Source organism: Rhinolophus sinicus, chromosome 17 (genome assembly GCF_057876585.1).
Source record: "Rhinolophus sinicus isolate RSI-liver-muscle chromosome 17, RSI-T2T, whole genome shotgun sequence".
NCBI lineage: Eukaryota > Metazoa > Chordata > Mammalia > Chiroptera > Rhinolophidae > Rhinolophus > Rhinolophus sinicus.
Window position 1 is genome coordinate 201,525,776 of NC_142517.1, and position 576,716 is coordinate 202,102,491.

At 38.1% G+C, this 576,716-nt stretch overlaps 3 protein-coding genes and 1 long non-coding RNA gene across 15 annotated transcripts; 1 reads left to right on the forward strand and 3 right to left on the reverse strand.

Moving 5' to 3' along the window:
- Positions 1–9,151: 9,151 nt before the first annotated feature.
- CUL3 (cullin 3) lies at positions 9,152–100,613 on the reverse strand. Of its 2 annotated transcripts, XM_019753677.3 has the most exons (16): positions 100,055–100,613; positions 78,940–79,137; positions 59,004–59,117; positions 39,788–39,948; positions 38,698–38,812; positions 36,375–36,603; positions 32,448–32,593; positions 31,528–31,704; positions 30,158–30,328; positions 29,477–29,584; positions 25,861–25,985; positions 25,123–25,219; positions 23,494–23,628; positions 16,209–16,395; positions 12,483–12,628; positions 9,152–9,626 (listed from the first exon to the last, which is right to left on the reverse strand). In XM_019753677.3, the coding sequence occupies exons 1-16, from the start codon at positions 100,118–100,120 to the stop codon at positions 9,495–9,497; spliced, it is 2,307 nt and encodes a 768-aa protein (XP_019609236.1). In that variant the 5' UTR covers positions 100,121–100,613; the 3' UTR covers positions 9,152–9,494. The 2 variants fall into 2 exon arrangements, with proteins under 2 accessions (XP_019609236.1, XP_019609237.1); XM_019753678.3 differs by lacking the exon at positions 78,940–79,137 and having other exon boundaries at positions 100,055–100,573.
- Positions 100,614–146,156: 45,543 nt separating this feature from the next.
- LOC141567356 (uncharacterized) lies at positions 146,157–175,278 on the forward strand. Its single transcript, XR_016019783.1, has 4 exons — positions 146,157–146,889; positions 171,780–171,974; positions 174,468–174,605; positions 175,025–175,278. It is a non-coding gene; the product is annotated as an uncharacterized LOC141567356 (long non-coding RNA).
- A 4,931-nt stretch (positions 175,279–180,209) lies between these two features.
- On the reverse strand, positions 180,210–192,978 carry CCDC195 (coiled-coil domain containing 195). Of its 2 annotated transcripts, none has more exons than XM_019736617.3 (3): positions 192,758–192,978; positions 187,609–187,855; positions 180,210–183,010 (listed from the first exon to the last, which is right to left on the reverse strand). In XM_019736617.3, the coding sequence occupies exons 1-3, from the start codon at positions 192,927–192,929 to the stop codon at positions 182,887–182,889; spliced, it is 543 nt and encodes a 180-aa protein (XP_019592176.3). In that variant the 5' UTR covers positions 192,930–192,978; the 3' UTR covers positions 180,210–182,886. The 2 variants fall into 2 exon arrangements, with proteins under 2 accessions (XP_019592176.3, XP_019592175.3); XM_019736616.3 differs by having other exon boundaries at positions 192,668–192,978.
- Positions 192,979–225,400: 32,422 nt separating this feature from the next.
- On the reverse strand, positions 225,401–461,820 carry DOCK10 (dedicator of cytokinesis 10). Of its 10 annotated transcripts, none has more exons than XM_074314112.2 (57): positions 461,570–461,820; positions 353,985–354,104; positions 342,209–342,298; positions 325,816–325,898; positions 318,489–318,561; positions 318,090–318,212; positions 317,699–317,833; positions 307,758–307,941; positions 306,072–306,157; positions 305,724–305,807; positions 305,449–305,604; positions 300,269–300,490; positions 299,933–300,055; positions 298,673–298,755; positions 293,356–293,478; positions 291,324–291,403; positions 289,242–289,429; positions 288,688–288,753; positions 286,876–286,968; positions 282,441–282,564; positions 282,127–282,248; positions 281,668–281,754; positions 280,275–280,367; positions 279,729–279,847; positions 277,878–277,947; positions 274,386–274,499; positions 271,008–271,079; positions 269,487–269,633; positions 268,166–268,249; positions 265,800–265,896; positions 264,222–264,266; positions 262,352–262,527; positions 262,109–262,225; positions 260,880–260,991; positions 260,037–260,158; positions 259,832–259,946; positions 259,674–259,740; positions 259,429–259,476; positions 258,798–258,899; positions 256,644–256,768; positions 255,282–255,394; positions 253,516–253,653; positions 252,677–252,859; positions 252,034–252,144; positions 250,803–251,018; positions 249,162–249,219; positions 248,731–248,829; positions 245,773–245,879; positions 243,902–244,024; positions 243,656–243,769; positions 236,288–236,434; positions 233,875–234,085; positions 232,433–232,623; positions 230,403–230,503; positions 230,088–230,226; positions 228,757–228,832; positions 225,401–226,155 (listed from the first exon to the last, which is right to left on the reverse strand). In XM_074314112.2, exons 1-57 carry the CDS (start codon positions 461,690–461,692, stop codon positions 226,094–226,096), a joined length of 6,582 nt encoding a protein of 2,193 aa, XP_074170213.2. In that variant the 5' UTR covers positions 461,693–461,820; the 3' UTR covers positions 225,401–226,093. The 10 variants fall into 10 exon arrangements, with proteins under 10 accessions (XP_074170213.2, XP_019592192.3, XP_019592186.3 ...); XM_074314113.2 differs by having other exon boundaries at positions 225,943–226,155; positions 353,985–354,101; positions 461,570–461,811; XM_074314110.2 differs by lacking the exon at positions 461,570–461,820 and adding an exon at positions 403,316–403,538 and having other exon boundaries at positions 225,943–226,155; positions 353,985–354,101.
- Positions 461,821–576,716: the final 114,896 nt, after the last annotated feature.

The following is a 576,716-nucleotide window of genomic DNA, read 5'->3' on the forward strand; positions in this document are numbered from 1 at the left end:
CTGTAAGGGAGTTCAGAATTGTTTTAAGAGCAGAGCTTCTCACCTGGGAATCTTGTTAGAATTGAAGAGTCTGACTCAGTAGGTCTGGGTGGAGCATAAGTGCCATTCTCATCACTGTTCGTTGGATATTGTTTTTCACTGGCTCTGGTTTTACAAATGCAAATTTAGATTCCAATTTATGTTTGGGCAGATAATTGCAGTCCTTCTTTTTAGAGAGTTACACGCTGGCCTGAAAATCACTTCCTTTCGGCTTTAGAGATGCCCCATCATTTGTCTGGCATGAAACTCTCAGGAGGCGTTTTCCCTCGGGTATTTGCCAGCATTGCTCTGAGGTGCATTTGGCGTTGTGTTTCGAGAACGCTGACGTCAGTCTGATGCTCTTTCCGCACTCTGCACCCGTGAAGTAAGCCACCTCCCTGCAGCTTGAACAGTCTAGGCAGGTCTTTGAATTGCTTTATTTCTCTGCCTGGAACGTTCTTCCTCGAGAGCGGCATGGCTTGCTTGCTCTTTCACTTCCCTCAAGTTCAAATGTAACCTTCTAAATAAGGCCTACGCTGGTCGTTCCGTTCACAGTTATGACTTCACCTCTTTCCACCATGCTGCTCCTCACGTCCTTGAGCGACTTCCTCTCCCCTTCCTGCACCTACCACCGCCCTGCGTGTTATCAAACCTATTATATTTGGCAATTCTCCCCCATGTACTCTCCTTGAGGGCAAGGCTTTTCGTCTTGCTTTGTTCATGGCTGAGTCTCCAGTACCTAAAGCTCTACCTGGCACATAGAAGGTACATACAAAAATATGTATGAAGACACATAATAAAGATGGCTAAACAAATGAACTCTACGCAAAACGAAGTGTTATTCAATATAAATATATTTCATTACATTCACACTTTAAATTAGCAGGTTACGTACGATACACAAACTAGGTAACAGACTAGGAATGCTCATATCACAGCAACACCCCACTTCTGAGGATGAATGGGCGTTCCAGGCACCACCACCAGAAACTTCTGAAAATATGCATATCTGATACATTGTTTGCACGCATGCTGTCTTGAGCGAATCAAGGAATGAATTAGAACTCCGTGGGATTTGCTGTTATCATCCTATCCTGCATGGTCCCTTCAACGGCTTGACTCCTTTTTAAAGATTTGTTTTGTTTTGTTTTGTTTTGTTTTAAGCAAACCTGAACTGACTAAAATGTAAAGAATTAGAAGTCAACGGAGAGAGGCGATGACCCATTATACAGTCACACGTCATTATTCTGGCGGTTACATTTCCCTTCCACTTCAGAATGGAAACCCAAAGTGCCTTGCAAAGTGTAAACAAATGCTCACAAAGCCAGGTCCGTGATTGCTCCCTTCCTTTTGTCTTAGCCTCACTTACTCCTGAATGGCAGTTGTGGGAAGGCAGTTCTTTGGCTCCTGTGTGCAGCACAGGCGAAGAAATGAGGCCGTTAGAAGCAGGCACACTGACAGAGGAGGCAACTTGCAGCCAGATGGGTAGGAGGCCATCCGCCCTCCAGAAAGCACAGGACTTGTGCTGCACTGGAGGCCCAGCCACCCAGTGGGCAGACACAGGTCATGTGATACGGCCACTTATTTTCAAAAAGGTGCAGACGTATAATACAGTTGCAGAAAAATGACATCAGAAATTATGAAAACATATAAATCATGTAAACATTTGGCTGCGCTAGATAAATGTAACATGTTTGTACAGTGTATGTAGACATCTTTGTTTATGCATTGTTAGTCCATTTATTTTTACCACAGGGAGTTATTTTCATCATAGTAGCTGATGACACACTTAACCATGGGAAATTAACTCATAAATATAACCTAAGATTTCTTAGTCAAAAAACTTCCTAGAGTTCCACCTACATAGGCTTGTATGTATGTGTACATTTTTGCCTGACAGTTTTATTGGTATTTAATACACTGTTCCTCAGCGAAAGTAGTCAAATAAAATGGGTTTACACTTCTTACTATGTGGTTTGCCATTTGATAAACTAAGAAATTATGATACACTAGTAATTATTAAAGAAATTACCAATCTATCAGCTATGTACAATACTTGTAAGATCTAATGTCACCCATCATGCATAGGCAAATGTGCACACATATATACATACATAACATGTACAAAACATTTACACTAGTGAATGTACCTGTTGTAATAACTCACTGTGTGGTCAGTGATTGCAAATAATGAGGAAAAATGGGACATTTAAGCAAGGACTGAAGGACGTTCCTAACAGAAGCATATTTCAGGAAGTTACACCAGTTCAAAGGAGAGGGGAAAATAGTATGAACTGGTTTAGTTTACAAATCAGTTTTCAAGTAGTAAGTTGATTAGAGCATGATGTGATAAGGCTAAAGCAACAGCTTGGGTTCATATGCAGGGCTTGTAACTGTACAGAAGGGGGGACCCTACCATCGTCTCATAATGAATGCTGTTGTAAGTTGGGATGAAGTTAGCATTGAGAACTTACTGACAGGTGTCATGCTAAGATCTACTGCAGTGAGAGCACGCTACCAGCTGCTCCTTTAGTAAATACAAGGTGCAAATCTAAGAGAAGCTACACATGGAAAAATCTCCCTCAGGAGCAGTAATGTCATTTGTCACCCAGACCTACCAGTGGATTCATAGTTGAGGTCTGTGGAGGAGTTATAAAGAGAAGTAAACAATAGGCTGTGTATCCACCCGTGGGCTGAAGGAGCAATTACTGTGGCCAGGGTTGTGAGAATAGCAATAATTAGTGAGACATCTCCAAAGTGCACCGTTAGGGCCCAAGTACAGGCTGAAATGGGGGCCATCGCTGCTCCCCCAACCTTGAGAATTGGTTTGCCTGTCAGGGAGCTTCTGGGTTTCCTCACACTTAAGATCTTAATCTACGCACTGATCTGATGGAGCTATTTTTATGAGTCTCAACTTTGTTTACAAAAAAATTAAAAACACCTATTTTACTTAATTACTGGATGATTCTATGAAAGCTCCTGACTGAAAAATAATCCAGAAGTCAGGTTTGAGTACTAGGGAGTTAAGTGTCATGTTCTTAAGGCCGTCACTTCTTGTCACATTAAGAGGATACCCATGAAATTGCAGCCTCAGGCCCACTGGGAACACTTTGTTCTGTTTGGGTTACACTGATAAAGCCCACTCTATGGCTTACACTTGCTTACGATCTTATGCATTTGGCAGCACAAACACACTAATTTACGTCACTAAGACCTCACTAAATTGCTTCACAACCAAAGGTTCTAATGGTGGGAAAAGTCCAAATCTGTTCAGTAAGCACTTCCTTTTTTCTTAGAATCACTGTTCGTGTTGCTACCTAAACTTGAACGGGAGAGAGGTCACTGAGCTTTGAACACTTGGTTTCTGTATTCCATTTCTCAGTGGGAATGCCCAATTGTTAAGACCACAGGTTGACCTTTGACTGAGGTCACCATTGGTTCTCCCCCTCCCCCAATCAGGATCCTCTAATGACAATTGGTTGGTTGTGATTAATACTGTGATCTGTGGCCATAAGTAGCTTGAAATCAACTGGCCCACTTTTAATCAAACTTCTTGACCAACCTCTTGCCTTAACCAGCTGAGGGGTACGTAGTTAAGTCCATGTAAGATGTTGAAGATCTCTGGGGTGGCCAGTTAACTAAGCTGATTAGAGCATGGTGCTAATAACACCAAGGTTGCCAGTTCGATCCCTGCATGGGCCATTGTGAGCTGCGCCCTCCTTAAAATAAAGAAAGTAAGAAGGACCTGGTCTCAAGTTTAAAAACAAAAATGTTAAAAGATCTCAGATTGCATCCTAGCAAATGAACGTTCTAATTAGTAACATTGAATTAATATCCTTGTTAATACCTATAATCTAAAGCAATAGTTCCCAAACTTACCTTCACAAAACAATCACCTCAGGTCTATGAAATCAAATCTACAAGAGGCATAAGTTTTGTTTTAAAGCTTCCCTAGGATATTCTGATTTAAAATACTAAATCACTTGCCACTCTTTTTTTGGAATAGCTATTTAAAGTCTGTAACCCATTCTTGTGTAAACTTAATGAGCACAACCCTTCTTTTGAGAATGAATTATGTTTTAATCAGCTCAAGTCAGTTTGGTGAATATGAATGCCTTATGAGAAATTTGGATAATACCAATTTTGGTCAAAAAATAGTGAGAATGCTTTCCTCAGTGTTGCAAAATGGTTTTGCAGGCAAACTTTAGAGGGAAATTTAAAAAATGTGAATATAGTATGCATCGACTTTCTAACTTTGAAGGGCATTATCTTCTGTCCTCCCTCTTCACTAGATGTAGAAGTTGCAAGAGGCTTTCTACAGAATCTCACTGTTTTACAGTTACATACAATGGTTGTCTACTGCTGGAACAAAATGCAGATTTTTGCCCTTTTCCCCACCTGGTGCATGCTCTTTAGGTTATGTCTCTTTTGGCCTACAATTCCATTCCATTAAAAAAAAAAAAAAAAAAAATCAGTCTAGTGGTTACTTTTTAATACAGAGAACAGCATCATATAGGGAATAAAAGTTATGATTAATTCTACAGATATTGATATCTGACATCAGTTTTATAAACAAAATAATTCGCATATACCATACATACCAATATGCACAGCTAATATTTTTTCTCTTGCGTAGGATCTGTAAGTTTCACAATATCAAATACTCCAAGGAACACTTTCTAATCAACAAACGTTCACTAAAATACTCCCCAAGAAAATCTACTTTCAGAATCAAATTCAATTTGTAAAGTGCTGCCCAGTTTGCCAAAACTGGGGGCACATTAACTCATTAAAAGTACAGGTTTTCAAATCAGACAGTATTGGGCCCAATTTCCTGCACCCATTAACTATTAGTGGGATCTTGAGAGTTGCTGCATCACTAAGTCAGAGTTTTTTCATCAGATGTTGTGTGACTCAAAAGAGTTTTAAAATCGGATTGAAACCATCTGGAACAGCCCAGCAATTGGTCTCCATTTTCCACTTTTTAGCCAGCTGAAAACCAAAAATCAAATGATTTCCATTTATAAAATTAAAAAATATCATATCATGAATATTAGTCATACTCCCAATGACGTACAAATTTTATGAAGTTCAACTCTTTTAAGACAATCTTCCAAGACACGTAGCAATCATTAAGCACATCCGTCGGAGACTTACTACCCCCACCTCATGCCAGACATTGTGCTGACACATTTAAGTATTGCAACAGCAGAACTTTGAGACTTAGAATTTTAATTTTCCCACTGCAAGAATTCTTACATTCAAGTATTATGTATTATTTGAACTGTACTTCGTTATCTGAACATTGAAATTTGACGAAATTACTAAACATAGACAAGGTTACTTTGAGCTCCACATATAAAGCTACGCCTGCATGGCTCACTGGACCCTAATACTGAGATCAAATCACTTTAATGCCATGTTTACAAATTTGCTATTTCTAGAACTATCAAATGAATGGGTTTTCAAGACTTTCTAGCTGTTCATGTTTTCCTGAAGGCTTCATGATCAAGCTCTGTATTGTTACTTGTTGGATTCACTTAGGTCTCCTCTTGGCTAAATAACCAATTGGTATAGGAAAGGCACCCCATAAGGAATGTTTTTTTAAAACTCCAGATTTAAATTTATGCCTCTACCCATGTTACCCAATCAAGTATGTAAAATTAAGATTCCAGAACAGCAGCCACTTACCTATTTTCCCTCCTACCCAAAACTGTTATCAGCAAACGTACAATCAAAATATCTTAAGTCCCATATTGAGATGCTTCATGTATTCTTTTAGTTTGCCGTTTTGTATGTACTGTAACTCTTTTTCATGTAAATGAGGTACAAATTAAGTGGTAAGTTTATAAGTAGAAAACCATGTTTATTTGTAGTATGGAATACAGGCTCAGGAGACAGAACACAGGATCAAACCCAGGTCCAACCCACGGCTCTGCCATATCCTAACAGTAACCTTGAGCAACCAAGTGTAACGACAGTGCTCGTCTCATAGAGCTGATGTGATGACTAAATTAAATACACAGACGGCATTCAGAACAGTGTCTGGCACATGGTAATACGCACTCAAATGTTGTTTCTGTTTATTTAACATTTCTAACTCTGCTTTTGGAAACAGGAATGATTTATAACAATGTTGCTAACCTGAAATGTTTTAACGTTCATATGAGTGCCAAATACTCACTGACCCACTCTATGTACCATATAGTAAAATACCTGATCTGTGATTTTGATATGTAATAGCTTTCCTCCCAAGACTGAGACAATCTAACAGTATACATATGAGAGCTTATGAAAAATTAGCCTATAAAAATTGAATCTCAAGTTACACAGGCAATGATAAAACCTTGTACTACCAGTTATTCAAAATGAATATTTAAAACTGTACATAAAACTAGTATTGTCTAGATTTAACATATTATTTTCCAAATTGAGGAACTAAATAATATTGAAAAGTCTGAGCTGATGCCAACGTGCTATTAGTTTACCGGGGGTGTAGGTATAATCTTAAGATCATTGGTTGTTACTAAGCCTTTCCTGCTACCCAACATACACACTGGGGGGATGGAACATTAACAGTGCTTTACTATGATAAGAATTCTTATTGAGAAGGCGTATCAGCATCTTGGGGGTTTGGAAGTGGAACGTGTCTATGTTTGCAATGCTACACAGGTGATCCTAACATAGCCTTTACAGAGACATGCATCCCCCACCCCCCCAAAATTCACCGACATAAAGAATCCTTGCAATCACAACCACATTTTATTTTGTGAGGCTGTGAGTTCCCTAATTGCAATGAATTTTCAATCTTTAAATAATATAACTATATAACAATTCAAAGTAAACACTGTCTTGGATTCGATGACGGTAGCAGAGAATTACAATTTAACAAGTGAACAAAGATTACATCATTTTTGCAGTTGGAAAATTATGTATCCGCCCTCCTTAAAATTCTTCAAGTATAAGTCACCAAAATTTATTCACATCAACAGGATTAAATAAATGGTAAGGATGTATTATTCTTTGAAATTAAGACGTTAAAAAACTGAGAATAGCATGAATGACCTCTTGCTGAAAAGAAAGCAACGTCAAAATGTACCATTGAGCTAAAATACACTTACTTAAGAGCTAAAACATATAAGCATGTTAGGTGACCCAATTTTGTTTTTCAATGCATCAGTCTCCAACTATTCAACTCAACTGCAATTGACTGAAATGCAACTGAGTGCAAATGGTTGCATTCTCCACCTATCCAATTCAACTGCAATTCAGAAACGTTTCAAAATATTTATAAGCATTTAGAAACATAAACATCAAACCTGTGCTCCAAAATTAACAAATGTCTCTAAACTCTAGGTTGGATTTGTACCTTCACACTTGAGACAATGACATTAAATTTAACTTTACTGATTTTTAATGCTTTAAACTAATGCAGAAATTTGTGTTTTAATGTCTCATTTAGATTTCAAATGAAGTTCTTACATCCTTCATATTTATTAACGTTGACAATCTGAGTTATTCTATTTCCCAATGTGTTACATATCATTTAATTGGGAAATGAAGCAATAAGGAAACTCTGAAACCTAAATACCAGTATTTTCCTTATAAACACCTTATTATTACAGAAATTCCAATGACGTAAAAATCAGAAAGTAAAACCCTTCAGCTTTCCATGTTACACCTGACCTACTGTCACTCAAGTATGGTAAAAGTATCCTGAGAATAATGTTCATGATAGTTTTCAGTTGTATCTTATTTGCATCATGTAAAAGTGGAAAATGCAGAGATCAAGAGCATAAGGCTTACAAATCTACAGTACAAATGAAGACAAAATTAAATGCAGTAAGGGCGTATCTGCAAGTCTAAGAGGAAAATTATAACCCGAGACGCATGGGGAAAAATATTTATGTGGAGTTTTTAATCCATATTAGAATTCAGTTGTTGTAACTTGACCATAAATTTAAACAGAAACCATCTTCTGAGACATACATTCTAATAAATGTATCAACAGTATCGATAGTCAACGGTCGGTTATTTGAACTTACTAGTAACATTTCATTTTTCTATCCGATAGAAATCTATAGTGGTTTGCCCCAGTTACATATCTGCAACAATGTCTTATGAAAACAAAATGAAACAAAATTAAATAAAATTGAAGATAAAAATACTCTGAAGTTATTAAAAATAAAGCAAACTATAATCCTTGGCAGGTCAATCAGGTAAAAAACATTGGTGAAAGTTGGAAGCACAGGATAACCGACATGAATCTTCAGCACAAAGCACATCTTTAAAAACATGAAACGATGACTCTTTGGAAGACAACAGCTAAATATCCAAGAATCATCAGGTTTGAAAAATATTGCTTAATCACTTTCCAAAACACAGTCAACTGCAAGAACTGAAGATCTTGTTAAAAAATATCAAGGTAATCATATTTATTGCATCTTTAGAATGCATTCTGAAACAGAAAATTAACAGTGCACCTCAGCTTCACCAAAATATAGATATTTAAGAGAGGGGGAACCTAAGATATTTTATAAACAAAGTATAGACTATATGTGCTTTTCAAAGGGGCTGAATTAAATATAACCAGCTGCCAACTTTGTGCTCTGACGTACTTGAATTAGTGGGTATGTGTATGCTAAATTCATTTATTTTTGTCTACAATAAATGAAATAAAAACACTGCCCTATACAATCCACTATTAGCAGTGAGTATAACAGCAAAAAATTATTGTACAATTTATACATACTAAAATATTCTCTCTCTCTAGAGATAACGAGGAACAAAACCTAATCATTGTTAAGACTGAATTTGAGAAATTTCAAAATACAATAGGGGAAAACCAAATCAGGGTTATGTACTGAGCCCAAAACAAAGGTTCCTGGTCATACGGCTATCAGATCAGTCAGTGCAAGTGGTAGAACAAAGCATGCTCAGATTGTATGCTTGGGTCTCTGTATTTATCAAACCTTTAAATTAAACAAGACTAGCTAAAGAAATGCCAGAAGCAGAGCAAGATAATTGGAAATTGTGTCATTTCTTTTACCATTTTTGTTACCCAACTTATACAATGCGCAAAGTGCTAAGCAACACTACAAAAACACATTTACATCAACACTGAAGACCTGGGGAAATGAAATCCAACAATTTTATTTTAATGAGCTGTAGTTTCTAAATTTTTGTTTTATTTTTTTCCTGTTTTCATACAGTATTGAAAACAAAACGCGGCACATTCACATTTTCCCGAGGAACTGTAAAGATGACCTCTACAGGGATAAATGTTGTAAAGCCTGAAGCTCAATCAATTGATGTTGAAAACTCTCAAAGGGAGTAAAGGCTTGATCTGAATGGTCTAGAACATGTACTGTAATTTAATAGAAGAGATGGTCGTCTTAGTATTTAATGATTTAAAAGAACTTCCCAGTCCATGCGAAGAGTACAGTCCAAGAATAAATCAAATTTCTGGACGTATTTTATGCTACATATGTGTACACTTTGCGATCCTCAGGTGTTCGTGCCAAATACTCTCTCTCAATAAGTCCTTCAATACGTTTCTTAATAACAACTGGACTTGGTAAGAATCGAGCCTTCAACTGTTGAGTTACCTAAAACAGAAGGTAAAAAAAAAAAACAAAACACTATTTCTCACCAGAAAATTAAAAAAAATATGTTAACATTTCCATATAAACACACAAAAATTTGTATTTTTGAATAGAACTGATGTGGAATTTTAAGACTCAGCTCAAACTTTAGTAATTTGATTACCAAAGTTAAAAATACCAAAACTTTAAAAAGGTATTTGAAAGTGTAATGTTAGGTTAGAACACACCACCTGTTCACATCAGAATGTGAATACTAAAATGGATTAGGAGTACAAGTTGGACTATATTAGTATGAATGTATATACCACCTAGACTTTAACCATTTGATGCTGTACGCTAGCCTTCTGGGTTACTCTCCCAATTCACAGAACGTGGGTAGCATAACGTGTCTGAGAGCACAAACTGTGGACCTGGAAGGGCTGGATTCAAATCCCAACTCTCCCACCTACTGGCTCTGGGACCTTGGGAAAGTTCCTTAACCTCATGAAATTAACAGACGTGATGCTTTAGAATAATGTCCTACTACCCGTCCACAGTAAGTGCTACTGGTGCTATTCTTTTCTCTATCTGCTGTCAGGATTCTAGGCATTGTGACGTCAGTAATAATAAAACAGTAACCACAGCAGTAGTCAAAGCCTGACTATGCACTGTATCATTAGTCATTTCGTATGCATTAATTTATTTAATGCTCTTAGCCTTGCAAAGTTAGGTTGTCTCATTTCTACAAATGAGAAAAATATGCCAGAGAGGAAAACTGACATGAATAGAGCCAGTAGTTACGAGATGAGAATCTAAACTTTTCTGCCCCAAGTTCAGGCTTTCCTAGGAACCCACCCTGCATCCTGCAGACCATCCACCCATCAGCCAGCTTTTCTTTTACTCCCGTTGGATCCGTTTGCTGCCCAAGACCACAAGGGGTTGATAATTCTTTGAAATCTGAAACTGCAGCACTCCATTCTCCAACTAAAATCTAGCAGCCTTCTAGTTTTATCATTCCATCTGAATCTCGAATCCTCTGACCCTTTCTTCTAAGCTATCAGTAACTTCTTTTAACTGTAACTCCCTCCTGACAGGGTTTAGTCTGCACACAGGATCACTTCAGCTACACTCTCAACAGTCCCCTCAGCTTCCTGATTCCTCTGGTTCTGTTCCATAAACACCCTTTCTACATGTGCTGCATCATTCAAAATCTACTACTCAGTTCCCCGCTGAGTGAAGTCGTAGTTTCTTATACCTTCTGTGTAGACCAGGAGCCAGCAAACTGCAGCCTACAGGCCAGATACAGTCCACTGCCTGTTCTTTTAAATTCTTCCTGAAACACACTCATTTCTTATCTATGGCTGCTTTCAGGCTACAACTGGTCATTAAAGCAAACAAACCAGAAAAACAAACAAAAAACCAAACTAACAGTCTGCCAATCTCTGATGTAGTGATAACCCAAATGTATAGTATTCAAGTTCAGCAAGTCCCCGAGCTCGGGAGCCTCGCACCCTGCTCTCCAGGGAAAGGCCACCGCCGTTTGCAAGTCCTCCCTCGCACCACCTCACACACTCATATGCATCCATCCTGGATTAACACTCACCCTGCACCCTGTCCTGGACTCTCAGGAACACTCAGTAACATCCCTGGTAATACACCTACCATCCACCGGTGTTCTCTATCCAATCCTCTCACCTTTCCTTTGACTTTGGTACATCAATTATCACCTCATTTCATTTTTCTTCCTTTTCTTTTTAAGTACTCCTTTCTTATCCTTAGGATATAAACATCCTCAACATTTCCCCATCTAAAAAAATGAAATTCAGAACCCCTCAACTCAACACTCAGTCCGGGAGTATTGCTCTCTCTGCCCTTTCCCATGAGCCAGCACCTCAAAGCACATGACACTCTTCCTGGTGGTCTCAGCTCCATTACTCCTCAAGGCACTGCCCTCAGACATCTCCTGCCAGTCCAATGAAAATGTCTGGGAAAATTAATCAGTTACCTAATTGCCAATGTCTTAAGTGCTTGTGTTTTTTTCTGTCATGATTTTTGAAATTACTGAGTATTCACTAATTATGTCTCGGGACAGGAAGTCAACTTGTACAGAAGGGTAGTAACTGGAACACAGCAGCACACTGTCTTCCCTTTTCAGTTAAGGGACCGACCTCATCTAGCCATTCCAGCCAGAAACCTAAGAGTTTTCCCTGACCCCTCCGTCTCATTTCCCACAATCGGTCAAATATCCTGTCAATTCTACTTCTCATTTGTCTTCATTCAGCTCTCTATCCTCTACCAATACTCTATTCAGCCCTAATCAACTCTTACCTCACAGTTTTAGTGGTTTCCCAACTGGTACTCCCCTCCTTAGTTTTCTAATTTGTAATATGTAAACACTCAATAAATGGTAACAGTTACTAATTTTAGAAATAAAGTCAGTTTGTTTTGCACAACAGTATTAAATAGCAGGGAAATTTTTTGTTTATTAATGTGACAATATGCTATGATTTTCATTACAAACATCAGTTCTTAGAAGTGTGTACATATTTCAATGTATTGCTTTGTTTAATTATCAACTGTCATGCTTTTAATAATAAGTATTACCTGACTGTTTCCTAATTTTAAAATTGGATTGAAATTAGTTGAAAATACCATGTTTCCCCAAAAATAACCTAGCCGGACAATGAGTTCTAATGCATCTTTTGGAGGAAAAATTAATATAAGACCAGGTCTTATATTAATTTTTCCTCCAAAAGATGCATTACAGCTGATTGTCTGGCTAGATCTTATTTTCGGAGAAACACGGTAGTACTTTCCTAAATTTCAATTATTAACGTTACTTTGCTTTTCTACATGAATCCAGGCTTAAAATGTTCTCACCTCTGCTACTAACACATTGTGCTGCATCTTCTTTCTAGATTTCATTATCCGCACTATAGCAGCTTCTATCTCATGTTTTCTGTCATCATCTACTTTCTGCCTCGTTTCCTTCCTTTCGGGGTCAGATTCACCTTGTTTGGCAGCAACTAAAAGAGAAAGACATTTACCATGTGATTACCATATAATTTCAAATGTAATGGAAAATGTGGTTTAGAAACACGAACAATATAATTTAGTAATATGCACAGAAAAAAACCAATTTCAACCTCTACGAGTATACTTATTATCCCAAGTAAACATTCAAAAAGTGCCTAATTCAATGTCTATTTTAATAAATATTTAAATAACAAGAAGTGATATAAAAATCCTGCACTTCTAAGTCCTTCTTTAAATAACAGGAAATTAACTTACAGAGATAATAAAACCAGTTTTACTTTTATAGAATACAATGTATTTCTTTCCAAGAACAAAAATGTAGCTGGATATCTTTAGTAGTAAAAGTATCAGTCATTTCCATAGCTTGTGCCTTCCAGAGGTCAACTAGTACTTGACCATCATGAACTCCAAGTTAAACCTCACCAAAAGTATCTCACATAGGAGAATACCTGATGTCTTACTAACTCAAAATAGGGCTGTAATCTCTAAGATTTAAAGAGAAGGAAAGAGTATGTATTGCCAAGATTTAGTTAGCTCAATAAATAATTAAGAAGTATCACTAGAATGTCAATTAAAGAAATTCCATAACAATTATTTCATTTGTACCTCTCACCAATTATCTAACAATTTCTTGTTATATCTTATTAATTTCTTTATGTCACAATCTCAATATAAGTATACTATATTCCAATCTTTAGGAGAAGTCTTAAATCTGTTATTCCCTATAGTTTCCAAGGCACTTGCTAGGGATTAGATACAGAAGTCCCTTTCTCCTACAACTTTGCTCTAATTGAAGTAGCAGACAAAGAAAAGTGGTAACTGAATTTTCATTTGGTCATCAGCAGGAGATAGACGTGAAGTGAAGTTTCTGGAGGTAGAAACTGGACAATTACCAAGAGCCACACACGGGACCCTGCTGCCTTAGGCATGGGCACACCCACGAGAGAGCAGACGGTAAAATTTAGATCATTGTGGCGTGCATATCCATTTAGCTGTTTCTAACAAGAATCCCTTGGTTAACAATTCTGCTTTCAGTGTCTTTTCCCTAATTAAAGACACTCTGTAGCTTAACAAAAAGTAAAATTAGATTAAAATGGTCTGCTAAGAAATAATGCTTTGCCTCAAAAAAAGTCAACGTCATAAAAAAAGATATGTATTAGTTTAGATTAAATAGAACTAAATAGACATAAAAGTTGATTTAATGTAAAAACCTTGATTGAATCCTGGATCCAAAAAGTAAGGTATGAGAGGTATTTGGGGCACAACTGTGTACATACAAACTGTGGTACGTAAACCTATGGCATTAATTTTCTTGGGTGTGATATAGTATTACAAGTATGTGGGAAAATAGCTTATCCCAAGGAGACAGACAGATGTATGCTCAAGTAATTGGAGGGGAAGTGTTCTGATGTTTGCAAATTAATTTAAAATGCTGTAGCAAATACACACCCATATGGAGGGAAAGATGGTGGGCCCAGGGCAAGGTTGCCCGAGTAAATGTGGCAACATTTTAATGACTCGTAAACATAGACGATGGCCATTCCCAATGTCCACTATCATGTTTTTACCCATTTCTGTAGATCTGAAAATATTTAAAATTAAAAGCTGGAGGGAGAGACTTTTCTAAACCACCCATTTGGTTCATATGGATTCGGTCACCTACATAGGTGTACTCTAAGATAAATGGGAAGATTGTGGTGATATACATTGAATTATGATGTTTTAAAAAATGAGAGGGCACGAGCACTCTCCTAGAGCCTAGCACTAGGCTCTGCACTTAGAAGCGTAACACAAGTGTCTGCCTGTGCAGGTGGGTGAGGGGTGCAGAGGTGAGCGGGGGTGGTGGGCAAGACTGTCGACTATGGCAATTACTATAAATTACAACAGTTCTTTTCAAAGGTTGTATTAATACTTTTCACTCCCTTGCTTGAACTTGTATTACTGACTTCAGGAAAAAGCAGAGGTATGGTCAGAATCTCTGAGTTACTGATTACAAGTCTGAGTACTTTCTCCAAAAGACAAATGTATTTCGACAACTTAAGAAAATCTATGTGGTCACAGTACTTATCACCAGAGAGAAAATTTTAAGTTACACAAAATATCAGTAAGAGCCAAGGTAATCTAAGTACCATTCCCAAATGAAAAACATTATTTGTTTACAGAATTACAGCTGAAAAGAGCTGCAAGACATCATCTAGTCAAATTCTTCTTCATATAACTATATTCCTGTTTTAATCAGATGTAAAATACTACACACACACGACCAAAAATTAAAAATCCACGAAGTCTATTTTTTTGGATAATAATATTTGACAATATATATTTATTGCTGTTCATGATGGAATCTGTGATTACAAAGACAGTTATTTATGGTAAAGCAGTGTGAGGCTAGGCAATTCAGATATATATCACCATACAAGTTTTTTTCCTCCAAATCCAGGATACATATAAGTCCTGAAATCCTAAATCTGTATCTGCCCCAAACTGTAAACTCCTATGTCTTGCACTGGGGGAAAAAGACATTTTATTCTATGACTCTCTTTAGCACAGTTGTTTCATTTTTAATATACATCTGTGTCCAAAGACATGGGGCCAATCTTGGTGGTGAAGATACAATGTTATGTGCAACTATGGGACACAGTAGCCAAGGCTTTTAATAGAGACACACCACTCTTCTTCAAAAAGCATACATACCCAATTAGGGTCAAAAAAGGAAAATAAAAGTGTGCATATAAAGTTCTTGAGTCAATGTATCCTGGAAATCAATTGTATATTTAGCATTAAAATAATTTTCAAAAGACTATTTTTACCAACATAAAATGTAAATACAACTTTTTTAAATTGGAAAACTTTAGGCATTTGAAAATTTTATCTTATTTTAAAAGTACTGTTTTACTGCAAGACATATTAACTATAATAAATGAATTACTACTGGGAAATTTATCTACTAGTTTTAAAATCAAGTAGAAAACTATACAGAGTTTAAATGTCAGCAAGCAGACTGCCCTTTTCCCCTTTAAATGCATAGAAAACGTATCTTACATTATGTTAAATATACAATAAACAGGGTGTTCATTATCGACTTAAAAATAAGGCTGTACTAAAATCTGCTCACAATAGGGTCACTTCTATGTTTGTAAGTTAGAGATACGAGTTTTAAGGCTTTTAAACTTAAAAATATGTATCAAAATATAAATAGCTGCATCTAAAAACCAAACTTTAGAGAGATAACTCCCAATTTTGAGAAATCTATAAATCAGTTTTCAAAACAGGTGTACACTGACTATTAGTTAACCAGTTAAACAGAATTATTTTAAGTAAAACGTTCATAAAACTGTATTTCACTCATCAAAAACCATATGGAAGTAAGTACCATGTTCACACTATGAATTACTCTTGGATTAAACTCTATTTTGATAGGAACACATACCAACTAAAGCAGCTTTATATCTTAAACCTCTGTGTCATGCAGCACTGGAAACTACTTACTTTTAAAAGATAGAAATCCAATAGGTAAGAGTTTTTTAGAGGAAAAAAATACAATTTTTTTAAAGAGGAAAAATATAATACCTGTTTGAATCTTGACTCTGTGTAGTTTGGATGTGAACTGATCATTAACTGTGAATATATGACCGTTTTCTATTTCCTTTGACTTGGGCTCTTTTGTAAGAACCCGCTGTGTTGGTTTACCGCAGGCAAGAGACTGCAAAGCTCGAACGAGTTCTCTTTCGGGGATATCGGTCTCTTGTTGAATTTCCTGAAATTTCATCAGATTGACATAATTATAACTGGACTTTTTGGAAGATTCAAGCAGATTAGTTAATAAGTGAAACTGATCAAGCAGTGGTTAGAGAGAAGTAATTCCATTAAAGAAATAATTGACAACAAAGAATTCTCTATTATGACACTTCCCTGAAATCTCATTTATTCGAACGAAAGATAAAGGTGATTCAAATTACAAAATATGGAAAATATGTGTATTTTTCTGTTTCAGGAGATATAAGGCCTACTCTAAAAAGGTCATCCACCAGGGAATATTAGGGACCTGCTTTAGTGTTTAGGTAAAAAAAAAATGTGTTAACCACTACACGGTTGCTAATTTTAGAAGTACTCTATAATCTTCCTTCCAAGTTTATCAACACTACTCTTCTGCTTAGCAACCTCTTTCGTAGGAAGAAGCAAAGTAGGCTTGAACTAAGGTCTTTCTACTATACAATCAAAATTTATAATCCAAATTGACCATATTTATTGTCTGTATGACCAAATGAAAAACAATTAAATACTTGGTAATTAACACTAAACATAAAACGCAGTAAGAAATGTTTTGTAGGGCTGGTGATAATTTTTGCTATTTATAATGAGATGAATAAAATACAATGATGAAAAAAAAAGCAGTCTGGGAAAGAACGAATGTACAGTTGACTTCTGAAAAACACAGGTTTGACTGCGCGGGTCCACTTATATGTGGATTTTTTTCAATAAATACAGCTGACCCTTCAAATCTGCCAGTTTCACATCCAAGGATTCAACCAATTGTGGATGGAAAATTGTTATTTTTCATTCCCAACTAGTTTCCAACTGTGGCTGAATTCCAGGATGCGAAGGGCCAACTATTGTGGTCAAAAGTTATATGTGGATTTGCAGCTGGGGGCAGGTGGGTGTCGAGGCCCCTAACTCCTCTCTTGTTCAAGGGTCAACTGTACAATTTTTAAATTCATTATATGCTTCGTATGTCAGTGGGACTGTTAAGATAATTGCACAAGTATATGAGTTAGTCCCTACACATCTACAGGGAGGTATGATGCAAAAAGTCTTCACATTAGGATGTGTCGCTTTGATTCACTGTATAAAGCTGTTTCTTTCTCAAAAGCAGCACAAAAGGGGGCATGAAGATGGTGATGTTCAGACTGTGTAACTGATCTGGAGACAGTCATTCTCCCTTTCACAAGAGTCCCTGAGCAACAGCTTAGGTCTTTCTGAAGGACTCTCAGGGTACATAAGGACTGAGAGAAATGTGAATGGTACTGATAATGATGCACGTTCTTTTGCGTCAAATGATCTCTGGTTATGTCTAGCTATTTTAGACATTTCAGTTATAAATGTTAATCCCAGCAAGTTAAATAGGTGCTTTTAATTATTATGTGCATGCTACAAATGACTTATTTACATTATTTTATTGTTTAATCATGTTCAAAGAAATGGAAACATATAAATACATTCTTAGGTGATAGTTGACAATTACAGATCATCCCCAGAGGTAACTACTGTAATTCAATATTCTATGCCTTTTCCTAGACACCTACATATATGAACACAAATACACATATACATGTATGAACATGAACACGCCCATCTGACACTAGTATTAATATTAAACGCAAACGGGATCACACTATCTGATTCTTTTACTGATTTCTTGGAGATTTTCCATGTTAATATAAAGTGATTAAGGCTACAGGGGTCCCATAGTACTGCTCTATCACGATATGAATAGATTGAGACTGTACCCAATTTCATGATGGAGCATGCATTTCTGTCTTTGAACACAAAAGCCAGGTTTCCTGAAGCAGATTTCTAGAAATACGTTTCCTCAAAGTTATATATTATACTTTATAGATACTGACAAGCTGCCTTTCAAGTTGTTTAACTATGTAACTTCACAACAGTTTTATGAGTATCTATTCTCTTTACCTGCAACACAGAATTTTTATCTTTTGTCCATCTCTTGGGCTAAAAATGGTTATCTCATTATTTTAATTTGAAATTCCATGACCAGTACAAGAAAAAAGCTTTCTTTAATGTTTAAAGGATATTTGTAATACTTCTGTGTTTTATCTATTCATTTTCCTTCCATGTTTTTCTATTCAATCGTTTGTTTTTGTATTGACTTATTGGTGCTCTTTGTATATTTATGGCTTTCGATTCTGTCACATGTTGTAAGTAATTTCTCCTAGTCTCTTAATCTTTTCTTTTTTAATTTTATGATATTTCATCATATAAATGTTTTATTACTTTTTATGTGTTTAAATCTGTCAGTCTTCCTTTGTGGTTTATGGACCAGGATTACTGAAAGGCCTTTCTCATATCAAGCTTATCAAAATATTGTTTTCTTCTATTACTTTTATCAATTTGTGCTTACATCTATCTGGAGTTTTATTTTGTATTTGATATATGGAACTAAGGTCCCCATACTACTCTCTGACCAGTCCCAAAAATGATGCAGCAATTATTTTAATTGAGTTTGATTAGAAATGGCAAATTCATCACTCCCAAACACCTGTCTATATATTAATCTGTTTCTGAACTCTTTATTCTGTTCTTATAAGCTATCTGTCTACATGTTAACACAATTTTAACTTTAAGGTATGTGTTAGAATTAGGACAAATTCGTTCCTCACTTACTGGGCTTCCCCACCCCAAAGCCCTGCCACTCCAATAAAAATTTTGCCTATTCCTGGGCATTTTCTTGTCCAGATGAATTTTGGGATCAGCTTGTCAAGTTTCATAGAAAATAAATTGTTTGTAGATTTTGATTGGGATTTCACTGATTATAGGTGACTTAAAAAAAAACAAAACTCCTTTATAACATGTAGTTTTTCCATTTGGGTACATTTACCCTTTCATATTCTTTTTCTTTTACTGCCTTTTTGGTATGTCTTCTACCTTTCTTGTTAGAATGACTCCTAGGAAGATTGTAATTCTTATTAAAATATCCCTTTCTTCATGTCATCTTCTGATTAGTTCTGATTTATAGAAAAGTTGATTTTTCAACCAAACTCTTCTCAGAGAATGGTTTCTTCGTTGATTATCAAGTTGATAATCATACTGTCCACAAATTTTGTCAACTCCTGATATTTAAAAATTCCATCCCTTTTTCTTTTCTTACTATGTTAGTTAGGATCTGCAGAACAAGTCATAGCAAAGGCAGGCATCCTAACTTGTTCCTAACGTAAATGCAAAAGTGGCTAATATTTTACTAGCAACTACTGCATGCTTAGGTCTCTCATTAGATGCACCTTCATGACATTAAGGCGGGCACTTCATTCTATTCTTAGGTGTCTAAGAGTCTCTCACACTGGAAATAAGTATTGGGGACTGACTTTTATCAAGTGTTTTTTGTACATCTGCAGAGATCATTAACTGATTCTCTCCTTAAAGCAGTGTCTGGCAATATAGCAAGTGTTCAGTTAATTTTATTATTAATATAAAATCTCATAACTATCTGTTAAATTCCTTCTTTGTATTCCAGGAATGAATCTGACTTGGAAACAGTGAATTATTTTTTCAATAAACTGTTGAATCTGACTTGCTAAAATTTTATTTAATATTTGTGCATTTATGGTGAATAACCTAAAGCTTTCTTTCTCTTATTGTATTTTCCTGGTTCAATTTTACTAATAAGGTTATGCCAGCCTCAGATATTTCCCAAGAGCAGTATGTGCATTTTGCTTTCTGGGTTCAAAGTTCTCTGTACAGCATTCAATTTTAATTTGCTAATTGTGTTATTCAAATCTTCTTTATCCCATTTTTTTTTTTTTATTGTTTGTCAGTACATTTGTAAGGGGTTTCTATGATTGTGGAATTTTCTCCATTTACTTCCAACCATTTTCCTTTATATATTGTGAAGTTGTTACTGATGATTGCTATAATTTTTTGATGAAATATTATCACTGTTGTTTAAATAGTTTGCTGTTTAAATTCTACTGTCTGACATTAATTTTGCTACACATATGTATATGTATGTATATGTATCAAGGGTGCCAAAAAAATATACACGACTTGTATTCACTGTTTGTCATTAGTATATATTATTAAAATATTAATAGTTTTTTCCTTTCTTAAAATGTGTGTACGTATTTTTGGCACCCTCTGTATATATGAAAAAGCTTCAGCAGCCTGATTACTACGAATTACATGTTTTACAAATAACTGCCACCTTTTGTAGGTAGTTTCCAAGATGGCCCGCAATGATCCTGGTATGTTTTAACCTGTGTGGCCCCCTTACGGTGTCAGGGTTGATTTGGGTGACCAAGAAAACAAGTAAGTGACAATATGTGACTTCCAAGGCTATGTGAGAAAGGCAATGCAGGTTCTGTTTTGGTCTCTCGGATTGATCACTCTAGGGATAGCTAGCCACCAGGATGGAAGGACAACCAAACAGCCATGTGGTAAGGCCCATGTGGAGAGAAACTAAGACCTCTTACCAATAGCCAAATGAGCTTGCCAGCCATTGGCAAGGAAGTGAATACCAACAGCTTGGAAGTGTATTTTCCAGCACCAAGCAAATGTTAGATAACTGAAGGCCCAGCTGACATGTTAATACAAGCTCCTAAGAGACTGAGCCAGAACCACCCAACCAAGCCCTTCCTAAATCCCTAACCCACAGAAAACATGCAAGATAACTGTTAGCGGTCGTTTTAAATTACTAAGTTTTAAGATTTTTTAAGTGCAGCATCAAATAATTAATATGCCATTACAGAACTCATAAAAAATATTCACAGGTAAAAAAGATCAGCTTCCTTTAAAATGATTAACTATCTCCTCTAACTTGTGGAGATGATTTCTGTAAAAGAGTTGCCTAATAACACTCAGGAAGCAGACTATAGTGAAACACATGGTGTGGGTAAACACAAGCTTCACGTGCCTTCTTACAGTGCCCCTGGTTTGAGATACAAACAGCCAGAAGTCTATGGAGCCATAGGAACAGCATTCTACATATACCATTTATGCTCAGATTTCTGGTTTGGGACTCAGCTAACATTTGAAATATTAGAGGAAATTTTCTACTTAATTTTTACCTTCTGCCTAATCACTGCTCATTAGCATCAATGATTCCAAGTTGGTTGAGAAAGTGAAAAGCTTGAACCATTAAATTACTAGCAATTCCAATAATGGCTGTAGAGAATGAATGTATGTTTTTGTTTTTCCCATTTTTGCCAGCTCTTTATAAACGAGAACTCTAAAAACCAACCCCAGCATTTTTCAAGTAGCTTATTTTGCTTAAAATGTTTACCTATGAGAACTGCAGAACGAAACACCCAGGCTGCTAGAGACAATTATACCTGTTTGAAAAGGCTTACCATGCTTGAGTAAGGTACTTGATACTTGCTTAATCAATATTCTTGGGACTTAATCACGTATAACTTGTGCTTTAAAATTAAGGTTATTCCCTAAGTAAGACATATCTGGAAATACGTAACTGCAAAACCTCTTGACTTAGCCACTGACCTAAAATACTTAGGTTTTCAAAACATTTCCTTAAGGAATATCACATAAAAATGGTCACCTCTTAAAATATTATCTTAAATTTAAATTTAATAAGCATCACATGATCTTCATTTCAGTGTGAACCTACCCATTTAAAGGTATGGGGAGAAAGAAAAAAGGTAATAAAAAAGTAAGTATATTAAAACAGTGACTGTAAGGAAAAAAATGGGTGGAGAAAGAAATCTGACAACCAAGGTAGTGTACAATTAGCTTAAGGGCAGACACAGAAATCAATGAAACAGATTCGAGAATCTGAAACAAACCCCACACATATGGTCAATTGACTTCTTTAATAAACAGACTAACGTAATTTAAAGAGAAAAGATGACTGCTTTCGACAAATGATGCTGGAATAAACAATTGAACATCTGTGTGTATGTGTAAAATAATTCTTAATCCTTACCTCTAACCACACACACTAAAACTAACTTGAAATTGATTATAGACATAGACCTAAATGTAAAAGCTAAAATTATAAACCACTTAAAATAAAACACTGAAGAAATTCTTTTCAATCTTGGAGTAGCCAATAATTTCTTAGGATACCAAAAGCAAGAACTGTAAAAAGAAAAATAGTGGCAATTGGACTTAGTCAATATTTAAAAAAACTCTGCTCTTTAAAACATACCACTAAGAAAATGAAAAGGCAAGTGACAGACTGAGAAAATACTCAGAGCACATAGATATGACAAAGGATTTGTATACAGAAGTCACAAAGAGCTTTTAAACTACTCAATGAAGATATGAACAGACACCCCACTAAATAAGACATAAAAGCGGCACATGAAGACATAAAAGATGTCCAGCATCATTAGTCATCAAGGAAAGGCAAATTAAATCCACAATGAGATATAATGATACATCAGCTAAAATGGCTAATATTAAAAAGACTGATAATACTCAATTCTGGAGAGGATGTGAGGCAACTGGAACTCTCCTACACTTCTGGCAGAAATGTAAAATAGTACAATTGCTTTGGCAGTTTCTTAAAAAGTTAAACATACAGCTCTATTCATTACAGCCTCTATCTGATAACTCAAATGCCCATCAACAGGCGTACAGATACAGAAAACATAGTAGATTCATATAACAGCCAAAAAGTGCTATTATATGATTCATTTATATGAAATTCTAGAAAGACAAAACGAACCTATGGTGATATAAAGCAAATCACTGGCTGCCAGAGTTTGGGGACAGTGGGAGGGAATCCGCTGCAAAGGAGTATTAAAATGCTGGGGGTGGTGGTGGTAATATTCTACATATTGGTTGTGATGGTAATTTCACAGGTGCACACATCTATTAAAACTCATCAAATCATGCATTTTAAATGGGGTATGTTTCATTATATAAAATGTATTTATACTTCAATACATTTCGAAAAAATGAAATGTGATCCCTTACGTGTATAATGTTCATATAGTTCCATAGCCCAATTTGATGCTGTTTTCTCTAATGGCACTCAAAGGTTACTCAAACAATCATAATCATCCTCATGCTCAAATAATAACTCTAAAGGTTATTCAAATAAGACTCAACAGGTGAGAATTAAGAAATACAACTGGCTAAAATTTATATAACCAACCCATACCTCAAACGTGTATTTTTCTCTATTATTAAAGAGCATTAATATGGTCATCTGGAAAGTGGAGACTTGCAGTATGTGCTTCCGTGTATTAGAGCCAGTTACTTGTGCCCCTCCAACACCAACTTCAGATCCATCTTCCTGTTTCATTAAAAAAATATACATAAATAAGATATAATTATCCTCTGGTAACTTTAACAGTATGTTTGAGAAATAAGCCTGGTAATGTCCAACCCCTCCTTTAGAAAACTATGTAACTTATTCCTATACATAAAGAAAATGTTATTAAAAAATGTGTATGTGTGTATATATATGTATGTGTGTATGTACGTATACATACACACACACACAGAGTCTTTATTTAGGACTGTCCTTTTTAAAAATTGTGAACACTTTAATGTCTGAGTAAGTAATGAATCAACAATTCCCTATATTCACAGCTAAAATTATTTTAATAGTACACAATGGGATAGTAAAGGACTTATAAGACATTCCATTATACTACTACTAAAAGTAGCAGGGTTTGGTTTCTTTTTGTGCGATCTAATCACAGTAAAAGATCAAGTAACAGCACAGGATGGGGAAAAATTGCCTCTGCCATCCTTAAGCCTGTTCCTGCTCTATGATTTCAGAAGTACAAAGTAGAAATTTAAGTCTTCAATAATACGTGAATTGTGTTTTTAAAACCATCTGTTTAATAAAACTTTGAAAGGTAACATTATTTAGGGAAAGAAACCTCTCCTTTCAATAATTAGAAACTGAGTTCGTTAGTATACTTAACCTTCCCACTTATACTTAAATATATAATAGTTTTAAAACATTTATTCAACTAAATGAATAGTCAGGAATACTTCCCATTTTAATTAAACAGAGAACTTAGAATGTATGTAGCCTTTTTCAATATTAAAAAAAACTTTGGTGTTACACTGACATCATATAAAACTAGTAAGATTTTAATTAATAAAAAAGAATAAAACTGTTATTTGCTGCCTAGATGACAATTTAGGTATTTTTCTTTAATGTTTTGCTAGAAGCTTTTTATCACTTTTCTATTTTTAAAGTAAATGACTCTGATTTGAGTTACACCAAGCAATAAAAATTAAACTATTAACTCTAAACCTAACAATTTTAGATACAAAAAAGTGATTACTCTTTAAAAATGAAGGCAACTCACTAGTATAGTGCTAATTTTTAAATAATCCCTTTAGTAACATTTTGTACATCTCATAAATGTTCCCGGTTTTGATTTATTGAAAATAAGGATGACAGGAATTGTTGACAATTTTAAAAAGGGACTCATGGCTTTGTATGTCCTCAAATTAATGTTTTATTATTTTATGCAATACTGTATCAAGTCAATTCTTATAAATAAAAATGTGTAATCATCTTACTATTATATACGCCTTAAGGAAGGCTACTGGTATAATATTCATATTATTATCAAATGAAGTTACCAACCGAGGGAACAGAAGTGAATAAATCAAAGCCAAAGTTTCCCCCGTTATAGTATTTCAAACAGGTAGGGAAAAATAACAGAAATAAATAATTTATGCAGGTCAACGAAAATCACAAATCAGTTCTATAGACTAATTTTAAGTTACAAAATATAAATATGTTCAAATTATTAATATTTACCTTTTTAACTGGTCCATAAAAGGTGGCATTGAGATCTGCAGAACCCATGTGATGCTGGAGTGTTAGCTGTCGACCACTGTGTTTGGCTAAGTAAAACCTTCAGCAAATCAAACCAGATTTTAGAGAATTGTACAATTTACATATCTGAAATTATAAACTACAGTATAACAACCCTTAACAAACATATATGTATGGGAGAGTTTAAAAGATAAAGGAAACCTTAGAAATCAAGTTCAGTTCCAATTTTTTACAGAACAGGAAACAAACAAATATAAAAGATGGAAAGGGGGTGGAGAGAGGGAGACACACACAGAAAGAAAAAGACAGAGCTGAGTAACTTAGCTGGATATTATTACATGATAAAGGCAGCAGACTAAATCATCTCACTGGTACATTTTGCCCCTGGCCTGCTGCTCAGCTACTGCTGCTCCGTAAGACCACCTTTCTCCATAGTAACTCAACAATCAATTCGTCCTATGCCAGTGGCAGACATCAACAATACAAAATATACTCCTAACCATGCACTAATGCTGAAGGACATTAATAAAATATTCCTCTGAAAAGAGTTTACGCAATGCATTCTTACATATTAAAAGCATAAAGGATAAATTCTCCTTTTGAACATGTGGTAAAAAATGGAGCATATTCACCCTCAATCAGTGACACTAATGCTCACATTTATTTCAATGTTGGACAATTATTTGTACCTGGAAATAACCAAGTTTGAGCTGTGTTTACCTTCTGAATATCTCGAAAGCATGTCTCGGTGCTGGTGGGATGTTGCACTTTGGTGTGGCTGACTGAGTGGGCCAATATCCGGTTGTGAGCACCCGAACTGTGAGATCAACACCTCCTAAAGATACCTGTGGGAGAGAAAGAGGTGTTCCCCACAAATTAACTAGGATTTGTCAGCTGTTCCACACAGACACAGTGTTAGAGTTCTCAGTCTTTAGCTTCAGGTCCAATATGGAGCAAATAAAACACTACCTTTTAACTGTCCTGGCAAATATTCATAATTATTGCTTAAGACGTTGACTTTCAAGTATTGACCAAGGATAGTTCTGAGCATGTGAACAGAGTGTTACGGTGTCACTGAGAAGTGCAAAGTTTTGGTCCATAAGCTTTTTTAGATAAAATGTTAAGGGGCCATATTAATATTGTTTTAAAGAAAAATCTAGGACATCTTTCCTATCAGCCTTTAAGTATTTTTAACCATCTTAACACACAAACAAAATATTTCTATCTCACTCCCATTTCAAGTACACTCACTGATCAGTATGTTTTCACAAGCAGTTCACATTCTAACAACCTTTGCATTGGACACTGTGGATCCAGTTCTGCATAGCACGAACTCTATAAAATATTTGAATGACTACCTCTACAAAATATATGCTAGCGTTATTGTCACAATTAGATGTTTTCTTCTTTTTAAACAAATTAAATTTTAAGAAAACAACAATAAAGCACATCAATGGAAATTCTTAAGGGTGAATTATTATCTTTATTATTGATATTCACAGCTTGTTCTAAAGCACTATTTCCTTTTTATCTAACCTGGAGGATTGAGCAATACAGTTTTAACAGGGATGAGTATACATATCATGAAGTATTCCATACTCAGATTTCTTCACAAATACGTACTAAATGATCACTCCATTTTAAAGAAACTGAAATGAGGACTCTTAAGATGACACACAGGAGAGATGATCATAGGAGAGAGAGACTCTTAGATGATGAACGGAGGAGGACTGAGCACTGCTGGTACATTTTCAAGCTGGGGGAGGGCTCACCAGCAGGTTCATTCCACAAAAGAAAAGAAAATCTTTTATTTCTTCTTCCTTCTACCCACACATTTTGCTCCTCATCTTCAAGTCTTTCCTCAAAATGCCATTTAAAGGAGGCTTCCCTGACCCCCCCTTCCTTACAGATTTCCTCTGTGTCTCCTAACACCAGCTAAGATGCGATATGTTTACTTGTTTATCATCTGTCCATCAGATTAGAGTGTAAGCTCCATCACGGCAGGGATTTCTGTCTGTTACGCTCTCTGTATACCCAGGGCCTAGAACAATGCTTGGCACAGAAAGCATTCAATGAATTATTTGTTAAATAGAAAAAAAGAAAAGAAAAAACCTCAAAGAACTATTACTTTAGTGGTTTGCATCTTCTCTTCCTATTTTAGTAATATTTGGAAGCCATTCAGCTTCTCTTCAAAGATAGTGCACGGCAGGGGCAAGTACAGAGAGACAGAGATTCTGGAAAAGTCTGTCAGGATATGGGATTTGATGACAGAAACAAAAATATGATAGCGAGGTGGTTATCCTGCCCTGTCCCCATTTTAAAAATAAAAACATGGGAAAAAATGGACAAATACTTAAATTACCTTAACCATAATAAGATCTGTCTAAATAAAATATACCACAAGTATTAATAGAATTTTAAGAAAATACTTACAACTTCTAAAACTGGAAGAGCCACTCTTGGTATATTTTAAAAGGCCAAGCAAATTACAGAGAATCACCTGCTTGAAGACTGGTGCTATTTTAAAAGTGCTCAAAGATTCTGATTTTAGAAAGCTCAAGATTTGTTTGATTACTCTCACTTTTCATCAAACCTTTCTAATATAGGTTAAGGCTTAGGCGACTTAGCATAAACAATGATAAAAAAGCCAGTAATTACATGCAAGTAATGGTCTTACAGTAGTGGAAGCAGCAGCTAGATTAGCAGATATATTAGGTTGGTGCAAAAGTAATTGTGGTTTAAAAGCTTAAAATTGCAAAAACTGCAATTACTTCTGCACCAACCTAATATAACTCTGAGCATCTTGATAAGTACTCTACTTATTATAGTTAACAAATTATTAAACAAATATTCTACCACATAGTGAAGGATACATCTGAATATTCAAAATGAAAGACTGGAAAATTCACAAACTTTTAACAACAGAAAATAACACAGGCAAACAGAATCTAATGAAATCATCATGTTGAACTGTCACCCCCTACCCCCTTTTAAATGAAACAATGGCCACAGAGTGATCAAGACTAAGGACCATAATTTTCATATTAAAAAGCCTTCACTATCATGGACAAGATAATCACACACTTAAAAAAGTAGTAAGGGTGCTGAACCCATCCAGGAACATTTACTTACAGAAGATTTCAACAGAGTATTTATTCACACAAGGTTATTTTCCTATAGCTCTCAATGGGTAAGATCAGTAAAAGAAAAAATAACCAGAAAAAAAAAAATTGTACCACATGAAAATACAATTATATCAATATATGAGACAGAATGAAGTACAAATACCTAACCCATCTAAAAACGAAAAAAAAAAAAAACTATCTAGGAAATCATATTATTCAGTTCCTGCCCACCCAAATTTCTGCAGTATCACAGACTTGTTATCTTTTCTGCTCTCAGCTCTTCTCCACTGTAAAAATTATGAGGCAAATCATCAAATAACTATTTACAATGAGGAGGGACCAAAGTCCCTCTGGGTCAGAATTCCTTAATATATATCCGTTTCTATACAATTAGGTATTTTCACATATTTTGTTTGTGATGAGACTGTCGGACCAGTAGAAGTGATAATCTTATATGTAAATATTAAAGGAAAGACCTCCCAATTGTTTTAAATAGTTGTGATATGTCTTAACTTTTTAAACAAAGTGATACACAGTCACTTGAGAGAGACAACTTTTAAAAGAAAAACTGGAGTTCTCTAAACTTAAGGTAAAGCAGAAAAACAGTTTAAAAAATTCGAAACTTTACTAAATCCTCACAAAACCCCATCAGACTGCAAAACCATACAAGTTACAGCTTACTGTCTTCAGGGAGTCACAATACAAAACCACACTTCTAACACACTAGTGCCAGTGTTTTTATACTCAGTTCATCACCCACCAACCCTGAGGATGCTTCAGGCCCACTCATGTTGATCTAATAGATGAGTATGTAACCAGGACAGCACAATCCTGGGGTAAATTGGAAGTAGGAGTACTAACACTCAGTAAGCTTGCCTAAGCCCAATATTCTTTCCACAATTTAGAATGACTATAACAGCAGAATCATTTCTAGTTATTCAATTTTCAGCATACTATTGCAAGTGAAGAGGATAAACTACGTTTTAGAAGAATAAGCAAAAATATTTTAATATTTTAACATTAATAGTTAGAAAAAGAGGTTATATGGGGGAAAATAAATTTTAAACTACTCACGGACAAAACCTATGTTGTCACTAATGACATTTAAAGAAACGACACCAGCAGTTATTTGATATGTGGATGAAAATGCCCATTACAAGACTACATAAAATTACACATGTATATAAATAGAAATTAATGGAGAATTTTACCCCAGTTGCCTGTAGATGTTGCCTGAACTCATCCATGGTTGTGTTTGAGATGCTCATATCCCTAAACATTCCTTCCAGTTTTGATGTGAACTGACATCCACATTCAGTCTGTGGAAGAAAACCACAAATATAGACAGATAAATAATGGATTTTTCTACGAGAAAACATACAAAGAAATAAACTCTTCCATGTTATTGCCATCATTTCTAAATCTTTCCAATAGTTGCTCTATGCCTGTGGGTACCAAACTTGAGTCTGTTTAAGAATAACCCAAGGATTGTATTTTAAAACGCAGATTCTAAGACTCTTTGAGATTCTAAGAACCTCACTGAAGGTAGGGCCCAGAACTGTTTTTAACAAGCATCTCAGGTGACACAGGTACAGGTGGCCCATGGCCCACCCCTTTGTGACAGAACGATATAGTAATATTCCCCCTGTGCCCCTGCCCAGATCTCCATGAATGTATCCTGTCACACAAAGAAATTCCAGCAAACTCTGAATGTCTCAGAACTTGAACAAATGGTAAATACAGCCTGCTGGAAAAAAAAAAATAAAAATCTAGCTTTATTTATAGCAGTAAACATTTTAAATCAATTAAATATTTTCCAATCATATGTTGGTGTTCAATCATGTGATACACATTAGTTAAGTGCACTTCATTCCATCTTATATACATCTTACCTTTAACTTAGATATCATATTTTTTTCAGAGTCATCAGAAACACTTTTATTTGTGAGAAGTCTCCTTGCCAAGTGTTGTTTATAGTAACGCTCAAATACATCTTTTTCTTGCATAAACCTAAAGAGGACCATTGCCTTATCCAATATTGTTTCTACTTCTTGTTCTGTTAGCTGCAAAATCAAGTAAAAGATGATTTAATAATTACAAAATTTTAGTTCTACAAAAATAACACCATAGTTCATCTACAGTTTAAAAACAATACTGTTTGACAACAAACAGAAATATCTGGTGAGCTATGTTTGAGCAAGTGCCTCCGACTTCATAATAGCACAGCACAACGCTGCCATCCTATCTAGTGCAGCTTTAGTCAGAGGCTGACATGGAGCTCCAGTCCCTAGATGGCAACCACGGAAATGGAGGCACGAAGTGAGATATGGCTGGATTAAAGGATGACTGAGAACAGACAAAATCAAATTTTACTTGCAAAAAAGAATGCCTTTGAGTAATATGTATGCACGAACTCACACAACCAAAAGACAGATTATTTCATATAAGTTTTTCAAAATCTAAATTGTACAAATAGAAAGGTAAATACTTTGTTGTAATTGAAAGAGCTTAGAAAGTCCCCAGGCCCTTATTTTTAAATTAAGGGCAAGAAAATACTGTGGCAGGTTGTATTAAGCGTATATTAAAAAATAGGGAAGACTAAACAAATGAGTCTTTCCTATTCTGTGTCTTTGGTGATCTTCCTTTTGTTTGTTTCTTCATTATAGCTCCCTGTAAAATCTGTGGCCATTTGTTGCTTTTCCCTTTTATCTCACAAACACTCCAAGATGAAGTCCAAAAGATCAATTTACATGTGATCACAATATTGCATGATTTGATTTCGTTATAATGAATTTCTAAGATCCCAAATATATAATAAACGCTTGAAACTGAGCTTCCGAATATTTAGAAACTATTTTCTGACAGTTACTCTAGTCTATGCCTTCAAATCCTTGGCTTCCAAGTATCACTGAATATATAACCCCCAGAACCAGATGAGATCAACAGTGTCCAGTGCCCTGGGGAGCTGTTTTCAGCTCCTTACTATCGCTATAGCACTCTAACCCTCACAGCGTTAACAACTTTGTGTTTGTTTTTTGATGTTAATTATTTTGACGTCAATTGAAAAATCAAAGTACCTCCGACCATTTCAAATACCTTAAACGATCCTTTCCAAAGATCACAGCACACATTTAAATACAGCAAAGCGCTATTACTTTTATATCTACAAGATTCCCTAATTTTATATCTGATTTCCTTATTTTATGTACAATTTTGTATCTACAAATAAAATTTAATGTATTTTCAAATGCATTATACTTACCCCTTTGACTCCCTTTTTCAGCTTATCATCAATAAATAATGAGAGGTATTCAGGGGACCTGGAGTTGAGGTTGAGAAAATACTCAAAGTCACCCGCAATAGTCTGCTTAAAGAGCCGGTCATTATTGAACGATTCCTGGAGGAAACGATCAAACCTGCTCTTCAGATCCAATAAGCCCTTTCAAACAAAAACAAAGAAATTTAAGATACACTATAATAATCTTTCTATAAACAATACGCATATGAACATGCATTATTTCAACTTTGCTGGTAATAAACGTGTACATTCAGTGTTAAACTTATAGATTCTAGATTATTATTTTCAAGCCGATATTTAAACCTTTATTAAAAATATCACTGATGAGAGATGTAGTCTACCTTCCATTTAATGAATTATTCTACTAAAGATGAATCAAAGAACCTCCTCAGTGTTTCTTCTCACCCTCCTTTGTCTTGACCAAATGGGCAAGCCCGAGAAAACAGCTTTAAAAATGTACAAAAAAGCTCATTGTTTATATTAAAATATGAAAAACTTGGAGCTTAATATATTCATATTATTGCTTAAAAGCAAAACATTTTGAAACAAGAAGTATTTAACACATGGTTTTTGTTTTTTTATTCTAACACACTAAAGTATATGAACACTCAGGCATACAACAAAGTAGAAAGAATAATTTTCCTTCTTGAGACTATTTAAACAAGGTCTTCACCAGAATGAAAAGCTGCTCAGTCTGGCTGCCTGTTTCAAGTATACACTCTGGCAAAATTCTAAAATATTTTAGGATAATTATACATATGAGTTTATCACTGGGACAATTAAGTCAAAAACACCTAATACGTGGCTTAGTGTAAGTGACCTTTGTAGCACTTGTCAACACAACTTTATCATAAACTTACAGAGCATCCTCTGTATTCACTTACCTGGATATAGTCAACGGGATTCTTTCCTTCACCTTCCTCGGAAACAAGGGCTTTACCTTGCTCCCTCAAATAGGAACTCATACACTCACACATCGTTTTCAAACCATTTGGCACACGACTGAATAACTTGTACATGCAAGCAAGGTCTGCAATCAGAAAGAACACACAAATCAGCTACATTAAAGATTAAGAAATAAATGTGAATCTCTGTTCATGCTGATTTGTGATACTTAAAATTATTTCTCCATTACAACCATTTGCTGACATGAAAAACTACTAAAAACAACCCCCAGAAAAATAAAAAATAAGGAAAAATACGCTAATTAATGGTTATTATAATTTATGAAATAATTTTCAGATGCGATGCTTTGAAAGCATGAATGAAACGTCTCAGCAATTTGAGTTTACATGGAGAAGATGCCCAAACAGTAATAATAAAGCCATAAAAAATGAAAACTGCAGTTTTGAGTTTCTGTACAATTTATCCTATAAAATTCTAATCTAAAACCCGGTAATATTACAAAATGTCTACTGAAAGGATAACTTTATGCTGTAATTTATAGTCAAAATAGTAAGGAAGAAATTTAAAAACCAATTAAAGTCTTACAGGTATTTTTAAGCATGTATATATAAAAAGTTCTATATGAAAAGTTCAAATGATAAGAAATAAAAGGATTTATTTATTTCATTGCATACCATGGGCAAGTTTGTATGAAATTTGCAGCATAAATTCCTATTCTTCATATTTTCCTCAGAGCAATTGCTAAGATTTCCTAGGTGATGTCCTGTACCAGTACCTGTTTTAAAATTGGTTTTTCTAACTACACTGTATTTATTTAGAATGAAAAGGTTGGACTCTGTCCATTTTTTGTATCAAGAAAATGTGGAGTTAAAATACTGCTTTTCCATATGTCTAGCGTTTCTTTGAAATAAGAATGTACTGGGAGATGACAGTGTCAGAACTTTATAATGATATAAAAAAGTTTTATAATCAAGATCTTTTGAAAATGCAGTTAAAACAGCCGTTTCTAGTTCAGGGGCTAGGAAATGTTTTCTGTATGCATCAAATAGTAAATATTTTAGACTTGTGGACCATACAGTCTCTGCTGCTACTCAATTTTGCCATTGTAGGTAGAAAGAAGCCATAGGTAATACATAAAAATGGGCATGACTGTGTTCCAATAAAACTTACTTATGCACACTGGAATATAAAATTTATACCATTTCATGAGTAATGAAATATTCTTTTCGAAATTTTTTCCCAACCAAGCTGGTGGTGGGCCATATTTTGGCAAACAGGCTATAATTTGGCTACCCTGGTCTATATTTATAAGAGCAATTTAGATCCTAAAACTAAAGTTATAATTATTTAAAAAATACTCAGAAGCAAGTTTTACAAAAAAAGGCTTCTAAAATTTGTTTTAGTGACTTGCAAAAGCAAATTTTATTTGAAAATGTTTTCATCGATAATATATGTTCAAAGTAATTTACACACAAAAAAGCTTAGTTTCTCACATTTGGAATGATTTACGACCAAATTTCACACATTAAAAACAGGTATTACAAATACAACAGTAATTTATGGACACATACACTGTACAGTAAATTTGGCATATCAAATACTTCTAACAAAATGGTTCCCAACTTATCTGTTTTGTTCCTGTGTTGTTACAGTTTTGCTTAATTATATGTCATATATTTAATTTTATGTAAATTAATACAATTTCATTGTATTTCACTGTACATAAATATATTGTATAGTGGAGAATGTGAAAGAGAAAATAAAAACTATTTGCATTCAAAAATTAAATGTCATTATTTCTGTACACATTTAATAAAGCAATAAAATGAGGTATCATTTGAACTGAATTTCATAGTACTATCTGCATCTGCTAACCAATCCAATTCCTACTCCATTATGGTGGGACAACTGTTTTTTTCATTTTCTATATTATGAGACATTTGGCTTCATAATAGTGAAGCTGTGCTCCTGACCTATTCTTGACATACTGCTCAAGAGCAGGGTCTAGCAAAATTAAGAAATTTCGCAATCAGGTGTCTAGTGGAAAGACAGGAAAATTGAGGCCAAGAGTTTACAATTTAATTTAGAATCAGATAGCTGCTTACTTGCTGAAAATATTAAGTGTTACACAGTAAACTACAGTAAGTAGCTATTCTGCTATTTCTTCATTTATGTACCTATTAAGCACTTGCCATATGTGTCAGGCATACTTAATGCCTTTAACCCAAGTCTCCATGGAAGTTAGAGACACTGAATTCAGGCATGCCCAACCACCTCTCCACCAAACATTTCATGGCCCCTAATCTCCAGTCCATTTAATCTTTCCTCTCCTACCTCCCTCTCTCCCCTCAAAGTAAGAAAGCATTAACTCAATAGGTAAATAGTACATTAGAAAATTTATCAATTCTCATTTTGTTTAAGTAGAGAAAATGATTTTCATAAAGTCCGAATGTGCCAGGGACCATTTAGATCAGGGGGTCTTCAAACTGCAGTCCATGAACTAAATACAAATACAGCCCACTGTCTGTTTTTGTACAGCTCATGAACTAGGAATTGTTTTCACATTTTTAAATTGCCGAAAAAAAAATCAAATGAAGTTCTGACTTTTTTTTGAGTTTTAGAAACATAGTCAAGTTTAGTCACTTGTGTTATTGTCTATGTATAGCTTCTCACTACTACAATAGACAAGAGTAGTTTCCTATATGGCTCACGTGCCTAACCTATTTACTATTTGTCTCTTTACAAAAAAAAGTTTGCTAACCCTTCACTTAGGCCTCAGCCATTCAGAGGATTATTTCAGAAAACATGACAAACATACTTAACGATGATTGTTTTGTTTTTCACTTTTATAAAAAAAGGTTTACCAGAAGGGTCTTTTAAAAACTCACTTTCTCTGGTTTAATAAAAGCAGGAAATTTATGTACAATTTTCAGGAACTTATCATATGTATAGAAACGTAACCATTTCAAAACACAAAGCAAGGATTCCATTAGAGGAAGCATGGAACAACCTCTCTTCCCACCATCTTTCTTTTCTCTTCTCTTACATAACCTCCTTTCTTTAGAATTATTCACTTAATGTATTTTTTTTCATTCCCTACCTAGTCATGACCCCAAAAGGCAGTATGTGCTTCTTTTATAAGAAGTGGCTAAAATATTGCTAAGACTTCATCTAAGAAGCAGGAGAATAGCAAGAATACCATGTTTGTTTATTTTTTAATACCATGTCAGTGATTTATAAAGTCATGGTTTTAAAGGAAAGCTTCAGAAATTAAGTACGAGAACAACATCACTGCTATTCTTTTATTTATTTCTTCTAGGATACAAAATATTGTTTTCAGGAAAAGGTAAATAGCCAAAATGAGTAAATGCTACCATTATCTCAAAATGTTTACTTTTAATTTTACGCAATTCACCCCTCTCCCTTTTCGGTCTATAACTTGAGTCCTCCAAATCAATCTACTCAATTATTTAAATGTACCGACCTAGAAGACACCTATTTTTGCATTTTTGGCACCCTTAGCACCACAATTAACTCTCACAGGAAAGCCTACAAAAATTTTAAGATTAGAATTTCAGATTTTAAAAGAATCACAAAAACTACAGGAGAGTATGTAAGACTATATAGAGAGTCCAAACCCTCTAGTATATAAAACCAATACAGAAATAGATGAGGAGCTTGTTGGCCTCACCAACATTAGATTTATCTTCTGGGTTAAGAAAAACAAAGTAAGGAGACTGTACCGTTAAATGCTGTCAAAGTAGCTAGTGATAAATTAATGATACATACCATAACTTCTTGAAAACTGACATTCATAATCTATTTTAATTATAAGAAAATAAAAATATTACTGCTGAGACCTTGGTAGAACTATAAGGATTTTATTTTCAATTGCTAACACTTACCTTCTGTCTTTCCATTTTTCAACATATGTACTAGCCCAGAATTCTCCATTTCTACTATAGTTTTCATGTGCTTAGAAATGAGTTCCCTCTCAACCACCTTTACAATTGGCTCTTCGGTGGACTTGTCAAGGCAGTGCATCACCCGTTCGATTTCTTCATTAATTCTAGCTTCTACTTTTTTTATATATACTGAAGCACTGTTTTCTGCTAAAAATTTCTGGCTTTCCATCTGCAAATAAGAACCATGTTGTTTTTTTTAAACATAGAAGCAAAATGTGCTTTTAACTGCGTTTCTATAGTGTTGATTATAAACCAAACTAAGTACCATATGCACTAACATTTTATATAGTTTATCACACATTTTATATAGTTTATATTCGTCTGAACTATATCCTTTAAAGCATTTACACAAGATTAAATTAAATTAATACATTATCTTAGGCAGTGTTTTTCAAACTTTGCCAGTGCATTCCAAATAGCAGAAAAGTAAGCACATGCCAGAATGAAGCATTTGACCCCAAGTGAGAGTATGACATTTTTCTTCGATTTGTTTCAATGTAAAATTATGCATAGAAAGACTCATCATGTTTACCATCTAGTTTCGCTGGCATACTGCTAGTGCCGGTTCTGAAGTCCTCCTGCCACCCCACTCCCAATCTCAAGAGTATTTATACTGAATTTGGAGAAACAGAGCTTTGAAATACTATTACTCTGGTTTGCTAACACCAGCCTTACAGAAGTTCCACTAAATTATAAAATTTAACTCAACTGATTTTAACCTATTTGATGGTAGGATTAATGAATATATCTAAGAATTACAGAATACTGTTTCCCCGAAAATAAGACCTAGCCAGACCATCAGCTCCAATGCGTCTTGAAGCAAAAATTAATATAAGACCCGGTCTTATTTTACTATACTTATTTTACTACTTTATAGTAAAATAAAACCGGGTCTTATTTAATATAATGTAATGTAAGACTGGGTCTTATATTAATTTTTGCTCCAAAAGACGCATTAAGAGCTGATGGTCCAGCTAGGTCTTATTTTTGGGGAAATATATTGCTATAAACTATGCACAAATTTAGTAACATTTCCTACTTTCTTAACAAAAGGTAGTTTTTAATCCTTGAAAACAATCAAATGTCTAAGAACAGACATTAACACACCAAACAAAAATCTTGGTGAGACCATCTCTCCACTTGCTATTAAAATAGTACATATTATGTATATTTACATACACATACATAGTGTCACTGCAGTACATTTTGGAATCTGGACAGTTTATCTTCTATTGGTATTTCTACACTGTAATGAAGGAAATTAAAACAAATGCAAAGGTCAAAAACATTGTCAAAAACACCCAGAATTAGTTGCTGTAATATGAGGAAAAACAGAGTGTTTCCTACATTATGAAATTAATAGCTTCTAAAGCATAGTCCAGGCTCACCAGTGTAGGATACAAACGTCTTCCTCATGGGCTATAAACTGATTTAAAAAAAGCAAGGCCATTCTTTGTTTCTTTATGGGTAAAACTGACACCACAATTCACTGAGTTCCATTTTTAAATATATCTAGTGGCTCTTATGAATGACCTGCTGACTTACCGAGAGTTATTATAATTTTGCATTCATTTTTTTAAAAAGTGTATTACTGGAGTAAAAACTTTAAGTTAGTCTTAACTAAGTCTGTTTTGGCCACACTACAAAGCTCCTACTGTAAATTGCTCAGCTAGTTAAAACCTGGTTATCATTACTTATAACTATTTCTTACATTCATCATGGTACTTACTTAGTTATTCTCATTTCATTACAAGTTAGTACTAGTTAAGCTTCACTTTTAGCAATTTAGTTGGTTTGGGGTTGCATATAGTGCCGCCAATTTGCATCAATTGTACTTGTTGACCTATAATTTCCCAATCAACAGTCTTTAAGACACATGTGCACTATGGGATCATGCATTTTCTCACCTTTATTTTACTAGCAACTGATATTACCAAAAGTCTGAACAGTGAGACTTTATTGATGATGCACTGCCTGTGAATTTATGGTAAATAATTTGTAACATGTAAATATAATAAAATGTTAGTTATTTCTATAGTTATATGTCTTGACATGTAAGTTAACACATGTGTGTAAGTTCAAACTCTCCAATGAGTTCCTCTACTGGAATGTGAGAACGTGGGGTAGGTATGCTGAAGGGTATTTTTTGCACGTTCCTTCCAAAAGGCCTCAGTAAAAAAAGGTCAAAATGTTCAAATTAGTAACTACATTCAATAATTAAGAACACCTTAAAAGAGCACTTATTTATATTGTCACTAATTACCTGAAAAAATTCTGCAGACATTTCCAAAAAAGGAGCCTCAAAATCTTCTTCATAAACTGATCGTCCTTCAAGACCTAAAATCATTAACATCTGGCAAGCATTTCTTATTGCGCCTCTGTCAAAAGAAGTTAAACCATTTGATAATCAAATTACATTAAAAGTTCATGTAAAAATACAACAGAAGTAGCTCAAGTTTCAGAACTTTTTTTTTTTTTTTTTTACCAAAGTGACCAATCTCCCGGAAGCAGTTCACTTATAACACAAGACTTAAAGTAATTTCAAATGGAAAGTATATCTTGACTTGCACAGCTATTTATCTCAAGTTGCTGTCATGCTGTGATAACTTAAAACTTTTAAAGCTGTCTAAATATTTTTGTGTATTTAAAAACACAGAACAAAAAGGGGGCTTATTGGGAAGCAGGGAGGAGGGAAGGAGGCTGTGTTGCTTGACATGGTACAACATACAGTGACTACTAGGCAATATCACTGTTTTATACCAAATAGCTCTGGGCAATCCTGACCAACCACCAAAGCTAAAATAGAGAGAACTGTACAAGTCTTCACCTTATCGCTGCTCTGAATACAGAGAAGCAGAGAAAGCAGTATTGCATTATTTCAAGCTACTCTAGCTGTAGAGTCATAAAAATGGCACTGGAATCATGTTAGAAAGGGAGAAGGAATATGACAGAAGGGTACAGTAATTCTTAGTCATTTCAGAGACTATGTTCAACATTTTTCTTCATATATGTTAAGAATGAAGCCTAGCCAAAGGCCCTTAAAGGAAAAGACGAAGAAAACCCAAAATGTCAGCATAAAAAAAATATGTGAAAAATCAAATGGGAAGACTAATGGCTGATTTGCTTTTCAAAAGTATACTAAATAACAGCTTAGGATGGTCTCTTCTAAAACCAGAGGTGTCCTTTTTAAGTTAAAATCTAGGTAACTTTGTTAACTGTGATACAGGTTTTTGAGGATTTTCATGTACTAGAAAATCAAACTTAAATACGCTTTAATAAAATTTTGATAGTGAATTGGCTGTCAGGATGTAACCGTAAAACCCACAACCCAAAGTGTAGAAACATGATTGTACCGGTCTACCACTTCTCCTTTCCGCTCTCTTGCGATCATATCCAGTAACGTTTGTCGTAGATGATCCCTAATACACCCGTAACGTACAACTTGATCTCGAAAAATAATTAACCCCAAATTGTAGACATTCTCCACATTATTCTGTTGTACATATACACGGTCCTGCAGTTAAAACAAAACAAAATCATAGAAATATGAATATAACTCTTGCAGACACAAAAATAATCACTGTGAGCCACAATAAATATAAAGGAAATAAAATTCCAAAAGCAATATATTTTTCAGGTGAGAAACACTTCAAACTATCTTAAGTAACATAGAATTAGATTTTGACTACCTCCTAAATTATATAAAAGTAAGTCTGTACAATTGTTATGGAAACAAACAATGACTATAAGTGGTTGCCCATTTAACCTAAGAAAAAGGGGTGTGGGGGGTGGTGGTGGAGGGGAAGCAAGCACCAGACCCAGGGAGGCAAGCAAGCAGAAAGCAGAGGAGAAAGGTAGAGAGCAAGGCAGGCAGATGTTCCTTTCTCCTCAAAGCCATACATACCATGCCCAAACATGGTTCTGACTTTATTAAATACTATACTTGAAGATCGTATTTTATGAAGTAAAATTGAGAGCTGAATGAAATACAGATCCAAATGACAATGTTAATTGCGTACTGGTAAATATTAAAAGGCTCTAATGCTTATAAACAGAGTAGCAGTAAATATTACATCATTAAAACACCTCTAGTTGCTGTCATTTCAAACAGATTACCTACTAGCAGTCATCTTCTTCTCAAGTTCTTACCAACATGATTATAGGTGTCTCGCTTTACAGAGCACATGTAATCCAGAAGTACTGGCTATAAAAGTCCTAGTTTGTGCATTATTTGAAAGTCTGTATTTACACCAAAGTACACTGAAATAAAACTACTGTTTTTAATTCACAAAAGGATTAGTAACAGAATTCCTTTCTGTTCTCTGGACTTTGGTGGGTCTGTGAACTTCCTAAAATTATAAAAATTATTGTGTTTGTTCATACATAAGTACTTTGGAAACAGAGCCCAGAGCTTTCACCAGATTCTTACAGGCATCTGTAATCCAAAAACAGTTAAGAACCACTGCAAACTGTGATCTTTGAACTTTTCAAAGGAACACTGTCATTACAAGCAACATCAAACAAAGCTCTAAGGAGAACATGAACAGAAGTTCTACCATGTTGGCAATGCAACTAAAATGGCATTGATCAACCTTCCATCCAGTTTTAACTGAATTCTCCAGGAGCAGCACTCTTTTCATATGACATCATTCCTCTCACCTTCTTTGATTTACCTTACACAATGGTACACATCTAGTGGCTACAAGAAAGCTGCTCTTTTATCTGAATTTTCAGTGCTCACATTTTTCAAATCCTGACATCAATTTTAGCAAGTTCAAAATTTTCATTGATGACTTCTCTGACAAGTTCTTGGACTTCACATTTTCATTCTCAAGATCTGAAATTCCAATCCCCCTCACCCCCCTCCACACCACATCCCTCCCTTCTTTTTGATGGCTCTCACTGTTCCATATTCACTGAAGCTACTCTTTACTCTCATGACCTTCCAGCCCAAACCTCCCCTCATCTAGATTCTGGCTCCCCTTTCAGCATAAAAAAACAAGATGCACTTAAAAAAACTGGCAAAAATCTAGTAATTTAAAAAGTAACGAGAATCCTTTTTCTTATGAAAATAATCACTCCAATTACTGTATAAATTATTTATAAATTTGACTTTTATAGTTCTGAATATGCATGTGTGTTACATCAAAGTACCATATACAGAATCACTCTTATCCAATGTAATCAAAACCAATAACTGGTTGGTTAACTAAAGACATGTGTGGTTAGAGAGAAACTATTAAATACACACATATACCTGCATCTTAAACATTTTAATTTAAAACATATAAAAATGTTCCTTGAGCTATCAAGACTTATTCTTTCAACATGAGTCCCATAATTACTCTGACAGTTTTTACATACACTCATACATAATAAATTGTCTAACGTTTCTCTTCATTTTCAGTAAGATGTATAAGATGTAGTATGAACAAGAGACATCTGTGAAGCAAACTGAATGCAAAATCCTTCGAGATTTTTACAATTTCCACTCCAGTCTTTTAAACTACCCACACCTAATTCAAACCAATATTTGGTGATTTGCGTTTGTCAAGTTTTTCCAAAACATTTGATCTAGTTTGCCAAAGAACAAATTCTATTGTTTTTGACACCATTTTATTCGTTTACACAATATTAAATTATGTAATAATAAAAGAAGTACAGCTGGTATAAAACAGGTTTGAAAACAAGTACAACTGACTCTCAGTGAGCACAAAGCTCAACTGGTAAGAGCAAAATAGAGAAGATATACTGGAAAGTAATTGAATAGCAGTGAGAGAACTTTGTTACTAGGGAGGCTATTTCACAGCAAAATAGACAGTACCGGTGATTCTTGCAAGCGCTGTAAGTTTCAACTACATGCTATGGGGCATGAAGCAAATCTTGTAGAAGATATATACCAGGGGTGCCAAAAAAAATGTATACAAGTGGACAATCTGGTTAACGTTGCTTAAGCAGTAGTTTGCTATAATCAGAGTGTCTGTACACTGATGGTAACTGCTTTGAGCACCTCTTATAACTGCAGAAGTCAAACGTGACTTGCATTCATCTTTTGTTATCGGTATATGAGTATATTGAATATTACAATTTTAATATAGTTTTCCTTTCTTAAAATGTGTATACATTTTTTTTTGCACCCTGTGTATGTATACATATGATAATATCAACTTTAACATGTCACTAAGATATGAACCTCCTCCTTAAGAAATCCAATGTTCTTAACTTAGGCTAAGAGAAATGTCAAAGAATTAGGTCCGATTTTATTGTTTTTGGTAAAAGGGTACTACTCCCTATAAGAATTACAAAACAAAAGTCACATATAATGTAATCTTCAGAGTAAATTAAGAGTGTTAAGGGTGAAGTTTTTTTAATGTTTCCCCTTTTTTGGTTTTCTTGCAGTATTATTTACAAGTCATAAAATTACTTATTTTAAGAGTCCATAACTCACAGTAAATTTCTATCGTTGTGCAACCATTGCCACAATCCAGTCCTAGACTATTTCTATCACTCCACTCCCCCAAAATCCTTCAAGCCTGTTTACAGTCAATTCCCACTTCCAGCACCCCTGCTTTTTCTTTCCATAAATTTCCTTTTCTAGACATTTCACATAATTGGAATATGATCTTTGGTGTCAGATTTTTCACTAAGCATAAAGTTGCTAAGGTTCATTAATGTTCTAACATGTATCAGCATTTCATTCTTTGTTAGTGCTGAATAGTGCTTCATTGTATGGATATGCTACATTTAGTTTATTCACTTATCAGCTGAAGGTTTTTTGGGCTATTTCCAGTTTTTGTCTACTATGAATAATGTTGCTATGAACATGTGGGTACAATCTTTTTGTGGACATAAGCTTTTACTTTTCTGAGATAGATTTCTAGGAGTAGAAGTATTGGGTCACATGGAAATTGCCAAACTGTTTTTCCTAAAGTGGATGTATCAGAGTAAATTTTTTAGTAATGAAAATACTGGATGTGGAGTTAGGAATTCTTCGTATGATCTCTGTCTCTACCACTAACTGGCTGTGTGACCATGAGTAAGTCATTTATCCACTCTGGTCCTAGGTAACACAAAGGGATGGTTAAGATATCTCTAAAACTCTAACATGATTTCCTATGAAGGTTAACTCTCTGATAAAAAATTAACATATACCAGGGATCGAGATACATTTCACTATTACTTCTTCCCTTTCTATTTGTTACCAGTGTCCCCTTCCCTGGGTTTCCCTCTTCTCAATCCTAAACACAGTGATGCTATCACTACCCAAGTAGGTAAATCTAAAACCTTATGGCCAAAATGTCTGCTGTCTCAAGCCCTCTGGCAGAAAGGGAGAAAAGGGGTCAGGTGGAGCTGATGGATCCTTCAGGTACGCTGCCTAAGGGGAGGAAACTTCAGTACAGGAAATATGATGGGAACACCCGGTTGGTGTGTCTGAGCAGAGCATAGGCCATTTAATTCCATGGAAGGTGACTGTAGATAATGAAAATAAAGATGTTGTAGTGCAAGAACTGAACCTTTGTCTCTTAATGTGAAACTGTGAAGGTGTATATAATGGCTATAATTAAATGATATACAATGTTAAGAAAACCTGTTAACCCTGAACTTTCACTATAGATACCAGAGAGCTCATAAATGGAGAAGGGAAAACCCCCACACTTGAGTGTGGCTATTTAAATTAGTAATACCAAATACTGATTTATATTAAATGTTTGGTGTGCGTGATTAATTACCACCTAGCAAAAGGAAAGCTATACGTGCATACGCTCATGTCTGTGTGCATGTTAAACAGAAATGCATGCACGCACACATTCACAATAACTTGTGATCTTCACATGATGTGTATGAAAATAACTACTAAATGAACATGGTAAATCTTCTGTTTATTGCTTGTTAGTACTACCAGAAGGAAGTCAGCCTGTGGGTACACAACAGCATTTTCATCACAGATTCTAATAGGAATCACTCTGTTAAAAAATAACTGGCGGATTTTATGTAATACAGTATTAATATAGCTCTAATCATTTAAATCACTGTAGGACTTTTATTTTGTATGTTTCTAAGTTAATATTTAATTTTTTAAAAGATCTATTTAAAAATCCCAGCTCTAGTTAACTTCTAACCTAGCTAAAAAAAAAAAAAAAAAGAAAGAAAGAAAAAGAATCTCAGAGTACGGATAAGATAAAATCATCCCAAAAGAGAGACATAATATTAAATAATCTAAAAATATTTTAATCTCAGGCTTTTTGACCAAAATGCACTTTATATGAATCCAACATTAGTCATTTATCCATTGAAAAGAGCTCAGCAAAGGTAGAAGGTTGGTAGCTGCTTCTATTTGCCTCTTTATGCCAAAATGCAGTCATTTTAAAATCTGCAAATAAGGTAGTTTTATTTCTTCCTTTCCAATTATTTTTAAAATTAAATTTATTGGGGTGACACTGGTTAGTCAAATTATATAGGTCTCAAGTATAAAATTCTACACTACATCATCTACACGTTGCACTGTGTGTTCACCACCCAACGTCAAATTCCTTCCATCACCATATATTTGACTCCACTTTACCTTTCTCTACCTCCCCCACTTACCCTTCCAGCAACCACCAAGTTGTTTGAGTTCTTGCTTGTTTGTCTTGTTCCTTTGCTGCTTTCAGTTTCACATCCTATTCACATGAGTGAATGCAGGCATTTTAAATATAAAATGTGCTGAAAAACATGTTCGAAAGCCTAATGTCTAATTCAAACTTTAGATTTACTCAAGGGATGTGAGTTTCATCATCACTAAGATAAGCTACATTTTAAATCTCTAAATTTATGGTTCTCTCAGGAATTGCTATTCCTAGGCCAAGCAAACCTGAAGTGGGCAGATGGACCAGGGGGTGAGGAGTAATCAATGAGAGGACCACTTCACTGTCCGCTTTCAGAGCTGGGAAAAAGTCAGCCTGCTTTTGTCTCTGACTTCGTCTGTATAGTTAGCTTGATAAACCAACTTATAAGCACTTCATCTGTAACACAACACCTAACTCACAATCCTATTCCACTTATTCCCACTTCTATTCCCTGCCAAGAACAACTATAAAAGCTAGATAAAAAAAAAAAAAGTACCATCTGTTTAAAAGCATCAACTAGGACAGACAGGTCTCTAGGAGCTGAGGTAGAGAGTTGTAGTCTTTCTTCCTCTGCTACAAAAGAAAAGGGAACCTCAACCAGCTGATGTCCACGTAAAACCCTACTCATGACTTAGGGCTCTTCTCATTCTTAGTAGCAAGAGCACATCAGCCTACAAGGTGCTTGGCCTTACAAGGCCACAGATATTAATACTCCCGCCATCTTGAAAAAGATTTGCCTTTTCCCCTTAACTGATGTCTTCACCAAGGTACCTAATCCACCAAGACACCTAAATATTTAACTGATGTAGGTGAGATCAAACTCAGCATGCAAAAGCATCCTTAGAGGTGTCAAGATGCACTATGCAAAAATATAAATCTTATGAAAGCTACACCTGTGCAAAGACAAGGAGTGACTTTGTAAGTGGGCTAAACAGCTTCATTACTGAGAGAATTATATTAAAAATACACCAAAATAAAACAAAAAATAATTTGTTAATGAAGTTCAAAAAGTAACTTAACTCTTACTACTTAATTTATCTGCAAGAAATTATTTAGCAAATATTTTTAACCAACAGTCATTATGTCACAGGAAAGCAAACTAGGATAAATGGATATTGGGCACAGTAAATAATGGTGCACCCAAGGAAAGAAACAAATTATAAGCCCTTTAACAGTATCACTCATATCTAGGGTCTCATTTCACAATGTTTTCTTGCACAATTAAAGAGGCATTTGGGAAGCAAACTCTAAAACTAACCTTTGGATCCCATTCAATTCTGAAAACAGTACTACAAATATAAATACAATAGTCCTTTGTTTTAATTATAGTGTTTAATGGAGCACTTTATAAAATTTTTGCTTCAAATACCAGTAGTACTTTTAATAGTTCAGTCCTTTTAATACCACTAATGAACCAAGGGCAATTATGGATTAGTAGGCATTCATCTACACTTCCTTGCCTGGTCCCACTTGTGGTCACTGGCAGCTATTCATTTAGGCAAAGACCACCGTTAAAATGGTAGCAAATAGCTCTGAAAGTTGGTTTATCAAGCAAATTGTAAAGCTGGTTAATCAAACTCTTAAGTAATTCTTTCAGTTTCTTGTCCTCACAGCCAAGAGGATCTATAACTGTTTTGTTTTCTTAAAAAGAGGATAGGAAGAAAGGAATGTAAACAGAATTTTGAAAATCTTCATAAATATTAAACATTTCTCCTACTCAGAAACTAGAGACAAACCCTGAAGAGTTAAAACTCATTTTTCAAAAAAGACCAAACAAGCAAATAATGCTGTAACAAGTAGCTACTGTCTGTTAGAACATGTTTGAACCTGCTTTCCCAAGCTTAATCACTAGGCTATCTTCTATCAGCAAGTAATAAATCTAAGTGTTTTCAAATAGGGTTCCCTTTCTAAACATGAATAAACATGACTTAAGAAGGCTTAACGCAATGAAGATAGAAATAGAAAATTTAAAAGCATCAACCAACCTCCCCCCCCCAAACACACATCCACCCACCCACTCCAGAAAAGTAACAGAAAGTTTCTACTGCCATATTATGGTAGGAAAAAAGTCTAATTAGATCAAAGTTTAAATAACTATCTCAATATTTTCCACAATGCTAGTGTCTGATTCCATTGCTGAAAGGGAACCTTTGGTAAGACATGAAACAATTAAATTGTACAGAAAGAGAATCACTTCTGGATTTAACAATATTACTGGTAAAGTGAATGAAAAAGCACAGAATATGGTGTCAAATAACCTGGATTTAAAGCTTAGTCCCACAACTAAAGCTCAGTTTCCATCACTGTAAATGGGCCCAAAATTTACAGGCCTCTCTCTCAGGCCTGTGAAAGTTTCAAAAACAATGTAGTTGTAAGAAATTCTATTTTTAAATAATTTTCACTTATTTTAAGAACTGTATCCTAGTACTAGGACATTTGACAACTCAAAACCCTAGTCATGTTTCCCTAAAGCTGTGTATATTGCACCAAATCATAAAATAAAAGCACTGTTCCCTACTCCAAAGTGTAATAATCTAATGGTAGGGAAAAAACCCAACAACACTAGAAAATAGTCCCTATTAGAACCATAAAAGTAATCACCCTCCAGGTCTTGGATCAATGAAATTATAAGAAGAAATTAGGAAAGAAGAGCTGTATTAGAGAAGCGATACGAGTATAATTCGGTGGTTAAGAGTATAGATTTAGGCGCTAGACAGGCTGTTTCAATCCTATCTCTGCCATTTACTAGGTGTCACGTTAACTCTGTGTCAGCTTCCCATCTGTAAAACAGCATCTACATCAAAATGCTATTCCACGTAGTTCTATTTCTAGGCTTAAAAAAACCAGCTTTTATAAAACCAACTCCTCTGGTAAGAGCAACTATAAAAGCTGGAAGAAAATAAAAAGCTACCACCTCACGCCCACCAAGATAGCTACTATCAAAAAATAAAAACAAACCCACAAACAAACAAACAAACAAACAAACAAGACACACCAGATAATAAGTGTTGGTGAGGATATGGAGAAACTGGAGTTCCTCAGCAGAGTCTTCAAGAAATATTTGTACACCCATATTGATAGCAGCATTACTTAAAATAGCCAAAGGTGAAAAACAACCCTTGTCCACTGACAAACATATAAGCAAAATGTGGTACATACATACAATAGAATATTATTCGGCCTTAAAAATCAAGGAAATTCTGACATATGATACAACACAGATGAACTCTATGATTACACTTATATGAGATACTTAGAGTGGTCAAATTCATAGACAGGAAGTACAATGGTGGTGGCCACGGGCTGCAGGGAAGAGGGAATACGAAATGGAGTTATTGTTTAATGGGTACAGAGCTTTAGTTTTGCCAAGATCCAAATTCTAGAAATTGATGGAGGTGACAGTTGCACGACAGTATGAATGTACTTAATATCACTGACCTGTACACTTAAAAATGGTTAAGATAATAAATTTTGTTATGTGTATTTTACAATAATTAAAAAAAAAAAGAACGCCAACTGTTTAAAAGCATTAAAGAGCAACAAAGGTAAGCTGGACTTTTGGGGTCAAGAGTCTATGTCAAGTGTAATTGAAAAATTCAAAAAGGGGGGGAGATAAAGGGGAATAAGAGGTTCAAAGTTCCAAGTATAAAATATATAAGTGATGGGGATGTAACGGACAGCATAGGGAATACAGTCAGTAATATTGTGGTAACATGGTGCAGTCAGATGGTTGCTGGGCTTATCATGGTGATCACTTTTTTAGTGTAGGGAATATAATCAATAATATGGTAATAACTGCATATAATGCCAGGTGGGTACTGCTGAATAACTATGATGCATCTGAAACTAATATAATATTGTATGTTAGCCATATTTTAATACAAACCTTAAAAAAAGAAAAGAGTCTAAAGAAAAGGCGCGTGTAGGAGAGGAGCTCACTTTGCTCATTCCTTTGGGTCCTTTGTTGCGTTGGGAGGACTGCAGAAAGTCACAGGCGGGCTGGCTATCAAGCAGCTAGACTAGGAGGCCAGAGTCTGAAGAGGAGAGAAACGCACAGCAGCAGATATTCTGCAGGGAATTGTCATCGAGATGTGTACTGACACACCACCTCAACATGGGCGAGACACCAGAGCACCAATAAAGCAGCACTGGGAGGCAGAGGAGCTGAACAGACACGGTCTGCCGACTGGCAGGGGTGCGGAGACCAAAGCTGGGATTCAAAGCACCACAATGTGGAAAGCAAACTGATAAACACCTCAAGTTTTAGCTGAGACCCCAGAAGGGTTATTCCCTGTGAGTAAAGATATGCCCTGGAAATAAAGGCTAACTAAAAATAGACCGACCTTAACACTGCCTAAAAGCCAGCTTGACTAAATCATAGTGATTTGCCCCATGCTGTGCCTCCTGCCAGAAGAAAATTATATTTCTTTTGAAGAAAGATAGTATCATCCAGGGCCTCCACATTTTTATATACAGTGTTGGTAAAATTACCAGGTTTGTCCCCCACCACCAAAACAAAACACCTCAGGATCAAGTGTCTGAAAACCAAGGGGGGAAAAAAAACCCAGAAAGTCAAAGTATTCTAAGACTCTTACAGTATCCAATAAATGGTTAAAAACAAAACAAAACTAACACAAACTATAAGTCAAGGATCTATATTGTGATCTCTAAGGTAACCACTAAAATAATTAAAAAAGAACATATAAGTAACAGCTAACGATATAATAAAACATTCTTAATGCACCTAAGGAAGGCAAGCTGGGAAAACCAATAAAAAACAGATGAAACAAATAGAAAAGAAACAGTAGAATGGCAAAGTAAACCCAAACGTGTCAGTGCTTACATTAAATGCAAATGAACTATATGCTTCAATTTAAAAACAAAGATGATCTGATGGACTTAAAAAGCATGTTACTGTGTGGTGCTTGCAAGTGACAAACCTTAAATACAAGGACACAGAAAGGTGGGAAGGATGGGAAGAAATGCGCCATGCAAACATTAACAAAAGGAAAGGTCACACAGTAATACTAGACGAAATAGACTTTAAGGCAAGAAGTATTACTAGAGATAAAGAAGGGTATTTCATAAAAATGAGTCAATTCAACAGAAAAATAAAATGATGCTAAATTAATATTCACTTTGTAACAAAAACTCAAAATACATACACTACAAGGAGAAATACATAAATCTAAATTTGTAATGAGTAATATTACAAATCTGAAGATTTTAACATTTCTTAATAGCTGATAGAACAAGCAGACAAAAAAAATTAGTAAAGATGTGAAAGATTGGAACATGGTTAATAAGTTTGTCCAAACTGGTATGTATGCAATACTTTATTTAGCAATTACAGACTTAAAAACTGGCATTAAACTGAAATTTAAAACTTTTCTTCAAAGTTACCATTAAGAGAGAAAAAAGGCAAGCCCAGAAGGGAAGACGATATTTCACAATACATTTATCTGACAAAGGATATCTATCCAAAATATATAAAGAACTTTCACAAATTATTAAAAAACAAAACCAAAACCAAGAAAACACATTTTCAGAAAATGGGCAAAACAGACTTGTGTACTACTTTTGATATATATCAACAAAAATGTTTTAAAAAAAAATTAGAAGACGACTTTCAAATTAGTGTAGGGCTAGCGTACGATCAAGTGGATAGAGTAACTGTTAGGGCATCTAACATTTTGGTAGTTTCTAAGTATTACAATAATGATGGTTTTAAATCTCTTCTGATGACAATTAAGAATCTAAAGTCTTAGAAAGTCAGTTCTTCAATGAGGGTTTTAATATCAGATTCAAAATAAAAAATGAGAAAAGAAACACAGAATACAAAAGATTTCCAATGTGCTTTGGTAGCTTACACTTGGATCATAGATAGTCACTGTTCTTAAACTAGGTTTGGGAAACCAAGATTACCTGCCCAAACAGACGTCCACATTAAAAAATTTCCCAATGACGGAAGAACTTGTAAAAAGGAAAAACAGCTTTTTAGAAGTGGGCTTGATACTTGTATAGTTGACGAATGAATTTATTGTCATAAGCACAAAGGTGAGTGAATGTTAGGTCGATTCTGGGTAAATTTTTATAAATTCTGTTAAGCGGAGTTGACATCCACAATTCTGCACTGAGGTGAAGACCATGGGCTTTGGAATCAAACAAAGACTTCACTATTCCAGTAATGTAGTAACTGTGTGATCTTGGCAGGTTAATCTCACTAACCTCAACTTTTAATCTGATTAACTCAGTTTTTATTCATTCACAAAATATAGAGTACAATACTCACCTGAAAGGTCAGGTACTTAAAATATTTTGCAGTATTTTGTGAGGATTAAATGAGTATACTTAAGGTGGTTAAAACAGTACCTGGCACACACTAAGGGCTATCTGTTATTATAAGGAATAGTACTAGGTAGGCTTGTCGGCAGCCAATACTCTATCAACCCACCTTAAGAGTTCTTAAAGGAATTGTCATCAACTTAATACTAATCTATCCATACCGCCTGTTTTTTTCCTGCATTACCATTCCCCAGACACCACGAATAGCTGTTCACTTTCAGTTTTAAAAGGTGTAAAACTTCAGAGCTGAAAGAACTCTAAAATTTAAAATCATCTAACCAACACATCTTCAACCAGATCCCATAGACAGGCTTCAGGGAACCCTTGAACCCCTTGAAACTGCATATAAAGTGTATGTTGTGTGGTGTGTACATACACACATGCATCTTCTAGGAGAGGGCAGTTCTCCAATGGGCTTATAACCCCCGAAAGCCTCAGAATCAGAGCCCTTATCCAATAAACTTATGTTACTTATAAGGAAAAAAGAGACCCAGAGAGATTAAATGACTTAAGCAAACGAACGACAGAGTAGGAAATAAAGCTGGGTGTCTCTTAATTCATCATTAAATAAATATCTTTCTCGCTACTCCCAATTTCCTATGTATAATTGGGAGCAGCTCCCTTTATGTACCAAAGTTTCACTTCCTTTTTACACCAAGAAATACAAGCGCTATTTCTGATGTACCACAGGGCCTGCTTCACGCTGAATACATACTTGCTTCCCGAACTCAGTGTCATGGACTGCTCCATCTTCACTGCACGCGCACGCGCGCGCACACACACAGTTCACTGGGCAGAGTAACCAAGGTATTTATGGCTCTATTAATTTGTTTGAAACAAATTGAAATGGAAGGCAACGAAGAAATCCCAATTATCAAATACAACACTCCTAATCTTTTAAAGTGTTTATGACGATGCCCTGGTTTTATTTCACATAAGGGCCTCGTACTTGGCTTCTGACCTAACCATAAAAAGATGCCAAGGGATTTATACCGTCAGCCACACATGCAAACACTAGAGCACCTATGGGGAAAGCCTGCCTTGAACAGACCCTTCTTGCAAAAGCAGTCAGAAAAAACACTGAACAGGTGTGAAGTGAAGCTTAATGGTCCCAAAGCCACTGGATCCCATTTTCTTCTAAGATATCATTTTGAAAACAGAGAAAGTGCCAAGAAGATTCTTAAGCAACGTATCTGTGCTCTTCCAGAATCCAGTTATTTTCAAACTCCTCTAAATGTGTAATCTAGAATATTGTAAAGAAGAAATGTCTTTTGGGCCTACAAGCATCGAAATCTATAGGAGAAAATACACTCACAAGTGCCACCATCTCCATGTTCTCATCCTATTTCTGACGTCCAAGGACACACAGTCCTCGGGAGCTTCAGCAAATGGCTTACATTATTCTTGTCAACTCTTCTCCTCACGGTCTATTACCTTTGGTAACTGCAACATTCAGTGATTACCAATCTGACACACTCCTTACAGATGCCTTAATTTTCATCTCCCATCTTACCAGGATTCCCTCCCCCTCACACTGATATGGGCAAACCTTGAACCTCATTATTAGAAAACATCAAACATCTCTAGCACTGAAGCTCTTTTCCTTCCACATTTCCTACTTTGTTACACTTGAACAAATCTGCTCTTTCCTCTCTCTGGATCTTCAGGTTTGATCCTTAATATGTACCTAAAACTTTTATTTCCTGGGACCTTATGATTCACTTGCCTACTTATTAAACAGCCATGATCAACCATTTCATCAGTGATACTAATGATCTTAGAATTCTCCCACATACTCAAAAAGGCAAATTCTACCCGTGGCTTTTCCTTATTTTGAACGTTCTTCTCTGGGATTGCCAAGTACCCCTTGGAAAAAGTACAAATTCTGCTGACTGCCTCCACTATACACAATTTGTGCCAGCTCACCTAAATTATGCCTTCACAATTACAGGTGATCCGTTTATTTCCAGATAGCTGACCCCAGCACAGGAGACAGACCAAACTTTTTCCTTGTATTAGTTTCCTATTGTTGCTGAACAAATTACCACTAATTCAGTAGCTCATATATCCTCTTATAGTTCTAGAGTTCAGAAGACTAAAATCAGATTCACTGGGCTAAAGTCAAGATGTCTGCAGGGCTGGTTCCTTTTGGAAGCTCTGAGGGGGAATCCACTTCCTGGCCTTTTTCAGCTTCTAGTGGCCACATGTATTCCTTGGCTGTAGTCCTCCTCCATCTTCAAAGTGTACCATTCCCATTTCTGCCTTTGTCATGACATCCCTTTCTCCTCTGACTCTGAGCCTCTTGCGACCCTTTCTTTCAGAAGAACCCCGTGATTCCACTGGGCCCACCAGGATAGCCTAGGACAACCTCATCTCAAAATCCTTAATCTAATAATATCTGCAAAGTTCCTTTGGCCGTATAAGGTAACAATCCTTCGGCTCCAGAGATTAGTTATGGACATATCTCAGGGACCATTATTCAGTCTACCACATTCCTCAACACCTCATATGCTTCTGTCACCCTCAACTGATGGCCTCACCTTCTATTTGACCAGCAGAAGGGAGTTCGTCCTTCAGCTTCTCCCCACAAAGTTATCACTACTTCACACCTCACCACTTATCATCCTTGATGACTCTCCAAATACCTCAAAGAAGCACTGATCCTCTTCCCTGAGTTAATTTAACTCTCTCCCCATGATTTTGAATTTATACCCTCTAAACTTTAAGACTAACTTGCAATACTACTGTGTCTTTGTTGTTGTGACAATCACTAGTAACAAAGAAAAATTCAAGTAAAACCATAAAAACATCTCTGAAATTCACTGTTTTATGCAGAAAATTCCTGTATTAACTATCTCTTAACCTATATATCATAATAGGAAATGCTCTCCTATTTCCTTTGACATTAACTCTAATTACTCAAAAGAAGCCTATAAAATACCATCCATATTTAATTTTCTCTTGATATTGTATTCATTTTTATAATTTAAGGGGAAAATGAACGGAACATTAATATATACTTATGGATTATATAATTAAAGCTATTACCCTGTTTCTCCGAAAATAAGACCTAACCAAACAATCAGCTTTAATACATCTTTTGGAGCAAAAATTAACATAAGACCCAGTCTTATACTATATTATACCTGGTACTAAATTATATTATACCTGTTATTATATTATACCCAGTCTGATAGTAAAATAAGACCAGGTCTTATATTAATTTTTGCTCCAAAAGACGCATTAGAGCTAAATGTCCGGCTAGGGCTTATTTTCGGGGAAACATGGTATGTAACCTATATTATAACAAACTTTACTAATTGGGGGAAATTTTGAGAATTTTACAATCTTTTAAACAATTAAAACTGAAAATAAAGCTTATACTGAGAACCTCCAAACCAACCTTAAAATTTCAACATGTTAATCATTCTTTAAAAAAAGAATGAATTAAAAATAAATTAAGTAAAGCCGAGATTACAAACTATTGCATTCAGGGGCCAAACAGGTAATGCAAATCTCAAACATTAGGAAGAGGTGGAGTGGCAGAAACTAGAGGTCACATGTTCCATCTAGACACATGAACACTTTTTTTTTTTTTTGAAACACTGAACCTGCCAAACAACCAAGTTATGTGGGACATATTTTGGCCAATGGTTGCCTTCATGTAACCTGTGAACACGTTTTCATTTTCAAGAATTAGTGTGTCCCTGGTGTCTACACACTGAGGCTCATGTGTGACATTTCTGACACAGACAATTCCTTCTTAAAAGTCAACTAGTTGAGTAGGTGGTATGTGGGTAGACAGTGAAGCATCTCTCCTCTCTCTCTGAGACTGAGATCTAAAATTCCAACAGTTAAGAGTCTGTATTCATAGGAAGAAATCTGTTTAGTTGCCATGAACCGGTACACCTCAGGTATATGTCCTATCTAGCAGGTAATGTGACCTGAGAAAGTCTGGAATGAGGGTAGAGATATTCAGAATAATAATAATAATAATAATAGTGCAGATGTCGACAGGAAAAACTTTTGATTTTTAGAAAATCATTTATTTATTCTGACTGACATATTTATTGGTTACATGGGTGCATATACCTGTCAAAAATAATTTTATGTACTTTATTTCTGCACATTTCAGTGTATATAAATTACACCTTAATTTTTAAAAACATTCATTTATTTAAGCCCAGAATACGGCAAATAAAAAAAGAAAATAAAAGAGAATGAAGGATATGAAAATGAAAGAATTCTATTTTGTGGAACATGAGGGTATCTCATCAACATTTTAATTTCTGAATCTAAAAGGACATATTTTAATAAGCACTACAAAAAATCACAATTTGTTAAAAAAGAATCTGTATATTAGTTCATTGGAAATATATGTAAGTGCCCAGTTTGTGCAAGGAGCTCTGCGAGGTGCTGGAGACACAGTATGGTGACAGAGGTATCAGCCCCTCCTCAGAAAGTCCAATCTAGTCAGGAAACGAGGCACTAAACAGTTGTTCATGAATGTGATAAATACTGCAAAGCAACAGTATTGGGTACACAATAAAAGCAAGTGCGGCCAGTGGGCAGAGCATACAGGGTGAATCAGGGAAAGCTTACCAGAAATTTAAGCTAACACTTAAAAGGTGAGTGGGAGCAAATCACATAAAGAGGAACCATTCTAGAAACATTTCCAGACAGAAGACGTGTGAAGATTCCAAGATGACAGAGAAAGATTTCAGCAGGGAAGTAACATGACCGTGTGCTTTAAAACAGTAACTCTGGAAGCAATATGGAAAGGAAAATAGTGAGGAGCACAGGGAATGTTGTAACAGTAGTTACTGAACGCTCCAAGAGAGAAATGAAGGTGCTATGGTCTTGGCTAATAGATGTAAAACAGAGAAATTGCAGCTTCTAGAAATACATGATGTAGAGAGAGAAACTGACAAGAATAAGTCCCAGGTTTCCGGCATGAACAAATGAAATGACACTGATTGTGAGCTCACTTGGAGATGCCAAGTTGGAAGAACTTCTCAGACAATGAAGGGAGCCATCAACTAGACAAATGACTAGCTGAGTCTAAACCTCAGAGAACGAGGCTAGAGACATAATTTGGGAGTCATCTGCACAGAGGCACTAAATGAAGCTATGGTAGTAGACGAGACGTACCTGGAGAAGGAAATCTAGGACTAAGCCCGAAGAACATTTCCAGTCAAAGGGCAGAGAAGGAAGAATCAGAAAGGTAGGAGGAATACCAAGAGTGCTTTGTCACAGAAATTAAGGACCCAACATGTCAGAAGAAAAGACTAGTCTACTGTGCCAAATGCTGCTGAAAAAAAATAAAGGCGCATGAGAATTAGCAGTGATCTTTGCTTGAGAGATGTGTAGATATGGTGATCCTAATAAAAGCAAGACAGAACAGAATAGTTAAGACAGAAGCTTAACTGGAACACATTATTCAAAGTGAATGAAAGATGAGAAAAGATAGATAACAAGTGTCAACAATTCTCATGAGACATTTAGCCAACAGAAAAAGGGGAATTTCATTTTGAGGATGCGAGAGGCCCAAACGTGTATAAAGCTGGTGAGTAGCACACAGTAAAAAGGCAGAACCTGCAAATACTCCAGGTTTTTGCCAAGGTAGAAAGGGATGTGATCCTTAGCACAGGTGGAGAACTGGCCTTTGACAGAAGAGATAGTAGCACCCGCCATTAAAACAGGAAACAAAAATACAAAAGCGGAGAAAACATAGGTAAACGTGTAGATTCAGTGGCAAGATATGAACATAAGTTTCCACCTGATGCTTTCTCTTTTCTCTCAGAGATAGCACACGAAATCATTTATTAAAAGACCAGCAAGAGAACTGGAAGTTTGAAGAGAAAACAATATTTCCAAGTGGTGGCATGAGCTGAATAGAGACAGAGGAGACTGCTAGGCAGTGTGGAGGTTTGTGACACTGGACAAATAGTGGCACTGATCTACCTCGTGTGGGGCTTCCTCCAGCAGAGGCCCAGGAAAGGTTCAAGTTGATAGATTGATCCAGGGTTGTGGGAGTACCAGGTGGGTTTGATGCAAGGATGAAGGGACAAGAAGACCAGTTAATTTTTACTAAGCACATTACTGTGGTCCAGGGCCCTGTAAGTGCTTTACACGAATGGCTCCTTTAAGCCCCACGGCTACCGTACCCAGTTGGTACATCATTTTCATTTTATAAATGAGGAAGCTGAGGAATGAACTTGACTATGGTCACGTAACAGCAAGGATCCCAGGTTTGAGATTTCATTTGAGAACGAAAAAAAAAAAGGAACTGAAATAAAACAAAGTTTAAAAATAAGAGTGGGTATGTATAATTTTAAAATACTTCTTTCATAAGTAGAGCAATGGATCATAAAATTACAAGTGGTTTTCTACCTTAGTGTTAGACAGTGCTAGAACTGAAAGACTCATCAATTCCAGAGAACAGCGGTAAGCTAATTTATTTTACATTTTTATCTCAGACATTTTGCGTTCACATGTTACCTCATTTGCCTCAAAATATCAAGAGAAGATGAATCTAAATCCTGAAGAGGAAAAGTGAGGCTCAGAAAGCCTACATAATTTGTTATACCTTTATCAACCCCCTGAAAAATGAAGGAGGCTCTTCCTGGCCCCCTTGCCACTAAGCCCTACAAAACCAAGGGTAATAGGCCTGACTGAATCCACTCAGCACAACAAAAAGCTTCACAGCTGTTGCTCTCATTGAAAATTCTTTCCACACCTTACTCTATCAAGTGAAAGAAACTAGGACAAGCTCTCACCACTATATTACAACTAAAAATCAAAACTAAAGAAACTGAAAATAAAAATTTGAAAAGCAGTGAGTAAAAGCTTACAAGAAAACTATTATGTCCAATTTCCAAACATAAACGCTGAAGAAACAAGTTACTAGATTTGATAATTTTGCAGTGACAGAATAATTAAGCTTAATAAAGCTAGTTTCATTCTACAATCATACTAAAGTAAAAAAAACTGATAGTTTAATCTCCTTGAAAGTAATCAAACACCTTAGCTCAAGTCAATGTTTTCCAAATTTTCATGCTGAACAAGATATTTTTCTTGACTGATAAAAAACAAAAAACAGTAATAATAGGTGAAAAATGGAATATATACCTGAAGAATATACATACTGCAAGGATTTACTATTAGGAGAGATAGATGGCCGCTATTAGAATGTAATTATTACAGAAATATTTCTATTAATGACATCCTGTCACTGAAGATATAGGGACATTAGGTTTTAAAAACTTGTAACAGAATATTCAGCTTTCATTTATCATGCTGTCACTCAACCACCTTACTCAAGAAGAGATGTTAATAAAGCTTTTTATTATTTCCCATTTTGAAGCACAAGTACTAGATATTGAGAAAAAAATGAAATCTTTCCCTTTCAGTCTTCCACATATACTTCCACTAATAGAAGTATATGAAACATAAGACTTCACTTATATAAGGTGGCCCTTGCAAAAGAAATAGTTTATTAAAAAAAGCACCTTCCACACTGACCTTGACTATCCAATGAATGGAACAGAAAAAAGACATTTTGCTTTGAAATGCCTAACTTCTTAAAGGAAAAACAACCATAAAAAGCTCTACTTACCATATACATGAGTATGTCTCTAATCATCACCATAGCTGTTTGATGATCGTTCCAAGCTTGATTTAGCGTTTGAAGAAAGTTGTTATTCAATGAATTAAGTACATCTTCTCGTACCTATTAACAGAAGAGTTCATTACGATTTGTTTATACATACACATGCACGCTCGTTTGTATACATGCACATATGTGTTCAATAACATAATGAAGTAGACTCTTCAATTCTAAATTAAAGAAATACGTTACAGGCCAGTAGAAATACTTTAAGCTATAATATAGTCTATGTACAATGACTAACAAATATGTTTTGTAGTCCAGACCTGTCCCTCGACCTCCAGAATCAGAAAGCAACCTCCTGGGCACTGAACATCACAGTCAGAATAAAATCCTAAATACTTGTAAGGAACTGCAGGGACCTATAGAACTGGCCCCAGGCTATTGTTCCAACTACACCCCCACCCCCAATCTTTAAAGAATGGTAAGACCACTGATTCTGGGGTCAAACTACCTGGGCTCGAATCCCACCTCCCTGACTAGCTGTGTGACTTTGGGTAAATTATTTAATCTTTATGCTTCAGTTTCGTCATATTGGAAATAGCGTCCATTTCGTAGGATTGTTGTCAGGATTGAATTAACATTTGTGACACACATGGAACAGTGCCTGGCACTCAGTAAACATTCAGTGAGTAAAAACTATTAATTTAGGACACTCTTGCTACAATGGAGCTGCACACAGCAAATGTGCTGTCATTTCTTCTGCCTTGATTCAGAGCTCACTCCCTCACTTCTTACTAGTTTCACTTCCACAAAGAGGTTTGCCCTGACCACCCTACTTCAAACAACCTCTATCTTTACTCCTTTACCCGATACTTTATTTTTCCTCACAGTATTCATCACTACCTATTATATTACTATTTATTTATTGTTTTTCCCACTAAAATGTAAGCTCCTCGGCAGCAGGGCTTCTGTCTTTTCCATGTGTACCTCCCACACCTAGAACAGTGCCTGGCATATATAAGACCCTTTATTTCATTTCCCCCGCCCCTCCAATACCATGATCAACTTCCAACATGGTAAGCTCTTTCAGACTATCTGCCTTTGCACATCTAGTTCCCTGAGTCTGAAATGCCTTCCTAATGCAATCCTAATAAGACTACGAAGACTTCAAAAATTCTTTTACATAGTCCACAAGCATACTGCCACTTCTCCTGCGATGCTATCAGTCCAATGGAAATATGATTTGGCTAGGGAACAGAATCTAGACTCTGGTTCTAGCTTTACCATGAAGTAGTAGTGTGTTTATCCTCTAAGTTCCTATAACACTTTGGGACTACACTGCCAACCTTTCCAGTTATTCCAATCCAACCAATCCTCCAAGGTCTAGCTCAACTCTCAAGAACTCCAGCCTAACCAGACATCCTTAGCTCCACACATCCTTTACCACAGATAATCTGCACCAGTAAACTTTTTCAGGTTGGGGAGAATCTGAAGTCATGGTGTTTTTGAGAAACACATTACTCAATTCTAAACACACGTAAATAAAATGTCACTGCGTCTCTTAACTAGTATAAACAAGTGGCTGGAAGTGCCAAACACTGCTAGAAAATACACATACCAAACTATTCCCAACATATGGGAGAATAAATTCTAATTGAGAAAATTGTATCTAATTTGTTTTTCTTACATATTAAGAGAAAAAGAGTCCAAGAGATTTTAGTGATGGGACAATTTATCTGTTCTACTAAACATGTAGTATGAAAACCACTAGCCTACACCACATAAATTAGACTTTATTATACATTTAATATTTTGTTCACAGCTGAATTGTCTTATATACAAGATGTATTTTGAAGCTCCTGGACTTCAAAATACATCACTGAGAAATTATTCCATAAATATGTTGACTATGTCAAAAGTGATAACATCCATGTCCATTAGTTGATAGTACTGTTAAACAAATACTATTATACAAAGTGAAAAATATATCATTTATTTCAACTCATTAAGCCTATCACTTGTCAGATGCAAATTCCTAAGGTAGCTAACACTAAAACAAAAACATAGTCAGCTTAAAATGTACCTATTTCACCAAACTTCGTATTCTTTCACGGAACCACTAAATTTTGACTGTCAATTAAATTAAAACCATGACAATACCACAGAAACTACAGTACTACATAACAAAAATAAAATTATATATTCCAAACACCAGAATATCTAGCAATTAATTATTCTTAAGGACTTAAGTGAATGTCTGTATACCCCTTTGTTATAAAATCAAGTTATGTGTTACCTGTATTAAAGTCACCTTGAATTTGGAACACAAAAATGTGCTTGGTATATTTGTTTGGATAAATGAAAAAATGACCAATTATATTTAAAAAGTTATGAAATAAGACATGTTTTTCAAAATCACTAATTTATACACTTTAAAGTAAAACATATCAACAAGTACCTATGTAGTACCTGCCTTTCAACAAAATAAGAATGTGATCAACTAGCACGTCATAAATAATAAAACTATTTGCATCATACTTCAAAAAATTATCCTCACAACTTAGAGTGAATATTACTTAGAACAGCTATTAAGAGTTAATTGTTATATTTATTTTTGAATAATTACACATACACACATATACCTAAAAGATATAAAATAAATGTTAGATATACTTGCTGTAATCTCCTCTTAATTATTCAGATCATTCTATGCGCAAAAAAATTATATCTCTAATACTAGAAAATATCTTTCTACTCTGATAGATGAAAAGTAAATGGACATTTGGCCACAAATATACAATAAAATGGTAAGAATGAGATGAAAATTCAATCTTTATGAAAATTAAAACAGGCTTTTCAAAAGATAAGTTGGCATATAAACCAAAATACACATTAAGTGGAAAAAATTAACCTCATTTTACAAGTTAACAATAAATTGTGAAAAAGATAGAAAGTGAAGACAGTGTGTGGAAGTAACTTCGTTAGTTTCAGACTCTAACACAACCACCATTAGGTTTTGCACGAGCAAAGACAAATGGGAAGGAACCCTGCTATAGAGGTGGTACCAGAACCAAAGGGGCCTGCAGGTAAGTATGACCGGAATTATTGCTTAAGAAAACCTACACGAGATTATCCAGATGACGAGTTGGAATTTGAACAAGACAAGTATGAACAACTAACAAAGCCATGGAAGTTGAGCGTAAGATGGGACCAGCTGTAAAATGAGTAGTTGAAAACTGATGGCTGTGCATGGCACTTAATCTTGCAAAAGAAAAATCAATACACAGACAATAGTTTAAAACAGGAAATCAGAAACCCAGTGGAGAATTAGAATCATTTAAGAGCAACAGATTTTCATCAAGAGAATAAGAAGACACAGACGAGGAGAAAACATTTTCAAAAGACCTATCTGATAAGGGACTGTTCTACCTTGTTTCTCAGCCTACGGTAAAACTGGTTTCATTGCATGTCATTTCACTTAAATTCACAGAATCTATCAACGATGTTAAGTGAGGACTTACTGTATACAGAGAATTCATATAACTCAACAAAAAAATGAACAACCCAATTTAAAAAACTGGCAAAAGACCTGGACAGCTCACCAAAATAAAAATCCAGATGGCAAATAAGAGTAAGAAAAGATGTTCACCAACTGATCACTAAGGAATGGCAGATTAAAACAATGGAACACCACTATGCATCTATTAGAAGGGCCACCATCCTAGACACTGATAACACAAAATGCTGGGAAGGGCGTAGTGCACCAGGAACTCTCACTTACTGCTGGTGGAAAGGCAAAAATGGAAGACATTTTGGAAGACAGTATGTCAGTTTCTCACAAAACTAGACATATACTTACCACATGATCCAGCAATTATGTTCCTTGGTATAAATACCAAAGGAGTTAACAACTTATATCTACACAAAACCCCCACACAGATGTTTATCACAGCTTTATTTATAATTGCCAAAACTTGGAAGCAACCAAGGATGTTCTACAGTAGGTAAACAAGTAAGTTGTGCTACATCCAGGCAGTAGAATATTATTTAACACTAAAAAGAAAATGAGCTATCAAGCCATGAAAAGACATGGAAGAACCTTAAGTGCGTATTACTAAGTAAAAGAAGACGTTATGAAAAGGCTACATACCGTACAATTCCAACTACTATAGAGACATTCTGGAAAAGGCAAAACTAAGGAGACTGAAAAAACTGGTTGCCAGGGGTTAGGGTGGAGGGAGAGATGACAGGCAGAGCACAGAGGGCAGTGAAACTTTCTGTTTGGTACTATAATGGAGGATACATTTCATTATTCATTTGTCAAAACTCAAGAGTGACCCCTAATGTAAACTATAGACTGGGAGATACTGATACATCAACGTGGGTTCATCCATTGTAACAACTGTACCATTCTGGTGTGAGATGCTGAAAGTAGGGGAGGGCTGTAATTGTCTGTGAAGGCAGAGTATATGGGAAAACTTCTGCTTAATTTTGTTGTGCATCTAAAACTTCTCTAAAAAATAAAGACTGTTAAAAAATTTGGGGCCCACCCAAGATCCAAAGAAAGAGAATCTCTGTTGTGTTTTTTTTTGGCAAAAAAAGCTACCTAGTGATTCTGATACTGCGGCCAGGATTAGGAAACCACTGGCTTAAAAGAGCCACACCAACCATTTCTGTTCCTTCCATTCACAGAATTTCTTCAACATGAATATGTTCTTATATATTAATAATATTGATGCAATTCTGAGTCCTGATTTTTGTAAGTCATCAACTAACACTCCACATTAACATTTACTGTAGGAGAAAAATATCTAGTTATAGCGTATCATTTCCAAAGCACTACAGTAATTCAAAGAAAAAGGTATACGAAAATGAAACACAAGAAGAAAAATGTCATCTGAGATTTTAAGCAACCTCCAACATAACACCAAAAAAGCATGATCTATAAATGAAAAATTATACTCCATCAAAATTAAAAACTTTTGTTCTGCAAATAATGTTAAAATAATAGAAAGAAACTATAGACTGGGGGAAAGATATCAAATTACTTGTATCCATAGTACATAAAAATAAAAACCTCTTACAACTCAGTAAGGAAAAACAAGCAATTCAATTAAGAAATGGGCGAAAGACTTGAACCGACACTAGACCAAAGAGGATATATAAAGGCAATTCTGTACATGAAAAGATGTTCAGCAACATTAAGAAATGCAAATTAAAACCAGGATGAGATACCACTACACACAGGTTAGACTGGCTAAAATAAAATATACTGACAATACCAAGTGCTGGAGAAGATTCCCATCAACTAGAACTCTCCATACCATGTTTCCCTGGAAATAAGACCTAGCCAGACAATCAGCTCTAATGAGTCTTTTGGAGCAAAAATTAATATAAGACCTGATATTATATTATATAATATAATGTTATATTATATTAGATCTGGTATTATATTATATTACATTATATTATATTACATTATATTATATTATATTATATATTATAATTATATGTTATACCCGGTCTATTATAGTAAAATAAGACCAGGTCTTATATTAATTTTTGCTCCAAAAGACTCATTCGAGCTGATTGTCCGGCTAGGTCTTATTTTCAGGGAAACGTGGTACATGGCAAAAGAAGGGAATGCAAAATGGTACAGCCCCACAGGAAAACATTTTGGCAGTATCTTATGAAGTTAAATATACACTTACCATATGACCCAGCAATCCCCACTCTTAGGTATTTACCCTAGAGAAATGAAAACTTATATTCACACAAAAGCAGCTCTATTCATACAAGAAACTGTATACAACCCAAATGTCTTTCAACAAGTAACTTGGTAAACAGATATAAGCAAACTATGGTACATTCATACAATAAAATGTTACTAGCAATAAAAAGGAACAAACTATTGATACATATAACAGCTTGGATCAATCTCAAAGTAATTATGGTGAATCAACAAAGAAGTTAGTCTCAAAAGGCTACAAACTATACAACTCCATTTATATCACATTCTTGAGAAAACAAAACTGTAGTGACACAGATCAGTAGTTGCCAGGTATTAGGGATGGGGGGAAGATGTGACTATGAAGTGAAAAATGGAGTTTTCTGGGGTGAGGAAATGTTCTATTATATATTGATTATTGGTTATATGAATCTACACATGGGATAAAATTCATAGAACTGTACATAAAAACAAAAGGTTAGTCTTACTGTATATTGATTTTTTAAAACTTGCAGCAATTATGATTCTTAAGTTGGTTCCTGTTTTATTATTGTACCATAAACACAAGCTATGATACCACAGTTTTAACTCATAAAGGCAAATTAAATGCCAAACAATGAAGGAATTGTGTTTTATTTTGAGTATATCAATCTTATGAACGACTGCAATAACTCAAATTGTCCTACTACATTCTTCATTTCTGTGAATATAATATAGCCTTTCCTTTTCTTTTTACTATATCCCTAGCAAAGATTAAAGTGGAATTACCAAGTCAAATAAAAACCTTTATTTTTTGACATTGCAATAAAACATATTCACTGATAAATTAATGTCTAAGTTGCAAAAAACACATCCTCAAATCAGTCAAATTACTGGCCAAGGGAGGAGGAGACGGATGGAAAGGAGGAGGACAGGAAAGGCCAGCGAGCACGAGCTTCCCCTTGAGTTTTCACATCCAAATATCTTCATGGATTGACAAGGAGGCTGACCCTGGGCCAGCAGCTTGTCTGGTGGGAGAGCTGAAGGGCATTAATAATCTGCACAGTTCCCCACACTCTTAACACATCCACACACAACTATTTTTAATCATTAATTAAAATTTTTTCACCCTCTAAATTTCAATGCCTGAAGCAAAATCCCAGGCAGCCAATCCTAACAGAATTTCTAGACAACAAAAGACATTCATCAGCTAAAACTTACTATGTATAAGATGTTAGTTCTAAAGTTCACTGAAACTAGAACTGAGCAATAGAATTAATGACAGGGATTACTGAAAGTTAAGGACTCCCTTCTTACATCTCAAAACTCAGCACAATAATCATATTTCTGAAGTATGGAAATTTGTATTTAGCATTATTTTGCATTAAAATAGACATCATGTATTAAAAACAAAATGGGGCATGAATAACAGGAGTACATGCTAATTATACAAAGAACATTGAAAAGTATCGGAAAGATACTGTGCGTTTAAGAGGTGTGACCTCCTAGAAACCTGCAGTAATTTAACATTTACCCAGGAGCTAAAACAATCAAACTAGTATTTACAAACGACTGCCCAGGGCAGACAGCTGTAACTAGGACATGACCAAGTTACTTAACCCATCTGGCCTGCAGCTCCTCTTACCTGTAATAGGTCTGGGGTTGCTTAGATCAATGGCATTCACACCAGGCTCCACTAAGATGCCTTAGTACCACTGCAGGGCGGGCTCCGTTTCCCCTGATGAAACATGATTTCTATTGGTTTTGTATGATTTAAAAGGGGTTTCCCACGGTTTTAAAATAACTGAGAGCCAGTGGATGTCTGCTATATATCTTTTTGGCTCTAAATTCTAAAACATACTAATTGTTTCATCTGATGAAACCAGAGTATTTACATAAATATGCAACATTTACCCATGATTAAAAAGAGCATTTAAGTTCGCACTTATATCATTTGAATTTTTTCAGTCCCACATACGTGATTTGGGGGCTTGTCACTTTACAAATTTTACTCGTTACGTATATCCTATTTTTCCAAGAAATGTCATTAAGGAATTAGTTTTAAAGATCTCAAAAAATTTTCACTTCATCCCACCAGAGTGATGTGGCATAAACCTATCAGAAAAAGTGGCTTAGTAAAGAAGTGAAATCTCAATGGAAGCTAAGCCACGAAATATAACAGAAGACATTTCTTCTAATCCAACACACACGTTTCAAACCAGCTCCACAGCTCCTTGCCTTAGCCCTAGAATTCCTGATTTAAAAGATTAAAGAAAGAGAGTGCAATGTTTTGCTGTTTTTATATAACAGTCATATCCAGTGAATAATGGCAGCACAGGAGTATGGATGCTGAAGAGCCAATTTGCCTGATTCAAATCACAGATCCAACACTAAGTGGATGTGTAACCTTGAGTAACTTAATTTCTTTGTGTATAAGTTTTAATAAAATAATAATAACAGCAGCACTTACTTCAAGGAACTACTGTTTGTATAAAATGAGCTGACATACACAGAATGCTTAGAACAGTGCCTAGCCCACATTAAAGGACACTGAAGCACTCGCTACCATAATAACATTATGTGTCACACATGTGTAACATTATTCCCGCGTGGACTTGAATCTTGCTCCTCAGCGGCTCCACAGCAGTTTCAGGGTCAACATGCTCATCACCAACTGGGAGCTTGTTAGAAATGCACAATCTCAGGTCCTGTCTCAGGTTTACTGAGTCAGAATCTGCATTTTAACAAGATTACCAGAAAATTCTTAAGTGTCTTAAATGTTGAGAAGCAAGTGACGTAAAACACATGCACACATGTCCACATATTTCACATAGGATTTCTAAACTCTCAATTTTCACTTGATTCTTGCTTTCCTTTCCTTTATAAACAGAAACGTCTCTGATGAGGCAGAAAAAGAGTTAACAGTGAGCCCAAGGGGATCGCCCAGGCCTGCATCCCCTCCCCAGACTCAGCCTTTAGAGATACATTTTTCTCTTGAAACATCCTTAGAAAAAGGAGGTAAGACCCCAACCAGAAATATCTAGTTTTTGACACCTGCGCAGTCTGCTGGAGCCTGCCCTCAGCTTGAATTCCAGCCTCATTGTAATACAATTAGAATAAAATGAACATTATGGCTTGGCAACCCCGTGGGTTTTTCTGTATGCATTATGGGTAGAAGCATGTGCAGAAAGAAACTAGTTATACAGCCTGCATATGTCAATCAAATGACCTTAGTCTATAAGTCAGATGGATGTCACATCTGCTGTGAGAAAATTTACCTACCCTTTCCTACATAAGAAAAAGCTAACCTGAAGTTAGGTGCAGTTGTCTACCCCCGGTAGCTTCTCTGCCTGCGCCTTTATTCTTGAATAAACTTTCTAACTTCTATTCCTTCTGAGTCTGGTAAATTCTTTCACATTCTGTGAAGACCAGGGGTATCTAAAAGACAATACATTCTCTATAAGCAAAAGGACTTATTTTACTCCGTATTTGGAGGAGCTTGTAATGCAGTCAACCTCATATTATTTCTATATTCAATATAAGTTTGGTGAATAGATGCTGCTCTCATAATACATATAACAATCTTAGGATTTCTGTATTTCAAAGCAAGCTTCTACTAAGATTAGGAGAATTACTCTTAACTGCTATAGATATTTAAAACTTTCTAAGAATTTACTAATGACAAGTGATTCCTGAATGATATAAAATTCACTTGATATTTGCTAGATTGATATTTGCTAGATTGACAAGATTGTTCTCATTATTTTCACTAAACTTTCAGAATAAAGGTGGCAATCTTGATTAGAGGAATCATGACATTATCATTAACAAAAGATAGCCACAGCAGGGAAAATTTTTTTCTTGATTGATGTTGGAATATTCTTCTACTAGTAACTTCTAATGTATATATAATTAGTAATATAAGTTTAAGCACTTCACAAAGAGCACACTACTTGCAATTTCAAAATCAAATTCATTCCTAGGGGCAATATTCCCCACTCACTCTTTGCTTTAAGTGTCCAAAGTGAAGCTCTTAATTCAAAAGAATACATAAAATCTTTCCCCAAAATGACAATTCAAATATTTAATGATTACTTGCAACAAGCAAAGCAGGATGCTAGGCACTATGGGGGATACAAGATGCATTCAGCTACGGTATAATCTCTAGGGGGAAGGGAGAAAAGAGGACCCTAATAATAGTCTTCATGTGACCTCACTACGAAGTAGAATACAATGACTAGCACTAGAGAAGTCACGAGGTTCAAAGGAGGGTCACACAATGAGAATTAGAACATTTTCATAATTTCATACATAAAGAAAATTTGGTACATGTTCAAGCAAATAAAAATTTCATCTAAATTTGGCTTCATGTTTAAAAAATACATTCTTTGTTTAGATACTCTTTTTAATTTTTCTTTTTTCAATAAAACAACTTACAAAATCAGGATTTTTCTGAGTACAAAGTAATGCCATTAAAAAAAAAAAGGTAGTTTTTTACCTACTGGTTGAAAAGGGAAAACAGAAAGCAAAAAGTAGTATATCACAGAAGGATAATATGAATTATCATTTGTAAATTACTCGATCCCCAATGGTTAAGACAATAAGATATACACTAAAAGCCATCATAGCAAAAGTACCTTAGTTAAACTGAACAATGGGGATACGGACAGAATAAGTGGTAAAACATATATAAAGTATGGCAATTTTTTGTTTTCTTGGAAACAAAGAACTACCATTGTACAAGGTCACAGTATCTAGTATCCAGTACACTGACAAACTCCAGTCTCAAAAAAAACAGAGGTATGTATGCAACCTAAAAATTACACTGTGGTTTTAAATGGTGAAACACACTCTGTTTAAACAGTGGTTAGATTCAGTAATTAACTTGGGTAGATAGAAGTATTACCTACATACAGAAGACAAAACACATCTCGGCAGTTCATGGATATAAACCACGATGGTTTCCATTTAACTGCTAGTATTATTCTTAAAGGTTCTTTTCAACACACAATTATTGACTGCCAACTACGTGAAGAGGCAGGAAACACAAAGATGGATGAAACAGGTCCTTGCTCGTTCATTCACTTATTTAATATACTAAAAGAGTATCACTAGAAAATACAACAGAAAACCAGACAGACAGGGGCACCTGCACTCACAGTACTTATAAGTCTACTCAACAACGTAAGCGGAAGTAACTGGTGTTTAACATGGGTGAACTGGCTAAGTAACACTTTAAACCTGGCTCTCCAGGAACATCTTTTCTAATCCTTTCAAACTAGAAGCGACTCAACTTCCTTCCTATGCCCCGCACATCCTATGGTTGCTATCTTCCTGATTCTCTACTAATCCCTATTCCCCACCTTATCCCCAACAATTTCTTCCTCTTGTGATTACTCTTCTGTATCATATCCATCAAGTAACTCTTCCATATCATATTCAAGGGTTTGTACACCTAGCTCACAGCCTTTCTCTTCTCACTCCTCTGTCATCACCTTAAGCAACGCCAATATTAATCCAATGGGTTCTCAGTTTCTTCCAGCAACTTTAAGTTAGAAAAAAGAATAAGACAAGACGACAGAATGAAAGGTAACTAGCAATGAAGCACTGAAAATGGCACTGCTACCAAACCTTTTACTCCAACTTTTCCACTTCAGTCTCTTTTCAAAGATAAAAATCAACAACTCCCACCACACACAGAATAAAAGCTATGCCCCCCACAATGCTTTTCAAAATTTAATGCAAATAACTACCATTCTCATTTCCTCCAAATGCACTTAAAGTTCTTTATGTGCCATCTACAATGATCTACCTCACCAATACTCACACCTCCCTGCCTTTTTCGCTCATGCCATTTTTCCAACTGAGACTGTCTTTTGCCTTTGTTCCTTCACATGATGAATCTTTAATAACCCTTTAAAGCTCATCAAAAGTGAGCTCCTCTTTCTACCGTGTCCTGAATTCCTCAGGGAAAACAATTCCCCTTCAAATCTGATGATTACCTCTCTAAAACTGGGGGCTTCCTGCTGATAGGTAGGCATGGTGTCCTAATTATTTTTGGGTGGCTGCAACACGGAGACACTCAGTTATCTGTGGGCCTGTCTTTGCTAACACAAAGACCTTATTCCTGAGTGTTTCTATCAACGTCCCTCATAATTCACTGCAATCATTATATTTATAACATCTTTTGTACATAAATGCCATTAAAAAATCTCTCTACATTCATTCACATTTGCCTAGAAAGGGAGGAAAAGTACTAAAAAGCTTGATTATAAAAGCTAAGTCTATTTAATTGGCCTACAAAATAGTCTTGAGTTTACCATAAAATTACCAACTTCATTTCCACATGTAATTAGTACCCTCACATAAACATCTTAATTTACCTACAAATAAACATAAAATCTGAAACTCTAGCCCTTCTCATTTTCCATCTAAAACTGGGGAGAAAAATTAATACATTAAAACAATAGTATACATAAAGATATCATTTTCAGCAAATGAGACCCTATATACAAAAAATAAACAGTAGCGTGTTATTGCATAAAGATTTTAGTTTACAAAAAAAAAAATCCAAATAAGAAAATCACGTAAAAATTGAAAACTATTCCCCCTCAAGGCTTCCATTTCTCTGCCTGTAAAACAAAGAGCTTAGAATTGAGCAGAATTAGAAGGCACAGATTCAAGTATGTAAGTCTAAAACAAGAGTTCTGCAAAGGCAGGGATCTTTGCTAGATGGCAAATGCTTAGTAGACTAGTGCCTGTCACATAATAGGTCCTCAAAAAGCAGTTTTCTGAATGAATGAAAATGAGCAGGATAAAGCTCCTCTTATTCTGCCTTCTTCCCATCCAATCATATTATTTAAGAATAGGGTGTATGAATAGAAAGATTTTGGAAGCCACTGGAATAAGTGTTCTTTTTATCAATAAGAAGCTGTTTCTAGTAGAGTTAAAGTCAACATCTTTCTTGTTCAGCTGTTTTCTAAGAGGAAAACAACTGTCAACAGTATGAGAATGAACTTTTATATAGCTCTTTTATGAGGCTGCCATGTATTCAATTATTACTATAGAGTAATAATTTGAAAGAGAAAGGGAAATTAAACATAAAGCAAATCTAAGAGAACTGTTAAGCATCACAGAATTGAGATAAAGTTCTTGACACATTAAAACAAAAGAAAGTTTCTCCCTTGACAATTAAAAACGGAAAAGTTTTTATTCTAAACACATATGTATTATGATACAGGAGTGAACAATGGTAAACTGCAAAAACTATGATCTTTCTAAGTCTTAGTAACCCCAAGTTGTCAAGACATGTAATCATGATATAGTTTTAAGGCTCATTCAGGCTAACAAAATGAACCCCAATCTCATTTTATAAATTAATAATCTGAAATTCAAAAAGTCTAGTAATTTGTTCAAGACTGTTAGTGGAGAATTAGGCCTGAAGTCCAGTTCTCCCTACTTTCTACCCAGTACTTTTCCACTCAATTTACCTCTAAGTTATTTCTTACTATTAAACATGGTGTTCTCAACAGTGGGTAGAAGAAAAAGCATGCCTTTGGTTACTGTACTGTGAGCTTAGAGACTGTCAAGTTTGAACCCCAAATAGGAATTTCTAAAAGGAGATGCCCCCCCCAAACAAAACATTTTAAATCTTAAAAATTTTATTTGTCCATTATACCTCAACAAATCTGTAGGAAAAAATTTTAAGAAACAACTCAACCCTTACCTAACCCTACCCACAAGTAACAATTGATTATCCCTATTTCTGAATTTAAAATGGTCTTTTCTCTCTCTCTCTCTCTCTCTCACACAAACACACACGAAAAACCACAATTCAGATAAATGTTGAAATTTATAATTTAAGGTTAGAGCTGACCTTAACCACTAACAGTCTAGCCATTTTTCAGTCTCCACTGCAATCCTCCAACTACGTGAAATGTTTAAATTCATCGGGGTTCATTCAACAGGGAGCCCTTGTTTCTTTTTTCTTTGTTATTTCACCTATTTACAGGGCTTTAAATATCATCTAAATGCTCATAATTCCCAAATTTATATTTTCAGTCCAAACTTCTCAGAGAACGGATTTGCATATGCAATTTCACGGGCATCTTATTAATTAACCTGTCCAAATGGAGCTCCGTTTTTTACTCCAAATCAAAAAATGGAATCACCAAGTTGTTCAAGAGCCCCAAATCTAGAAATCATCTTGGATTCTTCCCTTTTCTTTATTCTCTATAATCAGTCTGCAGGTAAAATATACATCCGAAATATATCTTGAATCTGAAAACTTTCCTCTATCCCCACTGTCTCTGCACTCCTGCAAGATCACCATCGTCGTTGACCTGAACTATTGGATTACTCCTTTTTCTTCCTCTCTCTTAACTCTTGGGCCCTCTAACTAATTTACCACATAGCACCCAGAGTAATATTTTAAAAACCTACATCAGATCCTATCACTGTGATGCTTAAAATCCTTGAATGGTTTCCTAATGTACATATAATTAAGTACGAAGTCCGTGTATGCTGGCTTCAAGGCTTGGCATGAGCCGGCGTCTGCTTCTCTCTCCCATCTCAGCCTTGTTGCACTGTTCCCCACTGCCAATTCTTAATTTCCCATTCAGAACAGTCCCCGCCCTCCCACCCCCAATTTCTCTAGTACAGGAATTGACAGAAGATGACCTGCTGTCTTTTCAAACAGTTTTCTTGGAATGCTGCCACACCCACTCACCACTATGGTCTATTGCTGTCCACGTGCTACAACAGGAGACTGAGGAGCCCTGACACAGAACAAATGGCTCAGGAAGCTGAAAATATGAACTATCTGGTCCTTTATACAAAAAATGTTTGATAGGTATTCCGTTTGCCCGGAATGCTCTTCAACCCACTTTTTTCATGAGCACCTTTCTCATTCACATCCCAGTTTAACTTCACTGGTTCCTCAAAGAGCCCTGTGAGCTGAGTAGTTGCCCTCATCATTTTTCTCTATCACTATATCCCGATTTCTTCATTATATTTTATAACTAAACATTTGTTTACTTGTTTATCTGTTCTATGGGTGCAACAGAATACATGCATTCTATTTACCAATAGATTTCTAACACTTAAGTCGGAGCCTGGCAAATAATAAATACTTTTGAATGTTGAATTTTATGATAAGTCTTATATGGATACTTTTGAGACTTTTACAAAATAATCTATAATTTAAAAATTCTTAAAACTGAAAAGTAGAAGAACTTTTTTTTCTCCAGTACAAACATGCTTTTAAAGCTATTTAAAAGAAAAATGTTAAAGAAAATACAATCCCTGTGAATTCTGAAACGTTTTCGTATTTACTAAAATAAGCCAAGATTTTTCTTATGGCAAGGCACAAAGGTCACATGACACCCTCAGTTTTGCTTTGTGGTCTTGACAAAGTCACTGAATTCCTTTGGGGCTCAGTTTCCTCAAAGGGAACATTCCTCTAGGATAGGAAGAAAATACTACCAAGTAAGAGAAACAGCATTTAGCTTTTCTACGCCTGCTTCAATTTTGTGAACTTATTTCCAAAGCCAATAATCAGCTACTTTCATCCCAAAGATGTGTCCTCCCTTCACCTGCCCTCTGGCAGTAGGTAGCACTCTACTCTACCAGAAATGTTCCTCAAAATGTTCACTATTCTCATCTTGAAATCAGGGTACCAACAAACTATAATAAACCCATATCCATGTAAACTGTACTTCCTTTGAATTCTTCAACACGAAAGATAGGTTCCAGCTGCACTAAAAGGTTCACTTCCGTAGAAAATAATTTTGCTAAAACACACACACACACACACACACACACACAATTATTAGTTAAGCAGTTCAGCTAACTGCTAAAAGCAAAGTGAACAAAAATTTGATGAACATACCATGTAGTATGCTTTCAAAACAGAAAGGGATATATGGGATATATTCTGTGAGACTGAAGGTGGTTACTGTGGTACCACAGAACCCTAAACCATTCCTTTACCTTCCATTCAGAAGGTAGGAGGTAGAGACAAATAACAGATTAACAGATTTTCATGCAAACCACACTTCAGCATATTTTATCGGACACCTTCCTAAAAGTCTCATTTGGCAGAATGTGAGACTTCCTAAATCAGGGAACGTTTTAGGCAATTATTGTCTGATGGCCCTGCCTGTCAGCTAATAGGCTTGTCTTGGTAGTGTCTCCTTCATACAGTAGTACTGTATTTATACAGTGAAGTTTTTCATAGAGTAAAAATGAAATGGAAAACACAAAAATGAAAGGACAGATACTAGCAGAAATTCAAAAACTTAATTCAACCGAAACAAAGAAACCAATCACTAGATATGATGTAATTGGCGTATTTCCTCGTCAGAAACTGACACTTTAAGCTGGTCAAATGAGTGTTAGCGAAAGAAAAATATTAAAGAACATTTTCAGATACTGGTGACATATCATTAATGTCTTTTTTTAAAAAAATAAACTTAAGAATTGAGCACATATATTTTTAACTTCTTTAGTACAAGCAACCTGAATAGATGTTCTCTGGAATATATTATAGGGCACTGCCTGCATTTTGAAATGACAGTTAATCTTCGATCTAGGACCACTTTAAGCAACTTAAAATATGCTAAAGCTCTCACAGTTACCATGGAGTTATTTATTAACATGACTTCAATTTCTACCTAACCATGTCGCAGAGTTCAAAAATCAATCACTTAAACACTGACCTCACAACTCTGGCCTCCCCTCCTCTCCTCAGTTTTTAGACAAGCCAATTCTCAATCCTAGCACAGTAACTACAGATGCTTTTTTCTGCATCTGTGCCCAGAGCTGAAAAGCACTGCTTAAAAAAAAAAAAAACTAAAAAAAAAATTCACACATTTAGGCCATTTCCTACTGAGCTATCTTTCCCCTCACTTGGCAATTCCTTAGCAGATTCCCCACGGGATATTCCAGGTCTCTTCAGCTCATTTTCGTTTTAGAACTAAATAATCTCAGAGCTATTACTGCCAATTCCTTCATTTTAATTATATAAACCAAGACCTAGAATGTAAAGGACTATAGGTTTCCAAACACTGAGCCAATGTCTTTGAAGCCCCTATGCACGCTCAGTGACAGCCTATTTAATGTACGTCAGTCCACTCACTATGCCCCAGGAGCAGATGTACAGAGAAGACAAGGACTCAGCCTGCAGCCACACTGACTGAAAACTGTTCCACCCAGGCCACTTACTAGCTACATGCATTTGGACAAATCACCAATTCTCTGTGCCTCAGTTTCTTCACTTGTAAAGCAGAGCTTAATAGTAGCGTCTGGCTCATCGGATTGAGCCCATTAACTAAGTTAACACATGTAAAAGCCTTAGAACTGGACCTAGCACGCCGTAGTTAAGGTAGCCGTGATCATCACCACTCCCTACAGAGCCCCTGGCAAAGCAGAACAAGACCCTCTCCTACCGTGACTCCTCCGGTGTTCTCAATGCCATGCTCTCTCCACAGCCAAGACCTCAGCTATCCCAATCTTCTCCCCTTTAAGATCTTTAAGCAAAATTCTTCTCCTCTATTTTTCTTCTTTCTTTCGATACCAAGCGTAAGTCAGTCTTCTTTATTTCCCACACCTACTTAACCGCAGTTTGCTTTTGAAGATTCATCCCTTGACTCTGGAATTTTCGTTCTCTAAACTCCAATACTTATTCCTCAATATATGCTACCAAATGCCAAATCCTGAGCGTCCCTTTAGAGCCTGACCAAGCTGTAAACCTGTGTACCCCTAAACATGTGATATTCCTACTTGAGCACCTTACTATGATCTCACACTCCATTTTCCTCACACATAAAATAATTTCTAAGGTGCCTGACAACTATAAAAATTTCCAGTATAATCTAAAATAAAATCTATCATCTCCTCTACCCATTCCAAATCAGTTTTCCACTATAACTTCATAATATTTCTACTGGTGGCACCATACATTTTCCCAGTAACCAAATTCCATCTAGTCTTACTTTAGAATTTCTGGCATCATCCATTCATTTCTAGCCTACTGCTTTACTCAGATTTTTCCGGTTTCCTCTTGCTTCTAGCAAACATCCTCCCAATTCTACATTTCTATCATTCCCATCTTAATCTTCCTAAAATAGTCTGTTTCATTATCATCTACTTAAAAACCTCCAATAAATGTCCACTGTTTATTAAATCCAAATTCCTTAGCTTGACATTCAAGTTTTTCTCCAATTTGTTCCCAAACCATTTTTGCAACACTATAATCCACTAATCGCCACAAACTATTATATACTTCAATTAAACTCTACTTACCACCTAAGTGTACCCATATTATTTCTATATAATCATGTGACATCTGCCATCCCTGAAATGCCTTCCACATTGTTCACTTATATCCCAAATTTGTCATGGCTCAGTCCAATTTGATCCTTCCCCAGGAAATCTGACAGCCCAGGGTAATCTCTCCTTCATCAGAATTCCTAAGCCATGTATTGCCTATACAACTCATTTACCGCTTAATTATATAATGCCTCACACTTAGCTAAATGTGTGTAGCATGTCTCACATCACAGTACAAACAAACCTAGGAAGGGATGGTTATCATATACCTCTTTGCATCCACTGTTATTTTCCTAAAAGTTGTGCACAGTAGGCACTTAACAAAAACTGTTGATTGCATGAAGAACACAATTACCTGCTTTATGAAATACTAGCTACCTGCTCATGTAACCCCACTTAAGAGAAAGGACTTGTAGAAGGAATAGTAGAAATAGAAAGTGACTATTTTGTAACCACTAGAGTAATAATGATTCATGCAAGAATCATCAATGGATGCTAAAACCATCACATGAAAGTTTCTCGGGGAACAGGATATTTATACAGTCTCAAAATATATCTGAACAAATTACTTAAGAATTACAAAGGGAAAAAAAGGTACCTTTACAGTGGAGATATCTGGCGGACACCAAGTGATCAAAGTTAACATCACCAATAATGGGATAAACTGACATCATGTGCCTCCTGATGTGATGCACTGAGGACACAACATCACTTATGTATTATTCCTGCCAAAAATGCATAACCTGAAACTAGTCATGAGGAAACAATCAGACAAACCAAAAACTGAGGGACAATCTACAAAAACTAACCTATACTCTTCAAAAATGTCAACGTGCTGAAAGACAAAGAAAGGCTGTGATCCTGGATTGGATCCTGGATCAGAAAACAAACTGCTATAAAGGACATCACTGCTACACAGGACAACTGGTGAATTTGTATGTGGACTGTATTAGATAACAGTATTATATTAATGTTAAACTGCCTGATTTTGAACATTGTTCTTTGGTTAAGTAAGAGAATTTCCTTGTTCTTAGGAGAAACATTCCAAAGTATTTGAGGGTAAGTAAATCTAAAACTTATTCTCTAATTGTTCAGCAATAATATCATACTAGTAATAACAAGTATCATAAAAAGATTGGCCAAAATGTGGCAAAATGTTAACAACTGGTGAATCTACAATAAAAGAGATCATTGTACTATTGGTGCAACTTTTCCATTTTTTCAAAATAAAATTTAAAAAACGAATACCCTAATACCACACAAAAACTTTGAGGAGTTTTTATTTATCTGTGGTATTTACATTTTATGTAACAATCTTAAAGCAAGACATACTTGCAGTGGAAGAGTTTGCTCTATAAAAACATGTTCTAAAAAAACCAAATACATCTTTTTTGAACCAAAGAACCATTTTGTAATGTTAACAGCCCACCATTGTATTGTTTTTAATTCACATTTCTGTAATAAAACTCAGTTAAAATGAATAAAGTCAATTTCAAATGGTGAAAAGTCTTAAGACAATATTTTTTAAACCATGTAGTTTTATTATTTTCAAATATGCAGAGAAAGTAGAGAAAGCTAAAATGGGCTGATTAAGCATTTTAAGGAAAAAATGATTATTTGTAATTAGCATTAATAAATAAGCATTTGTAAATTACTGCAAGTTTTCTTCCTTAATTATATAGAAAATATTTATTACAGATCACAAATTTCATCCTCTCTCAATTATCAAAAATTCTGATTTAGCTGATTAAGTTTTGAGTGAGGTTTTATAATACAGTCATTGATTATTATTTCTATAGGCTATCTGGAGGCTTTAAAAACAATACTTTTAGTCAAAGTAAAATATGGTATATAAGGATTTTCTAGATTCAATATAATTAGCAATAGTCCTTTAAAGTTGGATACCTTATTTATGAGATGTTCGGTAACAACTTCTCTTAGTCCAGTGTAGAGCTTTTCTCCATGTTTATGCAAAACCATTGTATATGCATTTCTATAGAGCTCCTCAAAACTAAGACCACTGTTATTCTTACGCTGGATTTCTTGAATTGCATTTTTCAGAAGGTCCCAAATGCTGTTTACATATTTTTCATCCATGGTCATCTGTAATATCCAAGAGAGAGAAAGAGACAAAAACAAAAACAAAAACCAATGGTTGAAAATCTGTATTTGTCCATATAAATATTTTATTATATGGCTATGATGACAAAGCTGTATGACTTATAAGGATGTTAACAATCTGTTTTAACGGAAATAAAGGGATACATTTAAAAATAGTTTTTAGAGCTGATAGAAGTAATTTTTAAAACATCCTTTAAGATCTCCCTCCTCTCTTATCGGAAGCAGAACCCTCCACTTTAAATAAAGTCATAATCTCTGATGTTAATACTTGCTTTAGCCAAAAGTGTAAGACATCTTTCCCCTAAGTTTATTTAGTAAAACACAAACTCAGGGATTTCCTCTCCTGGAGATTTTACAGAGCTGGGAGTCTTGCAACTAAAAACAAAATAAGCAAACAAACAAACATGAAAAAACAAAAGCCCACCATATAGTCATTGTTTAACCCAGCATTCTCTCATTTTCCTCCTTTCCCAGCTCACACTTCATGGTCCATCATTTCTTACTAGCTTGTACACATTCAGTCACTTGCCCCTCTCGTCCTCCAAAATACGTGCTATTCTAAATCTCAACTGCCCACCTACTCTTCACCTGCACCCAAGTAGCTGAAAGTAAATGAAGAATAACATACATACATATATATTTGATTCATCTGTTTAAATTCAGGATCATTAATCAAAAGTAGGCCCTTGGGAAACCCTGCAATCCTACTTTTCAAGTCTACTGATCCAACTCTCCTAGACGATTTGACACCACCTCCTCCATCCGCATTCTAGGATGACGACCTGCTTCCTGTTCCACTGAGAAAACAGAAACAACCTGAAGAGAAACTGCACAAACTCTGACCATATCCACTAACATACCTGACTGCATACCAATGTAACCTGCTAGTTCTTGTGCTCATAGTGCCAAGTTCTTATATTCAAATTATAGCACAGGGACCAGAAACATAAGCAAACTCTAGGATCTGGTTAGAAATGCAGAATTTCAGACCCCAATCCAGACTGCAGAACCAAATCTGCATTTTAACAAGAACCCCAGATGATCCCTATATAGAATGAAGTGGAACAATACTGCTGCTCTAGCTCCATCCCAACTCACCTATTCAAGGACAACCCCCTCCCCAGCAATCTCCCTTCCTAGCATCATCAAATTTTTCCTCTCTGCATTCAAAATGATCTGTTCCCCATCTTAAAAACAAACAAACAAATCCTCACAACCCCATATATTTTTCCACCACCACCTAATTTCTCTTTTCCATTTTCAGCAAAATCATGGGGCAGAGGAGGAGAAATACTCTATGTTGCTGTCTCCAAGTCCTATTCTTCCCGCCGTATCTTGAATCCACTCTAGTAAGGATTTCATCTCTACCATTTCACTGAAATTACTCAAGATCACCAGTGACTTCCCCATTGCTAAGTCTAATGGTCCCAGTCTGAGTTATGGTACTTGACGTATCTGGCAGCAGTTGTTAAGAGCTGATCACTCCTACTCCTTGAAACAGATTTCTCACTTCCCTTGCAAGCACTGCAGTCTCATTTTCTTCCTATTCTACTAGCTCCTATATGTCAGTCTGCTTACCGGGTCTTACGCATCACCACAACCTCCAACCCTAAGGCTCGGGTTCTAAACCTCTTGTCTACCGACAGTCCGTTTTTAAAAGGTGAAGTTGATCTCATCTATTCTCATGGTTTTAAGTTAACCTCAAATTTTATATATTTAGCCATTTCTCCTTAATACCAGTCATATATTCAGCTACCTACTCAATGTTTCTACTTGAATACCTACTGGACACCTCAAACATATCAAGTCTAAAAGAGAAACGCTAATTTTTTCCCGAGTCTGCTTCTCCTGCAGTCTTCTCCAACCAAGCAAATGTCCAATCCATTCTGTCATTTGTTAATGCCAAAAAGCTTGTAAAACCTCTTTACACCCTTATCCCACTTCTACTCCTACAGGAAATTCTATTGTCCCTACCTTCAGAATGTACCAGAATCTAACTCCTTCTCACCTCTTCCACTGTTAACAAGCCTCGTCCAAACCACCCTCATCTCTCAGATTACTGCAACAGCCTCCTAACTCATCTGTTTCTGCTTTGGGCCCAATATCATAGAGCAGTCAGATGACCTTCTGAAAACACAAGTCAAATCATGTCACTCGTCTGTTCACCGCCCTCAAGTGACTTCATTTCTCTAGGAGTTCAAGTCGAAGTCCTTACACTGTCCTACAAAAGCCTTATTTGAGCTGATCATCTCTCTGACTTGAGCTAGTCTTCCTCCTGCTCACTGCCAGCCACACCAGCCTCCTTGCTATTCCCTGCAGTCTGTCAAATTCACTTTGAGGCATTTGTATTTGCTCCTCTCTCTGAAATGCTCTTCCCCTAGATATCTGCATGGCTCATTCACTTATCAACCTCCAAACTCTGCTCAACTATCACCTTAAAGTGACGTTTTACCTGCCCACTCTATTTAAAATAGCAGTTGCCTCCTACTGGGGACCACCACAGTCCAACCCCACATTCCTTATTTCTTTTCCTGGCCTCCCTCATCCCAGCTAAATGTCAGCTCTATGAAGGCAGGGCTTTTTCTTTCACTGCTGAATCCCTTAGCCACTATAATAAAATCATACCTAGCAAATAACAGGCACTTACTTATACTTGTTGATTGATTTTCTGCTCATCGCTAGGTAACCTTTTATATGCCACATAAAACTTACAAGTTCTGCATTCACAACCTGGGAAACCCTGCAACAATTACTCATCAGCTTCACACATACTTCTGACCTGAACTGGACAGAAATTACTAAACTGGTAGAATCTACCTCAAAGAGGTCAGGAAGCAACTTTTAAGGTTGATGGACATGCTTATTGCATAGATTATGGTGATGGTTTCACAAATGAATACTTACCTCCAAATTCATCAGGTTGCATATATTAAATATAGTTTTTTGTATGTCAATTATACCTCAATAAACTGATGTTAAAAAAAAAAAGAATCCTCTCCAAGCCATGTCCAATGGGTATGAATGCGAAAGAAGAAGGAGTAAGTAGGCAGAACAGTTCTTTCAGTCACTCCATCAATAAACTACCAGCTCAATTATCAATAAAGAGGATTCGTAAGTAGATGTCTTATTACTCTAATCTTTTCTGGAGAGCTTAAAAAGAAACTTTTTAAGAGAACAACTTCTTTCCTGTTACTCAAATCTTATTCAAATCCCAGGTCTATCAGACTTTTCTGAAATGGTCTTAATTTAGTCCTACACCTAAACTACTACTATCTATTTTTTGTCAGATCCATGTAAAATACAAGTAGGATACAGTTATTTATAACTTTTCGTAAGTAAAAGACACAAGCCCATGTGATAATTATGGCCTACTACTCAATGTACAGTAGTCTCCCTTATTCATGGTTTTGCCTTCTGCGGTTTGTTACCCTAGGTCAACCGTGGTCCAAAAATATTAAGTGAAAAATTCCAGAAATAAACAGCTCATAATTTTCCAATTACACGCCACGGAGTAGCATGATGAAATTTTGCACTGCTCCACTCTGTCCAGCATGGGACGTGAACCATCACTTTGTCCAGCGTATCCACGCAGTACATGCTAAACGCCCAGTAGTCACTTAGCCATCTCGGCTATCAGATCAACTGTCGCTGTTTCACAGTGCTTGTGATCAAATAACCCGTATTTTATTAAATAATGGCCCCAAAGTGCAAGAGTAGTGATGCTGGCAATTCGATATGCCAAAGAGAATCCATAGAGTGCTTCCTTTAAGTGATAAGGTGAAAATTCTTGACTTTATAAGATTAAAAAAAAAGTATGCTGAGGTTGGGAAGATCTATGGTAAGAATGACTCGTCTATCTACGACATTGTAAGGAAGGAAAAAGAAATTTGTGCTAGTTTTACTGTCGCACTTCAAATGGCAAAAGTTAACAGCCACAGTGCATGCTAATTGCTTAGTTAATGCAGAAAAGGAATTTAGTTTGTGCGTGAAAGACACGAACAGAAAACGTGTTCCAAACATAGGAGCCAGAAAGCACTAAGCCCGTATGAAGACTTCAGAAAGGGATTCTCTGAAACAAATGACCACATTCCCCTGACTTACATTATATTATATTGTTGTAATATAACTCTATTATATAATTCTATAATTCTGTTTTATTATTGTTGTTGTTAATCTCTTACTGTGCCTAATTTATAAGTTAAACTTTATCATAGGTCTGTATGTATAGGAAACAAATATGGTATATACAGGGTTCAGTACTACCACAGTTTCAGACATCCACGTGGGGATACTGGAACGTATCCCTCACAGATAAGGGGAGACTATGTGCAATGCGATTTTAGTCTGCTGACAGCATATGCAGAGGTTATAAAAAAGCAATCTAAGACACCATCCCTTACCATTAAACAAACATGAAGCAGGACACTCAGAACAATTTCAAAGAAAGAGCAAAGTTAATATGGACTACAAACTCCAGAGATAACTACACTGCCAATAGTTAAGCAAAACTTCAAATGATCTTTTCAAGCTCTATAACATAAGATTCCATGAAAACTAGAAAATGTACAAACAGTGCACTGGCCCCAAAGTGCAAGAGTAGTGATGGTCTCTAGCCAGCAAGAATTACTACATTTTCTGTTAGAAACCAAAGAATTTAAAAAATATAAACCAAGAGGCTTCAAATATTGTACAAGTCACATTATAATAAAATAATTTCTCACCTATATAAATCAAAAGTTGTCTTGTCATTCAAGATTGTGCTTAGTATTTTCCTCAGTATTCGTGCCTTACAGATCGGACAAAGATGGAGCAACAGGACAACGTTTCTGGTGATTGCTCAGGTATCAAAATTTTCAAACGAAAAGAAAATGGACGCAGAAAGATTAAATGACCCACCCAAACCACAGAGCTGGGATTAGAACTCACATATCCCTAAATCCAGTCCAAACTATTAGACTCGCCTCACGTTCCATGGCGCTAATACGGCAAAGTCGTATCACAGCGCCAGACACTGATTATCTTGGTAAACACAGCACAGGGGGTATTAGTAGCGAACACAGGCCTGGGGTCCGACTGGCCTGGATTTGTGTCATGGCTGTTTTTAATTCATAAGCCATGTGATCTTGGGCAAATTACTTAACTCCTCTAAGCCTTTTTTCCCTCACGTGTAAAGTGGGTTTAATAACAGTATCTATCTCAAAGGACTATCATGAAAATTAAATGAGAATGTCAGTAGAATTTAGCCCAGCTCAGGGCACAATATAATTCCTCACATGCTGACTAACAAAAGTGCCCAATGATAGAATCTCTTGGAACTCTCATCTATGGGTACCAGGTGTCAGAAAGAAATATAGCTTTTCAAGCTCAGCAAATAAACAGATATGAGCTAAAACAACAGTACCTGAAGAGCATAACTATGCTAAATGTACGTATAATGTAGCCTTCTTTCAGTAACAGTATTTCCCTACTTCTATCTTCTATTTGTCCAGTATCTTCTATTTGTAAGATACTATTTGTAAAATGTAAATCACTTTAATCCCCAGAGTTCTGTCCTTGGTCCTTGGCTCTTTCTGTGGTACACTGGGTCCCTATGCATTTTCCTTCACTACCATGGTTATAACTACTACCCACTCTAAAATTTACAAGACTCTAGATTGGCAAGGGATTCTGGAGCCCCCTAAAACTATACACAAAATTTTGCAAATATAATGTGTGTGTACGTCTTTTCTGGATGGTTGGCCCCTCTCTCAGATTTCCCAAGAAGTTTGGCCCACACCTCAAAGAACACAAATTACTGGCTTATAGGTTAATTATCTACAAATCTATATTGCCAGCCTAGATGCTGCCCCTAAAACCTAGAACTACTTTATTCAACTATCTGCTGGACATCTCCAATCAATGCTCCAGACACAGATCAAACTTAACCATGTCCAAAATCCCTGGTAAACTCGTTCTCCACACCCACCTAAATTTCCTCCTGTATTCTCTAGTTGAGGCAACACAAACCTATAAGCTAGAAGTATAAGCCTTAACTTTTCTTCCTTCCTCTCTGAACCCTTTCACATCCATCACCAAGTGCTACTAACATTAGGTCCAAGATATTTCTCAAATATGCCCCCATTCATTCGTCCTGAACACTCCTGTCCTAAAGTTTTCATCTAGACTACTGCAAGAGCCTTCCAACCATCATGAATTCTGATAACCTCTTGGAATCTATCTTCCTCAAAATCACGATCAAAATAAACATAGACCGATCATGTCCCTATTCAAAACCCAGCTCTCATTAAAAACAGGGGTTGGAGGGGTGGGTGTATTTTAAAAGGGAACATAATACTCTCCAAGATCTAGTCTATCCCTACTTTAACTTCATCTGTCACCCACCACTACCTACTTTACATGCATTCCCTAATGACATTACACCAATGGTAATACCTCCCCACCCAGGCACCACCCTCCCATAGCTTCTTTATGTCCCGCTGTCTCTATCTGCTTCTTAAATAGCCTCTGAACACAGCTCAGGTGCCATATTCTCCAGGGATCCTTCTCTAACCTCAAGCAAAGCTAATGACTCCTTTTCAGCTCTTCCTGAGTAGATATACTCAGGTTGTATCTATCACTACACTCCCATAATGCTTCATAATTACGTTTGTGCATCTTTTTCTACTGGGTTATGAAATACTTAAGGGATTGTGCATATTTCTTCAATGCCACTTAGAAGGCCATAAACAAATGTCTGGTGAATGCATATCATTTTACCAATGTTATACCAATGCAATTTTGAAAACATGAACATCTGAATTACTAAGCACAATAACACAGGAAAATATTTTAATGTGCTTATCTATAGAAACTAATGTAATTTTTAAATAATCAAATGTTTTTCAAATAGAAATAAGGTATAACATGCAAGCAACAAACACCCAATTTCATATATCAAGTAGTATTTTCAGATTTTTCCATTCAGAAGGTTGCTTAATTATTAATTTTATTAATAAGTGTTAACTGGGAGAAAACTAATAGATGGAAAAGGTAATTCAGGAGAACATCCATAAGCTACAATCTTTCTTGAAATCAAACAAGTCCAAAAACTGTGTGCCAGAGGAAACCAGCTTCAAGTGCAAATCCCTATATACAGGCTTTGGTCTTGGCATCCAGTGAACGTGTCAACCACAGTAGCAAAATAATTATGTTAATGAACTTTAATTTCTCACCCATCCTTGATACAGAACACAACATGAACACTACAAAAATTTAAAGGCCCTAGTTTTATGTACAGTTTAAAAAATAGTAGTAATATTCTTGTTTTAAAGTAATATTCTAAATTGTTAAATTATGTGAGCAGGATTTTAATTCCACTTGAAACAGATTTACTTAGTTTGCAATAACTGCAATACATTCAAGGAAGGAATCTGGTAACAGTGCTTCAGCAAAACCATAAAATGATAAAATAAAATGCGCACACACATATATACATGAACATTTAATGTTTGCTACCGTGTTTCCTCGACAATAAGACCTAGCTGGACAATCAGCTCTAATGCGTCTTTTGGAGCAAGAATTAATGTAAGACCTGGTCTTATTCTACTATAAGACCCAGTCTTACATAATATAACATAACATAACATAACATAACATAACATAACATAACATAACATAACATAACATAACATAACATAACATAACGCCGAGTCTTATATTAATTTTTGCTCCAAAAAACGCACTAGAGCTGACTGTCCAGCTAGGTCTCATTGTCAAGGAAACACGGTAATTGTTAGGTGTACTCAGTGTGTGTCCCCAAGAAGCTCAAGTTACAAAGTGATCATCAGTAAGCAAAGTAAATTCATTTAGCAGGAAAAGAAGCAAAACTCTTTTTTTTAAAGAAAGATGTGATTATTCTTAAATTCTTAAGTTTAGTAAGATTTTTAAAAATCAAAATCAAGACTTTAATTTTTAAAAGTGACCTTCTCCCCCCTTACCTTTCCCCAATCAAGGATTACAATTCCCTCATTATTAATCATCAATAACCAAAATTACGCTAATGGTCTTTATTTCCTTTCACAAACATCTGACTTTTCATCTACATGACTTCAAATAAAACATAACCTTCAAAATGCCTGAATTTGAAGAATATAAATCTGTCATATACTTACACATCTTGCAGGTTCTGTAATTACTAAGAGTTGAAGAGAACTACAGTATAAGCCAATTAAAACTAAAATGAAGAGAACTGTATTCTTCACATCCACTACATACAAAGAACAAGAAGTCTTTAGTCCCCTGTGAATAATTTTCTACAAGAAATTTAGAACAGGGTGGGTGGGGGAAAAGGGTGAGAATTTGAAATTCCAAGCAATTCAAAATAACACAGCTAGAAAAAAATAAACAAGGAAAAATGCTTCATCTTAATTTTGAGCTTTAGCCTCAAAAAAGTTGCTTTGGTACAAATATCTGAGGAATGGCAGTATTCTAGTCAGACACAACGAAGCCATAAATTATGAAACGAAGCTCCCTCCCAGACTGCAGGCACCTCAGAGTAAAAAAAGTCTCTTTATTTTATTGTACCCTTTATGACACAGCACAATGCCTAGATGACATTCAAAAATATGATTTAAATGCTGCCCAGTTATAGTTCATAATGATGATGAATCTTATTTGATGACCAACAACTACACAATGACTGATGACATCTGCAATAATCCCACTTAACCATCAATTAATCTGTAAGCAACCTCAACCAGCAAAAACATAGCCTCAAAGATCCAAGCTTTGAGGAAAAGAGCCCAGTGGGAAATACTCAGACTTTGGACAAGTTATTTAGCTTTCCAAACTTCACTTTCCTCATCTGCTTGTGGCAGGAGAAATGGGAAGATGGTGTACTGTGGGGCAATTAAGTAAGGTTGTGAAAGCATCTGGCACACAGTACTTGCTCAATAAATGTGTTTATTTCTTTACTACACAGAAGAGACATATAGTCTTAATGACTTAAACCAGAACATAAATTTAAGACTACTGATGTTTGGTTAACTGGTTTCTCTTTGGTTACAGTGGGAGCAGAATTGTGCTGCCAAAAGTAGCAACTGATGTCAAGGAAAGAGAGAAAAAGATTTTCAATTAGAAAAGCACAGTAGCCTGGGACAATTCAATGAAATCACAAACTAAGTCTGATCTACATTCATTGGCCTCTAAAATCATTAAGTTATAGAACAATGACGTAATGAGAACACTAAATCATCAACAGAATGTTCAATTACAATTTGTATTTCAATCCTCAACATGAGTAGGCTGTTCAAAAATCAGTTTGAAAATTGGAAACAATTTCTTTCAAAGACACAGGTCAAGCTTCCAGATTAGTCTATTAAAGTCCATTTAAATCACAAACTGATTTAAGAGTACTAACAATGCAGTATCATTTCAACTGTACCTCTGTGAATGCCTTTTTCAATTATGAAAAAATGTCAGTGTAACATTTCAGTCTGATGATGACCACAACAAATAAAGATTCCATCCTAAGTATTCTCAATGAGGCAAGAAGTTTGTCACTGTCCAACTATTGGTACTGTTTTCTCTAAACACATTTTATCCAGAAAATATTAATACAAAATATTCACCTTAACTGAAGCTCTTCACACATTACAATTAGAGATCTTCCCTATTAAGGAAATTAGTTATTGTATCTATAAGATCAACACTTTAAAATAATAAAAAGATTTGCTCTTTTTCCCAATATACTATTAAATCCCAAACACTATTAAGCATGATATGTATAAAACTGCTCCTTAAACAGTCATCTGGAAAACAGAAAAAACAGAAAAACAGGAATCTTGTATTTTGGATGGACTCTCAAAATAGCAGTAGTAGCATTGCAGGGAAAAAATACTTTATATCTAAGTGAGTGTTGGAGTTCTGTATTTCTATCCTATAATCTAAAATTGATTTTAATAAAAAGTGACAATATTTTCTTTCCTTTAGCTTAAGTCACTAAATTTTGTTCTTTTTTTTATGGGTAAATCCAGTGTTACCAAAACTATAATAATGTGTAAAAGGTCTACAAACTGTAAGACAATAACAAATTAGTTTATACCAGAATCAGCTACATACAATCCAAAGGAAAACATAAAAACATGTTAAACAGTATAAATTGCTACGGTTAGCTTTGTCTTTGAATTGAATGAACCTAAGCTGTAACCCAATGTGATATGACAACAAAAGGCCTATCATATAAAATTATTACTAAAATCTGACATCAAATCTGCTCAAAATTTCTCTAAAACTACCAACTCACACAGAAAGAACTATATAAGAACATAGTGAATTTTCCCACTGCTTCTTATTAGGCATTAACAATCATCACTGAAATATACCAATCTTATTTTAAAAGAAATTCTAAGGCTGAAAAGATAGGTGACATCTGCAACATCACACAAAATGTTTTAGGCCACAGAACACACCAGCCTTCAGTTGCTAGACTTCTGTATAAATATGCTGCCTTTTACTGAAATCTTCAGTTGAATAAACCTGAAATAACCCCAAATTAAAGTCTTTTCATTTTACAAATGAAGAGACTGTGGCTAAGTGGCTTATCCAGGATCACATAGCTTGTTAGAGCAACGAAGGGACCCACATGTCCTAAGCTAAGTGTGTGTCCCTTACACCATGTCAACTCAAATTGCCTGGTGCTCAATATTAAGAAATCATTTTATAATTGAATAGGCTAACGATAACACTGAATTATTATGGCCACATGCTTATTTCAGTTTGGTCTAGGGAAAAAAGCTTTCAACTGGAAATAAGGCTTCTAAGTCATGGTTCTTCCATTAATTCAAGTCATGAGAGTATCCCTTGGGTAAACCACCAGCTCTAGTCCTCCATTTCTTCATCTATTAAATAAGATCAGAACAGATTCTCTCTAAAATCTCTTTTAGCTTTCAAAAATTAAAATATGAATACAAATAGGAGTAAATAAGTTACTCATTTATTTGGCTAGTGATAGCATTCCTCCAAAAAAATACACCTTTCATGTCTTATTTGCATATACAATGAGGAAAAGTAAAATATTTTAGTGTCTGATCTTTGTGCTTAAAAATTCATTTTACTGTTTACCTGCTTAGAATATTCTCAAAGACAAAAAATGTAAAGCTTACATTAAAGTGTTCACACTTGTTAATTTTAAGGAATTGCTTTTTTTCTAGACATAGTCAACAAGATAAATTTCTATTAACTAAAAAGAGGGTTTAAAAATGTGTGCTATCAGCCTTATAATTAAAAAAGGAAAAGTGTTAACTCATAAATACGTCCGCTAATGTGTCTTTCTTATAGGTTATGATCCTACTTTATTTAAGTCAATATACACCAGGGCCCCCTTAAGCAATTTATATACTCAAATTTTACTGAATGTATACTTCAATTGATTCAAAGTTTCTAATAACATTTATTCTGTGAGTGGTGCATTTACCTTGAATCTACTGTGGCTTAAGCTTGCAAAAACTCCTTCGAAGGCCCAGATTTTAATTCTTTTCATAGAGTACTGCAGTCTATAAGTTTCAGGGCCCCTGAATCTGCCCCTGGCTAATAATTTAAACATAAACCCCAGAATTAATTTTCCAGTACATTCCTATTAAAAAAGTAAACATTTCAGAATCTAGCAAATTCTTAACAGAATATAATTAGGCAGTGTGGTGTAATGCAAAGAACAGGAGTTGTTGGAGTCAGACATGCCTGGGATCTGAATCCCAGCTCTCTGCCCTTTCTTATGTGTAAATGTAATATTACACATAATTCACTAGGTCTCTGATCCCCAGATTGATTTAAAACAGGAGTAACAACACCTCAAGATTGTTGTGAGGATTTGAGATAATTATAGTTCAAAGTACCTAAAACAGAGCCTAACACAAGACAGACATTCAGTAAGTTGTAGATACTAACCTTATAAAGCAACTTTTCATACTATTAATAAACTGGAAATGAAAATGGAAAAAGAATTTTTCATGATTACTTTTAAGAGGATATGGCAAATAGAAGAGGCTGTTTTACTCAGTTAAGGGCTGCTCTAGATAAGAATGACTTACAGTCAGTATGTTAAAATGCATTCCTCTTAACAATTATGGCTTGCTTTTATAGAAAATGTATCTAAAGAAAGTTGTATTTTCTTAAACTACGTAACGATATCCCTTTAAAGTCTTTATTCTTTTGCTTAGCAGTAGCCATTTTCATTTAAAGAGCAAATTTGGGTCCATTTGTTTCTCAATGATCACAAGTACTAAATGAATGAAAAGTGAAATTAAGAAGTTTTACTCAATTACATTTTCAACTTTAAAACTGACTTTAAAAAAAATTATGCTTTCTTAGGAGCAAAAGCTCTGAACTAAGGGTTAAGGCAACTCCTGGATCTGTTCTCAATTTCCTACTAACTTTATCAACCTGGGCAAGTGGACTTCCTCAACTTTAAAAAGGCTGGATTAATGACTAGCGATTTTAAAGAAATGGTTGATACAACTTTGTAAAATGAAATCTTTTATACAAATGGCAACGTACCAATTGCTCTACATTACCAGAGGGGGAGATTTTTTAAATATACCTACTCCACTCTCTTCTGGGTCCTGGAGACCACGTGAGTTTGAAAATAACTGTCCCACATGAAACATATTACTTTTAGTTGAAAATTCTAAGTTTATGATTAGAAAATTCTTTTCAATGTCTCATAGATGCCACTGTTTATTAGAAAGCATTTTGATATTCCTTTTAATCCTCACAATTAATCTGTGAGAAAGATTGCTCTAGTTCCTATCTCAAAGATGACAAAACAAACTATTCAGCATTGCTGGGACACTACTGTGCTGCAGTAAGATCAGTACAGAGAGACTTAATGCCACCTCTAAAGAAAACTGTGTTCTAATAGAGGACACACAGACTATTCTTGGACGGCTCTTAGCTATGAAGAAAAATAGTATGTAGTCACCACGAAAGGGAAGACAGAAAAGGAACATCTTCCTTCTCTGAAACCTGAGAGGAGTGGAGAATGAGTAAAAATACAGGTTAAAAAATGTAACTGAAAGAGAAGAAAGCTGAAGGAACTTAACACAAAATAACATTAGTTTTCACAATGAAGCAGTAAATTTCTTGAAGGGAGATAATTCTCAATAAAGAGCTTAAGAGCAGGGATTAGAGTCTGGAATAGCTTATTCAGGAAAGGGGAGGGAGTTACAAGGGACACATAAAAACTGCCCTGAGGCACTGAGAGTCCAGCTAAGTTAGAGACCACTGTGTCTTGCAATTTTTACCAGAAGTGCAAATAGCCTAAAGAATACAAGCAGTGAAAGCAGATAGGTGGCATGATTCAAGATGCTTTCTGCTGGTATTTCTGGCCTTGCTCTGAGGAGGTAGTAGGAAAGAAGGGGCAACTAGTAATAGGCCCCATAGCTTGCGAGAATGAAAGAGGTCTTCCTGAGATCCAAGAGGACATTAATGTGAGAAGAAAAGCAAAAAGCAGGATAGAATAATTAACAATAACAGCTTGCATTTATTTATAATGCTTACTATGTGTCAGGCAGTATTATAAGAGCTTTACACATATTAACTCTATCCTTACATTAACTTTATGAAGTAGGTATTATTGTTTCTTCCTTTTTACAAAAGAGGAAACAGGCAGAGGTTACGTGATTTGCTCAAGTGCTACAGCTAATAAATGGAAGAGCTAGTGTAGAATACAATACTGGAATCTAAGATTTCTGAAGTAGCAGGGTGACAAGCTCCAAAACAGGGTGACGATAAATATAGAAGGGCCAGGTCTGTCTGATCATCACTGTGTGTCTAGTACCTGACCCCTAGTAGGAACACACAATAAACGTATTTTAAATGGAGTGAACGACTATGCCTAGATGCACTGAATAAAGTTAAGATTTAAACTAGACAGAATGTCTGTGAAGAAGGAATTAACGTCTTCAACGACTGAGGGAGCACACATAAGAGTTAGAAGATGGTCAGAGGAAGCACTCAAAAGAATAGTTCACAAGGGCCTGAGCCACAAGAGAATGACGGATGTGGCAATAAATGGCATCTGGGCCCAGTAACTCAAGGATTACAAAGAAAACAGACATCTCAATTCAAGAAGATAAGCCTGTATTCTCAGGGCACAACCAGATTTCAGATGAAAAGGCAGCAAATAATTCCAACTACAGGCTGAGGATACAGTGGGGTGAAGCAGGGGATCAGAGTGTACAGGTGAACAGACTGGAAGGAGTCCAGGTAAAGGGAGTACAACGTAAAGTACAGCTAGTGAACAGAAAAGACTGGACCAGATTAAGTCTTGTGATGCTCAATCCAAGGTTATTGCCAATGCATCCTACAACTTTTACTTCCAAGTCAGTGTTGCTTTGGGAGACGAGGCTGACTACGTGGCTAAGGAAAGTGCCACCAGATCATTAATAACCTACTACATTTTAACACTTCACTTATAGCTGCAAAAAGATCAAACATTTCAGAGTACTACTTGCCCTGACTTATCAAATTCATCAATTACTATGGTTTGGCTTAAAAGACTAGCTTCTCTTTTAATCAGTCGTTCACTAACCACTCACACTGTTTCTAACACAACGCGTAAGTGCTTTGTGGTTCAAATGGGTGTCTGGTATAAGCTTTGGGCAGGGACCACAACCTAGTTTATAAGTGAAACAAAAAAGGGGGTGGAAAAGAAAGGGAGAAAAAATTGAAAGGAAATTTAAAAATGTATTTTTAGGTAAACACTGAATGTACATATTAGAATGTACATACCAAATAAGTGTTTACTCCTTCAATCAAGTTCCACACTTACTCCAATGATTATGTGAGAATCATTACTGGCACTTCCCCCTTTGAATCTATCCAAGAGCCAGTAGCATTTTTTTGAAGTGCCCCAGTGGAACCAAATCTATATCCTTTGAGAGTCATTTCTTAGAGTGGTTCACAAATTGACTCTGTAGGTTTTTCGTAAGTTCTAAAAACTGTACCAAAACAATGGCAACATCGAGATACCAGGGAGGCACTCACAATGAGATAGCCATCTGCAAGCCGAGGAGACAGGTCTCAGAGGAAACTCACCCCGCCAGCTCCTTGAGCTTGGACTTCCAACCTCCAGAACAGTGAGAAAATAAATTTTGGTTGTTTAAGCAAAAAAAAAAAAAAAAATAGTAGCATCATTAAAATAAGCATATAAAATAACATTCAATTTTAGTACTTAAATTGTGACATAATCATGGCTAAATGTTGGTATTACAATAGCTAACTGTGTGCTAGGTACTGTTCTAACGCTTTATTTTCCCTATGTTACAACAATCCTGTAAGGTAGGTATGACTACTGTTTACATTTTACCGAGGAGAAAACTGAGGCTAGATGAGGTTTACATTTTACAGAGAAAACTGAAGCTAGATGTGGTTAAGTAACTTGTTAAAGATAACACAGCTAGAAAGAGGCGGAGCTGACATTCAAACCCTGGCAGTCCAGATGCTCAGAGTCTGATGCTCAGTCTCTTCACTTTTTAGGCACACTCCTTATATGCAACACTAAATGAAAATTCCCTACAGTCTGTCCAGTTTTTTTCTTACAAGAAGTAAAGAAATGCAAATTAAAGCATTAAAGTGCTATTTTTTTCACCTATGAAATTAAACATATATGTTGACTAAGACACTGCTACGCAGAAGTTAAACTGACACAACCTTGAGAGGTGTAATTAATTCTTAAGAACATTCATTTTAGAGCCAGACTGTCTGGGTTAGAATCCCAGTTCTGCCACTTAACAAGTATAGTGACCTTAAGCAAACCACTTAACCTCTCAAGGCCTCGTCTGTAAACAAATTAAGAATAGTAGTAGTCTATAGAGTTGTGCAAAGTTACTGAGTTTATGTATGCAAAACAGAGAAAACAGTGCATGGCACATGATAAGCATTCAGTGTTAGCTATTATTATTACTACCTTTCTGTCAATTTGGTAATACATATCAATTACGGTTAGCCCAGTAATTCCATAATCATAAATGGGCTCAAATATTTATACGCCTTGTCACAGCTGTATTATTTATAATAGAGAAAATATGGATTTACTGAAATTAATCAAAATACCTGGCAGTAAGGAAATGATTAAGCAAACTGAGGTACTACAGAGTATTATAGTCATTAAAAATCATGTTTTCAATATATTTAACATGGAAATACATGTACAGTAAAATACTGTTCTTTTTAACAGGCAGTATATAAAATGATATAGTACCCCACTTATACTGTGTGCTCACACATGCATGAAAGATTAAAAGGAAACACATCAACATGTTAATAATGTTTTATTTCCAAGTGCTGGGGTTACAGGTAATTTTTATTTCCTTATTTATAAATTTAGATATTTATTGTTTTCTATCATGAATGTGCATCACTTTGGTAACACTTTACTTTTTTGTTGACTTTACAATGGACAAACAAGAACCATTTTCAAAGTTACACTATTTAAAATTACAAGTTGTCTAGCAACTTTTATAAAAATCTAACAAAATTGCTAAAGAATATCAAGACAATCTTGAATGAAAATAACAGCAAAAAATTAACCCAACGTCTCCCAATTAATACAAAGGGAAAGCATACTAATTTTTCTAGTCTTAATTATATAATATTTCTGAGCTAGAGAAATGCTGTTATTTAATGAATGATGTACAAACCTATAAATAAATGATGTACAGACAAAGGAAGCTTTCCCTATTTTGTTTGAATGAATGACCTTGTGGCTAATACATTATTTAAAAGACCAAATTCTCACATTATGTGCTATACTACCAAAAATAGTTTCAAAGTCAATACTGGTCCTAATAATTTTCCAAGCTCCTCTGAACTGCTATCAAGGAAGATAATGCAAAATAAACACTTTATAGATAACTACTTTAGGCTTTCATTTTTCAACTTCTAAAGCTAGAGGTACTAACAGCTATAACACAGCAAGCCGTCCTAAAACTATTAAAGAGAATCAGACTAAGTGTAGGGTACGCAACACTTTAATTAATCTGCTACACCTTACTCCAGAATTTCTGTACAAGAAAATACTAGAGAATGAAAAACAAACTTAGTTAATTCCCTACCCTGTATAATTTGCAAGACTATTATTCAGCTTTCCTGTATGTATAGTCCACATAGTTCTAGGCAACAACTACTTTCCCTAAACAAGAAAAACCTATTATGAAGATCAAACAGGTTCCCCCTCAAATTCAGAAAATATTATGTAGCTAGGAAAAACAAAAACATTAACTGCCTTTATTTGTCATCAAGTTCTTGTGCTCTTAAGTACATCAGAAAGATCTTAAAACTTATCACTAATAAATGTCAGTCACTTTATGGGTTCCATCTAACAATAACCTCCGTATCATTCCCTGTCCATGACACAGGTAGAGCTCTGTGAAGCTCATCTGGAAATATGAGTGGATATCACAACAGAGATTCTTTATCTTTATCATGATTTAGCATGAAGTCTATAAACTAGTAACTGAAGCCATTTCCAGATCACACTCTAACGACAGTAACTTTCAAAATAAGTCTCCTAAACTCTGAAAGCTAAGCCAATTAAGGCAAATCAGAGGAGAGGCCAGCACTTCCATTTAAATATATCTCCTCCAATCCAATCAAACTTTTCAAGCCCATGTGGTCATAACCCTGGAAAATAGAGATGGTAAGAAATGGCTTTTCAGAGAGAGATGAGGACAAAAGGTGCAGCACCTGACAGCAACTAATCCTACATAGTGGAACAAAAGCTCAGGAGTGAGACACATGGCAACAGCAAGGAAAGGAGAGCAGGAACTTCTTGGGGTAGCCTTCATTCTCTGGTCCAAATCCAGTTTCCAGGAGTTGGGCAACTACAGCCTCCTTCCTTAAAAGTTTTGTGGCCCTTATTACTTGGGTACCAAAAAAAACCAACCAACCAACCAAACAAACAAACAAAACAACAAAAAAACAAAAAAAAACCCACAGAAAGATGTTAAATGATAGACATTTTGTGCACTGCAGGGAAGCTTGCAGGCTGGGATAAACTTTTCCTCCATCAACAATTTATGAATACAGAAAGTTCCTTATTGTTTTCCATCTTAAAAAGAACCAAATTTCCTTGAAATGCTATGAAAAGGTCTACCTAAAATGCAAATTGTGCATAAAACTGGTATGGCACAACTTCCACTTTCGTGAACAATGAACAAAGCACACTTAAAATATGCACTGTAAAACACTAAAAAGAACCTGATTCTACTGATGGGACTATATCTGGTATAGCTTTACACATCTATAAAATATCTTATTTTGCAATGAAAACAAAACAATCCCTAAACATAATTTTTGTGTTCTTTTACACACCAATTTTATAAAACAGAATCTGAAAGGAGCTCTTGAGACCTTGTTTAAACTATAATTTCCCTTAAATTATAGTAACTATATAACCAAATGGTACTGTAAAATACAATATTTGTAAGTATGTACATACATACACAATATTTTTTATTTACGTAATACTACGTATTTACTACTTCTGATTAGCAATCTATGTAGATGATAGTTATGTAAAAGATCACTAACGTGGAGAAAGAAAAAATTTAGAAGGTCTATAAGAACTCAAACATTTACCATGTGAAACACCATACTTCTGAGGCATATCTTTATCTTTAATGAAGGCTCAAGGAAGTATGACTTAAAATTTATACATTAAAAAATGTACTGGTTCACTGAGAACTACTTATGAATAATGTTAATAATGATATAATAAAAAGTCTTATGCTTTTAAAAATTAGCCTATATTAACTACTAAACATCAAACACTAGTCACAAGGATTTTAGAAAAACATATCAGGCAACAAGTTAAAGACAGAAAGGATCCAAATTAGCTCATAATCATACTACTACTTAAAAAAAATATTCAGTTTCAGTACTATGTCCTAACCTAGCACATATTATCATCTCCTCAGCTAAAGGAATAATGAAATTCTCTCTCACCACTTCCTCCCAACAATACAAAATCCAGGGATCCTGGTCTTTCAAGCTACACTGCTATACCCCAAGCCCCTAGAACAGAGCCTGGTACACAGTACTCGGTATTTGTTGAATGAATGAAGGAAGGAAGGAATGTGAAAACAGGTAGGAACAGGCAAACTACTGAAGATCAAAGAGCTGACAATACATAAAGGTATAACTGGTTAATCAGAATATTAACATAAGTGAGTTGATGTCAAATGTGAGCTATTTCACGTTTTAGTAATAATCTGAATCAGAAGAACTCAGACCCCAAGAATAGCAAACTCATCCTAGAAAACTTGTATAAAATTATTTAAATACTGAATTCTAAATTTTGCCAAAAATGGTCAGATCTGATTTTGTAGGAAAACTAACCTCACAAATTCATAAACCCAGTTCATTGTTCCATTATAAAAGAAAACATGCTAGTGGACTTCATTAGTGGTCTTTTGTCAACATTTCTTACTTTCTCTGTAGTTTCTCATTTACTTAGGGGAAAAAAAATTTTAAAACTTCAAAATCCCTTTAATCACTATCAAAATACTTAATTCTGCTGAGTCTACCCTATCTTTATTTACATAAAACCGGAAGTTTCCACACACTGACATTAGTACTTCTGTTATTACAATTTCAGAACTCTGCATCACATGTATCAAGTTTTAAGAATTCAGAAAGGACAAGTTCTTTGGGTGGGTTTCTTACTCAACTAGGACGATTATATTAGTAAAGTGTGTCTTCACTGCAAACTACACTTTAGAAAAAGCATGCTTTAAGGAGTACAGCCCTCCCCCTTTCCTTCCTCACACGGTATGTTTGATTCTAAGAAAGAAAACCCTGGATCTTTCTCTAGTTTTACTGTTTTAAAACAAAATCTTCCGTTCAATTACTAGTTTGTCTATCTTGACATATACTCGTTACTGTAGCGACATGAGCAAGTATGTCCAGTTTCTGTTACAACAGTGTATTTTAATTGCTTGCCATTGCCTACCTGCATCAGATCTGACATCCAAAGTTATACCGTATATACTAAACACCGCAAGCGTATGACTCAACGTAATGCTACAAAGAAAGTTTCTAAACAGAATGTTTGGTGTCACTAAAACCTACAGAGAAAAGCAACTCGGGGTGGTGACTATTCGTTCTTTTGGGGTTCCACGACTAAGAAATTGAGAACCAACTGTCCAATATGTTCTCCCTGGCTTCTCCTGACCCTCCTACGGGTGGGGAGACAATTCCTGCATAAGAGCATGTGTAAGTGCTTTGAAAGCTTGTGGATGAGAGATGCTGTAAATACACTTGATGTTATTAGTGCATTACTATTAGCATTACGTGGAGCCACTGTCACTGCGTCGGGGGTAGGTTGATGGCATAACCCTTCCTGAGGCTGGGAAGAGAGAACACAGTCTTCATCATCATCCTGAATGTTTGGCTGGCCGTCTTTTAGGCCGGGTTATTTTGTTAAACCGCAGCGAAACCACACGTGAAAAGTTACACACAGGCCCCACACAAGGAGGACGTCGACAGTCCCCGTCCCCGCAGGACTGGAAGTCTCTGGAACCCAGCGTGGAGAGGAGTGCTAGGGGTTGGGCCTACACCCCAGTAACGTGAGGAGGTGCTGGGACCCGCGATGCGGCCCCGGCCGTAGCCAGCGCCAGCGGAGCGCCTGGAGGCGCAGCTCTGGGCGGGGGCGCGGCGCCGGGCACCGGGAACGGCCCGGGAGGGCGGCCGCGCAGGGGCCCCGCGCCGCCCCGTTGCCTGGGAGGCTCGCGCCCCGCGGTCGGCGGCGTGGGGGAGGGGAGGACGGGCCTGCGGCCTGTTGGGGGACTTCAGCCCCGGCCTCGCGTGCGGCTCTCGGGCGGGCCCCCGGCCCCGGGGTCCCGGGTGCCGAGTAGAGACTCACCGGAAAGGCCCGGATCCGCATCTTGGTGTCCTTCCGGCTGCCCGTGCCTTTGCTCAGATTCGACATGGTGCTCGTCCCCTCCCCAGCGGCGGCTTCGGGTCGCACCCCGAGGCGCCGGTGTCACATTTAAGGCGGGCGGGCAGGCGAGGGGCGACGCTGGGGGCGGCGGCGCGGCCCCCGGGGTGGGCTGAGGAGCTGGCCGGCCCCTGGGCAGCCGCGGCGGGGACGGCGGCGGCTCCGGCTCCGGCGGCTGTGGCTTGGCTGGGGAACTGCGCTGGCGCGGTGGCTCCGCGGGGTGCCCCCTCACGCCCGGCTCGGCTCCCTTTATCGCGCTCCTCCGCGATGGCGGCGGCGGCGGCGACGGACAAACATCTCACTGCGCAGGCCGAACGTCCTCCTCCTCCTTCTCCTCCTCCGCCTCAGCGAGACGAGATCCGGCCCAGAGGGTGGAGGGGGGAGGAGGGAGGGAGGAGAGCCGGAGAGTGGAGAGATTGGGGGGAGGGGGGTGGGAGGACGGGAGGGGGAGGTGGCTGGCCGCGGCGGGGAACGCTCAGATCTCGCGAGAACAGGGCGAGCGCGCATTCCCAGGTAAGGCGGGGCGAAGCCCGGGAGCGGAGGGGGCAACGCGAGGAGAGGAGGGGAACAAGGAGTTGGGGAAGTGGGAGGGGCCAACTGGGCGGGGAGGTGCGAAAGGGGAGGGGCTGAGGGCGGGAGGAGTAAGCTTCCTTTTTGAAAGGGGAGCGTCGGAGACCGGTTCTGGTCAGAAGTGGTTGATGATTGGTGGAGCGCGGAGCGGGGTGGGAGGTCCTGGTCACGTGGACCGAGTGGGCGGGGGAAATTCGGATAGGCAGAGCGGGATTGTAGTGGGCTGGCTGGGTCTGGACTGGGCTGGGCTAGGGTGGGGGCTAAGGCTGGGGCTGGGGCCGGTGGATAGTCTCGGGGAGGAGCGTGAGGTGCCAGGTGAGTAACTACGTTCTAGAACTGGTTCCTGTGCTTTTCTAGGGCATGTGGACTAGGGATGAGTACTTAAGCAGAAGCTAGAAAGTTGAAAGAAGTTTGTGCAGGAGTCACCTGCAGTGTCAGAAGTTAGGGTCCTGTATGCTTAAGAAGATACTCGGATTGGATGTGCACACCCCAACTCACAGGACTAAGAGGTGGAGATTTTAAACCACAAAATTTCTTTAAACTGAAGAAGCTCCAGGATGGCTTGAATCCCTGATATTTTTTGAGGAACCCAGGACTTCAAAGTGTTAAAATTTCTTTTTCGATGCCATTGAAATAAAATGACAACTCCCTTAATGTAGTGCAGTATTTTGGTGAATGGTGTTAAATAGAAGATAGAATATTAGGTTGGTGCAAAAGTAATTGCGATTTAAAACGTTAAAAATATATATATATACATATTGCAAAAACCGCAATTACTTTTGCACCAACGTAATACAAGCTACCTTTCACCTACCTAATCATTTTTACCACTACCAAGAGTGTTATAGGTTTTGAAAGCCAAAATTAATGTCTTTGATTCAGTTTGCTGCAAATTTGGAATTTTTTATTTTCATTATAGTCAAAAGGTCTAGTTTGATTCATTAGTTTTGAATTTTACTTTCTAATTTACCTCTTGGTCCAATTGATGTTATATTGGGATTTCTGATGCTGCAGAGAAATAGGTATGTGAGTTCCCACTAAAATTTGTGATCTTTGCATTTTAAATAAGAACCTACTGTTGGGATGGATATCTACATTTGGAAGCTGGGGTTTTAATACTTTTATATAGCATTTGGAAGTTGGAGGTTTTATATTTTTTAATAACTAAACGAAATATACTTTTCTATTTGTTGCCGATAAGATTGAATTTGCCCTAAATTAACTTAATCCTGATGACTAAATTTGAGTGTGTGCTTTCATCCCCTACGTGATTGAAATGCCCCATTTTGGAAATATATTTTCTTGTGTTTTTTTTGTGGTTTTTTTTTTCGGTATTTGCTAATCAAAACACAAGGTTAAGAAATGAGGATGTAGCTGGAAAAAAAACGTCTGTGTAAACACTGAAGCTAAAAATAGGTCATCAAGAACTGGGTTGATAAGGTAAGAATGGGTGGAGCTCTGATTTAAATGTAAGATAACATGAGTCTTGGATAGGAGTTTATAATCTGTATGCTAATTGAGCCTGTATTTCCATAATCATTAGAAAATAACAACCAATGTTTTTCTATTGATGGTACTGTCCTGTGGCCCAGTTTCTTTGTAATATAAGAATATACATGTTCCGGATCCATTGGTTTGATTCCTAGCTCTATCACTTTACTACCTCTATTATGTATCTTTTGGGGTAAGGCTTTGACTGTTTATACCTGGAGTTCCTCATCTGTAAAAAGGGGATAATCATAATACTTCCTCCTGGGACTACTATGAAATTTAAATGATTTAATACATTTTAAAAAGCTGAGAGCAGTGCTTAGCACAGAGTGGCCACTCAACAGCTGTTGGCTGTTATCATGGGCCAAGGCCAAGGTTATACTACCGTGTTTCCCCGAAAATAAGATCTATCCCGAAAATAAGCCTCAGTTAAGATTGTCAGCCAGAAGGATGCATTCAACACGTTGTGACGATGTTCCAGAAGAAGATGACATAACTGTATTTGAATAAATGTAGATTGTTGTACATGAAAAAATAAGACATTCCCTGAAAATATGCCCTAATGCGTGTTTTGGAGCAAAAGTTAAGAGCCGGTCTTATTTTCAGGGAAATACGGTATCTTCCTTTATTCAATATGTAAATTTATATATATATATATATATATATATATATATATATATATATATATATATATATATGAAAGCTTGCATGCTTTTATAAAATGAATTTTATTTTAAAAATGAGCCAGTCTCCAACACTTGGATTTCACAAACCAATAATATATTTTTTGGCAAGTAAGGGCATTAAAAAGGAATAACTAACATTAAACTGGGTCCATTATCTTATTTTTTTTAAAAAGTATTTTCACTGCATAAGTGGGGGAAGGTCAATTTTTGAATAAAGGACAGTTTCTTAAATTGATTAATTTAGGCTTGTGAGGAACAATACACTGAGCTGATATTTCTCATTTCACTATGAACGTGAGAAAACATCATGGGCTTACATTTAGGAACTCCCTGCATTAAAGCATGTTTCTATGTAATTGTGATGCATATAATCACCCTTTAATTAATTTCTTTCGTGAGCTCAGATTTTCATGTTGGTTTTGCTTAAGCAAAATTTAACTGCATTTAAAAGAATCACTATCAACTATGTCTTCCGTTAGGCTTTAACCACAAAGACCCAGAAAAACTCTTCAAAATGAATTTGTCTGCCACCGCCATTAAGAAACCTACTGCTCATTTATTTGTTCAGTTATTCCTTCATTTATTCAAGAAATATTTATTTAATGGCTGCTATATGTTAGGCTCTCAGTGAATAAGACAGATAAGACCTGCCATCACAGAACATACACCGTATTTCCCCGAAAATAAGACTTAGCCAGACAATCAGCTCTAATGCGTCTTTTGGAGCAAAATTTAATGTAAGACCCAGTCTTATATTATGTAGTAATATAACATGTTGTGTTATAGTAAATGTTATGTCTTATGTTATAGTAAAATAAGACCGGGTCTTACATTAATTAATTTTTGCTCCAAAAGACGCATTAGAGCTGATTGTCCAGCTAGGTCTTATTTTTAGGGAAACATGGGAGTTCCTTTTCACTCTCAAAATTTGGAACCACAGACCCAAGTTGGATGTGGCAACAACTTCCTATACACTCCAGTCCAGAAATCAGGTTTTTTTCTTCCTAGGAAAACCAGCATCCTCAAAATGTATATGAAATACTCTCTAAAGCAGCAGTAGACTATTCTTCTATGCCCGGTGTTATTCCCTGACTTGCAGATAGCAAATTAACTGTCAGGATATTAGTTTTTCTGCCAAATGCCACCTGATCTAGCAGAGAAAGCAGTGTTGGAATAGGAACTCACTAGATGTTGCATGCCTGCTGGTTGGTATTCCTACTTGTGCTGACGGTGTCCTGACACAGGAGAACAGTAACCACATTTCTATTTATTTGTATGGAGCACGTGCAGTCAAAGCTGGGAGGCTGGGTGAGCCAGCCCCTTCTCTACATCTCAGTCTAGAAATGGACAGTACGGACTATGAGAAGCCAGTGAAAGGGAATAGCCTCTTCTTGGCCATGAGTTTCTAGGTATCCAGGATACCAAGCCACTTTAATCACTGTATCAGACCTGCTGACTTGATTGTGCTGATATTGGTATTAAAACAGCTGACAGTCTACCGATTCAATTAGAAAGACCTGTTCAATGGTTTTGAATAGACAAAGACCGTGTTAGGGAAAACTATATTTTCAAATTGGAAGGGGAACATTTATAGATATTATCACTTATTGGAAAGTAAGGGCTAGATCTTCTACTTTCTTCCTATAATACTAATATGTATGGTAGGCCATTAGATTTGTACATATTTAGAGCAGTAGCATTTGTATGTGATTTATAAGATGACGTGTTGGAAGAGTATCCCATTGAAATATACCCACAGACACTTACTTATATGAAAACTGTCTGTCTTCTCCATACCCGTTTTCTAGTTTGTCCTTACTGTTTTCCTTACATATATCATCAAGATGAGAAGCATCTAAAACATATGAGGATATGATACAAAGGTACATCTTGAATTTAAAAAAAATCTTAAAATGTCTCTTATAAAAACCCATCTCAATTTTTCATCACATTATCATGCTAAATAAAAGCATCTCACTGGCAGCTCTGGAAATTTCCTAGTTGGCCTGGACAGTGTTCTATTTATTCCACATTTATCCAGTAAATTAATATTTTGGAAATAAAAATATTTATATATACAACCAACTAACCTAATTTAACAGAACATAAATCCTCAATTGAAAATTATAGGCATTGCATCCATGTAATTTTATTTTGATGAAAAATAATTTCCTCTTATTGGTAACAGCAACTGTATCAAGAAATCTCCAGGGGACAATTACGAATATGTATTGCTTTCATTTGAGACAAAGAAAGTATATGTTGACATTTATAAGTCATCAGCTCTGTCTTTGTGAAGTAAGCTAATTTTGGAGTTGAGATAGAGCACGGATTCAAAGAGCTATAAAAGTAAATAGTCTAAACTTTACGCTAGATTTAATAATTATGTGAATTATAAATACAGCCGTCAACAAATGTAATAAGATAGCATTATCTTAAACTTCTTCAATAAGCTATTTGTCTTTAGTTCACAGTAAAACTGTATTCTTTATTCTTATATCTTGAACTAGTAAAAATCAAAGTCTGAATGAAGCAAAGGACTGCTAGTAGAGATGAAAAATAACCTTTTAAGAGACTAACAAATAAGAAAAAAAATTGTCAGGGCCAATTTCTAGTCCCAAATTGATATGATGACTGAATTCCTAGAGATAAATTGATTTGTAGTTACTGGTTCCTGAATCTTCTAGTTCTTGAGTGGCTGGTTATTGGGCAGAAGACCCATTAAATGGGCAATTCTAAGAAATGGACAACATGGACACCTTGTTAGGATGAAACTAGTAACTTTATATCTAACCCAGTTAAAAAAACCTTGTCAAGAATTTTCATTTCTGAGGCCTTTAGAAGTGGTACTTCTCTGCTACTGGAATTCTGTTGAGTGCTTATCTCTATAGGAACCTTCATGTTTTGGGGAAAGTTGCTTCAGATGCTTGGATTGTTAAGGCAGTTTCACATTCTTTTATCAATTATTACAGCAACATTTGTGCTTTTTTTGGGGGGGTTGCTTCTATCAGTACTGTGATTTCTTATTTTAAAGAATTCTCCCATTGGGCGTGGTCTTGGTGGGTAGTGGTGTCTACTTCCTTTCACAGTAGCCAAAGGGGCTTGACCTTCCCCCTCCGCTCCCCAAGTCAGCTGGGGATGTATAATGTAGACTCAGGCAATCAGATCCTCTCCTAGAAACTTTGGAGTAGGTAACTGAAGGACACAGGAACAGTTGGTGGGCAGTGGCTGTGGGTGGCCTGGGCGCTTCCCATTGGATGACTTTAGCTGTCATTCCTGCTCTTCAGCTTTACAGCAGTCCTTTGATTCCTGCTTGTTCTCCTCTCTGGTCCTCCCACCTCCCCTCATTTCTGTGACTTCAAACATGCCTTCCCCATATTCCATTTTTGCTTAAAATAGTCAAAGTTTGTTTCCGCTGTGTATCAGTCAGGGTCCTGGCAGGAAACAGATGGCTCACTAGAACAAGGGATATGAGGCGACTTTAGTGCAGGGACTATTTACAGAAGTGTGGGCAGTGAGGGAGTGATCCAGGGATGATGAAGCATCTCAGGACTAACAACAGCAGGGAGCCTTGCACCACTTCTAGGCTAGAAGGGCCAAGAGGAGAAGTGGCCACCAGAACCTGGAGAGAGCGTTCTCTCTGTAGCTGTGGGAGAAGGCTGCCTGGCCATCTGAAGCCTTAGGAGAGGAGCTAAGCTACTGGCTCAGTAGGGAGGCAGACAGGGGAGAAAATACTGTGGCCTCACTGTCCTGCTCCCCTAGCACTTCTGGCTGGTGACTCCCATGGGATGCACCTAACCAGAAGCCAGGAGGCAAAGGAGCCCAGTGATGGAGCTCATAATGGTCAGCCTTCCAAGACCCAGAGCAGAGTGAAGAAGGGTGTAGAATAGATCTGGAGAGGCAAACAAGGAATAACCAGGTAGAGTGCTTACAAACAAGACTTTTGACTGATACTGGGAAGGCCCTTTGGCTTTTTCTACCGTGTTTCCCCGAAAATAAGACCTAGCCAGACAATCAGCTCTCATGTGTCTTTTGGAGCAAAAATTAATATGAGACCTGGTATTGTTTTAATATAAGACCGGGTATATAATATAATATAATATAATATAATATAATATAATATAATAACCGGTCTTATATAAGACCGTGTCTTATATTAATTTTTGCTCCAAAAGACACATTAGAGCTGATGGTCCGGCTAGGTCTTATTTTTGGGGAAACACGGTACTTTACATTAAAATCATCATATAGACTAACAGTGGCTGTGCTTTGCCAGTACACTGATATTTTAAACTAGTAAATAATATATTAAAAGCACCACGGTTGAGAGTGCCAGCTCTGGAGTCAGACTACCTGGATTCTAATCGGAGTTCTGCAGTGTATCAGGTGAGCCCCATTTATTCTCATTGATAAAGTTAGGTTAGTGACAGTGCCAACTTCACAAGGCTAGTGTGAGGATTAAATGAAACACGTAAGGTACTTAGCACAACACCTGGTGCATAGTTTGAACTCAAGGAATATTAACAGTTATTTGATGGTTAACTTCTAATTCCATTTTCGACTTGCATTCATGCAGCCCCCGCAGCATCCTATTTGCTCGATCTCTTCCCTGATTTCCAGTCCCATCACCCCTTACACCGTGGCCTCCCCGTCATCTGTATTTGGTATCTGTACTTCCATCCTCTCAATCACATCCCTTTCCAATCAGCATTAATCTTCCCTGCAACATTTGCTTTTGTAGGCCTATTGACTGGCTCCCTCTCATCAATGGAGGAAGATCTCAAGTTAGCTGTCCTCCTAGGGGGAGACACAGGAGCAGCAAAGCTCCTAAAAACAACTGAAAAGAAGAAGTAATGATGGGAACTCTACTTTGACTTTCAAACCAGGTCAAAATCTTCAACAGCTTTAAGTCACTAAGATACCCGCTCTGTGCTTTCATTAAGATTTGGGTTCACCACAATTCTAGGATTAAAACTTTAAATCTGTTATGCTTATTTAAGGTTAAACAAGGACCTTTAAAAATAAATACGTGAAGCAGTCCCAGGAGACCCTCATGGCTCATTGGCCAAGACTAGGTTACATGTCTCTATCCCAATTGTCAGTTCTTGTGATCTTTCTTATACTGTATTCTTTCTTTCCAAAACACACAAATTATAAGCTTTGGGTATGTAAATTACACATCATCCAGTTCCTCGTCCTTTGAGCTTCTGCCTTCCTTGCCCCACTGCCATGTCACTTTCGTTATGCACAAGATGGCAGCAAAGCTGGACCGTACATCGTTATAATAACTGAAAATGATGAGTCTCACATCAGTGGTAAGTATGTGGTAAATTAAATTTATCCTTAAATGTATGGTGCGATATTATCTGAAGTATTTTTTTTCTTTATGCCTACTGAGAAGAAGGCAGTTCTTTCCATAACTGTATCCAGACTTTTAGAAGCAAAAGAAATGGTCCACGTGGCTCTGGTGTGATCAACCCACTGGCCATCAGTTTTGGGGGAATTTACACAGCTACCACCTAACATTACACGAAGCAGTTATACATGGTAACACGTTACCATGGGTAGGGATAGGGAATAATTACAAATTAATTGAATATAAACAATTTCAACTTATAAAACTAGCCAGCAGACTACTCTATATCAATACCTGACCTGTAATTTGAACCAAAAAATATTAGCAATTACAATATGGTTATACCAGAGCAAGCCGGTAGATGAGCAACTGAATGTGTGAAATTAAATGATAGTTAACAATTAAGGTTGTCCATAAAAACAGTACATCTGAATCAGCTAAATTACTTTTTGCTGCAAGTGAACAGAAAATCCAACTCAAATTGGCATAAGCAATAATCAAATCTATTAGCTCACATAACAGGAAGTCCAGAGATAGCATAGGTTAGGCATGGTGCATCAGGGCTCTGGCCCAACTTTGTGGCAATTCTCTTGGCCCTGGCCTTGGCTGGTGGGAAAGTGGCTATACGTATCACTTATAGATACAACAAAGTCCAGACTAGAGGAAGAAGAGAGACAGACTGTCTCTTTCTTACGGCTCTGAGTTATGAACTAGGAAATGAGTCCCAGAAGCAGTCCCAAGAGACTCTCATGGCTCATTGGCCAAGACTAGGTTACATGTCCCTATTAACCCACTTGGTGGCAAGGGAGAATGGGCTTTGTTTATACTGATCATTGGGCTAAAATAGATCTTGGAGGCAACCACCACCACCTAGTAGTACAGAACACATTCATTTATCTCTGAAGAGATTTCCCATGGAGATGAATGAATTTGAAGGAGTATAAAAGGAAGTGTGTGTGTGTGTATGTTTAATAATAGGGTGTTTGGCTAAAGGGGGCATGATCGCAGGCCCCAACTACACTGGAAGAATAGCTCAGACGCGGATAAGGAGATTAAAGAGAAGCACATGACAGCCAGGGCCCCACAGAAAGATGCAGCTTGTTTCCGAAAGGTAGCATGAGCACACACATTTCCACGGACACCTGCACACCTTTCAGGGACCATAGGCTCCTCTCCCAGAGCTGCTGGAGAACCCTTATTCTCTATTCCCCGTTTTCATGAGACCAATAGACAACGGTAGCCACAGGCCAGTGAGGACAAAGTGGTTGCCTGCATAGAGCAATTTGACAGATGATTAAGATGCCTCTTTAATCTCCAAACTCTCCCCTCTAAAAACAAAACTAAACAAACCAAATGGACAAAAACAGAAGAGACCAAACTAGCCATCTGCTTAGGTGAGCAAGATAGTTAGATATGAGACATGGTGTGAGAAGCCCTCTGTTGTCTCTCAGAACCCCGTAATATTATTCCATCCTGAGCCCCAATGCCAGCCGTCCCACTGCTGGTAAAGCATTAGGCTCTTAAGGTCTTTTCAAAGGTAAATGCTGTGTATTAAGCCATCAACACCTTAGCATTCGTTATTATTGCGTAGAAACTAAGAGTACCTGGAAACAAGCAAATTCCCTAGTTTGGCGGGATCTTTAAAAAGAGAAAAGCAACTTCCATATCATTTTGCTGCAATTTCCAATAACAAACATATCTATGTAAAACACATGGGAAAATGATGTGACCAAGAGAGATTCAAACATGTGCCCTACTTGAGCCAATATATGGGGAAGGGCTGCTGTGGTCCTCTGGGAGTGCCATCCTCTCCTGGCCTGGCGGCTAAGGGGGATCCTGGGATTCTCTTCAGTCCAATGCCTGCTGTTTAATAAGAGGTTGACTGCTCTCCAGGTTACAATGGAAATTAATCAAGACCTCTCCCCAGAATGATGTGTGACCTTGGCTTCATTTTTGACCCTCCTCAAGGGAGTGGGTGAGTATGTGAGCACTTTGTATTGGGTGTTTAGCTCAGAAATGTTTATATTATACTTGGTTGATGCAAAAAGTGTTCGTCAATCATTCTGGAACCTTTCAAGCTCTTGATCTTTCCTGTCTTTACTGTTTGGTAGCAAAGGTATGTGTGTCTCCCAAAGATGTAGAGAGCTGGCATAACTCAGAAACTTCTCTGGGGAGTAGAAGTTCATATTTTAGGTTAGATCTATTCTTAATTTATTGCCTTTGTTATTTTAAACATTCAGTAGCTTCCTAAAAGTAATAAAATATCTACAGTACAGTTTCTGGGTGTTCTTCTTCAGGTACATTTTTGCAAAGGAAAGAAGGGCTAGGACAGATGGAACATTTACATACCTGCTCCACAACTCTGCTTGGCTCACCTCCTCTTCACAGCAACCCTGTGTGATTCAGTATTATTAGCATTGTGATGAAGAGGTCTGGGTTTGACCCCAGGCACCATTCAAATTAGCTAAATGACCCTGGGTACTCCTGTATGAAAGAGATAATAACAGTAGTACCTACTGACATGAGGTTATTGTGAGAGTTAAATGAGTTAAGGAATGCTACGTGCTCTTAGCTCAGTGCCTTGCAACTAATAAGCACTCGGTTAATGTCTGCTCTTATTTGATTGTTTTATAGGTCGGCAAGTCAGATTTCAGAGACACTAAGTAACTTGTCTTATCTGAGACAGGTTAAGTAATTTGCCTAAGGTCACCGCATAAGTGAATCGTGAGAGAGGGATTCAAACTTTTTTATTTTTTTAAAATCTAGTTTCAGGTTCTTCCAATTCTAGAGTACGCACACTTACTTCACAACTGTGTTATTTTTTCCGTTGAATCATCTATTTCACACACTCCGTTTCACACAGGAGAGCGGGACGAAGCTCCAAAAAGTGGATCAAAAATAATTTTGGGTCGGTATCATCCTGAGTGGTTTGCACTAGAGGGCAATAAGTGGATGTTGCTGAGTGACCAATAAATGGAAAGCTTGTGCCTAAGACCCTGACAAACTACCTTGTTGCAACTTTGAGTGATGGCTTAAAAATGTAGTGGTATAGCATGGGCGAGGTGAAGTGGTTTGCCTCGTGTCACATAACTAGCAGGTGAGAGAGTCCTGATGGGAAGTGTGCCTGGCTGCATCACTCTGCTTTGAAAAGGCGTTCAGTGTGTGCAGAAAGAATTTAGTACAATGGACAGGATTTACCTTAAGTGGCAAGAATCTAGATGTGTGAGTATTAGGGTTCTCCAGGAAAAAAGAACCAATAGAAGAGTTAGCTGGCTAGCTAGCTAGACAAATAGATTTACTATAAGCTATTAGCTCATCGTTATGGAAGCTGAAAAGTCCTATGATCAGCCCTCCGAAAGCTGGAGAACCAGGAAAGCTCGTGGTGTAATTCAGCCTGAGTCTGAAGGCCCAAGAACCAGGAGTACCAAATCCAAGAAGATGGAAGGCCCAGCCCAAGCAGAGAGTAGATTTCTTCTCCCTCTGACCTTTTGTTCTGTTGGGGTCCTCAGAGGATTGGATGAGGCCCACCCACATTGGTGAAGTTTATCTTCTTTACTCACTATTCTGATTCAAATGCTAATTTCTTGTAGAAACACCCTCACAGACACACCCAGAAATAATATTTTACCTGCTATCTGGGCATCCCTTAGCCCAGCCAAGTTGACACATAAAATTAACCATCACATCAGGATTTGTTTTCTGACATGAAAGAAACATGGAAGCAAACCAAACATACCAGCAAGTAAAACAACTACCCATGTGGCCTTAGTTTGGGGTGGGGACAGGGCCGTGCAGAGTCAGTCATTCATATCCTCTGCAGCTTCGCTATTTCTATGTCACTGTGATCTTTACTCCTGAAGACCATCTCTATATGCTTGAAGAAAGACATTAATTAACATGTTAGAAAAAGGAACCAAAGTTTCACAGAGGTTTTGGAGCAAGATGAATTTCCTTAGTTTACCAGAAAATTTAGATATAGCTGTGTGACCCAACTATAGTTAATTGATGTTTTTCAATAACTGCAGTGGAACTTTTTTTATTTTTTCTGTCCAGGGTTTGCTTTGCATTGCAATTTTATTATGACAGGTTGGCAAGGAATAAGTGTGAATGATAAAACTCTTTGAACAGGTACACTGTAGGGGATAATATTGTTGGAATTCTTTCTCTTGGCATACACCCAATAAGACTCAAGATTGACAAAGCCCTTTCTTTGGTGGGGGAGCTATTAGTTGTCTTCCTCTTAGCTATTCAGAGAAACTAGTGAGTTTGAGTGTTTGAACATTGTGGAATCAAACAAAAAGTTGTAGAACCAGAATGTGACTCTCATTATCATTCCAATTTTATTGACTTGCAGTGTCTGTTTTTCTTTTTTCTTTTTTTTTTGATGTCTTCTTACTACGTATTTATATATGTATTTTTTAAAAAATTGAGATACAATTGACATATAACTATATAGTTTCAGGTGTACAATATAATCATATATGAGCATGTGTATAATTGAAACAATCACCACAAGAAGTCTAGTTAACATCCAACTAGACATCGTGACAATTGTGTGTGTGTGTGTGTGTGTGTGTGTGTGTGTGACGGAACTTCCTTTTATTAAGGTTTATTATCTTATAGATTTGGATATACAAATGGTTTTGGATATACGACACCAGGATCAAATTACATGTGTTCAAATAAAACCACCAAAGAGAAACTTGATATGGTTGAGCTGTCCTATAAGATTGCCCTTTGACATTTGGGATTTTAAAGGCATTATGTTACAGGTTATAGCAAACATAATTGGTGATTTGATTTTGAATATGTAAGTTACCACAAAAGTTAATTTGGAATATTTAATCACTTCCAAGTATAAAAATAAATCCATAATTTTGTTGTATGTTAAGTTTTACCTCAAATGGGAAAGAAAATCCCACAAACAAATTCTGGACTCTATTTAATATATGCAAACTGATATTTTTAGGAGAAAAGTGTACTGTTTTCCACAGAATTTGAAACATCAACAAAGGAGGTCGTTGAATGGATATAGGAATGGGTAGACAGAAGTATGTGATAACATGAATCTAGTGAAGTGTTATTTATAGAATCTAAGTGGTGGGTATATAGGTATTCAGTGCATAGTTCTTTCACTTTTATAATAGGTTTGATATTTTTCAATAAAATGTTAGAAAAAACATGAATGCATGGATTAAATTACTTACAGTCCGACTTTATTTAAGAGTCTAAGATGTACATGAATTATAGGAAATTTCACAATAAGTGAATTTGATACATGAAAATGTACAACTACCAATGATATTGAGTATAATTTATTCAGTGCTTAATATGTGTCAGGCACTGTACAAAGTGCTGAATAAGTGTTATCTAATTTAATACTCCCAAGCATTATTTGAAGTATGTATTATTATCCTAATTTTACAGGTTAAGAAAAACTGTAAGAAAATCACATAACTTGCAGGAGGGTGTGCATCCAGTAAGCCGCACGGCTGAGAGCCATACGACATCTGTGTGAGTCTACAACCAATGTCCTAAGTCACTGCACTCTAGGAAAGGGAAATCTGAGTTAGGGACATTTAGAGATTATCTGTAGTTCAATTTCCCCATCCCTCATTACAAATGACAACTGGTTCAGCAGCATTGGAATCCCAGAATTTCCACCATTTGGTCAAAGCATTTGCGACCAATCATAATGTCTCTGTAAGTGCAGTGGTTTTTTGTTTGTTTGTTTGTTTGTTTTTTCACAAAAGGGATTCACTATAGAATTCCTTTAAGTAAAAAAATGTCCATAATGCACTTTAACAATAATTTGATATAGTAGACCTATATACTTATTTCAGGGATAATATATGTCATAAATGATGGTACCTGATGCTATTCAGTGTGTCCAAGCATGTAACATTAACTTGAGCTTTTGAATGCATTCAGACTGTGCACATTTCCCTGGTGGGAAAAAAAATGCATTAAATTCTGAAATAAATATTATTACATCTATTTGAGTGAAAATTCTATAATTCTGATTCTTCCGGAATTTTATTTTTTCATAGCTCAATTCCAAACCCTTGACTTTACTGGGACATTTTACTTTAGCAGTGACTGGTTTACACAGTTCAAACCACCTTAAAAGAAAAGGGAAGTTGAGCATTAAAAAGGAAAAAAGGACATGTTTTTTCTTCCACTTGCATCTCTCTCTCTTCTACCCAACTCATGTCTTCAATGGTACTCCCAAAATTCTAACATGGGAATGTGGCGGCATTGAAAAAATGAAGAGATCCTCTAAATCTTTCAGTTTTTAAGTTCTAGGCAGTTGTCCATGTACTTTAATGCTATTGGTCAAATGTTTGGTGGCTTTGGAGTTAGAAGTCCTGGGTTGAACTTTTGGCTCCACTATTTACTAGGTGAGTATCAGTGAAGCACCTCACCTTCTGAGTCATTTTTCCATCAGCTATAAAATACTTAACTGACAGAATTGTGTGGGCATCAACAGAAAATGTATTTATGCTTTGAAAACAAAATAACAAAAACATAAAAGCTAAGAATGATGCAATAAACAATTTTTAAATTTTTTGTTACTTGTTTTTGCCATTTTCTGTAAGGCATACTTGTTTCCATTGTGTGATGAAGCTATGAACATCTTTCTTGATTTCAAACCACAGAAGACGATTCTCCATGGGTCTCTTGCGTATCTGAACACTTTTCAAGTGAGGCAACTATTACCTTTGTTACAGACTATCTTTTAAAAGATTTTGGTATAGATAACATCCTTGAAAGATAAAGACAGTGTCTCTCTCGGGAGCAAAGAGCAGGCATGCTTATTGTCCAGTATAAAATATTTGAGTTGCTTAATCTCAGGATTTCTCTCCCAAATCATAGTCCGCTGCATGTGCAATTATCTATCTGAGCATATCTGTATTGCCCTGTGGAAAATGGGCCCCAGGAAACTGGTGCAAATGCTGATTCTGTAGCTATTGCTACTGCTGTGTGTAATAGTCTCTTGTCTCTGACCTAGGAGTCTCATGTCTTCTACCAGCCTTTATCAAACTATGACATGCTTATTTATTTGCTGGCAAGGAGAGTAAAATAAAGTCTCAGACCATTCACAGTTCTTGACAAGAAGTTGAGGTATAAAATGGATACAAAGATTCTTCCTCCTATCCTGTCTTGTGACAATTTTTACAAAATATACTCCAACTTTTGGGGAGAATGTGCAGTATATTGTAATAATTAAACACACAGCCTCTGCGGCCATACTGTCTGGGTTCTAATCCTATGTAGGGCTCTTTTTCAGTTTGGATTCCTCCAGACAGAATCTGCAATAAGGATATGAGTGAAAACAGTTTATTTGGGAAATGACCTGAGAAATTGCTGGTAAGGATTGAGGAAATAAGACAGGGGAGAGAAGGCAACCAATAAATGAAGAATTTTCAAGTAAGTTATACTGTGGGTAACAGAAGTTTAATCCTACTTGGGAACACTTACTGGCCAACATAGAACACACAAGTCTGAGTTATCCTACCTGAGGGAGGAGGGATCTGGGCTATTTTACACCAAATCCCATCCATCATTGACAGAACTCCTGGGAGGGGGTCAGTGTTCTAGCTCTGGCTTTTCTGGCTTGTCTTGCATATAGCACAAACGGCTGCAAAGGGCCCTGGCAATTGGAAATGTGGTATGTACTATATTGACAAGGCCCAACGGAATACAGTAGGCACACCCACAGCCTTTGCTACAGAAATTCTCTCTCAGTATATCCTTAGGGAGTCACTCAATTTATTTATGCCCCTGTTTTCTCATCTGTAAAATGGGAATAATAATAACACTAACCACACAGGGTTGGTAGAAGGATTAAAGAAAAATTCAATCCACGTAAAGCGCTTAGAACAGGCCAGTGTTTCCTAAGCACTTAGTAAATGTTGGCTACTGTTATAGAAGAATATGACATTTATGGATTGATTGATGTTTTGTCTCTATCATTTTCTGGTATTCTGGAGGTTGACTTCTGATTCATGAACACCGTGAAGTTTTATTTTACTAAATGCCTGAAATGGACTCTTACAGGTTCAAGGTATATTTATGTTAGCCATTTATTTGTCAAGGGCCAACGTTGGCTGCCTCATGGGAAGCACCAAAAAAGATGTGTTTAAACCTTATTATTCCTATTTAAATTTCCTTAGAGAATTTATGGGGCTAAGTACTCCTGAACTCCTTAATTTAAAGATTTACTGCTTTGTCAGAGAAACAAATTAAATCTTATTGAAGTGTCAGTAACACAGCAGCATCAGACTCAATTTTCTATTCTATTATGGGAATGAGAATATAAAAGAAAAGTGGATTTTAAACTCAATTTTCTAGCATTATGTATCATTTATGCCGTACTCCTGTGAATAAGCATCATAGTAACGATGGAATTTACCAAAACAAAACATTCAAGACTTTTAGTAATCCTACTTAACTAAAATTCTGCTATTAAGTTAAACAACGCAAGTAGGAAATTACGGCTTACCCGGGAGGAGACTCATTTATGGGAAGCTTCAGAGGTCTATGGATTTGCCTGTTTCCTACTCTAGTAACGTCCCTGACCTCCATTCCCTTTTATTCTCCCCAGACAGTCCTCTTGGGTTGCTCTGATCTCTTAGTTAAAGATCTCAGTCACTTTTACATTATTTTCTGAGTCTCTATATTAATGAAATTATCTCAAGAATTTCCCCCTAAGTCCTTTTCTCATTTTTGCAATTGCTAATTTAGGTAATTTTTTCTTTGTCTAAGTCAAAGGATATCTTAATACTACATGTATGTGTATACCGGGGGTGCCAAAAAAATGTATACAAGTGGACACTTTGGTCAACATTGCTCAAGCAGTAGTTTGCCATAATCAGAAGTGTCTGGACGCTGATGGTAACCACTTTGAGCACCTCTTAGAATTGCAGAAGTCAAACGTGACTTGTGTTTACCTTTTGTTTTCTGTATATATTGAGTATTACAGTTTTTTCCTTTCTTAAAATGTGTATACTTCTTTTGGCGCCTTCTGTATATTTGATTATGAAAAAAGTTAAAATTATAATTTTTCTATAGATATTTTATCAGTGTTTAGGATGAAAGAAAAGTAACCATAATATTCCATATTAAAATTTTGACAGTTTTAATGAGATATATTTTATTTTTAGTTACTGCCTTTTTCCACATTTAAATACACTTAAATTCTATTAAATGGTACTTAATTTTTATTATGGATCAAGAAGAGTTGGGAAAATCTGTAAACTTTCTTTTCTTCTATTAGTCAACTTAAATAAATTTTTTTTGGATGTCTTACTGCCCTATAAAACTTTTTATAGTAGGAAGTAGGATAAAGTTTCCTATAAATTTAATCCATATGTACTATGACATTATTTTTATTTCTTGTAATTTCCTTGCCATTTTCTCCTTTGCTCAGCATCAGTTTAATAAAATATATTGCTATAAATAATTTGAATCAAATGTTTTTTTCCCTAAACATGGGATACTCGGGCTATTTAGGGAAGAAAAAATAATGCAATTCAGCACTTAACCTATGCTTTTATAAAGAAAGCATAAAATAAGTTTTGAAAAAGTAAGTTCAAATTATGTTACTGATTTATGGATATTAAGAACTGTTTTAAATATTTGAAATAATCTTTTAGTGCATATATGTAATTGTAAAAATACTGCAATTTTGTAATAATGGATTGAATTTAATCTCTTTGCTATATTTGTTTAATTTTTTTAAATTCTTCTGAATTCTTATAAAATATAAACGTCAATCCAAATCCTTTGAAAAAGAATTTTCATTCTTTGAATGCCTTCTAAGACTTTAAACTCCATTTTAAAACAAATCATGTGTTGCATTACTCATTAATGTTATGGTATTTAGTGAATGCTTACTGTGTGATAAGCTCCAGGCATACATGAAAACACGGCATGCTTTCTGGCCATAGAGACAAGATAGTAATCAAATAATGCCACAAACACAGCCCATAAGAGACAATTGTGATAAGCAGTACCATGTATGAAAGCTACCAGGCCCTGTGAAAGCATATACTAGGGAGACCTGACCCAGCCTGGTGATTAGAGAGAAGGTTTCCTTGAGGAAGAGATCTTTGAATTAAGATCTGAGGGATTTGTAGGAGTCACACACAAAATACAATTTTTGGCTACAATTGCAAGTCACCATAGAAAATTCTATTTCCAGATTTCACAGTTAAAGAAAGCAGCACATCATAATGATTGAGTCCTACCTCTAGCTCATCAGAGGTATGTTCCCTCAACTACACTACAACTATCTGGGTCTTAAGTTACCTTTTTATTAATAAAACAAGTTATAATGCCAGCTCAATTTCTGAGAAGATTGCTCTAAGAGTAAAAAGAGGTAATGTATGTGAAAGTGTTTTTTATTACATGATATAGTTTTATGCAGATACTATTTATTATCTCTGTGATCTCCATTATTACTTATTTTCACATAAGTGGGAAAAAGGAGTTGGTTCTTTAGAAGAAAGGGTTATTTGTTCTGTACAACTAAAATTTCTGGGTGTTCTTCCCAATTGCTTGTTAGCAAGTAATTTTTAGTAAGTGGTTACCTGATATAGATGCTTCCTAGACACAGTAAAGTAAAAACACCGTTTTAAAATCTTTTAATAACAATCGTCATACTTGATTTGAAACTGTTTGACTTCCATTAATACTATTACACATATTTTAATGTCATTTTTTATAAACCATGTAAGAGTCAAATTATGTAACTATGATTGTAATGCAGAACCAGTTTCCAATGAAAGCTAAGATTTTGCTTTTGCACTACCTGGAAGATGTACTGTAGAAAATTTCTAAGGAAACAAATGGAGAATATGTTTAATTAAAATTTCAGAAAGAAAACATGGAATCTGGGTCTTATTGAGCCAAATCCATCTTAGTCTTCCCTAAAAGAGCAACTACAGCAAAGATGCAGAATCAACATAGACAACAAAACACCAAGAGTATAAGTAAATTCATTACTCATTTATTCATTCATGCAATCAGTATTTAGCTCCACGGATACTAGAAAAAACAAGACAAGAAGACAGAGTTGGTCCCTGCCTTCATAGAGCTAAAAATCTAGTTCTAGTCAAATGTGGTGAACATGTATAAGACGTATGCTTAATTTCAGGAGCATATGCTAGAAAGAATATAAAAAGTACAATGCATTATATAAAGGCCAACGATTCAATCAAGATTCATGTGTAGACTTCATAGCCACCCACAAGTTGTGGAAGATACCTAAGCTGTTTGCATTACTTCATCCCACTCCCTGGCAAACGTGCCCTCTGGCATTTGTCTGGATTCCAAGCTGAGAGGGGTGTGCAGCTGGCAGAAGCATGCTCGCCCCATCTGAATTCAGTGAAAGGGGAAAAGAAACGATACTCAGGAAAAGGGGAAGCTTCTAGGGAGGTAGGTCAGCATGTCAGTGGGAGACAGTAAGCCCAGCTCTGTGTGCTGGTGGATTGGAGGTCATCTCCTGGTGGACCTACACACACACTGGACTCTGAGCAGGCTTTGCAGGAGAGAGAAAGACAAAGAATGCATCCACCACAGTTCAGCTTACAGCCAGCCCTGCTCAACATCCTAAATATGCCACAGGAAATGTCAGCTCATTCCTGGAAGGTCACCTACTTACTGAGATGAGTCCAAAGGAAACTTCGAGCCTTGGGAGAATCCTACTGACTTTGACGTCCCTAGCCTCAAAGCAGGCTGTGCAACTGGACTAGGGAAAAGAGTATTGTTATTAAAGCTCCATTTCCATCAGAAAGATAAAGCAGGCAAATAAGTATTTGGTGACACTACTACCCCCTCTTTTTGCACCATATTTATGTCCTTTCCTCTCTGATGCCCAGAGCCCTCATCCGCACCTGGCTGTACAGTGTTCCTCTACAGAGACCTGGTAAACTTCATCTTTCTTGCACATACTCTGAAGCTAATCAAATCTTACCTTTCAACAAAAGTTACTACCTGTGTTCCACTCCTTATGCCCCTCTTCTGATTAATTGTTAATTGTGATAATGGATTTAGGACAATATCTGGCATATAGATGATTACTGAGAACATAAAAAACATCTGGTAATCTCTCGAGGTTACACACACACACAAAAAAAACTATCCATAATATTGTGATTGTAATATGTAATCGTAAAAATTATCAGTGAAATATTTACATTCTTATTTTCATGCTAAGTTATCATAGTATATATAATATATGTTATATATAATTATATATTATATATTACATTATATATAACTATAACATAACAAATATACATTATATCTATACATGCATATATATATTTATATATATATGTATATGTATATGTATAGTACTATAAGATTTTAAAGCTCCAGCCCTAAGGGAGAATTACATTTGGGGGTATATCTCCCATTTATTAATTCTGTACCTTCATGTAATTTCTGCATATGATTTCATGAGCCTGGTCCTTTGGGCTGTCTTATGTTCTACAAATATGCATTGAGCCCAAGATATACTGTTGGAAATTAAAGACATGTCAGTAAGGTTGACCATTTCTGGGTACTTGTGCAAGGCCCAGAAAGGATTAGTTACATGTTTTCTTTAGTGATGACATGAGTCAAATAGTAATACCCTCAGATTAAATTTGTCACCTACTCAACACAGAGTTCTTACAAAAGGCCTCAAAGCAAGTATAGTCTATTAAGTGTAATAACGGGAATGTTGGCAGCTGCCAAGCCCATGTAGCATTCACACATTTTACATTATGAGCCAACACGTCAGTCAATTTATTTGACCTACCCATGTCCCTTTCTTGAGAAACTGTTCCCATTGCTTCTAGTGACTAGAAAGAAAGCTGTTTGACCCGTCTCCTGACCACAAGTGATCGGACCAGGGATGAGAAGGACAGAGAGGAAGAGAGAGATAGAGACAGAGAAAGAAGAGTAAGGCCAGTAGGTATGGAGAGAGAGACCAATGACCACATGGCTCCAGTGAGTGAGAGAGAGAGGAGAGAGCAAAAAGAGAGCACACATCTTGGTTATGGAGAACTTCCAGTTTTGGGGTGTTTTTTTTTCCTGATTCTGTGGGTGGCCCAGACATATTCCCTATCTTGATTCTGTGAGATAATCTGTGTATAGAGAAGGCTGATTTCCATAGCAGTGCTATCCAATAGAAATAGAGTGTAATTTGAAATTCCCTAGTAGCCACAGTAAAAAAGTAAAAAGAAACAAGTGAAATTAATTTTAATAATGTATTTTATTTAACCCAATATATCCACAATGTTGCTATTTCTATCAGTATTCAATATAAAAATTATCAATGAGGTATTTATATTAATTTCATGTGTAGTCATCAAAGTCTGGTGTGCATTTTCCACTTGTGGCACAATTCAATTTGGATGAACCACATTCAGGGACCCAATGACAAGTGGCTACCATACTGAATAGCATAAGGATGGAGCAATCATTGGAACGTAACTTTGCTGTCAGGAACTCTATTTCCCAGCCTTACATCTAGGAAGGGTCACATGACTAGGTATTGTCAAAGGCATGAAAGTAGACATTGTGTCTAAACTAAGATGGGAGTAGACATTGCACAAGTATCTAAACCAAGATGGTTAGGAAACAAGTTTGGCTTCTCCAGTCTCTGTCCCTTTTCATCAGCTTGATGCAAGTGGACATGCAGCCTGTTAAAGATGGCACAAGAAGGAAGGAGCATGGGTCTGTGAATTATCACTTTAAGGAGAGCCTGCCATCCATTGGAAATATTTGTTTTGGATGTTACATAAGCAAAAAATAAAGCCAACTTTTTTTTGTTTGAACAGCTATATGTTTTTGGATTTATTTGTTTAGCCATAAGCTTTATCTAGCATATCCGTATTTTCTTTGTATTGGTGTCATATGGTTTTTCTATTTTTTTGTAGCAAGTGATAACCTAACACAGGCATTTGAGCACCTGGGTGTACACACACATACACACATACACGCGTGTGCAAGCATGAGCACAATAGCTAATTACCTTTGTGTTTTGCAGATGAGTTATACGTTTGTGTGTATTTCACACAGGCCATGGTTAGGCTATAGACTTTATGTGGGAAAATGAAGCTCTAAGAACCAATCGAGAGGAGACTATGAGTAAACTGTAAAACTTTTAGAAGAAAGCATAGGACAAAAGCATCACAACATTGGATTTGACAATGATTTCTTAGATATGACATTAAAGGCACAGGCAATAAAAATAGGCAAATTAGACCTCATGAAAAGAAAAACTTTTGTCCATTAAAATAAGCTATTAACAGTAAAAAAGCAATCCATAGAATAGGAGAAAATATTTGTAAATTGTATATCTGATAAGGTAATAATATATATAATACATAGAGAACTCCTAAAACTCAACAGCACAAAACCCAAACATCCTAACTCAAAAATGGGCAAAGGACTTGGATAGACATTTCTCCATAGAAGATGTGCAAGTGACCTATAATCACATGGAAAGATGTCCAACATCCCTAATCATTAGGAAAATGCAAATCAAAACTACAATGAGACACCACGTCACACCCATTAGGATGGCTACTATTAAAAAACAAAACAAAACAAAAAAAACGCAGAAAGTAAGTGTTGGTGAGATCACAGAGAGATTGGAACTCCTGTGCACTTGGTGGGAATGTAAAATAGTATAGTGCTATGGAAAACAATAACAATTCCTTAAGAATAGATTTACTACATGATCCAGCAATTTCACTTCTGGATATATATACCCAAAAGAATTAGAAGCAGGGTCTGGAGGACATATTTGTACAGCTATGTTCATAGCAGCACTATTCATAATAGCCAAGATGTGGAAGCACCCCAAGTGTCCATTGATAGCTGAATGAATAAGCAAACTGTGATATATATAATATATAATATATTTATAATATATTTATGATATAATATATAATATACATAATATATATTAAATATATATATTTTAGCTTTAAACATGTAATATATTGTGACACAATGCTACAACAGAGATAAACCTTGAGGATATTATGCTAAGTGTAATAAACCAGACACAAAAACACAAATACTCTATGATTCCACTTATATGAGTACCTAGAGTAGTCAAAACCATAAAGACAAAAGTTAAATTGTGATTGCCTAGGGTTTGGGGGAAGAGGAAATGGGGAGTTATTTCATGAGTACAGAGTTTTAATTTTGCAAGAAAAAAGTTCTGGAGATGGATGATGGTGATGGTTGCACAATAATATGAATACCTACCGTGTTTCCCTGAAAATAAGACCCAGCCAGACCATCAGCTCTAATGTGTCTTTTGGAGCAAAAATTAAGACCTGGTCTTATATAAGATGCAGTATTATATTATATTATATTATATTATATTATATTATATTATATATTATATTATGTTATTTTATAATTATATATTATACCCGGTATTATAGTAAAATAAGACCAGGTCTTATATTAATTTGTGCTCCAAAGGACGCATTAGAGCTGATGGTCTGGCTAGGTCTTACTTTCAGGGAAACACGGTAATACCATCAAAATGTACACTAAAAAGTGGATAAGATGGTACATTTTACATTGTGTGTATTTTACCACCGCAAAATAATTTTATTTAAAAAATCAAGAGATGAATATGATTGAAGCCTTAGGATCTTGAGAGGTTTGATAAGTAAACAGGGAATTCATCACTGCCGAGAATTTTTCCAAAAAATATGCACAGAATAAGAGAGGAATAGTTAGATAACGGCATAATTATTTAACAAGTTTTGTTTTCATTGTTCAAACATAATTCTGACAAAGTACTAAAGGCTCCAAGAGCACTTATAGGTACTGTGATAACCCTATAAGAAGTACATTTTTATGAAGGGAAATTCTGCACCATAGAATTGTTAAATAACTGGCTCAAGGTAATTTACCCAGGACTTTAAAGCAGGGTTTCTCAACTTCAGCATTGTTCCTTTTGGATCATCGTCTCTGGTCTCTACACACTAGATGCTAGCAGCACCCCTCCCCCATACGGTTGTGATAACAGACCTTGCCCAGTGTGCCCTGGGAGCAAAATTGTCCCTGGTTGAGAACAACTACTCTGATACTAAGAAGTTTCTAAGGTTAGGGAGGGCTCACAGAGTCCCCTGCCTTAAAACAACTGCTCAGGGCAAGATAGAATCAATTTAGGAAGATCTGATATTACCAAAATTATTGAAAGGACAAAGATGGGAGTTTGGCCACAGAAATAAGCTATAGTCTGACTGCTTTAATTCCTACCAGAGCAGTGCTGGGTGATTGAACTAGGGCTTCTCTAGTTTCCTCAGATAATAAAACACAATCTGTAGTAGGGCTTGGGGTGAGGGTCAAGCCTCTAGGAGGGGGTGTACAGTAACGAGAAAGCAGGGAGAATAGAGAAGCAGGCAGGTCATGAGAAGGTAGCACAGCAAGGCAAGAATTGTTCCAGCTGGGATGGCTCAGAAAAGTACCATGGAAGAATTGTCATCTGAGTGGGGGTATTTTTTACAGGCAAATTCAATGGTTGTAAGGGACAGAAACCCACTCAAATTAATTCCAATTGAAAAGGAGGTTTATTTTTAAGATATAGAGCTCTCATATAAACGAGTTACAGCTGGGCATGGAGCTGCAAACTGGGAACATGCCAAGGACCACAGTTGCTTTTTCTTTCAATGACTGATTCTGTGTATAATTTTGCAAGCATGCCCTCTTCTGTTTGACAAACTGACTTTCTTTGCATACTCTTGGTCTCTGATGCTCTATAACTTTGTCTTGCACATAGCTTTGGGTTGACATGGTACTGAAGAATAGACCTGAGATTCAGTCAAGATGGCAGAGTAGGTAATGATGTGTTTACCTCCTCTCACAACCAAATAGAAATTACATCTATACTACAGAACAACCATCACTGAAAATTTCCTGAAATCTATCTGAATCAAAGCCTTACAACTAAGGACTTAACAGAAGAAACCACAATGAGACTGGTAGGAGGGGCAGAGATATGGAATGGGCTGGTTCTCCACCTGTGTGTGACTAAATGGAGTCCCTCCCAACTAAAAATTGGGAGGGATATCTCAGCTGTTGAGATTCTCCCCCTCTCCCCCCCCCCCCACAAGAGGAGCAAAGAGGTCCCAGCCCCACACCAGGCTCCCCTGTCCAGATTTCAGTATCAGGGAGAGACCTCCCCACAACTTCTGGGTGTGAAAACCAGCAGATATTGCAGCTGAGTGAGACAGAGGGTGGCTGCAGTGCCAGGCTCTCTTCTTAAAGGGCCCATGTACAGACTTACTTGCTGATAGACTCACCCGCTCTGAGCTCCATTGACAGGATAGCAGCTTGAAAGGTGCCAGGGAGACACACGAGGAGGAACTGAATTGTCTGGCTTCAGGGTGAAACCTGGAGGGGCAGCTTTCTACCAGACAGAGGAGCTGGCGGAAGTCATTGTTATTTTGTTGAACGCTCACTCCTCCCTGTGTGCAGACACAGGTGGCCGCCATGTCTGAATCTCCATAAGCCTGGCTAGCACCTCTTGTTCACTCCACCCCAGTGATTCCCTGAGATACCCCACCCAACTTGTGGGCCCACCCAAACCACTTTGAGTGGCTTTTCCCTTCAAAAAGCCTACCTTGGTTCACGCTACAGACTTTCCTAAAATCTCTCAAAGGTTCAGAAAATCCAAATAAGCAGCATCTGACTTCAGCATGTCCCGTGCCTCTAGCTGAGCAGCCCTAAGCCCGACACTAGTGATAGCTGGCCTTGGTTTGCAGCTTGGCCTCTCAAGACATCTCTAAGCACAGAGCAGGTGGCGGCCATCTGAAGATTGCTTTCTGGCTCATGCCAGGTGACTCTGGGTAGGGCACAGGCTGTGCCTGGACTTGGCCTGCTGCTGTTCCCCTCCCAGGAGGCCCTGGGTCCGGCACACCCAGTGGCCAGCTTCAGACCACCTGGAGCATCACCCTGCCATCTAAAAGGATGACACACCCAAAGGGAAGACTGGCAGGGACCACAGCCCTGCTAAAGCAAATCCTGCTCCATAGGGTCAGCCCCTGTAGCACAGTTCCTCCACTGTAGTCATGACCAGTTCTCACAATCAATCAGCCTGAGTGTCAATCCCTCCTACTGACATGCAAACAATAATCAAGGCTCAACTACAATAGGAGGGCACACCTGGGACATACCTGGAGCACCTGGCTCTAATGACCAGGCAGAGTGTGCCACTGGGCCCCACAGTCCACTCTACTAAGATTGGGAGACACAGCAGTCCTACCTAACATATAGAAACAAATACAGGGAGATAGCCAAAATGGGGGAGACAATGAAACATGTCCCAAATGGAAGAACAGAAGAAAGCTCCAGAAAAAGAACTAAATAAAATGGAGACAAGCAATCTACCAAATGCAGAGTTTCCAACACTGATTATAAGGATGCTCAATGATCTCAGGGAAGACTTCAAAAAAGAGATAAAAAGCATAAAAAAAAGAACCAGTCAGAAAAAAAAGAACCAGTCAGAAATAAAGAATACAATAACTGAAATGAAGAAATTATTAGAGGGAATCCACAGTAAATTAGAAGAAACAGAGGACTGAATCAGCAATTTAGAAGAGAAAGTAGCAGAAAACACTCAAACGTGACAGCAAAAAGAAAAAGAATTCTAAAAAATGACAGTTTAAGGGGTCCGTGGGACAACATCAAGTGTACCAACATTCTCTTCATAGGGGGAACCGAAGGAGAAGAGAGAGAGCAAGGAATTGAAAACTTATCTGAAGAAATAATGACAGAAAACTTCCGTAACCTGGTGAAGGAAATGGACATACAAGCCCAGGAAGCACCGAGTTCCAAACAAGATGAACCCAAAGAGGCCAACACCAAGACCCATCTAATTAAAATGCCAAAGGTTAAATACAAAGCGAGAATCCTAAAAGCAGCAAGAGAAAAGCAGTTAGTAACCTACAAGACAGCTCCCACAACACTATCTTGTAAATACATATTATCTTTCTCTTTCAGGGACTAGGCTCACTGCATCTCACAGTTGTAAGGCCTTTGGCATCTACATCAGGGCAGCTTCCTCAAGCACTTACCTGTTACTCCTCTAACATTTAGCAGAGTCTCCCTGGTAACTGGCTATCCAGTTAGAACCGAAAGAGTCCAGAACCTAACCAAGCCCACATTGTACAGCCTTCCAAGTCTGAGGCTGGGCAGGCACTTCCAGGTAGAGTTGGCTTGGATCCTATATTTTTGGACTTAAGAGTCCACATTAGAATATCAAAAGTGTTTTGTAAACTACATGTCTCTATAAGAGAATAAAAATTTATTCTAGGGTTTAATAAGCTTGCTTCTTGCTTCAAATTTGATGCTAATGGTAAACTGAAAAAAATTTCTAGTGACAGATAATTAGTGATAATGGTGATTACTGGCCTTTATATAGTCTTTCCCCCAAACAGATGGTAAAGAGCTTTAAAAATGAATGCTCTAAGGCATAATTTCTTCCCCTTCTTAAATAAAAGTTCCTCTAGGGTCAACAAAAGTTTGTATTTAACACACTCATTATGTTATCCGTACTAAATAACAATTTCTGGGCAATTTAGTTAGTCTGTTAATTTGCTTAGCAATTAGCTTCGAATGGATTTTTACCCTGAATACATTACAAATGTATGAATACATATATGCTTTATTTATTTTTCTTAGTCATTTATTTAACTTTTATAAGCCTCTATGTTTACCATCACGTGAATGACTTCCAGGTCACAGGAGACTTACGTCACTTAACAGGCCTCTCTTTGGTGGCTCACAGAGCCCCTGCTTCCATTAAAAAAAAAAAAAGTGCCAACCTCTTATGATGCACAGGGACAGAACCAAGTTTGAGATCTGTAGGTATTTCTGGATCCCTAGGACCCAGTATCAGATGCATTTTCTGAGTGTCTTTTTATTTCCTTTTATGTAGCATTTTAAAGATATAATATTAAAAAGGCATCAAGGTTTTATCAAAGTTTATCTTATATTAAACTATGAAAGGAAACGTTGAGTCTCTTCCTTACCTTCCCCCATGTCCTCTCTTGGAGAAGGTGATTCAGGCCTGTATTATTCACTGTCTGGTTCCCAAGGGATGCTTCATGATGTGATGTGGGGAAAAGTCAGGGCAAATTCTTTTTGGCCTAATAACACTAAGATATTAATTTGCAAGAAATAAAGTCAAAGTTAAGTTGACTTAATAGGAAGAATATAATAGGACTTAATAGGAAGAATATAAATTTTATTCTAGACCCCAGACCAAGTTTCAGAAGGAAATGAGTCTTTGTGTTGGTGGATGTAGTTTTTTTAAGTTTATTTTTCAAACAATTGATGTACAATATTATATTAGTTTTAGGTATACAACATAGTAGTTAGGCATTTATATACCTATGATGTGATCCCCCTGTTAAGTCTAGTATGCACCTGGCACCATACATAGTTATTATAATACTATTGACTACATTCCCTGTGATGTACTTTACACCTCCGTGACTATTTGTATAAGTTGGTGGATGTGTTTGGTTTTGCTTCTCTGCAGAGGGTAAGTGGGGGCTGTTGCAGCCTGAAAGAGAAACTCCCACTTTCCCTCTCTTCTGCCTCCCCTCCTCCCTGGGCCTTCCCCTGCCTTGGGCAGACTTTCATATCCTGAATAAGAGCCTGGTTCTCTCCTCTTTAAAGCAGAAGATACAGAAGAGGTAGTGCCGCTGAGAGCCCTGGACAGGCAGTCTGGGTTGGAATCCCACAGCCTGATGGCACTGTGAATGTCATTCTAGGCCTGGAGTTTCAGCTTCTTCCCATATAAAATATGTTGAATAAGTTCCTGGAGCATCATATAAAATACTAAAGTACTTAGCACATAGTGCCACGTACAACGTGTAAATTCTATGCATGTTAACTATTATCATCACCATCATCATCGTCATCATCATCATTGGCTCTCAATGCCTGGGATTGTGGAATTTACTGGATATTATTCTTTAGGGAGAGGTGAAAAGTCCTGGGAAAAGATAAGGGAATGGGATATAATAAGGGAAGACGTTGAAGGGAGAGAGAGGAGGTAGGAAACAAGGGAGACAGGCAGGGCACCCTCTGAAAGCTTGAGATGCTTCCTCGTGGGGCCAATCCCTCTGCCCAAGAAAGTGAGGCATGAAATCTTGCCATAGTGAGGCATAAGAAAACTGAGCATCTAGACAAGGGGTACCATGTTTAATCCACCTATACCCCCTATTCGGTGCACCTTTGGCATAAACACCAGCAACCTAGAGGTAAAGATCTGTGGCTAGAGCTATAAATTCAAATGCTTCCAGGGGCCACAGAGGCAGCTGAAATGTCAGAGGCAGCGAAGTGTAAGACAGCTGGGGTTGTGGTGAGCATGTGTCTCACCTTAAAGCCCTCAGATTCAAATTGAAAACAAATGCCATTTGTACCAGATGTTTCTGCCCACCTATTGTTTTGTTTGCAAGCATTGGCTTATCTCTTCAAGTCCTGTGCAAACTTGCTTCAGCCAAAGGTACATGAGGCCGTGACTGAGGAGGAGGCGAGATGGCTTTCTTTTCCCTTTCTAGTCACAGCCCTCATCATGGGCTATTGGGGTCAAGAAGAATCATTGCAAAGACAGTGACTATCTCAGAGAGACAAAGAGAGAGGGAAAGTCTACGCCATGAGTTACATAATAATAAACTTTTATTGGGAAGAACACAATTGGTATTGTTGGAACTGCATGGAAGGCAATTAATGCAATGAGAAGAATGGCCAGGAAAAGCAGAACATTTGAAACATGGATGAAAGGTAGTGTGTTGCCTAGATTTGGAGTCTAGGATTCTAAAACGACTGAAATCTCCAACCCTTACATCTTTTATTTGGAAAACAGGAGCATTACTATATCCTCATAAAGATGTAAGTGTCAAATGAGGCCATGTAGAGGCAAGTATTGCTATGTTAAAATTTCCACTTTCTGTTTATTTGCATTTGTACTCACTGTCTGCAGATGTTTCCTTTATCTCTTTATCCCCTTTAACCTCAAATTGTTCTTTTTTTCTGAAAGTTTAAGTTCGACTCTTAATCTCCCCCTCAAAAAATTGCCAATTTCCCAGATATTTTCATATGTCTGTGACTTCCCTCATGAGGGACAAGGCAAAATCCTTTTGATAATATCCTTATGTTCCCCCACTTCAATGCCAGGATGATCTATAAATTCTGAGTTTTTATTAAAAACCTTCCTTTGTCAATTGCAACTGAATTGAGCAAAGACAATTTCCAGTGCTGACACATCTACGCTAAGTGCTGCTTGGCTGATATTTTAATCCACAGCTCTCCTGCAAAAACAAGTGCATTGTCTGTTGTGGTCACAGTTATCTGCCACAGCTGGAAGGCCAAGTGTTAAAAAATCAGTCTCGTCTCATGGTCTAGCATATCTGTTTATTTATAAGCAAAGTTTTATATGCAATTCATCTCTGCCTGTGGACAGCAGATGGAAGGAAGCAGTAAGTACTAGCTGCCATTTTATATGACGAATTTGAGATTCATTTAAAAGTATGTGAAACAAATAAGAAAAATGAAACTAGTATAGACAGATTTCTCGGTAGTGTTTCTAGTAAAAGTGTTAGAGTGAGTGTATAAATCATTTTCCTAACCCTGGTACACTTTTCTGTCAGGAGAGGCCGCTCCTGAGAGTTGGGAAATAGCATGATCTGGATTTCTCAGCTTCTCTGGGATCATATTTCCTTGACTCTGGTCTGAATTAATTAGTCAGAGTTCTCTAAAGAAACAGTGTCAAAAGGATGGATGGATGGATGGATGGATGGATGGATATATGTGTACATAATATATATGTATATATATATCTCCTATATATCTCCTAAGTAAGAGGATTTATTATAAGCAGTACATAATAAAAGATATGTATTATAAGGAATTGACTTATGTGATTACGGGGGTTGACAAGTCCCAAGATCGCTGGTCAGCCAGCAGGAGACCCAGGAGAGCCAAGGATGTACTTCCAGTCTGAAGGCTCAAGGCCCGGGAAGAACCTATGCTTAAGTTTGAAACATCACCAACTATTCTTAAAATATCAGTTTGAAATGAGAAAAAAAGCAATTTCTCTAAAAGCACTCTATAATTTAGGCTAAGTTCCTAATGACCACCAAAAAGCTAAAAAGAAGAAAAGTCTAATCAGACAATATAAATGACTTAAATTTCTGTTTTTGAAAGGACTTGCTTTGTATGTTCCTTGCTTCGTCTGACCAAATTTCTCTTGACCAAAATTCCCAAACTGGAATTTTTATCAATCTTCCTGAAGACACAGAAAAGCTGGTTTTATTTCAGAGGGCATCTTTTGGCATTGTTTGAACTAAACCAAAGACAGTGTTTTTATTTGCAAATAACTTCTGTTATATAGCTACTGCATCTTTTATTACACCTTTATTACAGAAAAGTAAAAAAAATACAGCTGAGCACAAAGAAGCCAAGACCACCATCACCCACGGCTCAGATACAGCTACTAATAACGGCCCTTCACATCCTCTTCTTTTCATGTTTATACACTAAAAACAATGAAAATGGGAACATCTTACATGTTGTTTTTTTAATGTTTTCAGTTTTGTACCTATACTCTTAAAGAAATTATTATTTTTTAATTCTTTTTGCATTTCTTGCTCTATGCTATTCCTTTGGGTGGTAATATTAATAATCAGTGCAATAACAAATTAATTATCTATGAAACTCATGTTGCATTTTTACTGAACATACATTTTTGGTGTGATGTATATGCCTTAGTGGTTCCTACAAAATCACTAAACTAAATAAGATTATATTGCCTTTGGTTTGAAAACAGTTTGTGGATAGGAAATGAATATTATGCAACATTTGGGGTGATGATGTTACATAATTATAGTGAAAGTTTTAATGTACACTTGACCATTTAGCTTCTACTGACAAAATTGTTTTAATTAATTTTTTTAGAAGTTAAGAAAAAAAGTCTTCAGAAACCTGGGAAATGATAAGAACTTGGTGAATTATAGTGGCAGGAAGACAAGAGCCCTGGTCAAATTGTGTTGTGTCTTCACATTTTTCTCTTACACACACACACACACACACACACACACACACACACACAATTTTTTACCCAGACAAAATGATTGACTCAAAATAAGCACTAAGTGTGACTCTGAGTAAAAAGTGATGTCACAACACACGCAGCCCGTGATGGCACTTGTGTGTGGTTATGTGTGTAAACTCCAATTCTGACCCCAACCCCTGCTTTCTTTTAAGAACTAATTGCTTTCTCAGTTCTTGTCCAGAAGCCTGTAGGGCAGCTTTTAGTGCTTTAGAGAGATTTTGAGGGGAAAAAAAGGAACTATAGCATATGCTCAGAAAAGGACCCCTAATCTGGAAATAAAGAGATTCCTAAATAATGACAGTAACAAATAAATATTTGTATATTTGTATCGTTTAATCTATAAAATTGAGACATAATTCATATACCATAAATTTACCCTTTGAAAGTTTACAGTTGAGAGGTTTCTAGTATATTCGTAGAGTTGTATAGCCATCACCATGATCTGGTTTCAAAACACTGGCATCACGCTGTCTGCGTTAGCAGCGACTCCTTAGTTTTCTTCCCCCAGCCCCGAGACCACCAATCTACTTTCTGTCTGAGTGGATTTACCTACTCCGGACATTTCATATAAATGTGGCTTTTTGTGCTGGCTTCTGTCACTTAGTATAGTTTGCAAGGTTCATTCATTTTGTAACATGTATCAGTATTTCTTTCCTTTTCATGGCCAAATAGCATTCCATTGTACAGCTGTGCTACATTTTGTTTATCCATTCATCAGTTGATGGACATTTGAGTTAGTTATTTTTACTTTTTGGCTATTATGAATAATGCTGCCATAAACTTTCATATACAAGTTTTTGTTTGTATATGATGTTTCAGTATTTATGATGTGTTTTCAGATCTGATTTGGGCCTCACAAATACTTTGTGAGATAAGGCAAGGCTTGCTATTTCCATTTCCAGGTAGGGAAACAAAGGCTTGCAGAAATAATTGCCTACTATATAGTAAAGTCAGCACTCAAATCCAGTTCTATTTTCAAGAATAGCTTAAAGAATGTCAAAAGATGCATATGACTCCCAAAGAAAGATGAAATTTGTTGTCTATTTTCTGTTTTATGAAGACGTGAATGTATTTACCCAGGCCTGTTGGAAAAACAACGCCTAGACTAATTTACAGATTCCAGAAGAGGATGTTTCCATAACAGTAGTTAAAGTTTCTTAAAACAGAATTCTATCTGGGCTGTTGTATAGGTACAGGCAGTTTTGTTCTTTGTTTTTGTGTGATTTGACTTTCAAGGAAAATGCAAAGACAGATTGTAGCTGTTTGCAGTTCTAATGGTTCACAGAAAGAAACGGCTCCAGATAATTTTTTTCTCCTAATTATCATGCATCTTTATCTTGGAGACATATTTATGACTAGATTTAAATCTTAACACAGTCTATTAATATTTCAGTTTTGGCATCAGACACGTGAAGTAGTATTATTCACGCAAACCTTGCCAAAAGCATTCTATGAGTCAAAACTTGATGAAATTTATAAAGTCTTTTTTTTCTTTTTATCATTTGAGGCATCATATATCAAAGTTTTGCAAGGGACTTTGGAAAGAGTTGAATCCAAACTTCTTACCTAATGCATATGTCCTGGTCCATGAATTGAATCCTCCCTCCCCACCTGCCTTGCTATGGACAGAAGCAGCATCACTAGTAATAAAGGACAGAAGCTTCACAACAAACACATAAGTCCTGTTCGATTTTTCCTTGCTTGGGATTTCTTACAACACACTGTATTCCTGACTTGCCCTTTCCAATCACTGGCTTGCTGGGGCAAATTACCCTCACCTTCTATCAGTACTCTTATTCCATAAATAACACGGTATTAAAATTATTTGTTTAATTGACTGTGTTCTCTATTCGATGATGTGTGTCTTGAGAATTACGTGCTTTATCCTTTTCAGGATCCAGTAGAGTTCCTAGTATAGTCATGCAATAAACATTTGTTAAACTGGATTGACTTTTTAATAGGATCTCAAGAACTCCGAGTTCTGACTTGGACTGCCGATTGTGAAATCACTATCTGCATTACTATCAACTGACTGAGCCCTTATAGCCAGGAGAACTGAACTGAACTTACAAGGTTTATAAAGTATCTTACACATGGTCCCCATACTGAGGAAGTTATTGAAGTCTATACAAAGTAAAAGTCAAGCCAGACAAAAGTAGTTTCAAAATTAATATTTAGAATGACTACGCCTACATATGCATGCAAGTAGTGGGCTATCAATGTGTGGGATATGTCAAAGGATTAGATATGTTGGGATTAGGGCATGGTATTTTATTGGGATTGGATTATACTATTAGCCGATTTCAAAAGGATCACTGAGTCCTTTTCTCAGCATGAAATTATTGAGCAATTATTTTGAAGGTGGAGCCAAAACAACTTCCTGAGTGATTGGATGTGGGTGTAACAGATAAGAGTCAAGGATGCCGCCAATGTTTTTGGCCTGGGCCACTGGCAGGATGGAGTTGCCATCAACTGAGTTGGGGAAGGGGAGGAGGGTGTGTGTTGGTGAAGCAGTTTTGTGGGAGATGATCAAGAGTGAGTCCTATGCTCTAGGTAGGCACTTGGGACCCCTCAGTGAACAAAACAAGCAAAGTTTCCAGCACCTGCCATTACATTCTTCTGCAAGAGGGGGGGCAAAAATGTGATACATAAGGAAACATATAGATGTTAGAAGGGGTGAGAGCTAGGAGAAAGCATAGAGCAGGGTAAGGGGGTCGCCATTACTGGGTGGAGGTGGTGGGGATATATGGAAGAAGAGAGATTTGAGCAGAGAAAATAGTTCAAGTGCCCTCGGGTAGACAGTGTTTGCCTCCTGGGAGCATCGGGGAGTAAAGAACAACAATGCAGGGAGAGTGGAAGAGATCTGATGGGCCAAGGGGCCAGACCCTGTAGGGCCTCATAGGCTATTATAAGGATACTGGCTTGCGCTACTCCAGTTAAACAGGAAGTCTTTGGGAGGACTCCAGCTGGTGGCATGATCTGACTTACATATTTAAAAGATTGCTCTGGCTGCTGGGTTGAGGGAAGATTCCAGTTGGGTGGAAAAACTTAGGTGGAAGCAGGGAGACTTCTAAAGATGCTATGGCAGGAATCTAGATGAGGGATGGTAGTGGATCACTGAGGGTGGCAAGAAGAGGTTGGATTCTGAATATATTTTGAAAGTAGAGCCCACTGGATTTCCCTACAGATTGAATGGAGGTGTGACAGAAAATGGAATCAAGAACGACTCCAAGGTTTTGGACCTGAACAACTGGAAGGGTGGGGTGGCCATCAATAAAATAGGGAAGTCTATAGTGGAGGACTTTTGTGGAGGAAGATCAGGACTTGTTTTGCACGTCAGGCTTGAGATACCCTGTTAGACATCCAAGGAACACCAGGGCTGTGGGAGAAAAGAGGTCCACTGGCTAAGAGGCTGCAGGGGAAACTTTCCTCAGGGGAGAGCCGGGTGACAGAGCAAGAAAGAGAAGGGTCCATTCAGAGACAGCTTGTGGATAAAGGGGTTTTACAAAGGATGTACTGTGAATTGCAGAGGGCAGTGTGGGCAGGGTGGCAGATGGCGTTAAATAGGGACTAGTGCTTTATAGTGGTTAGAGTGAGGAAGGGTCCAGATGACCTGAGAATCTGGGCCTTAGGGTGATTGACATAAACAAAGATACGGAGCCTAACAAGATTTGTTCTGGGGGATTGAAGGTTGTGGTGATGAGGCTTTGAATGTTAATGAGTGGGCAAAGCCGGTATCTGCAGCTCCCTTTTGACTTTGTTGGAGGGGAGAAAATCGGAGGAAGATGCTTGCCTTTGACCCCTGTTGATGTGTTTAAGAATCTCTCGGGAAGATGGAAGTTGCTCTAAGCAGGCGCCCTCAATTGAGTCCTGTTTCTGTAGGGAACAAGGCATAGGATACTTGAGACCCTATTATATTTAAAGCACTAGGCTAAGAAATGTGGCTTGTGCTACTCCAGTTAAAACTATTTTTGATTATGATATTGAAATTGAAATAATAGTTTCATCACTAATGACAGCCTAAGTCAATCAGTAACGGAGTTTGTGTCACTTTGACATTTCTCAGAGGAATTCCTTAAAGAGGACACTTTGTCAGTGCTGTTCCTTGGGATGACCAGTGTTTTTACAATAACATTCTTTTTTCTTAAAGGCACTAAATTGGCCGTCAGAGAAGTGGAGCTCATGTTCTACGTTTTAATTTACTAATTCTAAGTTTTCATAGTCTTTGTATATTCACTTTCATATCTTTTAAGATTGATATGCTGAGGTCTACCTCACAGACAAATAAAAAATAAAATCTGAGAATGCATGCAAAGAAGTGTTATAAACAAACATAAACTATCCTAGAAATATACGGTGATATTATCATAGTGAGAAATGTTGAATATTTTTCTGTATATTTAATCTGTGAATACTATGGAATCCGCAAAAAGTGCCCTTTAAAATACTCGACAGATCCTGTACCCCATCGCCCATAGCTAGAGAAACCAGCAACGGTACTTTGAAAGAGGCCATTGGCTTTGGAAATATCATAGCGAAAAAGAAAACAAAATATCTACATAGAATTGCCATCACTTGCTTTATTTAGCCACATAGACTATAATTAATACAATTTAAATATTTTTACCTACATTAAAGTTGAGATTGAAGAATTTTCTTTTCAAAGGAAAACCATAATCATTACAGGATTTTATCCTTCATGCATTTTAATTACACACTTCAGAAATTTAAATAAAAGATTTTTTTTTTCATTTTGACATTTTGTTGCTCCAATTTCTACAGTGGCTCTACTCTTCTAATATGAAGTGATAGAAATGATCATCACTTGTTCCATATGGATGGTAGATGTGGTGTTGAGAACCCCAGGCCTTTTATTCTCTCTTTTTTCTTTTTTAGTGTAGGAACTTATTTGGCTGCTCACAGTGAAGGGCAAGCAAGGTTAGAGATGGTGGGCAGGATGGGATCCTATACTATTATCCCCACTTAATCCCCGTGTGGGCCAGGAATCTGTGACAGTTTATGCACAGAATAACATCCTTTACAACAGAGATATAAATACCTATGGGGGTGGGCGGGGGGCAACAAAACCACAGCTAGTTCAAGACCAGCAGATACTCACCGTCAGAATTAGTCATTTAGGTGATGGATGCCCATTTCTCAATTGAGCCATCCTAAATTCCCATTTTTTCACTTTCAGCCTTTTTCTACTGAAGATAGTGATCAGTAGAGTTCAGCTGACATTTCTGCTCTGCCTGCTACACAAACAGCCATGGTTCACAGGCTCTAGGGCTGGAACCACTCTTGAGAGGTTGTCTACTCTACCTGGGTTCACTCTTTACAGCTTTGGTTCAGTTGAATTATCCTTAAGCTATGTGAGATGAATGCAACCGAGCTCTACTTTTAAATATATTTTCACTGAAAACAATTTTTATAACTGAAAATATGCTTACAGAAACAATTATAACTTGAAAAACTTTCGTATGCCTACCTTACATTTCTCATGTTGTGGTTCAGCTTAAATTAGCTGGAAATACGGGAAGGAACACTGCTGGCTTAAATAACAGACATTCATTGACTCCCGTAACTGGAAGCCCAGTCATAAGATAGACTTTCAGTTGTCTGAAAATCCATCAACTCTAGCTTCGTTTCCCTGAGACTCTCAGCTCTGCACCTTGCTCCAGGTCGCTCCATCTTCAGGCTGGTAGTGAATTGAATGCAGCTGTTCCAGACATATCATCCATGAACAATATTATCAGAGGAAAACAAAAGAAAGCTTTTAGAAGCTCATCCTGATGAGCATAGGGGAAGCCTCCAGCATACCTCTTCTCAAGGCTCATTGGCAAGAATTTTCACCTGCCCAATCACTGACAAGAGGAATGGATTTACTAGATAGATAATCACCACTGTCCACCTACTCTATTTCTTTGCTGGATTTTGCTGAGGGTGAGTATCGTGTTTTACTCATTCTTTTCTTTTTGGCGTCTATCATGGTTGCTAGTACATAGTTGTTCAAAATGCCATTGAATAAATAAATAAATGAGTACTCCAAAAGGTGACAAATCTGATTTATATTTGTCCTATAGTTTAAAAAAAATCCAAATAATTCCTGGCTTCTTGATATTAAAAAGGAAGTCATTTGTAAGAACATTTTTTCTGGGGGGAACAGAGGAAGATACAATAACATAATCAGATCTCAGATTACGTAGGATTTTATAATAGAGCAGATGTCAACCATTTGAATAACATTTAGCAGTAAACAGACATAAGTGCTACGTTTTTTTAATGAACAGTTTGGCTCCTGAATCAAATGAGCTTCTGAATTTCACACAATGAAAGCTTCCAGATTTTCAGGCTGCATTAATGCATTTGAAATTATTTTGCTGGAGGATGGGGTTGGGGATGGAATCATGGGTTGGCAATTTGCAGGTTATTTCTAAGAAATTTTGTGATTATTGGGACTGAAAACTACAGAGCTCAACAGACACTCAGCAGAGAGTAACTGGAGGCAGCTTTTAGGAACTACTCCCTGTTGATGCAAGTTTTCTTCTACTTTCAGTCACCATTTACCCAGAACAACATAAATGTTACAAATTACCAACATTAGGTTAGTGTGAGTGGGAGGAAACAGAATATTCATGAATGCTTTGTAGCAGCCTTCTGGGTACCCTAATGTGCTCAACCCACTGCTGCTGTTTTTTAGGGTTGTAGCCTGTTTCATTGCATCAGTGATACCTTCAAGTTTCATGCCAAAGTCTTGATAAAGTAAATAGTTCAACAGGTGGGTGTTTTGGGAGGAGCCCTCAGTATTTCATGGCAACAAATTCAGCACTTCCTCCTTATGGCCACCTCCTCATCCTGATTCAAAAGAAAACAAACAAGCCTGGCTCCCACCTCCGTGACTGTACCCCTGCAGGACTGCGGTTTGCCACGGTGAGCGGTTACCTGATGCCTTGGGCCCTGATGGTCTAACTCGAGGTTGCAAAGTTGAAGGTCTGGCAAAATGTGTGTGGTTTTTCTTTCTTTTTATAAGACTGAACTTGAATGACTTTAGGTGAGGCATGCTTTTTTGGTTACTGTCTCACTACCTCTTATTTGACTCACACATTTACCTTACCTGCCCAGCCCCAGAGGCATTGACCTTGCCACCCCAGACTAACCGTAGAAGGAAATAGACTTTGAGGCTGAGCTTGTTTAGATCAAGTAGGGAAAATACAGAGGAAAGCAGATGTTTTTTCACCATCCTAGGGTAAATACAACCATTAGCATTTTCAATCTTTGCTTCCAGAACGGTGTTGAAACCAGTATTGGAAGATGTTGGAGGAGGTCATTGAGAGGACATGACCACTGCTAGACCTGAGTGCTGGGCAACTGGAGTCTCCCAAACTCTTCCCCAGAGTGGGAGCCATTTTCAAGGATGCAACCTTGAGAGAGTGAGTTGCTGTGGAGAGCACCCAGACTGAATACGTGACTGAACCCAGTTAAGGCCTCTATGGGAACTTGTAAGATTCTGCAGGCTTGTGTGGAGATCTACTTGTCTGGTGTCCGTCCAAGACAAGCCTTGTATGTAAATTCCCTTGTTTATTGTACCTACCATATACCCATCTGGAGTGGTCTGCCTCTTTCTTGGGTCTCTTCTTGCTCTCTGTGTAGTGGGGCCAGTTTCAGATTTCAACTGGGGAATTCCTGAGATGGGGAACCAATAGAAGAAACGACAAAACTTGGTTATCTTTACATCTATCTACACAGAATTGTGATTTTGCATTGACATGGAACTCAAAAGAGTTTCCTGGAACTACCCTAAGAAGATGGTTCATCTCATGTTTCTATTAGAATGTCTGATTGTGGAGAGAAGAGTAGGGTTTTCTGTATTTGTACAAAGCACTATGGCACCAAATGAGAAACACGCCCCCCCCCCCCATTTTTATTCTCTAGCATTACAAGTTGTTTCATTTTTAATCTCCTCATATTCTCATGTAGGTTGCCCTGGCAAATTGTCTTCTTCTATCCTTATATACCCATTCTTCCTATTTTATGCATATGCATCCACTCAACTGATATTTGGGCAGCTACTGTGTACTGGGAACTCGCTGAAACAGGGTCTACCAACACTTGTCTAACTAATGGGAGCTAACTTTGGGTGAGAATCTCTGAAAAACGAGAACCGTTGCTGTAAGTCAGTGATTTAGAGGAAACTCTGTTAAGCTTGTTTATGAGGATAGAAAAATTAAAATGATATATTACAAATCCTTATGATATATATGACATCTTGGTTATTTTAGGGGAGAAGTGATCTGCTTTATACCAGCCATTTCTTAAATACTCTGAATGACTTACACATGCACTTCAAAAATATTTTTTCTTGAAATTATTATAGATTCCCAGGAAGTTGCAAAGACGGTACAGAGAAGTCTTTTGTACATGTCACTTAGTTTCTCCTAATGGTTACAACTTACATAACTATAGTACAATATCAAAACCAGGAAACTGACTTGTACAATGTATGTGTATAGTTCCATGTCATTTTATTACATGCGTAGATTTATGTAACCACCACAGCAATCAGATACAAAGCTATTCCAGCACCACAAAAATTTCTCGCTTGCTATCTACATCTTCTCCCACCATAACTAAACCTGACAACCACTAATCTGTTTTCCATTTCTATAATTGTATATATCATTTGCGATAATTGTATAAGTGGATTAATGTGACCTACTGAGATTGGCCTCTTGGGCTCATATTAATGCCCTTGAGACCATCCAAATTGTATCAATAGCTCATTCCTTTGTATTGCTGAGTGGTATTTCATGGTATAGATGTACCACAGTTGGTTGGCTATTTTTATTGAAGTTACTATGAATAATTGTGTAGAGGTTTGTGTGCATATATATATATATATATATATATATATATATATATATATTTTTTTTTTTTTTTTTTCCCTTTGGGATAAATGCAATGACTGGGTCATATACTAAGTATCTGTTTAGTTTTTGTTTTATTTATTTTTTATTTTAGAAACTGCCCACCTGCTTTTCAGAGTGGCTGTTCTATTTTACACTCCTAACATGTTATTTTTTGTTTAAAATAATAGGACGTTCGTTATTTGGAAATTGATTCTTGATTAGGGTTCTTCAAATGGGAAAAGTCAATTTGTTTAGATTTGTGACCATTCTCTCTGACCACATTGTGTTTATTTTGCAAGGTAAGAAACCATAATTGATGGTATGTACCATCAATGGGGGAAACCTAGGATCCTAGCACATGACTTGATACCAACACATATAGAAGCTGTGTTGAAGGGATCTGAGCAGAAGTGGACAACACACCAGACCTTCAATTGATTTTTAAAAAAATTTATTGGGGTGACAATTATTAGTAAAATTACATAGATTTCAGGTGTACAATTCTGTATTACATCATCTATAAATCCCATTGAGTGTTCACCACCCAGAGTCAGTTCTCCTTCCGTCACCATATATTTGATCCCCTTTACCCTCATCTCCCACTCCCCACCCCCCCTTACCCTCTGGTAACCACTAAACTATTGTCTATGTCTATGAGTTTCTGTTTCTCATTTGTTTGTCTTGTTCTTTTGTTGTTTTTGGCTTATATCCCACATATCAGTGAAATCATATGGTTCTCTGCTTTTTCTGTCTGACTTATTTCGCTCAGCATCACACTCTCAAGATCCATCCATGTTGTCACAAATGTTCCTCTATCATCTTTTCTTACCAGACCTTCAATTGTTGACCTCACTTTATCAACATGGACACAGTTTGTTCCAGCTTCCAGATAACAAAGACACACTTTGCCATCAACGGCTGCTCTACTTCCAAGGCACTGAAACAATTTTTGAGTATTTTTTGCCTCAGCCACATTCCTAGGATTTAGGATGCATATCCTTTTCAGCCAATTTTTAAAGATTTTTATTAGAATATAGCCAGCATACAGTATTATATTAGTTTCAGGTGTACATTATAGTCATTCAAAAGTACCCACCTTACACTATACATATTTATTACCATATTATTGATTATATTCCCGATGCTAAAGAAGTGATCACCATGATAAGTCTGGCAACACTTGGACACCATACTGTGCTATCACAATATTATTGACTATATTTCCTATGCTCTATATTACATCCCCATGACTTATTTTGTTTTGTACCAGGAACTTTGAAATTTATTCCCCTATACTTTTTTCCCGTTTTAAAAAAAATTTTCAATTACAGTTGACATTCACATTATTTTATATTACTTTCATGTGTACAGCACAGTAGTTAAACATTTATATAATTTATGAAGTGATCCCCCTGACTAGTCCCCATCTGGCACTATACATAGTTACTACCATATTATATTGATTATATTCCCTATACTTTACATCCCCATGACTATTTTATAACTACCAATTTGTATTTCTTACTTCCTTCACCAACCCCACTCCCATCTATCACCCCAATAAATCTAGTATCCATTTAACACCATACATACTAATTATAATATTATTGACTGTACTATTCCTTGTGCTCTTCCGTACATCCCCATGACTACTGTGTAACAACCAATTTGTACTTCTTAATCCTTTCCTTCTTTTCACCCACCTCAGCCCTCCTCCCATCTGGCAACCAACAAAATGTTTCTCTGTATCTATGAGTTTGTTTCCATTTCATTTGTTTGCTTATTTTGTTCTTTATATTCCACTCATAAGTGAAATTATACGACATTTGTCTTTCACTGTCTGACTTACTACACTCAGTACAATATCTTCTAGGTCCATCCATGTTGTTGCAGAAGGCAAGATTTCATTCTTTTTTTACACTGAGTAATATTCCATTGTATATGTGTATGGCCTCCTCTTTATCCATTCATCCATGCAGGGACACCCAGGTTGCCTTCATATATTGGCCATTGTAAATAATGCTGCAATGAACATACAGATGAGCACCTCTTCTCAAAGTAGCATTTTGTGTTTCTTTGGATAAATAATGAGATGTAGGATTACTAAGCCCTTCTTTGTCTCTTGTTAGACTTTGTTTTAAAGTCTATTTTGTCTGGTATAAGTATTGCTACCCCAGCTTTTTCTTTTTTTGTTGTTTTTTTTGTTTCCATTTTCATGAAATATTTTTTTCCATTCCTTTACTTTCAGTCTATGTGTGTCTTTCGATCTGAAGTGAGTCTCTTGTAGGCAGCATATGTAAGGGTCTTGTTTTCTTATCCATTCAGACAACAGTTTTTGATTGGAGCATTGAATCTATTTACATTGAAAGTAATTGTTGAAAGGTATGTAGTTATTGCCATTTTATTATTCATATTTTTTATTTTTTTATTATTTTTTATTTTGTCTTAAAGAAGTCCCTCTAAGATTTCTTTAAATAGTAGTTTGGTGATGAACTCCTTTAGCTTTTTCTTGTCTGGGAAGCTCTCTATCTGTCCTTCAATTCTAAATGATAGTTTTGCTGGGTAGAATAATCTTGGTTGTAGGTCCTTACTTTTCATCTCTTTGAGTATTACTTTCCAGTCCCTTCTGGCCTACAAAGTTTCTATTGAGAAATCAGCTGACAGTCTTACGGGAGTTCTCTTGTAGGTAACTAACTGCTTTTTTCTTGCTGCTTTTAGTATTCTTTCTCTGTCTTTAACTGTTGGCATTTTAATAATGATGTATGTTGGTGTGGGCCTCTTTGGCTTCATCCTGTTTAGGACTCTCTGCATTTCCTGAGCTTGTGTATTTATTTTCTTGGCCAGATTAGGGAAGATTTCCATCATCATTTCTTTAAATAGGTTTTCAACTCCTTGCTCTCTCTCTTCTTCTTCTGGTACCCCTATAATGTGAATGTTGGTATGCTTGTTACTGTCGCAGAGGCCCGTTAAACTTTCCTTATTTTTTTGGATTCTTTTTTCTTTCTGTTGTTCTATTTGGGTGTTTTCTGTTACCTTACCTTCTAAATTGCTGATTTGATCCTCTGTTTCCTCTAATTTACTATGGGTCCCCTTTAATGATTTCTTCATTTCAGTTATTGCATTTTTTATTTCTGACTGGTTCTTTTTTATGTTTTCTATCTCTAGTTTTGTGTTTCCTATCTCTTTGTTGAAGTTCTCTCTGAGATTGTTGAGCATCCTTATAACCAGTGTTTGAAACATGAGTCTGGTAGATTGCTTGTTTCCATTTTGTTTAGCTCTTTTTCTGGAGCTTTGTTCTATTTTTTCATTTGGGACATGATTCTTTGTCTCCCCATTTTGGCTGTTTTCCTGTGTTTGTTTCTATGTACCATGTTTCCCCCAAAATAAGACCTAACCAGAAAATAAGCCCTAGCATGATTTTTCAGGATGCTCGTAATATAAAATAAGCCCTACCGTATTTTCCCCCAAATAAGACTGGGTCTTATATTAATTTTGGCTCCAAAAGATGCATTAGGACTTATTTTATATTATGAGCATCTTGAAAAATCATGTTACAGCTTATTTTCTGGTTAGGTCTTATTTTCGGGGAAACACCGTGTTAGGTAGGGATGCTATGTCTCCCAGTCTTTGGAGAGTGGCCTTATGTTGTTGGTATGACTTGGAGCTCAGTGGCACAGTCTTCCTGGTCATCTGAGCTGTGCACTCTAGGCATGTCCCTTGTGTGTGCTGTTTGTGCCCTCCTCTTGTAGTTGAGCCTTGGTTGATGTTTGCACAGCAATGAGAGGGATTGACTCTCAGGCTCATGGTTGTGAGGATTTGCTGTGACTACAGTGGAGGAGCTGTGGTGCAGGGGTTGATCCTCCAGAGCAGGATCTGCCTCAACAGGACCCTGGTACCTGTCCTATCCACCCCTTGGGTGTGTCACCCTGGGAGTTGGCTGGGTGATGCTCCAGCTTGTTTCAAAGCTGGCCACTGGGGATGCCAGCCCCAGGGTCATCTGGGAAGGGACCCGCTGCAAGTCAATTTCAGCCACAGCCCATGCCACACCCAGGGCCATGTGGCATGAGCCACAAAGCAATCTGCAGATGGCCACCACCTGTGCTGTGCTTGGAAGTGCCTTGAGAGGCCAAGTCACGAATGAAGGCTGGCTGCCACTAGTGCTGAGCTTAGGGCTGTTTAAGCCAGAGGTACAGGACATGCTCAAGCCAGATGCTGCTTGTCTGGGTTCTGTGAACCTTTGCGAAACCCTAGGAAAGTCTGAAGCATGAACCAAGGCAGGCAGTTTGTATGAAGAAGTCACTGGAAGAGACTTGGGCGGCCCCACAAGTTGGGAAGGGCATGGTCTCAGAATCACCAGGGTGTAAAGAACCAATGGTGTCAACCAGCTTAATGGAGACTCAGCTGCCTGCATTTGCACACCAGGAATGGGGAAGGCTCATCAAAGAAACAATGGCCTCTGTCAGCACCTCTGTCTGGGAGAAAGCTGCCCCTCCAGTCCCGTCCTAAAGTCAGATAACTTCCTGTTGCCTTTCCAGCTGCTGCCCCACTGCTGGAGCTCAGAGTGAGTGATTCCATTGGTAGGTAAGTCCATGCATGGTCCCTTTAAGAGGAGTGCCTAGGACTCCAGCTGCCCTGTCTCACTCAGTCACAATCTCTGCTGGTTTTCACAACCAGAAATTATGGGGGCTTCTCTTTCAGGCACTGGAACCCTGGGCTGAGGAGGCTGGTGTGGGGTGTCTGGGATCCCTTGCTCCTCCCGGGGCACCTCTGCAGCCAAGATATCTCTCCCAACTTTTAGTGGTCACACACGGGTGTGGGACCAGCCGGTTCCGCATCTCTGCCCCTCCTACCAGTCTCGAGGTGGCATCTTCTGTTTGTCCGTAGTTGTAGAGCTTTGGTTCAGCAAGGTTTCAGGCAATTCTCAATGATGGTTGTTTTGTAGTTTAGCTATAATTTTGATGTGGTTGTGAGAGAAGGTAAGCACAGCATCTATATACTCTGCCGTTTTGACCGGCTCAGCTCAGCCAATATTTTTTTGAAGGAAAAAGTGCAGTGACGTAAGGTCATGGCAGTAAATCTCAGAGGCAGTAGTCAAAGTCACAGAGTGGTGGGAGGAAAAACAAAAAAACATCTCTGGCCTCACGGTCAGTTGTCACTTTCTAGCTGTTTGGCCTGTATTACTTATCGCTTCCCCTCTCAACTTCCTTTTCTGTAAAATGCGGACACAGATGTCTACTTCACAGGATTTATAAAAGCACTAAGTGCAATTGTGTATGCAAATCAGTGGACATATAGTATCAACAAACACAGTTTTTTGGCGGGATGATGGTCACCCTCTTGTACGTGTTTAAAAGACGTAACTATTTTTCCCTTCCTTCCTTCTAATTTCTCTTTGTCTTCTCACTCTTTTTTTGATCTCCTCTGCTAGAAATATTTTGGTGAGTTTATAGCTTTGTTCTTCCATTTAAAAATATTTACTGAGCAGTTACTCTGTGCCAGGCCTGGTTCTAAGTTCTGAAGACACAACCCTGAATGAAACAGACAAGGTCTATGAGCTCATGGAGATAATATTCTAATGGAGGAAGACTGATAAGTAAGAGGTAAGCAAGTACATATACTAGATCATTTCTGACAGTGATATGTTAAAAAAAAAAAAAAAGAACAAGGCTGTGTGAGGAGACAGAGACAGCTGGAAGAAGAGAGAATGAATGAAGGCTATTTTAGAAATTGTGGTCAAGGAAGCAATCTCTAAGGATATGATATCAGACAAGAAACTTGAAGGAAGTGAGGAAATAGCAAGTGGAAAATGTAGGAAAAGAGAGTTGTGGGCAGAATGTTTGCAAGTGAAGTGAACTTGATGGGTTTGAGGAGAAAAGAAGCTCAGAATTCTTAGCTTTTAGCAAACGAGAAAAGGAGAGTGAAGCTGAAGGTGGAGAGACCGGACATGGCAAAAAGTTTGGACTTGATTCTCAATCTGGTGGGAGGGTTTTGAACGTTGGACATGTTCAAAACATGATTTGGTTCATGTTTTGTAAGGTGCATTCTGCTGTTTGGAAAATAGATCTGAGGGGCGACAATGGTAAGAAAGCATGCAAAGGGATGCCTTGAGAATTACTGCTGTCATCCAGGTGAGAGATGGCTGTGGCTTGGCCAAGGGTTCTAGCAGCTGCGATGGAGAGAGGAAAATGGCTTTGGGCTAAGTTTTGAAGAAGAGCTGATAGGGACCTACACAGGTAAAACATGGGCCATGAAAGGAAGGGAGCGACCAAGGATGACTCCTAAGCTTTTGGCTGAGCATTTGTTTGTTGGGCTCTCTCCATTTCTCTACTGTGCATTTTAAACAGGAGCAATTTCTTGCATTGTACGAGATGAGCTCATTTAGGTCTATATGTGCTATATTCAGTAAGAACCGAGACTGGGCTATAGAACTAAAGAAGAGATGTTGATCATTTCGAATCCTTTAGGTTTTGTGCTTTCTGTGTACCTGGGGTGCATTACTTTGCAACTTTTACTTCAATTATCCTCCAACTGTCCCAGTTTCCTCCTCTTCTCCCTGGCTCCCACGTCTGTGGCTTCCTCTGCATCTCACCAGAACAGGAACCGCTGTGTAGGGCACAGCAAGTTCAGCAGACTTGGCATGGGCCCTGGTGATGAGCCCTGCCCTTCAGGTGGTGTGGCCTCCTGGCTTGGGGAATCTGGAAAGCTTTCCTGGCTCTCTGTGCTGACCCGTCACAGGGTTTGGGAACCGGAACAGAGCAGAGCAGACCCCCATGCATGCCACCTTTGGTTAGAGTCTGAGGGGAAAGGGGCTGCTGCAGCCATGGTGTGTCTGGTACTGAATCCCCAGCACTGCTGCTTTGGGCGGACTCTGGGACGTGGTATAGACTGTGGATGGTTTCTCCTCTATAGTGCTTCTGCAAGTATTTTGGGGAGACTTCCTTAACTTGTCTGAGCAACAATTCCTGTGTCTGTAAAGATGGGGACAGTAATAATGAGTGCTTCTCAGGGTTACTGTGAGAGCTGACTTGATTGGAGAGGCAGTAAAATGCCAAGGCAAGCATGACAAACTTGGCTTGGAGTCCAGGATCAGACTGACCAGGTTCTTTTCCATCTGGATTCTGACATTGGAACAAGCTTCTTAACCTCTCTGTGCCTCAGTTGCCTCATCTCCAATAAGAGGATAATAATAGTACCTACTTCAAATGGCTATTGTGAGAATTAGATGAAATGTTTTGTGTAAAGTGCTTCAAACTGTGACTGGCATTTGATTGCAGCACATAAAAATAGCACTTGATAAGAGACATTTGATGATTGTCTGTTAGGAAAAAAATGATGCCTGTGAAAAGCACATTAACAACATAAAAACTTAGTTATTGTTTTTAATTTTTTACATCCTCCATTAGCCTTGCCTGTTCTGTTTTTCAGAAATAAATACAATTGTGGCATGTGAATCTCTGGGATTCAAATGAGAAGGTCACATACTCAGATGCCTCCGGGGGTGAAGCAGGTACACAAATAAATTAGGGAAGCAGGCCCAGGATAATCCAGGAAACACACGATCTTATCTGTCTAAACAGGTTGCTGTCTATGACTTAGCCACAGCTGTTTCAGTGCTGGTTGTGTCACATGCGAGTTCTTCAAGGGGACCTGGAACTCTGGGCCTTTTAGATAAACTTAAAAACACCTTGCTGGCTAAAGAAATGTGTGTTTCAAGGGGTGGACCTGGCCCAAGGGCCACCAGTGTAGAAACTTGGATCTAACTAACCACAGATTAGTTTGTAAGGTCAGCTGCAAATGGGATCCAGGAAAGGTAATTTACCTGAGGATGGTTTAAGCACTAGAAACCACCAGGGCAGACAAACCCAGGTGGGTAATGCACCAGAAGCTCCTCTGGGGTAGGAGACAGGTTGGACTTGTGATGAAGGAGGATGCTTGTGATGAAGGAGGATGCTGAAACGATGACCCATGTGACCCGGCATACTTCAGAACCTGATGTAGGGCTGGCCCCAATGCCACAGATGTCTGTGGTTTGAATATACAGGTTGTTTTTTCACTTCCTTGGCAGTCAGGTTACACAGAGGCAGTATTGTTCAGTTCCCACTGCTTCCTGGGACCCGCGTTGCACCTGCTGTGCGTGGCTGTGGCATCCTCCATAGTTGGGCAACTGCTTGCCTTTGTCTGGATGCTCCTGTGGGCTTTACCTGATAGAGAGGCATTTTGGAGGGATCATACACAGGAAGGCTGCTAGAATCAGGTCATGTAAGCCAGTTCACTAAGCCGAGCTGTGGAACAGGTGCATAGACAACACTGGAGCTTAGTTTCACTTTCAGTGACACTATAGTTTTCATAGCTCAACAAAGCCAATTAAAGTTTTATGATGTTTATAGAATGCTGTTCCATTCACTGGCAGAGAAAAGCAAAGTACAAAATCAAGGGAAAAATAAAACCTTAATAATTACTACTAATATTCAAAACGAGAATCAAATATCTAATATTCTTTATAAGTTATAAGACAATGCTAGTTGATCAATGGTTCTTAGGAGGGGCAGTTTTGCCCCCCAGGGGACATTCAGCAATGTCTGCAGACAATTTTGCTTGTCACAACTGAGGGAGGGGTTTGCTACTGGCATCTCGTGGATAGAGGCCAGGGATGCTTCAAAACAGCCTACAATGCACAGAATATTCCCTCACAACAAAGAATTATGGGGAGCAACATGTCACTAGTGACAAGGCTGAGAAACTTGCAATAGGATGAAAGAAAAAAAATTTCATGAGTGTTAGCGTGAGAAGGTAACTTTAGAAATGAATTAGGGGCATAAGTTAAAGGCTGCCGTACACTGGGTTAAAGGTGTATATATGTATGATTATAGCAAATTACCCTCTTCATGAACTCTTAGCTGGATTAATTAAACTAATTACATATATTATAAATTGTATATTATATGTTATTATATATGTATACATACATACATACATATATAGGCACATATATATGTGTATATGTGTGTACATGAAGCACCCTACCTACTCTTATAATGGGAAACTGTTTTCACTATTAAAGGAGCTTAGGCTGCACATAGCTGTATCCCCAAAAGAGCAATGTGTTCATATCCAGAGCAATAATCATACAAACAGACAGAACCTGAAGAGCAAAACCTAGGGTCCTCGGTCCTAAGCGGAGCTACCAATTGTGTCTTCTCCTCCAACTGCTCCCAGTAGGGGATAGAGTTTGTATTTTTTTGACATCTGGCTTTACTGACAGATGTTTTCAATACAAAGGGAATTCAAAGGCCAGTAAACAGAGGCTGCTGAGGAGTTCATGAGATAGATGTGCTGTGGCTTCGTCACCATGTCGAGCACAATATTTGCTGGGAGGTGCCCCTGAATTGACAATGCAGGGCATGATTTCCAAATGGCACGATTTCCACCTTCAGACATCAGTGTGAAGTTCAGGTGGAGCTGTTGCGGACAGAGGGCAACACAGAGTGGCCGGAAGGGATGGGATATTGGGATGAAATGCTGAATTTCGTGACATGTCTGATGGGAAGGAAGCAAGATTGGTGTCATGGATTTCTTTCTTTTTCTGCAAGACCAGCTTTGGTTTCTCTGAAGTATTCTTAAAGAAATAAGGCATTTCAATTTCCCTGCAGAGGGCAGGGAGTGGGACTTGGCATTTGGAATGAAATATGCACATAACTTGTTAAACTAGGTAGACTTTTTTCCTTGCCCAGAAACAACCTCATTATGCAACCTCGGAAGTTATAGATCACCCACATGAGCCAAACAGAAACCAAACCCCAAACTGGAATATTTACATGGGGTCTTTGAAATGTCTTATTTGTTAAGCTTAAATGATGTGCATTTCCCCAGGTTGGTGGTCCTCTTTCATATTTCCCATTATTATTAAATCTCTCTCCTTTGACCTCAAACAAAATAAGAAGAGTTTGTGCTTGCTGAGTACTTACCTGATGTTGTTGTAAGCCCTTCACATAGAACTATTTATTTAAGCCTCGCTTGTGGAGTATGCATTGTAATCCAGTTTCCAGATAAAGGAAACTGAGGCCCAGAGAGGTTAAATAATCTGTTAAAAGTAATTCAACTAGTAAGTAAGGAGCTGAAATTTCAATGTAAGCTGTCTGGCTTCAAAATCTGTAACATAAACGCAACCTCGTACGGTCTGAAATCAGGATTTAGATTTTTTTCTAAAGCAATATGAGTCAGTCTTGCCAGGGAGAATATTGAGAAAATTGATCACTTGTCTTTCCTGAGTTTTCTTGAATTATCCTTACTATCCTTGCAAGAAAAGAATACTTACAAGTTTATAGGTTAGGAGGTATTTTAGGGCAGTCTTCCCAGGTTGATGAGATAGTAGTATACAAAAAAGTAGACTGTTAGACAGTGGTTTGAATTATATAGTTAAACTATGTAAACACTGAGTGGTGTTGGACAAGTTACTTACCATCTCTGAGCCTTGGGTTCCTCATTTGTGAAGTGGATAATAAGACACCATTGTATTGTAAAGATTAAATGCTATAATTCAAGTACAGTGTCTAATGCAGTGTCTGACCATAGAAAGTGCTCAGTAAATGTGAGTTCCTGCTTTTGCAGGGAGCCTAGTGGTGGAATTATAGAAAGGAGGTGAATTAGCAAGCAAATCTCAGATAAATGTCTTAAAACTGTGAAATTAAATTCTGGCTCTGCCACTAAGAAATTAGGAGACACCTTGGATAATTATTTGGCTTCTTGGAAATTTTATAAAGGACAGGTATGACATATTGTATGAGTCTATCTCTATCATTTACTAGGTGTCACTAGGTGACACTCTTAAAAACAATCCCAGGCAAAAGAAACAGACAAAACCCATGAAGAGGACGCTTGAGATGGGACACCTAATGTATCAATACTTTGATATATAGCAAACAGCTGTTACTATTTTGGTGCTAAGAAACATCACACAAGGACGATGGCAGGATTTAAATAGCTGGAAAGATTACTTACTTTTTCTTGACACCAAGATAGTTAATGGTGGTTCAACATTTCATGAGTGAAGGAATGAAAAAAAAAAAAAAAAAAAGACACGGTGTGAAAAATAAACACTGGGGTGATGGGTGTAGCACAGGTAACTTGAAAGCCATGATAGATTTCCTCTGTTACAGTCTTCACAAGAGATGACTACTTTTCATTTCTGGGATTTGATGAGCTTCTCAGCTCTTTCCCATAGATTTGGATCCTTTTAAAATTAGGAAGGATCGCCCTCTAGAGGTCAAGCTAACGAGAGAATACCTGCACCATGGTCTTGATTTCTGCAGATGAGGATTTGGGAGTTGAAAGAAACTCCTAATTTGAGAGGAGATAACTTTAAGAGGGGAAGGGACATTTCCCTATCGGGCTCATTAGTATAATTCAGGTAATTAGGTAATCCAGATTACTTCCTTTCTGAGGCTTCCCCATTATGTTAATTAAATAAAGCAGCAAATTTTTAATGACAAATCCCTTTCATAAGCAGCAAGTTCAAGAACACTAAACAAAAGATACGACAATTAATCAGCCATTTGTGTTTATTTACCCCCATCACTGCCATGAGTGATTGCTTCAACTTTGTATTCATTATTTGGTTAATTTGTCAAGACTGGACAGAAAGTATTGAAATGCCAGGTCCACTAAATTTTGCTTGTGCTCCTCTTATAGTGTCTGTTTATGAGTGTCCTGAAGTAAATTGATAAACTGCATGTAGTTAAGAGTGAGAAAGGCATGGTCATAGGGATAGCATGGAACAGAGGAGAAATCCTTTTGAAAATACAATCACGCTGGTAATTAATAAGACATATTTACAAATGCTTGAACATACTCGTAGTTAAAACTTTCATCTAAATTAAGTAGAATGTTTTTATTCAAAATTTACTTCACAATGAAAATGGCACTCAGTGAAGAGATTTGTATTGATCTGTTTTGATTACTAAAGATCCAATGCATTAGTTTCAATATTAATAACTTTTCAGCTCTGGAAAGTCATTTTCAGAGCAATATAATTTGTATCTAGTGAGCAAGCTGGTAATCAAATGTTGAAGTTGTGTGATCTTTTTATATATGTGAATCCTTAATAAATTGGTAAGCAAAGTAATGGAGATTTGTAGTCAGTGTCACTGAGTTCTATGTTATTTACCATTCATATGTTTAGAAAGTTGTACTCAAAAAAAAAAAAAAAGAAGGAAAACATTCATCTTTCTTTTAAGGTGTTATATGTATTTTGGAGTGCTTTTTGATTCCTCATTGAAAGTGAGCTGAAAGCTGATTGGATCTTAGCTGGCAGCTCTTTCAAGACCATAAATTCTAGGAGTCAGGCATAAAATCAGTAAATAAGAGTTATAGTATCAGTGAAGCACAAGTCAGTCCCTAAAGGCAGGATGTGAAATTGACTTGAAAAATACAGCACATAAAACTCATGATACAGATGTAGATAACCAGGAGGAAAAGAAGGTCTTCTTTGGCTCAGCACAGAAATTTAACAAGATACACAGGGAAGTATTTTTGCATCATGTATCTGAACTTTGTGTAGTTTTTGGGAAGTAAAATATCATTTAACTTAAAAAGCATGTTGAAAAAATTTTTTCCTGTTATATTCCATAATGCCATGTCAATAAAGGACAGTTTCACTAAAAAATGACCTAGAATTGTCTCTGTTGATCTTAAAGAATGTTGGGTTGAATGGAATGATTATTAACCTGAAATTTGTATTCATTAATTTTGGGGCGATGAAATCACTTAGCATTTGTTAAGCATTTAAAATTACAAAAAGTATAATTTGTTGTGTTTTGATGGGGTTACTTTTAGAAAAGGAAGGATAATAGTTAAAGATGTCATATTTAGTACTTGTAAAAGGACTGGGACACATTTTGTGATAAATTGATTGTAAGAAGTAAATATACACGTTACACACACACACACACACACACACACACACACACACATATATATATGATACATTTCATGTAACACACTGGTCATTATTTTTCTTTAAGACTAACTCAACTAATCTAGGTAGGATATGTGATATTGATTGGCCAGCAAAACAATGGTTTAAGGTGAAAATGTATGATGTCAGAAATGTGCATACCCCCAAACTTCTAAAATACATTTTATTTTATTATTGTATTTATTTTATTTTATTGGCTCTGCTTTTGATGAATAACAATTACGTACATTTTTATAATTAAAGTAATCCTCTATCATGATGAATAGAACCATCTGCATCAACCCAGAATGCTTTGTGTTGTGAAGACCTATATCTCACAAGGGCAGGCTAAGTCAGACCTTCAAGTCTGAGTTTGAGTTCCTTACTGCTGGCATTGAACCCACTGGTCAACCAGCTGCGTTTCCTTGAGGTTTGCATTGTGCCACAATTAGGCTGGCAAATTATTTTCTAGTGGATGTGGTTTGGAGGACAGTCACAGGAGCAACTTAATAGTTTTGAGCTTGAGGAGCTTGTTGTAATGCTCTTAGGGTATGAGTACTGAATACAACCCCTCAATGATGTGTTATTCAGTTCAGCACCGTGTTCAGAACAGCTCCTCGAAAGATGGTGTGCAATCGCATCCTGCTACTCACTCCGTGGGTTGCACCAAGAAAACACATGTAAAACCAGTGACGTTTGGCTCTGACCAGCAACAAGGAGGAGATGCATCTATCTCTTCCTGGATATATATATATCTTCTATTTTATTATATACCTTCTATTTTATTATATATATATAATTTATTATATTTTATTTTATATATGTAATATCTATTTTATTTTAAATTAATTCGATTTTATTTTATGCAAAACAGAGAAATGAGGAAAACATTTTAAAATTCTCCTGAGTGCTTAAGAGCCCGCTGGTGTTTGCTCAGTGGTGGTGGCGTGGGGTAGGGGGTAAAGAAAGAACAGTTAATGAGGGCCAAAGGAATAAAAAGGTCTGGAAAACTGTGACGTTGGCATGGAAGTGAGAAGAGCGGGGTGAATGTTTCCTAGAGTATTGACTTTTATATTAAAACTTTTTCTTTTTCTTTTTTTGGTTTTAGTAAGGGAGGAATCCCCACCGATTGACCTGAAGCGGAAGTGTTGTGACAGCGTATTTGTCTCTTAATAGTACTATGATATTTACATAAAGATGCAAGAGAGAAAGTAAGAAAGAGAAAAGTAGTGTTGGTATTTGGGCATTGACATGCCTTTTTTTTTCTGGAAGAGAAGTCCCTTAAAGATACTCCGTGAGTTATAGAGCTTACGGTCAGTTGATTTGGAGTTGTTTTCAAATACTGAGTTCATCCGTTGGCAACATGAGGCTCAGAGCTTAACTTCAGTATTCCCTGAATACCAATGCTTCACTATTTAGCAAAAGGATGATGATAAGTGGTATCTGAGACTCTAATTTGACATCTACTCCCCCCGCTGCTCATGTTTTCTCTCTCTCCACTTTCAGGAATTAGAGATCAACAATGTCCACTTACCTCCTTTCATTCAAACGATTTGTCTAGAGGAAAGCTTTTCAAAAGAAGACACACAAATTTGCCTCTTTTTCCTGTCCTTATCCCAGCCCTCATGGCTGTCCCCAGTGCTTTCTGCAGTAGACTATAACGATTGAAAGCTGGCTCTAACTAAAGTGGAAAGGATGTGTTCTAGAGCAAGAGAGAGGAAAATGGTCACTGTTACTGTCCTAGAAATCTGTTAGCATTTTCGTCAGTCCTCCCAGGTTTTCAGAAGTTTATAACTTGGTAGCAACATGATTTACAAGCTCTGTAACATAAATTTACGGGAGGTGGAAAATCTCTTAGGCATTATTTCAGTGGCTGAAAATATGAAGAAAATTTTTGGTAAACAAGGATACAGCCAACCTTTTAAGTTTTATAGTACCTTGAGAGAGCTGAGAAGAAAGTGAAATAAATAACTCAGTAAGCAAAAATTGATTGAGTGTGGATGATATTAAGTGATAAATTGACTGATAAATTGACATTCAAGGACAGTGATACAGACAAATATAACATGGCAATTACGTAACTTTAGTATTTATCTGATGTTCCTAGAAGAGTATGTATGAGTATATGCATAAATATACATATATTTATGTATTCTACCTTCAGACGATTGTTAAACATGACTATAGATTTAATATATGCACATATTTTTTGATATAAGACAACTGCACAATGTATTATGATCTAAAATACGTGCTTTTTTCCACATCTACAAAGGAATTAAACGTTGAGGTAGAATGGAACATAAAAATATTCTTTGTTCATAAATTAGGTGTGAATCATATAAAGCCACCAGAACATTTTGTGAATCAAAGCCAAGGAATCTGAAGGACTTCAAATAGCTTTCTAAAGTTTCTGACTGAAATAGCCAAAGAATCTAGGGATGGAAGAATCTGGCTTTTTGGCCATAATAGTTCTATTAAATTTCTGAAGCCCTACTGACAGTAATAATTTTAGTAAGTTTGGAATGTATACTTTTTAGTATTCATGAAGATTAGATGTTAGACTGAGGGCAGAAAATCAAGAATAATGATTGAAAAGCCCAGGTAATATTCTCTCTCCATGTTATCTCAAATATATTTCCAAAATACCTGCCCAAAATCACTGGTAGTGGAAAAGTGGGATGAACGAAGTAGATAATATTGGGGCTCTGCCCAGACATTTCTGTATTCCTTTTTACTGCTTTTGAATCTCTCCTCTGTCAGTGTACTTTTTCCCCCCCAATAGTCTATGACTTTTCATAGGTCTGCCTTCAGGCTACTGGACACCTTTGTGCACAGAATTTATATTCTCTGGGGGCTGTCACTGTCACTGACAGGTGCAGGGGTATGAAAGCCCAACTCCTCATCTCAAATGGGAACCACTCTGAAGTGTAAATGACACTACAGAGCTCTCCAGCAGGGTCAGGCTGACACCACCCTCTAGGAACTCTGCCTGCGATGGCACCTGGCTGGGATTCCTCCCCTCCCTGTGTAGCTCCCTCCTTTTTCTTACCAGTTTTCTCCTTCCTGAATCAATCCCTTGCACATAAATCCTCACCTCAAAGTCAGCTTCTGGGAGACCAGACCCTAGACTGTGAAGAAACAGGGAAGGAGGTGAGCTGACTTACAAAGTCACACGGTTTCTCTAAGCATGTTTATTTTGGACATTATGTTAAACGTGGTGGGATATCAAGAGTGGAGATCACTTCAAAGGGAAATCACAATTCAGTGACTGCTTCATACCTATGGATGTCCTTGTTAATATCAGGAATTGTCCATCTCATTGTTAATCAATATAGTGGAGACTTTGGATCATTTTAGTATCATGTAACAGAAATGTTACTTAAACTGGTAGAAAAAAGAAAGTATATATTTGACCACATATCTGAAAAATCAAGCAGTGGCATTTTAGACACAGTGAACTCCAGGTGCAAAACATCATCAATAATGTTTCTTTCTTTCAGTTCCTGGTTCTGTTTTTCTTCATGTTGGCTTCATTCTTGGGCAGGTTTTCCCTTGCACTGACAAAGATGGCATCATGCCAGCTTAGCACCTTCTGAAAAAAAAAAGGCTCATCTTTTCCAGCAGTTCTAATAAAGGAAATAGAGCCAATTCTTTTTGAAACATATTGGGTCACAGGTCCATCCTGGAATCAGTAACTGTGGCCTGGAAATTCAGATGCTCCTATTGGTTAATCAGAATCACATGCTCACTTCTAGAGTCTGAGGATTGGTGCGGGATGGGGTCAGCTCATCCAATCAAGTGGCCTAGGAGTTGGAAAAGGGATAATTCCCTGAAAGACCAGGTACTGAACCTACAGAGAGCGCTGGATGTTGGCCAGGCTAAAGCAATAGATGTCTCCTATAAGACATCTAATGGGTTTTAGAGTCTGTTTTTTAAAAGAGACAACAAAATGTGCCTTACTTCACTTCATAAGATCAACTTCAATCCCTTGTTTGAACTTCAAAAATTATAAAAGATTTTACTAGGCAAGGTAAGATTATAAGTTATCTTTCTCCAGTCTATGACTAAGGAACCATGCGAATCATACCCAATTTTCTTTATCTTACCAGATATTGACTCCAATATGATTTTGAAAGAGTTTGGAGAATACTTCTTTGAGTCTTGTAAAAGGTCAGACTCTGACTATATACTGATGACTCTAGCTGGGAATTTCTATAACGTCATGGAAAAGTTGGGTACATTAGTTACCTGGCCCTGCTATACAAGAAATGACATATTTTGAGACCTTTCAGGTTTCTGCAAAAAGTCACTACAGGGTTAATGGTAGAGCAAGTGCCTTAGCTCTCACTCTCTTTGATAAGAGTTTAAGTTTTCAGCAGATAATCAGCAAAGTGGATAATTTGCTAGGAGATAGAGTAGGCACTGTTTTTCTGGGAACTGCTCTTACACAAGTCTACTTACTTTTCAATGATGGGTTTTTCTTTGTAAGGAGCACCACATTATGCGAGGACAAGGGGGGGGGTTTAATTATTAAGTTAAACAATAAACTCTTTAAATTACTTTAATTTCCAAGGGATTCAACAGTTCTATTAGTCAGGGTATATATAAGTAAATAACACCTCAAAACAATCAGAAAACCCTGCACAAAAGGCAAAAGATTAGAAAATACTCAGTACCCTGGGGCCTAGGTAATCTAATTAAAAGCAGCATTTTACAAAAGAAGTTGTCTTATGAAGCAGAAGAAAGCACCAAAGCAGTTGCCCTGTCTTCCAGAAGCTTTCAGAGCCTAAGTGCATTGGTAAGATTTGCATAATTGTTATATTTTCTTATCTTTTGCGAAATATCAAAAAACATATCAGGTCATTTATCTTTCTAGCACATACAAAACTATTTTGAAAGGGCCAGTGCTCTTCTTTAAGTGCTATTTATATGTTAAAATAGTTATAGTAATGGTGGGAAGGAGACATTCCCAGGGTTACTGAAGACAATGGAATATAATGATGGTTAACAGCTATAATTTTTAGGCTTATGAATGCCAGAAGTTGTGCTAAATATGTTGCGCACGTTTATCTCCTTAAAGTCTCAGTGCAACTTTGAAAGGTGGATACTTGTTATGGGTTGACTTGTGTTCCTCCGAAATTCATATGTTGAAGTCCTAACCCCCAGTACTTCGCATTGTGACCTTATTTGGAGACAGGGTCGTTGCAGAAGTAATTAATTAAGATGAGGTCACACTGGAGTGGTAAGGTGGGCTCTTAATCCAATATGACTGGTGTCCTTATAAAAAGGATTCAGAATTTGAACACAGACATTCACATAGGGAGAACGCCATGTAAAGCTAAAGGCAGAAATCTATAAGCCAAGGAACACCAAACATTGTCAGCAAAGCACCGGAAGCTGGGAGGGAGCTTTCTCCTTCACAGACCTCAGAAGGAACCAACCCTGCCAACACCATGACTTGTAGCCTCGGGAATTCTGAGAATAAGTTTCTGTTGTTAGGCCACCCCGTTTGTGGTGCTTTGTTATAGCAGGCCTAGCAAACCAATCCAGTGCTCTTATGGTCCCATTTTACCGATGAAGATTCTGAGTCTTAGAGAGATGGACTTCCCGAAGTCAAACAGTCAGTGAGAAGCAGAGCTGAGGCTGGGGCTGGTTCAGGTCTCTCAAACACTGTGTTTTGAACTCCGTTGTTTTCCAAAAACTGATCCAAGGATCATTTGCATGAGAGTCACTTGGGATGCTTGTTAAAACCTCAGATTCAGGGTCTCACCCCAGACCCACTAAATAGGAAACTGGGGAAATGGGGCAAATTAACTGACCTCCACGTGAGCACCCTTCATACTTATTTTGCTTCTAAAATTAGTCCCTCAACCTCCTTACTGTGATCTATTGAAGTTGGCGTGATCCAAGTACTAACTAAGGGGTATTGATTTATTTATCAGTCAGATGTTGGGCCAATTTTACCTGGACTTAAGATATAGTTGTGTGTGTGTGTGTGTGTGTGTGTGTGTGTGTGGCGTGCTTTTTGTTTTGTTTTGGTGGGATAATCAATATTCTCTATCTTACTTCCCAATTTCAAATCAAATCCCTTGAAAATGAAAGTGAAAAATTATAAAGTGGGAGATGAGGGTAAGGGGGATCAAATATATGGTGATGGAAGGAGAACTGACTCTGGGTGATGAACACACAATGGGATTTATAGATGATGTAATACAGAATTGTACACCTGAAATCTATGTAATTTTACTAACAATTGTCACCCCAATAAATTAAAAAAAAATTATAAAGAGTTTTATAAAGGTGAGGCAATATTATAAGTATTGTATATTATAAAATTTATTTAGGTCATTTGCTTGAGGGACTATGGAAGAAGATATTATTTTAATGTAAATCCTACCAATTTCTTATTTCTTTTGAAAGAGTAAATGTTGAGTTATCAGTGGTTCTACTCTGGAAAGTTTGCTTCTTTTTTTTACCACAACCAATGCTCCGCCTAACTGTGCAGTGAGGAATTCTCTGTCGCACACTACCACGTACCATGCATCTTAGTAAACTTTGCTCATATTTTCTAGGGTTTCTGGGGCCTAAGTTTAAGGTGAAACTGGAAAAACAGAGGGTCTTTTTCTTGACTACATTATTGTTATTCACTCCTTCAGACATAGAATACTTACTGATGACTTTACTTATTTATTTATTCACTTCTTCATTTAGCTTTTTGGAGATGAGTTCACCTTGCAATGAGGGCGGGCCAATGCATTGCATCACTACTCACCCATGCGGACTCTGCCATATCCTTGCAGGCACTGCTGACTGACAGGTTCTTACATTATTATTTTTGTCCTAGTTAGGGACCCTCAGGTTACCTAGATTCACTGAAGCAGATGATTTTATCAGTTAATCATTGATGTTTAACAAAATATCCCACAATTTAGTGGCTTAAAAAAATGATTTATTATTTCTCACGTTTCTAAGGGTTGACCGGGCAGGTCCTCCACTGGTTTTGCCTGGATTCGTTCACGCAGCTGCACTCAGCTGGAGGTCAAGTGGGCTCCAAATCCAAGAGGGCCTCGTACACGTCCGGCAGGTGTGGGCTATTGGCTGGGGTGCCTCGTTCCTCCTCCAGGCTCTCTCATCTTCCACTAAGTTAGATTTTCTCCTCACACGGCAATTTCAAGACAGTTTTCCAAAAAGGCAAATGCGGAAGCCGCAAGGCTTTTTGAGGCCTAGGGGCTGGGATTTGCATAACGTCACTTTCAGCACATTTTATTGGTGAAAGCAAGTCACGAGGTCAGCACAAGTTCCGGAGGTTGACTATAAATACACTCCAATTCTGGATGCGAGACTCAGCAAAGTCGCACAGCAAAGAATGCAGCGTGAGATGGGAGGGATTTCTGGCCTTTAAACAATCTACCCCAATGGCAATCTGACAGGTTGCCATTATTCTTCAGTTAATTTGGGTGTTTTATTAATACCAAAGACCATGCTAGAACTGTGTGAAAGGTTTACTTGGAACAGCAATAACAAAATCCATGTCTCAGTAGAATCTGCTTTTAGCAATAAGTAGTTAAGTTCCTTCCCGGAGCAAGTAAAAACATTCACATTGTATTTGAGGCATATGTTGCATAGTGCCTGTACATCACCTTTGAGCAAAGGTGAAAGGTAAAAATCATAACTCTCTTTTGCAGACTCTTTTCACACCTGATGTGGATTGGGACAGTTTTACTCCAAGTGTGGTTTATGGACTAAAAGCATCAGTATCACCTGAGAGATTGTTAGAAATTCAAATTTTCAGGCTCCTCCCAATACCTACTGCATTAGACTCTCTGGGGTGGGGCCCAGGAATCTGTATTTTAACAAGTTTTTCGGGTGACTCCTGATGCACACTAAAGTTTAAGAAGTGGTTCAGATCAGACCCCTCTTAGATAAAAGCACTAGATTACAGATATTTTTCTCAAATCTCCCCGTTTCTTCATATATCTGGGATTAACCAATGATCTATACAACTGGATTCATGAAACAATATCATCTAGTTGGTTTCTGAAAAGGTTAGAATCCAAGTAACTTTTTAATAACTATTATTAATGTTTTCCTGTTTCAACTATTATATTTAAGAAATCAATAATCAGAGATGTTATATTGTTTGCTCTGATTTGGGATTAGAGGCATGGCACAGTATTGTTCCAAAAGGGCATCTTATCAACAGTCGAGTGCATTGACATTGTGAACAGACGGAGAGCTCATCTTGCTCAAAGGCAAAACAAATACACTCTGGCAAAGCCCAACCAAAGAGCATTATGCTTTTGAAAGGAACTTCACGGCAGACAGATGTTTGTGTTCATTTTCTAAAGGAAGGGATTTAGGCTTACTCACAAAAATAAACATGGCATTATGATACAGAGTCTGTGTTTTTTCTTTTAAATAATGATCACTTATTAAAGTAGAAGAGATGTATCACAGCCAATAATGTTCTAGAATAATCCTTTGTAAATCATGATAATCATAAATAACGTTAATGGTAATAGCTCATTTTATCAGAAAATTCTTAAAAGGATTTTTGTTAACCAAAAGAAGAGTATTCCCATTTTAAATGAGGATTTATATGTAGTTTCCCAGAAATCATTGCACATTCCTGTGATGTTCATTGTTTCAGTCCCTCGCCGCCCATGACATCATGATTTTCAACGATCATCCAGCTATTTGCAGGCTCCCTCTCCTCAAAGTTGGAATTATTGAGAATCCCACCAGGTAGCAAAGAGTTAACTTTCATTCAGCAAACTAGTGAATTTGAAGATAATTTTTGATTGTGTGACAAAGCAGAGGGCTGAAATGGTAGATAGACTTTGTGATAAATTGAAAAACCTGCCTGCAGATTCTGCAGCTCCTCTCATCAAGAGGTAGAGCCAATTTTCCCTCTCCTTGATTCTGGGCTGGCCTTGACACTGGCTTTGACCAATAGAATGGGGCAGAAGTGACCCCGAGTTCTGATGCCTAAATCTTGAGAGCCCTTGCAACTTCCTCCTTCTTCTCTGGGAATATTTTCCTGAGGCCACTAGGTAGGGCCACCAGCAGTTTTTTAATCGTATTGGAGGATGGGAGGCAAATAACTTTTTTTTTTTGCTGAGTATTCTGAATGAATGCATGTTTGACAAGATTATAAAACTGATGTAAAACAGGAATAGAAAAAATTCGCCTACAACTTAATAGAACATTTTCTGTTAATACCTGAAAGTATATAAAAAAACAGTGGGCTAACTGCTAAGTTAACCATACCTCTTGTTAGATAATAATAATCTTTCAGTGTGGAAATCATGCATCCTTCTTCTGTCTAGTGTTTGTTGAACGCTACTCTGTCCCAGGAACCAGGGAAATGGTGGAGAACACGAGGGACACAGTGCCTGCCCTCAGGGGGCTAAGGTACTAAGCTAAGGAAGGCAGAGAAAAACAAGGGAAAGGACCAAATGATTATTCATTAGCATAAATGTTATGATGTAATCAAGGAAAGGGCTGAGAATAATGGTGGGCGGAGCCTACTTAGTACGGTGTGGTCAGGGTAAACTTGTCTGACAGAATGACATTTAAACTGAGATCTAAAGGATACAAATGAATCAGCTACACAAAAAGTGGAGGAGGAGTGTTCCCAGTGGAGGGAAAAACCTGAGAAAAGACCTTGGGCCAGGAACAAACTGGGGGTTGTTAGCATGGAGGTTCAGCGTACGGCTGTGGAGTCAGAGTTCACATACTGCCTCTGTTACTCACTAGTGTTATAAACCTGGTGGTGAGTTTCTTAACCTCTTTGTGCCTCAGTTTCCTTATGTGTAAATAGGGTACTCCATGAAGTTGAGAGCAGAGAGAGGTTATATGACACAGTGGACTTTATAGGACACAGCAAGAGATTTGGGGACCCTCTCCTGCAAAGTATAATGGGAAACCATTCAAGGGCATTTAGAAGGAGAATAGTATCATTTGTTTTATATTAACGAAGGTTATTTTTTTTGCTGCTGTATAGAAAGGGATGGGAGGAGGCAAGCATGGATCATGCAGACCAGATAGGAAGGAGTCCAGGTAAGAGAAGACAGGTTTGGACATAGAATTGACATCACTTACCAAGAGTTGGATGGGTGTCGTGCAGGGAGGCCTGCGGGGTCTCTGCTCCCGCTCCCCATTCAAGAACGCAGGATATGGTGAGGCCAAAAAGGAACACCCATGGAGCCATATGTAGGGGAGTCATACCACTACGGTCTCACTGGAGGCTTTGTCTGCAACCCACTCTCCTCTGTAGCCGCAGCAGTTATATTAGTAGCCAATGGCTCAATGGCCACAGCTGATGGCCATCTACTACCTGAGCCAGCATCCCTTCATGTGAGGCCAAGAGCCTGTAAACTACTTTCTGGGGCTTTGCCCCCACAATGGGTAAAAGCAGAAAAATGTTTAAAATGAGTCTTAGGTATTTGGCTTCAACAACTAGATGAGTTATGGTGACATTTATGGAGGTGACATTTACCTGGTTTGAGGATCATGGGGCCAGATAGGTTGGGTCTGAGCCCTCCAGGGCATGTCAGGCCTGGACCTTACACCTAAGGTTGCACTTTTAAAGTCCAGTCATCTTTTGTATGCATGAGAAATTTACATACTACCCTTGATGGCCATGGCACTGTTTAAGGGCTCTGTAGATGGTCTCTTTTAATGCTCAGAAGAACCTCTGACGTAGGTACTGTCATCATTACCATTTCACAGACAAGGAGAGTCACAAAGCAATAAAATAGGGAAACCTGAATTAGAGCCCAAGGGAGGCTAGCCCCAGAGGCTGCAACCTTCACCACTGAATTACCTATGGAGGTTGTGATCCTAAGTAAAGAATGGGAGTCAGTTTTGGCTTTTTTATTCATAAACTTTAAATTAAAATATAACACACAATAAGGTATAAAAATCCTAAGTGTGCCATCTGGTGAGTTACCAGGACAGGCATGCTTATGAACAATACTTCCATCAGACAGTGGAAAATAATTGTACCCAGAAGCCACTTTATGCCCCTTCCCCATCGCTACCTCTCCACTTTCCGAAAGGTAATCGGTCTCCTGACTTCTAACGATAGCTGAGTTTTTTACTTAATATAAATGGAATGATAAGATTTGCCTTTTTTAGGACAGAAATCTGTCCTGTTTTGGAACACTTGGGTCATTCCATGGGAATTAGAATAACTTAGTAGAAACTGCCCCTAAATGCAGTGGAGAAACCACATAGGGCCAGTTTTGGAATAAACTTCCCTGAGTCTGCCAGTGGTGGGTGGTGCAGCCTGCCTGGAGAGAAAGGGAAAGGATATAAAAAGGAAATTCTAAAGGAGACATCTTAAGTGTACATGAAAGAAACGGGGGAGGGGGAATGCTAGGTGGAAGTAATAATGTGGAAAAATAGGAGGTGAATTCACTATTAAGGACAAACTATAAACGGACAAGTGCAAGATAAGATATTTATGGGAAAATCTTTTGCTTAGTTGAGATACTTGGGGTGAGGGACCACTTAGAGTTGTCCTCTCTTTCATCCATTTTGAAAAACCACAAGGGTAAGCTCTTAAAAGTCAATAATATGGGCTATATCCTATGTCATATTGTACGGTTTATGTGATGCAATAAAAAAGATTAAGGGATGGTACAAGCTTACAATTGTCAGCTAATCACAAGCTGCATGAGTGATGAAAGGTACTTTATAATCTGACGCTTGAGGTTTATAGAAGCCCAGACTAGTTAAGTGAATGGCGGTGCAGTTAACAAGGCCACACCCTGAGAAGGGGCAGCGTGGGGGCCAGAGCCTGGGGTTGTGAACAGCCAGGTCTCCATATGGTACTGAACTGTCTTCCTCATGCGGTCGATGTGCATATACACAGGTGGTGGTCTGAGATCTTAAAAGCGGAAGGTAGAATCATATTCAGGGTCATTTTGCACGCTATTTGTCCTCTTTTCACGAAAGACCAAGGGACACTGGTAGTGGCAAATGGTCTTTGCAGGTTTAGGGGTGGGATGAGTACCTGCAAGCACCAGGAATACAAATTATTCTTCCTCCTCCCTGGATGGTCTTCTCCAGTTCCTTCAAAACCTGGCTCCATCTCGTCTTTCAACCTCGATTCCCAAAAGTTGTACCTAATGGTTCTCTCCTTAGCACTTCACGGAATTCCCTCTCAACACGTATACAGTAAGTTTTTGTTTTATGTATTTTTTTACACTTGATCTTAGCCAAAAGGCCTAGAAGCGATTATTTTATGTATTTTTTTGATCACTTGTTTGGTACATCTCTTTGTTTGCTTCCTCAACTACAATGCAAATGGCAACCCGACAGGGACCAGTCTGCCTAGTTCACTGCAGTAATCCCAGCACGGGCACTCTTGTAGAGGCAAATCGCCGTGGCTATAAGGCTGTCCTACACATTTGGGCTTTCCAAGGCCGTGTCTCTATGTGCAGGTTGGAGTACTCCTGGTACCTTTAACTACCTGTGCACAGCTCCTCAGCTTGGTAAGTGAGAGAAGCTGCGGGGGATGCATCACCTCGATTCTTTCATTCCGCTCTTCTTTAATTCCATCTAGTACTAAAGGTGTTGGCTGTCCCGATGTGCTCAGCATCTAGGATGTTTTCCTAAGTGGGCTCACGTGCAGGAAATGAAGCCTGTTTTTGCTGTGGGGTCTTGTACCTATATCCTGGATCATTCTAGTGACTCTAGAGGGGGGTGCCTCTCTGGCTGGTCTACCTAAGTGTGAGCTGGAAATTCTGGGGACATATGCAAGTCTTTGGATCCTTCAAGCTGGAGTCAGTCTCCAATTGGACACTCAATGGCATTTCAAGATAGCATCAGGCCCAGAGAACCCTGTGTTTCTTCTCCCTGCCCAGCCCACTCATTGAGTGGAGTGTGGAGGCAGACTTATTTTCAGGTGGGTGCACACATGACCATGATGTCGATGGCTTGGGAGGCCACAGAATAGTTCAATGCATGGTACGAATAAAGTTTATGTCATGGGTTCAAATGCTGTCTTTATCTCTTAGTGGCAGTGTGACTTTAGTAGAGTGACTTGTCCTATGTGAGCAATTGCCTACCAATATTGGTGCCTAGGTTTTTACCTTCAGGGGCTAAAATCCATGCCCAGAAAAATCCCTTCCTTCTTGAACTTCTGAGACTAAAAGGTGTTTGTCGTCTGGCAAATGGTATCTATGGATATTCCCTTTACCAGGAAAACTAATGTTCAGCTGTACTATTGTTTATAATCAGCAGAGAAACAATACTGCTTCTAGTGAAAGATAGTTGGCACAATATCCAGGCTTAGGGGCATGCTAGGACAGAGATGGCCCAGATCTCTGGCAGGACCACAGATGCACAGGTAAGCAGGATTAGGCTGGCATAGGGCCAGAGGTATGGCTTTTCATTTTATGTTATTTTTTTAGCTTAATCCACTGAGTTCTTTTTCCTAAATCAAGTGTAATGCATACTGGCAAAATACTGCAAATGTAACTGAGACCATATGGTGGAGCATTTATTTTCTTACTATAGGCAAATACCGTTAATTTAAATGGCAAGTATCTGTTATGAATGTTTTTTAATGTAAACAAAACAATAGCTAAAATGCCTTTAACAAACAAGGCTGATACCATTCTTTTACATTTATTTTATTGTTTTACTGCCATATAATGTTTGTGCATTTAAGAAACATTTGTTTCACAACATTTTCAATCAATTGCTAATTTAAGTAGGAAGCTAAAAATAAAAGCCTTCAACATTGAGATAATGATTTATCTCTTGGCTTGTTTATCCAGTTAAAAGTCAAAGTTAACTGCAAATGAAATGATTCATATCATCAAATAGCAGTTAACAGTCTCTTGGGTGCGGTAGTTTAAGGGGCACGAGATAAACACAGACAAATTACTTCGCAGGCTGCATGCCATTTTTACACACTGTATTATCCTTTAGATAGATTTTGCATATGTCCTTCAGCTAAATGAAAACATAAGCTTGTGTATTTGATTTACTCTTTTCTTTTTTTTAAATTGAAGTTTATTGGGGTGACAATTGTCAGTAAAGTTACATAGATTCAGGTGTACAATTCTGTATTACATCATCTATAAATCCCATTGTGTGTTCACCACCCAAAGTCAGTTCTCCTTCCATCACCATATATTTGACCCTGTTTACCCTCTTCTACAACCCCAGTCCCCCTTTACCCTCTGGTAACCACTAAACTATTTTCTGTGTCTATGAGTTTTTGTTCCTTCATTTGTTTGTCTTATTCTTTTGTTGTTTTCAGTTTTATATACCATATATCAGTGAAATCATACGGTTCTCTAATTTTTTTGTCTGACTTATTTCGCTTAGCATTATAATCTCAAGATCCATCCATGTTGTCACAAATGGTCCTATTTTATCTTTTCTTATGGTAGAATAGTATTTCATTATGTATATATACCACAACTTCTTTATCCATTCATCTATCGAAGGACATTTTGGCTGTTTCCATGCCTTGGCCACCGTAAATAAAGTTGTAATGAACATTGGAGCACACATGTCTTTACGGATAAATGTTTTCAGATTTTTGGGTGTAGATACGCAGGTTATATGGTAATTCTATTGGTAATTTTTTGAGGAATGTCCACACTGCCTTCCATAGAGGCTGCACCAGTCTGCATTCCCACCAACAGTGTATGAGGGTTCATTTTTCTCCACAGCCTCTCCAACACTTGTTACTATTTGTCTTATTGATGATAGCCATTCTGACTGGGGTGAGGTGATATCTCATTGTGGTTTTGATTTGCATTTCTCTGACGATTAGTGATGTTGAGCATGTTTTGGACTGATTATTTATGTTAGATGTTCTAGTGAGCTATGAAGTAACTTTTAGTAGTTTGAATTCTGTTGGCTTCTGTCTTAAATCTTGATGAACTTCATTAGCCAGACATTCTCAGTGTTTTAATCAAGATTTCTGCCCCCAATTTTTTCCCTATTCTTGAAAAACTTTATTTTTGAAAATGGAGATAGTTAATAACACAACTGAATGCGTAAATCTTAAGTGTGTGGTAGACAGAATAACGGACTGCCAAAGATGTCCACATTCTCATCCCTGAAAACTGAATATGTTATCATACATGACAAAAGGGACTTTGCAGAAATGCTTAATTTAAGGTCCTTGAGATAGAGAGATTATTCTGGATTATCCGTGTGGACACCATGAAATCACAAGAGTTCTTAAAAGCGGAAGAGGGAGGTAGAACCAGACATCAGAGTGATGTGATGTGATGTGAGAAAGACTCCACCAACCCCCATTACTGGCTTTGCAGATGGAGGGAAGGGACTATGAACCAAGGATGTGGGTGGAATTTAGAAACAGGAATAGGCAAGAAAGCATATTCTCTCCTAAAGCTTTCAAAAAGGAATCCAATCCTGACCATACTTTGATTTTAGCCCAGTGGGACTTTTGTAGACCACCAGCCTACATAATTGTAACAGAATAAATGTGTGCAGTAAGCCACCAAGTTTGTGACAATCTGTTATGGCAGCAAAAGGAAACTAATACAACAATTAAGTGCATTTTTACATGTGCGTAAATTTGTGTAAGCACTACCTAGAACAAGACATACAACATTTCCAGCTATGTAGACATTTCCTTTATGCCTCTTTCCAGTCAAAATCACCCACTGGGGAGCCATTATTCTGACTGCTGTCTTTATAGATGAGTTTGGCCTGTTCCTGACCTTCTGACCCTATGCTTTTTGGAGTTTAGCTTCTTTCTTTTAACATAATACTTTTGAAGTTCATCTATCAATTCCATTTATTTTTATTGCTATGTAGGATTCCACTGTATGTACATATCACAATTTGTTCTTTGACTCTTTTTCTTTGTTTCTAGCTTTTATCTATTACTAATCATATTTGCTGAATGTTCTTGTGCAAGGCTTTTAATGGACATATGCATTTATTTCTCTTGGAGATATAGTAGGAGTAGAATTGCTGGGTTTTAGGTAGGTATATATTTAACTCTTATAAAAATTCCTAACAGTTCACCCAAGTGGTTCTACTATTGCAGAATAATTTTGCAGATTTGAATCAGCTGCAGAAGCTCTCTCAGAAGCTGCCTTTTGTCATAGTTATTCATGAAAAGGGTGTGCTTTGTAGCATCATATTGCACAGGGCTCATTACCAGGTTGCTTGGAGGAGAGCAAAGGGCTAGGTGAGACCATGGTTGGAATTCTGTGCTTTAGATTTTCACCTGCCATTTCAAATATTTAACACTGTTCAGGGTACTTGTCAGACTCCAAAGTTGATATTATGAAACTTAGCACTAATAATGTGTTAGTCACTATTTGGAAAAATATTAGCTGGATGGCAGATATAAAAAAGACCAAAGGAAGAGGAGAAGACAGACAGGAAGTCTTGGATGTGGGATACTGCTATGCTGTGGTACAACAGAATGAAACGAGTGCGATGACTCCTGAGTTAGCTGGTGCAGGGGTCTTGCCAGAAGCCATAAGCCAACTAACTTCTGGAGACTCTGAGTAGACATGTTCTGCTGATAATTATGCATCTAGTTTTCAAAAATCTTAAGGTTCACAGATACTCTAGCCCCCCAGACTTCCATCATCCTTCCCTCACGCTTCAGTTGGTGATGAGATGACAAATACAGCCGATCCTCATTTTTCATGGACTCTGTATTTGTGAATTCACTTTCTCTCTAAAATTTATTTATGACTCCCCCCGCCCAATCAATACTCATTACTCTTTCATAGTCATTTGTGGACATGCACAGAGTGACCAAAAAAAAAAAAAAGTGAGTCCCCAGGCACATGTCCCCAGCTGATATTGAACAAGTGGATCTCTGCCTTCTTGTTGCAGCTTTCAGGCTGTAAACAAGTACCTTTTCCATGGACTATCACTGTCATGATTTTTGCATTTATGTGTTTTTTTGTTGGTGATTTTGATGTTTAAAATGGTCCCCAAGCAAGAAGTGCTGAAGTGATGTCTACAACAAGAAAACTGTGATGTGCTTATGAAGAAAACACAAGTGGTAAATAAGCTTCCTTCAGGCATGAGTTATAGCGCAGTTGGCTGTGAATTCCTTATTGAATCACAATACATACTCATATTAAATAAGGTGTCTTTAAACAGAAACACACATAAAACAAGCTTACATGTTGATTAGTTGATGCAAATTTCGTGATCAGAGGCTCACAGGACCCTAACCCTGTAATTCCCTTAGGAGCAATTGTTCAGTATTTGCTAATTCAGTGTTTATGGTGAGGTTATAGAACAAAACTATGCTGAATAATGAGAATCCACTGGATATAGACCACAGACCCTCAATTCCAGTGATATCCTTGAGAAAGTCTCAGTGATAAAACACAGCACACTAATATGGAAACAACAGGGAATGTAGAGTTCTTATTGACCTACTGAAGGGATTTCTTTAGGTTGGAGCCAAACTTCACATAAGTTCATTCTGATCTCTTTTATGTTCAGGGCATATGGCATTTTTTTTGTTCATATCTGTTTTTTTCCTCCCTAAAACAGATAACAACTTGTGCCCATGCCCAGAGAACCATAAAATGCCAGTGGTGTCAAGACCCTCAGATCTATCAGTCCAACTCCCTCTTTCCCAGATGACAAATTTGTGGTCCAGCGAGGTGGAGGGATTGCCATGATCTGGAATTCCATTCATTTTACTGCCTTTGATTTCATACATATGACTCGAGCTGAGGAGAGGAGGTAACGATAACAACTGTATGTGAAAATCATGTTAAATAACCAACCCTGTAAGAATAAATTCTGTATTATCAGCATCCTGTATGCTTGGGTGATAACCGTAAGTAAAAGTGATAGTTTCTCAGATAATTTAGAACTTTATCATTGCACGTCCAGGTCCCATCCAATCAGATGACACTATCAACCAATAGTGTCATATGGCAGAGAAATCTTTTGACTGGATGATTGCCAACTCACTCTGTCTCTGTGTGAAGGAATGCTCTGCATTTTTGATGGGTTATTAGATACACTTTCGTTACAGTAACACTTGGGGGAGGCCGGATTTACTGACTTCATGAACATGGAACTGAGTTCTTTCTCCACCTATGCAGACTGGTGTGAGTGCCTAAGAGGTTGTTTCTGATCTTCAGAACACAGACGTTTGATTTGATCATTAATTTTATATTGGACATCCTGAAGTAATATTCAGTATCTCAATTATTCAGATGTTTATTACAAGCCAATATTTTCTTATATATTATTATTATATATGCATGTATGTATATGTATATATATATATATACATATATATATATATATACATATATACATCTATACATCTATCTATCTATCTATCTATCTATCTATCTATCTATATATATATATATATATATGTATATGTATAGTAATGGTACCTATAATTTATTTTTTTGTACTGAGAGAAGGATGATGCCACAGTCTGGAGGGAAGTAACCATGCCAGAAATGTCAGGTGTTGGAATGTTTGAATTATGCTGTTATTCATGCATGATGGTGAGGCTACCAGCTCATCCTGTGACATAAGCTCTGTGTTGTTTTTCTGTGTAATCAGTAACATTTCCCCCGATCCTGAGAGTTCACTATAGATATTTTGGAAAATAAAGAGTGAAGAAGAGAATAATTTACTCATAATTCTACCCCTCAGAGATGAGCACTTCAGTGTTTTATCCTTTGTGTGTATATACTCACAGGTATCCATTGCATTTTGCTTTTATTTATATGTACAAAATGGGATCACGTGCTCTATTTCATACAGTTTAAGTTTAATGCGTCATGTTTATATTCCCATGTCATGAAATATTCTCCAAAAACTATAAAATCCATCATGCTCCCAGATTTACTAAAGCAACCCCCAAGTGTTGGACATAAAAGCAATTTTTTGCTCTTTAAAATAACATCGCAATCAGTATCTTTGAATATTTTTGGCATAGCTCTGATTGTTTCCTCTAGATAAATTCCTGCACCTGTCCTTACTGGGGTAAGGGGTCTGGGAGACTTTTGTAGTATTGGCCCAAGGCTCCCTGGGACCGTTACAGTGGTCAGGCCTTTTGATGTGATGACTGGAGGGAAGGAGGTCTCCCTCTTTCTGGTGGCAGATGCCCCAGTCAAGGCTCCAAACTGACCACTTGGGGCAGAGCCTAATGCCCTGTTTTGATAGACTCTGCCTCTCATTCTAACTGTTTTCTGGAGGAGGGTACCTGTGGTTAAAAAAATAAAAAATCTTGCTTTTAAAATTAAATCTGCAAATCATGATTCTTTATGACTAAAGCTGGTATGTTGGTGAAAAAGTTAATAACATTGTACACAAACGCTGTTTGAGTATTTAAAAGGAGAACATACATTTTTGAGGTTGGTTCCCCTTTGACATTTTCTCAAAGCCAAAAAGTCCAAGCACAGAAGACCTGGCCCAGTTTCCTTTTAAGTTTTTTTTAACAGCATTGACAAGCGGGTCCGGCACACTGGCCTTAGAACTTCCAGAACAGTACCTCTTCCACCGAAAACCCTGAATACATATGCATATTATGTAGAGATGCAATTTAGTTTTCTTTCTTTGTGTGCATGTTCCAGGTAAATGTTTCACTATTTTTCACAATGGTTTTGGGCTTAAAAACACCCAAATTGTCTAAAGAATAATGACAACTAACAGTTGTGGGCAATCACCTGGGATATGGGCTGTGCCCTAGGTTCTTTATATACCTATTTTATTCTTCAAAACAGCCTTCCCCTGCTCAGTATTTTATAACAGATGAGCAAATCGAACCTCAGAGAAAGGCCTTTCCTCAAATCTGACTGTATGTGAAGAGCCAGATCTGTCTGGTTTCACTATAACACTCTGCTCCCCTGGGGTTCTGACCATGGTTCCTTATTCCAAGCCAAGTGATTTCTCTGCATCCCCACCACCATTTCAACTGCTGATTTTCTCATTCATTTAATGCATGTGGAGCAAATGCCCTGAGTCAGATGTTAGAAATAGAAAAATGACCAGACAGCCCTCACCTGTGATGGCTTGGAGACGAGGACATGGTAACGAGCAACACAGTGCATTGTGATGGATAGTACAAAGAACTGTGAAATCTTAGAGAGCATGTGACCTCAGGAGCAGGTCAGATTACCTCGAGGCCTCCCCTGTTGACTTTCATTTCTCTAATATTCTCTCATAGTCCGGTTCAGTCTCACACACGTTCACACACTTTTGCAGATCCTCAAGCTCACTGTCATACGACTCCCCAGGCAGTAAATGAGTGCCAAACAACGGAACAGAGAACATGCTCAGAGAATAAGGAGATCAGAGGAGATGGAGACGGCTTCTGGGAGCAGCAATTAAGGGCAGCTATGGGTGTGTACCTGCTTGTTCCACACCTGTGACTGTGGCTGAATGAGTGTGATTATCCTGGAGCGAGCAGAGAATGAGGCCAGGGCCTCACGTCCCTCAGGATTGAGGGGCTGGGTCGCACCACCAGGAAAGCAGAGGTGATATCTGAGAGTGAGGGGGTTTAGAAGGGATAGTGAAGGGGGAGAGAGTGACTGCGCTGAAGTTCATCCCACGAAGCTCCTTCTTCTGTCTCCCCCCAGGGAAGAGAGGCTCATGGGACAGGTAGAAGAGCTGCGCCCTGAGTGTGGGGTCTCCAGAGAACTGCGCAGAGGTGGATTGTGGTGGCCTGGGAGATGCAGGACTAGGGCGCTTCATATCCCTGCACTTCTGGGCTCTGTCGCGTTAGAGGCCTTGATACCCCAAAGTGGGTCCTCTCTTTCCAGGCAACACAGGGAGGGTTCTATTGAGTCACAAGCCACTGCTGTTGCCCGGCACTTGGAACTCCTGTGTCCAAGGTTAGCAGATGAGAAGAGTCCCCATCATAGCAGGTCGCTGACCTTGATCCACAGGGGGAGCAAGGCTGCTGCTATGAAGTGGGAACAAGGACGAACATATGAAGGACTCAGATTATCAGGTGGGTATCTCTAGATATTCCCGAGTTTTCAGGATCCTCCCAGGAACGTATTTTCTAAAAGCTCTTTCTATGATTCTGTGGGCAGATAGGGTTGAAAATTGCTGAGTGAATCTCTTTTTTCTCATTCTATTTCCTTTCTAAGATAACTTGCATTGTATTCATAAGAGATAGATAATGGAACTAAGATTCATTAAGTAGGAGGAATTCAAGATACATGTTAGGTAATAAAAACTCAGGTGCTTTATTTAATCTGGAGAAGAACAGAGAACACATAGAAACGTGGTAAATAAAAGTACAGGGAAAAGTCAGGTAGTTTTTTATTTTTCTATGCCCCAGAATAACATTTTTTCCTTTTTCTTCTTACACTTACGTTTAACAGAATAGCTATTGTTTTCTTTGTTATGATAAACTTACCCCAACTTATTGTTTTCTTCTGAATATTATTTATGTTCTAATTTTTAGGCATGATTTGTCTCTTCTAGGATTAAGAAAAAGGTCTGTTGAGATTGCTTCTTTTCCCTTGAGAGATGTCTGTATTTTACATAAACAATGATTTATTATGAAATTTCCATATTTTATGTTCCTCTTTCCAAGGAGAAGGCTAGTATCACCCCTCACAAAGTGATAACCCTGTCCCCCAAGCTTCTTTCCTTCAACTGTACTCTCACATTGGGTCCCTAGCTTGTGGAGTAAGAAGATCTGTCTATAGTGAAGAAATTCAAGTAGATGCCTCTTAAACTATATCATCTCTGGACAACATAGGACATAAAAAGCAATATTGTATCAATGGGGCATGGAGAGATTCGTGCCACTCTTAAGGATATAAAGGAAGCAGGGTTAGTAGTCCCCATCATATCTCTATTTAATTCACCAATGTAGGCCCCGAGGAAAGTTGATGGATTCTGGAGGTTGACTGCAGACCACAGCAAGCAGGCTAAGGTATCTTTGCTAGAACAGATAAATACAACCTCAAGTATATGGTATGTGGCCATTTATCTGGCAACCTCAGATATATGGAATGTGGCTATTTATCTGGCAAATACATTCTTTTGGAACCCCATTAAAAAAGAACATCAGAAACAGTTTTCATTCACATGGGAGAGACAAGAATATACATTTATAGTTTTGTTCCAGGGCAATGTCAACCCTGTTGCTTTCTGATATGTAATAGAGTCGAAAGAAAGCTGCCCTGCCTAAGATCTGTGGTTGACTGAATAGGATTCTTCTCCCCTACAGGTGCCCATGTCCTAATCGCTGAACCTGTGAATATGTTACATTACATGGCAAAAGGGCCTTTGCCGGTGTGATTAAGTTAAAGATTTGAGATAGGAAGATTAGCTTGGATTATTGGGGCAGGGGAGGCAATGTAATCACAAGGGCTTTACAAGGGAAGGAGGGAGGCAGGAGAGTCTGAGTCAGAGAAGGCAATGTAGTGGGTGGGGCGGGGGGAGAGAAAGAGAGAGAGAGAGAGGAAGAGAAGCGAGAAGAGAGAGAGAAATTTGAAGGTGCTACTATGCTGGCTATGAAGAGAGACAGGCCATAAGCCAAGAAATGCAGCAGAAGCTGGAAAAGGCAGGGAAATGGATTCTCCCTTAGAGCCTCCAGAAGCAACACAGCCCTGCTGACTCCTTGATTTTAGGACATCTGACCTCCAGAACTGTAAGATAATACATTTGTGTAGTTTTAAGCCACTAATTTTGAGTAATTTGTTATGGGCATGATAGGAAACAAAAATTTCCCAGAGAGCATCAGAGTGATGGCATGAGATAGGGTGGTTTCAGGGATTGGTGAATTCAGCAGCTTACTGCCGTAGTCCAGGTCCTAGGTTCTTTATAAAATTGCTCTTTGACTTCCTCAGTGCGGTGTTTGCTGGTTTTCAGGCAAACCTCATGGTGACAAGAGTGCTGCTTTGGTTCCAAGCATTGCATCTTACACCTTACTACTCAGTCAGGAAGAGAGAATGATCTTTGTGTTTATTTTTTAGGAGTAAAGAACACTTTCTCATAATAGCAGAATATTTTTTGACCTGTATGTCCACCATTCTTTGTATTGACCTTCACGTCAAGATAGCTAAAGGAAGCATTGCAAAGAGTTGTGTCCATGTTGAGATATGATATCGACTTTTTGAATGTTCTTCTCATGTTTCATGAGGATGAGAGATGGCCTTCAGGGCAGTCTGCCCCAACTGGAGTGTTTGTCGAGAAGACGTGCATTTATTGAGTATTTGGAGACACAGATAATAAAGCATCTTGCATGGAGTGTTATAGGATTCCAAAGAAAACTTCATTGAACCCCAGTGGCTATCAGGGAGTAGCTATGGAAATAGTCATTAGCCTAAAGGCTTGTTGTAATCCTCTTTTGAAAGCTCTGAACTCAGACTTTAAAATGACCAAAATGTACCTATTTGCCTGCAGCACATACTTTCTCAAAGTGATTTTTGCTCCATAAATAGATTGCATTGACCTATTCTGGCCTGTTTGGTTAATTACACTGCATTTTGTCCAGAGGTCCTGCTGAGCAGGCGAGTGACGTCACGGTTCACTGCCATCAGGGGTTCTTTGCAGAACTTTGGGCAGAAATCTTCACAAGAATGGTTGCAACTTCATCGAGGTTTCCACCGCAGCTCAGCAGCTCTGGAAGTGGCCGTCCCTGTGGGAGGAGGGCCTTTGAAAGCAACTGATGAGAAGTGGCTCCGAGTTCATTGAAATCTTTGGAAGTTGCTCCAGTCATCACACAAGAGGTGAACTCTTTCAGTGTATATTTGAAAGGAGATTGTAAACATCATATTTCTTATGGGAGAAAACTTTGGGGCCATGTTCAGTCTTATTTACTATGTAAATTCTCTGTAGCCACTGACTAGTGAAAGGAGGGCTGAGTTCACCAAGGGCAGACTGTGATGTCACAGAAACGGTGCTGGGCCATGAGTCAGGAGATGCGGTTTCTAAACATGGCCTGTCACTGATGCCCTGTACTGGGCTGGGAGTTGGAATGAATCTCTACTTAACGTTTCCTTGAAAGCAAAGACCATGTTTTGTACTTACTGCTACTACTGTTGCTGTTGTTTTTGAGTGCTTACTGTGTGCTAGGTATTGTGGTGGGTGCTTGACTAGCTCATGAAATCTCCACATGCCAGGGAATGTCTGTAGATCTCCATTTCACAGATGAGGGAACTGAGGCTTAATGAAGCCCAGTGACCTTGCCTAGGGTGCAGGACTGTCTGGTTTCAAGGCCTGGGCACTTCCTTCCTTGAGATCTACGACAAGCAGCGTTGGTCCTAACAACCCCTCACCTTTACAACAGCAAGTCTCAAACTTGCTTGCTCATTGGAATCACTGGGAGAGCTTTCCTTTAAAGAATACTGATGCTGAGGCCCGTCCCCGGTGACATAACTTGCCCAGGGTGCAGCTGAGCAATGGGATTTTTAATGCTCCTCAGTTTATTGTATTTTGCAACCAGGATTGAGAACCTCTGCTTTACATGAAGTTTCAGGGTTTGGGGAGAGAAGGCTGGGGAGACACTTCCTGATTTTGAAGCTCCAGTTTTCTGAGGGCTGGCTTTTCTTGGCATGGCCTCTTGAAGAGCTCCTTTAAATTCTAGAGTCTTGGAGTTGGGACTAAGAGGCTGGGGAGACACTTCCTGATTTTGAAGCTCCAGTTTTCTGAGGGCTGGCTTTTCTTGGCATGGCCTCTTGAAGAGCTCCTTTAAATTCTAGAGTCTTGGAGTTGGGACTAAGTTTCAGTGCGGCTCTAGAAATGTGAAGTACTTGAGAAAGGAAATAAGTAAATATTTGGGAGGGACACTTGAATGAATTGGTTTAGGATAGACTTGATGCTGGGGGCAGTTCTTTTTTAAGAGAGAAAGAGTGTCTGTGTGTGATGATGTGAAGGCACATTTCCACGTAATCAATCCAGACAAAGCCATGAGCAAAGGAAATGGCAGAGATGAAAAAGGTTATGAATTGGTGGACAATGTAGAATCATCCACACAGTAAATGAGATGATACAGTTAGGAAGAGACTAATCAGCTCACTTCTTGGACACCCATTTAACTGTCACATATGACCATGGCCCATTTAGCAGATTACTTTTTCTAGTGCACTAAATGGTACAACACCTGGGCCAAGGAGTTATTTGCTTCTGAGCTATCCATTCACTTTCCTGCTCTTCAGTGCCGAATGCTTTTCTTTTATTAAAGAGGGAGGTTTGTTGAAAAAATTCGTATTTCAAAAATCATGACTCTTCTGGGTGTTTTAGAGAGTGAAGTTTTCTCCTACTCAGAAAGTCTTGCTTGCATGCCGATCTTTCCATCAGAAGTGAGTTCCTGGTTTGAAGTAACAAGTAACCCTATGTGAAATAAAAATCCTCAAGGTTAAGGGAGAAAGGAAAGAGAATGGGTGTGGCTGGGGAATTAATGCTGGGTGGGATTAGGGACAATTTTCATGCATGAGTTTCATGCATGCACAATTATGACTGATAATTGTGTTCTCTAAAGAAGAGGGGTGCTATATGTCTTGGAGCGCTCATAACAAATACGGATATACATATATGGTATTCATAAAATGGTATTGAGAAGATGGCAGAATGAATTTTTTTTATCATTGTTATGAATAGATTTTTAATTGGTCCTCAGATTCAGACATTTCAAATGTAAGAATTTTGAGGTGACTGCAGGAGTAATTCTAGTGGAAGAAAAAGGAAAAATGAGAGTTATTTCTTGAAAGTAAACCTGAGTGCCATAAAGAATTATCTTTTAATAAAACCCAGACAGGAACAAGTTCAATCTCTTTCTGAGTTCAGGGTGAATTGTGTTTCAAGTTCAACTCTTCAAGGTTCTTTCAATAATGTCAAACTATTAAGTACGTGTGTATGAGATCGGGTAAATTCAATCTTTCTTTTCTCACCGTTTAGCAAACTGATTGTAATTGGATCATTGTAGTCATGAAATATTTTGACTGTTTTGTGGCAGTAATGATGAAGGCAGCAATCAAAACAGAATTAAAGGTATACCAGGTCTTTTATTTATTCCTGTATAAGAAAGAGTATTCTATGATTACATGCTTTTTCAAACACAGCTTGAATGAATGAATATTTTCCTGCATCAATATTTAAAAATTAAGTATATCTGCCAGTGGCTAAACTCAGTCTCTTAAGGAAGGAATATAAATAAACATTTGTTTTTTGTGTGTAAATTAAAATCTCCACACACTTCTCTCCCAGATTGCTTTATCATATCCTTTCAAGTTTTATGGATGATGTTTTCCATAACCAGCAGGTACTACTGTATTTTGCCTTTTATTTTGCTGGTAAAGCTATCAAGCTCGAGGATTGTGCCGACCAGGACTTGGGATTTTCTAGATGATAAACTAGAATTTGGACCAAGGAATAAAATGAACACCGTGTGGTTTCAGATGGTCCCTGTACACAGCTATCTTTTTGGTTAAGTTTATTCTAGATTCACAGCTTAGGGAGAAGAGCTAGTTCAAGGCAATGGGAGCAGACAGAATTGGGAAGCTAGGAAAATTGCCAGGGTTTGCCATTGAACACATCATTTATCTTCCTTTGTTTCCGTATGTTCATTTGTTAAAGGAAATTTGCAGAAGACCATATTTATGAAAGCAAATAGCTCTGGCAGACATTGGTGTATGCTGATAGTAGACTGATACAGTTGTTAATTTTTGGCTTTCACCACCCACAGAGTTATTAATTTGTGCCCTTTTGGTAGTATTGATGACCATTCAATACTAGGAATTCATCATGGAGTGGTTTCCTTTTCCTATGAGTACTTTTTGCTCTTCTTTACATGTAAAGCACATGACTCTGAATGCTAGGAAAGTGTCTTACTGTCCATCAATTAGCTGATGACTGAATCATCAAGTTAACCAAGAGAAAATTAAAAGCTAGGGAAAAAAAATCTAGAAATGTTGTATATAAATTGTTATCAATTCAACACCTTAATTTATAATTAGGCATATTTTGGGAGTCTACACTTTGAATGGAACAAAATAACGGTGTCTTATATTTAGTGCTTTATGCAACATGTCCATATACACAATCTCATTTGATCCTTAGATACCCCGGACACTGAGAATGTAGAGATCATCTTCATTTAATTGAGAATGTCTCAAATTACAAACACTTTAAATTTAGTGACTGGCTTAGTGTAGCCAATTCAGGGAACTCTTAAAGGAATGTTAGACTCATATGACTGTTAATGCAGTTCAGTTCACAGATCATGTACGAAATGCCAACCACATACTAGTCACTGAGCTTGGCATTTGTCATCATACCCTTGCCAATTATGCCATTGTGATTTGGGTGGCTGTCATTTGTTGCTTGTTTTTTTCCTGCTTGGGAAATGTTTCTTTTCACTGATGTTAACACAAAATTCTCCATTTTCTAAATCTGCAGAGACTATAAATGTGCATAAACTAAAAATACCAGTAATCTCACAGGTGAATTATGTGATTTTACATCTCATTTGTATCTTTCCCCTGTGGTTGTAACCTTGCCCTAATGTACATTTGTCATAATTCTGAGAATATATTGTTAATCTTAAGGGAACATCACAAATAAATGAAGCATTTGACCCAAGAGGGGGCTTTTTCTCAGGGTATTTGTTGATCCATCCATTTCCCTTTTAGGAATCTGTCTGTGACAATTATAAATCTCTCTTAGTAATGGATTGGACCATTCCTACACTTTACTTGTTTCAACTGCTTTTACTTCAACTTGGCACCAGGTTTGGGGAGCCCTGGACTAAGTGTTTTAGTATTTATAGTAGTGGATCACAAGCAGGACTGTCTAGCAGAAATCACCCTTGCAAAGCTTGTTTACAATGAGGATTTCTGGTCTTCTCCGTGCCTCCCAGCCTCTCAGCCAATTCAGTCGGTCTGGTATGGGGTCCAGGAAACTGCACTTTAACAATCTGGAAATTTTAATATATTTGTTTTAAAAGGATATTAGTATTAGAATATAATTGCTGTAAACCAGGAATGAAAGAAGTTCTCTCGACTGGAAGTTGAGGAATTGGGGGGTTCTGAGGTTTCCACCCATGACGTAATGAAACTGAACCCCCGTTTCTCTCCTTCCACCCAGGTATAGTGTCTTTGCCATCAGCCAGCCCACAGTTGTGCTGAGGCCACAATGTACGCTATGGGAGTTGGCTGTGTTTGTGCTCCCATGCCAGTGACGCAGGATATCAAAAGACCAAATGAGCTAGTGTCAGTGAAATAGCAACACACTATTAGCTATAAGGATAATCACTATTGTTTTGTACCATTAATCAAAACTAGAACTTTTTTTCTACATTTGTTATGGTTTAATCTGGAAAGTGACACTTATAATGTGAACAACAGCATTGTCGGGTGGCATAACGCAGATACTGAACACTTAGCACACAATTTATTCACACTTAATGGCTCATGTGCTGCCTACAGACACAATAGCTGCTGTACACATTCCACATTAGTATTCAACAACCACATAGAGTAATCGCTTCCATTTCTTGGCCAAGTCCAGTGACAAGGTCACTGGCCTGATGCCAAGTATGTTGTGTGTCTTACGAGGCATCTTGTCAGAGCTCTTTGAAGGGGAGGACACTGACCCAGCAAGGCCTCGGTGTTCCCGTCTCTTGGGAATCAACTGTTTCTTAAATGTCACCACCTCACACATCCTATTCTGCAATGGTACTTAGCTGGCTTGTGGTCTGATTTGGTGAGTATTTCAAAGAACTGAAATTTTTGGAATACGAAGATATGTCCATGGGTAACAGGAAACCGACTGTCTTTATCTTGTCCCTAAAGAAAGCAGAATAAGAGGAAGAGAAATAAGACTTTTTAGTGAGTTTTTATGCAGAACACTTAGTATTTTCCCAAGCCACCAAATACTGCCTAAAGTGTTAAAACTGCATTTTAAATATATCACAGTATTTTCTTTTTTGTTTACTTGATCAACAATAATGCAAGACTCTATGTTGGAACTGACCTTTTAATTAAGCCCAGTGAATAGCGCTGACAAAACTGAAATTTGAAACTATTGAGGGAGGGCCTGGATGCCTGAGGACTATTAGCTTGGTGTTTAAAGTTAAAGAATATCATGTTGTCTCAGGCAGAGGCCTTTGCACATCCAAGCTCATTAGTTGAAATGAAACAGAAATTTGAGGCAAATATTTCATAAGCCAGGTCAATCTACAGTTAGGGATTTTGAAGTAACTGAATATCCATCACGTCTGAAGAATAACGGGAGAGACTAGTGACAGCAATGAACCAAGGTTATCTGAGCAATTACATCTTTTCCTTTTGCCCACTTCTCCTTTTTCCTCTAAAAGTGTTATATAGAATTTTGACATAAACCAGGATAGTTTGCTCCTAGGAATAAGCCTAAAGAATAGTGTTTAAAATTATTGCCTTTTCTCCACTCTTGTTCTCTCTTCTCTCTCTCTGTCTCTCTCTCTGTCTCTCTCTCTCTGTCTGTCTCTGTCTCTGTCTGTCTCTCTCTGTCTCTCTGTCTCTCTCTCTCTCTCTCTCTCTCTCTCTCTCTCTCTCTCTCTCTCTCTCAATAAGGCTATAATTTCAGTGAATTACTTTTAGTGACCTGCATCTAAGGGAACGCATCTGCTCCCTCCCTTGGGAGAAAGGCCAGTGGTTCCATGTATTGGGATCAATGAGACAATAACTGCTGCCACTTAGTAAGCACTCAATTCACTATCTCACTTATTCTTCACAAAAACAATATTATGATTCCCTTTTTACAGAAGAGTAAACTGGCATAAGAGTTTCCCAAGACTGTGCTGTTGGTCAGTGATGGAGTCATGGTTTTAGCCCTGTGATTCCATAGGCTGCCTTCTTATCCACCGTGTATAAAAAAAAGAGACTCTATATATATGTTAATGTGTCTGGCTTCTCCTATCAGTGAAAAAAAATAGCATTTGCAATTTTAATTTACTATATGGACCCTTAAGTGTCAGAAGAAAAGGTTGGATCTCTGTGTCAAAATTTAGGAAAAATTACAATTCCCATCTCTAGTATCTGAAGAACATTGGTTCTTAGAAATATTGATACTGGATTATTCTGTAAAATACTTTCTTTGTATAATAGGGAAAAAGTTCATAAGCAAATTACGCATGATGTTTGACTGATTCAAAAGCCAGTTCAAACAATTTGCTCTCCATAAGTCTTTGTAAAATTCTTTGAGAGCTATTAAAAAGTAAATAAATTTACCAAAAGATGAGAGGACAGACGTAATGACATGTTACTTTACTAGTTAATCCTTGAGAAAGTAAAAAACAAAATAAAAAAGGACTGAAAAAGAAAAAAAAACATGCTTAATTTTTACTCAACAATTCCCTGTATCTACAGGACTTTATGCCAACCCAGCTGTTGATTTTAAGCTATTACTGACTTTCTTGTTTTAACACAATTCTAAAATTGGCTCAGTATTTCCAATTAAAGTCTATTCCAAATTAGAAATGGATTGTGTTATGATAGTTTATTTGTTGGCACTTGGAAATTGGAAACTGTTTTGCTTCAGAAAAATAATATGTTATCAACTTTGGGTTGGTTCCCAAACTATCACAGAAATTAATATAAATTGAAGTGGGTAAATTGATACTACCATATTTCTTAATTAGCATTGTAGGACTGTGAGAATAATGGTTTAATTGTAAAAAAATAAAACATTATAAAACATGCGCTGTGCAATTTCAAACTATGTAGATACAAACCTGGAAAGATATCGATTAAAATCTGAATGATGGTTGTTCATTTAGTGGGGATATGGAAAATTGTCCTTTTTATCATTTTACTTTGAATATTGCATTTATATTTTTCGTAATTTGCAATTTTTTTATAATGAACATTTTGTGCTTTATATAACTTTATAACTATATATACATATATGTGTATATATATATATATATTTAGGCAAAGGATACCATTTCTGCCTTTCTTCCCTCGTTGAAAACCCAATGGCCATTGGGACACAATAGTTGAGTGTGTATTTCTTGTTTCCATATCCCACGTCTGCTCTGTCAACAAACTTTATTGACTCCACCTTCAAGACATATTCAGAAAGCACTTCTACTGTTATTACCCTTGGCCAAGGAATGACCATTTCTTGCCTAGGTTACTTTTTTATCCTTAAACCTGGTTTCTTTGTTTTCTGTATTGTTTTTTCTACAGTCTTTTCAAAACAGAGCTCCTGACATGATCTTTTGTTTTTTTTTCATGAAAAGAGTATGTTACGCACTCCACTTCACTTGGAATCAATTCAGAATCATCGGAGGGGAGTGGAAGGCCACCCGTTAGCCTTTGGCCTTCATCTGTCTCTGCTTTCTTGCTTGCTCACTCCATTGTAGTCACACCAGCCTCCTTACCCTGCTTCAAACACCAGTCGTGAGCCTGCCCAGTTCTCCTGCATTTGCTGTTCTCAACGCCTGGAAAGTTTCTGCCCCAACCCCCCAAATTCTCAGAACTCTCTGTCTCCTTTCTTCACACAAATGATGAGGCATTTTCTGGCTATGATATAAAAATTTCAACAATGCTTTTTTTCCTAACTCTTTTTCATTCCTTTTAATCGGTTTACTTTTCTTTTAGCACTTACCATTATCTAACACAACATACACTTCATGTGTTTTCATGTTTATTGATTATCATGTTGCAAAGGAAAAATCTCCACGTAGGCAGGGATTTTTGACAATTTTATCTTCTACTGTATCCTCAGTGCCTAGAATTCTGCACATAGTACACCCTCAGGGTATATTTGTTGAGTGAATCAATATATGTAATGAAAGCATAAAAAATAGACTGAAAGTTTAGGAAAGAAACTTATGGTAACACTTACCCCTTTGGAGGACTGGGGGAGAGAGGTATAGGCCCTTTCTCTTTATTAGTAACTTTCCCCCCTTTTATATATAAAACTAATTGAAGAAAATATGACAAAACTCTTGCAGATGAATGCATTGGTATTTGTAACATTAATTTCTGAATATTTCTGTACTTTGAAAATGTTCATAAAAACATTTTTTTTTACAAATTTTCCCCCATAATTACTGGATAAAGAACATACTCCTAACATTCTCAGGGAAGCCTTTTATGATTAATCTTGCTCACTTCTGTGTCCTCATTCACTTCACTGCATTTGGTTTTCCCAACAGTCAGGATTTCTTCTATCTTCCTGTCTTTTTTTGCTCTACCTGGGGTGACCTTCCCATTTTTCTTGGCTGGGCGAAGGCCAGGTGTCTTTCATGACACAGGTTACTCTCTCTGCTCCTGCCATAGAAGTTTCCACAAGTGACACACAATTTTCATCCTGTCTTGTAAAGGTCAAATAAGACTGGCTCAACCTTTGTACCCCACGTCTTGTGGGAAGTCCCGTGCTCTTTCCAATATTTATGAGAATTCCCACAGGCCTATCACTTATGGTTATCCCTTGATTTGATTTTTCTGTCACTGCTAAATTAGATAACTCCCTTATTCTCTCCACAACCATATTCGTTCCATGTTTTCTTCTCCAATGATCAGCTAATTATGGAATCCTGGCCCCTTTTTTCTTGATTTTCCTCCTCCTACTCATAGGAGACAAATATATAGGGACTCTTGTGAGAGTCTAGGACAAACTGGAGGTTGGAAGGTTGGTGTGTGCGAGGGAAGTCATGCCCTAGCATAGTAGGGCAGATAAATTGTGCTTGATAGCGACAATCTGCTTTTGAAAGAACTCTTGACCCTACACTCTATAGGGGCCACTGGCCAACTTGCTTCTGAAAGATTCCCAGCCTGTGTCTCCAAAGTTTCCTCAGCCCCTCCCAATTCTCAGGCTCTCCCTAACTTCCTGAATGCCAATTCATGTATTTTGCATAACAGACTGGTTTTCTCTTTGTCTCTTGGTTCTTTTGGGTTATGCCTAAAGGGTCCTTTTTTATGTCACAAAAAAACCCATTAAGGTACCTTCTCCCACAAGAACAGTTCTCTCTCAGAGAGGAATTCTGTGTTCAGCTTTTAAGGTAGTTGTGTCTTCTTCCTGAGACACACTTTATTGTAGGGGACAGTTGACTTGTGTGTCTTTGTCACTAAATGAAACTTTCAAACAACATTTTGTTTTTGCTGACTCTTGTCTTGCTCAGAGTATGATCATTAATGCTTGAGGAGTAAGAGAAGACTAAATGTTGTCCACTTATTGGAGGTACCTATTAGAGAGGGATGTTTGGCCTCAGATAAATTTGTTCCTTTTGATTCTCAAAATGGATATATGTAGGATGGAGATTGCTTTGGCCTGATAGCCTATTTGGTTATTTTTTTTTTTTTCCTCTACTAGCTAAGACCTTGCTCATTCAGGAGACTGTCTCAGTACTCATCACGGCATACATTTTTTAACTAGCTTGAGGCAGATTCTACATTACCTGCAACCAAAAGTATGCTCAGGGGAGGCTCTTTGGCTGGAATTATTGCCGGTAAAAGAATCGTCTGCAAAAATTTTTTCTTCATTGTCTTGCTTCTTGAATGAAGAACATGCCAGTGATTTAACTGTTCTCTGAGCTTCTAGAATGTCACTGTTTGGTTGTCTTTTCCCAGCTTTCCAGGGATCATTTGCAGCAAATGAATGAATTGGTGAGGAAATGGAGTAGCGTCTAACAATCATGACGTTACCTACACAGGACACACAAAATTCAAGTTTAAAAACTCTACTTTTAATGAGGTCCACACATGGGAAGTTATATTGATAGTACTTAATTGAAACTAACTAAACAAGACTATTTTTGATTAATTTTGTTTTACATAAAATATATCCATTCATTGATTTATTTGACAAATAATTGAGTGCAAACCATGTGCCAAAACTTTTTTTTGAAGAGATAGGATGTGGTAGTGAATAATATAAAAGTTCTTGCCTGCATAAAGCTTACCCTTTTGTGTGGCAGACAGACAATAAACAAACAATAGATGGTGAAATTCAGGTAGTGATAGATTCTAGGAAGACAAGTAAGGCTGATGAGGGCAAGGGGAGAGGGACAGAGGAGGGTGGGGGTCTGGAGGCTATTTAAATAGTATGGTCAGGGAAGGCCTTTTGAATAGAGACAGCATTTGAATAGAGACTTTGACATATAGAGACAATAAAACGAAACTTTAAAGTGGAAGGAACATGGACTTCTAGAGATGTTCATTCTGGATAGTTTCCTCATGCCTGATTCTAGGAGAACCTGCTCAGCCACAGTCTCTCATCACCTGAATGGCCACAAATAATTGAATTGGCTGGCACTCACTGGCCTATAATTGTGTGTCTTGGCTTTGTTCAGGACAGTCATTATAAGGAAGCCTGGTGAATGAGAGATGAAAGCAAAGTACGCATGTGCAAAGAAGCAAAGATGCCTTGTGTGGGAAACTGGCTTGCTGCTGAGAGAAATGGAGAGATCGGCGGCCTTAGTTTCTGAGGACTTCAAATCCAATTTTTGTCCGTAAGTGTCTTCCGATAAATTCTTTTCTTGAGGTAAATCAAATCTTATTTGTTCCTTGTTACTAAAGCACCTTGATTAAAAGAGCTTTATTTCAGGGAGACTTGGTTTGTCTGAGTCTCAGCTCTAACACTGCACTGACTGAGCTGGGGCCAGTCATTCAACCTCTACGTAGATATCCAGTTATTACCGGGGCCAATGACACTGACCTCATGGGTCGGTTTTCATTTTTTGGATCATTCAATGAATGTTTGTTGAATCTTTATTCTTTCTTGCCACCATGTCGCCATTAAGGAGCATGAAGTGTAAGAAAGCCCTGCCTTGTGTTTAGGTTTTGAGAGTGCCAGAAGTGTAATTATTTCTTATTTGTGTTTGATGCCCCAGTCTGCAGAACACAGCAAGTTATTATGGCCATCACAAAAACTGGAGGGCGCCTTGGCTTTTTATAGCTTGGAAGAGCAGAAGATCAAATTTTAGGCAGGAGTCTGGAGAGAGTTTAAGTTCAAATCTGTCTGAAGTGGTTAACTGCAAAGATTGTTCACAAATTACCTGGAAACACTTTTGGTGGCTGTGATATTACAGCTGCTATAATCATCTAAAAGCAGGCTTATGACAACTGGCACATATAAAAGTTTCTGTTTAGAAGGGTTATAAAACAAACTATACTGAAAGGTAGGCAAACACAACAGAAGAAGTTATGCTAATGATAACAAAGTTAAGTTCATTCTTATTTGGGGTCTACACTCCAGCTTGACTGGTTAGCAAATAGGATCTCTGTTCATCTCCCAGGTCACAAGTAGTCTGTATCTGTTAGTTTCTTAGCAATAAAAGGGAAAGGATAGTCAACAGAATATCACAGTGTCATTAGCACAATTTCAAAGATCGCTGCCCAGTGCCATTTATCTGCTGCCAAGGATATGAGTAGATTGAAGAGAATCAGAGGTCCAGCAATGCTGGAGGTTCCCTATAAAGAGTGTTTCTTTTATTTTCCTTGTAGCGAATGAACTCTTTCCTAATAGTTCCAAAGTGAGAATGCACAGGGCAGGAGGGGTGAGACCAACAACCCTGAAAACGCTGGTTGGACTTCTTATCTACCAAATGTGTATACACATGATTACAGATGTTTCCGTGAGAGTTTATCCAACAAGGATTCATTCTGAGCAGGTGCTCAGTATTCTTATTATAACACATAAACATATACACATACAGAAATATATATATATATATATATATATATATATATATATATATACACACACACACACACATACATATGTATACCATACATAAATATGCATATACATTTATATATACATATATACATATGTATATGTGTATATATATATATATATATATATATATATATATATATATATATATATATATATAAATCACCAAGTAGCAGTGTCCCTGGGCTGTAGCATAGCTCTGTGGTCTCAGTTCAGTGAGGGGGAAACAACAGGCTTCTCCAAGCATCAAATCTTGTTTTTGCCTCACTACATATACCCAGAACCAACAGAAGAGCTTTTCGTTTTCTGGTGATTCGCTTCCAGCCGCTTTAATTGTTCCCTTTCTTAAAGTGAGACTCACACTTCTGATTTCACGTTGTTCCTTCTCAAAGGATGGGTTTTTATTATTCTGTTTTCAAAAGAGGATTGGACAAGTTTTTAATCTCTCTGGATCTTATCTCCTCAACTGTAAAATAAGGGGATGATCTCTAAAGTGCCTTTCCAGTCACACATTTTTTATAATTCAGTTGCAAGTATGGATTTTGATTGATATTGGAAATGTCTTATTAAAACTCCTAATAAAAAACTTATACCCAGGGTAAATAATAATATTTATCTGGCATGTCTAATGACATTAACCCAACTACTAACAAGTGACCCATGTTGTGTCTTCTTTGTGGTGTCACATTTAATACTCTCAACAGACCTATGGGATAGATTCGACAGTATCTCCATTTTATAGATCAGGAGAGTGAACACAAAACGGTGTTACATCACAGACTTGCACAGTTCAAATAGGGCTTGGAATCATTCATTTTTACGTGAGGATGCTAAGATTAGGAATTTTATGTTACCTACCCAGTATTGACCAACTATTACAAAACTGAGACTACAACCTATGTGTCTTCATGTTCAGGCCAATGTTCCTTCTACTTATGTCACATACTTTTGTAAAAGCACATCACAGAGAAGACACAGATAAATATAATTTTAAAGTAACTCAACTGGGCTTCCACGCAGAAATTTAATTCATATTCTTTTCTGTGTTTTATTTGTAAAACTGGCAAGAGTTCCCCAAATTTATCAAATGTTTTTCACCTGTCATTTGCAAACTCAATGCAGCCGGGGAAAAGAAGACAGTAACCTACAAAGGAAAGCCCATTAGATTATCATCAGATTTTTCAGCTGATATTCTTATTGGAAGTTACCATCCATATGTTAAAAAAGTAGGATATCAGTTGTGTGTTTAGCTCTTATTAATATTCTAACCTCCTCTAAGCTTGATGGCATACTCTCTGTTCTTTGAACAGTATAGTACTTGTTTTAGAGTAGCACAAGATATATTAAGATCTTATATTACTTTGCCATTGAGAGAAGCATCGTGGAAAATAGATTTGAAGGAGTGTTGTTTACCTTTGGAGTAAGACAGTGGTTTCCAATGGGAGGAAATTTTGTCCTCTAGGTGACATGTGGAATGTCTGAAGACATTTTTGATGGTCATGATTGGAGGGGGAGAAGCAGTTACTTTTGGCATCTAGTGTTTAGAAACCAGGAGAACTGCAAAACACCCTACAATGTCCAAGACAGCCCCTTACGAGACAGAATCATTCAGTTCTGCAGTAAGGATATATTATTAATACAAAGGTCTTTTTTTCACCAGAAATTCAAATTTCATTATAGGTTATGCTTTCACTTTTGTTATAATAAATAACCAGCAGACAGAATTACTCAGATCTAGAGTTGTACTTGACAAAAAGGAAAAAGCCCCTGATTGGAACCTGTTCCCAAATTTGAAATATAGGGTCCCATTCTAGAGAGAAAAGTAGCTGGTAAATATGACATGTTCCGCTGCTAAGCTGTTCAGAATCTCTATACAGCATTGTCTGAAGCCTTTGACAGATGATGTTAAGAGCTTTGAGTATTTAATTATGTATATCAATTTTATTTGAATACGCTGTGTGTAGGCAAGACAATTTAAATGTAAGATGTAATTTTTTTGCTCTGCTGATTTCTGACTTCATGTATAGTCTTCACAGTCAAAATTGTTTCCAGTAAAATGTGAGAGCTTTGATTTTTAGACTATATTAGGCATTGGCCCAGTATCTTGAAGTCTTCCACCTGGATAGTAGGTTGAATTATGTACGACATACATTCATATAGGACAGTAAAGTTCTTTGTAAAACATGGATAAGCAACAATATCTGCCACTTGTTATGTCTTTGCCAGGTGCTGTACTAAGCACTTGGTCTATTATTGCAACTAATCCTCAGAACCACGTGAGATAGGTACTGTAACATTTCTAAATGAAGAAAGCAAAGATTAAAGATGAGTCAAGTGGCTAATGACCAATCATTGGCAACCATATTTGGCTGACTCTGATATCCATACACTTAACTATTGTGTGATATCGTTCTAATTTAATAAGTGAGCATGCCTTTTGACATATACCCGTTCAGTGTTCTGTTATGTAGCATTTAAACGCTTGAAGCCAAGAAGGAAGAAACACATGGCTTTTAATGTGACTGGTTTCCACAAACCTGCCATTCTTATCTTTCCAGGAATATTTGGAAATAGTTTTAATGTTGCCAAAATACGTTGCTTAAAGATGCTAAAGAAAATTTTGCCTCCAGATTCAAAATTAATTTACCAAAAGAGACAGGATGGGACTCACCACTGTTACCACCAAATGATGCAGTTATGTGAGAAGTACAATAAGCCTACTATTTAGGAGATACTTGCAAAGATGGGCACAGCCCAGAGGAGCTATGGACTTTCTTTACCTTGGTGTTCCTGTATAGCTGGTGCTGACTCAGTGGAAATACCACCATGAAGTGTTGCTAGAGACTGTCCAGGTGCTTTTCCGAGCTTACCAAGGTCTGTGACATCCTCTTCCCATTCATCTGCTGATTGGCCCCCTGACTCTGGGCTTCTCTGACTACTTGAAATCAGCTTCATCCGAAGAGCTTGATTCTCTTTCTCCAGCTTCTTGATCTCTGCCCGCATCTCCTGGATAACTCTCAGGAGCTGGCCGTTAGCTTCCATTGCCTCTTCTCAGGTCGCTCTTGTTTGCTCCTCTGGGGAGACAGGTCAACTTTGGCTTGTAAGCCAAATGCACAACCTACTCAGTGGGATGGGTTGATCTTGCCCATAAACCTCCCTGAACAATAGATGTCATTCTTCTCTGTGCCATCTTTCAGCACCTGGGGAGTTAGACTGTCAAGAGAGGTAAAGGATTCCCATGACTTATTCATTCTGGGTTTTGTTTTTCAGAACAGAGCTTTTCTTTGTATTTTGTATTTCATATCAGTCCACAGTTCTAGAATATTGCTCTGTGTCTGAAGAGAAAAGAATGCTCCAAAAATGTCCAGTGAGGAACAGAGTTTCTTGTTTCTGTCATGAACTCAGTACCCTAACAGTCACTCAGTTTGTTTCTCTGTTGCTACTTCTGGGATCAAATGGTTCACAGAATCACCAACAGTCACAAGTACATCAAAACCAACACATAAGAATTATGCCTTGTCTTCTCTGTAAAATATGTCATGATTCTGTTCTTTTTGGGTAAATTGTTCATTTTCACACCTGTTGATTAAGGGTAACAATAATTATAAGGGGTCTTAAGAATTGCAGTGAGATTATTTAAGATGTTAATAATTGTACATATATTCCTCAAGATAAGGTTAAGGACTTCTCAGTAGGTTTTTATTTTGTAAGCGTTTTTGCTGTTAATTGGTTTTAGAGTGTTTGCTTGGGTAAAGGCTGCCCAAGGATATTTTAGGAATGTAAGAAGATACCGGTTGGGCATTAATCTTGAATGAGAAAGACATGAACATTTAACAGCTTTCATTACCTGTTTCCTGAAGAGGATTCTTTGTTGGGAATGAAAAGTACAAATCTTAAATAGTATATGCTCTGATAACAGTATCAGTTTGGAAATTCAATTAATGTTTAAACACAAATGCTCTTTTGCAATAGGGTAAAAATGATTAGAAAAATTTTGATGGTGATGGTTTTCTGTGAACATTTGTTTTCTTGTGTTTTCTATGTATATTAATGCTTTTGCGTATCCTGATAAATATTTGTTGATTGATCAAAGGCTGCAGATGGAAGAAATGCTTGGAGAAAATATTCCTTTTTTAGTCATACAAATTTATTTTATACATTTAATTTTAGGATGTGCATACTAAAAAGTTAGTCTGAAAAATAATAAGGCTGTTTTGCTATCCAGTTGACCCTTAAACAATATGGTTTGAACTGCAAGAGTCTACTTATGTGTGGATTTTTTTCCACAAATACCTGTCCTGTTTTCAATCTGTGGTTGAGAGTCCAGGGATATGAGGGGCCAACTATATGTATTGATCTACCCCATTTTATATAGAATGCTTGATAGCATATATGGCTTTTGGCATCCATGGGGCTCCCGGAACTAATCCCCGTGGATACTGAGAGACAACTTAAGTTTTTGGGGAGCCAGAAGTTGTATGCTGATTTTTAAATGTATTGGGTTTGATGCCCCTAACCCCCACGTTGATCAAGGGTCAACTGTACTACTTCTATTTGTATTTAAATGAATTTCAGTAAATATATGTGTGTCAGGTATTTCAGAGGCTGTAGAAGTGGGATGTGGAAATATGGAATAGGGAGGAAGATGGATCTTAAAGATCATCCAGTCTAACCACCTCTCAGGGGTTCACATCTGTTCCACAGTATCTGTGTAATGGATCATTGACCCTGTATTTGAATATTTCCCTTATAGGAGAGTCCTCTTTCTACCAAGGAATGCCACTTACTTTTTAATTAAAATTACTTTCATTGACCAAAAATTGTCCTCCAGGTAGCTTGTTCCTAGTGCTTCTCTTTGAAGAGGTTATGTAACCTGTCCAATTCCTGTTTTAATGAAAATTCTTGTTCCATCATGTCTACTCTCCAGAATAAACATCCCCATTTGTTTCAACTGTTCATCATCTAAAGTGGGTTCAAGGACTTTGAGTCCATCATGACCAATCTCTTTCGAAAATGTTGCCAATTGTCGATAGGCCTAAATGCGTTCTCCTGAAGACACCCAACCAGCTTGGAGAATACTGCCATAGTTTCTGTAAAGTGTTTTGTGGGAAATATTCCACAAAAGTGGGCAGTAGAAATCATTCTTGGAATTGCGTTCGGTCAACAAAGGAAGAAATAAAAATAGCGTGTATAATTTTTGGAAACGACAAGATATTATTCATAGACAATTTGATCTTATATCTAAAAAGCCCAAGAAAATAAATAAAAAACATTGTTTCGTAACCTACTCCTAAGTTAAAAAGATAAACATTTATAAATCAGTAGTTTTCCAAAATAGTATTAAAACTATTTAGGAACAGGTAATGGAAAAATATTCCACTGACAATAGGCCCTACAGAGAAAAAACTCAGGAATTATCTTTTTAAAAGTTTGTAAGGTTTATAATGAAGAAAATCTAATGTTTTACTGAGCTAGGAAACTTAAGAAAATGGAGTCTATGCACCTGGTGAGAAGACTGTACATTTTAAAGAAATAAAATAGTTTTTTGAACTTAAAAATCTTGAGTAAAACAGAAGAATGTCCAACTCTATATAGGATAAATTCTGTAAGAATTGCAAACTAATACCCCCAAAGGAAAACAATTCCTATCTCTCTGTGTTAAGATTTTTGATGATTTTTATTTACTTCTGCAGGCTATCTGCATTTAAAAAAATTCTATAGTTCCATGAAAATCTCCCATGATGAAATAATTAAGTAATGAAAACAAAATAGATGTGAAAAAAAATGTATTAAAATGAACTGACATTACATTTTCTTGGAACTTTTGACTGTTGATTAAGTCAAATGCTGATTACATCAATTGGCTACTAAGAACTGAAATTTTTTCTTATCAAACTTGTTTTAGTGTTTAATTGTTGTCATAGTAACTTTAAAATTTGACATATGAGTGAAAGCTGTTTAGAATTAGTAAATTTTTATATAAATGCTAGGATTAATGGTTCTATAAGTATTTGTGATTTATTTTTAAGGATGTGAATGTCTTATGCAATGAAACAGGCTGGCTCAGAAAGCCCTGCTTTGGGAACTGACCTGTTCAGTGAAGGAGACAGGGTATTGGGTCGTCTGAGAAGGAGGGACAAGTGGTGAGTGGGTTTCATGGAGAACAATTCTAATGGCAGACTCTGGGACATCCATTCTGGCAAGTGGAAGCAGTATCTGAAGATCATGGCCATAACTGACAGGTAATAATCCAGGCAAGAAACTGGTTTGGGATCCAGCCTGAAAAATGGCAGAGCAGGGAATTGTTGGCATGTAGAAGAGCCATGGCCACTGCCATCATGACTCTCTGATGGGGCTTTGGGCCTTTATCTTGACCTAGCAAAATGAAGACTGTGGGTCCTATTTCTAGAGCAATCACTTGGGAGAGCTTGCTTAAAATGTAGGTCTCGGGCCCTACCCTATTATAGACTCTCTTGCAGCAGATTAGTAAATTGCATTATAAGAAGATCCCTAGGTAATTCTTATGCCTCCTGAAGTTTTACAACAGTTGTTCCAGAGTAGCAATGTCCAACCGAAGTAAAACATAAGCCACATGTACGATTACGGACTTTCTAGTAGCCACACTAAACATGCAAAAGAGACAGTTTAGATTAAGTTTAATATGTTTTATTTTAAAACAGGAGATCCAGAACATTATCATTTCAACATGCAAATCAACATAGAAATTGTTAATGAGATAGTTTACATGGTTTTTCTCATGTTAAGTCTTTAAAATCCAGTGTGCAGTTTACACATAGAGCCCTTCACAATTCAGACACTAAATTTTTTTTATTGGGAATACTTGATTTTTATTTCAGTTTCATAAAACTGACAGTTGAAAAAGTGGATTTGCATGCCCAAGTGGTTCCAAACATACTTAAATGTACTTGGGGGTTGGTCAGTCCGCCATTCAGCACCTCCAGTGATCCTTTGGCTCAATGAGAGTAGAAGGCAGTGGGTACAGTGATCTACAAGGCCTTACATGATCCCGTCTTTGATTCCACTCTGATTTCATCTGCTGCCCCTCCATCCCCTTGCTCCATCACTCTGCTCTGCCCCAGTTACACTGGCTTCTCAAGTCTGTAAACACTCCAGGCACATTCTTGCTTTAGGACCCTCGTCCCAGTCGTCTCTGTGATTAAGACTGTTTGTCTCTAGATAGCCATATAGCTAATGCCCTTATCATCTGCAGCAGCTAGTAAACCTCATGCCTCCAACTTCCCACATGAGTTGGCACTGTGGGAATAGAGTAGGTTTTTGGCTCTTCCCACATCTGAAGGCAAAGTTTTTAAAAAGGAGATTGCGTTAAGATGTCTGCTTCCTAGACATCAGAGAATTGGCACCAAGTGCCTTCCTTCGATCTTTGTCAAATAAATGATGACATGGCATGTCTTTTTTTTGGACATAAGATCATGCCTAGCTTGAATATGGTGTGTAGGGTTCACATGGGGCTTCCTTCTCTGACAGAACCTTCGGTATTCGTCAGTGACAAAGGATGAGCAAGGTCAGATTAGAATTTAAGGGTTTTGACTGCACCATCATCACTCGACCACATGTCCTGTGTAAAGATACCCAATTGACTTAGTCTCTAAGACATAATAGAAAAATGTCACTTACATGAAATCTTATGTCTCCCTTTTCCAGCAGGCATACATCCTGTGGTTATAAATTATTTAAACAGCTGCTGAGAAATTCTATTTTAGCAGCATTTGCTGAGAATTCATTTTGACCTTGAACTTGATATGGAGCTATTGTGAGAGTGATTCCCCAGGTGACCGGAAGCATCTGGTGTTGCAATGAGCCCAGACTCAGGGGCAGATCTGTCAGTCTGCCATCTTGCCATTGTTTTGACATTTGAGTACCACACAGTGGTAGAGCGGTCATGTGGAAAGGAAGGAGGAGATGAAAAGTTTTTGACAGACATAGCATCCATGAAATAATATCCCTGTGAGAGGGATGTGTGAAGGTGCCCTGGGTCAACTCACATGAAAGGGATTAGCCACTTCCCTGTATAGCTGGATTTGAGACGATGTCTTGGCTAGCTTTGTGTGCATGAAGAGACTTTCATGGAGACACGTATGGGAAGGATAGCCACCATCTGCTAGGCCATCCCTGGCCTGTGGTGTGTTTCCAATGAGAAGGAACATTTCAAGGACTCCCTGAGACTAGCAAAAAATTTAGCTGTTATAATGGACAAGAAGAAGATCCTGGGCCCTAAAGTTCAAACTTGTACTTTATCACTAACTCATTAAATCTTATTCATAAAATGTGGGCATTGCAGAAATTATAACTCAAGTGTCTTACACAGAGAGGTAGGTAAAATAAATGAATGAAGATGACTGAACCCTTCAAGTATATTGTGTATATCCAACAAAACAAGTTTAAAAAAATGGATTCAGTCCATTGATTTCCAATGTGTGTGGCTTTCAGGAGGGCAGAGTCTTTTTATCCCCATGAAATAATAAGGACCAGAAAAGTATAATAATACAGCTTTCTAAGATCAACTTACATTAGTGAACATTTACTGAGGGCTGAGTTTAAGCCTCCAGACAAGATATCCTTTAAGGATCTGGCTCTGTGAGCTTCGAGCTTCAAGAGGAAGTCATTCTTCTCTTCTGAGTCTGTATCTTCATCTGTAAAGGGAACATAAAGATAGTTGTCTCCATGGATAACTGTGAAAATTAAATGAATTTATAATGACAAGTGCCTCTAAGTGTTTTGAAACTAGCAAGTTTTTAATAAATGTTAGTTGAATAACATCAACTTTTAAAATTAAAGAATGCTGGTTGATTGTTTTATCTGTTATCTAGCATTAGTCATGCAGGGGGGCGGGTTCAGAAGTGAGGAGAGAGGGAGGGTGGAAAGGCATACATGATGGTAGGGGAACAAATCTGTCTGCGTGATCTGATTCAAGCTTTGGCACTTAATAGCTGCAAGTTATTCCTTTTGCGAGCCCTAATAATTTTAGTTTTGTGAGAATCCGTCTTGGAATTTATGGGTCAAATTGGAAGAAGTGACATCTTTACTATATTGAGTCTTTATTATGACATTTATTCAGATCTACTTTTAAGTACTTCAATAGTGTTTTGTAGTTTTATCCATAGAAGTCTTTCACTTATTTTATTATACAATAATTTAATGATCATTTAATTCTAAATATTTTGTAATTTATACTGTTATTCATTCATTCATTCATTCATTCATTCATTCAATAAATATGTATTTACTTTTTATCATGTGCCAAGCCCTTTTCAGAACACTTGACATTTACTAGTGATCAATAGACAGAAATTCCCACCTTTACAAAGTAAATAGTATAGTCAGAACACAGCAAAGAAACACAATTAACAAGCAAAAATCTAAAGCATGTTAGAAGTGGTAAGGGATATGGAGAAAAATAAAGCAGGAAAAAGGGGCACAAAATGCCAGGTGAGGGCAGCGAGAGTTCAATTTTAAATTTATTTTAAAATAGAGAAGCTCAGAAAGATGTCATTGTGATGGTGACCTGAGAGAAGGGAGGGAAAAACCAACAGGAAAACAATGTTTCAGGCATCCTGACAGAAAAAAACAAAGGTACTGATGGACCTGTATTCTTGCTGTGTTTGAAGACATCAAGGACATAGCGTGATTTGAATGAAATGTGAAATAGAGAGCGCAACAGAAAGAGTCAGAAAGGAAATGGGGAGCTATGTTATGTGGGCTCTGTAGGCTACTGTGCAAACTTTGGCTTATTTTTCCAAATAATAAGCTTTAAAAAATCCATTTACATTTATTGTTATTATTGCTATATTTGGGTTTATTTCTATTTTTATTCTCTATTTGCAATGCTTTTGTCTGCTTGCTTTTCTTCCTCTCCCTCAGCATCTGAAGGCTTCATAAAATTCCCTTTATATAGCACAAATGTTAAAGAACACAGCCTCTGAAAGTAGACTCTCTGGGTTTGCATTTTGGCTCCGTCACTTCCTGGCAGTATGAACTTGGATCAGTTACTTACTTTCTCTGTGCCCTAGACTCATATCTAGAAATGGTGAATACTAGCATTTCGTTTGTGGTGTGGTTATGAGGATGGCATCAAGCATTTCAAACAATGGCCAGTAAAACTTGTTTGCTGTTATTCTGCTGTTTTGGAATCAATATAAGGATTGTATCTCTATTCTAACATATCCTGTTAATTTTTTAACATTCATGTTTTTCAGTGATGTGAAAAATTATTCAATCATTTTTTTTTTTCCTTTTGACTACTACAAAACTTAACATTGTTTAATTTTCCCTTAAACATTTCCTATTTGTTATTGCTATTTCAAATCTGGTTTTGAAAACCGTGTTTGTTTGTTTTTTTGCAGTCATCAGATTATTAAATTTAAAAATCTACTCTCCTACTATAATAACGCTGCCTTTTCCTAAGTTCATCTGTCTTCTTGCTTTTGTGCATTTTTTAACCAGTCCTTTTACTCAGGGCCTGTGGGAGTATAAACTATGCTTGTATAACTAGATAAGCTTTCATTTTGTCCTCACTTGTGAATGAGGGTGTAGCTGAATACAAAATTCTATAACATCTATAAGGCCTCCTGAAAATTCCCAGCCATCATTGTATGTCATTGATTTTTTTTTTTTTTTTTTTTTTTTTTTTTAATGCTACCTCTCAGCTACAAGACTGTGAAATGGTTCTGAATACTACAGTAAAGATGCATGTGTAACGATTTCAACACCCGGGGTATTTTCTTTTCTCCTATTTGCTTCCATTTCATTTTGATGTGGGTCATTGTTGATGGAATGAGACAATGTAAGCATTGTGGATTGGATACTCTCCACCATCCAATGAAGAAATGTGGGCAGTATTTGTTCTCTGTGTCGATTCAACATTGATTTCTCCAGTAACGTTGCCCACATGAACGCACCTGTACTTGTATGGGCTCTGTACATAGAAGGAATTCATTGGCTCAGCAAAACAAACAAACAAACAAACAAACAAACAAACAAATAAGTATTAGCATTTGAATACACTGTTCTATTGCCTTTTTGCTGCTATTGCTACTAAGTATGTTTTAAATTTAATTCTCAATCTTTTATTAGTAATTTTCAATTTTTCTTCTGGCAGTTTCTAGAGGGTCTTTATACTCTGATTTTCTATGATTTCATTAGGATATAATTTTTATCCTGCTCGTTTTTCATGGGGAGCCTATGACTTGTTCACAGGCCTGTTGTGAGGACTAAACAAAGTAACCTGACCCCTGCTTCCCTCTCAACCTTTATCTTCAGGTTACTCTTTTCTTACTCATCATGTTCTCACCACACAGACCTTTCTTACATACATGAAGGTTCTTTTCATCTCAGGGTATCTACACATCTTGTTGGGTTTGGCCTGAAAACTCTTCCCACGTCTTTACCTGCAATCCCCTATTTATCCTTCAGGTCCCAGCTGAAGTGGACCTTCCTTGGACATGCCTACACTGAGCCCCTGAACAGGTAGGAGACCACAGCACATTCTTTCACGAAGCTCCATACATTTCCTTAGTTCCTCTGGTCAAAATGGTTATACACTCTTGTGTATCTGCCCTACTTCTACATTTTAAGCTCTCAGGGCTGGACTTATCTTCCTCTAACTGTATTCCCAGTGCTTGACTGCCAGTTCTGTCCTTCCAAGAAGCAAATGACAAGACAGGAATAGACGTACAAAGAATAGAGGTTTATTAGGGGAAATGCCTGTGAAGGATAGAAGGGAATGGGGTAGAATTTGGCAGGAAGAGAAGGAAGGAAGGGTTGGATAGGAAGAGCATCAGACTGCAGCACAATTTGGAGAAAATCTTGGCCAGGCCAATGTGGGATCCCCAAGCAAAAAATGTTCCTTAGAAAAATCCTGTGTTGGGCAGGAGTCTCTGGCACCAGGAACCCTGCTGGGCTCAGCACTGACAGGCAGCTCAGGGAAGTGGTGTTTGGGCATGTTTGCTGAAGCAGATTTGGAGGTGTGGCAGCTCAGCTGTGCTGTCAGACAACAGTGCTCCCCATGAAAGGTTGTCTTAAGGGAGATCTGTGTGGGCCCTCCCATGGTCCCCAGGCCAGTGCAGTACTTGGACTGGGCTGAATGGTGGCTCCCAAAGAGGTTAGGTCTATGTCTTCATCCCTGTGCTCTGTGACTCGGACCTTATTTGGGAAAAGGGTCTTTGCTGATGTACTTCAGAGTCTTGAGGTAACATCGACAGCTGCACATGCTGGTGGCTGCTGTATTGGGTGGTGCAGACATAGCACATATCTGTCACCCTGGGACGTCCTTTGAACAGTGCTGTTCTTTAGACAGTTATTTATATTAGGCAACATGATATGTAAGTGTGTGTGTGTGTGTGTGTGTGTGTGTGTGTGTGTGTACATACTCACAGGCAAGTCAACTAAAACCCTATTGACAGAAGGTCTGAAAAATGCAAAATTATTGCAATTAGCAGCAGTGCTCAGTGCGGGTCAGGCTGGCCCCTATGATAGGCTCTTTCTCTTTTCTGACTGTACAGCTTTCTCCTCTCCTCCCACATCCCTGGCTCCATCAAGATTCTACAGGTAGGTCAGATAATTTAAGTGTCTCCCATTGACTCTTTCATTCCCTGACTGATTCCATAGTTTGAAAGTCTTTTTTTTTTTTTTTGAAGAAAACTTTATTTCTCTAAACAGTGATTCTCAACTTAAGCTGTTTGTGTGTTGGTGTGCATGTGTTTTTACGCTGTTGGAGGAGGTCATGGAGAAGATGTGGCCACCAGTTGACCCATGAGCTGGACCTGGGCCATTGCAGGCTCGTCACCCTTCCCTTGCCATTGGAATGTGTGCTCTGCCCATAGTTCCCTCACTAGGAGCCATTTCATGGACACAGCAACTGTGACCAATGGGGACTATACTATTTGATCTCTCAGGTGTGTTGGTTCAGAAAAAACTGCAAACAATCTATGAACCTTGATATTCTTTCTTATGATCACATGACGATCTTAGAAACATCCACTGCCATGTACAGTTCTGTGAGGATCATTTACACAGAATCAACAGAATGCAGTCTTTCCAGAAGGCCATCACTCATAAATTCTATCCCTGAGAGGAAAATTGTTATAGAAATTGCAAAAGAAAGTAACCCATTTGAAAACACTTCTGTTGTAGGAAGCCAATTTGCCAGAAACGTGTCTGGTTTTATGTTGCCTATCCTATTTTATAGATAAAGAGAAATCTGTGTATCGTGGCTTTGTTCAACTTTGGTTACTATGCATTATTACTGACATGGGATCTGAAGATTTTCTAATTTCATTTAAAGTCTGGCAAAGCATGATGTTTCTGCTTTGGCCTCATTTATTCTAACGGCATTATTAAACAGACCACAGCATCTATGTCAGGGCCTCCTTAATTTTGAAAAGATGTTCCTTCTTCCCCCAAAAGGGTCACATTCCACGGGTTCATGCTGTACAATATTACTAAGTTTTCATTTAGGATTAACTTCTGCCATTAGAAACTCCAAGGTGGGTAGTGTCACCTCGGCAGCATGTGTCTGCTACTGGGACCTAGAGGCAGTGGCTTCAACAGCCTTTACGATGCCAACATGTTGCTTATCAGCATTTCTTTTAATGAAAAGCGGGGCGTGCTCTGTTGATCTGTATCTCCTTTGAGTATTATCATTTTGCTTCTCATTGGCCGGCACATTGCATAGGAATACAGAGAGTTATATTTAAAATGGAGAAGAAAAAAATACATAGAGAAGGAGGAAGCCAACATTGCAGTGACTTTTGGTTGCCAGTCAGCATTCTGAAATTTATAAAAAAAAATCTAATAAATTATATCAGAGTTGTTGAGTTTGGACCCTTCATATTCCTTGGGCTCCATTTATTTATTGTTATGTTGATTCTTTAGCTCTTATTTCTTCACACTTGTTTACCACAGCAATAGGTCACATTGAAATGAAACTTGAGAGTTTTAAAAGATGTTTATCTTGTAAGAAACACCAACATTCGTGGAAGCAATAATAATATGGTTTTACATTTGTGTAGTGCCTTAACAGTTACAGAGCTTTTTCCCATTCATTGCCCTGCTTTGTCCTAAGAGCACCCTTGTCCTAGGGGATGCTATTCTGTGGCGTGATGGACAGCGAGTGAGCTTTGCAGCTAAGTGGCCCTGGGCTACAGTTCCATCTCTGCCACTTTCTAGATGTAGAATTGTTATGGACTAAATGTTTGTGTCCCTTCAACATTTATATGTTGAAGCCCTAACCCCCAGTGTGGTTATACTGGGAGACAGGCCCTCTAGGAAAGTAATTAATTTTCAATGAGTCATAAGGGTCGGCCTCAATCAGATAGGATTAATGTCCTTATAAGAAGAGACGCTAGACAGCTTGTGCTCTCTTTCTCTGTCTCCATGCGCACACAGAGGATAGGCCATTGGAGGACACAGTAAGAAAATGGGTTCTCACTAGAAACCGAATATGCCGGTACCTTGATCATGGACTTCCAGCCTCCAGAACTGTGAGAAAATACGTGTCTGTTGTTGAAGCCACCCAGTTCGTGATATTTTGTTATGGCAGCCGGAGCGGACTAAGACAAGGGCTCTAATGTTGGAGCCACATCTGTACCGTGGAGATCAGAGCTTCCAGGTCACAGAGCTCCGTCACTTCAGTCAGTGCTCTGATCAATATTGTCAACTCTTCAGAGAGCCCTTCATTATCCAAGAGAGCTTTCCCTGTCACGCCTTATCCCCCACACCTTTTGCACCTCATATATCCAGTTGACCACTCAAGTATTCATATAAAACTGGAGATTTACTCTCTGGAGAGGATGAACCAAAAGGACTCTGAACTGCTCACATTGGAAGTATGAATGCCACACTGAAAGCAGTGGATTAAGTGAGCATCTACTATGGTGACAATGCTACAACCATTTATTGGCAAAACAGGCTTATAATCCTTAGTTAATTTTCTTTCATTTCCAGAACATTTACTAGCTCAATCAGAAAGATTTATAGATATTGTCAATTGATGGTTCCATCCATGGAGAGGAGATTTCTTTCTCCCCTCCTCCCTTCTCTGCTGAGTCTGTTCTATCTTTCCAAAGTGGGGACACCATTTATCCCTGGTCATTCAGTGTTTTTAAGTCCAGGCTGATGGGATACCTAGTAGCTTAGCATAAAGTGAACAACATATCTGAAGTTCTTAATGCAGTGGTACAATAGCTTGGAAAGGTTTCTTACCACAAGCTGAAACCCTCTGTGGGTATGCGTCTGTGTGACTCTTTCTGAGGTGGAAGCAATTCATTCCTTTATTCATTTGTTCATTCATTTATATATTCAGCAAATTACTTATTAAGCATCTATCTATCTAATGCACTATACTGGGCACTGGAGACAGACAGATTCATGCCTCAGTGAAGGAGATAACCAAATAAATAAGTAAAGTGTGAAAATGTAAGAGCCCCACAAAAAACTCAGCTAGATTAGGAAAAAGCCTTGCAGACCACATGGAGGAGTTTGGCTTTTATTTGAAATCTTTAAGTTTTAAAAAGATCTTTTGGGCTTCGGATAGAGAGTGGATTAGAGCAGATATTAAATAACTGGTAATGAATGTGAGGAGACAGGATGAGTTATGAGAAAATATTTTTGTAACCCATTTCTATGTAATGTCATATAAGGAATTTGTCCACCAGTGATATTTTAGTAAAATAGTTTTCAGTCCCAAGCTTGACAACAATGATCTTGTTATGACCTGTCTGGAAATGCCTGCTTTCTAGATGACTGCATTTCTATGGCAGCAAAATAATTTTATTTTCAAAACTATTATGTACTATGTCTTATTTTAAGTGGCAAGATGTCCTTGGATTTATCTGAGGATAAAATGTCTCACTGATTTTTGTGATTTGTGTGTTGATGGAAAGTCTTATTCCAAAGAGGAGAATAAATGAACTATTACTTTTTGTTCTCTTACTAGTTTATACTAGAGACTATTCAAAATAAACTGTGCTATTTTGACTAGTGCCATTGTATTAGAACAAAGAGCATTCTTTGTTCCTTATACTATTAGGGCGGGTTTGGTAAAGGAAGGAATGAATAGTAATTTTCTCTGAATATATTTAAAAATAAATAGAAGGTACTCTGCCAATAGAAGGAGAACTAAGAAATGCCTGCTCCTTTAGTTCTTCAAAGAATGGCTTGTGCCCTTATAAATTGGCCCTGTGGCTGATTCTTCTGTAGGTGTGAAAAACGGAAATGATGGGACTAATTGAGTCTGGACGGAATCTCTGTGAAGTCATTGGTGTGTGGTTTTATGCTGTCTGGCTGGGCAGTAGTTCTTGAAATAGGATTCCCATGACCCCTTCCGTTCCCCAACTCCACTGTCGTTATGGTGGACTGAGGCAGACCTCCAGTTCACAGCAACAATTCAAGGCCAGCCCATGGAAATGGGTTTACAGGGCAGAAGAGTCGTTTGACCATGGGGCTGTTACACATGATGATGTGAGGGCCCGAGTTCTCTCTCTGACTTTGCCAGAATTACAAATCCATGGAAATGCGGTTGGATTTGGATTCGCTTCTGGTCTATTTTTTATATGAAATTTATATTAGATTTGATTCAGTGGGTTTTATATTAGATTTGGTGTAACGAATGTAGAAACATATAGGTTGAAGTTCATAGAGTATACAATCTTTGGTTGCATTTGTGATTTTGCTAAAAATATATTGGCTATCAAATATTTAAGCTTATTCTTATTTTTGTTCAATTCAAATTATTGGTCTCTGGAGATGCTTATAAAGTAAGCCAAATGACCATCTGGTTTTTGAGATAGCTATTCATCTACTGAAACAGCTTCAGGTGGTCTCCAGCTCTAGGCTTTTGTGATTGAAGCAGGAAAACATGTTACTTTGTTCAGAGACCAGGCCCTCACTGCCATTTTTGATGTGTTGCTATACAGAGAATGTATCAGGAAGTGGGCTTAAAAGAGTGTCAGAAGAACTAAAGGATACAATAAATGTCTGTTTGTTTCCATTCAAGTTTATGTGTCTGTGTTGCCATTATCATTTTTTTTTTCTATTTAGTTTGAACTAAGTAGTCAATCAAAGTTTTTTTTTTTTTTTTTTTTTTTTTTTTTTTTTTTTTTTTTTTTTTTTTAATTTTCTTGGCAGGAAAATCTTATCCTGAGTTTTCAGTCTTGCTTCTCTTATGTAACTCAAATAAAATGATTAATCTAAAAGGTAGTAGTTTGGAGATCCTGACTGGTGATAAAGTGATACAGTAATAGAGAATCTTGCTGAGCATTTATCTATTTCTTCAGTTTCTTAAAAAAAATAAATACAGAGAGCAATTAAAGACTGAGACACATTAGCCAGAAGTGTAAATGCAAATAGTTCACAGATATAAGCATTTAAAAATGTGTTACTTTCTAACCATTAAGATGAACTCCACTACTCGTCATCATTGAAAAGGCACTTTCGTGTTTTCCTATCACTCTTTCCTATCTGTTCTTAGGTTTATCTGACTATTATTGTATGTTTACAGGTTTTCCTGTAAGGCTTAAGAAAGTAAGGGTCGTCTGGTCCCCCAACAAAGAATGGCCAGTGACCCTTTTGGTCCTATCTCAGATTTGTTCAAAACCTTGTCATTTATAAGGTGGTGCAGCCAACATTCTCACCATTATCTAGCAGTCACTCCCAAGCCTGCCTCCCTCCCTGGCCATAGCCATCACTAATGTGCTTTGCTCTCTGAACTTTCATATGTTGGACTAAAGGATACAATAAATGTCTGTTTGCAATAAATATCTTGCACAAATGCATTGGCTTTTTGCTTCACTTAGCATTGTGTTTTCAAGATTCACTCATACTGTAGCAAGTATAGTGAATTTTATGGCATGAGAATTATCTCAATGAAAAAAATGTACATAAAAGTCATGGTACTTAGTTAAATTAAAAAAAAAAAATTCCTTGCCATTTAAACAGAGCACCATCTACTTAAAATAAATACACAAATGCATAGTTCCAGATTTTAGGTTACCACTAACTTCATGATTTGCCTCTCCCCCACCAATGTCAAAACTGGATTTGAAACAACTCTTTTTCTACCACATCAATTTCTTGCATCATCTATGCGATATCTTCCCTTTGATCGCATGCTGTTCATCTTTGTTCCTATGGGAAAGTAGGTCATTAAAACCATCCTGAGGCAGAATAAGTTGTGGACAAATATGTCCACTCAGAGTTGCGTGCTGGAGTTTTCATCCTTGGTACAAAGTGACCTTTACCTTTCTTGGCTCAGTTTCTCTGGCCATAAAATGGGCACAAGAATAGTTCCTACCAGTGGGTGATTGTGAGGTATATACTATGAGCACTCAGAATAGGACAGGGCAGAGTAAGTTTTCAGATAATGGAAGTGATTATTACTCTTATTGGCCCAGATATTTATATCATTTATGGTGTCCAGTTGTGTGTGTTTATGGAACAAAAAGTATTGCAGTAATGATCATAAATATTCAACAAAAGGGGAAAAGGGTTTATTCATTCCTGGCCTTATACTTTAGAATTTGCATATGTGGCTAATGAGGTTCGGTTTGACGTATTTATTCTTGGTGAGCTCTGTGGCCATTATGAGAACATAATGGAATTGCAGACCTTGAATGGGTTGCAGTTACTGAATGAAAATAAACACAATTAAACTCAGGGTTCTTTTTCTATTAAATATTATTTGTGTTAAAGTGTCAGTAAAGAAGTTGGGAAGAAGTTGGCATTCAGATTAATGTCATTAATAAACAGAATTATTAAAATTTATAAAAGCAGGAGCAACTTAATAGAGAAGCATAAAATTTTAAATTCTTTTCAGATTTCAAGATGGATTGCTTTTATCTAATATTAAAATTATGAAACATTCACATGAAAGTTTTAATTATTTGCAGGTTTTCCAGCTGATACTCAGATACTGATAATATAAACTACTGATTTTTTTAAATCTATAAGGAGCTTATTGCATGCAATAGTTGTATGGTATTTCATTGATTTAATAAATGTAATAGAATTTTGAGGACAAATTAATACTGCTATTGGCATCAAATAAATTCTATGTAAAAATAACTTTATATTAGTAGATGAAGTTATATATTTTTTAATAATAGCATAAGAGTAATAAAGTACCTGAATAAGGCATTTTCATTTACAAAGTGATTTGATATGCACATATATTGATCTTTTTTAGACCCTGAGTGTGGATATTAATTTATGAAAAATTTATTGAGGGCATACTGTAGGTCAGATATTATTTGAGGTTCTCAAAGTAGATTAAACAAAATAGATAAACATTCATGGCTGTTATGGTCTGAATGTTTCTTCAGACCAAATCCTAACCCCCAAGGTGATCGTATTACTAAGAGGTGGGGCCTTTGGAAGGTTGTTCGTTCATGAAAGTGGAGCCCTCAGGACTGGGATTACTGTTGTTGTAAAAGAGACCCCTTCCATCATGTGAGGACACAGCAAGAAAACACCTTCTATGAGGAAGGAGACTCTCTCCAAACACCAAAACTGCTGACAACATGAGCGTGCACTTCCCAGTCTCCAGAAGTGCAAGAAATAAATGTCCGATATTTATAAGTCCCTCAGTTTATGGTATTTTTGTTATAGCAGCCTGAAAGCACTAACGCTCTCACCCTCAGGGAGCATGAAATCTAGTAAACTAATTAACATATAAATCACGTAGCAATAAATAACTCATGTATTGTGTAATGCCAGGTAGTTATAAGCACTAGGGAAAAACAAAAAACAGGATAGGAAATAGGGAATGATCAGAAGGAAGGGGGGATGCTGCTTTAGTTCCTCCTCAGCCATGGAGTTCAGAGATGTCCTCCTTGAAGAGGTAACATGTGAACAGGGACCTGAATGGAGTGAGAGAGCAAGACACGCAACTGTCTAGGGGACGTGCATTCCAGGCAATTGGAACAGTAAGTGCAAAGCCTTGAGTTAGCAAGGAGTTTGTCATGCATGAGAACAAAACAGCTGTTGTGGCTGCAGCAGAGTGAACCTGTGGCAAATGGTAGGAGAGGAGGAGGCAGGGGAGTCATGGGCCCCATGACATTGGCCTTGAAGATGGTGTCAAGTCTTCCACTTCTAAGTGTACACAGAGCTATTGGACGGTTTTTGGTAGGAGTGGCAAGATATGACCACATTTCTAGGTACTAATGCTCCTTTTGTTTGTTTGTTTGTTTTAACAAATAAGAGACCAAAACTCACAGGGGTGCAGCGGCCTGCTCAGCCCGAGGGTGGAGGAGCGGAGGGGGAGACCCAACGGGTTAATGAATCCCGATGTGCTGCCTACAGTAGCTGAAGAACTTGCTGTAAAACTTGCTCCAGGACAAGAATAAAAACACAACAGATTGATTCTGAGGCCTCAACTCATCTCTATTGAATCGGAATTTCCAGGGAAAACTCTTTAGTAAGGGCATTAGTCTTTTCTCATCATAAAGCTAACTTGAGAAACCCAATACTACTAGGATGGAGTAACCCAGGTCTTCCCAGAATTTGGGTCTTTATAAAATTAAAGACACCATACTATAATTTGAGGAAAATTCCTAAGTTAAAAAAATATTCTCAGAAAAATCACCAGTAAACATGGCAATTGGATCTATTTTTTTTCTAGGTTATCTTAGTGTTATTAGGGAGATTCTTACTTATATTTACCTAGGATAAAAACATTACTACTTACATGAAACAAAAGAATGATCATGGCACCTTCTCACGTTTTCCTTTTTCAATTGAAAGATAAAATAAACAATTAATTCAGCTGCATGCTTCTTTCTTTTGCTGAATTTTTAAAACTTTGAGAATAAGTGCATAAAATATGGACTAAAAAAGTAATGATCCCTAATGCCTGAATCTCGTTCTCGTTTTTTTCTCATTACTCTCCGATAAGATGCAATTTTTATAACAATCTTTTGCAAAGGTTTCTCTAGAAACTTTTACTTTAAAGCAAATATATATAAATGATGGGACTGAATTTTTCTATGACATCCCTCCCTCAGTATTTTCTCAGAAACAAGTATAATTTTAATGGATATCTATGGAGTTTTATAGCACAAAATTTAATTTAAAAATATACTACCAAGACTTGTTACAGCCCATCGTCCAGTTTTATTCTTAGTTTGCTCTCTATTGTAGATGAGGTCCTGGTATATATAAGCTGTGAAGTTAGTTTTACCTTCTTATTTTTTGCTCCCGGCTCTAATAACATTAAAAAGAAAACCAAAAAAATATACCTAACATAGTACTAAACTTAAAAAGACTGAGAACCCCAAATGTTGGTGAGAATGTAAAACAGACAGAACTTTCATATATTATTGGTGGTTGAAATAAACTAAGATAAATATCTGGTAGTTTTTTAAAAATGAAACTAGATGTATATTTACCATTTGACCCAGTAATTCTACTCCTGAGTGCTTACATAAGGGAAGTGTAAAGGTTTGTACACAAATGATTATGGCAGCTTTACACCAAATAGCCCCAGAATGTGAATAGCCCATGTAATTATCAACAGAAGAATAGATAAACAAATTATGGTCTATTTGTTTAGTGGAACACTACCCAACACTAGAAAGAAATGAACTACTGATTGACACAAAAACTTTAATGAATCTCAAAAACATGCTGAAAAGAAGCCTTACCCCCCCAAATAGTATATAACACCATTTATATGATGTTCTAAAATAAGCAAAACTAATCTGTGGATTAAAAAAAAAATTGGGAAAGTGGTTACCTCAAGGGAGTTAGGGGGTGGGTATTGACAAAGAAGGGGTGTGAGGGAACTTTCTGGAGTGATGATAATGTTATATGTCTTGACAGGGGGGTTATATTACTCACACACAAGCTTTTGAAAAAACACATCAAAGAATAAAGTCAAGATCTGAGCATTTCACTTCTTGTAAATTTTAACCCTGTAACTATGAATAAATGTTAAACTCTGGTTAATGATTGTCATGCTGAAGTTTTTATGGGTATACTGATGTTAGCAATTTACCCTAAAATATATTTTTAAAATGAGATGGATTGATGGATAGTAACAGGAATGAATAGATGGACAGATATGTGATAAAGCAAATATGGGAGTGTTGATTGTAGAATCAAAGTGTGAGCATATGGGTGGTCTGATCTCTAACTATTTTTGCTTTTGCATATCAAGTTCCATCTTTCTTTCAAGGTCTGCTTGGAACCAGTCAAGTTCATGAAACCCTTCTCAACACTCAACACTCTATATTACTTTGGTCGTTTCCTTCACTGGGTTCTTTTAATAAATGTAGCAGATATCACAGATTTTTGACACTTGGTTATAAGCTGCCATGCATTTTCTGGAATCATGCGTAATAGCACTTACGTCCTTGATTAAGATGTAAAGTTCTTGAGAGTAAAGACTAGCCTCATTTTTTTTTCTTCCTCTCCCCCAATGTCCTTTTCTCCAACACTCACAGAATTCACAAGAGCACTGTCACATCACGATAATGTTTATTGAAGTGGCTAAGTTTCAAGACACATATAACAACTGTGACTCCTTTGTAATTTTCAGACGATTCTGTAGTTTGTGTTTTAAGGGCCTAGCCCTCCAGAACTAGACTAATCTGTTTCCTGGATCGATTCCAGTTTCCATTTCATAGGCCTGAACATTTACTATTTACAGCTCAATAGTATCCATAGAGAAGAGAGGCTAGCAGAGAGGAGCCAAATGAAATATCTCCAGTGAACAAAACTCAGCCTATTGAGTTGCATTTGGAGACTTGGCAGAGTGGTTATTTCCTGGGCAGTCTTTAGAAACATGAAGACAATGTGGAAAGCTGGTGAGACAAAATGGTATGCACACCAGCAGCTTACAGATACCCTTATTCAGCAGGCAAAAATAGACCCACAATTACAAAATTATCAGACGGCGGTTTGCAGTAGGACTGCCTTTTGGGACACCGGAAGGGATCTTGCCTTTCCTCCATGATTGATGACACTGTGGAGACAAAACTCTTACAATACGAGTAGCTGATAAGAATCCTGGCTCTTAATTCCAGCAACAATGATCTCTAGGACTCATGACTAGGAATAATTAACTATTATTCCAAAAAGAGTATGAAAAATCCAAAGTAGAAGATGAATCCCAACATAGAGATAGGTTAAATATCTTAAAATATGTTTTCTCTTCTCTCTCTATTTGACTCTTATTAATGACAACTGAATTTCTCACTTTTTAACATATTATTTTTAGAGTAAATTTGAAATATATTCAATGCAAAAAAGTTTGTTATAGTTTGTACAATGAGATACAATTGTCATCTAAAAATGTATCAGTTTCAGCTCTAGAGAGCATTCTTTTGGTCATTATTCGAGAGGATCTTTTGAGAGCCTGACTGTGTTTGAACTTGCTTAGCCATGCTGATGTAAGTGGAAGGTCTCCATCCCAAGATGTCCAGAGCTCTCAGTCTGCCTCTGTAGGATGAGGCACGTTGGCTTTCTATTTCACCTTTGGATTCCACTATTCTCACCTTTGAAATAATCCCACCAGATCCCCAAATCTAGCAGATTTGAATAAGAAATTCCTTTTCCAAAAATTATTTTTTATCATGGTAAAAACACATAACATGAAGTTTAACATTTTTAAACTGTATATTTCAATAGTGTTAAGTATACTCACATTGTTGTACAACTGAGATTCAGAAACTTTTCATCTTGTACAACTGAAACTCTGTACCCATTAAACAACAACGCTCCATTTCTCCCTCCCCCAGCCCCTGGCAACCACCATTCTCCTTACTTTTTCTATGAGTTTTGTCTACTCTACATACCTCATATAAGTGGAGTCATACAGTATTTGTCCTTTTGTGACTGGTTAGCTCACTTTGCACTGGGTTCTCAAGCTTCACTCATATTGTAGCATGTGTCAGACTTTCTTAGGCTGAATAGTATTCCAGCATACGTATATACCACTTTAGAAAAATCTGTTCATCTCTCTATGGACATTGGGCTGCTTCGACCTCTTGGCTATTTTGAATAGTGCTGCCATGAACATGAGTGTGTAAATATCTCTCTGCAACCTGGCTTTCATTTCTTTTGGATAAATACCCAGGAATTGCCAGATCATATCCTATTTCTGCTTTTAATTTTTTGAGGAGCTGCCATACTGTTTTCTATGGTGGCTGCACCATTTTACATTCCCACCAACAATTTTACAAGGATTTTTTTTTTTTTCCACATCTTTGCTAACATTTGTGAGTATTTTCTGTTTTTCTTTTTTAATAGCAGTCATCCTGATGGATGTGAAGTATACAAATATACTTTTTAATAGAAAAAGTAACTTTCTCACCAAAGGAGTTGAAAATATTGAGAGTACAAGATACAAATAAGATTCATTTCACATTAAGCTCGTTGTGGCCTATCATTTTATACATTGTCTTTCTTTAGGGTTCCTGAAATTAGTCATGTATGGAAATAAGCCACCTACCTCAGTATTGACTGAGCAGAATTTGAATGTTGAGTTTTTGCAACCCTGTCTTCCGTGGTGAATAAATGTCCGCCAGAGGAACTACTGTCTAAAATTGTGGAAAAACTGACAATGCCGACTTGGTCTGTGGCTCAGAAGATAATGTGAATTCAAGTTGGTCATCACCAATAATCTCAGGGTTTTCATTGCTGAAACAAAAGTTTGTCTAGAGGACAGGTAGCAAATCTATATGTCTCCAGGACCCAGGTACACCCTGGAAATTAGTGAAGCAGACTGATTGTGAAACAAACTGGGGAGCAGGAGTGCAGGAAGCCAGCACTCAGCTCTGACTTACTGAGCCATGAGAGAACATAGATTTCTGTCCACACTGAGTATTGCCAGATCACCAACTGGTCAAGACAAGTTGAAAAATTTGAAAGATGGTAATCATTTTAATTAAAAGAAAACCACTGTCGAGCAGGATGAAGAAAACACAGTTTTGGGTGGAATGTGGCCCACTGACAGGTGGCTTGCAATTTATGGGCTAGATCCTTCAGGTTCTTTGAGTTCTAAAATTCTTTGAGTTCTAGATGTCAAACACAGATTAGAAAGGGCAGCAACACAGTGTCTGTGGTTGTATTTTGTATCTTGGATCACTCTAAACTGTAGGCTGTTGTCTCGGTTTCACTAGAATGGATCAAAATGACTCAGTTGTTTGATAGATAGATATTGTCTCCTTAAGCACTATATTTATCTTCAGTGAATTGTACAAAGAAAGATTTGTGTGACAACTCAGATCACATTTGAAATGATACACAGCTCTCTGTAGCAAAAACCGCTGCCTTTGATTGGGTTCCTTAGATCTGTATTGCATTTCAGCAAAATTGAAGGGACAAAAAAAATCAGTTCATGTCTCAATCAATTTCATGAACTAACAGACAGAAGAGATTTTTCTTTTGGCTCCTGATTTTCCTGTCCCTGCAGAACTGTTGGAAAATATTGGTGGTTGTCTGATCTATTTTATCAGAACTTATTCTTGTCGCATGAATGCAGCTGTGATGGACATTTGCTCGCTGCCCGGTATCCCTCTTCTTTTGTTTCCTTCTTTTGTCAATAGAATGTTGATTTTCCAATTAGCCACTCATGTTTTGCACGCCCCACCTAGATCAGCGATTCTCAAAGTGTGTTCCCCAGACCAGCAGCAGCATCATTACCTGGAACTTGTTAGAAATGGACATTTTCGGGCCCTGCCCCCTGGTGTTGCTGACTCACCCCACAGCTCCAGGACTCGTTAGGTACTGTTATTGGTCTAAGGATGCTCGTAATGATCCAGCTCAGTGGTTTTCAAACTTTATGGTGAATCCAAATCACTTAGATGGTTTATTAAAATACGACTGGCTGGTGCCCTTCCTCAGCGCTCAGGATTCTCTCGGTCTGAGTTGGGACCTAGGCATTTTTAACACGTTCTCAGGTGATAAGAGTGCTGCTCCTTGGAAGGAGATGCTGATGCTGATGACTGCACTTTGACAAGCACTGATCTGAGCTAATGAGATTAAAGCCTGAAAATTTTGTTGGAATGCCACACGCACAGTTAGCTGATGCCTCATAAATTCTGTGTGTAAAACTACTCCAAATCTCACTTCCATACAACAATAAGTATTTATTTCTTTTACATATGTGGTGACTGGCTGGTGTTTGACTGTTTGAGTCTGGGTTTGGAAGACTTGGCTCCAAGCTGCAGGTTCAGTCCAGCTCTGCTCCATATGTCTTTCATCCTCCCTGGTCCAATGGCTACTCCGCTCAAAGCATAGTATTCCAATAATGAAAGGACAAATGCAAGAGAACAGGCCCCACTGTGCAAGCTTATTACAGCTCTAACCCATGTCAGCTACACCTATGAAAATTCCATCAGCCAAAGCAAATCACATGGCCACACCAACATCAAAATTTCTCATGAAAGCTGAAGGGAAGAGAATGAATATTTATTGAATGGTAATCTAATATATCATATATGGGGGGAAAGTGCTTTCTTTCCACTGTTTTTCTAAGCTGTTAAAAGGTAGTCTTGGATCTGTTAGTGGCTGACTTTGCAGCCATATTGAAAAAGATTGCCTCAGAGTAAAGCCAACAAAAAGAAAGTCTGAGCTGAAAGCCGAGGCGAGATAAAATCCTGAAGATCCAGCCATGTTAGGAACTAGATCTCCCATTGAGCATTTTTTCTTAGGTAAACCAATACCTCTGTTTTTCTTAAGCTATTTATTGCAACCCAAAGTCCTTAAGTCTTTCTCCATGAACCAAACATTTAATAGTCATCTTTTAGTTTATAGATCTTCATCAATCCTTCAGACAATGGGGGTTTTCAGTATACACCGTATTTAAGTTGTGTATTGAAATGCTTATTTGCTTTTTTCTTTTTCTATCTCTCTCTTTTTTTTTTTTTAGTACAGGGGTATTCTAGAAGTTTGATTCAAAGTTAAATTGACTGCAATAGCATTTGTCTTTAACCAAAGACTATCACTATCTTGTAATAGTTCCCTTGGTCATCTCTCAGAGGGTTAAAGTAAAGTAGAGTGCCACAGGTGACCAAAAGGGGACTCTATACCTTCAGGGGAGTACATTTGATAGAAGCTGCATAAGGATGCTAATAACAGCAATGGTGGCTTACATGAGATAAATTTTTAAGTTTTTTTCTCTCTCCAGAAATAGGCAGTCTAAGACTGGCATGACATTCCACCACCATCTCGGACCCAGCACCCTTCTAATTTTCTTCTCTGCCATCTTTAATGCGTGACTATCAATCTCTTCCTGGGGTCCAAGATTGCTGCCAGAACTCAGGCTCACCTACCAGGCAGCAGGGAGGAAGTGAGGCAGAGCAAGAAGGGTCGAGGCCAGCCGTCTGCTGCTCTTTTAGGGAGCTTTTCCAGAGGTGTCCCCAGACAACTTCCACTTATATGTCACCGGTCTTGTAAGCACATAATCACATAAACACAGCAAACTTAGCTGAGAAATATAGTCTTTTGGCTCAGCATCTTCATCCAGCGCATAAAATCGTGGTTGTGTTAATGAGAAATAAAGGCAGAACTTGGGAAGACAACCGACTAGCTCTGCTACAAATGTGAGTTTCAGAAATAAATAAGAATAAAGCATCTGTGATGGAAATAAACATAAAAAAAATCAAAGGTCAACAGCAGACAAACTGAAATGGCTATGGAAATTGAATATGAACCCACTTCAAAAGAGAACTGGAAAATGAAAGGCAAGTAGGAGTGGGTTGGAAATGGAAATCAGAATGTTCAGTAGAAGTCCAGTAAAAATCATCTTTTCTCAGGGTTTAATGCACATAGTTCTTGGAAGAGAAGTAAATGTGAATAGTTTACTCTATAGAAAGGTACACCACTGAGAGGGAAAAGAACTTTGCTTTTTAAATAAAGCAAGTCAAAATGGTTTTTCAATAGGCTTTGTCAGACTCAGCTTGAATGAAATATCTTTAAAAATATCCATTTCTGGTATACCTGACTCCACATTCACTATGTACCTTCTGGTGGTGAACTTGCCCTCCAGAGCAGACTTCCTCACCTAGCAAAAATATATAAGAAAAGCAATGTGAACATTTGAGTTCACTCAGAAGATATTTCTTATTATAAAAACCTGTGACATGTAGGTTGACAAACATCTTTATGGGAAGTTCCCTAGAATGAGAGGGGGTAGACAACAGCATGTCTAACCTCACGTGGTATCAAGGACTCTCCTACTCCAGGAGATTGGGGATTCCTTCAGAACGGACATCTGATGACATGGTGGACAATGGCTACGTATGGCCAGTGCAGTGGGCTCTGTTGATCAGGACCTTGGTTTAGGTTCAAACAAATTCATACAGGTGATAAGTGGCAGAACAGTAATGGGTGTGCAGAGAGATCTGACCACAATTTGGTTCTGTTTCTTATTGTTATGTTGGGATGTTGAACCAATTTCTCCACTTCCCTGGACTTGCATGTCTTTGTCTATGAAACGATGATAAGGATACCTTTTCACAGGGGTGCTGAGTGAATTAATGGGACCACGTCAGTAAAGCTGCTTAGCTTGGTGCCAATAGTGGAGATAATGAATTCAACCCCCACGTCTATCCTCTGCTCTGCCTTTCTCCCTTTCTTCTTTTCTATTCTTGCTGCTTTCTTCTTTCCCCAAATACATCAAAATCTAAAGCACCATGATGAGGCACAGCTTAAACGTCAGCCTTGTGAAAAAGTAGATTCCATGTAGCACATTGAGTCCTCAGGGATGGTTCCTCAGGCACACTATGGGATGGTAGAAAGCTCCGTGGCTGCAGTGCTGGTATTATTTGGTATAGACGGCACATGTGCAGAACTGCATGACACCAATTTATTTACCCAATATTTTAAACCTTTAAATCCAAAGCGTAGACTAGGAGACGGGTTTGAGCAGTTGGTCATTTCAGTATTTGTTTCTTTCTTCTATTTCCCACTCATTATAATTTGCTTAACTTCTTGCTCTCTAGTCAAAATTATCATGATATTGTGTGTGTGTGTGTGTGTGTGTGTGTGTGTGTGTGTGTGTACAGATTCCCAGAGAGCAGTTTCCAGGCTCTTGACCTCACGTGGAAAGGTGCTGGCTCGGGTAGTAGATGGCCATCAGCTGTGACCAGTTGACCATTAGCCACTGATATAACTGCTGTGGCTGAGATAGCAAGCGCGGATTGCGTCTAGCAAGTGGTTTAGTTGGTTGGTTGGTGGGTTGGTTGGCAGAGAAGCGGAAGGTGGATTGCAGATTGTGTGGCTCCTGCTTCCTGTGTCTCCAACCCAGCTGCCAGTGAGACTATAGTGGTATGACTCCCATATCTATGGCTCCATGGGTGTTCCTTTTTGGCCTCACCATATTCTGCGTTCTTGTGTGGGGAGCAGGACCAGAGACCCTGCATGACAGTGTGTGTGAGTATCTGTGTGCGCCCATGTTGGCTTTCAGAATGAACTAGAAAGTGAGCGGATTACTTTAGGTTGCCCTTACGCTCACTTCCCCACATTCTCACCTTCTCCATTTGAATTGTGTTTTACATTTTTTTTTTTACAAGAATATGGGCATACTTATATGTATGTCTACTTAATTATTTCATAGCATTGCTCTGAAAAACTATCCATTTAATTTACTGCCACATTTTGAGTCAGTTTTTTGATGTTAATTATAGTAAATGATTCTTGACAACATTAATCAATTCAATAGGTCATCAGTCTCAACTTCTGAAACAGGTAGCAGGTCTTCTTGTTTCTACATAGCTTTGAGGCATTTTTTAATACTATCAAACCTTACCTCCTCCTATTTTTCTGTCACTGAGGAAGATCAAGTTGATTCTCTAATATAGAAGGCAAATTCTATGCTAATTTATTTTTGACAGCACTAATTAAAGAAAAGAAGCATCTCTGAGCAAATAACGGTTTCATTTAGCTGGACCTTAGAAAGCATGCCTTTTCTGTATTCATCTTCTCTGTCAGTGTTGGCTAATTTTACTGTCATGTTTTATGGGCAATTTCAGAAGTTTTATCCGAAGCCAAGCCAATGGGTAGCATCTTTGTTTAGGGATCCATGCAAATAAGAACAAGTAGTCTTTGTGTACTTTTAACAACACTTTCTGAGTATTTACAGTATGGTGTGCACGGTGTCAGCAATCTCTGAGAAGAGAAGGCATGTCCCTGCCTCCAACATGTGACAGAATGGGAAACCCCCCAGGGCCTCCAGCTGGCACTCAGAGTTCATTGGAGACCATGGAAGGAGGCAACATGAATTACCCATTTCTTAGTTTATGCATTGATTAATTATTCATTTAATCATTCTTTAACAAATATTTAAAATAATTGAAAGTCATCACCCCCAACTTTCTCACTTGGGTTCTGTTTGTTTGGCATGGTGTCAATAGTTACAGTGTACAGATAGTGAGTACTTATTATTGCCAGGATCTGTGCTATGTACTTTCTATTCTTTATTTCATTTAATCCTCTTAACAACCCCATGAATCAGTGTACTTATTATTGCCATTTTACAGATGATGAAACTGAGGCTCAGTGAGGATATTCACTCAACATCACATAGGTGATTAGCAGTGAAGCTGGGTTCTGTATCTGCTCCAGAGCTGGTGCTCGAAGCCATGATGCCATTCCGATTGAGTACTTTCCACCTTCAACGTCACGAGTAGAAAAACTAAAGAGTCGCTAGTCAGTATTGAATTGATCAAGGAAGTCCAAACTTGATAGTCGAAACTTTTTTGATTCATTTATTCATTTATTCAGCCAGGCATCCAGCGAGTGTTGATTGAGAGCCTTCTCCATGCCAGGCCCTTTGTTAGGCCTCTGGCACACAAAGGCACAGGAGATTCAATCTTTGCCTTTAAGGAGTTACATGCTTGGATTCAACTATTTGTTTTCTGTCTCCCTCTATGGAATTCTTGTTTCATATTCTTGAACCATGTCACGTGTTCAGCTGTGTGAGACCAGGAGAAAGTGTTTGTTTCGCTCTCTCCCACCCCTCCCCCGCTCCCCCAGCTCCCACCTCCCGGCAATGCACTGCTGTAGATGTCTTTCATATCTGATTTAATTGCATATTGACGTGTCAAGATATCACAGTACAGAAAACATAAGTGGGGAATTCTGACATGGAAAATGTTACTTCCTAACATTTAAAAAGAGAATAAATACACTAACGTTTAAACTTCAAAGGGCATATCATCTAATATGGCAAATAGATAACCCAAGAAGTTTCTACTCCAATAGAGAGATGAAACTGATTAAAAGGTAAAGCGTAGTTTTCACCTAACATGTACACTGCACTTAAGGCCATTTCTGAGGTGAAAGGGTGGGCCCATTATGTATAATTCTAGTCATGAACTATTTCTCTTGCCTCCACAAGAGGGAACTGAAACCTAGGTACACAGTCCTCTAGAGGACATGCAATTTTGCCACAGTCACGTTCAGTTTCTGTTGAAAGACGTAGAAAAGCTGCATGTTTGAGTGGAAAAAAATCAACAGTGACTCAAATATTAAAACTTATTATTCAAATTAAAGGCATCCTGTTGTTGACAACTTGATTTGTAAATCCAACCTCTGATGATGTACATATGAATAAAGCCAAATGGAAGCAATTTTGAGATGTGTAAAATAATTATGCCATGATATCCTCAAGAAACAAACAGACGCCTTATCGTATAGGAGCTTTTGCAAATGGGAAACCTCAGACTCCCCAGGGCCGGTGATCTGCCTGGGAATTAAGGAAGCGTTGGCTTACTTTGCTGGGCTAGATTCATTTGTGTTTCATGCATTTTTAAACATTCCATTTCATTCTTGCCAAATGTATGTTAGGAAATCTCCACTCCTGGGTATGGAAGCTACCCACCCCCTCTTGGGGCTCTGACTCATATCGAGCAAAAGCCACAGTCAGGAAAGGAAGATGGGGAAAGAAGTGCTCCTTCTTTTAACAGAGTCTCTGACTCTCTTAACACAGTTACACACCCATGTTACACTAGAGAAAGCAGTGACTATTGGTTTATAAGTGTGGGGACAGAGTCAGGAGTGCAGTTTCCAGCTCTCAGCCTCACGTGGAAAGGTGCTGGCTCAGGTAGTAAATGGCCATCAACTGTGATCGGATGGCCATCAGCTGTAGCTAGTTGGCTGTCAGCTGTCACTAGTGAGCCGTTGGCCACTAATATAACTGCTGTGGCTATGCTAGCAGTGGATGGTGGCTGAGCTAGCAAGCACGGATTGCAGCTAGCAAGTGAGGTTGGTTGGCAGAGAAACAGAAGGCGGGTTGCAGATCCTGTGGCTCCTGCTTCCTCTGTCTCTAACCCAAATGCCAGAGAGAATATAGTGGTAAGACTCCCCTATCTATGGCTCCATAGGTGTTCCTTTTTGGCCTCACCATGTCCTGCATTCTTGTGTGGGGAGCAGGACCAGAGACCCCACATGACACCCTAATGCATGACAATAAGATGCTGTCATTATTCATCCTCAATGTTGGCCAGTAGTAACTATAAATATCCATTGTGTCTGAAGCTGGGTGCCTTAAAGGAAGAGTAAAGATTGTTTTGCATTATCAACTACAACTTTTGGGCCTTAAAATCCTAATGGAAACAGTTTTCTTTGTGGAAAGGACTCCTATTTTCAGCCCTTCTAAATGTGAAAGGCAAAGTAAGGGGCTGCACATTTCCCAAATCCCTTAGTTTAGCAATAACCAATTCAGTAATCCCAGGGGAGTCCATATCAGCTCTTCAGGAGGGAGAGGCCGAAAATTGGAAACCACTTGATAGAATGTGATGGACCTATTTGACTTTGGGAATCCAGAGGAATGTTTTTGAGCTGAAAGGCCTCTACTTGGGCTTTGGGATTACTGCTTGTAAATATTTTTGTAGCATTCTCCAGAGCCTTTCAGGCTAGATTTATCATTTACTTTTTTTTTTTTTTTAAGATTTTATTGGGGAAGGGGAACAGGACTTTATTGGGGAACAGTGTGTACTTCCAGGCCTTTTTTCCAAGTCAAGTTGTTGTCCTTTTAATCTTAGTTGTGGAGGGTGCAGCTCAGCTCCAGGTCCAGTTGCCGATGTTAGTTATAGGGGGCACAGCCCACCATCCCTTGTGGGAGTCAAACCAGCAACCTTGTGGTTGAGAGGACGCACTCCAACCAACTGAGCCATCTGGGAGCTCAACAGCAGCTCAGCTCAAGGTGCCGTGTTCAATTTTAGTTACAGGGGGCTCTGTCCACCATCCCTTGAGGGAGTCGAGGAATCGAACTGGCAACCTTGTGGTTGAAAGGACGCACTCCAACCAACTGAGCCACCCGGGAGCTCAGCGGCAGCTTAGCTCAAGGTGCTATATTCAATCCTAGTTACAGGGGGCGCTGCCCACCATCCCTTGTGGGACTCGAAGAGTTGAACCGGCAGCCTTGTGGTTGAGAGCCCACTGGCCCGTGTGGGAATCGAACCGGCAGCCTTCGGAGTTAGGAGCATGGAGCTGTAATTGCCTGAGCCACCTGGCCGGCCCTTATCATTTACTTTTGTTAAAAAGGAAAAATTCCTTTATTTTTGTTTAAATTTATTTCTAAAACTTTACCATTATTATTTTTCTTTCTTTCTTTTTTTAAATTGCTCATCCAAAGGGAAAAATAATATTGTAGAAGACAAGTCCCTTAGAAATCCAGTGGAACTCCCTAAGCTCCATGCATATTATGAAACACACATCTTCATTCAATGGGCAAGCTGTTCAATAAAATACCTTGCAACCACCATGGTCTTATTTGTAACTTTAAAAAGTACACCTACCATGGGTTTAGTAGTTATAGTCATATTGCTTCTGATGAAATACAAGGAAAGTCATCAGCTTTGAAAGTAAGCATCCTTAATACATATTAGGAGTATGTCCAAGAAACAATGACTTTATGGTTGGGTATTAACATTGATGATGTAAGAAAATTGCAAGCAGATTCCTCTGGAGAATCCCCGACATTAGTGTTATTTAAAGCTATTCTTTGTAAACCTTTGCTTAATTACTCAGGTTCAATCACCATTACCTTTTCCAAATGACCTTCATGAACCTCAGCTGGGCATGTTTTGATCTCTCTCTCACTCCTTACCCATCTGAGATCAATTCTATGTTCTCACCGTAGTGTCTCTCCTGAGACTTGTGATTTGTGATCTCTCCATCAAATTCTTCTTCTCTAACCTCCCATCCCCAGCCACATGCATTCTTTACAGGAATATCAAAAGGCAAGGGGAACGCAAAGGAGGTTGGAGCTTTCATGGGAGTTTCTTTCTTTTGCTAATGTCTTCCAATCTCCATAATTCAGCTGGAACACTTTAATTACCCATGTTCTGAACCCAAACATGCTCATCTTCTTATCGGGCCTCTATTCATAGCAGCTCCTCTCATGTACCCACAGGTTAATCAACAGTTACCATGTTCCGTCTCAGGCAAATGAACTCTTGGCCAGGATGGGACTGTGTTCTCTAAGTAGACTGTGGGTCCTCTCATTAAGTCTCAGGACAGAACCAGGGTAAGCTGCAGAGGACCCTCCAAGGGGAACCTTAGAAGCCAGCTCTTACCACTGCTTAAATTCCTTTTCACTCTCTTGAAAAATTCAGGATCCCACGTAAATGTTCTCATATTTTCAAACTTCATTTATTGGCTTTATATACATGAGGCTCTCTCAGCTTAAAAAGGGAAGTGGGGGAGGGGGAAGAGAGGCGCCAAGATGCTGACCCAGGCAGTCAGAAACCAAGAGAGGTGGAGCCAGAATGAGGCCGGGGAGTGATGTTTTGAGCCAGAGGTCAGTTCATCACAGGGTGTTTTTTTTTTTTTTTTTTAATAAAGCAGCGGGCTCTATTTCACAAAAGAACAGTTATGTGAGTCTTGAGGGATCAGAATTCTCATCTAAAATATCCTTTAATCACTTTTGTGCATACAATATTTAAATATGTCTTCTAAGCCCTGTCCTCCCTTCTGGCCTGCATGTGCTCATTCTGGCCAATGGACTTACAGAGTAGAAAGATGAACTCAGCTCAAGTCTCCTGATTTGAGGCTGGGCCTTGGGAATAGCTGCTGAAGTAGGTATCAATGACATTCCTGAGCTTCCTTCTGCATCTGGAAGCAGCTCCATTTAGTTGTACAGCTGCTGGTGTTGGCTGGAGGAGGGAGGCAGCTGGGGAAGGGAAGTAGAATGTGTCAGTTGTTCCCAAACCTGGCTGCACATCAGTCACAATTTTGACGAAAATACAGATCAGCTAGAATAAACTCATAAAACTGCAATAACAAACGATCCATGAATCTCAGGCACCTTAACACGACAAATGCATTTCTCACTCAGACTCGCCTAGGTTTGGAAATCTCTGGCCTGTCTAGTTGATTGTTTTGGAGGAACTGCCCAGCTGAGGTCTGAGTCCTTTCCCTAACTTCTTGATAAGTCATCATACGTAGTACTTGTATATGTCAGGTGGGCGTTCAGCAGATGTCCCTGCCCAGTGAACCAATTTTAGTAGCAACTCATCAAGAAGAAACAAATGCAAAGTAACTGTATTTTTTATTTCTATTAACAACAAAATACTTCCATAATTTCACACCCCGTTGCTTTTAAGAGCGCATATATTACAAATAAAGTAACTCCACAAACTTTAAAGATTAGTATTTATCAACACTTTTGTACACATACACAAATATTTTAATATAATGGTATTTGAAATGTTATTCATATAATCTTAGCACTGTCATAAGTATCAACTAAAAAGGTTCTTTTAAATTTGGTAAAAATCTTATATTTTACAATTTCCTATTTACATTTGAAATATGCTTAAATGTTACAAAAACATTCACTTTGACTTTTAAAATATGTGTACTAGGACTTGGTATGGAACATATTGTAACTGACAGCAAACTTATGATTTACTTTTAAGCTGCACATTCATTGGAATTTCACGGCAAATTTTCAGCTTGGCTTGTTCAACAATGCTCAAAAGGGGAAAACAAATCATAAGAAATATGCACATGTGGAGATTGGCAAAATTCTCAAGCTAGTGAGGTAAAAAAAGAAAAATATTAACATCAAAAAAACTTCAAATAAATTAAATCTATCTTTCTCTTCCAGAGATGAGCTGCAATTTCAGAATGTCTTCTGAGAGGTGTGTCTGATGGTGCAGACGTTCCTTCAAACTTCCGCACTGGGTGAGACCGATACGGTGGGCACAGCTGGCGTTGTCCTGCTAATTACTCGAGAGCAGGTTCGCTCCACTCCGCGCTTTGACTGGTCGTCCCTGTACAAAATCTTAACAGGACAAAACGCAACACAACGAAAAGAACACAGTAACAGAGAAGTTCCTGTTAATATCTCCAAACAAATGAAAACCTAGATCAATGATGTTTTTTTTCTTGTTCCCCACAGGTAATCTGAATATTTTGAAAATGCATTTATCCAAGTAGATCTGAAGAATTTTTTTGAAGCCTGTGTCATAGCCATTTTGGCAAGATTTAAAGTAGCGTCACAGTACTCTTCAACTACCAGATAAAAATTTACAAATCTTTAAATGAAACTTATGGATGTATCTGAGTAGTTCCAGGATTTTATTTTATTCTAAAAGTTTTTAATTTACATTGTCAACATCTACCGAAAAAGGGGACCATCTAAAACCTCATTTAAATGTTTGACTTAGTGGAAATTTGAGAAAAATATATACCTTAACCTTATTTGACTTTTGAAAATAATGTTAATATGCCTAAATAATACTGTCCTGTCAGATCTGTTGAAATCATGATATGTAAACCCAGTTAACAATAACGAAAACCCCAGGCACCTCTAAAATGTATCTCTGTGTAGAAGAGACTTAATGAATATTTAAACTTCTAGTTAGGAAGATGGTCCCACTAACTCCACACATTACCATGCTTTAGTTCTACCCCTCTTCCAAGGTAGGAGTGCCACTTCTGTGCCCGCAGAGCACCCAGCATCCCAGTAGCCTATAGTACCAACTCATTCTCCTCATGCTCAATGTCATAAGTGCCGCTTAATTATTTGGCCAAGTAATAATTAAGCAGAGTATATGTCCAAAGAGTATGTGAAACTCTAAGTTTGCATCTCACCGGCTTGCCACCAACTGTCACAGAGTAGATCTGTTCCTTTCTCTGTAATTTATATTTGATATCCATTACCACTGTTGACTTTACTATGCTGTCAGCCTTATACATGCTGAAACAGACTCCAAATGAGCATCTTATATTTATGTTTCATCCAGATACTTATATGTATTGTTTGACTTCAGTCCAAGGGGGCTTTTGCTTTTTGGCTATTTGTAAAATACTGTGTTTCCCCCAAAATATGACCGGGTCTTATATTAATTTTTGCTCCAAAAGACACATTAGGGGATGTCATCCTGAAAAATCATGCTAGGGCTATTTTCCGGTTAGGTCTTATTTTCCGGGAAACACAGTAGTGTGGCATTTTGGCTGCCTATAAAGGTAATTACTGCCTGCCTATCACTCTAACAACTAAAACTATGTCATCTTAACAATTCCATTTGGCACACCAGCATCCATTTTATCTGTTACATCTCTTTCCTTATACTGAAGATTCTTTCACCAAACAGATGGTTTCAGAATGCCCTTTGAGCTAAGACTTTTCTGGACACTCTTGGAGTGAAATGCATAATTAATTCTATTTCTATTTTTATATTTATAGGAATATAAAAATGTCTGTCTATCCATTTCAACTGTTTCTATTTTAAAAAGTCCAATGGTATAATTTCTCTCATCACTGTAATTATGTATGTACCTATTTCCAGAATATGTACATGAATACATAGGTACGTGGAGGTCTTCATACATTACGGATTATGGTTCATTCATGTATTACAGTATTATGCAAAGATTTGACTGCTTTTCTCTCCACTAAAGTTCAAATCCAAACCTTATGGTCAGATACCTTTTCATTAAAAAAATTGGGAGAAGCAGCAAACAAAAGTTTTTTATTATAAACATGAAATGAAATAAATATCCATTTTTTTTAATACTGTGGTCTTTATAAACCCCCACTTTCTGCTAGCTATTTCTGATTTCAGGAAATTGTTCATTACAACCAATTCAAAGCACTGATGAATGATAATCATGAAAGTAGCTTATTTTGCTGTAAATAACTTAGAGTTTTACTGTGGATAATTTATACTTATGATTGATAATTATCAATCAAATAGTTCCTCCTCTAAAATCTTCTCTACGGAGTTAGAAGTTAATATTTTATCTTCATTTTAATCTAAGGTGGAAATGTGGAATGGCCATATAATAAATCATTTTTAAAGGACACTGTTTTTGATGATATTATATATGTTGTGATCATTGTCCCACATATAAAGACAATTCCCCGTAGAAGCTTAGGGCCAGGAGAAAGTTTATCTTTCCTGCCAACAGATCTATTTCTTTTACTGACTAACAAGACCTGTCCAATCCATCAGTTTCTTTTCTTTGCATCAGTTTGCAGGAAGTACAGGGTCACATTTTGCTTCTCTTAGCAAAGCTTTTCTGGGAAAGAAAGCATTTTGCTCTCCACTTAATCACCTGGTCCTTGTCTTTCTTCGTCTTTTTGTTTTAACACTTTGGAATATTGTGAATCTTTGTTTTGGATACAAATGAGCTCACATGTATTTTAGAAGCTGCTATAGTATGACTTTTCTTTTTAAAAGCTAACTTTAGCTTTAATCACTACGCCTTTCTTCATATTGACCTACCTTGAAAGAGAAATAAAGTTGTTCTAAGTCAATAAAAACTTAGCAAACACTACCCACTATGGAAGTGTCTGGGGAAAATGAACAGCTAAGAAGAGATAGGTAGACCCGAAGACCACAAAGGACAGAGTAGACATAAGGAAAGAAAAACATACCACTTTTGCTTACAGTACTGAGGGAAATACTAGACACAGAAGAATAGAAGTTGTATATACATGGACCGCAACAGAGCTGCCAGGGAAAAAAAAGAGAAAAGCATTTTTGCCCAAAGTTTCAAGGTCAGACACAATTCACAGTGGGAAACAAGTATTTCTTCACCTCCTTTTTCAACTTTCAGATTCACTGTTTGTTCTTTTTGCTTCACTTTCAGAATTATGATTTCCCCATGCTATCAAGGCTTATCTCTCCTGAGTATTTAATTCCCATCAGCTTCTTAATGCTCCCAAACCAAATACTCCCTCCACTAGGAATCCTATCCAGGGAGATTAATTCTCTCCAACATGTCAATTAACCATTTCTTTCTCCAGCTTCAATGGAGGGTTTAAAATGTGGGTAGAAGGAGATGGAAAAGAAGCAAAAAGAAACATATATAGGAAGTGCAGTTAAAGATTCATACAACACATTTCATGTTTCGTGAATAGTGTTGATAGTGCCAGGTCATTTTAGGAAAGAAAGGGGAACTAATGTTTACTGAGTAGCTACTATACACGAGGCACTATTTGGAGATTAGTTCAAGTTCTCCCCCTCAATTAGTCTGTAAAGAACACATCTAACTCCTGAAGGGGACCACGAGTGATGAGCTGTCAGGTAGCATGCTGGGGTTGATGTATACTGGGAAACCAAAGGAGCAGCACTTGGCTTTCTACCATTTGATTCTCAGCACCTCAAAAAGTACTGTGATTATTGAATGCCCATATTTTGTGCACAGCCTTATAGAACATACCAGAAATCATGGATGACTTGCTTGTGGGGTGGGAGATTGAGTTCTATCCCAATTTTGCACATCTTTCGGAGGCCATCTTGACCTTAAAAGGCCACTAGTCCTGGTGTTCTTTCTGAGTATGGTGCAGAGACCCCTAGTGGCAGAACTGTGGAACTCCACACTACAGCCTGGGGTTGTGAGGTCCTAAGTCAGGGTGACTGCAGTGGTAGCAAACCCTAGTGGGAATGCCACCCAACGTTCCTTGGTGTCTAATAGGGCCCATCTGTTGTAGAAAACTAACAGCTCACCTGGTTTGCATAAACATCTCTGCAAACTGTGGAAAGCATCTGGGTTCTCATCTTTTCCTAGAGCTTTCTCTCCAACCTGATCTCTGCTTTGAGGCAAGGGATATTATACCCCTTGAGCAACTCAGCAGCCTGGTGTTCATATAAGGTACAGTGATTTCAACAGCCAGTAAGAGACTTTCCAGTCCTTTTGGCATTGGGGATAAAATAGGCACTTTCCCCTATTGGACAGCTGGGGCCACGCCAAGGAAAGCCTCACCTGCTCGTTCATGATTGCGGAGAGTTCGCTGAGCATGTCCTTGTAATGGGACCTCAGTTCTTCCTGGTACTCCAGCTGGTCCTCCTTGATGAGGCGCTCATTCACATCAAGGGCCTGCCCGCACGCATCTGCAAATTGCCTATTGTGGCAGCAATAAGCAAGTTAACAACTGGCCTCAGAAAAGGGCAACTCAAAGTCAGTCTGCTGACAGACTCTGCCACCCAGAAGGGGGTTGGGCAGGTGGCTTCCTGGGGGAATTCACGACTCCCTGTCTGAGGTGCCGAAGGAAGAACATTCCAACAAAGAAAAGCTCACCTGAAGATTTCCTTCAAAAGCTTTACTTGGTTGTCAGGGTATTTCTTTGCATTGGTTTCTTCAAGGAAAGCTCGTGCATAGGCCATAGGTCCCGCATTAACCTATTGGGGAGAAGAGGATTTGCGGAGGAGGATCCCACCTTCTCCAGGGAGAAGCCTTCTCCACCACTGGAAGGAGTAGCCACTTGTGCACAAATCACATGGCACCCCAATTCTCTCACATTGCAGTCTACTCATCTGTTATCCATCTTATTGGCTGTCCCCTAACTGGTCAATAAGCTAAAGGGAGCAATTGAGATCAATATTTCACCACCATCCGAAGTTCAGTCACTTGTCCGCCATTGCTCCTTTCGCCATATCCAAATACTACTTCTACTATTATTTTCTTAATATATTTGAAAACTAGACTCCCTTTTACTTACTTAAATACACTTAAGTTCAACATCTGTGAAATCCAATGTTTGATGTGCTAGTTTTTTTTTCTTTCTATTAACATTTAAAGAAACACATAGCTATTAATAAAAGACATTCCATGTAGGTAGTCGTGTGCACACCGCCCTGGGAATTACTGTCCTATTGTATTCCACTTGGCAATCTGGCTTAGATTCTGGCCCAAGAGGCACTTATCAGATTTGCTGAATGAGCCACAATGCCGGCTCCTGGTCCCACTCCCACACACAAGCAGGCTCACACTGGTGAAAGAGTCCATATTCCTTAGTGTTCATAATCTTTCAGTGTGACTGTGGGGCTTGGAACGAGTCAGGTAAAAGAAGAAGGAAGAGAACAATGTATTGGCGCTGTCTTCAGACGTCTGTGATTACCAGGCATCGCCACTGTGCTAGAATCAGTAAACAGTACTGGATGCGTTTTTCTGCTTCTCCACATCCAGTCCCCACTTTCCTCTGCTCAGCTCTGTGCTGAGGGAACCTATCCTGTTTGGAGTACAATAATGGTTCTTTCACCATTGGATTCTAAAAATTTTATTATTATTATTATTATTATTATTATTATTATTATTATTTTTGAGTTGGCCATGGGGAACGCAGACAAGGAGAGAGCAGGGAAGAGTGGAACCAGGTCAGTATCTGGATCAACGTTACTGATTTTTCCTTTTGTCTCAGGTTCCAATATAGCTCCATGTGACACTGCTACTGGCCTGCCTTTAGCTAAAATTTTAATATTTTGTTCTTTATGGATTTTTGAAATTATTTTTGACTTTTGAAAATATTGCATTACAATATTATTTCATCTTGATGACTGAGTGTTTTGAAGCTCCCTTAAATGTTGTGCTCAAGGTGAGTGCCTTGCTCACCTCATATTCTAGTCTCAGCCCCAACTGGATATTAAAAGCCCCAGCCTTCCTTCTTGTAATCCTCTCGCAGAGGCCACCTGTCTGTGTGTCTGTCATCAGCTGGCTCTCCCAGCTCTCTTTCTGATTCCAATGATTCTTCTTTTCCCTGAATCTTCAGGTCTGGGAAGGGTAACAGCCCCAGTCCTGCTAGCCCCTGTGCCTGCCTTTGTTGGTTTTCCTAAATACCTCTATACTTTTGCAAATAGTCTTTTATTATATTTTCTTTAATACCCACTATGAGCAGGACATCTGCTTCCTATTAGGACTCTGATAGATAAATATTGATGCACATTTTATAAATAAACATTTAAAAAATTTTGTTTTTGAACAGTTGTATAAAGCTCTTCGTGACAGATATTTACAAGAGAGCCACATTTGTTACTTAATACATTTGTTAGAATTTAGGATATAGAACATAGTTTATCCAGAAAAGATGGGAAAGGAGGGTTGAGGAAGAAGAAATTTATTTCAGCTAAAGTTAAGAAAGGCTTATCTCTAGGTGTTTGGAGCACCGTCACTGTGCATTTACAATGAAACAAAATTTTATAAAGACTCATGTAAAGGTGTTGCATGGTATTACCAACACAAAAAATGTCTCATACCCCTTGTAAAAAAAATTCCAGGGCGTGTTACACCAGGTTCTACAAGCCACGCGCATCTCAGCTCTGGGCAATGCTTACCTTCACGCTGACACTTCCTTGGAGTTTGAGCTGCAGTCTGATCATGTCCACTTCTTCCATTGTGCAGAGCTGATTAAGCTCAGAAACTTTCTTGGACATCTCGTCAATCGCCACCTCAATAGGATTCAGTTCTGTGCTTGACTGGCTTACGACTTGGATTCTCTTCTTCACATAGGGGAACAGGTGACTCGCTGCACAAGAGCAATACAAGAGGATTGAAAGTTTGCAGGTGAGTGAAGAGTCAAGAGTTCCCCTGAGGGTTTAGATGGTCCCGTAGCTTCCCTTTGCGCACAGCACATTCCATCCTGCATATTTTGTGTACGCGAGTTATTTTTTGTCCGATGTGCCAGGCACTCTCACACCTTTTAACTTGTGCCTCAGCTACTTTCGCGTGCATGCTCTTCCACGCTTCACTAGCCATGTCCTCATTCTCAGGGCAAGATTAAGACCTTTTTTTTAGACTCTTTAAACACGGAAAAGATGATAGCTTTCACCACAACTTGTAATTCTAATTAAAAACTACACTATACCACGATAAAGAATGCTTAAACATATACTGAATAGCATATGTTATAATAGTTTTGTGTTAGATTTTTTTTTTTATATTACAAGAGTTCTGGAAAAATTTACTGAAGGTAAATGTTTCCCCCCACTTGAATGTCCCTGCTATTTATCTACCTACAGCATAAGCCAGGACTGCGCTTCTCTCGGACTTAGATATCATTTCCAGAATGTCTTTGCTCATCTTCCCCCTTAGTCTGCCGTAGGAGTCCCTCTCCCATGTTCCCACTTCATTTCTCATCCTGTGCTCATCTGAAATCCTTACTTTACTTGGCTTTTTCTCCTACCAGACTGTGAGCACCTTGAGGCAAGAATCGTATTTTATCTATTTGAGTTTCCAGAACAGAATCCAACACCTAGTAGGCACTCCTTAAAACTTTGTTGAATAAATGAAGGAACAACTACCTCACAGAATAGATCTAGACAGTACTGGAAGGGATGCTAGAGGTTGTCTTCTGCATTTATTTTACAGATGAGAAATCTGAATTCCAGAGTGGTTGAGGGTCTTGCCCCAAAGCACACAAGTGTGAGAGCTGCAAACCCTGACGTAAGTGAGGGTCAATGTCGGGAGAGAGGCGAGGCACGTTGAGAGTGCCTTTCCCAAGACACACACCATGACCTTCATGACTTTAAGATCTAAAGGGAAGACGTGTGTAAACAAACTCTACTGACAGTTTCTCTTCTGGTTGACTTCTGCAGGGTCTCCCTCTTACAGAGAATAAAGAAGGGGAAGTCTACTCTTACTGGGACACATTTGCAAGTTTGCACATTTTCCACTTGCAAGATTGAAAGGTCTTGGTTTTCCCTAGTCAAGCCCAATGAAGGGACCTTCACAGGAGCAAGAGCTCACGCTGGCTGCTCGGCGGCAGGCCAGCACCTACTTGTCAGGACGGTCCGCCGCTTGCACTGTTCCTCCACACCTCCGTGCTTCTTGCCCGACAGTGTGAAGGGCGTCTCAAAGACAAAACGGCGGATGTTATGGTGCATTTCGAAATCCGTCTTCCGGTCCTCTATTTCCTTTTCCTCAAAGAATGGCGTGACATAGGTCACCTGGATGTAGGCATATTTGGGGTCCAATTCCTTGGGGTTTACCTGTGTGAATACATTATGGTGAAAGAGAGAGGGGTGAACCCTAAGGAACTCCTGAAAGAAACACAGGAAGCTCTGCATTTCCTTATCTGGCCTCCTGGGGCGGGGGCAGGGGGGCAGGGGTGCCGTCCTTCTCCCTGTGGAGAAAAATGGGCCATCGTATCATTTCAGAGCTGGGTGGGACCACAGAAAGAGTAACTGCCTGGACTGTGGGCGAGCAGCCAGATGGTGGTAGAGGTAGGGTTGGCGCCAGCTCGCTAAGTAGCTGAGGCTCTTCAAAACCTAAGTACCTGGCTGTGGCATATTATTTAATCCTTTATTTTCTTTTTCTTCTGTAATGAATGTCCTCACCTTTGTCTGGAATACAAGCTTCTTGCGAGTGGAAAATACATCTCTCTGTTCCTCTCCTCCTCTCCAGCTATGTACCTAGACTGGGGCCATCAGCTCTAGGCTTGTAATGTGAAAGAAAATTTCTTGTCTGTTTAGCAGATTGACTGATTAGCCTATCACATTTTGCAGGTATTTTTATTTTCAATTTCTTTAACACCTTCTCTTATCTCTTTACTACCTGTGGTCTGGTGAACAGGCTTGACAAATAGCAAGGAAGACAGGCTGGGGGTCCCAACAAAAGCCAGAGAATTGCTCTTGCTATCTTTCCTTCAAGGCTGGAAGAGATGGTTCTCAGCCTCTTTTCTAACGATTCCTTGAAGAATTTTCAAACCTAGTCCATTTTTCCGCATCCATTTACTCACCTACTGCTTAATCAGTTCCAGAGATTTGAGGAAACCCATGAACTTATTTGTAATACTAATAATTACATTGTAACATAAGTATAATTGTAACCATTTTATAGATTAAAAAAAAAGGCGGCTCAGAGTGGCCACCTAATTTCCCAACATGGATCACCAGCAGATAAGTGGTGTCATGGTGGGATGAGGACTCCAGTTCTGGTATCAAATTTGGCATTTTTCTTGTCCTATTAGGAACTCTGTCCATAATTCTACTTAGGAGTGCCACTGTGACAATGGTAGCTCTATCCACTTTTACGGGGAAGGGAATTGTGCCTTTCAAGCTAAGGAGGAGAATGATGAACACATTTGTGACAACTTCTGCCAGGACCCAGCGATATCATGCCCAGACTCCTCCAAATACTAGCTTTGTTAAAAGAGGACAGGGGGCAAAAAAGACCTCTTTTGCGGGCCAATAGAGGCCTATACAATTGGGTGCAAACCAGCTTTTCCAATCCCCTTCTTTTGCCACACTCTTCTACCCAACTTGTATTTCAAAGACCTGCCATTCTCTAAACACACCTCCCCATTTCATTCCTCCCTGTCATTGCATATGCGGGGCTGCTTAGAATACCCTTTGCTTCCAGGAAATACTTTCTCGCCCTACAATATCCAGCTCAAATATCACTTCTTCTGTGAAGCTCTCCCTAACCAAGAATGAGCTGGTCAGGGATCTCCCTGCCCTGAGCTTTCCCTGGACGAACTGCACCATGTCTCCTGCGGTACTTCATTGCCCTCTATTTAATTAGCTGTTTGCACACATCCCTCTCTTCTTAGCCCCAAGTGAACTGTGAGCTCTGGATGGAAGAGACGCTGTGTGCCCCAGCTCCTAGTTCTGGGTCTGGCATGCAGTAGGTGCCTAATAGAGGTTGGCTAAAGGAATGAAAGCATATTAGAGGATTCTTAGTAATCTAATCAGAGGATGTAAGCATTTGCTTTCTGGAGCCACGAGGTTAATTAGATGTTTATAGGTTAATATGATGTAACCAGCAACTCTGCTACTATCACAGAGGATTGATTTCAAAATTGGTATGACCCAGGAAGACCTCCATAACAGAATAAATACTATTTTGCTTTCACTCAATCACTTTAACTCTTTGGTTGCTATACAAGTGCATATTATCTATCCGAAAAGTAGAGAATTTAGAAAGTCATTTCTATGATTACCTAAAGGTTACTCAAATAAACACATACAATGTTTTTGGGGAAAAAAAAAAAAGGGGGAAATCACCAATTGGCCAACCAATAAGCAAACAGGCAAAACACCCAAAATAGTAAAATAGTTTAGGTAGTTTACTTTGCGTAGTCAGGCAGAAAATAAAAACTTTAATAAATATAATTTAAGAATTTAAAAAAGACTGAAATTAAGTCAGTTCTTCACATTTGCATGAATGTTGGTATGTTGGTTTTCCTTTACCTTGTTGGAATCCTGGATTATCTTCACGTTGTCTGCTCCGAATTTATCTGCATAAAGCTTGAGCAGTCTTTGGGAAATCTCAGAGAGACCTGTCAGTTTAGGCTCTTTATAAATATACTCTTTACCTTCTTCTTCTTCAAAAAAACCCTATGGAAGACACATAATGAACCACCCATTTTATTAGAATACTGCAATTGCACATGACAAGCAAAACAAAAGCCATTTACTTGGACAATATATCCAGTCTTGGTTGACATCCAAGCCATTGATTAGCACCCTATAAAATCAAAATCAGAGAAAAATCAAGTGAAGAAAACAAAATATCATGTTAGAATCAGTCATTAATGGAAATACTCCCTGGCCAAGCCAAAGACCCTCATGAGATATCTTACACGTATTTTCTCTATTGGTGGAAATAAATGGCAATATTTGCTTGCATGTATTTTGGGCAAAGAATGCCCTCATGTGGCAGTCTGGGGTAGAACACAGAGTCTGGAGTAATTTTTGTCATTTTCCAAAAAGCATTTTCCAAAGATCTTCACAGAGACCTTTTTAACAAGGTTCATCTAAAAGTCTTTGAAGCTTGCACAGGAAACATTGTAGGGCATTTAAAGGTATCTAAATGGGGTGATGTGCACCCCCACGTCAGCTTAGATGAAAAGCCGCAACAATTGTTATCACAGAAATTACATGTGGTATATGCTCCCAAGTCCTGTTATTTTAAAAATAACTTTACATTGTTATCATCAGGGGCCTGATGCAACTTGACTTATATGCAGTTTCATAATTTCATTTATTTCACTAGATCTCTTACATTCATGCAGAGCTAGGCCTTACAGGATTGAAAGTAGTAAAGTAACAGTGTCATCATTTTTATACACAAGTAAGTTTTAGTTTCTATTAATTTATTTGTCTGGTTTGAAACAGGGGGAAGGGAAGTTTCCATTATCTGCAGATAATAAAGTGAGGTGCAGTCTTTATAATTCCGTCTCTTTGAAGAGACACAGAGCATTTTCCCTGGGGGACACATGTGCCTTGAGAATACTAGATTAGGTCTAGAGTTAAGAACTCATAGGAATCTGCTTTCTCCTGACAGCAGAATATGCCCCAAGGAAATGACTTTGGAGGGCTGGATAAAGAAAGATACTGGAGGTCACAAAGACTTTTAGCTGTACTTTTAAAAAAATATGTTATTTTTGACTCTTTAAATAATATCCATTACATGCAAAATGCATGGAGCAAGTGTTACCAGGCTGGATTTTTTTCATGCCTAATGTGAGGTGATCTAAAAATAATGATTAAACTCACATCTGTATGGTGACTTTGTACTTGTAAAGCACTTTTACCCTGGTATATTTGACCATCACGAACAGTGTACTTTGTATCATAAGTGGGCTGTAACTAATGTCCATTTGCAGAAGCCGAGAAACCAGGCACATTCACCAGCACAGGTCGTCAAGCAGGTAATTAATTGCCTGTTTTCTTGTGCATCTCCCTGAATGACTTTGGGCTTTTTTTCAGTCAGGAAACTGTCTTGTTCAACATTGTATGTCTAGTATTTAGCACAATGCCTGGTCTTTAGGGGGATGTCACTCTACATTTATTAAATAACAAACAGGTGAATGAAATCGTTCTAGGGATCATACATTTTAAAAAGGTATATTTGCACCAGGTATAACGGGAAATGATTCCAATGTTTTTAATAACACTGTTTTTAATTGAACAATTTTTGGAGAAATGTTCAACGGCACATGTAGCTGGTTGTGAGTACCTTGACCCTAACCTGCTTAAAATAAAAAAAAAAAGTGATGCATGACATTGAAAGCTTGGAAAGCAGCTCCTTGTGGTTTCTCTAGACTTTGTAGGGGTGGTGAGGTCTGGCCCCATCCCTTATGACTTCCAGCCTGGTATGTTTTTTCTGCTGCTGTCTAAAAGTCACAGACTGACACATCAGAGAAATAAGACTTCTGAGCCCACCAACCAGAATCTCCCCAGGGCAATGGCTAAACCAACATTTACAACTTCCATTTTAGTGACAAAAATGTCTTCAAGTCTCAAGAAAAGATTTTCTCACCATAGTGTGAAAACGAGCACAAGGAAACATTTTCACTGGGAAGTTTTTACCGTAACAAAATTCTGAATCCAGAGTTAGCAGAGAAGGAATGTGGGAAGCAAGATTTTATTGTTGTTACCATGACCATTATGGCCTTAGTTGCCCTGTGATTTTCATCCCTACTCTTTGGTCTGGAGGATGGGAAATAGTACGGACTTGGAAATCTATTGGGAGGTCCCAAGGACAGTGCCTGGCACAGAGTAGGTCCCTGGTGAGTGTTAGCTGTGAGGACGAGAATGAAGATGATGACAATGATAAAGCAGAAAATTCTGTGTCAAAAAAGCAATTTGTGTTCTGGCTCTTATGGAGGAAAATAGCTTAACTGAGTTTTGAGGACTTAAAAATACATACCTTCAGCTTCTCTTGCATAGAAGCTATACTTCCCTTTTTACAAAGCTCTACTGATGCTCATTTTGATATTTTGGTAAGTGATTGATTAGAAAGAAATGGTGATTTGAATCTGTCTATTATCTATCTATTTTCTCTCTCTTTCTCTTTCTCTCTCTCTCTGGCATGGAGACATAAACCTATTGAGACTATTTTATAAAAATAGAAAGGAACTGGAGTAGGAGAATAGAGTGTTCAATTTGCTGTCTGCCAGGGATTGTGTAAGAGCTTTTGGAGCCAGAGAAATGGCGTTCTGAAAATATCTGAAATGCATGTTTACCTTTTACCCAAGGAAACAATCAAAGCCAAGCCCATGGAACCACAGAACAGTCTTAAAGGTTTCAATTGCAGCTCTGTCTATGAAATAAATGATTTATAAATAGGGACCCAAGGTGATGAAAACTTAGGGCAGTTTCTCGTTTATTTGAGCCCCAAGGTGATGAGTAGATTGTGTTTCAAGGCAACGGGAAATGGGACCTTCGCATTTCCCTTGCTAGTCTGATTTTCTTAAAATTTCATTTTACAGTGCAATAAACGCCCTGATTTGTCATTGTTAGGAAACCACATATATTCTAGTTAAAGAAGGACTTTGAGTCAGTAGACTTAACAGGCATGGATTATGAAACTTCAATAGATTATGGTAAAACTGTACTTCAATAAACTGACAACTAAAATCATTAACTCCTTCTTAGATGTTTTTGCAGGTGCTTCAGAATCTTGCTATCCCCTGGATCTTTATTGGGATGTCAAATACAAATGCTCCTGCTATTATTATATACAACTGACTTAAAGGTCACAAACAAAGGAAAGCATAGAAAGCAAAATTTAATGTATAAACGATGGGACAGAAAATAATAATAGGCTAAATGCTAAGAGAAGAAAAGCTAAAAGAGTGCAGAGAAATGATGGTTCCATATAAATATGAACTCAACTATATATATGTATATATATATATACAGTCTATATCAGTGACTCTCATATAGGTGGCGAGCCAGAAGTTTGTATTACATCCCAAAACAGAGACGGTAGCTTTACAAACTACAGTCACTTTCCCACCTCCTCCCAAGTCCTATCAAGATTGTGAGATGCATCTATCCATGCAGGCATGGCTGAGAAGCAAGGAGTCTACATCTTTTGGTGAATGGAATAAAAGTCCCCTAGGCCTTTCACTTAATTGATTCCAGGGGCATCTGCTGTTTTTGTTTTGCAATGTGCACGCACTTGCTTACAGTCATGCTAAATATCAGCGCTGAAGAACTCCATTGATTACCATTGATGTGAGCACTACTGCTGTCTCCTTACCCCAGAAATGAATACTTCAGGGACCCTTTGGGGATGCTCTGTATAAAATTTCCATAAGCAATGATGCCAGGTTTTGCATTCGAAAATTCATGCTAGGCAAGATTTGAGTTTTTGAAGTTCCAACTTGTTCTCTAGTGTCTGGCTTATTGCAGACATGTATTAACTACTCTTTTCAATACAGTAAAATAAAAGCGCTCGTCCACCTGGGACCCTAAAAGATTCACGCAAAGGACTTTGTGGAGGTGCACAGTCTATTGCATATGATACTCGCATAATCTTTGTAACATGATTGCAAGACACGTCAATCTGGACATTAAAAGGTGAATTTTACAGGAACATTCAGTGCCATCATGAAAAAGAAATTATTTTTGACCACGGGGATTATGCTGATTAGGTACTCAACACTTTATCTTAGATCTTTGAAACCTTCATTCTGCACACGCTCAAGGGAATGTTCAAATCTATTTGGTATTTATCATCAAGTGACGTGCACTGCCTGCTCCTGTTTAGTATAATAGTCCCCACACTCCATTGGGTGTCTTGGGACAGGTATTTGAATATCATTTGAACAATGATGACCGCGGCTCTAAATTGCTGCTTTTCAGGACGACCTCCATTAGATCTCCTTGTTCAAAGGCAGCTTGGGTTTGAGCTCACAGAGTATCACGCTTCAGCATGTACTCAGCTCTGCAGATTTTAAAGAACACTTTGTCTTTTAAGCTTAGGTTGGAATTTTTAATAAAAGGCAACTGAGAACAGTGGCAGCAGCATTAAAAAAGAGAAAGCCAGGTGTGCAATCAGCACACTTTACTGAGAAATCTGTAAAAAGAACAAAGTTAGGTCATTTGAAAGTAATGCTCCCCAATCCTTCCCCATTGCCCCCTCAGTCTATTTAGTATAAGGGTTTCAAGTATTCTTTTAGTAGATTAGTTAAGGACCCATGACCCAAATTTATAAGTGAAGGTAGAAAATTCTGATGTGGTATGGATGTGGGGAGGGATTTAAAGAATTACAAAAAAGTACGTAATGGACAGATAAGCCGAGTTGAATGTGGACAATGTGTGGATATTGAAAGAATTTGTCTTTCCAGTTTAATCAACAAACAATTATGTGGAATCACAGGAAGCTGCTCTTTTTTTCCCCCAGTAAAAAGTTGTTTAATATGGGCAATTTCATATGGTTCAAAATAGCACAAAGCAAATTGTATCACCGAGCACTAGATACTAGCACGTTATTTCTGTCTTTGCTTGTCCTCCAAATGTCTTACATTGCTTCTTTCTGCATCTCAGGAGACTTAACCTGACCTACCGGGTAAAGATTTCGTCCACTGTTCATCTTTTGTATTTGGAATTAATACCATCACCTCTGAGAATGCTCAGAGAGCCAACACAATAGAGAGCCCTGTTTCTGCACGAGACTCAAATTTGGAAAAGGGCACGGTGCCCACCCCTCTGACTCGTGAAATTCTGACCACCATGCTTTTTTTTAAATCAGCTGTAACTCACAGTTGCCTGAAATGAACAATCTCCAATTGAGTCTCCTACACATATATTTCAAATATGTGTTGCCCATATGTACCTGTGTGTGGAGGTTTTCAGACTCTACCTGCAATTGTATAGAAGATATTACATATGAAAAATAAAGGATACATTTTTGTAATTCACATAACTGGAGTAAATACAGTTTAGTTGAAGAAATGCAGGATGACTGCAAAGTGAACGGAAGCAGGATTATTCCACCTTCGTACCAAGCGTTGATTTGCACAAAAAAGTTAAGGTTCAGTAACGCCATATGGAGGGAAGTGTGAGGATTATTAGGGCATGCAAATGGAGAGAGAGAGAGAGAGAGAGAGAGCGAGAGAGAGAGAGAGAGAGAGAGAGAGAGAGAGAGAACTTACCACAGCCTGGAACAATCAAGACCAAAAGAAGAAAAGAGTAAACATCTGCATTAAAATCCAGTTGGAAAGTGGCTGAATTAGTTCCCACCTTTTCAGTAGCCAGCATCTTAGATATTGGTTGGAGAAACTACCAGGTGGGCAATCAGGTTTTCATGACCAGCATATTAATGGCAGTTAGTTACATCTTCCATCGGAAAGATCACCTGGAGGGTTGTAGACTCCAATCTAGGTTGTCTGAGTGTGTGCCTTACCTGCCACTGCCGTGCTGCCATTCCTCGGGGACCTCGTCTGTCCCCGATAACCCCTCAGCTCCCACATCCCTTCCTGATTGGGTTTCCTTCTGTTTTTCTTGCTAATGTTTCAGCAAGGTCAAAAATTGTTTTTTTTTTTTTTTTCCTGTTGACTTTCAAGATAGCATTTCCTTTTCTCTCTCCTCCCCTTGTGGATTGCCCCATTTCTCTCTTCCCAACATACACTATCGCATCAGACAGTTCAGATTGTTTCCCAGAGACCCCCCAAAATGTCTAAATTTAGCTTCTTTCTGTAGACTGTCTCCCCACATCTCTGTCCCCCACACGTGTTTATGGTAAGTGCTACTCAGGACATGCTCCATTCCAGGTGGAGAGCAGCCATCATTTTTTTAATTCAAAAGTTAGTTTTTAAGCTGCCTTTGGTGATTACAGGAAAATACGGTTTTCAAGAGACTTCAGTGGGAAATGATCTAGAATGACCATTCTGGATTTCACGCCTTCTGTTGGAGCTTTAAAATATTCTGAGGAGAACAAGAAGCTACGTGCAACAGTGCTTATATGAAGGGAGGAAAAAAAAAAAAAGAAGAAAGAAAATGAGAGGGCTGAGAGTCATTCCAACTGTGAACATACAAGAATGGAATGTTTTTCCACAAGAGTAATAGTCTGAAATATGTCTGCTGAAATACAATAGTGTTATAAGCCTTCCCGAAAAGAACCGGATGGTGCCTGGGTTTATCCCACTTAAAACACTGCCCAGAGACATTCATAATTAATATGTAATATGTTTACTTTACTTTCGGGCCAATGCTATGGCTAGCTAACACTTCAATCTTGTTCACTGTTTACGCAGTAAACTGAGAAAGATAACTTTAAAATTATATTGACCGGCACAATGGGAAACAAAACAGCCATATACTGTTCTGCCTTAAAGTAGCGATCGTTTGAAAGTGGAGAAAGGAAAATGCATGTTATAAAGCCAAAAGTTCATGGCTTTGAACTTGTGGAGCCCCTAGGAATTGTTTATTTCCTAGAATGCTATGAATTTCATTTCTTAAAACATGCTCAATTTAATTTCCCGTTAATATATGACACAAACCTATAGTTAGATATTTTAGAATGAACTGGGAAGAAGAAGATGCTGAAAAATTAATGCCCTCTTTCTCCAAGGAGTTAGAAATCACTGTTTTAATTCAACCTGTATTAAGATCCTTGGAGCTCTCTGCCCAGGACATTCTTATGCACAAAGATACAGACTCGCACATCCAGAGAAACACTCAAATATACCCAGACACACCCACACCTACACTCACAGCCCCGCAATCCTTTGGCACATGTAATTAGATGCCCCATAAAGAATAAAAGACAACATTCAACTGCTCAGTAGAATGTATAGGTCATGCAGCTTCCAGTGAACTTACCTGCCCATAAAATGCCACACGATAGTACCGACCAAACAGTCGCTTCTCTGAATTCACCACCTCTGCCACTTTCAGGTACGACCGGTGAATGTCATAGTAGAGATCTGATAATTTCTGAAACCACAGATCGAAGGGTTTCATGAAGAGGATGCTGACATAAAAAACAGGGAGTTCCTACTTTTGAAAGTAGTAAGTAATCAACCAGTTTATAGCAGGATTTTTAACGTCTAGGTCTTGGAAACTTACTTTGAAGTCTCTCTGCTTCTCGAAGACAGCAATGATGGGCTTGTTGACGTCAGCAATGAGTTCATATCTCTCCGACTTCCAAAGAAACTCCACACACATGTACAGCTGCTCCACCAGGATATTCTGCAGTTCCCCACACCAAAGCAAGATTTTACATTGTAGCTCATCCCTGAAACTTAGTTTCAAAACTGTTGCACTGTCACTTTTTTTCGTAGTGGGATTTCTGTGTTGCCTCTCTTTGTTACTGGCTTTTACATATAGCCAGCAAAGGATTGTGGCATCCTCTTGGATTATTCTCTTTCTCTAATTACCATACTTAATTAGTCCTTCAAACTTGCTAATTTAAATCTATGAAATGCCCTCCTATCTGTCTAGTTCTTTTCATTCCCACTGTCACTGATGGACCAAAACCCTGTTTTTTCACTCCCAGACCCCTGCAGTAGTCTTCTAGATAATGTCTTCTCACTCCACGTTGTCTTACATGATGCTCTCCAGTAATCTTTTTTCTAAAACAGAAATCTGATTATGAGGTCTTCGCTGCCCTAAAACTTTGTGGGAACTCCACACTATTGTCTAAACCGCTGTTCGGACTCTCTAGCATGGCATTCAAGGAGCTCCATAATCAGGCACCAGGCTCCCTTTCAGTGTTCCCAGCTCCCTGCCACTGACTTTGCACTTCGGCCATATCACACTATACCACACCATTCTTAGAGTCCTTTCTCAATTCACACTTCTGCCTGTTGTGTTGCAGCACCTATAAGAACATGATTTTCTCATTGGGACCTTCAAGTCCTATCAAATGTCAAGACCCAGTGCAAAGTCTGGAGAACTTTTATTTATGTCCCATCCATCTCCATTCCTACCACTTTCACACACCAAAAATTGTTCCCCTTTTAATTGCAGCCATATATGATGCCTAGATTTATAGCTACTGGCTATAAATTACTGGTCTCAGACTGGCTACTCCTCACCCTGAAGGAAGTTTTGTCTTTCTCAAGGTTCTAAACTCTTTGAATTATGCCTTATTTATCTTTGTATCCCACCCTTAACGCAATGCCTCACATATACTACTGGTTTAATAAATATTCAACTGAATCAAATTACATACTCTCTAAAGAAAGTAGATAATGTTGTTGGAATTGTTTCAACTACGTCTTTCAAGAAAAGATTATTAAACATTATTTGAAATAACCTAAATATGCATTTGCATTTGCTGTTTATTTGCAGTATACCTTAACGTAGAACTACACGCAAAATTTCATTAAAATACATCCCAAAATTTGTTTTTTCTATCTTTATTCTCAACCTATGTAATATTATGATTTTTAAAAATTAACCTTTGTAATATTTTACTTACTTGATGAGGGGAGCTCTATTTTCTCCACCAGAATTGTTGCTAAGTTATCCCCAGTAGAAAGCTTCTTTTTATTAGTGAAAAGTAACCATGGTTTGTATTCCATAAGGAGGTTTTCTGAAGAAACTAGTGAGCCTTTCTGTTCAAGTGTAAATAAACTTTTGAATACATTAAAAAAGAGTTGTGACCAGCTCACAAAAACCTCAGCATCCTTTACCACATTTACCAAAGGACTAGAGATTTTATATTTTATAAAAAAGCTGAGCATCGATATTTGGGTCCATCTTAGAAATAAAATTCAGTTTAAATTTCCATTGAAAATTATGCTTTATCAGTGGCATCTGATATCAATTAATCTTAGCTTAATTTTAGCCTGCACTTCATTTTGCCTCAGTCATATTATGTAGTAACTTCATTTGATGTCGGAATAAGATTTTTTACCCCCTATTTAGTATAATGCTACAATTCAATTCATCTTTTTACTCAGTTACTGTACACTAGATTATTTAAGTCCCACCTCGTTGTATGGTGTATCTTGCATTCCTGAATCTTCTTTCATTGCCCCTTCTTCTTTAATATTTGGGGTAATGCTCAGGAAAGCCGGCCAGCCCATGGAGAACATGCCTTGAGAGGACCAAGCAAAACACAGCATTATTATTTGAGCCAAATCTTGCTTGGGATAAATCATGCCTTTCTTTATGACATCACAAGTGGTAATATTATAAAGCTCACACAGTCCACAAGACGGTTAGACTGGTACTATTGATAAATACTCTCTGCCAGGCAACCAATGTCACCCTTTTATAATTTGTGTTATTTTCAGGTCACGTATTTTCTATAAGAAGCAGGCATGGGATTTTGGAGAGAACACAAGATCTGTAGATTGATGTAGTTCCAACGTTCTGGTTTAATCCACCTCTCTGAGCCCGTTTCTCTTATTTGTTAAACTGGAGACATTAATAGGTATCTGAAAGGATGGCTGAAAGGACTCAAAGCATTAATATTTGAGAAAACACCTAGCATGGTCAGTACATTCTAAAGATAATGCTCAATACTCACTAACTTTTACTTGTTTGCCTTATCTAGAAACCTTCTTAAATTTGTGTTAGTATCTTAGCCACCAATATTAAAATAGGCCTGGCTCTGCAGCTACATATGAAAACAGCTGATAATGGGCAATGTCCCCAGAGGAGGGATTGGATCTGAATGGTGGGGAATATGAATAGTTAGAGCACAGCCTGGAGTGACAGACCAGCTTTTGAACTATGGCCCCGCCACAAAGAAACCGTGAGCTCTGGGGCAGGTTGTTTAACTTCTCTTGGTCTGCTCACTTGTAAACAGGTTGTGACAATAGCACCTAACTCACAGACTTGTTATTGGTTACTAACAGAGCTAGTGCCAGTCTAGAACTTAGCACAGTGCCTTGCATGGAGCATGTGATTTTTAAGTTACACTTAATGCTTTTGTGGGATGTTTTCAGTTTTAATAATCAGCTCATTGGTTATGCAACTAAATTATCACCCCTGAACATGTTAGAGATTATAATAACTATTGCAATCTAATCCTTGCATTAAAATATTCTACTTTCCTACTTCTTTATAGTGATATTCCTTCTGTAATTATATTAAAATATATGAGAATTGATTGTAGCAGGCAAAGTCATGACATACTTCTCACAGGATGGTGATTATTATTAAAGCTGTATTTTCTGGAATTGCCTATATTCACTTATATTCTTATTAAGCACATATTGTAGTGAAGGAATCATTTCCTTATTTGATGTAGAAACATCATAACATTAAAGCTTAATGAGAACTTCAAATAGAGAGGGTGCCAAGTATACAGATTTTAAAAAAGGAAAAAACTATTAAAATTGTAGTACTCAATATATACCGATAACAAAGATGACTACAAGTCACGTTTGACTTCTGCAATGACAAGAGGTGCTCAAAGTGGTTACCATCAGCGTCCAGACACTTCTGATTATGGCAAACTACTACTTGAGCAATGCTGACCAAAGTGCCCACTTGTATACATTTTTTTGGCACCCCTGGTATATGCCAATGGATATAATTATATACTAGCGCATCATAAATGATCACCTTCCTTATTTTAAAGTTTTCTAAACAAATACATTCTTTTCTCAATAGGTATGTTATATTCTAATATTACCTTAGGTCTAAAAGTGGGTATTTAAATTTTGTTTGAATATAAAAGGTTCACACAACATTTGGGGATATAAGTTTCCACAACTTCTCAAACTTCCATCTAGTTTTATCAGGTTTCTTCAATTTTGTTTTTAAGTTTGAATTTGAAATAGTCTTTTTGGAACTGAATAGTATCTAATTATGATAAAAAATAAATAGAGAGGAAGGGCATGTTAAATAAAACAATGATAACTTTGATGATGTGGATATAAGGATCAGCCTCAATAGAAGGTTTGAAGTTGAGGAAAGAGATCCCTGAATTTTCCTGTGGGCATGAGCCATGATGCCAGGTCTGGTCTCTTCCCCAAGGCCCGCAAACAAGTGACCCCGCTGTCTCACAGTTTACTTTGGTCATTTGGTTCAAGTGTCTTATTTGCAAAGTCTACTGAGACTCTTTAGAAAATGCACACACATTTAAAAGAATAACGACCCATTATGTTTCTAAAATATTGTAACTAAAGTCCATTTACCTTTTGTTTAGGTATTTTGATCTTACTACTTAAAGATGTGCTTCTGTTTTTCAAATACTGAATTTTTCTATAATTTAACTTTCAGCATTTTGAAAGTTAAATTATTTGAAACAGATTGTAGTTTATAAACTTTGGGGTTGAACAAACTTTTGCAAGAGAAAACTGATCAAATGTGTTCATTATATTGCCAAATTTTTTATAAAGAATAATTATTTAGTTATAGTTACAAAATCTTTTGTTATCAGACATTAAAGATAGAATATTTTAATTTAAGGGTTTCAATATTGTAAATTGTTATATGTTGTAAATTGTCAGAATCAGTTTATGCTTTTAAAAAGGAAATGGAACATGCTGTTTATAAATATAATCTTGTGATATACACCATATTTATATGTCTCCATTTTTGCATCCCTTATTTTGAATAAACAGTTGTATTACATTTCAAAATTAAAATGGATTTCTCTTGCAATTCAAATAATTCATCAACTTCAGAGTAAAATCCCAAAGGCAGCCTACCAGGCAAATTGGTAGCAAAATACGACTATAGCTCATACTAATATCAGATAAAGTGCAGTTCTATTTGCTGAGAACTTTTCAGTAATCTGAACTTCATAAATTTTGGATGGGTGGGATTTCTGAATGGTAGAAACTTCGGGGTTTACAGAGTAAATTATGTAGCTCTGAGATAGTTTTCACTTCTAAGAATAGATTTAAGAATTCCACTGAAGTGCAATTTAAGCAGCTACTTGATTTCCTCTGCCTTGTTCCTGGGGTAAAGAGCTCAGTTAGACCACTCACTTCCTCCACCAGGAGTTGTTAGTAATGGGTTGCTATCACAGGGGTGGATATCCTCCGGGAGCAGGGATGGTGTGCAAATCTTTTCCGTTTTCCAGTAACCTATGGTAGTGCAAGATGAGGTTAGGACATTGCCACATGTCTGTGTTAATTCAAGCTTACGAAACTACATATCATTAACCAATAAAGCATTCTCATGTTGAACTAAGAAGCCAACCAGTTAGCCTTGTTGTGCATAAGATAAACATGGTCATGGCATGAAAGAGAGTTGAAAGTTAAAAGTACAACATGATTAGAAATATCAGTGAAAATTAATGCTGCTTAATAAAACATAACTGAGATTAATAACATCTAAAATTAATAAATGAATTTTAAGTTGGGTTTTCAACATGTTGATTTCTGGACTTTTTTCCCCCCTCACATGGTCATCTTACCCTTTCTTTTCAGGTACTCTGCGATGAGGGCCGCTATATGGATATAACACATAGCAGCCTGTAAAAAAGAGAAAATAGTTTCAGAGGAAGACACATGGAAAATTTTACTATTTATGTAAATAGGACTAATCTTCCAAGGTGAGTCGGTATTCTATGTCAGAATATGTGGAAGAATCCTTTTAATGATAGAATTAAAAATAAGAATCAGATTTCCAAAAAATTCACAATCCAGAATAAAATGCATACTTGGCCTTCTTTTTTTTTTTTTTTGATGTAGTTTTCAGGTGGGTGAATGAGCTGCCCTAAAAATTTTCCCATAGAATTAACTTCCTTCCTTAATGCCTAAGTCTCTCTCTATATATACAGAGGGTGCCAAAAAAATGTATAGATATTTTAAGAAAGGAAAAAAACTCTATTAAAATTGTAATACTCAATATATACCAATAACAAAAGATGAACACAAGTCATGTGTATATGTTTTTTTGGCACCCTCTGTATACATATTCAAATCCACAGTTCTCTTGTTTTGTGAAAACTATAAACTATAGCATCAGGGTCTAAACTAGAAGTAGCAATAAGCTGCCTTCTTACCTTCTCTACCTCTAGTAATGGCCCCCCTTTGAATTTCTATTGCCTTTAAAATGGTCATTTCACAAGGTGGCATGATTAAATAGTATGACCTAATGTAACCTGTGTGCTCCCCTAACCAGATTATATAGGCAATATTTTATTGTTCTCTAATATCGCCTGTAAAGCCTTAAACATCGCTGAACACATACTAGAACTTGACCTGTTGAAGAGTCCATGTGATTTCAGCTTTTGCTTTTCAAGTTTTACGGAGGAAGTTCTCCATTTTCAGGGCAGTCCAAGAGGAATTGGATTTCTCATACTGGTCCTCATCCAATTCCTGAGAAGCAAGGCTCTGTTCCCGTCCTAGAGTCCCTCACAAGCGTTCCGAACAGCTTCTGGTTTTAAGACTATCCTAGACAAGTGATCTCTTCCCAAAGTGGGTGCATTTCTGGGAATGAAGCAGAACTTCCCCATGTGGTGTCCGGAAGCCACCTTGGTGCTGTGAATTGCTGCATATAAATTCTCCCAGCGTTTAAACTGACATAAAAATGATAGCTATTGATTTATAACTTTCACACAGTGGACTCTTCTCACTCACATGAAGTGTGAGCGTTAACACCCTCAGGAGTGTTAATTTTCCCCTCAGTTCAGACAAGCTGCAAACGAGGACAGGTTACTCCAACCGGAGGTTACTCACCGTGGGGCGAGCTTCCCCATCCAACTCCAATGGCAGGGACGAAGTTTTAAAGCACAGAACAGGAATGTACACAACTCTTAATTTCCAGACACCCTTACAACGATCCTCCCTAGCCTCAGGTGTTTAGTTCTGCATTACGAAGATTACAATTGCAGTGGGTTACCCCCCACCCAGACGCTGGCGTTTATTTGATTTCATGTATATGGAGCCAGGCAGCCTTTATTCCTACCTGGAAAATTTAATGCACATCATATATAACCAGGTCCTATCTAGACTAGTGGGAAAACATGGTAAGTTTTTATATTCATCCTATTAATGAAAATCCAATTGTCCTGATACAGAGCCGAGGGAGAATGACAGCCTTCACTAATCACCTCGGACAAGTCTCCGTTTCTCGCGTGGATCTTGGCCATGCTTTCCAGCCAGGTCCTCCGTAGCTCGGGGGTGCTGGCATAGGAGTTGGCCAGGCTGTACTGGAGATCCACCAACATCTCGGGGTCCTTCTCATGTTCCTTCATCTGTGCTGTGGCCATCAAAACAGTCCTTATACGCTTAGTCAGATCTTTCACCTCTGCCGGGAAATTACTGTTCTTTGGAAAAGAGAGAGCCTGGGTCATTATCTGTTTAGAATGTATAAGTTAGGCTATTAATTGTGGTGTGGCATCACAGCTTGGTGCATCTTACCATATATTGTTCATAACTATGTACATTCTTTATGTATGCATTCTATGTATTTTGATTGTGGTTATATACATTTAATTAAAGGTAAGAATTATAGTAGACACCTTCCTTTTTGTTTTCTAGCCCACCTTCTTCTAGTAACAGCATCCTGGTTGTCCTTTGAGATGCTCTGTCTCTGGCTCTAGTTCATGTGATTTGTGTGGGTCTATTTCATTCCAGGCATCAGGGGTGGCACATAATACTGGCCCGGCCAATCATAGTATGCTATGCCCCAGGCCACAGTGATTGGTTTAGGGATGGGCAAATGACTCAAGGTTGGATCAAAAAGATTCAGTTCTGGGACTTTATTGGGCACTATAGAACGAGGTGCTTTTTCCACTCATAGAATACTGCCAGTGTTCTTAGCATTTTTGAGAGAGTAAGTTCATGGGGAGAGCCTACCTGTAAATGAAGTGAACAAAAAAGGAAATTGAACTGAGAGAAGGGCAAAGAGAGAGGCAGTAGGGGGAGGGGATCTGAAAACATTATTTTGACCACTGGATTCAGCCATGTTTGAAGCCAGGCTCTACCCCTGGACATTTCAGTATACTGACTAAAGGAGAAGTCTTTTGAAAGTTCTAAAAGAAAGATAAGATAAATTTGCCAAGAGTGGGATTATGAGAGAATCACTGCATTTTTGGATATTTGTGGTAAATTTTCTTGTTACACACCATTCAACCACACATTTTTGAAGTTCCACTTAACAGATTATATGGTGAAAGTATAAGAACTGCTTATCAGTTCAAAAAAGCCAACCTAATATAAACACTCAGTCTCAATAAACAATACTGAATTTGTATGTTTTCATGATTTTGATATCTCCCAAAAAGAATCCAGTTTAGTTCATTCCTAATTCTTTAAAAAAGCCCACAGAACATTTCTTACTTTCATTTGCTTGTCTCCGTTAGCAAAATTATTGGTAATTGCAAGGGAATGTTGAAACCGAGAGCCTCCAATTCCAGCATCAGCTATTAACTGGCTTACAGCCTTGATCAGCTGGAAGAGAAAAGAAAAATGAAACCTCAATAATGAGTAACTCAGAAGTAGGAGTTTTAAAGAAATCCGTTGGATTGGATGAATGTATCATTAATTTATCCTTGCAGACTTAATGAATGGTATCTTTATGTATTAAATCTTTAGAAGGCCATGAAATATCAAGTGCTTTCCTTATAATCTTAAATACTTAAGAAAGGTTGCAGGAATCTTAAGGTGCCTTGAAGAAAGAAATCAATGCATTTAGAATGTGGTGGGATTTAGCATCCTAGAGATAACCATGGTTTCCTCAGTTACATATTCTGTATGATTCTATTCCTTGGCAGAAGAAAGAAAAAGCCTGGGTGGAGTTCTGGGTTTTGCTGATTTCTGCACAGCTGCCGTCTTCCTATGAATCAGACGTGTGACCACCATCTTTAAAGAACCTGGCAGAGGAGTTGGTGACTGGTTGCCATGGGGACAGTAGTCTTTTTATCAATACTGAAACAGAGGAGTGATTTCAACAATAGCACCAATGAAAACTAGCAGCACTTACTTGCAGGTGGGATCGGACAATTGACTTCTGCTTGTTAAATTCAAAGTTCTTCCTCATGAAAAAGTACAGAAGTGCTGATGCTTCTGTCTGAGTTGACCGTGACCTGTGGTTACAGCATTTTAGGACTTCATAGCAGAATGATCCACACAGGTCTGCAGGGCCTTGAAAAAATGCTGAAGGAAACTGGAAACAGAAGCACTGGTGAGGGAGCAGCATTCCTTCATTTTTCTCTTCTCCTCATATTTTAAAATTCCTTAGAACAAAAACCTTCTTTCTTCTTTTTTTTTTTTTTTTTTTACCACATCTTTTCCTTCCATTTGCAAGTGGAAGAGGACATAATTTTATTTATCAAAGTCTATGTTAGTATTTCTTTTCTTTTCTAGAAATAATTGTGCTCTATATGTATCCCTTGCATCAGTAACTGATGACAATCCAAAAGAACTGAGTGAAAGCTTTGACATGTCTTTCAGTCACCCAGCATTGTAAAACCACGGCACGCCAAAAGGTGACAGCTGTATCTACTCTAATGTAGAACCACTAACTTGGCATGAACGGCATGAATGGTGCATTTTACCTAATTTTCTGCCACCAACACTGCATTGGTGGCCAGATGTGTTTTATTCCCTTTTGATATCCAAGCAGATTAGCTGCCAAAGCTGTGAACTTATTTTGAGACCATGAATCAAATAGTTTAATAAAACCCAAAAGTCAAATAAAACTAAATAAACCAAAATAGAAGGCAACAGACCTTCTTTCCTCCATATCCAAAGATGTAAGGATTAATGTGTACTTATTATCATCCTTCACTGAGCTCTCCCTGGAACCTGGAGCACGCTTACCTTGCATACAAACAGTCTCAGGGAGGCAAACACATGCTTCAGTGCTGTGGCCGACTGGTTAACTTGGAAAAAGAGCATGTAGGTATCAAAGACCCTTTTCATCAATGAATTTTGACATTCAGACTGTTGGAGTTGTCTCTGGAAATTTAACACAGAAGTTATTTAGGATGAGTGAAAGGACATCTGTATTCTTTCAAAAAATATTTTCATGAACCTACCCTGTGGTAGGCACAATTCTGGGTGCTGGAAATAAAGTGCTGAATAAGAAGACAAAGTCTATGTTTACAGTGAAATTTACATAGCAGGGATTGAGAAAAAGTACTACATAAGAAAATAGAGTAGAATGATATAATATGATAAAAAGTAATTGCTTGGCAGGTAGGATTACTTTAGATAGAGTGGTTTTTAAGATCTCTCGAATGGATGAACTGCCATGTGAGCTGAAGGAGTGTGCCGTGGACAGATCTGGGAGGATTGTCCAAGGAGGGAAAAAGAGCTGGTACCAAGGACTTGAGTTGGAAAGGAGCTTGTGAGTTCAAGCTTGAGATAAAAGAGCAGAGCAGCCTGGGCATGGGGAGTGGGATGGGGCCGGGTGAGAGGTAGGAGATGACGCCACAGAGAAGCAAGTCCTCAGAGGCATGGGAAAAGCCTGTGAGATGGATGAGATTTGAGGGACATTTGAGCAATGAAGAATTGCTCCATTGAGCAATGAAGAATTAAAATATGGTTTTAGCTTCTTCTCCCACCATGTGGACCTTTCACCTCCATGTAGAACTTTCTTTGTATACTCATTCTGTTTGGTGTAGACTTTATTCAACAGATCCAATGTTTCCTAGTTCAAACCTTAACATCTATAAGCTAATTAGGTTGAGTGAATGTTTTTAATAGCTTTATTGACGTATAATTGAAATACAGTTCTGCAGGTCACATTTTATACAATATTATATAAATCGAACCATACAGTATATACTCTTTTTGTCTAACGTCTCTCATTGAGCATTGGCTAATCAATATTCTATTGTATGGCTATAACACCATTTAAAAAGAAATCCATTGACTTGTTGATATAATTTGGGTTGTTTCCAGTGTTTAGTTATTAAAAATAAAGTTTCCATGAATATTTGTGTGAACAAATGCTTTTATTTCTCTTGGGTACATTCCTAATATTGGAATCGTGGGTCACATGATTGATGTTTGTTTAACTTTTTATACTGACATACTTTTTTCTAATGTGTCTGTACCATTTTTGATTCCCACCATCAGTGAATAAGAGTTCCAGTTTCTCCATATTCTTGCCAAAACTTGGTGTGGTCAGTCTTTTTACCTTAAGCCATCCTAATAGTATATAGTGGTATCATTTCACCAAAGATATCCAGATGGCAAATATGCACATGAAAACATGTTCAACAGTATTAGTATGTTGGGCTTAGCTCTCATATGTCCCTCTCTTTGAGAACGAAAAAGACAAGTCACATTCTCACTCAGCCCAGTTTTCCTGACAGGGAAGCAGAAGCAGAAGAAATTAGGAAGAAAGTATGTCTGTTATTTGACAGTAGTGAAATATACATGTGTGTATGTCAGTCTAGCATTAGGCAACTTCTGATAAAATCTGAATCTCATCGTTATCCTGTTTTTCACTCACACTTAAGTTGATTTATGTAAGGTTAATTGATTTCATAAAATATTAAAAAACATTGTCTTGACTTCACAGGACTTTTCTACATTCCATTTTATCAAGCTGCGGAATATGTTAGGATCCCACTCACCTGGTGAATCTGCGTGAAGAGGGACAGCAGGTCTAGAATCGTCAGGCAAACCTCTGTAGCTACGTTGGCCTCTGTGTCTACATGGTGCACGATATCTATTTCATTGGAGTTGCCTAAAAATACAAAGCAGAACATATATAAACATCTAAGACAACTCTTTGTATCTTGTAAAGGACTTTGTTCTATAACAACATATGCTGTGTTTACTGGCGTTTTGATGAATAATTTATTAAATTAAAGGGCTTTTGTTCAACTTCCTTATTGGCTGAATCAAAAACACTAGACAGAGTCTTCAGTGGAAGCTACAGATTAAATGTTTGTGTCCCCCAAATTCTTATGTGGGTGTGAATCCCAATGTGATGGTATTTGGGGGTGGGGTCCTTGAGAGGTAATTGGGTCTTGAGAGTGGAGCCCTCATCAATGGGATCAGTGCCCTTATAAGAAGAGACACCAGAAAGATCTCTCTCGCCATCAGCAAGAAAGCAGCTGTCTGCAAACCAGGAAGTGGGGGCCTCGCCAGACATCAAATCTGCTGACACCTTGATCTTGGACCTCCCAGCCTCCAGAACTGAGAAACAAATGTTGCTTAAGTTGCCCAGTTTATGGCATCTTGTTGTAGCAGCTTCAACTAAGACAGTGCGTGTGCCCTTTTCGTATGTCAGCTGTACAGTTTCCAACTACCAGAGTAGTCTATTTCCATTATTCTTACATTTTCCCCATTAATTCGGCCATGGATAGTTTCATATTTCTTCCATAATCAGTTTGGGTCAAGTTTTCCACTCCCAGGCTAATAGACCACATGGACAGTGTGCATGAATGGCCTTCTCAGAAAGTCACTAAAAGTACTTACAGGATAAGGCACATGCCTTCAAATAGCTAACTCTGGCCACATGTCCATTTACATGATACAAAACACTGGCCCCTGTTTTTCCCTCATTCACAGTTGGAATGTGTGCATCACTGGATTTAAGATGTCACATTTACTATTTCTAGGCCACAGACAACTTTCTCCTCTTTCCACAGAGCAGACAGCAACAATCTGGTTGAGAGATGCCCGCGTAACCCTCATAATACCAAAAGCCATTTTTTTCCCCCCAGAGGAGCTATACTAAGCATATTATACTGAGAGTTTGCTTTTCCCCTTTCTTTCTCATAAGCACATTACATTTTTTCAAAGCTACTTCCTGGTGATTCTCTTCTCAAAGAAACACTCCCCAGGCTGCAGCAAACCTGACAAGCAGTGGTCTCAGTGACACAATAGTATTCCTTACATTTCTGAAATGGTAGAATGCATTTCATGTCCTACACACATTTAGAGAAAAACTGATAACCATCTGTTCCTGTTATTTCTGATTTACTTACTGGTCATGGTATTGTCTAACATTTGTAAGAGTTTGGGGTTAGAAAGTGCATTTTTGCCTCGAATTATAGGTAAAGTTTGTGATCTGTGCTGCTTATGACCTTCATGACCGGAAGTGGTGTTCATCCTGAAAATTAAATAAGAAAAATGGTTAAAGTAATTGAGATACGTGATATCCAAGTGTTCATTCACATATTCTAGATTGAGTCAAATATAAAATAATTTTTTGAATTGAGACTTTTTATTAAAATATTAATTATAGGTGACATGATAAAAGCGGCTTTTAAAAGTACTTTTGAAGAAATTTTATTTCAGCCAAAGAGAGTTCAGAAAGACATACTGAAAGTCAACAGAAGAATAATAGATACTGAATTGAAATCTGTACAAGCATATTCATTAATATTTAATGGATCATGGGATTCCGTGGATGGGACATTGGCTATTATTTATTAGGAAGGCAAAGTTGCAGACATTAAAAAAGTACAATACTCTATAGCTCAATTATACAAAATTATTTTTAGGATGCAAAATGTAAACATCTGGTCTAAAACAACCCCTGCTTTCCTGCTTGTTTGTATTTAGAAATTCTTCACGTTTTGTCATTCCTTTTGTGACTGCCCACAGGGAGCTGACATACTATCCTTGTGAGGGGACTCTGTGCAGTGCCTTTCCCAGGGCGGTGATTGTGGCCTGCAAGGCTCTCATGCAATACCTCCTTGGCCCTTCCAGCTGGGGGAGCGAGCCAGTGTCACTGTGGTAGTAGGGATACTTCCTATTCTTTACTTTCATTTAAACGACCACTTGGCCAACGTAAATGGAACATTTCTTTAAGGATAGCAGACGATAAGAGATATCCGGAAGAATCAAGCCTGAAAAAAGAGGCCATGGTTTTCTCCTTGTCATATTCCTCAATGTTTATTTGGTTCTGGCTACATCACATACTCTGGGTGGATCAAGGCCCAGGAGACCTGACTTTGGCTTTCAGTGGCCAAGGGAGTCTGGGTCATTCCAGAAGCTATGAGGACTAATGGGTCTGGAATGTATGCCTTGGATCTTTGGGACTGGATTGTTTCCTGGTTTTGAGTCTACATCAGTCTGGAACTCCTGGAGGACAAGTCCTGGTTTCTAGAGTGGACGGGGTGGGGAATAGAAATGGCCAGGACCTGTCCCCATGGTTCAGGAAGGAGCCTGAAACCTAACCTACCAAACGTATAAAACCGCAGTGAACCTCAGATGGGTCACTACTGTCTCTAACCATGAAAAAATTGTTTACAGTCCTCTAGTACCATTTGCAAAATACCCATTACATTTTTTTTTCATTTACTTACTCACAAAGGGGCAATTTCAAGGGGTCTTCATAAACAGAGAGGAAAAATTTATGCTATGATATATTGGCTGTATACTACTTTCATATGTCTTTCTTAAATTCTTTGTAAAATACAGTCATTTTATGTTGCATATTATTATGATACCTCTGGAAGAATAAATTAAACTGGAGGAAATTTTAGCAAAGAATTCTCATCACTAGTCCCAGAAGAGCTTTAAGCAGGATTTCAGGGCAAATGTTTCCCACAGAATAGGTTGCTAAGGGATGGCTCCAGGTCCTATCTGCTAGTCAAATCCGAGTCTAAGGACTTGGAAATCTGAAGTGAGCTTCCTCATTGCCTTTGATCCTTTAAAAAACAATTTCAGCTCTAAGAACACTGCTCAAACATTACCAATACTAAAAATAATGGGGATATCTGACCCCACACTTGACTTTGTCACTAGGAGATTAGCAAATATGTTTTTTCAGGTTTGATGAAGTTAAGATACTCATTAGTTCTTGTTCTATGCAAGGTATTGTGCTCTAGGTGCATGCAAATAAGCTATAATCTTTGCTTTTTAGGTCTTTACAAACTAGTGGGGTAGATAGGAAAGGACCTAAGAAATTTCTTCAGAGAAACATAGAATAACTTGAAATCTGCATTTGGTTTGAAATATATATATATATATATATATATATATATATATATATATACTATATATACACACACACACACACACACACACACTCATATATGTGTGCACATGTGTGTGTATCCATACCCCACAGATACATACATATATACACACGTAAACATACAATTTTAAATATCAAACAAATGTGACATTACCATTGTGACAAGAGACCTGATGTTTGGCAGGAAGGATTAGATCCTTTGAGAGTTCCATTGTTCTGCGTGGACTGCACAAATTTAAATGCGGCAGCAATTTTTCTGCAAGAAAAACTGGTTTTAATCTTAGCTCAGTATTTGTAATTTACATATAAATAAAGAAGGGAAACTAACAAATTCATATGCTATGAAAAATAAAACCACATTGTCTTCTGGAAATGGGGAATTGGGGATTTAATGAAGGCCCTGGGGGCTTTGTTACCTCTCATGAGAAAAGGATGACAATACCAAGTTATTCCAGATTAACATTTTTTTTTTTTTTTAACTTGCTGGAAGTGTTTTCTTAAATAAGTATCTTCCAAGTTTTTTTCCATATAAAGGTAGACTTATTTGTTCAGAAGATACATGAAATGTGCTTTCCTTTTAGAAAATTGTGTTTTGTGCTTTTCTCCCTATACAAGTTTATACTATAGTTATGGGGCAATCGTCAAACTTCTATGTCTAATGTGAGGTCAACCTAACAATCCTATACGATTTCTAACATATATCTATAAGTCTAACCTGATATATTAATTATGTCACAACTCTCTTTAAAAGACCAGACTAACCTATTAGAACTAAAAATTGTTACCTTATTATATTGCGTTTTCCTAGGTATCTGAAATTTTGAAGACAAACACTAGAAAGAAAAAAAAGTCACATTCTAATTATTCATGCCCTTTCTCTTATACAAACTGTTCATCTAAGTACATTAAAAGAAAAATTAAAAATTTTAAATGTATTTTATGCTTTTTTATTGATAGAATGAAGTATGGTATAATGAACTATTTAGAAGGTTCCAGAAAAAAGTGTTAACTAATCAACTCCATAACTTACTCCAAGATGCTGAAGAAGTCGGACACCTCTCGACTGGGTGCTCTTTGCCAGTAGGCAATCAGAGTCTCTGAAAAGAAATACCACATAGCCTGAGACTCTTTGAAATTCGAAGTATTCTTCTTATTGTTTTTAAATTTAACGTTAAAAGCTCCCTTTACCTTCTGAAATTGTCTTCATAATATGAAGAAAGCACATAAGAAGGCTCCTGGTTTCCGCTTGATCTAACTTGTCAAATCGAAGAGTTGAGCCTATCAAAGACAAGGGTCTTGGGATCTAGGAATCAAAGAACCAGGGAGGATTGAGTAAGAGTAGAAGACTTCTGACTCATTTTAATGCTGAGTACGTTTGGGAGGAAAGTCCTACCTTTTCACAGTTGTCAGTTTTCTCACTGCTCTTCTCATTGGTACTTGGGTTGGAGTCAAGGCTTGCCAGGGAGGCTCTGGAATCAGCATGGTTTACTGTAGAAATAGCTATTGATGAAAATGCTGTAAACACAAGCCACAGCACACAGATGATGATGAGATGTATGGGCACAGACACAAAAAAAGCTAAAATGATGACCCCCAAACTGTTGCTCACTGAGGTGGCAGCAGTGTTGTGAAAGGTTGACATAAAAGAGTCTGGAATTGGTATTAAAAAACGTGCAACATTTTAAGTATCATTACAACGGCTGTGCCAGCATTAAGGATTTAGGAACATTTAGACCATTATACATGGAAATAAAGTAAAGCCTGTTCCTTTGATTTCTTCAAAAGCTTTTTAAAGGAAGCTTCTATTTTAAAAATGTTTTAATAAAAGTTCACAAGGATACTTTTGTGAAAGAAGCTTTCAATTTTTGACAGTTTATAAGAAATCAAGATGACATTTCCAAAATAGTTCTTAAAAATATTCTTTGAAGTTGAAGGGCTATTATATCTTAAAAGGCTGTATGCAATAAATACTTAAAGATTGTTTCCAGAATGAAGCAATTTGATAACATCTGAGTAGATTGCTCCTTGGCCAAGTAAAAATGAATGCTAAGTAGAAGAGGAAGTCACGGGATGACACTCCAAGAAATACGTAAAAAGACTCTTTAGCTTTATAAATGCAGTATACTTTGCCATATGGATTACATGCAATGGATTATGGAATGGGTGAAAAACAGAATGATATACAATGTAAATATGGATGAGTATTCAACACGTGTCCTCGGAAGGTCTCAAGTACCTGCTATGGAATTTAAAACATCTTTAGAAAAGGATGTATCCACAGAGTTTGCATGTTTCATAGCTGACTGGCTGTGAAGTCCTCCATTGGTGCTGAGGTCATCTCTAGACCCCTGTATTCAAAGCATAGAAGACATTAATGGGAATCATCATATTTCAACACTGTAAACCCACATAGCCGTCTTCACTACATTTTGAATTAGATAGTATTTGATTTGATCTTTTATACTCCAGCAAAGGTCTTCCACCAAAGCAGGTAGTGAAAATGAATACTGTCAAAACCATACTCTTAGTCACAATTTGATTTCTGACATTAATTTTAAATCTTTCACACTGAGGTGGAAACTCTCTTTTTGATACAGGCTAAATGGCTGGAATTGTTATTGATATATAGAGGGATTATATTATAGATTATATATCATTTTTATCATGAGTTATCTGATATATATTACTATTAGTAAAATCTAGATTTTAAATACTTATTATGTGCCAGTCTCTACGATAAGTGTTTTCTAAGACACAATTTAATTCTCATGAGAATCCTGTGATGGAGGCTTTTTAATCCCATTTTATAAACAATGAAATAAAAGCTTAAAGAGGTTAGATAATTATCTAAGTCACATAGATAAAAACTGATACTGCTGAGATTTGAACAAGGTCCCAAAGAAAAAAAACCCCAAAGGCAAAGCACCTAACTCTTAGATGGTGATATCTGGCATAGTTACAGGACTCAGTGGGGTGTTAATTCATCTGGGATTTGAACACAGGCAACAGATCCCAAGAGGCTTGTTGTAGAGCCACTATGATGGCTCAGTGGAGGCAGGATGACAAACAGGCCAGTCCTGGGCGGAAGCTATAAATGAGGCACTGGCTATACTAAGATCAGGTGGTCATACAGGTGATAGACAAAGGTCATGGGGTAAGGTATTCACTGAAGATGGGGCCATGAACACCACAGAGGAACCTGGTTAAAACTGGAGAGAACTGAAGGCGATGCAGAGAACAGAGGAAAATGAAAACAAAATGCTGAAGAGATGGACTAGGTGAAAAGCTTCAGTGACCAACCTGGAACAAATAACACTAATATGAAAGTCTCAAAAATACCTAGCAATAAGTACTGCTTAATCCTGAGTTGCTCACAGTTGGGGGAGAGTAGTTCTCCAGGGCAAAAATATAAAAAATGGTAAACTCTTTATTCAAACAGACATTTGAAATATGATGCCAACTTACCTGGTTCGATGTATTGACAGTGAAAGGATACAGGTCCTTCAGGTAAATCCTTGGCATATTGTCCAGAAGCATGCCATAGAGGGGCATGTATAAACTCGCTATCTGGGCCTGCTTTCGCTAGGTGAAAGGGAGCCAAAAGAAATGATTCACATAAAAATCAATAGACTCGTAGGTTTGATTATGCATTTAATGCAGTGAGCCATTAAATGGTGTTTAGGGAAGGGAGAAAGGAAGACCACTTACTGGTTCTCTGTATCGATCATCAAATGAATGCTTAGCCATTAGATTTTTTAGGACAGCTAAAGCTAAGTGCCTGATATCTTGGTCTTCCTGCAGAGCAAAACCGACTTCTCGGAGAAGAATCCCGATTAAGAAGTGCTTGCGGCAAAATTCATTCGTGACTGAATATTCAGGCATATCTTTGGGAGGAAAGTAGAGATCACGTTATTGAACATCCAATGATCACTTTGTAAGCAAGACAGATTTATCAAACAACAATCAACTGCTCCTCCATCCAGGAGGACTTGGCGACACAGTCTTGTCACAGAGATGAGAACTATGAGAGAAGCATTCAGTAAGACAGGGAGATACTGTGTGTATAGTAACACAAATAATGTGTGGTGTCAAATGCTAAGTTCCATAAAAGTGGCATACCTACAGTATCATTGGAGTTGAGAAGAGAAAAATATTTGCTATCTGGAGGAACCAGGACATGTTATTGGAAGGAATATGTTGAAATGGGCGTTTGAGAATGCTTAAGGTTTGGAGTACAGAGAGTTGTGGCAGCAGATGGAAGCAGTCAGAGGAGGAGAGAAGGTTAGGAAGATAAGCATATTATCATGTATAGCTGGGAATTATATTTCTCATACACTCCGAGGGATAGGGTTTCCACAACATGGAATTCTGAAAGCACAGGTATGTGGGGAGCACAGGTATTGGGGGGCAGTAAACACAGCGCCCAAAAGAGGAATGTCAAGAATTATAATTTGAGACATAGATTGGAGTTAGGTGATGAGAAACTTAAGTACAAATTGTTTAGGTGGCATTTAGGTGTCTCCACTTTTGCAATTCTGTAGAATTCCATCTGCATTTCGGTAGGAAATGATACGTCCCTTTGAGATCAAAGCCCCCTGGGCTTTGAGATCAGTGGCCCAGCCATACCTGTGCCTTATTGATTTGTTATTGTGGTGGCAGGAGTAAATATTACACTGTAGGAAGATGTGCGGTGTGAGATACAATACAGGAGGCTGGAGCAATCGGGGAGACATGAGAGGGCCTGGGGTAGTAGGATCAGAGTAGTAGAAGCAATATCAGTAGGACAAGTAGGCTGGCGGATGTGAAGGAACAAGGGGGGTGGAAAATCAAAGGAGGCTGCAACATGTGGAGCCTGAATTATGGAGAAAGAAAGGTTAACATTTCCAGTAATAATGCATATTTTTCAGAACTGTGCAATGTGCTTCCTAAGTGTAACTATTAACAACAGGACTCGTGTTGACATACAGAACACATATTGTGAACCAACACCAGGCCTTAAGCACTGTATGGGTGTTATTTAATTTTCAGGGTAACCATTAAGTAGTTATGATTAGTATAACGCACCATTGGATTATTCCAGTTATATTCAATTTATAGGATACTAATAATCTCAGTCTTAAAAAGGTAGCTCAAACCAGGCTGTGGTTTATTGAAAGAAATACAGTATATAAAGCCAAAGACAACTATATTGAAACAAGCATCCTATTGTATATAGCTGGAAATTTTACTTATGATATACTCCAAGGAAGTTTCAGGTGCTTTGGGAAACAAACAAACAACAAAACAAAACAAAACAAAACAAAAAAACACACAAAAAACAAAAAAGCAAACAAACAAACAAACAAAAATTCAAGCTCTAGAGAATAAAATATGAAAGAATTCAAGCCAGGGAATCATTTAATTATTTGTGAATAGAGAAAAGTCCAGACAACTTTTTGACTAGTTTGACTATATGGTATTAAATATATTGCTATTTATTGGCATCTGGAACCTGGAACTTTGTAAGATCTACACTCATCAGTGTAATTGAATTATGATGTGGTTATTGATACTTATCATATAAAATCTCATTATTTACCTGATGCATGTAACTCTTGAGTTGATTCTGAAGGTGTCAAAGGATCTGGGTATAATAAAATAAACAACAAGCTGAGATATATCCATATTCAGATACATAGTACATTCATTAACTGTATAATTTATGCTGAACAATTAAAATACGTTGTTCTAAAATGTAAGTAAGTCTCTTCATTAAGCTTTGTTTTTCAAGGCAAAAACCTTGGGTTGTTTGTTTCATTAAAAAGAATGCCATGAACAGCATTATTTTAACCCTTAGCCTCTATCTGAGCACCTATTTTTCCATCAGAAATCTACTTGCTATGAAACTTAACAGCTTTACGTTTATTGTTGATAATATCGATCTAAAAAGAGATGATCAGGCCTTTTTCTGAGTTACTGACAAACAGTAACACCTGGAATCATAATGACCCAACACACATTTGATCCTCTTGAGTGTCTTAACCGGCTTGGCTCACTCAGTAATAACTTGGCACTAGTTTATAAAACACAAAACAAATATGAAACAAAACAAAAGGCTAAAAATGTTACTGTCCAAAATAGCATTTCTATCCTCTTTTCTATGAGGGCATTTAGATTAAATGTGCTTCAAAAATTAGAAGAAGAATAAAATGATATATGCAGCTTATATTTAAGATTAAAAATGACAAAACTTTTAGAGGCCGTATAAGGTACTTTCCTGTCCTTTTCCCTCCAATTACTAGTGCAAGCTGAAACACACACGGAGGCTCCTTACCAACTTAGCTTCTGCTTTCCATGAATATCAAAATTGCACCCTGTAAATAATCTACTCACTGCTTAGAAGTAAAGTATTTTCAGTTCCCAAATCATTTTAGTATTGTCTTTGCCTCTTGATGTTTGATTAGTTTCTGATGTCTAGATGGGAGATACTCTAGTTCTAGGATGATTACGGTAGAGAATAAGCATCATATATATGATAAAAGTAATAAATGAAAACAATTTCTGTAGACTGCTTATGCTGTCGTAAGTATGGGAAACAAAACTTGGAGCCTCATTCTTACCTGCACACCGATCTTTCTGACCCAGAGATATCACCTATTTACGATGTTGTTTATCTGCCTGCCTACCTCCTACTTTCCTTCCAAGATACCAATTTCTTTGTATAAAACTCATTTTGAGGAATTGGATTCTAACATAATTACACACATTAACTGATAATTTTAAATGAATTTATACTCACAAACTATAGCTTTTCCTCCATAAAATTATTATGTAATTTTATGTCTCTCAAAAGCACAGGAAAGCTATCTTTTGGAACCAGCATGGTGCAAGACAGTATGGCTCGAGGTTAAAATTCTTTGACCTACAATCACCAATTTTATAATTTTGTTGGCCTTCTCTTTAATGAAAAAGGAAACACAGACAAAAATTGAGAAACGTGGAGCTGTATTCGTTACCACAGGCCAACGATTTCTTTTGCATTTTAATTTGATTATCTGGTTCTAATGCCCACGTGACAACTTCAGATAAAACCAAGATTGAGGAAGCAGGAAAACAACAAAACAAACATGAAAATTTTTCCTTTGTAGGAACTGATGAAAATACTGGGAATTATTACCTGGAATGTTTGCTGATCTTATAGGGAGACACAAAGGAATAAAATGTTCATGCTGGCATACTTCTTGAAGAAAATCAAATTTATACTGACATAAGGTCTGAAAAAGAGGCAAACTGAATATTATTTATACACCAAGAAAGTTAATACAAACAAAAACTCTACACTTGAATCTTATACTGAAAAAAAAAGAGGCAGTTACCTTTGCGTGACTACCAGGTAATTGTTAAATTTAAAGGATTTAGTCCCCTCCGAGGTGGTGAATACAGTCAGTTTCCCTATCTTTGGAGATTGGTCAAGGCCTTCCCTAGAAGTGATCCCATTTATAACCTACATTAAGCTTCTCTGAGATACGATTTGACTGAGTCATATTTGTTGCTTCTTTTAGCTGATATCGTTACCGTGTTTATTCTGAGAAAAATAGTGCCTCGTCACATGTACAAAGCTCTAAAAGTACCCTCATCAGATCACAGAACAGATCGCTACAATCAACTCCTATTATCCAAGCAGCTAAGTAAGACAGTGATGCAGATAGTCTAAAATGAGGCGAATCTTCGTATGCCATTTGTTCTCTGTTGATTCTACCTGTTTTCTGCTTTTGTGAACAGCTCTGTCTTCAATAACGTTTTGATTAGGATCGTGATAAATGGAGTCCAGACCTGGTCTAACACAACTGTAACACATGAGCTAAGGAGAACCACAGAAGTAGGAACAATTAACACGTTCACAACTGTTCTACTTTCATTGTCACACAGGATAAGTAATCAATTTTTAAGACTCAGATTGTATTCATTATATTCGTTTATCTCAGCTAAGACAATCAAATATATTCCATTGGTTCATATATTTTAGAATTATAGTTTGCGACAACTGTAGTCGACAATTAAAATACTGCAGTTTCCAACCAGGATCGTGTTTGACTTAATGTTTTGTACATCACTATGAACAGGAGCATAATTAAATGATATTGTAATTATTCTTCATTGAGAATCTTCTGTTTGGTCTTTGAAAAATATATAATTCAGGTCTACTGGAATTTGATCTAAATGGACATCCCACAAATTTCGTGTGTAATTGGAGCACTGACAAAGAATATTCTTTCAAAAATTATTTGCCTAGAGAATTGGATTCTCAAAACCACATGACACATAATCACATAACTCCCCGATTCAAAAGTAAATCTCCACTGCCAAAAAAAAGAAAAAAAAAAAAAAAAATTCGGATTCCTAAACATGACATGAAAGGTGATAAGAAGATGGTTATTTATTTTTGGCCTTTCTACTCGTACATTGGTTGTTCTTTCCCATTACCTAAATAATTTCCCTTTGGAAACAAACTTTCTTCCAAGTGGGTAAAGGTTAATGGGAAACCATTCAGATGCCCTGTCTTGGCTCCATAAGAGGCAGGCCTGTGACCCAAGGCAGGCCGACCACACCCTTCCTCTCTTGAATGTGAATCTTAAGCAGAGTGCCAAAAAGGAGAAAATGGTTCCAGCTGATTCATTTCGGCAGCAGCAGACCTTCGCCAAATGGTCCCTCTTTTGTGATTATTCCTGTCCTCTGAAAGTGCCCTGGCCACTGCTCTTTTTCCAAGTCTAGTTCTCCAGCTGTTTTATCGATGATAATTTACTCTTAATATCCTCTCAGTAAATTGCCTTTTGCTCAAACTGCAGTAAGTTTTGGTTGCTTGCAACCCCCAAAATCTTAACTGATATGACTTTCATGACCTGGCCTATTTCTAGCTTTATTTCCCTCCAGCACATGCTATACTATGCAGCTCTGTGGTTCTCCAACTTGAGAACGCATGAGGAATACCTGAGAGTCTTGCTAACAATGCAGATTTCAGTTCTGAGGTGGGGCTGCCACACTAATCTAGAAACCACACTTTGAGAACCACTGCTCTCTGGAGAGCACTCTTCCCTGTCTATTCCCACACATACCCCCTATTTTGGTAGGGTGATCAACTGTCCATTTTGCCCAAGACTGAAGGATTTCCAGGGAGTGGGACTTTCAGTGCTATAACCAGGACAGTCCTGAGCAAACTGGACTATAGGAATCGCAGCTGAAAACAACCACTCCTTCACCACCCACAAGAAACAGGAGTGAAATGGAAATACTTCCACTCCGCTCTTCTTTGTCCCCAATTAAGGAAGGACTTGGGAGACTTACTCGGCAGATGAACCATTTTAAGATTGCCTCTCATTGGTATAGAAATTATTACTGTTATTATTATTATTATTATTATAATTATTATTATTTTGATGCAGAGAATGGATAAGTTAATGTTCTAGGCGGATACACACAAAGACCAGTTGATTTATTTATAATGACACAGTTAAGAAAGCAACCGCTCCTGCCCTCAGTTCTTACCTTGAGTTCACCAGAGGAGAACATGCTGATGTAATTGTTAACCATCCTAAACACAAAGCCCCGATCCATAAATGTAAAGCAGCGCTAAAAAAGATAAAATTCTAAATTCAAACATTTTAACATTAATGATCATTACATACTTTAGAAAAGATAATGAAATATATTGAAATACAAGTTCCCTTTCTAGAAAGCACTTCAAACGAACTACCTATAGTAATAATATTTTCCCCATAGGTCTTAAAACGTAGTAGAAAACTACATTTATTTTTCGCCTTTAATTTATTTTTTCTCTTTTACCCTTTTCTCCCTTAACCTTGACCATCTCTTTTTCTTTCTAGAAGCAAAGAAAGAGCAAAAATTAGAGGCAAAACATTGAAAGAAAGAAAAATTCATTCAAGGTGTGAACAAATATAATGTATAATTTGAAATGGTGCTTAACACATGAAAAAAGAAATTAGACTCAGTTAAAACTCTCCAAAGACAATTCAGGCTTATTTTCCATCTAATCCATGGCCTCTTATATCATGAATATTTATTTATAAATTCTCACACCTATCCAGTATGTTCTGGTGTCTACCATAAATAAACAAGAAACACGGCTTGACATCAAGGTTACAATAGCCCAGAGTCGGACAAAAGAAGAAAGAGAAGAACAACGTTATCTTTCTAGTTGAGCGCATTATCTGTTAAATGATAAACCATGATTCTGCTTTTAGCTTTTTGAGTTTGCATTTTTTTCTTCTCAATTCAATACGAATACCTATAATCCAAAGAAATATAACTAATTTCCATATATATCCAGTTTAGTAAATAGTTGCTCAATAGTTTAATTGATAATGTTCCTCTTCTGTGATTAGTGCATGTAAAAAGAGCCTTTTCATCATGTAAAAAGAGCCTGGAGGTAACACAACAGAAATGTTAAATTCCCAAACGTTTTCCCAAATAACCTATTTGTCATTGTTAGAACTATAGCCAATCCAGAACATCAATTCAAGGGCAGAAAGGCTCAAGAGAATAATATTGCCTCAGTGTAGCTTCTCCTTTAAAAATTTCATTTTTCACTTTAAAAATATTTAGAAGTACTATGATTTTGCAACACTCAAGTGGATACTTATATCTAACCTTGGTCTTTGTTCTATGAGCCATCAAACTGGAAGAGAAAATTACAAAGTATTTCAAGCAGGAAAGATGTACAGATAAAAGTATCTATGAGTGTTGCTAGTTTTCACTCTTCATTATAAATGGAGATGTACATTGATGAACATTTAGAAGATCTTGCATACACTAGGCTTGAATGGAATTGTGATCCGTATACTTGTACCTTAAGAAATCTGGCAACACTGTGGTTGGCCCTTCTTGTTTCTTCAAGGGCATCTTTGTATTTCCAAATCACGTGATCAGACAGGACCATTACAAGATTGTCCAATTCATTTTGGTAAGATTCAGGAAATCTTTGAGCCCGAGAAAGCTAAGGAAAGAATGGGTTGTTTCTTTACAATGTGGCATATGAAATACTGAGCCTTGGAAAAAATAAACTGAAAGACTGACTTCATTTTATTTATTGTCAAACAAAAAGAGTCCTTTTGAAAACTTGAATGCCACAATAATTTCAAGGTCATGATTGGCATCATTTTCATTTAATGTTTCCTTCTATTTTGGCCAATACATTTTTCACATTTCTATTAACAAGTACATTATAACATTTATTAATTACAAACTATTCAAACAATGTAATATTCTCTATGATCTTTGACATCTTAATTCCCCTCACTTCCTTCTCAAGAAATAACTACTATTCATAGTTTAATGAATATTATTCTAGACTTTCTTTGACACATAATTTCCATTTAATTTAAAAATCAACTTATTTTGATATTTTTAAAACTAGGAATTCCCCAATAAACAACTCTAAGAAACCAATGAATGAATAACTTAATGAATACAGACTTTGGTTTGAAATGTCCTCTAGGTTCCAGCTAGTCTTGAAAAACAAAATTATTTCAGCTTTATTGAGGAATCATTGACATATAAAATTCTAAGACACTTAAAGTGTACATCGCGTTGTTTTGGTGCACATATACACGGGGAAAGGATTCCGTCACCTGGTTAATGAACACATTGATCACCTCATGGATTTTTCTTCTCTCCCTCCTGCTCTTTCTTTCTTTTTGTGAGAAGATTTACGTTCTACTCTCTTACCAAATTTCAGTGTTCTCAACTATAATCACCAGGTCTTACATTAGGTCTTCAGAGCATAGTCATCTTATAGCTGAAAGTTTGTACCAGCACTTCTGAACTCCACGGTCCCAGCATGCCACAGCAGGCAGCTGTGGGACTGCACAGTCCAGAGACTTTTGCCATAAGATGCAAAATGGCTTGGCTGTGAGATTGTATATCATAAACTGAACACAACTTTACGAATCCCTAATGGCCACCCTTAGGTCCAGGAATGTACTCTTCTGTCTTAACTTCTGCACACATGGGGGAAATTTCAGGCAGCTGAGATTTCCCTTCTCGTGTTGACTTCATGAATTTACACAGCCCTTTTTCAGAGCTAGGTAAGATTTATTTGTCTTCACAAGTTGGCTTTAAAATTAGACTCACATTTTCACTATAGATGGAAACAAAATTCAGAGTTAGACTGAACCACACATTTCTAAAATTTTGAGCACCCAGCCTTCCATGCTGCAAGAATGAAAACCACGGAGGATGAAGTGACACACAAAATCATTTCTCCCACTTAAAAAGCGATGCACGTATATTGCTAAGGCTTGCAAAATAAGTAAACATGGAACAAATGAGTGCATGTTCATTACATAATTGTTGGATAGCATGATCTTACCTGAATTTTATTTGTGTCAATCAAGTGTTGTGCCATTGATTTTAGGATAATTGCGAAGAAGAACCAGGAATGCTGTTAGGAAAAGAAAGAAAACAGTAAGAAATTATCCTATGGTAAAATACTGATAATTCTGTTCTTTACAACTTGTAATATTATAAAACCTTAATGTCAAAATGTATTCTTTGAAATTAAACGCATCAGAGCAATACATTCTCCATCCTTCAAAAACATTCTCCATTATGTTAGGATGATCTTTATCAAAATTCTAAAGGTAAAAGTAAATGTCAGACATTTCAGTTGCTCTATCATCTCAAAGAATGTTTAAACTAAAACAAGACACCAGCTTACTGGACATGATTAATTAGAGTAGTCTTGTGGAATATTTACTCTTGTATCTGTTTCACTTAGCTAAACAAAACTAAACTTTTAAAACAAAAATATATCATAGCAGGCTCACCTCTAACATTTCCAGGGCTACAGGAAAGATTAAAAACGGAAGCCCCATGTCTAAACAGTGAAAAATTCAAAGTCAAGCTAACGAAGTACCCAATAAAATATGTTTCATCATCCTACTTTGATGAGTATAATTTCATGACAACTTGGAATGCTGTGCCAGAATGTGGGGGGCATGGGGAGAGCGGGTGAGTGCCTACTACCTCACCCAATGCTCCACCCTGCACCATGAGGGGCCTGGTGCACATGTGTGACTATCCAGCCTGTACATCCAAGTGTTGTTGTCCACCAGTCTGTCTCCACCGCAAACTGCGCCTTCCTTGGGTCTAGGGTGCAAGCAGGCCTCAAGATTTTCCCTTTGAAGGACGGACTTAGGAAAGAGGTGTAAACAGGCCCAGGAGTAATCCGATGGGCCCATGAGGTGAGGGCTCCTGGGGATCCTCATAGATTCAGAAGGGGAGTGAGGGTCTCCCAGGGGGCATGTCTCTTGGCTACTCGCATACTTTTCCCTTGGGGAAGTATGCAGTTGGAGAAGACCAAAACATGTCCCAGGAGGGAGGCCCTCTTTCTTGGGCCTAAGGATAAAAGGGTAATACTTACTCCAGGTACAAAAAGTATGCGTCATGTATGTACCGTTCAAAGAATACACTCCCCTGATCCTCTCCTCTTCCCATCCCCTCCACCACAAACAATTTTAAATTTTGTGCTAGTCATTCCCTTGTTTCACTTCATAATTTTGCTGTCAATATTATATATTGAAGCAATATATTTCGTTTTGTTTTCCACTGAACTTCATATACATGAAAATATCCTGTATGCATTCTCCTGTGATTGCCTTTTTCATTCAACAAATCCTGTTCTATTATGTTGAGTCATGTCGCTGGGGGTCCCGTATTGTCACTACATCACGTATACTCATACAATCACAATTTACTTATGTGCTCTACTGTCGATGGGCATTTGAATTATATCCAATTATAGGCTGATTCAAACCATGATGCTAAGAACTTTTGAGTAAATAGTCCTAACTCTAGAAGACAGACTGAGATGAAGTTTAAGTTCTAAAGAGGCAGTTCTGGCTTAACGAAGGGGTCACATCTAAGTAAACTTGATATCGAAAACTCTGGGAATATTTAAATAATCCAACGTGCATTGTTAAAGTCCCTTTACCCCCATCTTGTCCAAAATGATATGTTTTAATCTTCATGCCAAGTGTTCCAACAAATGTCTCTTAATTCAGCTGACACCACTCACTACCTCTCAACACTCTCATAGCCTCCACTCTTTACTTTGAGTCCACCAGGATTAATCAAATTAAGCCTTTTGTCTCTGTCCATGTCTGATAAAGGGAGCCCCCACTCCTCTCCTGCCCTCTAATCTCTGTGCATTCCCTTTTGTATCCTCATATCCCACTGCTTCCATCTCCTGAAACCCATGCGCCATGCCTTCTGGAACACATGGTCCACCAGCAGCAAAATCTCCGCAAGAGACACTTCTCCAGATAGTCCATTCACCTCGTTTCTTAACTGAACTCTGATTCTCCCCAGAGGATCCTTCTTCTGGGCGGGCTGCCTCTCCAGCACTCACCCCACTTCGGTCTATTCTCTACACAGCCATCAGTGTGATCCTTGTAAACCAAGGTCAGCTCACATCACTCCTCTGCTCAAAGCCTCTAATGGCTCCACTTTCGCTCTGAGTGGAAGCCAAAACCCTTGCAAGGGCCCGCACACCTTATGCCACTGCCGAACCTCCCATTGTTTCTCTGACTTCACCTCACCTCCTCCCTCCTTTGCTCACTTGACTCCAGCCACACTGGCCCCCCTGCCGTCCTCCAGGCCCAGCAGACATGCTGCTGCCTTAGGACTCTGTACAGGTCTCCCCTGCTACCCTTTATGTTCTACTGGAAGCATCCACAGGACCAGCTCCCTCCCCACCATCCCATGTTTTTTCTCTCAAGCATTGACTTCTCTGTGTGCTTCATCCTGACCATTCTATTTAAAACTGCAAACTTTACCCTGCACCCTGCTCCCAAAGTCCACCTGCCCGACATTTTCTTTTCCCATACTACTTCTCATTTTCTAACATACAATGGAATGAATTTTGTTATTATGTCTGTAGTTTAGTGTGTTTATTTCCCAGTAGAACGTAAGCTTCCTGAGGGCAGAGATCTGTATTTTATGCTCTGTCGCATGCCAAGTGCCAAGGATGGTACCTGATGCATGGGAGGCACTAAGAACACATTTGTTGAGTAAACAAACTAAATGAATATACTCATAAAACTAATTTAAACAAATTGCTCGGCTTAGGATAACTTGGTTTTAGTGAACTCATGTGGATGTTTTTTGATCCTACCTTCTCTTTCCAGCTACTTACTAATCAATTATCCATCTGTCAAGTCATGATAGATAATTAATTTAGCTGGGGACTAAGTTCACTATTCTATAATAATTTAGAGTTATCTTTTCATAAGCCTCTCACCATCTTGTCTTTATGTTCCCACGAATGAATGCATACATTTCAACTTTTTGGGGTCAAAGAGTGGCTGCTTCTTTGCTTCCTCTCTGATGCCAATATATTCATTAATTGTTTTGTTGGTAATATTTCCTCTTACTGTGCCTAAAAACCCAACAAACTTTATTTTTGCTACACTTAGAATTTTTCACTGCTTTGAATAATTCTTAATCTCATTTATTCTGTCTTTAGGCGAAAGGACTTCACTTGGGTCCATTCTTCTTCTTAAGGTGATCTGTTCTCTTGACAAAAGTCTCTTTTGCTTAACGTTTTTATGTGCTACTGTTTCAATATGAAGCTGATGCTAGAAATTATAAGAGAAACGATTTACGAAAATCAATGAATCCTATTACTTTGCAGGGGGTGAGAGTAAACCTCATTTAACAATGAAAGAATCGTCTTTAAATTCTTTACCTTCAGGACATGCTTGACCGTTGTTGAGTCATTTGATTTCAAAAGACCAGTCACATTTTTAGCCAGCTCCTCATGTATCGTTCTATCCTTGCATGCCCTGGTCTTGAACACGAACTGAAGAAAATCCGAAAAAGAGGAAAAAGTGAGTAACTTAAAAAAACCCAAAGCTTTCAAAATGATGTTTCACAAATATTTATAACACAAAATTATCTGCTCATGCTAGATTTTGTCATGAAATAAATCAAGGCCCAATGATAAGAGTAGTACACACCTGTTCCTACTTAGGGCTTTGCACAGGCCAGGCCTGGCTCACCTAAGCTCTCCTTGAAACTCTTTTTGTAGAAATCAAAAGAAAGAGTCAGAGAGCAATTTAGCAGATTCAAGGAAACATGGAGGGCTTTGACCCACCTACTTAGGACACATTTCCCCTTCTCCTTCCTTCCACTGGTAACAGGTGGCATGGTAGCATTTCTTCATCCTGAAAGGGTAGAGCGCCCACTCAAATAGCCAAGTGGGGAAGCAGGTGCCTTCCAGAGGCCGATACGTGAGCTCCCCACATGCCCAGGGTCTACCATCTCATGCTTACGCACGGCTATCAAAAGGTTCATGAACATTGGCCATCAGTACAATAACAAATGCTGCTCACTTTTTTTCCCTCAAAAGATTGGTTTTGGCACGCAGCAGGAAGTGCATGCAATGGTTTTAGTTTTCAGTATTTCTTCACATATTTTAAGGATATCAGCTTCAATTTTTGCACATATATTTCAAATATAAAATGCTTATTTTTCTGAATTATAATTTTTTACTTATGAGTTTGCCTCAAGGAAGGTCATTTCATCATAATATTCACAATTTAGACTTCATTACAATTGAGAGTGAAGGCAGGCAAGAAACGCAAAGCAGAGGCACATTCACATTTGGATTTATAATTCTTTCTTTGAACCTCATAGCTCATTGACAATTAAATCATCCTGATGGAGCCTGACTTCTCCAAGCTCATCACAGAGGAAAAAGACAAAGGTAACAGAAGCATGAAACTAGCTAAAATCAAGAACAATACAACTGCTTTCCCCTCAGGGATTATGACTCGTATGAGAGTCATGTCATCAGTACCTAATCCCATGTACAGTTATTTAGGCCCAAGTGCATTGCAACCAGCTCTGAAATATTCTTATTTTAGAATTTAGCTATAACATGTCAGTGTCACAAATTATTTGTAAACCATGGCATTTCATTAGCTTAACTTCAGACATACATTTTTGAAAAAGACACGGTGTATGTGTGCATTTTGGCTGTTGTAGATGGGGTGAGTTAGCAGCATTTAGCACCACTGAACTTGAAATGGTGTTTAGCTTGCTTGTGAATAAATATACATTACATCGACTCTCACATCTCTCAACGTCTTCAAAACACATATTGGTACCAGCCCATCAGTTCTCGCTATATTCCTACTTGTGGGGCGTAATGTCCATCTATATGTTAGGTAACTTTTCCCACTGAGGTTAAAAAATCAGGTTCCTTGGTCAAGGTCAGGCTGTCAGCCATGCACTACTACTGGAGTCCAATCACAGAATCATAGAGCTGGATGTCCCCATCTCACTTCACAGAGGAGAAAAATGAGTTCAGAGAGGCTGACTGCTCAAGTTAACTATTTAACCTTGGCTAGAACCTAGTTTCCCACTTGCCAGTTGAATGCTTTTTCCAGAATAAAACTCCAGTTGGTTATATTTATTGGGCTATATTTGTTTGAGATATATAGAAGTGTGTTATAAAACTTCTTTAGAAATTATCAACTTGAAATTCTACATACATGTATTTCTGGATTTGAACCACTTCAAAGCAAACTAAATAAGTAGTATCCTATATTACAAAATCAAGTGATCTCATCAAGATATTTCAAACAACCTGGTTAAAAATAAAGACCATATCAGGATGCATTTCCAATTTACCTCTCCAAGAACGTCACAGATAGAGTCTGAGAACTGATTTAAGGTCCTCATAAGGAACTAACCTTAACTGTCATAAAAATAGTCACAACACCAGAGGGTTCTTAATGTAATTTTCAATGATTCCATTAGAACAAGGTACATAATACTTGTGTTGAAACTGAGATGACTTTGTGTAATGTGGCCTGGGGAATTTTTTTTCCTCTCAGCCCCTTGGAGATTGAAATGGAACACTGAGGTAAGCATTGAGAGAGTGAAAGTTCTGTAGATGATTCTGTTGAATATAAACTCATCAATACCCTATATAAGTAAGCTATGACTTTATCTAAAACAGAGAGCAAACTAAAAAGGCATTTATGGGTGGAACTGGCTTTCTGCAAATGAAATATAGATCTTATTGGGTAAAATTATACCAGAGGGAAATCATTGCGAAGTAACTGACTATTTTTGGCATGGGGGCTATTTTAAGGAAGGGCACACACTTACATTTAGGTATTTGGGAAGACATCTAACATTTCTGGCAAGTAGAAAATATATAGCAATAAAACTGTAATAAAAAAAATTCTCACTGATGGTATCTCAGAGTCTCAGAGGGGTTCACTCCAAAATGAGTTTTCTAAGCTATTTCCTTTTATAAGAGGTTTAAAAACAACAACAACAACAACAGCAGCAGCAACAAAAAACAAGTTTCTAGCACAAAAGACCCAAAATTCTTCTCTAGTCACCTTTCAGACATCTAAAATATATGGGTACATGTCTATCCATGTATATTAATGGAATGTATTCTTTTAATTAAAAAGATCTATGTTTCAAAAAGATTTAATCTCTACATCGATAAAATAGACATTTAGGTCTTCTATATCATAAAGTAATACAAGGTACTCTTATTTATCTCTGGATGGGTCCTTTTTTTTTTCCATTCAAGAAGGTGACATTTAGGCAGGAAGTATAATGTGCAAACATCATCGCAAGTTCACTGGCATTAATTCACAGGCCAACTGGAAATGAGAATAGAAACGTGACGAAGGACACTTGGAAGAAGCAGGGCACACTGATGGAATGGCTGGTGGTTCATGCCAGAGGATAAAGGACTTAACATACCAGAAGCAGGTACAAATATACAGTAACTGGGAAAATGAAATAATGCCTGAGAAAACAGTAAAAAGAGCTAAGAACACATTACAGAAGAAACACAGAGCATTCAACAAACCAACAAGAAAGATCTTCCTTAAATTTACACAGGAATTTCATTTATCTGTAATGGTGACTTCCAAAAGACAATCATTTTCTCCTCTATCTCTTTCTCCCCATATTAATATTCATTTGCCCATGTGCATGTTATTTACACATTTATATATTCAAACAATACATGTAGCCCATCAACGCAAAGAGACAGAATTCTCAGTAGCTAAGGGAAATGTCTGCTATTACCGTGGTGGGCACCGTCCAGCTAAAGGGAGAGACTTCCCACTTATTGTAGACAGGAAATGAGACAAGCCACACAGTACAAGGGCATATGACCAGTGCCCAAGTGGTGATTTCATACCTTAATGTATGACTGGACAAAGTGGTCCAGCTGCTCCTCGTGGCACTTGGCCACAATGTCAGTCAGAACCCTGGAAAAACAAAGCTGTTCAGTGGCCTTTCTGGAGAAGGCAGTAAAATACCATTTGGTTTGTCATTGGAGTGCTTGTAAACTGGGTACTTAATAGTTAATGAATGAATGAATCAATCAATTTCAGACACCCCTTGGTCCTTCTCATCCCCCACTACTGGGTATTTAATATCTATATTACTTGTTAGCCATTTCTAATCTTGAAATCTCTAAACATTAACATATAAGTAATGTCTTATGGATGCAATATCACACTGGAGACTTTTTTTTTGCCCAAGTTGAACGTGCTATTATGGTCTGCATGTTTGCTGCTGACATTATCTTCTTGGAAAAAGGATCATTTTTAGTACCTGATTAAGACTTAAGACCTTTAACCTCAAATTAATTATCATATTCCATTTTAGAAGGGCTTCCCTTCCAACCTAGAGGCATTATACATATAGGCTTTTGGAAAAAGTAATTAGGTTAAGATGCTGTCATTTCCCCTCCACCCCCACCCCTCCTTAGCTCTTAGCTGGGATAGGGTTTCTATAGCACTGGTGGTACAGGTTGATTTTTTTTTTCCACATGAATACTTCCAGTTGCTTCATGGCTGTAGTGCTTTGGAATAGCTCAGAATTTCAACAGCTCTATCAGCTGAAATATTTAGGAGTCTTTCAACACAGACCCATATACTCATGCTGAAAAGAGCACCCGTTAAAGACATAACTGGGGACTTTTAATCTGGGTGTAGAACTGGCTGATTGTAGAACTGTGAGAGATACATCAATCTTCCAAAGCTTCATGGCTCTACTTTAAAAATGAGCCTAAAGACTCTCATTCTGAAAGAGGCTAATAATATGCCTGTGAGATAGGAAGGTACTGGACACATTTCAATGTCAAGCGTAATTTTTTCCCTAGAACATTGTGACTAATATTTTTAAAACAAATGAACTTTAGGAATATATGATTCAATAATCAATTCAAAACACTATCTCTATTAAGAGGAAATTGTGGCCGCCAGTCACTGGACAGATTAATAATGCTGGAAAAATGTAGTATAGACAAACTTAAGGTGAGAACAGTTGGAGAAAAAGTGAGTATTTAGAAAAAGAAAATGATCTAATGGGGGTGTGAAATGGAACAGCCACTCTGGAAAACAATTTGGCTTTTTCTTAAAAACTACACATGCAACTCTCCTATGACCCAGCAACTGCAATGGACATTTAACTCAGAGAAATGAAAGCTTATGTTTACCCAAAGTCTACCAAAAACTGGAAGCAACCCAGATTAATTCAACAGGTCAATTGTTAAACATCCTGTGGTATGGAATACTACTCAAATAACAATAAATGAACTATGGGTATATACAACAACATGGATGAATCGCCAGAGAATTATGATATAAAGTGATAGTGTCATACCGTATGATTCTCTATATGTCAATATCCTGGGAATGCCCTTTATTACACTACAGTTTTGCAAGATGTTGCCATTGCGGTAAAATGGATAAGGGAAAAATGGGATCTCTATGCATTATTTCTTACGAGTGCATGTGAATCTATAATCCTCTCAAAATAAAAATTTTAATTCGAAAACAAAAAGAAAATGTCAAGAGGTCTAAAACTATACTTGAATGATAATAATAGATGATTAGATGGTAAGAAGTCAAGAGTGAGAAATACTTAAATTTGAGACATGCGGTCGAACGAAATGTAAGCATATACAATTAGGTGGCCACCCAGTTTTAATCAAAGTTGTGCGAAACCACAGACGATAAAAATCTCTTCTCCTAAGGGATACCTGGTCACAGTTGTACTTATTTCATCTTCCTCATTCTGTACCAAAACCTTGAAGAGCTGATTCAAGATTATAGGCAGAAAACTCATGATTGCATGAATCTTTTCCACATTCAGTAAGTTCTGTAGTAAAAGGACAGGAAGAAAAAAGAAAAAAAAACAACAACACTGATTAAATTTGAAGCACATTCTGCTGATGTTTTTCAGAACTTGAACGTGAATACTTTAGCTCCCCTTTATCTGGCTTTATTTTTTGATCACATTTACCATGGCATAGGCATAATGGAATTGTAGCAAGGACACTATATTTAATTAAGTAATGTAAAACCAATTGTTTTTGATTTTCAATGATTTTTGTTTGGGAAACACCAATCTTTGCTTATTTTCTAATCAACAAAATATTAAGGAATTGTGAAATAAAATCTTTTAATCTCTGAGTTGACAAGGCATATAAAAATCTTCAGTGATAATTACCACTTAATTTGCTATTCAATGGAAATTATAGAGGTTTCTTTTGTCCACCACTGAAACTCTTTGCATGTCACATTACCTTGCAAGAGCGGATGAAATTCGAGGTAGGTGACTGAGACATATCTTTCTCTCTTTTTTGGCACTGACGGAAAAATGCGTTCACATATGGATCCTGAAACAGCCAAAAAGAAAAAAAAGCAAATGTGTTTATTTCTGATGACACATAAACTGTCTAACAATCATGGTGCTGGGAGGTAAGCATTTCTGTGAAGGACTCAGAGTGACAGGGCTTCATTTACACCAGAAATTCTGGCACAGAGTCTCTTTCTTATGTGATTCTCATGGGTTTGTTTTCCTTTGTGGCCACATGACAATGGCTGGAGAGTTACTTCCCTTAGCTCTGTACCATTTTTTTTTTAAATTGCCTTCTTTCATCTTCTTACTCCTGCTTCTTCCAAGACTTCTACCAATTTTTCTTACATGTTCCTTAACACACAACTGGAAGTGTGAGAAAGAGAACTCAGGACATTCTGAGACACAGAAAAGCAGGGTTTGGTGGAGCATGACTGTTCTGTGGGACTCAACCAGGGCTGACAGCATCAGAGAAAAGACGGGTTTAAAGAGTCATGGGTATAAGATCTGGAAAGAGGATTAAATTTGGCTTGAGACACCAGAGGTTACTGAGAGATATTTCATTCCAGTATACGTATGGTGCCTGCAGTATTTCATTTTTCTTAGCACCCAAGTATATGCCAGAGATAAAGCAGCATGAAGCAAAAATCGAAAAGCAGATACACATGGAATTTAATAAAGGAGAAAGACATATTCTATGTACTTGTAGTAATTTGCTCTGCAGTTTGTAATTGGTGCCACGGACGTTCTCACATTGTGGTAGATAGACCAAGCTGCCTTGCAACAGAAGGGGTGAGTATACGCTAATGATAATAATTAGATTTGTACTGCATTTTGCACTTCATGAGATATTTTCACATGCAGTTTCTCATTTTAAGCCTCACCACACCTTAGGCAGAGAGATTTTATTGTTATCATTGTTCTGATGGGGAAATAAGAACTGCAGTAAAGTGACTAGTCCAAGGTCACTGAGTCAGAAATTGGCCAAGGCAGCTCTCAAATGCAGTTCTGCTGACTTCATGGCCTTCCCATTCTTTATTTTGAACATTTCACGGTTTTAACACTTGGGTGTTGTCAGTGCAAGCAAAGCCATCTTCCAAGGAGAGTGTCATCCAGCTAAGTACACTTCTGGTATTTGGGTCTGCAGTTTTATGGTGTTTGGGCTTTTATGGGTTAGTATATTCTACTTCTCCTGGGAAAGGCACAGAATTATGCTGCAAATATTCTTCCTTTTCAATCACCTGCTCTTCTGACACCCTGAGTCTCCTCCCATAAAGATAGGAGACACCTGATTCTATGTGTTTATGAAGATGCTGACATTTCCGAAAAAACATGCTCACCTGAGTATTCACTGTTGATACAACAAATGTCGATACTTTGAAAAGTGGTTTGCCTCCATCAACCCATTTAATGTCACTCCCACCATGCTGCAAAAAAAAAGTTTGTTGCTGTCACCATGGCAATTTGAGAGAAAGCAAATAAACTGGTTATTTAGTTTATGTTAATTTGCCGTCCTGCTCCATTAATCTTCCATGATTACAAAGATGGAAAATAAAAGACGCAAATACATTAGGTGACATTGGTAAGTGGACCAATATAGTATCAGGGGACCATTCTTAATAGTCCATTTCTCTTGGCCATAAAGTAACCAAGATATTTGAAATGTTGTAGGTGCATTTGACTCATGACTATAATGGATGCATACACTTTGGCGGGTTAGTTTAAACAGCAGAAAGAAGATAACCTCACGCCATTTAGCCCACGTATTTTTTTCTCTTAAATTATACATCATTCAATACCTTCCCACTTGCAGAGTCTTGAAAGCTTAAATAATTAGGAGGCAGGCTTGTAGCTATTGGGATATTATACTCTTGAGAAGCTATCTGATCACGGTTCATCAGAGGGAGCCAAGCATATCCAACTGTGCAAAAGAACAACAAAGAGAAAAGTTTTGAGCACAAACCTCCACAGTGAGGAGTAAAAATAAAGCGACTTATCATTTACGAATACAATACTTCACTAAAAATTTCATAAATCAGAGTTTTTAAAATACTCTCCAGTTCAAGTCAAACCGATGACATGTAAAGGTATGTCAGAGTGCTTCCTGTCGTACCGGACGTTTCCAGAGCCTCCTTCTTTTTGGCATTAGCTTTCGCATTGATGTCGCAAGTGACATGATAAAAAGAGAATAGAACATGGTGTTTCTCGTGGAGTTGTGTGGGTAGCTCAATTTTCACCTGCAAAAAAGGAGATGAGAGCTCGACTGAGATTAAAATCATTTTTCCAGGGTCAAGGCAAGAGAAAGCATAGGCACCTTTGCCTTCTAAAAATTCTTTAACTGAAATCCAGGTCCATGTTTAATAGTGTTAGAAATACTGATTTAACTCTCAGTAAATATCCATCCTGCTAGCAGTACTGTGTTAACAGGTTGATATTTTTACTTCTTTATTGGGGTGTATAATCATAAGTTAGAATACCTAGAATGTCTGATTAGATAATAATTTATGCTTTTATAGTGTGGATTAAACACACACACACACACACACACACACACACACAACTGTAGACTGTAAACGGGCACAGACTGAGGACTCGTCATCAAGGGACCTACACTGAGTGAACAATGAGTCTTTGTTTCCCAAAGGATGTGCGTGGACCTGTTGCATGAGCATCACTTGGGAGCTCATTAGAAATGCAGAATCTTCGACACTCCCCCCATTCATATGGAATCAGAATCTGCATTTTAATAAGATCCCCAGACAGTTCATAGGTACATTGCTGAGAAACATGCCAGTAGTAAATGATGTACCTTAAGCATGGAATTCATTCCTTTTAAAAAAATAACACACACAAAATATAGTATACACTGTATAAAAATATATGTATTGTGGTAAATAAGTAATGAATCATTTTGTGAAGAGGTCATGCTGTAGCTACATGAATAATGATTCTGAATAAACATAAAACACAATTGATAGGGGTTAATAATATACTTAATGAGGAGCATATTCCATGTTCCTGGAAAGAGGTGTTTTAAAACCTTCTACATTTTCTGGTCTTACAGTTCCCAAACCTCTATGACATACGTAGTCATTTAATTCCCCCAATAGTCTTGTGAAGGAAATAGGGTCATACAGAGGCAGGAGTCACCAAGATTATGGTCTAGTCAGTGATAGGATCTTTCAGGACAAGGACCCATGTCTTCTGACCACTTCACACTGGAATCCCAGGGTCCTGGGCAAGTAAGCTGCATTCCATTCAATATCAACAACTACCTAGCTTCCAGAACAGTCAAATCAAATACTGAGGTGATAGAGAGCCAGGCAAATTATCAACCAGCTTAATTATTAGACTCTCTGTACATCTCTTTGGCTAATTTATTTTCACCTTTTCAGGAAAGGATTTTAGTACATCGATTTGCAAAGTGTTGTCCCTGGAACAGTAGCATTAGCATCACCTGGAAACTTGTTAGAAATGCAAATTCACAGGCCCAGACATACAGAATCCAAAAACCTGGGGTGGCTTCCAGTAATCTGTGCTGTAACAAGCCTTCCAGGTGATTCTGAAGCCTGAGCAAGTTTGAGAAGTCCTGAACTAGAATGCTTTGCAGGCTAACATATTGTTTATATACATCATGCTAACCTGGTGTTAAAAAAAAAAAGCCCATATACAGTTGAAAATATACAATGATTAACAGCGCAGTAGAATGAAATTTTCTTTTTTTATCCAACATAAAGAGTACATGGGAATGCAACAAGTACTCAAAAATTGACTAAATACTAATGCAAATATTCTTCATTTAACAAATACTGCAAATATTCACATTATCGCTGTGCCTTGGAAGAATTTCTATTTATGCTTTTGCAATTAATGCAATCACTTTTTGCAATAATAAGGAAGGAAATAAAGCCTTAGTTTTGAGTCTACACTGCAAAGTTCACCAGGCTGTTCATTACTACATGTTCTACTGTGAACAAGCGTGTGGCTTTTACAAGGATTGTGGGAAGCACATGAGAGTGAGAGAGATTAAAGCCAGAGTTAACAGTGAGAAATCCTTTTTTCTTTTTCTTTCTTTTCTTCTTTCCTTTTTTCCCCCTTCCTTTCCCTTCCCTCTTTTCCTCTCCTCTCCTCTCCTCTCCCCTCCCCTCCCCTGCCCTCCCCTCCCCCTCCCCTCTCCCTCTCCCTCTCCCTCTCCCTCTCCCTCTCCCTCTCCCTCTCCCTCTCCCTCTCCCTCTCCCTCTCCCTCTCCCTCTCCCTCTCCCTCTCCCTCTCCCTCTCCCTCTCCCTCTCCCTCTCCCTCTCCCTCTCCCTCTCCCTCTCCCTTCCCTTCCCTTCCCTTCCCTTCCCTTCTTTTCCTTTCTTTTTAATCTTACATGGCTATAGAGCATGCACTTTTCAAATGGACTTTGCCAAGAGGTCAACTGATACAGTAAATATCCTAGAATGTGGCTATAGCACTTTCCCTTAATGTTTTTTGCCTTCTGTCCTGAATTTATGGGGAAAAAAAAGAGCATTAAATGGATATGGAGGAAGGAGATAAAGTTAGGCAGGTTTGTGGTTCATTGGTGTTCTTTTAATTAGTTTTAAAATGACTGATGTGTAACAAGGTGGGGTGGGCAGAATAATAGCCCCACAAAGATGTCCTTTGTATCTTAATCCCCAGAATCTGTGAACATGTTACGTTACATGGTTAAAATGGATTGTGCAGATAGGACTAAGTTAAGGATCTTGAAATGGGGAGACTATACTGGATTAGCCAGTGGGCCCAATGTAATTAGAGGTCCTTATCAGAGAAATGCAGGAGGCTCAGAGTCAGAGGCAACCTGAGGAAGAAAGCAGAGGTCACAGTGATGAAACTGGTAGAAGGGTCACATGTCCGTGACTGTCGGCCGCCTCTAGAAGCTGGACAAGGGAAGGCAAGGATTCTCCCTTACAGCTCCCAGAAGGAACGTGGGGCTGCTGACACCTTCATTTCAGCCCCGTGAGACCCATTGCACAGTTCTGACCTCCAGAACTGTAAAATAATGAATGTGTATTGTTTAAACCACTAAATTGTGGTAACTTCTTATAGCAGTAATAGAAAATTAATGCAAAGGATGTGATTTTTAAATCTCAGCCATCATACCAGCAGGTTGCCTTAATCAGACCTTTGCTTCATGGCTAGAAATGAAATGCAATCCCCGAAACGTGTTTGTTTGTGAGTGTGTATAGTATGTTACCACTGACCCAGTGAGGTTTTTTCTATGTGTTACAGCAGGGTGGTGAAGCTTCAGGCTTTGCAGTCACATGGCCTAGTGTGACTTCTGATTATCACTTATCAGTTATGCACCCTTCGTAGAGTTACATAACTCTCGGAGTCCCTGTTCTTATCCATAGAATAGGAAGGTGTGATGGTAATTTTATGTGTCAGCTTGACTGGGGCCACAGCATGCCCAGGCAGCTGGTGAAACATTATTTCTGGGTGTGTCTGTGAGGGTGTTTCCACAAGAGAACAGCATTTGAATTGATGGACTTAGCAAAGCAGATGGCCCTCCCAACGTGGGTGGGCATCGCCCAATTTGTGGAGGAACTGAATAGAATGAAAAAGCAGAGAGAGGTTGAATCCCTCTCTGCTTCACTGCCTGACATGGAATATTGATCTTCTCCCACCCTTCGTGGTCCCGGTTCTCAGGACTTTGGACCTGGGCTGGAATCTATAACTCGGGCTCTCTGGCTCTCAGCCTTCCAAACTGCACCACCGGCATTCCTGAGTCTCCAACTTGCAGATGGCAGATTGTGGGACTTCTCAGCCTCCATAATGATGTGAATCAATACCTTATTATCTATCTATCTATCTATCTATCTATCTATCTATCTATCTATCTATCTATCATCTATCTATCTATCTATCTATCTATCTATCTATCTATCTATCTATCTATCTATCTATCCATCCATCCATCCATCTGTCTATCCATCTGTCTACCTATCTATCATCTTCCCTGCTGGCTCTGTTTCTTTAGAGACCTTGTGGGGATTAAGTGAGCTGATGCATATATGTACAGTGCCTGGCACGTAATAAGAGAGTCTGAGAGTTGGCCAGGACAGGTCTTGCTCCACGCCACGTTTAGAGATGAGGGGGTCCAAGCTCACTCAAGTTTACACAGGTTGTAAGCAGTAGTGTTGGCTCATACTCTCTATTCCTTTGTTCTTTCCATTGTGACATGAAATGCTGCTACTGAGTGGTAAAAGCTATCTACCATAATCTTTATTCTATTAACCAGAGAAATAAAAGAAACCAAAATTAGTCTCACTTGAAAAGAATGATAATAACGACAACAACAAAATCACATTTTTAAAAGGCAGCTCTGTGCAGAACTATTTGAATTCGCAACATACTTCTGAAGCAACTGTCAACGTAGCGTCTAGTGTTGGTTAAGTAAACATCTGCCAAGGCATGTCCTTAGTCTGAGGTGTGGTCTAGAGTGAGTGTTTATCATTGTGTGTTACCTGGCCCACTCACCCATCTTTTTAGAAGCTGCTGGGGGTAGTGGAAGCCTGGCCCTTACCTCGTCGGAGAAATCTGGATTCTGGGAATGGTGCAGAACTGCAGTGTAGGCAGCTGAGGTGAAGAGGGGCCCTCCAGGTTTTCCATAAATACACTGTTTAAAAAGTTATGAGTTGAATTATTACGAGTGTCTGAAATTAACCTTGAGCAAAAAAAGGCCACGACTTTTCAGTTACCAATCCTGGGACAAAGAGGAATTTTGTGATAACCTGCCAGGCATAGCTGATATCTAATTAACCTTGAACTTCTTTGACATGCTGCCTTGTGTTTATTATAAAACAAGGTGCTTCTGAAGACAAAATTGAAGGCTTTAATTCACTGTGTAGCTAGTACATCAACACCGAAGACCCGAATTAGTTCACGCCCTAACTTTTGGTTGAGGAGATAAGATCTAATTTGTTCCATTCCGATTCTTACAGGTGACCTCTTGAAGGGGCCTGTGGAAGCCAGCTCTGGTCCAGAGTTTCAGGCAATCAGTTGGGTGACCACATGGCTTGGTTGGACCCCGGTCCCAGACACACCAGCTCCCAACCAAGTATGCTGAGCTGGCAGGATAGGGCTGGTTTCAGGCTCCACTATATTAAATTACGATTCTACCCAGTCCCTAATCAGGCCAGGAGGTGTGATATGGCACTTTCCAGTCACATGCAGTTCACAAGCTTCCTTCGCCCAAAGCCCAGGATCCGTCTTCTGGCGTCTGCTGTATCTGTGTGATGCTTTAGACTGCAATGAAACGGGGACCCACACACTTGCGATTCTTCTTCTTTCCTAGAATTTTCTGCACGAACACTGCTCTAACAGGCCTGGTGTGTTTGCCATCTGGTCACCACCTTTGTCTACCTGTTTGTTCCATTTCCCTTTATTTTTTTCTCTTCTGATGCTAATGCTATTGTAGAACTTGGAACTTAGGGATGCTGATGAGTATTTTAAAGAACTCTTTCTCTGCTGCTTGATTCAGTCAATCACTCAAATTGATTACTGTTCTGACTAACGCTACCAACCTTACCACAGAGAACACAATTGGAACCTGGCAGAGTGCTTTAAGAGATTATCTCAGCTAATTGTGGGGGTTAGAGATTCATTTTGTCCTTTATATCTCATTCCTCTGATGCACCAAAACTGGGAAGATCTGGCCGCTGGCCCACTAAAAAAATAATTTTCTTCTCTATTTTTATAGGTTATTTTATGTTGTTTGAAGCCCCTCAAATAAAAACAGCATATATCAAATGTGAACTCTGAAAAGTGTCGTCCAGTTGAAACTCTATAGGTTAAAAAAACAGCACAATTCATACAAACCTCAATTTTATTAAATTATATGATCAAAAACCGGGACAGACTTCCCAGAGCCATTTCCCAGCTCCTCGGTCAGCTGGCCATTCGCATCTTCCATGGGCATCAGCATCCCACGGGCCCACTGCATTAGTCGTGAGGCCGGTCTGCAGCAGTGGTACTCCACGGGCCACACGGAGGTGGGCTGGGATGCGGCATTTTAAATCAAGCACGCTCAGTTAATCTTTGGAAAGGGCAAGGTCTTCCAGAGGGGATTTTTTCTTTTTTGCATTTGTTTCACAGTAGAATGCTTTCCTTTTTTCCAAATCATGAAAAGCTAAGCAAAGCCTCAAGATTGGCATTTCTAATAGATCTAGTTAATAATGATGGCTATTAAGTCGGGTACATTTTAGGAAATCTAAAACAAATGTATTGAGCTGCTCCTCTTTCAAGCATACTCAAATCCAAAGCTCCTCAGTGGTGGAATGAACCTGTGCCCCTGTCTGCCCCCTTTGTGCTATGTCCCCGTGCGACCTTGGCTTACCTTCACGGGCTTAGCACCTTCTTCATCAGAATTTTTGAATTCAACGCACACGGTTATATTTCGTGCCTGAAATTATGGTAAAGGAAAATGGAAATTATAATTGCCTGTTGTATAACACCAGAAAACAACCCAAGTGCCTGAAAAAAGTAGCTTCTCACTAAATCTGAAAAATGTAGCATACCCAATACTTTCTTGTGACATTATCCACTCAGAAATAGCGGAAGGATTTGGACAGATTATTTAAAAGGAAAGAAAAAACTCATATTGAAACAGGGCAGGTATGCTATTTTCAGGGGATCTTAAAAAACTAAAAAATGTCTAGGACAAACTATTGAGGGCTGATTTCAGAAAGGTTATTAATATATTACATAATTGTGCATCCTTAAACATTTTTAAGGGGAAACTCATCACTGTCCCTTATTAAGCATTTTCTTCAAATGGTTTTCTTTTCCAAAGTGTTGAACGATAGTAATTTGTATCTGAACTTTCAAGAAACCATCTTAATGTGATATAAATAGGGTGGAGAGAGAGGATGACAATGCAGAAACATATACCTTGTTGAAACATTTCTGGCTATCATACTTGAGGTGCTTGGGGTAAACGTAAATTTGATTTTTGTACACTCTGTAAGGACGGCAATACTTTGTTGAGTCGTAAACAAATTCTTCCACCTCCACTGTGGGTTCTGGTTGAGCCGTCACATTGAAAGGCTTGACAGGGATAAAGGACGATGTTACACAGTCTTTAAAAATCAGAAAATAAGAGTTTGTCATTTAATATGATTGTTTTTACGTGAAGAATACTTAATAGATGTTAAAATGAATCCACTCAAAATAGAAACTCCATACTTTCATACCAATCTCTGTTAAGTCATGCAAGTATGAACAATCTGTAGGAGGTAGGCACAATAGATAATCAAGCTCTGTATGTAACATCCAAACTGATGTCTCAAAAACTGGTAGATCACTTGGATGGATTTATAACTATTTTCTTTTGGTATGAAGCTTGATATAAAAAGTAAATTTTAGCTAATGATCGTTTGAGCATACTAACTTGGGATTATAAAGACTAACTCACTGATCTTTACTATAACACTATAAAAAGAATACAGTTATTGATCTATGGCAGAATCAAACTGTCCAATGGGTCTACTACTGACAGTACGGATTAATAGTAATTTTTCCCTATGGAATGATTTCACAACACAGGCACTCTCGACATTATGCGATATAATTTAGTTCATTTTTCTCTTCAGGTTTTACAAACTTTTAATATCTAGCCTGGTAGGAACAGCTTGAGGGGGAAAAAGAAAACGATCCTTAAGAATTTATAAATCAAAACTTTTGTTACTAGTTTGGGCACTATAGTTGTGTTACTGAAAGATAGCAAGGCCTTCTGCCTTTCTTTACCCCATCTGGAATCTTCCTGTGCTCAACAAAGCAAAATGATTAGCTAACTATGCTTGGAAATCCGATTACAGTTTTTCGTTTTCTTTTTTTTGAAAATCAATGATAATATTTTTATCATTTGTTCATACTTCCCTAATGTCCTACAGTCCTTGCAAAGAGAATGTTTCAGCTTTCCCTTCTGTTATTTTCTTTTCCATAGGTAATGAAAGCCACATCCTGCATCAGGGAGAGGAAATGGCTTAGTTTATCCTCTGCTCTTTCTCACCAATCAATTTAAAAGTGATTTGGAGCCATGGCTTAACTTAGAATCCTCATTTTATTTCATATTAAAATGATTTGTGGAAAAATTTAAGAATAAAAAACTTAATAGTGCTAACGGTAATCCAAATATCCTATGGTAAAAATCTTATCCCTGTTTGTAGTTCATTTTAGGATGCCTGTATTCATTCTTTGCATCACTGAGAAAGTCACTAAAAGGCATAATCAGAAGTAACAAAAATAAATAGATAAATAAATAAACCAATCTCACCACTTAAGAAATAAATTCTGAAACTCTTATTTAAAGTTAGTAAAAGCTCCTCCTGAAATTCAAATTTCCATTGACATAAATGGGACTTTTGATCATAGTCTGAAAAAGATATATACTTTCTGTGTAATAGCAGTCTAAAAATATTCCAGTTTTAATTACTGCATGGCCACTTGGGTGGCTATAGCATTGTGTTCAGAGTAACCCGTTGGCAGCACAGTGTGGCAGAACCACCCCTATATTCTGAGTCAGAGGAACTGCACAGGATATAAATTCCTCTATTATGGGTTATTGGTTTATCAATCTACCTGAATTCAACTTTCCTCATTTGCAATCCTTCAGGTTTTTGAGTATTAAATAATATAATTTAACACTTTGTTGGGTACATGGTGCATACCAAATAAATATTAGGTTACCCTGAATATATTAGGTTGGTGTAAAAATAATTCCTATCCTACAATACTTATAATCTTAATGAAGAAATCAGAACCCCCAAATTTCTATAGGATAATGAATTCCATTTATCTCAAACTTTGAAAAAAAACCCCAAACCTTTGTAACCAAGCAACTATCCAACCAACCAACCAACCAACCAACCAACCAATGGACAACCCGCCCCCCCCAAAAAAAAAACAACAACAAAAAAACCAAACACTAAATATTCAAAACTCTACAAGCAAACCGTGACATCATTATCATACTTGGATGCTCCAAAGGAATGTTGTCAACAGCAATATCAAGGCTTCCGGGGATGATCTGCATTTTGCTTACTCTGTCAGCCCTGTGAAAGTATGCCAGCACACACACACACACACACACACACACACACACACACTGAATTATTCTAGTTGTCGAGGAAAAGAACAGTCAACTGTAATTCTGAGCTTTGATAAATAAGTACTACTCAAAATTCATCACTTACTAATTATTTCACTGCATGGTAAGATTATCCATGCTCTTGAGGTTATTTACATTTAGCCTGTGTGGTGGGAATGTTATATAAAGGTGCGCACACTTCTTCCCATCTCCATATTTGGTGAAGCCCCATTGATAGCTTGAAATCAGCCATGGTAGGAGAATTTACACCATAGAAATTGGCCATCAGAACACATAATTTTTTTTTTTTCCCTTAGAGGGTCAGTTGGCAAACATTTATCAGCACAATACTGAGAATAAATGTTATAAGGTATGAAGCATCTATGAAATAATTTAATGTCTCATCAATATGGCATTGAATATTCTAGATGCCCTCTAACTGCCCTAGTGATAACTTTCTTTGCTATACACTGATAACATGGGTTTTGTGAGAGAATGGTCTTCTCCTGTTTATATCAAATTACGCCCAAACCTTTTGACCATTCCTTTCTCAGCATTCCAACTTTTAATATTTTATACACTCAGTAGTTGCAGTGGCCTTGGGGAAGGATATGGTGGGTGCTCTGACTAGGACGTTTGAGGAAGTCAAGAGGAGGGTCTCCCCATGTAAGGAGTGGTCTTGTAGGACCACATAAAAGTAACACTTGTTCAGGGCCTCCTCCAAGATTTTACTTCTTACCTTGATTTTGCTTCCTAAGATTTATAATTTTTTCCGGAACAACAACAACAACAAAAACATTGGGAAAACATACCTTATAGTTAAATAGAAACATATCTACTATTGACAATACAGAAAGTATTAATCATGTTTGTTTCATTGTAATATATTATTTTTGTTTTGGATAAACAAAATTAATTGATAAGAGACTGCTGATTCTTAAATGGGAAAGGCATAGCATTAACATCCCAGAAGGGGGCAAAGGGTATAAGAATCCTGTGTGCATTAAGGGACTAACAGTTTAAGATAAGTTGCTTGTCATGAAAGATCTTATCATCATCAGATAATGAATGTACGGTGATTCATTTTTAAAATGTAGCTTTTGTATTTTTCAGTTTTTAGCACTAGCTTCCACCATTCCCTCCAAGAGCATTAGAATGACAAAAATATTATGAATTATTGTATTCACAGCAATTAATTGTTCTGTGGAGTTTCAACACATAGTTCTAAAATTCCTCAACACTCTTCCTATTTTGAGGTGTCTATGACCCCTTCCTTTTAATCTAGGCTCTGTGACAGCTTGACAGTATGTGCATGTCATGGTAGAAATGGCACTGTGGCACTTTCTCAGACCCCGTGTTAAGAAACTGGCAGTGATCATTGTCTGATCCTTGGGACACTTACTCTTAGAACCCAGCCATGAGAAAACCATAGTATCTCATGGAGAGAGTCCATGGAGAAGAACCAGTTTCTAGCCCACAGCCCCAGTTGAGCTCCCACTCAACTTGGCAGTCATTAAATGAGCCATCTTGAAAGTGAGTCCTCTGGCTCCAGTTGACCTCTCCCAGCTGAGGCCACGTGCAGAAGAGACAAGCTCTCCTTATCTATCTGTGCTTCAATTATGGACTGAAGAGTAAAATAAGTGATGCTGTTATTTAAAACCACTAAGTTTTGGGGTGATTTGTTACATAGCAATAGATAACTGACATAGTTTAGTGTTTCACACTGCTATGTAATTCTGGCAGGTTTACTCTTGTCAGTGTCATTTGGGCATACGCAAAGTCATCTGCCGAACATCTGCTTTCTGGAGGAATTTGGACATTTGAGAATCAGATAATCAAGTATTGTTTATGCACAAATAATAAAAGTAGCAATGTAGTTGATTTATGTTAATTTCAAGAGCATCCAAAAAATCTTACCTTCTATAATCTGACACTATTTTAAGTTGGTCCTCGGTTGAAATCTTGCTGCTTTCTTGTCTGTATAATGGTGAAAATCTTGAGTCTCTGTCCACATTTCCCTGGTTGTCCTTAAATACTGATCTGAAAGAAAATAATATTTATTCAGGTTGGTGTTTGGATATTGTTTACGGAGTTGTGTTTTAAAGGTGGTTAGAATGATTCAATTAGAAACTTCCATTATAAATAAACTTACGAAATAAAAAGATAAGAAAGCTTCTTAAACAGAAGTTACATTTACACACTATATTTGTTATCTTTAACCTCTTATTTTCAACTTGGTATTTAAAGTGACTGCAGCCCATATTATAACTACATTTATTTATAATTGAGTAACGCACCAGAATCTTGGAGTATTAGGGGAGTGGAAAGGAAGGGACATATGTTGTGCCTTTTTCATTATTTTCTGAGGAAGCCGGGGCCACTTAGTTTGGGTGGTGCCAGTAGAATTTACTAGTGGAAAAGGGGTAAGATTGTGTATGTAGGTGTAGAGGGTCTGACTCCTGAAACATTTTCATGGAGATAAATGAGCTCAAGTCCCAAATTTTAGGACAGAGACAAATATACAATGGAGAACACTTGAGTCAGAATTTTGTATTAATAAAGAGAATGCCATGAACCTAGGGCATTTATTTTCTACCTCAATCTATTTCATTGGAACTAGATAGATTTAGTTAAAATAAATAACTTGTTTTCGTCCAAATAATATAGTAAGGTTAGGCCATACTTGCTGGCAAGCTGGTATGCATAGTATGCTTAATGTCCATTGTTCTTCCACATAATTCATCAAAGTCTGTGCTTATGAAAGAAAATTAGATCCATGTGTAATTGATTTTTCTTTAATGTTAGAGAAATGCTGAATTTTTATTTCTTCTAACTTAAGGAGCTCAACTAGACTATTTTATTACTCTTTAAATTAAGCAAATATTTCAATACACAGTCTGAAATGGCCATTTAAATGGATATCTGATCATAGAGTTTTAATGTGAACTCATATAGAGAACGCACTAAGAATTTATCAGAATGATATTTTTAGACTCTGTCAATCTTTCTTCTCATTTTTCTCTGTTAAGTACTAAGTGAGGGGGAAAATGTCCCCTATCAAATAACACTGGGGAAGCAGAATCAAAATATTTAACTTGAAGATTGGTTTTATTTATATATTATGCAGGGCTTTTATTCGAGTACAGGACATGTGGAAGAAAATATGATGTATTTCCCAATGTGGGAGGAAGTTAACTGAGCGTGAACAGTAGTTTTCTTAATTAACCAGTCACTTCAAATATATCGACAGACATGAGTTGTATACCTCGTCTTTGCTCTTATCCACAGCTCTATCCTGGAAATAGCTCGCTTACAGTGGACATGTTGTGAAGAGAATGACAAGCATGGTACCATGAAGTACCGCTGCCAGTGCCATCTACTTTGTCCTTGCTCGATAAATAGCTAACTGGCAAGGGAACCCAGAGCTGACGCATCTACACAGATGGTTCCAGGGTGGCTGGGACACCATGCCTAGTTCTGACTGTCACAGTTGAGCAATGATCAGTATATGGTGAGGGTCTCAAAATCATGATATTTGGGGTATGACTGAAGGAAATGTGGTGTTTAGCCTAAAGGAAAAGAAGCTTAGGTGTTCCTGAGAGTTTCATTCATAAGCAGCATGAATAGCCATGATGCAGAGAAAGAACTGGGCATCTAGTTTGTGGCTATGGAAAACAAAACCTAAAAGTGATTGTCAGGTAGTTTAAAAATATTTTTAAAAAGTGAATTATCTGGGGGTGGCCGGTTGGCTCAGCTGGGTAGAGCACGGTACTCTTAACAACAAGGTTGCCAGTTCGATCCCCACATGGGCCACTGTGAGCAGCGCCCTCCACAACTAGATTGAAACAACTACTTGACTTGGAGCTGATGGGTCCTGGAAAAACACATTTAAAATAAATACAAGTTTAAAAACAAAAGTGAAGTATATAATATAGTAAGGTTAGAAGTATATAATATAATAAGGTCTAATTATTAGAGCTACAAAAAGTCAGAAGGAACCACCGTGGGATGCACTTGAGCTTCCGTCTCTGGAAGGATCCAGTGTTTGGAAGACCATTTGATGGGGATGTTGCTGTTGCCCTGCGCACTTTCTATAAATGTATAGACATGAGAAGGAAATTTCTATTTTAGTTTCATTCAGTTTTAAAGAAACTCCGGTGTTGTGTGCTAGTTCATTTTGAATGTCTCATGAGACAGAGTAAAATAAATCAAAAAGAGTGTTGGCATGGATTTTGGCACATGCGATTCGGGGGGTGATATGCATGGAGAGAGTTTCATTTAACATGATACGTTTGTAAGGGTTGACTTTCTCCTGAATCAACAAGCGTAAAACACCCTATATTGCCATCTGAATGTGTTCTCTTAACCTACTCCAAGTATATATTTCTTTCCTTTTTCTCCTTTTTTTTTTGCTACAAAATGGCACCACAGCTGGTGTCAGAAATAAGAACATGTACCAAATTAATTTCGGATAAAATGTTCATAGTGATATGATGAGCATCTGTGTTGCAGTGGGTGGGATGCTTGGATCTGGGTAAAAATATGGTCATAAGCCAAATTGTCAATTCTATGCTTTTCAAAAGTGGCAGTCGATTTTAAGGCTAAAGTGTTTTAGAGTACACTCAAAGCTATATTGTCACAAAAACTGCAATCTAGAAAATGTAATAGAGAGGAACAGTAGCCAGAGAATTAGCAGTATCGACAGGGTATTGAAATACGTCAGGAAGGTAGCTTATGTCAAAATAATATGAATAGAGCCACCCTCTGATTGAGTCAACACTTTTTTGAAGCACTGTCCACATTGTGAAGGGGAAACTCAAATCTTCTTTGGTTGTATCTTGCGCGTATTTTTGTGGTTACATAATAGAAGTGGTCTCACATAAAGTCTTTAGAACTGTTTGGCTAACTATTTATATTTTTCTCAGTTGCTAGAAATGTTTATGTAAATCTAAATCATATTTACATACACAAATTGGAGGTGTATGCTGTTTCCTAACCTACAACCAAACCACTAATCGGGCAAGACTGTAGCATGAGCTTGTGGTTTTGGTGGCTTTTCCTGTCCTAGACATAATTACTTTATTAGTTGGTAATGTTGTCAGCCTTCCTAAAAACTCCATCTGTCTTTCTTCCTACATATTTTACTAGACAACTTCAAAACAGGATTGCTACTTCTTCTCTCTAATGGGCAATTCTTTTACTTATTTCCCTCACATTGTCCTTCAATTCCCTAAGTTTACTAGAAAGGAGTGAACATGATCTCCACAGATGATTTAATAATAGTCATATTAGACTAATGATTTCTAATAATGAAATCATTATTTTTTACTTATTTCCCTCACATTGTCCTTCAATTCCCTAAGTTTACTAGAAAGGAGTGAACATGATCTCCACAGATGACTTAATAATAGTCATATTAGACTAATGATTTCTAATAATGACTATATCTTTTATTGGGTAAACATCAGTGCTCATTAATTGCTGCAACAGTAAATTTGGTACTATTATTCCTTTTCTGTTTATTAAAAAAAAAACTGAGATAAAGACAGACTATAAGTACTTGCCTAAGTTTACTTGTCTAGTAAACAGAGTTGAGATTTCAAACTCAGGTCTGGCTCTAAAACGCCTGTTTCTAAAACCTCAGAACAACGCTGGATGCTTAAAGAGAAAATATGTTTACCATTGCAATTTTGCTATATTGGAATATTTCACTTTTGCCACGGGATATCTTACTTCTACTTGCCCTAATCGATTTTCTTGTGGGAACTGAGAATGATCAATATAAAAAAGTTTGACCGGCGAATTATAACTAGCTCTCCTTTGTCTGGAAACTTATGAAAAATAAAAACCATTAAATTCATCATAAGGGGTTCAGTCTATCTCACTAACATCTTTTTCATGCAGAATATTCTGGGTTAATTGTCCCAGTAGGAGACAGAGAAAGGGGAGATAAAGTGATATCTGTGATCTACTTTATGCCAAGTGCTTTTGCACCTGAGATTGCAAGATTGTACTTAATGTCCCCGAGGCAGGGCTTGTCAGCTTCATGCTGTAGATGGGGACCCTGAGCACTGAAGGGGAAACTTGCCCAAAGTTACTATCTGTAGGCAGTGGCCTGATTCAGACCATGTCTGTGAGACTGCTGGGCCTGGTCTTCTTCTCCCTTACTACAGGGCTGACTGCGGCAAATTATTCCTGGGCACTGCGTGAGTCTATCCTGGAGGCTTCTACATTCCCTGTGTGTTCCTGTCCCCAACTTTTAGCAAAACCTCAAAATGATAACAAATACTGGTGTGTTGACTGCCGTTAGACTCATCACTGTGAACTGTGAGACCTAAACATGGCACAACTGACAGGTTTGCTCTTCCTTCTGGATTTAAAATTACTGCCATTGGGACAATGTTACCAACATTCAAATGAATACTTAGTGGGTTGTCTCATTTTGGGGCATGAATTAATCTTTTTTTGGTTCATTCAATTTGTACATTGCTGATTCCCCCCCACCCCCCCCCCATGTCTATGCCAGGCTCTTCCTCCTGGAAGAAATTCTTATACTATCAAGATGGGAACAGACTGAGGAGGATAATAATAATTGATGTTTGAGCAGATCCAAAAAGCAATTTTTGTTCTTTATGCAGAGGTTATATTTCTAGGAGGACAATTCCACCATCAGTGTCCACATAACTCAGCATTTCTGTCAGAGAATCAACTGGCACTGATAAACTTGGCTATGCTAATCAGTACCAAAATCAAAGAGAATTTAAATGACAATTTGATGCCTTCATTTAGACATCCATATATAGACCTGTGCTCTACATACGGATGAAAACATGCAGCTGCATAAGAAATCATAGTGCGTCCATCTGAATTTTATGCGTATCAAACTCTCAAGACTGATGTAATATCAAGTGTTTGACAAACCAAACATACATAATAAACAAGTTATGACTTTGATGCGATCCTACCAAGAACCCACCGCACACCTGGTCATGCACACACCGTACACAAATCATGGCTCCAGTCTATAATGAGCTGTCTTGCTAAACTGTCTTGTAACACACACATTTCTGGGGAGCTCAAGGTGTTTACAAAGAAGAATACATTAGCCTTAATATACCAACACTAGGTGTTCGTATATTAAAAATAAAAGGAAACACAGAGGTGCTCAAAACAGAAGCTTCCAATGCAGACTACAAATGCATTTCTATTCTGTTGGTTGCAGTTGTCAACCTACCTCACTGCCCATGCAAATGGCATGCGGTATTTGCCCAACTTGCTGCAGAACTGCCTGTTGGATTTGAGGAACTTTTGTGCATACTAAGGAAAAAAATAAACAAAAATATTGTTTAGAATATCATGTTACAAACCGTCTATGTAAAATAATAATAAATGCTTTTCCATGTTGTCTTATATTGAATCTCAGTGGAATTCTGCCTTCCTGGCCCACAGATTCACCTGTGTTCAAACTACTGTAGAACATTTTGCTTTCTTTTTAGTTTAGAAATTTTATATGCAGAAAATACCCTTGTTTTGGAATACTAACTTTTTCCCCTTTATTTCTGGTTTCAAAGACCTTAAAATATCGAATGGAAAATGTTATCAAATTTACATTCATAGACTGTCCTATATTTCCTTTAACTCATTATGGCAGAGGTCAGCAAAACTGTTCTGTAAAGGGTCACACAGTAAATATACTGGGCTTTGTGGGCAATGTGCTCTCTGTCACAACTTCTTAAGTCTGCTGCTATAGCAAGAAAGCAGCCATAGACACTCCATAAATGAATATGACTGTGTTTCAATAAAACTTTATTTACAAAAACAGGCAGCAGGCTGGATTTGACCCATGCATTGTAGTTTGCCAGACCTTGACTCTGGTAACTTTGTGAAACACTACCCCAAACTGTCACACATGCTCAAATTCAATTGTTAGACAGTATTTTCCCAATATCTTTCCTTTGTGTAGAAAATATATTTATTTTCTATTAAATAGTAACATTTGATTATTACATAAAATAAATAATAGAAAAAAAAGAAAAATTTTCCGATAGTTCCACCATTCAAAGAACTTTAGGTATTTCCTTTAATCTTTCTTTCTTCACTTAGGTGTTATTACAATTTGATATTCAATTATCTATCTTACTTTTTCATTTAGTTCACCATCAGCATGACTTAAGTCTTAATAAACTGTATTCACTTGTTTTTAGTCAAATTAATCCTAACTTTTTATTATTGTTAACACTTTGATCCTTGGGGTTAAAACTTTATCCACATTTACATTTATTTCTACTAACAGAGGATCAAAAGTCAGAAATTGCTGGGTCAAATAAACACAAACTTAGAATATATACTTTAAAATTTTCCTGATGGATATTCATTTCACTAATGAGTAAATATTTCGAGACCTATATGTTTCAAACGTGATAATTCAGCAAGGCAATGTGATTTTATTTCCTGAAAGCAACTGAAATTATGCAGGAAAAAGCTTATGTATTACCTTGTTGGAGTCCGGATTCTTAATATAAGGTTCAGCACCACTTGAGATGTTTCCCATCAGTACTTTTTCGATTTTGGCCACCAAAACAATTTCAGAATGTGGGTTGCTTACAGAAAATATAGCCTATGGACAAAGGAAAAAGGTAGGATTACAAAGCTGATAAACATCGACGAAAGCACACTGAAGACATTTACAGAATTCCTCTTTTTTTTTTTTTTTTTTAAAGAACAGCTTTAAGGAAATTTTTATTTGGGAAATTGCTCATCTTATGTTGTGTATTGGTAAGAACAATAAAACAGCATTTTCCGTCGCATCATGAGTAAACAAAAGTGCAACCTGCTTTGGAAATTTCAGCCATTCCTCCGGAAATCCCTTGACGTGAGGTTCTTCTGATTGTCGTGGCGTGACCGTCTCGCTGTTTCCATTTTCCAAAGCCAAGGAAGCCCCTGAGAGCATCTGCCGGACAGCAGTGTGGTTGAGATCCACGTGAAAGTCGGCAGAAATCTTCCTGCTATCTCTGAGGTCATAAAGTGCCACACTCACAAAAAAAGGCTCAATCTGCAAGAAAAAGGAAGAACTCATGGTTTTGACCGAAACCAACAATATATATATAAAAAAAACCAAACCCAAACTGCTAAAAATGTTTAAGTGTTGCCAGAGTATCACTAAAACTGACGAAAAAAGATTCAAGAAAGAAGAGCTTTTCAACTAGAAAAACATCAAGTGCAATAGAGATTAAATAAAAGGACTAAAATAAATATATTACATAGATATTAAACATATGTACATGTACATGTATATGAATAATTATATATATGCATGTATATGTATTTACATATATATGTAATTAAGTACAGGCTTCTAAGGATGGAATACGCCTACAAAAAAGCTACACTTTAACTTTTATATAAAGTACTTAATTTTAAATTGATGCCTATCACCTGCCAGTAGTCTGTGGACAAGCAGATTATATACAAAAATCAAATTGTGACCCAGTTCATCACTGTACAGACTCACTCATATTGTGGTTTTTGCTTAATGCATAACAGGTACCTTGTGTTCTTTGAAATGTTGTACTATGGCTAGCTTCTAACAAGAATTTTAGTTTAATTTCTCAATATTAGCAATAGTTACCAGCTCCTTTAATGTTAGAAATAGAATTAGACGTATAAAATGAAAGTCAATAAAGTATTTGTTTTTAAGTGAGAAAATTAAAATGTAAGAGTTTTATACTTTGCTAATTTAATTTAGGTTAGGAAAACTCTTGGTTTGTGGTAGTGGTAGTCTGTCAAGAGTTAAAAAATGCAAAAACTACATGAAAATAAATCAGGCAGGAATTCAAAACCATTGAAGAAAGGTCAAAGGAAAAAATCCTTATTATTTTTCCTGATTGTTGCATTTTGATTTTCATTTCTGCTTAGTGAATGGAAATAAATTACCTACTCTGATAATCCATCAGAAATTAAAGCTCATATGGTGATTCATTTATTTCTTTCAATCCATCTTTTCAACTTAAATGTCAAATCTTACTTTTTGAATCACTAGCTTTTCAATAAGGATTTGTTTAATAAAGCACCTTCAAAGCCTACCAAATGAAGTCACAGGTTTCTTATGTTTAGAATTCTGTACCTTTCTTTAAAAAAAATTCAGGAACATGAAATTTTAAATGTCGGTCTGCTGTGAAGCAGCTTTAAAGTTCAGATTTTTTTTCAAAGAAATATTTTATACTATAAAACCATCAACCTGAATTTGGTTTCCAGTGACTGACTGAAAAATTACATGCTGTCAAATATTGTTTCCTCATCATGAAAACGTTCTTTCAGGGTGTTTTTTTAGAACCTCATTCATTAAATGCAGTAGTTAGCTCTTTAGCAACTTGAAGAAATATTTAAATTAATTTAAACACATGTTCATTGACTTAAAAGAATAAGTTAAAAAAACTACATTAATAAAAGAGTGTCATTGAATAAATATGTAAGGATTTAAAAAAAAAACAATGCCATTACCTAAACTGTTGTTGAGTTAAGGAAAGGCTGTTTTATTAGGTTTTTTTAATATTGCTTGTAAGCACAATGAAATTATATTTTAAAAAGCAATTTCTTTGCTTTGTAAACATTTATATCAACTGTAAAATAAATTAAGAACAATACAGACATATAAAGCACTCCAAACCAACATCTCCCTCTAGCCCAACAGACATGTAAGGGGCATGGAAGCCTCTCTCTGAACTTATGCCTGTTCTCTTTCTTGGGAGATTGGCCCAAATTCAAACATTTAGTTTCTGAATATGGGTTTAGCACAAAGAAAGGAATCTATGCAGAAGGAGTCATATGGCCCTGGCACTGGAAAGAAAAAGCCCATTAACTTTGAGTTTCAGTTTCTAAATTGGATTTTTAAATTACACTTAAGGATGTGCCTGGTCAAACAAAGCATTTATTTTTATTTAATAAGATGATTAAGTGACATGATTTGGGTTTAAATTTTCCTGATATTTCCAAATTGTTTCAAGAACAGAGTTTTCAGTTTTTAGTTTTATTTCCTTTTTAAATCCTGAATAGAAGTGTGTCCTGATTCCTCCTCCTAACACTGACTCCATGTAGATTTCTCCTTCTATTGTCACCGACTGTTCTCCATGTTGCCACATCTACTGGGCTCTTCTTCAGCTTCATGTTACTCAGCTTCTCAGCATCGTTCCACACAGCTGAGCCTTTCTCTTTTGACATCACGACCCACTCTTTCTTGGCTTATCTTTGCCTCAATGGCCATTCCTTCTTAGTCTTCTTTAGTCATGTCTCTCTTCATCTTTTAAGTATTTGGCTCCTGGTCCCTTCCCTATGTTCGTAGAAATTCCTAGATGATTCTCTCCAGGTCACGACCTGGACCAGAATTCCAAGTTGATATCTCCACTCCTGGCCAGTCCCTTGCATTCCAAACTTGCACTTGAATCTGCTCAATGGATATCTCTATTTGTATATCTAATAGGACTATCAGGCTTAATGTGCCCATAAAGGAATTTTTTTGGCCTATATCCCCCAAATCTGTTCTCCCGGCAGTCTTGTCCTGTTAGTAAATCGCACCACCATGCGTAGAGGTGTTCAAAGAAAAAAACAGGGGCTGGTCCTTGAGATTTTCCTTCTCCTCATCCTATACACCCAATGTATCAGAAAAACTGGTCAGCTCAATTTACAAAACTTCAGTCAAATTCATCCATTTCTTTCCTTCCTGCTAGCCTTAGTCCAAACCTGTCAATGGACTATGGTAGTAGCCTCCTAACTGCTCTCCCTGGTCAACTCTTGTGTCCTCCAATCCATTCTTCTATGAATGTTTTAAAAACACAAATCAGATCACACCATTTTTAAAGGGCTCTAAACCCTTGACTAGCCTCCACTCACACTTAGAATAAATCCAAATTCTTCACTACAGCTTATGAAGACCCTACCTAATCTTACCTCGTACTGTTTCTACCACCTTATTCTGGTCTTCCCTTCCCCTCGCTGTCTCCTTCCAGTTCCTAGAACTTGCCAAGACTTACCTGTCTCAGGCTCTTCACACTTGCCTTTTCTTCTGCCTAGAATGATTTCCCCTGACCTGTCTTTTTATCCGTCTCAATCTTTAGGTCTCTGTTCAAATGTCACCTCCTTAGAAAGGCCTCCCATGATCACCCCATCAAAAGCAACCCATCTCTCAGTTTCTCTTTATCACATTTTTCTCTACTGATTTGTTTTAAAGAACTTTGCACAATGTGCTATTACATTGTTAATTTATTTATTTGAATTTACTCTGTTCCCCCCCCCCCAATCAAAAAAAATCTTATCTTCAAGAGGCCAGGGAGCTTGCTTATCTTGTTCCCTGCTATTCCTCAGTACCTAGAACAAGCCTGGGCTCCGGTAGCACACTGCATAAGTGTTTTCTTGAGGGTAAGTAACTTGACTGCAACTACTGTCACTGTTACTCAGGTACCCAGTATACAATTACAGTTATAAAATACGAGGAAGCTTCATTTGGGGGAAGATTCTTACTGGTGACACATTTTAATTTTAGCACCCTGTCAACAACAATCTCACATGTAACAATGACAATATCAAGACCTTCATGCATGGTGTTGACAAATTTCAAACCAATTTTCCATATATTAGAATAACAGTTAATATTTAATGAATGCTTAGTATGCACCAAACACTGTCTAAGTACCTTCCATACATTACGTCTAATTTTCACAACATCTATTTGAAGTAGTTGCTGTCCTTATCTCCATTTACAGAAGAGGAGACGGAGGGTACACCACTTGCCCAGGCTGGCAGACCTCGCAAAGAGAAAGTCAGGCATTGTGATCCAGGAGAGATACATGTCGCTTGATTCTCATTAAATCTGAGGTCCATAGCATGTACCATTTTCCTGCTACTATACCAGGGAGAAGGAGGCTCAGAGAATCGGTGAGGTACCCAAAGAACCAAGGACAGGAGGGATTCAAGTCTTCTGAAAGAACTCTCATCCTTTCTGCTAGCCACTCACCGACACCACTAACAGGCTAGTCTTACTCCATCATCAATAGGCACACGCATAGCATGGTGTCTATAGTTGGTAGAGAAAATGTAAGCTGTTTCTGCCTTCTAAAAGCAAATGAGGCTAGTATCATGGATCTGGAGGTAAGATTTTTTCTTTGAGGTTAAAGATGACAACTGAGGGATGATTTATTAAGAATTAGAACAGAATGCATTAAAAAATAATGAAAGGGAGCATGCCAATACAGTAACAGTGATTTTTTTAAATTGATGGTAGGATTATGAGTCATTTTTTATTTTCTTCTTTATAGAAACATTTAATAGTGTTTATGCTTAAAAAATTTCCCTTCCTACATGCACATTTACAATTAACACAGAATTGTCCCTAAGAATACTGAGAGAACTCTCAAGAGGGCCCACTTAGGAGGAAAATGAATCTTGTATTGATTTAACGAGTACTGTGATGTTTTCCAAATATTAGTGATGCACCTTTTTTCTACTATTTACATGTACTATCTGTACTATGACTTATTTAATGTTTATCTAATATTATTTTACTTGATTCATTATTTAGCCTTGTGTTAAACAGTAACGCCTGTGAAATTGCAGGGTTGATTTGTTTGTTTTAATTATTCTCTAATATACATTAAAATAAACATATAAATATTAAAATAAAAATATCAATTTAAAAGCCATCCCAAGTACCACCAAGAAGATACAAACCTTTATCTTAGGGAACTCTGAACCACTATGCTGATTTAATGGAAGGACTCCTAAAACACATTCCTTTGACGTTTCATCTTTAAGTTAATAGCAAATATTTCTGGCAGTATATATATTGACAATTCTATTTCAAGACTTGTATGCTTTTATAATTTGGAAAAATGCTGTAAATTACATGCCCGGGACACTAGATGGTGTGAACTCAGTACCTGGAATTACTACCAGGAATAGAAAAGATTTTGACTAGGGTGGTATGCTGTTGGCAGAGAAAGTAACAGAAGAGAAACTTACATTCGTTATAGGATCATTTTCATTCTCTGTAACACATCCCTGAAGATTCAAGTTGAGAGCTTTACAAATGATCATGATTCTCTTGGCAGCTTTTTCTTCAAACGGTTTGATCACCGACTCGGGTTCCAATGGATCCTTTTTCTGAAATTTCAAGGTCTAAAAAATTTTTTGACAGTTTTACTCAACAAACACCCAACACAAGAAAGAAACTCTAAATTATAAACTGCAATTGTATGGATCAAGTTCATGTCTGCTTACAAAGAATTCTGACTTACATCTATATCTGGATCCATTGAGAACAGATTTAGCCTCTCCATGTTTCGAGTTGATTTGACAGTCTCTTCAGTTTCTGTGAGGTACTATAGAGAAAACTGTGTTAGCTCTAAATATCCAGGTGCTTACAGCACAGTCCCACCCACATGGCCAACAAGTAGCCTCTTCGTATTAACATGGTTTTAACATCACCCATTAGCACTCAGCAAATCTTATAGAAACATGCTTTTATAGATTTTTGAGAGTTGATTTTCTTAGTCTAAATCTTAACAGAAAGTATCTTTTCCATGAAAGCGATAACTAATAAATACTATAAATTTATTTGCATAGTAAAATGTCAGCTTTATTACTTTTGCGAAGTCTGGATGTAGGCTGTTCTCTGAAGAATCTGTTTCCTCTGGTGTGCACTCACATGTGATAGAATTATCCAGTGAATCTTGAAAAGATACACCAAGACAGGTTATTAAATGATACTCATGAATCACACATTTCTCTAGCCTGTGGCATTTCAAAACTGGGTTAGACTCGAGAGAGATGAGGGATGGATGTTGGTGAGCAGATGCCTTCATCGTGTTCTCACGCTCCATTGTTGGAAGATCTGGGTCTGGCGACCAGACCTCCTGGTGATCATTTTGGGATTCTTTCCCTGATACTATCCTGCGACCAAAAGAACTCTGGACCCTTACAATACTTACGTTGATACTTGGGGCTGTCTTGACTTACTTCATGAATGAATGCATTCTAAAGTTTTCTTATCTATGTATTTTTTATAATTCTGACTCTCAGGCCATCCATTTAACATCCACATCCTACCTTCAGTTACTTAAACTCTCTAAGGCTCTGAACATGAACATCCTAGTGGAACATTACCAACTTAATCATTAATGTAAAGCACCTATATATATATAGTAGTTGTGTTAAAATCAACAAGTTCTCTAACTCATTATGCCATGACTCTCACTTTATAGCATATGATACTTAGATTACTAGAACTTAAAGACTCTTTGGTTTCTAAGGTCCCATGGTGCTCTGCAAAATGTCTTAAAATAGTTTTCCGTTGGGTGAAGCTACTGACTCTGAAGGTAAACTTGTCTTCTACTTAGTTACAGACCTGTTTTTCTACCTTTTTTTCACCCTTTCTTTTTTTTTCCTTCTTTTTTTTTAAATTTATTGGGGTGACAATTGTTAGTACAATTACGTAGATTTCAGGTGTACAATTCTGTATTACATCATCTATAAATCCCATTGTGTGTTCACCACCCAGAGTCAGTTCTCCTTCCATCACCATATATTTGATCCCCCTTACCCTCATCTCCCACCCCCCACCCCCTTACCCCCTGGTAACCACTAAACTATTATCTGAGTCTATGAGTTTTTGTTTCTCATTTGTTTGTCTTGTTCTTTTGTTGTTTTTGGTTTATATACCACATATCAGTGAAATCATATGGTCTTTTCATGCTTTCTTTTCTCTCTCTTGCTCCCTTCTCTTTTCCTAGGGTGAATTAGAATATTTCGAGGGAATTAGATGGGCAGAAATTATTTTTTTATCCTATTGAAATCTCTAATGCTATGTGAAATGTATGAAACTTTCATATATATAAGCTGATCTCAGCGTAGTCAAAAATCATACATGAAAGATGCCTTTCAACAAAAAAGAAGTAATGACTAACTGCTTTTGCAGAATATAATGTTCCTTCATTCAATTTAGTGAAAGGCTATGAAGCTACAAAATAGTCCCTTTCTGGTAACATCCCATCAGACCTGGGTACATTTTTGATGCTGCTGACAAATGATTCCCAACATCGTCTGCTGGGTGTCAATCTCAATTCATTGGCAGTCAACTTAAAATCGCACCTACGTGTAGTGTCCTTCACTGTTCTGTAAAAGTAAAGGTTTAGGGGTGATTTCCTAAAGCAAACAGCTCATGGATGGAGGAGCCAGACCTGACAGCTACCGCAGTAAGTAGCAGCTTAAATGAATCAAACGCACAGGTCACACACTTGGCAAAGGCAGGGAGGTGGCGCGCATGCTCTCACCCAGCCCCAGATCGGTGAGCTCGGCGCTCCTCCGCCCCTGCAGGGGCCCCTCGGGGCTGATTTGCAGGATGCGGTTCAGGGTATGGATCCATTCCTCCATATCAGACTCTGTTTCAGCCGCCAGCACAAAATAGGTCAGGTCATTCATTTTCAATTCAAAGGCATGTTTTCTTAGTCTGTTATTCTGTGGTACAAAAAGAAAAAGAAAACAAAACAAAACAAAACAAAAAAACACACCAGATAATAAGCCTTAGAGAGTAAGTCATTTTTCATGGGGTCACAGTTCCAAAGTCTTTCCTTACAGGTAGATAACATAGAGGAGATCTTCCAAAACAGGACAAATATTTAGATGGGTATGAATCATTTGGTTTGGTTTCTTTCAAGGCTTTTTGTACTAAGAGAATACTTTATTTAGGTTTTTGTTAATTGGATAAGCACATTGGCTTAAAAATTTCGTCTTCAGGCACATGTGAGTATATTCTAAGCGTTGTCAGACAGTTGGTTTGAGTTGCTACCTTCACTTTCTCATCTTTGTTCTGTCCACCACTCACTCCAGTTGGGCTTTTGACCCCATCACACCCCAGAGGCAGCACTTGCTAAGGTCATTAACACACTCTATGGTGCTGTACTAATCTATCCAAGGAACAGTTTGTACCTCCCTTGAAATTTCAGGAGAATTAACACGATGGCCACCTCCTCCCTCTTGAAACCCATCTCTGATTTCCATGACCACACTCTACGCTGATTTGCTTTCCTCCTTGTTGGCCATCACTTTTCAATCACCTCTGCTGGCTCTTCCTTTACTCGGTGATTTCTAAGGCTGACCTTGGCTTTGCCTTCAATTCCTTTTTCTCTTGTGTGGTCCAATAGCTTTAAATGACATCCATATGTCAAGGTGCCCTCATTCTTTTCTCTGCTTCTGACTTCTCCATCAAACTCCAGACTTTTCTCTAAATTGACATTTCTACTTTGCATTTTGACAACCCTCGAGGCCTTGTTTAATTCCCTGAATGTGCTCGCATCATATGCTGTGTCGGTGCCACAAGACCTGAAACATGCCCCCTGCCCCCACATGTGTGCTTTACACAGTCAGCACCACGGTCACCCCTCATGTACTTAGGGGAGTCATATCCACTCGTCACATCTCAGCTGAACTTATACTTACTCAGGCAAAGCTTCCACAATTCCCCAGTTAGGACAAGGTTCTGGCCCTCCAGAGGACTTAGCAACAATTAGGAATTATATGCTTATTCATTTTCATTTGTTTGTATTAATCAACATATGTCTCCATCAAGATGCCTCCATGAGAGCCAAGTCAGTTTCACTCACCACTATATCCTTGGCTGTCACATAGAAGCATTCAATATCAGTGGATTCAAAACAGTCATATTTTACAACTGGAATAGAACAGGTTCCTATTCTTGGAAAACTGGCATTCATGGGGAAGAGGTGGGTGAATGAATGATTAAAGGAATGAACAAACTAGTGAAAAACAAAGATGGGCTGATGCTATGAGTAGCTACTTTAGATTGGCCTTTCACAGAAGGAACATCTAAGCTGAAATCTGTAAAAAGGAGTAGGCTGTTTAAAGATGGGAGAAACACATTTAAAGTAGAGGGAAATAAGAGCAAATTATTATGGCAGTTTTATATATTCCTTCCATGAGATTAGAAACATAAATTCAAACTGGAAACTTTCCCCCAGTGATACAAGCTAGTGTGTTAGATAACCTGGGGTGGTTGTAAGAATCACTGAATATATTACATGTTTAATTTAGTCCCAGGTAATTCTAATGTAGGCATTCAACTCTTTCCCACATTGTTCTATAGCCTTTGGAGCCCCCACACTGTAATAAAGCAAAGCCTATACACTTACGATAACTCAACTTTGCATAAGTAAAATACAAACAGAAGAACCAGAAGATGAGAGTGTTACTATCATGTGAGATTGTGGCTAAATATCAAAGTATAAAATTCTTTTTGAGAATAGGGTTGCTATTCTTGGTGGCAAGAAAAAGTAATTTTTACTGTTCTTTTGGCAACATCTTCTTTCTTTAGGATGCCTTCAGAGACTGTCCCAAAATAGCTCGTTCCTTTCAGTTTCCACAATTACTACTACAAATATGACACTTACCGAACACTTGCCATCTGTATACCAGGCATCGTGCTGAGCTTTTTATAGTCATTGTGTTTTAGTTAAGTCTCATAACAACCCTATGAAACACATTGCATCATTCCATTTAATAGATGATGACATTGAGGCTTAGGAAGATATAAGGTGTGATAAAAAATATGGTAAATGTTTAAATTAAAAAAAATTATTACAGTAAAAGACACATTGCCATTCATCACTCTCAAAATACTCCCGCTTGCTTCAAACACACTTATCCCTTCATTCTTGCCACTTTCTGAAGCAGCTCTGGAAGTCCTCTTTGGTGAGTGTCTTTAGTTGTGCTGTCATGGTTTTCTTGATGTCCTGATTCGATTCAAAATGTTTACCTTTCGTGGTCATTTTGACTTTGGGGAAGAGCCACAGGTCGCATAGTGCCAGATCCAGTGAATAAGGTAGAAATTGCCATGTACCAGAAGTGATGTGTGACACAGAGCGTTGTCATGATGGAGGATGAAGTAAAGACACTCACGAAAGAGGACTTCTAGAACTGCTTCAGGAAGTGGCAAGAATGATGGAATAAGTGTGCTTGAAATGAGGGGGAGTATTTTGAGGGGGATTAATGTCAATGTGTCATTTTTTTATTAAGATTTTTATTGGGGAAGGGGAACAGGACTTTATTGGGGAACAGTGTGTACTTCCAGGACTTTTTTCCAAGTCAAGTTGTTGTCCTTTCAATCTTAGTTGTGGAGGGTGCCGTTCAGCTTCAAGTTGTTGTCCTTTCAGTCTTAGTTGTGGAGGGCGCAGCTCAGCTCCAGGTCCAGCTGCCATTGCTAGTTGCAGGGGGCACTGCCCACCATCCCTTCTGGGAGTTGAGGAATCGAACTGGCAACCTTGTGGTTGAAAGCCCGCGCTCCAACCGAGCCATCTGGGAGGCAGCTCAGCTCAAGGTGCCGTGTTCAATCTTAGTTGCAGGGGGCAGAGCCCACCATCCCTTGTGGGACTTGAGGAGTTGAACTGGCAGCCTTGTGGTGAAGAGCCCACTGGCCCATGTGGGAATCGAACCGGCAGCCTTCGGAGTTAGGAGCACGGAACTCCAACAGCCTGAGCCACCGGGCCGGCCCCCAATGTGTCTTTTATTATAATAATTTTTTTTAATTTAAACATTCACTGTATTTTTTGATCACACCTTGTAAATTAAAACATGCTTGGGATTATGTGGATAGTAAGTGGCAGAGAAGGGAAATAACCTCTTTATACTTTCACACCCACTGAAATGGCCCCAGCACAGAGGATGCTCAGTGAATGCCCTTCTCCTCCCTTGCCCCCTTCCTGGCACCATCATGCACCAAAGGGGTAGCCATGGCTTGGGCGGTCATGCATTCTCTAAGTACTGAGAGTAGATAGTGGGGCAACTTATACTTGTAAGCTTCGAGAAACAGTAAAATTTGGAAATTGAAGGAGAAAGAAGAATTAGCAAAAAAGCTAACTTATTCTCATTGTGAAACTTCATAGCTCATAGGGCACTTTCTAGACTTTTCCATGGACAAACTCTTTGCTCTTGTCCATACTCTTATATTATTGCCCAGTATTATTATTTCCTTCCCTTGTAATCACTCACTTGCAGCTAACTCTTTTATTAGCCTGTGAGCCTGATAACGGCAGAAGCTGCCTACGTATCCTCAGTGCTCAGTGCAGTGATAACATTCATTCAAAGAGAGGTGTCTATTGTGTTTGCATTTTGTGCACGGCAAAAACAGACACAGTCTCTGCCCTGGCAGAACAGAGCACACAGGCGTTAACATGTTAACGACACAAACATGAAAGTGGAAGATACATGTGCTTAAATTTTGCATGAATGTATTGAAGAAGAGGTATAAAAATTCTTTTGAGAACAAAATTGTTATTACAGTATGAAAGAAAATACAGCTGTCCTCACAGAACTCTCTGAGTTCTATGAGAACACAGAACAGGATGGCTTGGGCTAGTAAAAGGCCAGGGATGCATTTTGAGATCATTTTTGGCTGCTGTGCAAACAGAGTGTAGAGTCTCCAGAAAAGCAGTGGCCCCAAGCATTAGTGTTTGAAGCAAACATCTAGGCAGCTTCCTTAAGAGGGCAGGTTCGTAGAAGCCACACTGTCCCCAGGAGAGGTGGGCAGACTCCCTCCATACACCCTCACACATACTTCCTGGGGGTTCTGACAACGGAGGCCCATAAAGCCGCCTGTGACCTCACTGACACAGAGTGTCTGAGGACAAAGACAAGTTGGCTGGTAGCAAGTATAAAAGAAGAAAGACAGGTTTCCTTCAAAAAAACCATAGGAATTGAAATAGACCGGAAAGAAAGAACTAGAAATGCCCAGAGTTCAGGGCCTACCTTTAGCTAGGATATTAAGTATCTGAGTGTAGCAAATGCAAGCAAATCTCAGTGTGGTCTTGAAAACAAACAAATTAAAGAATCTGCTTGACTATTTTCATGTTGTAAATAAGGTGGACTGGGAGATATAAAATGCTTATAAGTCCAAGTTAAAAGTGGATTGAGCGGCAACCTGCTATAAAACTTGATTTTCTAAATTGCATTCTGTCCTTCAAATGAATTGAATATTGTTGCCAACTTCAATAATATTATTAAAATATATTTTAAAAATTTGAGTGAAGTATAAGAAGCCCTTGTTTCTCACAAAGGAATATTTATAAATGAAATAAATATTCTATTGACAACTTTTCAAAAACCAAATTATCTTTTTCTATTTGGAGAGAAACAGAACTACTTGCAACATAGAGACACTCACGTTGGGGAAGATTAAGACGCCTAAATGGTTTTTCTATCTCATTGTAATCTCCGAGATTACATATCATTTGGCACAAAAACTAGAACAAGGAAAGGACAGAAATAGGAAAATCAATGGGACATTTTAATAATCCTGAAATGCGATTAAGTCATTAAAATGGTAATAAGGAAGTAATCGCATTCTTTTTTTCACTTCCCCAATTTTCCCCTATTTCCCTGAACTCAGTGCCCTTTTTGGCCACTGCAACTATTTTGTTCATTCAAGCTCACCACAGTCGATCCACATGGCTTCATAAATAATAGGAAACTGTGACAATGTCCTAATGCCATCTGATGTGTTTAATGAGTTGTAGCAAACTAATCTGTTTCCACAATATTCATCTGGAAAAGTTTCAAAATGGATATTCCAATGAAGCCACTAAAACCAATGGAGGATTGAATGTCAAAGGAAGTTACCCAAACAAAATATTCCATCATATTCATTATGGTGCTAGCATCTTTTACAGAGTTTTGCAGAAACAAAAGAAGAGTTTTAAAAGGAACCACGCAGCATCAAATCCAGGTTACTGGTACTGGAGGCTACTATCCATGCAATCCTTTCCATTCTCTGTATGTTTATTCGTTCATTGATTCAACAAAAATTTATTGGGCACCTTCTATGCGCCAGGTACACATTTTTTTTTTTAAATTAAAAAAAAAAATCAAAGTAAGTGTTTGCCCTCATTGAACTTACATTCTTGTATGATGGAGTGTCAGTAAACAAATTAGAAATATAACATACTCTTATGTACTATGTATAACACACCATCATGCAGTGATAAATATAACTTCATTCTTACATTATCAGAACCTATTGTTTGAGATGAGATGTGCCACTCATGGTTTATTTGCATGTCTCTATTTGCTCTGCTTTTTTTTTTTTTTTTTTTTTTCTGGGCATCCTCGCACAGTCTGGAAGCTCTTTGAAGACAGGAGCCACATCTAATTCATATTTGGTTTTCCCACAATGCTTTGCATATAGAAAAAAATTCAACATGCCATATATTAGCTGAAATAAATCCTGCATCTAAAACTCACTGCTTAACACTACACATGAGCACATCTTTGTGGTGTTTCCTCTGCCCGTGTGGCTTATATAGGATAAATGTATGTGTGCATATAGGTGTGATGTATGATAACCCGGGAATCTCCTTGGACATCTTTCTGTAATTTTGGATATTTTTCTACCTCAAATCTAATGTTGTCCTTCCTTAGCTCTGGGACTTGGGAAAGCTACTCTCTGTCTCTCTCTCTGAGTTTTATTTGAATAAATCGGGACAATAATAATGCTTGCTCCATATCAACTGCTGTCAAATAATATATTAGGTGAAGAAAATTACAAGTGTCATTTTGGGTTTTATTGTTATGGGAAGTGAGATCTTTAGAGCCAGAGTTTGCTAATGGGAGGTTTATAGGTCATATTTGGCTTTTAGGTTTCTTTTCCTTGGCAGGTACACTTTTTTCTTTCTCTCAATTTCACTGCCTTTGTGTGGGCATGCGCACCCCAATTCAACACAGTCCAGGCTGCTCGCTGTTGTCACATACCTGGCTCTACTTCCCTCTGGTAGTGGGCTGCCTGAGCTGCAGAAGCATCTGAGTTTCTAGCTTTTGGTTAAGCACCTGAGGCCACCGATTTAGAACCCATATCCACAAGGGGGCAAATCCAACACCTAGGAGAAAATAAGCGGTGTTCGGTACGCCACCCATCTATTTAAGCCTTCATAAAGCGACGTCAGTCATTATCACTGTTGATGTTGGGACTCTAGGTGTGTGGGCTACCTGGGCTGTTCATTCTCTTCCTAGTGGTGGGACCTGGAGTGGATGGATGGATGGAAGGAGCAATGAGTAAATGAATAAATGAGAAGACTCTGATGGAACGAGATAGGATAACACAGGCCTTAGTCCCAGATCAAAACTATAACCGCAAAAACCTAGAAGTTCTCCAGGTTAGGAAAGCAGGGGTATGAGACAGATTTAATACTGTTTGATGATATTACAAAAAAAAAGTGGAAAAGTACTGCGAGGTCTTTATTTTACCAAGATCCAGGAAATTTCCAATCACAAATGTCACCTAAAGTTTCTGAGAAATCTGGGTAGGAGTTTCTCTCTATTTGAAGTCAACCTTGAAATTTATTTCTAAGAATTCCACGGGTTATTCTCAGGAAAACACAATGATATAGATTAGGTCTGAATGACTTGTTCACAAAAGAGCGTTATGACCTCGAACTCTCTAAGGATGCAGATGGTAGGTAGCACTTTCTGAAGCAAAGTCTTTGTTCCTCTCTGCTGTTTTATGCAAGAGAAATTGACAATGCTTCTTGACAAAATAGGTCTGACTCACCCTATTATTCATTTGTTCTGTGCTTTTGTGTGTACTGTTTCATCTTTAGGCACATTTTGTGCCTGAGGGCTTGCTATAGCAATGAGTAAACTTGCACTACTTCATTCAGAATATTCTTTCCAGATGCAAAACTTGTAGGTCAGAAACTGCTGTAAGCAAATGTGGAAGAACTGGGATTCAGACACAAGGTGACATGTGGCCTGGATGTCTATCTTCCCAACGTGATCTCAAGAAGCTGGAGGTCCCTTTCTTTACAAAAGGTAATAAGTTCTTGATAAAGAGGAATATCAATGAAGGGATATAGAGCTGAACCCTTTAAAAGATTTAATACATGTTCTCAGATATTTCAATGGCTAGCTATTGGGAAATAAAATAGGATTATTTAATTGTGCCTTCACGTGCAAAATCTACCTTGGGGAGCTCCACCTACAGGCTCATATTTTCTGTGCAGCCTCCCAGCCTAACCAGAGTTCATTGCTGTTCTGTGCTCCTTGAACATTCCATAGGGAGTGCCATTTATACCTTCCTTATAGCTCTTGCAACACTGTGTGACTGTTAGATACGAGCCCATGTCCCTCTCTGGTGGTGGCTTCAGGAGGGAATTCCCAATGTCTAAGCACAGTTCCTCATAAGTCCGAGGCACTGAATAAGTTTGTTAAATGAATGAATGAATGAATGAATGAGTACATTTAGGTATAAATTTCAGGAAGGTGAATTAAGATTTTCGAGGAAGGCTTTTCCACAATGGAATGTCCATCTTCCAAAGTTGTGCCCTTTGTAATACATGAAGGACTAGGGATATATGGCTGACTACACATGATCTCCCAGATTCTTTTCGCATGTTAGCACATTTATTCTCGTTTTACAGACGAGGAACCTGAGATTAAAGGGCATGGGTAATTTACTCAAAGCACTCGGATAGTAAATGGTGAAACTAGGATTTGAAAACTGACCAGTACCCCTAAAATACACCCTCTTTCCAAGGCACTGCTTAGTGAGAGAATGAAACACCATCTAAGAGGTTCCTATAGTAGGTCAGATTAGAGCACTAACGTGTGTAGAACAGAGTTAGTTACATACTATTCGGAAGAAGAAGTTGAATATTATTAATCTGTATCTCTGCAAACTTAATATGTGACAAGGGCTACAATGGTACTTCCTAAAAGATGTTGACTCATTTGCTAGAACAAGCTTGGAAATCCAAATGGAAACTAAAAGACTTAAGTTTTTCAGTTCAATGTCTATAAAACATAGTTATTAACCTATAAATGTAATCTTTAACCTATTGCTAAAGAAATACTTCATATTTTGAAAGCCAAACTGCTCCTTTTAACCAACAATAGAAAACTATCTCCACCCTCTGTTAGGATCCCTATTCCCCTTTCCATACAGAAAATTGTCATCTGCGTGAACATGTAGTTATCTTCCACTTCTAGTGGAGTCCTCAGCAACAAATAATTCTTTCCTTTTGAAGTTCAGTATTACTACCTCCTGCAGGAATTCCAGATTTTAACAGATGAACCATCCAGAAATAGGCTTGACTTAAGTGACTGGCGAGAACTCTATTTTGCATCCATATATACAGTTGCCCTTGGTATTAATCCGACATGTAATCTCAGCTACACGGCAAGCTATTTGAATGCCCATGACTCAGTGGGAAGAGAAGGAACTGCCCCTAGGGACCAGAAACCATGTCCTCAGCCTCCAAGAGCCAGTATGTAAATGTGAAATTCGAGGTAAGATTGCTAAACCACTTGATGGCTTCAATTTTACAGAGGAAGGAACCAGGATAGCTACTTCATCAGAGTAGAAGAATAAATGTTTTGAAAGTAAGATGTCTAAATGAGGTCTACAGAATTATTCTGCTGCCCTGTGCCACAAGGTCCATACCCAATTGAATACTAAAGACAACAGCTTGACGGACAATAGTTTGCACACCAACAGCTTGAGAACAGCATTGTTGTTAAAAAGCACTGTCTCTGTTTCTGAAACTAAACTCTTGGGACTCAATGTAATCCTTATTTTTGAAGAAAACTTCCTCTGAGAAAGAAGCTGATGTATATGTACATTGTTAGTTTACTATCTCATCCCTAATCATAAAGATAACATTTATATTGTGCAGACTTTGAGTATATGATTTACATATGATCTTTTTGAATTCTTTAGCTCAGCCATTCTATACACTGAAGACATACAGGTGGTCATTTTCCTCTTCTCCTTGAATATACCTAACTTCCTCTTACCTCAGGACCTTTGCACTTGCTGCTCATTCTTTAGTCTTTAGATCATAAGCTTTCTCTTCAAAAACTCCTTTCTCACTTCTAGAGTATTAATGTTCCTTTCTAACCTCACCATTCATGTCTCTCTCTCTCTATCCCTTCCGTAACCCTGTTTATTTTCTTTATTCCAGAGTTCACCAACTGATTCCATTCGGTTGATTTCTTCCTTTGCTTATTTTTTTGGATTTCTTGCCTTATTGAAAGTAAGTTTTGTGGAAGCAAGGATCAAGACTTCTTTGTTCTCCACTGAATCCCTAGAGTCCAGAAGAGTTCTTGGCTCATGTCAGCTACTCCATAAATATTTGTGGAATCAATGACTGGTAATTGGATGGACATATTCTTTGATTAAAAAACCCAAAGGGGTAAAAGGATTTCTACTCACCTGCACCACACCTGTACAGGAATCCAAAAAGATGCAGCCTTTGGGTTCTTTGGATATCTTTTCATCTTTGTAAAAATTCATGATGTAGGAGTTATCTGGCAACTGGGTCAGCTGGAAGTAGCGCTTTTTGAAAGACTAAATAAAGGAAAAGATATAAAGAGGTAGTTCAAGTTGCAGTGTTCTATTACTTACACAAACTAGAACTTTTCTATTTCCTTCAGGAGTGCGACATTTCTAGGGCACCATTCTAGAGAAGAGCACCCTCCTTTCTCATAAATAAAATATGACACAAAACAAACTCAGTGCAAGTGGCTCTCCCCTGTGCCATGACCGAAGGAGGGAGTGTCAAGAAAGGTGGCAGAAACAAAGATGAGTCTTGATGTCTCCTTACCCGAACAGTAATCGTATTGTTCACGGTGCTGTTGAAATTCCCCTTGTAGAGCCAGCCAGACTTGAAAACTCCTGTCCCTCCTGGTCCCCCACCACCTTTGGAAGATGAGTGGGAAGTGGTATCCTGCACAAAAGGCATCATTAGCATGACTGCAATCTTTTGTGAATCCCAGATCTCAGACCCTGCACTTAAAAATGAGCCTCCCTTTTCTCTCTTTGTCTCATCTCAAATAATCATGTTCAATTTCAAAACAAACGTGACTCATTTTGACTAAAAGCCCTCACAAAAAGAGCGACTGCAGCTTGATGAAATGCTGGTCAGGATGTGAAACACTTGAGTGGAAGACAGAGACAAATTATCCTTATGTTTTAAACATTTCACTTTCAACAGTTTACTTACTTCATCCTTATCAGCATCTTCATGGTCAACCTCAAAGGAATGCGAAGGAAGTTTCTCTGGTTTGTATTCTGCTCTGATATTAAAAAAAGACAAAAAAAGGTTCCAATTTGTCATTTGAGACATGGTTCATTTTCAGCTGTGCCCTGAGTAACAACTATTGTGTTTTTTAATAAAACAATGTAATTTGTGAGGGTCCCATTTTCTTTCGAGGTATAACCTTCCCCTACACCATTACATCTTACTCCAGTACATAAATCACTACTTCAAGTGGTGGTGTTACTATTTATACAGATTTACACATATCTTCTTGAATGAGATAAAGGCAAGCAGGATAATTTCTGAGGCTTCGTGGTGTATATTTTCCTCCTTCCACATGTTGAAGTGGAACATGAAATAGTGATGTTTTCATTACCGTTCTGTTTCACCTTTATATGACATGCCCAAGTGTACAGGGCGGTCATTCGAAGCACTGTGTTCCAGAGAACTAGCTGTGCTCTGGCCAGTAGGCTGCGCTGCTCCCCTCACTGTGGTCTCCCCAAAAGACTGTACCAGTGTGACTTAGTGGCAATTGTACTGACTTTGTGCATTTCTATGGTAGCACAGAAATGTCTCTATGTCTTAACATCACCAACCAGCACAGGGGAGCACGAGTATATACCTAGCTCTACAAAAGGTAAACTGAAACAGAAATAAACTGTCCTTGGTTTGATTCGATCTCAGAAAAGGGTTGAATGGAAACCGTCTATACCATTCAAGGTTCAGGCACTCCTTGATACCTAGCTAGAAACATACCTGCAGATTTTGCATAAAATGTTTGTTTTCCTTTAAGATGACTTATATCATGTAAAAGCAACCTCAGAATCTGACTTTTGAGAGAAAAGAGTCCAGTGGCACATTCAATACTCCCATCTCAAATCGTTTCCTATGTTGATGGTATTCCAGGTAGCAAAATTCAGCCAACTCCATTAGTCCCTAGCCATATTCATGCTAACCTTATGCTCATTAAAAAGAAAAAGAAAAAAAAAAATGTGCAGACGAGTGAGTGCCAATTTAGGTCCTGGGGAGGGGGGAATGTGTGAATGTGGGCATGCCCTTTCACCACTGGCTTTTCTTAATTTTGAGATTGCTTGACCAAATTAAGTGGGAGTTGAGAGCTCTCTTAATTCTTAGATGTCATTCTTCTTTGCCACTAAACGATCCAGTTTCAGATCATACCTGTCACATAGAAGACCTGCAGAAATGCCAACCACCTATCGGAAAATAAATCCCCAAACTGAGGAAGTTTGCATTCTAAGGAAGGAGAGAGTAGATAATGAAGCATAAATAAACAAGATAATTTCCCTGGGTGAAAATCATTATGAAGAAAGTTAAGGAGGGGAAGAGAAAAGAGTGATCCAGGTAGGGGTGGCAGAGACCAGATTTAGAAAGAGTGGTCATGGATGGCTGGCCATTTAAGTTGAGAGTGAGAAGACGCCAGCCATGTGATGACCTGGGGAAAGCTCATTCTGGCACAGTGAATGGCGAGAGAACTGGTCCTGTGGAGGGACCAAGTTGGAGTGTCCAGGAGTGGAAGGCTGTGGAGCTGAAGCACAATCAGGGAGGGAGAGCAATAGGAGGGAAGGTCAACCATGTAAGAAGAGGCTCAGGGCAAGATGGCGGACAGTGTTTAGACCATCACTGAAAATTCTTCTTTCCCAGTCAGTCTTGTTCCCCCTGATCCACAGGGCGCAACCTCTTTACCTTTAAGTAGCCATATCATTGCCACTCAGCCTCATGCCTGCAGGACCATTGAGCAATGTCTGTTCTCTTTTCTACAGATCATTAAAAGATAAGCACCTCTGGCTACTGACTTTAACATTCTTCGCCCAGAAGCATTGTGTGGGTCTTTGGGATTCTGAAATAAAGGGCTCAGCAGGGACCTTACCCTCTGGTGTTTGAACCCAACATTAGTGCTCATTTTTAGGTAGTCTCATTTCTCGTATCTACAGTCAAATTACCTCCACCACCCATAGAAGGGGTATAGGATGCCAGAGTGCCCCATCAGTTATAGCTGTGAGGTTAGGGGCAAGTTACTATAACAGTTCTTAGTTTATGGGATTATGTGTGTTAAATGAGATAATGTACATATGGCACCTACTACATTCTGGCTCACTATTGACGACATTCAGGAAATGCTTTTTTATTAAAAAAAAAATATCTGTTCTAATTCAGCCCAACCAAACTAGGTATATTTTATTTGATCTTCAGTCACAAAATATATTCTATGAAATTTTCTTCTTTTTTTATTAAACCAGCTATAGTAAAAATTTAAATAAGTCATATATCTTTGTATTTTACCCCATGGATTAATGAATTCAGTGGCATCATATAGACTTTTTGTTTCATATATATTTTCTAAGTTGAGGTATAATTGACAGATGATATTATTTTGATGTCAGGTGTACAACATGATTCTATATTTGTATATATTGTCTATATTTACAAAATGATTACCACAATAAGTCTAGTTAATATTCATCACCATACATCGTTACAAAAATATTTTTTCTTTTGACGAGGACTTTTAAGATCTACTCTCTTAGCAACTTCCAAATGTGCAATGCTGTATTGTTAACTGTAGTCACCGTGCCGTACATCACAGCCCCAGGAGTCGCTTTATAACTGAAGGTTTGTGCCTTTACTCCTTTTGCCTTCCTCCTACCTCCTGCTTCTGACAACCATCAATCTGTTCTCTGTATTTATGAGCTTGTTTTTTATTTGTTTGGTTTTAAATTCCACATATAAGTGAGATCATATGGTAGGTATTTGTCTTTCTCTGACTTATTTTATTTAGAATAATGCCTTCAAGGTCCATCCATGTTGTGGCCAAAGGCAAGATTTCATTCTTTTCTATGACTGAAGAGTATTCCATTGTGTGTGTGAGTATTCTATATATGCCGGGGGTGCCAAAAAAATGTCTACAACTGGACACCTGGGTCAGTGTTGCTCAAGCAGTAGTTCACCGTAATCAGAAGGGTCTGGACGCTGATGGTAACCACTTTGAGCACTTCTTGTAATTACAGAAGTCAAATGTGACTTGTACTCATCTTTTGTTATCGGTATATATTGAGTATTACAATTTTAATACAGTTTTCCTTTCTTAAAATGTGTATACATTTTTTTGGGCATCGTGTGTGTGTGTGTGTGTGTGTGTGTGTGTAATCTTTATCCATTCACCCATCAATAGACACTTGGACTATTTTCTATTTATGAGCTTGTTTTTCATTTGTTTGTTTTTAAATTCCACATATAAGTGAGATCATATGGAAGGTATTTGTCTTTCTCTGACGTATTTTACTTAGAATAATGCCCTCAAGGTCCATCCATGCTGTGGCCAAAGGCAAGATGTCATTCTTGGCTATTGTAAATAATGCTGCAGGGTACATGGGGTGTGTATATATCTTTTTGAATAGATGTTTTCATTTTCTTTGGATAAACACCCAGAAATAGAATTGCTGGATGATATGGTAGTTCTATTTTTAGTTTTTTTGAGGAAGCTCCATACTGGTTTCCAGAGTGACTGTACCAATTTACATTCTCATCAACAGTGCACAAGGGTTTCCTTTTCTCCACATTCTTACCAACACTTGTTATTTCTTGTCTTTTTGATAATAGCCATTCTAACAGGTGTGAGGTGATAACTAATTGTGGTTTTGATTTTCCTTTACTTTTGATCAGTTGAGCATTTTTTCATGTACCTGTTGGCTATCTGTATGTCTTTTTTTGGAAAAAATGTCTGTTTAGATTGTCTGCCCATGTTTTAATTGGATTGTTTGTTTTTTATTATTGAGTTATATGAGTTCTTTGTATATTTTGGATAATAACCCTTTTCATATATATGATTTGCAAATATTTTCTCCCCTTCCGTAGGTTGCCTTTTCATTTTGTTGATAGTTTCCTTTGCTGTGCAAAAGCTTTTTATTTTGATGTCATCCCACTTGTGTACGTTTGCTTTTGTTGCTTTTGCTTTTGGTGTCAAATCCAAAAAAAAAAAAAAAATCATTGCAAAGAACAATGTTGAGGAATTACCTTCTATGGTTAATGTCTTTCTCCAGTAACTACCTATAAATAGACACTTTAAAAAGAGGGTTTCTGAAGAGTCAATAATAACACAATTTTAAATTTAAAGAATAAAAATGATGGCGATAAACACACACTCCTTTTTTTCACTTTTCCATAATTACAAGTTTTTATTTTGCAGCCTCAGCAACCCATAAAAAGAAATTATCTATTTAAATTGGTAGCAGACATAGGAGGATTCTTCTAATCCAGGAAGTATGAACATGATTTACTTCTAATAGCTTCAAAGGACCCAAGTGAATTATTTGTTTCCACTACTGACCTAAATATGTATAGTCTTTAATGGGGAGTGCTTAGCTTTGTAAAAATCATTTCAAAAATAATTTTGCTAATCAGTGTTATAGTCTTCATTATTTCAGGGAATCTGTGAGGATTACATTCTAGAACTTTTTTTTTTTTTTTTTTTTTAAAGATTTTATTGGGGAAGGGGAACAGGACTTCATTGGGGAACAGTGTGCACTTCCAGGACTTTTTCTCCAAGTCAAGTTGTTGTCCTTTCAATCTTAGTTGTGGAGGGTTCTGTTCAGCTTCAAGTTGTTGTTCTTTCAGTCTTAGTTGTGGAGGGCGCAGCTCAGCTCCAGGTCCAGTTGCCATTGCTAGTTGCAGGGGGCACAGCCCACCATCCCTTGCGGGAGTCGAACTGGCAAACTTTGTGGTTGAGAGGACATGCTCCAACCAACTGAGCCATCCGGGAGCTCAGCGGCAGCTCAGTTCAAGGTGCCGTGTTCAATTTTAGTTGCAGGGGGCGCTGCCCACCATCCCTTGTGGGCATCGAGGAATTGAACTGGCAACCTTGTGGTTGAGAGCCCACTGGCCCATGTGGGAATCAAACTGGCAGCCTTCGGAGTTAGGAGCATGGAGCTCTAACTGCCTGAGCTACCGGGCCGGCCCCCATTCTAGAACTTTTGATTTTCATTTTGAATATATATACAGTTCATTAAAGTTTCTTACTTTGTGGCAGTCTTAATCTTCCCTTTCTCGGTATCAACTTCCACTTCCTTTAGTTAAAGTAAGGGAGAGTCTCAACAATACTTCAGTGACTTTTGTATTTCTTCTCATGAGATTTTTTTTCTTATGCTCTATGATAACTCCAATTCGACAATGATATTTAGACCCTGTTCTTACTGGAGGTGCTTCCTCTAATGTTTTAATAGAGGGAAAAATACCATGAATGTTAAATCGTTTCTTTCTTTCTTTTTCTTTATGGCATCATGAACGTAAGAAATGAAAAACTGTATTTGGGATAAAGCCACTAAAGATTTCAATAGACTTAACGAGAGCCGGAAGGCATTTATGTGAAAGAGCAGCTAATTGCGGTTTAAAAGGTTAAAAATAATTGCAAAAACTGCAATTACTTTTGCACCAACCTAATAAGTGCTGCTTTTTACACACTCTCTCTTCATATACAGACTTCCAACTGCTTGGACACAGCTTCCAAGTTATAACCACTTCTCAGAACTATTTTGAGAAAGAGGAAGTCTTGATGTTAAAAAAAAGGCTTTACTTTTCAATTGCGCCTACAAAAAGTGTGTGACTAATACCCAGACATTCTGAATGTAGTAATTACTCACGAAAGCCTAGGGAGTAATGGAACCCTCCCAACATGAAGTTACAGGAGGTTATGTATTAGGAGTGACTTGAATCTAATGGAATGTTCAGAGAGTTGGTAAAAGTTAACGTTCACTATTTTGAAAAAAGATTTGCTCTTTCGGCAGAACATTAGATTTTCACAGTAATGCAACTTTAAAAGAAATGCTTCCTTCCCTCTCTCTCTTTTTCCCCTATTCTCACCACTGCAATCCCTTTCTCCATAGAGTAGACCTAGTAATCTTTTAAAGAGGTAAACCAGATCATGTCACACTCCTGGTTAAAATTTCCAAAGGCTTCTGTTGCAAAGAGAAGAAACCCAAACTCCTTTCCAGAGCCCACAAAGTCTCCTGCCTAGGTTTCCATGGTTTCATCTCATTCCTCCCTTTCAGTTCCGGCCTCCCTGATTGTCATCCTGCTCAAGTGACCATGCTAGTTATCACTTCAAGGCCTTTGCCCATGCTGTTCCCTCTGGGAAACTTTTCCTGAGGTCATAGTGTGGGGAGCTACTGTTCCTTCAGATTTGAGCTCAAATGTCATCTTCTCAGAGACATTCCATAATTCCTCCTTCAAATTCTGCATTCAGGAGTTGACAGCAGCACGTCCAAGTAATTGAATCTAGAAAGATGTTTCTGGGGGCATGCATGGGGAATCTTGGAAAGTGGGGTACAAATCTGAACCACATGACCATTAAAAAAGTTAGATGCAATGTGTACCATCTCAGTGCACCACTAGAGCAACGTATTAATGAAGACTTAACTTTTGATTGTCTTAAGTGTTATTCTGGATTATTTGCATCATTTTAGTTTGATGAACCAATGTGTTGAGAGATTCCAGTCCATCACAATTCCTTGAATTTGAGCAACTCCAATCCTATCTTACATTTTAAAAATTGCCGTTCACTCCGTTTACTTATCCAATAAGTAATTATTGTACACCACTACATGCTAGGCATTCTCTTAGCCTGTTGGGAATTCTGCAAGGGAAAGTCCCTGCCCTCTGGGAATTTTTACGTTAGTGGGGGACACAGATACCGAATAAATGACTACTTTAGGTCAGGCAGTCAGTCAGGTGAGCTTCTCTGTGGAGGTGACGTTTGAGCAGGTACAGAACAAAGTCACCTTCTCCTGATGGCTTTATTTCCCCAGAGTCCAGAAAAAAAATTAGGTGCTTATTTTTCCCTTTTGGTTTTTCTTAGACATATATCACTTCTGTGGAGGTTGTTTATATTTGTGATTTTTGATATTACAGCATGGAAATATATAAAACCAGTGTCAAAGCTGAACACAAGATACAGAATATTGTCAGAAAAGTTTTTTGATCCAAACTGTACTTTTCTAAACGTCTTGTATCTGCTATTGAAAGGATAGTTCACAAAAGAATAATATAACGATACTTTAAAACTTTGTTCCAAAATTAAGTGAGAGTATATTTATATCTCACCCCCAATTCTGTCACTATACAAACAAAATGTCCTATCATGAGTCTTATTTTTAAATTTTGTAAAATATTACTTGACACTGGATTAATGCACATGTGCTCATAAACAGTGGCACATCTTAAGCAGATAACATATTTTATATATTGGAAAACCCAAGGAGTACTCATAATAGGTTCTTACCGGGGTAACTGACGAATGTCTCCAGAATACTGTTCATATTTGTAGTTTACCACATACCACTGGGAACTATAAAATTTACAAGCCTGAAAGAAATTTGAAAAACAACAATTAAAAGTTACCATTAAAAAAATCATATATCCTGGCAAAAAGCACTATAAACACAGTTCTTATAATCTCTGGGGTAGTGTTAAGGTATCTATGTTAGTGATTTTAAGGGAAGTGAGGGGCTTGCTCATTATTTATGATCATTTCAGATTTTTCAGTAAAAGAAAATCTAACCTTTCCCAGACTCTTGGAGGCAGAACCATTTTACATATTTGTTCTACGTTACCCCATCAAGGAAGGCCTAATTTAATCACCCATGAAACATACCAGATATGTTGCTAACCTCCAGTACCATCATTTGTCAGCTTTCCTTGGTAACCCTTTCCCTTATTTAACAGTTATTAGTAGTAGTAAAATATGTTATCATTTACAGGTTAATCCTTTCATCATAATTTTAGCCCATTTCTTCCTGTTTCTCGCATCAGTAACTTATCCTTTTCCACTTTATATCAACCCTGTTGTCCGTGTGAAATCAGTTTTCCGGTTTGCCTCACTGCCTTCTAAGAACAGCCTTCTCCATCATTATTCCTTGGTTTTATAAATATCTGTGAATAAAAAGATGACTAAAACGTTTTTTTTACAAACAAAGTTAACAGCACAAGACACTTATCTTATGTGATTTTACATCATATGTGATTTTATAGTATTCACTGAAGGCAACTGCATATTTCCCAAACACCTACCGTGAATTCAGCACTGCATTGACTATGGGTTGATAATGGGGATTGCATTAGGTGGCTTTTAAGATTCCTTTTGATTCTAAAATTACATGAATCTGGGGATAAAACAGCTATTAGGATTATAAGGAAACTTTGTCCTCTAGCATTAATGGCAGGATGTGGAGCAATACCTTTACTACGATGTGAGGAATAAAGACCTGTGATTGTCTTTGTGACCAAGAAGGGGACAGGCAAGATCTCTTTGTGACAGTTGTCATTCAAAGTGCAGAAGCGTTGCAGCAAAGAGAGCCTGGCACTGTCTTCGCAGAAACAGAAAGTGGGAGGGAATGGCCAGAGGATGGTGTAGAAAGGCTAATGGGGAACAAGGGGTGTGGGCACCTGGCTCAAGGGGCACGGAAAGGGCAGGGGAAGGAGGTCAAGAGTCCTCAGCTGCCCTGGATTTCTCTGGCCTTGAACTTTCTCAGCACCATAGCTTTATTTGTACAGGGAAACACCCACACGCAACCCGGGGACTGAGGGCTGTAAACAATGCACGAGACTGGAACAAAGATAGGAGTGGGAAGACAGTGGCACAGAGTACAGGAGAAAAGCAGAGTTTAAAAACAAAACAGCAGCGAGACAAATGGACGTGAATAACAATAAAAGGGAATTCAGGAGATCTGTAATGACTAGAATCGAGGGGATGTGAACAGAACGGAATATTTAGCTAATAATGTTCAATTTCTTAACTTGCCAATTCTGAAGTTCACATGTTTCAGGAAATAAAAGGAAAACTGAGCCCTGATATGCTCCTTGGCTAAAATGTTCCATCTTCATTTTAGATAAAGAAGCTAGAGTTTCAGGCAAGGAGCATAGAGGCCACGGTATCCCAGCCATGGAGGCAGAGCAGTCATGATTTAGTTCTTTCTCACCCTCTCTCATGTATTTTCCTTCCTCTCTACCTTGCTGTCGTTCTCACATGACACAAAATATTTTTTAAAAATAGAAAACAAAAAGCATAAAGCTAACTCCCTTTTTGCATTCCCTTTTGATCTGTTTTTTTTTTCCCCCCTTCCTGGCACATAGCTTTACCTAGGCCCCCTCTAAGTATATGTTTGAATTTAAATACTGTTTTTTTATTAACTTAATGGCATATTGTAGAGATTTTCACATTTGATTTCTAAATTTTATGACCGCCTTAAAGAAGTAGAATAAAATATCATACCCTAATTTACTAACCCAGTCTCCTAGTTTTGGAGATCTTTCATGCATTAATTCATTCAACAAACATTACTGAGACCTTACTGTGTGTCTGCAGTTGTTCTAGTGACAGGAATCCATTGGTGAGCAAGACACAAAAATTCATGCCCTCTTGAAACTTACTCCTTTGTGAAGAACTGATCAATAAACACAAAAATAAGTAAATTGTGTAATATATTAACAAATGATAAGTATCACGAAAAATAAAGCAGAGGAAGGGGAACGAATAGAGCTAGGGAAAAGGGGTCATTTCAATAGATTGGTTGGAGGAGGGTGGGTATTACATTTGTATTTGAGCAAAGACTTATAGAAAAGAACAGAATGCATGGTTATTGTGGCTACTTGAAATTTTGTGCCATCGTTGAAAAAATGCTTCAGAGTATTTCTTCAGCCTTATGGGCCTCCCGTTCTTCTCCAAGTCCCATCTATGTTGAATTACTTTCTGGACCTAGTACTGACTTCAAACATGATTTTTGGTCAAATCCTTTTATTTATGTGGACCTCAGCTTTAGCTATTGAACATTCAAAATATTGGAATGGATTTGAAATCTCTGCCCCATCATATTTGTCTCTATACTTCCTGATCTGGAGGTTTTAATGGGACTAGGATGCAGTGGCTTACTCACTGCCTTTTCTTGCTATGGATGCTAGCTATGTTTAATCATGAGAAACATGTATACTTGTGCATATCACACACATGAGTCACAATAGGGCAGACTTAACTGAATGAATCTAAGATGCGCTGATCCTGAATTCCACTGACCAAAAATGAATGTGTTATTTTTTTATAGTAGTGTGATCTATCTAGTAAAGAACAACCTCTTTTTTTGTTTCGGAGTGGCAAGCATTCGTCAGATACTGTACCATTTGGTGTTTTACAGATAATCTTAATAAACACTGTATGAGATTTTATTCTTCCCATTTTATAGATCATAGAGGCAGAAAGAGGCTCCGATCTTTGTCCAAGATCCTACATGTGATAGACATAGGATTTTGAATGGAATTCGTCTGACTCTAAAAGTCCATTCAGCTAATATATGAATCGTTTGATGATTGCAGACTCTTTTGGAGCACATCTGGACCATGATTCCAGATGTTCGTGTGGTGTTTCTGTTGCTGCCTTGGAGTCAGACAGACCTGGTTTTGGATTTGGGTATTAGCTATATGATCTCAAGTAAGTAACTCATTATCTCTAAATATCTTTATCTGTTTAAATAACACTGACTTTAATAGGATCAAATAACACAATTCCTATAAATAAAGCACTTAGCATAGGGTATTTAACAAATCCTTGCTTTAAAAAGATCAGTTTTTTCTTTTTCCCCAGCAAGTTTGACTCAATCTATAAGTCACATTCACAGTAGTTGATAATAAGGTGTTTTTTCTGATTTATAAAAGTACAGTTCTGGGAAAATATATCAGCTCTGATTAGCAAAGAGTTCTGTTTTAATCAAATTCTTCCTGAATTGATTTGCTAGATTTCATGTATCTGGTGGTGGGTAGATGAGGATTAGGGTTGGATTACATGACCCGTAAGAATCTTTCTAAATCTGTGATTTCTCTGATCCTGAGAAAACCAATGAATTTTACAAACATATGAACATTTCTCCTACATAGTTATGGCATCTTGGAAATGTTGTGCGTAGAAAATTATTCTCTATTCTTTGTTCTTGCCCACACAGTCACTCTAAGAAGATCATTAAGAACTATTATAATTATGACTACAACCCCTCTTTGTCCCAAAACTAAGCTAAAATGACCCGTTGCAAACTCCAAGTCACAGGCTACAACTCTACTTGTTACAATAAGGCAATGGCACCATTTTCCTGTTACTCCCAACCCCACGACACCGGTTTCAAAATACCAGCTCCTTATCTCCTTTAAAATGGGCTGCTACAGTCTACTCCAAAGGTGAAGACTGCAAATATCCAGCAAAAAAATTGCTGAGCTAGTTAATTTTTCCAAATAGTAATAACCCAATTGACATTTTATTCATTTATTATGTTTGCTTGTTCAATCTTTACACTGGCCATTCCAGTATTCTCAGTGTTCATTAGCTAAATCTGAGATCCACATACATAAAATAACTGGAGATGTATAGACACTTGCCTATGAGATGTGTAGACACAAAAAAGCTGAGCAGAGTCAACATGGTTGAATGTGTTTATTTCATCAGGATGATGTTTCCTAAACTGTATTGTGTTCATGATTTTTTTGAGGTTGCTAATTAAAATGCAGTTTCCTGAGTCCCACCTGAATCCACTGAATCAGAATTTCTATCGGGGGGGGGGGGGATCCATCATTCCAGTGGAGTGACAATGTGGCTCGGTCCTTGTCTCTCTGTTTGCCTGTGAACTGAAAGCATTAGGGTCCTAGCTTCATACACTGGACCGGAGGAACTGAGATCACTGTCCACCTTTCACTCAAGTAGACACAGCCTTTTAAAAGAGCAAGGAGTATATTAACTCCAGCATGGGGTTTTACTTAGAGTGGATTTCAATACATATTAGCTAAATAGATGAATCTTCTATATTCATTTTTCCTTTAGAAACTACTCAACATGACACTTTGAAAGTTTTAAACATCTAAATATTTTAGAAAAGCTTGGGCAATTGTAAAGAGCAGCCTAAAATGCTGTAAAGAAAATATTTCATTTTTTCCACTCCTCTTTAGAGAATCATCAGAATCAATTCAAATCATGTTATATACCTCAAATAGCAATTTGGGTTTGGCAATGTAATTTGTCCGTCTCTTAAAAGGGCTGATTATTAGATTCTGGCTAGAAAGTGATAAGCAGGTTAATAGATGGCTTTTTAGAGGAAATTATTATTCTTTCTAGCTATACAGGTTTATTTAATTACATGACTACTTTCTTGTCAGAAAGATTTATGCAACCACAAAAGGTGTTCATTTTGGCCCTGAGTCACCACTGGGATTAATTCTGTATTTGTAAAATGATTGCGGCAATTTTCGCATTCACGTTATTCTTTATATAGTTGAGAAGTAATTATGGCTATTGTATAAAAATGTTGAAAATGTAGTATTATGAAATCGGGTGAATTTAGGCAAATTATGTATTGAAAGGGTGGCTGGATAATTTACTGTCCACATTGAGACACTTCAAAGTGAAAGGAGATGCTATTAGCCAACAGGTAGAACATGAAACTATTCCTGCAAACCAGGACATGTGGTCACTCAATACATCAATATTTTAAAGAAAAAGAGAAAAGGCCCTGAACATATTTTTCCTTTAATTATATTATATTATGTATTCCTTTAAAAAGAAATAATTTCTGCAGTGTAAAAATAAGTGGAATAGTTAATGATATTTGAAAACATACTGTACTCTTGGGACAGAACTAAAAATAATGAGTTTGAACAAAATAAATGATATTAAATATAAATGTGACAGTTTTAGAAGTCATGGTATAATCTTACTGAATGGATTTTGAGTTTGACTTTTTAAAATATTATGTGATATGAGATAGTGTTACTATGTATATAAATATGTCTGTACAATGTAAAACAGAATGTCATATCAAATGCCAACCACAAATGAAAATAATTTTTCAAACTACTTAATTACTTTGAATTATTTGTTACGTTTGTTGATTCTGAATTGAAAACAGACCAAAATATTTGGTTTGTCTTTTCAGAACATATACTGAAGTGGTTGAACAAAGTGTGAAATTAGATTTTCATAAATCACACCTGTGGCTGACCTGGGACCATACACTCTAATTTTCCAACTAGATCTCACAAGCAATTTGTCAGGACATGAATAATGGATGGTGCTAAAAACCTTGGTAGCATTATGATCTAATCATTCTTTTCTGTAAGGCATAAAATCTGGTTGTAATTCAATTGAAATTTTAGGTTCAAACTTAAAATGAGCTCTTTAAATTCTTGCACTCCAGGGTCTCTGACTTGTAGTTCTGTTTTCATTCATTTATCGCCAAACATTATAAAATGATTTTGATTGTGGAGAAGAGGAAGCTAACTTAGAATTGGAACAGTCTTGTATATTTAGAAACAAGACTATTATTCTAGAGATTTTGGTGACAAGAGAATAAATTTCTTCAGGGTCATTAATGTGAAGCCCAAAACCATTTTGTCTTCAATGTTTTCATCAGTGTTTTCTATATACATTTTGCCATAATGCCTCTAAAAAGCAACTGCATTTGAATTTACCTTAATGAACTTTTGTATGGTTATTATTTTTTTATGTTATTCATTTAGTGTGAAAAAAAATTGGGTGATCTATTTTGTTCTGGCCATCACAGAAATAAAATCATTACTACATATGAGACTAGGTCAAATATAGGACAATGACAGATTTTGATATCATTTTTCCAATGAATTCTTGAAGTCACAAAATAAATATGGCTTTACTTCTAAATTTACTTTTAAAAAGTACACACAAAATGAAAAATCCCTCAGTCTCCAGCAAGATCTTCATCAGTGAATTAAGAGATCCATTCTTTAAAACAAAACCCCAAATCTTTTTATTCTCACTAACTTTGTTAAGAAAGGAGTATAACTATTTTTGGAGAGATTTTTAAAGTTGCATTTTCCCCAGTATCTTCTAGTGATTTAAATTGTGCGTGTAGCCCTAATGTCATATCAAAGACATTAGTTCTACAATGAGAAAAACCACACTCACCATGCTCTGGTCTCAAGTTAATGAATACATTAGAATCATTCATTTGCTGCCCAGTGATTCAGAATCAGAATATAACATTCATTTTTATGTAATTTATTTATACATGCAAAAAAAAAAAAAAGCAAAAACGAAAACCTGAATCATTTACTGAAAGACTTACTCTTATTTCTGAGTAAATTTGAGTGCACATGATTCCACATATTAGATTCAAAAATTTTGTATAAATTACAAAGGCATTTTGGTAAAAGAATGGTTTCTTTATCAGTACAAAATATGCAGCCCAAAGTTAAACATAAAGCACATAAAATTATTTTAATCATAAAAGTAAGAAATAAAATCCCCTGTGTTTTCTTGAGTCAAGATACAGCTCATTTTAGTTATATATATTTCTTTCAGTTAACAAAAATGGGGAGCATGAAATACATTTAAAATCATGGTCAATCCTTCTCTCCCCTAATTTTCTTTGCTATGTCTAGGACTCAAGTTGTTCGATATCTCTTTGACTTCCCAACATGATGGAGCTTCAACCTTGAATATTTAAAAGTTTCTCTTGAATTAGTTGAACGCCATTAGTCTGGGTTCAAATAATGGAAGAGGAAGAGAGGGCCAGGAAGAGACTACATTTTTAATATCATACTCATTTGATCATATTGTTTCTCATGTTTACAAAATTTTGCTTCTTAATAAACGAAGAAATATTTTGATGTATAATTTAACAGCCTATTGAACTACTTTTAACTTTGATAGGCATAGGGTATTCTGCCTGAAGAGCTGCAATATTTTTATTGGGTTTCCTCTCAAAGTGCCTTGTAGGTAAAGGGACAAAAATACTAACACCTTGTTTGACAAAATAACACATTCAGAGTTTAACCCGCTGAATCAGGCTGTGCTCACAGCTTCTGAAATGGCTCAGATATGCAACTACCAATGGCTCGGAATTATCGAATCCAGTGGGCCCTGATCATGACACTTCTTTGGCATTTCATACCCATTGGTATAGAATGGCATAAAAAGTATAAAAACTCTCACTATTGACTCTTCTTTGATTCTGAGAAATCAATTTCTCCTTGTTTTCTTCCTACCTCCCTGTCCACTCCATCTCCACTTCCTGTGCAGGGCCCTCTTTACCAGCCCCTTAAGTGGGAGAATAGCTCAGCGATCTGCTTCTCAGCTCCAGCCCAGCAATCATGGCATTTCTGGAGAAGCTCTTCCAGGCTGTAAGGCTCAACTTTAAAAGCCAGAGCAACTGCCCACTCCTTCCTCCTGGGTTGCGACCTGTGTATTTATCTCCTTCTTGGACATCTCTCTGCATGTTGGCCAGTTATCTTATTTGCTTCATCCGTCCCTGCTCACACAGTCTTCAGTTTCTTCCGGGGGCCAAATTTAAATCACTGGCACAACTACCTAGCTAAAAACGCAAGCCAGAAAGGTGGGAGTCAGAGTCATCAACATATTCTCCTTTACTTTCTTTTCAGTCACCAATTCCTGTCAGTTCTATCTGCTTACGAGCTCTTTACTGTCACTACTATCACACGCCACTTGTCAGTAGAGGTCTCTAACCAGATGCGTTATTAAAATAGTCTCTATCTGTCCAACTTCTTTTCAGTCTTCCTCATCCCCCCAAGTCAACCAGTCCATTCTCTGGTCTGCCTTTCATTATTACTATTTTTTTTTTAACATGTGAACTTGACTTGTTTCTCTATTTTACAGTAAATACTCCAGGCATACTTGTCAGAGTGTACTGCAAAAATCTGATCACAGGTCTGTTACTTCCTGCCTGATGGTGAGCTCCTTGAAAGCATGGACTGTGTGACATCCGCTTGGCATCACCAGCTTAGTAAGTGACAAATGTTGTGGAATGACAAACCCAGTCCAATCTTTCATGCAGCAGACAAGGCCCTCTATCACATATACTTTGAATGTGATCCACAGTGACCGTATAAATCAGTGGGAGAAAAAATTTCTGTTTGAAGACTTTAACCCTTTATAAAGATAAGGTAATTAACGCCACCCAACTAAATTGGGAGCAGCAGTTTCTGTGTGTACCTAAGGGGCAGCTTATTTAAGCCACTGAATTCACATTTACCTCTAGGACAAGAGAAAAAGTAATCTGATAATTAGATAAGGAGGGGGTTGAGAAGAGAAATGTAAGGGCTGAAAAAGGTGTGATTCTGACCTTTATGATCACTACTGTTTACTTTAAACTTTGAAATTAACCTAGTTTTTAATTATAATTTGTGCATGAGGATAAGTCCACAGAATAGGCATCACTGCAGTGTATCTGGGATTGTGTCCCAGTGTTGCAAGAGGTGTCCTCCCTAGACACAGGTAGACATTTTTGATACTGATAATAAGAACTAAGAATGCAGATTGGCCATGGAAAGCAACAAATAATTTATCAGATCTTTTGGGGGTCTTTAACATGCCGTTTGTCGTAATCACCATTTGCCTTAATGAAATACATGTCAAGGGTCACCTAATACCTGAATCTGCTTTACTTGAGCTGCACTGAGCCCCCTGTTCTTGACGATCTCCTTCCATCAGATTTTCCTCAGCACTTCTCAAAGATGTCTCTCGAGATACTTGGGAGGAAATTGACAATTTCTCCATGGTCACATAAAATTGAGAAATAGTTCACTCCATATTCCCTTGTAAGACAGTCTCGATGAATATTAGCAAGTTAAAGACTTTGAGACTTGGGGGGGGGGGGGGAGAGAGAGAGAGAGAGAGAGAGAGAGAGAGAGAGAGAGAGAAAGAGAGAGTTTGTGTGTGTATGTATACACAGCCTGCAGAACTGGCTGTCTGTAGAACATTCTGTGTCTATGTGTGCTTGCTGTCTGCACAGATCTCAATCATTTGTTCTGCTGTTTTTTCTTTTTTTTAAGTGCATTTTCAGTGGAAGCCTAGAGATTTCAACATTTATTCTGCCTTTGAATCTGATTTGCATTTCCTAATCAGGCTTTCCTGTTTTTGTTTTTATTTTTCCTGGAGAATTCCACTATTTCTAGTCTAGATCTCCTGCTTAAAACCTGAACTTATCCGTGCCCCAGTGAGCTGCTACTATCCAGATCAGGGCAGTACATAATTTTGTGTGCGTGTGTGTGTGTATCCATAAATAGACATAGATGTAGATATAGATATTAGCTTGTATTCTTCAATGTTCCTATAACTCTTACGTCTCTGAGTGTTTTATGTTTCGACCAAAGTGAGACTTGGATTCATGACTTGCTCCTTACGTCATCATTCTACTCCTGTAGCAGGTCGATTTCCAGACATTGAAGAGGGCTGTGCTGGCAGAGTAAGTTGCTACCTTAGTCCTTTGCCGGATTTCACTCAGCCATTCGGCTGAAGTGGTCCCTGGGCCCTTGCTCCCTGTTGCATCATTCTCACTTCTCTGTACTCTCATTTTCTTTGTTAAGACCAAACCAAGAGCTCACTTTTAATTGGTGTTCTGAGCTTCTGGCTTTATATTATCTTTTTGTGCTTATTAAAATGAAAACTTTGCTAGAGGAGTTTTGCTGAGGAAGTCTGCATCCTATTTATAGATCCTTTTAATTGCTTCCCCAACCCCCAGTGGGAGGTAGTGGTGCTTATTTGATCATAGAAGGGTTTGATTTTTTTATGGTTATAGACTGATTTTAATCCACTTATGAGGATCAGATAAAGAGGTTGCTCCCTGGTGGTTATTTTTCAAATGTTTTTGTGCCGTTGTTATATTTATTTTCAGAAACATGACATTGGGATTATTAATATTCCTATTTGAAGATGGAGATACTGAGGCAGAAAACTTAAATGTTTGTCAAAATGAAGGGCATATTCCTTTGCGAACAGTGGAAATATCCTCATCGTATCAGGTTAATTAAGCACACGATTTAAAGAAATTTCGCAAAGAATCAGAGGTGACAGAGTTGATAAGAGCATAGAGCATGGGGTCAGAGAATCAGGGCCTTAAATCTGGCTCTGTGTGAACTTGGACAAGTTAGTTTATCATTCAGAGCCTGCTTTGTAGGCTGTATAATGAGGTAGTAATACCTGTGTCACAGAGTGCTCAAAAATATACATTTACGTACAATGTTGGTCAACTATGTCTTGATGTTCACTGAATAGAACCATGAAATGCTTTAGTGGATGAGAAATAAGCCTATATTCTTCAGTGGGGAAGATTTAACCTGACAGTTAATAGATAGGAAGGTGAATTAATAACAGATAAAACAGAAAAGGGAGAGACCATTCATTTTATTTAAACTCCCATTAAACATATGAAGTCATTCAAGATTAAAAGAAGAAAAGAGCCTGAGAGTTGTCCAAGTAGAGCAAAGTGAGACATAATTGAAAATTAATATTGACCTGGATGTGTTTAAACTCGATTCGCACCAGTGCACTGCCTAGCAACCATGGTATTTGTCCTCGCCACCCCATTGGAAGCCACAGGGCAATTTAGCACAGGGTGGACCAACAAGGTTGCTTAGGGCAGTGCAGCAACCTCTCTGTAAGGGAAACACATTTCTACAAAATCTTACAAACGGCAATGAATTCATGTCAGTGCTGGCTTAATTTGGTTTCACATATCCAGCCAATGTTTCTCATTCTGAAAGTGTGGTCCACTATCTCTGCATCACAGTTACCCGGATAGAATCGTACTGGGGTTGCTAGGGTGAAGACTGACAGGAGTGCTCCTTCCAGAGGGTAACCACAGAAAAACACCATTTGGGCAGTTAGCATGGTGGTGAAGAGGCCAGGGCTAGACGGCACGGGTCGGGATGCTGGCTCTGTCTATTCCCAGCTATTTGATGCGGGACACATTTCTTAGTCTGTCCATGAAGGTTTCCTCATCATTAAAAGTGGTGATGATGACAATGATAAAACATATGTTTGTAATTGCTTCAAGTAAAGGGCTGAGGAGCTATCTGGCTGAAAGTAAGTAAACTCAGTAAAGGTTAGCTGCTATTAACTATTGGGGTCAAGTTTTCTTTGCCAGCATGATTCTAACGCATCGTTTCTCTGTCTTAACCCAGCTCTCTGGTGACGGATTTCATTTTATTTACTCTCCCCAAGCTTCCACATTCACGTTCCATTACCATCACGTGATATTTGTAACTGACAGTCCTCTTCTTCCAATCCTGTAAGACATAGGTTTCACTTTATCTCCAACTTTAAAACCAAGCACAACTATGGGAGTTTTCACAGGGAGTTTCACTGCTAATGATACAGAAATATTAGCAGGGCATAAAATAGTTTCCTCCCAGCCTCCCTCTTCTCCTTCTCCCTCTCCTGTTTTTTTTTTTTTTTTTCTGCTTTAGACCCACACAATTGGGAAAAACAGGATAAGAAGTTTCATTCATGCTGCGAAGCTGAACACTGTCCTGAGATTTGCAACACAGAAGTTTGGCAGATACGTGGGAATCTAAGGTAAAAAGCATGTACTTGACTTCTCCTTGGAAGAGTTCTTAGGAGAAATGAGAAGATGAGGGCAGCAGCGAGAAAAGGAGGAGTAGTAACCCCAGGATGCAAGTAGCTGACAGGGAATTAAAGTGGGAACAAAGGTGAAAGTGAGAAATTTCTCCCAAGGAGACAAAGCAAAACAAAGGGAAATGTCATCAACCTGTTCTCAGCTGAAGGTGACATTCTCAGAAGACCACAGAAATAAAGGGATCAATGTGGCCATTTGAAGCTGTGCTGCAGAAGCTCATGGAAGCCTCTGAGAACCCTTGAACATCCTTAGAAATCTCCAGTGTTGCATCGATCTGCTGTTCACGCTGTGCTTTCTCTGGGTAGTGGCTAAACTTGACACCTTGGCTGGATCCAGAGATAGGGGGTGGGTTTCAGAAATTGTCCTGGGATTTAGGATTTGAGCTAGTTGGCTCTACCTTGATGGCATACCAGGCAATAAAATGGGCAGCTGCTAAGAGGCAAGAGCTGAAGCAGGCTGGGAACCAAACACAAGGCCCCCAAACCTCAGGTGCTAAGTGCTCTATGAACCCCTGGGTCATGGAAGAGCGATATCCCACAGCCTGAAGGAGATTGCTAAAAACCCAGAAATATGCAAATGCCCTATATGCCCAGAAAGAAGTGAAAAATCCCCCAAATCATGGACACATTTATAAATCCATAGCAGTTATATGACAAAGGATTAAGAATTGACCATATCAGATGAACTAATGGCTTCTATGATGGACAGATAAGCCCAACAGGTAGAACCGTAACGCAAAACACATATGGGATTTTGACTGCTCCATATATTTTCATTGCCAGGCTAAAATAATAATAACAATAATAAAAGAATCTGACATAGTTTCTAAGGTGACTACCTTGTGCTTAGAAGAATAAAGTTCCATTTTAACGTTTGGAGGCAAGTTTAGGGCATAGATTTGTTTGCTTCCAATTCTGGCAGCATTTTAAGATACAGTCTAATTTTTTCCAAAATATTTTTTAATTATAAAAATTTGTTTGTAACATCGCAATACAGAATATAGAAACTGAAAATCAATTTGTTTCCCGTATAATCGCAAACTTGTGAGGCAACCAGTGTTATGATTTTGATGTCCATTTTTTAAATACTTTTGCTAGACTTATATAAACATTATTTACATATACACTTGTACATTTTATATCTTCACAAATGTCATAGTATATATTCTGCAACTTATTTTCTTCTCTTAACAACATATCATGGGTATCCAAGTTAATACATTTAAATATAAGTAATTTTTATTGGCTATATATTATTATAAAACATAGATATGCCAAAATTGATTAAACCTTATGTGTATCAATTGATATTACAAATTATCCAGAACAACAATACTCATGCTTATAATTATATTTTTATGTCATATTGGTTGTTTTTATAATATACATATTGTATATTTATATGTACTACTTAAAAGATACATTTGAATTACATCTCAAAAGGGTATTACAAACATTGTGTGATATGTTTATTTCCCTGTCTTCCCACTATCACTAAATTGTTTTCATATTAAAATTTTTCTTCCTTCCAATATTATATGCCATTTTGTTTCAGTTTGTATTTCCATGACTACGAGTGAGGGTTGGTAACTTCGTATGCCTCTTAGCCAACTGTTTTTCTTCCTTTTGAACTGCTTGCTCAAATTTTTTGCCTATATTTTCTTGGGTTATTTATCTTCTTACTAATTTGCAGAATTTTGAATATTAGGAATGTGTGTGTGTGTGTCTAAAGATATAATGAGTTGCAAATAATTTCTAGGATTAAATATTTTATTTTGGTTTTATTTATGGTAACATTCATCATATGAAAATTAAAAATTTTTATTTTTTTAAATCTGTTCATTTTCCATCACTTTCCACTTAAAGATGTTTTCTTACATTTTTACAATCTTTGCTTTTAAAATTTAAATTTTAAATGTTTGTCTGGAATTAATTATTTAAATTTTTAATATTTGTCTAGAATTAATTGTTGATGTAATATGAACTAGAGCCCTAACTGCATTTTCATCCAAAATGGATAGTCAAGTGGTATTTGTTGAATTGTCCATCTTTCCCCAGAAAATTTGAAGTGCCATATTTGCCACTTATTAAGGAATCATATGTGCTTGGACCTGTTTCTGTAGCCTCTATTTCATTTCACTGCTTTATTTGTTTATTCTGGAATAATAAAAAAATCAAACAGTGTCTCAATTTGGTTTTACAACTCACATTTTTCTAATACCAAAGGGGAAAAAGAAAACTGCAGCCAAATTTCACTCATGAATATAATACAAAAATTTGAAATAAAATATTAGCAATTCTAATGTAGTAGAGTATGAAGTTAATCATACAACTTGAACAAGAAATTTTATACCAGAAACACAAGTATCCCACAGGATAGCAACCTATTATTTCTATTCTAGTGCTAAATTCAAGTAGAAAAACTATGATCATCAATAGACTGAATATACATTTTATAACATATGGTAGCCAGTCTTTATAAGTACTGTAGAGACTAAGAAAGACCCTTCTTAAATATGATAAAGACCAAGAAAGACCCTTCTTTGACATTTCTTTTATGCCAGAAAATGTCATAAAATACCAAGTCAAGAATAAGACAGGATACCCGATATTAGAATTATTATCCAACATTGTTTTAGAGATAGTAGATATAAAATAAGACAAAAATTGAAGAAACAACATAATTATAAGAAAAGAAGTAAATGTTAATTGTTTGCAGATGATGTGACTATACTCTTACAAATCAAATAAGAACTATTAGGATAGGAGAGTTTAGTAAGCTAGCTATGCATACTTGAAAATTAATAGCTTTAAAAAATAGCAGCAATGAACACTAAGGAAAGGACATAGATTTTTAAAAGTCCACTCACATTTGCAACAAAACTATATGAAAATAAATTTAACAACAAAGTTAAAGAGCTTTATGAAAAAAGGGTGATATTTTAGTGAAGAACACAAATATTCCCTTTTTGGAATTCAATATTATAAATAGTTCAAATCCTACCTAACTCAACTCATAGGCATTGCAGAACTTTTGTAGACCTGGTCTCAATGATTATGATTTTTTCGAGTAGAAAATGATTTGCCCACTCTCTCCTTTTTTTGTTTTAAACAGTGATGCCCTACTAGATATTAAAACTTTCTCTAAGGCAACTGTAAACAAAATATTATAGTACTAACATCACACTTATTTTTATCTGTAAATGTGAAAATGTATACTCAGATATCCTGATGTTATCTAAATCTGCACTTTTTTCTTTTTTCTATCTCCTGAAAAGGTGTCGTAACTTAATGTGAACTTTGGGAAATAAATAAGACATAATGGAGTTGGAAAAGAAATAAACAGGTACATTTATGACAAAAGATTATCTGGATTGAGTCGTACAACATAAAACATGTACGATTAATCAGATGAACATTAACATGTACCCAAATAAGTTTATCTTATATTCAGACAAATATGTTTAAGAGCTGAGAAAGGGTCTTGCTGTTGTATGTGGCTTTAATGAAACCCTAACTGGGAGACATTACTTTCTCAGGATTAAAGACTGAATTTAGACACTACTACTTTTAGTTTGACCTGTGCTGGGCTAAATTTTATCATTGCATTTTCTGTAAAGGAAGGACTGGCCTCACTTATTTATTCAATCAACGCTCTGCTAAATAGCTGATACGTGTCAGCCCAATCACTGCCGTAGAGCATCCTGTAGTCTGGTTAGGAGAAACCATTTTGCAGGCTTTTCCTACACCAATCAAATGCAAGTAGACAGTACGCCAACAAATTTTTATCAGTCCCTTAAAGCTGTCCACGGGGTTTTACCATTAACTATTTCCACAGTTAATACTTGAAAGAAATATATCTCTTAAAATAAAAACTAGGATTCAAAATTCTCACACAGTAAGTCTTTTCGTACAACTCAGTCCAAATAAGTAAAGTCAAATTAAATCTTTCTATTAAGAACACTCAAGTATTTCTCAAAGTGGGGATTTTAAGTTAAGTGAAAACACACACACAAACAAAAAACCCAAAACTTGACTAATCACCACATAATCAAAAATGATTAACAGGAAGCAGGAAGGCATCTGCAGATCATGAAGGTTCAGAGACATCAACTAATCATATCATTTGAGATTGTCTATTGAGAAGCCGAGGAAGACGATAATCATAAAACTGTATTGAGAACGGCCTGGGAAAGCAAAACTTTGTAAAATAAAGAATTGGAAGCCTGCCATTTACCTCCTTCACCAGTAAATTTTCTGCTTTGTGCTCTGCGTCTTCAGGTACTGTTGAGTATAATGTTCGGACATCCCAGGAAACTGTGGCGGTCTGAGAGGAACAATGACAAGAAATTAGGCCCTCCGACTTAAAAGCCTTGTGCAGACCACTGTACCAAAAGCACAAGAGGGGAGTATTTCAGATCTCAGCATTAAAGGATAAGAGAAGACAGAGAAACTTCCTTGGTTCTTACCAATTTAATCTCCAGGAGAGAAGATCCAGACCCTCGTTAGATCCAGACCTCTAGCATTATCCAATTACTGTTCTATCAGTAAAGCTCAGCATTTCAAACTGTTTCCTTTCCAGCAGAAAACAAAAAATTGGGAACCTGTATATTGTGATTAGCTTATTTTTACTGGTATCCTTTTTTTGTTGTTGCTAATGCTGATGTAAATTTGAAATAAAGGAGAAAATTCACAAAATCAGCATTATCTTAATTTTATTGTAAATAATCTCTTGAATATCCACAGGATAAATTTAGCCCCTTTTAGAAATTGTGTGTGTGTGTGTGTGTGTGTGTGTGTGTGTCCACAGTTAGGGATGGGAGGAAAGAAAGAGTGTTCAATAAATCTGCACCTTGAAGAAAATAAGTCATGTTTTTGGTGTCTTTTACTTTTGTTATTGAAATAAACAAAATATTTTCAACTTCAATGCTAAACAATCAACTTTCTATTAAATGAATGTACATATACTAAAAGTATCAAGTATCTCTTAAAACAGAACATCTAAAACAGAATTCCTATGTTGTTTTGTCTTTATATATCTTCAGCTCTACTGAGCTGGGGAGCACAGGGTGCCATAAACAGTACCTTTCCATCCCCAGCCACCCACTTCCTTTAGTCTGTGCCCCTTGGTGATCACAGAGAGGCAGACGTGATGAGTCTGTTCACATACGTGGTACCAACAGTTAACATCTTTTATTTTGTACATCCCCAAACCCCACAAATGATTCATCAGGCTTTCCAAAGCACAAATTTAAGTTCATTTGAACTGTTCTACATACAGGGTATTTTTTCCAGATTGATTATTAGAACAGATGGGAGTCCCAACCCCCTTCTTACTGTTGGGGAAGATGGAAGAAGAGGGGGCTGGGATTTCGTCTGAGTTTGTGGCTGCTGCTACAAGCTTTGCCACCAAGGACAGCAGCATTCCTTTGCTTCCCATCCTAGACTTCCATTTTCTTCAAATCCCCCCTTTTCTTCATGTAAGCTCCATGACGGCAAGACATTGGGTCGTTTTTGTTCACTACTGTAATCTGAGTGCCTCGTCAGGGGCTGAAATACTTATTTGTTGAATGTGTTGAGTGTGAGTTGTGTACATGTGTGTTCTGTATAAGCACATATGAATGTGCATGTGGTGTGAGTGTATATTTGTGTGAACACGTGTAATTGGGTGTAGTGAACGAGTGTGCCTGTGTGTCCATCTATGTGAGTGTGTGTGTAATGTGTGAGTGTGCGATAATGCATGAGTGTCCTGTATTTTAGTGCATGTGTAAATTTGTGTGGTGTGAATGTGTGTGATATATGAGCATGTGTATGTGAGTGAGTGTGGCATGTAAGTGTATATGAGTGTGTATGTGTGTGTGTGTGTGTGAGTGCGTGTAAGAGTGTGTGTGAGTGTGTATGTGAGTGAGTATGTGTGTGCTTTAGGAGCATGGGGTTCAGACACTTAGTGAAAGAGGAACAATGTTATGGGAATCGAACAGGATAAAAACCAACGAGAAAACTATGTTGAAGTTACATCATGTGGTAAAAATAAATGCTCATCCAAAAACACAACTATAGAGTGGGTGCCCTTGGTCAGTAAATTTGCCCCAGGACTTGAGTGCAGCTGTGTGAACAGAGCTTGGAAGTGCTAAGAGGATGCGGCCATCGATTCAAGCCCAATGTAGGAAGAGACACACGGAGCCATTACTTAGATTTTACATTTTTTATTCCTTCTTTTATGCTAGTCACTCTGTTAGATAAACAGCAAAGAAACTCTATTGAAAGTTTGGACTAGAAGATTAAAATCCATGCCTAAATTGAGTTTTGGGGATTATTGCTGGATTTCAGTTATGTATCTGGGGATAACCTATTTCCTGTTTGAACAGCTAATTCACAGATACACAGTGTCACTTAATTGGTTTCCAGGAAACATTACATATCATAATTGACTGGCAAGATTAGGGATTTTTTTCTCTAATTCAAAAAATGTTCTATATTTCATCCACTATTTTATAATAATTATTTTATACAACAAAAGCAAAAGATTCCTCTTTTTCTTTATATACTATAGTGTCCTATTGATATTTTGCATTTTGAAAAAAAGTAATGGCTCTAAATTCTAAGTCTGATGGAGAGGAGAGTAACATGGCCCAAGCGTAAGTTTCCTGTTCAGTTATACCATGAACCTATGTCTCCACTAAGATCACTGCTCTGTGGTCTAAAACAATAGAGTGAATACTGGGCTGGTCTTAGAACCTTTTTTTTTTTTTTTTTTTCCTTAATGGTAAGTTTTGGGGATATGTTCTCGGTTTCCAGAAATAATAATCACATGGCTACTTGAAGCGTGATGTCATATAGTAAAGATAGAGCCCCAAATACACAAGCTAATGCTCAGATGCAATGTTTGAGATTAGACGTTCATTCAAGTTGGAGTTAGAGAAATAGAGCCTGTGTACAATCATGTGTACAATGGCTGTGAGTGATTCTTGATGACCTCTAGTTATGAAATGATGTTGATTGTTTACTAAATCAAACAACTGGGGTTGAATCACCCTCATGTAACCGTGTAATAAATGGAACACATTATTTTATAACATGTGTAATTTTGCATAGCTAATACCTTGCACAGAATACACAAGATACAGAAAAAGGAATACATGTATCGTGAATGCCTATCACATATTGTTGATCTCAGTTATATTTTGTGGTAATACTGGAGCATTTGCCTGCCAAAGCAGAAGGCCTCCAGCAAGTTTCAACTTTAAGAACTGTGGCACATCTACTCATTTCTGATTTCTTTAATGTGTCTCTGCTGAAGCAAAAATCAAGAAGAAACGTAGGAGAGTCATATTTGTTAAGGGTGTTAATATGGTTACAAATAATTTCTCTTCTGAGAATTGGATGCTTTCAGACCACTACAAATTGCCTTGGCCACAACAGACTTCCTGTTCTCTTTGATGAACTCTCTGGTCTACAATTAGTACAGCTTAGTAGCAGGGAATGGATCTGAGCCTCTACTGGAACTGAGCCGAGTTCCTCCTTTGGTGGTAGAGTTTTAAAAGGAGGCTATTGTCCAGAGATTAGGCATTTGGAAATAAAAACTATGCCTTTATGTATGAAACAGTGCACACAGGCCTGTGTTTGTAATTTCAGGTTAATACTATTCAGATGTCTTCGACGTCAGCCCTGTCACTTTCCGCACTGGGTAGTCTTGGCGGCTTTAGTCACAGCCGCCATTCCGCTGGCTGACCACAGAAGACTCCATTCCAAGCACATCGGAGCCATTCCTCAATTGGCCAAAGGCCACTGTCACGGTGTAAAAGAGAGTCTGCTTTTCCTATCCTGGGGCTGAGCAAAGCTACCTGTGACAGTACTGTAGACTCCAGCTGCTCCAAAAAGAAAACACAAATGATGGTGTTTGTAGTCATCAATCAGTCAGTCCTAGCTTAAGAAGTTCACAAGCCTCACCATGGGGACTATTAAGGAACACGTCATGGTCGATTCCAACCTCACCCATGTGTTTCAAAGGCTCTTCTCCTACATTTCTCAGAGTAAGACATTGACAGTGCCTTTCATTTTAGTAGACCCGGCACTTATACTGCATAAGCTGTTTGAAAAACATTATTTACCGCAGTCAGAAGAGTATTGCGATTTCATTTTATTTCTTTAAAATACACGAGAGTATCACTTGAATACTTTCATTGTGCTTTAAGAGAGGTCCTTCTTGTTTTGCTGAAGTTAAACTGTATGGGAAATACACAGAGAGTGAGCAGTTGGCCACAACTGGACAGTTGTTTCCCCCTCTGCCAAGCCATGGGGACTTCTCCACCTCAGTACTTAAGTGTGTAGGTAGGGAGTTTTGGAGACCTGCTTCACGGTTGTTTTACTCTTGGACTGGCAAACCACTGAGCAAGTCATTTCACTTCATTTTTGTGATTCATTTTCTAGGTTCCAAAATCTGTCTCACCTCCTCTAAAGAGGTGAGAACAAAACATTCTACATGTGTAAAAATGTGAGCATGAATGGAGCCCAGGGCTCCAGCAATATAAAGATCTTTATGCATCTGGACCGCCCGTTGGCCAGGATTCAGGGGCAGTGGTCTGAGCTCACTCTCCAGGGAGGAACAGTGAAGGAGCCGGGGGCTGTGAGGCCTGCAGATGTGGCCCCATTGTGAGCAATGGGCCTGAGACATGAGCCAACCCACCACAGTCAACCCGCATAGTATCTTTCCTTATGGCTGTTCACAGTCCTTCTTGCAGGCTGGGCACAGTCCTGCACAAGCCCTGCCCATGCTCCTCCTCTTCTTAGAAAATCCTTTTCTTTCCTTGTCCTTTCCTAATCCCCATTTAATATAGGTGTCACCTCCTTTTGAAAATCTCGAATTCATTCAACATACATTTTCTCTTCTCTGAACTATATCATGTGCTGTCTATATCACATATGAAGTCTGCAGCTTAAGTATAGAATCTGTTAGAACCAAAAGGTCTGCTACTGATTAATTCAGATAGTTATTTTACATGATTTTGTTTTAAATATAAGCAGGCCACCTTAAGTCCGCTTTGGGAATAAAATATGACAATAAATGATATGTTTTGTCATGTGCTTTATTGTTTCTTCGGTATATTTTGTTTATTCCTTTTAAAGAATGAAGCACTTGAATGTAAACTTGAATGTAGACATGTGTTTTTATGACTGTTTTGTGCCCTATCTCTATCTACCTCATCCCTGTCTTAACATTTTGAACAATCCTTTTTTTAAAAAGCAATACCAGTGTTATTGAGATATAATTGACATGCCATAAAATTCACCCTTTAAAATATAAAATTGAGTGGCTTAAGTATATTCATAGTGTTGTGCAACCATCATTCCTATTTAATTTTAGAACATTTTCATTGTCCCCCAAAGGAACCCCATATACGCTGGAAGTTACTTCCCATTCCCCTTTCTCCCCAGCTCCTGACAATCATTCATCTGCTTCTGCTTTCTGTCTCTACTGATTTGCCTATTCTGGACATCTCATATAAATGGAATCATATCATATGTGACCTTTTGTGACTGGCTTCTTTCATTTATTATTATGTTTCAAGGCTCATCCATGCTATAGCATGTCTCAGTAGTTCATTCCTTTTTAGGACGTATAATATTCTACTGTAAGGATACAGCGTACTTTATTTATCCATTCGTCAGTTGATGGACTTGTTTTCACTTTGTGGCTATTACAAATAATGCTGCTATGACTATAAGTGCACAAATCTTTATTTGTACATATAGTCTTAGTATGATCAAGCCCAGAGCAGTCTCCACATATTCTTATTGAATTGAACTAAGCACTCTAGAATCACTTTACTAGAGTACAATTATCTAATGGCACCACTCACTGTGGGATTCAGGAAGTTATTATTTCCCCCAAGTTGTTCACCTAATTTTTCTAAGCAGCAGCTGGCCAAAAAGCATGCTATTTAGACAGAAACTCTCACAGCAAAAATCAAGGTGCTTAAGTTTGATCTCCATCCTCCCAATTACTCCACATCCTTGAACAAGAGCCTTTTCAAATCTTGGCTTCATTAGCTTGTAAACGAGAGGAATATTCTAACTTAGAAATAACCTAGTTTGACAAAGACTATTACTGAGCTCTTAAATTGCAATTATGGGCTCTAGTATGAATACTGTGAGCCATTTAAAGCCTGTTTCTCAGGCTCAGAAGCCAAGGATTTAAAAGAGGTTGAGATATCTCTAAAATGTCAAGTTGTGTCTGGGTAAGAGAAGGGAGAAGGAGGGGGAGGGGGAGGGGGAGGGGGAGGGGGAGGGGGAGGGAGAGGGGAGGGAGAGGAGAAGAAGAAGAGGAAAAAACTTGTGACCTTTTTGCCTTTCGGTTTAAAAGGTATTAAGATCTTTCTGCTTCCTGTCACAAAGTGACCCATATGGCTGAGTCTAGATGTCCCCATGTACCAGTTGCTTTTTATAGCTAAAAACACACTATGACAAGAACAAGCCACCAGTATGCTAAGAAATCATAATAGAAATTTCACTCATGAATATAAATACAAAAATTTGAAATAAAATATTAGCAATTCTCTAGTAGAGTATGAAGATAATAATACAACTTGAACAAGAAGGTTTACACCAGAAACACAAGTATAGAAATAGAGCAGTTTTACTCACGTGGGCAGTATTGAAATATAGGTGATTAGGTGGCCTTCCCACAGCGTAAAGTATTGCTAGCTTTCAGACCTCTAAACTTTCTTATTTAAGGTTTTGTACCTCCCAGAAATGATTCTACCTCAGGCCCTCTGTATCTTTCCTCAGCAAGAAACTCATCTCTGGCTTTCTCACTTTTTATTCTGCTATTTTGTATCTGCCTTTCCTTAAATCAAGAATCACTTGACAATATGATTCATTGTGCCCTTGAAACTGTCCTTTAGCTCTTGTTTTCCTTCCTTACTCTCCTTGCCTATGTCACCAAGCCACAATTTGGTGACTAAATTCTTTATTTCTTGGCCTTCAGTTTCCATTGCTACCACCCTCAGAAAGAAAGAGGAGAAACACAGGAGTAGCACATGCAATTATGGACGTAGTACATGAGTCAATGAATGCATCTAAAGTGCTTATTCCTAGTGAATCACAGAAATAGAAGTCATACAGAGGATCATCCTGCCTGCTCCCAGAACCCACACACCAGGATAAATCGTTTCCACCTGATGTGTCAAGATAAAGAAAAAAGCTTCTACTACAGGCCCTTAACCTGGAAGAAGATGATTTTAATTCCGTGTTTGGCAATCTTGATTGAATGCCTATGACCCAGACATTGTATTGGGTATTTGAAACAGTTATAAACTGATTTCTCCCTTGCCTCTTCACAGAAAGCATGTGGAAAAGTACATTAAGTGTTACAGGAAGGAAACTAGCCTGTGTTGATGGCAGCTCTGTGCCAGGCACTCTACCAGGTAGAATGAGCCTCGGGAAAGGGTCACGGTCATAATCCTTGTTTTTAAGGTGATATGTTGAGTGGTGTCAAAGAGGAACGTTACAGAGAAACAACCACTTTCTTCATCATGAGGCAAAGCCAATGACTTCATTCTCCTTGTTCTCAAATTTCATTTCACTTGGCCTTTTGGTTCCTAAAGATACTCAAAGGATTAAAGCTATATTCTAACATAATAACCTGCATGTTGCTGAAATATTCATTTTCCACCTGCTTTGGGCCAAGTGCCGCTCTAGTGTCAGGGCGGGTCTCCCCATGATCAAGACAAAAGCCATCCCTATCCTACTCGAGGCTACACACTAATGGTGAGAAACAGGTGACAGAGGAGTAAAAACGCAAATGGGAGCTTTCTAGGTACTGCTAAGTGCTATTCAGAGAAGCAAATAGAGCGATGCACTGGAGGAACACAGTGTGGGAGGGCAGTAATGGAGGGCGGAAGTCAGGGATGTGTCTTTGGAGAGGCGGCGTTTGAACTGAATTGTGAATGAAAAACAGGAGCCCGCTGCGCAGAGTGTAAAGGCCCTATGAGTTTGGCAAGTGCAGGAAATGGAAGGAATTCCAGGCATACGTGTAACCACAAGGGGAGCAGGGCTAGGAGATAAGGGCTCAGCCATCCTCAAGAACCAGATGATAAGGCAATGAGACACCACTGGGAAGTTTTAACTAGAGGCCTGGCATTATCAGATTTGCATTTCTAAAAGTTTCCTTTCAATGAATCAAAGCAGGCAAGGGAGGAAGCAGGAAAACCTGTTAAAGGCCACTTTTGGGGACCCAGGCAAATAAGGATGATGATGATGGCTTGGGCCCAGAGTGTGAATAGAGAAATGATGTAGAAATACAGCCCTGGTAAAAAAAAGAATCTCCTTTAAGGGGTATCAAGTACCAGATAAAGCCCCTGTTTCTTGATATTTCTTAACCACAAGCATTCTTAACCAACTTTGTTTTTCATCCATATTAGGGCACATACTTATCACAAGGCTTTTGCTTTTCTTGTCAGTCTCACTCATCTAGGAATTGCTGTTCTATATTCAGTGCCTTGTGGGTGCTGAATAAATATTGGTTAAACAAAACAAGTAATGAATCACATCTGCTGTAAGGGTGGGTGCTTAGAAACTTGGAAACACAGAAGTGAGCTGGATTCTCCAATCCATAGGACACAACTGAGCTAAGGACAGTCAGAGGGAGGGTGGGGAGTTTGGCACAACTCCCCCTTCTTCCATTCTTGGGATTACAGTGGTCATCTACTACCATCTCCCCTTGGGTGAGTGCAGATTGCCCACGCACATCCCACAGAATCCTCACCACTGCTCAAGGATGAGCCTGGGAAAGGACCCTCTAGCCAGGTGAACAGGAGTCTTGCTGTTGGTGACCAACAGCCCTGAAATGTGACATAGGCTGTGGATGGAGCAGACTGGGGCAGGGGGTTTTTAAAGAAGGGTCTTTACTCCACACAGAGGAAGATGAGAAAACCTAAGAAACAAACACAGTTCCTTTTAGCAGGGATTTCTATAGCAGAGCTCCCCAAATTTGTCTGTAAAGGGCCAGATAATAAATCTTGTGGGGTCTTCTATGTTTGCTACAATTACTATACCCCTGGTGAAACTGCAGTTGTCTCATGAAAGCAGCCATTGACAATAGGTGAATGAAAGGGCATCATTGTATTCAAGTAAAACCTTGTTTATGGATACCAAAATTTGACTTTCATATCATTTTTATGAATTACAAAATTTTCTTCTTTTTTTTCCCTTCAACTCTTTAACCAGTTCTATGAAGAAAATACAACATGGTAGTGTCCAAAAAAGAAAACACACACATAAAAACCCTTCTTAGTTCACGGGATATACAAAAGTAGATAGCAGGGCTCATGCATCATAGTTTGTTAGCCCTTACTCTGTAGAGCAGGAAAGAGGGAAAACCATCAATCTGAATTTTGTTCCCAAACTGGTAACTTTATATGGTAATAATATTCAACATGATCCTTTTGTCAGATACTTAATGCAAATGAAAAAAATAGCTGTTTGTCTGAGATGACATTTTCTGATAATAGGGACTAGGTGGCATCAAACATCTCTTGAGCGCTTGCTAATCGGAAGCTATTCTCCCAGCTGGTCTCCTAGTTTCCTCTGCACCCAGGTGCATGTTTTAATAATAAACACCAGGTCATTTGTTCTCCTACTTGAAACACTCCCAGTGACTTGTCACTTGCACTTCAAATAAGATATGAATGCCTTATCTGGTCCTCGCCTGACCTCATCTCTGACCTCTCTCTCTCTGTTCACCCATTCCACTCATCAACCTCAGAACTCTCCAGGGTCATTGTAGCCACTTCCTTTGGCCTGACACACTCCCTCCTTCCCCACGTCTTAGCATGGTTTGTCGTATTTAGGAATTCAGAACTCAGGTCAAATGTCACCTCGGGAGAGGTGCTGTCCTTGACCATCCAGTCCAACTCAGGTCTTCTGGTCAGTTTCTATTGCATGACTCTGTCTCGTTTTCTTCATAGAACTGGTCTTTCTATAAATTATCTTGTTAATTAATGTGTTTACTTATTTGGTTTTTTTTTTTGCCTGATTCCTCCCATCAAAATGTAAACTCCCCATTAACACAAGGTACTTTCTGTCTAATCACTGGTATTTCCCCTTTCTGAGATCCATGCCTAACATTCAGCACTGTACCTGTGTTGAATGAATATAGGAATGACAGCCTGGGGGGGTGATAAAATGTCATGTTCAGAATTGTGTTAGTATTTTATCCCAGTTGGGAATGAGGGTGACTGTATATGATGGGGATGAGGGTTGGGAGGGGGAGGAAGACTAAGACCTTGAGAAATGGGCAAGGACCAGATATTGGAGAAGCCCTTGGAGAAGGCTAATTTGTTTGCCCTTCATTTTGAAGGCAACGGGTTGGCCTCAGAAGGGTTTTAAGCAAGCACAGAATAAAATACTTCAATGTATTTATTGGAACATTCACATAGGGAAAATAAAAAAAGTATGTTACTATGTACTCTCTTTGCACCATGAAGGATGGGAAAGGTATACAATAATCAGACCATCCTTAACTTAAACAAGCATAGAAAGATGCCAAAAAATAAATTCAAATTCAGTGCAAGTGTTTCATCCCATCTACACGCCCCCACACTCTCGAGTTAGGGGAAGTTGGAGTAGCTTTCAACATATTCCTGAACAACAGAGCTAAAAGAAAAGGTGGTCTGAGTATCAAGCTTTTGTGTGCTGGCTGATAGAAAGAGGCTGGCTGTTTGTCAAGTTTACCTTCAGTCTGAAAGAAAATGAGGATGTGGAATTAAAAAAATGAGACATGGTTCAACTTTGTGTTTGCAGTTCAAGACCCAGTGGCCTGGCCTGACCACAGAAATGAGATTTCTACAGGAGATAAGTCTTAAAGTGTGTCAAATGCTAAAGTGGGAGCCATTTAAAATTCTGAAAAACAGGTTGGAAGAGTTGTTTGGTTACCTACTAACCTGTCTCCTTTCTTCTACCCTTCTTTGTAATTGGAATAGAACATTATTAACTCCCATACACCTTCTTTTTTGTTAATCCATGGAGGAGGGTGAAGAAAATTAACCTTTAGAATCCTGAAGCCAGATTTGCTCCAGAGGTAATGGAGGGAATAGAAGTTTGAGGCTGTCTGAGGAGGCGTGAACACTGAGGCCCCAACAACTCCACAGAGGTTCCCATGGACGCTGACTATTTCACAGGGTTAGCTTGGAGCTGTCTTTTCATCTGCCTTAAGATGCTCATGTTCCTGATGCCTGAGAGTATCTTTCTTTTAGGAGAAAACAGGAAAAATTACCATCTGCCCATTGAGATCTCTGTTTATATAGTTAGATATTTACTAACAATTTAAAAGTATTTAAGATGACCACAGATGGAATGGTTGGGACACGGGAGTGCTCATTATCCATAACTTTACTGTATTTATCTTCAAAACAAATTTCCTTTTTATTCATTCTCTTTACCACCTGAGGAGCATTCTATGTGCCAGTAAATATTGTCCTAACGAGGGCATATCTCAGATCACAAATCCCTTTATGAAGATTGCTTGCCTACCTTCCTTTGCCTATAGCCTCACCATTTTCCTATTAAAGGACAACCAAGATTTGGGGTGAGTTTTAAGAATTGCATCATTTGTGCCAACAGATTCCTCCTGCCTTTGCCATTGGTTGGTTTCAGTTGCTTGGAGCTTTCAGTTAGAAATGGCTCGAGGGAGGAAGCGCTCGGTGAGGCCAGGTAAGGCAGTAGTTAGAAACCCAGACATTGGTGGGGACACAGTGCCAATTGGACCCAGGTAGCACCCTGTGCTACTCCCATTCCAAGTGGCTACTGTGTCACGGAGCCCCCAATATTCCAACTTGACAAGGGTCTTGGGCACGTTCTATTGCTAGATGTGGACTCCCACTGCAGCCACTGTGATGTAGGATGCACAGGAAGAGGGCTGAACTCCCCAAATCTACACGGGAAGATAACACCCTTGAGGGGATCACCCTGTGGGGCTCTCCTGAATATGGATGGCTTGAGAAGAGAACACTTACTGAAAAGTCGTCACTGGGAAAGAAGAGGAGGTCTCGAAGGGGATCGTTCTGATAGGTCTTTTCAAGTTCTTCAATGACAGTTTCATAATCCAAAGGCTCAAGAAGCCTGGGCTTTTCCTGCTGTAGAAAAAGAAAATATGCTATTAACCACTGATACATATAATTTCACTTCTTCTCAATGCTTGGATGGGCTTCATGTCTTAGTATCACCAAGGCTTTGACTATGTACAACCCTTCCAATGGAGTCACAGAGACTCCAGGCGTTGTAGGGCAGAGCCACATAATTATTATTTCCAGATCTGAAATCATATGGGAAGATCATGAAATACTTGACGTCTCACTCAGTAACTCAAGCTGTTCGCGCTGAGTCCCCAAATCTCACGGTCTTAAGCCCTTTCACATCCACAGAATAGATGTTTATGTGAACTTGACCTTTGTCAACGGGAAGAAACGCTTTCTGCTTACTTGCCATAGTATTATGATGATGCTCACCATTTTTGCTGAATTAGATACTTCCTTGTGAGGTCTACTTGGGTCTGTTTTAAAATGTTGGCTCTCTGAGAGCAATCAAAGCATCACAAGCTGTCTTAGTTGTCACTGAAGCATGGATCCTGTGTCAGGACTAATTGCTTGGCTCCGAGCCTCTTTGCCGCTATAGAGAGAGTCTGGGTAATACTCTAACAGAACTGTACAACATAACTATTATGGATACAGTGTGGTGAAAATGGAGAAGAGTCTGAAAATAGCCAGATAACCACACTGCACGAAAGTCCCGAGGCCACGAGGAAAGGCGCCTCCCTCACAGAAACTGCCCACAGCGCCAAAAAAGACAAACGCCAGTGGGAAAAGATGTGATGGTTTCATTACAAGGGCGATGCGTTTAATCCAGACTATACAGAACTCACAAAGTGAGAAGATAGAGCCCAAGAGAAAAAATAAAATATTACAAAACAGAAAACCAAGGACATGTTCTGAGTTCACTTGGCCCTTTGATGAAGCATTGATGCAAGTTAAATGAAAATAAATGGTCGTTTGGATTATTTTGTGGCACCTGGAAGCTGGAGTGGCCACCATGAAATTTGTACGCTAAAGTGATCTCCTAAATGAAACAACAAATTTTTTTTTTCCACATGAATGACATCAACAGACTGTTTCCCACCAACCTTGCTCCTCCCCACTCTGCAAAGTACACGGACTTAGCTTCCATTTCTAAGGCCTTCCTTCCTTAGAAGATCTCTGCTGGTAAATCCCCCAGACTTTTTATCAACATTTTAATAATTGCTAATGGGCTCCTCAAAGTAGCAGTCAATGTTTATTTTGATGACTTTCCAAATATAAAAATAAAACAAAACGAAATGTAACACAGTGGGCAAAATCACAAGGACTCCCATGTCCTTTCTGTATTTAAACAAAACAAAACAAAACAAAACAGAACAAAAACAAACCTGTTTTACAAAATCTTAAGTAAACTGAGGATGATGTAAGGGGAATATTCTCTCTGGAAGGGCTGTACAAGTAAGATTGCCAGATTTAGCCAATAAAAATACAGGGCTCCATGCAATATTTGGAGAAAACAAGAAAGGTGGTTGCCCAACACAATCTAGTGCAAGAGCTGTGAAACATCCAATATTTTGAAATGGAAGATATAGAGACACAGTGACATGATTTGGGTAATTAAAAACAAAAGTCTTCCCAGAATCTCTGTCTTCTGATATGATGATTCTGTTTAGACGTATTTTAAGTTCCAATTCCCTATTTTCCCAGGCAAAAGTTAATTTCAAGAATCACAAAATAATAGTTCAAGAGGCAAATGTAGGTTCCAGATGTATGATTTGGCTCGAACATTTGCTTTATTTTTAGTTGGCTTTGAATGTCTTTGAGTAGTGGTATTTCACTCCAATTTAGCTACAGATCTCAGTAGTTCTTATCTATTACCTCTTTCCCTGCAAAGTCACACATTTATATGACCAACCGCCCTCAAGGCCTTCAAATCTGCAACACTTGGCTTATTCTGGAACCTCTTGTTTTCCTAATATTGTGTTTGTCTATGACATGTAGCAAATAAAACAGAATATGTTGTAAAACCATCAGAAAGCTCTGATCTCTGCCATAGATTTGGTTGCTTATGTCCCTTTCTCTCACTGTTTCTTCAGCTTAAGTATAGGATGCCCTTTGGTTTCATATACCAACAGCTCCTGACATGGCTTCTAGCATTTCCCTCTTCTCCCCCTTCCTCTCACCAACATGAATAGAGATGTGAGAGTGGCTTAGTGTGTGATTGCACTCAGTACCTTTAAAGGCAAATGTCCTCAAGATGTTTCAAGAGGCCTTCTACAATCCTTTTCTCACTATCTTTTCATCTCCCGTTAGGTACACACCACAGCGTTAATAAACCAGCTGCAGATGAGAAGACTTTCCAAGAAGATGTTTTCCTCAGGCCCACACAACACCCAAAGTTAATCCCACCTAAATTAGTACCATAGGAAAATCAGAGCTCACAAGTTGTAGGTTATTAATAGAACCATAGAAAAACTAAATCTTAAACTCTCCTTGATACACTCCATAAAAGGCATAGCCTGTAAGCATCTATTTGGGGGTAGATGTTTATTTATTCATTTCAGGCTATGACATAGCAGCCAATCACTGAATAACATTTAGTAAGTCTTTCTTGTTTAAAATGCTGGCCTATCGATAAATAAGCTGTCTGCTCAGTGCGTTGGTCAAAGAGATAGATGTACACAAGGGTGCTGGATGAGGAGGGTGGGGCAAGGATGTATAGACGATGGATACAAGGATGATATAGTTAATTTTGCACTATTGCTACTTACAGAGATGTTGAGTGAAACTGGGAACTGAGAAGCATTGATTTACAGCTTTTTGACAGTTGGGTTGTCTCTCTTGAATTTAATGTGCGTCTTTCATTTGGAAATGCCCCAACTGGGATGAGGCATGTGCCAAGATTACCCTGACTTGGATTAGATTTTTATAGTGCTTTTTACTCTTACTCTCTTTCTCTCAAATGAGTAATGAATTTCATTAGCTATTCTAAAGGCTCTCCAGGCCTGGGAAAATGCACCCACCAGTACCTGTTATTATGCAGCAGGGTTGGTGTTGCTCCACAGGGGGAATAGGCCCAATTTTTCTTGTATAGTAGTAAGATATTTGTTTGATCGACTTCCCCAAATCCACAGGTCCCCTCCAATTCAACTTCCCAGCAGAAGAATGGGCTCCTGTCACAGAAACAAATGCTCCTTTCCTCTCTACTTAGTCTACAACTTCTCATGGACTGCCAACACAACGACTAAGTCCTGGAGTTGGTTAGCCTGCCATCTTGGTAACAGTCAGGGCTGCCAAAAGCTGTTTAATTGGTTTGGAGCAAGCAGATTATCCAGGTCTTGGCTCAAGATTCTAATTTCAAGAATATGGTGTTCCCTTACTAAGATCTGAATTATTTTCATAATTATAATTCAAAATCAAGTGGGTGAAGAAATGACATGAAAGAAGTAAGCATCTGAAATATGGAACATGGAAAAATTAAATGACTAAATTATCAACTGAGACCTCTCTCCAGAATAGTACAATCGAACTAACCTAGACTGTGTAGCCCTGTTTCAGGAAAAATCCAAAATGAAAGGGAGTGTGTGATGATATGTTTTCTTTGTTGAGATATAACAGAGAGTATAACATGCACTCTAGAACCAGAATTCCTGGGGTTTTAGTTCTGGCATTGTCACTATGGGCTGTGAAACTTTGTGCATGTAACTTAGAATGTCTGTGTCTGAGTTTTCCAATCTGTAAAATGGACATCTTAGTATGAGTTACAGCATAGGACTAAAAGAGGTCATATTTGTTATGCTCTTAGAACTCACCACAACCACAGTGCTCATCAAATAAGTGCTAAGTAAATAAAGGCTGTGAGTTTTAAATTTTCATTAGTCATGGATTTAAAGCAATTGCACTGTAAATGTACTGTGCACAAAAGAACAAATAGTAGGCGCTCAATAAATATTAGTTGAGTACATCATTTCATCCAGGAATTCCTTTTCTGGGACTATAATTTTAAAAAATTTCATGTATAATCCAAGATTTATAAAAGAATGTCTTTGCAACATCACCTTTGTAACAAGATGGAGAAAACATATTCACCTTAATTCAAGAGGGATAAGAAGAGCAGGTGGGCTGGTACAGGCTATGTCCAAAAAGTGAAGACACCATAGCTGCTGCTCAGAAAAGTGTGGTTTATATTTTTCAAAGAATTGTCTGTCGTGGAGAACGGCTTAGTGCTATAATGGACTTTGGGAAAGACATTGGAAGATAGGAGTTGGAATAAATCATAAATACTTGTGTAGTACATGTAATGATTCCTCCTTGCAACTCTTGAATCTTCCGTTGTTAGTTGACTCACAACATTTTGTGTGATTGGCTTTTGTGGGAAAACATGAGGAGGTTGGGGTCCATGATCGAGATTGCAAACATTGCTTCCAAAGAAAAGATAATGAGAAGGCACTACCTCAGAAAGAAAGAAGGTCAAGTTTATGTTGACAATGGATCTACATTCACATACATAGATCTGTAAGGAGCAGTAAGGCCTGAAGGCCATGATCAGCTAAAAATGGGAAACAGTGTATTCAAGGATAAGTAATGATTAGGGAATTACGGCACATCTATTCTAAGAAACGAACGCATGACCATTAAAACTGAGTTCTTTTAAGCTTTTCATGGAAGTTCAACCACTAACATCTTCAAGTAATTAACAATAAAGACACATGAAACACTGGGGAAAGGAGACTGGAGAAAATAATTACAGATTACGTATGTGGTTCTAGAAACTAATGTCAGCAAAAAAGGGAAGAACAATTAGCAATGTATTAATGAAAGTATCTTGAGTCCTGTAGGGAAGCATTAACAGCTGGTAAGTTACTTAAACACCTCTGTGCACTGATCACTGTCACAAAGGATTACCAGTCAGAATCTGTAGTTGGAAATTCAGGGTCTTTTATTTTCCAGCTACGTAGTTGGACAAGTCATTTCAATTGTGACTTAGTGAGGTTGACCAAAATGAGTCAAAGGGCCACTTCCTGCTTACGGCAATATTGTTATAAGGATCTAAGAGATGAAATATGCAAGGGTGTTAAATGAACCACCAAATGCCAGACAAATATAGATTTGTCTTTATTTGAAAATGATTGAAAATTACCCCACATGCTTTACTCAAAAACATATCAAAATGAAGTCAAACCAACCAACCAATTAAACCAATCACACTAAATTCTTTATGTACCAGGAACTGTGCTACAGGGTTCTATGTATGTTATCTAAAATTCCTTTAGAAAACGAACAGACCTTAATAACTAAAGAGTTTGTGGAGGGAAAAGAGGTAATAAGATAAGAAAAGCACAAATAAAAATAAAAAGGTCAAAGTCTATCTCCTCTATCTCCCATAAGAAGAGGGAGGTAACCTACTTAATTGTGTATATCAGCAAATAAAAGTCACTTTGAAAGTCTACCTTCTATTTTCTTTGAGATAAAGTGTAGAAAACATTTTTATGTATTTTTACCTCCAGATTTTAAAAAAGGGATGAAATTGAAGATCAGTTTATTATCAAACTCATTAGCTTTGCAAAAATAACTATCTAGAGAACAATCAAGTTGTAGATCTTAGAATTCCTTTCTGTGGCTGCAACCTACACCCACCTGCCCACGTGAGGCTTGTCAGTACTGGGGTGTTAATAGGATCACAAAGGACTAGTTAGGGAAAGAGTGTGATGTGATGAGGACTGGAGAACAATCTCCACAGCAAATCCCTCAGCTTGGGGGGCCAGTACTTGTGTTCTCAAGTTTGTACAGTTAGGGAGCCAAACCTTGGTTGCTCACCATTAAGGTCATTATATTATAGTTTGTCGATCTGAACTAGTTGATGTTAGTTCTCCTTTTCAGAAAATCTGATTTTTTTCAAGACACACTTACTATGAAAAGTTTTTTCCTTGACTTTGAGAAGTTTTATATATTTTTTTGTGACATGCAATACATCCTCAGTCTTCCTCAATCACCCTCATCATTTCCAGATAGCTGAAACTTTAGTCTAATTTGAATATTTATAACAGAATTAATCTTGTATCTAAATGCCTTCTTTAGCTTACAAAGATTTGCATCCTGGTTAATGACCCAGAAAAGCAAAGAGACAAAAATAGGTATTTATTTTAGCATCAATACAGTAGATTCTATGTCATGCCAATTATTTAAACATTCTCTTCACGCTTTGGCACACAAATAAGTAAATAGCTAACAGTTCGGATCCACGGGGTCTTTCGGGAGACCCTAAAAAGAATTGCAATCCCGAGATCTCCAAAACAAATTGGAAACAACACAGCTGTTAACTAATTACTGCATTATCAAGATAACTGATTAATTTTCTTAGAGGAAAGAAAAGATCTAAATGACACATGGATTCTTTAGACTTTAATTTAATCCAGGACCCTTTGGCCTTAGTGCAGTTGGCAAGGAACCAACTTCCACACTATTTGTGTTTAAAACAAATGAGAAAATTGGAGAGAGCCCATGCAGCTGGATCCACTGCCACAGCTGTAAGGCTGTGGTCGTGTGACAGATTTAATGCCGCCTTTCATCAAAGGGAGTTCCACTGGACAACTTCTCAAATGTTTGAGCTTCAGAAAACAAGACTAGCTTTTAGTATGGAATCTTATACTGACCTTTTAACCTTCTCTCTGTCTTGAACCACACAATTTCATGAGAATGGAAAAACACTAGCTAAATCAAAGTTAAGAACTGTACAGCTGGTCAAGCTCAGATTAAGCTGAATTTGGAAATGGTTCCCTTGGTAACAAAAAAAAAATAAAAAAGGACACAGCTCTCAGGAGAAATCAAACAGTAGTAACTCTTTAAATGTCTTAGTCCATTTCAGTGAAATAAATCAGGTTAAACTTGGCAAATTATAAAGCCCTTTGCAAATATAAAGATTAATCATGATACTTAACATAGACATTATAGTTAGAAGAATCAGGATATTCTATTTTGTTAAGGCTTCATTTCATTAGGAAAACCAAGATGCAAATGAGCTCTGTAGGATTTATAATATAAGGTATACTTTCAAACTGAATTCAGACCTTTTGATTCTTATTTTCTTTTTAAGGAAATTTGACCATATATATCTCCTAAGAGTATGTCAAAATGAATGCATTATAATATAGCAAATGATAATTAAAAAATAAAAGTGGCTACTTTTCCTTCTAATACTGGCACTTGTAAAGAAGTAGAAAATATCCAAGAAGATCTAAATCAAATTAAATTACATGTCTCATTTAGTTTTCTAGAAACACTTGAAAGATAATAAATATCATTAAAAATACATCACAACCTAATTACAAGTCTTCCTGACACCAGGGAAATAAATGCCTTAGAGCAATCTGCTGGGAATTTTAGATTAATTTATATGAAATCTGTGATGAAAGCTGTCACTGGCTTAAATTCTGATGATACGTTAGTATGTTAATAGTCACACAAATGAACTTTCACTAACAGGCCAAGTGTGAGGGGTGTGTGTGTGTGTGTGTGTGTGTACACAAAATCATACATGCACATACACGTGAATGTAAACAGTTCTGTGAAGAACATGCTCCTATAGTCTCAATAAATCTTCCCCTAATGATAGTCAGATCATTCTTTTATTTCCTTTCTTACCATTGGATACTTGAAATTGAATAGGCATAATGGACTTTTGTTGCTATTTGGCCTATGCAACACCCATCTTTTTTTTTGTTTGTTTCTTTGTATTAGCATTTTAATTTCCTTCTGGTGAAGTCACCAGAATTATCTCCCTACCCCCATAGGGAGTGGTCTTGGGGGGTCTGATAATTCACAGGGTCCTGCTTTTCTGTGGTCAAGGGCATGTGATCCCAGCAAGCTCATTCAACACTTTCCTCCAGGACTCTGAAATTTGAGTAGAAAGATGCCCAAATCCCACATGACTGCCCATAGTTCCAACCCCCAAGACCACCTATTTCTCACTGGCCTGAGATGCTCTATGCCCATCCCTGTTCTTTCCCCAGCCTGTTTCTCCTGTTCCCTTCTCTGGACGATGCTTGTTTATGTAAGTTTCTTCTGCTTGAAATTGAACAAATCGAATATGATATAATACAAATAGCAGCACCTATAATTAGGGACTATTTTATATCCTTGAATTACCTTGATTTGGATCTTAGTGGTCTTAAAGGAGAACCTCTCATAGCCAGTGACTCCTTGAAGTGCAGGAAGTTAGGTTTAGTAAACTCATGTATTACTAATGAATTCCATCATCATCTATTCTATAAAACATACATCTGGCGTCATGCATCCTGGGCATGGGAGAACTTAAGTATCTTCTTGGTTTTTCAAGGTGATAAACTCAATACAGCCCTCATCTTTAATTTTCCACTAAGCCTGTCTCATCCCTCTCCTATGCCAACAGAACAACTGGGGGTAAAAAAATAAGTTTCTGTCCACATCTGCTTTCAGTGCTGACATTCCACATACCACAATTTGTCTCTCCTAGAAGGTGCCGGGTTGCACTGGGGGTACTGGCAGCCTCCTAGAGTATCTGAGAACTCAAGCATCTCTCAGCCATTGCCAGCCTCACATCATCTTCCTTTATTCTGCCATTTTCATCTGAAGAGTCACATTTGCTATATTTGTTATATTAAAACTAATTAATCTATCTTTGCTCATAGAAATAATATAGTCACACCAAATAATTTAATACGAATGGTAATAATAAAAACTACCATTTTTTATCATTTCTCCCATCCAGTACTACTATATGATCAAATGGCAAGAACCATGATAAGGATTTAAGACTTTCCCTCGCTGAATATCCATATCAAGTCTAGAAGAGATCAGCATGGCTTTATTTTACAGATGCCGCAACTTGGATTCGTAAGATTTGCTCAGCAAGTTGAAGGAGGAACTGATATTTCAACCCAGTTTAGCGAGAAACCTGTGGTCGACTCCACTCCACTCCACTAGCGAACGTCATGACCTTGCAGGAATAGGCAACAGAAGAGCTTTTTGTTTTTTTCCTGTTGGAAAGATTCTGAAACAGCTGTCGTTTTGAGTACTATCCCTCCTTCCTTTGTGAGTTCTGTAGGGAAGGACATTAGAAATCTAGGGGTATGAGGTCACTGGTCACTTCAGGGAAGAAGTGGTAAGGACAGAGGATAAACAACTATTTAAAAGAGGGCAAGGAAGATGAAGAAAAGGAAATGAAAAAGTGTATTAAGGAACCATATAGCGAATGTTAGATAATGTCTACATCAAAACCCACAATGGAAATTGCCACTAATTGAGGGAATCTGTAAATTCAGAAAGTTTTGTATCACTGTCACCATTGGGAAATAAAAAGAGCTGTTGGGAGCATGGAGCTGTTGGGAGCATGGAGCTGTTGGGAGCATGGAGCTGTTGGGAGCATGGAGCTGCTGGGAGCATGGAGCTGTTGGGAGCATGGACTTCCGGTCCATTGTGACACCCTCCCCTTCTCCCCCCCAACTCTGACAAATGATCCGCCCCCTGCTCAGATAGCTGTGCAGGTCACCTTCATGGAGTTAACTCTGCTCAGTGTGGCAGTTCTCTTCCACCTTGCCTCGCTCCTGGCTCAAGTCTTCTCCCTCTCTTAGCAGTCAGCCTTGAGGAAAGCAAGCTCATTCCCGGTTAAGCTACAGGTACTTGTCCTGAGTCCATTCTGAAAGCATCTTGTCTGCAGGTACCTGGCACCTGTGCTGGCTCCTCCCTATTCCTGCGGCCACACCCAGAGCCTTCTGATGGCGCCAGGATTCTTAGGCCAGATCAAGTTTCAATCTACACCTCTCCATTTCTGTGGTCCGGACTTGAATTTGATTCCTCCCTTAATCCTGCTTCTTTGCTGTCTCCAACCTGGCCGTCTCTGACCTTTATCCTTATATTCCATTGCATTTCAACCTGGATTTAGTCTCATTTCATCATTTCCTGCACCCATCACCCTAGGATTCCTGTGCTTACTTTCAGCTAACTGGCTCCTTGTAAAATAGCCTAAATAGGTAACTGTAAATGTTTGTATAAAACAAAGAATGACAGTAAGTGAGGGTGACCAGGGAGGGAGGCTATTCACGTTAATATGGAAGAATAAAAGAAAAAACATAGACTTGAAAGGCAAGAGCACAGCTAAAGGTGTTCAGATTAGATCCTTGGTGCATAGTTTCCGATTTTCAATTACAGTGCTAGGAGGCTATTACCAAAGAGGAGAACAAGAATTTTTGTGCTCGTCCCAACTTTTCCAAATACTTTGAAACCCTGCAGATTAATGATCTATAAGCCAGTAAGAACTTAAAAATACCAACCCACATTTATTGAAATACATTTTACATTTTTTCTGACTGTACAGATGATTGATATAATCATTCAAGTTAATCGTGTATTTAATTTTTCCAAATTAAGACATACAATTTAGGAAGGAAACTATATTTTTATCGACTTCCTATGCACTAGAGATCATACTGAATGCTATGGGTTTAAAAAAATAAAATAGACCATTAAAAAGAAAACCTTCAAATATAGAACAACATACACATTTCAAAAATTAAGGAAAGTCGTTCTACTTGATAATCTAAGAAGTAAGTTTCATTTTTCCTTGAACTTGTCTTATAATGCAGTTGAACTCTTTCATATTGTATGCTGTGATAAGCGAATTAAAATACATGAAGGCATTTCTTAGACAATACACTTAAAAACTGGATTAATAAGGAAAACTTGCAAAACAATTAAAAATTGTAACAGAGTGAAACAAACTGCTTCAAACATCATTTGAAGAAAACAAAATTGTCAGCCTGGGTCATGAGAGTATAAAGTTTGGGTTGTATACCTTTCAGGAAGTCACAGATCTCTGATTAAACACTCTAGATTACAAAGAAATGAAACAATTTCTAAATTTGCTTTACTGCAAAACATAGTTTGTTGCGTTCAAAATCCACATGGTCATTATAAAAACAGATAATCTATGACAATTAGTTCCAAGAATCATTATTTCTCCTTTCACTACAATATATGAGGATATCAAAAAATTCAAAATTCATTGTTTTAGTCTGTAAACTAACTTCTAGGCCTAACCTTCATTTGTCACTTGAATTGCTTCTTCCTTATTACCTATCAGGTCATCTCTGAAGTAAGTCTAGGGATGTTGGTTTAGTTTTTAAGACACTTATACGGTTGTGTTGGGGAAAGTCCAAACTGGCTTTGGGTGGCTTAGGTGGGAAAGAAAAAAAAATACAGCATTTCTAAGACAAACCCCATCAATACAGAGCAATCTGGGGGCCCTGAACACTCAGCTTGAGGCCATTCAAAACTGTGTCTACTGAATGAGTAGCCTGTCACTGAGAAAGGCTGTGGGGAAGATGTCACCTTCCATTGGCTTCAATTGTTGCAGTCACTGAAAAGACAATCTCACTACAATTACATCCCTCTTTCCTTGTCTTGCAAAAGTAAATATTTTACTTGGTTTTATTACTACTATAGAACATTTGTAACTTTTACACAATATTGAAATCATGTTCAGAATCCACACAATCAAACTGAATTCCAAGAAATAATCTTAAGACGGGGGCAGGTACTGTTATGAACATTTTATGGAAGAGGAAACAGGCTCAGAGTAATTTAAGTAATCTGCCAAAGGTCATATAGATGGTAGGTGAGAAAGTGAGCTAGAATGACCCCCTAGCACTCTAATTATGCATTTTTCACTTTTTTGGATTTTCTATTTTTCACAATGAGGCCCACATCTCAGGATACTAATTATGAATGGATTGAGCAATCCCCCACTTCACAGAAGGGACAAACTGTGAAAGGAGATATGCCTATCTTATGAAGACCAAAAGCAGGCAACAGTAGCAGGAAAGTCCCCAGTGCCTTCCATGGAAGAAAGCTAATCACTGTATGAATGATCTTAATTAAATGTGAATGCATAGCTACTGAATGCTGTGGCAAAACACTGCGTCCTCCTGGCTGCTTTTCCCAAAGTGCTCAGTAGCAATACCTCAAATTCAATTAAAATCTTTCATACAGTGATTAGCTTCATTACATGGGGAGACACCAGGGACTGTCCTATTGCCAAGCTCTATGTACGGCCTGTGTGTGAGAGACATGTTTTCTTGTATATTGTCTCTTAGTGAACACAAGAAAAAGTAGATGTCATGGTGACATAACCCACGGAACGTCTACATTTCACTGGGAGAAAGGTAGCAGAAAAATTATGTTTTTATGTTTTTCAGACTGGTCTAAAGGTTAAAATAATCTCAAACCAAACAAGGTTTTCAAACACTTATCCTCTTTAACAGGCTGGTGGTAAGCAACTGATGAAGGAGGCTCTTACAGGCCAGAAGAGAAGACACAACTGGGCACCCATTTTGGGCCAATGGGGACCAGGTTAGGTTCAGGACCTGCCGATTCCAGTTCTGAAATGCTGCTTAGAAAGACCTGGGTCCATTCCATGGGAACAAGGTTGAAGGGCCCATTTACCTCTGTTTCCCAATGGAAGACATGCTCTACTGAGATACTGATAAGACACTGATCAAACAACATCATAGCACCAACCTGCGAGCCAGACCTCTGGTAAGTTCTATGCACTTACATTTCCACCATGCAGATTGTAAATATAAAGAGAACCACTATTACTTGAAACATTGTATTCTTGTACGTGTTCTTGGCTTATCAAGAGCTGAGTGATTATTCGTGCATTTGATTATTCATATTCATTAAATGACTTCATAACTAATCATTGTTATCATATGTAAGCTTCTCTGTTTCTGGATTCAAGATGTTGATATGAACAAAAAGATTATTTACACCTAGTGGTTCGCTACTGGGGAGCTCACCCTCCACACCCCAGGGGACATCTAGAGACATTTTTGTCACAACTAGGGAGAGTTTGCCAGTAGCATCTAGTGAGTAGAGGCCAGAGATGTTACTAATGCATAAGACAGGCCGGCACAATAGAGAAATCTCAGACCCCAAAGACAGTCTTGCTGAGGTTAAGCAGCCTTGCCCTGATGAAAGCACCCTGTAACTAAAACACCCTGCAAAATATACATCTGTGTAAAAAGAGCTACCCAACAATGTTGTTGCAGACATTTATCATATAAAGTGAGTCTTCCACACTACACATGGATGGATCACTGAAGTGCTCAAGAAATTGGCTCTCGTGTTCAGCTGCTAGTGGTTCTCACAGAAAGAAATCTACGATTCTGTGATAAGTACACATTTCCAGAGCTCTCCTGATGTTTGCAAACAATAAGGAAGAAACACTTTTAACAGTAAACAAAACAAATCTTTTTAAACTTTAAAACTTATCACTTCTTACTCTCTTCCTTGGCTCATTTAATCGAATACTTATTTACACTTTCTTTCGTGGTTTGGATTGTTCCAAGAATTTTAAAACAAATAATGAGTAGTATGCGATAAAAACAGCAGTAATTAAAAAAACAACAACACCACAATACAACACATAACCATATACAAGTCATTGCTAGAGGCCTTAATTGAGGCAATTGTAGGCTTTTCTTTTAAAAAGTGAATATTCTAGTAATATTTTAACTATTTAAATCCTCTATCAATATGTTTTAAAATAATGAGGAAAGTAATTCCAATATTCCAAATAGTCCAGAAATGCTTTAGCTACCTAAATTCTCTGTCAACACGTTTTAAAATAAGGATGTAAGTAAAAGAGGACATGCATGGGCCAAATCGAATAGTCTATTCTATCTAGGACTTTCCCCAGAGCCTGTGTTAGAATACCACCCCAGAGCTAATCTTTTTTTTTTTTTTTTCTTCTTCAAGTATTAAAGAAAAGATGGAAAGCAAACACCGACATTTGTATACCTACAGAACTAAGTTTGTGGATTTCTTCATGATTTACTCTCCTCACTGTTCGTCTCCTCTTCCAAAATTCACCGGACTCCCGTTTAAAAACCTTTCCTCGGAAGCTCATTGTTTTGCTGTCACAAAATAGTTATAAATATCGATTTTATCAAACCTCTTTCTTCTGAAGCTTCACCAGGCCGAGTAATTCTTTCTTCTCTGGTAAAAAGGGAAATGCTCATGCTACATTAACATAACTCAACAGAAAAGAAAAAAAAACCCACAAGTTACCGTTTCCTGTAAAGTCACTAACTACCAGCTGTTCAGATACTCTCTTGTGCATGTATTCTCCCTAATTACCTGCTTTAAAGCAAGACAAAAACACAAAATGACTTTGGATGTTTAAGAGAATTGCTCATAGCAAAATAAAACATGATGTAAAATCATGCATGGAACCAAATCAAAATTGGATAAAAAAGCTAATATACTATAAGGTTCCATGTCTGCCACCAAGACAGTCATCCAAGCGATTGTTCTGGCTAGATCCCAAAGGTAAACTATAATAATATACCTGAAGTCTGAGAAGGCCATTTAAAGCAGTTGCTCATGAAAGTGTAGATTCAATTAGTGGTCTTCCTAAAGGGGTGCCCAAGAAACTCACTTAGGGTACAAGAAGAAAATATTAGAATTCTATTTCTGTTGGTTATACACATAAAGGGGAAATTACTGACATGGACTCTTGACTCTCTACGTCAAATGGTTACAAATAGTTAAACAGTTAATTCCCAATCTGTAGATTTTTACTTACTTTCTCTGGGGCTATTTAAAAGTACAACTCTTCCCTCAAACCCACCCAAATGTTTCTTCCTGTTTTATTTTTCTCCATAGCGCTTACTAGTATGAGACACTGCTATCCATTCTACTTATTTATTTGGCTTATGGTCTGTCTTCTACTACTAGACTCTATGTTCCATGAACAGTGAGAATTTTATCTTGTTCATTCATTGTGTCTTCAGTGACCAGAATGGTGCCTGGCATCTAAAAGGTTCTGAATATATAATTGTTACGTTTAATGAAAGAATAAATGAGGGGCTTACATTTATTGTTCTTAACAATAAACCTTGTCCCATATGTACATTGTGTTTTAAAATATTAGCTATTAATAAGAACTATATAATTTATAAATAAGCATAGAATATGGGAGTATAGTCAGTTTATTTTCTACTAGGTACATGAGATAAATATTTGGAGACCACCAGACTAGGACATGATTGATTAATTAAACATTTGAAAGATTGGTTCTGAAAACCATGGTTGTGTGAGACAGTTATTTAGGTTCTTTAAGATTTGGTTTCTTCGTCTGTAGGATGGACCTACTCTATAGTGGTGCCCGCCAGTTTGATGTAGGCGCTAAATGAACCATTGCTTGTCTATGAAGCACTAGCAAGGTTATCAAGATAGTTGAAGGAATATTTCCACTGAGGACTGATCTCCATGACCGCCAAGATAGAAGAAACTCTTATCAACTCTCTTGGAGGTGAGTTCTGAGGAAAGGATGTTATGGATGGTGTCTGCACTTACATCAGGGAAGGTGAGATCCACATGTGTGAGATCCACAATGTCCAGGGCATTTTTGTGCAGAGAGATGTATGATGTGCATTGTGGATACAAACAAGAAGCTTAACAAGGAGAGCAATTTCTGTGCAAAAGGGTCTCACTGTGCTGGGAGTTTTTAACTTTAAGAAAGAAAAATAACAAGGCTGCTAACTATCTCAAAAATTTCGTTCATGTCTTAGTAGAATCCAGGCTATACATGGAAACGGGGAGAGTGACAGGAGGGGAACAATGAGGAAGCACATTGTGGTTTGTCTGGAGCCTTTTGTTCCAAAGCGTCCTCCTTTCTTTCTAGTGCTCAACACATTTAATGGTGAAAGCGCAGGTTGGCTGCCACATATGACGCAAACTTGCAACCCGGAAGTGAGTGGTTCCAGACAGAGATCCTGTGGCTTGTCCCTAACTTCCTTCAGGTCTTTACTCAAATGCCTCTTCCTCGAAAAGCCTCCTCTGACCATCAATTTAGAACTATGGCCTTCTTATGATGCCCCTCCCATGCTTTGTTTTGACCAAAGAGAGAAACCAAACAAGACATTCTCATCTCACCCTTAGAAGCCATGTGTGCAAACACAGTTCTCATTCTGTATTGAAGATGGCGACCCTCAGGGAAGGCTCACTTAACCAGCTAGTCCCAACAACCATGGCCTTAAGTAGATGCCATCTACTTATTTGACAAGTCTTTCCCTTTATTTCCATTACTTTTCACAATACAGGCCGTTCCTTTTTCCCCAATAATAACTAGATTTAGCTGAAGCACATACATGTGCCCCAGCCTTGAGCCATACATACACCTCCACCTTCTCACGCAGTGATTGTGCAAGACAGGTTAAAAGAGACACTGATGATTGTTGAAGTATGGAGACTGCAAGTTTCTTTCAAAAACTATGAGAAAAATAGCAGAATGCTATAAAAAATAACAATTGGGGAGGCAAACTCTACCGTTACTCTGTAATTGGCTTAAGTAGACAACTAAGGGTTCCACAGAGCAGACATCCTTTTGGTAGATGGTCATTGGATATTTAGAAATTCTACTGTATGTCTCTAGTCCTAAACAGATCTTACTTTCTAAGTAACTCTTTGGAATCTGTTAGGTAAGCAGGTGTGTTACAGTACATGCAGAATTTTCAGACTTAATTTTTTTCCTTATACAATATTATGAGAGTCTGCTTCCGGCTCACCTAGTTTTGGGGGTAAGATTACATTTCTATTTTTGTAGTGGAAAATAGTATTGTACAACCCTTTTGGGCTGTGAACCCACTTGAGAATCTAATAAAAACTATGGGTTCACCAGAAAATTGTAAGCACTTAGAAAATGTGCACGCATGGGTCAAGGTCACAAATCTCTCATTGTTCATCTCTGGACCCTCTTACTCATGGTACCCTAAATCTCTAACTAAGAGTTGTAGAAGATTTAGAAGTTATAGAAGGAATGCTGTCTTATAAGGAAGCATTTAATAATCTTGAGCGACTCTTAAGTGACTTCCTCTCTTTCTAATATTTGCAACTAGTCTCTTCTCTATTCCGCTTTAGGCGCCATGGTTCTGTATCCTGGAGTCCCTCCCTCTCCCTGACTTCTGCAATATGAGAATGACTCATTTCTCCCCTTGCTTAGTTGTTGATCATGGCTCCCTCAAATATTGGCAGAAGGAAGCATTGACGGACAACATATGGGGATGTCAGATAGATATAACTTGGGGTGACTGCAAAGGAAGGGTATCTAGTAGCGTGAAGTGGAATGCTTCATGGGATGGCACTGCTGGAGACCTCTGGTGGGCTTTGCCGCCCTTCATTTCAGAGCAAGTCTGTTTCTACAGCATTCTGTGATACCTCACACCATTCCAATAAATTCCCTTTCTGCTTGAGAAACATGTTGGCAATCAAAAAACCTAACGAGGACAATGGGCAACACAAAGAAATCAAAGATTAATTGGCTTAACCACAAGGAATCACTGCGAAGTTCATTAGAAAAGAAATGTGAAACCAATAAATAGTCAGAAATGTATTAAATACTCTATACTCAAGGCATTGCTGGGCTTCTTGAAATACGCATAACACCCTTCCTCGCCTCAAGAAGCTTCTACCTGACAGAGGAGTTCACTACAGTTTGAAGGGGTCTGGGTAAGTTTATAGTAAAGATAGAACCTAATGAAGGCATTGAATAATATGTGGGAGTGAAATAGATGAGAGAAGGGTAAAGGATTTTCTAGAAAGAAGACATGGCATAGAGAAGGCACAGATAAAATGGTTAAAATCATGGGATCTGAGGTCAGCTTGGATTCCAATCCTACGTCCACCACTTACTAACTGTCTTTCTGCCAATCACTCTCTCTCTCTCCAGGCCTCAGTTTTCTCATCTGTAAAGTGGGAATAGTATGGTAGCTATCTCATAGAGTTGTTGTGAAAATAAATGAGATGACACTCTTAAAATTTTTAGCACATTGCCTGCTACATAGGAAGTATAACTATGAGTTATTACAAAAACTAAGAGGCAAGAAAAGACAGAATGTTTAAGAATTAGAAATCCATCCTGTCTATAGCCCAGAGTTGAGTAAGCAGAAGAGGCAATAACAACTGAAAATAGAAGGCGAGGGCTACCTCATGGAAGGTTTCGAATGCCAAGATAGTGAATGTTTCCATTGTATCCTGAAAGATGGGAAACCAGTGAAGGGTTTTTGAATTATAATTAAAATAGTTTCTTTGGAAGATTCATTTGGTAGTTATATGCAGGCTGTGGGAATATAAACCCCAGACAGTTTGCAGTAATCCAGGTATTAATTTAACATAGAGCGGTGGGTGGCAGAAAACTTGGCAACAAAAACTTAACTATAGATTTCAGGGAGACTATACATGAAGATCTGATCATTAAATGGAAAATGATAGTTGATGTTTAATGAGCAAGTACTCGGTGCTGGGTCCTGGTCTAAATGTTTATAATGCCTTATTTCAGCTATGCAACAAGCCTGTGAGGTAGTTATTGTTATTATATTATTATCACCACTCCAGTTCTACAGAGGAAGTTACTTGGGTCCTGAGAAGTTATGCAATTGGCCCAAAGTCCCAAACCAAGCAAGGAACACTTGGGATTTAAACCTAGGCAGTCCCGGTCTCGAGCCCATGCTCTTAACTAGTAGAGAGGTTCACAGATGCCAGCAGGTTTCTGAGTTTGACGATCAAGGAGGTGGATGATATGACTGAGGGATACAGGGTGGTAAGAAAAGACTTCTTTTCCTACTAATGCTGATTAGACATGTTGAATGTTGGGTCAAGAAGACAAGCTAATGGGCATGTTCAGCACCACTGTTATATGTGTGCCTGGAACTGAGGAGTCAGGACTGGAGACATGAAGCTGAAGACCATTGAAAGGGTTAAAAATTGAAAGTCTAAAAATAGTGGAATTTTTGGAGAACAGTGTAGGATAGATTTGAGAACACAGCCTTGAAATTCTTTTACATCTGATGGATGGAAGGCAATTTAGGACATTGAGAATGCACAGAGACAAAGGGGAAAACTACCAGCGCAGTGCGGTGTTCAGATGCACTGGGGAGGGCAGGTTAAGGAAGGTGATACTTGGCATCCAGGCAGAGACGGATATAGGACCTGAGAATGTCCAAAACATTTCAGCATGAGAGATAAGCAAGATGAAAATGAAGGACCTTGAAGTTCTGGATCCAGACAGATCTATATTTGAATTCTCTTCAACTGTCTATTAAATTACTTCCAGCAAGTTACTTGACTTCAGTCTGCCTGTTTCTTATATATAGAATAGAGCAATTAGTATGCTTGGTATTTACATATCTACAGAGGTATGTATTAATATATAGACATACATGTGCACACAAAATAAACAAACACACATATTGTTACATATGAGTTCAAAGTCTGGCCCCCTGATGTCCAAACAGAGAAAGCTAAGTTTGCAATTTTCAGTAGATAAGAGTCTGGATATTTGCAAGTTAGTTAAGATGGTAACTCTTAGGCATGTTTTAGAAGAAACAGGAATTTGCATGCTAACGTCAGAAATTTGAGAAGAAGTACTGGTGGTCTGTATTAGTTTTATATTGTTTCTGTAACAGGTTACCACACATTTTGTGGTTAACATTAACACCCATTTTTTTCTCTCACAGTCTTTGTAGGTCAGAAATCTGGGTACAATTTGGCTCAGCCAATTCTCTGCTTGGAGCCTCACAGGCTGAAATCCAGGTGTGTTGTTGAGAGGATTCAATTCCTTGTAGTTAGTTGTAGGGCTTACTTCCCCATTTTCCGCTGCCCTGTCAGCAAGGGGTCATTGTCAGTGCTAGAGGCTGCCTACATTCTCTGGCTCATGGTCTCTTTTTAGGCCACAAACAATAAGTTGAATCATTCTTACACTCTACATCTCTCTGTCTTTCCTTTCTACCTCATCTTTCCTACACTGCTCTTCTGCTGCATTTCTTTCCTACTCTCTTTAGCTAGAGAAAAAGTCTTGGCTGTCACAGCCTCACGTGATTAGATTAGTGCTACCTGGATAAACCAGGATAATTTGTCTATTTTAAGGTCAGTTGATAAGTAACTTGAATTTACATCTGCAAAGACCCTTCACACACAGCATTACTAAGATTAGTGTTTGATCAAACAACCAGGCTCTTGGGTGGGGTGGGAGGGTGGCTGTGCATCTTTAGAAAACAGTCTCCACACAGACCTATTCTGGACTACAGTTTGGTTTTGATGCTTATCTTTTAAAAACAATTTTAACATCAATAATGTACTGAGAAGATGGAGTAGGTGAAGACAAACCCTGGGTGTTGTTTCCACTGACCACAGAACTGGGATGCAGGTTGCAGGAGGGCTAGGAAATGAGAAAGATAAAATAAAAATGTGGCTTACAGATAGCAACCCGGAAAAAATTAGCAGTGAAATAAAGGTGAGAAAGAAAGTGGTAGTTGTGGGGGGGGGGACAGCAGAACCAAACAGACACATTTGGAAGACGAACAGCAGGTGGAGAAATAACCCAATATAGAAACACAGAAAACAAAGGAAATAAGCCAAAGGCAACAAGCTACGAGAAGGTCATCTTTTAAATCTTTGCATAATATTTGACTAGGCTGTAAAATAGGCAAATGGCATCCTCGCTGCATCTAAGAAACCAGAGGGTGGGAAATTTGGGTTTCGCTGATAGTGCATCTAAACTTACTTGAGCAAAATTACCCCAAAAGTACCGTTAGGAATGCAGAGTAACTGAAAACTTGGTGGTTAAAACTTGGACAGCTACACACAGTGTCACACTTGAGTCTGCAAAGCCAAATCTGAGCTACTGATAAAGTGCTTCCTGTTTGTTTCCATGTGCTTTCTCTACCACCTCTTCATTCCACCTTCTCTTTATCTAATTTACTCGTTGAGCTTTTCAGCATTTGCTGTGGTTACTTCTTCATTGTGAAAAGATGTTGAGGCAACTCATTTTATTTTTTCTCTTCCATTTAAAATATATTCCCCTTTGCCAGTGGGTTTGTGTGCCGCACAGCCTTCTCTTATAGGACAAAAACAAGGCTGGTCCATGGTCCATTTCAGGGTTCAGCTCCCCACTGTACACCTTGTTTAAAGGAAGTAAAGCACAAGTAGCTACTTCCTCCTTCACTGTGGTCTCTCCTGAGCCTGGCCCCAGGCAGAAGTACCCTTCTAACTAGTAGCACCCTGCCTCACTACTTCCTGCTACAAAGATCAGACGGAACCGTTCAGTTACTGAGGAGAGAGCCTCAGATATCTTTGAGGGGGTTGCACTGAACACGACAAAATCTCTTATTTCTGAGGGTAGAGCTTTCAGTGGGTGAAGTCTGCAGACGACAGCAGGTTTTCCTCGAATTCAAATAGCATTACTTTCAGTATAAAATACTGAGAAATATAGAAAATAAAGAGTGCCGTGAAATCTGAATCACACTGAAGGAGAATGTGGAGGTGACAAAAATAGAAACAGACTACAGTTGTGTGTGTGTATGTTGTGTATTGTGCACGTGACATGTGTGTTTATTGTGTGCTTGTGTATGTGTGTGTGTGTGCATATGTGATAGACATAAATGAACTTTATTGCATTAAAATAATTCATAGTATTCCATTTGTAGACCTTTAAACATGTATCAAGTTGCAATGATATTTGTTGATATTACTGAATTTAAATAGGCCTCAGGCGGTAAGAAGATTTATTAATTAAGATTGGATGGGGAGAGTGTTAAAAAACTCATTTCTTAGAGAGCTTAGCAAACCTGTCTTAGAATCTAATAGCATCGATGAAGGGGTTATATTTTTTTCTTTTAAATTGTGTACTTTGTTCATTAGTCACAGATTTCCACCGGGAAAAACGCTATAGCCAGGAGATTCTCATACATCTTGCCAATAAGTATCTTAATGTGATATTTAATAAATGAGGAACACCGATTTTAGTGTTTTCCCTTTTCTCAATTTCCTGATGAGTGTTTAGGTATTTATAACTCATCTTGAAGATCTTGCTACTTTATGTTAAAGGCATCCAACCATCTTTAAGAAGGGAGCTTTAGCTTGATCTGGTGCAAACTGCGAAATCCCTAAGAAGCAAGCATTCATCCTGAATTCAGCCCATGCTCTAACTCCATTCCCTCACCACCATGCTCAGCACCAGAGCCTAACAACGTGACACTAACTACAACAAAAATACCACAGCTATTGTATGATAATTTGAAGCTTATGTTTCACACACATAAAAACAGCTTGGCTTATTAATGCTCTTTAAAAAGTCACACAGCTTTCTTCACCTAGAACATGGTGTTCTTTTCCCATTAAAAAACAATCAGCCCCAAAGCAACATATTTTTCACTGGATTATTATTCCTCCATCTTTTAAAGAAGACTGGAAGGAATTTTGGGTCGAGGCAGATGATTTCTTTCACAAACTATCAGGTGAAGACACACAAATATAACCTCCCAGAAGATGGGAATTGAGGGACTCTGAATCAATGCTATTATCTTTGATCACTGAGGGACAATTGCCCAATAGTTATTTCCCCCTAGGGAACATCTGTATTCTCTCTGTTGGCTGGCATGGATCCCATACCAGCTTCTCACTGCTGGCAAAGTTAACTACAGACTAGAATTATTTATTTTAAACTAAAACAAGCACTCAAAATTGCCCTCCTGTATTCATTCCAATTGTTAATTACCTTGCTTTCAATATGAATGTCACTCAATGTTTAATAATTACCCTGAGAATCACAACCTACACAGGTTTTATGGAGAGGCCAAGGTTTTTCATATCGGTGAAACTCTAATGGAAACATTGGTAATTTATATAACATCAGCATTGCCTAAGTTTTATTCTTGTGGTGATCTTTTTACTGCAGAAGGATGTGCCTTTACAAGGGGAGGACAATAAAGCATTTTTACCTAAGCAATTCTGATGGGGAAACAAATTGCGTAAATGCCGAACACTGAGCAGGCGGTCAAGCAACTATTCAAGCAACTGCTTGCTAGTGAATCTGACTGATATGTTAGCTGCAATTGGTGCAACCAGCCCATCCCCCCAAACCATTTCTTTAATGGCGTCATTAATTCATTTGTATATTTTAACGCATCTGCCAGGAAGAAACAAAGCGAATATACTTTGATTTAAGTGTTTAATGCTTTGTATTGTAGAAATTGGAGAATAATGGGAGGGTCTTGGCTTTTCAACCAAGAGCTTTTTTGTGTGTTTTGCAGCGAATTAACTGCTGGATTTTCTTTATTTAGCTGTGCACACTGCAGTAAATTCTTGACTTTTCATGTGTGGTAGCTCAAGGTCCCCGATTAAAGGATAAATTAACCTCTTAGTGTCTGTTCTGCCCCTCACCAGTGGGTAAGGACTAACGTAACAGGGAAATGAGCACTAGGTAGCTCTGAAAAGAACACCAACATCTACCTGGTTTATGATCATGAAAACAAATGCATAGAGGCTCTGATTCTTTGCCAAACAGTTCTCAGTCCAGTCCATTCCTTGGTGCTGGTCCAGTGCCAGGTATTGGAGACAGCAAGAGAACAGAGTGCTCACAGACAGTGCAGGTGGGGAGACAGTCAGACACACAAAACGATCTATAGATATACAAGAAGGCAGAAGCTGAGTGTCAAGTGAAGAACATGCGTCAAAAACATGAGGCCTAGGTGCAGGAGGGTTTCATACACAGGTACAAAGACCTAAGTCAGGGCCAGAACATTGTAGGACTTTAGGTCACCTTTATAAGAACCTCAAAAGCAGACGTCCTCCAGTGTGTGCAAGAATCACATGGAAGGTTGTTACCAATGAGCCCTCAGAAGGTCCAGTAATCTGCCTTTATCACAATGTGACTCGTCTGAAGATGCTACGCAGACCACACTGAGAAACGACTCAGAAGCTAGTTCACCTAATTGTTCTTTTAGGCAGAGAGTCATATAATAGTTCCCTCTGGGACACCACCTCCCAGTATAAATTGTTTGTATACTAGACCAAATTCTTATTTATAAAATCAAATATTCTCTTTCACTTATAGATATGAAATCAGGCAGAATGAACTAACCAGTCCCATCACTCTGAATGTTTGCAGGACCAAAGAGAAAACCCTGGGGTGAAATTAGCTGTCAAAAACTGGGCCTCAGACCAGATGCCCCACTTGTTCTTCAATTTCACGTAATTTCCTCTTTGTTGGCCATTTCTCTGCTTGGACTTTTGTAACCCTGGTCATACTTATCTCTCAGTTATTATCTAAGCTATGTTTTCTCAGTCTCAGCCGTGTTGACATTTTGGGCCAGATCACACTTTTTGTGGGGAATTGTCCTGTGCATTGCAGGGTGTTTAAGCAGCATCCCTGGCTGGCCTCTACTCATTAGATGCCAGCACGCCACCCTCCCACCTCCATTCCCTGCTGTGACCGCCAATAATGTCTTCAGACATTGCCACATGTTCTCGAGGGTGTAGGAGGAGGAAAAAAAAAAATCACTCCTGCTTGAAACTCTCTGATCTGAATTCTGCCTCAATATTTCTCTGATGATGGCTTTTAGGCCCAGATGATGATGGAGGTTCCTCTTCAATCCAGGGTTAGCTCCTCTTGAAGGCCAAGTTGCAGCCACTAGCTTGGGAGGATCCTAGGGTTACTGGCCTCAAGGGCGTCCCTCTCTCACTTCTCCATGTCTCAAAAACCCACTACTGGAATTAGTCTGTGAGTCTGGGTTTCTGTTTCTCTTCTGGGCTATCCCTATTAAAATACAGCTATTGCTTGCTGGGCAAAGATCCAAAGCCATTACAATCTTTAATAACTTAGCATATCACAAGAGGCCCGCTGGTCACCTAGGCAAAGCCCCAAGGAATGGGAGAGGAGGACAGACATTTGAATAGTGTGAAGGATAAAGTTGGGAGTGTGGTGTTGGCCATTGTGGGTAAGATCACTGTGCTTTGATTCCCAGCCTTCCTACTTGCTTGCTGGGGGTCTCTGTAAAAGTTACCCAACCTCTCTGAACTTAAGTGTCCTCATTTGTAAAATGAGGATAACCGTAATACCTACTGCACTGAGTGCTGTGAGACTTAATGAGTGAATATTTGTAAAGAGCTTAGCACTGTGCCTGGAAAATAATAAAATGCTCCATCTATTTTAGCTCTAAGTTTGATTGTGTCCAGGAGATGAACTTCAGCTGGGCTGCTGCAGTATTGTGTATGGCGGTGCAAATGATCCTAGCTGAGGGGGAGGTGACTAGCTGCTTGGAAAGAGACAGCAAAAGGAAAAGAGCATTCAGAAAATGAAGGGAGTGGCCTGAAGACCCTGTTGGCCCGGATGTAGATAATTAGGTTAAACAGCCCCTCCTCTCATGCATACTCGACCATCCACAACTGACCTCTTTGTACTAACTGTGTCTTGCAACACTGGTCATTTCATTTTTAAATCCCCACTGTGCACAACTACAAAAGCTTCCAATTATCCTATTTCTGTCCTCCCCCTTCATCCCACACAAAAGACCCAAATGCCAAGGAAGTTAAGAAAGCCAAGACTTAACCAATATCATATGCTTTTTTATCTTTTCATGGTTACTTTTCTCCCTAAGCAGGACTGTAAATTCCCCGAGCGATAAACAGTATCGTCTTTATGTCTGCACTGTGCTGGGTCTCCTACTGGCATGTGGCAAATACCAACATTATAATTACCAATCTGATGTCTTGAACAGGACAAAAGGGCATTGCACTTTCTCTTTCTCTGTCTTCTCCTTCTCCTTCCTCTAACTGTCCCAGACCAATGCAAAGTGTTAAAGTGCACTGACAGAGAGACATGTAATCTGACTTTGCTCCATTTTGCAAGGGTGTCAGAGACTGGGAAAGAGATCTGTTACCTTGATTGTATCAAAAGATCTTTGGCAGCATTTAAAATTGGCACCCGTCTTGCTTCGGTTGGCATTCAGGGTTATATTTTCAGAAACCAGTTTCAATTTGTGTTCACTTCTTATCTTTCTGTGTCCATAGGTCCTGAGGGGAGACTGCCTTTGATAAGTCCTTTCTTTTCTTCTTCTAGGCAAGAGTGCATCTGTGCTCACAGTGAGAAGAGCACGGATGGCAGTCGGGAGGCCTGTATTCGAGAATCAGTCCATTCACTGATGGCCTGAGAGGCCGAGTGCAAAACAATAACCTCTCTGGACCTCTTTGTCCTAAAGCCTCTTCCATCTCTAAATTTCTATGTTTGTGTGTTCTTAAGCAAAACTACTTGTATTACCTGTTTTCAAATAAACTAGTGACTTGGCTGAGAAAATAAGCTTTTTTTTTTTTTTTTTTTTTTTTTAACCTCATGTGTCTATTGGGAAGAGAATCTTCAATCAGAAAACCTTTCTCCACACCAAGACCACCTGGTATACCTGTCATTAGCTCCCTGTCCCCAGCAAGATTTCATTTCAGAAGTAAACAGCTGTGCTTTCTCACTAGATGACACTACCCTCCACATGGTGTGTAAACAGAGCCTTGAAAAGAATTTTGGTACTGTTTTCACACCCACTCCCTTGACTGATATAATCTTGGTTAAATATGAGTATTCAGATTTTGTCTTTTCTTTTCTTTCTTTTTTTACATATCGTTACTTTTGCCTTGAGTGTAACTACAAAAATAGAAGTCAACCCTAGAAAACCAGTCCTTTTGAAAATGGCTGATGTTCAGTTTTGTCCCACTCTGCTCTTTGGACTGATTTCATATGCCCATCGCCAAGGCTGAATTTTTGTATAAAAGCCTGAGCTTCTAATCTGTTAGGAGAAGAAATTGGAGTTAATGTGGGCACAGTACATTACCTCTTGCCCCTGGCTGTGGTGACTGTACCTTGATTTTCCCGTAGGGAACATCTCAACCCCCTCACCTTCCAGAGCACATCAAACAGGTGTCCCGGCCACACCTGGGCCCCAAAGACTCTTTTCTTGGAACTTGCGCCTTGAGAAGAATAGCATTCGGGAAGAACCGGCCTCAGTTTACACCTAATACTGTTCTGAACCCTGCACATTACCGATCTTGGGCCCTGTTCCTTCCTGCGCTTCCTGAGGCATGGTGTTCAGCTCTCCCTTCAGTCTGACGGGCTGTCCCCACCTTCACTCTTTAATCCCCTTGATTTAGCTAAGGTCATTTTCTGTTGGCAGCCATATAACATTTGCAACCATTTGTGCATTTATTCTGTCAATGGGTACAGATACTGTGCTAGATATTTAAGATAATCAGAAAAATAAAATAACTTCTTTGCCTTTACTGAGTTTAGAGGAGGTGGTTTGGCAAATGCTATCAGGGAGGTTTGCATTAGAAAGCGCTAAAAACCAAACAAAAAAATCTCATTCCCCCCACCCCCCAAATATTCTTCTAAGTCCTAAAAAAACAAACAAATCAACAAAAAGCGCATTACCTGTCCTTCCAAACACTATTTCACGTGACTTTATCATCACGTAACATCATCCTCAACCTATGTGAAAAAATTGGGGACATGGCACTCATTTTCAACTTTCCTCATCTGCATACCCAGCCCATCGCTAAATTCTAATGACTATATATTTTCTCTTGCTCACCCTTCTCACTGCAGCAATTTTCCTGTCTGAAGCAGGTCTGACTATGTCATTGCCCAGCTCGGAAGCCTTACATGGCATCCCACTTGCCAATATTAGTGTTTTCCAAGCAGTGCTCTAGAGCTTCAGACTGTGTGAGTCAGTGCTCCAGATGAGAGCTATTTGTTGTCACATAAACTTGAGAAACAGTGGATTGGACAAAGCCAAACAGGCCTCCTCCCTGAAGAATTCCTCAGAGCTTTAAATCGCTCATGTGTGATGTGTCTCTCGAGGAGTGTGTGGTAGGCAGTATTTTCCACACTGATTTTGCACAGAAGCATTTTCTTACAGAACACTTACTATTCTGTGTCACATAGTCTAGCAAGTGGTCTCCACAGCCAGCATACGTGGTGAGACAGAATTTAAGATAATTTAGAAAAAGTAGATGACAGCAGCAGGAAAGTCTGAATTAGGGTCATTGCTGAGTTGCCCTGGTGCTAAAGTAAAGAGATGACAGCATGGTAGCTGGTTGACAGGGTAGCAGGCGTCCTCAGGGCAAGACCTTAAACAACTTGCACGATTTTGGCCCTGTTCCTTCTCCAGAGTGAGCGCCAGCCATGTCACTAGATGACATTGCCCTTGTCATCTGTCCCAAGAGTGTTCAAAGCAGTGTAACCAAGTTATTCATGCACATCAGTTAGGGAAATACATAACTTAAACACTTTAAAAAAATTGCTGAAACTGGACAAAAGGTACCATCTGTTGTGGCCTGGGGTTTGTTGGGCTCTGAAATCTCAGCCTAATAGGATGAGGCAGGAACAGATTTTCATGGTTGTGTAGTAAGCATGGAATAAATACTGTAGTCATCATGGAAAATAATTCAAGACCTAATTAAGGTGAAAATAAGGGATGTATGAATATTCCCTCCACCCCACTCTCCTCCTTTTCCCTTCAATCGCTGCTGATAGCTCTAGTCTGGTTTGTAAACAGGTTTATAAAAGGATTTCTGCTTTTGATGGATTAGAATCCACATCTCCTACTTGCATTATGTTGCTGAAAATTAAATTAAGTGTCAGATATGTATTACCACATTCTCTTTTTATTATTTTACGGTCAAGAAAGGATAGTCTGACTTGTGATTATTCGATTACACCTGTGGAAATCTTTCTGAATCAGGAGGTGGAGGGCACATTTCTCGAAGTTAAAATTTAATCTTTTGCCCTACATTTATATCAAAATAATTTTTTACTCCTATATCAGCCAAACATATTGTAACACACTATAGGTAGTGTACTTCTCACTGGTACTACATATAGTTATTACCATATTATTGACTATATTCCCTTTGCTGCACTTTACATCCCTGTGACTCTATTGTAACTACCAATTTGTACTCTTAATCTGTTCATATTTTCACCCAGCCCACCAACCGTTCTCCCGTCTGGCAACCATCAGTTTGTTCTTTGTACCTATGTGTATTTTTCTGTTTTGTTTGTTCATTTATTTTGTTCTTCAGATTCAACATATAAGTGAGATCAAATGGTATTTGTCTTTCTCTGTCTCACTTATTTCACTTAACATAATGTTCTCTAGGTCCATCCATGTTGTCACAAACAGTAAGATTTCATTCTTTTTATGGCCGAGTAATATTCCATTGTATATATTAAACCACACAACTCTAATTGTCCTAGGATTATTATCCATATATATATATATATATATATATATATATATATATATATATATATATGATGTCAAGGCTTATTATTTTGCTAACATCTTTTGTATTATATAGCAAATGCTTACAGCTAAGTCTCACTATTCTAACAGACAGATGGACTGTACAACAAATTCCGCCCTCTACAGGAAAAAAAAAAAGCCTAAAAAAATCTAGAGAATCATGAAAAAAATGAAGAATGTCAATAGGAACCTTCCATTGCCCCCAGCTTTTCTTAAATTGCAAAAGATAAATACTGAAACATTTACATTAGGGTAATTATAGACTGTGAATTTTTCAAATTTAAAAACAACAACAATGATGATATGAGGGGTTGAGAAGGGGGAAAGTCCAAGCTATAATGAATTTCTGAAATTCTTCAATGTAGGTTTAATCCCATTTTTCCCAAGTTGTTTTGATATATTATTAACAAGGAATAATTAGCAATTGCCCAAGCTTGGACTTAATCTTCTTACAATAAAATTCAATAAGGTTGGCTTTACATGTAGGAAGCATAGGTCACTCTTCTATGGTTTAATTTAGGAAAGAACTATTTAACTCTGGAAGGTATCTACCGTATTTCCCCAAAAGTAAGACCTAGCCGGACCATCAGCTCTAATGTGTCTTTTGGAGCAAACATTAATATAAGACCCGGTATTATATTTATATTATATTATATTATATTATATTATATTATATTATATTATATTATATTATATTATATTATATTATATTATGACAGGTCTTATATTATATTAAAATAAGACCAGGTCTTACATTAAATGTTGCTCCAAAATACGCATTAGCGCTGACGGCCCGGCTAGGTCTTACTTTCGGGGAAACATGGTAGCTACTGCTCCTTGTTTCAAAATCTATTTGTATCATAATGGCTGGGAAGCAATGTTTAATATGTAAATAACTGGGGTGGGGGAGATAATATAATATTCACATCCATTGCAGAGCAGAGGAAAACAAGATGGAGAAATTGAAGGAGGCACTTGGGATATGTGTGTGGTTGCTGTGAGAGCTAACTAGGTGAGTCTCAGGGACATAAAGATTATTCGGACGAGAATCATCGTGCTTCTGCAATTTGGTCTAACATTCCAAGAGCCTTTCCTGCATATTACATTTTCAAATATCTATTTAAAGTTTTATATTTGAAAAGAGGACTACAGTACAGGGTGCACAGGGTTACAACATGTTAAGCTTCTTGTGGGCATTTTCCTTGGTGGAATTGAGACGATATCTGTGTTTAGATGGACGTAATAAATAAATAAATAAATAAATAAACAAACAAATAAATAAATAAATCTATATTATCAAATTTAAAGTGAATTAGAAAAACTCTTTAAATGATAAGCTACTATACTAGTAACCAGTCAGAATTTGTCATTTATTCTCTAAATACAAATTATTCTTTAACACAGGGAGACCTTTTAACAAAACTTCTTTGAAATAGACACCTGACTCACTCAAATAAAATGGTCCTTCTCCAGGGCACAAAGAAACATAGGATTCAAGGGGCCAGGAATAAAACCATAGTTTTTCCGTAGGTGTAAGTCTTGGCCTTTAAATATTTCTGAGACAAGGTGATTGCTAGTTTTGAGTATCACCAACAAATTCAAGTTTAAATGTTTCCTGTTAGCAACACGCCCTCAAAAAAGCCAAACTCCTTCCCTACCATTTTTATTTTCTCCTTTGGAGGGGAAGAAAAGCAGTGTTCTAAGAACCCATATGTCACGGACACAAGACTAGAAAAGGGCAGAGGGACAGGGCAGCCCTGCCCACTTTCACTGCCACGTTATTTCTCACGTGGATGCCCACAGCCTCAGAACTTCTCCCTGCTGGTTTATGGCAGTATCAGGACATCACACAGAAAGAAGCTCTTTTGGTAGAAGATGAGAACTCTTATGAATCAATTTTTGAATTGCTAGAAAAAATATTAGTAATTATTAGGTTGATTAAGAAAAACAAAACAGTTATATTCTGGATCTAATGATGTGCATTTTTCCAAGAACATCATCACTCAACTTTTTACCTGTGTGCAATAAGTGGCCTATTCAACAAGTGTTTTAACTTCACAGTGTGTGCAAAGTTAAGGCGGTCTGGTCAGAATCCTAAAAGGGCCCACATTTCATGTTGTGCTGGAGATGCAGCAGAACCTGATTGTAGGAAAAGTAAATGTTTGCTGATTCCAGGCCCAAAGACAGGCGCTATTAGACATTGTTTTGTGGCAAGGTCAGTGTTCAGACACAAGATGACCATTTACGTTCCCGCCCTCATCTCCCACTATGTTCTATGTAGAGTCCATAATTCGGCCTTTCTTGGATGGATTCTTGTTTCTATCCGTCTGTTGAAACCTCAGGGCACTTTCTTCACACTGCTTTTATGATAATTAACTTATTTCCTTTAGATTGTACTCACTTAGCACAGGCCAAACGCCGGACTGCTGCGGTTTCTTCTTAGAGAGCTAGTTGCCTAATTACCTTTCTATCCCTTGGAGAGCACAGTTTCAGACCGAATGTGGCAGTTGCCCCATCATTATTAAGAATTTAACTGACTTCCCTAAAACTGCCATACAGCACATTCAACCCTGAGGCCTAACGCACCATTTCTTAAAAATGTGTTTAAAAATACTTAAAGAAGCAACTTGAATTGTACTCATGTACGCACCAAGGGCCAGACACCTCATATAAAACTTCATAATATTTTCCTTCTCACAGGATTATTTTAAGAGAAATAAATTTTGATGCTGTCATGTTTCTTATATACAAAAAAAATGTGTTTTCCAAAGAGCCATGTATGTGATGAGTGAAATGCTACTTTGGAAACTGAAATGTATAATTAATCATGTCACTGTGGCTTCCAGTGAATGTAATTACTTACTATCTATAGCAGAATTGAACTAATTGATTAACATTACCCTGTAAAAACACAAGTGGGTACTTCAGTCTCTTGGATGCCTTCATACATTTGGCAAACAAAGTGCTCAGCCTATTTAGCATCCACTTGCGGCCCTCTTTTTCCCTCTAAGATTTTTTGAAAGACATTTCTGAAGGGTCTGCATATTCCTGGTACCTAAGAACGATACAGGCACTAGGAAAGCACAGATGGATGCTGCTAGCCACAGCTCTAGTTCTCTGCCATACATTCACTAAAGCAAGATAACCCTGTTTGATAAAAAGCACGGCTTCTGTGCTTTAGCATGCTGTAACACATGTTGTTTTCTATATACAAAATCAGTATCACATGGTCTCTTAAGACTTACATAAAACTGAATTTCTACTGTTCTGCAACTGTAAGTTCTAGAATGTAACTCCCAGGGCAACAAAAGAGAAATGTTTGCTTTCCTCCTTTTTTTTTTTTTTTTTTTTTTTTTTTTTAGAACTCTTAAGTGCTTATTTCCTCCATCTGGCAGTCAATAAGCCTACTGCCTCTGATATGTGAATTATAAACCTAATTACACAGTCTTTAAATCTGAGTAGTTATTACACGGCATTCCTGAGACAAAGCAGAATAACTCTCATTCTGAAGATGCAGAAAAATGCTATGTGACAAAGTGGATTATGGCTATATAACAAGTTTCTTTGGAACTAGACCTTAACCTTTGCTGGGTTTACGGGCAATTATATTTTATTGAGGCTGTGAACAAACATGGATAAACCCTGCGATGCCAGCTAGTTCATGGTGATAAAGTTACACATCTCCTCCTAATTACAGATATTCAGGTAAAAAAATACAATAAAGGCTCATATTAATGTATCCTTAGGTCTAAAATATTGTAGGTGCTAAAACAAATCAGAGCTCATGAAATGACCCTATCCATTGGGCACAGAACATTAGGATCAGCTAAAGTTCATCTGTCTTCTAGTCTTGTCCAGTATTTAAAGTTTGCCTTCATATGGCTTGATGATGTACAAGTGAAAATTTTGGTGTCTGCCTGGTGACTTGGCATCGGATAGGACATAACCAAAGTATTATTTCATAATCGGGTATCTGAATGTTCCACATTATTTGGTGACAATCACAGAAAGTAGGTTATATTGGTGACTAGAATAGGCCTCCTTACCTAATTACAGTAGGAAATCAAACCAAAAACTGACTCTGTGTCCACATGTCTTGGGCCATAATAGTGTTTACTTTTGTGATTAAAAGTATCTCTTGGTGAGCCACATTGACTTCCAGATGTAATTATGTGACTTTTTACAAAATAGGTTTTGTAAACAAATAAAACTACATATAAGTAGGTGGTAATAATGATTATTTGCAGGGATGTGAGAGGAGTTTGGAACTGTGTGAAAGAGCTTTGAGTAAAATCCCTCAAACATTTTCATTTTTTATCTTACACTGATAAGCAGTGTTTACATTGTTCACATAGCATACACTTCTTTTAAAATTAAAAAAAAAAGTATATAGAAAATAAAAACTGTGAGGCTTCATTCTATCTTGGTTTCTGCTCTCCTGCAACTCCGGTTTTCTAGTACTTATTCGGTATAACTTGTGGGGAAACTTTGAAGAAGAAATCACTAGCTGAACTTTGAATGGATGCAGCTAAATCAACACCTTTGAACGTGGAGTCAGACAACCACTGGGAAAGTAAAACAATGTCAAATTATGACCATGATCGTGCACATAAAAGGAAGCATTTGCTGGGAAATCCAGCATGTGTGAAACAAAAATGGCAAGGAGAAAAGAGAGCAGAAAATGATATGTTAAGTGTTTTCACTGACTGAAATAATTCCCATGTGGTATTAAAGAAGAGTGCCAGAAAATAACCTCTAGGAATTAAGAACAGTTTAAGTTTTGGACTCGTTAAACCACAAGGAATATGAATCTAAGCCCAAGATAATCATCCAAGGCAGGGTGGGTTCTGGGGTGACATCCTCCTCTGCCAGTAGTGCTTTGCTACAGAAGATGTGAGGCCTGGATTTCAACTCCATGCAATAGTCCTCGTCTCCTGCAACCTACCCAGCCCCTATTCTCAATTTCCTGCTTCTTATGTCATTGTGACACATTACTTCTTTTAATCCATTTGGTATTGAGACATGCATTTGGTACTGAGTATTTGGTATTTGATATTCTCTACAAAATGGTGGTAAATTGGCATTTATTGCTAGAAAGTAAGAGTTTAAGTGAGATAATATCTGCTAAAATTTATGAATTCTATCTCAAAAAATTTGTCCTCATGTGTTTTATCCTCACAGGTTCTACAAAAACAGATTAAGTCCTAAATGGCCATTGAAAACTCTGGTTATCAGGCTAACGGATGTAATACCATAGTTGAGTCCATATTTAACTACATAGCTACATGGCATGCATACATGTAAACATGTGCTTGCATAGATATAGAAAATGAATGCTTAAAGGCAACACAAGATTGGAAAACGTCTTTGACTGACTGTGAAACAAACACAGCCACAGTCACACACATGCACACAGATACCTACCCACACAAACTTCAACCAGACAGGTAGAAGGTTGGAAGGGTAAAAGGAAAGAAAGTCTTGCCGAATCCACACAGTAAGGCCTGCAGAGAAGCACAATGTCTTCTGCAAGGGACAAACCACCGGGCAAACTGTTCAGCCACAAGTTCATTACTTCTTGGTGGTCTCAGTTGGAGATTGGGCTTTCTGCTTTTGCCAAGGGGGCTTTCCCAATGGGCAGTTGTTTAAAGAAGCAGCAATTGTCTCAAATTGAGGTAGTAGGCTTCTTCTGGTACTTTTGAATTTACTTAGTGATACAATAAATCCACAATTCCATTCTGCCTTTCAATCTCCATCCTTAAGGAAATCATCTAAAGTCTCCATGATCTTTAATGACCTTAAACCACATCTATAGTGAAATACACTTTCCCCAGTAACAGATCTGAAAAGTATCTGAAGAAGAACTTAGATGATTCCAGCAGAGTTTACTGCTTTGTGATGAACCCATGCATGGTTCATAATGTATTTTTGTTTCAGCTGTGCAAAAAAAGACATATATGTGATCAGACTATTTCTTCCTCACTTCTTTGCAAATGAGTACTTCAAGGTTGTTCATCAAGATGACCTATCTAGAAATGTTCATTGGTTCATTTGCCTGTTCATCAAAACAAAAGCCTCCAACGCCTATCACGTTAGACCCTAGAGATGTGGTTCCACCCCAGTTCCATCAATTACAGATCTGCCAAGCTCTACTCAGTTTTGGAGCCAAAAGACCAACATGGATATATCAATCTTTACTCAAAACCCATCAATCAGGATTCTTTTTCAACAGCATGGACAAAAAAGGGACAAAATACAGTAGCCATGAAAGAACAGATATATTTAAGGAAGTAAAAACTAGAAAACAGATTGAAGTGTTACGTTGTTTAGAATGGTACAAAAGCAGACTGGTTTCAAAACACACCTTACCAAAGGATCCTTTTCTACACACCACTTTGATTAAAGAGAGGAAAAGGCATTTCCCACTTCATTGGCTCTTTGTCTTTGATCGCCATCTCTATCTATTGGTCCACTCATTTCTTCCCATGGCATTCATGAGAGAAATGTCATTTGGTTCACTGGCTTTTTCACTGAGTCTCTTTTTTGAATAATTATTGTTTATTTGATGAGTCTTAATATCCTAGCTTCCTTATCTGGTGGAGAAGTGAATATCCATGCATACCAAAATTTCTCTTTAGGCTTAACACAAAATAATAAACAGAGTATGTTTTCATTTACAGAAGTCATTACTTCAATTTCTATGACTCAGGGGGGCAGTAGGTACTTCCCTCATTTTATAGATGAAAAAGAGGCACATTCTCTTAGTGAACTAGGCATTATGCTCAGTGCTTTTGCTCAGTATTCCCTTAGATTATCAACAGCCCAGTGAGCAATCATTCCAATTCTGCAAATCTGGACACTGAGGTTTAAAGACTGCAAGGAACTCTTTCATAGTCCCATATTTTTCCAATGGCACATGTCTGACATCAAGACCCATGCTTTGTCATTACACAATTGTTTTGGTTACTGTACAGCATTTTGGGATTCAGAGCTGTGCAAGGTAACAGAGATAGATGTCTGTCCCCAAAGTAGAACTCTCTAAACTCTTTAATCTGAAGATATTACAAGAAAGTGATTTGCTTCTCTTTTTGCTTTGCTCTCTCTGCCGAGGGACCCTGGGATGCCCACAGTTGTGTTCTATATCTCTGTAGCTTCTGGTCTTCTTACTGGTTCACTCTACAGATTAACTGGAACTCATTCTCTTTGTATTTAATCCTTAAGGAAAAGTCAAGAGACTGATATGGGCAAAAGTTCCTTATTTACAAAATGATGGAATTGGCTTTCAGCCCTACATAGATTTATCCCTCTAAAATAATCAAAAGTTGGATAAGACTTGCAACGCTACTGATGTTATTTTTATTTTGTAATTAGCATCTATGTGGTTTCATCTCAAATTCTGCACATACATTATATCTGGATTATGAGGAGAGAACAGTATGTAGTTAAAAGAGTGTGGGTCTCACCATTTTGAGACCCAGGCAAATATCCTTGTTCTGCCACCAACTTTTGTGAAAGCTACAGATAGGACAATTTACCTCTTTGACCTGAGTTTCACCTTTCAAGTGAGGCTACTGGATTCTCCGATCCCGAATGCCTAATATTTTATTATTCTATGTAGTCAACATGGAAAGCGGTAAATTTTTAAGAAAAGTATAATACCAAATTGCTTACAATGCTGGACATGGAGCAGAAGAATGCCACTGCAAGAGATCCCAGACCTGAGTTAACAGACAGGAGGGCAGGAGGATGCACTGAGAAAGGTGGGCGTGGCAAGCTGCAGAACAGGTGAGGAGGTGGGTAGAGGGTAGGGTAGCAGTTATAGGTTTCACAAGGGTCACCTCAATCCTAAGTGGCATCTTCAGTTTTAGTTTTTGTATTTTTAAAATTCGTTTGCCAAATTGATAGGATGACATTTATCTAATTTAGAAGAATTTTCTAGGGACAGGAAAAATAAACACATTTTTAATTTACCCCATATCTTCATATTAATGGTACTCTGGTTTCCTCATCCCCTTCCCTAAATGCTTAAAAAAATTATTGACTTATTTTTTGTAGTTTACTATTATTTTAATCAAAGAAACAAACACCCACGGGAAGACAATAGAGAGTACACTGATTAAGTCTGACAGAGCCTTGCACCAGTCACCACTCTGGTGTTTCCAGAGAGGCAGTGTGGCATAGTTGCTACAAGCAATGGCTCTAGGTTCAAACCCCAACTCAAGTTCTTACCAGATGGATGACCTTGGGCAAGTTCAGTAACTGCTGTACCTGTACTGTCCAATGCAGCAGCCACTACCCATTAAGCAGTTGAAATAGCATCAGTGTGATTGAAGAACTGAATTTTTAATGATAGTTAATTTTAATTAATTTTGATTTAACTTTAAAAACTGATAATCTATCCAGTTATTTGAAAATGTTTAAGTATTTTTGAAACAACTTAGATATGTAAATTTACTCTTTCAACTGTAAATTGAAATAATGTGATAAATATTTAACATCCAAATTGTGTTATAAGTATACACACTGGAATTTGAAGACTTGGTGTGAAAAAAAAAAACAACGTAAAATATCTCATTCATAATTTTATAGGTGAGATCCAACATGGAACTAGCATAGTAGATAAACACTGTGCCTGTGTTCCTATGAACACATTAAAATTACCACTAAATTATAGAACAATCAACCTGAGGAACCATTTCAAGTCTAGCTAAATAAAAGTACTGTAACTGAAAATATAAAGAAGCCATGGCGAGACTGGTAGGAGGGGCAGAGATGTGAATTGAGCCATCCCCAAACCTCCGTGTGGTGGATTAAAAATTGGGAGGGATATCTTGCTGCAGAGGTGCCCCTGGAGGAGCAAGGGATACCAGCCCCACACTGGCCTCCCCAGCCCGAAGTACTGGTGCCGGGAAGAGGAGCCCCCACAACATCTGGATTGAAAAACAGTGGGGATTCTGACCATCTGGGTAGGACAATAGACTGCAAGAAACCCAGAAGTTCTCTTAAATGGCCTGCACACAGGCTCGCTCACTCACAGGCACTCACCGTGGGTTCTGGTGGAGGAACAGTGACTTGGGAGATGTTGGAGGCATACAGGGGGCAGACTGAGGTGTGTGGCATCGAGGCAAGGGCTGGAGGACACTCACTATTTTCCCTGTGAGGAGGCCTCTTCCTGTGCAGCTGGCAGGTGGGTGCCATCTTTCCTGTGTTGAACCTGCCCCCTACGCTTACGGCCAAATCTGAATCTGATTGATTGGGTGAGCTCCACTGACTCACTGGGAACCTGCCCTACACAACTCCCCCAATGCTGGAGACACTTTCTCATGAGCAGCCAGCCTTGCTGGCATTTCTCTCTTTCTTGGAAAACTATCAGAGACTGCGGGCCCCAGGCTGGTGGCAACTGGCCTCAGTGTGCTCTGAGACTTTTGCTGAGTAGTTCCAGGCTCAGCACTGGCACCAAACCAGAATTTACAATAAGCTGGTGACTACAACTCTTCCCACTCTGGTGACTCCCTGAGACCCTGCCTCACCCAACTCATGTATTTCACAAGGTTCTATCAGTGGCTGAACCTTAAGGGAGTTGGCAGGTGGCAGCAGGCCTTGGGGTATCCTGGCTTTTTGTGGCGCTACCCCAGGCCTGGTACTGGTGGCAGATGTCCTCAGTTCCCAGCATGGCCTCTCCCACATGCCTCCAAGTTCAGCACAGGCAATAAACAACTATGGATTGCTTTGTATATCCTACCAGGTAGCCTGGCCGATCACAAGTATTAGGACCTGGGTCTGCACTGGAACCCTTCCCAAGAGGCCTCAGAACCAAAATACTTGAAGGTTGGCTTCAGAACACAGCAGAGAACCACACAATTAGCCTCACAAACGGCACATAAAAAGGGTGGTCTCAGCAGGCACCAGAGCCTGCTGGGGAAATTCCACTCAGTGGGGTAAGGCCCACACACAGCACCTCATAAGCTATGGATGTGACTAAACTTTACAGCCAATTACCCTAAGGGTCAATCCCACCCACTTATGTGCCAATAGCAATCAAGGCTGAACTATAACACGAAGGCACCAACAACCCACACAAGGCTACATTCTTGGAGCGGCTGGCTCAGGCAACCAAGGAGACTGCAAGGGCCCCACAGGGCACCTATGACATAAAGCCACCTGATCAAGACTGGGAGATATAGCAGCCCTACCTAATACATAGAAACAAACACAGAGAAGCAGCCAAAATGAAACAAAGAAATGCATCCCAAATGAAAGAACAGGAGAATACTCCAGAAAAAGAACTAAACAAAATGGAGTAAAGCAACCTACCAGATACAGACTTCAAAACACTGTGTATAAGGATCTGCAAGGAACTTAGTGAGAACTTCAACTAAGAGATAGTAAGCAGAAAAAAGGACATAGAAACCATAAAATAGTACCAGTCAGAAGTGAAGAATACAATAACTGAAATAAAGAATGCACTAGAAGGAATTACCAGCAAATGAAATAAAGCAGAGGACTGAATTGGCAATTTGGAAGGCAAGGTAGAATAAAACACCCAAATCAGAATAGCAAAAAAAAAAAAAAAAAAAAAAAAAATCCAAAAAAAATGAGGACAGTTTAGGGGCCTCTGGGATAACATCAAGCATACCAACATTTGCATCATAAGGGTACCAGAAAGAGATGAGATAGAGCAAGGTATTGAAAAAGTATTTGAAGAAATAATGACCTAAAACTTTCCTAGCCTGGCAAAGAAAATAGACATACAAGTCCAGGAAGTACAGAGCATCCCAAACAGCATGAACCCAAAGAGGCCCACACCAAGACACATTATAATCAAAATGGCAGAACTTAAAAACAAAGAGAGAATCCTAAAAGCAGCCAGAGAAAGGCAACTAGTTACTTACAAGGGAGCCCCCATAAGATTGTCAGCTGATTTCTCAACAGAAAGTCTGCAGGCCAGAAAGGATTGGCACAAAATATTCAACGTGATGAAAGGCAAGGACCAACAACCAAGAACCGACAACCAAGACTGCTCTACCTAGCAAAGCTATCATTTACAATTGAAGGAGAGATCAAGAGATTCCCAGACAAGAAAAAGCTAAAGGAGTTCATCGCCACCAAACCAGTACTACAAGGAATGTTAGAGGGACTTCTTTAAGATGGAAAATAAAATAAAATTTATGAATAATAAATGGCAATATCTACATAACTATCAACAATTACTCTCAATGTAGATGTTTTAAATGCTCTAATCAAAAGACATAGGACGGCTGACTGGATAGGAAAACAAAACCCTTACATATGTTGCCTCTAAGAGACTCATTTCAGATTGAAAGACACAGACAGAAAGTAAAGGGGTGGAAAAAGGTATTTCATGAAAATGGAAATGAAAAACAAACAAACAAACAAACAAAAAAAAACACAAAAAACTGGGGTCACACTATTTATACCAGACAAAATAGACTTTAAAACAAAGGCTATAAGAAGAGACAACGAAGGACCCAGTAATCCCACTTCTGGGTATTTATCTGAAGAAACCCAAAATGCTACTTCGAGGGGACATGTGCATCCATATGTTCATTGCAGCATTGTTTACAGTGGTGAAGATATGGAGGCAGCCTAGATGTCCATCGATAGAAGAGTGGATAAAGAGGATGTGGTACATATCCACCATGGACTATTGCTCAGCCATGGAAGGGAATAGGTCCTTGCCATCCGTGGCAGCATGGATGGACCTGGAGGGTATTGTACTGAGTGGAGTATGTCAGAAAAAGACAGATGCAATGTGATTTTGCTTATATGTGGAATCTAAAGAACAAAATTAACGAACAAAACAGAAACAAATGCATAGATACAGAAAACATTTTGAAGGTTGCCAGATGGGAGGGGTGTTGGAGTGTGGGTGAAAAAGAGGGGAGGGAATAAAAAATACAAATTGGTTGTTAGAAAGTAGTGATGGGGATGTAAAGTAAAGCACAGGGAATATAGTCAATAGTATGGTAATAACTATGTATAGTGCCAGGTAGTTACTAGGTTAGGCAGGGGATCATTTCTTAAATTATGTAAGTGTCTAACCACTATTCTGCATACCTGAAGTTAATATAAAATAATATTGAATGTCAACTGAAATTGAAAAAATCTTTTAAAAGCAGTGGAAAAGGTAAAGGGGAATAAGAGGTGCAAATTTCTTGGACTAAAACAAACAAGTCATGAGGATGTAGTGTACAGCATGGGGAATGTAGTCAATTATAGTGTGATAGCATTGCATGGTGTCAGGTGGTTGCTGGACTTATCATGGTGATCACTTTTTTAGGTATATAAATGTTGAATAACTGTGGTGCACCCCTGAAACTAATATAATATTGTATGTTAGCTATACTTTTAATAAAAATATATTTAAAACATAACAATTTTATATTGATTATATACCAAAATAACAATAGTTTGGGTATATTGGATTAAATAAAATGTATTACTAACTGTAGTATTTCTTTTTACTTTAAAAAATATGGCTCCTAGAAAATTTAAAATTATATGCATCACATTGAATTTCAATTATAAAGAGCTACTCTATAGACTTTAATATGTTCTTCAATGATATGGAAATAAAGACGATTTCCTCCAGTGGTTGTTGTGGCAACAAGAAAATATAACCGTGCAAAGTTATTAGCAAAGTACCAGACAAATAGCTGGAAATGCTCACTAAACTGCGATTATTTTGTGAACACCATTTCCATCTTTACTTCCTCTGACTTATAAAGCAGAACTTGAAGCTATTCTGAGGACTAGTCAGTCTGTTCTCATAAAGTGCATGAGAGCAAAGAAGGCCATTGATAACACAGAATAACCAATGGTAGGAATGCTAACAATTCACCAAATGAATCCATATATATTTTTTTTACTTCACAGATTCCTCCTGCTTTGTAAACTTTATGACCCATCAGATATGGCATTCATTTATTCATTCATCATCAACCCATTTACGGAGTAACAACTTCTAGAATAATCTAGATTCCACAATTTTGAATTCTTAAGCTTCTTAACTGTCATAAATCTGTAATAAAAAATCTATTTCCATCAGGAAACATTGAAATAACTTTAAAATGACAAATAAGATACAGACGATTTTTCATCTCTAATAACTTCAGTGGTCTCTACTGAATGTAAAAGTATCTTTTCTCTCTCTCACTTGATTTTCTACTTTTATTTATTATTATAATGGTTTTAATTCTAAAAAATTCTTTTAAGATTTTGTATATTTTTTCTTTGTTATAATTTCTAAATTTGGCATGATTTGGAGAACTGGAATGATGCAATATCCCTTTATAAATGATGAAAGAAAAAAAGAATAAACTAAAAATTAAATTTTAGAAGAGAGTCAATTGGTGGCTAACATAGAAGAGTCTCAAACAAATGCAAATGTTCTATGAATCATGGATTTGTGTGAATAATCTATTCAATAAATGTTACAGTGCTCCCGTAAATAAGCTAACCTTGAATTTCCATTTCCCCACATTCTATGAAGCACAAATTAAATTTCCTTGTAGCAGTTCAATTCTTTCTCCTAAAATAACTCTTGGAAGTATATTAAGTATGTAAACTTTTCTTAGTTTCAACCAAACAATGAAAGAAATCATAATAGCTAAACTTAATGAGTTCTTACTAAGTTCCAGGATCTAGTATAGGTTCTTCACTGGTATTCACTCACAGAATTCTTAAAATAGCCCTATGACATAGTATGGTGGGCAGCATAATACCCTCCCCCCGACCCCAAATGTCCACATCCAAAGCCCCAGAACTACGAGTATGTTATTTGCATGGCGAGGAGGAAGTAGACTGCTGATAAATTTAAGGTTTGTAGTCAGCTGACCTTGTATATTGGAGAGTATACTGGATTGTCCAAGTGGGTCCAATGTAATTACAAGAGTCCTTTGAGTGAAAGGGGAGGAAGAGTCAGGGGTCAGAGTCAGAGAGATATACGAAGATACTATGCTGCTGCTTTCTTTGAGGACAGAATAGGGCCAAGAACTAAGGAATGTGGGCAGCCTCCAGAAGCTGGAAAAGGCACAAAAACGAAAACAAAACAAAACAGAAAAACCCAAAACAGATTCCCCCATGTAGCCTCCAGAAAGGAATGAAGATTTACCAATTTTGGCATAATAAGACCCCTTTGGGATACCTGGTCTCCAGAACTGTAAGATAATAAACGTGTTGTTTTAAGCTGCTAAATCTGTGGTCATTTTACAGCAGGAATGGGAAACCAACAGAAATAGTTACCCTCACTATTCCCATTTTACAGACAGGAAAGCCAAAACGCAGATAATTTAAATAACTGATCCAGAGATCACACAGCAAGCAAATGCTTTTGCAAGGGATTCAGACCCATGTCTCTGGTGCTTAACCTACAGCAACAAAATAAAAGTTAGCACTCTGTTGGGTCACAGGTTCCTTGGGAGTTTCCAAGATGTGATTTGAGACTGGGCCCCCATACAATAGAGATCAGGTGGAGACTAAAGAAAAAGGTGACCACTCCAGATTGGAGGGTGGCCGGTGTAATAAGCAAGGGAACTTACTCAGGAGACTTGTCTTGGATGATCACAACTCGTTTTAACACACCCTCCTGCTGTATCTTGAACTGGGTCAGTCACCCACACAGGGGGCCTGAACTGGGTGTAGTGAAGGACCTGGCCTAGATGGTCTCTCCACCACATTGCTGCCTCAAGGCCGTGTCCTTGGGTGGTTTCTAGCATGAGGAAGGCGAGCAGACTGAACACTCCAAGCACAGGGGAGGGGTGGGGAGCCTCCCATTGCTGGAGTCCAGCTCTCCAGTCAAACCCACAGTCACATCTTCTTGGCGACACTTCCCAATAGACTGGTGTAGGGCATGTTCTCTTTTCTTAGCAGCTATTCATTCTCCAGGTTGGCTCCATTTCCTCTTCCTTAAAGGAAGCCTTCCCTGACTGCACTGAGGAGCTCAGCTGCTCAAAGGACACAGTCTCAGGTAGAATGTAACTCTTACTGGAGGCACTTACGCTGATGACAACGTTACATTTGTTTGATCCTTTCTGTCTCTGCCATGAAACTGTGAGCTCCAGGAGAGCAGGCAGTGGCTGCCTATGGCCAATGCAAGCTGCTGTTGTCCCTCAGTTATCTACTGAGTTTCTGATGTTTAGATCATCTAACAGTGACAAATTCCTGTGGTGTGTATTGAATTTGTTGGACATGGTCTTAAAGAACAAAATATATTACAGCAGAATGAATTTCAAAAACGTGAAACTTTGAGTAAATCAGCTCCATGGAAATAAAATCTGAGGGAATAAAACAACAACCTAGAAGAAATTTGTTGACATACGACAAAAATACTGTATTCCTATTTAGTTTGCTAAAAGATACATTTCTATCCTCGATTGCATTACTCAGTGTTCACAAGATTTCATTATATTGATTGAAGCCTGATACTTGGGGGGAAGCCTTAAATCCACTCTTCTAGAAAACACAGAAGCAAACAAAAACAAACATATGCAGGACTTTTAATACTTGATTATTTTTAAAAGTTAAGGAACTTTTTATTAGCACTGATGTGTTGAGTCTATGCTTTTCCTAGCCACATAAGTATGTATTTCTACTTGGTAATAAAAATCTAGTTAATTTTCACGCTATGGCTTCCCCCCAAACACTTACACCTACTAAGAATACAATGCTCTTTGTATTTTAAATGTGTATTTATATTTGTCTTTATCTATATATAGTTGAATTTACTCATTGGTTTTAGTGTAAGTTTCTGCATATCCCCCACCGTACACACCAAATTTCCTGCTTTTCTTTATCATTGTGGTAGTTTTAAATTTTAAACATTTATTTTTACATTGTGTACCTTTTTCTTTGTTTCTTATCATTTTTAATTTGTATCATTTGGAAAGCTAAAAAGATGCAACATTATATGAACAAAATATACTGGACCTGATTTGAATTTAGTAAATCTTTGCCTTAAAGATTTGTGTTGGTAATTACTGAGCATCTGATCACATTCAATTAATTCTTATACCCAAGGAGAAGATTCAATTCATTTGCCCATATTCTGTGGCTTTGAGATTCAGTTCAAAAGCAGTTCACAAGGAAAAATAACTATCAAAGATTCTCCGTGCTTTTAAGCTCTGCATTACACCCACTCATGGCAAGCCATTCAGAATCACACTCCATTACACAAGCTTCCCTTCCCAGGGGAATCTTATATTAGTATATTCAAGATTCAAACTCACTAAAATGAAATAAGAACACTAATTCAGGATTAGAATGCTTGGAAGTTGTTTCTTCCTCATGCATCTGTTCAAAAAGATGAAACTGGGCAAAACACGTTAAAATCCCTCTGGTAATAAAGATTTATTAAGTTAGAATATTTACTATAGAGTAAAAAGAGAGATCATTTGGTTTCCTTTGAAGTAGTTCCCATAGTATATTTCTCTCTTTTCCTGATTTTATTCGTAGGACATGTATGTAAACAATATGTGTTCCAAAGATATGAAATAGCTCAAAGTATGATTAACTGCCAGTAGATTTACACACTGTAAGTGTTCTAGGAAATTAGAAAACAGAGATCACTTATTTATTCATTCATCAATCACTTAATTGGCATTTATGTTGTGCCAGGCATTACATCTCCTCTGGAGACTTTCCTCAGACCTTAGACTTGTATAGTCAATTTTCTATTTGATGTCTTCATGTACAGACCTAACAGGCATCTCAAACTTAACATGTGAACTTAGAGTTTCTTGCCGAATCTTCTCCTGCAGTCTTTCCCATCGGAATGGAAACTAAGTCTTCTAAACGGTTGTTCAGGCGAGAAAATGAAACAAATAAAACAAAACCAAAAACAAAATACTGAACACTCATCCCTCATTCCTCTCTTTCTTTCACTCACATGTTCAATTTGTAAGCAAAGCCTACTGGCCCTACTTCTGAAATATATCCTAATCCAGCCACTTCCCGTGACCTCAACAACGACCATCCAGGTCTTTTGCTGGGATCATCGCAATGGTTTCCTGGTTAATGGTCTTCCTGCTTCAACCCTTGACCCTCTGCAGCCATATATCCTGTTACTCCCTTATTCAAGGCCCTCGAAATCAGTGAGTTTGTAGTTAACCTAGCACTTACGATCCCCCAGACACTGGTCTAACCTCTTTGCATGTATTAACTGACTGAATTCTCAAAGTAGCCTCACACAGTAGGTACCACCACCACTGTCTACGTTTTGTCAATGAAGAAATGAAGGCGCGTGGAGGACAAGCCCCTTGTCAAGATCATGTAGCTAGTGAGTGGCAGAGATGGGACTCAGACTCTGACGTTCTGGCTCCACGGTCCATGCTCTTAACTTCTGTGCCTGCCTTCTCCTTCTCACTCTTAGAAAAGAAACCAAATCTTCCTGATGGTCTGCCAAGCCTGATACTATCTTCCCCATGACCTCGATGACCTCACCTTCTACCACCTTCTCCTGACTCACTTGGCCACACTGGACTCCTGACTGTTCCTCACACACACCAGCCTTCTTCCCATATTAGGGACTTTCTTACCCAGGCTGGTCCTTCACCTGAGACATATCCCGATAGAACGCGTGGCACGACTCACTCCCTCACCTCCTTCAGGTCTTTCCTCAAATGCCACTTTTTCAGTTAGGATGTTCCTAATCCCCCTTATTGAATATCTTACTGACATATCTAGACACTGTTCTAGACACTTGATATGTATTTTATTTCATTAAACTCTCCCAACAGTTCAGAGTTGATAGAACTATGACCCCATCTCACAGATGAGAAAAAAGAGGCACAGAGATGTTAAATACTATGTGGAAGGTCACAGAGCTGACTAGTGATGAAGTCAGAATTCCAACCTAGAGTTTCTGACTCTAGAGTCTGTGATCCTACACACACACACACACACACACACACACACACACACACAATTTGGTGACTAATGGGTGATGAGCAAGTGAGAAAAAAAATCAGTTTTTTTCAGAAGCTTACAGACAGAGTGAGAAGACAACTAGCGTATCAGGTTAAAGGAGAATAAGAGTTGGAGAGTTTAGATTATCAGTTTCTGGAGGCATGTTTCTCAGAATGTCATCCAAGATGCTCCTCTATCAGAGTCACCTGGGAGTGCTTGCTAAAGAGTACAGATTCCCAGGCTCCACTCCAGACCTTCTTTTATAGAGTTTTTGGGGGCCAAGTACCCAAGAATTTGTATAAATAAGAACTCGTAGGTGATTTTTGAAACACATGAAAATTCTCGAACCACCATCTTAAAGACAGGAAATAATTCCATTGACTTCAATGTATGCACTAAGCATCACAACCCTAATACAGCATTTCCATAAAAACAGAATTTGCAAGATACATTACCTCCGTAAAACTTTGCAACTTAGGGCAGCAGTCTTTGGTGTATCTGTTCAAGTACCTAGAACAGTGGCTGACTCTTAGTGGACCGGCCATAAATCGTTGTTGAGCACGTGAATTTTGGAGTGGCCCAGAGGAAATTTTCAAGACGCACAATAACTTTGTATGACTCTGAATGGTCCAAGATTTCCATCAGACTTCTCATAAAAATTCAGTTTTATCATTATTTCCTTAGAAGTGTGAACAGATTTGAAAATATACTGGCTTTTGGAATCATTGATCTAAGTGTGACTTGAGACTCTGGCATTTAGCAGCTGTGTGATGTAAACAACATAGTCAATGCTCTGAACCCTTGTTTTCTTCATTAGTAAATTTATCATCACCTCATTGGATGTCAATAAAGGTATTGTGTACATTTTTGAAATCGGGAAAAAATAAGGTATTGCTAAGCAAATTATTATTTTTTATTTCTCAGTTACTTTGAGAGACTTTTTCTTTTTGCAAATTTCTAGCTGCAATATTTTATAGTCTAATTAGTACAATTAGAAAAAATGACTGTTTTAATGATTGAGATGGCATGAGTAATACCCATAGCTATAAAATGTGTTAATGTTATTAATGAGAGTCAAACTTAAAAACAAAGGTCTCAGATCTTTTAAAATTCATTTGTGAAAACTTATGGGAGTAATGAATTATGAAATTATTCCTACTTAGTATTTCTTTTTAGAGATAATCATAGACCAATTGTTCAAGAACAGTATTGCGTTTCAAAAGTCAACTATTGATTTGTTGAAGAAGTTAGCAAAAAATGTTATAGCTTAGTATTCTGTCACTCAGAGGCACAGTCCAAGCCAAGTGACTTTCATTTAAAAACTTTTAGAGTAACAGGTATTTTCCATTCATTATTTACGACAACTTTGATATATGAACACTGAAATCTAAGTGAAAAAAGTCAATTGTACTAAAACCACCCAGACTTCAACACTTCCTCAATTTTGGAAAGTTTAGCCCACTACCTCCATCCTAACGTGGAATTTCAGTGACTAAGCAGATCTCCCCCTGAACCTAAAATAAGGAAAGACTCTATCCTCTACTTTATTCTTGCTGATCAAATACATACACAAAGTGGGAGTAATATTGTCTCTTATAATTAAAGCACAGACGGAAATGTAATTAGACAAGTGGCACGCAACAACTTTCTAATTAAAGCACATGGATTCCACAAAATTCTCAAAAACTTCATTCTGATTTTGAGCCTAAGTTAAGCATTTCAGAAAGGCATTTCTGTTTCAGAGACAGAAACAAAAGCCCCAAATATCTTGAAGTTAGAAATGTAACTACCAACATCTACCCAACTTGATTGGTTACGTGTGATATAAAAATATCTGTTTGGGGCTCTTCTTTTTTATAAAATAAAATCCACTCATTAAAACAAACTCCAACATGTCCTCTTTTTTTTCTGCACAAAAGTTTTTAACTGCATACAAAATGTTAGGCAGAAGGGAATTTCTAATAGATTGATAAACTGCAAATTTTTGTTACAAATCTAAGAGAAAGAATATCAGCTCTTTGAATGATAGAAATAGTTTTGAAAGATTTCCCCCAAACAGTAAAACACAGTAGCAGTCTCTAGGTCACACTTCTTTATCTAAAGCTGAACACCCCAAAGCCCTTGTAACCTCATTGTATAAAAACAGTTCAATCAACTGAGGCTGCTTTGCCACAGACACCATACCATTATGACGAGGGTTCTGGGTCTGCTCATTTCATCGTCACTTTCCAGAGGCAAAATTTCGTGGGATGGTTCCTCCTGGCGTCGGCTACAAATGTGTGGACAGCTCCTCTGGACCACAGAACGAAAAGCTTGTAGCAGAACAATGCTGGCAGTGCAGCCCATCGCTGCATCCTGGAGCCTACAAAATAACTTCTATGTTGATGCTATGTTTGCAAAACAGTGGCTCCTTGTGCCTGAAAACAGCCTACATTGCAGCTGCAGCCAGCTCACGCTCCAATCACTTCCTTGAGCTCTGATCATCTGATCAGAGCCAACTAGCTTGGATGCAGAGATGGGAAAGATTTGATCCACTGAAAGTGAACACACTCAGAAATATTAGAGCACTTCGCCCAGAGAGTATTTCTCAGTTCATTCCAAGCGCATGTTTCCTGTTCATTACAATGATTCTCTTCAATTCTAGTTTGAATTCTGAATAAATATATCTTTCCCATCCAGACATTCAAATAAATCACGCTTTTTCAAACTAAATGCTGAAAATCTGACTTCACACTGACATATTTTTCCAAGGCCAAGGAGTGTCATACAAAGAGTGAAAAAAAATATTTTTTTAATGTAAACACTTTCGGAAGGAAAATTTGCTAGACACCTCGCTAAGGAGTTTTACTTGTCATAGCTCCTAAGTTCCAGAAATGAAATTGACTCATCTGAAAGGTGGGGTCCACTGAATCAAAATGATTTATCAAAAGTATGCACACATTAACCAAACTCATGTGAGCGACACCAGTGTTCCCTGAGATTTTCTCTCAATAGTAGGGTTGTTCTGTTCCCACACATGCAGTTCTGAAGCCTAATACATTTTTATATTTTCATAGGCGGCTTGTGGGGCTGAAAATATCTCTATTACTGAGGTCACTCAGCTGACGGAGGTCACTCAAGCTGACCTCCTGGAAAAAACAGCTGTAAAGCATTTTCACATCCTATCAATATGTATTCATGTCTTCAGGAAGGACTTTGACTTACTCCCTGACTCCTGCCAGGCTAGTCACTTAGGAGGAGGCAATCAGGGATGCTTAGAAATCACGTGACGTGCTTGGACTGGCTTCAAGATCTAATGGTCTATTGTAACAGAATCGGACAGCAGGGGATGCTTGCACTAAAAATATCTCACGGAAAATGGATTTTGCTTACAAATGAGGAAAGTATGAAATCCCCAATAGGATTTGCAATGTCGAGATCGTTTCTGTTAAGCCAATCCTTCCAGTGTAACTCTGAAAGCCAAAATAAAAAAATGTTTTCTTTGGTTTCTGGGCTCCTCAGTGTGGAGAGTGATGCAGGAAGTTTGGAGAAGGTTTGTTTTGCTACAAGATGTGGCCACTCCGGCCCCAGTAACCTCGCTTTCACAGAAGCATCTAGCATAATGCTCAATTAGGCATTAATTGCTCGGTAATCTGTCACAACACAACACCGTTTTAATTGCTATGTTTGTCAGAGTAGTAAATTTTTTTTTTTCTTTTAAGAGGTACTGGCTGCCAATAGTTTCTCATCTCCCTCTGTTTTGAGCAAACATATTTTAGTGCTGCTGGAAAAAGAAGAAAAAAATGCTAATGGTGCTGGCAAGTCCCCTAACACCCTCTGGACCTTTGTCAGAGTGCCCGGGTGCTAATCTAAACCATTTTTACTCCAAACAACTAGGGCATTTACTGAAGAGAGGCTACAATTTAGCCTGTCTGGCCTGTGTGTATTGAATATGCATATAAATGGTGTCCACTAGAGACACAGCACAGACTGGGTCTCTGTGATTATAAATGTGTCTTTTCAAATATTGCTCCTCAGGACTCCTTGTATGTCAGTGCCGACCCCTCCCGCCCTCTGTTACGCCCCATGACAGAGCACTCTCCAACCATCCCCTTAGGTTCTGGCCGTCTGCTCCTGACTCAGTAATTCAAACGCAGCAAGGCACTGACTAGAGGGGCTTAAAAATCCCGCCAGCCCCAGTCCTCAGTGGGACCGAGTGGGAAGACAGATCCCTCCCGCCACGACCATGGCTCAGGGGAGCAGATGCACTTCCCTTCTCCAACTCCTTTCTAGTCTCCTCTCTCTATATCTGGCTATCCTCTGGGGTGGCTTTTGGAGTCAAATGTTTTGGCAGATGCCAAAGTCTTTGGGGAAACAAATGAGATGCTTTCTAGCTATTAGAGTCCTATTTTCATCGATTGCCCCCTTCGCCTCTGAGGAACTCATCCCTATTATTGATGGGCTGCTGCGGGACTCTTTATAGCTTCTTTCTCTTTCAACTTCCATCGTCAAGGAAAGGGGACCTCCAAGAATTAGTTTCATGGGAATTCCATCCACATTACAATAGGACAAGAAACCAAAAGGGTGAAAAACAGTTAACATTTGGACATATAGTCCAACATTTTCTTACGAAAAATTTCAAACATGCAGCAAAGTTGCTAGAAAGGGGTTGGGTTCTGAGGTCGACGTTTTACATAGTAAATGAAGCTTAGTGGGGCAGGTGGGGGAAGAGACAGAAATCAACCCAAAGAGACTAGGACTTTTTTCCCTCCATATTTAGGATCCATGTCGATACATAGGGAATATTTTTAAAAATGAGGACTAAATTCTTCACAGGTGTCTGCTATTTTCACCTGCAGTATTAATAAGATGGTCTTCAAGCATCAAATGTGCATGGCCTTACTAATCAGTAACTTTTGGAGACTCTCCTTTGCGACTGGTCATTGCCTCCTTCTCCTAGCTGAGTCTTATTTCACTATTCTCTAAGGTATTTAGCAAATGCAAAATGCTAGAAGAAAAATTTTTAACTTATTGTCATAGATGAAGAAATAATGTCACTACCATTTGTTAGACTAAGTTATCCAGAGAAGTGTTGGGAACTACATTTCATTCTGCGTTATTAAATGAAATATCTATTTGTGCATATATACACACCTGCACAGTGTATGTTATTTCATATGATGTTCATCCATTCAGCACTTATGAAATCTTAAATCCATGTACAGTGAAAAACTTTCTTGCTTCAAAGCAGAGATGGCCATGTCAAGTAGACATGAAGTAGCCATATTTACTTGGCACAGAGTTGACATTCAGAATTGGTTATAAGCTTAGACTCTGAAGCAAGCTTGGCTAAATTCAAATTTTGGCTCTGCCGCTTACTAGTTGTGAGTCTCTGAGCAAGTCACTTAACTTCTCTGTACCTCAGTTTTTCCAACTGGAAAATGGGCATGATCAGAGTGAGGAGTAAATGAATCAATATATGTAAATATTAATTAGAACTGTGCCTGGCACATAGTAAGTGCTAGGGAAAGGCTTGCTTTCTGATTAGTGCCAGTGTCATTATCATTATTCATTGAGCACCTACTATATGCTGGGTACTGGGCATAGAGTGAACTCAAGTAAACACAGTCCAAGCTCTTAGAGAGAGGGGGAGATGTCACTGAAAAGTGAAATCCATCAGAAGGTAATTTCGGCTTGTGTGTTAAGAAGGAAATCCACAGGCTGCAGTGATAAGGACCAAATTTCAGGGCTGCGGCGAGGTGTCTCAGGGGAGGCTTCTCCCAGGCAGTGTCGTGTTTAAGCTGAGCCCAGCGGCTGAGCAGAAGGAGACCAAGCCTCCATTATGGCCATTAGCAGAGGCAGCCTCACTTTCATTCCCTTGATGATTATCATGCGCCAGAGGCTAGAAAGAACATGGACTTGCAAAGGTGGATTTAAACCAGAAAAATATTTGGCATGAGACACAATGTAGTGAGGCAACCCTGGAAAATCCCCTTTGAGAGCTGGTATATTCCTCATAGGAAAATTTATGATGTTTCCTTGGATGATAGTTTCAGAAGGCAGCTAGCCCTCTTAGCAGACTGTTTCAGGTGATAATTTAAATTGTATTTTGATGGGAATTTAAAACATATTTAGCTGTAATGAACTTGATGATAAGGGAATGTAAAAAATAAACGTGTTTACTGTGTGTTCATGGGCAGAAAAGACTCGTCTATCTAAATTGGCTGCAAACACAGAGGTGGAATATGGAAACATGACTGGCTCTCTCTGTAACTCCTTGGTGCAACATATGCTCTTATGTAGGTTAACATCGAAATGCTCCTAGAAAAGAGGCTACTTTAGGTCCAACAAGAGAAGGCCATCACCCTCTGACACCCCGTGAGCCTGGATGTGGCTGTCCAGCTCAGAGAGGAAGGCTACTTGCTCATGAATCCATTGGAGGCTGACAGCCTGGACACGTCACTGCTGCACAGAGAACTAGCCACCTGCCTTTCCGGGCTAGCAAGAGAACTTGGGGGTGACAATCAAGCTGGAGAAGTGCAAATGCCTACAATCTTAGTTGCACCTTCTTTTATCACCCATAGTATTCTGTGCAGTCATGTGATGGAAAGAGCCCAGACCGAGGTAAAGGGAAGAAACCTCCATCTGCACATTTAAACTGTAGCATCGCCTTTACATGGGAACTCGATGATTTGTGGAACGAATGAATGAACCAATAGGTAATAAAAATCAACTCCTCTCCTCCTCCTCCTCCTCATCATGATTGGTCATCATCAAGGTCTAAATCCTGTTGGTCTGCTTTGTAAATTTTCCACAGGCTCAGCAATTGTTCCCAAGTGAAAGTGACCCCAAAGGAGGAGACACTCCCCTAGATTTAAGGCAACTCAAGGTTTAACCCCAAATTGAGTAAAATCAGGTCACAGATTTGGCCATTTTCCAGGGCAGGGATTACTGAGAACCTTGTTCCTTAGCTACTTCCAGATGGGTAAATTCCTTTAGGTATAAACTGAATTAAATGGCTAGGAGAGAGTTAATCAGTGCTTTCTCAGCTAAAACATGGAAAACACAACCCAGGGAAATGATTCTCCCTGAGGCCCAGACGCCCTTTATCAACTTGCATCTCTCCCTCTTCTGGTGCTACTGCTGCTCAAGAACTTGGGGATTAGTCTATTTTGATAGTAACCCATGACCTCTTTTCCCCACATCTGTGATTTGTGAGTTCTCTCCTTTCAGTTTCTCTCTCTTCTCTCTTCATTTTCACTTAATTATAGTGGCCTCCTCTTTACAGGCATCTTTCCCACTTGCTGACACTTATTGAGTTGTACAATGAATTCACTTTGGAAACCAGCACACTGCTCTTTCGTTTTAAAACTCCAGGTGCTGCTGTCAAGCCCCTTTCTTCATTTCCCTCCTTCTGGCACTGGTGCACCTCAAAAGCAGATCACTCTTTTGTTGGTACACTTAGAAAATTCTCCTTCATTTCACTTTAAGGCAGCGTCCTCATCAGCAGCTTCCTGCAGAGTGCATGGATAATTTAAATGTTCCATTAATATCATACCTTACATTTCGCAAGCTTCTGTGTTTGACCGAACTCTTCCCAGGTCAGAATAAATCTTTCTCATTCTTAATTGAAGGCAGTATAGTGTAGCAGTTAAGGAAGACCGAGGAAGCTGATCACCAAGATTAAATCCCAGTTGAGACACTTATTACCTTTGTGACTTTAAGCAACTTTTTTCCGCATCTGTTAAACAGGTGGATACTCATGAGAATCTAATATCCATGTCAGTACTTGGCAGAATTCCAGACACATGGTAGATACCCAATACATGTTTCTTAGTGAATTATTACTAGAAAAGAGTAGATCGAAGGGGTTTAGACATTGCTTGCTTTTCCCCCATCCACTCCACAAGTGTTTTGTTATTGTGGTGGTAGTGGTGGTGTTGGTAGTGGTTTTTTGCTTTTGTTTTTTATTTCCTGCCTCTTCCCTGTTCAGGGACGCACAATGTTCCCTGGGTAATGGAGGAATGGGCCTGCTGAGCATACCTCCTCCGTGCTTTGAGGTCAGCGCCCATGGTAATGTGAGACAAGTTCCATAATCCCTTCCCAGTCCATTTCCATGAGTAAACAAATTTGAAATCATATTATAGTACCTCATTTACCCAGAGGTCACTCGTTTTGCAACCTCAATTATTCTGATGACAGCCAAGACCTGGGAAGCAACAGACAACTTCTGCAGAGCCAGAATAAACACAGAATCTGATTCATTAATCTATGAAGCCTAAGGGAGTGGTTTGGAGAAGAGACCGTCATATTTTCACCATTTACAGCCACCTTGTGCAAGATTCTAAAGGGTTTGCTGAACTAAGATTGCAATGGCTTTTGGCCAGAAGCAATATATTCTGAGCTGCCCTGATCCAGCAGGAGGAAGCAGCCGTGAGTTAGACAGGAATGATGACACCCGTCTGACTTCTTCAGAGCCTTGTGGTGGGTTCGGCCACTAAGCCAGTCCATCAAGACTCGGCCACTAGCTCAGGTTTGGGATGTGTGCCTGGGGCAGGAATAAGGCTACTGTATTTTAGTGTGGCTCCTAGTAAGGGATTCAGAACAATGAACATGAACTTTAGAGCTGAAGAGACCTGAGTTTGAATCCTCTTAGCCTTCTCTTCCTCAACTGTACGATGGAACTAAGATGACCTCTTTTGCAGTTACTACAACAGAAGACACTATGTATAACACATTGGCATAAGGGGTAGGTTTTATCATTCTTTTACCGCTACTATTAATACAACTATTATGTTCATGATCATTGTTATTCTAAGCAAGTGCCTAAAGAGGTAGGTAACACTCCTGCAAGTCAAGGCTCAAAGCTAATACAGTCGCACGCAAACAGTAGCTCAAACGAGGAAAGAGCCGTGGCACCAGAATGAAAGGGCAAGGTCACGGGTGAGGTGAGGCAGGAAGAGTGGCTGGGTTCTCTTCACCAGCCCATTAGTCCATGGCTGGTCAGACTAACTTAGTGGTGCAAAGCCCCACAACAAGGAAGGCACAGATGATAGAGTCTGAAAAGAACAGATACATAGAAAGAAGAACTCAATATCCACAGTATCTGGGACTAATCCATGTTGGGGGCCAAAAACACCATAAATGACATAAAGTGCAGTGTTGTAGCCCAGTACAATAATGAGAGGTCACAACAATGACACTGACGGCTCAGGAAAAGTCAAATCATGTCCAGTGGCCATAGTTTCAGAAGAAAGAGAAACCTGTGAAATATTCTAAATAAATGTCCTTCAACAACTGCTTTTAATTTTTAAAAGTTTATGGTGAATGGGGTACATGATGTTATCTTCAAAAGTTAGCTATGTGAAAAATATTCTCAGCTGAGGCTGGATAAATGAGCTATCAACTGTACGTTCAGTACTTGTTCTGTTTTATTTTCTATGTTGATTTTTCCCCCTTTGAATTGTAACAGGAATTAGCCACCCACTTCCTAAACATTCTAGGTTAAATCTAGCTTACAATAATCACGAATTACTTTCCAAACATGAAAATGACAGTCTTTGAAGTAATTTACAAATGTGCTTTCCAAAGCAATTTGAAAGATGAAAAGAATGGTGCCAACCTGAAGACATCTCCACTTTATGTTCTTTGCCAGGACTCAGGGGAGTAGCCCAACATATCATTTTCGGGTTGGTGCAAAGCACCAGGCTCAGGCTTTTGAAAGGAAAGGAGAGCAAAGCACGGTATAAGAGGAGTAGGAGGAGCCGGGCTACATTCAAAAGATTAACTTGATAAGATAATGTTTAGCTCTCTGTAAACGCTAAGCTATAGGATGTGGATTCTTAAAGTTTCCCATTATCTCCAGTTTCCTCTACTGACAAATGAAGCCACTGCAGCTCTGCGGGGGACTTGTACATCCTGCATTCCAGCATGACTAGTGGGGGGCAAGCAGTGGATGGGGGCTCTGACACTAATTAGGATTTCAGACTACTCTTGTCCCCTCTCTCTCGATCTAAGCTTGCTTCTCTATAAAATTAGGAGTTAGAACACATGATCTCAGGTGCCTTCTAGGATTCAACAGCTGTATCTAATCACAAGATTGAGAAGACCAGTAACTGATGTCTGGGCTTTGGGGTGGAGAGGAAGATAGGAAAAGTTGTTCCTGCATTTCCCCTACCAATAAGTTTTATAGGTTCTGGTGAATATCACAAGCAGTGCTGAAAAAGAGGCAGACGCAAACTAAAGAGTCTGGAGGAAGAGGAAGGAATTGGAAATGAGGTGTTGGAAGGAGGTTCCACCAAACCCATTTCCTTGTCTTGGAGATCAAGTCATTGATAAGTCAGAGGCTGGTAGGACTTTGTCCTACCTGCTGCCTAACCTGATCCAGCCTAGGAGCCAGAATAATCACCCCAATAAGCTCTGATGGTGTCATGCGGGAGACCCTGCTCGCTGCGCCATTTGTCGTGCGTGGGGCGGCCTGCGGGGTCTCTGCTCCCGCTCCCCACACAAGTACGCAGGATATGGTGAGGCCAAAAAGGAACACCCACGGAGCCATAGGTAGGGGAGTCATACCACTATGGTCTCACTGGAGGCTGGGACCACCGGACGCGCGACCTGCCGTCCGCCTTTCCGCCAACCGACTGACCGACGACTCTCCTCCACTCTCCTCGACTCTGTTCCTCTCCTCTCTTCCGCTCTCTTCGGCTCTGCTCGGCTCTCCTCCGTAGCCGCAGCAGTTATACCAGTGGCCAATCGGCTAACCGGCCACAGCCGACGGCCAATCAGCCACAGCCAAGCCAGCACCTTTCCACGTGAGGCCGAGAGCCTGTAAACTACTCTCCAGGGCTCCGTCCCCACAGATGGATACAGTGTGTGTGGGGGAATCATTTTCCTTCCATTCTTCTAAATCAGGGGTGTCCAAACTGCGGCCTGCGGACCAACTGCGACCCACAATCCATTGTTAATTGGCCCACAGCAAATTCCAAAAATATATTTAGTTTACTTAAATAAACCAGGTGAGGCAATACGTACTTCACCTCGAGTGAGTGGCCCAGTGTCGTGCAGGGCTTCCGGCGGGGTCTCTGCTCCCGCTCCCCGCTCCCCGCACAAGAACGCAGGATATGGTGTCCTGCGGGAGACCCTGCTCGCTGCGCCATTTGTCATGCGGGGCGGCCTGTGGGGTCTCTGCTCCTGCTCCCCACCTAAGAATGCAGGATACGGTGAGGCCAAAAAGGAACACCCACGGAGCCATAAGTAGGGGAGTCATATCACTATATTCTCTCTGGCACCATCCGCCTCTCTGCAATCCGCTCCTGCTCGCTCAGCCACCATCTTCTTGCTAGCCCCCCCCATTTTTTTTTCTTGCTAGCGTAGCCACGGCAGTTATACTAGTGGCCAATGGCTCACTGGTTACAGCTGACGGCCAACTAGCCACAGCTGATGGCCATGCAATCACAGTTGATGGCCATTTACTACCTGAGCCAGCAGCTTTCTATGTGAGGCCAAGAGCTACTTTCTGGGGCTCTGTCCTCACACCCGGCTGTTTGTGTATTTGTGGGGACAGAGCCCCAGAAAGCAGTTTCCAGGCTCTCAGCCTCACATAGAAAGGTGTTAGCTCAGGTAGTAAATGGCCATCAACTGTGATTGGATGGCCATCAGCTGTAACCAGTGAGCCATTGGCCACTAATATAACTGCCGTGGCTATGCTAGCAAGAAAAAAAAATGGGGGGCTAGCAAGAAGATGGTGGCTGAACCTGCAAGCGGCGCAGTGAGGATTGAGAATTGTGTGGCTCCTGTTTCCTGTTTCTCCAACCCAGCCGCCAGCGAGAATATAGTGATATGACTCCCCCATCTATGGCTCTGTGGGTGTTCCTTTTTGGCCTCACCATATCCTGAGTTCTTATGTGGGGAGTGGGAGCAGAGACCCCGCAGGCCACCCCACAGGACACATGGTGCAGTGAGCAGGGTCTCCCTCATGACACCATATCCTGCACTCTCGTGCGGGGTGTGGGAGCAGAGACCCTGCCTGACACCCTGCATGACAGGGACCAAAAAGGACATTGATCAAATGGGCATTCCTCTCTATCACTCCTACTTCATACTAAACTATCATTGTCTGTGATGCCAGCTGCCCTTCTGGAGCAGGTCTTCTATGTAAATTCTTTTAGGCAGTTAGGGGGAAGATCAAAGGTTTTTTTCCTAAGTCTTTTTTCCTTAAAAATAACCTGTTTTAAAAAATCAATATCCTAAGGAAGCATATTTTGGAGTGGGAAACTCTGCTCCCCCTCCATGGCAATGTCCTGTGGAGCAGAAGCAGGTGGACAGAATGACAGCAAGAAGACTCAACTGGCTTCTCTTTGGAGGTGTGACCATTTTGCTGCGCCACAGACCTGTGTTTGTCATTACCAGGATTTGTGACCCTCAGCATATGACCTTTGGAGCTTTGCTTCCATTTTGGCAAAATGGAGATGCTAATAGTGTATTCCGACCTTAGATGAGGAGGAGGAGGACTTGAGATAATCCAAATAAAGCCCTTAACACCAGTGCCTGGGATCTAGGGGGGGCCCAATACATGGAGAAGCTCTTTTGTTCACAAACTCAACTCAGGAAGCTCCATAGCTGACAACCACACGCCAAGTGAGTCCATTGTGCCTTTCACTGCCAGGTGGCATTAGCAGTAATGGAACAACAGAAAACCTCCTTTTGTAGGAGAAATCTCTGGGCTCTAGCATTTTAGAGCAGAAGAATGCAGGACAGATCAGGATGATCATGTTTACCCTTTAGGCAAAGCATTTTCATCCTGTTTTCTATTCAACAACAGAAAGGAGAACAGGAGGAAGCCTCACATTTCATGACAGAAGGGAACTGAATTTTCAGGATAGAAAGTAGCCCCCTCACTCCGGTTCGCCTACTCTGACCCTTCAGCCAACAAAGACACAAAAGCCCTGCACTGAGGGACAGGCTACAAATGCCCCACCCAGCCTCGTGGTCATCTTCCAGCTGGCCCAGACTATGCATTCCTTATTGGAGCACAAAGCAGGAAGCAGCCCAGCTCGGGTGGCCCAGTTACCAGAAGGCAAAACTGAGTCCAAATGAAGATTGTTCCCAGGACTTGGATTATGTGCCGCCAAGATCCCCACCACCACACTGGTGTTGCTTCTACTTTAAAAAGTCCTTAAACTTGGCCATACATGAAATTTCCCAAATGTGACGGCACGTTCATTTAGGTCTTTAGAAATACATGTGTGATCAGGATATGATTCTATTACATTCCTCAAAGGGAATGCAAAATATCTCAATGCAATTTTTTTTTTTTAAGTGTATCGGAGTGACAATTGTTAGTAAAGTTATATCAGTTTCAGGTGTACAATTCTGTAATCCATCATCTGTATATCATGTTGTGTGTTTACCACCCAGAGTCTAATCCCCACCCAATAGAGGTAGGGATTAAGAGAAGAAATGTCCCATGATCATACTTTGGCTTTTAAAGCACAATCTATCAGTACACATCTATGAATAAAGATAGTGACATTTCAGCTCACTTTTAGTTCATTTAATATATAACATTTATTTGTAAACGAATAATCTATTAATTTATATTACGACTACTTTTGTAAGAGCTACTGGTGATAGAAGCAGAGGCAGTATATGTGTTGGTTAAGGAGGACTCTGCAAAACTTTAACCTGGTTTTGAAAGTCAGGTATGACTCTTCACTAGCTTGACAATCTTCAGCAAGTCACTTAACTCTTCTCTGGTGACCCACCTCAGAGAACTGTTGTGAGAATTAAATGAGATAATACATGTAAAGGTACACATGTGATAAGCCAACAGGTATTTTGGAACACTGGCACAAGGTGAAATTACCTGGTATTGACACACAGCCGTGGTTTCAGATTTCTACCTGTTTCCATTTAAGGGCTGAGCTACACACCGGTGACACGCTGTGGACGAGACAACGTGTGATCCTGAGGGAATGCTACTTTCAGTTATGAGAGGAAGTGAACGTGGGTGCACTGGTGATGAATGCATGGTCACTGGTGTGAATCTCAGTAAATTCATTGTTTTCAGGATATGGAAAGTGACCATTGCTGCATTTTAACTTTTGTTGTTGTTGTTGAGAAAACAGAGTTGCATAAGCTTGAAGGTTATTAAATATGTATTGCTCACACTTGGCCACACACTTGCCTTAGCATGACAAGGACACTACTGATTTTCCAAATTCAATTTCTGCAAAACACAAGTCGTACATTAAGTGAACGTGTACGTGGCACAGTTGTTCTTAGGCATGTTAGCCAGTTACATAATTGATACCATTTGCTTCATTGGAATTAATTGTGGGGTAATTTGAATCAACTGGTAAATTGTCCAAAATAAATGGCTAGGCCATTAATGGGCCTCATCATTTCTCCTTCAATAAAATTCTTGCTCAGATCTTTTGTACCAAGTTGCTCACATCTTCATCCCTAAAATTAAATTTCTTTTAAGACTCCTACCCATTCAGGCAAGCACCTCATCTCTCTCCCCTCTATGACAGCCACGTGGGGCCAAGGCTCACTCTATACATGGTGTCTCCAAAAAGGCACAGGGGGGTCTGGTGGCCACCAGGGGTGGGGCTGGCCAGTGTGACACGAAAAAGCAGAATTAAATTAGCAGCAGAAGAGAATCCTAAAAGGCCAGGCTTCCAGCCACACTTAAAAGGGAACTAGTAAACAGGAATTCAGGTACAGTGGTTCACACGCTGTCATTGTGTGGAGTGACACCTGTGTCCAAGTCCTGGCTCGGCCACTTATCAGCTATGTGATGATGGATAAGGGACTTAATCTCTCTATATCTCATCTGTGAGATGAGGAAATAAGTGCAGTAACAGTTAAGGCCATATAACTGACACTTTAAACCAGAACTCTCTGAAAGTGGGTCCTATTAATAATTATGCTATGACAATAGGCTATGCACAGAAAAATCGATGCGTGCTCACCTTGGTGATAATTTCTAACTCTTATAGTTGCTGTAAAAATCAGATAACGTCAACCACGTGAAATCATTTAGCCAGACATTTGGGATAATAGAGTCAATAACTTAGCGACAAGAGCAGGGCTAAGTAGTCAAGGGGTCCAAACTGAACCACACAATAGGAAGCATCGAGCAGCTTTCGAACTTGGCTCCGCATGGAGGTCCGTGGCCTTGCAGAGAGACTAAATTTCAGGGCAGGAGAGAATGTGGGCCCCAGATGTTGAGGGAGGTACTGAGGTGGGTTTCCAGCGCGGATGGGGTGCAGCAGGCAGAAGCAGATTATGGTCAGTCTGCGGTCCTGGAGAGAAGCTGGAGGCAGGGATAGGAACTGGATCTAAAGCTCCACTAGCCACACTGACTTCAGATTAGGGGCAGGAGAAGGAAAGGAGAGGAGAGTTCCCCCTCGGTGTTTGTGTGGACTTGCAAGAACCTGCGTTGCTCTATACCTGGGATCCCCAAATCCCACCTCTCAATTCAAAATCGACTCCAACCTCCATCCAAAAGCCTATTTCCAAATTCCTATCTAGATAATTTCTCTTGGCCAAATACAGCATTGCCTTTGGGCCTTGCAACTGTCCTATTGCTTTTGATGGGTACACCATTTTTTCCTCAGGCATTGGGGTAATTTTTGATGCCTGCCTTTTCATTGCCATCCATGTTCAATAGCAACAAGCACAGCTCACGTGCACCTGCTGTTGAAGTACAGGAGGACACGTGTCAGAGAGCAACCTGTGCTGGGAATGAAAATATGTGAAACCCAGGGCTTGGTGCCATAGGTGGCTAAGCTCAGGAACACTGAGCACAACAACTGAGGTCCAGAGCTTCTAGCAAGCCAAGGAGGACCAAAGTCCAATCCGTAGGGTCATTACCAGCCATGCAAGGTGGCTCAAAGCCACAGAGAGGGTTTTAGATCTGAAGACAGATTCACAGAGGGAAGACTGGTGTCCAAAGAGGTGAAGGACCCAAGGGGACTCCAGTAGAGCAAGCAGGATGTGGGCGTGTAGCCACAGGGATATAGACAACATTCTGCCAAACAAACACGTGTTCTCCAGCTGTTTCTCATCTGCGTTTTGCCCAACGCAGATCCGCAAAGCTGCGAGGGTCTATAGTTTCAGATCCCTTATTGACTGTGAACACATCCCCAGGTTTCGGTGCCTAGTGCCACTCCCCTGGTGAGACTTCTCATTGCGTTCAGTCTCATTCCAAGAGCCAAAGACGACTTGAAAAATGGCAATCTATTTCCGACTTCCAATTAGAGTTATGTCAGTTATAGGTTCTCTTTCCATCTATTTTCTTAACATTTTGCTTCTTTCTTTGCTTGTCTGAGTCAACATGAGCAGATGAATAAAAATGAATGAATAAGCAGCAAACGAACTTACAAACATGAATCAGAAGCATCTGGTTTTTCTTGGCTCAGCACCTTAGTGTTATTTGTATTACTGTTTTTTTTTTCAAATATTTACTCACGTCTTCCCTACATTCTCCTTAGTGTCACAAGCAAGGATGTTTTCCTTTCTCAGACCATCTCTGTGCTCTCATGTCTGCCAGGGTCTTGTTCCATCCATCATTCTCTCCCCTCCACTGGCTCCTCCCCCTCAGTAGCATAAACGCTTCGCCCACATATTCAATAAACAAACAAAAATAAAACCCCTTTCAACCCTGAAATGTCTATGGCTGCAGCACTCACTTGCCTTCCTCATAGGAAAACAACTGGAAAGCATTACCTAAGGACCCTATTTCTTTCCTTCCTCTTCTCCCATTCATTTTTAACCCAGGGCAATCGACTACTGGCACTCACTTCATTGAACCCCCTCCATCAAAGGGTCACCCATCAGCCCTGAAACATGATTTTTATATGGAAAAAAAGGATGGTTGAAGTCCTTTGATGTGCTTTTTTCTCTGACAAAAGTGTCACTCTTGAAATTTCATTAATTATATGAAATTTCTTGTGAACACTTTTTTTGGGTTGCTTCAGCAGGTTATTTCAGGGAGTGAGTTTCAGCTTAATGAGGTGTTAATATGTGATATTTTCTTCCTTTTTCCCTTGCTTCATAGTAGACAGGAAAAGTGGGGGGGAGGAAGGAAGAGGGGGGAGGAAGAAAGTAAAGAAGAGAGGCAGGGGAAGGAAGGAAGAAAGAGAGGGAGGGAGGGAGGGAAGGAGGGAGGGAGGGAAGGAGAAAAGGAGGCGGGAAGGGAAGGGAAGAAGTTGTCTACATTAACAACCATTTCTCCATTTAGTGAATATTTACTGAAAGCTAGTCTGTGCCAGGCACTACCCCAGGCCCTGGGGATGGAGAAGTGAACACAGAGATGACAGCTCTAGCCACTTGGGACTTACTGTCTGGTATAAATCTTCAAATAAAATGATTCCTTCTTGAGAAAATATTATCCATAAACATCATAATAGTGTTGTTTTGGTGGGTGCTTCAGCCTAAAATGAGCATTGTCTAATTTAATGCCCATCGTGTCAGACAAGAAGAATTAAGGCCCAGGAAGCAACTTCTCCCAGGTCCCCAACCTGATAGCTGCATCCTGACTATGCAACCGTAAATACTAGAACTCATTTTGTAGCATGCCAAGTGCTTAGAAAAGCTCAGTGATGGAATCAAAGCTTATTGTGTATGCTGTGACAGCTTCCCACTGATCATTCTTTAAAATGCATCCTACTTAATGCCAAAAGACACTGAAGCAGTCACTGGTAAATTGGCAAGGGACCTGAAGTTAGCAAACGACGGTATATCAAAGGGTAAGAGAACATGACTTTTCATTTCCTACACCTTGAAGGCAAAAATATAGCTGCCCCAAGCAACAGATTCATGGTGAGTTTTCTGAAACCACAAAAGTTATGTCTTATCATTTATAAAAAAGCACTAGGCTCCTAGGCTCACTTAAGTCTCTCTTCTCTTCTCTCTCTCTCTCTCTCTCTCTCTGTCTCTCCCCCTCTCTTTCTCCCTACACACACACACACACACACACACACACACACACACACACACACACAGAGTTACTAGCTTTAAACCTCAAGCTTCAGTCTCATTGCTGCTCAGTTTCTAAAGGTTTGTGTGGCTGGTTTCTGAAAATACAAGGAAAGAATCGTGACCTCTAGCAACTCTTAGTGTCTAGAAATATGTACAAACAGTCTCCGACTTACAAAGATTCAACTTATGTTTTTCGACTTCAAGATGGTGCGAAAGCTATACAGATTCAGTAGAAACTGTATTTAGAATGTTGAATTTTGATCTTTTCCTGGGCTAGTAATACGTGAATATGGTATGATACTCTCGTGATGCTGGGCCGCTCCCAGTCAGCCATGCGATCACGAGGGGAAACAACCAAAAGTCTGCAGCGTGTTCATTGCGTTAGATGAGTTTGCCCAACTCTAGGCTAATATAAGTGTTCCGAGCACACTGAAGGTAGGCAAGGCGAAGCTATTTCACCTCCGTTTGGTAGAGGAGGTGTATTAAATACATTTTCGACTCACGATAGTTTCAACTTTGGACAGGTTTACCAGGACGTAACCCCATCCTAAGTAGAGGGACATCTATAATCTGTTTATTACAATCATTAATGGAATTGTGCTTTCCATGGAGAAGACCAAAATGTAAAGGCTCTACAGGGAAAGAAATAACCCAGTCTTTTCCCCCCTCTCTTTTGTTTTCTTTTTCTTTATTGTGGTAGGAACATGGAGATGCGCTCTGCCCTGTTAATAGATGTTTAAGTGCACAACATAGTATTGTCAGCTATAGACACAGTGGTGTATAGCAGATTACACCTTTGTCATCCTGTGTAACTGAAACTTTATACCCATTGAATAGCCACTTCTCCATTTCCCCTCCCTCAACCTACTTTTTAAAAAACCAGACTTTATTTTTTAGATCATCCAGCCCACTTTTGACCTGTTTTCAGCGCTTCCTGTCCACAGCTCATGAAAAGTAATAGTGCTAATCCATTAGGAACCCCACAGAATTTTAACATATTCACGGTATCATGAGGGTGACCGACAATAACAGGGCAGAATGAAAAGATTGAGAACGGTGAGTCCATGAACCAGCCATGGCTTCTGTGTCTTTCCTTCAGAGAAAGGCAATGGTCTAGCTCTTACTAGAAAGAAAATCAATCACTGGAAACTATTGCGTTAATTTGGCATTGAAAGGAATTAATCTGCTAAAATGGTTCGGTGCTGTTTTGTGCCAAGCATGGGCAGCCAAGGGTTATTATGGGCAGTGGTATTTTGTCAGTATTTTTAAAGTTATTAGCCTCAAAGTTATTGGTTAGCTAGTAATGGTAGAAGTAACTAACGGTAGTAGTCTTGGCCATCTTTCCGGGTATGTGTATCTACCAAAAGTACATAGGGGCCAGCAGTAGGTGGTTGGGACTTTGGTCAGCCATTAGTGGGGCTTACCAGAGGTACGCAACAGTACACAACAGAGTTCCCACAACACAGTTTAATCCAAAGTACTGTGGAAGGATAAATAGAGAAGGGCAGTTAATTCGGCCAGGGAACTTAGATATGGTTTCTTGGAGTCCTAGATATTTGAGCTGTGCCATGAAGGGTGAATAAATGACACTTGGGGAATAAAGTGTGGAAAGCGTTTCAAACCTAAAAGGCTATGCCTGTCTCTGCTGAAGGCATCCCACTTTTGGAGGCAGAGATGCCACTTCTCTACTGGACCCTGAAGGCTCTCTATACAACCACCGCCCCCTGGTGTCCATTGTGAGAAGAGGCCTCAAGTGCTAACATTCATCCTCTTCCCATATTCCCCTGTAAGAATGACCAACTGCCGTCCTCTGTATCATTTAATCATAGAATCATTTCTCCAGATTTCAGTTCCTAAATGGCATGATGGTGAATAAAAGCAGGCACAGGCCAAGTTTGCAATAACAGTAATAACGATAACAGCACAAGGCTTTCTCAATGAGTTTACACAGACCTAAGCCTGCTTCTTCTTCGGAGGGCCATTTAAAGACAGACAGGAAAGAGAATTACTTTCACTTATTTCTTTGGGGTTAATGGCTGAGATCTAGTTAACTGACTAGCAATCTTCACCTGATGAGTATACTGAGATACAGAACCTGTTTCAGTGACCCTTAACATAACGTGACAATGGCCAGACCATGCCTCAAGGAGGTGGTCATATGCTCAGGCAGACAGACCTATCCATCCATATATGCATAAGGAGAGAAACCAGCAGATGGCATCTCATTACCCACAGCTCCTAAAAATGGTCTGGAATGTTGTTAGATGTTCAGTACACACTGAAGAATTGGTATGAACCATATCAGCATGGCCTCCCCTGGGGTGGACAGGTAAGAATTGATGAATGACCAGGGGAAAAAAATGAGAAAGTGACAAATGCTATCTTTATTTAAGAATGGGAAGGAATTTCAGCAAGTTACAGTTTTGAGTTAGAGTCTGGGGTAAACCTCCTCAGGGAGAGTTTGAGCTCCCCGATGGTAGGCGGTGTGCCTTTGTTTTACCATTGCACCAGGAGACGGATCTTAGGAGCAAAATTACCTCTGGCACTGCAACGTTTTCAATTAGGACCAGAGAAAAGACCCTGAAATTATCCTTTACTGATCTCATTGAGTTCATGTTTAATCAAAAGCACCTTTTGTCCAAAAAAGGCATATCCAAAGCACAGATATACTCTCCATTTAATTTACTTTCAATGACGGGTTTTATCTAATAATAGTCTTTGTTCCAAATTTTATGGAATAGGTTTGTTGGTATTTTATTCTCATCCTTGATCTCTAATGGCCTTCCTTGTCTGCTAAAACTACAAGAAACATTATCTTTTGAAAGTTCTGTAATATGCATTTATTCTGATAAAATAAAGCCTAGGACTCCCAAGGCACTTTGGGGAGAGAAGCCATGTTTTCTCACATGAAATATTCGAAGGCAACTGGAGTCTTATATCTGCTCCTCAGGTCTAATCATAACAGAACTCACTGTTAAGTTCAGTCAGGTCTACTGAAAGTGAATATGATGACAAAACCAAGGAGCTATTTAATAATCATAGAAATGATAGTAACTAACATTTCTTGAGCATGTCCTAGTGCTCAGCATTTTCTCATTTAATCAGTGATATAATATGATTATCTCTTGGAGTGAGCTGAATGGTGGCCTTCACAAAGATATGTCTACATCCTAATCCTTGGAACGGGTGAATGTGGCTTTATTTGGGAAATGGGTCTTCGCAGATGTAATTAAGCTAAGAATTTTAAGATAAAATCATTTTGGATTATCTGGGTGGGTCCTAAATCCAATGACAAGTGTCCTTATGAAAGACAGAAAAAGGGAAGACACAGAGAGAAGACGAGAGGGTGATGTGAAGATAAGTTAGAGATTGGAATTATGCCGCATAAGCCAAGGAAAGCCTGGAGCCACCAGAAACAGGAAGAGGAGAGGAAAGATTCATCTCTGGAACCTTCAGACGGAGTGTAGACCTGGTTGCTACTTTACTGACGACTTCTGGCATATGAAAGAATAAGTTTCTGTTGTAAGCCACCTGATTTGTGGCACTTTGTTAGGGTAGCCCCAGGAAACGAATACATCCTGATTTTAGAATTGAAAAACCTGAAGCTCAGAGATGTTCAATAATTTCCCAGGCCACACAGCTAGCATTAATATATGGGGCAGCCATGTTTGAACTCATCTTTCTGACTCAAGAACCTGTGCCCCAAGCAGAAAGCCATAAAGCCAAATGACTGGCTTAACAGTCTAGAGAGCGTTCAATTTCCTATCAAAAAAAAAAAAAAAAAAGGAAAGAAAGAAAGAATGTCAAGAGTGTGCTGATGCAGAGCTTCAGAGCAGCCTCTTCCAGCAGCTTCCTGCTTCCGGAATCAATTGTTTGCATTAAAAGAGCCATTAGGGTCTGTCCATCAGCAATTTAGTCCATGTGTGGCCCAGCTTCCCAACTCAGGCATGAAGCAGTTCTATACTTGACCCCCAAAGGAACAGCTCTGGCCTTGCTGGATGTCTCTAACCGTGTGTATGATCATCTTTACTCCTGCTGGGCAATAATACAATGGAGAATGAACATTAAATTACATCTATAAAGAGTCTGAAATCAATCAAGCCCTTCATGAAACTAATTTTAGAAAAGAGGTCATTAGATATATTAGAGTCAATTTAGAAGTGAATTGAGAAATGGGACCTCATGTCCTCTTTAGAAATAACCGTTTGTCATGAGGTAGAATTTTTATTACCTTACATCAGAGGAGTACAGCTGCCATACACACACACACACACACACACACACACACACACACCACATAAACTACCAGTCTCTAGTAGTCGAAATAGTGATTTTATGCTTCTAGGGGAGCAGGCCACCACTGCTATCTCCCACATGTAGAGAACAGCCAACAGCATTCAATTTTCTGTAGGCCACTGAGCAAGTTCTCAATGACACAAGCACACGGTTTTAAGAACTGGTGAATTCAATGGAGTGAAAAAGCATCTTTAAAACATGTAAACTTTTGGAAATTCCAACTGGACCTTTACTAGAGCATTGTTGATTGAACCTTAGTTACTCTCATACTACCATCTTGATTTTTGCCAAATTGCTGTATTACCTGCTAAGTATACACTTAACCAAATCCTTTGAATCAACAACTTAGTTTTTTCCATAAAATTTTATTTTAAATGAAAACTGTATACCTTGACCATAAACAGGATAGAGTGTCACTTGCCAAAGATAGAATAGTTGAAGACAATTTTAAAATATGAGGACAAAATTGAATGCTACTATGCAATTCTCGTTCGATAGACTTGCCTCCCAAAGTTTAAGCTTAAACCCACTCTTGCTTTGTAAGGAGGAGAACAGCTACTGTTAGGCAGGTGGTAAGGGCAAACTAAGACTAAACTGAGACTTTATCCTTGGTGTAATCAAGAATATCAACAGAGAATTAAAAAGAAAATATCTTCTCACATTATGACTCAATGTTATTTAAAGCTGCGTGTGAAATCATCTAAAATAACCTTGAACAAGATCACTGGTATACATTTCACACTTTGGGAAAGAGTACCAATATTTTGGGGGGAGGGATAGGTAAAGTAATTTTCTAAAAGATACCAAATACAATATATGTATACTTTAAATATTTGATTAACTTGAGATCCATCTTCATTTTTCTTCCCACCTTTACTTTACGAACTGTTTCTGTACCTTCCGTTTATGGCAATCTTAGTTTGAGTGGCATGGGTTACTATCAAATCCCCTAATGGTTTTTCTAACTGTAATCTTTCTCTCCTTTAGGTTAAGTTTACCAATTCACTCATGTCACAACTTTATTTGAAAACCTTCATAAACTTAAGTTCATCAAATGATGCAAACCCTAGGAGTAAACAGACTCTACTAAGTAAACTAATAGTTTCTTTGCCATGTCTTAAATCCGTAAGCATTATCCCATTTGTGCATCTGCTCCTGCCACTTTTTGCATTTAGAGTCCCTCTCAATGCTTCCAGTTAAAATCACATTCACTTTTCAAAGACCAGCTCAAAAAGCACATTCGCTGAGACCCTGAAATCAAAGTGATTTCTCGTCTGCATTGCTTCTGTTTCTCCTATTATACCCATCAAACACTGTCCAACGTGAGCTATTTAAGTATATTTCTTATTTGTATCGATAGTTTTAATTTATGTTTGGAGAAAGAAAGGCAACAAGGAAGGGATAGGCCTTAGGCTTCTTTAGGGTTGAAAAAAATGTTGATGGATATCAAAATTGATCTCTCATATTGCTTCTATCTTCTCAGCATCAATGCTCTGTGCTTAAAAAGGATAAAGAGAACCTTGAAGAGGAAATTAAGCCCCCAATTTTCACAGAGTATTAGCAGCCCGAGGACTCAAACTTGAAGCCTTTGAAATTATATTGTGGTGCACTGAGAGAACTCACTGAACTGCTTTCAGAGGCCCTGAGGATGTGTGGGCAGGCCAGAAGACGACAGATGCACCAATGCATCACAAAATTGATAAAAGGAATCTGAGGTGGATTCTGCAATCCATCATCTCGCTTTATGTTTATTTCCAGCAAATTTCTAGAGTGGACACTAATAGGATGGTTTCTTGGCTCTTAGAAAAGGAAAAAGTGGTTACGAAGTCAGTTAAGATCACCTATTTAAAATCAGGTCACAATAATCTTGTTACCTTTTACCTTGGCCTGAGATGGGATGATTGTATGAATTTTATAAAAACACCAGACAAGACCTCCAAGATATTTTTATAGACATCCTGGAGGGCATTTCTAGCAGTGAGCATCACTGCTCTCTCTTGACTCGATTAAATTAAACACAGGCATGGATGAAGGACATGACTAGGTCATGGAGCCAGCATTATTGTAGATGACATGAAGTTAGAAGCAGAAGTAATTAATAGGGTGGCATAACCAGAATCCAAGATGTTCCCACCTGCAGGCTACGTCTAAGAAGATACACTTGGGTGATGATCAAAAGATCTTGATTCAATCTTTTTAAAAACTCATGATGACATACATATGTGATTTAACAATATATTTGTGAAAAAGATTTAGGTATTAGTGTAAACCAACATGTGGTAATGTTAAGTTGTATCAGCAGAAACACAATATTTAGAATAAAGGCAATGGTAATCCTGGTTTTCTTGGCATTGATGAAATGTTGAAAACTGTATTCAGTTCTTGGTGACAGAGTAGGAAGGATATAGACAAACCAGGGCTCATTTAGAAGAAAGCAGTGAAGACACTGAAAAACGTGCATAAGAAGGTTCTGAAAAATGATGATTAGCTCTCAAACTATAAGACTATCTCAGGCATGAGAACTGTTATCAAAAACTGAAAAAATGGTCACGTAAAAAGAATCATGCCTAATTACAAGTGTGGCGAGTGATATGCATCCCATGCCTTGAGAAAGTCTATTACCACCTAACTATTTTAGTAGTTGGGTGGGAAAAATGAAAGTAACTTCCATGTATAGCAAATATAATATGCTCAATATAACCCAAACGAGTAGATGTAAAGCCGTTGCTGGAAGTTCACAGAGATCATTTCTGACTCAATATAATAAAGAATATTCTAGAAATAAAAGCTGTACCAAAATTGGACTTAGCCATCTTGCCATCCATTTAACTATTTCTTGAGTGAAGACTCTTTGTTATTCCTGGTGATAGATCTTGGGTAGTTGACACTTATTCAACACCCCTATTAAACCAGTATCTTATGATGATTTTGTGAAACTATTCATGTTTTAGGAAGATATATAAAACACAGTTATTAGCATTTATGATTTTCCATAATCAGCTGTAATTTTTTCTCAAAATTCAAGGTATTTTCTGTTGGCTGACCAAAAGTTCACTGGGTAACTACCTAAGTTTCCTTAGAACTAGCAGTTAGGAACACTAGTATCACTTCCTCAACCGAACTGTACAGAACTATTGTTATATAGCAAAGATCGTATCATAGAACTAGTGGGATCATGGGAAAAAAATCAAGACCAGTACTCTATTCTTACAAATAAGGAAAATAAAGTGCAAATGGGGTATGTACCTTCTGTAAGTGACATACGGTACGAGAGCACAGGTCCACTGAATCTGTTCTTGTACTCTATCCAGTGCTCTACCACCTGTCCACAATATTCCACAGGTCACCGTGTGTTGACAGAGAGATGGACGAAAAATGAAATGAACAACCACAACCATGCCAAATAAACACTATCACTTCCTTTCATAAACTGTTACCATCTGCTGTAACGCTTAAACAAAGTACATACAGTAAGTTAGGCATTTGTCATGTTAAAATGAATTCTCCATGGATGGCAGATGTACTAAAAGATTCCAACGTAATCTAAATGACTTCAGACTCACATGATGTGACGGGGCTAGCCGCCAACATTGGAAAGACGAAGTCTTGAAGTAAGGATATGGCGCCCTCTAGGGAGAACTACTTGAAAAACAATGTCCACAACTAAGGGGTCACAGGTAGTCCACCGAGTTTAAACAGTCTAGTTATTAAAATTTCATGACCCCTAGAATGTTTTAACTAAAATATGTATTAGAACCATTACATTTTTAGCTAAGATGTCATATTCTATCTACCAAAAATAAAACGCTAACCATTGAATGAAAATATTAAAAATAGCTAATATTAAGCTCTATAAGAAGGAAACGTAGCCAGGGAAACTGTCTGAAGAATAAAATACTCTCAGCTGAATTTCTAAGTTAGTAAGTTAGAAAAACACTTAGGGAATTTCCCTCTTTGAGATTTCAAAAACAAGAGTGTAAAATTTCCCCTGTCTCCGTTTATTTGCTACAACCAAATAAGAGATTATTTTTGCAATCATCCTTCCTGTAAAGATGTGTTTACTCTGCCCCAATGCATTGCTGCAAATCTCATTTCTCCTGGGTGGCTCTTGGCAAGCTTAACAGAATGTCTGCAGGGAAGAAATATAGATGGAAAGGTGTGAAAGGCCCAAAAACAAAGGCAACCCCAAATATTTTTTTAAAAAGGGCTGGAAAACTATATTCAGAATTTGCTTAAAAAGGAAAACTCTCCAACAGCAACTAATTCAAACTGGTCACTCAAAAGACCTGCCTATGAATCTTCATTTTGACTCAACAGTATGTTGGTTACTCCCCACACTTAATGATGTGGTCATTTCCTCAAGCTGCTATGGATGTAATTTCTGAGAGACTGAGAGGGGCCTTTGCATTTCCCTCCTCCTCTTAGCTGAGGCATTCGATTCCTTTAACACGTGTAGTAGTTTGCTGTCGCTTAGTAACAAACTACCGCAAAACTCAGTGGCTTAGGGAAAAAAAAAAGGCATTTTCTTTCCTTTTTTTTTTTTTTTTTTTTTTTTAATTGCCAAGGAGCCTACCGGTTGGCTGGGCAGTTTTTCTGGTGTTGACTGGGGATTCACTCATGCGTCTACATTGAGTCACAGGTCAGTTAGGCAGCTCTGGCTCCCCTCTTCTCATAAGCATCATGCTCTAGTAGCTGGTTTAGGCATTTTCTCATGATGAAGGCAGAGGAACAAAAGAGAAAACAGAGGCCCTCGAGAGCTTGGTAAGCTTCTGCCTGTGTGTTGTTTCTTACTGTCTCATTGGCCAAAGCCCAGAGTCAGTATGGAAGGGCACCCCCAAAGGGCATGGAGAGAGGGCAGTGTGAAGAACTGGGGAGGTTAATGCCATCAATCTACCAGGACGGGGGATAGAATCTTATAGGGTCCAACCAGAAGAAGTAAGGCACACAAAACAAACACCTCAGACAGAGGTACCAGTCGCTGGTGCACATGCCTGACAGCAGTTTCATGGGAAGAGTAGAATCTGAGCCAGGGATAGAGGACTAAGAAAGCAAAAGAAACAGAGAATCAGAGGTGAAGACAGGGTGTAATGAACTTGACTGCTCACTGGGCTGGCCCAGAGGACTGGTTGAAGCACACATTGCTGGGCTCCTACCCCAGACTTTCTGGATTGTGAGGTGATGGGCGGGGCCTGCTACCTCGCATTTATTAGTTCCCAGGTAATTCCTAGGCTATTGTGGGACAGGTAGACAGGGGGCACACAGTTTGAGAACCACTGCCGTGGAAAGCCCAGGTGGGTCCAGAAAGGAGCTTCAGGTACTTATTTGTTCCAAGATCAGTTTAGGCACTTTACCCTTTGGCTTAATTCAGATAGTTCATACAATTTCCAGGATCAACATTTTTAAAGAATGAAATGGAGTTGGGAATATCGATTTAACCTTGAAAAATGGATACAGAAAAGTAAACAGAAGTGTTTTGTACAAGAGACGTTACCTAATCCAGGATTTAGAAACAGAGCTTTCATGGTACCAAATCCTAAAATAACTTTCTTCCAAAGAAGCAGTTCACTTCTATTAAACAGACCACCTAAGAAGTGATATAGCATAGCAAGGGCATACGGACCCTATCAACCTCACTGGTCTAAAGAAAACCAAACATCAGTGAGGGAACCAAGATCTTCCCGGCTGACAAGTCAAATATTTTGGAGGAAAACAGAGTGAAATATTTTAACTTTCAGAAGCAAGCCTGACTGTGACTCATTCTGCCTGACAGCAGGACACGCTTTTTCTGAATAAAGTTAAGTCGTGATGGAAAATATTGATATGATATCTATGCTAGCATATGGCTATAGTCCAAGTTCTTTTACAGCAAGCAAGATTTGCGAAAGGATCACGTTCAAAGAAGATTTCATGCCGACGAAGATTATTATAGAAAAAAAAAAGAGATGATGTCGTAGTAGTTGCCAGAAAGGACTTGTGGCTTTATATGGCAAGTAGAGTAGTCACAGGTAACATTTTCTTTCCTTGTTTCAGGGAAGAAAATTAGATAAAAGCATCATATCTACCACAGAAACAAACCTGCTAGAGGCGTTCACACCAGAAATCCCAGCTTCTTAAAATTATTCCCTTTCATTAGCCAGAGAGGAAAGAAGTTGGCAAATCAAGTTAGTTTAAAGAACAAGTGAAAATCAAACTTAAAGAGTGTCAATTATTGAGATCGATATAGCAGTCAACAGGAGGATATACAGAGGTATGCAGTTATGATTTCAGTAAATATATGTGTATATATATATATATATATATATATATATATATAATCTTATACAATAAATATTTTATGACATAGCTTCTTAAATGAAATGCATTCATTTAGACCTGATATTTAAAGAGTAAACAAAACAGAAGATTCTCTATCCTTCAGTAAAGAAACTCAGATAAGTCAGGTCCACAGTTGGGTGGAGTTGAGTAAAAGGAAGGCTTTGGGGCTTGCAGGAACATCTGGCTACAGGAAAGGAGGCCCCTTCAATATGCAAATGGCCACAGGCGTTGTAAAAAAGCATCCGAAACTTCAGGCTCTGACAGAAAGGTCCAGCTGCTCTCAGCTACTGTGTGAGCTCAAGTAGCCAGAGTCAACGTGGCCTGAGCTGGTCTTTGAGATGAGCCCCACTGAGAACAGCTATTGGGGCCAGCTCAATGCAGACATGCACCTGAATGAAAACTGGTTCCTGTGCATGACCTAGGAGTAGAAAAATAAACTGCCTCCCAAACTCATAACGGAGGAACGAGGACTAGAACATGGCTTACACAGTATTATTCTTATCAGTAATAATCCAATATTATACAATCATCTGCCACAGAACAACATTTCAGTCAATGATGGATGCCATATGTGCGCAGGACAATGGTTCCATTTAAGATTATAACGGAGCTACAACATTCCTATTGTCTCGTGCTGCAGTAGCCATGGTAAGGTTACAGTAACACAATATTTTTTGTGTTGTCTAAGTCTAGTGATGCTATTGGTGAGACATGCCTAGGAGTGCTCACCTGGGTTCCGGTGAGCTTCCTACAGACAACTCCCCTTTCTAAACCACTGTGACAACGGGACCCACCCAGTGGTCCTTATTAAGACTGCAAGACACCCTCCAGCAACAATCATTAGGAAACTATGAAGAAAAAGGGGTTTATTACTTACAGGCCTTGGAGCTTACAAGGTGCACGGGGGGCAAGCAGCGAAGTCTAGTGCAGAGAGAGACAGAGAGGCCCAGGGCCTGGGATTCTGCTTTTATTGGGGTTGAGGGTGAAGCCAAGATTTCCTGGGCTTACTCTTTATTGTTTATTGGTGAATTTAAAACATCAGAGCAGGAATTTAAAGAGAGAAGAGAAAAAACAAGTAGCCTGAATGATCAGTCATTGAAATCAACCAAGGTCTCTAAAACAAAGTGGGGGTGGGGAGGAAGAAGCATCCCGGCTCTTTATCTAGTGGGGTGGCTGACAATATGTTTATTCTAGATAGCTTTCCTTGAAGAGGGTGCCTCTTCGAAGTGGGTGCAATCAAAGTTTAAGTCAGCCCTCGCATTACAACAACAAAAGCCAACTGTCAGGGCTTACGCTACCAGCACTCATGTATTTGTGGGGAGGCAGGTGTGCATGTAAAAAAGGTCCCATAGAAGTATAGCACGAACAATTCCAGTAGTGGGCTAGACCATCTAGGTTTGCGTAAGTACACTCTACCATGTTCGTACGTCGCTGAAGTCATCTAACGACGCATTTCCCAGAATGTATCTGGGTCGTTAAGTGGCCCATGACTATATATGACACGTTCCCAGATTTCTCAAAATGAGCCCCCACTCGTTCAGAATTTGAAATTCACAACAGGCATGGTGAAAACGTCCCTTCTGATTACACAAAGGAAAACGTGAAGCCCAGACACTTCCCTGACTTGTCACAGGTTATAGTAAAGCCTGAAGGCTCTCTGTCCAGTTTCTCGCATCTTCTCTGGACCAGACCATAACGGACAACAACCAAATATGATCCTTTCACACGAACCAAAGGCTAAAAGTATCTTGAATTATCTCTTTGTTAAATAAGGAGCTTTGGAAAGTACTTGGAGGCACGCATACCAACTAGGGAGAATATGTAAATCGTCCAAAATATACTTCTAAGTTCATTTTATTTCAGTCATAATGTCATACTAAATCCCATCTGCTTCCACTTTATTTTCAAAATAAGAAAGGAGACAATTCCCAAATCCTTTAATCTACTTGTGAGAGAACATCTGTTTTCTCAGTTTCATACTCAGCTTTCAAAAAACTACAGTGCCAAGAAAAGTTGGCTTTTCCATGAGATAGTCAGAAAAGAGATATTAACAATAAAACTAATACATACAGCTCCTAGAGTTGACAAGGCACTTCAGTATACAAAGCATTTATCTCATTTGATGCTCGCTAATAATAATAATAATAATAATAATAATAATAATGGTTAATTAGTATGAACATTGATTGTATGACAGATATGTTGAAAGTTACTTGCTTTTTAAAAAGCTTAATCTTTACAAAAACTCTGTGAGGCAGGTGTGATTATTGTCTCCATTTTTACAGAAGAGAGAATGGAAGCTTAGAAAGGTGCTGTTAGTTGACTTCAGTTCAACAACCAGCTCCCCAGTACCATTAGCAATGGCATAGAATTTAGACAGAAAATCCAGCACAGGCCGCAGGGTGTGTGTGTGTGTGTGTGTGAGAGAGAGAGAGAGAGAGAGAGAGAGAGAGAGAGAGAGAGAGAGAGAGAAAGAGAGAGAGAGAGAGAAACTATAGGTGAGAAAAAGTAGACAAGTAGTTCAAGAAATATTGAGCTTCCCAAGCACTTAAGAGCCTTGCATCTTTTTCTCCTTTCCCTTTCTGTGTACTTTAGCAAACTGTCACTTAGGCAACAGCCATAACTTAAAAATCTTTTGGAAAGATCCCTGTCTAGTTCCTCTTATGAGTACATGGTGCAAATCCTTTTTTTTTTTATCAGACTCATCCCTCTTGCTGGTTGAAGTCTCCTCTTCCTGTGCTCATCTACTGATTGCGCAAGCCCAAGATGTGATACACTCTCCATGATGAGACGTGCATGGATGTCCAACAAAAGGACCTCATCCTCCCATCAGGAGAGTTTGGCTCAGCCAGGGTAGGAGACCACTTGGCATGACAGGGTGTCCTGCCAGAGTTTCAACAAAGTACACAGAAATTAAATAACAGTTTAATTTCCTAATGGAAAGAAATGCCCCCTTTGTCTTTCAGGACCTCACAGTTCCCAACATAAAAGGTATTTCTATTAGTGAGGTCATTCTGTTGTAATGATGGGATTTTAAAGACATCTGCCACTAAGAAATCATCATTTCATAATTTTAGATGTACTTGGATTCTTTCCTCCTTAAATTTATATTGTATCAAACTGCAGAATTAAACTATGAAATCACCATCTCTCCATGTTAATAGATTAGAGCATTTTTGATAAAATCCTTTTCTATTTTTTGGTAGGGAATTTCCTTTCTTTTAATTGGAATTTTTTTAGGAACTAAGCTGTTCTCAATACAGGAACACCCAAAATATCATTTCAAATATTTCTCAATGTCTCCAAAAGACATATGAGAAAATCATTTCATAACTGTAAATAGGTGATATCATTAAAAAAATTCCCAGAAGTCAGAATATAAAGGTTATTTAAAAAAAAAAATAATACAGCTAATAAACTCATTGGAAACAAAATGCCTATAGCAGAATCAAACAGTCTCAAGTTAAAATGTAGATTTTTAAACCCACATTTCGCCTCTGGGAAATTTTGAATAATATCACCTACTTCCTAGGGTAACTAGATATCATATACCATATATATCTTTTTCAGACAATGAAAATTTTTTTTTCAAATGATATTTTGGGTGTTTCTGTGTCAAGCAAAAGCTTAGGTGCTGGAAAATTCTAACTAACTGAAAGGAAGTTTCCTTACAAAAAAATAAAATAAAAACACTATATTATTATTAGAGGATATTATAAAATAGTATTAGCATAATTACTAAATATATGCCCTGTTTTGTAATGGGTGAGATTAATCAGCTTACATTTATTGTGATTATTGATGCACTTAGAATAACATCCATAATTTTATTTTGGGATGTCTACTAATCATGTCTTTTGTGTCCCCCCACCCCCTTCCTATTATGTGTTCAGTTGGAATGATATGTTTTAAAATCTTTTTCTCCTCTGCTGGTTCAGAAGCTCAAAATTTTACTTCTCTTAATTTAATATAGCTGAATTTGACGTTTCTTCTCTTTCATATTTTTAATCTTCTAATTTCTCTGAATTTTATACTGTGTGAATTCAATACTGTCTTTTAATACATTAGTTCTCATCTGAAGTTTATTCTTTAATTTAAGGGGATATAACTTTCATTTCCATGATTTCCAATAGGTTCATTAAAAAAAAAGTCTGTATGTCCTTGTTTTTTTTTATTTTTTGTACAGATGCTAATTCTTCCTTTAGTCCTTGAAGATTCTAAACTACAATAGGCTGCAATATAAGGGGATGAAAAATGCTTTAATGTGGTTATAATGTAATTGGCAATTGATCTCTGTCATCTGCCTGTTCTCTGAAGGTTGAATAAAAGTCTTACATACTGGGGGGCGGGGGGTCATTTGAAAGTGACCACTTTATGATCATTTGGCATTTTCTCAATTTCATGTAGGATACAAAACTTATTACAGTGGCCTCTTTTTTTTTTTTTTTAACTTCCTATATATACCTAATAAATAAAAATATGAAAATAAAAATATTTTTCCTTTTATTTTTCCCACAGAAGCTGGAAGATAGCCAAAATATATTTCATTCTTCTTACAATAATGTAACTTTGCAGTTTATGTGATTGCACATTTGTTAGATCACCACTTTTCAATGATGGCAGCATTTTACTATCTTTTAAAGAAGGCTTTTCCAGATTGCACCGTTATTTCCACATAATCAGGACAAAATTCATTTTTTTGATTGTTGATTTAAGAGGGTACTTTTCTTAGCATTTGTTTTCCTCATATGTTCTGGAATTGCAGTCTGCAGACTAATCTTGAGTCAGACTCTGGGGCCACCTCACTTTCCATCCGGGCTTGGTGACTCCATCACATGGTGACTGGAGACACCCAAGATTCAGGCCACCCGGGAGCTCAGCCAAGGTTGAGAGGCTGTATTTTAGGAATATGGCTCTTAGAATGGGACGGGGTGGCAGCTTCGTCCAGGCTTTTTCAAGGGCAGTGGAGCCCATTTCAATCCCTGGTTTCCAGTTTTCAGCCTGGTCTCAGATGCCTGCCTGGAATGTGGTGCATTTAGTACTCATTACTCAGGGAAAATACCCCTGTTCTCTTTCCTGCTCTGCCATCTAACTATTTCGTGTTTTCAGTGGCCCTCACTGCTTTGGGTTTCTGTTCCTTTTCTATTTTTAATTTAAAAGACTTTTTTTTTTTTTTTTTAAATCTTTACACTTGGTAGGGATAAGAGAGGTGGAAGGGAAGCCTTGAAACATCAACTAATTAAAATAAAATGTTACTAAATAAAAAGAAAGATAATCAGCTAAAATAAGAACAGTTTGGCCAAAAATTTTACTCAAACTCTTTAAGCTTCAGTTTCCCCATCACAGTTTTTTTCAAGGCTTAAAGTAGATGAGATTATTTAAAAATAATCCTATCTTTAATTCTTTGCAAACTAAAGACATAAAACATTTTATGCTACTTATATTTATGTGTATCTAGTCTATCAAGCCTGTTTCACTTAGAGTCAGGGAGCTTGAACAGGTCTCGTTAGCAGGTTTCCCAATAGTATCTAATTTGCTTTTTAAATGTCTTATTATGACCTTTTCTATATAAAATAAGCAAGTAAAAACAAACAAACAAAAAATAGTTGGTTGACGTATCAAGATTTTCTGCTTTTATCTGGACTTGTACAACATATATAAAACTTCTTAGATTTTATGCTCAAAACAAAGGTCACATAATAATAATAAGTATATTATAATTTGTACTTGTTTAGAAGATTTTGAACAAAAAAGAGTAATTGTGATGTTTTAATGTAAGAAAAATCTTATTAAAAATCTAGGAGATGGTATTATCTAAATGTACATTTTTTTCCCAAACAGCAAATCCTCATATTTATTTCACTTTCCAAGCTCAAGTGCAAAGAAGACTAAAATTAAACCAAGAAAAGCTTTTGAAAGGATTTCATAATCAAATCTATTACCCAATAATTTCATTTTTAGGAAATGGCAAGAGTGAGTGGGTCATTCAGTCCAGCTTTGGGCTTCTGATACGCATTTCCAAAGGTTGTGCCTTATGCACGAGTCAAAAAGGTCAGTTGAGGTTGGAAATAGACATCCAACTTTTTTTTTCTTTTCTTTTGAGACAGCTTAGCCACAGGAACAAATCTGTTCATGCTAAGAATTGAACGTTATGGTGAGATAAATAGAAATAAAATGATATTGTAGTGAGAAAGAGAGAGACAGAGACAGAGGCTGATTGATTGATTCAGCAGTTTGACCTGGTATACCATTTGGGTAAAACATCTAAGATAATTATTCAGCAGGAACACTTCTCCAGATTGTCCATTTTCTTTTAGATTTCTAAATAGTCCGTTAGCAATTTTTTTTCTTCTGCTTTGCCAAAAAAAAAAAAAAAAAAAAGAGAAAAGAAAAAAAAAAGTGGCTAACACTGTCTAGTCAAATGAACTAATAACTGGAGATATGCCTACAATTAAAAAAAAAAAAAAAGCAAAAAGAAAATGCTGGCTTGGCTGAATATGTTTAAGCTGGCTCTCCTTTTAGATCTCCACTAACAAAATTAGGTTAATCATTGATGAAATCATCTAGAAAATTGAATCAAGCAAAACCTTGTGTTGACTGAGTTATCTAAGTAATCCTGCTTTGAGCTATAATTCTATTTATAATTGCATCTGTTCCTCCTTATTCCTGCCAACAGAGAACAGAGGCCACCTTCTGGTTGCCAGCCCCCATCCCCTGCCTCTCCGATCAGTTACTCTGCTGCAATAACAGGAATTCACAGACCTGGTGTGGTGGCCCCCTAGGTTTGAGCTGTCCCGTCCCCCTGTTTGACTGGATTTTCCACAGCAGAAAGTGAGCTTCAGGGAGTATTATACCTGCAACTTGATTTCCAAATGTAGTACTCATGCATTTGCAAAGAAAAACACAGTGCATGAGGAAACATTTTTTGTAACCACCATTTTTCAAAAACTACATATTTTACAAAATATGTAGTCTCTTCTATTCTGTTCTGCATATCATATCAATCATTGGGACTAAATTTTTCTCTCTGTTTCTGAATAGGTTTAAAGGGAGAAATACTGACCCAAGGGTAGGTGAGGCGTGAGCTACCATTCCTTACAGGACTGAATTAGGAGGATGGATAAAATAAGCAACGTGCATCCCATCGTAATGATCAGTCACCTCCTAGCCAGGCCCTTTGGTTGGTTTCACAGAAGGGCAACAAGTTGCAGCTGAAGTTGCAGGCATTCTAGGCCTTTCCAAACTGTCCTTTAAATGTATGTAAAGCCCTATTACAAATTAGCAACAATCTATTTTTGAATGGCTATACTTTTTTGAAACCTTTCTTTTTGAATTAAGAACACTTTGCTGGTTATGTAAGAGAGAAAACAGCCTTATGCGTTGGGCCTCACTAGAGACCAATCATCTAACATTTTGTTCGTCAGGTTCTCTGCTGTGCCGGCATCCATATCCTCAGGACCCCTGCTATTACGTGTGGGATTTCGAATGAGGAAAGGCTGTCAACCTGACCACATGATGTGATCGTTTCCTGAACAGACATGAAGAAATACCGCACTCCCCAACTAATACAGCCTCCGGGTTTCCAAGAGCTGAAACAGACTCTCATGGTTAACTGAAAAGAAGACAACTGTGAATTTTGGTACTGGCAACCTCAAAGCTCAAGGGAACGTGGTTTAATGTTTTTTTTTCTTGGCTAAGATACAAAGCCTTAACCCAATCCCACTTCAGTGGCTCAAGCTCCTGCCTGGTTTTCTTTTTTATACCCGTTTTTGATACTCCTGGCATCTACTCCCTCTTGGCTTCCATTTGGTCCCAGCTGTTCAAATGGCTACAATTTTCTGTCAAACACAGTGGCCTACCCCATATTTCTCTGACACCAAATCTTCCATCCTGAAGCAGAGGTTTATTCTTTCATCTCTGGAAGCTCCTTCAGCAAACATAGCCCTTAGCTCTGGCTTAGGTATCAGGCTGGAATGTCAGGGTTAACAAAAATACTGAAAGTTTTTAATGTTCAGTTCTTATTCCACAAAGCACGGTCTGCTGATTTCATGATTATTAAACTAAGGATCAGCAGCCAAAATCTGCGTATAAGTTAGGCAAGTTCCCATGCTTTCTGTCAAGCTATGTGACCCACTGACAAAGCTAAACCAACAGGCTGAAGCCCCGAAAACACGGGTGTCAGTTACCAGCATATCTGCAGACCATATGTTGTTTTTGTGCCTTCATTTCTATGAATCTAGCTCAGAGTCTGACATACAGAGTCAACACATAAGTAACTATTTGTCTAGGTAGACAGAGCACTTACCTCCATGGTTTTTCATAACTGGAAACTGCCAAGAGTTTAATGTTATTTTTCTCTCCCCTTCTAGATCACTCACATGAATAATGATTCCTAAGTGAATAATCTTGAAATCGATATTAAAGTATGTAATAGTTTGAAAAAGTCAGTCATAACAATTGTAACTCTATGTCCTGGATATTTTGTTGAGAATAAGGCACATATTTATGTTCGTCTGTTGTGAATAGGATCTATAGAGCAGAACAGTTGAGTCAGAGGAGAGACCAAGATAAAATATGGTGAACACATTGACAAAGCAGGAGAGAACTAATGAGCTAATCATGAAGTAAACAATCTATTTTCTGCCAAACAACTTAGCACAGCAACATACAGTATTTTAAAAGTAACCTTTCCCTATATTTTGTTTATTGTGATTGTTCTCCAAAAATCATACTTTATTATATTATTTGCATGAATATAGGTGATGCTGACTGCTGTGATGTATTCTGGGGAGGTTTCTCTCCTCTGAGTAGAGGTAGCTATTTTAAGATTGTAAAGGACAGTTTGTCAATGGCAATTATGAGATGATGTAATTTTCTAACAATGTGTTGTAAGCATCTCAACATGAGATGAATGAAACAACACTTAGGATACCATTTAGGATAATCTCCACCTTCAGAAATCTAATTTCTGACATACACTAGAACATTTCCTCCCAGTAAATAAAAGGAAATTGGCTTAGATTCCCAAGAATCTTGGGTTTCAGATACATACACACCCCTCTTGCAATTGTATGAAAACAACTTCATAAACGAGATGGAAGGCATATGTGACACAGAAATATACTGTTTATATTCATTGGTTTTAAACACATCTGCAAAGATACAACAATTAGCATTTTGTTTCCGGAACTATGCTTCGTGTGTGTGTGTGTGTGTGTGTGTGTGTGTGTGTGTGTGTGTGTGGTGGGGGAGCAGGGGGTTGGATAAAGGTCAATGGAGTCTGCTAGAGGTGAAGGGATTTGGAGAATTTTGCCTCCTGCCGAATGACCAATGTGGCAGACTGTAAGTGTCTTGTTCAGCAGTGTATTCCGCGTCCATCAGAGAACCCAACAGTAGTATTAGGCAGCTGGTAAAAGAGTGACTAAATCATCATATCATCAGTTTCCATTTCCACTAAGGTTAAGCAGACAATAAAGCCTCCTTACCCCAAAGTATGGCCCTACCTACCCACCCCAGGATGTCCATTGATGATTATTCCCCTATTCAAAACTGTCTTTTCTGTTCATTTTAATCAATTTTATTTGTTGAAAGCCTGCTGTTAAGGAAATGGGAGTAATGTTAGAAAAAGATAACTCAGGGAGGGATTTGTCCGTGAAGATCCTGAACCCGCTGGGGTGTCTGGGGTGGAGCTTCATTCTATTTTTCTAGTTTGTGGTGAGGCTGCACATTGAACATCTGCAGTAGGCTGCAGTAACATTAACAGATATTGTTAGATTTCAACTTTTTTGAATTTACAGTCTTATTTTCTAATTAATTGCAACAGAAGGCAGAACAAAAAGTCATAAGGGTTCATTGTTTTTGTTTTATTTCTCTCTCAACTCTTCTCCAAGACATAAAAATTTCAGGATTCTTCAATATTTTTAACACTACTCCTTGAGATAAATAGCCAGGTGACTATAACAAAGCTGATACAGTCCCTTTGGGACAGCTGAGTCAGTTGGAAGTCCACCACATAACCTAAACATTAAATAATTGAGGCTGTCCTATAAAGTTACAAATATTCTCATTTCAATAAGTTATTTATAATGAACTTTTATAGAAATTGCTTTTCCGTTTAGTGACAAAAGAACAGAAATAAAGCTGGATTCTATACTTAATAACATGAAGTTGCAGTTTCCTAATTATGCATTTTTTTTCATTATGCCCTAAAATGCATAATGTTCTAATGTACACACACACACACACACACACACACACACACACACACACATTATTTCACAATACAGTAGCAAAGATTGTGAGTTCTGGAGCTTCGGTACTGTTGGACCATTTAAAATTGCGTAATCTTGAGCAAGTTACTTAACCACCCTATGCCCATTTCTTTGTTTGGGTCAAATGAGTTACCACTTCACTTCTGCAAGTGTCCTTTCACCTGTTCCTTGAAGGTTTAATTTTGCAGCCAAAATCCATACAATTGGGTTCCACCCCCAGCTCTAAGTCACAATCCTGATCAACAGCAACCCTGTGATGGTAAAAATGAGTCATTCTTCTCTACCAAACTCACTTGCACTACCACACATTTTCATACAAGTATAGAATTTAACTGGTAATCTAAACTTAAAAAAGAAATCTTCTAATATAAAAACTATATACTACCACCAGAATTCCAGAATTTGTGCCTGGCAAAATTTGAGACTTTGAAATTATCTGCCTTTCAGGATGGGTATTTAATACAACTCAAATGGAATGAATGAGACATTTTTATAGTATGTAATTCAGTTTGATTTAAACAAAATCATGTGCACCAGAAATGCTTGGGACCAGGAAACTCTGTGGCCCAAATAGCCCTTTTGTCCCTAGATTTGGGCAAAAGTTCAAATACTTGGAATTTTCTTAAGTGGAGACACCTGCTTGCATTTACTGTTGTGAATCTTATTATGGAAATTATATAAGCAGGACACTTATATAATGAGTAAAGACGCCCATAAATTTGATGATGGAAGAGTACTGTTCCTAATTACCAGCATAGTTTTGAGAAAATGCGAATGAAACTTGAAAACGCAACTTAAATAAATTCAACAAATTTCCTCCTACAAAACTTCTAATGATCACCCCACCATTCCTTTTGAAACACTTGCTGATATGAAATCAAGTCTCCCAAATACATGCCAAATTCTCAGCGTGAAAAGGTAACAAGAATGGCCAGCAAAGTAGTTCTCTCTTATCCAAGGGGAGTTATGTTGCAAGACCCTCAGTAGACACCCGAAACTTTGGATAGTACTGAATCCTATACATAGTGTTTTTTCCTATACATACATACATCCCTATGCTAAAGTTTAATTGATGAATTAGGCATAGTAAGGACAAATAACAACAACTAATAATAAAATAGAACAATTATAACAAACTACTGTAATAAAAGTTGTGACTACGGTATCTGGCTCTCTCAAAATATTGTATTATACTCCCACTTCTTCCTGTGCTGATTGAAGGTGATACAATGCCTTATTAAGTCAAAAACTTTCACTTTCTCACTTAAAGAAAGCTGCTCTTCCTTTACGGCTTCTCGGTGGCATATCCAAATAGCCAGCATCACGACCCTTGCACTTTGGGACCATTATTAAATTTAAAAAAAGGTTAATTGAACAAAAGCACTGTGATCCCATGGCAGACGATCTGATCACCAAAAGGGTACTAAGTACGTAACAGGTAAGGAGTGTATACAGCATGGAGACGCTGAAGAAAAGGATCAGTCACACCCCAGGTTGGACAGAGTGAAATGGTTTGGGATTTCATCATCTACTCACTCAGAATGGCATGCAATTTCAAACTTATGAATTGTTTATTTCCAGAATTTTCCATGTAATATTTTTGGATCAGGTGCGGGTAACTGAAACAATGGAAAGTGATACCGCAGATATGGGGGGTTACCATATTGCTGAAGTTGAAGAGGGTCATGCCGTTGAGAAGTCCTTGCAATTGTGCACAAGAAGATGTATGATAGCAAAAATCGAAAGGAAACAAAATACGAACAACCTAAATGCCCATCCACAGTAATAACTGATTCAGGAAAATACTTCCAGATGATAAATTTATGAGGAAATCTGTGAGGAAAAGCAGAGAGGTCTCAGAAGATCTCCCCACAAGTTATTGGTTAGTTACAGAGGAAACTGTTATGGACTAAATGTGTGTGTCCCTCCAAACTTCATAAGTTGAAACATTAATCCCCAGTGTAAAGGTATTTGGAGATGGGACCTTTGGGAGGTAATCAGGTCAAGAAGATGGAGCCCTCATGAATGGGATTTGTGCGCTTATAATAAAAGACACCAGAGAGCTTGCATCTCTCTGAGCTCTGCACCATGCGAGAATAAAATGAGAAGGTGGCAATCTGCTAATGAGAAAGAGGGCCCTCACCAGACACTGGATCTGCCTGAGCCTTCATCATGGATTTTCCAAGCTCTAGTACTGTGAGAAATAAATTTTTGTTCTTTAATACACTTGGTCTATGGTATTTTGTTATACAGCCTAAGCTGGCTAGGGCAGAACCTAGTAACTTTAAAGAAGATAAACTTGGTAGACACCATCATAACTAAGTGACCAGTAATGGGGAAAAACTGACACCATGTTCCCCCAATAGGCTGCACTGAGGATATTCCATAGCTTCTGTGACATACCTGCCCGAAACAGCATAGCTTGAATCCAGTCCATCAGTCTAGAACTTGGGGTCAAGATGGCAGATTAGGCAAATGCTGTACTCACCTCCTCTCACAACTACATCAAAATTACAACTAAACTACAGAACAACCATCATTGAGAATGGCCTGAAGTCTTGCTGAACCAAAGTCTTACAACTAAGGACATATCGGAGCCACCTCGAGACTGGTAGGAAGGGCAGAGACATGGAATGGGCTAGTCCCACACCCACATGTGACCATTAAAAATTAGGAGGGATATCTCAACTTTGGAGGTCACTCTGGGAGGAGTGAGGGGTCCCAGCACAGCACCAGGCTTCCCAGCCCAGGGTTCCAATGCCAGGGAGAGAAGCCCCCATAATTTCTAGTTGTGAAAAGCAGCGGGGATGGTGGCTGAGTGAGGTGAAGAGTGGCTACATTCTGAGATACTTCTCTTGGAGTGCCCACACATGGGCTTATTCGCTGACGGACTCACTCACTCTGGCTCCAATGCTGGGGCAGCAGCTTGAAAGGTGAAAGGGACACACGGGGAGGAACTGAGTTGTCTGGCTGCAGGGTTAGGGCTGGAAGGGCTGCTTTCTCCCAGACAGAGGAGCTGGTGGAAACTACTCTTTCTTTGTTGAGCCCTCCCGTTTCCTTTATGCAGACACAGGCAGCTGCTATAGCTGAGTCTCCATAAGCCTGGCTAATGCCGTTTATTTGCCTGGCCCTGGTGACTTTGAGTCACCCAATTTTCAGGCACACCCAAGCTTCTCCCAGTGGCTTTTTCATATAAACTGCCTGTCTTGGCTCATGCTGCAGACTTTTCTAAAGTCCCTCAAAGGTTCACAAAACCCAAACAAGCAGCATCTGGCTTCAGCATGTCCCATACCTCTTGCTGAGCAGCCCTAAGCCTGCACTAGCAGCAGCCAGCCTTGGTTTGTAGCTTTGCCTCTCTCAAAGCAACTCCAAACACGGTACAAGCAGTGGCTATCTGCAGAATGCTTTGTGGCTCATGCCAGGTAGCCCAGGGCAAGGTACAGGCTATGGCTGAACTTGCCCTGCAGTGGGTTCCCCCTGGTTGGCCTGGGGCGGGCATGCCCAGTGGCCAGCTTCTAACTCAGCCGGAGCATCACCTGCCCGCCTCTAAGGATGACACACCCAAAGGCCCCACTGGGCTGGCACCAGAGCCCTGCTAAAGCAAATCCTGCTCCATAGGGTCAGCCCCTGCACAATAGCTCCTCCACTGTAGTCACAGCCAATCCTCACAACCAATCAGCCTGAGGGTCAATCCATCCCACTGATATGCAAATAGCAACCAAGGCTCAATGACAATAGGAGCACACACACAACCCATACCAGGGGCACACCTAGAGCACTCAGCTCTAGTGGCCAGGGAGAGTACACCACTGGGCCCCCCAGCACACCTATTGTATTAGGCCATTCTACTAAGACCAGGGGACATGGCAGCCCTACCTAGTGTATAGAAACAAACACAGGGAGGCAGTCAAAATGAGGAGACAAAGAAACGTGTCCCAAATAGAAGAACAGAACAAAGCTCCAGAAAAATAACTAAACAAAATGGAGACAAGCAAACTAATAGATGCAGAGTTCAAAATACTGGTTATAAGGATGCTCAATGATCTCAGGGAGAACTTCAACAGAGAGATTGGGAACATAAAAATGGAGGAAGAAAACATAAAAAAGAACCAGTCAGAAATAAAGAATACAATAAAGAAACATTACAGGGAATCTACAGTAGATTAGATGAAGCAGAGGATCGAATCAGCAATTTAGAAGATAAAGTAGTAGAAAAACAAACAAAAAAGAATCCAGATTGGGATTCAATATGGTGGAGTAGATAAACATGGGCTTGCCTCATCTCATAAACACATTAAAATTACAAGTAATTTATAGAACAATCAACCTGGAGAACCATGCAAAGTCTAGCTAAACAGATGTTTTAAAACTAAGGCTATAAAGAAGCCACTTTGAGAATGGTAAGGGGGTGGTGGTGGCTGGTTAGCTCAGTTGGTTAGAGCATGGTGCTAGTAACAACAAGGTTGCCGGTTTGATCCCAGCCATGAGCCATGAGCTGTGAGCTGTGCCCTCATTAAAAAAAAAAAAAAAAAAAAAAGGGCTGGTCCAGTGGCTCAGGTGGTTGGAGTGCTGTGCTCCTAATGCCCAGGTCGCTGGGTTCAATTACCACACTGGCCAATGTGTTGCACGCTCTTCAGCTAAGATTGTGAAAAACGACTCTCCCTGGACCTGGGCTGCCATGAGCAGCTGGAGGTTGGCGTGAGCTGCCGTGGGCTGCTGCGGGCTACCATGCGCTGCCATGAGTGGCCAGTGGCCAGCTGGCCAGCATAAGTGGCCAGCAGCCAGGGAGAGCTGCCCTGTGAGCTGCTGTGAGCGCCCGACCAATGACTGGAGACTGACTGCAAGGCTCATAATACCACCATGGGTGGGGGAGCTGTGTCCTACACAACTAGACTGAGAAACAATGGCTTGAACCAGAGTTGGGAGTGGGGAGAGGGGAAAAAAAAGAGAAAGAGAATGGTAAGGGGGTGGAGACGCAAAACGAGCTGGCTCCACACCTCCCTGTGGCAAATGAAAATTGGGAGGGATCTCATAGCCATGGGGGTTCCCCACAGAGGAGCAAGGGTCCCTAACCTCACTTCAGGTTTCCTAGCCTGGAGTACTGGTTAAAGGAAGAGGAGCCTCCACAACACCTGGCTGTGAAACATGGTGGGGATTCCGACCGTCTGGGTGGGATGCAGAGCTGCAGGAAATCTAGACATCCTCTCAAACTCACTCACTCACAGGCACTCACCTTGGTCTCCAGTGGAAGGATGGTGACTTGGGGGTTGTCGGAGGCATACGTGGGGCAAACTGAGGTGTGTGGCCTCGAGGCCAGGGCTGGAGGACAGTCCCTGTGATAGCTCCTCCTTCTGTGCAGCTGGCAGGCAGGCGCCATCTTTCTTGTGTTGATCCCTCCTCCATAGGCCAAATCTGAATCTGATTGGCCTGATGAGCTCTGCTTGCTCCACCCTACTGAGTCACTGAGACTCTGTCCTCCCCAACTCGTACTGCAGGAGGCTTTATCAGCAGCTGAACCTCATGGGAGCTGGTAGGTGGCAGCAGGTCTTGGATGTCCTGGCTTTTTGGGGAGTTACCCCAGACCTGGTATTGGAGGCAGCCATTCTCGGTTCATAGCGTAGCCTCTCCCATGTAACTCCAGGTTCAGCACAGGCAGTAACCAACCATTGATAGCTTTGAAACTCCTACCAGGTAGTCCCCCACCAGTCACAGGCAGTGGCTGACAGGGGCCTGCACCAGAGTCCCTCCCAAGAGGCCCCAGAACCAATATACTTGCAAGTTGGCTTAAGATCAGAGAGGGGCACCACCCAATTAGCCCCACAAGCAGCATACCAAAAGGGTGGTCCCACTAGGCACCAGAGCCCACTGAGATGAATTCTTTGTGTGGTAAGCCCTCTGTACAGGAGCTGTGGATGTGGCCAAACTCCACAGCCAGTCAGCCTGAGGGTCAATCCCGCCTACTGATATGCCAATAGCCATCACAGCTCAAATATAACAGGAGGGCACACACAATCCACACAAGGGACACTCCTGGAACACCCAGCACAAGGAAGCAGGGGAGACAGAATAATTAATTTTATGTGTAATTAAACTATTAACTTTTGGGGAACCTGGGGGAAGGTTATATGAGATCCTTTTGACTATTTTTACAACTTTTTTTGTAACTATGAATATCTTCAAAATAAACAAGTTAAAAAAGGGAAGCAGAGGAATGATGAGCACTTTTTGTTTATTGTTTATCTCGAAGGAAGGGAGGAGTTTGGGATGAGAAGAGGCAGAGTAAAGTCTGCAAAGGCATTGCTCATCGACATTTCATAAACAACAGTTTCATTTTTATTCTTTCAGAAGTAAATATATATTCTAGGTACTCTTTTTTACATATGAAATATTTCATAATTAAAAAAACAGAAAATCAGCATTTGCCACAGGAGGTGGGTACCTAGTGTAATTCAAGCTTAGTAGATTTCAAATTAAGAGATTAGGGAAGGATTCCTTGAGGAAATGATGAGTGAGAAGACATCTGAGGAAGGATAGGGAAAAGAGCTTTCTGGGCTTGGGAAGACCAAACATGAAGGCTGATAGCTTACAGGTGCGAGTTGCATACCAGATACCCAAAGGTGGTGACTGGGCCTTTGAGCCAGGCAGCAAGGGAATGTTAGGGTTTGGAACAATTAGATCAAAGATTTTCAGTGTTAGCAATGGGGTAATTTAATGTCTCCGTACTTCCCTCAGCAAATTGGATAATTCATTAAAAAATTAATGCACAATTTATTATAACTCATTGATACTAGAAAAAATATTTAGAAATCATAGAAATATTCAGGAGCTAAAAATTCCAATGAGAAGTGATAGAGTATGCACTTTGAAAAATAAAGAAAACTACAGAGCTGAAATGCAACTTTTTCCTCATAGTCACATCACCTTATTGAAAGGCAATAATTAAAATAGGTCCTTAAAAATAAAAAAAATCTCTGAACCTGTTTCTTTCTTTTTTTTTTTCAACAGCATTGAACCTGAATGCTGGACTATCATTTTCCAAGGCTAGGTAATATTTAAAGCATCTAAGTAAGGAAGAGAAAGATAATGCCATATTGCTCCTCTCTCATTACAATATTTGCAGTGCATTTCCATTTTAAAATGACATAGAGTGGTTAGAACATTTAAAAGAACTATAAATATGCACATACATCTCTCCATCCACCTAACCAACAATCAAATGATAACTAAATAATTGCAATGAAAAATAACTGACATATTTAATAACAACTGTGGAAATGCAGAAGAGGAAGAGACTGCCTATGGACTCAGGGGAGGGTAGCAGGTGAAGGAAATAATAAGTTGGATCTTGAAAGTCAAGTAGGAATTGAGTAAGAAGAGAAAGAAAGAAAGGGTACTCTGAGCAGCTGGTAGCATAAAAGTACATAGCTGTCATGCGGGGGGCTGCCTGCAGGGTCTCTGCTCCCACTCCCCACATAAGAATGCAGGATATGGTGAGGCCAAAAAGGAACACCCACGGAGCCACAGGTAGGGGAGTCATACCACTGTAGTCTCGCTGGCAGCTGGGTTGGAGACACAGGAAGCAGGAGCCACACTGTCTGCAACCTGCTGTCCATTTCTCTGCAATCTGCAACCCGCACTCCGCCATGCTAACTGCAATCCGCGCTTGCTAGATCAGCCACCATCTTCTTGCTAGCCCCCAGTTGCTGCTAGCGTAGCCACGGCAGTTATTAGTGGCCAATGGCTCACTGGTTACAGGTGACAGCCAGCTAGCCACAGCTGATGGCCATCCAGTCACAGTTGATGGCCATTTACTACCTGAGCCAGCACGTTTCCACTTGAGGCCGAGAGCCTGGAAACTGCACTCCTTGCTCTGTCCCCACAATAGCATACATGGGAAATTCCCAGAATCCTGAGTGGCTGCAGTGTGGACAAAGTTGAGGAGAGAACCAATTAGAAAGTGAGGCTGGTAAAGTAGGTTGGAACAAGGTGAGATTTAACCTCTTGGGGCAGTAATCATGGGTATCAACAGCATTCAGGAAGACACACATGTTGATACAAGCTGTGCTTACAGTCTATTGTGCCCTGAGTCACAGTGGTGCTCATTCCAAAATGCTGGTTCCTAGGCCCATGGGCACAGAAACAGATGAGCAACATTCTCATTGGCTCTATGACAACTATGGCAATGAACGTAGCTTAAAAAAAACACACACAAAAAAACTCTTAAGCATGTTATCATTGGCTCCTCGTGAGAATCTTGTGTCTCCTTATTTAAAAGAGAGAAGCTGAAGTTTGTTAACTTAATCAAGGCCACACAAGTGGAAAGGGTCTGCTTTTGAAATTGAACTCTGGGTATTTTACAAAAGGCTGTTTTCCCCCACTTTGTATTAGGATCAGAAAACAGTGCTTAGGGAGGATTTGCTTTTTTTAATAATCCTTCTAAGTGTGTTTGTGGTAGGCTCCTCAAAGATGTTCATATCCGAATTCCCAGAACCTGGGAATATGGTTAAGTTCATGGAAAAGGGGACTTTGCAAATGTGACTAAGCTTAAGAATGTTGAGATGGGGAAATTATCCTGGATTATCCAGGTGGCTCAATCTAATCACATGAATCCATAACAACAGGAGAGAAAGGCAGATGAATGAGTCGGAGAGATACAACACCTGAAGGGCTTGACCAACCTTTGCTGACTGACGATGGAGGAAGGGGAACATGGCTGGCCAAGGATTGGTCCTCTGTTTACATCCATAAAGAAAGTGGGAAACTGGACCCTTCAGTCACAAGGAACTGAATTCTGCCAGCAACCAGTGAGCAGGAAACAGATTTTCCCCTCAAGACTTCAGAAAGGGACAGAGCCCTACGACACCTTGATTTTAGCCTGCTGAGCCTCCTACAGAACGTGTCACCTACACTACGGTAAGATAATACATCTGTGTTGTGTAAGCCACTATATTTGTAATTTACACATATTTTTACGTCAGCAATTGAAATCTAGTGATGGTGTTGGTATCTCTACAAAGTCAGGGAGGCCCAGACTCAGTCGAGTTGTGATCACTTTTTAGGGCACAGAGAGATCACACGTGGTCCTTCAGATCACGAGAGATAGCAGCAGAAGTCATCACGTCAGTTTACAGAAATACACAAGCCCAAGGGCACGAATGCAGCCTTCCCTGCACTCACAAACCAGAGGCACACATTTTCAACCTGCTGCCAAATATAGGTCCCAGTCTCAGCAATCACCATGTCATACTGACTTCATGTGCTCAAGAATTGGACCACGTGGTTACGCTCAGGTTACGTGTATGTGTATCTGTTGAGCTGAAGGCTTATTCACTTTCACTGGAGAGCCTCATGGAAATATAAGTGAATTTTAGACTTTTGTTTTCTGATACTAACGTATGACAGCAGATGGCACACCGGGCTGAAGGAGAAAAGGTGCTGGGTTCAACACCACCCATGGTCTTACTCTGTGACCCCGCCTACGTCCACCTAAACCTTTGTAGGATACCAAAATGTGTAGCAGAGTTTCTTTTCTCTTATTCACAACATATAGTTCATGTGGAGTTGGTATACATAAGTGCCAAGAGAATGCATTTGCAGGACAAAATTTAGCTTGAATCACTTAATACACATTAAAAAGCTAAATATTCAATATTAGCTTAAACGTATGTCAAAGAATATTTTTGTGAGCAGACAAATGTTTCAAATAAACACACCAAAAGTTGTTCCCAGTGGGTGGTAGGATTATGGGTACTCATTAAATTTGTTCTTTATTATTTTCTATATTTTGTGTTATTAATTTCATAAAAGCAAAAAAAAGTTTAAAAAGCACAGATATGACAAGTGACTAATGAAAATCAAAGTTAATAAAAAAATCCAAAAAACACATAGAGCAGTCACTACAATACTTTAAAACAATCTCAGGAAAACTCCCTGACTTGCAGGAAAGAAGCTAGGCTTTTAAGAACTAAAATAGCCCTCATCTTCACTGATAAAATCAGATAGTTCTGGTGATTTATTAAGGGTTTTCTTGAAAATATAAACCGTTCTCCATCATGGGACTAGGAACAGACTGTTGTCAAAACTCTGTTGCCCACACTTCCTGAATTTTAATCAATCATTTTCTGCACCCTGCTCAGGGTTTTATTCTGCCACAGACTCATGACTGCTCACAGTGTCAGTGGGAGTGACAATGCCATCCCTGGCCAAACAGGGAGGCCTGTGTGTGTCACCCAGGAGCTCCCAAGAGACAAAACTGCTGCTGATAACACCTGTTCTGCTAAATCTTATTTATTCAGAAATATACATCCATGGCAATCAACACTTAATTTTTAAAAATATCTTTGAATAACCTTTTGTGGGAATCTTGAACTCAACTCCATTCAGTTTACTTCAATTCAATTTGTGACTACTGAGCACATACTATATGCTGGTAGTTTATCACCAAAGTATTTCTTCTCAAACATACCAAAGAATTTGTTTACTGCAAACCAGGCACTTAGATTTCCTTCCACATGCCTGTACTTCTGTCATCTCCAAGGTTCACATTCTTTCTTACATTTAACAAGCATTTAGTAAACACCTACGATGTGTCAGACATTTGTCTGCCTTGGGAAGATGGAACCAATAACCACAGTGCTTATCCTTGAAGGCCCCTCAGGATTTTGGAAATGTGAGGGCAAAACCACACTTCATCCTTCTGGTCCAGGAGAGGGAAAGAGGACAAGTATGACGTAAACCGTGGTGAAGTATGCCTGAGATAAGACTAGCTACTGGTCAAACCAAGAAAAGTCATCTCTGGTACCACTAGACTCCCAGTTTTGTATCCTTTTATCCTACTGTATGAGGGCTCTTTCCAAGGTACACCTGCTGGGGAGTGGATTTACACTTTAGTGTGAATTTAAGTCAATGGGCATCTTGTGTATTTAAGGTTGATTTCTAACTGGCGAATGAAATACCCTAGACTTTGTTAGGGATTAGGTTGCTAGGAGACCGATCTGGGAAGAAAGACTGCTGTCTTTTCAGCACCTCTGAAATCACACCAGGTCATGACAGACCATATTACCTTTCTCAGGTGTGAGAAGGAGGTGATGGAGGCAGAGACAAAAAATAGAGGCAGGAAAGAACTAGAAAAAGAGGTTCTAGCTGGTTTTTGATGGCAGGAAGAAGGCGTGGAGCTTAGGGGACAATTCAGCCTCTCCCCACACTCGCCTACATTCTAGTCATGTGGGTGCTGAGAGGTGCTTGGCACAGATCTTACGCCAGACAGCCACAATTATAAAAGTTGGGCAGGGGAACTGGAAAGCTCGCTCTCTAAAACAGATGGGTCATACTGTTCTCTGCAGGGATCGAAAGAGGGAAATGAGATTGCATGCTTGCCTTGGAGCCTCCACCAGGTTGGAAGAACCTGTCTTCCCACCTTTGTCACTGTTGGCTGTCCTTTTGCCAGTTCTCATGCCACTAGCCCCATCCTTTGGGAATGTAAACAGACATTCCCTTCATTGCATCCTCAAATAACCACTTTATTCTCCTATTTTCATCACTGAAATACAAATTTGGTTGTAGATTATTTGGACCGATTCTTCCAGTTTCTAAAATCAGATATCATAATCAACAATGGTGTTGTTACAATGAAAAATAAAAAGTATTATAATCCTTTTAAAAAGAATAAGAACTCCCTAAAATTGTACGACTAAAGCATCTTTAAAGGTCTTAGTGTTCAACCTCCTTGTTTTCTAGACAGGAACACAGAACCCCAAAACAGACTTGGCCAAGGTCATACAGCCTGGAAACCACTGCTTCCTAATGATAAAAAGATACATTTTTCAAACTGATTGGCTAGCAGCCACATAATGGCTTTTGACTTCAAAAAATTGAAGTTAATGAATGAACTTGTCCTGTTAGCACTCAGACAGGTCCTGAAAGAATCTTATTTGTGCATTTTGTCATGCCAATAAACTTTATGACTAGCAATGTCACATACAGAAAAAAAAATTATAGCTATATATACATAGAGATATGCTTTAAAGCAAAGTGGGATACTTTTCCTTTGAAGATAAAATCCTATTTTGAATAAATGTCTGAGTTTTGAATAAATGAAAAACATAGAAAGTAAATGACTTTAAATGTTAGTTCTCCATATTTGAATTTTCTTCAAAAAAGTTACTGAGCTCCACCATCACTTTCACTTTTGTGAAGGTTACACAGCTATTGTCAATTTCCATTTTCTCCTTTTAAAGAGCCGTGACAAAGGGACTTTTAAGAACTAAGCAAATAAACAATGGGTGTTCAAAAATTTTTAATTATCATACTTCATTGAATAGTAAATTTTGTTAAGTTTTTTGTTTGCTTATCTGCCAAGTCAAATGTTCATGCCTGTGTTCTTTTTATAGAATGCATGATATGAAAGGCCAAAAGTCATTGGTCATTTTGACAGCCTTAATTAGTCACTTAAATTGGTAAATTACTAAAATCATTTTATGAAAAAAAGCTCATTGTACTAATCATAAATGGTGTCATCTTTTTAAATAGGCCCCCTCCCCAGATCCTATTGTTAAACTTTGCCATTTTCGCATTTAACAAATTAAAAAGCTGCCAAGCTTTCCAAATTCTATATGTCAGGGGAGGAGGTATGCTGAAATTAAATTAGAAAAACTGATTATTTCACATTTAGCAGCACAATTAAAGGAACTTTTGATAACTTGAGTCCATTAATTCTTCTAGTCTCAGAGGCAGACATTCCCACTTCAACCCAATTGCAAAATATTAAGGTTTTACAAGAGCAAGTGTTTTTCTCTACTGCCACTAACTCAGTCACATTCATTAAATTTTATTACTTCTACATCATTTAATGTAGGTCAACATGTCAAGTCCAGCAACCACAAGGATTTCTTTCCAGCCCACTGACACTGCTATGAAAGATAAGAGGAAAACAAATCTCACTTCAGTGGGAAAAATAAAACAAAACAACAACAAAAAAGAACCCCTCTCATTTGTAAACATGAACACTAAAATCAAGACTACAAAAGACAATGCAACAGACTAATGCTGTAATCCAACTACTCCATGCTTATTGTGCTAGAAATGTATTTCCATAGAAGGAGAAAAATCCAATGCTGCCCCTTTCAGCGTTAAATGGGTCTTTGTTTGCAAAGCTTAACCCACTCTGAGCCATTCCTGTCCCTGGGAAATGACTGAGCACTGACAGTGTCGAAAGTTGGTGCCACCCTCAATAGCTCAGTGTTGCTGAGATGTCATAAATGAAAAATTGTTCAGCAGAGCAAAGGTAGGCACAGCTCTTCTCTCATTAACAAACTCTTTTTAAAAACCTCTTCCTGTGGCTAGCTTCTGAGGTTTCCTTTTTACTCTTTGCTCTCTCACATGGATGCTAACTGCATGTTTAATGAGGCCCGCCGGCCTGCCTGATGGAACTGGTCAGCAGTGCAGACTGGTCCTGGAGAACACAGCTTCTGGACTCACTTGATCTGGGGCAAGTTCCTGATCTCTAAGCATCTCTTTCCTCGTCTATAAAATAGGAATAAAAACCCTTTGCCATAGGGTTGTCATGAGGATCAAAAGAGATAGTACAAGTAAAGTACCTAGTGCATAGGATGTGCTCAATATCTTTCTACATAATTGCATTTCCACCACTTACCAAGTAGACTGTGAACATGACTCAAGGAACATCATTAGCAGATACTGACAGCCTGGAAAATTTTTAAGTCATAATTCCTCTACAGTCTCTCACTGATGTGCATCCAGCCCACTCTCCTGACTTTCCTTAAGCGTCTCATTTGCAGCGAGAAGGGAGACTTTTCCATCTCATTTTCAAATAGTAAATGTAGTATAAAAGCAGTGAAATAGACAAGTTTCCTGCTGTCAATGACACTTAGATTGAAAGCAAGTTGCGTGGAAAAGAGAAACAAGAAATCAAATAAGTAAAAAGATCACTTTAGGTAGTGGTAAGAGCTACGAGGAAAATGAAGCAGAGGAAAGGGACAGAGAAGGTTGCAGCAGAGGGTGGCTGGGGAAAATACTTCAATTTGGTGCTCTTTCGATAACCTCCATAAGAAGGTGACATTGGAGAACCTGGGGGATGAGGTGGAGAGGCCTTGAGAACTCTGGGACAGAGAAATAGCAGATACGAGAACCCAGTCATCTAATGTCTTAATTTTACAAATCAGGAAACTGAGACTCCAAAGAGAGGTGGCTTAGAAAATTGTTACAGGGTCAGGGATAGAATTCTGTTCTCCCCAACTTATAGGCTCTGACGCTTCCTACACCTACTCCCATTCACTAAACTCCCCTATGGCCAAATCGCTCACTGTGCAAGAGAACACTTCACTTTGGATAGTTAAGGAGTGGAAAGAATATCCCAAGCTAGGGGTGAAGGACAGCCAATCAAAGGGGTCCTGGACAACATTACAGCATACAGGCAAATCAAGGTCTTTAATTCCATGGAATCCCATCCTCAGGACATTCAAATATGAACAAGAGAAATCATGTTTATTTTTCCTGAGACTCAATGACTGTAAGAGGAAAAAAAACACACACATTTTCATGATTTTCTGATTCTAGCAAATTTTCTGATATAACCGATTATTTTCAAATCACTAAGGGTTTTAACAGGAGAGAAACACAAATCTCATAAAGCAACAAGGAATGATCATTGCATGCCCTTCATGAGTTGGAGAGCTTCTGCTTTAAAATTCTCTGGTAAGTGAGGGAACGTTGGCTTTCTCCTAGAACACATCTTTAGGGCCACAGCCCAGGGTGACAACTTCTGCAGATTCAGAGGTAACCATTTCATGGATGTTATGGAATTTGCTTCTTAACCTAGAAGCTTAATTTAAGTTCACACTACAATCAAGGTGCTAGATGAAGGAGAACTCATACCACAAATTAAAAAGGGACTTCCCTAAAGTTAGTTAAATATAAAGCAATCCCATTTTCATTCTTTGATCATGTGAATATCGTCTCTGTCTCAAGGGACTCTTACAAAGAATTGCAGAATAAGCTACATTGTATTGGACCCTCATACAATCACTTTTCGTGACAAGTGGACTGAAAAATCCCCACGAACTGCGAAAATATGGCATAAGTCGTAGTTTATTTCTTGTGTTTCTCAAATCTTCATGTGCTTATGAACCACCAGAGGATCTTGTTAAAATGCACATTCTGATCCAGTAGGTCCACATGGGGTCTAGGATTCTGCATTTCTAACAAGCTTCCACGTGATGCCAACATGGGTGGCCCATGGACCACACTGAGCAGTAAGGGTCTATCACTGTATCATGTGGCCTTTTATGAAAAAAAAAAAAAAATCACAGAAAAAGAAAGTCTCTTGTCTCTTGAGTTAAAACTAAACATGTCTAGAGCAAATTATTTCCTTTTATCTCATGGACCTCCTAATCTCATGGCTGATTATGGTTCCTCTTTGAGCAAGGCTATAGGACTCCACGATCCTGTGTTTTATTTACTGATCCCACTCCATTGATCTATTCCTGGCTACGTCTAACTTTCCTAATACTGTTTTTACTGTTGTTGCTAATATTACTTTTTACGCCCTTTCTTACTATTTTTGTCTGTGTTTTCTAACATGTGTCTTTGTAAGACACTTAGAATCACTCCTTCCAATAAGATAGCATGTGAAAAAAGGATCCCAACACAACCCAGTCCAATGGAGATGTGTGCTCAAAGACATTCCATACATAGGAACATTTCAGGTACTTGTTAGAGTAGGGCGAAGTGTTTGAGTATGAAGAGGGAGCCTGTCCTAAAACAGAAGTGGATTTGAGAGGAATTAACCTTCTTTCAGAATTTGCCTCTGGCTTTGCCAGACAGATGCCAAGGAGATGGCTGGCTAAGTTGGTATTTTAAGGACTTAATAATTGAGCTCCTGGTGGCCTTGGAAATGTCCATTATTATTACAGGTAACTGGGATGGGCTGCTGTGGCTTCCAACCTCAGAGGAATACTGAAATGAACACTGACTGGTTCTCTAAGATACCAGTGGGAACAACAGAATTCTTCTCACTTAGGCAGAGCTACCAGTCAGAAGGCAACATCAACCAAAGTCAACTCATGTCTGCCAATTTAGAGATGCTGTTGGAAGCCGGCTCCAAAAATGGAAGGTGACCTTCTGCTAGATACCATTCAGGATGCAAAAGAGGTCCCTATCAGTCCCTTCACTTAGAGTAAGGTATTTAACCTTCATGAGTCTCAATGGTCTCCTCTGTAATTTGCAACAATAGTAACTTCCTCATAAGATTGCTCTGAGAATTGAACACTTAACACTATACCAGGCACTTTGTAGATTCTCAAGAAGAGATTTATCACAATACAAGTTTTACTGCACTTTTCCTCTGAGAAAATGGTGAAGAAAAAGACAGCCAAAAACCATACACACGTACTTTCTTTCATTTCTTTTTGACCTGTCTACAAGTTTTCTGGATCCCACTGTTGCTACCATTTATTTTTAAAGTTATTTCTGCAATGCCCTTGAAAAGTCAAAAACATTAGTTGATAACCTTGATCTTGTAAGCTAAGTTTGTCTTGACTTCTTCACCAGGCAAGGGACTTTCCTCATATGAAAACAGAAATGTGTGATTTCTGCTACAGTGTGTGATTTCTGTTAAAGCATAAACACCCTTGTTAAAACCTTCCAAAACCAAAGAAAATGTGCTGTCAACGTCAAACAAACAGGTCTTTACTTTGCATATTGCTTTAAACTCTAAACACTGAGAAGAAAACAAATGTTTCATTTTCATTCAATTCACTTTTTGGGTCTTTTTGCTAAGTCTTACCCCCAGTATATGACTTTTTGGAAATGCCAGTATTTCCCACTCCGCTTTTTAAAATCCCTTCCTACTGTCAACTATTTAAATATCACAAAGTTCAGAAAGGAGGAAATTCTTCCTTCTAGGAATTCCTCCTTCTCCTGTAAACATGCTTATGTATTTGTTACTTCTCAACCAAAGATCTTTGTTTTGGTCTGGCAGACGTTCCGCTCCTTATTTAAACTCCCTAAAATACAAAAGTGCTATCATTGGAGAACAGAGGAAGTTAGGAAACATCAAATCCAAGAGAGGATATGAAGTTTTTGTGATTACTGAACTCTTTACTGACCTCTCTTTACCACTTACCCTCCCTGGGTGGGTGAGACGGGAGAAAATGTGCTGGTTAAGTACAATCACTTCTGGCAGGATATTTCCTCTTTGAAAGAAGTTAATAAAGTTAGATACAATTCAAAAATGAATTGCAGAGGAATGTTTGTGTGACAATAGAGTAAATATTATATATGTGTTAAAGAGTACTTGGAAATACAGCAGCATGTTCTGATCTAGGAAATAGACAAGAGGCTTTAGGCAAAAGCTGACCAATGATTATTTGGTCTTTGGTAAGCCCTTGCCTGTCTTTGTGCTTTCTTTCCATCATCTGACCCTGGTTACTTCTCACCTTCTCTGTTAAGCAAAGTCTTCCATTACTCTGACTCACCCAATCCATCCTGTAAATAAAACTCCACTTAACACAAAGTGACAGATCAAATGTTAGCAAAAAGTAATCTATATCTTATAAAAAGTATTTTTCTTTTGAAATGCTATCAAATATAATACATATGCACACAAATGTACAAATCCTAGGTTTATAGCTTAGTGAAATGCAGAAAGCTATCTAAGTGAACTAATTCGTGCAAAACTACAAATACACTTCATACATTTTACAAGAAGGGCTTCTTATCAAAAAATAAAAAAGAATCTTTAAGTATTAGCATTACAACTTTGAGGCCATCAGGGTATGTATATTCAACTAAAGTAATAAATCACTCAATGCCTGACATGAGAGAAATGTTTGTAATCATTTTTGAACTGATATTCTGCTTTAGAGAAGGTTGCTTTGTGGGCCTGAATGTGGAGTCAGGAAATTACTGGAACTTCACTAGATCCAGAGATTGGCCTTTGCATGAGTTGTTATTCATTTATTTTCTAGAAAAAAAAAAAAAAATTAGGATAACTAAGGAGCATATATTTTTCTTTTCCAAATGTATGGCTTTTGTTCATATATGTTCTTTATTATTATTGCTTCTTTTTTCTTTTTAACAATTTCATTAAGGTATCTTTGACATACAAAAATTATATAGATTTAAGTATACAACTTGATGTTTTGATATGTGTATACTCTGAAAAAATCACCACAATCAAGTTAAATAACTTAAGTGTCACCTTTACATAGTTACAATTGTGTGTGTGTGTTGAGATTTAATTAAAGATATATCTTCTTAGAATATACAATATAGTATTGTTGACAATTGTCACCATGTCACACATTGGATCTCCAGAATTCATTCATCTTCCATAACTGGACATTTGTACCCTTTAACTAACATCTCTCCATTTCTCTTTTAACCCCACCTGTCCTAGCAATCAACATTCAACTTTTTGCTTCCATGAGTTTTACCATTCCATATTCCACATGTAAGTGGATTCATGCAGTATTTGTCTTTCTGTGTCTGACTTATTTCACTTAGCATAATATCCTCCACATTGTTGCAGGTAGTAGAATTTCCTTTTTTTAAGGCTGAATAATATTATACATATTTCACCTTCTCTTTATCTTTTCATTCTTTGACACATATTTAGGTTGTTTCCACATCTTGGCTATTGTGAAAAATGCTGCAGTGAACATGGGAGTGCAGGTATCTCTTCATAATTGGTTTTAAGAGTGACGTAAAATAAGGTGTGTCCCAACCAGGAGTCTGTCTTCATATAAGCCTATTTCAGTGTCTTGGGTAAAAACTGAAATCAAGTTTGCTTTGATATCTACCTCTGATGTCCTTGCCAACCACCTAAAGTTGGCCCCTTAGTCAGTGCCCTCACTCAGCATCCCTTTGCTATCCGCTTTCCATAATTCAAATACATTTTGAAGCATTCCTGTCCTATGTGTATGTGCGTGAAAGTGATAGATATCGATACATAGATATATAGATATGGAAATGATAGAGATAGCAATAAAGGTATATATATATATATATATATATATATATATATATATATATATATATAGCGAGAGAGACAGAGAGACAGAGAGAGAGAGAGAGAGAACATTTCCCATGCTCAGAGTCTAAAACTACCTTATTAATCTGACAATGTCGTTGATTCTTATTGGGTAGAGCAGAGTTCAATGTTACAACAATCTCTCTATAACATTCTGGAGGATTTGGTCCCTGAAACAGGGATTTCAGAAAGGACACTGTATGAATCCAACAGTGGGACAGTTTTTCTCAGCAGGACCTCCTAGCATCTCTCAAATATTTTTCAATAAATGACAGCTTGCTCCAATACACATAATTCTACGTGCCAGTACTGAAGTGAGCTACCAATAATCTTCCCCCATCCTATTAATTTTCTCCTGTGACAACCAGGATTTGAGGACTTGCAGTAACAAACATAAAGAGTCTTAAGGGATTGGATGAATTTAAGCTAAGATTAGCCTCCACGCCCCAGTCCAATTACAAGCTTTCAGGTTCAAAAGGGATGCTCTGCCATACAGAATCCCACTGAGTTTGGGGACCAACTCAAAGAACTCATCACCTTCTTCTCTCCCTTCAAAGGTTAACAGACAGGATGGGGTGCAAAGCACATGTCTTCTTGCTGCCAAAAGCACTGCCCACACTGCCTGACTAGATGTGTAAGATCCCATGAAATGTCTTGGCAAAGCTAGTTCAGGAGTGTTGGCCAAGGTGCTGAAGTGAGGGGAGGGAAGCAGGGACACATTTGCCCATGAATCACCCCTCCCCCAACTCTTTTTAAGACATGGAGCTTATTCATTTTGACAAGACACCCTAGGATTTCAAAGCTGACATAAATTTGGAGAAAGTAAATTGTGTGTCGAAAGGTATCCAGGATACACATTCTTTATAGAAATTCCAGCACTACAAAAACTAGTAAAACCCACTTAAAAACAAAACAACATTTAGAGCTGTTTAGTGTAGTTGAAAACTACTTATTTTTAGGCACTTCTTTGCCAGATCACTACTGTCACTCAGTAAAATGAATCAACTGCAAAATAAAATTATTGTAAAGCAAATGGCAGAGAATGACAAAACCAGAATCCCGAATGATCATTCAAAAGTAAAAATTATCTTCTGTGCATGCCTAGAGATTTTCTTATTATCTCTACTTTTACTCGAATTGAAGCTTGTTTCCAAATGCTGTCTTTGGTAGTTTATCCTTTCTGCCTTGAAAATGTGCATGCTGATATCCGAACCACCGGCAGCCCCAGGGTTGGCCAACAGTTGAATCACCTCTGAATAACTGCAGATTGCAGCCAGTGGTAAGTGAAAGAGAAGGCACCCTCCCCACCAAGTCCTTTCACACTGCAATCACCCCCACCCTCTTGGGCATCTGATGCCTCTTCTCTCTGCCAGCCAATTAACTTCCGTTCTGTTCAACTTTCTGACCTCTGGCTTTAGAGAAAAGTCTTGGCTTTGGGAACTGTCTCTGGGCAGCTCTTGGCTCCCTCCGGATGAGTGACTGGCAAGAATAACACTTTCTTTGACATTCTTAGAAGAAGCCGTTTAATTCCTAATGATATTTCCTGGCAAAAAGGGAAACGAAACCCACCACCTGGGACTCGGGTCCAGGAAAGGCAGGGCAAGAGGACAGGGAGGCTGTTGAGCCCTAGTCTTGCTGTTAGGCTGTTTCCACTCGCTTCCCTTTCCCACCAGAGTTGCTTTGCTTTCTCCTGACACTTCCAGCCCAGAGTGTGACACCTACTGGAATTTAGGAACATCTGGAGAGGTATGGATATGATTTGGGCATCAGAGGAGAAAGGCTGGCTTCTGCCCCAGGATTTCCCGCGGAAATCACCCAGCACTTTCAGAAGGCATTTCAATAAGGAAGTAACCAGTAAAGCGATCTTGGCGGGAGAACCCCGCGAACATCTTAGAAAAATTCCAGAAACCACTGGATACTTAATGACCCACATCTCTTCCAGCCTGTTCGCCCAGCCCTTTCTGGAGTAGTATAAAGTGGTTTGTGGGTTTTTTTTTCCCCCAGTGGAGGGAGGGTGGTGCGAAGTACATTTATTTCCGCGATAGCGTTAACATGGGCTTCCAGCTTTGGCAACCCGCGAGGACCTCGGATCACATCCTCCCCTCACTGCGCACTAGTCTCCGGGGTGATGAAGACGCACAGACTTGTGGATCCACGGGTTCCGTTCTGTAGACTCCCCCACCCCTCAGGTCCCTGCCACCCCACAGTCTAGCACCAATGTTACTCGGGATGCATTCCAGCCACCTCCCCACCGCCCCAAACCCAGACCACATCCTCTCCCACGCTGCGCTTCTGCTGCCGGTGTAGCTGCTCCTCCGAGAGTCCCAAGTCCCCAAACGCGCCCCCGGTCCTCGTGCGTTATGGCACTGCCTCGCGGAGATAGCGCCAGGGGCACCCGCAGAGACGGCGCAGGAGGGAGTGCTGGGGAAGAGAGCAGGGGGCGGCAGGGGCAGGGGCACCCTGGCTGTTCAGGGAGGCCGGGCGTTGGTCCCCTGGCTGCCCGGGGCGCGCGGGGAGGCAGGGAGGACGCGCCACACTCACCCGCTGCTGCTGCCGGCTGCTGACGGCCACCGCAGCAGCCGACGCGGCGCTGTGCCGGAGCTCGGCCGCCTGCCCGGGTCTCAGCAGGCTCCGGGTGAACCTGCGGGTCCGCTCTCCGGCCATTGCCGGCCGCGCTGATCTCGCTGCGGGCCCAGAGCGCGTGTTTCACCGGCCTTCCCAGCGCCGATCTTCTCTACCCACCGCCGTTCAGGAAGCGGAACTCGGCGCCTTTCCCCCCCTCTTCCTCGCAGTACTCGCAAGAGGCGGGTTTTTCTCTCCGGCAACCTCACTCCTCCACCCCCTTCTCTCCGCAAAAGCTTCGCGACGACTTTCTAAACTCTGCGGTCTTCCCGGCGCTCGCGGCCAACTCGGCGAGCAGCCCGGCCCGGCGGCGGCACCTCTGGAGCTGGGACGTGGGACGCGCGTGAGGCGGCTCCCACCCGCCACCACCGGGCTCAGCTGGACGGCCCGGGCTGTCCCCGCCACCCCTGGGACGGCAGACAGCGGGGGAGGGCGCGGGGCCGCCAGCGCGGGCTGCGGGCGGGGCCTGCCCACGGCTCTGGTCCCCATTTGGAGGCTCCTTACAAAGCTGGAGATCTCACCGCATTTACTGATTTGGCCCCTACCTTCCGGGGCTGGCGAATGGGCGCGGGCACAGTTCAGTTGGCCCTTCCACCCTTAGGGAAAGGGTCAGAGGCTTATTCAGGGTCTGGCGGCTGGGATCTGCAGGGCATCACCTCAGCCAGCCTTTAGGAAGCTCCTTTGCCCGAAGCCCTCAGTCAGGGCCTTGGAACAAGCTTCCAAATTCATATATGTCTTCACCGGTGTTCATTAAATGTCTACAATGTGCCAGGTCACATTGTTCTGGCAACTGGGAATGAGGAAGAGAAATTGCCAGCCCACCTTAGTGTTGTGTGATGCTAATACGTTTTGGGGGCTGGGAGTGGAAGCACGGCAAGTAACGCAGATAACAAATCAAGGAATACAAGTAGGTGAACAATAGAGTTTAGATAACAGAAGCTAGAAACAATCAAGGCAATGTTGTGTAAGGCTGGAGGGGTGTGGCCCTGGATAGGACGAGGAGGCTAGAATTGACCTGTGGGGTTACTAGGTTGTGTGGGTCAGGTATAGGGGTGGACTAATATTTGTGTTGTTTTCCTGATCCCACTTTTGCCTTACATCCATCTGGCCTGCACTTTGTCTCCAGCTGTGTAATTAGATTTTCTAGGAATTCTCATCCTGAGTCACACGCAGGATGGTTCTCTGACTCAGCGTGGGGCTGGGTGGATAGAAGAACAATCCTGGCTCCTAGAATAGCAGTCTGGAGAGATCCTGGACACTTACTCCAAGTATTCTAGGTTTTTAAAAACAGCTTTTTATAGGTCTGGGACCCTGACATTTTCCCAAAGCAATATAGAGTTTTAACAAGATCACACGTGTGTATAAAGAATTCTTAAGCAGATAATAAATGCACTTGAATCAGCTCTCTGCTATCTGGAATTCAGTTAGCCAGAGACACCGCTTGGGCGTCATTTCAGAACATTTCAGAAATCATATTGGGCAGAGGCTCTGGAAGACTTGGGAAGTGTGATCAATTGGTTCTACGATACCCTTCATAACAAAGTACTGTGCCTTGCATTGTGTGCTTTCATTGTGACATACAGTACAATGTCAACTTTAAGGGTAAGCAAAGTATGTGGTTGCCTCTGTGGTGGCATTTAAATGTCTCTGTGGAAATAAGTCCCTCCAACCTCACCCTTCTCTAACAAATGTATCCTGTAAATGTACATTCAATTGAGAGAGATAACATGTTTCGCTCTTTTGAATGAATTTGAGCTTCCCAGAAGGAGGTGTCTAGTTTTTGTCCCTGGTTTCAGAATACTACCTGGCACATAGTAGGTGCTCAATAAATACTGGTTTGTGGATGACTTCCCTGAGGGTTTGGATGGGCTGGTGCAGTCAGAGGGCTCAGAGTGCCTGAGGCAGGGACAGACAGAAAGGAGAAGAGAAAGGCGTGCTGGCAGGGAAGGCTGTAGGAATGGGAAATACTACTGTGTCAGGTGTGGCAAATCGCTGAGCTGATCCCAAACACTGAGGAATCCACACAACACATTCTTCAACTATATCAAGTAACAGAAAATAATTCGTACATCTTTTATTACTTCGAATTTTACTTTCTCCAGATTCAGGGGGTTACCAGAGCACTGGTGTGAGAGCGTTTGATGAACAAATGCCTATTTGCCCTATCCAAACCCTGAATAATGTTTGTTCCATGGGTCACACTGAGAAGGAGGGTAGATGTAGGTGACCTTTACACCCAGGGCATTTCAATGACATCGCTCACTGGGATGCTCCTCAGCCCTTGACAGTCATGTAGGTTTAAGTTAAGCCCGCTTCTGGATGCCAAGGACAGAGAGCCGAGTGTGCCCCCATACAACTCCCCACCTCCCCCTCCGCAGCATAGACACACATTCTGTACTGCAGGTACATGACTTCAGGTCTGCTAATTTGACACTGTCTGACTCTCTGCTGTTCACCTTGATCTCAGTTCCCTGGAGAGATTTGGCTGAGATACTCTGTAAATGCAAATCTGTGAAAATACCATGACCGCCTTGATATGAATTAGGGACCTTGGGTGATTATGCTGTGTCATTGTAGGTTCATCAGCTGTAAAAAGTATACCACTCTGGTAAGGGATGCTGAAAATGGGGCATGCTGTGTATGTGTGGGGGTAGCAGGGAATCTCTGCATTTTTCGCTTTATTTTGTTGTGAATTTAAAACTGCCCTCACCCCCCACCCCCAATAAAGTGTGAAGAAAAACAAAGACGTCAATGTGACATGACAATGAAAAGACAAATTGTGCAATGGAAGAATGGGTAAAGGACGTGAACGTACATTTCTCCAAAGAAAATGTACAAATGGTCAATGCTCAACATCATTATTCATTAATTGAATGCTCAACGTGAGATCAAAGTCACAATGAGATACCACATCTGTGAGGGTGGTCATAACGAAAAACATGGGAAATAAGTGGTAGGGAGACGTGGAGAAATTGGAAGTCTTGTACATAGGTCGTGGGAAAACAGTTTGGCAGTTGCTCCAAATGTTAAGGAGTTACCACGTGACCCAGCAATCCCACTTTTAGAGAAATAAAAACATATGTTCACATAAAAAGTTCTACAAGAATGTTTACAGTAACATTATTCATAATAGCTGAGAAGTGGAAACAACCCAAATATTCATGAATTGGTGAATGGATACATACAATGGGATCATTTTTAGAAATAAAATTAAAAACAAACAAACAAAAAACAATGAAGTATCGGTATGTGCAGCAACAAGGATCGACCTTGAAAACACTTTGCTAAGTGAAAGAAGCAGTCACAAAAGACTGTATATATACCACATCTGCTTTATCCAATTGTCTTCTGAAGGACACTTTGATTGTTTCCATGTCTTGACCACCATAAATAAAGCTGCATTGAACATCGGGGCGCATACATCTTCACAGATAAATGTTTTCAGATTTTTTAGGTAGATACCCAGGAGAGGGATTGCTGGGTCATATGGTAATTCTATTCTTAACTTTTTGAGGAACCTCCACACTGCCTTCCATAGTGGCTGCACCGATCAGCATTCCTACCAACACAATGGAATACTGTTCTGCCATAAGAAAAGATGAAATAGTGCCATTTGAGACAAAATGGATGGATCTTGAGATTATTATGCTAAGTGAAATAAGTCACACAGAAAAAGTCGAGAACCATATGATTTCACTGCTATGGGGGCTATAGAACTGAAAGCAACAAAGGAACAAGACAAAAAAATAAAGAAACAACAACTCATAGACACAGGCAATAGTTTATTGGTTACCAGAGGGTAAGGGGGTTGGAGGTGGTAGAAGAGGGTAAACAGGGTCAAATACATGGTGATGGAAGGAGAACTGACTCTGGGTGGTGAGCACACAATGTGATATATAGATGATGTATTACAGAATTGTACACTTGAAACCTATGTAATTTTACTGACCACTGTCACCCCAATAATTTTTTTTAATTAAAGTATATTGGGGTGACAATTGTTAATAAAGTTACATAGGTTTCAGGTGCACAATTCTGTAATACATCATCTGTATATCACATTGTGTGCAAAGGAAGTGAAAGCTAAAATAAATGAATGTGACTATATCAAACCCAATAAATTTTAATTTAAAAAACAACAACAACAAAATAAAAACAAAAGGCCACATATTTATAATACCTGTTCTATGACACGTCCAGAATAGGCTAATCTAGAAACAGAAAATAGATTAGTGGTTACCTGGGGCTGGAGCAGGTTAGGAGAAAATGAGGAATAAAGGGTTTCTTTTCAGAATGATGAAAATTTTCTAAAATTAACTGTGGTTGAGGTTACACAAGAACTTACAGTTGTTGCTTCTGGGAAGGGGAACTTGACAGCTGGGGACAAGAGATAATATAATATAATTAATATAATATAATATAATCACATTTTTACTATATGTTGTGTGCTTATTGAATTTGTATCACATGTATAAAACCTGTTCACAAACAAATAAATAATGTACCTTTTCATTTTAAGAGATACTATCACAGAAACATACCCACCCATTCCCATTTCTCAGAGAAGAGCTAGTTAAAATAAAACAAGTGAATCTTTAGTAGTCTCCAATACTGTAGAGCAGTGGTTAAAAGCACATTCAAAGAAGTCCAAATGCCTGGGTTCAAATCCCTATTTTACTTACTCTTTCAACAAGTTATTTGACGTCTCTAAGCCTTAATTTTCTTATCTGAAAAATAGGGATGACAATAGGTAGTTATTGGCGGGGCTGCTGAGAGCGTTATTTCTTAAAAAGGGCTCAGCACACAGACTTCAGGAAGTATTGTTATTACTAGACTTGCAGAGACTTACAAACTTTTAAAATCTTTCATGTCCTTTAATACATTTGATTCTCTCTTTGCAATGAACAGGATGGGTCATACCATTTTACAGGCAAGACTGGGTAACACAGGCATTCTGACAACATCTTTAACCCACATCAGTGACTCTGAAATTGCATGAACAATAATAATATAATCCTTTTATCATAATATTAATCCATTATTATGCAATAATATCTAACATCATAGAGTGCTACAGTGTGGAATGTAGTTTCACAAAATATTAGTGCAATTTTAATATAGTGTAGAGTGGGGTTGTTCAGCCCACTTATTCTATGTGTCAATGTCTATAATTCCAGATGAATCATTGAAGAAGCTCCCAAAATCCACAGAACAGGCATTTTAGGAATTAGTGGTATCAAATTTTGCACCATGACCTCAAATTCAAGATTTACTGTTCTGTATTTTCTAATACTTAGAATGCACAACCTGAAATCAAGTTTTATTGAGTTCTAATTCCCTTCTTTATTTGACTTGGCATGGACCAAGACACTGAATCAGAAATAAATAACCCTATTAACAGACATTTATGGAATATCAACAGGATCTCACCCTAAGCCATGGGGGCATAGAGCTAAGCAAATGCTCTCTAACTCGAAATAGCTTAATTTCAAATAGAGAAACTGACTTATCAAACATTAGTGGGTGGGGTAAGATTTTGGAAATGGAGTATGTCGGAACCATGTTAACATGGTATATGCTTATGGTTTTAAGATTGAAAAAAATATCTAAGATTGAAAACAATTGGTCTTAATAACATGGAATTTTCTAGTTCTTCCTCCTTCCCTTCTCCTCCTTTCTTCTTTCCCTCCCTCCCTTCTACCTTCCCATTCCTCCCTCCATCCTTTTCTTCTTTAAAGCTCAAGTACTCTTCCTTCTTATTCATAAGCATCAATAGCTTCATTAAGATGCAGCGAGCCTGCCCTGGTACAGTTCAAAGCTCTATACACCTAGAAATAGGAAATGGTCAGTAACCCTCTCCTGTACTTCTCCATGACTTGCCCAGGGCCAATTACACTGACCTTATGAGTAAAGAAAGGCTTCAGAATTTTTTAAAACAATAATAGTAAGCATTAAAGTGAAAACTGTACTATCCTTTCCAAAATACCTAGAGGTATAACGATGTGAAAATTTAGTAATTGGTCCAGGAGTCTGAAGACCTGGGTTTGGATTCAGGCTTTGATACTCAAAGACTGTAGAAATGAGGACCCCTTTGCCACCTTTTCTAAGTGACTGCAAGTCCAGTGTACTCTGTGTTTCACTCTGGGCATCAGCATGTCTCAAGATTTGGCTATTTCAACTTTGTCTTGTATTACACAATTTACAAAGTATACTCATTGTAGTGTTTGATTCTCAAATCACTCCCCTAAAAGGCAGATGGGCATGTAATATTGCCTCCACTGTACATAAGAGAAAGTTGAGAGAACGTTTAATACCATGGACAATAGAAGGAGGACTATTTTGCTATAAATAAAAAAAGTATGGGAATACAAATGTCCAAGTTAAAATAGTTTTCTAATGTTATACCAAGCCTTTCTTTATGATTATTCGTTGAGGGAAAAGTACGTTTATCCCATTTTTATAATAGGAAATGAGGTCCACAGAAACAGGTGATTTGCCTTGATACTGTAGTGACTGTAAAGCAAAATAATTATATTTGGCTGTTAAAAGTATACACCTTGTCTTAGTCAGCAAAATGTAAGTCAAGTATCAGGATTGCAATCCAAAATGTAAGAAAAATACTTTGCCATAAACATTTATGTTCCCTAGTATTAAGAAAAAAATAAACAATTGACTTTATATCTAGTGGCTTTTGGGCTGAATACTGTTTTATAAGGTACATTTTAGTGTCACCTTGCTGACGGAATATTAAAAAGCAACAAGACAAATTTGGTTTGAAAGGTGTGATATTTATGGGGATCCATTAGTTCTTGTCGGTGCCAGAGCCATGTGATAACACTGAGTGTCTCTGTGTTGTTTATGGGCAAATTACTCCTTGGAAGAAAATTACACTTAGGATAATATGATTTGAATGGGTAACTCTCTGCCAGGCTGTACATTTTGCCCACAATCCACAGGCACTGCAGCACTCTATTACTCCTAGTCACCAGGAATCCTTGTGGGGGTTATATCTCAAAGAGAGGCATATGGTTGAATTAGAAGATCAGTTTCCACTGGAAATCAGTCTTTGGGTTCTCTATTCTGCTTTGGCTTTCATTTATAGTCCGGCCTTAGGGAATTAATGTCCCGGGAACTTTATTCATCCATCTGTAAAAATTACTCAGAGGCAGATTTTTGGCTTGATATGAGGAAGAAGGAAATGATTAGTAAATATAGAATGGAAACTTTTTGATTTCTTACATGTCTAATTAAACCCTTATACTCACTTACTCTTCTAGGCATTTCAATTTTCTCCTCTTCTCCAGTGTGTTGACGATGCCAGACTTCCACTATTGTCAGAAGTCCACCTTGACATATAACAATACCATAAAATATTTATTTATTTTATTTCTTAAAAGAGAGCAACATAAAAATAAATCTATTTTCTAATATTTCCTTGAGAATTTTGCACCTATATGCACGGTGAGATTGGTAACCTTTTCTTTTTTTGGAACTAACTTTATTACATTTTGCCAGGAAGACTTTTCTAGCTTCCTAACGTGGACTGGAGCAATTTCTGTTCCGTTTCATGGCCTACAATAATTTAAATAACATTGAGATTATTTGTTCCCCAAAGGCTGAGTAGAACTCAGCTGTGGGACCACCTGGCCCTGGTTCATTTTTGAATGGGAGATTTATGATCACTTTCAAATCCCTTCTGTAGTTGTTGGTCTACTCAAGATTTACACATCTTTTAGTTCTTAATAATTTATATTTTACTAAGAATATCATCAATTTCTTCAGGTTTTGGAAGCCATTGCCGTAAAATTGCACATGGCATTAATATACTATTTCCTTTTATCATGTATTCTTTCTCATTTTATCGTATTTTAAACATACCTTAAAAGTAGCAAAAAGAATACAATGAACCCATATAACCCCCAGCTACATTTAACGATTTCAAGTTAGAGAAATTGTGACCCTTCGTCTCTAAATAATTCAACATTTATTTCCAAAATGTAAGAACGTTCTCTTATATAACTGGAATATCATTTAACACACTGAAGTCAATTAACAACGATCTCTTATTTACTTTTATGGCCCAGTTCATATTCAAAATTCTCCAATTGGTCCCCAGATGACTTTTCTTTTATAGCTAATTTGCTCAACCCAGAATGTAACCATAGAAGACACATTGATTTACTGGTCATTGTCTCTTAACTCTTTATTTTAAAACCATTTCCCTCTCTTCTTTTTGATAATGATATTGACTTGTTGAAGAGACTAAGTCAGTTGTCCTACATGTTTTTTTCTTCTTACTGACATGAAATTTGTTACTTTTTATCTAAAGGATAATTTTAATCTCATTTTAATACTGAATTTTTCTTCCCCTTTTTTTTCCCCTTAAGGGGGATTATCTATTGTAATAGTCTCTTCAAAGAACTGGTTTTGAGTTTTATTAGTTTGATTATGTGTTATTGTTTATTTTTTTATTAATAGGGTGATACTCTTAATTGAGACAGGAATTCCACATACTATAGAAGAAAAATAGTAATATTTAAATACATTTATACTCAAATCTTCATTATGGCAAAACATAGTAAAAAAGTAGGCAAACTATATATAACTGGGTAAATTTATAACAAACATAAGCAAGAAAGGCAAATATCTCTAATGCACAAAGATTTTGATTGATGAGAAAAATACCTAAAATAGGGAAGTTCCCAAAAAAGAAACTGAATAAATAAAAAATAAAAAATAAATAAAAGGAAAGTAAAATCTGCTCAATTTTTTGGTCTATTTTAATTTGGGTCGCCAGTCTTTTACTTATTGATTTTAAAGTCAAATTTATATATACTGCAAATGAATCCTAGTTAAGAGAATGTCACACCAAATATCTACTTAACAACTATCAAGTGGTTATTTTTCAAAAAAAGATGTTTTTTTTCTAACAGGCTGCTTCACAAAGAAACATTCATACTTAGTCTAGGCTTATAAAGTTTTTCAAAGCATTAATTCCATACCCTGATTATGTAGGCAGAAGATGGTTGGAGAAAACATGTTTTGGGTGGATCTAAACGATTTACACCAACTGTTTTATTTCCAGGAACTTGTTCTTTTAAGAACTCCACCTACATTGTCACAGTCTTTGCTCAGGCACGTGGTTTTGGTGAGCACTTGAACTTGCATTAACCCACTTCCTGTGCATACACTCTGCTTGCCTCTGCTCTTGCTGTGGTAAAAGGAAGTGAAATAGAAATATAACAGCATTGCCCAGAGCTCAGTTTTTGAAAAGTGTTAAGTCACAGGCTGGAAAACAATGCAAACTGTGTGTGCATTTTCGAAACTCATAACAGAAATGTCAGATTGACTAGTATTGAGGATGTCTATTCGAATGAAAGCCAGTGGGCTTTTGTTCTCCCCCACATGATCATGAGAATTCATTGATACAACTAGATTAAACTGTTTCATAGCTATATCTTCTAGCAACTTCTCAGGTTCAGGCTTTAAAATGTTCCTGTTCTGAGCTAATCATGAACATTGTCCCCGTTCTCCTTGTTTGTTTATTTGTTAGAGGGACAAAAAGAAGTGAAATAGCTATTTTTATAGAAATCTTAAAAGTAATATGATATTTATTATGCAACTAGTCTAAAAAAATCCTAATAAAGTCAAAGTACTTTTTGTATGTTTTTAAAAGTTACCATTAGCATCACGTGCACAAAGCTCCAAGCTCACATTAATAAGAGATCTTTCAATACCTGCCACATAGTCTGTTTTCTGTTAAAGAAATGCTTGCTTGGAGCTATGGGAAAGCTCATGAGTACAATTTTTGAAGCTCAATAAAATATTCCATAAAGACACAGGTTTTTACTACCATTTTCTGCTTTCATTGGCTTCAAAATGTATTTAATCAGTGTTGATCAGTTTGACGAAGTTTACCTGTAAAGGCCAAACCTGGTGGTTGGTATGTAAATATATTTAATAGGCTTTAATTCAATTGTTGGATATATATTTTTTTGTTAGATTCCCATTTTGGGTAGGGGTGGATTGCCTGATGTATGGATTTTGAGCCAGCTGGTAAAAACTACTACGTATAAAGGATCAGGAATTTCAGATTCAAAGTTGGAAGTGGTCACAGAAATGACCTAAGTCATGCTAGTTTGTTTTTGCTTTTCTTTTTATTGTTGGTATTGTATTTACAGAAGGGGAAGTGAAAATGCAGAAGCTAAGTGTTGTAGTTAGTTATTTAGTAACAAAACTACCTGGTGAAAAGCTGGGATTGCTACCAAGATATACTCCTAGTCCGGTGTTTATTCCAATATACCCTACAGCCAGAAATATGAAAGGGAGAAAATCAGAGGCTAATGACATTAAATTAAATACCATTCTTATGAGCTGTTCTAGAAATATAGCATAGAACCACTGGAGTCACGGTCCTATTATAGGGTCATGTGTCGAGCCAGAGAGAGACATCAGTATCCAGAATTTCTGTTCCCACTGTATTTTGCCTGGCTTTTCTCATATTTCAAGATTCAGACCAGAAATCACCTTCTTTCTGATGTCTTTTCTCCCTCCCAATCTGTTAGATGTCCTTCCACAGGATCAAATAATATCCTTTCTATATTATAATCTTTTGTTCACTGGTTCTTTCCTCCACTAATAATAACTATCATCAATCAATGAGTACCTACTATGTGTCACGCATTTTACCAGGAACTTTATGAAAGCTGTATCGTGTTTTTGGAAAAGCCCTCCAAATTAGGTATGAGTATTCCCATTTTTATGAATAAAGAAACTGAGATTTAAATAGGTTAAATAGTTTGACCAAGCTCATACACTTAATGAACAACAGAACCAGGATGGAAAATCGTATTTGTCACTCTCTCAATCCTATGTCATTTCTATGTGTTATACTGACTAAACTCAGGGCCAGAGGAATGGGGTCATGGATGCTGGACTTCTCTCATCATTCATTCCATTCCCTTTCAAGCCCCTGAGATTGGAAAGCTAAAACCTGCATTTTTTTCAAATTCCCTCTCTCTCTCTCTCTCTCTCTCTCTCTCTCTCTTTCTCTCTCTCTCTCTTTTTTACAATTTTTATTAAAAATATAGTTAACACACAATATTGTATTAGTTTCAGGGGTAAATTATACTTAGTCAACATTTATAGACCTAAAGAAGTGATCACCACGGTAAGTCTAGCAATCATCTGACACCGTACTATGCTATCACAATATTATTGGCTATATTCCCTATGTTGTCTATTATATCCCCTTGACATTTGTTTTGTACCTGGAAATTTGGACCTCTTATTCCTCTTTCCCCTTTCTTCCCTTTTTAAATTTATCAATTACAGTTGACATTAAATATTATTTTATATTAATTTCAGGTGTACAGCGTAGTGGTTAGACATTCATATAATTTAAGAAGTGATTCCCCTGACTAGTCTAGTACCCACCTGGCACTATACATATTTATTACCATATCACTAACTATATTCCCCATGCTTTATTTTACATTCCCATGATTATTTTGTAACTACCAATTTGTATTTCTTAATCCCTTCACCTTTTTCACTCTACCCCCAACCCCCTCTATCACGCTGATACATCTAGTATCCATCTGACACCATACATAGTTAGTACAATACTATTAACTATATTCCTTATGCTATACCCTACATCCCCATGACTATTGTGTAACAACTAATTTGTACTTCTTAATCCCTTCCCCTTTTTTCACCTACATTCCCCAACCCCCTTCCTATCTGGCAACCATCATAATGTTTTCTGTATCTATGAGTTTGTTTCTGTTTTATTTGTTAATTTTGTTCTTTATATTCTACACATAGAGTGGGAAGAATTGTGGTTGCCAGGTTAATGTAAATTCTGCTTTACTGTCAGTGTTGAGCCTGGAGTGACTCAGCAAAAATCTCAGAACACACCAAGACCTGTTGCTGCCTACCTGGGGCCTGCCAGACTCCAATAGTTTTCCAAGAAAGAGTGCAGTGCAGGAGGGGATGGCTGCTCACAGAAAAAGTGCCTCCGACAATGCATGAGTTGGGTGGGGTGGGGTCCCAGTGCGTCAGCAGGGCAGAGCAGCAGAGCTCACCAGGCCAATCAGATTCAGATATGGCTGGAGGGGGTGGGCTCAACAGAGGAAAGATGGCGCCTGCCTGCTGGCTACATGGAAAGTGGGCCCCTCACCAGGAAAATGCTGACTGTCCTCCTCCCTGAGGCCACACATCTCAGTCTGCACCCCTCCCTGTTTATCTCCGAGGCCTCCCAAGTCACCGTCCCACCACTGGAGCCCAAGGTGAGTGCCTGCGAGCAATTGAGCCTGTGCCTGGACTGTTTAAGAGGTTGTCTGGGTTTCCGGCAGCTTTCAGGCCCACTTGAATGGTTGGAATCTCCACTGTTTTTCATGGCCTGATGTTTTGAGGGCTCCTCTTCTCAGCATCAGTACTCCAGGTTAGGGAGCCTGGTATGGGGTGCTAGGGTCCCTCGCTCCTCTGGGGGGAACCAAGATGGCCAATATATCTCTACTGATTCTCAACCGCCACATGCAGGTGTGGGGCCCATTCCGTGCCTCCAGCCCTCCTACCAGTCTCGACGTCGGTTCTTCCTTACATTTTTAGTAATAGGACTTCTGTTAGCCTAGAGTTTAGATGGTTCTCCAGGTGGATTGTTCTATAATTTAGTTGTAATTTTAATGTGTTCATGGAAGAACACAGGCACAATGCCTATACTCTGCCCTCTTGGATCTCTCCCTTTTCAAACTCTCTTGAATCTGAGATTCTGGGTATGATACAAAGTGTACCAATTAGAATCACTTGTGTGAGATTTAGAAGGCAGTAATGAAGTGCCAGCTGGAAAACAAAATAGTGGGGATGTGAGTGTGTAGAGGTTGTTGTGGAGGCCAGACTCAGAGGGGCAGTGTCCCGTCACCAGCTTTGCGGTTTAAGAGGCGGCTGTATCAGTGATGGTGGTAGCAGCTACAGTGGCTTCCTGACATCTGGATCACAGTTATGAGATGGATTTGTATCCTTGAATCGGATAGTCCAGGAGGGGCCCCTGCATTGGGGCTCATCTTGTCCTTCCAGTGTTTTGTAAAACTAAATTCCTTGGTATATTTCTTTTGGCTTCAAATGTCCAGAGTGATATAGAGGAATTTCCCATATCTATTGACATATAGCAAACTGCTCCCAAGCTCTGTGGGCTAAAACAGCAGTGATTTATTATGTATCATGATTCTGAGGTTGGTTGAAATCAGCTGGGCAGTTCTTCTGCCTCACATGGTTGACTGGGGCTACTCATGTGGCTGCATTCAGCGAGGTGCTCTGTTGAAACTGGAACATCTGAGACAGCCTCATATGTCTGAGCTGTCTTGGTACTTTTCCTTGTGGCCCCACTGTCCTCCTGGTCTTTCATCACTAATCTGAGCAGGAAGCAGAACCGGGGGTTAGTTTCTCAAGTTAGATATGATGTATAATTCTGTGTCAAAGCAGGAGACATACGAGTGGCAGGAACCACAGAAAAAATTAAGGCTAACATGAAGAGGAGAAAAGATTCGTGTATGAGGTATTCTGGCCAAATCTCTCATTTTCCTATTGTGCAAATTCTGCAAAATGAGTTTTATCATCCACTTATGCTGCAAACATTAGTTTATTCTATAATATTTGAAGTAACCATTCTAGGTGCTAGACATAGAAAAATTCTGCCTTTGAGGAAATAAGTACTAGTTTATAAGAGTGTAATAATAATCCACATAGAGTGACATCTAGTGAATCATTAGCTCTGCTAGGCAGTCAGGAAGCCAGTCTAGAAAAGGTCATCCTTAAGGAAGGTCTCAAAGGCTGAGTAGGAGTTTGAAGAAAAAGAGGGATAATATAGACATAAAAAAAAAAAAAGTCATAGTACAAACTTCTGCTTCCAATAATGGTGGGATGTGTCATTGATAGTGAGGATAACTGAAAAACCAAGAGGAAATATGTGTTTGTGAGGGTGTGATTATTTGTGTGTATGTATTTTATAACAAAAAGCCAGTGAGGATATAGGCTTGAACAACGTAATAAGAACCTACACACATGTAGAGATCATTGCATCCAGCTTAAAAGTATGTATTTTTAAAAATAAACTATTTTTTTTAGAGTAGTTTTAAGTTCACAGTAAAATTGAGTGAGAAAATTGACAGTTTTCACAGGTCCCATCCCCACAAACTCACAACCTCCCCAACTATAAATATCTCACACCACAATGGTACATGTGTTACAATTGATGAGGCTGCATTAACATCATCATCACCCAAAGACCGTAGTTTACATTAAGGTTCACTTTTTGTGTCATATGGGTTTTGACAAAAGTATAATGACACATGTCCACCATTGTATTACATACTATTCAGATTGTCCATTTCTTTTGTGAATTTTGGCAAATTGTGTCTTTCAAAGAATTTGTTCATTTCATCTAGCTTATCAAATTTGTGGGTATAGAGTTGTGGTCTGTGATAATGTCTCTTTTTTCATTTCTGATATCAGTAATTTGTCTTCTCTCTTTCTCTCTCTCGTTTTTCTTGGTTAGCGGCTTATAGATTTTATGGATCATTTTGTAGAGCCACCTTATGATTTCATTTACTTTCTCTATTGATTTCCCATTTTTAATTTCATGACTTCTGCTTCTCTAATTCTTATTGTATCTTTTTAATTTGGATGTAATTTGCTCTTTTATTTTTTCTAGTTTTTTTTGAGTTAGAAGCTTTGATTAGTGGTTTTAGATCTTCTTTTCTAATATATGCATCCAATGCTATTAATTTCCTTCTAAGTACTGCTTTTGCATCATCCCATGAATTTTGATAAATTATGTTTTCATTTTATGCGTTTTTAAAAACACTTGTGAAACTTATAAAAATTAACAGATACTTGGACAAAAGGGAATACACAAATTATAACAAAGGATTAGCATTCTACAAAATGTATTACCATTCACAATATGAAAATGATAACAATCAACAGCAAAGACATAACTTTAAAATTTACATATATGTTAGAATTAAGAAATATACTTCTAAATAGTCTGAATGTTTAAAAAAAATAATGAAAATAAGAAAATAGTGTGAACTGACCTATAACACATATGTTTAAAATCTTATGAGATTTGGCTAGATCAGCACTGTGAAGAAAATTTATATCTTTAGATACTTATATTAATTTTAAAAATTAACAAACTTAACACCCTTTACAAGAAATTAGAAAAATAATAGTAAAATAAACCTAAAGAATATAGAAGGTAAGCAATAAAATTATAGCATAAATTAATGAAATAGAATACAAATATACAATGGAGTGGCTAAATAAAGCAAAAATAATTCTTTAAAGAGAAAAAAATAAAATTGACGAACTTCTGGTGAGATTGATTAAGTAAATAAAATAGAAGGCACAACATTAAGATTCTATTAAAAGCCTGTAGTAGATCATTAGAAGATACAATAACCAAAAAAATCATTAATGACCCAGCAGAAATTTAAAAGTTAATAAGCAAACTTGTGGCAAAACTGGAAAATTCAGATGAAATGGAAAAATTTCTGGAAAAATGTAGCTTATTAAAAGGTACTCAATAAACCATGGAGAATCATAATAGTCCTATCGTCATTAAGGTAAGTTAACTGAGTCAGTTATTGAAAGAATATTCAGGTCCAGTTGAGTTTTAACAATCAAAGAAGAAGTAATTACAAAATCATACAAGATCTTCCAAAGCTGGTTTAGCCAGGGCAAGAATGGGAGAAGGGGAGAACAGCCAGGACACCAAGGAGATATGTACGTTGAAGGGTTGGGAAGGCATTCAGGGAGGCCAGGCTGAAGCTGAGGTAAGGGACTGGGCTACTGCTCCTTACCTCAGGGGACTCCTCCCAAAAGTTTGAGTCATTTTTTCAATCTCAGAATGACTTTTCCCTTTCTGAGTCAGACTTCTGCTATTTCTAGTCCAGGCACCAGCTTTTCGATGTGGAACCATTTCGGCCTAATCCCTCAATAACATGAGTGGGGCTGTTCTTTCAGGCCAGCCCTGAAAGGCTGAAAGGATTTATAGGCACATCCCTGGGGCAGGAAGAGGAAAAAGGTCTTTCTGTAGCTAGAACAGGATAGAAGTTATTATTTCGATAGCTTATGCTGTACATTCTTACTAAGATTTATGATCTGATTGGCCCATTCCTTATCTTCAATATGCTTTATGGGTTCCCCCCACCCCACCCCGCTTATTTCTGCAGCTTGTTTCAAAGTCATTTCCTTGGCTTGGAATTTTCTCTCTACTTATCTCACTTTCAACCATCATTCAAGTTCCAGCTCAATTCATCTTTTCCTTTAATGCCTTCCCTGACCGGAGAGACCAACAGATTCAGCTTATTCAGCAGTAGGGGGAGGTTGGTGGGTAGGAGCAGAGAGATGGGGAGGGATGGTGGGATAGACGGATAATACTCCTAGCGCTGTTTTTCTGAACAACTCCCACCTTGAATAAGTTTAATCTCTTTGTGGCAGGAATGATGTAATTTCTCTTCCCTAACATCCGTAGGTATCATTTTCACTCAATGTACATTTATGGAGTAGTTTGGGTGAAATAGACATTGTCATGATCAGAATTTGACTACAGCAATCTGAAAAGATTTTACATTGGGAACTTACTTTACATATCTTAAAGGCAGATAAAATAATTTTTTCTCTTACTATATATGAAGAAAGGGTCATGTCATTCTTATGTATCATGATATGACAAGCCTGTAAGTTCTCTGAGAAAAAACACACAAAACCTGTCTGGTACTTACATTGTTAATTTAATGTACTATTAACAGTACTGGATACCGACGCTATATTCTCTAGGTCATGTAATATTTTGCTTATGATGTGTTTAATACCTACTCTGAGTATTTCTGATTTTGTCTTCCTCATAATACTCAAGTGTGGGGGCAGAGCCCCAGAAAGTAGTTTCCAGGCTCTCGGCCTCACATAGACAGGCGCTGGCTCAGGTAGTAAAGGGCCATCAACTGTGATTGCATGGCCATCAGCTGTGGCTAGTTGGCTGTCAGCTGTAACCAGTGAGCCATTGGCCACTAATATAACTGCTGTGGCTACGCTAGGAGGGAGAGAAGAGAGGAGAAAGAATGGGGGCTAGCAAGAAGATGGCGGCTGGGCTGGCAAGCGTGGATGGCAGTTTGCAGACAGTGTGGATCCAGCCTCCAGTGAGAGTATAGTGCCGTCAGAGAGAATATAGTGGTATGACTCCCCTACCTATGGCTCCGTGGGTGTTCCTTTTTGGCCTCACCATATCCTGCGTTATGTGGGGAGCGGGAGCAGAGACCCTGCAGGCCACCCCGCCTGACAAATGGCGCAGCGAGCAGGGTCCCCTGCATGACATCAAGGAATAAAAATAAAGTATTAAAATGTATTATTAAGATTGGCATATTCAAGTGGAGCTTAGAGCGAATGATGCAGATTTCCCATCCTTATTTATGCAGTAATTAATATCAGAAATAAGAGGCATATAACTTAGTGAGCACAACAAGCAAAAACAACATCATACATTTATTGTGCCCATTCATTCAACAGCTGTGTATTATGAGCCATGTAATGTTGGGCACTGGAGATACAAGAAGGTAAATAAAATAGATAATTATCCTTCTCTCCTGTGATCCACCCTCGTTCAGGGAGCAAGACACCATATAAGGAATTACACAATTGATTATTGGTTGCAGTTGTGACAAGTTTCAAGGAGCATTCTTAAGTGTTAGGAGAGTGGGTCACAGTGGAATGTGAATTAGTCTCCTACAGAGTTGGGGGTGTTCTGTATTTTTATTCTGTTTCTTGGGAGTCAGAAATCAGAGTTTGGAATAAATGAAGCTGCCGGTTAACTTCAAAAACAGAGACATGGGAGAACATACTCTTGACTTTCACAATTCAATAATTTAAGAATGATAGTGGTATCATGGTCTCCGGAAATTAAATGAATAATTTAAGGCATAATTTAGATCTTTACCAATGTGCTTTAAGAGTAAAAGTTAACAATACTCTAAAACTTCATAGTTCATGTATCTCCTTGTCAAGTACCAAAAATCAAGAATAAAAATATGGAAAGATGGTTTGGAGAAACCATCTGTTCTGATCCATTAATTACTGCTTGAAATGCAGTTGAGGTGGATATTGTTATCACATGAAGAAATATTTTCAAGTATTTAGGACACTATATCCCAAATCTTTTATTGCTTCTCCTCTATGGTTGATTTTGCCCACTGATATTCTAATTTTACAATATAAAAAGAAGTTAAAATATGCAGCGTGTGTTTTTAAGGAATTATTTGCATCTCTGCCCAACCATGGGATTAGTGATTTCTTTTGATAAAATACAAGTCATTTGATGGCATCCTGAAGAGAGTAATGTGCTGTAAATCTCCAAGTATAGTAAAAGTATGTCCTCAGGAAAAAAAATAAAAAAGTTTATTTGAAAAGTTTTATTTTTATAAGTCTATTAGTTTCCTATGGCTGTTCTACCACAGACTTAATGTGGTTTCCAGTTCTAGCTAAAACAACACACATTTATCCTCTTTCAGTCTGGGAGGTTAAACATCCAAAGTCAGTGTGGGGACAGAGCCAGGAGTGCAGTTTCCAGGCTCTCGGCCTCACGCTAAAGAGTGCTGGCTCAGGTAGTAAATGGCCATTAACTGTGATTGGATGGCCATCAGCTGTGGCTAGTTGGCCGTCAGCTGTAACCAAGAGCCATTGGCCACTAATATAACTGTTGTGGCTACGCTAGCAGAAAATGGGGGCTAGCAAGAAGATGGTGGCTAAGCTAATAAGAGCAGATTGCAGAGATTGCATAGAGGCGGATGCCGCCAGCGAGAATATAGTGGTATGACTCACCCATCTATGGCTCCGTGGGTATTCCTTTTTGGCCTCACCATATCCTGCGTTCTTATGTGGGGAGCGGGACCAGAGACCCTGCAGGCCGCCCCGCACGACAAATGGCGCAGCTAGCAGGGTCTCCCACCTGACAGTTTCACGCTACTGAAATCAGGGTCTTGGCAGGGCTATACTCCCTTGTCTTGGCCAGTTTTGAGAGCTGCATTTCTTGCTTTCCTTTGTTCATGCCCTCTTCTTCCATCTGCAAGGCCAGCAGTATAGATGTCAAAAGTCTCTGCTTTATCTTCACATCACTTTCCCCTTTCCCCTGTCTGTCTGAAATCTCCTTCTGCCTCTCTCATAAAAACACTCATGATGGCATGGCGTTCAGGGACTACCCAAATAATGCAGGATAATCTTCCCATCTCAAAAACCCGTAACTTAATCACCTTTGCACATGCCCTTTTTGCCTTATAAGGTAAAATTCCTGGGTCCGAGGGATTCGGACATGGATATCCTTTGCAGGGGAAGGGCATTTTTCAGGTTACCACAATATATCTCTTTACTTCCACGGATTATGCGTATAGCTTTGTGAGCAGCCCTAACACTTACGTTTTATTTTTTTTTATTAGATAACATATTTTTCATTTATTTTTAAATTTTTCTTTTATTTTACTGACTGCCCTAATAAGAAGTTTCTCCCCATTGTCTCCACTTGGAGGAAGATTTACAGCCTGCTCACTCGTTGCCAGTTGAATGACAGTGAAAGTCACTAAATCATGTTGTATTTATAAAGTGTGATTGACAGCTGTAGTTTTCATAAGCTCCTATCGTAAAGCTATGACAAGGCCACACCCTGTGGTTTCTCTTCTCATTGAGGAAGATTAGATCCTTTTGTGCAGTGAATTTTGTTTATCTGTTTCCTTGAGAGTATTGAACTAGCTGTGTCAAGAATGAAGAAAAACATTGTTAAAATATCTATGCCAAACCGATATAATACTACTTTCCAATACTGAAAAATTATGTTTGTTTTGGGGGAAATAATTTTGATCCTGTCATTATAAGGATTCTTGATATTTCCAAATAAACTGTGAACTAGAATGAAATGATTAACCTGGTATAGGCATTTAGTAAGAGGGCTTTTGCAGAAAAGACAGTGATTTGAAATTTATCAAAAAAGCTGAGTAGATCTTCATTCCCCCCCACCCCCAAATATGTACCATTGAGATGTATGTATTCAGTTTAAAACACACAAAATGCAACTCAAACTTGCAAAAACAGTCAAGAGGATTTTAGTCACTACATGAAGGTACAGATATAGAGTAGGTTCCAGGTTTGATTAAATGAGGATTATCATCTAGGATCCAGTCTCTTTCTGCTTTGCCTTGCCTTCCACATACTTTCCTTTTATGGACAAATTCAAGCTACAAAGAATACATTAAGTGCAGAGTTGAGAATAGGCACATAGAACTGTGTCTCATTAGCTGGTACAGAGCCAGCTCTAGCACACCGTCTGTTGAATCCATAGGTAAGAATTCAAACATCTTTGGGTTTGTTCATTAGCCATTAAGTGATTTTTATCTGTGCTCTTACCTCAGCTCTCACAAGGAGTAGAGATTCTGGGTTGTGATAGAGTGGAATTGAAGGAGATTTCTTTTTCCTTTTTCTTTGTTAAGGAGTGTTGCAGTTAGGTTTATTTTTGAAATACATACTTTATTGAGACAGAAAAAAAATTACATCGGAGATCCACTAATATCACTTCAAGGTCATTGGCAGTTGATCCTAAAATTCATATTGCCTTGCTCAAATGCATCTCAATGTGCAAATAGTGGATTGACACCAAAGCTTTGCAGCCACTCGTTGCTGCTGTCAGTATCCATTTTTAAAACACTTACAGGCTTTAAAACATTTCTGCCTTAGCCAGATGTCTCCATTTTTCTATCCACTTTTACTTAATTCTACTAATTTTGTTTTTCCTCTCAGGAGTATTAGAGAAAGATAACATATTTCATGCTTTAAGCGGTAGTTGATATGTCCTTTGTGTTGAAGGCTAGGAGTGTTATTGATTGCTGGTGTAAAAAGTTACCCCCACATTTACTGGATTAAAATAGTACACATTTATGACCTCATAGTTTCTGTGAGTCAGGGGTCCAATCTAAGTTGAGTCGGGAGCCTTGGATTCAGAATGTCGTGCAGAGCTGCAAACAAGGTGTTGTGAGGACTGGGGTCGCATTGCCAAGCTGTACGATGGAAAGATCTACTTGCAAGCTCAGGATGTCGGAGAGAGGACCTTGGTTCCTTGCTACACAGGCCTCTCTAGTAGGACTTCTTCCTTCCTCAAAGCCAAACAGAGAGAGTCTGTAAGCAAAATAGAAGTCATTTATGTTATGTAATCACGGAAGTTACCTTCCATCATCTCTGCTGCATTTTGTTAGAAGCAGATCACTGGGGCAGCCCACACTCAGGGGGAAGAGATTTCACAAGGGCATGGGTACGTTGGTGTGTTTCTATTCGTATTAATCAACTGGTTTATTGCATTCAGGTAGTGCAAAGACGTTTATGAAGCATCCCTCAAAACACTAAGAGATATGGGGCTGTGGTTAAATTTTAGCGATTTCCCATTAGACCACACTAGGTCAAAGACTGTCAAAGTCACAACACATTATAGCACTCCCTCCTTGAAAAGTATATATTTAATCCTTAATGAAAGAAAAAAAAAGTAGGGCGATGCAGTGGTGAGAGTTTCACTGCAGCTATGCCCAGGAGAGCTTGGGCATTCGTTTCCCTAGTTGCCCTCGTGGCTGACGAACAGCTGGAAATCTAAAGCAGAGCATGTGCTACGTGGTAAGCCTTTCTGAATCCTGCACACACACACAGTTTCAATCTCTCCCTCTGTCTCTCTCACGGTTGGATGAGGAAAGCAGGTTTTCTACTCATTAGCACAAATTCTGGAATTATCCAAAACCAAGACGTTGGAAACATATCCCACTCTTGGATTCTACGCTTCTTGGCACCAGTCAACTTGTCCTAAACAATTCTTGAAGCAAAATACAGCCTGGCAGTATTAATGTTTTCCCAAATATCTTTAAAATATGTTCAGAAACTATCACAGGGAAACAAACAAGCAAAAGGAAAAACTTGTAATGATGATATCAGCCACTTTTATGAGGAGGATAACTTTGATTTTATTCCTTCCATATATTTACAGGCACTGGAAAGAAAATGTAAGATGAGTTATGATGATAGTATTTAATCAAAGGGGCCTTTCAGGGGTCCAATTTTTTTCCCCATTCCCCACTGCCCCCCTAAAGCTCAGCTAATTTATAAATATGTGACCTGGAAAAAGTGACTTCATCTCTTTCAACTCTAAGATCCCTCTACTCCCCTCTACACAATGAACATGCAAATTTTCAGCATGGTTGTGTGGTTTAAGGGCTATGAAAGCCATGAAAGTACATAATAAAGTGTTTTATCTATAAGTTCTCTTTCTCATCCTTGCTGAATACGTTGAAATTTCTGGAGGCACACAGTCTCTCTGGAATTCTTTAATATCCACTTGTTAGATGAACTTTGCCTCTCCATTCACTTAATCCTTTTTGGGGAATGGTCGTGCTGAACAGAAGCACTCACAGCAGGTGAAGACGTAGCAAGGGCCGAGGAGGCATCAAACTTGACCCAGCTGGTTGGCTCGCGCAGAAAGACTTGAACCAGCAAAGCTGGCAACAAAATATTTATAACACAAGATGGGAAAGATTTTAGCAAAAGGAAAAGAGTTTACTCTGGACTTGGAAGGAGGGAAGGAAACACATAGAAACTCTCATTTGTCTTTTCTCCTCCATAGTCTCTCTTCCCCTATATAACAATATAAGCCTGGAGAGGAATTATAGGTTAAAACATTGAAAGGATTTGAACAGTGTGATGTGTGTGTGTTGAGGGGGGAAGCTGTGTGAGGTAGGGTGAGGTGTGGAGGGGTGATGATATTGTGAACTTTTAGGCTGTGGGTGGCAGTGGCAGCTTTGGATGTTTCGAACTGCTGACACCTTCAAGGTTTCTGATTCCTAGGCTCGTGTCTCTTCATTTTATGGGGTGGATGGTAGATTTGGCCTGGTTGACAACAGTGCCTCTGGAAAGCTAAAGCTATGAGGGTTGGGTCTTAGGAAGACACTGGGAGCTGGGTATTTGGAGCTGGCTCTAAGCTCAGGGATCAGAGCACACGGGTGCTTCAGATTGCTGCCTTTGATGTACTGCTCACCAGCTCTGGAGGCTAGGAGAAGAGGCAGGGCTTTGCGGGGCCTCTTGGTACAGAGAAAAATGAGCTTCTATTTGTTTGACTAGAGCTTCCCTAGGAAGGAAGGAAGGAATCCCAATGGTCATTTATGGATGAGATTCCAAATTAACATGTTAAAATTCATTTACTAAGCTTTGTTTTTCTTTTCTCCATTCATTAGAGATTCAATAGTTTATTAGCTTTTGTGTATAGTGATTCTCTAAAAGTAGCAAGCCTTAGCAGTAGAGAACAAGGAAAAATACAATTCTGAAAGTAAATGGAAGCCTGTGGAGACGTCCCAACCCAATGTAAGTAATGCTGCCTAATTTGTAGAATGCTCTTGCTTCCCTAATGGTGGTCTCTACTGCCCTATTTCTATATTATTCAATGAGGAGCAACTAGACTCTGAGAATTATTAAGAAACAGATTGTTTTGAGAACTTAGGACTCACTAATGAGTGATATGTAGTCCAGTTCTGTATTGCCCTCCAAGCTTTAATGTAGCCCTTTCAAAATCTGAAATTCTGTTGGCAAAAGTATGAGTGATTATTCTGTTTCACTCCCGTCTGACGTTAGTGTTTCATCATCAAACTGAAAAGAAAATATCACCAGGCTAGGACTCAGATTCTTCTCAAGGCTCTGCACAAGTTTCCTTGTCTGTATCATGAGATTAGACCAGCTGTCTCCACATAAAACACCCCGGGCAGAAATGAAATGTGAATGAATGAAGGGGGCCTTGATGGAGACTGTGTGCCATCCATGATTGAATACCTCTTTAGTGCTAGATTGTGTTACAGGGTGTAAGTATTTAACCTTACCTCCGCTCCCAAGCATGCTGTGATTTCAAAGTTCCTCCCTTTAAAGGGTCAGCATACATTTCCTCTCCTTTGACTTTAGTTCAGCCATATGACTTGCTTTGTCCACTTGAAAGAGAAACATGATGGCATGCTAGTTATGAGCCTAGACGTTAAGAGGGTTTGTGTGTTCCCCTACCCTTTCCATTTCTGTCCTTGCCACGAGAAGAAGCTGCCCAGTTAATCTGCTGGTGGTAGAGAAGTACCAGGGACATGTGGAGCACAGCCAAGCCACCACTGGGGAACCCAGCCTGGATTGTCTGAACCTAGCTGACCCCTGGACGTGTGAGCCAGACAAATGGTTATTGTTGTATGTGGCTGAGCTTTTGAGGTTGTTTACTGTGCAGCATAATCAGCGCCATAGAACTAATTTGCTCTGTTGACTCGGGATACATTTCCTTTTCTGCAACATGAGGGTGTTAGGAGAGAGCTGGTGTCCCAAACTCACATTGCCTTCAGGGCAGGAAGAAAAAGTAAATGAGGGAAAGAAGATGGTGTTTGATGCCAAATCACATACCCCTACTAAAAAGGGTAGCTGCCCTCAGCTCCAGCCAAAAGTGATTGTTCAGGAATATAAGTGTTACGTTGCCAAATCTATCTATTTTTCAAGAGAAGCTAGAAATCTGGATATTTTTCAATGTGCACTCTTCAAAATTTAAGTTTTGAAACTAATTAAAAAGTTTATGGAATTCAGAGTATATAGATATAAATGATATAGATGTAGATGATATGGGTACAGTTACAGGTATAGGTGTAGATATACGTAGAAATAGAGCTAATCACAGGGTCACCCTTAGCCATCTCTGGATTAGAGTCTGCAGGTTCCTGTCAGCTCTAATTTTCAGTAAACATTAGTACTCAGTTCATTCCAAGTCTACTGTTCATTCCAAGCTTATCCTTGGTGTACTTAGCTTTATAATGAACTGGGAAAAGTTTTGACATAAATATATCACAAAACATGCTTCTTTGGTCCCCAATGAGATATCTTACAAATATGATCACAGTTAGAAACAACAATAGACAAAAACAAAAACAAAAACAGATAAAAGCAAAAGTCCCCAACTACCTAAAATCTTTAGCTATTTCAGCAGCTTAAAACTAACCAGCCTAATTATACATAGAAACTGGCTTTTCTCTATTTTACTAAAGGGAGGCTTTTTTTTTTTTGCAACTTTAAAATCTATTCTTGTTATTTAGGATGCAAATTTTTAAGATGATATGTATGTTAAGCAATCTAATGTGTACTTCTGAATATGTGTCTATCAGAGGAGAATAGGAATTGTTAAGTCCTTTAAATGATGTTTCTTAGCAAATTAGTCATCAACTGGAAAAATGGCCTGGTGTCTCTGTTAAAGGAAAGGAAACCAGGAAGCTTTCATTTAAATCTTCATTAGCTACTGATTAGGCCAATAAGAGGGCTTCTAGCTCCGGATTTCCTCAACCGTGGATTATAAACCCAAGATAATTAAATGGGAGGAATATTATCTCCTTACAGAGTTCTTGATTGCATTAACGATTATACATGACTTGCGACATGTAGACCGTGTGTGTGTGTGTGTGTGTGTGTGTGTGTGAGTGTGTGTGTGTGTGAATTTAATTTAAATAAAATTTGCTTAGTTCCATCCAACTGCATATAGGATGCAGGGCAAGGCATTGCACAGAACACTGAAGAGGCAATTCTTGCTCTGAAGTAATGTACGATTAAATGAAGACTTATGCCGAAGGCAGTACCTGAGGAGATTTCGTTTTATATTTAGAATGAAAGGTTAAGGTGCATTAATTATTATTGCTTTATACCTCATTATACTTGCAGAAGCATCTCTCTCTGTGTTATGTTCTCTATTCCTTTTCCTTGATGGTTTTTAGAATTCCTTAACAAAAAAAGTGACTCAGTGCAGTAAAGCTTTTATCCCCAGTTTACAGAATGAGGAAAATGAGGTGCAGGAGATCTAGTAAATCAGCAGAGACACCACTTCTTCCTAGAAGCCTTCCTTGATTTCCACAGTTTGAGTAAATTGCCCTGTGAGCACCCTAACCCAACTTTGTGCTTCAATTTCAGCACTTAGGACACTTTATAGTGATAGTTGTTTACTTTCTGCTTCTCCTACTGGACCATGAGCTCTTGGAGGATAGTGTTTGGCATACAGTATTATCCAGTAAATGGGCAAAAAATGTTTCCATTTGGTCAAGGTCATGCAAAATTCAAGGTTTTCCTAAATGTAAACCCCCTGCACTTTCTACTCTACTGCCACTTCGAAAGTTGAAGAATTAGGAGACATTTGATACAATTTCTGTTCAACAGACAAGCAGGAATGCATCAAATGAAAAAACTTCTGCACAGCAAAGCAAACAAGCAATAGAGTGAGGAGACAACCTACAGAATTGAACAAAGTATTTGCAAACCATAAGGGGTTAATATCCAAAATGTAGAAGAAACTCAAACAACTGAATAACAAGAAGACAAATAACATGATTTAAAAATGAACAAAGGACCTGAATAGACATTTCTAAAAAGAATATATATAAACAGCTAACAGATATGTGAAAAAATACTCAACATCACTAATCATCAGGGAAACCCAAATCAAAACCACAATGAGATATACCTCACACCTGTAAGACTATTATCAATAAAGGTAAGTGTTGGTGAGGATGTAGAGAAAAAACCCTTATACACTATTGGTGGGAATGTACGTTGTACAGCTATTATGGAAAAACAGCATGGAATTTCCTCAAAGACTTAAAAATAGAACTACCACATGATCTAGCAATCCCACCTCTGCGTATATACCTGAAGGAAATGAAATCAGTATCTTGAAGATACATTTGAATTCTTAAATATTTTAAATTTGTATGTACTCTATATAAACATTCTCCACTGTAACCCTCATTAGAAAATTTTAAATCAATGCCCACACGTGACTGGTTAAGATGGTGTTTCCCAAACTGACATGGTGATAATCACTTGTGGGCCTGTTAAAAAGTATGGTTTTTTGGTCCGATGCAGACTTTGTAAGCCATGTTCTAAGTAGGAAAGAGCCTGGATTCTGTTTTAAAGTGCTCCAAGGGTTTATTGTTACACATGTTTAGAAAATATTGGTTGAACATTATAGTAGGGTGTATGATAAGGTGGACTTTACAGAAGAAAACAACTATTTTATCTACTTCTATGTCTGGAGGTCGAGAAGGCAATTCAACTTGGAGGAGATATATTTGAAATAGGAATGTTTTTGGGTGACCACCCTTGTTAGTTAAGGATAAGGGAAGCTGGCACCCACAGCTTTAGGTCCGAACGAAGGCTGTTCTTCCTAGTACAATATGGAGCTCAGGGGAGGGGTTGGAATGAATTGTAGGGGGATTCAGGAGCCTAGAGTGAAGGGATGAGCTCCCAAACTCTTGAAAAGGAGACTCTAAAACTTGGACAGGCTTATTGAGATAAATCCGTGGACTCTTCACAAGAGTTAGTGGCAGGGAATGGCGATGAGGCTTATGAAATGGAACTATCATATCCTAAAAAGAAAGATCAGTGGGCTGGCCCATGCTGGGAACTGAGGACTAGAACGGGAAAGAATGTCAAGGTCCTAAATGAATGGAGACTGAAACTCCCTTTGTTCCAGCCCTCCCAGGAGTAAAGTTGCTCACTAGCAAAATGGCTACTCAAGAGGATGCTTGAAATTGATTGGCATGCAGTTGTCAAGCTCTATGTGGGTCATTGTTCCTTGGGGGAGGGGGCAGTTCACAGCGGAGGAGAGGTGTGTGCTGCTACCTCCCACTGCCCGACCTGGCCCCAGACCCACCATATTCCAAAGTGAGCCCAGGAGACCGTGACCTCATTCCTCACAAGGGGAGAGCAGAAGGGGCACGGGAGGGTTTGCAACAGGTGCTAGAGAGCTATTCCGTTAGGAGGGAGCCCGGCAGCTTTTAAAATGTCTTTGTCTAGACCGAACAGAATACTGGTGTGTGGACTTGAACTTCCTCAAAGAAGTCCTTCCCGGCAGTGGTGGGCAACTGGAAGTTCCTCTGGACTCCTTTCCTGGAAATCGAGGTACCATTTGAGTCTTCCAGCTGCCAACTGAATGCTTCTTACAACGGAGACGCCAACACAACAGGCAATGTTGACTATGTGTTCACTGCTACATCCCCTCAACTGAGCCCGTCGCTGGGCACATAGTAGGCCCCCAATAAACATTTATTAAATGAATAAATGAATGAATAATTAAACAGAGATCTAGAACTGATACATACATGGTCTTTAAGAGCTCAGCCTACCATTGAAAGCAAAAACACCAAGACCAAACCCATGATATAACTGTCTGATAAGGTGTAATATTAATGTTGTTAACTTACTAAATAATTTAATGATTATATTAAACAATCACAACCAATAATTGAATGAGATTAGTTATTAGTACCATAATCATTGTTACTATTATGAATGTTATATTTATGTTAATTAACAATGTGTCAGATGCTTTGGGAGTACACAGAAAGGAGCTATTGATCCTGAACTGGGGAGGGGCTGGTGCTCTGGGCTGCAGGGTGGGGTTGGAGCGAAGATGTGGTGTGGGGGTGGGACGGGAAGTGTACACGTGGTGGAAGTGCACGCAGAGTTCATTCAGAAGGAGCAGAGAGTCCCGAGGGACTCTGCTTTGAAAGGATTTGACCCGTGGATTTTTCTTCCTCTTTTTTAAGTCTGGTTTTTATCTAAACTGACAATCTAACAATCTTTCATCTTGTTTGGATTTTTTTTTCCCCCCAGTAAATATATTTACTTAAAACACACACACACACACACACACACACACACACACACACACACACACAAAACCAAGATATATGTAAGAGAAATGGTAAAAAAAAAGAAAAACGAAAGTGAATAAAGCACCCCCTTCTTTGGGCAACAGTTCTGCTGGGATTAAGGAAGGCGCGCCTTCTCACTGGCCCCTCTGGCTGTCCGTGCCTTCTGTCTGCTTCTTGTTTCTTCCCCCTCCATCCCAGTTCTCCAGGCCACTCCCACTGAGAGCCACTCTGCACTGTGTACTTGCCATCGCTGGAAAAGCCACTCTCCTGAGATGCTGTATCTTCTCCACCCTCTGCCTGAGATGTGTCTCTCCCAGCCCCGTTTTCTCCCTTCGCCTGGCAATTTCCTACTCTTCTCCCATTTCACAACCTCCAGGAAGGGCTTCCACTGCTTCACTCGAGTTTGTGCCCCTTCTCCACTCTCCGAAAGCACTGTGTGCTTCTGTTCCCGTGGATCTGAACACACTACATCTGATCCTGTCTAGTCTGCCGCAGGGCACTTTTCCTCTGTCTTGGTCACCAGTGGGAATCACCCGCATTTATCACAGGGCCTGAACGTCATAAGCATTCAATCTTTTCTCGTGGAAGCAATGAATGAATCTGTGTTTTCTCCTTTTCCATCTATTATACTGCGTGGCTGCATGATTTGGGGCTTCGGGCAGCTGTATCTGAATTTGCAGGAGTCACTGCATGGGTCCTCACCCAGGGTGTATGTGTTTATGTTCAGACACAAGCATAGAAAACAAAGATTGAGAGACAATTTTTGCCTTATTGATAAAGTCAATGGAATTGCAGTGTACACTTCAAGAAATGCAGTTTCCTTCCTCCTTTGGCCTATTGAATGTGTTTTCCCTGGGATGCAAGTGAAACTTTTTGTCTCTCAATGGAACAATGAACAGAATTGATACAACATAGAGAGGAAATTCATTGGTGGTTCAACAGCTGAATCACATCTCAGTGACTTGCCCTTCCCCTCACAAACATGATTTTCCGGAGATATAACAAAGGACAAAGAAGGACTGAGGTTCCCAGGTACCTGCCTTATCTTATGATGGGAATTCAAATATTAGCTGGTGGTTGGAGAAGAGACCTCAGAAATACCTCACCTGCCTGCAGGGTTATGGACTATTTACTAGCGTATGAAGCACGAATCGTAGGTTGGTGGCTGTTTCCAGCCACTTACAGTGAGCCTGGCTGTCACCTAAAGCTCTTCTGTGTGAGAAAGAAATCTGATCATCCTATTCTCAGCTGCTTGTTTCCAGACAGCAGGTTCAGAAAACATTCAATACATTGAGTTCAAAGTTAGAAAAACAGGCTGCCCCACTTGGCTCAGCCAAGGCTTAGATGTTGCATCTGGTATAACTGAAAGAGACCAGCAATGGCATAGCCTTTTGAAGCCCAGGAATGTCAGAGGCAGGGAGCAGTGATGTCTTTGGGATGTGCGAGATGATACACCATTTTACTTTTAAAACTCATCTCTCAATTGCACTCTTTCTTGATATCAAAAAATGAAAATTCATTTTCTCACAAGAATATACATGAAGAATATGCACAAACTATGTATAAAAATTCATAGCAGCTTACTTCATAATGGCCGCAAACTGAAAGCAACCCAATTGTCCTTCCATGGGTGAATAATTGAACAGACGGATGGAAGTGCATCCATAGCATGGAATACTGCTCAGTAGGAAGAACTGAACCAATGGTGCACACGACAGCTTGCATGAGTCTCTGGAAATTGTGCTGAATAAAACAAAGTCACAGAGTGATACATGCTGTTTGATTTCATTTGTATGGAATTCTTGAAATGACAAAATTGTGGTGTTGCCTCATTTTATAAAATTTTAGTTTCCTAAGTATCATTATGTATCTTTCACATAGTATGTCCTTGTTTGTTTACATTAAAGTGCATGTTCATTGCAGTGTAGAAGAAAAACATAATTTATATGTGATACTGTATTCTGTCCTTGAGAGCTACATACAGACATACCATTGATGAGCCCATTAAGTGTTAAATAATTGGATGATTAGTATTTTATTTTTCTTCCACCAACATTTTTTTCACATTGGACAAATTTGTAGTATTCATATCTGATTAAATTTGTCACTAACATTTTATTTTTATTTAAACTTTTTTTTTTTTTTTTCACCTATCTCTCCACTGCCTGCCCCTTTGGCAACCATCAGCTTGTTCTCCGTACCTCTGGGTCTGTTTCTGTTTCATTTTGTTATAAGAAGAATTTAAAAAATATTAATTTACAGTTGCACAAGTGAGGGAAAAAAACTGTGGAGATGGAAAGCAGATTAGTGGTTGCCAGGGACTGAAGATGGAGGAAGTGTGACTGTGGCTGTAGGGAATCAGCATGAGAGAAACTTGTGGTGATGGAATGGTTCTGTGTCTTGTGTCTACACAGATGGTGAACTTGTGTAGAGCTATGCACACACACACACACACACACACACACACACACACACACGCATGCAAGCCTCATAAACCCTGAATACATTTTATGGATTGTTCTGGTGTCAATTTCATGGCTTTGACATTGTATTCTGGTTGTACAGGATATTGTCATTGTTGGGGGCTGGGGTACATGGGATCTCTCCGCATATATTTTTTTGTGGGTGTGTGCAACTTCCTATGAATCTATGACTATTTCAGAATAAAAAGTTATAAGAAATCATTTTCCCATATGCAATAAGTAAAGTTTCAGTGGAATTTTGGGAAGTGGAACCCAAGTATTTACTATATGTCATTTTTCTTTTGCTTTCTCTTTGCTTTAGGTTATTCTTAGAAATTTTAGATGGGTTGTGAGGATTTAGATTATAACTTTTTATATTGTTGGATTTTTATGCATATACAATGTGGGAGTTAATAGTTGATCTATTTATACCCCAAATAAAACAAGCACAAAATCCCAAGGATTGTAAAAATAAACATTACAGTCACGTAACTAACTTTAGTAGCTCTAATGGTGAAGGGTGCTGGTATATCCCAGGTGCCATGGTGTACTTTTTCTGTATCTCTGGCTCTCATCACACTGCTGCCATGTTTCATTTGGCATTTGCCCCACATTGGCTTGTGTTGTTGTTTATTCCAAGGTCATGTGCCCTTTCTTTAACTGGGCTGTGAGACCCAATGATCAAGGACCATGTCAGCATATGATAGGTACCATATAGATGATAAAAGTGGGGGTAATGTTTGCTAGGCATCTTCAGCTATATTGAATACTGTATCAGTTGATATATTTTCTCGTACAAGTGACAGAAAAACCAATCCAAACTGAATGAAACAAGAAGGAAAACCCATTGATTCATGTAACTGGAAAGTCTAGGCGTATGTTGGGCTACATGTTTCTCTCCATCTTCAGCTCTACGTCTTCAATATTATCTCCATTACCAATAGGGCTCTGAACTTGGGTTCACAGGGAGGCTACATCTGCCTTAATTTTACTCCTTCATCTGGAGGTCCAGCTGGACAGTCTTTTTGGATAGTTCCCATTGAAGTCTGAGTATTCTCTCCTTCTCTGGATATACGCGATCACATTCCCATCCATGAGCTAACCACTGGGAAGGACTGTATGGACTGGTCTGGCCCGAGGTAACAAGCTTCGCCTTTTTATCCAGTAGTGAGGACCCACGAAACCCTTGTAAATGAAGAGCCCGACAAAGTAGTTCCACCAAAGCAGGAAGCATCTCCTAAGTTTGGCAGCGACTCAACTATTATGCCTAATAAAAATTTAGGGCCTCCTACTTCCCTTTTCTGATAAGCTTATATTGGGGGAAGAGGAATCATTATGATGCTTTGGAGTGGTTATTGGAGATCTGATTATTAGTGGTTTGTCTCTTTCATCAACAGAACACAAATTTAAATAAAAGATTGATTACTTGATGTGCCATTAAATATTAAGAGAGCTTGTTTGTCCTATGACTGACTTGTTTTAGTGTGAATAAATAAGTTTATACTTTTTTTTTTTTGCTGGTTCATACAGTGTCGGTAGAATTTATAATCTGTGCAGCAGTGCTGGAAAGCTAATCGGTTTTAATTTATATTCAACCTAGACTTCATTATCTTCATTCCACTTAAGAGCAATCCATAATTCAGTCTCATAATTTCCTTGCTGTAGTGCATTCATGGTTTGAAACACCTAAAATGTGTAATTATGAATGATAACAATGCCCCTCTGCTGGGTCCTATTTTCCCTTGTTTCAGTTAATGACCCTGGAAACTTTGGCGAAGTCATGCATGCTCTCAGGATCTCTCAGGTATGGCAGGTTGTCGCTCTGTGTTTCCCGGATAAACCGCTTCCTGGATGTGGTTCTTTTCTCAGCCAGAATTGTGTAAGAGACTCCTAGCTGAGATAGGCTTTATTGCCCAGTGTGTATGGCCTTTGTAGTACAGGCATGTCCTGGTTTCCTAAAGGTATTCATTCTGTTGATCTTGTATTTTGGATTTTCTACCAACTTGGATGCACTCCTCAATTCTCTTTCTGGAGAAAATCCTTATGTCCTGCACTTTAAATCACCCATGTCTCTGGTTTGGGTTCGTCTCTGCAGCCTGTTCTTTCATGTTTTGCTATAAACTTGGCTCTCCTCGCTATGATTTGCTGTCTTATATATGTAATTTTTTATTCATGATATTGTTTGGATGACTATTTTTTATCATGTCTCACTACGATAGCTACTTCTTGGTACTTTGAGCTTCTGTAAAGCGTCACCATTTTAAGTCAAGCTACCTGGATTTCAGCTCTCACTCTTTCTCTTATCTATCTCCATCCATTAATTTTTGTCTACACTCTAGCTAGAGTGAAAATTTGGAAACATATATTCAATAGTGTCAATAACCTGTCCTTTCCCCTCCAGCCCACTAGAAAGCCATCAGTGACTTGGATCTAGGAGTGGTCCTGGTTGCTTAGCAAGGGGACTTGATTTTTCTTTGTGTCCTCAGAGCAGAGCAGACAACTTAGTGAGTTTGCAAAGTAGAAATTTGGGAAAGGCAGGCCAAGCATACGTTAAGTTTACTCTCAGTCGAGTGAACACTGCACAGAGAGCTGAATGTAAGCCCTTACTTCTGTACCCCACACAAGAGGTCACTTGCTGGGTAAGGAAAGCCCACTATCCAGAAGCAGTGGGTGTATTCCTTTGGGTGGGGTAAAAGGTGTTGAATGAAGAGGACTATCCAGAACTAGGTCTACTTTTAAAGTAGAGGATGCTGCACGGGCCCACCCATGTAAGAGTAGCAGCATTTGGGAACCAGTGACATGAAGGACCTTGGCAGAGTTGAGTGTGAATCAACCAAGTGGAGGGCAGCTCCTTGCACAGCCAGGTGGGAGAGGCTTACCTTTTGACCATTTCCTCCTCATCGTCCAAGCATAATGGACTAGCTCATGCCTGGAAGAGGGCAGAGAGAGAGAGATAAGTCAAAAGCTGTCCTTTCTTTTTGACTTGTAGCCCCTCTCTCCCAGCAGCTCCCCCACCAGCCCTACTCACAAGCTGCTAGAGTCCTGACTCTTTTTTGCCGAAAATAAGACTTTTCAAATATGCAAAATTGAATGGAAAATTGCCTAATTGTGCCTAGGTATCATTAGAGTACACAGTGGGAAAGGCAGGATGAAAATAGCACAGTTAGATAACAGTTACTGGAAAATCTTTTCACGTTTAGATCCCAAGATGAAACTCCTCGATATACTAATTAGAGATACATATAAAGATATTTTAACACCAAAAGACTAGTTTTCCTAAAATGATCACTTAGTCATATTGTTTCCAAGCTAAAAATGAAAAGCCAGAGCTTACCTTTGTCAAAAGAGTACAAATTAGATAGCTGGTCTCAAATATAAGATTTTCCTATTTCATTTTAAATAGCATTATTAAATACAAGTCTTTGATTGGAAGTCAACTCAGATACTTTTGAAAACCTGATAAGGACATGTATTATAAATAAAAAGGTTTAGAATACTATAAAATAATTTCTATTTTGGTGTTTTGCATTTACATATTGGTTTATTTGATGATTTGAAAAATATTGATGTTTTGAAAAATAATCAGTATACACTCTATATCTATATCTATCTATCTATTATCTATCTATCTATATACCACATGATGTCATGCTTTCAAAAATATTTGAGTTACTGAGAAAAGTTACACAAAGTAAAACAATTACATGAAAATGAAGGTTATCACATTTGCTTGGTGGATTGGGCAAGACTTATGATCCTGATCAGGAGTATGGATGCCAGGGATCTGGAGAACTTAACATTAAAGTTTAAAACAAAAAGTCCTATTTGATGGAACCATTATTTACCCAGTACTGTACTAGTCACCATGTGGGAAGGAAGCAAATTTGAAAATTTAAGGAACTTCAAATCTGGAAAGATCTGGAACTATTGATTATGGTGTAGTCCAGCAGTGATCTGGAAGTTGAAGAATGGATTAAATCACTGGGAATGTTTCCTGTGAGTCGTTCTTTCCAAAAAGTTGTGTCAGGCTGCATACCTTAAGAGGAGATGGATGGGGGCTGGCCAATTACTACGTCCCAAACTGTCTGAAAGACACAGGAGTGCAAGGAACCAAAGAATCGCTCTCTGGAAACCTTGAGAATTGAATAACATTAAGGAGGGGGTATCAGGAGAAGACATGGAGGCAAGAATAGAGTGATCAGAGTTTTCAGGAAGATATCTCATAAGTGGAAGGGACATCTAAGTGATATTTTAATGTAAACGTGTTATTTTGAATTTTGCATATTTTTATTTGTATCTGCTCAAATATTAATCCCTCCTCATTTACACTTAAGATGCAGATGAAAAATAAGATAAAAATAACATAAAATAACTTCTCTGATCAAGAGTAAGACTTTATAATTAATTCACCAAAATCTATAAATAATTTTAAAATACATGATTTTAAAGTTTGGACATTCTTGCATGTATAACACCTAAACAAAAACCCTAATTTTTCCCTGGTGATTTAATCATTTCATTTTAGTGTCTCAACCCCTGAATGATTTATTCTTTACCCACAGAATTGCTTATTATTTTAGTGAGAACATTGGGAGAAAAAGTGGAAAAGAGCCATTTAAAGATGCATTCTCAAGATCAGAAACAAAACAATTATGGTGCAAAAGAAGAAAAGACCAACACTTTGCCATCAAAAGTTTATAGTAAAGAATCCTTTTCCCTTTTGTAACACTTCATATCTAATGATACACAAGGAAAGCAAAGGAAGAGCATGGAGGAGCTAGTAATAAAAAGCCGGTTTCCCACCCTATTTCCCCCACCTGACTCCACTAACCAGAGGCAACTCATTTTAACCATTCCTGTTTTAGTTCTTTTGGGAGGTCACCTACTCCACACTCATTGTGTTTACACTATCACTTCTTGGTCTTTTAGCTTCCCCAAATGAAAGATGAGGCTTTACCACCCATCATTCTCTCTTTCTCCCAATTTCTGTTAATTTTATTATTTGTAAGCTTTGCATTAGTTGCCTATTAATTAAAAAAACAACAACAACAACAAAAAACTCCAAAAGTTAACCTGGATGTCTTGTTCTACTGATATTTGACCAGGGAAGCTGAAGATATCAGTCCTCCCAACCTTCCCTCGAACTTTGCTCTCACTCCTGTCTCCTAAATTCTGTCAGCTATGCTTACAGAATTCATCTTATGAATTAGAGGTCGGATCTTCAACTACACTCCTTGATGTTGTTCACCTGTTCTTTCATTTTTCGCCCAAGCCCTTTGCCATTTTGTTTCTGTCCTAGAAGTTGCCATGAATGTCGTGATAATAAACCAGACTTAATATAGAGCTTGACATGTGTAGACATAGAAGGATACATAGAGGTACTCACTACTCCTTATAACAACTATATGAAATTAGTATTTTAAATCACTATATTGTTTTATAAATACCCAGTAAATAGTGGAACTTAGATTTAAAACCCAGGCATTCGGGTTAGAGTCTATGTTACTAAACTTTCATGTGAAAGTTATTATATATATACCGGGGGTGCCAAAAATAAAAATGTGTACGTATGACTTGTATTCATCTTTTGTTATCAGTATATATTGAGTATTACAATTTTAATTGAGTTTTTTCCTTTCTTAAAATGTGTATACATTTTTCTGGCGATCTCTCTCTCTCTCTCTCTCTCTCTCTCTCTCTCTATATATATATATATATATATATATATATGTATATATATTTAAGTATATATGTGTGTATGTATAAAACATTAAATGCAGTGAAGTATATTAAATAGATAAATTAAGTATAGTAAAACACACGTATGTTACGTATATTTAATTTCACAATCTAGTAACTTGAGTTTGTTTTGTAATTTTCTAATTTATCCTATTCGTTGATTCATCTATCTCCCTTAGGTTCAGTCGTTTATTTATCTTGGGCTTTTTCTTTCATGAGTCTGGTTCTCCTCTTATGTCTGTTGTGTATTGTTGTTTGTCCTATATTTAAGATTGAAGACCTGGTTGAATGTCTAAGTGGCCAGCCTGGGCGACCTTTGCTCTAGTGTACCTAGATCTGTGTTCCAGAGGCTGCCTTCGAGCTCTAAATACAGGTGGGGCCTTCTGACAACCAGAACTTGCTCGGTGTGAGCGAGAAGGGTGTTGGACATTAAGCTGTGGACTTTACCGTGAGGCCCAAACCCACCGTGACAGCCTTTGTTTCCCGTCTGTGGGGAAAGTGCAGGTGGGTCAGCAGGCAAAGTGGTCAGTAGGCAGACCAGTGCATAGCCTGCAAGGTGTTTAGGCCCCATGTTTGCTGCTTCTACGTTCTAAGTTTTATCTCCTTCTCCGTTGCATAGCAGCAACCCACTTTGGCTGCAGGCCCCTCCAGCCTTGAGATGCCTCTCTTTTTCCAATTATCAACCACTTCAATATACTTTCAGAATTCCAAGCTTTGATAGTGTTGGTTAATTGATACTCCTATCCCGTTCTTTTAATCGTTTTGTATTTATTCTGAGAGGTGAGGGATTGAGTACTCTGTTTTCTGCCTTCTACATTAGAGAAAGGCAGAGTGGGTTGGCACGGTTGCTAAGTGAGTCTGCCTGTAGTATTTGCCACTCAAGGATTGTAGGTAACACTTTAGGCAATTTTGCTGTCAGCTTTGAGATCTGCAGCACAGCTGTCTTGTCTTTTTTGACATCTTTCTGCATCCTCGTTTTTTCCTTTACTAAATTTTTCAGTGATTCTCCATGCACTGTGGTTTGGAATTACAGACCCAGTGTCATTTTAGGTGAAATATGCATTTCTGATTTTCATTCTTTGTCTCTCTTAGATGTCTCTCTCTCTCCCTCTGTTGCATTGGTGATTGGTTTCTTAACTGTTCCATTTTGGAACTGGAATGTTACTGTTATTTTAGCGGTGTCTCAGGTAAGAGAAAACCCACATACATATTTTTCAATCTGCCACCTAGAAATGGTACTTTTCTTTTAAATAAAATTTAAATTCCATTTTTGAGTGTTTTCTTATTCATAAAGGCCTTTTAATCAGGAAGCAGGCAGTTATGTATTGGGACAGTTCATGATAATCTCCTTTCTCTGAAAAAAAAGATCCATAATGATAATTAACAACTTTAACATGCAGGTCAACTTTGCTAAAGATGTGCTAACTGTGTTTTCCTTTTTATTCAGGCCTGGGAGAAAAACAACACTGAGATTTTAGTCCCTTTGAAAACCTTAGCTTCCTATGGAGTGTCTCTCTTTCAATGGCAGAGCTTGCTTTAGTGAATCCCTACACGGGTCTGTTATCCGTGAAAACTGTCGATTCTTAAGATTGCTTTAAGCTGGATTTTCAGTGGATCTGGAGGTGGATGGCCAGGATGTAAATTGAGACTGTGTTATCTAAAATAACTATCTATTACCTACTCTATAATTTAATTTGTTCAATACTCCATTCACTCAACTAACAGCATGTCAGGAATAGTTGAGGGGCAGTGAACTAGCAAGACATGGCTCATGCCCATAGTCATTGATCTTATGTGCTCACAGGTATCTTACATACTTTTATCATTTGATTCGCATTGTAACTCTGAGAGATATGTAGAGATGTTATTGTCTCCATCTTATAGTTCAGAAAAATGAGACTCAATGAGCTTAACTACTTCACCCTATGTCATAGAACTAGCACCAGAGCTAGGCTTTGAAAACAAGCTATCTGGAAACTTTGTCATTTTAATTTTTATTATAACTTACAAACAACTTTATACTTGGTTCACAATGAACATTAATCATTGGGCTGAAACTATGACATGCAAGTCTTAGAAAGTTTCATTTGTTTGATTCTCCATTCTTATATTAACAAGAAAGAGACTATTTAATCATTTTAGATAGACCTACATGTAGACTATTAATCTCTGTTTGTAGAAATTATGGTAATACATGTTTAGAAAGAGATTTGCTTATATTTATTCAGTCAGATTACTATTATTTTAAGCAACTGCCTTGTACTGAGTATTGCATTAGAAGCTTTGTTTATAATAGTGAAAGAAATAAGACATGTTTCTGTTCTGTTGGAGCTTATATTTCTGGAAGAGGTGCCATTAAATAAATGCATAATTATTTATATGAGGATGTAGTCAGATAAATTTTATGGGGGATAAGAAGAGGGGGCTGTTATACTCAAGAGATACTCTAGGTAGCGTGGTGAAACATTTGGAAGAAAGAAAAGCTACCTACTTAGATACTATAATTGGGACTGTCACTCTTACGACATAGTGGGAGGATCACTGTTCAGGATGGTTTACTCTATCCGTTCATTCATGAGTGGACACTCAGGTTGTGTCCATATCTTGGCTATTGTGCATAATGCTGCAATGAACCTGGGGTGCAGCTGTCTTAAGCTAGTGATTTCATTTCTCTTGGTTATATATACTCATAAGTGGTATTACTGGATCCACATGGAAGTTCTATTTTTAATTTATTGATGATCCTCCATAATGTTTTCCATGATGGCTGTACCGATTTACATCCCCACCAACAGTACAAGTGTTCCCTTTCCACGTTCTCACTAGCACTTGTTATCTTTTTGATATAGCCATTCTAACAGGTCTGAGGTGATATTTCATTGCGGTTTTGATTTTCCTTTCCCTGATGATTAGTGATGTTGAGCATATTTTCATGTATCTTTTTGTTGTTTTTATGTCTTTGGAACAATGTCGATCGAAGTACTTTGCTCATTTTTTAACCAGATTGTTTTTTTTTCAAATTTATTTATTTATTTTTTTACATTGAGTTATGTGAGTTCCTTATATATTTTGCTGATGGTTTCTTTCATTGTGCAGAAGCTTTTTAGTTTGATGTAGTCCTACTTATTTATTTTTGCTTCATAACGCCTTCTTAAAGATACTCTGCAAGACCAAGAAAATAGCATGTCCTAAAGTTTTGGCCAGCTTTGCAATACATTTTCTTGTATTGGCTCTTCCACCTTTCTAAATTCACTTCTGTTTCCCCTCATTCTTGCTTTCCTGAGATTGCACTCCCAGATAAAATATTTTCACCAAACGTTTTGCCTTAAACTTTCTGGAAACCCAGTCTAAAACAATTTTACAATTGCCCGCTTCTGCAAAATACATACAATAATTCCAAAATAATAATACCAAAATCACTCCCAACAAAAACTATTGAAAAATCGATTTGCAGTTCTTTCTGCCCAAGGATGTCCCACAAGGATGAGTAGTCAAAATATGTTCTTTAAAGTCATTTGAAAAAATTATGCTCTATGTGGGCATGTCCCAGTTGGCTATTCAGTTTGATTCATTTGTTTTATATTTTTGATTTTTTGAAAAAGAAGTATGAAACATCTTTTTATTATTACCAAGTCAAACTATAAAACAAGAGGCATTTACAGAGGTCAAGTTTCCATCTCTGTCCTCTTCTTTCTCTTTCCACCTTCCCTTTAGAGGTGACTTTTTGTTTATTTTGGTTTGGTTTATCCTTTCATAGTTTCAAGACTTCTGCTATTAGAAATAACATTCAATGGACATAGGCTAAATTTTTTAAAAACATCATTTTGTTGGCATAGATATAACAGTGGATATCAAATACAGAGGCTGCCTGGATTTTTTACCCATCTACTAAGTCACATGATATAGTTTACTGATGACAAATATGCAGACAAATAGATACATTGAAAATGCATATTGTTCAGTTAGAAAAGCAGGTTGCAAAGCATATACAGGAGGGAGGAATTATTATAATCCTCAGTGCAGTACTGTGCATCATATAAATATTGTATATAGATATGTCATCTATAATCTATCTATCTATCTATCTATCTATCTATCTATCTATCTATCTATCTATCTTCTATGAAAGAGACTGTAAGAATACATATTAAAATACACATAAAGTCATAGCAGGGTGATACCTGAAAACAGGAAAAAGGGGATTGGAGTTCAGAATAATCATCAAAAGGGACTTAGATAATATATTCATTTTTTGCACTATAAAAATAATTATAATAAAGAGCTTGAAACCAAAGTCAGGAACTCCGTCTTATCATCATCAGAGTAATGTGGGCAGGAAGATATTTATGTCTGGGAAATGCAAATAAGGACCCTGTCGATTGTTGAGTGGCTCTTCAAAATCAGTGGTGCATTTATGTACAAGTTACAAAAAAAAAATAATAATAACACACTCCTGTAGAACTGTACCCACACCATTATTGCTGTGTGTTAATGTTTTATGCATTCATGGTAGGAATGGTAGAATTGTGAACAATTTTTAATGTCATCATTTTTCTGTTAATGCAATGATTGAACAAAAACCTTTTTAAAATCAATGAAGGGGTACACTCCCTGTTTCCTTGAAAGTCACCCAAAACTAAAAGGATAATAAGAAATACAAGTATACACTTCACTTTTCAGTGATCCTAAGAGATATTTGTAAACATGTCCACATATATGAAGAAAAAAATAAGATAAAAGCCTACTAAAAATCAAACCAAATATCAACCAAAAATCAAACCAAATAATAGAGGGAGAACGAATGAAAGACAGGCTTATTTGTACCCCAGAGCCCAGGAAAGTTTTTGAATTATGGTCACTGTATGTCAGAGAATAAAGGAAGAAGAAGTTTCACAGAATGGATGGAGTATACGCAAAAACTTTGTAGCATACTTAAAGAAGTTAATTAAAAGTAAAGGAGAATTTCTGAATTCCCCCCCAAAATGATAATATTAAGGTATGTTACATGCCACACACCACTTGAGAGACTCACATGTTTTAATTTAATTAATATTTGTCTGAAGTTTTCTTTTCATGTAATGCCTCCAGGCATATTGAGGTATAATTGGTATACAAAAAACTCCTGGTAATTAATGCATATAAGTTGGTGAGTCTACACAAATGTATACACGTATGTAACCATCACCACAATCCAGGTAATAAATATATCTTTTACCTTCAAAAGTTTCCTTGTGCCCCTCCCTTTTCTTAATGGTAAAACACTTAACATGAGCCATACCCTTTTAACCAATTTTTAAGTACACAATATCTTGGTGTTAATGATAAGCACTGTGTTGAGTAGCAGGTCACTGGAGATTACTCATCCTGAACAACTGTAACTTTATGCCCATTCTTGTGATGTCTTAATCTGAATTTGGAATCAGGGAAAATCTGGATTATTAAAATGTTAGAAAAATGTTTCTTTTCCTCATCTTATAGGGAATAATGTGTGTAAAATAGGTATTATTTCTTACTTAGGTGACTGTAATGGGCCTAGGTGTGTATATTTTTGTATTTATCCTGCTTTAGGTTTTTTCAGTTTGGATAATTCTCTATTGACATATCCTCAAGTTCACTGGCTCTTTCCTCTGTTGTATCCAGTCTGATAGTGAGTCCATGGAAGGAATCCTTGATCTCTCATGTCATGTTTTTCATTTCCATACGACTTTTTCTCACAGTTTGTCTAAAATTCTCCATTATTTCCTGCATGTTTGTCATCTTTTCTCATTAAACTCTTTAGCACTTTTATTGTAGGGTTTTAAATTCCTTGTGTGATATATCCAAAATATAGGACAGCTCTGAGCCTTAATTGCTTTATTGTTTAACAGTGGTGTGTGTGTGTGTGTGTGTGTGTGTGTGTGTGTGTGTGTGTGTGTGTATGTGGTGATTTTTAGAGAAGGCCAAACACACAATGTTTGTCTCTTGCCCTGCCCATCTAGTGGGAGGGAGCTGGAGATTGGCTTGGACTCCCTTTGAATCTGGGACTCCCAGAAATAATAAACTGCCCCACTAATCTCAGTCTTTAAAAATGTATTAAAATTTCAATTCTTTTCTCCTTACCTGTTTTTATGTTTGCCCTCTTTTGCTACTCTTCTCTGTCTGAAGTGAATATTTCCTGAGTCCCGTTTCTCTTTGGAGGACCTTGTACCCTTTTCTATTTAGTTCATCAGGGTGCCTTGAGACGTCAGCTCTCAGATGGGTTTACAAAATGGTTTAGATTCTGTGGATTATCTAGTTTTTTCTTGTTGTTGGGGTAGGATTAACAATCTCTTCAAATTTCCTACATTGTAAATGGACCCAAATAGGAATCTAATAAAAAATTGGTACCTATTTTTGGGAGAATAAGAGATGAGCCAGCTAAAATACTCCTCTGCTAAATAAATGACTATGAATAATGCTTAAAAATAGGTAAATTAATAGAAAAAGAGGTAAATACTAGAAGCATGTTAAAAGAGTTGTTAAGTGGTTGGTTCTGGGAAGTAAGTGGAGTGATGAACTACTGGGAGGAGAGCCAATAAGGAGGAGAAGAAGCAAGAAACTTCCCTTTTTTCTTATAAGCCTCTTGTTATTATTTGGTTTTTAAACTCTTTGCAGTTGTTTCAATTAGAATGATTTTTAGAAAAAGTATTCAATTGCTCATGTACAGCTGATGAAACTCATTTTTTAATAAGAAATTTTTACTTTAGTGAAATAAACACATAGTCAATGTAAAAATTCAAATGATATGGAAACAACTCCATGTTCCCCCAAAAAAGGAAGCAAAAAAGAAGAAAATAGGACAAATATATCCATTATTTGTAGACAACTATGGTCAACATTTGGTAATAATCCTTCTAGCAATCTTTCCACACAATGAAAATTAGACAAATAAGCATATGGAGAAATTGTGTATGAGTTTATTATGTTATAGTTTTCCCTTTTATAAAACAATATTATACATAATTTTTCTTTTTAAAAAATGATATATTATTAAAAAGACCAATTTACTTACACATCCCTTAGTTTACTTCATTAAAAATGCAACTCAGAGGACTTAGAAGTTTTTCACAAAAGCATCCAGGTAATTTATGACAGAATCAGGACTAGAACTCAGATTTTCTGACCCTCAGTTCTGTGTTCTTTCCAGCTTACTAGGTTATTTATTGTCTGAATTGTAGACTTTATTAGCTTTTGTGAGTTATTATAATGGATTTTCACCAGAGTGTTACCAGATAATTTTTTTTGAATCATATCTGACTTTGTCACCTAATTAACCTTTAAAAATATTTGAACATTTTGAATAAGAAAAATATTGTTAATGCAGACAGGGATCTAGAATGATGGATCTTTAAAGGTCAGGCCATTGTTGTGAGTCCAGAATCTGTGAATAACTAGATTTTTAAAATAACTGAGCTAATAATGATCCCAAACAAACTAGATTCAAATTCATATTTATTCAAGTTTTTTAACAGTGACTTTGATAAATGAGAGTATCTACAATTTTTCCAATTAGTGACTATCAGCTGGGAGGAAAACATTTCAAATATACATTAATATTTTACATGTCATTTAAAAAATCTGTAGAATAATCTATTTAGGCATTCTGACCATGAAAGATTATAATCACTTAAGTTACAAGTAATATAATTTCATGTGTATTTTGCAAAATAATCAAACTGATCATCTCTTTCTCCTTTTTTAGTTTTTCTTATTTTAAAACTTTTTATCATAACATATTTATAGTCAGTAAAAGAATTTCTACTTCATCTTCAGTTTAGAGGCTTGACTGTATTAGAAATTGATGTTCATGGCTATAGCATGGACAAAAATGTGGATTCTAAATTTATTGTTCATTATTATGTCAAAGTACTTTGTATGTTGTCATTAAGTAACAAATGAGGAAAGAAGAGTATTTTGAGAAGAAATGCACTCTGATACTTTTATTGTACACATTAATATGTTTTATTTTACTGAAACCATCTCCCATTATTCCAAAGGAAAATTATAACATCATGTGCGGAAGTTCTGATAATTAAGTTCGCAAACTTGTTGCAATGATGTCACTAACCTTTTTTTGATGTCAGAGGGATTATTCATTATGAATTTGTACCAACTGGACAAACAGTTAACCAAGTTTACTATTTGGAAGTGCTGAAAAGGCTGAGTGAAAAAGTTAGACAACCTGAACTTTTGGCCAACAATTCATGGCTCTTGCATCACGACAGTGCACCAGCTCACACGGCACTGTCTGTGAGGGAGTTTTTGGCCAGTAAACAAATAACTGTATTGGAACACCCTCCCTGCTCACCTTACCTGGCTCCCAATTACTTCTTTCTTTACACAAAGATAAAGGAAATATTGAAAGGAAGACTTTTGATGACATTCAGGACATCAAGGGTAATGCAATGAGAGCTCTGATGGCCATTCCAGAAAAAAGAGTTCCAAAATTGCTTTGAAGGGTGGACTAGGTGCTGGCGTCTGTGCATAGCTTCCCAAGGGGAGTACTTCGAAGGTAACTATAGTGATATTCAGCAATGAGTTATGTAGCACTTTTTCTAGAATTAGTTCCTGAACTTAATTGTATTTGTGGTAGGAAACATAGGGTTCTATAAAAATATAGCATCAAAATAAAACTTTATCTCCATTCCCATTTCATAACTTAGTTACATTCAAGCAAACAACTGCTTTAGTAGAATGAAATTTTACATTTTGATTAAAATGTCTTATTTTTAAATGACTCTCTAAGACTTTAATATTAATATCTAGCTTTTTCTGTAGAGCCATAGAACTATTTTTAAGTCTTACCCATTCTTTAATTGCCAGAATACATTAAAGTAAAATTTATGTTCTTGTCAAAATATCATCCTATTGTATGATTAGTATTATAAGTATATTTATTACTGTCTTCACTGCTTATTTTAGTTTAACCACTACTTTCTAATTTACTTAATAACACGTCACATAATCATGGTTTGTTCCTAAATTAAGCTTTCCTTTTAAATGCTGTCATAAACTATTGACACATCTATAAAGACCTGTGCACAAATAAAATGTAGAAAAGAGAAAGTCTTACAATGACATGTTAATGATTATTGATGCTAGTTTTTGAACTGTCCTCTCAGAAAGAAATGATATTGGTATTACGGGTCTATGCCAGCTCCTGTCCTTCCTCTTCTGTACTTTTTCTTTCCTACCTTGTTATTTTTATTTAGTAAGTAGTGTAAACGGAAATCCCTGTTAAAATGCACATCTTTCCTTTTCAATACAGAAGTAACTGTCTTAAGTCTTAGCTAAGTGGCTTAGTACAGAGCTATTGGTAACCTGCAACTTACCTCTATGCATAAAGGCCCTTTCTTCCTTTTTCCCTTCCTTCCTTCCTTCCTCTCTCTCTCCCTTCTTCCCTCCCTCCCTCCCTCCCTTCCTTTGTTCCATTCCTCCCTTCCTTCTCTCTCCTCCCTCTCTCCTTCCCTCTCTCCTTTCCTTCCTTCCATTTAGCAAATATTTATTAAGTATATACTTGCTGTTAGGCCCTGTTACACAAGGTGCTGGTCTCTTCCCACAGAAAACTTTCTAAGTCTATCTCTATTGGGAGCAAATTTCTCCAATTCTGTTATAGAGAATTATTACTTTACCATGTTTCCCTGAAAATAAGACCTAGCTGGGCAATCCGCTCTAATGCATCTTTTGGAGCAAAAATTAATGTAAGGCCCTGTCTTATTTTATTATAAGACCAGGTCTTTCTAATATAATATAATATGATATGATATAATATTATAATATGATATGATATGATATGATATGATATGATATGATATAATATAATATAATATAATAATACCAGGTCTTATATTAATTTTTGCTCCAAAAGACGCATTAGTGCTGATGGTTTGGCTAGGTCTTATTTTCAGGGAAACATGGTATTTACTCTCATGCTTTCTGCTCTGTCGTAATCACACTATCCCCATAGTTGTTTTGAAATTATGGAGAATTGAAGTTCACTTACTAATATGCTTTTTTGTTTCCCATTCACTTCCTTGAATTTTTCCCCACGAGAATATCCCATACTTTGTTCCCTGTATTCAAGTATCTAAGCACTGGCCTGCCACGTCTCCCGAACATCCCTGCCAAGTCTCAGCCTAGGGCATTGCTTCCCACTGTACAGAGAAAGCAGACACTCTTAGGCGTGTGTTCTCTGAATATCAACCTCTGTCCACAAATGGACTCATATTTGTATCATTGCTCCTTTCTCCTTTTAGATAAAACAACAACAAACATGCCACTGCACTAGACCTCTCTCCCAAATCTGTCTGCGCAAGACTTTTCTCATTGATTTGTGTACCCTAGGGCCCATCCCTGTACTCAGGACATTTTAGGTAGTCAGTCATTTCAGGGAATGAATGAGTGAGTAGTGCTAGGCAGTGTGAGAGAGTAACAGATGAAAAATCAACAGTAAAACTGAAGATCAAAATTATTTTGACCTCTAAACAGGGAAAACAAAGAAGCAGTTCTTGAAAAAGGGGTTGCAGGCACTTAAATCAAGTGAATGGATTATATTTGATATTGAGGTTCTAATTCCACAAATGACTATCTGTACACACATATCCCGGCCTCAAGTAAATGTGGAATTTCTGTGCCTTCAAACCAATTATAGATATTAAGGGAATTGTTTTAGTTTTTATAGGACTCAGATTAGCCCTAATTTTGATTTAAGGAAATGTGGACCAGAAGAGATATTTTAAAATGTGATTGGTGATTTCTATTCACATAGTTATCATTATGAAATCACCCAGAATATAAATTGGTTATGTTAAATTTATATATTTTTTACAATATATTTTAAAAAAAAATTGTAATATTTTTCCTATGTTAAGAAGAAAGGTGAGTTAGTGGTAATTAGTTCTTAAGATGACCTTAAAATGTATTTAAATAGTATAAGTGAACTAGAAATATTTCTTTATTACATCTACTTTTTTCAAGATGAAGATAGCTTTGTTAAATTATTATTATACAATAGTTTGTTTATCACAAAATAATATGAATTTATAATAAATCAGATAATTCATAAAAGTATGAAAAAGCAAAAATGACTTGCAATAATGACCAATATTACTATTTTCATATATCGACTTTCTGACATATTTCTACATACATTGTTGAATATATTTTATAAAAGTGAGCTCATACTATGTACAGTATTTTGTAAGTTTCACTTTTTTATTTAACAACATGCTGTGAGCAGATTTGCATGCTAATGAGTATAATTCCACATCATCACTTTTAAGGATTCCAAAGCTTTCCGTTAATGGAAGCCCCCAAATTTTATTGAACCAATTTCTTATCATTGAACCATTGAGTTTTAAAAATTGTACGCTAATATAGAAATGCCATGTAAAATATCAAAATGCATTCATCTCTTTACATGTTTGATCATTTCATTAGGATAAATATCTAGAAGTATATTATTCATTATTTTTAACTTATCTTTTAAAAACAAGTATGAACAGTCAGGAGCAATATCACAGGTATCTTCCTTTGCATATTTTTTTGTCAAAATAATTTGATTTCAGTATGAAAAATTGGGTTTATTTACTGAGTTCTATTGATTTCTTCTTAAAAACAAAACAAAACAAAAACTCTGTTATACTAACATGTAAAAAGATCAGTTGACAGCAGAAGGAAGCATCCGACTTGTTTAAAAAAAGTGACTTTATGACAGCACAAACTTTGAGTTGTTTATTCTGCTCTCATTTTAATTCCTCACATATTGTAGGGAATGCAGTTATTAACAATCCCAAAGAAAATAACGCCTTTACACAAAATGATTGTAATTACTTTTTAGTAATATAGTGAGTCATGCACACGCCTCATTGGGCATGGGAATTCAGGAGTTAGCCCTTTTAACGGGTGTAGTCCTTAGAGTCAAGTTAGGGTAATGACTAAGTTTACAAACAATGGGCTTCAAACAGAGTAAGTGTTTCTCTGTTTCTCATTTAAGAGTCCAGAGGTGAATATTCCAGATTGAGAGGGTGGTTTTCGTCCATGACCAATTTCTTTCATCTTATTGCTTTGCCATCCTCTAAGGCATTTGTTTTTCCGTCTGCATAGTTGATGCTGGGTCACAATTATGTCTACTTTATAGAACAAAGGAAAAAGACAGGAACTCCAGGGCAATTGGCTTGTGTTTTAAGTTGAAGATCACCCCAAAATTGCAAACATCACTTGCATTCAATTCCCCTGGCTTTAACTAAATTATCTAACCACCTCTAGCCTCAAGGAAGGTTGAAAAATGTTCTGTCTAAATTGGCAACCAAGTGTGACCTTAAACTTTATTATTCTAGATGTAGAAGAGAGTTTCAGAGGACGATTAGTATTCACCACTATATTGACATTAGAGGGTGCTTGGTATACTTTTTCCCCCTCCTTGCTTTCTTTCCAAAGAAGTGCAAAATATATTCATTAAGTTGAGGTGTACTTTTTATTCTTTCACTTTCTGAATACTTAATCTACTGTGTGGATTGGATTGTAATATGCTAAGAAATGTAGGAGATGCAAAGAAATATAAGGGTTGTTAAGTTTGGAAGGTTATTTATCATATCCAATAGTTATCATCTATATTTATAGTCATCCTGCTACATAGGCAGAAAGAATACGGCTGTGGGGAGAAGGTGTGGAGGAAAGGAAGGAGAATGTGACAGGAAACAAAGAAAAGAGAGGAGAAAAGACCATTCTTAAGAAAAGGTGCAGCAAATAAACAAAAACTCATAGAAAGATGAAAGTTTAGTGGTTACCAGAAGGAAAGAGCGGAGGGGAGATAGTAGAAGAGGGTAAAGGGGATCAAATATATGGTGATGAAAGGGGAATTGACTCTGGGTGGTGAACACACAATGTGATATATAGATAATGTACTACAGAATTGTACACTTGAAACCAATGTAACTTTACCAACCATTGTCACCCAATAAATTTAACTAAAAAAAAGAAAAGGTGCAGCTACAGCTAACTGTAATGGGTTATAACACTATTAGCATTGCAGGAAAAAATCCCCACCTCCTGTGTTGTCATGATAGTTTCCACAAGGGCCAAATAAAAACATGAGAATCCCACGTGCCGATGGAAGGAGTGGTCATGGAGGACAGCAAGAACCCACCCTGGGAACATCTGCAGTGACACCCCTATAATTTGAATATTTTGTGCCCTCTGAATAAAATCATAAGCCTCTTTGTTCTTCACTATGTCCTGGAATTCCTTCCTGGGATGATAGAAGAACCCTTTTCCCCCCTCTGATAACAATTATACAGGCAGTGTCCTATTGCATGTGCAGAAGTTCTGCAAATGGGATCAACTTGAACAACTCTGATGAACCCTTAATGAGAAAAGTCAGACTCCAAGACCCACACACCCCAGCTGCAAACCCCAGATGCCACATACTGGGACTTAAGTTTAAATGTACAGTAAAGGTTCAGTGCCAATTTATTAAATATTTTGGGGAGAAGGTTTTCAATCAAATCTTACATCAAAGTGTCATCCCAGTTAGAAGTAAATATGTAACTCTAAGAAATTTTCTCTTTCTCAACACAATAATACCATTTAGAGCATTGGCAGAGTTGATAATAGATTCTGGAATCATAAACTCACACCTCTGCGGGGCGGGGAAGAAATGAACCAGTCTATTCTTTTTCATGAGCAGTCAAGACCTGAAATTAAAATTATTATCATATTAATGTATGTAGGAAAATCATGACCCCCTCAACAATTTCACTGACAAACCTTTCTAAAACGGTTGCTGGAACTTTCTCTAAAACAAAGTTACCTTCAAAAGAAGACGAAACTAACCACTATGCTGTACACCTGAAACTAATACAAAATAATATTGAATGTCAGCTGTAATTGAAAAAAAAAGAAAAGGAAAAGGAAAAATCTCTAAAAAACAAAAGAAGAATACAATTCTGAAAACACAATCTATTCTGAATTTTTGCAGGGGTGCAGCCTAACAGCCATGGGTGCTCCGCATATGTAGTGGACGTTTCTATGGCCTGAGAGTCAGGACGCTTAGCTCTGGGTGGGTGATGTGAGGCCAGTTATTTAATCATCTCCAGTCTTCCTGCAAAAACATGGTGGCTGGGGCACTACGGGGCAAGAATGAGCTGGAGAAGAACTCAGGTCTCTCACAGTCTCTTCTTCTCCCTATGATTTTGTGAATATCTATAAAGTACAATTTTTCTTTTATTTGGTGTGGCTTTTGCTTCAGAGAAGGAAGATTGAGTCCAGGTTCTGTGCCCAGCACCTGGGAAAGTTTTATGTAAGAGACACTATGGCATGTTGAATAAAAAATGTGTGAGCTTTCCACTTGAACAGCCTGAATCTAATTGTGATTCTTATTAGTTGTGTGATCTTCAGCAAATTACTTCACCCCTCTGAGTCTCGGTCAGTGTCCTCCAGGGTAAAATGGGAACAGTAATAATACTGACCTCACGGGTTTTGTGAGCATTTAATGTGATAAGCTATGTAAAGCACTTAGTACAGTGTCTGGCATTTAGAAAGAGTTCTATAAATATTATCATTATTATGTGCCATTCAGATATTAAGAAATGCTTTCTAATGCATTTGGTAATGGCGAAGCACAGTTTTTAAACTGGAAAATACATTCCATTTCATATAGCAGTGACATTAGTAGCTCCTGGAGAATTAAGGCTGCATAAAGGAAGTTAGACTGGTTCTTCTCTGGGAGCAATTATAATCAATTGAAAGTATCTACGTGCATTTGGGAGAATGAGGCACCAGCCTCACTTTCCTGATGTGGGAAGTTAGTTGGTAGTTAGCTGGAGAGACCTGGAACCTGGAATAGGCATGGAGGTGAGAATCAAAGGACCTGGGTTTGCATCCCAGCTCAGCCAACAGTGAATGACTCATTGAGACAAGTTGCTTACCCTCTCACAGCATTAGCTGACTCATTTTGAAAATGGAAACAATATTCCCCTTGTAGGAATGATTTAAGAACAAAATAAGGTAACTAACGTAAAGTGCCTGGGACTCAATATAATTTTGGTTTCCCTCTTCTTTCCCCTGCTGTGTATTTGCCTCACAGGTGGACCATTAATCCTTGAAAAATTTTTTTTAAATAACGCCAAATGAGGCCTATTCAACCAATTTAATTGCAGGTTTTTTTCTTTTAGCTTCCTACTTCTAGATTAACTCATGCTATTTTTTATAACTTTAAACTTGCTAACATTATATGGCTAAACTGTCCTAAAGTTCTCCTGAAATGAGGAGTCATCTTTCTTTTTAATGTACAAAATGATGCGTCTCACCCTGATGTAAATGTGAGAAATTCAGTTGTCTTTTAGCTATTGCTAGAATATGTCCAAGGTTGCTTTCACATCCTGTTTGAGGTCTGTGACACTAAACTTTCCATCCCAGGTGCTCTTGGTCTCTGACAGCACCTGACCATCTCATTACTGTATCTTCCTGGTGATCTAGTTCTCTGGATCTGTCTCCCCGTCTTAACATGGTTATAACCAATCCCTTTTCTTTAATCCTATGGTTGCATTAATGTTAGACCAGCATGAAATTAGTGATGGATAAGCCTTTACTGAATAGCAGAGGTGGTAAGCGGCAGGGCATTGCATTATCCAATGATAAAATCATTAAAATGAGATCATTGTTTGTGAAGTCCTGAAGTTGAACTTCATCTCAGGAGGAAAATCACTAATTTCAGCCGTCTCCACCCCTTAGGCCATGGCCTACTCCCGGTTGCTGTGGCCGGTGTTTATTCAAAGTCCTCTCTCTCTCTTTTTTTTTCTTTTTTTTCTGTCTCATTAGTTCTCTGCTTTTGGTGTCCACCGACTCCCATATCCCCAGCCCACCCTCAGGTATCCCCAAATCATTTTTACATGAAATTAACATCTTGAGCTCAAAAGGCCACCCTTCATCCCTTTCTTTAAACAATTCCACTGGGCAGTTTAGCTGCCTGTTTCCACTCCTGCTTTCCAGACTGTGCCGCAGGCACCTCCTTTCCTAACGGCCTCGCCTGGTCCTGTGGCAATCCTCTCCTCCAAACACAAAACTGGGAGCTGTCAGGTAGTGCGTACTCCTTTTAGGCTCGTGTCACTCTTTACGTTGTGTGCACTTGATGCTTTCAGTACCTTCGATGCTTTCACATACTGTTATTTAACCATCCTCTGAAATCTGTTATGCATTAATAAACAGATTAAAAAAAAACCTGGAAGGTTATAATAGTTTTGAAAGTTTAAGTATCTCACCCAAGAATAAAAAACTCTTAAATGTGAGAGCCCAGAATTAAACCTTGCTCTGTCTGATGCCAGGCCTTTTTCCTGCTGCTCTATTGAGCTGCATCTCATGGAATTTTCATTTAGACTGTCGTAAGGACAGAGTAATTCTCAATAACATAGAGCGTCATAGGTATTGGATATCCTTAAATCAAGTACTTGCTTTCAAATAATTGCTCCTTCTCTTTTAAAATGGTCCTAAGAAATTATAGAAATTCACGGTAGGAATTTCTACCCATATCAAGGAACATTTTGGTTTCCAGAGCTGTTGAAATCTGATTTCTGTCACATCTGTGATGCAGAAGTCCCTAAGGCCCGAGATTTCCATCAGTGGTACAACTGAAATAGATGTTTCATTGTTTATGAAATGCTCACTATAAATGTTGGCAGTCAGTGCTAGATTATGGGAGACAGTATTTCCTGGCGCCTCCTCCAAACTGCCAAAAATACGACAACTGTTAATTCTCAGTGCCCCCTGAGAGGCAAGCAATTTACAGCACAGAAATCAAACCCGAAAAGGCAATGTTCAGAATCTAGGAGTGGATAAGACTCTATATCAAGTCTGGTAGGTAAGTCAAATTTAATTTTTGAGTGCTGATAAGACTGGGAGGATTTTGCTTGTGCATTTCCTCTGGAACCCTGCACTGTCCCGTGTCACAATCACAATGGCCTATAGAAACTATGTCATCATCCACAGAAATACATTAATCCCAGATTTTTCTTTACCACTAATGCCTTCAGCATATTAACTATAATTGGTTCATGTCCAGTGCACTTCAATATAAATTACGGTATGTGAGGTAATAAATTCTGTACTCACATATGCCAGTGCACTGTCCAAAATATAGAATGCATTATTAGATGAGTCAATTAACAACTCTTTCAGTTTAATTTTTTTAATAGTAGTTTTCCAGATAATTTTGTTGCAGCTTAACATTTTTCTATTTGGTCGACCACAACGAGAGAAACTAGGGAAAAATAATCCTGTAGAACGGTGGAAAATTCATTAAAATTCTCTGAATAAGTTTCTATAGAAGCAACTTTTCATAACATAATGGTGAAACCAGCAATTACTGGTGGGGTCCCACGGCGGCTTGATTAGCGTTTCAGTCCAGATTTTCCTAATCAACATCTGTTAGAAAAAGTAAAACAGAAAAAAAAATTAATAACTGCCTAGCGTTCTGAAATATGCACTTAGTTGCATGCACATTTCTACCCACATTTTGTGGGAATTAGACTAGGTTGGTGTATTGAATCACAAAGCAATAACAAGAATTGCTTTCTCATCTGTTCTGGCATATGAGAAAACCACAAAACAATGCATGCACTGACCCCGCAGGTGTGTGGCTTACACCATAACAAAGAAACATTATTCCCCGGACTCCTTCTAGTGGTATCATCATTTGTGCTGAGACACAAAGAAGTAAACAAATGCCAATTGCAGGCGCTGCTCTGTACCTCCCCCACTGGGGAGCCTGAACTGGGTCAGAGAGAAGTCAGATGAGAGGGGCCCTTGGAGGCCAATGTTAGCTGTCAGCTGATACATTGAAAAGGGGGAAAGGAGAAAGTAACTGGAGATAGTGTTTCGAGGCTCTAATGAAGAGATTGCTAGAAAATTCTGTTATACTTTCTTTTAAAATTTATTTTCCATGTAAATTGGATTGTTATGACTCGGAAGCCTAGGAGAGGACTGTTTTTTGTTGTTGTTGTTGTTTTTTTATTAGAGGGAAGAACCATTGTTTTCATTTCTCCTGCCTATGAGCCGTTTGTGTTTCAGATATGGTTGACAACTCCATGGGCTTTAATTGCTTCATTAAAAATGTTGTAAAAAGGCAGTCTCAAGTCCCTCAAGATTACCTCTTTCTCCAGTGGTGAACCCAACATAAGGTCAACTGAAATTGCTAAATTTAATGACTTAATTTAATTTTATATCATGACTATTAGGTAAGCCAAGTTTAATATTTGGTCACTGAAAAGCCAAGAAACTCTGAGGGCCACTGTCATATAGTTTGATTATACTTTAGCAAGTAAATTGAATGTGGATCTTGTAGATGTTCACATTTAGCTTCTGTATTCCTTTCTTTCCACAGTTTATAGAAATCTGGAGATTATAAGCTATAAACAATCTTGTTATGTAATAATATTTCTATGTATCATTTTTCAGTGGCTACAAATGAGATCATATTTCTAATAATATTCAAATCATGATAATGGAGGCCACACATGACCTCGGTAAATCTGGGCCCTCTTCACAGTGCCAATGAGGATTTCTGTGAGTTTCCTGGGGGCTGTGTCATGTGTGCTTAGGCCCCCTGATTGTCCCTCTATCAGATTTCCTTGTCACATCGTTGCTCATTCATCACTTCCTCTCCATCTCTGCATAATCAGCCCAATGATCACACGGCAGAGAGGGAGTGATCCATCCATTGTCTTGGTCCCTCACTTCTCAGTCCTGTCAATCACTAACCCCTACTGACTCTTGCACCCTTCTCAGATCTCTAACATCTCAGCCATTTCAGCCAAATCCCAGCAGCTCGAGTCTGCTTCTCTAAACCTGAGGACTTTTTTGGAACCGCAGAAGACTGCTCTGCCACACTTGAAGTAGTTGGAAGTCCTGGAGAATTAGCACCACCATCCATGCCCTCTTCCCCCAGCAGCTCCCAACCAGTGACTCTCAGGAATTGGTGTACATATTCTCCAGATCCCTGACTGCTCTAATAGAATAACTCTGATTGTTTCCCAGAATTTCCACGTGACGATAAGCTCTGGTTGCCTTTTGTAGTAGTTGGCTTATAACACCTCATTACTGACAACGTCCCTTCCCTGGTTTTACTTCTCCATGCTCACTTGTATACCCTGCACCCTCCAAGTAAACCACTTACACTTGACTCTGCCTTAGGGTATGCTTTTGGGACAAACTCTGGAAAACCACATTCAAGATATATCCTGCATTTGTTATCTCCTCACCTCTTTTGCTTTCATTCTCACTCTAGTCACTGCCTTGACAGCAGCAGGAGTCTCCAAAATCATATCAGCTCAAATGTCCTTGTCTGTCTGCAAGCTTTTGCATTAACAGCTGGTTGAGGAGGTCTTGTAAGAATATCCACTTATTCAGTTAATTCATATGTGTGTGTGTGTGTGTGTGTGTGTGTGTGTATACGTATATGTATATACATATTTTTTATTTTATTTTTAAAGTGCCTATCCTATGAGTGCCTAACAAGATGATGAAAAGAGAGTTCCAACAGTAGGAAAGAGGATTCTTCCATAGACGTTATGCATGGTTCAACTCAAATTTATTCTTAGAGCATTAATCTGAATATTCTAGTTAGTTAATGATCTCACCTACACATAAGGAGGCATTTTGCCTCATATATATACATATATATATATATATATATATATATATGTATATATATATAAAAGGCATTGTTTTTTTAATTGCAGAAGCCAATCTTCCAGATTAATGCTAAGTACTCTTCTCTTGCTCCTGAACTTAACAAAAATGCTTCTATTCTTTCAACATTTGGGTCTGAATCCGCCTTTTGTCACCTGTTATTAGATATAAAATAGAGACAGGGATAAAACTATCTCAAAGGTGAATATAGCTATATACAATAGCTATATTCTACTAATGATTTTTTTAAAACCCTTCCATTATTTATATATACATATACTAAAATATATTAATTCTTTTTCGAAGTTAACCATCTTTGCACTTTGAGGATGGACCCCGTTTGGTCATGGTGTAGTTTCCATTTAATTCCCTGCATAATTATTCAATTCCTAGGACAGTGGTTTTCAAGCTGTACCTAAAGGGGGAGCAAAAGTGCCTCAGGAGTCACAGCAGGAAAAACAAGTACATGGAGAAGCTGAGACTCTGCCCGCACTCTCCTTCAGTTGATGCTACTCTGCTTCCATCTGTTCCATGTATTGCATTTTTATACTTGGGGCATCTACAAAATATTTGAAAACTTACTCTCTGCTGTGGGAAGCACAATTCATTGCCCACACTGAAAGATGCTTGCCAAACTCCATTCCTCTTCAATACCAGAACTTCTACTTTGGACCAGTATTACTGGGCAATGTTCACAGACAAGAGAGATGACTCATGATTGGCCTAAAGTAATTGGGGTGCTCCCATCATACTTTGCCAGTAATTGGGGGTGGTATAGACGAATGGTTCAGTTATTGTCAAAGAAATGTAAGAGGACAGATGTCTGCTGGGATTCTTCTGAGAGTGATTTTCTGCCCTGGTACAAAGAGGGATTTGTAAGGGGAGAGCTTTGTCCCTTCCTCCCAGCTTTGGATCTGTCACATGAGGATAGCATGGTCTCAGCTGGCATAGCCATCTTGCCATGAGCTGATGGTCAAGAAAAGCAACTCAGAGCTGTGACATCACTAATTTTTGAATGGACCCTGATACAGCCTATTTCTGCCTGTCTTTATGTGAAAATGGTTATCCCGTTCACATTGTTTAGTTCATTTTAATCAGACAAGCAAATGTAGCCTAACTGGTGCATCTGCTGGGAAATAAGTTTTAAATCCCTGTTCTGAACATATTTTTTTTTCTTTCTCCTTAATACATTAAGTGTGTAAGATTAGCAATTATTCTACATCTGCGCTACTTAAAGGGGAGTCTCTGGCCAATGGTTGTTCTATTTGTTCCGTTAAGAGTTATATAAACGTTTTGTTCTCTAATGCAGAAAACACAAATTTTTTTCCATATACATTTAATAACATTGAACTGTAAGATTAATTGTGATGTTAACAGACATCCACTTATATTTTTAATAACTCCATTCTTAAATACCGAGCATGTGCTGCCAGGACTGCATTGGCTAACAAATAGCACTTAACATTATATAGTTTAACTCAACTAATACGTTTTCCAGACCATCCTTATTCTGTTGTTTACATTAGATAATTTTGCATTTTGGGTAGGTACTATTGATTTCATTGTTTTGAAATTCTCAAAGATGAAACAATACAAGTTAATTAAGTGAAGTATAAAAGCAGTGATGAAAATAGTGTCTGCAAGAAAAATTTACTTTGTATACACAGAAGTGCCCAAAACTTCAGTGAACATAAAATCTATACATGTGAATCTGACAATGACAGGTCAATTTGCAAATGTGAACACCTTCTACAAGCAGCTGAAAAAGAAAAATTGGGACTGAAATATGGGCAATTGGTACACTCCTTCCATTTTTCCTAATACCCATTGTTTTCTCTACTATGAACTTGGTTAAGGTGTGGCACAAATTCATCTTATGAATTGTTTCCACAAAACTGCTTAGTGACCTTTCTGGCAAATCAGTCAACATTTTTTAAATCAAGAAAAAAAGAAAGAATTGATTAAATAATTAACTTATTCTTGCTGAAAAAAAGAAAAAGAGACAAGAACTACAGGTTGCACCATCAAGGTTGTATTTCTCATGGCAAAAACAGGCAGAAGTCATGCTATTGTCAAGAAGCTTGTAAAACTACCTTCAAAGTTAATGATAAATATTTTGTTTAGTGAGAAAGTATAACAAGCCGTGGGCAACTAACTTCCTTTATCAAAGGACACTGTTGGATGTTATGTAACATCACTGGTGAACCATGTGGAAGGGCAGCTATGGTCACCTACATGCTAGCAGATATTTCCCTTTGGGAGTGGACCAAATCAATTGGCAGAGAGTGGCTTTTCTTTTGGCATACATTTAGAAACACTTGGAAATTCATAGACCATTCAGGTTATCACTAATTTGATACATGTCCCTTCACCTGGTCTCAGAACCTGGCTAATTTCCTTTGACTGTTTTTTTCTAATGTCTGAGACTACAGAGCCTCTAACTCTTATATATCTCTATTTGTTATAATCCAACTGAGAAAGAAGACTGAATCTGCCCATTAAAATTAGTTTAAGTAGAAAATGTTTCTCTTAACTGAATAATGATTAAAAAGAGGCGAACACGATTATTTTTGCTTTCCCAACTTAGTATTTTAAGGTACATGTTAAGTATTTAAGATTCGTTTTATATTAAGAAGTGTGGAAGGTCCCATTCTCCATTATGAATGACTCTTCATTCAGAGATGAGAAGAGAAATGGGTGTGTGTGGCTAAGCTGCCTTAATAGATTCAAGGAAACAATTTGCGATATATAATGTACTTTCTAGGTCACTTTCCAGAAACCAGTATCACTGGCAGGAGACTATTATAAGATTCAAGAGGCACAGAAGTTCTCTCTTAACTATTAATAGTAAAAGAAAGAATTTATGTAAATTGGAAATAACAGAGGTAGAATATAATTGGGAACTGATGTTTTCCTCCCTATGTTGTGGTATTAAACCCTTAATAGGGGTTATTTCCATTTCTTAATTTTTATTTTTACTGACTTTTTTCTTTTCAAGTTGATTCAGGATTTCTTTTCCCAATTTTCTAAGCCTATCCCCTTATGGATAGGCTTAGAAAATTACCATTTTTAATAAATGACATACCATTTCAATTGATATACCAGGTCACAGGAGAAAAACGAGAGTGTAGAAAATCACTAGCTCACAATGTACTATACTATTGCCAATTTTGTTACTCCATATAATTAAATTGTGGGAGAAAGAAACATAAACCCACAAGAATTAGGGCAGAGTGTAATCATGGTGGAAATGAATCTAAGATATCATGGGAAAAAATGACAGCAGAAGAAGCAGCACAAATTTTATAATGTATATGCCACTGTGACAGCTATGACTGCACAGCCCAGATCTTCTGCTGGGGAACATAGTGAGTGAGAGCCTCAGCTAGCCTTTTGGATCCACCACCATATTCAGGCTGAAGCCACACTGCCCCGGGGTTGTTCCTCTGCCAGTGACTGCCATTGAATGTGCAATCTCGTTCCTGCCAAATGTGGCACTCCTCTAATGGGTCACTTTAGCTCAAGAACTCCCCATTAGCATGGTCCAAATATTCTTAGAATGAGACAGCAGCCTGAGGCTCTTCCTACCAATACAGTTTCCCTTTCTTTCCACAAGTGTCAGAATTGAAGCACTGTCTGAGAACTCTGCCTGCCTACCCTGGGTCTTCACCTGCATCCTTTACAGGATTCTCCCAGTAAATCTTTTGTGCATTGAATCTTGTCTTGGCATCTGCTTCTCAGAGGATCTGAACTGATGCATATATGTATACAGAGGGTGCAAAAAATGTATACACATTTTAAGAAAGGAAAACTGTATTAAAATTGTAATAATCAATATATACCAATAACAAAAGATGAATACAAGTCACTTTTGACTTCTGCAATTACAAGAGGTGCTCAAAGTGGTTACCATCAGTGTCCAGACCCTTCTGATTATGGTGAACTAGCGCATGAGCCATGTTGACCAAAGTGTCCACTTGTACACATTTTTTTGGCACCCCGGTGTTTATTTATTACACAAACATTATAATATAAAGCGACATTTTGAGAAAGAGGGGAAAACTGTAAAACTATCAGCCCATTCCATTCCACTTGTTTTCCATGTTTGTATAATGGCAATGTTTCACTAATTATCATAGTCTAAAAATAGTTTTGAATTGTTTCTTACCATTTTATTCTAATTTCTTTGACTACTGGTTATCTAGGTTTCTTAAGCTTAATTATAGGCAATATAATGTTTCAACTGACATATCACAAATCATTTATAATTTATAGTCATTTGTCTTATCATACCCTTATTACAAATAGTACTGAAATAAATTTTATACAGATATTTATACATATATTTATATATGTATAAATATATATGTATATATATACACATACATATACATATATATGTATAAATATATATTTATATATATACATATATACATACATATATATATATATGTATGTATATATGTATGTATGTATATATATATACACACACACACTTCTTCCCCTCCTTTTTTAAGTGGCCTGAGCTGGAAAATCCAGAATGACTCCATGTTCTTTTGGAGAAAACCAGCCAGAATGGCTCATGCTGCAAGAATTATTGTTGAGCAGATACTGAGGTGAAGCAAGAGTGTTGCCCTTCCGAGGTTTGGTTTTAAGGGTATAATAGGGCACCTCCTAGGATTGTTTTGTGAGGATTGTTAAGAACTAGTTCAAGAACGGACGTACTACTTAATCATTAGATGATGTTATTATTATTTGTGTTATTTTATTAAAGTTCTTCTGAACAAGAGGATTTTAAAATCTTATTCAAGCTCTCACTCTCCAAAGCCAAGAACTCCTTTGTCACTAAAAGTTCTTTCTTTAACCAGACATCAAAGATGATTCTCTTCCTTTTTTTCCTTCTTGAAATGAAATCATTCTGTACCCAATTTCTAATCCATGACTCTCTCCATCACATCTAAGTTTCTTGCTCACTTTACATTTTAAGAGAATTTAAGAAAAAATTCAGAAGTTGTACTCAGTCTATTATGGTAAAACTTTTCTTCTAAGGATTTTTTTTTTTAAATTCTGGAAATTGAGACTTCAAGTAGTTGAACTGATTAAAGCTGAACTGAAAATTGAAAGCTATCAGAAGAGACTTGCTATACAGAAAAGGAAACTTAACTCAATGTCATGTGACTTCTCCCACAGCCAAAAACCTGACAGCCGTGGTGCTTGTGTTCTCTGGGGTCCTGGGCACCATCATCTCTGTGGGAGCCTTTCCAACCAAGATTTCCCCCTGTTCCAGGAACTCTAAAGTCTTAACCTTCAGTCTAGTAGAAAAACATAAATTTGCATGTAATAATTCCGTGTGTGTGTGTGTCCTGACAGAAAGCCCTCTCCCTCGATTGCAAAGCCTTTTAGATTATTAAACATATATTTAACAACCCATGGTTTCCTCCCCAGTGTCCGGTGAGTGAGTTTTTGAGTTCTGACTTAAAGAATTCACCAGTGAACCTTGCCAGCACAGAGCAAAAGTTTACTCCAAAGCCTCACGTCTGCTTCCACCTAGAGTTCCAAGAAGCAAATATCTGGCCATTGTACAATAGCTGTTTTGTCCTTTTTACAAAACTTTCTGATATTTTAAATATTCAGATGAAGTCTCAGAGCTTCTGGTCAAATAAAGATCTTCAAAATGTTGTTGGGCTCAGTCTCCCCTCATACAGTGATTTTCATGTGTGCTCTGCCCCCACCATAGTATATTTGATTGAAAAAATGAGCTTCTTTAAAGTGAGTCTTTATCTAACCAGAGATTGGTTAGGAGCCAAGTTATTACTTTGTAATGTGAAATATCAATTTATATCCTGCATTAGGAAGTATAATATTTATACATTTTATTGCAAAGAGTTAATTAATCTACTTTCTAATTGAGAAGCAACATGGATGCTTTGTCTCAAGCATACCCCCCATTGGATTATCATAATAAAATTATGAACAACACTGGATTTAAAAGGAAACATTTGTAATCTGTTGCCGATTCTAAATGTTGTCTCATTTGTAGTTCTCCAGTCTGTCAGCAGGTTGCAGCAGAGGGCCAGCTTTCGTTTGATACTAGCTTGTAAACGGAGTTAAAATCCTTTCTCTCTCCCTTCTTCTTCCTCCTCCTCCCTCCCTCCCTTTCTCGCTCCACTTCTACCTCTGGCCCCATCACTCCTCCCTCTTCCTTCCTTTTTCCTCCCTTTCTTTTTTTCCCTCCTACCTTTCCTACTCATGTCTTTCTTCTTACAACATAAGCATGACACCAGCTGTATTTTGTAAGTGGAGGAACTGCTTCAGTAATAAAATTACATGTCAACACTTGATTTTAAATGTCAATGATACCCACTTTTGAATTTTTTAAAATAATAGGATGGAGGCTAGAGGACTAATAACAGGAAATTATGAACGTACCATTTAACATAGATAATAATAGCAAAGCCAGATATGGTTTAAAATACACGAATCATTAAGATTGCATCCCACTCCCATGGCATATGTGAATGACCTCCTTCTTGCTACTACATTTGGAAACGTGGAAGTGGGAAAAGTCATTTCAATCATAGCTCTCATCAGTTATTCACTGTATCCAGGCCTCTCGATTGTGTTTCTTTCTTTACTGTAAGAGTAAGCAATAATCTGGCAGCTGTGCTTTATAGAGTGAACTATATCCGCATCTATATTGAGATTTCACACACACAGGACATAAAAGGAAGAGAAAAGTGTCAGGAATAGTGCTTAACCCATTGCAAAACCATACAAAGGGAATAACGAATCTCTCTCTGAACAGTTCTGTAGGGTGACCAGCTGTGAGACTTGATTTGTATTCCATAATGGGACCACCATTCAAAAAAATGGTTGTTTCAAGGTATAACACTACGTTACCTGTGAGGCTTGTACACTATTGGTCACTGGGCTGAATTAAAACAGGCTCTTAAACCAAACACTGTCATCTTTTTAATTTGCTCATTCTCTCCATCTATTTAAGAACGTTTACCCAAAGCCTCCCAAACGACATTGCTCACATGGGAAATGTGGTAGGTGCTGACGTTTTGCTATGGTATTTGAAGTTGTGTATTTACTGTTAAGTGGAAGTGTTTTGAACTTATAGTTTAATTCACAGAAGTGTCGTCCTTCAGCTGTTCAAAAATGTTCTGTAACAGCAGTTTCATAGAAATAGTTTTGGGTCTATAACACCGGAGTTCATTCCACATTAAGTCAACAAATATTTATGGAGCTGTTGTCACTGCAGTGCATTAGCCAGGACCCGTCCAGGTCTGCGCTCACGTGACCATAGAACAGGGCAAGTGGGAAGGCAGATATTAGCTGATAATTACATCCATCTTTAAAATAACAAGTATTTTGTTAAGTGGTAGGAAAGAGAAGGACACTGTGTTATGAGAACTTATAAGAAAGGCACTAACCCTGGTCTGGAGGTGGGGGATAGATTAGGACGCTGCCCTCTGTGAGAGAGAGGAAATTCATTGGTCCCAGTGATTTAGAGTGAGGGTTGATTATTGTCTTTAATTTGTAATTCAACAAGAGAAACTATAAGCATGAAACCAAAACCTTAAGTAATATAGCACATTAATTCATTGTATGGAACAATCATTGTTCTAAGTGACAATCCTAGACAGAGCAACTTCATTTGAATGGTAGTACTCTGAATTCTATGAAAACCAGCTTCTTTTTTGTCTGGGAAGCCCACAGAAGTGTGGCTATGACTGCTCACAAAAAGCAAGTAATAATATGGCTATTATCCATAGGTTAGGACTGGTCTTTTTAAGTCTTATTGGAACATATGGATTTTAAAAACATACAGCAAAATCACATTGTGCTATAAAATGGCACATTTTAACAGAATCCATCTATTTTACATTCCTTTTTTTCACCCTTATAATTTTCTCTTGTTTTTCAGTGTTTTAAAACCCATATCTATACACCTGAAGTTGAAGCTGAACAATAATGAATGTCATCTACAGTATATATATATATATATATATATATATACACACACACACACACAAGAAGCGCAATACAGCATTACGAATAGAGACAGTGGAAATGTAATGGCTGTGTGCGATGTCAGAGGGGTAGTAGTTTGGGGAGGGGGGTTATCACTGTGTGAGGGATATAAATGATAAATGTCTAACTATTAAAAAAATAAAACCTATATCTGGTTTAGATTTTGTAGTGTTACTCATGAAGTTATTATTACATGATCAAATAATAAAAATAGCATTATTATCATTGATGGCTCAGGCATAAGAGTGTTTTTAGGTAGTTGTGTTTTCTAACACTCTGGGATCTCCGTGGGTGATTCACTCGAATGTTAAAAAGACAGAACAAGTTCTGTCAGGGAAATCTGCCCATATCCCACCCCAGCACTCTCTCACCCACCTCCACTGTGGGGTAAGGGAACTACATGAAATGTATTAGCAGACAGACACAACTTGACAGTTGTCACTTTTATCTGTTGTCCAATTATTTCCTAAATCGACTACAATACAGTTTTGTTTTTTAATTTCCCATGCCAGGATTCAAAACCTTAAATTCTAGAATTTATGTTTCAGATAAAGGAAAGGAGACATTCCTTTACTTTGTTACCTGTAGTCTTATTTTACCAAGGGTTGTAATTAGTTCAAAGAGTCTTTCTGAAAGGTTGTTTGTTTAACAGAGGTATTCTAACTTAATTACCTGGGGATAAAAGGAACAAAAGAAAGCCATTGCGTGGATATCAGCAAATGAAAGAGAGAAAAGTTTCTTAAATTTTAAACCAATTTATCATTAATATCAAACCTCTCCTTGCATGCCATTAATATTATAACCTCTAAATGGTGGGAGCAATTGCAAAACATATGAGATATGAGCGGGTATAAATAAAGGTTAGACCATACCATGAGATTTAGACCATAGTCTCGATGATGATACAACTACAATTGATCAGGCTTATTGTGGAAACTAGTCATAAAATGCCCATTGTCCTTAAGAAAGCCCTGTTTTATTGAATAGATTAAAACAGATGAAAATATAATTTATCTATGGATTTCTCCTCCTCCCTTAAAATCCTAGTGATAGAACATCTCCAAAGGATTTGTTAACGTTTTATGATGTAAAGATGAATGGAATAATTTCTGTGATGTTGAAAATTTTAGAGTCATAGATGGAAAATTGAAAACAAATGAGTATTCAATTTGAGACTGCACTGAGCTCAGTATTATCCTTTCAAAATCTCTGTTGAAACTCATTGATCATCAAACATCAATACCCCCTAAAAGCAGATTGAGTTGCATGTTTAGGTGCATTATATTTATCTATCTGTCTGTCTGTCTGTCTGTCTGTCTATCTCTATATTATATGCATATACATATATGCACACATACACCAATATAAAAATATTGTATTATGTACATAATATAAAGTATATTGTCTTATATTCCATATAACTAGATATTAGTAATTCTAAAATACTATATGTTTTATAAACTTATGAAATCAGTAAGATAGGATATTTAATATTATGTAGTATACAACTGTATATAACACAATATACACACATAATATATTATGTAAATATGTATGTCCATGTAGCATTCACGTGTAGTTATTATATACACTCAGTGCTTGTAAAGCTATTTATGAGGTTAAAGTACTGTCTCCATATAAGCCAATTCTTTAGACAAAGTTACTATAATTCACACTAACTACAATAGGGAAAAAAAATACCTGTGTTGGCTTTAGCTTGTGGTTTTGACTCTAGCAAAACAAAAACAAAAACAAAACATAATATAGGAGGCTTGAAGGAATGGTTATGTCACCTTTATGATTAAACAAGCCACACAATGGGGTTTGAAGCTTTCTTGGCATTTTCTGGATATCCATTTTCTTTCTGTTGATTTGTAGTTAGTTAATCACAATTGGCAGAATCAGCAGGTGTCCTGTGGGTGAAAATTTTGTGGTGTTTCCTTACACTAGTGGTTTCATATTTCCTTCAAGGTCAGGAAAACACAGCGTTAATCACTCACTTGCTCCGTTATGGAAGATGTCTACAGCTACACGGTGTTTGCGCCAGCCATGGGAGAGGGGCTGCTCCCACAAGCCGAGTTACTGAGAAAAGTTAAAAGCAAAAAGAACAAAGAAGGGTCACAGAGCATTTTACTGCAGACTCCGCAATTGCAGTAAGTATCAATTTAGTAAACTATCATTCTTTAATTCTCTTCCTCCTCAAAGATAGCTTGTTTGAAGTATAACAGAGAGATTGAACCCAGAGGAGACATAGTGCAACTGTCAGTGGACCCAATTTAGCTACCGAGAAAGATTTCCAGATACGTCTATTGTATAGTCATTAGCATTGGGCAAAGATTAGGATGGAACTCCATGGTTTGGGCTCTTGCTGTGTTTCTTGAAATGGAAGAAGGATATCCTAGTTCAATATGCATTGATGAGTATATTGACTTGTTTGGGACCTAACACAATGGTTTAGTGACTTAGCTGGTGGCGGTGTTGGGCATATTTGATAGTCCTCACACAGTTGCAGTGTGTGATGAGAAATTGGAATATCAGGTCAAGGATAAAGAGTTTCCTATTTGAATTGGTTTCCAGCTTTTCCCATTGGCCTTGGTCAAGTCAATGTAAGTATTGAATGTTATAGAAGCATAGTCACATGACCTGTGCTGCTCTACTCATTGGCGTCATTGCCTGGATTCTTGCTGGAATCTTAAAATCAGGAATCCCAGACTGGGAAGAGCAAGACCCAAACTTCTGGCATGCGATGTAAGAGAGCAGCGTAATGCAGGCACCTTGCTGCATAGGACAGTGATGGGGCTTGGGGGGTATGGTGTCTGTTTCAAAACCCTGGCTCTGAAGATGCTCTGATGGAGCTGAATCTCTTTTCAGCTGATGTTGGGCAAGTGTCTTCAGCACTTGGTGTCTAGTCATCTAATGACAATAATAGAGGGTTACAGACTTAACAAATAAGAATACAGAATATTTTGTTTAACTTGAGATTAACAATGAATTTTTTAGTATAGTATTTACAAGATATTACATGGCACCCTAAGTCCAAATTTAACAAGGCATCCTGGAATTTATCTGGCAACCCTAGATAATAGGTGTATCTACCTCATAAAGGTCTTACCTGGTTAACTGTGATGATGTGTGGAATGCATTTAACATCATGCCTATTGCTTAGTACATACCTGTTATTATTACTTTTAATTGCAACGACAATTTGATATTAAGCATCATGTTGGCATTTTTATGTCATATCGTTGAACTTTACAACTCTGCTGCTGGATTAGGGTTAATAGCCCCAATTTACAATGCGATAAGCTTGGATCAGACAGTTTGAAATTTGCACAGTTAGTCTCTGTCTGGGTTCAGGTATGCCATGTTACCTTGCTTTAGATTTTAGCCTAAAAGACTGTGAGTTTCACACTGGTATATAGAGTGTTACAGCTTAATGGGATATAATCTGTTATAAATTGTTTAGCATCTTAAGGATTTAAAGCCTCACTTCTCCTCCCCTTACCCAAATACTATATATAGGAGCAGGATTGAAGAGAGAGAGAGTTCTACCCAGGAAATGCAACCACCCCTTCTCAAAATATCTATTATGGCCTCTATTCCTCTTATGAATTCAAAAGAACACGGAGACAAATGATCTACTGTGTAATTGTAGCATTTTAGGTTTGCATCATCCGCTATTCTCTTTGCGAAGAGATAAATAGTCATTGGATATATTGTGAACGAAAATAGATGGTTTTATAACATCTGATTTGGATGCATATTTTAGAGATGTTTATAAGCTATACAGGGAGCCAGTGGAGTTTGGGAAAAAGGGAAAAAAATGATTCCTGATAAGTGCCTTCTGCTCATGTTCCTGGCAGGGTGGTGGCGGGGCGTTGGTGGAGAAGCTGCTAGAAACAGGGCTTGGTACTGACTGGAGACTGAAGCTATTTGGTTTCCTTCATAAAAGGGGTCTCAAATCTTGATTCACTTATTGTGAGACAACTAAGTGCTATCTGAAAAAAGTACTACTGTCGTCAGCAAAAAGATGCCATTATCTACAACCTTTCCTGTAAAGGGCTTGAGTCATCTGTGGAGACAAATTCCTTTTCATTCCTGACATGATTAATGTGGAGACAAATATCAGGGTGACTGAGGGGAGGTTTCACTCATACTGTCTGAAGCCTACTTTTCCTAAGGATAAGGGTGGGGCCATAAGTCAGATTTGTAAAAGGAGGGGGCAGTGTTGGAGGGTTACCAAAGCTTGTCACATGACCCGGTGACCACCATGTTCCTCCAGGAAGCAGAGAGTATGCACGACATTACCTCTGTGCATTATGCCGATTTATGCACAAGATGACTTAAAATCAGAAGATAATTTTTGACACTCATGGCTGGAGACCTACTTCTCTCCCATGTAATTCATTACTTGGCTGACTTCTCTGCAACTTTTCTTTCCAACCGGACTGTAAAGTTTGTTGTTGTTGTTTAAACGCTGTGATCCATACATCTTCTGGATGCTCACAGCACCTGCCATAGAGAGAGGCACACCATAATTTTCCAATTAATGCACATTCATTAATAGGAGGAGACATAAGCACGTCAGTCCCCTGTATGTCTTTCTTTATCTGGAGCCTCACAGAAAGTTATTTGTGATGTGACTGCTAGTCCAGGTATTTTCTATGGATGGTAGTAAATGGTAAACCATCTACAAAATATGGTCATAGACATTGAGGAGGGCTTGAATTGCATTTGGAATGTAATGCTTGTTGATATTGCCACCCCTTCTCTCTCCCACCCCAGCTCCAAACATCCGTGGGGCCAGGATGTGTTGTTCTCTCTTTTAGTTATTGGAAAGATTCTAAGTTGAGTGAAAGATAAGTAAGTATACGTCAGCGCTTTGAAACTGTAAAAAATTAATGAGTGTTTCCAAAGGTCAGACTTGTTGATTATCTTTTAAATTTTCTCTTCTCTCTAAAATATGCCATATTTACATGGTGTTATTCTGTGCACTGTCTGACCTCAGTGCTGGTTAAAGACGGGGACAGTGTTGTATAATTCAATGTTCCGTAAGTCAGAGTAAAATGGTCTCCTTACAAAACAAAGTTTGAAAGTAAAATTATGCTTTGACAGTAGTCTTAATTCTTAGTAAACACACCTTTAATCTTTTTTGATAACTTGAGTATATTATCTTTTGTGGCCGCTGCAAAGGTCAGAGAAGACAATTTCCTATTTAAACAGATCCCTTGCGAACATCTCATATTTGATTTGTTTGGAGATGAGGCTTTTAATGCTCTCCTTTCCTTTTCCCTTCATGGCTAATGAAAAAAAAAAGTATATACTTTACTCTGATGCTTGAGGTATTTAATTTTTATTTCCTTCATAATGCCATTCACATTCTGAATCACTTAAAAATGATTACCTAGGATATAGCATATTGGTCTCGGCATACTGTCACAAAAATTCTCGAACCACACTAGGTAGAAAAATATGGACAAAATTTAGTTTAAACTAAGAGTAAGGTGCATGACAGCAACATTTCATTCATTCATTCATTCACGCATTCATTCATTCATTCATTCATTCATTCATTCATTCATTCATTCATCCATTCATCCAAATAGCAAACTATAGCGTATTTACTATCCACCAGGCTCCCTGCTAGACATGTGGGCAATAGAAAAAACAAAAAAAATGTCACACGTAGGCCTTGTTGTGAAAAGGTTAGTTTAGAGGTGACAGAGACATACAAACATAGTATGTGCTCTAAAAGTGGTCCCTCTGCAAACATTCTTCTATATTTTCATATCCCAAATGACCAATTTGAGCAAATTTTTCATTTTATTAATGAACTGTTTTAATATTGTAGATGAACCTCAGTGTGTCTAATCAGAAACCTCTTCTTTGCTGCTGTTTGACTTAAAAATAGCATGGGGTATCTTCAGTTGGAAGGTCCAGGAACATGAGTCACCCACTGTCCCATTTTTGCTTTCTGTCTCTGCTGGAGGAATCGACAAGAGCTGCAGCGGGAAGGGAACCCGACTGCACTGGTTGCATGTGTAGGCAAAACGTAAATTCATATACAAAAGCCCATCATGGCCTTTCTTTCATGTGTTCGTATTAATCTGAACGTCTGCCAGAGTGTCTGAGATTTGGGATCATTATGTTGTCCTGACTTAAAAAAAAAAAAAATCTTTGAAAACTCCTTTCTTCATTTCCTTTGATCATGCTTTGCCATGTAATGCTGTGGGCTTTTATTCAGTACTTTAGCATCAGGTGTCATAGATACAACACTGAAGTCTACAGGTTTGATTTTCAGTTTCGTGAAGCTTGAAAACCCAGCTGAGTATTGACCATTGATGAGACGGGGCTCAGGTGGTATTATTGTCAGTCTTCCAGGTGGAGCAGAAGGACCCCCAATGAGACACACAGATATTAGAAATATATTTACAGCATATAATGGAAAGAAATGCATTGAATTCCTTAAAGATGGCATTTATCTTTATGAACAAAGGATTAGGGAACCATATCATATCTCTGTTATCTAGAAAGAGAAGAAAATGTTAGGAAGCAAAATGGTGACTTCATGAGGGGGCTTTAACTTATTTTTATACTGTACAGATCATTAAAATCCAGGTTTATATATCAATTTGTATGAAAGTCAAATTGCAGACTTCATATCAGAAATTTTGGAAATGTAAAGATAGGGTCAAAGTACAATGTAAAGACTTGAAAAAGTCAAAACACATTAACATTTTCATATGTAAAGATTAAGCATGCATGAAATATGCAGGTGAATATAAAAGTTTTAGTTCAAAGTGATCATTTGGATGGGATAATGAGATAGTGCATATACTAGATTGAGGAAAAACAAGAGTTGTTTTTTACCTTATATTTTAAGCATATATTGCTGTACATCTGAAACTAATATAAAATAATATTGAATGTCAACTGAAACTGAAAAAAATAAAAAAAAATAAAGATTACACATACATACATAAATGCATAAAAGTTACATAGAGAGATAGAAAAGAAATCATTAGAGAAATTTGGTAATATTACCAAGATAAAAACTACAACGATGAAATAAATAATGCTGATAGCATACTAAAGATAAAGTAGGTGTCAATTCATGAACAGTTTCTTAAAAGTTATGGGGTTCATATCTGACTTCATGGGAAGTATTGGTTTCCTTGATATGAGTAGGACAGTGACAGATTATTGGGGTCTGTTTCAAAGAGCAGAACATAGACTTCATTTGACTATTTTGGCCATAAGCGATCAATAGTCCTACCTTGGATTAATGAGCCCCTGCTTGTCCTCACTGACTGACAGTTACATCAGGGGAGCCAACGCATCTGGTTGATCCCCGGAACAAGTGGATCTGTGTAAGAGAAACTTGGTTCCTCTTGGAGGTGCAATTCCTTATCAAACTCTCAATGAATGAACAGCTACAAGGCCCCATGTATTATCTGAAGGAAATTGTCAGTAATTAACATTTCTGTAGCATTTTATATTTTACACAGCCTTTTCATATTTATGGACCTCATCTCTCCTGACCTCACTTTCTTCAAGTTTATATTCAGAGAGGACATCCAAAATATTTAAATCATTGGTTGAGCATAGTTATTGACCCATTTGAATAGATGTTGGTCCTAATGATCATACAGCTTATACAGAACCAGCCCTGAGTTTTTGCTATAATTATCTTTTTAAGTAGCTCCCGTATTTTCTTGCCATATTACCACTCATTTAAAAGTCACATTTTCAAGAAAAAACATGTTTTGATCAAGACAGTTTTTGGTGGAAGTGACAGAAACTCAACTCAAACCAGCTCAAGCAAAACCAAAACAAAACAAGAGACACACATAGGCTGTCTGATATAGCCAGGAAGTCTAAGCATGATTGATCCCGTGGTTCAATCAAAATAACATTACCAAAGGTCTTTCTCTTTCCTTCTTCAGATTTGCTTTTTCCAGAACCTTATCCTCTTCTGCTGCAGGAAAGAGAGTTGTGGAGGGTCCTGATCTTAAAAGAAAGAGAAATTCCTTATTCCTTAGGGCTAATAAATGGCAATTCTCTGGTTCATGCTGGTTGTGTTGTACTCGCCCGTCTTGAACCAATTACTGAACCAGAGATATAGTGCTATGATTGGCAGACCATGGGTATATGCTCACCTCTTAGTTTAGGGGCTGAGTAGGCACCCCATTTCATGGAATTATTAATCACATCGGATGAGCAAAGGAACAGTTTCCCAAAGAAAACCAAAGGGGAGCAGGAACAATTGCTGAGTACAAATAAACTATCATTGCCCCAATTCACTACACAAAGTGAATTACAAAGTAATTCATATTTAGAAAGGGTAGCCTGATGACTAGGGTCGTGATTTTTTTCTGTAAATTTCTTTTTTTCTGTGAACGTGTCTTTTTTAAAAATTATTTTTAGGAAGACCACAACTACCGGTTTGCCAAGTTACTTTCAATCACTTGTTCAATCATTTGCTAAGAGGAAAAATGCTATCTTTCAATAGCATCGTATACAGGACAGTCTATCGCTGACAATTGAATCTTAAAACACATACAATTGTTGTTGTTGATTTTAGTTTCTTTTGATTATACATGAATTCTCATTATTCCATTCATAGGAATCTTCCCGGGGAAAAAAATCTACCTCTTTCGGACAGACACTCAGCTGTGTTCATTTTCCAAGTGTTTTCCTATTAACCTCCCTCTGATAAGAACCTCTTGTTTTGAAGACAATCTAAACATGCTATTCCTTGATCTTGTTGAACTTAACACTGATCCAAAATGTACTCTCAGTTTATCCCAAAGTTCATGCAACTTATAGCTTTGAGGATCTTAATATGTTCAAATATTTTCAGTGCTCAAACAAAACTTTTTCCCCTCAGACAGTATTTAACAAACAGAGAGCTGGATATGCTATGATTCAATGGATGTGTTCTCTTCAGTAGTTCTTCTATCCATCAGTGACACAACACGAACAGTCTATTCCTCTCCAGGTCCATATGTGTGTATCTCGGTCCATATGTGTGTCTGGATATGAATGTGTGTAAACCGTACAACTCAGATTGCTTGCATGGCTCATTCTGGCATTTCCTCAATTTTGCCCTTTTCCCTACTTGGAATCTTCTTGTCTCCTTAATCTTTCTTTTCTTCTCCACATGGCAGATTTCATGTCTTACTTTGTCTGGAACCCTCTCCCAGCAACTTCAAGCAAATTTTCAAGCATCTGTAACACTGTGCCTAAGAAGTCATTCCTTAATAAATATTTGCCAAATTAATAGAAATGAATGAATAAATAGAAATTAGTTAAACGAATAGAACTAGATCAATGCCCAGACTCCGCTCCTTGAAATAGTAATTGATTAGTCTTTCCTTGAAACCTCCTTAGCTGATTCCAATTGCAGCCAGGATTGAGAAACACTGTCTTAAATTCATAGCATCTATCACAGCCCTGGGATGTGGTTGGCTTTCTCTATGTTCAAGCAATTATTCTTCTTCTCTCATGCAAAACAGTCTCCTCTTTTGTGACTTAGGATGCCACTGTAGCTCTCCCAGATTCTATTTCCCTCTTATTGGTACCAACCACAAAACTACGAGGCACTCTTTCACCTTGATTAGGGGCTTTAGTGCCAATTATCATATATTATCTCCATCCAAAGTCTGGCATCATCACAGGTTGTTTCACTTATCTGGCTCATCATACAAAATCCTACCCTCTAAGGTGCAACTACCAGACTCTGATGAATTTTTACCCACTTTTCCTTAGTACCTAAATCTTATGGGTCAGCCTAGGTCTTTGTATCATCATCAGGAGCTAAGGATTTGTGTGTGTGTGTGTGTGTGTGTGTGTGTGTGTGTGTGTGATTTGGTTACAGACAAAGAAATGAGCCCCTGATCTCATAAGGGAAAGATTAAGTCATGTGTATAAAACAGTTATGTTCAAGAGAACACCTAGACCTCACTCCAGTATTTTTCACCCTTACTTTGGTCATGTTGGTGTAGCTAGTAAGTGAGGCAGTCGTTTTCCATGTCATTTCGTCTGACATCACTCTAGACATCAGAGAGTAAGGAAATACCCCGGGAGTCCTCGTCAGATAACTGTGGAATCTCACTTCCTCCTGTGCCCGGTGTTGGTTGGCCCAGACTCGGGGCATTATAGAGAGCTTAACTTTGGATTTTTATGCCTACTCGAAAGGGTAAGGTGGGATGCATATAGAAAAGGGAAACCAGGTCACACACTACTCATGGTGTCAAGTTCTCTGCTTCCTCTGTGTGTTAAAGAATGTGTGTCCATATGTCCATCCTTCTTTCTTACTCCTAAATAACAACACCAAAAAAAAAAAAAGATACTTTTTTTTTTTCCATATTTTAGACTTTCACAAAACCAGCAAGGGGAATTTACTTTAAGAGAGTAAGGCTTTGAGTGTAGAAAATGTCCCTGGACAAGGGATCTCAAAGTGTTTGCCTCCTCAAACACTCCAATTTCTTCTGATAATTTTTGCCTTTAGTCTTACATACCTCAGTTATTTCCAAATATACTTATGTCAGTAGCTTTTCCCATGATCCTCTTCAGTGGGGTGGTTCCATACAATTTTAGTGTAGTACGAGTCTCTTGTCACAATCTTTATTCCTTATTGAGATGTTCAACATCCGAAATATATATATAAATAAATAAATAAAATATCTTTGTGCTGCAGACGTCTATGAGTTTTGACAAATGCCTATGGTTTCATATCCACAATTACAGTATCATACAAAATAATTTTACTGTCTTAAAAATGCCATGTGCTTCACGTGTTCATCCTTCCCCCTTACTCCTGAACCCCTTGCAATATATCATCGTTTTACTGTCTCTATAGTTTTGTGCTTTCCAGAATTTCATATAGTTAGAATTGTACAATATGCAGATTCGATACTGGCTTCTTTCCCTTAGTAATATGCATTAGTCTCCTTTATGTCTTTTTGTGGGTTGATAGTTCATTTCTTTTTTATTGATAAGTAATATTCCATGGTATAGATGTATCACAGTTTGTTTATCGATTCAGCTACTGAAGGACATTTTGGTTGTTTCCAGTTTGGGGAAATTAAGAATAAAGCTGCCCAAAACATTTGTATGCAGGTTTTTGTGTGAACATAGGTTTTCAAATTAATTAGGTAAATACCTAGGAGCCCAATTGCTGGATCATGTGGTATGACTACATTCACCTTTGTAAGACACAGACTGTCTTCCAAAGTGACTGTCCCATTCATTCCCACCAACATGTATGGGAGTTTCTCTTGCTCTACAGTCTTACCAGCATTTGGTGGTGTCAGTTTTTTTGTTGTTGTTTTTTTTTGAATTTAGCTAACCTAATCGACGTGTAATGGTATCTAGTTGCTGTCTTATTTTGCAATTCACTGACAACATATGATGTTGAGCATCTTTTATGTACTGACTTTGCATTTGTATGTTTTCCTTGGTGAGGTATCTGTTCAGTATTTTGTCCAGATTTTGTTTTTTTTTCTTCTTATTTTTGAGTTCTTTGTATATTTTGGATACCAGTTATTTATCAGGTATGCATTTTGTAAATATTTTCTTTCAGTCTGCAGGTTGTCTCTTCCTTCTGTTAACACTAGTTTCCACAAAAAATAAATTTTTAATTTTAATAAAGTCTAATTTATCAATGTTTCTCTTTCATGGATTATGCTTCTGGTGTTGTATCTAGGAATTTATCACCAAACTCAAAGTCATAGATTTTCTCTATTGTTTTCTTCTAGAGGTTTTATAGTATTACGCTTTATATTTAGGTCTGTGATCCACTTTGAGGTAATTTTATTGGAAGGTGAAAGGTCTATGTATGAATACTTTTGGTATGAATATTAAATTTTTCCAGCACCATTTAATGAAGAGTCTATGTTTTTTCATTGAATTTCTTCTGCGTCTTTGTAAGACATCAGTTCACCATATTTGTGTGGGTCTGTTTCTGGGCTTTCTGTTCTGTTCCAGTGATCTATATATCTTTCTATATATTATTTCACCAATACTATGCTGTCTTGATTACTATAGCTTTATACTAAGTCTTGAGGTCCATAAGTGTCAGTCTTCTAACTTTGTTCTTTTGCAGTATTTAATTAATTAATTATTTGTGTGGGGAGGAGTATTATACTTTTTTGCCTTTCCACATAAGTTTTAGAGTCAGTTTGTCTATACACACAAAATAGCTTTCTATATCAATAGGGATTTTGATAGCAATTGCATTGACTCTATCATTTTGGGAAGAATTGACATGTTAAAATTGTTGAATCATCCAATACATGAACACATCTATTTATTTATATGTTTTTACATTTCTTCATCAGTTTTATAGTTTTCCACAAGTGAATTCTATATATTTTTGGTTAGATTTATACCTAAACATTTCATTATTTGATGCTATTACAAATGGTATTGTGTTTTTAATTTCACAACCAAATAGCGTATTGTTGGCATATAGAGAAGCAATTGACTTTCATATGTTAACTTTACATCCTGAAAACCTGCTATAATTACTTATTACCAAAGGTTTTCAATGGATAAATTAGTTGAGTATACTCTGTCTGTCAAACGGATTTTTTGTGACTCTTTCACAACTGTTATTATAAATTATTTAAGTGTAGATGTGGATTATACAGCTGCACTCATACATCATTACAGCCATCACAAAACTCCCATTAAACAACCACAAGAAAACAGTTTTATGAATCTCACTTTGAATTCTTACTGTACCAATTACTCACCCAACTTCAGTAACCTTGTGTGTAAAACGGAGAAAATAATATGTATTCCCAAGGCTTGTTTTAAAGATCATGTGAGAGAGTGTATATGAAAGTGCTTTAAAACATGTAAAGAGCTGTTCATTTAATAGAATAACAGTAGTGTAATAATAGTGATAATAATAGTATAAACACAGTCAATTGAAGCCATAAACATAAGGTTGAAACCTTGATGACATTAAAAAGATATTACATCTCCTTCCTTATGACAATCTCATTTTGTTTCTCTACACACACAGGTAGGCTATATACATTAGAATAATTAAGAAAAGACTACAGATTTGAAAGTTATTAAATGCCAATGCTGTATAATTTTATTGTTACACTAGTATTTACTAGAAAATCTAAAACGTTTAAGCATTTAATTTGTGAAATACACAATTGTTGTGGAGTAAGTGTTTGGTAAACAAACAATGGGTTTTCTTCCCAACCTTAGAAACAGGTTAAGTACTATGTAAACATTTCTAACTTTATTTTCATTTTCACAATTAATAAAAAATAATAGATGAACAATTAGAAAAAAGTAAACTCCTTGAATCATTATGAGCTTAATATATTTTGAAAATTCTGATGACCTTTCTTTAAATCCATGTTCTAGAAAAATATCTGCTTCTAAATATTTGGAAGACCAACTGCAATATCTTGAAGTCAGTGAATTTGTTGTCACATCTAATCATAAGGACAAAGACAATCTTGAATGTAGTTTTGAAGTTTTGGCTAGGTCTTGACTTTTTAAAAACAATTTCTTCAGAATCTTTCCAGTTTGCAAATTGTGCCACTCATTACTATCTATTTCATATCTATTTTAATAATCATTTTAATTGATATATTTCTATGAGACATTAGGCACATGTATTTGGGATTCAATATTTGCTAAAATTTTTAAGTTACTTTGAAGATTGTCAACTAGTGCATGATTTTCCTCTACTCAAAGCTGTTAAACAATTTTCTCTCTCATTAAAAAAGAAAAAAATTCTTCCACTGACCTGAAAAGCCCTCACCAACTGGTGCTATTTCATCCCGGGTCTCTACTTCCTTGCTTTCTGTGCTGCAGGCCTCCTGGCTCTTCCTCAAAGAGCCAAGTATACTTGCTTAGGTTCATTCCTTCTGCATTCTGGATGCTTCCTCCCGATATCAGCTTGGTTCAATCCCTTTTCCTTCCTTCAGATATCAGTTCACTGGAGAGACCTCCTCTGACCAAGCATCTAAGAGAACTCCCCTTCCATCACTTGTCATTCCCTTACCCAGACTGACTGTTTGCAAAGCACTGATCACCACAGTACGTGTTGGTCATCGTCTGTCCCCCCCAACTACAATATAACTGTGGAGAAAAGGAACTTTGTTTTGTTCATTGTTGTATCCTTAGTATCTAGAACTGTCTATACCAGGGATATATTTTTTGAATAAAAGAAGGAAGAAATAAAGGGAAGGGGAGGAGGGAGGGAGAGGGAGAGGAAGAGAGAGGAAGGAGAAGAGGAAGGAAAAGGAGCATCACTAGAAGCAGCAGAAGGAGGGAGATGAGGAGGAGGAAAAGGAGAGGAGGGAGATTTTACATCCTGCCAGTTACCTAACTTTGACCCTGATTCTAGAATCTTGAGATATCTGAATTTTTGCTCACTCTGCTTTGGTGTGTCAAATCTGTACTAAGATGTTTTGTTTTTTAAAAGAATGTCAAACATATTTGTTTTAAAATACGCGTAACATCCTAGAAAATTGTGTTTTTCATTATTTGCTTCCTAGTTCACCTATCTAGTCGTTCTTTCATCTCTCCCTTCCATATTTGTAAAACTGTCACACCAATTACTTTGCCGTCTCTTAGTAGTCACTAATTATCCTCAGCCTGGTCTTTCTCATTTTTGTCCCCATAAACAGATTAAGCTTCATTCAGTCATGAGTGGATCATGAATTTTCAGACAATGAATAAAATAAAATGCATACCATGTTTATGCAAAATGTATATATAATGCTGTTTAGAGACTATCCCTTTAATGATTTCAAAATTGCCTCAGTATATAAATTATTGTATTTGATATTTTTATAATATAGTGTATACAGGGTAAGCAAAGGTCCAGTGTTGTATGTAAGTAGAATAGAGCATTTAGCATGTGACAAAATGAGAGGGATTGAAAACCTCCCTTGCTCCCTTCCTTTGCTCCAAAGTATCTCTCAGACCTTTCTACATGATGCATGAACTATATCATTTGCTACTTTTTAGCATATAAAAAAAAAGGCTTCTGCTAAAAGCCTCAAATACGTCATGTAGGAGACGCCATTTGAATTTATTATCAGTCATTAACAACTTATCAGGAATTAGATAACATGGGAAAGCCATGAGAAAGTGAGAAAGATGGTGGCTAAATTTAATGGTGGTAGGGGGTTGGAGAAGGTATGGACGTGAAAGCAATGGCAGAGACAGAGCCCTAGAATGAAAGATTTAGTGGAAGGAGAGGAAACATAGCCATCTGAAAACACTCAGTTCCTGATTAGTGAGGTAGTAGTGTCTGAATCGATTTTATGTGGAAACTTAGCTGTCTTCTAGTTCTTTTTTTCTTTGGTTCAACAAAAATATTGGACCATGGATTTATCCCACCAGCCTCACCTGGGAATCTTTGAAGATAAGCTGTCTGCCATCTAGGAAAGTAAGGCAGCCATATGGTCATTTTGTTTAGGGACAGTTTAATAGTGTTGAGTATGCAGGTACCATTTTGAGTAATAGAACTCTACAATAACATTTAACTTCTGTGGTGATGTATTTCAGTAGTTAGGCTGTTTAGGGGACAATTTCTAAACGATTGTGTTTTGCTCAAATATACCTTTGAATAGGAAACTCATGACGATCCAGTTTATCTAAATGTGCTTTTGGTGCATTAACCGTATCATGTAATTTTAAATTTATATGAAATGAAAACTACATTCGTCAGCAGCTGTTAGATTTTCACCACCAAAGAAGTTAGCAAAACCTCATTTTTATAGGTCAGAGAAATGCACTGTCATGCCCACTGTCATCCACAGCTTCCAATACTTTGTATTCTCTGAAACTTCATTGCACAACAGCCTAATTTCCCTTCAGGATATTTGGTTTCTTTTTGAGAATTTAAGAAACAGGAACTTTAAAAATTTTTCAAAGTACATTCCATCAAATCTTATTTAATTCTGTAAGTTTGGTCAGATGTAGGAGTTTAAAAGTAATATTAGCCCATGTCCAGATTTTCTATCAATCTTTCTCCTTACTAATGAGGGACAATGCTAAAAATATAGTTGCAGACAACTTTGAGTTAATTTTTCAGCATGGATGAGGCTTCCACAATCCATATGGACTCATCACACAAGTCTGTTTTTGCTATGCTCTCCAAAATGAGCCTGTTAAATGAGCCCTTCTTTTTGATTAGAAGCTAATATTAATTGTTTGGGAAACTGACTTAAACACTTAAAAGTGCATTTGCTAAATTTAACACGAAAAGGTTGCAACACAGTGGGTAACATGCATATGTTCAAAGTAATTGACTAAAATTGGGATACTTTTTACAACTAATCTTGAAGTTTAAGATTTTTCTGGTTTGACCAAAGATTTGCAGCATGCATATGCTCCAAATCTGCTGAAATAGCTACTTAGTCAAACCAGCCTTTCTAACCAGATGAGTCATTTGTTTGCTTCATTTCTTCTTAAGACCTGTGAGAGGTTTCCAAGCTGTCCCTCTTGCAGCAGATGGAATACTCACAGGAGTCCATCCCTATAGCAACCACAGCTGCACCCAGCAACCAATGCTCTACTGAGTTCCAAATAGCATGTGAGGCCACTGGAGTCTGCAAAACCTCCCTTCCACTGACTGGATTACATGCTGACTTATTTGGACAATGTCTAGTTTGCCCTGTATCTCAGAGAAGATGGCTATCTTGTGTATAACTTAAGAGAATATTCAACCTAAAAATAGAACTAGCTTAGGAGAAAACATTTTTTCTACCTTGACTTATGTATTCTAAGTGACTGACGTCATATTACATTAATCACCATAGATAGATCTACACCATAGTCATGCGGTTCATTTGATTAGAACTTTGATCAAACCATGGGCCATGATACTATTTTCAGGAAGATTTAGCAGCTATCATACTGAAATCTGAATAAATTAAGTTCAATATCAAGTGCAGGTTAGGTACTCAGGGACAATACTGGGAAATTCCTTTTGGGTTTTTAGAAATTCCTTTTCATGTACCTGCCCAACATTTTGCAATGCTTCTTAGTAATGGTTTAGAGAGCCCTTTCAGTAATCTGGATAGACGCAAACAAACTGGGATACAGTCATAGTTTGGACTGTGCATTACAAATATTATTTCATTATTCCAAGGTAATCAGTTTAATGATTTTTTGTTTTGTTTTCTTCTTCTGGGTCTAGTAACAAGTGCTTATGTTGAGATTGAAGTTTGAATGTATACTGGTGGGAATGATTTTAATAAATGAAAACATTTTACCTGTATTAGTATGAAAAGTGTAGGGGCTGTGAGTGAGGAATCTCAACTTCGTACCAGGACATGATTTCATTTTTAATAATATCCATGATTGTCTAGATTTCACTACCCTTCTCCATTCTTCCCCCTGAAACTATCTGAGCTAATCTGGGGATGGAAAAATTGTGAAATAGACTCTGTATCTTGGCCATGCTTTTAGCATTGTGTGTTCATATACCATGGCCAACCCTATTTTATGGGAAGCTAATGAATGGAAGAAACCTAGTGGCCTGGTGGAAGCACATGAACCTCCCACTGCTGTCACTAAAGATTTAAATTTTTACCCACTCCAAAATGTAGATTAAATATTTGGACGTTATCAAGAATAGTCTCCTTTGAAATCAAGTTTCTGTACCTTCATTAAGGTTACATCAAGGTTACAGCAACTTACTGAAATAAAAAGGAGTCTATTATTCAGGTAATCTCTGTGTAATTCCAAATGTACACTTGCTTTTCACCCTAGAGCCCACATGTCCAAGTGTCAGATGGGATTTTTATTTTCCCTGTGTTTTGGTGTCAGATAAACAGTTTTCATGTCATGTACACAGTGCATATGACTTCATTGAGAATTTCATGCTTACAGGGTGGAACTATACCATAACATGAAATCCGGAAGGCTGGAATCAAACATTCGGCCAATCTGGAATTCCCTCCAAGGGGGTTTTGAGATCCTGGGATTGGGCACAGAGGTACTCATTGTACCATGGCTTTGTTTGTAGTATGAGTCGTTAATGTAGACCTTGAGGAAAGCATTATAGGGAAGCTCTGTTTTGCAGGAAAAATGTTTCCTTGCCAGAGAATTGTATCTGCTCCCCACATGCACATTCATTACTCTGTCAGCTGTTCTGTTATTGTCACTTAACACCTGCAGTCTGGGTCCACTCAGCGACTCTTTCCAGGGTGAGTGGTAAACAGAGACAGCTGCCTCTGAACCCAGATCCTTTGCCACAGAAGCTTCACTTTTGCCTGTCTTGCCCCTGGGTTATCAACTATTAGGTGGATTGGTTGTTTGTAGATATTTGACCCTCACCACCCTGCCCTTGCTTTCCCATGTTTCTTCAAGTCCGGCCATTCTGCAGCTTGTTGAGGGTAGCTGGACACCTGAGTCTTCTTCTTTCCCAATACCTGTGGTCTCTGTGTTGCTACGACTGATTAAGCTTCTTACCCTACTGCCACCTGGAACCTGCATCAACTTCTGGGCTTTTTCCCAAGCTGTACCCTCAGTGCCACACTCTCTACCACTCTTCCTCTTTGCACTCACAGCCTAGAACATAGAGGCTTTGAATAGTTAAAACAAGAAGGAAAACCAAACCTCGGCGCAGCATTGAGTTGCCGTGAGTTGGAGCTCAATGATCATGCACTTACTGTATCATTAAAGCTTGTTCTCCTGGAAGAAACTTTCTAAGAAAGTGACTACATTCATTATTTAGAATAACTTTTACTATCATCAAAACATGAGTCACTTCAGATGTGGGTGAATCAGAAGAGAAAAACTAGTAACTTAGGAGATTCAATTAAGTTCTGTAGAGAGTCATCTAGAATAAATGAATTGGGCATTTTATTTCAAGACTAGACATGAAATTATAGTTGTAATCTAATGAATCTGTCTCAGTTTTGAAGAGAATATAATTTTCAGTGTTCAGACTTTGTAGAAACGCAAGTTTTCGGGTTGGTTGGGCATACATGTAAAGCCATATATACATAATTATAGACATGATTAAGTTGTTATATTTTCTTTATCCTCCCTTAAAATGGACAGAATTTTGGATTGGAAGCTCTCTCTGTCAGTTTTGGAGAATGACCTCTGAAAACCATCTGTAGCCTACATAAAGAAACACTTGAGATAATAGTGAGTAATTGCTACTCAGTGTGGCAATTTGGTGCTAGGAATACAAAGTAAGTACAGGGTCTCTGATCATCTGGACCTTAGCATCTGGACAATAACAGACGTCTTAATTAAATAAGAGCACAAATACATGTAAAATTAGAAACTACCTTAACTGTTCTAAGGGAAGAGGGCAGGATACTCAAAGATACCTGGGAAGGGAAATGCTCCTCTAAGGAAGGGACATTGAACTGAGATTTGAAAGATGAAGGATTAATGGGGGAGAGGGGAGAAGTGGGTATATCAAAAGTAACCCAAATGCCCAGAGGAACAGGTTCTAAGACCCTGGGGCAGGAGAGATGACAGTTGATAAAATGGACATTAGGAAGATTGGTGTCATTGTAGCACAAATAATGAGTGGGAGAGAGCACAAAACATGAAAGGTAGATGTACCAGTCAGGAAAACAGATTCTGCTGTATCTATTCAAGGTTCAAACGGGCAAAAATAACATGGACGAGCTGGGGGAATAACGATAAAAGTTGTGGGCATCAAATGTCAGGGAAGCTTCTATCTTAGATTGAAACTTGAAGCACTGAAACAAGCAATACTCAAAAGCTCACTACACCTGAAATTCATGTAACTTTGCTAACAATTTTCACCCCAATTAACTTTAATTAAAAAAACAGAAAAACAAAAACTCACTGGTATGCAAAAACATCAAAAGCAGGGACTGAAATATTACTTGTACAACAGTGTTCCTAGCCGTATTATTCTCAATGACCAAAAGGTGAAAACAATCTAAATGTCCTCTGATGGATAAATATAATGTGGAAGATACATACAATGGAATATTATTCAGCCTTAAAAAGGTGGGACATTCTGGCACATGCTACAACATGGATGAAACTTGAAGATATTATGTTAAGTGAAATGAGCTAGTCACAAAAGTCCAAATATTATATAACTTCACTTATATGAGGTAAGTAGACTAGTCAAATCCGTAGAAATAGAAAGTAGAGAAGTTGCCAGAAGCTGGTAGGGGGAGAGGAAATGGGAGTTAGAATTTAATAGGTACGCAGTTCCAGTGGGGAAGATTGCTTACAGCAGTGACGTCTTGATAAAGGACTTTTTAAATTGTTTTCTTTTTCCTTGCTCTCTCATTTCCAAACTTTTTAAACAGTGATCCCTGGGGTCACCTCTCAGTTTAACCACTGTATTTAAATTTTTGTCTCAGGATCTGCTTCTGAGGAAAACCAAACACCTGGGTCCCCTGGAAATGAGGTCATGACTGCTTTAAATCTAATCAAGCCTGCAAGCCAAATTCAGAGTGAGGTCTTTTAGGTTTGTGTCCTATAACCAATTCCAGAATAAAAACTGTATGAGTCAGGATTTAGTCAGGGAAACAGACTTCACTCTGTTTTGGGAGGTCTGAAACACAGGACGATATCCAACCGTTGGAAGAGCTGATGAAACAGGATCATGTAGAGGTTACCACCAAACATCAGGGAAGCACTACAGAAAACCAGGAAAAACACCACTGAAGAGCAGGAAAAAAAGATAACTGCTTTCAAGGGTTTCAGCAACACATATGCTTTCCCAGAGCTTTCCAGAAGCTGATGACTCTCACAGCTGCCCATATTTTCTGCTGCCACAACATGAGAACAATGGGTTTCTCTCTCTTCTGCCTTCAGAATCTTGTATGAGTGCCTGTCATCCACAAACTCGAAACATGGAAAAGTATTCTGGGAAATGTAGTTCCAGGATTTTGTTCGTATACACAAGCATGTTCTTGGAAGGGTGGTCATGCTAGTGAGTTGTTACCAGACCATCTGGAATAATAGGCAAAGTCTGGAACATGAAAAGCCTGTGTAAGATTTTAAACTTTTTTGTTTTTATTTCAAGATCCCTGGGAAGAAGTTGGTAGGTTGGAAGAAGGGTGTGATATGATCACTCTTGCATTGTTGAATCTTTGGCTATGGTGCAGAGTTTGGGATGGCAAGAAAAGCAGTTAGGAAGAAATATAGCTTTAGTCAGGAAAAGGCTGATGGCCATTAATACGGGTAGAGTGGTAAAGACATAGAGAAGTAGACAGTGTTCGAGTTTTCTAGAACATGAGAGAAATTGGACATGGTGGTAGACTGAGTTTGGGAGATGTAGATGATCAGATTAGAAGAGCTATTGGTTTATGTTGTTATTCATTATTAAGGCAAGGACTACTAGAATACTGCCAGTCTGGGCAGGGTGGCTGGTTTGGGGGTAAGTTTTCACTTTGGTTTAGGACACGCTGAATTTGAGGTGTCTTTGAGATGTTATGCAAGGATGCTGGGCAGGCCACACACTCGAGCACACTCTGATTCAGGAGGACTTGCAAGGGTGTCCCGGGCCTCTTGGCAGTTGCTGGGACCATCGTAATGCCCAGCAATTGCTTCCACGTTTGGTGTTAAGTCCTCGGGGCCATGCAGGGTCTCCTTGGAGAGGGTTTCTAAGAGCAGTAGTTCCCAAGAGAACTCCTTTTACTGTTAGATGGTCAGAAATTCATGACAGTGGTTTTATATATTCCCAATTATTTCTACTTCACGGGAGATATTCTGCATAATCATTGACTGTTAGCTCAGGGTTACTCCCTCGGCCATCTTTGCAGGCAACAAAATAGGAACCTTGCTGAGCTGCCTCCAGGAAGCTGTTCATGCAAGGGGGAGCCACCTCAAACCACTCAAGTTCAACGGAGGGAAGTAAGCCTGTAGAATATCATACAGTACTCTATAACACTGCTATTCTTTCTGCTCTTTTATTTATACCCTGAGGCAGCCTGGCTCAGGTGAGCTGTCATTCTCCTCAGTGGTGCTGCCCAGGGACTGAACTGACAATTTTTTTTTTTTTTCCTCCTGGCGTTATTAAGCTTAGGTAACTGAGGAGCCTGGCAAATCTATATATCACTTCACCTCCCATGAACACTGGGCATAATCTATTCTATCTATGCGGTACTGAGTGACCCAAAGTTTCTCACATAATATGTATAAACTCCTAGGTCAACCCTCCGATTATATAAATTTTCTATTATTTGTAATTCTCTTGTCAAAGAGGAAGATTTACCTATTTCCCCACATATTTATTTACTCAATTATTTCTATCAGTTTGGACTTAGGTCTAGTTATTTTATATTTTGGATTATAACCCAGTACTACATTATTTTCTTGCACAAATTATTCCAATAATTGGCCATTAGAATTTCTTTCAGATTGGCTCCTGTGTCCCTCTGAAATGCCTCCATCCTTTTGTTTTCTGAGTGCTCCCTCACTTTCTGGTACTATAACACGTTCAAGGTTCTTCTGTGCTTTCTGTGTCACAATCCTGGAGTTGCCCATTTCTCTAAAGAGCCTGGGTTCCTTTAATTGGAGAATGGTACTGAGAAATCAAAATCTGAGCATAAGTAGTACTCCTTTACGTTGTCTTGCAGTGCAGGTCTGCTGCTGTCGCTTTTACAAGTCTGGTGGTTCTGACCTGGGCCTGTCATAGTTTTCTCACATGCACGTGCTGGTCAGTGTTGTGATGAAGCCTAAACAGAACCTTCTGCAGAACGTCTCCAGAGCTCCTTGTGCAGCAATCTTCTCTCCATGTAGTTGTCTCCGTTCTGGGAGTCTGCCCCACGAATTCCAGCAGCCCTGGTCTTACCCAGGTGTCAAATTGGTTAGCTCAAACCAGAGAGACTATTAGGCTCTGGTTTCCCTTTCATGCCCTTCAGTGTGTAAACACTCCAGGCAGAAACCTGGGGTAATCAGAAAGCTCCCCATTTTATTTCCTCTCCCCCAGGGATCACTAACCAGATCTGCTCATTGCTCAGAAGCTACTACCTGTCTGAAAATAGTTCTGAAAGCTACTGTTATTTTGTCTGCCTTTCTATTTGTTGAAGGCATGAAGACAAGTTGGGTCCCTGTTACTACATCTTTTCATCCTTTGGGAAATTGTCATAGTATACAGATTTTGCTAGCACAATCCCATTACTGCTATCTGCTGGAAACTTTCCATCATGACATAAAAAAACTGTGATGTCTTCAATGTAAATGTTATGCTCCAATTTTTTTGTCTGTTCAGCCTTCACAATTGTCTTTGAGGTCCCAGAAAAATATTCTAGAAATGAGGAAGTAGAATAGAGGGAGTTAAATATATGCAAAAATGTTTGTATTTTCATTGGAGGGAGACAATAAATCTGGGTTTACGTTTCTTGTTCATCGCAAAGTCTAATTTGAAAAATCGTAATTTATCTATTAATTAAAGAATAATATGGTGTTATTTCAAATTCTCTGTAAAAACAATTGAAAGGCCAAATAAAGTTATGTGTTTTGCTGTGTATGGGATGATGTTAGAAAATTGTTATTGGAAGGGAAATATTAGGAAATACCGAAGTTTAAAAAAAGAATAAAAAAGTTGGCAGTAAAAATGATAAACATGTCACTCATAACAAATACAAGATAGGCCCTCAGTTAAAAATACTAATTTGTGTTAAACACAAAGCAAAGAAACAAATCCCCTGTAATGAACAACATTTAAAAATTATAACATAAGAAAGTTGTTAAAAGAGTAGGTAATGGATATTTACCAACCACAAGTAAAAAGCACATAGACAGTGGGTGACAAGGTTTAAAAATTGTTTAAGTAGGACAAAGGGATTACATTCTAGGAAGATAAAGGATACAAACCTCAGTAGAAAATGAATACTCATTAATTTTTTGGTGACAAATAAGGCATCATAAAATGGATAATGGGAACAGTTAAAACCCAAAGGTTTGATGGATTACACAGAGAAAAATGGATATAGAGGAATTTGATAACAAAATTCGTGTATTTTATTTAATGGATGTGTATTTTAAAAATAGATCATGTTCAATAAATGATCATATATAAGAAATCTCAACATATTTCAAAATGTAGAAGTTTTATAAATCCTGTAACACAATGTGCTAAAGCTCAAATTAATGGAAAAGTTCAAAAACATTTTTTAAAGCCCCATCCGTTTAGAACTTAAACAGACAAACAAAATGTTTATTTTTTTCTGGGTAGATAAATAATAAAAATGACAATACCATATATGAAAACAAGCTTAAGCTACATTTTTAGAAAAATTAGTGGTTTTCATTATTAAACATAAATAAAATTAATGTAAGTAAGTTAATATTTTAACTTATAAGATAGGAAAAAATTAGGGGGGTGATAGGAAATAAAAAAATCAGAAATTATGAAATTTCAAAATAGAAAAACAACTAAATTTATAAATAAATAAAAAGCTTGTTCTTGAAATAAACCCAACAAAAAAGTCTTTCAAATCTTCAAATAGTCTCATGACAGAAAAAGTCAAATGAAATATAATTAGAATTCAGAAGGATTTAAATGTAAGTTTAGATGAGGTTTCTAAATGTAAGAAAATATATCTTGAAATCAGTGCTGATAAATTTGAAAAGATGAGTTATTATTATAAACGAAATTTTCTTCCTTGAAAATGTGAGCAAATTTCTCATCTCATCCAAAAATAGAAGATTACTAAATGGACAAATTAAAAATTAAATTTTAAAAGAGGACATACGTCCCTGCAATAGTTAAAAGAAATCTTTAGAAATCCCTGTTCACAGCATCAAAACATAACTGAAGGCATAGACTGCACTGGACTGAATGTTTGGGTCCCACCCCAAAGTCATATGTTGAAATCATAACCCCCAGTGTGAAGGGATTAGATGGTAAGACTTTCCAAAGATAATTAGGCCAGAGGGTGTAGCCCCTTTAATGGGATTTGTGCCCTTATAAAAGGGACCCCAGACAGCTGTCCAGGTCTCTTTCCATCATGTGAGGATGCAATGAGAAGAGAGCAGCCTGCAGCCACAAAAGATTTCTCACCAGAACCCAACCCTGACCTCAGACATCTAGCCTCCGAAACTTGAAAAATAAGTTTTTGTTGTTTATAAGCCACTCAGTCTATGGCACTTTGTTATGGAAGCCTGAACTAAGACACTATCTGAAAGACGGAAAGAGAGAAAGAGTGATAACTCGCAGGGGAGAGGGAGAGTGAGAAGGGTGGGGGAGGGGGGGAGAAGAGAAAGAGGAATTCAGTAATCCAGAATAGAAAACATATAATTACCTTCCAAATTAATCTATATATTTAATTTATTTAAAATACTAGTGGAATTTTAATACCAATGGGGCTTCAACAAGGTAAATCTACCTCTGAAAGAATAGTGACATGAGAATAACCAGAATAATGTTGAAAAAGAAGAAAAGTAAGTAGATTATTTTCTACAAGAGAGACAATGAAGACCAAGACAAGTTACATATTTTGCCCAATCTGTTTTGTCACTGGTTGGGCCAAGATGTAAATCAAGACTTTGTTTCAAACTCCGAATCTGCAGTGTCTCCTAGTGTGACGTGTACAAAGGTAGTAGGTGCTGTGACGACTCCCAGGTCAAGACTGAGCCACATTAGCTGTGGGCAGTGTTGGCCTGAGTTAGCTGCTTCACAAAGGTTAGATCCTTCCCCAGGGGCAGCCCACATCCATGACCAGTTAATGGAGGGGTGCAGAGACCTGGCCTCTGGCCTCAATCATGGGCAATTTTGCAGGGTCATCTTAACTGCAGTACTACTCACCCCCACCAGCTGAGGCCTTTTTGCAAATGCACGGCATTCAACTTTATCCTCTGCCTAATTCTTCTTCCCTCCCTCATTGATGGGTGCTGTTCCTGCCAGCACTCCCCCATAAACTTCCTGTGTGCAAATCTTTGTCTCAGAGGTTGAGTTCTGGGGGACCCAGCCTTATGTATCTGATGCTAAGAGTGGTACTAAGTAAGCAGATTCAAACCCAGAAATTTACAGCTGGATTGCCCCCGTACAGCTGGCAGTACAGATCGCTTCACTGGTAGGAGGGGCACCGCTGGCCTCTGACGTGGTGCTGTAGCAGAACAGTTGTTAAAATGTTCGCTGGTGATCAACTGGCATAGGATGCTGGGGAAGGTAATGCACTGGCTGCTGCAATCGCTCATCTCTTTGAGAGGTTTGGGGAAAGTAGCAATTTATAAAGACAATAGAATCAGAGTACTATTGATGCATTAGACAAAGACAATGAAAGGCTGATGGTGATTAATCAATAATTTAAGGTAGAAGAGGAGAATCAGAGGGCCTATTTGGCAGCGTATAAAAAGAGTCCCATGATTTGCAGGTGTAGGCCAGAAACAGCTGAGCATAAGATCAGGATATAATTATATGAATGGCAGAGCTTCAGAGAAGGTTGAATTCTCGTCCTTAGCAGGACTGCTATTGCCAAGGTCAGGGTCATGATTGAGAAGGTCAGGGTTGTGGATTCTGAGAATTGGGATGGGGACACCTGGAATAATGATACCAGAACCCTGAAATCCCAAAATGCCCCTAAATCCCCTGAGTCTGTGGAAATGGCCCAGTCCTGCCAATTAAAGTCTCCCCAACCTGCTTGAGGATATAGAGGCTGCTGCTTTGCAAACCAGGATCTACCCTTCCTCCTTCTGGACGCCATACTAACTACTGGGATTGTCACCAGATACAGGGCCAGTGTCTTCTAGCCTTTCTGGCTAAAAGAGAAGCATTCTCTCCTAAGAGCTGCAGAACCTACTCAACATGTACCAACCAGAGCCAGAAACATGTGTATGGGACTGGCTCTTGAAGGTGCTGGACCATGGCGGTAGGTGAGAGGCAGAATGTAAGATTGGATAAGCGAGTGTTTATTAATATGGGAACACTCTCTTTGATACAGGGTTTTACACCCTGGCAAGGACTCTGGGAAATAAGGGAAATTTGCTGTGACATTCACTCTTGGAAGCTTGGAGAAAATGAAAGCTTGTGTATGAAGAAGAAACGACAGAACTGCTATTCAAATGATAGAGGAAATATAAGGCACAGACAGGTGGATGCTAGAATGCATATATGACATAAGGTTTTCTAAAGATTTGACAGTTATAACCAGTATTTTACTTTAAATATTTATAATATTCTATGTGTATATTTTTACTGCAAGCAGGAGAAACTCTCTTAAGCATAAAGTGAACTTATTGGTGGATAAATAGAAACTCACAGGAATAAAGGAAAAGCAGAATATTATTTGGAACTAATAGGGACTAGTAATAGTAAACTTAGGGCATCTCACTAGAGAAATCACCTGACATTATGGCTTAATTAATGATGCGAAAATTTCAGTGTCTGGGAAAAGAGGACAGTGGCTATCCATTAGGTCATGAGTTTTTTTTTTTTGGTTTTTTTGTTTTTTTGTTTGTTTGTTTTTTTGGCCTTCACTGGGCAAGGAGAGATGTGATCTGTCAAGGTCCTTAGGTTTTCATGGTTAGAGGCCACCATGTAAATAAGACAGCACACAATGGGGGATGGAATTCCCCAAAGGAAATCATGCTGCTGTTAGTTACGTAAGAAATTAACTCTATCGTAGATGACAAAAAACACGTCAAGTCTATCTTCTGATATTCCTGTAACCACTCAATTCTTTCTGATCAATACATGTGCTGTTGGATGTATTGATTGACAATCAAATCCTGCTTGCTTCTCCAAGCTCCATTTTTTTCCTCTCCCATCAGCTGTGTAGAGGTTAAGCAAAGGCATTATTCCATTATTGTGGCCACCTGTGGCCTCTGGTGGCCAACCCCACATTGCCACCCTGGGCATTGCTGCCTTCTGATGGGGATGGGCCACCCTTGTCTCTGCTGCTAATAGTACTATGGCCTTGGAGTTGCCAGAATGGCAGTTGCGTATATAAAGCCTTCATTAAGCCAACATTACATAACAGTTTATGCCCGCTTTTGTTTTTTTTTTATCTTCTTTCCCTTAGAATATTTTTCTATCGCTTCTCTCTCTCACTTTTTAAAATTTTTAAAAATATTTTTTACACTTTTTATGTATGTATGTATGTATGTATGTATGTATGTATGTATTTTGACATTCAGTGCTATTTTGTATTGCTTTCAGGTGTACAGTGCAGTGGTTAGACATTTGTATAATTTAAGAAGTGATCCCTTCCCTTTGAGCCTCCTGAGCTTTGCCTTTGCTTGGGGCTCACTCCAAACCCTCTGGAGTGTGCTTTCTCTCCTAATAATGCCATCTTAAGCCCCTTGGGCCTTTGAGCCTTTTGAGCCTCTTCTTTTGCTTGGCCCACTCCAAACTCTTTGGAGTGTACCTTTTCTCCTAACAATGCCACCTTGGGCCCTTGAGCCATTCTCTACTGCTCAGGTCTGCTCCTATTTCTTTGGTGTACTATCTCTTCTAATAAACTGCTCTTTCATTATTTAAAAAAAAAAAAAAAAAGGGCCGGCCCAGTGGCTCAGGCGGTTAGAGCTCCATGCTCCCAACTCCGAAGGCTGCCAGTTCGATTCCCACATGGGTCAGTGGACTCTCAACCACAAGGTTGCCAGTTTGATTCCTCGACTCCCGCAAAGGATGGTGGGCTGCACCACCTGCAACTAGCAATGGCAACTGGACCTGGAGCTGAGCTGCACCCTCCACAACTAAGACTGAAAGGACAACAACTTGACTTGGAAAAAAGTCCTGGAAGTACACACTGTTCCTCAATAAAGTCCTGTTAAAAAAAAAAAAAAAAAAAAAAAAGATCACTTGACTAGTCTAGTACCTACCTGACACTGTGCATAGTTATTCCCATATTATTGCCTATTTTCTCTATGCTTCACTTTCCATCCCTATGACTAGTGTGTAACAACCAATTTGTACTTCTTAATCCCTTCCCCTTTTTCACTCACCCCCAACCCACCATCCATCTGGCAGCCATCAAAATGTGCTCTGTATCTATGAGAGTGTCTGTTTTGTTTGTTTATTTTATTCTTTAGATTCCACATATAAGTGACATCACATTGCAGCCATATTTTACTGTCTGACATACTCCACTCAACACAGTATCCACCAGGTCCATCCATGCCAGTGCAGATGGCAAGAACCCACTCCCTTCCATGGCTGAGCAATATTCCATTGTATATATGTACCACCTACCCTCTATCCAGTCATCCATGGATGGACACCTAGGCTGCCTCCACATCTTGGCCACTGTAAACAATGCTGCAATGAACATGTTTATGCACGCATCCCCTCAAAGTAACATTTTGTGTTTCTACAGATAAATATCCCAAAGTGGGATTACTGGGTCCTTCTGTGTCTCTTGTTATAGCCTTTGTTTTAAAGCCTATTTTGTCTGGTATAAATATTGCTACTTGGCTTTTTGTTTGTTTGTTTCCATTTTCATGAAATATCTTTTTTCCCATACATTTACTTTCAGACTATATTTGCCTTTTGATCTGAAGTGAGTCTCATGTGATATGTGAGGGTCTTGTTTTCTTATCCATTCAGCCACCCTATATTTTGATTGGAGCATTTAATTCATTTACATTTAAAGTAATAGTTGATAGATATATAGATATGTCCATTTTATTATTCATATTATTAATTAATTATTTTTTTGTTAATCTTGAAGAAGTCTCTCTAAGATTCCTTGTAATACTGGTTTGGTGGTGATGAACTCCTTTAGCTTTTTCTTGTCTGGGAAGCTCTTTGTCTGTCCTTCAATTCAAAATGATAACTGCTGGGTAGAGTAATATTGGTTGTAGGTCCTTGCTTTTCATCACTTTGAATATTTCCTGCCAATCCCTTCTGGCCTGCAAGGTTTCTATTGAGAAATTAGCTGATAGTCTAATGGGAGGTCTCTTGTAGGTAACTAACTGCTTTTCTCTTGCTGCTTTTAATATTTTGTCTTTGTCTTTAACCTTTGGCATTTTAATTATGATGGGTCTTAGTGTTGGCCTCTTTGGGTTCATCCTGTTTGGGACTCTACTTCTGGGCTTCTATGTCTAGTTCTTTTGCCAGATTAGGGAAGTTTTCTCTCATTATTTCTTTAAATAGGTTTTCAATTCCTTGCTTGCTCTCTTCTAGTATACCTATAATGCAAATGTTGGTATGATTGTTGTTGTCTCAGAGGCTTCTTAAACTTTCCTTATTTTCTTGGATTCTTTTTTCTTTTCGCTGTTCTGATTGGATGTTTATTGCTCCCTACTCTTCTAAATTGCTCATTTGATCTTCTGCTTCTTCATCTAATCTATTGTTGATTTCCTCTAATGTATTTTTCATTTCAGTTATTGTATCCTTTATATTTGACAGGTTCTTTTTTATGTTTTCTATCTCCATTTTTATGTTTCCTATCTCTTTTTTGAAGTTCTCCCTGAGATCACTGAGCAACCTTTAATCAGTGTTTGGAATTCTACATCTGGCAAATTGCTTGTCTTCTTTTTTTTTTTTTTTTTTTTTTTTAATTTTTTTTCTGAAGATTTGTTCTGTTCTTTTATTTGGGAACTCATTCTTTGTCTCCCCATTTTGGCTGCCTCCCTGTGTTTCTTTCTATGTATTAGGCAGATCTGCTATGTCTCCCAGACTTAGTAGCATGGGTTTATGTAGTAAGTGTCCTGTGGAACCCAGTGGTGCAGTCTCCCTGGTCACTAGAAATGGGTGCTCTAGGTGTATCTCTAGTGTGGGTTGTGTGTGTCCTCCCATTGTAGTTGCTGTTTTCATGTCAATGGGAGTGATTGACTCTCAGACTGATTGATTGTGAAGACTGGCCTTGACTACAGTGGAGGAGCTGTCATGCAGGGGCTGACCCTACTGAGAAGGGTTCACTTTAGCAGGGCTCTGGTGCCTGCTCAGTCTTCCGTTTCGGTGTGTTGTCCTTGGAGACAGCCAAGTGATGCTTCAGCTTGGTTTGAAGCTGGCCACCAGGCGTGCCAGCCCTGGGGCTTCCTGGAAGGGGATTCACTGCAGGCCAAATTGGTATGGACTACCTGGTATGAGCGATGAAGCAATCCACAGATGGCCACTGTCTACACTGGGCTTGGAGGTGCCTTGAAAGGCCAAGCTAAGCCTCAAACTGAGGCCAGGTATTGCTAGTGCCAGGCTTGAGAATGCTCAGCCAGAGATACAGGACATACAGAAGCCAGATGCTGTTTGTTTGGGTTTTGTGAACCTTTGAGAGATTTTAGTAAAGTCCACAGAATGAGCTAAGACAGGTTGTTTGTAAGGAAATGCCACTGGGAGGAGCTTGGGTGTGCCTGAAAGTTGGGAGGAGTGGAGTCTCAAGGAATCACTAGAGTGGGGCCAGTGAAAGGTGATAGCCTGTTTGATGGATATTCAGATATGACTTCTGCCTGCCTCTGCATGCACGTATGGGGAGGGATCAACAAAGAAACAATGGCTTCCACTAGCCCCTCTGTCCGGGAGAAAGCTGCCTTTCCAGGTGTCTCTATGAAGTTGAAAAAATCAGTTCCTCTCTGTATGTCCCTGGCACCCTTCAAGCTGCTGCCCCAGTGCTAGAGCTCAGAGTGAGTGAGTCTGTCAGTAAATAAGTGTCTGTATGGGCCCTTTAAAAGGACCACCTGGGACTCCAGCTGCCCTCCATCTCACTCAGCCACAATCTCTGCTGGTTTTTCCAACCAGAAGTTGTGGGGACATCTCTCCCTGGCACTGGAATCTTGGGCTGGGGAACCTGCTGTGGTGCTGGGGCCCCTTGCTTCTCCGGGGGAGGGGGGGCATCTCCATAGGCAAGATATCCCTCCCAAATTATAATGGTCATACTGGGTGTGGGACCAGCCCATTCTCTGCCCCTCCTATCAGTCTCGAGGTGGCTTCTTCTGCATATCCGTTGTTGTAGGGCTTTGGTTCATCTACATTTCAGGTGATTGTCAATGACAGTTGTTTTGTAGTTTAGTTGTAATTGAGGTGGTCATGAGAGGAGGGGAGCACAGTATTTACCTACTCTGCCATCTTGACTGGAACTTTTTTCTATCACTTCTTTATGTTCTTTTCCTTGGAACTGATAGAAAATTTTGTATCCGGACACTGAAGAGATGCTGTTTGTAAATCAGAGAGTGAAAATGACTTTATTGGGTTCTGCTTGCAGCCCTCTTAGAGAAAATATGCAAGTTCCCAGGGTTTGGTAGGAGCTGGGGTTGGAGGATTGGGGTCTATAGCAAACTCTTCTTCAAACACTGTGCTTAAAGCCCTTTGGCCCTTCTCCTTTTCTCTTGTTGTCAGTCTCATTCTTTGTAGAACTTCTTAATCAGTTCCTTCTACCTATGGCATGAGTCTCTCTATCTTTCATCAAGCCCAGAGAAAACAAGTCAAGTGTCCTTTATTTGTATTACAAACTAATCCTCTCTTGTACAAGAAAGTTTAACAAGGTTCTCTGAAAAACTTTTCATTGCTGATTGTGGTTCAATTCATAAACATAATATCTGCACTCTAAATTTTAGGTAAAGCCAAGTCTACATTTATGGAATAACCTGAAAAGCAATAGTAAGAAAATAGCACATAGCTGGCAGGAAATTATTCACGCTTGTTCATGCCTCCATCCCCAAGCTAGTTTCGAGAGAATACTGAAATCTAGTTCTCTGATAGGAAATATGTTTTGCTGAAGGACAATGAAATCATGCTAAACTTAATGAGACTGTTTTAAAATTGTTCCTATTTCCTCTTTCAGGTGATGAAAGCTTGAAACACATTTATTCTATTCTCTTGGTACTATGACAGGAAAGAAATTGTATTATTACTTCTACTACCTAGGGAAAAATAGCTGATTAGCTAGTTTTGACTTTTAGACTATTCTCAAATCATTCTCTTAGAGCACATTTCTCTGCCTTATTTTCAATGATAGAAATAATGCCATTTGCATGATTTCCGTTATTGTCAATGACTCTTCTAATGATTTGATACCTGATTTAAAAAATTTTAATTTAGAAAGCACACCTACTACTGAGGCTAAGTCTCTTTATTGTTCATTGTAAATTTCTGTGATGCATTTGTTTTTGTTTAAAGAGGCATAACTACATACATAAATAAATATTCATAGTGTAGTTAAAAATAGACTGAGGTCAAAGTGACATTTATACCTCCAACCGAAGAATAAGTGAATAACTCTTTAGGAAATTCTTTTATAGGAAAACTTACAGTCTCTTTTATTTGGTTCCCAAGATATGCTAATGAGGACAGTCCTCTGGCCTTTGATAAATAAACCAGATAGGTTTATTGGCACTGCGTGGATTATCTATTTCTTTCAATTCACAAAGCTTAAGTCGCAGCCTCCCATTCCAACCCCAAAGGTTTTCAGAGGAACAGAATCCCTTAGGTAGTTCTTTATGCTCATTGGCTGTTGGTAATGAAATGCATCCTTTTTTCCTTTTTGGACAAAAGGCTTGCTAATTGCCTGATTTTTAGACTGTTATTTGGATCAGACTATTAATAAGCTGTTCAACAAAGAAATTTTCAAAACAGAATTCATTAAACAAAGTAGTGTCCTTCTTCAAGAAGGAAGTAGTACAGCTTTTCTGGATCAAATGTCTTTGTCATTTGAATAAAAGAACATCTTTCTGTCCATGTGAGCAAATTGAATTGAATTGAATCCACCTCCTTCAGATCTTGGCATTTTCAAAGTCACGAGTAAAGCAATTTGCTGGGGCAGAATGAGATTTCTGCTTTCCAGACTTGACCTGTGAAAGGTCAGAAGACAGCATGCCAGAATTAACATCACATTTAAAAATGTACTTATTACTGTTTCATGTTCTGTTATCATGACTAGCAATTGAGTGGAAGGAAGTGAAACTGAACTTACAGAATTAATGAAAACTTGATAATTTCAAATAATCAGAACTCAAAATTTGCTAAAATTTCTTATTTCACTCAGTGAATACCTGCATATTTTAAACAGAAGCACAAGGAATACATTTATATTAAAATATAAACTTCATGTAAGAATTGCAATCATTAATGTTGCCTTTTGAATTTATAAAATTATGTCACAGTTAAACTATAAGTGTATGGAATTTTGCCAAGTTGTATTATATTCTCATCATAACTTCAGGGAAAATTCAAGGCAGACATTGTTTTACTGAGGTACATTGTGCTTAGAAAGTTTGTTTGAGTTATAAATAGAGTGCAAGCTTATTCTGAAAGTAATAGGCATATAGGAGGTCTGACAATGAAGTTTGCCAACTTGTTGCAACGATGTTGCTAACCATTTTTTGATATCAGAGGGATCATTCATTATGAATTTGTAACAACTGGACAAACCATTAACCAAGTTTACTATTTAGAAGTGCTGAAAAGGCTGCGTGAAAAAGTTAGATGACCTGAACTTTTCCCCAACAAATCATGGCTTTTGCATCATGACAATGTACCAGCTCACATGACACTGTCTGTTAGGGAGTTTTTAGCCAGTAAACAAGTAACTGTATTAGAATACCCTCCCTACTCACCTGATCTGTCCCCCAATTACTTCTTTCTTTACCTGAAAATAATGGAAATATTGAAAGGAAGACATTTTGATGACATTCAGGAAATCAAGGGCAATATGACAACAGCTCTGATGGACATTCCAGAAAAAGAGTTCCAGAATTGCTCTGAAGGGTGGACTAGGTGCTGGCATCAATGCATAGATTCCCAAGGGGAGTGCTTCGAAGGTGATTATAATGATATTCAGCAATGAGGCATGTAGCACTTTTTCTAGGATGAGTTCACGAATTAAATTGTCAGACCTCGTAAGACCAAAAAACGTTATCTTGCCCCTAGTCTTGAAATAGTTTTTAATTTATATTTTGAAAGACAACTTGTTCTTCCCTAATGGTTCCAAATGTTATTTGTACAGTGAAAAACTATCATCTTTTATGGTAAAATTAAAAAGAAATGGGCATTACTGTGTTTACTCATAAAAATACTAAAGCTCATCAAATTTAAATAAATCCAGTGCTTACAGCATTGTTAAAGAAAAAGATGAAATGAATGAAAAAAATGTCTGAATGAGATCAATGACCCAAAGCCACAGGGTGAGCTTGTGGAAGCTGCACAGGCTTCTCTCATTTACTCTAATTCCCAGTTCCTAGACTTAGGGCCTCTGGTGTCCAGGGATGCCTGGAGCAGCCCTCCTTCTGTCTCTTGCAATATTTCTCCAAATAGATCACTGCTGCCAGTAAGAGTTCCCCACCTGGTTAATAATGCTTAACTGGCAGCAAGCTTGCATAATTTATGATTAAAGGGTGATAAACCAAGCTTTCGTTTTAGGGATGATTTTATAATTCAATGAAAAGTCCACATTATCTCATTAGTGTCTCCTCATAAACAGGAATTTCTTCCCTTTGTTGTCTGTATGACTCTCTGTGCGTTCTGCTTTGGACAGTTAGTAAATAGGCGTGGCCGAGTTTGATTGATCGATAGGGTCTTATGACCATTTCAAGTGGTCCAAGAGTAGCGATCATTTGAGAATACTCATACCAGAATACAGGACATTAATCTACTTTTCAGAAGCACTGCATGCAATTGCTGTTCATTTGGGAAATACTAAATTTTATGCTGATTAAACACTAGTTTTTCAGAAGATTTTAGTTTTACATCTACTGCCGTAATTGCATGTGAGAAACTTAGCACGAGGGTGAAAATCTGTATTAAAGCTTCCCTGTCCTGTGATAGCTGGAAATATGTGTCAGCAAAACTTCCCACTTTGCTTTGCAGCCTGCTTCTGCTATGTTGATTTATGAGTTTCCACTTTTCATATGGCTGGGGGCACATAATTAAATTGCTTCTTGGATTAAAACAATGGCAGAAAAGTCAGTTATTGAGTCCTTGCTGTAAAACAAGCAATTTAATGTGTTTAATAAATTTGCACAAATAAAGTGGTATTCGGATATATTAGGATAAAAATCTTTTTATATTCTATACATGCAAAGAAACACCCAAAATTTTTGCTTATTTATCAGGGAGATTACTTTGAATTATGAGGTATTTTTACAAAAAGCAGCTGAATTATGTTTTGTGTACACCAGGACCTCAGGCTATCTTAAACATAAAGGTAGATATCTTAAATTGGCAAATAATAATTATCTGTTATTATCACAAAGATTATGTGGAAATGGATGCTTAAAGCCCTTGAAATGTTTTACTCTTTTTAATAAATAAAACAGGTATGTTGAACTATTTCACACTAAATCATTTTCTGAAATGAATAGATACATAAAAGCAAATGCCAATTTAGTCTTTCCCTAAATAAATTATTAAGACATCCACATTATTGAGCTCTAACTTCCTGATTTTATTAAGTCTTAGTATTGATAAATATATGACCGTGTTAAAAGGAAAAATAAAGAGCTCCCTTAAAGCAGATATATTCAAATAGTCTTAAAAATTCAGTTATAAAATGTTTATAAAATAAAAACTTTTTAAAAAATACTAAAATGAGATGCCGTCATATAATGAATTAGAAATTCAGTATGGTGGTTCAGTGAGTTTTTAGGCCTCCTGTGGAAAGGAGTGGGATGGGAACCATTGATGATTTGCTGCTTCCAGTTCCAGAATTATAACCTTGGACAGAACACCCAGGGAATCAACTTCAATTACAGTGACAGAGCAAGAGAGAAAAAAGCTTTTAGGTTTTTGTGGATCACATTTTACATATTTTGTTTTGTGAAGAAATGAGATAGTCTACGTAAGTAAATATCCTGGATAACTAAGCCTGAAATAAAATATTTAAACACTGTCAATTAAAAAATAACTTAAAAATATTGTATTGACTTTTCTACCTTTTTCAATAGTGAAAAGACTAACTTGATTGTCTTTGACTTAATAACTCAGTGTGGTTAACATGGTGCCTTCTGAGAATTCCAACACTGTCTCCAATAAGCTCTGCCACCTGGTCCTGACACATTCCAAAATTACATTAATTCTTCTCGTAGTGTGTTTTCCCCTTTAGTTAAAGTCATATTTCTTTGCAATAATAATTCATTAAAAATAAATTTTTAGAAATGCTAGAATCATGATGCTTATACAAATATATAATGAAAACTCATTAATGATTTTATAATTCATTAATTAATGAGAAAACCAGAAAGACATTCTAACCTGCTCAAAGGAAATTTCAAAGAACACACATGCATAGGCAGTCAGGAATGTTGAAATGAATTTACACAGAGCTGTGAAATCAGTCAATATCCATAGGACAATAATGATTTGTTTTCCACCTCACAAATATCTCTGCATTATTATTAATTTTCTATGATTTCTAAAGTTATAAAACAGTTCAAAGACAATGAAAGGCTGAGGTCATCCAAAGGGTAGACTGAATAGGACACCTAGTAATTTTCTTTTTGCCCATTTCAAAGTCTTTCACAATTTTTCCTGACAAATGAAGTAAAAATATTTATTATAGTTGACCCTTGAACAACATGAGTTTCAACTTATATGTGGTCCACTTATAACAGGTCCACTTATATGTGGATCTTTTTCAGTAAATATACATTTGATCCTCCATATCCCCAGGTTTCACATCTGTGGAGTCAACCAGCCATAGGTTGGGAACAAATGTTTTTTATCTTTGGCTGGGAATGTGCAGATAGATGTAGAGAATTGACTGTATGCATTGTTCTATGCCATTTTATGTAAGGGACTTGAGCATCTGTGGATTTGGGTATTTGCAGGGGTCATGGAACCAATGCTCCTTGAATACCAAGGGAGGACTGAAGTTTTGGGGGAGCAAAGAATTATATGCCAATTTTCAACTGTGCAGAGGTGGGTGCCCCTAACCTCACCCCGTGCTATTCAAGGGTCAACTGTACTTTTACAGGCACTGTTCTGAGAACTTCACATACATTAATTTATTTTGTCTTTTAAAACTATTTTATTATTTATTATACTAACTGCAGATAATATTTACTACTAATAATATGAGGAAATATTATTATTATCCCCACTTCACAGATGCCCTAACTCTCGTAAGTAGCAAGTGGTAGGATTTTACCCCACATCATTTGGCTTCATCTTTGATATTTATGCTATATTACTATGCCTGGTATTGTCCTTGAAGTTTTCAGCAGACATATTTAATTGTATCTGATTCTAAAGGTTTCTTAAGGAAATCCTTAATTTTGCTACTTGCAACAATGAAATGGTTTTCACATCACCATGGAAAATCACATATATAAGACTCTCAAACCAATAGTCTTATTAGTTACACACAATTCACTCTGCTGGCTTTGGAATGATGCTTTATTGGGCAGCTCCAAGCATTTCTTCTGAATAATCAGATATGACTTTGCGTTAATTGTTATGCTTAAGTTTAATTACATCACTGAGTTCCTAGTAGGATGGAATCCAACTTTTGGATAAATGGTACCTATGCTAACTGTAGATTTCACAGTATGTTACTGCATTCCAGTAACAAATGTTGACTACAGTAATGTCTGTTTTATAGAGTTTAAATTGTGTGATGTATCTTAAAATCTTAGACATATTTTTAATGGCGAATAAAATAATTAAGATGAAATAATGTGCTGCCCTTCACATAAATTTAATATGCTCAGGTCATTCTTATCAAATTAATAATAGCAAATAAAATTATTCTTTCACTAATAGTTCTCAAAATGTGGTCTGTGAAGCTCAAGGGGCCTTTGAACATCCTTTAGGAGATCCATGAAGTAAAAACTATTGTTTTCATAATTACTGTAAGATATGATTTGCTTTTTTCACTGTGCTAATGACATTCGTAGATGGTGCAAAATCACCGGTGAGAAAAACTTCTGACTACTTAGCACAAAGCAAGGTATTAGTAAGGTAGAAAAACAGGCGGTGTCATTTTAAGAATGTCCTTAGTGAAACAAAACAAAACAAAAATACTTTTTATTAAATCTCCATTCTTAATTATACATCTTTTTTAAATGTTCTGTGTGACAAAACGGAAAGTAGGCATAAAGTCTTTCTGCTGCACACCAAAAGTATGTTTGTCCCAAGGAAAAGAACCTGTGTGATGGAATCGTCAGTCCAATTAGACTTTTTCTTTCTCCATGTAACACCATTTTTGTTTGAAAGAATGTCTAGAAGACATATTCAGACTTGTGCATATTCAGACTTGAATATTTGGTAGATGTTTTTTCTGAAGTGAACAAAATGAGCTAGCTCTGTAAGCAGAATAACTGACCACGTAGTGCTAGTGATAAAATTCAGGTTTTGATGTAAAAACCGAATTTTGAAAACTTATATCTGTTATCATGAGCATTTTTGATGAGTCTGATAATATTATTGAATGTGCTTCTAAAAATAACGTATAATAAAATGTGTTGAAATTTGAGAGATGTACTTAGCATATATATATATATATATATCATGAGAACCTATAACGTGAAAGAATTTAAAACCTTTAGAAATCAAATCTGTGAAAAGTGTAATTTTATTGTACCCTTACAAATAACGGTAAGAAAAATTGTGCTGCTTTGAATGACTAAGTGAAGCATGCTAATGCTACTTTTAGTTAATATTTGTGTTAGGGATGCAAGTTGGGTATATGTCTAGAATTAAGTTCCACTTCAAAGGAAGTGAATTAGGGCTGAGAGAAAACTGTGCATGGAGGTAAATCCCAGTGGGCTCTTTATCCTTCCTTTGAAACATAGGGTTTGACTATATTTATTAAAAATGGATTAAGTAAGGCTGTGCAATTTGGGGGAAGACAGATTTGGGTTTTTTTTCCTTTATAAAATAGATGTAAAAAGTTGCAGTTTCTTTAATTTTTAACACCAAAAAATAATCACCAATCAATAAATACATTTTATTATGACTAGACATGCAATTCATACTAACCATTGGTCATTACTAAAATATTTAAATTTCCCACTTCAAAATAACTAATAATACAGACCTAATTTTTAAAAGACTTAAAAGAAGTGACTTTTAAAATGTAGTAAGTTAAAGCTCAATATATCTGATAAAATAGAATACTTTAGAAAAAGTAAAATATCAGTAAAATTACACTTTGAATTATTTATTTTTAAATATGTTATGAACGTGCAAATAGTTTTTATAAGAAGAAAAGTACAGATTTTACATAGGATGACATTTGTTGTGGGCCACAAATCTATAATGTTAAAGGAAAAACTTGATGTTGACTGGATCTAGTGGTAGTTTTTCTTTAGATGACCTTTTATATCCAAATGACAGGAGATGCCTTTTGTTTTCATCTGTAGTACATCACTCTGCATTGTTGTAAGTAAACGTTGTTTTGCATTGTTACAAAATGGTAGCCACTTGTCTACTGAGAACCTTTACACATGTTTATTTGGCCCATGTGGGTTTTTTTTTTTTAATTATAATTTTTTAGCGATATTTAAAATTAATGAGTTCATTGAAAAATTTCAGATTTCTAATTTCTTTTGAAAATTAAAAGATCTGGAACTGGAAGGCTGACATTTCACCTCAGAGACTTTCAGATGGAGCTGGCCTATTTGAGCTCCCCATTCTGATGGGCGTGCATTCCCTAGTTCCCTGAGTCAACTGACGTGACTCATTCACTCATCTTGGTTCCTTGCCTGGACTCCAAAGGCATTTAGTTTTGTATCAACTGTCAGGATGTGGGTGTCCATTGGCAGTGGTCCCCTTTGGCTTATGGAAACACACATAATGAATATGCCCAAATGTACAACACCATCTCATGGCATAGGGAACGTGGAGGTGCTCTAGTGTTCCCTTCAAGAGAAGCTGCTGTAGGGAACATCACAGATGGACAGCTTCCAATGGCCACATCTTTAGATTTACCACAATATTTATGCCAGGCCGTGCTTCCCCCAAACTGCCCCCAGATGGTAACTGAGCACAGCAGAGTACTGGAATGTAGTTATCCTTCCCAATGTGGAATTCTTCCAAGGGGGCAAGTTTGCCTCATGCTCCCCATTAGCCTGGCCAAAATTTTCTCAGTATTGTGCTGCACTTTGAGACTCTGCCTACTTCATTCTTCCTTCTCTTCTTTCATGGGTGTCAGATCTGCAGCATGCTCGGAAGACCCTTCTTACTGGCTCTTGATTCCTTCCTTCACCTATGACGATAGCCAGGCTCCAAGATGGTGGTCCTAACTGATTGTCCTCTTCCTGGTTTCCTTGTGTAGACAACTCCAAGATTAAGTTATAAAAGAGTGTGACTTCTGTTTTGGGTGCACTTGCTTGCTTTTGTAACATTTCTCTGTCCCTCACTGATTGCTCACTTTTTCTGAGGGAACAAAAGCCATGCTATTAGCAACCCATGGACAGGCCTATGTAATAAAAAAATAAAGCTTCATAACAATATTTAGTGAGATGCTCACACATGAGTGAGCCTGGACTCAAATTTCCAGTCCCAGTCAGGCTTGAGATGACTATGTCCCAGCCAACAGCTGTACTACAGCCTCCTGAGAGACCCCAAGCCAGAAACACCCAGCTAGTCACATTCAGATTCCTGAACTTCAAAAAAATGTTTAATATAATAAATACTTCTTGTTTAAAGCTGTACATTTTGGCGATAATTTGTTATACACCAATGTGTAAATAATACACTTATACATTTCCAGCAATAAATCACTTGAACATCAAAGTCTGCCTTAGTATCTGCTTCTTGGGAGATCCAAACTGATATACATGGGCTCCCCCAGATTTTGAAGAAACACTCATTGTTTCTCCAAAGACTATTAAGCATTGCAATCATTTTGATTCATCACAACTATGACTGAAATAGCAATAAAGACTCCTAACTGGACAGTGATATAGATGAGATGTGCCACCAGGATATGCCAACTCTAACACCATCTCTTTCCTCTCCCACTGTACAAAGTATATTGGAGTACAAATGAGTGACAGTGACATTACTACAAGGTTAATATTAAACCTTCTCTCAGAGAAAAAGACAATTCACAAATATTTCGTGCTCTTATTATTTAGAACACATTTCTTGTGATGCATTTTAAAACTGTAGTAACACTGTGGTTGAGAAAAACAAAATGTTGGGTAGTGCTGTCAGTTTTTGGTCAGCCATTACTTTTGAGGGTTTAAGGAGTACTGAAAACAAGAATGTCTGGATTACAGAAAAGGTATCTCATAAAATCTTGGCAAAATATTTTTAAAACGGGACTGTTCTGTTAAAACATGCCCAAGTTTGACTTGAGAGAAGCCTCAAACTTGGAGGTTAGCTTCTGGAGAGGTGGGCCTCTCAGGAGATGGCTAATTTTGAGGCAGGGCTGGGGTAACTCACTGAGCCTTTAGGAGTCTAAATTTTTTGCAGTGAAAGGGCATATGAACTCAGATGTGAGCCTGGCTCTCAATGATGTCCAAAAGTGGAATGGTTAGGGCTCTTTTGGGAGAGATGAACAACAACAACAAAACTTCAAGTTGGCTTAAGGAATAAAAAGCAACTTTTTTAAAAAAATTAAAGTTTATTGGGGTGACAATTGTTAGTAAAGTTACATAGATTTCAGCTGTACAATTCTGTATCACATCATCTATAAATCCCATTGTGTGTTCACCACCCAGAGTCAGTTCTCCTTCCATCACCATATATTTGATCCCCTTTACCCCTCACCCCCCTTACAACTTTTAAGCAGACAGTCCTGTCCTTAGGTGTGATGCGATCAGGACTCATAATGTCCCCTGGATCTGCAGCTGGACTCTGCCTCCTGTGGGCGGGCTTCATTCTCTGAGTTGACAGGATGGGTTCACAGCTTCATTCCTACTACATCACAGTGTCCAGTTGAGCCCTAGATTCCTACTCTCCTTTCCAACCACTGTGGCTAGGAAGATTGTGTTGGGTGTCATCTCTTGGCTCTCTAGATCTCCTCTTGTTCTCTCCAGATCTCCTCTCTCAGCTGCAGAAGGTTGATCTGTTTGGATTACATCAATAGGCTCCCATCCTTCCCATGTTAGTTTGAGCTCAGCCAATAGGGCGTCTCTGTAGGAAATCAAAGGCATGGAGGAGAGTAGAGTGGGTCACGGTAATTATCCTTTTGTTTCCCCGTGAATTCATTTTGGGCTTCACCAAAAGCCCACAGGTCCTGTTCTACATGATCCTCTCTGCTTCCAGGTTTCTATAACTTCTTCCTCTCCAAATACTTTGAGTCTATGGGTGGTAGCAGCTCCAATAAACTTGGATTTTCACATTAGCCCTTATGGTTCCTTTATACCCGATGCACCCTTTGTAACTAGTCTGCTTGTAAATAAGCCCTCCTCAATTTGTCCTGACTGGAGTGTGCCATCTGTTTCTATGGCGTGTCTAGCTGTTACAGAGATAGAACCTACTGATTGCCTCTGATCGTGCCTGTGTCCTTCTCTGGGGCTAAGGGAGCCCTACTTAGACAACAAGAAAAGAGAACTAGAAACTGGAGGCAGCTAGGGGGAGAAGTAGGGGTGCAAGCTGGAGAGGCAGACAAAATGGTTAACTACAAAGAGGTCCGATCTTGTGGCAAGAAAATTTGGTGGGTGTTTCTAAGGCAGATGTTTGGTGGGTGTTTGTCTGTGAGGTTTTCTTGTTAGAAGCATGTCTGCATCCCTTTTGGGGTATGAGTCTTGGATTCTGCCTCTGGATATGGGATTTGTAAAGGCTAGGAAAAGCTAGGCAAGTATGTTGAGACTCTGGTTCGTTTATGTAATGCAGTGCTCGTTTTAATAATGTACATGCATTGTGTGATTTTCATCCATATCAATGAATTTGGAATCAGTCTAGTCCACCTTTTATTTCATGTAATTCTGTCACGTCTGCACAAATTTTATGTAATTCTGTCATGTCTGCACCTAGTTGGGGGTAAGAGGATAATTATATTTCAATTTAGGAATTCTACAGAAAAGGATATATATGAGCTTGGAGAAATTACAAAGAGACAATCCCAACTAGAGATGATTTATGTTTTATCTTTTCTGAAGGTAACAAATGAGGACCGTTCATCTGGGCATTTTTCAAAAGCATTTTTCCCCCTCCCATTTAGCTTTTGTTCACATTTTAGTCATTTTCCCAGTTATTTTCAATGAGTGGAAATGCACTGGATAAAAATCACTTGGATACTGGTTATTCAACTCTGTTTCTATATCTTATTGGTAATTGCTTTATAAATGAGTATGTCTAATAGATAACATGGATGAAATGACTGAGGGTGTTTGAAGATAATAAATAATTATGTTTCATTAAGGATATTTAAATTATTATTTTATTAAGTACTTTTTATTTTTTATTATGTTGAGTACTTTTTATTTTGCTGTTGTGCTTTGCAAACTGAATATAAACTCCCAATAAGTCCAAGATTTGTTTTAGTTGAAGTAGCCAAAGGGGAGAGCAACTAAAAATTATGCTCCAGCTAGGTTGACAAGAGACCTAATCTCAGTCAAATTTTCAGATATTGTTTTCGGGAAAAACACTCTCTTTGATTGGCTTGCTCTGTATACAACCTAGACACAATTATTCACCCCGATGCCATGAGCTGTCTTGAGAGATGTTTGATTGGGTTACTGATAAATTTACTTCAGCAAAAATACAACGGAGATCAGACATTACTAGAAGCGGATTTATATTTCTCAGTTCCTGAGGTTCTGTATCAATAGTTCATACTGTCTTTAGGGGAACTTATTCCATATTGCTAATCTAATAACTGAAACCGAGCCAATCAATCAGGAAGCAAGATGGGTTAGTTATTACAGGGAATGTCACAAAGAGCTTTAGTTGTTCCTGCTGACAATTATTAGGCTCCTTTTCAAATGATTTTCTCCTGCCTGCTCCTTTTCAACAAATGAGAAACAGTTAACAATCATGTTTACAATATTTCCATTAATTTGGTGTAAACTTGAAAAATCGACACATTCAACTTGTAATAGCTCAGTGATGAAATTTCACCCACATCCTGCCACCCACCTCTAATCATCATAATTGAATAGACCATTGGCTTTCTACTAGTCCAGAGTTCTTTGGTTTCTTTTCCATTTTATGATCTGTTTATCTGTAAATACTAAATAATTCTATTTATCTGGCATTTAGATCAAATAATATGTGTACGTTCCTTTTCCACTCATGGATCAGGTGGATATGGATAAGAAATGACAGTGAACAGAAAAACATCTTCCTGTTTCCCAATCCCCAGATCAGTCCCCAACACATACACATGCACACACACCAATATTGGGGACAAGAAAAACGTTGGCTTAGGCTGATAGACGGCAAAAGGGACAGACCTCACCAGCCCAGAGATGAGCCTGGGCAAACAAGTAAATCACCTTTAAAATTGTCTTTAAGAAAAAAAGTTTGCTTAGATAAAAAAAAAAATTGCAACTCTGTGAGGATGCCATGGGTCTAATGCCAATTTCTATACTTGCACCCTTCAGAAGTAAAATACTATGGCTACAAAAGAAGGTGTATGGGGTCGGACAATTAAGTTTGTGAACTCATCCAAGAAAAAGTGCTCCATACCTCATTGCTGAATATCACTATGGTCACCTTCCAAGTACTCCCCTAGGGAAGCTATGCACTGATGCCAGTGCCTAGTCCACCCTTCAAAGCAATTTTGGAACTCTTTTTCTGGAATGGCTATCAGAGCTGTCATTGTAGTACTCTTGATGTCCCAAATGTCCTCAAAATGTCTTCCTTTCAATATTTCCTTTATCTTTGAGTAAAGAAAGAAGTCATTGGGGGCCAGATCAGGTGAGTAGGGAGGGTGTTCCAATACAGTTTTTTGTTTACTGGCTAAAAACTCCCTCACAGACAGTGTCATGTGAGCTGGTGCATTGTCGTGATGCAAGAGCCATGATTTGTTGGCAAAAAGTTTAGGTCATCTAACTTTTTCACGCAGCCTTTTCAGTACTTCCAAATAGTAAGCTCGAGTAACTGTTTGTCCATTTGGTACAAATTCATAATGAATAATCCCTCTATAGCATAAAAGGTTAGCAACATCGTTGCAACAGGTTCGTGAACTTAATTGTCAGACCTCATATATCTTTGCATGTGTGTGAGGCGAGAAGGCAGTAATGGGAGAAAAGAAGGAAAAATATCATGGTGAGCCATGGAGTATGACCATCATAAAATTAGTTATTCTGTCTTCTTTCCTGTCTGATCTGTGAGGAACACACACTTGAGTATGTGTTAGTACATCACACTTCATGCACTTCTTCCTTGTAAGAAGATGCACTTAAGAAACCATTACAATGATGCCGAATATAATGTGAAACTTAGATCAAGACTGATATTTAGTCATAAGGTAGTTTTCAAACCATATTAGCCTTTTTACAGTGGCATTTAATATTTAATGTGTTTAAAAACCTCAAGTCAACCTGTTGATATCAAAATTGTTTTCTCCTAATAAGGGCTATGGAGGAAGGAAGCTTCTACAGTTGTTGATACAGCATTTCATTGATTTTACTTGAAATCTAGTTATTTTAGTATTTCTACTTTGCCATCCTTTACATATTGATGCAATCCACATTCCTGTCAGTATAGTGGTCCAATTTCACATTCACATGGTAACATTTGGAGACCAAAAAGGAACTATTATCTCTGTTGATGTTTGTCATTTATATTTAACCAGTGGGGAAGACATTTTTGGGTGTCCCCAGACTTCCTCTCTTGTTTATTACTAGAATTGAGTTATACCTATGTAGTTTGTTGAGAAATGTTGACATTTGTAAAATGTTTTTTTCTGCATATTTTGAAATATCCTAATATTTTTTTCCCTTTTTATTCTGTTAATATAATGAATTGCACTGATTGATTTTCGTAAGTTAAGCCAACTTTGCATTTCTGGGATAAAACCCAGTAGGTCAGAGTTAATAATTCTTCTAAAATACGTTTTTAGATTTAATTTATTAAACTTTTGTTAAGAATTTTTCCATTAGTGTTATAAAGGATTTCCATCTGTAGTTTTCTTTATAGGCATTTTTTGTCTTGTTTTGTTTAGGTATCATAATTCCCACTGAATACATGGGAAACATTTCCTCTTTTGTAATTTTCTGGAAGGTTTTGTGTAGAGTTGATATTATTATTATTATTATTATTATTATTATTATTATATGATTCTTAGTATAATTCAGTAAAAACACATAGCCTAAAGGTTTCTTTGTGAGAAAAAATTTAACTACAATTACAATGTTTTTAGTAGACATAGGGCTATTCAGGTAATGTAATTCTTCTTAGGTGAGATCTACTAGTTTGTGTCTTTCAAGTGATTTGTTCATTTCAATCAATTTGTTGAATTTACTGTTATAAACTTGTCCACAATATTCCTTTATCCTTGTAATATATGCGTATACAGAAGCTATAATGGTATCATCTCTCATTTGTGATATTGTTAATTTGTGTATTATTCCTTTTTTCCTGTATAACCAGGCAAGAAATTTATCAATTTTATTGATCTTTTGAATGAAATACTTTTGGTTTCAGTAATTTTTCTGTTTTCTATTTTATTGATATTCTCTCTGATCTTTATTATTTCAATTATTCCACTTACTTGTATTTAATTCTCTCTTCTTCTTCTAGTTGTCTTTTTTGTTTTTCGAAGTGGAAATTGAGTTAGTTATTTGAGTCTGTTTTCTTATATATGCATTTGGAGCTATAAACTTCCATTTAAGCACTGTGGTAGTTGCTTCTCAGACATTTCGATATATTGTGTTTTTAATTTTATTTTCAATTAAAAATAATTCAATTGAAAATAATTTCTAATTTCTATTTTTATTTCTTTTTTTGACCCTTACATTCATAAGGAATATGTTAGTTTCCACACATTTTGGGATTACCTACATATTTCTATGAAATTGATTTGAGTTTTAAATCTTTTATGGTCATACAACATACTTCGCAGAATTTCAACCCATTAAAAAATTTAAGATTTACTTTATGGTTTAGAATATGGTCTATTTTGGCAAATGTACCATGTTGTCTTGAAAATAATGTAATTTTTTGATTGTGGAGTATTTCATAAATGTCAGCTATGTCCAGTTATTGATAATATTATATAATTCTACTATATCCTTGTTATTTTCTACTTGTTTGATTACTTAGTGGTAGAAGGATATTGAAATCCCAGAACAAAATTTTGTATTTGTATGGTTCTCTCTGCATTGCTAAGTTTTTGTCATGTATTTTTATAATAGCTTTATTGAGATATTACTCATATATATAAAATTCACCTTTTAAAGTATATAATCCAGTAGTTTTTAATTATTTACATTTGTCTGACCATCACCACTATCTAATTTTAAAACATTTTCAATACTCCCTATAGAAAACCTGTATCAGTTAGCATCACTCCTAATTCCCCGACACCTCCAGCTCCTAGCAATAATTAATACACTGTCTATCTCTATGGATTTGCCTTCTTGACATTTCATGTAATACAATCAAACAATATGTGGCTGTTTCAAAGGCAGAAGGGGAGAAATACAGCCCTTGTTACTCTATCTAGGTTAGGAGTGCAAGTACAAAAGCCAAATTTATGATTTAATATATTTAATAAAATGGGAATCTTCTAGATTTATAAAATGCAGTCATGCTCTACCTAACCACATATAGCATACCTGAACTGTACTTTTGGTTGCAAAGATTACAACTTTAAAAGTATTTTGAAACCTCTTATAAATTTTAATGCAAAACTTTATACATACAGTGAGCAATATGAAGAAATTTTATACGTGCCTGACAATAAAAACATTAAATTAAAAAGTAAAACAATTGATTTGTTGTAAATTCATCTTCAAGAAATTTAAACAGTACATCAAAATCTCACAATTCAACTGTCTGTATTCAAATGTACTTAAAACAACACATTAAGCTTGCTTCTCAGCCAGATGTTTTGGCATCATGCAGCCAAAGCTCTAGACTGATTAAAATTATGAGGAAGATTTATTGTTCTATAATGGTGAACATAAGGACTCTTTTGCTTGAGAATAATCTGTCATAGGGAATTGTGGCAAAGAAAAAGCCAACAAAAATATTTTTCGAATTACAATAGAAAAAACACCTGACACTTTGTAGAAGAGAATATATAATTAAGTACATCACATAAAATATATTTAACTTCATTTATGAAAAACAATAAAAACTGCCAATAAAACATTTTTCTTCATTAGTTGATATTTAACATATTATTTATAATTTTTACTCTATTTTCACTTTATTTGTTTTTTTATTGTTCAATTACAGTTGACATTGAATATTATATTAGTTTCAGATATACAGCATAGTGGTTAGACATTCATATAATTTACAAAGTGATCACCCCAATAAGTCTAGTGCCCATCTGACACTATACATAGTTATTACAATCTTACTGACTATATTCCCCATGCTGTACTTTACACCCCAGACTATTACTTCTATTCCTCTTACACAAGTCTTACAACATGAATTTTGTTTATTTTAAATAATAATGACCGATGCTTTTCCTCTATAAAAATTAAGCACGGAATTTGAAACTGAACCAAGAATTTGTCACTTTGAAGCACAGATACTAAGTCTAAATTAAAAATCTATCAAAAAATAAGAACTAGAAAGTATCAAAAGTATCTTTGTAAAATCTGTCTTAGATATAGTCTATAAGTTTCTTAGTTGTGTTTACAGGCATTTATGTGATGTATTAATGATGAATAATCTGTCTTTTTTTTCTAAATTATTTTCTATTATATGTTTTATTTATAACATACTAACAATCACACCCCGATTAAAATTCTCTTCCAAATCTTTTACCTTATTCTCCAATTGAAAATATTTTAATGATATCTTTTCTGTGGTTTCAAATAGTCATTTCCCTAATGACTAATGTTGAGCATATTTTCATGTACTTATTTACAATCCATTTATTTTCTTTGCTAAAAGAGTCTGTGCAAATCTTTTGCTAATATTTTATTAATTTATTTTTCTTATTGAGTTCAATATTATCTTGTTGCGTTCAATATTGTATTATTGAATATGATAATAATTGTATTCCGGATATGAGTTCTTATCACATATGTGTTTTGGAAATATTTCCTTCCAGTCTGTTCCTGTCTTCACATTTTCTTAACTATCTTTTGAAAGGCAGAAAATTTTAATTGTTTATGAGATCTATTCTATCTTTTTTTTTCTTTTATGTTTCACACTTTTTGTATCCCATCTAAGTAAGAGGTCTTTGCCTAATTCAAGGGTACATAGGTGTTGTAGTATATTTTCTTTTAGAAATTTTTATAATTTTAGCTCTTACATTTAGATTTATGCCTCATATTAAGTTATTTCATATATGATTTGAGGTAAAGTTTGTGTTTTATAAAAATATTATTTTAGGACCATATGATGAAAAGACTATCCTTTCCCCTCTGAATTTTCTTGGCATCTTTGTCAAAAATCAATTGAACATACGTTTGTAGATTCGTTTCTTGACTCTCTATTAT

Excerpts from the sequence above, each read along its gene's own strand:
- CUL3 (XM_019753677.3), bottom strand. The coding sequence starts at position 100,120 with ATGTCGAATCTGAGCAAAGGCACGGGCAGCCGGAAGGACACCAAGATG. Across the intron at positions 59,118-78,939 it reads CCGAACATCTCATAAATAAG|GTACGAGAAGATGTACTTAA; the intron begins GTATCCAACTTT and ends TTCTGTTAATAG. Across the intron at positions 25,986-29,476 it reads AACATCTACAGGCAACTGGG|GTATCTTTAGGAGGTGTTGA; the intron begins GTAAAATTCTCC and ends TCTCTCCCACAG.
- CCDC195 (XM_019736616.3), bottom strand. The coding sequence starts at position 192,929 with ATGGAAGCTAACGGCCAGCTCCTGAGAGTTATCCAGGAGATGCGGGCA. Across the intron at positions 187,856-192,667 it reads AGCTATACAGGAACACCAAG|GTAACGTCATGATTGTTAGA; the intron begins GTAAAGAAAGTC and ends TGTCCTGTGTAG. Across the intron at positions 183,011-187,608 it reads GAGCATACTTTTGGTTGCAG|GGACAAGATAAAGACAGTCG; the intron begins GTAATGTAGAAT and ends TGCTTTCTTTAG.
- DOCK10 (XM_019736624.3), bottom strand. The coding sequence starts at position 403,477 with ATGGGCTGCACTGCCAGCATTGTTCTGCTACAAGCTTTTCGTTCTGTG. Across the intron at positions 342,299-353,984 it reads TTCCCAGTGACGACTTTTCA|ACCGCCACAGTTTCCTGGGA; the intron begins GTAAGTGTTCTC and ends TGTTCCTCTCAG. Across the intron at positions 244,025-245,772 it reads AAGATACACCATACAACGAG|AATATCCTGGTGGAGCAGCT; the intron begins GTGGGACTTAAA and ends GGGGAACTGCAG.